This window comes from Acomys russatus, chromosome 23 (genome assembly GCF_903995435.1).
Source record: "Acomys russatus chromosome 23, mAcoRus1.1, whole genome shotgun sequence".
Classification (NCBI taxonomy): Eukaryota; Metazoa; Chordata; class Mammalia; order Rodentia; family Muridae; genus Acomys; species Acomys russatus.
This window is the reverse complement of record NC_067159.1, coordinates 31,818,426-32,395,141: the sequence shown is the minus strand read 5'-3', so window position 1 is coordinate 32,395,141 and position 576,716 is coordinate 31,818,426. Positions and strand designations below refer to the sequence as shown.

At 41.3% G+C, this 576,716-nt stretch overlaps 4 protein-coding genes, 1 non-coding gene and 1 pseudogene across 6 annotated transcripts; 4 read left to right on the top strand and 2 right to left on the bottom strand.

Annotated features, from left to right (window-relative positions):
- Nucleotides 1-14,668: 14,668 nt before the first annotated feature.
- Ostc (oligosaccharyltransferase complex non-catalytic subunit) lies at nucleotides 14,669-27,574 on the top strand. Its single transcript, XM_051166004.1, has 4 exons — nucleotides 14,669-14,867; nucleotides 17,729-17,822; nucleotides 20,772-20,969; nucleotides 27,223-27,574. The coding sequence occupies exons 1-4, from the start codon at nucleotides 14,729-14,731 to the stop codon at nucleotides 27,239-27,241; spliced, it is 450 nt and encodes a 149-aa protein (XP_051021961.1). The 5' UTR covers nucleotides 14,669-14,728; the 3' UTR covers nucleotides 27,242-27,574.
- A 22,032-nt stretch (nucleotides 27,575-49,606) lies between these two features.
- On the top strand, nucleotides 49,607-50,338 carry LOC127206183 (60S ribosomal protein L10-like; annotated as a pseudogene).
- A 1,990-nt stretch (nucleotides 50,339-52,328) lies between these two features.
- Nucleotides 52,329-53,718, top strand: LOC127206660 (ubiquitin-conjugating enzyme E2 Q2-like). The gene has a single exon (XM_051166003.1). It carries the CDS (start codon nucleotides 52,329-52,331, stop codon nucleotides 53,418-53,420), a length of 1,092 nt encoding a protein of 363 aa, XP_051021960.1. The 3' UTR covers nucleotides 53,421-53,718.
- A 25,183-nt stretch (nucleotides 53,719-78,901) lies between these two features.
- On the bottom strand, nucleotides 78,902-98,208 carry Etnppl (ethanolamine-phosphate phospho-lyase). 2 transcript variants are annotated; one of them, XM_051166002.1, is made up of 13 exons: nucleotides 98,056-98,208; nucleotides 94,829-94,947; nucleotides 94,459-94,618; nucleotides 92,790-92,864; nucleotides 89,402-89,492; nucleotides 88,355-88,471; nucleotides 85,815-85,897; nucleotides 85,104-85,329; nucleotides 83,841-83,995; nucleotides 82,905-82,994; nucleotides 82,080-82,210; nucleotides 80,553-80,620; nucleotides 78,902-79,447 (listed from the first exon to the last, which is right to left on the bottom strand). In XM_051166002.1, the coding sequence occupies exons 1-13, from the start codon at nucleotides 98,109-98,111 to the stop codon at nucleotides 79,316-79,318; spliced, it is 1,503 nt and encodes a 500-aa protein (XP_051021959.1). In that variant the 5' UTR covers nucleotides 98,112-98,208; the 3' UTR covers nucleotides 78,902-79,315. The 2 variants fall into 2 exon arrangements, with proteins under 2 accessions (XP_051021959.1, XP_051021958.1); XM_051166001.1 differs by lacking the exon at nucleotides 78,902-79,447 and having other exon boundaries at nucleotides 80,346-80,620.
- A 25,291-nt stretch (nucleotides 98,209-123,499) lies between these two features.
- Nucleotides 123,500-520,956, bottom strand: Col25a1 (collagen type XXV alpha 1 chain). The gene is made up of 38 exons (XM_051166005.1): nucleotides 520,355-520,956; nucleotides 519,268-519,337; nucleotides 320,866-320,910; nucleotides 319,016-319,023; nucleotides 288,822-288,839; nucleotides 268,295-268,321; nucleotides 268,132-268,158; nucleotides 235,660-235,731; nucleotides 234,876-234,983; nucleotides 231,986-232,021; nucleotides 216,332-216,358; nucleotides 214,195-214,239; nucleotides 202,314-202,367; nucleotides 200,208-200,234; nucleotides 197,908-197,952; nucleotides 190,698-190,730; nucleotides 190,253-190,288; nucleotides 184,497-184,541; nucleotides 173,131-173,193; nucleotides 170,175-170,243; nucleotides 169,420-169,464; nucleotides 167,336-167,380; nucleotides 167,042-167,119; nucleotides 159,610-159,633; nucleotides 158,736-158,780; nucleotides 155,089-155,133; nucleotides 152,730-152,810; nucleotides 151,452-151,514; nucleotides 150,815-150,865; nucleotides 148,786-148,812; nucleotides 143,718-143,753; nucleotides 141,929-141,982; nucleotides 136,149-136,202; nucleotides 134,807-134,833; nucleotides 133,768-133,821; nucleotides 129,516-129,593; nucleotides 127,740-127,778; nucleotides 123,500-124,240 (listed from the first exon to the last, which is right to left on the bottom strand). The coding sequence occupies exons 1-38, from the start codon at nucleotides 520,649-520,651 to the stop codon at nucleotides 124,238-124,240; spliced, it is 2,001 nt and encodes a 666-aa protein (XP_051021962.1). The 5' UTR covers nucleotides 520,652-520,956; the 3' UTR covers nucleotides 123,500-124,237.
- Nucleotides 401,698-401,823, top strand: LOC127206748 (small nucleolar RNA SNORA26). The gene has a single exon (XR_007832847.1). It is a non-coding gene; the product is annotated as a small nucleolar RNA SNORA26 (small nucleolar RNA).
- Nucleotides 520,957-576,716: the final 55,760 nt, after the last annotated feature.

The window sequence follows — 576,716 nt, the reverse complement described above, 5'->3', positions numbered from 1 at the left end:
CCACCCCACCCCACTCCCCCATCCCCCCACCCCCCATTCACTTATATTCTTTTGTAACCTTAATGCTCTCTCATTCATTCATTCATTCATTCAACTGACACTTAAAAACTGTGCCAAGAAGTGCTGCTGGGTAAACACTGCTACAATGTCTAGCAAAGCTGACCAGACTCGGTAAGCAGACAAAGGAACCGACCTAGGCAAATACTGGGAATGAAGGAACAGCTTGTATACAGATATAATTAATTCAACGTAATGCCATTCTCTCTGGGTGTTTACAGCCCCCAAGCCTGGAACGTGAGAACATTCCACTAAGGCACATCTCTGTCACCATACGGACTTTAATAAAGAGCCACATCTGTAAAGCTTTTCTTCCATCTGAAGGAGATCAGTGAAAGAAAGCCTCTCTATACTGCCTACTTCTTCAAGGAGAAAAGCCCCTTTGCATTACAGAATATTCAAATTACAAAAAAAGCCCTAGGTAATTTACACACTGGCCCACTATGTTATTAGGGAGGGAAAGGATCAAAAGTATTGGCTGAATTCCCCTGATGCTCAACTTGCCTCTACATCCTGTGGCCTGCACAAATAGCCTGAGGGCTCTGCTCTCTTAACTCTCTCCAGGGTTGAAAACAAGCTTACAGCTTCGCATGCCCAAAGGACAAATGGTCTTGAAGAAAATTCAGATACTTCCTGTACTTGAGTGTTAGTCAAGCAAAGACTGTAGGGCGTTTTGGTGTCTGTCACACCTCCCAACTCTCACTGTAGAGTGAAAGTGGCCACAGAAGGTGCACAAATGGACCTGCGCCGCTGTTTTCCAATAAATCTTTATCAGCAGAAACGTGTCGGACTTGGCCCGCAAGTTGTAGTTTGTGGACTCTATGATTTTAGTTCTAGCCACAGCTACCATCTGACTGCAAGCGCATGGATTCCAGTGAGAGCAGAGAACCGGCACCTTGTTCTCCTCAGCCTGTGGGCGATAAGAAGAAATAGAAAGGACTTCTTGCTTCCAGCCGGCTGAATTGTTCAGTGATCAGTTACTGGGTACCACGTCACTGCAGCAGATGCACAGCGCAGGGACCAGAGCTTCCTCTTGCTTGCGCCCCCCATACAATGTTATTGAAAAGTATGTAGACCCTGGCAAATGTCATCTAAAATGTCTCATTTAGATTTTTAAATCGTTGTGCAGAATGAGAGTGAATGTTTGAGTGATTTTAAAGCAAACCATTCCACCAACCTTTTAGTAGATTAAATAAAGCAGTAGCAGTTTTAAAGTACACAGTAGCTATGTGGAATGGACAGTTGAAAGTTGCATATTATTTCTTTTCCCCAGACATACCACTGGGCTATTTTTCCCCATAAACTGTTAGCGGGCATGACAGCATGTCGGAAGTCCTTTCATCCCCAGCAGTTCTCACTACTGAGAATAAAAGAGCCAAGAGAGAATCACAAAGTCTTGTCCACTGGGTCCTTTTTGCTTCCGTCTCAAGCAACCCCTCAGAATGATACATTTCATTGCAATTTGAAATGGTAACAACAACTGCAAGCCTTGCAGTTGCTTGGGTACTGGGAGGCAGAGGCAGGCGGATCTCTGTGAGTTCAAGGCCACCCTGGTCTACAAATTGAGTTCCAGGACAGGCAAGGCTCCACACCGAGAAACCCTGACTCGAAAAACCAAAATGATGATGATGATGATGATATGTAATAATAATAATAATAATAATAAATAAAGAGGTGTAACAGTCGTGAGGATATTAAATGAAAATTCTCATCACATTACCCAGGGTGATCTCTGCTGAGCGCCAGGGATCCCCAGTATGAGCCAGGACAGCCTGCTACAGTGCCAAATGCTTCTCTTCGGTGTTGGACGTGGAAAACGGAGCTCTACCAGTGGCTTTTCTCTTTCTTCACAATCACTAGACATTATAACTCATTGTGGGTGTGAAGGACTCTTTCAGGCTCTAGGATTAACAACAGGGACAAACAAAAATCCCCTTAGCAGAGATTTCATTCCATTGAGGCTTGACAAGGAATGAAAACGAGATGAATAAAATATACAGCCCGACCAACAAATGCTCTGGAGAGAAATGAAGCCGCTGAAGGAACGTAGAACAAAAGGTGCAAGCATAGAGTTGCAGTTTCAGTAGGTCCACGTGAGACGGGTGTATCCAACCTGCTGGGTGTGAGGAAGGAGCCACAGTTCTCCAAGTAGGGAGCTGTTGGGAACAGAAAGGAGCCACATGGCTGAAGCAGAGGAAGAGAGCATGCTGAGGTGGCAGAGGTCACGGGATATTGGATTGTACTGGTCCTTATGGTTGCCTGGTAGGACCTGTATGGATGGCATCAGTCCTGGGCAAGAGGTTCTCTACTCTGGGCCCCGTACCTTAAAGGACACTGTTACAGCTTTCTCCTGGAAACACTTCGTCCTACCATCCCAGTCCAGGAGACCCCAGGTTGCTGTGTGCTCCCCATCTAGATGTTACCCCAGAAACGTCTGTCCTGGGCTCCCCAAACCCATTCATAGGATCCAAGAATCCCTCTTCTCTGGAGCGTTTCTCACGAAAGGACTGTGTCGCTAATGTGATCACATGAAGCCTGCCCATGAGTGTCTGAGGGCTGAGGAAAGAGCACAGCTGTGTGCTAAACTATCCACACATCTGAAATGAGGCCTTTCAAGGTAGATGCAAAGGCAGGGGTCTGCAAAAATCAGGGCTAGGCAGGAAACAATCTATACCTGTAATGCTGTGTTTGGATGGAGAAATCCAGAGATGTCCAGGAATCTAATGTCAGACCCACGTTGAACAGCTATATTTGTCCTGGAGTGAGGACAGAACGTAACTTTCTGAGCCACTTGGCACGATTCATGATTTATGTAAGTGATTGACCTTAAGTGCTGCCCTGCATTTTTTCCTTGTTCTGAGTCCTGCAGATGTCAAGGTGGTTCTGGGGTTCTGGCTCCTGAGTAGTTGGGAAGCCATCAGAGCTACGTTGCTTGACTGCAGCTGTGCTGATCCTCGATGCAAAATTATTCATGTACTGCCCTCAAACTGTGTGTCTCCAGTCAATTCACCACGGCGCATCAGATGGGCTTGTGGTTTCCTTTCTTCTGTAAAATGGAAGAAACGTGGAACAGTTGTCAAAGATGGGACGGGGAGGGGAGTTAACATGCCATCTTCTTGGGGGAAAATCAATTTTCAGAAACAGTATGTGGAATTTGAACATCTAGAAATCGCTTTCATTAAAACTGACAATCCCCCAAGGCCCCTTGGGCTATCCTTAGGTAACCCTTGCAGAAGGAGAATGGAGATAATGTTTATTCCAAGCCCAAAGGCCTGGAATACAGTGTTGGTTCAGCCACAGTTTCCGTCTCGTTGGGTAAGTCACTTGTCCTGGGAGGCGTAGTGATCGGCAAAATCTCTCATTTGTGCATGCATTGACTAATTTTACTGCCTTGATGGTGAACTGGGCATCTGCTGTGTTCCATGCACTGTAAGGGGCTCTAAGGGTTGATATGATAGTACCTGTGCCCTCTAGGAGTTTGGGTCTAGTTCTTGGCAGATTAGCTCAGCCATGGCTCAAGCTAGGATAGCACCTGTGACACATTAGGAGAATTTGCCGGACACTTAAATGTACAGGTCAACCCTGTTCTGAGTCCATGACTTTCCAACATCCAATTATCTTCTTCTTACGTAGCTTATTACTCAGGCCTTTGTAGACTCCATGTAAATAAAGACACACAAAGCATTTTCAGAATGGCTTTAATAAATGCCTAAACTTCTAAGAATGCAGCCACTATGTAAAACTAAGGGAGATTACATTTTTCTACTAAATATTAATTCAGAGAAATCTAACAGTTGGGAAAAAGGTAGTAATAGTCCGTAAAACTTTGATCTCTTGCCAGGTAATCTGAGATTCCCAAATGTAAAAAATATAAAATAAAAATGTAAATACGTGGGTAAACTTGCTGATTTACATTTTAAAAAAATCTTTGGTGCTAGATATTGTTTGCATAAAATCTGATTAATGACGAATTAGTTCATACCACAACACAAAAGTCTATCATGTTCTGCCAAGGGCATCTTGACCTCCTGAGTTCTTCGCTTTCTTACAAGTTCATGAACCTCTACTGTTGGCAATTGGAAAACATCAAAGGGTTTAAGCCCATTAGGATTTAGAAAGCTCCTTTGATGACTTCAAGTACTCAAATTCATTCATTCATTCATTCATTCATTCAGCAAACACTAGCTGTGTACTGTGTGTGTACCAGACACTGTGTTGACACTGCCTCTGAGGAGAATTTCTGAAGCACGCAAAGGCTCTCATCTCTCCCAGGTCTCTCTGGTGTTCCATTCCCACGCATGCAGTATGGGGCATGGAGCAGTGGCGCGAGCACAGGCTGCCTTTGCTTACTCATTAGACCTTGAGAAATCACTTCAAGCTAGTGATTTGTGAGAATAAAAAGAATTTTTCCAAGGCTGTCATAAGTCTAGGGATGCTTGTCACTTAGTTGATTATTAATATATGTTACTTCTGGCTCCCTTTTCATCTCTCTTCAAAATTCTAAATACACAACATACCTGCCATCAAATGCTGTGTGAGCATGAGCCAATGGGTTTCCTTAGGGACTATTTATATTTCTAGCTTTATAGTTCCTCGTAGAAGGTGAAAGATGAGTTTCTGCTAAAGAAAAGCAGAGCAGGTGAGGCCGATAAAGCAACCTGTTCAAAGCCAGGCACTGCCTGTTCAACAGAGACAGGACCATGCTGGGACTGTTTAAATATAAATATCAAGGGGGCTGAAGAGATGGCCCAGGGGTTAAAAGCACTCACAGTGATTAATGATTGTCTGTGACTCCAGTTTCAGGGGCTCTGACTACTTTTTCTGGCCTCCATAGTACATGTATACATACAGGCAAGACACTCACACATAAAAAATGGAAATAAAAACAAGTCCAGGAGGACCACCATCTGTACCCTCCTTTTCCATTTCAAAAATCAGAGCCTGACCATGTAGTCTACGGTCTCACACTTGACATTCACTTTAGAGAACTGCTCGGGAAACTTCTTTAAGAGATGGTTGAACATGTGTCCAAAAGCAAGACATATCTGTATCAGGCCACCTAAGGCTCAGGGAACACTGTGGAGGAGGGGACAGAGTGGAGAAGGAGGGAGGGGGGATAGAGAGAGGGGCTGTGAAAAAACTATCTGTGTGGTGTAATATGGCCATCAAGATCTCACAGCAGGTGAGGTGGCCTTGTCTAAGCCTGTACAAGACTGGGCTAGCCACTAATCTTGGAAGGACTTATGCAGCCCTACCCTCCCTGATGAACCATTGGCTTCTGGTGGACTCTGGAGGAGGGACAATGTATTCATAGGTGAGCCCATCAGGCACTCTTGGCCAGTTCCAAACCCACAGTCCATAGATGGCCCCCATTCAACTCAGTGGGTCACAACACAAAACTAGTGACATGAATGTGAAAAGGGGACTAATAGGGAAGAGGAGGATGACAGTGGTGGGAAGGGACAGTAGCTTGATGGTGAGAGTGACCAGAATGTGTCACACATACATACAAAACTGCCAAAGAACCAACTTAATAAAAAAAAAAAAATCATAGTTAAAAAGGAAGCAGATTCCAAGCAGGGCATGGTGGTGCATTCCTTCAGTTTCAGCACCTTGGAGGCAGAGGCAGGTAGATCTCCGAGTTCAAGGTCAGCCTGGTTTACAGAGCAAGTTCCAGGACAGCTAGGGCTACACAGACAAGCTGTCTCAAAAAAACCAAAAATTAAAAAAAAAAAAAAAAAATCAGAGTCCTGAGCTCAAGTTAATACTCCCTCACTCGGAATCTCTGAAAACTGGGCCCTGAACCTACATTTATTTATTTTCATTTAGTTATTTATTTTGGTTTTTTTGAGACAGGGTTTTTCTGTGTAGCCTTGGCTGTCCTAGACTCGCTTTGTAGACCAGGCTGGCCTCGAACTCACAGCGATCCGCCTGCCTCTGCCTCCCAAGTGCTGGGATTACAGGTGTGCGCCACCACGCCTGGCCTCCGAACCTACATTTAAACACATTCTCCTCAACCTGGATCATGGACTGCCCTTTTACAAAGATGGGAGTATGTACAATTTGGTTGATGGAAAAGATTTCCATCACCCTTAGATGATTCTGAATAAGTTTCTAGCTTCTCTCTGCCTTAGTCATCTGGCCTATAAATGTGGAGACCATAATGAGGATTTCAGTGAAGTGGCCTCTGCTGTCCATGCCTGACTTTGTGCGTTTGCATGAATTCTCTTTAAAAGATTAAAGGGAAGGGACCATGTTGGAAATAAGCAAGAGTCAACTGATACCATCCAAAATATCTTTTGTGTCGTAGTGAGGGATGGTGGCAACACACACACACACACACACAAATGGGGGTTGAAGTGCCAAGCTGTATTTGATTAGTTCTGGGCAGAAGCGCATTAGGGCATCTGAAAGCCACAACTGGAGACATCTACTCTGATGGGCCTAATGTTCTGCGTATTTCCTTTCAACTGAACTTCAGGGAAAGTACTTTGATATAATGTACATATGGAAATATTTTACGGCATTCTTAAAAAGTTAGATATTTCATTTAATATATATAAAACATACTCTTTCTTTTCAGTGTGCATAAATAGAGCCAAATCAATGCCTTAAAGAAGGACCCTTCATCATTTCGGCCTGGGGATCTTTGCTCTGTTTCTCCATGTTGTTACATCGACTTTAGTGTGCTTGGAAGGACTGGCTGACAGCCCTGGAGACAGGGGCTTTGCTCGGGGGCTTCTGGCTATCAGCGGAATAGGCAGCTGTGCAGATGTAGCCTAAATACTTAACCTCTGAAGAGATCATTTCTTGGGGGGGTGGGGCGCAATGAGAAGGTTCTTTGATTTCCCAGAAGCTCTGAAAGCTGTTGATGAGAGTGGCAGTGGCACGGATGCCCATTTGCAAGGACTTCTTAGTTCTGAAGCCACTGCCATATTTCACACGTGCAATGAAATTGCAATCTGGGTTTTAGTTCAAAATTCTTTGAAAAGATTAAAGTCTGTTTTTTTAGATGCTATTCCTATCCTTGGGGTAAAGCATGCCTTGGAAAGATAGTCTTCAATTAAAAGAATCCATTAATAATGGCTACGTTAAAAAAAAAAAAAAAGGCATAGGGAGAGGGAACAGATGATCGGGATGCATTTTCTGGTCAGGTTTTTATCCTGTGTATTAATGACTTTTAAAATACACTTATTGTTGTGTGTCCATGTGTATGTGTGTTTGCCCGTGAGCACATGTATGCCACAGCAAGCACAGGCATGCCACAGCATGCACATGGATGTCAGAGGACCACTTGTGGGAGTTGGCTCTCTCTCCTTCCACCATATGGGGTCCTGCACATTAATTAAAAGGTGCATTGTGTTAAAAGATTAATAGAGTTATTCTTTGTAAAAAAAAAAAAAATTCAGTTGGCCAAAATTTGCCAAACTCATTTTTAAAGTTTTATAAATCTATATGATTTTCAAGGAAACTAGATGTATAAAAAAGCCCTGGGTTTGATATTTTATTCATCTGAAAATTATGCTTTCAGGAGATTTTTCTTTCATCTTTAAAGGAGTAAACCATTTGCATTTTAAAGCTATGCTTGGGTGCTCCAGGAAACAGCCCTTTTCTATTTATGTTATACTTAATAGCACTTATTTGATCATCGCATTGAGGCAAGTTTTTTAAAAAAAAACAAACAAGTTTGTCTTTTTACTATGCTTGTGAACACAGTTGACAAATCTCAATTTATCAAAAATATATTTGGGCCAGAGTAAAACTATGCAAGATCAAGTACTAGAAAAGAGAAAGCCTGCCCCATTGTGGCCACAGACAGGAATTACAAGTGGGGAGTTGAAATTGTTATTTGCATTACAACAGCGTTGCAGAAAATGTACAAAGCTATGTGTCTACAAAAGTGTCTATATGTTTATGTATGCATATATTTCAATCTAGACTCAGTGCTATGTAGCAGTCCATTTCACTCTTGAGAGTCCACTCCTTGCTCCCTTCCAGCAGCCATCTGATGCTTGACACACAGAAACTCAGTCAGCCCTGGTCTTTGGCCCGTCTCAGAATTACATGAGTTGACCCTGTCTCAAAAAACCAATAAAAAAAACAAAAACAAAACAAAACAAAACAAAAAAGAATTACATGAGTCAAGACAGAAGGCCTCAGCCATTTTCTGGCCATGCCAGCATCAGCATTTTTACCGTCTTTATAGGTTAGCAATCTTGCATCTGAAGAATGAAGTTAACATCTACTCCAGAGAATTACTGTATGGGTTGGATAAGTGACACAGCATGCCAGGCGGTGGTGGCATACGCCTTTAGTCCCAGCACTAGGGAGGTAGAGGCAGGTGGTTCTCTGTGAGTCCAGAACAGCCAAAGCTACACAGAGAAGCCTTGTCTTAGAGAGAGGGAGAGAGAGAGGGAGAGAGAGAGAGAGAGAGAGAGAGAGAGAGAGAGAGAGAGAGAGAGAGAGAGAGAGAGAGAGAGAGAGAGGGAGGAGGGAGGGAGGGAGGGAGGGAGGGAGATGGAGAGAGGGAGGGAGGGAGGGAGGGAGGGAGGGAGAGAGAGAGAGAGAGAGAGAGAGAGAGAGAGAGAGAGAGAGAGAGGACACATAGCACAATCCCTATGCACAGTAGACATTAATATCTTTTTTTTTTTTTTTTTTTTTTTTTTTTTTAGTACATCTGGTTTTTCTGCTTTTTCTAGGCCAGGTGTGTGTGGCAGCATAAGTCTGGAATCTCAGCTACTTGGGAGGGTAAGGCAGGTAGACGAAAGTTCAAGGTCAATCCTGGCAACTTTATCTCAAAAAATTAAATTGGGAGGGCCTGGAGAGATTGTTTAAGAGCAAGACCTGCTCTTCCAGAGGACCTGGGCTCAATTATTAGCCCACATGACAGCTCACAACGGCCTCTAACTCCTGTTCTAGGGGATCTAAGGCACACACATATTGGTAGGCAAAAGACACATACATCTAAAATGAATATTTTAAAAATGTTTAAAGAGAGACTAAGCCAGGTGTGGTGGCGCACACCTTTAATCCTAGCACTCCTGAGGCACAGGCAGGCTGTTGAGGCCAGCCTGGTCTACAAAGCGAGTTCAGGGCAGCCAAGGCTACACAGAGAGACCCTGTCTCAAAAAACCAAAAATCAATAAAAAATAAATAAATAAAGAGAGACCCAGGATAAAGGCGAAGCTTGCGAACACACACACACACACACACACACACACACACACACACACACACACACACACACTGTAAAATTTGGGCTGGGCGTGGTGGTGCACACCTTTCATCCCAGCACTCGGGAGGCAGAGGCAGGCAGATAGCTGTGAGTTTGAGACCAGCCTGGTCTACAAAGCGAGTCCAGGACAGCCAAGGCTAACACAGAGAGACCTTGTCTCAACAAAACCAACCAGCCAGCCAACCAAAACAAAAAACTAAGATTTTTTTTAAAGGGGTAAGGATGTAATCTTGGTGGTGGAGCCCTTCCTTACATTGTGCTTAACTGTCACTGGCCATATTACTGAAAAAGAAAAAAAATTTTTTTCCAAGAGAAATTTCCTCTATTGGGCTGTGCCCTGCACTCTGGCCATTTCACTGGCAATGTTAGTCTGGCAGTTTTAGTCTTTTAGTTTTTCTGTGATCTTCCTTAATTTTATAGAAATTTCAAGTTCTCCATCCTTAAACATCTCTCTCTCTGCTACCACCTCAACTACTCTCTCTCTCTCTCTCCCCATATGTGTGTGTGTGTGTGTGTGTGTGTGTGTGTGCACGCACGCACACATATATATTTCCAAGTGTGATGAGTAAATAAATCCATTTTAAATTCACTCTATTTTTGTTTTTGATACAGGGTCTTATTTTGTAGCTCAGGCTGACTTTGAACTTCTAATGGTTCTGTCGTAGTCTCGCATGTGTTGGGATTACATGTATGTGTCATCCACACCCATCTTACCATCGTTCTTACTTTCTTTTTTCTAGACAGGGCTTTTCTGTGTAACCCAGGCTGTCCTGGAACTTTCTCTGGAGACCAGGCTGGCCTTGAGCTCAAGGATCTGCCTGTCTCTGCCTTTTAAGTGACGGGATTAAAGGCGTGGGCTACCAGCTCACTATCATTATTTTTAAGGTTAACTCTTTTCCCTTCTGGAATCTGGTTTCTGTCACTGTGCTGTGGAAATTAATGAATTAACTTACCAAATATTTATGAGCACAGGGTGCCTTGGAAGGATTCAGATTTGCTCTGTAAGCATTATAATACTGTGTACCTGACATGTTCGACGGCTAATGGTCACCCAGGGCCATTTGTCAAATGCAGTGGCCTCTTTTCGTTTTACTTTATCTGACATGTGGAAACTCTCTTCTGGCACTTCTGTATGTCTGTTCCGTCTGCACCTTTGATCTTCTTTATTTACTTTGTAGTATCCTCCTATCATGTGGGCGAGTCCCTAGGCATCCGTCTGCAGCTCTCTTCCTTCGCTTTTAACTTTGGTCTGTGAACTTCCGATAATTATACTCTACATTGGGTGGATATGTGTGTGCATTTTTTTTTTTTTTTTTTTGGATAGAGTTTATAGTTTTCTTTCTTTTCCTTTCCTCCCTCTCCCCTTTTTTAAACCAGCTTCACATAGAAGGTCTAATGACCCTTCAAAAAATAATAAACAAAACCAATGACCCTTAAAAACAAACAAACAAGCCAACCAAATCCCAGTGTGGTGGTGCGTGCCTTTAATCCCAGCTACTAGAGGAGTAGATAAGAAGGTCCCTGAGTTCAAGGGCAGCCAGGTCTACTGAGTGAGTTCCAGGACAGCTAGGGTGACACAGAGAAAGCTTGACTCCAAAAAAAACAAACCCAACCAACCAATGAACCTATAATAACAATGGTAAAAATAATAGTAATAAACTCTAAGAAACAAAACAAGCCCCCTCCTGTACTGGCTCCATACCACATGCAGATGCCATCAACTACATGAATATCTTCCTGAGCTTGTTAAACAGCTACAGCAGATTTGTGATTCTCCTACTTGAGCCTTGAATGCCAAGAGTGGAGGCCTGCATAACTGCATCTGGCTATAAAACTTTGATGAGGGTGAGAGTTCTGTGCTGGTTATCTTGAAGCCACGAGCACACTGGAGAGAATTTGTCTCTGCCTCTTACCCCACAAATGTTTGGGTGAATGGATGGAGGAAGAAATGGTAGACAATCCCAACGCACTGCTGAACCCCAAATGACCCTAAGCTCTGCAGGGATGGGCAGGAAAGTGTGTGAGGTCAGGCTGATGTCTTTAGAGCATGCTCACAATCAACACAAAGCATGTATCACAACAAGAAAAGAAGGTGTAAGATAGAAAATATAGAGAGAGGAATGGGGGCCTGGAGAGATGGCTCAGTGGTTAAGAGCACTGGCTCCTCTTCCAGAGGTCCTGAGTTCAATTCCCAGCAACCACATGGGGGCTCACAACCATCTATAATGTGATCTGATGCCCTCTTCTGGCCTGCAGGGGCACATGCAGATAGAGAGAACTTGTATACATACATAAAATAAATAAATAAATCTTTTTTAAAAAAGGGAGAGGAATGACTACAAAGCAATCTAATGTTCATATCTAGCTACTTACTTCTCTTTAGCTGGCAGTAAAGATAGTATCTCAATGAATATTTATGAAGTCTGTTTAGTTTCTTGGAATCAGCACCCTGGGAAAACTATGGAGTGATCCAGAGGCAGGAGATGATGTCTCTGGACTAGTGATGACAGAGATGCAGAGCAAGGAACAAACTAAAGACACACAGAGGAAGCACAATTGTTATATGATGCACGGAAGGGTCTGAAGCTATAGAAGAGGCTCACTCACTGATCCATTCAGCACATGGCCAATGAGCCCTACTATGTGCCAGCCTGTGAAAAGTCTCGAGAACTCAGTAATAAAGAAGTCATTGTCCCTGACCTTATGACACTGAGTTTCTGATCATAGTAAATATCTACCCTCACTTGGATCTAAGCAGACCTATACTATACTATAACCCACCTAATCCTTAAGAACACAGCATTGTACTCTCTGGTCGATGTTCTGCTATTGAGATCAGAAGGTAACTGCCATAACGGGGAACTATTAAAAAGTTTAGTCATCTTTAATCCCAGCACTTGGGAGGCAGAGGCAGGCAGATCATTGTGAGTTCAAAGCCAGCCTGGTCTACAAAGTGAGTCCAGGACAGCCAAGGCTACACAGAGAGACTCTCAAAAAACCAAAAAAAAAAAAAAAGTTTAGTCATAAAATTTACATATACACATTCATATAAATATTGCTTGTATGTAATTGGAAATATTTGCAATTCTGTAAAAACATAATCTATAAGTTCATCACACATATTTGTTTTTACGTTCCTTTAGACTTTTTTCCAATGCACACTGCCTGGAAAATTCACACAACGAATGAGCCAGTTCTCCACATACCTATTTTGTTCCTGCTTGCCTTCATTTCAAAGCTATTGTGAACATCTATCTGTTTCAGGAAAAGCAAACTTCTCTGGCATCACGTGTAGAGGTCTCTAGCATTTCATTGTATCGGTGCTTCTCAATACATTTGTTTACTCCACCCATTTTCAATTTAGTATAAGTTTTAGAAATAAAGACCTAGTGGAAGTTTATTTCTTGGTTTAAAAAAATCATGTCTCTTAATGCTGATGATGTTTCTTCTGACTAAGACCTTTTCAGTGGGCTGGTATTTAACTCAGCCTAACATATGCAAGCACTAGGGTCGATCCCCACACCTAATAAAAAAGAGATAGAAAACAAAAAATAATTATGTAACTGGGTGCGGTGGCGCAAGCCTCTAATCCCAGCCCTTGGGGAAGCAGAGGCAGGTGGATCTCTGTGAGTTCGAGGCCAGCCTGGTCGACAAAGTGAATCCTGGACAGCAATGGCTACACAAAGAAACCCTGTCTCAACACACACACACACACACACACACACACACACACACACACACACTTATACAGTGAAAGAATCTGGGCAACACAATTCCAGCTTCACGAGTTATGAATTATTAATATGATATAGCTTGACTTGGCATCCATATATTTTTACAGCAACATCGTGCTTTGCCTAGAAATGCAAGCTTCCCCCCCCCCCCCATATAAAATTCAAATGTGCTTTCTCCTCTCAAAGAGGAAACAAACTCCTTCTATTTTTGGGTGATAACCATTCCTTTTCCTTCGTGTTCTTCTTGTTCTTCTTTTTTTTGTTTTTTCTAGACAGGGTTTCTCTGTGTAGCCTTGGCTTCCCTGGACTCTCTCTGTAGACCAGGCTGGCCTCGAACTCACGGAGATCTGTCTGCCTTTGCCTCCTGAGTGCTGGGATTGAAGGCGAGCGCCACCACTGCCCGACTTTCCTTCTTCATTATATAATACGTAGTGAAAGGTTAAATGTTATTAGTAAATTTTATTTTACATGTTACAGAGGAGTAGGAGACCGAAAAAAAAACTCTGCATAAAACATCCACATTAAATAAGGAAGAACAGTTATAACCAATGCAGTGCTGTTTTTCTGGCTGGCCAAAGGTCACAGCTGATATTTACAACTACTTCTGTCATCCACACTTCATACTCTTGTTATTCATAGCAAAACTAAAGTAGCTGGTTTTAGTCCCCTGTCTCCTGCTGTGGCCCACATCTTAAAATCTGAATGGTCTGAGGCACTAACATTTCCGCCTCTCCATTGGCTTGTCATGTTCTTTAGGCGTTTACCATAGGATATGGGAATCCTAGGAGGCACCACAGCGGAGCTTCTGTATTCCAAATACATTTTTCTTTCGATCAGGTTTACTGCCTCTAGCCTGCAAAGTACTCTCTTATTTACATTTGATTCCCTGGCAGGAGGACACCCTAAATAGCCAAGTGGCAGTACGTTTCGTTCCAATTTTAGCATTTATGCTGCCGAAGTCAGGCCCCTGCTAAGCAGGTTATTAAGGTGAGAAAACAGAACGACTTCAAGACTTTTGGCCTGCGTGATTTTTATCGTTTACCAGCACACAAGTGACTGAGAAAAGACAAAGCTGAGAGAACTATAAATCGTTTAGAATACTATTCTGCTCTGCCACGGTTATTGGCAGACATGGACTGAGTTTTTAAAACAATGGCCACTCCTTTGGAAATTATTGGCAATTGTTACTGTTGTTAGCACCGCTATACAGCATAAACCTTAGCGAGTTAGAGCCTTTTCAAGTCCTAGTGGTGGCGGTGGGTGGAAACAGTATTAAAAAGGAGCACCTTTCTAAACTTTCCCATTCATCCTCCTGTGAACCCAGCAGCCAATCAGCCCTCAAGCGTATCGCGTCAGCATGTGGGCGGGGCAGTGGGATGCGAATCTCTCCGCTTCTCTGGCTCAGCCACGTACAACGCCTTGAAGGTCCTAGAAGGTGCATAATATCGATCCTTTTTCTGATCAAGAAAACGAGCTTCTAATCCACACCCAAGCTTATTACGTTCTTTATTATATATGTTCTGAACATATACCTTAACAGCATAATGTGGTTTCTTCCATTCTTCAGTGGATATCTTGTCTACTTCTGACCTTTACGGACCTGCGTTCCTCCGCTCACGCATGCGCGAGAGCCAAGGGGCGGGCGTGTTTCCGGGCGGCGCGGGAGGCTGGAGGCCAGAGGGCTGGCCGTACCGCTGCTGACATGGAGACTCTGTACCGAGTCCCGTTCTTAGTGCTGGAATGCCCCAACCTGAAGCTAAAGAAGCCGCCCTGGGTGCACATGCCGTCGGCCATGACGGTGTACGCCCTGGTGGTGGTGTCTTACTTCCTCATTACCGGAGGTAACTCGGCCGTGATGGGTCGGGTGGGCGCGCAGGCTGCTCGCTCCGGAGGCGCCTGGCCGCGGTGCCCGGCCGGCCGGGAGGGCAGTGCCGAGCCCACGTTGCTCTGCCGGCGGAGCGGAGCTCGCTTCACGCCTTGCCCTGGAGAGAAGTGGTCTCATTCTCTTGGCCCGCCCTCTCCTTCGAGAGCCGAGTTGAATACATTTGCCAAGCCCAGCTAGTCCTTTTTAATTACTTGCTGTACATTGTTTGACCCGGGTCTTGGGAACATCATTTTCGATTCACTGGGTTTCTGTGGTTGGTCGAGAGGGTGTGAGGCTATTAAGCTTTTCTTTGTGACCCCTGGAACCTTGGAAGAGATCTGACAACCATCTAGTTTGTTAGCTCAGACTCCGGGGGCTTGGGTTGCTTGGTGTCCAAGCACAGAAACTTACCGAAGCCACGGCTTCTGAGAAATACGTGAGGTTGGAGTTGAGGCTTGCAAAAAGATGGGATTTAGAAAATACAAGGAAAGCCGCGCTTTTCGCTCATCTGTCACCGAATTCCCCTCTGAAGTGGAAAATGCAAAGGGGTGTGGCCTTGTCTACTGGTGAGTTGGCAGTCTCGCTGCACTCCTTTTAAGAGAGCACCCTTCGGAGCGTCAGTTCCAGGGTTTACTTCGGATTGTGCTTTTGGGATTTAGGAAGTAGTGTACTTAATTCCGAATATTAAACAGATCTTACGTTAGCAAGAGTAGTTCATCTTTGTTGGGGGTGTGTTTGAAGAGGTAGAAGACAGTCTGTTAACAGTAGAGTTGCCACCCTGCCCAGCTTACAGTCACAGAAATGCTAGATGCCACGTTAGACAGATTTTCTTGATGTTATCAAACATTGTCTGGTGTGGCACTAGCCTTAACTTTTGCCCAGCACATTAAGGAGTGAATATGGAACTTAAAATGCATTTGGCTTTGAAAACTTAGTGTTCATTCTTGCTGGTCTGTTTCCTAATTTTTACTTCCTTTGGGGACAGAGTTTTTTTGCTAGAAGCCTCAGCTTTCCATTGGGCTACATTTTTGGTGTTTTAAAATGGAGTTGGGGGATGTCTCAACTCCAACCACTGCCTCATAATGGAAGGCCACATCTTGTGCATTTATTGCTTGGCCCCTGGAAAGGACAGTCTTCTAAAAATTGGGTATACTTTTTTTTTTCTTTTTTACATAAGCAGCGTTGCTGAGAATAATAAGCATTACTGAGTTTCTGTTAAGTCAGTGCTGGGATAAAAGCAAACAAAATATAATTACTCTGCCCCCCCAAACCCCCTTAGAAAGTAAGTCGAGTCAAGCCTGATGGTGGTGGCCCATGCCTTTAATCCCAGTACTCAGGAGGCAGAGGCAGGAGGATCTCTGTGAGTTCAGGACCAGCGAGGTCTACAAAGGGAGCCCAGGACAGCCAGAGCTACTATCTGTTTAGGGCAAGCAGGAACAATGTTAGGAGGCTCTGAAGGGAGGAAGGATTGTTGTAGGTAGGGAAAGAGCTTCAAAAGACAGGACTGAGAAGAGTTGCCCAAAGGAGTGAAGTTCCCAAGAAGGCGGCAATGGGAATAGAGTGGAGAGGAGGGACTGAATTTGTGTAGCTGAGTGAAGGTTGTGAGTGAACGCTGGTCCAGGGAGGAGGTAAGGGAATCCTTTGATCTTTTGCCAGCCTAGAGTGTTAGGGAGACTGGCCTACTATTGGGTAAGAAAAGGTGGAGTTGAGGCTGTTTTAAGAACAGTGGCAGCCAGGTGGTGGTGGCCTTTAATCCCAGCACTCTGGAGGCAGTTTGAGGTCAGCGTGGTCTCCATTGCAAGTTCCAGGACAGCCAGGGCTACACAGAGCAACCCCTGTCTTGGAAAACAGAAGAAGTGGGAAGGTTCATATTATGTCCAAACAGTGGAAGTTGAGGATGCTGCTGGACGTTAGTGATTGTGATTAAGTTGTGTGATGAGGGCGTCGACATTATGATCATTGGCTGAGTAAGTCTCTTATCCCAGCACTCAGGAAGCTGAGGCAGAAGGACTTCTGCAAGTTTGAGGCAACCTGGGCTACATAGTGAGCTCTGTGCCAGCTTCCGCCACAGAGTAAGAACTCCTCTTAACAAGAAAGAAAGAGCAAGACAATTTCCTTCAGCCTTTTTCAACTTACAGAAACAAATTCAAGGATATGTGGCTTTATTTCCTGTACTAAAGTAGATCTTTACTATTCAATCTCCCTTGTTGTAGAGACATTCTAGACAGTGGCTCTCAATCTTCCTAATGCTGCGACCCTTTACTACAGTTCTAAATGTTGTGGTGACCCCCAACCATAAAATTATTTTATTGTTACTCCATAACTAATTTTACTGCTCTTATGAATCATAATGTAAACATCTGAAGTGTAGGAGATCTGCTATGCGACCCCTGATTGAGAACCCCTGTTCTATAGTATTAGCGTGGGTTACTAAGTTTCCTTTGTGAAATTGGCACCTCTTTGAGAAATAATATGCTTAGATGTCATTCTAAAATGGTTTATCCAAAGATCAAAACGTTAGATGGATCTGATTTGATTAAAAGCAGCCTGTTTATGTACAAGTTCTGTTTAATATAATTGGAGGCAGTGAAAACTGGAGTCCTTTTTTCTTTCTTTCTTTTTTTTTTTTTTTCTCTTTGTTTTTTTCAAGACAGGGTTTCTCTGTGTAGCCTTGGCTGCCCTAGACTTACTTTGTAGACCAGGCTGGCCTTGACCTCACAGCAATCCTCCTGCCTCTGCCTCTGGAGTGCTGGGATTAAAGGCATGCACCATCACACCCAGCCTGGAGTCCTGTTTTCAAACTGAGAAATCTAATCTGCACTGCTGTCTTTCATTTAGGAATAATCTATGATGTTATCGTTGAACCTCCAAGTGTTGGCTCAATGACTGATGAACACGGGCATCAGAGACCAGTAGCTTTCTTGGCTTACAGGTAACAGATACCATTTTATACAACTTGGTGATACAAAAAAGGATGTTGGGGCATGCCTAATTATTCAAAGCTAGAAAGATGAGAATAGTGGCACGTGCTTGTAAGTCCAGCGGGAGGGTCTCTGGTTTTAGGCAGCCTGGGCTACATAGTGATCTTCAGGCCAGTAGTGAGACTGGCTTTCCAAAAAAAAAAAAAAGAAGTAAATTAAAGTGAAATACAGTAAAAATGTTGTGGGACCTAACTGCATTTAGAAACATTTGTTTTAAAATATGGAATTCTTATAATAAAATAAGGTAAGAACATAACAAAACTAGAACTATCTTATAAATTTATTAGACGGTAAGGTATATCTTAGTGATTGGTATATCACCAACCTAAAGGTTGGTTTAAAGTTAAAATGATAGACTCTCCTGAGGTCAGCAAACTATAATCATTTTTGGTAACATTTTGTTGGAATTATCAAATCCATTTATATGTTACCTTATAAACAGCATACACAGCTGGGCATGGTGGCATGTGGCTTTAATCCTAGCACTTGGGAGGCAGAGGCAGGTGAATCTCTGTGAGTTCAAGGCCAGCCTGGTCTACAAAGTGAGTCTAGGACTGCCAGAGCTATTACACAGAGAAACCCTGACTTGAAAAATCAAAATAAACAAACAAGCAAGCAAGCAAAGCGCACACACTATTGATGGCTCCACTGGAGTGCCTAATATACTATCTACAGCTTTTTTTTACGCTGAGTTCAGTAATTGTGAAATAAGCCATGTGGTCTACAGGCCAAAGAGATCAGCTCTGGGACCTTGTGTGTAGGCAAGAAATTCTCTTTATGATAGTTTTGTGGACATGCTGGAAAAAAATTGTAGACTCCCAAGGGTTACTGTTAAATAAGACACAATTTGATTTCATCAAAGAAACAGCATTCTAGCATGGCTTGATTAAGCTGGACAGTGCTGAGCCCATCACTTTCTAGAGTCCACTTTATATGTAGCCACACGAACCAAGGTGTGCTTCTATTTATATTCTATATGTGTAGACTCTTCCTGGAAAGGGTTACCGTGGTTCCCTGCGGTGGGAGTTAAACTGGCAAATCAGATCTTAGGGAAATGTCATAGCATCTTTTTCATTTCTTTAAAAGTCTTAAAATTACATTTATTTACTTAGTGTGTATGTGCGTATATGTATGCACCATACCACAGTGGACGTCAGAGACCCTGTGAGTTTGTTCTTGCCTTCCGCCATATGACTTCTGGGGATTGAACTCCAAGTCTTGAGTGGCAGCAAATGCCCCTCTCTACCGAGCCATCTTGTTAATCCACAGTATCTTCTCCTGTACTGTTGAATTTTGAATATGGTGCCATGTGTGGTTTCATTTCCTTAAAAATAACAGTACTATGTTTTCAATGAAATCAATTAGTTAATGAAAAAAATCATGTACCTTCTTTATTAATACCTGTTGATAACCATTTCTTTGACAGAAATTTGCTTTCTGTTAAGAATTCAGCATACTATATTCCTGATAAATAAGATACAGGCTGTTGCGATGGCCCAGCAGGGAAAGGCACTTGATGCTAATCCTGAAAGCCTGACTTCTGTCCCCAGGACCCACATACTGCAAGGAAAGAACTGACTTCAACCAAGTGGTCCTCTGACCTCCACATGCGTGCTACGGCATGTGTGCCCCTCAACACACACACAAATATACATAAAATAATAATTAATAAAGTTAAAAAAAAGAAAAATCAGATAAAAGCATGTACACAAGTTTGCATGTATTGATTTACAGATTGCTGGAGATGTGGAGGTCATGGGGCCTTAGTTAAGAATGCATGCTTTAAAAATACTTTATTTTGAAAGGAGAATTTTATTGTTATGACTTCAAGAAACACAGATAGTTCAGATTTCTTTGCAGCTGATTGAATATTATTTAGGGTACATAGGGTCTCATTATATAGCTCTTGCTGGTCTCTAATTCAGAGACCCACCAGCCTCTGCCTTCTGAGAGCTAGGATTGGAGGTACGATAGGTGAAGTTGTGCACACCTTTAATCTCCTTTAATCTCAGCACTTGGGAAGCAGAGGTAGGCAGATCTCTTGAGTTCAAGGCCAGCTTGGCCTATCTCACAAAAACTTAAAACAAAAGATATAAAAATTTAAATAGCACAACTTCGAAAAGTGAAAGGTCATATGTGTTCAAAATGTACAGCTTTTTTTTTTTTTTTTTTTTGAGACAGGGTTTTTCTGTGTAATAACCTTGGGTAAGAGTCCTAGAACACACTTGGTAGACCAGGTTAGCCTTGAACTCACAGAGATGTGCTCCTGCGCCCAGGAAGATGTTCTTCTTTTAAAATAACTAAACTATGTATTGATGTTTGAGACAGTTTTGTTAGTTGATGCTTTAAAGCTTTTTTTTTTTTAAGGTAGGCTACATGATGACCAAGCTTTATTTTTTTACTTTTTTTGTTTTGTTTTTTTGTGGTGCTTTGGTTAAACCATGAGTGTATTTGTGCTGGGCAAGTTCTGCCACTGAACTACAGTCCCAGCCAATAAAAGTTTTTTGTTGTTGTTGTTTTTCGAGACAGAGTTTCTCTGTGTAGCCTTGGCTGCCCTAGACGCGCTTTGTAGACCAGGCTGGCCCCGAACTCACAGAGATCCACCTGCCTCTGCCTCCCGAGTGCTGGGATTAAAGATGTGTGCCACCACGCCCGGCTCCAAGACAGGTTTTTATCTGTTTTGTTCACCTGTATTTGATGTGTGACATACCTCTCAATAAATATCTATTGAATGAGTGAAGTGGTGACTATCCAATGGCATAGTAAATAGTTGTAAGGTAAGAATAAAATGTCAGCCCTAACTGTTTTACCATAAGACAGAAACAAGAATTTCAACCTAAGGGGAAAAACATTAACTTCCTAATAACGTTCCTTTGCTTTGCTGTGATTTTCTTTTTCAGAGTAAATGGACAGTATATTATGGAAGGACTTGCATCTAGCTTTCTGTTTACAATGGGAGGTTTAGGTTTCATAATCCTGGACCGATCCAATGCACCAAATATTCCCAAACTCAATAGGTTTCTTCTTCTTTTCATTGGCTTCGTCTGTGTCCTACTGAGTTTCTTCATGGCTAGAGTCTTCATGAGAATGAAATTGCCGTAAGTAAAATACTTTGTATAATAAGCAATTTAACTTTTGTTATGAATTCATATAATAATTACTTGAATAACATAAATTCATAGATTTAATTTAACACTCATTTAAATGTAAAAAATAAGAACTAAAGAAAGTTGTGATTTTCCTCAGTTATAACTATAGTTAATAACAAAATTGAGACGAGCAGGTCTTATTCGCTTCACCTCCACGCATGCTTATGAAAAAGTTTTTAGCTCTGTTGCCTCGGCCTCACTGGCTGGAGGTAGCTAGTCTTCTGTAATGCCTTTTGGTTGCTATGTCAGATTCCAGTAATAATAGTGACAGTACAGAGGATTTCTCAAGCCATAGACTGCTTCTGCTCTTTCATAATTGGTATAAGTTGCTCATTCCTAACCTGAAAAGCTAACATTTTTGACAGCTGGCATGATGCCACACCGTAACACCTTTGTTTCATGTACAGAATTTAAAAAAATAATATTGTATGAAGTTAAGCTTTTGGATACATGGACAGGATATATAACACATAAACGATGGGATTGGTTTGGTTTGAGATTAAACATTTGCAGGGCTAGAGATCAGCTCAGGGTCGTTTTTCATGTTACGCTTAGAGTTCTTAGAGTCTTAGAGTCTTAGAGTTCTTATGGTTGTGATGAAACATGACCAAGGGCAACTTGAGGAGGGAAGGGTTTATTTAGTTATATATCAAACCATGTGGGAACCTGCAGGCAGGAGCTGATGCAGAAGCCTTGGGGTCTGCTTATTGTCTAGTCTCAGACTACCAGCCATGACACACTCTCTCTCTCTCTCTCTCTCTCTCTCTCTCTCTCTCTCTCTCTCTCTCTCTCTCTCTCTCTCACACACACACACACACACACACACACTCACTCCAAACACTTGTCATTCCAGGAACTTTGCATGTGGATTTCAGGCTGCATGAAGAAAACTTGTTAAGCCTTAGACAGGAAAGAGGCATTATCCTATTAAGATAGGAGAAAAGACCGTGGTTTTGTTTTATTTTGTTATCATTTTTTTTGAGACACAGCTTCTGTATGTAGCCCCAGCTGTCCTGGAACACCCTCTGTAGACCAGGCTGGCCTCCAGCTCAGAGATTGGCCTGCCTCTACCTCCTGAGTGCTGGGATTAAAAGTGTGTGCCACCACTGCCTGGCTTGGATTGCATTTTTAAATATAGTATTATTTAAAGATTTTTTTCCTTTCTATTGAAAATAGTCTCTTTTCTTATATAATAAAGCTTAATACATCCCCCGCCCCCGTTCCTTCTGGTTCCTCCCTACCTTTCCTCCTATACAGAGCCCCCCCTTCTGTCTCTCATTAAAAAGGAACAGGTTTCTAAGAGATACTATTAAAATAAAATAAAGTGTAATAAGATAAAAAAAAAATCACACTGAAGTTATACAGGACAAACCAACAGAAGGAAAAGAGCCTAAGGGAGGCACAAAAATCAAATTCACTCATACACACACTGAAGAGTCCCATAGAAACAATAAACTGATATTGTAATCCAGAAAATGTAAAGTGTTTTTTACAAGAAAGGTAAACTGGTTTTGTAAAAGTATATAATTCCAATTGAGGTTGTTAATTTGAAATTTAAAAATACTTGTTTAGGAAACAAGTAATTCCAGTTTAATTTGAAGGTGATAGACTTTCTTATATATTCTGATTTTACTTCTGGCAAGCCAAGCACAAAGATTAATTTAGTAATTTCATTCATTTTTTAAGAACTCTATTAACCATCTGTATTAGTTCCTGTTCTTTTGCTGTGATAAAACACCATGACCAAGGTAGCTTCGGGTTCCAGAGGATTAGGAGTCCATGACGGTGGAGCATGGTGGCTGGAGCAGTGAGAAGCTGAGGGCTCAGGCAGCTCTTGAACTACAGGCACAAAAATAGAATGAGCAGCTGGAAATGGCACAGGCTCTGAAATCTCACAGCTGCCCTCAGCTAAGACTTCTTCCAGCCAGGCCAGGGGTCCCAAACAGTGCCATCTTTTGGGAACCAACGTGTTCAAATGCATAAGACTGTGGGGGACATTTGTCATCCAAACCTTCACAGCATCATGTTTCAGCCATACTAATTTTTGTGTTTGATTTGTCCTGTGGCGTATTCTGTGCACTGCCTGAATGTGCCTGTTAGTGAGGGTGCTGACCCTAGAGCTGTACGCCAACTCAGTCCTGGCCCCGTGGGAAGGCCTCACAAGGGCGTGTCGTCAGTTGTGTAGCTCTGTAGTCCCTGCAGGCTTCGCTCTGTGACTCTTGTCGGAGGGAACAGTGGCGGCCACCCTTGTGTGAACACTGGGGCACTCCAGCACCTTGTTTTTCTCTCTGCCCTGTTAGAAATAATCCCCATAGCCTGGGAGAGTCTGCCAGTGTGGGAGAGACAGTTGCTTCCCATGGGGGTGACACATTTATCTTTCTAGCTGTGGTGTGTTGGTGCACAGCTGTGATCCCAGCACTTGAGAATTGGAGGGACCAGGAGTTCAAGACCAGCCTTAGCTACAGCAAGTTTGAGCACCTCCTGGGCTACTTGGGACCCTGTTTCAAAAATCCTTTCTAAAGTGCTTAACATTTATTGTTACCTTAAACATTTACACTCAGAAAATACATATTTTTTCATTTCGGAGCTATAATCTCGCTGTGTTAACCATGTTGGGTATAAGCTCATGAGCTTGCGTGGCCTCATGCCTCAGGCTTCTGAGTTATCCAGATGATGGCATCTGCTCCATGCCCTGTTTACACCTGTTACTAGCAGGATGGTATGAGCACGGAATATAATTTTACCTTTGTGTCTTAGGGTCATTTCTATTTGTTCGATTCAGTTTTTCCTTTATGGCTTCAATGTAACTGTCATCTGTCTTGGTTACCAATGTGTGCCTATTTTAATTTTACACTGTCTTCCTCTACTAGTTTGGCTGGTTATTCTGTAATTTGAGGAAATAGATAACCCCTTTTAATAAAAGTTTTATTTTAATTGAGACATAGTAATTGTACATATTTACAGAGTACAGTGACATACACACATAGACACACATGCTGAGGAATATTAGGAGTTATCCAGTTGCGCTTCTGCACTTGTTAGCCATATTCCCCACTCTCCCTCATACCCGCCATTCAGATTGCCTTTCCGGTTAGTCCTGGACTACAGAGAGCCTTATGGGGAGTTGAGGGTCCATTTGTTTCCACAATTGGAGCTCTGTTCCAAAAGGCTAAGGCTGTAAAGAGTGGCAGGTGGGGCATAGTAGTGAGTAGAATCTTGAATCCAGTGCTCAGTCTTTGCAAATGAGAGAGACAGCAGTGACAGAAGACGTTCGCATAGCTGCTGAGGACAGCGTGCAGTAGAGGAAGCGAAGTGGCTGAGAGTTAGCCTCCAGTTGCTCTCACACTTCCATAAGTTCTATGAACTTGTCCCAGGTTCCACATCTACCTAGTAGAGTTAGTAGTGTACTCCAGAGTCTGGCAGATTAAGGGAGACCACGTTTTATGAGCCACCAAGTACTGAGTGTTTTGTTATTGGAAACAGTCCTAAAAGTTCTATTTCAAGTTGCAGTTTGACCAGTGTCAAAAGAGGTAAATAAACCATTACTGCTTCTAAAAGAGAAGTTGAGTTATTTCTAGGACCCTGGAAAAGATGGAGAAGTAGGCGAGAGGAGACTGTTTATTGTTGCCTCTGTTTCTGTTCTGGCCTAGTGCTTTGGACCAGTTACCCACCCTGTACGGTCTCAGCTAGAAATGAGAATGAGGCTGGCAGGATGGCTCAGCAGGCAAAGACTCCCTCTGCTGAGCAGGGAGCCAAGTTCCAGCCTCCATTCTCTTGGTAGAAGGAGGTAGCTCACTCCTTAGTGTCCTCTGACCATGGCGTGCATGTACGTAGAGACTACTGCAAGTATTATGTCATCAGATTGTACTCTTGAGACACTTCTGAGAGTGCCATCCAAGCACAGTGTTGGCCTTAATACAGAGAAGGTACTTACTGACTGTCAAGACAGTGGCTGCCCGAAGAAAAAACAATACTTCACTGTTTCTGTATATGTTGGTTGGTTGGTTGGTTGGTTGGTTGGTTTTTTAACTGCTGAGCCATCTCTCCAGTGCTAATTTTTTTATGAAATTTATTTGTGTGTGTGTGTGTGTGTGTGTGTGTGTGTGTGTGTGTCATGTGCCATGGCACATGTATGGGTTAGAAAATAGTTTGTGGAATAGATTCTTCCTTCTAATATGTTGGTCACTGGGATTGGAGTCAGACGATCAGACTGGACAGCAAACAGTTTTACCTACTGGACTATTTTGCTGGCCCCAGTTGTTTTTTTGAATTCTTGATTTACTTTGTTTATATTTATCTGTAGAATTCTCATTAGCTTGAATATAATAACTAAGGATTATGAAATTGTCTGGTCTATAAGAAAAGGCCAGATGATTTTAGCAGTGGCCGTATAAATGCATTCTAAGATATTTACTTTAATTCCCTACTAATGACTCTTTTTAAAAAAATTAAAAATGTATTACTTTATTTTATGTTTATGGATATTTTCCCTGTGTATGTATTTGTGCACCACATGTGTGCCTGATGCCTGTGTAGGCCAGAAGAGGGCATTGGATCCCTGGAGTTGTGTGGTAGTTGTAGCCCACGTGGAGGTGCTGGGGGTTGAACCCTGGTCCTCTACAAGAGCAGTCAGTGCTCTTAACTGCAGAGACATCTCTGCAGTCCAACTGCTCCCTCCTCCCCCAGTGTTTCTTAAGGTTTATAGTCTCCAAGTGTAGCTCAGACACTACTTTTAGGAAGGAATAATGTTTAACTGTCGCCAGATGGAGCTTTGAAGTACATATTCACATCACACTGCAGATGACAGGAACCTCTCTCTAAAGAGCCCCTCTTCTGTGTGGTGTTGATGTGACACTTGCTGAAAATCATCTGGAACCTTTTTTGTGCTGTGAAAATTACTTTCCTGTTTTGTTTTTGTTTGAATGCATCAGATCTTATGATAGTGAATTTCTGTGAGGTCTTCTAAGTCAGTGTGTGTACATACTCAGGGCTGCTTTTTAGGTATTCAGTCTGAGCATATGTGGGGAGGGCAGCTTGAGTAAGAACAAAGTTCTCAGATACTCCAGAAGGAAAGAGTAAAGTAGGGGGTAGCTTGCATCAGCTGTGCACTGATCTTGAGTCATCAAGAGTGTAGAAGCCGGAAAGGAGGAAAAATCATACCCTTAGGTGTCGATTCTGTGCCAGTAAATAAGCCTTGGTGAGATCTAAGTCCTACCTGTTATGGAGAAAAACATGTGCTGTATAAAAACATTCTGAGTGAGCAGGCAGTGGTGGCACATGCCTGTAATCCCAGCACTCCGGGAGGCAGAGGCAGGTGGAGCACTGTGAGTTCGAGGCCAGCCTGGTCTACAAAGTGAGGCCAGGACAGCCAGAGATACACAGAGAAACCGTGTCTCTAAAAACCAAAAATAAATAAATAAAATGAAAACATTCTGAGAGAATCCACTTGATAATTGAGGAAACTGGGTTTGCCCAGGTTAGCTCAGTGAGTGGGAAGAGTGTGTCACCAAGGGCCACACTCTGGAGGCCTCAGTGAGTGCTTGGTGGTGTGGGTAGTAGGACAGCAGTTTCCAGAGTTGTTCTGATCCTGCGCATTCCTTCTTGGTATAGACTGCAGGAACTCATTGCAGGAGGCCAGGCTTGGGACCCGAGGGCCACAGTCAGTTCCTTAAAGGGCTTCAAGGCCTGGCTACACCTTCAGTGAGAGGAACTCTTACCTGAGCAGCTTGAACTTTGGTGTCATCTGTGGGCACAGCTGAAGTCTAGAACGGCTTTCTGGACACGTCCTGCATGGTCAGGCAGCTTACAGTTTGGGGCCTCAGGCTCAGCAGTAGGCATGGCACTCCCGGCTAGCCCAGGACCCCTCTAGCATTGATGAGGAACTTGGGAATCCAAGCCAGTTTCCATGAAAAGGTTTGGGTTTTGTTATAATTTTGAGAGTCCACAGATTGATTAGTTTTATGTAGCCTTTTCGTTTCTCTGCCTCTTAGTGTCTAGTTATATATTAGTTTGCATGTTGCTTAGTGATGTTTTACTTTGAGAGGGAAGTGTAACAGGAAACCTTGTTATTTATTGGCACGAACCAAGGATGAGGTAAGGACTGGCAATGACGTTTTGGGATTGTCACTTACGAGTAGTAAGTAGTACCTTTGCACTGATGCTTCTTATTCACGTTTTGTGTTTATGAATTGTGTTTCTGCAGGGGCTACCTGATGGGCTAGCGTCTCCTGAGAAGAAAGCAGTGGATCCTGGATCTGCTCCCGTTAATAAAGCTTTGATGGCTGACCCACTCCCTTGTGCAGTGTGGAAAAGAATGAAGAGCAGCATAAAAGCAGCATTGAGTGACACCTTAGCAAACATATTAAAGCTAGGACTGGAATTCATGGTATCAGACAAGTTCATTACAGTATTTTTCCTGATGACCTATTCCAATGTACCAGCTATGTTGTGGCATTTTCTTCTTAGTTTTTTATTTTTTAAAGTATACTCCACTTCTAAAACTTTCGTATTGAATAAATGATTATTTTTTACAACCCCTCATCATTTTTTGGACATATTTTTCACTTTTAGAAGTGAATGTAAATGGAAAAGTCTATGATAAGAGCTGATATTTGGACGATTGTCAGGTCCTGCAGTGGTGCTTGGCCTTTACACGGTGTGTGGGGTGCTCTGTCATTTCAGACGCATATGGGGAGATTGTTTCCTGGGCAACACGATGTATGAAAGGAGCAGAAATAAATGATTTTTCTAATTAACATTTTATAGTATGTGGGTTTTGTTGTTTTGTTTTTCAGATAGGATCTAATATGAAGTAAGTATGGACTTTGCTGTGTAGACAGGCTGGCTTTGAACTCTCAAGAGTTCCATCTGCCTCTGCTTCCTGAGTGTTGGAATCAAAGGCGTGTGCCTCCAGAACCAGCTTAATTGAATGAACTTTTTGACCTATAAGGTCAGTAAGACCTGTCTTATGGTGTTCCTTAGGCACACCCAAGATCTCCAAAGAGCATCTCCAGACATATCCTTCTCTCTGCCAGATGGGCAGGCCCACTGACTTGTCCAAAATTGAGTGTAGGCCCAGCTCAGCCTGGACTAATGGAGGGTTTCTGGCAGTTAGATAAAAGCCAGCATTCACCAGGATTGTTGAAACTGTTTCCATCTGCCAAAAGGAGACATTTCCATTAGCTCTGGCAGGAGGGACATACAGAGCCACTGACATACACCTGGTGCTGCTTATCAAAGCCGGCGCTGGCCTCCAGGCCCCCACAGTCCCTGTTCACCAGTACCTGTTACACGGTTCAAAGCTCTCACCCTAGTCCCCTGCTCCCCCCTCTCCTCTCACTTTTCCGTTCTCTCCTAATGTCTCCACTGTTCCCACTGCCCTGCTTCCCCAGCTCTCGCCATGTCCAGTAGGTTTCTTCTCTGCTCTGGACGCCTCCAGATGCCTCTGGATGTTTTCTCTTACTCACAATCTGAACCTTAACCATGCCATGGAGTGGTCATTTTGACAGTTTCTTGACTGTGTCTCCTCACGAGCATTAGGGGCCTTCCTGAGGAAACACTCCTGTAGATGATGAAAGCTCCCATTGGAGCTGTGACTGGTAGGTGACAGTTGCCGTCTCATTTGGTTTTCACTGACAACATGTGCTGAGCACATTTCTAGACCAGTCTGCTTGTGTAGTTTTTCTGGCTAGGCCTTAAATTCTCTGACAGGCCATGCATGCATGGCCTTCACTTCTCTCATAGCTCAATTTATTAACCGTAACATTTATGTTTACAGTAAGATTCCTCCCTTAGTTGAGTCTCCCATGCTTTCCAGTTCCAAGGGTGATTATTAGCAGCTCATTAATAAAGGTTCATTCATTTATTTAGAAAGCTTTGAGCACAGGATGAGTAACATGAACAAAGGCTCTGCCTTCCAGAGCTGGCATTCAGCTGTCAGATCAAAATGTTTATCATCTGTCAGGTACCCAGGTGCAACAGCAAAATGAGCAGTGTGTACCAGTGATGCGCATGGAGGAAAGGGATGGCTGTACTTTACGCTCTGAGAAGGAAAGATGACCCACAGATACCGATCAGAGTTCAAGGTCTGATTCAGTGCAAATATAGTTTCTGTTTGACTATTGGAGCATCTTTTAAAACCTTAGGTGGACAAAAGCAACAGCTGGGCTCTTTCTAAAATGGGATAATTTGAGACTTGAAGATGACTGTGGGACGTTGTAGCATTGCAGTGCTGACTTGGATTTTATTCATACTTGACTTTTTATTAAGGGGAAAAAAAGCATCAGCAAGGTCCTCTTTCCTCTATTGATGGAGTACTAGCAGTTCACACTATGAACCACTAGGTGGTGCTACACTAATGGTCTGTTTTTTGTTTTCCTTTTTTGTTTTTTTGTTTTTGTTTTTGTTTTTGTTTTGGTCTTTGAGACAGGGTTTCTCAATGTAGCCTTGGCTGTCCTGGACTCACTTTGTAGACTGGGCTGGCTTCAAACTCACAGCCATCTGCTCACCTCTGCCACCTGAGTGCTGGAGATTACAGGCCCATGCCACTGTACCTGGCTGTTTTTATTTCAAAAACTAAGCATTTTTTGGTAATCATTTCTTTACCCAGTATAATAAAATATTTAATTGATTTAATTAATATTAAATCAATATTTTGAGGCTTTTATAATCAATTACATAAAATATTTTGTTGGTTACAAAGTACAATGTTTATGTGAAGAAAAAATTAGCCATACTAGGTTTTAGGGGGCATGTACCAAGATTACAACGTGCAGGGAAACAACTGGGCATTATTTACTAGGTAGGTAAGTGTAGAATAAGCTTGCCCACCAGACTGGATACAAACTCATCTTTGATTTTTCACGTCGTTCTCCTGGGAGAGGATGCTGAAAAGTATAAAGTGCTCTTGGGGAATGTAACTCATTTGAAAGGAAAAGAAAGGGAATGGAATTAGGCGGGATCAGCGGGATGATGCAAGCCACCATGAGCTGTCACGTCTCAGCTCCAGAGCAAAGCTTGCCTGTCAGGGCAGTGTGGCCGGTGGAAGTGACTAGACATTGGTCCGCCAAGGTTGGCATAACTTGACTGGAAAGTTGGGGTAAACCTGACAAAGCTCACAACTGGGCTTGCCATCTTGCCACACTCTACAGTGAGTCCTTCAAGGGAGAGCTGAGGGGTACAGGTACGTTTATGAATGATTTGTAGTCTCTTATCTGTTAATTGGGAAGATTCTCCGATGAAAGCACTTCAGGGAAGAACTTATTTTGGTTCACAGTTCAGCGGTCCACTGTGGCGGGGAAGTCAGGCCAATGGAAACCTGGAGGTCACATCACAGTAACAGCGGAGAGCATTGAGCACCTGCTGCTGCGGCCACGGAGTAAGCTTTCCCATTTTTATGTAGTCCAGGACTTGCCCCACCAGAGGCAGCTCTTCCGACCTCACTTACCTAATCAAGATAATCGGGCCTAGACACAGCCAGGTGACTTGAGATCTCATCACATTGACAATTGAAATGAACTATTTCAGATTTATAAAGGAGATAATCCTATTTGTAGGAAGATAAGCAAAATCCAGGTGTGGCATGTGCTTGCCATCTCAGCACTCACGACATGGAGGCAGAAGGACCGAAGCAAGTTCAAGACCAGCCTGGGCTACATAGCAAGACTCTGTCTTAAAACAACAGAACCCTCCAAGACAATAAAAAATTAGAAAAAAATCCAACAAAACAAGAAATGAGGAAAAGAAGACTGTGCTGTGATCACTGTAATGTTTGAGTTAGAAAATGTAAAGTAACTCAGGTGTTAATTAACTGCTCATGAGCAAAGGGCAAAGCTGGAAGACTTTGTTTGAATTGGAATGGAGCTGCTCTAAGCAGCACAGTGATGTTTCTGTTACATGCTGTAACCTTCCTAGGGCAGAAGACCAGTCTGCACACAGAAACAAGAACTAGACATTTATTGAGTCAAAAACGTCTATGAGGTGAGCTCCTGCCCAGGTGGAGCTTCAGCCCAGAGAACGTGCAGGCTGAGGTTCCCTACTGCTGAGACAAAGCCTGCTCAAGGAGCTCCACAGAATTGAACTTGAAGTTCAGAGGGTTTTTATAAATAATTTTTTTATGTACATTTGGTGTCTGGCCCACATGTATGTCTGTGTGAGGGTGTTGGGCCCCCTGGACCTGAATTCTAGACAGCTGTGAGCTGCCATGTGGGTGCTGAGAATCAAACTCAGGTCCTAGGGAAGAGCAGCCAGTGCTCTTAGCCACTGAGCCAGCTCTCCAGACCCAAAGTTCGGAGTATCAAAACACTTGCCAAAAGCTACTTACTTATCTTAGGTACTTAGGCTCTTCATTACAATATGAGTTCTTAGCAGGTGGGCCTGTATTTCACCTCTTCCAATGACCCGCTGTTCCACCTTTAGCAAAATGCTTTAGGCTATCCAAACCTCATTTTCTCTTAGGAAACCAAAGGTACCAATGCCTACTTTGTCGGGTGCTCTAAGAATTAGGTCAAGCAGCGCACAAGGGTTCTCAACCTGTGGTTCATGACCGCTTTCACAGGGCTCTCCTATCAGATATCTCGCACATCATCTTTTTATATTACAAGTCATAACAGTATTAAAATTACAGTTATGAAGTGGCAAGAAAAATAGTTGTATAGTTTGGGGTCCCCACAACATGAGAAATTGTGTATTAAAGGGTCACAGCACTGGGAAGGCTGAGAACCCCTGCCTTAGATGCTCCTTAAATATGGGTTTCTGAACTTCCTGGGAGTTAGGCTCTTCCTCATTGCTATCCTGTTTAATATGATTGTACGTTCTCCTCTGGGGATGGAGGCGATGGAAGTGTGCACACGCAGACACGTGTGATAAGCGTGACTGACTGTGGAATGCCTGCTCTTATAACAGTGTTTTTGAGATTTTTGCAGGGTGGAAGGAGCTTCTAAGCAGTGTGATGCCATTTGGCTGAAGGCCGAGGAGCAGCCTGGTGTAAAGGATGACGGCTCTCTTTACAGTCTATCTTCAGAGCCCTCTGTCAAGGATGAACCGTTACAAATGCCAGTAAGTGCTTTGTGTTGGCCACTGGTCCAGCTCAGACCATAGTCTGAGCAGGAGGTTGGGGTTGCCAGTCTAAACAGCACTCAAGGTATGACCGCATGTGTGCGCTGCAGAAGCTATAATTCACTGCTTTATTTTCAGCAGGATAACTATCATTTCCAAAGAGGACTGTAGCAATAGCTCTTAACCACATGTTTTCTACAGAGCAACTGTCCTGTCCTGCTCCCCATCAAGACATGGGCCTCATTGCTCTAGTTAGTGACACGTGCTCACCCTGTGTCTGTTTTGATCAGAAGATGGCAGAAATGTCACCATGCCAATTCTGGGTAGTTTAGTGGGCCTGGCAGCTTCTGCTTCCTGCCTCTTGGGATGTAGCCTCTAAGAACTCAGCTTCAAGATCATAAGAACCCCAAGCCACATGAGAAGCCATTTGTAGCCACTCCTGTCAACACCCTCTGAACTTGGAGCTTACCTCAGTATCAGCTGCTGGTCCCCGGGTGCCCAGACCCAGCTGCCTTCCGACTGTAGCTGTGTGAGAATACTCAAGGGAGTACCATATAGTAGAGCCAAAAGGGCTTATAGCATTTGCAAGCGAGGGCTACACTTGTTTTCTGGCACTGCTAGGTTTTGGGGTGGTTCTTACGATGAGATGAGACAGAGACGAAGAGCCAATGGGAGGGGATCCAGAAGACCAACAGGGACATGGAAAGACCTTGAGGGAACTCAAGGCCTGAAGGCTGAGAAAAATGACCGCAGAGGCTGGAAGCGGGGGCCCTAGTGTAAGGGTGACTGTTTGGCTCATGTCGCCTTCCTTTGCTAGCGTAGAAAACAGCTCAGAATGAGCCCACGGGCCCAGTAGAGGACATCCTTGGGCAGAAAGCATGAAGCTCAATTTTCTTGTAGTTGAACTTGATAGCGCTTGAGGAGAGAGATGGTTAAAGGGAAGTTTACAACTCCCAAATGCAGAGGAAATGGTAGACAACGTTCTCTAGGCAAATGAACTCACGCTATTTTAAAGTTAGCTTACCTGAGAAAATGTCCTTATTCTTTTAAAAGAGACTTTCTTGTTAAATTCTGTTGTAACTGTTGGTATGCCACTATTTCTTTTTTTAATTTAAACAATTTATTCAAGATTACACCTCAATTATTATCCCCTCACTTATATCTTTCCGTTCTCCCCTCCCTCCCTCTTTCACCCTATTCTCCTCCCTTAGGTCTGTGACAGGAGGGAACCTCCTCCCCCACCATATGATCACAGCCTATCAGGTCTCATCCTGGTAGCCTGCTTACCCTTCCTCTGAGTGCCACCAGGCCTTCCCACCAAGGGGAAGTGGCCAAATAGGGGCCACCAGACACGAACTCTAGTGCCACTACTTCTGTGTGCAGCTCAGCATGGTTCACAGTCCTAGTTTCTTAGTCTTTTTCAGCTTATAAAGAACTTGGCTATATGTTGTCTCAGTTCTTCTCACCACCCTGGTACATTGGTTCACAACATTGAGAACAGCCACAGCATCCTTCCCTTTTCTCTCCAATTGCAGGATCCCTCCTGTTGCCTGGTTTGATGCTTTCGGTAGGCTCTCTTCCCCTCTGCGTGGTGAAGCATTATGCTCACTGTGAAAAAGGAGCATGTGAAGCCAGAGGCACAATCATTAGCCACGGTGAAGACACCGCTGGATCCTTCCTGTCCCTTCTTGTCCAAACTTCATACCACCCTTTGCTTTAAGGAGATTGCAATTTTAAACCCAGAAAAAAAAAATCTTTAGTAAGCAGATACTTTCTTTCATCTTACAAAATTTCAAAGTCATTATCTGCCAATGTTATCAAGACTAGGACTGTGATACGAGGCCGGTGTGTAACTTTTGATTAGTAAAAGGTGTCACTGCTGGACACCTTTAAAAGAAATTTAAATTTAAAAGACACTTAAATTTAAAAGAAATTTAGTATATAGTATATATATTAGATTTATTATATATGATAAATATGATATATAAATGTATATAATATTTTTATACATATCAGATTTCACATAAATAATAAATTTATAAATGCTATATAAATATATAGTATATTTGCTATATAAAATATATTTGGTATATATCCAATGTATTATATATATGTATATATAAATTTATTATATGTATATCAGATCTGGTATTGTCTGCCTCTTGATAAATTGACTTTCTACATTTTGGGGGCTGGGAATATGTGAGTACTGTAATAGGTTTGTTCACCTGTAAATTCAGTGTGCTGCCTTGGACAGTCTGTAATGTCCCATTTATCTTTGATAGTCCTTTTACTCTTTCCTACTCCTCTTTTTCCATCAGTCTGCAGGCTGAGGCTCCGTCCCATTCGACCAGCAGATGGGGCTCTTGTTATCCGAATAGGACTTGGGTGCTATGGGCGCGGGCGCATCGACGGCTTGTTAGTTAGAAGAGGCCAGGTTACTGATTGCTTATTGTTCACATTAGACTTTGACCTAGGCATGATCCGTCATTGGGTTTATACTGATGTAATTACGTTCTCAGGCCCACGTCAAATGATTGATTTTGTGTGTGGGGAGTTCAGTGACACCATTAGCAGAAACGTCTCCCCGTGGTGAACAAAACCGACAGTGATGGAGGTATGTCCCAGTGCTAATTGTCAATCTGATTTAGTGGCCCTTGCATTCTAAGGTGTCCCAGGAGAAGGGGCTCATTTTTTCTGATCTGTAGAACTTAGGAACTGGAAAATACATCTTATTAAGGCTATAGTGGCCATAAACAGGATACAGGAGCTGTGGAAATCCAATACATTGTAAAATTACATGTACAGTTAAAATACAGATTTTATCTTAAATGGATGCTAATAACCCTCTCCACGTTACATAATACTTCCAAGCAGAGATTTAGCAATCCTCAAACTCCGTTTTCTCTGCTTTTCTCAATGTTCCCTGTGGCTCTCCAGTATTGCTTGTCAGTCTTCACAGATAGCCACGTCCAGTTCTAAGGTGTGGACTACTTTTTTTTTTTTTTTTTTTTTTTTTCTGTTTAGGATTTCTACTATGCGCCCCAAGAGCTGCACTGGGGCTTCCAGCCCCACTTCACAGTGTTTCAACATCAAATGAAAGCCAAGTCAAATACTCAAGGCTCCCCTCAAGGTGAAAGCATGGACTGTGAGTTCTACTTTGTAAACTTGGACCCATCCTGTGTCCCATGGTGTCTGCGTCCTTCACTGGGGTGTCCAGAGGTTGAAAGTAACCTGTGCAGGTAGGTAGTCTCCACACTTGCGTCATGGCTAGACCCGGTGCCTTCAGGTCCATAGCTGAGCCCTGCAGCTGGTCAGTATTTTGAGATGAAGGGTTTATGGTGTCAGCAAAGACTGAATCTGTACAGGCAGGATGGCCCTTTCTTTCTTCCCTCACTTCCGGGTCCTCTGAGAAAAATGTCACATACCCAGTTGTTACTAAAGTAAAACTTTAATAAGTGAAAAGTCCTCAAGAGAGCTGATTGGTCTCCTCATTCAAACTCGTGTTGGAGTTCTTCCTTGGAGTCTGTTAATCAGGATTTCTGAACCACAGGGGTGAGCGGAGAACAAAGTCACCAGTCTTCCTCGGTATGGTGGAACTTTTAGCACATCCAATGCCTGCATTGTCTTTCCAAGGCTTTCTTTGCTGAAGCGCTATGATCTCTGTCTTAGGGTTACTTTTGCTGTGGTGGAACACCCTGATCAAAGAAATTTGGGATGCAAAGGGGTTATTTAGCTTACATGTCCACATCATAGTCCATCATCACAGGAAGTCAGGACAGGAACTCAGACAGGACTGGAACCTGGAGGCAGGAGCTGATGCAGAGGCCAAGGAGAATGCTGCTTACTGCCTTGCTCCTTATGCCTTGCTCAGCCTGCATTCTTTCTTTCTTTCTTTCTCTCCCTCTCCCCTCCAAGACAAGGTTTCTCTGTAGCCTTGACTTAATTTTGTAGACCAGGCTGGCCTTTAACTCATAGAGATTTGCCTGCCTCTGCCTCCTTGGGTGCTGGGATTACAGGTTTGCACCACCACCTGGCTTCAGCTTGCTTTCTTATAGAACCTAGCACTACCAGTCTTGGGATGACACCACTCACAACAGGCGGGGCCCTCCCCCATCAATCACTAATTTAAGAAAATGCCCTATAAGCTTGTCTACAGCCCAGTCTTAAGGTGGAATTTTCTCAATTGAGGGTTACTCCTCTCTGCTGACATAAAGCTGACATGCATCTACCCGGTACAATCTCCAAGGAAGGGAACTGAATAGCTGAAGTTTATTGAGAGCATATTGTGCACTAGACATTGCTCCAGGCACTTCTCATGGGTTACTTCACATCAATCTCCAAGGACCACTCTGCAGGGCTTTTAACCCATGTCACAGATGAGGGAATGAGGCTTGGACACGCTTTGTGATACCAGGTGGCCAGCCACAGTCTGAATCCAGAGTCCTTGCTTTTCACCACAATGGTGGTAGCCTTCACTTGGCCTCACAGGACTAGGCATCTTTCAGTCAATTCTATCTATCTGTCTGTCTGTCTATCTATCTATCTATCTATCCATCTATCTTAAAGATTGGGTCTCTTTATGTTCTCTGTCTGGCCTGGAACTTTCTGTGTAGACCAGGATGGCCCTGAATGCACAGAGATCTGCTTGGCTCTGCCTTCCAAGTGCTGCGATTAAAGGTGTGCATTGAGGACTTTAGTACTGATATATCTATATCTGTCTGTCTGTCTGTCTGTCTGTTTGTTTGCTTTGGTTTTTCGAGACAGGGTCTTTCTGGGTAGCCCTGGCTGTTCTGGATCTAGCTGAGTGCCACCACTGTCTGGCCAGTAAAAGTTATATTTAATATGGCCTTTATTTCATTGAAATTAAAAAAAAAATGTTTTCATACAATCTTTTCCTGGAAGCATATTTCCTTGATTCTACCTAATTTGTGTATAGAAGATTACATTTACATACTTGGCTCCTTTTTCATAATGTAGCATCTCTATTACTTTCAATAAGTTGAGACACAAATAAAACAATATGTTCACAGAGGTAGTTCATGTCTTCAGCCATGAAGTTCCTGTGACCTTGAAAACGAGAAGCTTTTTGTTAAATAATGAGAGTCCTGCAGCTAAGATAATCATCACTTTAGCTGACAGGCCAAGACTCTAATGAGATGCTTGGGAGTAACCAGCTCCAATCCAGGTGGCTTGGGTGTGAGCTCAGGAGATGTGTTTACTCCGATGGCAGATGGTCCGCAGGTGAACTGGGTGTAGATGGGGTGGATCTTCTTGGACTGTGAGAAAAAAAAAAAAATCTCTCAAGCCACGGTTCCCACCCTTGTAGGATAGGTAGCCAGAGGACCTGCTTGGCAAGATGATTTCAGGGCAGGAGAAGTGTACCTCAGGCTCTTAGACATTGATAGACTCATCCAATTCCCACTCTTAGAACTCCTGACTCACCAGTGATGTTTCATTTGACTGGTTAAGATGTTGCACCTCTGGTTAAAGTTCTTCAGATAAAACCCACAGGATATAAGCCCAAGTCCTTGTGGTGGGCCCACGGGAGCCTGTGTGGCCCTTTTAAGAGCTCCTCTGCCTCCTCGTGTATCAACCTCACCTCCCAGTCCACTGGTTTGCTTCATTCAGCCGACACTACTCTCTGCTGGTCAGGACACTCACACTCACAGTTTAAGGGCCTAGATCTCTCTTTACCTGGATGTCTCATTCCCTTTCCTCTGTCAAATATTTGTTCAAAAAAAAGTAGTTTCTCAACGAGGCCTTCCTTTATCTCCCATTGAAATCCAGACTCCACTGTTTTTTTGTTTTGTTTTGTTTTTTTGTTTTTGTTTTTCCTCCACTGTTTCTTATCTAGATTAGAACTGGAAGTACATGAACTCAAAAGTGCAGCCTAGTGTGAGGACTACAGTACACCCTCAGTAACTATTCGGTGCACGGCTACATAAAAGTCCTCAGGAAAACACACTCAAGACGTGGCTAGTTGGCATCGTTTCTGCTTTCCTGTTTGGTGAATTTCTTATTCACAGTTAGGCGTCACCTCATTTGATGCTGGCAGTTGAACCTGGGACCCCACAGGCTAGGAAGCTGCTCTACCAGGTTACTCATAAATTCTTGACCTGACTCCTAGTCCCGACATCTTTGATTTGATCTGCACACGTCGGTCCTCCAGTTTTCTCTAGTTGCTTTCCTGTGTTTTCACTGTTTTCTTTATTTACATGAGTGCAAGTGGTAGAAAAGCCATGGCTATGCACACACAGAGTTAGAAAGGGCTTCTCTAGCTGGGCGTGGTGGCACACACCTTTAATCCCAGCACTTGGGAGGCAGAGGCAGGCAGATCACTGTGAGTTTGAGGCCAGCCTGGTCTACAAAGCAATTCCAGACAGCCAAGGCTACACAGAGAAACCCTGTCTCGAAAAACCAAAAAAAAAAAAAGAAAAAAGAAAAAAAAGAAAAGAAAAAAAAAAAGAAAGAAAGAGCTTCTCCTTTCATTAAAACTGCTGTGTTGCATAAGGTTTTATTTCATAGTAAACAAGTTTTCAACTAATTGACCATCATCTATGTCACTTGCGTTCCATGAACACGTAGTGAATTGATTGTCACAGTGATTTTTTTTTTTTGTCACCATTTGCGTTTTGTTCTATTTTGTAACCTGGGTAACTTTTTCTAAAACTATCAGCCGTGCCAGGCTCTGGAGTTGCACCCTGCTTGCCAGTTAATAAGCTGGTCTGTTACTGTGTCATGGATATTGGCAGAAAACTTGAGACTTCTAGGTCAAAGACAAAGGACTTTGTTCCAGTGGAGTGAGCTGCATGGGATTCTTTCAAATAACATCCTCCCAGCCCCGCAAGGTTGAGACTAATGCTCCACATACAGGTGGCTGGGTCACAGGCGCAGAACACTGAATTTTAGTGAGGTGCCGCTTTATGGCTTGTAGGAGGGCAGGAAGGCAAAGCCGCCATTTGTCTCTCATTCCTCAGTGAGCTTATCCATCATCTCTGACTTGCTCTGTTTACTGGGCAGTTTACTTTACTCATGTTGCACTCACGTTGAGGGACACTTTGTAGTGCATGTGTCATAGTGCTCAGGGGACTAGGTTTATCTCTTCTAAAAAATTATACTCACTGTGAAGTACTGTTCCAGACACGGGTGACAGGACAGTAAAACCATAAATCCTTGTGTTCATGGGGATTGTATTTGAGAAGGGGAGATTTACCTCAATTCAGCGTGTAATGTGATGTCGACAGACATTACGAAGAATGAATCCGGATGAGGAAATGGCGGTCAGAGGTTCCTACAGGTGAAGCTTTTGACAAACACTGTGCTATGGTGGTTTGTCTAAGGAGAGGCCTTCCATGGCTCACCTTAGGAGGAGCTACCTCACTGGCAAGCTTGGCATAAGTGATTGTGTATTTCATGGGAAAGGAAGAGACATTTATGTCAGGTTGCGATTTGATGTCACACTTAGGTGGAGGCACTTTTAAATCCTTCAAAGCGTACTTCAAGTCCAGTATTTTAAAACCAGGATGTAAGAAGAGATCCTGAAAAGAGAGGAGCTTTGCTTTACGTCACACCTGTCCATAACTCTTGTTCTCTGCATGACGTTTCTCAGGGATGTTGTTTCTCATGGCTAGATTCAAAGAGACCAAAGAGTTTGAAGCTGTGTCCTAGATGATTTGGGCTCCCATTGATATGCTTTGCTTTTGAGAGAAGCAATCACAGCCGAGTCTTAGCATCCGGCCTCTATGCTCTGAACTCTGTAGCGCAGCTGCCCTTCTCTGAATCCATACACAGAGGCTGTCTAAGCCCAGGGCAACTCTACAAGGACTGACAGGCAGCATTTGTCAAGACTGCCAGAAACAGAACACATTAACTGTGAAAAATGATTCAACCATATATGTTTTTAGTGGAACTTGGCAGCATGAAGGGTGACAGAGAGAGTGTTCATAGAAGCCACAGATGCAGAGGAAGGGACAATGGAGGTGACAGCAGAAATGACTAGATGACCAGCCTACCATGACCATCCTGAGCAACTGCACAAGTCTAAGGACATTCCCTCCCTCCCCTTGGTAGAATAATCAAGGCAACTTGACCATGGAAGCTGAAAAAAGCCAAATCATGCATTCTGGATGATGCTGGTCTACTACCTGACTGGACAAGCCCTCTATAGTCAGGTCACATCAAGGACAAGAGCAAAGCAGAGAATGCGTCACTGTTTCCATGTTCTTTGTTCTGGGTCAGGACAAACACTTGAATCTGGTTCAGGGAGGACAAGTCTGAGGGATTGTAGTAACCCCCCAGTGCTGAGAGGCTGCTGCGGCTGAGCATTCCAACAGACTTAGGTTTCGGATTTGATTCACAGCCCTGGAAGCTGCTCTGGAGCCTCTTTAAACAAAAAGCTTAAGACTGCCTCCAATAGTGCTTTAGACGAGAGAGAGAGTGTCCAGCTCAGGTTCCTGGCACTGGTTACTCCTGCTGCATAGACCTTTGTAATTGAACTCATAAGGGAGGAGAAGGGACCAGGATAGAACTGTGCAGCCCAGTTCTAGCCCAGAGGAAAGTAAGACTGGCTTGTGTTATGCAGGGAATAAACTATAGAGACTGATGTGGCTTCAAATTAGGTCCTGTCGAAAGACAGGGTGACCTAAGTCAGCCTGCACAATTAGAAAGGGCAGCCACCTTTACAGGACTTTGGCTTCCTCAGCAGGGCAAAGGGTCAAGTGTGGCCTTTGGAGTCCCTGTGACAACAATATAGGAGTCAAGAAGAAAAAGGTAACAACTAGGTGCCCCAGGTTGCTTTATCCCAGCCAGGGCTACCACAGGGGAGAGTTCCTCAGGATAGATCAAATGCCACAAGTATGAAGCATTAGATAAAGTTTATTTAAAAAAAAAATAAGTTTTCACCAGAGCTTTGGAACATTGCTCAGGTTGAAGAGAATTGATAGGCAGCTCCTGGAAGCAGGAGCAAAGATGCAGACATTTTGAGGATTCTGGACCACAATTTCAGAAAGCACTTTGTCTTTTTTTTTTTTTTTTTTTTAGACATGGTTTCTCTTGTATCCCTGGCTGCTATGTAGACCAGGCTGGTCTCAAACTCAGAGATTGCTTGCCTCTACTTTCCAAGTGTTGTGATTAAAGGCACGTGCCACCTCTGCCGCCGCTGCCACCACCACCATCACCTGACCAGTTTGTCATTCTTAAAAACATGTTTCTCCCTGCCCATCTCCTCACTCCCTTTGCTCAGTGTCCTCACTGCTGCTTGCCCATCACTGATTGCAGCATTGTGTGGAGTCAATCTGCAAGTCTGTCTGCCCTTCTGTACTTTGATGTCTTCAGAAACCAAGCCTGGCCCATGTGCTACGTGTGCACCCATCACACTGTGCATGGGGCCATGCAGTTTTCTAAATGTTTGTTGAGTGCTGAACGATATATAACTTGTTTATGCACACACTGACCCTAAGAGACAAACCAGGAGACAGAGATTCACAGAACAGCCAGTTTCTTAAGAATATGATAAACTCAAAATAGAAATGATCAGTTGTTGATCAGCCGGATTTGGGTACAAAACAAAGAGGCAAAAGCCAATCAAACATCTGATAATATTGTTGAGTATCAAAGAAGGACAGAATCCTCATTGTTTCTGTCAATTAGCTCACAGTGAGATTGGCACACAACTGGTGGAGAGCCAGGCTTTTCTGAGTACATCCCCAGATTCTGCAGGAAAAGATGTTGTCAGCACATGATGCTGAAAAGCTGGACAGAGGGACATCTAGACAGGTGGTTCACCAGCACTGTAAACTAGAGCAGGGAAGTGACCTAACCCACAGCAAAAACAGACTTCAATACCAACATGTAGATATCTATTGCTTTAGAAACCTAACAATTATAATACGCTTATCTATTTGTTTCATGTAGTCACTCACTCACTTAGCAGACAAGCGTACTGAGTACTTGTTGTTATTGGTCTGGAGAGACAGCTCGGTTGATAAAGTGCTTATACTGCAAGCATGAGGACATGGAGTTTAACCTCCAGAGCCCAGGAAAAGATGCCATCTGTATCTCAAGCCGCTCCACAGAGCAACAGTAATAAGAACGGCCTGGTACTGGCATAGAAATAGGCTGGTTGATCAATGGAATTGAATCAAAGACCTAGAAATAAACTCACACACCTATGGATGCTTGATTTTTGACAAAGAAGCCAAAACCATACAATGGGAGAAAGATAGCATCTTCAACAAATGGTGCTGGTCTAACTGGATATCTACATGTAGAAAAATGTAAATAGACCCTTACTTATCACCCTGAACAAAACTAAAGTCCAAATGTATTAAAGACCTCAACATAAAATCAGACACACTAAACCTGTTAGAAGAAAAGGTGGGGAACAGCCTTGAACTCATTGGCGCAGGAGACAATTTCCTGAACCAAATGCCAACAGTCCAGGCTAAGGTCAACAACTAATAAACGGGACCTCATGAAACTGAAAGCTTCTGTAAGGCAAAGCATGCTATCAACAGAACAAAATGACAGCCTACAGACTGGGAAAAGATCTTCACCAATCCTCCATCCAACAAAGGGCTAATATCCAAAATATATAAAGAACTCAACAAATTAAACACCACCAAGCCAAATACCCCAATTTTAAAACTGGGGTACAGAACCAAACAATTCTCAACAAAGGACTATCAAATGGCCAAGAAACACCCAAAGAAATGCTCTACGTCCTTAGCCATCGGGGAAATACAAATCAAAACGACTCTGAGAGTCCATCTTACACTTATCAGAATGGCTAAGATAAAAAACTCAAAGCCACAGTACATGCTGGCAAGGATGTGGAGAAAGGGGGAATACTCCTCTATTGCTGGTGGGAGGGCAAACTTGTACAACCACTTTGGAAATCAATCTGGCACTTTCTCAGAAAATTAGGAATAATGCTACCTCATGACCCAGCCATACCACTTCTGGGCATATACTCAAAAGATGCTCCACCATACAACAAGGACATTTGCTCAACTATGTTCATAGCAGCTTTCTTCATAATAGCCAGATTCTGGAAACAACCTAGATGTCCCTCAACCGAAGAATGGATAAAGAAACTGTGGTACATGTACACAGTGGAATACTACTCAGCTATTAAAAATGAGGAAATCTTGAAATTTGCAGGCAAGTGGATAGAACTAGAAAGGATCATCCTGAGTGAGGTAACCCAGACCAAGAAAGACATATATGGTATATACTCACTTATAAGTGGATATTAGTCCAACATAGATGTCCTCTGAAAAGCTCCACCGAGAGGGGCATTGGGACAGATACTGGGACTCAAGTCTGACTCTGGCTGGAGCTCTGAGAGTCATATGGAAGAGTAGGGGGATGGGAGGACACGGAGGGGTCAGGAGCTCACCAGGGAGGCCATCAAGACTGGCGGATCTGGACCCAGGGAGATCTGCACAAACTGATGCACAGACCAAGGACACTGTATGCAGAGAACCTAGACCCCGTGTTCAGATGTAGTTCATGAACAGCTCATTCTTCACATTGGTGGGGGAGAGGGAAGGGCGGAGGAGCAAGGGATTGCCTCTGACATGAACTCTGATGCCAGAGATTTTAATCACTGCCCCTTGGCAGGGTGGCCTTGAGGGCACACAGAGGAATGGGATGCAGGTTAACCTGATGAGACTTGATAGGCTGTAGCCAGATGGTCAGAAAGGAGCTCTTCCCCACATCAGAGGTCTAAGGGAGGGTAAAGGGCAGAAGAAGGAGGGAGGGCAGGAACGGGAAGATAAGCGTGAGGAGATAACAATGGGATGAAATGTGAATAAATTATAATAAATAATTTTTTTAAAAAAGATGCTATGTGCGGTGCACACCTGTATTAATGCTGGGGAGATAGATAGAAGTCCCCTAAGGCTTCCTGTATTAATGCTGGGGAGATAGATAGAAGTCCCCTAAGGCTTCCTGTATTAATGCTGGGAAGATAGATAGAAGTCCCCTAAGGCTTCCTGGCCAGCCAGACTAGCCTAATTACTAGTCTCTAGGCCAATGGGAGATTCTGTTCCAAAGGAAGCAGATGACATTCTTGACACGATACCTGGGTTTCTTCTGGGTCCTCCACATACATGGACAGGCACATACATGGATACACAGAAAAAATTGCTATCTTCATGAAACTTGCATTCTAGTGTAAAGACAATAAAAGAATTAAACTTGAGCAGATATGATAAGTGCTATGAAAAAAGGTAGAAAAGGAAGATTTGACTTGAGGACAGACAGGGCTTATGACGATGTGCACGGCAGCCTTACTGAGAAAGGATCTCCTGTGTAAGGGAGTGAATAAACCAGGGAGCTTGGCTGGGAGCTCTTTGGGGGTAAAGCAGGAGGAGGAACAAAGATAAATTTCCTGGAATCAATGTGGCCTGGTGAGTACAAGCCAAGGAGCTGTGAGGAGGCCAGTGTGGCTAGAGTTGTGTGAGCGTGGTGGTGAGTAACAGGGGAGAGAGAGAGAGAGAGAGAGAGAGAGAGAGAGAGAGAGAGAGAGAGAGAGAGAGAGAGAGAGAGAGAGAGACCAGGATTTATCACAGTGGCCTGGTAGAATATAGCAATGAATGGCTTTTGCTTCAAATGTGAAGTGGGGGGCCTTGGAGTATTTTAGGCAGAACGCCTTGACTTACACTACAATAGCACTGATTTGACTGCTGTGGTGAGACTATCCCGTAAGAATGGTGGCAGGAGGCTAGCTGCAATAACACAGGAGAAAGCTGATAGGAGCCAAGACAAGGCTGCGTGTAGTGAGGTAAAACAGAACTGATCTGTAGTAGAAGAGAATCAATGAAAGACTGAGATTAAATGGCTAGAAAGTCAGGAGGAGACCTAGGCAAGTAATTGTTCTGGAAGCCAAGTCAAGGAAGAATTTAGGGGAGAAGTGAGCAAGCTACCTGTGTCACCTCCCTTAGTGGGTGAAGTAACATAAGGACTGAGAAATCATGAGGGTTCTTAGAGATGCAATCAATGGTGACCTTAAAAAGGGCAGTTCCAGTAGAGGCTTAGGCACGGATGTAATGCACCCATGATGGAATGGGAGGAGAGCCTGGATCCATGGCTCTACAAATGCTGTCAAGGACTTTTGCAAAAAGATGCCGAGAAATGAGTGTCAGTTGGAGGGACAAGTGGGGTGTAAAGGATTATTTCTAGGTGGAAAACCAAGCAAGACGCATGCATGAAGGGATGATTGGATGATACAGGTGACAATAAGAAGAAGGCTGTCCCAGTGTCTTAAGGCGGGTGACAGGAAAGCACAAATGGCTCACCTGTCAACAGAGGGAAGAACAGGGCCAGAACGCATGGTGCTGGGAGATTAAGGAAGCCCCCGACTGCTTGTATTTCCTCAGCAAAGCAGGAAGCAAGTGTGTCTGCTCGGAAGGATGGAGGAAGAGCTGGAATCATAGCTGGAGGGAGACGACATCACGGAGCCCTTTCCTACTATAAGCAGGACTCTTCTGCTGGTTATGAGGTTGCGGGATGAATAAGAGGGACTATAGGTAGAGCAGGAATAACGGTTCTGAGGCTGAGATGGCACCCAAACACCAGGACTAGGGTAGAAGAATAGCTAAGCGTTCTGCTATCAAATCTTTGAAAATTTCTGAAAACTTTTGCCTAGGAAGCATTTTTAGAAATGAATATAGACTTTCATTTTAGAAATGAAAACAGACTATAGAAATGTGCCTTGTTATGACAAATAAAATAACTCCTTACATGTAAGTAAAGAGTTGTGTTTACCTATTCTAACTTATGTGGGGCGTTCAGAATTCCATTGATTAAAATCAACAAAATGCTTACCAGAAAAAAAAAAAAAAAAAAAAAGTAAAGTTGAAAGAAACTAAATTCAAGATTTTTGATCTGAAAACTCAAGCTTTTAGACTTCTTATCTAGAGGGAAATGTCTGTACTGAAAGCCCTCAGTAATCATGCAATAATAGTGTTCATACACTCTCGGCTCTCCAGGAACTGCTGGGAAATTACCTCATTAACCTTTATATTACCCTTGTGGGGTCGGCAAGAATTTGATGAGATTTCCATTCTCTACAGTAGGCAAATGGAGACAGGGAGAGTTGAGGGAAATTGTAGACATAGCTCAAATATAAATAAATCTTGTGTTGAATCCTGTGAGAGTCATCGGCTTGGAGTATAAGGACGAATTGAAGTTTATTATTCGCCTCAGGATGAACCAGCCATTTTTAACCTGTAGCTTAGAGTTCAAGACCAGAAAGTCATGTTAGAAGAAATGGCAAGAGAGCAAGAAAAGGAAAAATGGAGTCTTGTGAGTGAGCACTTTTTCTCGGGGCTTTTAGAATTGTCTGCGTGTAGGTTGCAGAAACCAGGACTTACTCCTCTAGTAAAAGCAACAATGCAGAGTGGGAACTGAAGTTGAAGTTCTTTGGTTGTTAAAATGAAAGAAAGGAGTTAAAGTCAGGCAAGGCCTGAGGAGGATCTTATGTGAGGTACACAAAGAAAGCGAGGAACTCAGATATACTGACTCCAGGAAAGCTTGAGCTCACTGGAAATCACATGGTCTTGAATTGGAGTGAGTTTGTCTTGGGTGGAGGAAGAGGCTTAGAGAGAAAGGATAGCCTTCTAAAACCCCATTCTTGTTGGGCAGTGGTGGCATATGCCTTTAAATCCAAGCACTCAGGAGGCAGAGGCAGGCATATCTCTGGGAGTTCAAAGCCAGCTTGTTTTACAAAGTAAGTTCCAGGATAGCCAGGGCTACATGGAGAAACAAAACAAAAATCACCAAACCAAATATCACCAAACCAAACCAACACCTTCCCCCCAAAAAACCACTCATAGTTTGACACACAAATGACTGACCATTAAAAAGCAGCAGCTGATGTTTCCAGGCATTCTTCTTAGCTCTTTACGTGGGGTCCTTCAGTCCTACTGTCTATGAGGTAAGAACTACCACTCCTTGGTTCCAAATAATGAATGAAGGCACGGAGGTAAAGTGGCCTGCCTGCTCAAAGATGGTCTAATAGTACAGATTAGTCTTTTATATAGAAATAAGAAGACACACAGCAGATGCAAAATCTCTGCTGAATCAACAAATGAATGGACCAGTAGCTGACCAGTACAATGCAGAGGCGAGACACAGGCAATGCTTAAAGTGTTTGTTATTGCTGAAATATTCAACCACAGGCTTGTATGTTTGAGCCTGTGTTCCCCAGCTGGCGCCACTGTTTTGGACAGTTATGGGGTCTTCATGACTTGTGGCTTAGCTAACAGAAATAGGTCTAGACATGGAGCTGCCCCAGCACCCCCGTGACTTCTGGGATGTGAAGAGATAGAATCCCCTGAAACCAGGAGCCAAAACAAGCCCTTCTTCCCTTAGGTTGGGCCGACAGGTATTTGGTCACAGTGGTGAGAAAGTAACCGATGTGGTGCTCCAGCACCTTAATGAAATGTTCTGCCTTCTAGTTCATCACCTTTTGTTCCTCCTGGACTCCCCTTAGCCACATCTCCATCACTTTATTCATGGCTGTGTCTTGTGAAAATCACTCTCCAATGACTAAAACATCTTTAAGTTGGTCTCTCGACTCAACAGCCCTCCACTTTTCCATTCTCTCTTTGCGTAAAGGATCCAAAGCTATTAATATCTATGCTTTAGCCCCCTCGTGCCCCCAACAATTATTTCCAGCAGGGCTTAGGTGCAATAAGAAAACAGAGGATTCATTATTTTGTTTCTGCAGCTAGTATGGCACTAAAGCCATGTTTCTAGAAAGTCCTTCTTGGTTGTTGAATTTTTACCTGGTTGGCCTTCTCTGCTACAAGGGAAAGGTGTCTTTGTCTGTTTTGGGTACATGTATGTGTAATTGTTTGTTTTTACTTTAGGTGTTGGGACAGAATCCCAGAACTCCCGCCTGCTAAGGCACTGAGGCATGTCCCTAGCCTGTGAGGAAAGCTTTAAAGAGTACCCTGTAGCTTAAAAATCTGGAAGAGCCTGCAGAGACAGGAGTTGAGTGATTGATTCTTTATTCTGAGGACTGGAGTTTGGGATCTCATCTCCATATTCATTGGTTCACAAATGCCTATAATTGCAGCTTTGAAGGATCCAAGGTCCTCTTCTGGTCTCCAGAGGCGCTTGCACACATATGTGTGTATACACTCACACACATATAAATAATAAAAATAATCTTAAAAAAGAAAATATAGACAGAATGGAAATTCTAAGATTCTGTGGTAGAAATCTTATCAAGATATCAGCCATACAAATAACTATCCATAGATTTAGGGTAGAAATAGATCTTGCTACCTTTTTGGAATATCTGTAAGACTAATAGCAATGACTTATTGACCTCCACACCTACTATGGTCTACGATGATTCTGCTAAACATATTATTATTATTATTATTATTATTATTATTATTATTATTATTATTATTATTATTAGCATCATCATCATCATCATTTGGTTATTTAATGCCTCCAATAACCATGATAGACAAGAAGTCTGAGGCTAAGGATTTCCTCTGACCAGTATAGTAAGTGAAGAAGGAGAGATTCCAATGATTACTCCATAAATCCAACACTGGTGCCTTTTGCACTCCAGCCAATAACCGTTCACTTTCTTCTGGTGAGAAAGATGGAAATACTCACGCCCTGCTCTCCCCGGGGGAGAATTTCACAGCAGATGCTGTTCTGACAGCAATGAAAGCCTCACTCACCCATTGCAGTAATTACAACATTTATTTCCTGGAAAGTCTTCAGCAAATTGAGTCCCATAGGCCCTGGGGCAAGACATGTTTCAGTTCTGGAGGTCAGGAGGGAAAAGGGCTCTGGCCCCCTCGATACTTCCATGTGCTGACCTCCAAGCAAACCATATCTTCCCTTCTCAGTCCACTCCTCCTCCCCCACACCCAGCGCTGGGATCAACATAGGCATCGGCTCACAGCCCACCACCTCCCAGAATTCTAATCCTTGGAGAAGTTTCTGTTTGTATGTCAACGCTTCTCCTCATCACAACAGTAGCCTCCTGCCTCATAAATTCATTCATGAGCTGTTCTGTCCCAGCAAATACCTTTCAAGTTCCCCCAAGGCTAAGTCCCAAGGGACAGAGACATTGCCTTCCTTGGACATGTTGGACGGCCAGGATCTAACTCAAATATAGAGTTAGCAAATAGCTGTGGAAAAAAAGAATAGGTCAGACAGGAAAATAGCAAAAGACTTTACCACCTTGGCTCTGGTGTATTTGGGGATAAATGTATGGGAATATATATGTATTTGCAAGGATAGATTTTTTTAAACTTTGTCACAGATCTTGAAAATAGACTGTTCATGTCAGGGGCTCGGGGGTGTGCTGACTAGTTTTATGCCAACTGGATACAAGTCAGAATCATTTGAGAGAAGGGAGCCTCAGTTGAGAAAATATCTCCTTAAGATTGGGTGTAGCTCCCTCAAGGCTTGATGGGTAACAGAAGGAGACCTGGCCTCTCTTTAGCTGCTGGCGGTCCGCACGCACAGCTGGTGCTCCTGTTGTCGCCATGGATCATCGCCCTGCTCACTGTTACTGGTACTGTAAGAACAAGCCGTGCCCCAAGTCTCATTTCCGTGGAGGGGTCCCCATGCGAAGATCCGCATCTTTGACTTGAGTTGGAAGAAGGCGAAAGCAGATGAGTTCCAGCTCTGTGGCCACACAGTTTCTGACGAGTAGGAGCAGCTCTCCTCCGAAGCCCCGGAGGCCCCACACAGATGTGCCATGGTGAAGAGCTGTGGTAAGGACGGCTTCCACATCCGAGTGCGGCTGCATCCCTTCCATATCATCCGCATCAACAAGATGCTGTCCTGCACCGGCGTGGACAGGCTCCAGACCGGCATGCGAGGTGCCTTTGGAAAACCTCAAGGCACTGTGGTGAGGTTCCACAACGGCCAGGTCATCATGTCCATCCGCACCAAGCCGCAGAACAAGGAGCACGTGATCGAAGCCCTGGGCAGAGGCAAGTTCAAGTTTCCCCGGCTGCCAGAAGATCCACATCTCCAAGAAGTGGGCTTTACCCAAGTTCAACGCAGATGAATTTGAAGACAAAGTGACGGCGAGGTGCCTCATCCCTGATGGCTGCGCAGTCAAGTATATCCCTGAACGTGGTCCTCTGGACAAGCGGCAGGCCCTACATTCCTCAGGACTTTGCTGGCGGAAAGGAAGTACTAATGACTGTTGTAGTTTGAAAATGTTAGTTCCATTCATAGAATATAGAATGTTACTTTGCGTATTATAGACCATTACAGTGGGAAGTACCTGCTTTAAAGAAAAAGAAAACTGCAGTTTATAGAGAAAGCGTGTACTATTTTGATCCATGTACTTTAAACTTTCATAATATACTGCAGTATAGCAAACATTTTGTCTACTGAAGATGTAAATGATAGTGTTATTATCTTGGATTAAGAGTGGCTAGAGGTAGCCGGGTGTGGTGGCGCACACCTTTAATCCCAGCACTTGGGAGGCAGAGGCAGGTGGATCTCTGTGAGTTCGAGGCCAGCCTGGACTACAAAGTGAGTCCAGGACAGTCAAGGCTACACAGAGAAACCCTGTCTCGAAAAACAAACAAACAAACAAACAAACAAACAAAGAGTGGCTAGAGGAGTTGGAAGTTGTGTGTGAAAAAATCCTTGTATATAGAAAAATAAACATGAAAATTAAAAAAACAATGGGTGTAGGCAAGCATGTAGGGCATTTTCTTTCTGACTTTCTTTCTTTCTTTCTAAGATTTATTACTTACACAGTATTCCACCTGCATGCGTGCTTGCATGCCAGAAGAGGGCACCAGATCTCATTATAGATGGTTGTGAACCATCATGTTGTTGCTGGAAATTGAACTCAGGACCTCTGAAAGAGCAGTCAGTGCTCTTAACCTCTGAGCCATCTCTCCAGGCCCGGCATTTTCTTAATTAGTGATCCGTGAGGAAGATCTCAGCCTATTGTGGGTGGGGCCGTCCCTGGGCCGGTGGTCTTTGGTGTTGTAAGAAAGCAGGCTGAACAAGAAAGCAGGCTGAACAAGCCCGGAAAAGCAAGCCAGTAAGCAGCACCTCTCCATGGCCTCTGCATCAGTTCCTGCCTCCAGGTTCCTGCTCCATTTGAGTTTCTATCCTGACTCCCTTCAGTGATAGACTACAGTGTGAAAGTGGAAGATGAATAAACCATTTCCTTCCCAATTTGTTCTGATCACGTTGTTTCATCACAGCAATGCTAACCTTAACTAAGACAGAAATTGGTACCAGAATAAGAGGGATGCTGCTGTGGCAGACCTGACCATGTTGTTTGGGGAAAGGATTGTGGGAGGACTTTGAAACTTCGAGCTAGAAAAGTCATTGAGTGTTGAGAGCAGTGGAGATGATGGAGGCCTGGCTTGTAAGTTTCAGAGGGAAGTAAAGACTCTACCACGCAATTTGTGTGGAGACTCCGTGGTGTCTGGTCAGCTGCGGCTGAAGAATCAGCTGTGACTAACAAAAGACCAGAACCACTAAACCGAAAAGCTTGCTTTGCCTGGACAATGGATGCTGGTCTGCCACAGCTAAAGAATCAGCTGTGATTAAAAAGAGGTCAGCATCACTGAAGTGAAATCTTCTAGGAAGTGTTTCCGCAGGGTCAGAACACAGAAGCCGGGTTCCAGAAAGGGCCGAGGTGGTTGTACCAAGTGCTAGCAGCTGAACTTGGTAGTATAAGAATCATCCAGGTGGTACTGGTTCTGAAGTCATGAAGGGGTCATGGAGCGCAGCTGAGGCTTGGCACCTCGTGGCAGGGGCGGAGTTCCTGAATAAAGCCCAGGAGAGGCCACTGGTGAAAGGGCAGCTAAATCGTTGCAGAAGATCACACTGTTTTGTTTTTGTTGGTGGTGGTTTTTTGCTTGAAATGGCAGTGCCATGGGGTGACCACTAAGGAGAGCAACAGGTGTGGTGTGGTGACAGCCTGAACCCAGGAGGCAGTCTGTATGTGCAGCAGAGGCACCAGAGAAGTGACCCAAGCTCTTCGGAGGATCCCCGGAGATTGTGGTGAGTGGATCCCAGACAATGAATGCTGAATAACTTACAGTTTGGAGTTTGCTTTTGATTTGATTTGACTGTGACTGTGCCTTGGTTCTAAACTATTGAAGTAAAAAAAAATATTTAGCTTATTATTTTTTTTTTTTAATTTTATAGGAACCCATAGTTGAGAGACATTGTATTTTAAAAACCTTTGGGACATTGGTCTCGGAGGACTCGAAAGGAAAGATGTTGTCGGAGCTTAAGGCCGAGCTGGAGTTCCTGGCGTCTATCTTCACCAAGGACCACCAGCAGCTGCGCATAGTGAGCTGGCAGCTGGATGAGCTGAAATGCCAGTTCCTGGTGCCGCGGGCGGCGTCTGCCGGCAGCCTGCCCTCGCCGCTCACCCTGCACTGCACCATCACTGAGTCCTACCCGTCTTCTCCTCCGATGTGGTTCGTGGACTCTGACGATCCAGATCTCACATCGATCCTGGAACGTCTGGAAGAGTCGAAGCCCAACAGTTCGCTTTGTCGGCAGCTCAAGTGGCTGATCTGTGAACTCTGCAGCTTATATCACCTGCCTGAACACCTGGATGTGAAGTTGCTGGACCAGCCGGTCCCCATGGCTCAGAAGGTGGCCATCGAAGAGATACTTTCAGATGATGAAGAGGAAGATGCAGCTGAAGGGCTGGAAGACTTGGGTCATTATGAGCTGCAAGAAGAAGACGAAGGGCTGGACAAAGAGCACTTGGCAGTACTCGAGAATATTAGGAGGCGTCAGAGGCAAGAGCATTTAAGAGGTACTGTGTCTGGGTCTGTGCAGACTTCAAATAGACTTATGAAAGAACTGAGGGAGATATACAGATCACAGAGTTACATATCAGGGACTTATTCCGTGGAACTGATAAACAATAATTTATATAACTGGCACGTTAAACTGAAGAAGGTTGACCCCGATAGTCCCTTGTACAGTGACCTTCAGTTCTTGAAAGAAAAAGAAGGCATAGACTATATTTTGCTTAACTTCTCTTTTAGGGATAACTTTCCATTTGATCCTCCATTTGTTCGCGTCGAGTCACCTAGTCTACATGGAGGGCATGTCTTGAATGGAGGGTCATTGTGTATGGAGCTGCTCACAAAACAGGGCTGGAGCAGCGCCTGCTCCATAGAATCAGTCATTATCCATATCAGTGCCACCTTAGCCAAAGGCAGGGCCAGGGCGCTCTTCAGAGCACATAAGGACCAATATAATCAAGAAACAGCCGAAAAGTCCTTTAAAGCTGCTGTGCACATGCATGAGAAAGCCGGCTGGTTCACTGCTCCAAAGCAAGATGGGTAAATAGTTCACTGACCTGTGTTTGGAACACTTAGCTTTAAAGACACAAAGTTTTGTGTATCTTTGTAACAGTAGTACAGAAGATAATTGGTGGTTTAGTGAATAATCAGTCAACTAATGGGTGTTTTAGTGAATAATTGGTCAACTGACTTCCAGTAGAAGTTCCAACCTTTTCATTTTGCTTACTGTGGGGGTCTTGGGCTGAACTGTGAACCCCTTTACTGTGGTTTTCCCTGATAAGTAATCATAGTGTCCATTCTTTGTCATCTGTTTTTCTTGATTAAGTGAAATATGATAAGTAGGCCAGTTAGTTGTGATGCTAGCGATAATTTTCTTTAATTGGGGGCGGGGTATGATGAGGATTTGCAAACTATTGTTCTACTTAGAGCCAATAAAAGTTTTGCCAGTCTCCAGTGCTGGCTTAGAACAACAACACAAAAGACTTTGGATTTTATTTATTTACTTATTTATTGATTGATTGATTTAGTTTTGGTTTATTGAGAAAGGGTTTGCTGTATAGCCCTGGATGTCTAGAAACTTGCTCTGTAGACCAGGCTGCCTCTGAACTCAAAGATCTGGGGCTTTGGCCTCCCAAGTGCTAGGATTAAAGGCACTTACTGCCCAGCTTGAATTTTATTATTTATTTAAAAATGTATTTTTTTAATTTTGTATTTTTATATATGTGGGTGTTTTGTCTGAACGTTACATCTTCATACCAAAAGAGGGCACTGGATCCCATGAAACTATAGTTATTGATGGTTGGGAGCCACCATGTTCTGGGAATTGAACTCAGGACCTCTGGAAAAGCAGCCAATGCTCTTAACCACTGAACCATTTCTCCAGCTGAAAGACTTTGGATTTTAAAGGAGACTGGATATTTCAAAGAGACTATGTTTTTAAGTATTTGAATTTTTAAAGACTGTGGGAAACCAGACATGGTGGTGCATGCCTGTAGTCCCAGCACTTGAGGAGGTAGAGGCAGGCAGATCTCTATGAGTTCGAGGCCACCCTGGTCTACAAAGTGAGTCCAGGACAGCCAAGGCTACACAGAAAAACCCTGTCTCAAAAAAAAAAAAAAAAAAAAAAAAAAAAGACTGTGAGCCTTTAAAAAACTAAGAATGTTTATAATGTAATGTTGTTCATCCTCAACATTATATATTAATACAAGAAAGGAAAGGGTGTGGCCTAACAGTGATGTGTTTGTGTGTCAGGTTGACAAGGCATCAGTTGTACTGGCTAGTTTTATGTTAACCTGACTCAAGCTAGAATCCACAGAGAGAAGGGAGCCTCAGTTGAGAAGATGCCTCCATAAGATCAGGCTATAGGCAAGCATGTAGGGCATTTTCTTAATTAGTGATCAATGGGGGAGGGCCCAGGTGATTGTGAGTGGTGCTAGCACTGGGTGGTCCTGGGTTTTATATAAGAGAGCAGGCTGAGCAAGTCATAGGGAGCAAACTAGTAAGCAACATCCACCATGGTCTCTGTGACAGCCCAAGGGTCCTGCCCTATTTGAGTTCCTGTCCTGACTTTCTTCATGATGTGTAGCAATATAGAAGCACGGATAAGCCAAATAACCCTTTCCTCCCCAACTTGTTCTTGGTCACAGTGTTTCACCACAGCAGTAGTATCACTAATTAGTATAGTTGGGGCTATTTTTTAATATTAACCGAACTCAAAGGACCGGAGGTCCCAAGTTCTGTAGCTCACTGCCCCATTGAAGGAAAACCAGGAGACAGGAATTGGTAAAGAGGAAAGGGTTTATTTTCAGTTTTTCAACAGAACTGGGGATGAAAAGCTCCCACTTTCCCCATAGCACTATGATGAGTACAGAAAACTCAGCATTAAGCTCAGGAAGGGTGCTTGTGTGGAGTTAACTGAGAGGTACTCAGCCATGGAGGGGAGGGAACTGTGCCGCAGTGCCAATGCGTCAGCTGTCAATCACAGTTTGAGAGCTGTTTCCAGGCCAGAAGAACTCCAGACGTTTCTAGTAGGAGGGAGATCTTGGAAATGAGGCCCTGGGGGTTAGAATAAATCCACTTCAGTGCATCCTCCTGTGGGAAGACGGTCTTTTATTGAGCAACTACTGAAGTATTTCTGAGTTGATGCCAAGCAATTATCCCTCCCCCAGGCCCCCATATAACATTGAGTATATTTTTTTCAGGCTATCTTTAGGTTAATGCTTCTTTCATTTACTCATTTATTTGTTTGTTCATCCACTCAACAAACACCTATTAAACATGTATGACGGGCCAGTTGATCTATGTAGGTTTTTGGCTGTCTGAGGGAACTCTTCCTGCAATTATAGCTGGTCAGCTGTTTTCACTCAGCATGACAAGCAATTTATGTTGATGGTAGAGAACTGAGGAGGAAGGAGAAGCCGGATGAGGTGAGCCTTGGCCTCTTGTCAATAATATGATACAACTCTGGCCTTGGCAGTGAGCAGACTCTGAGGGACTGTCTAGATTTCATTGCTGGCCATAAGTGGGGTTGGACAAAGTATAGTATGCAATACTAGGACTTACAACTGTTTCACGTATGACCTTTTTGGGGGGTAGGGTGGGGTGAGGATGGGTGCTGGGGAGGTGGGGGGTGGGAATATTATAATGTTACAGTTTATCTCCCCAATGATCACATGACTTTACCAGCCCTTGTACTGCTGGGAAGATGTGGAAGCTCTAAGTGGGGCCATTGTCAAAGATGCATGCCTTTGAAGGCTGCTTTGGGAACAAGGTCCCTTCACTGCTTTCTCCTTTTGCTTCCCAGTTACTCCAGGCTCGAGGGCAACAGGACGAAGGACCAGGTGAAAGTTCCCAAATCAGGGCCTGCTTCTCTGTTCTCTGATCCCTTTTGCACTGTCACAGTGACTTTAGATGTGCAACATAAGGAGTAGCTAATGCCTAGGGCCTGCCTCCTGCTTGTGTCGAGAGACTCATCTCATCTTCAGATCCCATCTGCTGGTCTTGGTGTCTGGACCCTTCTTGTAGGATTGGGCCATTATTAACCACAGTTGACATGCGGGCTGACTGTAAGCTTGACCCTCTGTGGTTTTGAGTGTGCAATAGTTAATCTTCATTATTAACATGCCCTAGGAGACACACCCTTTGGTGAGACAGTTTGCAGAGAGGGTTGGTCCATGAAGAAGAACATTCTTTCCAGGTCTAATAACATTGTTGAGCATCAGTGTTTTGTTTTGTTTTTCCCTCTCAGAGATAGAGAACATGGAGCATTGTTCTAGCTATTCCAAATGTTGTCTTCCCTCTTGATTTTTGTTTGCGTCTTTCGATGGGGTCTTTCGATATAGCTCTGGCTTGCCTGCTGCACCATGTGCCTCCCAGGGTGACATTTAACCAACAACAATCCTCCTGCCTCAGCCTCCTGAGTGCTGGAATTAAAGGTGTGCACCATCACAGCCAGTTATCCATTGTTGTAAAAGAGGGTAAGCTCTAGTGCCCACCATGTTGGTTGGAAAACTGACACTAGTGCGCCTGTGCACGAGGCCATGGATGGGCCGGTGAGAACTGTGACTGAGCAGCATTTGGTATGGATGGAGAGATCAGGGGAGGCTTAGCCAGGGCAATGTGCAGGCACCCAGGATGGAGGAGCCTTTGCTGGAGGACTGGCAGGCAACTACTGACTTACCATTGGGAAAGGAGGAGGTTTGCCTTTTACTCCTGCATCTATACTGTAGCTTAAGGAAGTGATGGACTCCAGGAAGCACAGTAAAGCCTCATAGCTCTTCTCCCATCCTGGGCTTCCTGTTTTATCCCTCTCTCTGCCTTTTCTCTGATAAATGGGCTCCTTGGGCACAGCATTGGTTGCTCCTTCAGAGCTCCCAAGCACTAAGTTCCCCACAATACAAAGAGATTCAAGTTCTTCAAACTGTGTTCTTTTCCTATTTTTTCAACAGATGATCTTAGGAGCCTCAGGTTAGGCATCTCTTGCAGCCACGAAGTAGCTCTCTGTAAGGTCTAACCAGCTCCCAGTTTTAAGTGTGTCGTTTGTTTTCCTTCAGATGGTGAGACAGTTGGGCTGTACAATGCTCCTGTGATAGCCCGTGTTCTATGCTTTCCCTCCTCCAATGTCTCATTTTTATTTTATGTGTATGGGTGTTTGGCCTGCATGTATGTGTATGCACCTGGTTTATGCCTGGTACCCACGGAGGCCAGAAGAGGTTGTCCGATCCTCTGGGACTAGAGTTATAGACAGGTGTGAGCTGCCAAGTGGCTGCTGGGAATCAAATCTGGACCCTTTGCAGGAACTGGTGCTCCTAACTGCTGAGCCATCGCTCCAATTCCAACATCTCACTTTTATGGTGATAAATGAATGCCCATCAATTGGGGGAGTTATTATTTGTCCGTTTTAAAAAAGATTTATTTGTTTTTATGTGCATTGGTGTTTGCTTGCATGGATGTCTGTGTGAGGGTGCCAGATGCCCTGGAACTGGAATTACAGACACTGATGAGCTGCCTGTGGGTACTGGGAATTCAACCCAGGCCCTCTGGAAGAGCAGCCAGTGCTCTTAAACAGTGAGCCGTCTCTCCAGCCCTACTTGTCCATCCTTTCAGCCATAAACAAATTATGCAGACTGGATGGCCTACTACTGTGATAGTCATTCATGACTGAACTATAAGGCATGGTATATGACACACAAGCCTGTGTATGCACGAACGTATGTCTATTTACATTTTTTGTTTTGTTTTGTTTTGAGACAGGGTTTCTCTGTGTAGCCTTGGCTGTCCTGAAATTCACTCTGTAGACCAGGCTGGCCTCGAACTCAGGGAGTCACTTGCCTCTGCCTCCCGAGTGCTGGAATTAAAGGAATGAGCCACCACTTCTTCTATTCACATTTTTAATCAACACTGTGGCCCTATACAAGTTTAGATACAGTAAATGTTTTCATGGCTTACTAATTGTGGTAAGGAGCATTCCAACATAAGTGGAGGTAAAACTTACCATGTGAGTACAACAAAGCAGTAGACCTGAAGTACTTAGAAAGATGCTCAAGAGAGTTCATAAACACTCAGATATCTTCACTTTTCTGTTTTAGTTTTATTACTAAGGACCTGACTTGGTCCCCAATGTTAGCATCTACAAAGGCTTTTTATTTATTTATTTTCATGGCCTTATTACAAAGGGATCTCAATTGAGGATGAATTTTTTTTTTTCAAAACTTTTTCTTCATTTGTTACCATCTGACAGGGCATACTAGAGCCACAGGCTACAATTCCCTTTCTTTAGACTCAAGGACAGGGAAGGGGAGAGTGTCCTTTCCCAATGTGTAACTCTGGTAGCAGGCTGGTTAAAAGATAAACAATGAAAGAGAAACTTCACTTTGCCCTACACCTAAGGTGATGAAACCAACAGATGGCAGGACATAACCTCTCTGATAGTCAATATTGCTTTTGTACAGGACAGAGTGTGAGTACACAAACAGCCATCCTAGGCGTTGTCTCTCTCCCCTGCCTCTGGCTACAGGAGAGGGAGAGAGAAATCAACGTTTTCTGATTGTCTGTCATAGGCAAACATTGAATCATGCACTGTTTGCCAAGATGTGTGGGAGACAAATCTGTGTCTATAACACCGACGTTAGCTTCAGTTACATGTGGGAAAGTTGAAGCTTGGCCCAGGGAGAGAGAGCGACTGACGTAACAAGTACATACAAACATTAGATAAGGGGCTAGGGAGATAGCTCAGGGGATAAAGTGCTTACCATGCAAACTCAAAGACTATAGGCCAGATCCACAGAATTAACTTGAGCCAGGTAGGCATGGGGCATCCAGGTAGGCATGGTGGCATTCAGGCAGACATGGGGGCGTCCAGGTAGACGCGGGGGCCTCCAGGTAGACGCGGGGGCCTCCAGGTAGACGCGGGGGCCTCCAGGTAGACGCGGGGGCCTCCAGGTAGACGCGGGGGCCTCCAGGTAGACACGGGGGGCCCTCCAGATAGGCACAGGGGCCCTCCAGGTAGGCACAGGGGCATCTAGGTAAGCACGGGGCCAGCCTATATTTTCAGCCCTCAGGAGGTAGAAATGAGGTTCCAGTCTAGCTGGCTGATGGGTGAGCTCTAGGTTCAGCTGAGAGATCTTGTCTCAATAAAATAAGTGGAGAGTTATTGGTGAAGATACCCAATGTGAACTTGGGGCCTCCACATGCCAGCACGCACACACATGTAAATGCTCATACTCACATACACATGAAAACAAATCTTGAAATCATATAACACATTAATAAACATACTACTAAGTAATTACTAGCAGATAGCCATCCAACTACAACTGGACAAAGAAATTCAGCAAAGGTTCTTTATTTCTCTCATTTGTAGTCCTCCGAATCATGGTTTCTTACCTCCCCGTAGAGATGACCACTTCTCTGACTTACTGCATTAAAATGTGTGAGCCCCTGTGTGGAGCCAAGGAAGCTCTGAGTGGATGTGGAAGGCTGAGTCAATGTATGTTGTTGACATCGGCACAGCCATGTCAAGAATCAATGCCTCAGACCCATGGGAATGGCAAAGGGTTTCTTCTAGTCCCAGTATGAGTGTTTATAAAGAACAATCGACCAGCATATGCAAAAACTAACAAACTCTAGCATCTTCCTCACAGACAACTACAACACAAACCCATGTAAGAGCCCGGCAGGCATGGTGGCAGCCTGTATTCCCAGAAGTCAGGAGGCAGAGATGGAATCACCCACAGAGACCTCCTACCAAGACCAGCTAACTCCTCCTCCTTGTGTGGTACTTAACCAGGAACACCAAGTTTCCGGGTTGTTGAGAAGTAGGTACCACTCCATCTGAGCGAGCACAGGCCAGCTTTTTGTGTGTGTGTGTGTGTGTGTGTGTGTCTGTGTGTCTGTCCGGTCCTCTTCGTTCCTTTCTCACACAAGTCAGGTTTCCAGGCCTAACCCATGCTGGATGCAGCAAACCCCTCAATATAAATAGGTTAATTTTTGTTACTTTATAGCCTCACACTGTATATGAACACACATGTGCGCACAAACACACATTTGCTGTTTCTCTGAAAGCAGATTTATACACTCACAATAAAAATCCCAATGATGTGATTGTAAAATGGTTTCAGAGATGCAAAGGGCAGAGAATTGATGAGACGATGTAGAAAATTATCAGACTTACTAAGACACTGTGGTATTGCCTTAGGGCTGTGCAAAGTGCCCAGTGCAACAGAACAGAGTTCAAAACAGACATATTAATATCCATATTTGATGTGATACCGCAGGATACCAGAGAGAAGAGGCCTTGTTATAAATGTTGCTTGGAAACTCACATGAAAAACAAAATACAATATACAAAAGTCAGTTTTAAATGTAATACATATTTAAATGTGAAACGCGGTAACATTTTTCAGAATATATACTGGAAAGGTTGGGGGTGTAGTTACATGAAATTGTACTTGCTGAGTGAGTGCACACAAGTATTTGGGTTTGCTTTTAGATTGCAACATATGCAGATACACTTGTATGCATGTGTTCATGAATCCAGGTGCTGTGTCCTTTCAGGGCTTGGGTAGCAAAACATCACACTACTGCACATACCCCAAAGCTGAGACCAGGGATCTGGGCTCTCCAATGGAGAAGCGACAGCACCTTGGAAGCCCAGCATGTTTATTATATATAGTTGAACAGGGAGATGGGGTTATTGCTCATAGCTGAACAAGGAGGAGGGGTTATGACATCCAGGTGAACATGGAGGTGGGCTTAGCTGATCTCTGAGAGGAGCAGCCTTCAGAGCATAAACGTGGGGGAAGAAAGCATCTGTGGACACTTCCTGCATACACTATCAGCATTTGCACGTGGACCAGAGGAAGGCATTGCCATTTTCCAAGGAGTTTAGGCAGGACGGTTCCTTGATATGGCACTGCCCTTTCTCTCAGGACTCCATTGGCTCTTTACATATTCCAACAGGTTCCACATCCATTGGTTCAACAGACCATACATGAAACATAATTCAGAAAAGGTTGTGTCTGCATGAACTTTGCCCTTGACGGATTTCCTAAATAGTGCAATATAACGACTAGTTACATCATCTTATGGGATAATTCTACATTATATTAGGTGTCACAGATAATCTTGAGATGGTTTTTAGTAAGAGGACATACGTAGCTTACATAAAAATACCAGGGCCATGCTTATCTTCAGATCCGGTAAGAGCACCCTTGTGATACTGAGGGGTAACTTCACGATCTGAGGTCAAATACAAGAGAAAAATTATAGTTAAATCTAGATTTGTTTGATTCTGAAGTCTTTGCTCTTTTGACTCTGACATGCTTTAACAGAAGGACAGACCTGTGACATTCTTTGCAGCTTCATTTACATTTGTGGAGAAAACAGAGAGAAACTTAATTTAAAATAAGCTGATTTCTTAAACACAAACACCCTTGGCATTATGACCACAAAAATCCTATTTTCTGATTGTGAAATCATGAGTAATGCATGCCATTCTGCTTGTTGAAGCTGAATGCGCATGCTCAGGCCTTTGTCACCTATGTGGAACTTGCCACTCTTGGATGCAGGGCTCTGGGGCCTGTGTGTGGTTGTGGTTTGTCCTTTGGCTATTTCACATTTGATTATGTCCCATAACTCAGGTGCAGTTGAGACAAGAAAAGAGTTCACAGAAGGATAAGGAGAGGTGGTTAGTGTCTTAATTGAAGATTCAAAGAAAGCCTTGGGAAGGCCATTTTCCTTTCCTAGGTCTCTATTTTTTCCTGCATCTCACAAGGACTAAATGCTTTATTTGCGGTCAATTACTGCTGCAATTTGAACATTTCCAAGCACAGTGGTCCTTCTTTTCACATTTTTTGGCATTTGTAGAGCCCAAAACAACAACAGTCAGGTGTGTGTGTGTGTGTGTGTGTGTGTGTGTGTGTGTGTGTGTGTGTGTGTGTATGTGTTGCATCTTAAAGAAGAGCTGCTATATTTTTAGGACTCTTTGTTGTTGTTGTTGTTTTTCAAGACAGGGTTTCTCTGTGTAGCCTTGACTGTTCTCAACTTGCTTTGTGTTACTAAAGGAGTTATGAAGTGAGACAGGAGCAGTTTTTCAGCTCTGCGATTGATCCTATCCCTTTTCATTAATGTAAACCAAATGATTTTGAGTCAATTTATGAACCCAGAAAAATATTGAGAGTGACCTTGGCTTCCTCTTTATCAGTATCCCAAAGCCAAGCCTCAAACATATAAAAGCTAAAGTAAAGCAAGAGGCTTACTTTGCTAAAAGTACCAGTGACCAAGACCCTAGTCTCACAGTCTGATAGAATCCTCGAGGTCTGCCATGTAAGAAGTCACTTCCCTATTATCTCTACTTGACATCAATGACCTTAAGATTGCTGCCAGCTTTTCCTAACTTATGCCAAAGCTCAGCAAAGAAAAGCAGATACTTTGATGAGGTCTGTTTAAAAATGTTAGTTCAAGAATGTTCCAGGTAGCCTTAAGAAATATGTTATATGTCTTTTATTTATTTCTTCACTCACATTCATACAGTGAAAGATACGTGTGCAATACTATTAGAAAATACTGTTTTGCAAAAGGAGAGAGTCTACTTCCTACTGATTTAACCAATATAAAATTCATTGGTTCATGTAACTGGAAAGTCCATATGAAGGGAATGTTTTAGGGTTGAATTTTTTTCAGGGATTCAGCAATGCTCTTTTCTTCATAGAAGTGTTGCCTTTGCCCTCTTGCTCTCTGTCTGTGGAAGCTGCAGATGTACCCCACCCCCCACCCCCCAAATCATGGGAGCTCTTAATGTGCCTTGCTCTCTTGGCTTGGACCAGGTGAGGTCAGTGGCCTGTGAGCTGTGTTGCAAGGAATGGAGAGTGCTGAGTGAGTGAGGAGGGGAGGGGAGGGGGGAAGGGATGAGGGGAAAGGGGTAGGGGTGGGGGGAATGAAGGGAAAGGGGAGGGGGGAAGGGATGAGGGGAAAGGGGTTGGGGGGAAGGGCAGAAGGGAAAGGGGTGGGGGTAGGGGGCTGAAGGGAAAGGGGTGGGGGTGGGGGTATGAAGGGAAAGGGCTGGGAGACTGTGAAGGAGAGGTCAATACTGTCAGGATGTGGGAAGGAGGAAGGCATCCTGGGTCAGCAGATAGCAAATGGCCCTGTAGAGTGTGTCTTCCACTGCGTGGGAGACAAAAATGTGACTCAGAGCTACTGCTTCTAAAGCCCCAAAAAGAAAGTCTGAGATTCCCCCAGAGTACCGCAGCAGTGCACTTCCCTGCAGCGGCAGTTACCTAACTTTGATGCTGTAATCAAAGCCCCATGAAGGAGAGCATTGTTGTGCTCCTCAGGACTCCGCGGCCACTGCAACCTTGGAAGGACAGCACTTACATAATGGGGGAAAAAAGGAACACAATAAATGTCCCAAAGCAGTGGGTAAGCAGAGAAAACCCCCAAAGCATCCGGAATGCTAATTCCCTTCACCGGCGTCTATTTGGAATGTATTTGTTAACTTCATTCCTAGCAAGCTTCTCATTCTGCATGTGGGAAAAAGAAAAGAAATACTATATTCTAGGCTTCTCTTATTTCAAGTTAATTATTTCTGTTTTTTTTTTGGGGGGGGTCATTTGATTTGTCTGTTACTTGGAAGCTACCACTGTGGTAGGCTGAGTAATGGTTCCCCAGAGAGAGCCTTGTTTGGAATCCCCCAAACTGTGAATGTTGCATTGTAAGGCAAAGGTACTTTGCAGATGTGACTCAATTAAGGATTTTGAGATTCTCTTAGATTAACCACCTGGGTCTAGTGTAGTCATGGACCTCTTATAAGGTAATGCAGGAAGGCCGAAGGAGGAGAAGGAACTGGGGTAATGGACAGGGGAACTGGAGCAATGACCTTTGGACATGGAAGGAGTGGACCATGAGCCAAGCTACTCAGGTGGTCTCTCAGTGCTGGAAAAGACTAGGAAACCAATTCTCCCAGTGGGCCTCCACAAGTCAGCAGCCCTGGTAATTCCTTGCTTTCTTAACCCCTTAGGATTCACCGCAGACTTCTGACCTTGTGAATGCTCAGGGAAAGAATTTGTGTTGTTTTCAAGCTACTATATTTGTGATCATTTGTGACAGGAGCACAGAGTCATCGTGCTATTTTTGGGCTCAGGTTTTTGCTCTGCGCTAGGCAGCTCCAGCAGAGTAATCTGTATACAATGAAAATGTGTCTGCTCCAAGCTTCATACACTTCCCTAACCTGTCCCAAGGCTGTCCCAAGCTGCCTTCGCTCTATAACTCCTAAATCTGCTCCTGGTTTTTGTTTGTTTGTTTGTTTGTTTGTTTGTTTTCTTTTGTTTTTGTTTGTTTGTTTTTCTGTTCTCTTTCCCTTGATTCACATTCAAGAGCTTGAGTTTTGTGCATCCACTGTTCCAGTCTAGAAGGGGTGCCTACTTCTCTGTTTGGTAAATTCTCATTTTCCCAGACCTCTCCTGGAGTATGATGACTTCAGGATCATCCTGGATGGGGTTTCTTGTTCCCTTTTCAACGTTCCTACAACATCCTGATGGCGCCACAGCACGTGCCACTCTGTGTTGCCACCATACTGTTTCCATCTGTTGCTCCTGGGCAGGAGCCGAGACTCTGCAAGGGTCCAATCAGCATTTATGGAAGGCTTGGATGATTGTCCCCTGTCACCCCATCTTGTCTCCAGGTTTCCTTCTCTCCTAACATGTTGATGGGCTTGGAGATGGTTTCTCTGGGTTTGCCTTTCACTGAACGGGCCTCCGTCTCAGTCTCACATTTCCATCTAGAGAATATGCACTAGGGGCATCTCAAAGGAGAATCAGGCAGGCAATGGATGAAGGCACAACCTGTACTTCTGTAGAACACAAACCTTGCACTTTTGTACACAAATGCAGCAGCAGCAGCAGCAGCAGCTTACTTGTTAATAGTTTTAACAGTGAAGATACAAGCATTTCAAAGCATGAAAAGTCAAAGTGAACATTTAGCTTTCATCATCATCATCATTTTTGTTTTTCTTTCTATTTTTTAAAAAAGATTTTATTTATTGTATATGAGCAAGTCAGAAGAGGGCATTAGATCACATTGCAGATGGCTGTGAGCCACCACGTGGTTGCTGGGAATTGAACGCAGGACCTCTGGAAGAGGAGACAGTGCTCTTAACCACTGAGCCATCTCTCCAGCGCCTCATCATTTTTGTTTTTCAAGACAGAGTCTTTCTGTGTCTGGATGTCTTGGAACTCACTCAGTAGACTAGGCTGGCTTTAAACCCAGAGATCCTTCTGCCTCTGCCTTACCTGGGATTAAAGGCCACCCCCCCACCCCCCACCCCCACCCAGTGAACATTTAGCTTTTTAAGTAATGATCTGAAAGTAGTTTCCAAACAAAGACAAAAGCAAGGGAGGAAAAGACGTTTTGATCTGGCCCCTAGGACCTCGTTAACTGGTAATTGATTCACTCCACCACCCCACCCCCTTTTCTTTATTCTGGCCACAGAGGTTGTCTTTGTTATCGCTCTTCTTTTGTCTCAGCCTTCCTCAGCTCCAGCACATCATCAGAAGGGAAAAGTTCATGCTGGGATATAGCTCAGTTATATCCTAAGCAGTCCCTGCTTAGACTGCTTAAAGCCATGGGTTTGGTCCCTAGTACCACAGGAAACTAGGTGTGTGGGGCCATGTCTAATCCCAGGACTGAGGGGCGGAGGCAGTAGGATTGGAAGTTCAAGGTCATCTGTCCCTGTAGAGGGAGTTGATGCAGGCCTGGAATAGAGAACTTGCCTAACAACGAAAGGGGAAAAAAAAAATCATTAAATCAAAGATGGACTGTTAGCACAATGGGCTTCCAAATCATGCAAGCAGGTACCTAGTTATACATCCAGGGTTGTGAATCCTAAACTTACACAATCTTTGAGAGAGAAAAAAATTATTAAAACTTTGCTTGCTAATTTTACAGAAGCAAAATGGCCCAGTAAACTTGGCCTGGGCAACAGGTTCCAAGGCCCAGGCTTTACTTCCCAGTGCAGCATCCAGACCCCACATGGCTCTTTCTATCTTCCTTCTTTCTTTAGCCCTAGTCCCAGGGCAGGAGCTCAAATGGTCTTCCATTGTTGACAGTGTCAATGATACTGTCTGGATCATGACTTAGCTGTTAAGGACCCTGCAGAGGCTTCTGTTCTTTAAAAGTTACAAATTTGACTGAGGTTCAGGACTCCAAGCAGCATGGCTGTGACAGCAGTGTCAGTTTCACTTACAGAAGCAGACTTAGTTTCATCAAAGACATTTCTTTTGTCTTATTGGCAATTTTGTATGTCAAAGGACTGCACATGTGGGCCTGGGAGCCTGCTCCAGGGCGGAGGTGTGTGTGTGTGTGTGTGTGTGTGTCGGGGGGGGGGGGTGGGGGGGTGGTGGGTTGACATCCTCAAGGCAACTCTCAGCCAGTGAGGGGGTGGGGGGCTGGGGGGCACAGGTGAGAGATTCAAGGTGGAGAGTAGGGAGGTGGGGGTTGGGGAATAAAGAAGTTCTCTACCTTCTCTTTCCCACAGTGACTCAACTCCACAAAATCTGTCAGACAGCCTCAGTGCCCTGGTGGTACTTTCCCCGCTATGGACCCTTTCCTTCCCGGCCTCACATTCCTCACTTCCAAACTTCTGTTTCCTGGGATTATATCCAAAGCAAACCCTCGGCCCATGAGGTCTTGGCCTCAGGATCTGCTTTTGGGTCAGCCTAGACAGTTTAAAAAACACATGGCTGCTCATTAAGGAAAATCAATACTTTTGCAACTTGATTATGGGACAGAGGGAAGAAAGGTTTCTGCTCTACCATCAGTTGGAGTCTCACAGTCTGTCTTAATCACCTGGATATTCTTGCTCCTCCCCCCCCCCCCCCCCCCTTAACTGGCAGCCTCTCCCTCTCCAGGGACCATTTCTATTGTCTGCACTCCCTAACCATAGCCCAGAGACTCAGGATCAGACAGAACCGTTGTGGGACGATGTGATGCAAGCATGCCATGGGGGGGGGGGGATTATTTTATTTCACTCTTGGACCGACTGGTGAAACTTTCGAAAGACACATGGAAACAATTGAAAGAGAAAGACTTTATGTCTTTTTGGAGCAATGCATATTTATCCAAATTATAGTTGGATTCCGTCATAATAGAGGATTTTAGAGGGAAAAAGTCTTGGGTTTCATTTTCAAAGCTATAGATTTCTTTATTGTATAGTTTTGGACAGAAACAGAATGACCTACTTTGAGGGTTCAGTTGGAATTTTGTATTTTTCACAGGAATTCTTTCCTACTGAAAACACAGATTAATTCTTTTGTCCAAGGCTCTCCACAGCAGTTCTTATTAACAATGGTGAGTTTTTGCGTTTTTATGTTAAGACAGACCTAAGTACATCACCCACTACCAACGCTTTAGACCTTCTTTTAATCCACCAGCATGGTCTTGTCTTTTATGTTTTTTTTTTTTTTAACTTTGAATATCAGAGAAACTGCATCAACCTGACCCTCCTTTCAAATTAGTTTTGCCAGGACCTCACTGGCTAGAATAAAGAGATTAAATTAGCCTCGAGTTGTCAGGCAGACAGTGAACTTCAAATGCTGGGAGGGTCCATCTTTCCTGAGGGATAGAACTTTGACTTTTGACTCCTGAAGGATGGGACTGAAGAAGAGCTTTGACTCTCCAGTGGCTTCCTTTGACCTGGAATAAGATGTAAGAAGATGCCTGGCTCTGCATTGTCACAGAGTGGCCCCAGTGAGGACCAGTTATCAATAGAGCTCCTGAATGCCTCTATGCAAATGGGGATCCATGGCCTCAACCCTTCATAGCCCATATAGAGCTCTGACATAGAAACATACTTATGAATATAATATGGCCTGAATTAAGCATCACTTCTAATTTCATGTAGGGCATCGATTTCTAAAGGGATGGTATTTGCGAGGATCTAGGAGATAAGTGGATCTAGATAGAGTCAGGAATGTGGGGCCTCTGTGAAGGGATGAGTGGCCTCATAGAAGAACTTGCTGCCATTGTCTGAATGAGCACAGAAGAGTGGCAGTCACCAGCAAGCAGAGAAGAGGGTCTCCGTCAGAACCAGGTCTTTCTGGCACACTGATCTCAGACTTCTAGCAACCCAGAACTGTGAGCCAATTAACTGCTGCTAGTTGGGCTCTCAGCCCGTTTGGATTTAGCAGCCTGAACCAACATATAATCACCACTAGAGTGGGCAAAGGACTCAAATATTCCCTTTACTTCTCCCTTGGATATTTTTGACTTACAGTTCTCCTGACAGCTATACTTCCTGGAACCAAACATACAGGGACAGCCGACCAGAGTGAAAAGGTTTGGGTTGCTTCCCAAAGTTTTATGTACGTTTGTCAGCTATGAACTACATTATCAGCCTGTAAAACCCCAAAGAGTGTAGACGTTCTTCTAAATAACTTATTCTTCAGTAAACCCGAATAAAAGAAAAAAAAATCAACAGGAAATAGTTTTTCATGAGAAAAGCCTGGAATTGTTGGGTTGGTCTAATTTAGAAAGACAAATTTCAAAGTAGCTTAATGCTTTAAATCCAAATGTCCATTTCTCATCTCGGCTTTGTGTTGTTCTGCATTTTGTATTTGGTATAAGGGAAAAGAGAAAAGTCCCAACCTTGAAGTGTTACCTTGGAATGGGTTGGTGTGAGGTAGATTTGACATAATTCATAAGGTGGTTATTGATCTGCTCAAGTTTAACTTTTTTTCCAAAACTACCAGACTGACATGTACAGAAATGTGTGTCTATTCTTTTAAGTGTGCAGTGGATGCACACTAGAAAATAAGCACACACCCATACACACACTCATATCCATCTCCTAAGGGTAAACATACATTCTTGGAAGTAATATAGACTAAATATATAAAAGAGAATAACTTTCCCAATGATGCATAATTTTAAGGTTTACTCAGCCCACAATAAAACTGGGCAATAGACTCACCCACTTGGAATTTTTTTCCCTTCACCAAGCCAGCGCCCCCTACTGGCAGCTTCTTTTGACACACAAACAATCTTCTTTCTCAAAGTCAAACCTGGCATTTATGAAAATACCAAGTGGGTTATACAGGATGTTGGCTAAGGTTCTAGGTGCTTGAAATGAATGTCTAAAAGGAACCTAAGAGATGCTCAGGAATTCAGATGTGAACAGCACTTGTTTTCACTGTTGCTTCTGTAAGAAATACCATCTTTACTCACAAAATAATTTCTTATTTCTCACAGATCCGACACTGACATGTACACAGACCTACTTCTGGGCTCTACTGGCATATTGGTCTACCCTTGTGCTAGGGCAATACTCCGTTAGTGGCTAGAGCTGAGTCCTGGTTTATAGTCAGGCATTTTCACTCTTTTCTCTTTATTTCTGAAATGCTGAATAAGAAGAATCTTGCTGGATTAGTTACTTTTCTTGTTGGTTCAGATACCTGATGTGTTGGTTACTTTTCTAGTAAGTGTAACAAAATTCTCAACAAAACTACTTACAGAGAAAAAAGAGGAAATTTATTTTGGCTTATGGTTTAAGGGGACAGTCTGTCGTGGTGGTAAAGTGATGGCAGCAGACTGTGAGAAAGGGATGAATGCTGGCGTTCAGTAGACTCTCTGCTATCTCTACTCGTTAACTGAGTTTGAGAGATCAGCTCATGGTATTGTTTTGCTCACATTCAGAGAATATCTTTCCCCCACTTAAACCTCTCTAGAAATACCATTGTAGATACACTTAATGATGTGTCTCCTAGGTGATTCTAAGCACACTCAGATTGAAAATTAAGATTAAGCACCCAAATATATCACTTTGAATGATAACATTCCACACCCAGCCCCTAAAACCTCATCCATTCATAAAGCAAAACATTTAGCTCATCTCTAAACGCCCCCCAAATCCTTTATAGTTCTAACACTGTGCAAAAGCACAGAATCAGGAATCTCTTCTGAGCTTCAAAACAATCTCTTACCTATGAAACCTTGTGAAAACCAAAATCAGTTACATCCTACTGATGTGCAGCTACACAAAATAAATATTCTCGTTCTGAAAAGGAGAGATGTAGGGATAGCAAGGAAATCAACAATTAATTTTTTACCTATTGAATCAACAAAATCTTACCTGTTAGTTCAGCAACAGAAGAAGTCCTTAGGTTACTTAGCAGCCATAACTTTTAGTTCAGTGGAACCATCGTTGTGCTCCGCCTTCCAAACAGAAGGAAAGTTATTACCGTGGGACCAAGACTTCTACATTAGTAGAGCCCAAAGTTGCACTGACAGACTGCTGATGTTTTTCTAGTGCATCACTGGGGTTAGTAGCTATTTTCACCTCTTGATATCCACTCCCGTGAATCGTAGTTATGGCAGTTACTGACTTTGGTCATACACTACATCCTAGAAGCTGTTTCCTTTGCTTTGAGAGTTGTTGCCCTCTGGCTGACATCACAGGGGAGTCTTCAACGGTCCATTTCACTGTACTTCCAAGCTAGTTATTTTTAGGTGGCAGAGAACGAGGGAAGACAAGAATCTCAGTAATACCACAGAATACTATCTGAGGGAGCGTGAAAAAAAAGAAGCAAATTATCATGTTCTTGAAAGGAACACATGAATTACTTTTACCCTTCAATCTCCTCTGTCTTTAAAAATTCCTAACATAGTAAAAACACATGACATCTTGGTGAGGCAGATAAGGGGCCCCTCAGGGTTAAATGACAGCAGCTGCCTATGAACCATTCTTGCTTCTGCTGTAAACCTATGCTGTTATTGCCATTTGTACTTCTCCTAAGTATGAAAAGTGAGTTCTGATTTCTACTTGAGTAGATATTTATTTCAGGTCATTGATATTAATCCTGGTGACAGGAAAAGAAACAAGGGTGAATAAATCAGAAGTTAGTTGGTGACCATGCGTCATATGTTCAGGTCAATATTACCTAATGGAATTGGTGTGTGTGTGTGTGTGTGTGTGTGTGTGTGTGTGTGTGTGTGTGTGTGTGTTACTATTTCATGTCAGATTTTTAAATTAATATTTTAGTGCCTGTTACTGATTTTGTGTTTTACTTGTTAGTGGCTAAAGTCAATTTTTATTTTATTTTTTTTTTTTTTTATTTATTCTTGTTACATCTCAATGTTTATCCCATCCCTTGTATCCTCCCATTCCTCCCCCCCCATTTTCCCATTATTCCCCTCCCCTATGACTGTTCCTGAGGGGGATTATGTCTCCCTATATATTCTCATAGGGTATCAAGTCTCTTCTTGGCTACTTGCTGTCCTTCCTCTGAGTGCCACCAGGTCTCCCCCTCCAGGGGACATGGTCAAATGTGAGGCACCAGAGTATGTGAGAAAGTCGTATCACACTCTCCACTCAACTGTGGAGAATATTCTGACCATTGGCTAGATCTGGGAAGGGGTTTAAAGTTTACCTCCTGTATTGTCCTTGGCTGGTGCCTTAGTTTGAGCGGGACCCCTGGGCCCAAATCTGCCTATCATATTGTTCTACTTGTAGATTTCTAGGACCCTCTGGATCCTTTTATTTTGCTGTTCTCCCATGCGTCTCTCATTTAGAGTCCTAATAGGATGCCTTCCCCTCTGTCCCAGTTTCCTGGTAAGTGAAGGCTTTCGTGGGACATGCCCCTTGGGCTAGTATGCAGATATAAGTGAGTATATACCATTTGATTCTTTCTGCTTCTGTTTTAACTCACTCATTATGATCATTTCTAGCTCAATCCATTTATCCACAAATTTCGGGAATTCCTTGTTTTTAATAGCTGAGTAGTATTCCATAGTGTATATGTACCACAGTTTCTTTATCCACTCTTCTACTGAGGGACACTTAGGCTGTTTCCATGTTCTGGCTATTATGAATAAGGCTGCTATGAACATGGTTGAGCAAATTTTCTTGTTGTGTGCTGGAGCATCTTCTGGGTATATTCCAAGGAGTGGAATAGCTGGGTCTTGAGGAAGCCCTATTCCCATTTTTCTGAGATAGCACCAGATAGATTTCCAAAGTGGCTGTACTAGTTTGCATTCCCACCAGCAATGAAGGAGTGTTCCTCTCTCCCCACATCCTCGCCAGCATGTGGTGTCGCTTGAATTTTTGATCTTAGCCATTCTGATGGGTGTAAGATGGAATCTCAGAGTTGTTTTGATTTGCATTTCCCTGATGACTAAGGAGGTTGAGCATTTCTTTAAGTGTTTCTCAGCCATTTGATACTCCTCTGTTGAGAATTCTCTGTTTAGTTCCAAGCCCCATTTCTCAATTGGGTTATTCGGTTTGGTGGTGTTTAATTTCTTGAGTTCTTTATATATTTTGGATATTAGACCTTTGTCAGATGTAGGGTTGGTGAAGATTTTTTCCCAGTCTGTAGGCTGTCGCTTTGTTCTCTTGACAGTGTCTCCTGCCTTACAGAAGCTTCTCAGCCTCATGAGGTCCCATTTATTAATGGTTGACATTAAGGCCTGGGCCGTTGGTGTTCTGTTCAGGAAGTTGTCTCCTGTGCCAATATGTTCCAGGCTCTTTCCCACTTTTTCTTCTAAGTGAGTTAGTGTCTCTGGTTTTATGTTGAGGTCTTTAATCCACTTGGATTTGAGTTTTGTGCAAGGTGACAAATATGGGTCCAGTTTCATTTTTTTACACATAGACCTCCAGTTAGACCAGCACCATTTGTTGAAGATGCTATCCTTTTTCCATTGAATGGATTTGGCTTCTTTGTCAAAAATCAAGTGACCATATGTGTGTGGATTCATATCTGGGTCTTCGATTCGATTCCACTGATCAACCAGCCTGTTGCTGTGCCAGTACCATGCTGTTTTAAGTACTATTGCTTTATAGTACAGTTTGAGATCAGGTATGGAGATTCCTCCGGAGCATCTTTTATTGTACAAGATTGTTTTAGCTATTCTGGGTTTTTTGTTTTTCCATATGAAGTTCAGAATTGAACTTTCAATGTCTTTAAAAAATTGTGTAGTTATTTTGATAGGGATTGCATTGAATCTATAGATTGCTTTTGGTAGGATGGCCATTTTTACTATGTTAATTCTCCCGATCCATGAGCAAGGAAGATCACGCCATCTTCTCAGGTCATCTTCAATCTAAAGTCAATTTTTAAAACAATTAGGTTTACACCATTTCATTAGCAGTTTTGATGACCTATGTCAATTGCTCATTCTTTTTTGTTGTTTTGTTTTTCTAGACAGGGTTTCTCTGTGTAGCCTTGGCTATCTTGGACTCACTTTGTAGATCAGGCAGAGATCTGCTTGCCTCTGCCTCCTCAAGTATTCTGATTATAGGCATTCACCATGGTGCTCAACCAATTGTTCATTCTTTGATGATTCTAATCCTGACATTTTTAAAGGTTATGGAAGAAAAGGTACTGGCCAGAAATCACAGTCATTAAAAACCAGTAATTGCCTTGCTTCTGAGGATATGGAACACTACATTCAGCCTTTTATTGTATATAATCTCCTCCTTACCCATCTGTGTAATAAAAAGTAGGGCAGAGACAGGTGGTGGCAGCACATGCCTTTTATCCCAGCACTTGAGAGGCAGAGACCAGCCTGGTCTACAAAGCAAGTCCAGGACAGCCAGGGCTTGTTACACAGAGAAACCCTGCCTGGGGGTTGGGGGAGAAGTTGAGCAGAGGCTAACACTGAAGAAAAGGCATTCTTCAAGATAAAATGAAAGTAAGAAACAAGAAGTAATTATATTCAGATATAATTTAACAGTGATTATATAAAATAACTGTCAGATATAGTATATACAATAATAACATGCTAAATGGGATGTCACAAAAGAAAACTATTCTCTCTCTTTTTTTTTTTTTTTTTGCAGTTGATTTTTTTTGTTTGTTTGTTTTTGTTTTTTCAAGACATGGTTTCTCTGTGTTGCCTTGCTGTCCTGGACTCACTTTGTAGACCAGGCTGGCCTCAAACTCACAGAGATCTGCCTACCTCTGTCTACTGAGTGCTGGGATTAAAGGTGCATGCCACCACTGCCTGGTTTGCAGTTGATTTTTTTGAATTTTTTTATTTAAATAATTTATTCAGATTACATCCCAATTGTTATCCCCTCACTTGTGTATCTTCCCATCCCCCCTCCCTCCCTCTTTAACCTCATTCCCTTCTCCTAGACCTGTGACAGAATGGGACCTCCTCCCTCACCATATGATCACAGCCTCTCAGGTCTCATCCAGATAGCTTGCTTCCCCTTCCTCTGAGTGCTACCAGGCCTCCCTAGCAAGGGGAAGTGGTCAAATAGGGGGCACCAGAGTTCATGTCAGAGTCAGTCCCTGCTCTCCACACAACTGTGGAGAATGCGCTGTCCATTGGCTAGATTTGAATAGGGGGTCTAGGTTTATTGCATGCATTGTACTTGGTTGGTACAGTAGTTTGTGCAGGCCCAGCCTGGGATAAAACCATTCTTAAGTTCTTATACTGACTAGAAAAAGGATCGTGTAGTGTGCAGGGAAGCTCCTGAAAGAAGATAAGATGTTATGTGACTTGTAAGTTTGTACATTTGTAATGAGTGTATAGCATAACAAACCACTACTGAAATATATTTGAAAGTAAAACAAGAATGGAGAAAGGAAAAGACTTAATGCTCATTAACAGAAAAAATATATATATTTAAAACTACACATCAGAGTTACAATAACTATAAATGCTGTAATGAAAAGGCAAAGACTTCCAGACAAAATAAAACTCACAGCTCTAGTGTTTACAAGAGAAACACAAACTTATGGAACAGATAAGCTGGAAATAAGAGGAAGACTGTTTCCCAGGAATATTTTATAGTCATAGATTTGTAGATATCTTGTAATATACCTTGATTTATAGAATTATAAAGAATGTAATGTGGAAGGATTTTATTCACATATCACAGTAACTGATAGGATAAGCAAATATTCCAGTAGAAAAAACAGGAGATTTAAACATGATCAAAACCTTCACTACGCACTTGACACACTATAAACTTGACTATAGAACTTAACTTCTATATCATATTCAGAGAATCTTAGGATTTACATTCTTTTAAATTTTTTAAAATTTACCTTTATTTTATGTACATTGGTGTGTTTGCCTGTATGTATGTCTGTGTGAGACCATCAGATCTTGGAGTTACAGACAGTTGTGAGTTGCCATTTGGGTGCTGGGATTTGAATCTGGGTCCTCTGGAAGAGCAATCAGTGCTTTTAACTGCTGATCCATCTTTCGAGCCCCCATCCTTTAAAAATTTGTGTAGCATTTTTTTTAAAACTGAGGATGGACTGGGCCATATAACATGTTTCAAAAATTTCAAAGAGTAATAGCATGTGGAGGATATTACAGTGAGAAATCAGTTGAGTTTATAACAAGACCTTGCTACAGAGGAAGTACAAGTGGCTGCATCGTAAGTTATACCTAACATTTAAGGAATCAATATTGTGAAGTTTTCGTGTTGACCATGGTTTCCTTGACCTTGTGGAATACAAATTTCCACAGTGCAGGAAGCCAGCTGGGAGCCCCTGAAGTCTTTCCTTAACACACATTCTTCCTTTACTTAGCCAACATGAAAGGAAAGAAGGAAAGAAAGAAAGGCAATATCCATTCAAGGGCATGATGACAGAGATTAATATTTCTCTTAAAAAAACCAAAGGAGTGTGTGTGTGTGTGTGTGTGTGTGTGTGTGTGTGTACGTGTACATACAGGTCAGAATTGGATGTCAAGTATCTTTTCCATTTGTTCTTCACTTCAGTTTTTTTCTCAAAGATTTATTTTTATTTTGTGTGTATGTGTAAGTACTTGCATATATGCATGTGTATTACATGCATGGCGTGCCCTTGGGGACCAGAAGAAAGCATTGGATCACCTAGAACTGAAGTTACAGATTAAAAAAAATATTTTATTAATTTATTCATATTACATCTCAATTTATAGCCCATCCCTTGTATCCTCCCATTCCTCACTCCCGCCCACTTCCCTCCTATTCCCCTCCCCTATGTCTGTGACTGAGGGGGACCTCCTCCTCCTACATATGCTCATAGGGTATCGAATCTCTTCTTGGTGACCTGTTATCCTTCCTCTGAGTGCCCCCGGGCCTCCCCATCAAGAGGACATGGTCAAAAATGGGGCACCAAAGTTTGTGTGAAAGTCAGACCCCACTCTCCACTCAATGGTGGAGAATGTCCTGTCCATCAGCTAGGTCTTGGTAGGGGGTTGAAGTTTACTGCCTATATTTTCCTTGGCTGGTGCCATAGTTTGAGCAGGACCCCAGAACCCAGATCTGCCCATCATAATGTTCTTCTTGTAGGTTTCCAAGACCCTCTTTGTCCTTCTATTTCCCCATTCTTCCATGCTTCTCTCACCTAAAGTCCCAATAGGATGCCCTTCCCTCTGACCCACTCTCCTGGTAAGTAAAGTCTTTCATGGGACATGCCCCTTGGGCTAGTGTCTCAATATAAGCAAGTATATACCATTTGTCTCTTTTTGCTTCTGGGTGAACTCACTCATTATGATAATTTCTAGTTCAATACATTTGTCCACAAATTTTGGGAATTCCTTGTTTTTAATAGCTGAATAGTATTCCATAGTATAAATGTATCACAGTTTCTTTATCCACTCTTTACTGAGGGACACTTAGGTTGTTTCCATGTTCTGGCTATTATGAATAAGGCAGCTATGAACATGGTAGAGCATATGTCCCTGTTGTGTGATAGAGCATTTTCTGGGTATATTCCAAGGAGTGGAATTGTGAACTGTTATATGGGTACTGGATACCAAACCTGAGTCTCTCACTGAACACGGAGCTTACCAGTTCAGCTAGACTGGCTAGACAGTGAGTTGTAGGAGTTTTCTGTGCCCACCTCTTCATCTAAAGGATTACAGGTGTGCTCTGGAACCAGTTTCTTTCTTTCTTTCTTTCTTTCTTTCTTTCTTTCTTTCTTTCTTTCTTCCTTCCTTCCTTCCTTCCTTCCTTCCTTCCTTCTTTCTTTCTTCCTTTGATGGGTCCTGGGATCTGTCCTCAGGTCCTTGTGGTTGTGTGGCAAGCATTTTACCAACAGAGCTCTCACCCTCACCCTTCTCTTGATCACATAATTCTTTAGTTTTGATCTAAAGCTGTTAGTCTTCATGCCCTTTATTATAACTTAGGCTAAAGGGGTTGGACCATCTGGGTACATTGCAGAATACTGATGGCCCTATACTAATGCAACAGGAGGTGCAAGAGATGCTCCTTGACAGAAAATGGCAGTATGCTGGTGGTATTGAAAAGACACATGTACTCAAGAGGACTTGGGAAAGGCTCTATAATTCAAAGAACCACCATTTCTGTACCCTGGCTGTTGGCTGCTTTATAGCTATTCTCAACAGGTTGTTGAAAGAGTGGTAGTGGAAGAGTTTTCTGGAAGCACAGCTCTGAGTGGCATGCCCTGGCATCTACCTTGCATGGTAAGAAATGATGGGAAGTGCATAAGTAGCTGAAAATGGTCTAGCTGGTTGTCCAGGAACTTGAAAGTTCTAGAACAAAGGAGATATGGGGTACAGGCACATATATTGCACAAATACTTCATGTTAAGATTATTTTTATCCCATTCTAATGGCCACCAAAATCAACACTGGCCGTACAAGCAAGGAAATGGTAGTGGGAGTCTCGAGCAGAGAGCACACAGTGGTAGAGATGGAGGCAACACATGGACCAGCGGCCTAGGCTCCTACTTAGCAAGGCCAGCTTCACAATGCTCTCATGAATATCCAGGTTGATTGAAGCAGAATCTGATGTTGAGCCACTGATAGGACCCTACTTCTTGAAGAGACCAATTAACCACCTTGTGGAAAGCTGACTACATAGGCCCCTTTTATCCCACAAGGACAAGTAGTTTGTTCCAAAGGAATAAATACCTTATGATTGTTCACTTGACTTAAAAGAAAAAAACAAAAAACAAAAAACAAAAAAACCCAGACTCTCCATACCAAAGTCTAAGGCCTTCCACATGTGTAGCCCATAGGCAATGGTCCCATAAATTATTGACACTCAATGAACAGTATCTCATCCTCCTGTGAAGAAATCTCTCTCAGTTAACAGTAAACAAGCATCGACAACTTACTGTCTCTTCTTTATGAGATAAAAACAAACCAGCACATTTAAAAACCATTAGGAAGGCAACAGAGAGACACAGGTCAAACAAAGGCTATTTAGGATATGTGGGGTGCAGGTGATAAGAGCTTGGGGAAGATAAGATGGTGGAGAAAGGACCCTTTTTAGATGATAGGCAAACAACTTGGTCAAGGCTGCAAGGCCCATGGTAGCCAGGACTGAAGTTCCCAACTCTGAAAGGCGGTTTTTGGCTGCTGATGCTGTTCTAGAGACACCCTCATGGAAGTGTTTGTGTGTGTCCCTGTCCCCTCTCAGTTCCCACAGGAGGGCTCCTTATGAACCACCCCTTTCTACCTTTTCCTCCGTGCTCTGCTATTTCCTTCTGGAATGACTTAGATTTTCACCACTACAGCCCACGATGCTCTCTGCACTTTATAGTTATCATTTTTGTTTACCTCATCTTTTATTTATTAAAATCCACAAAGCTTATGTATTAACCGTTTTAGAGTTTTTCTTATGATTAAAGATACTTTAATATACTAACTCTCTGAAGTTATGGGGTAGATTTCCCTTGCTTCTCTAATTTCAAGCATTACAACACAAAAAGTAAAGCACCCAGCTTAATCTTGCGTTAGAAACCTTAGTTATGGTAGGATAGATAACCACAGAGTTGCAGGCAAGGAATGACCAAGTGAGAGGTTGAAGTAATAATGTTGACATAGTTTATCACTTTGTTTATTGACATTACTACTCTATCTTTTAATGTACAAGTAAGGCAGATTGAGCATTCTAATTTAAATGATTATTAAGAAGCGAGATGTATCCACTTGCTCTCTTTATCCCTGGATATTTATCTGCTGTTTAACACTCATCTTTCATGTCTTGAGTCGTTTGCTGAGCAGCACGTGCTGATCTGAGCACACACCATTTCTCTTTCTGCTGTGGTTTTCTCTGGACTCGGTGGTGCCACTATGGTTGGGCAATTCCACACGTGCTTCCTTAGGCATCTGCAAGGACAGGACCACAAAACTCCCATGGATGTCCATCTCCTCAATCACCCAACCTCTTCAGTCTGATTTAACAGGACACCCTTCCCCACCCAAGAAAACACCAGGCATTTGAAAGGTGATGTCAACATCAATTCGGAGACTCCAGGGCAACATTTTGCACCTGTGCAATAACTAACTTCAGGGTGCGATTCCCCGCAGTAAACTCTTGGTTTTGCAAGATTCTGGTCAGTGCGGTGTGAATCCATTTTGTAGCTGTGATTCTGACCTAGATTTGAGAAACTATTCCTGCCCTTTCGATAATAATGGGTTATTATGACTGGTTTGTGTTGTGTGAAGAGACAGAGGGCATCTTGTTAGAAATCATTTGCTCTCATTCAAACACCCCCATGTGTTGTGTTTTTTTTAACCATGAAAAGGACTTTGCTGACTGTGCTGGGTGCACAGGCAGGCTCTGGGCACTGAATGTTCCCTTGCCATCTAAGCTATAAACAAATAACAAATTATGCAACAAAGCCTCTCAAGGTTTTGCTTTCCTGTTTCCAGGCTGGGGAGTCTTTTCTTACACCATGGGCAGCTCAGGAAGAGAAGGGAAAAGCCTTCTGCTGGAAGCACATCAAGAATAGAAACTAGGCCATTCAGTGCCAGTGATTCCCCAGGCAACTGGCTGCTGCTTCCACATTAGCTTACTTCAGAACCAATTTTTGATGTTTCAGAGCCATGCTGGTAAGGTTCCTATAGATGGTGAAGAGCACTGTGGGAGCTGAAGAGCATTGGGAACCAGAGATGACTGCAGATGGCTTTCTGGGCCAACAGGAGAATGCTCAGGCCATTTGATTAGTCTCTCTTCATATCTGAAAGCTGTCCTTATATAGGCTAGAAGAGAGAGGCCCTTTGCTCTTATTTACGTTTTTTATATGCAAATGAACCCATAGTTATTTTGTTCCATCTCTTGCAAATGATATGCTATTGGCTCTGGGAATTGACTTGTGTACTCGAAATTGCAATGAAAGTCCAACCTTAGCACAAGATGCTTTTGTACATTAAAAATGTAATCCCCATTGCTTGAAGCTTTCCCCCTAAATGCAAAGTGGCCACCTCTCACCTTCGCTCTGCAAGCTGGATTCTCAGAGATCATGCTGTCACTCTCGGATTCCATGACTTCTTCTAAAACTAAAAGAAGATATAGAGAAGTTAAGTAAACATAATTTTAAAAAGTACTGTCTAGGAATATCCTTAATAAGGACTAGAGTAGAGGCATGTAATGCCTTTAACAAACATTACTATTAGGATTGCTGCTTGCACTTTTTCAGGATTTGTTTATTACTATTAATATGTATGGGTGTTTTCCTTGCACATATGTCTTTGCACCATGTGCATGCCTGGTGCCCTCAGAAGTCAGACCGTGATGGTAGATCCCTTGGAACTGGAGTAACAGATGGTTGTAAGCCACTGTGTGTGTAGGTGCTGGGATTTGAATCCTGGTCCTTTGGAAGAGCGATTGGTGCTTTTTGCTCTTGAGACATCTTTCCAGCTCTAGTTTACATTTTGGTTTTAGTTTTTCACTGTTAATTTGTTCCTGGGGCTTGAGCCTGTTTTACCTGTGTCTGTTCACATAGTCCAGTTCTTCTGGGCTGCTAATAATATTGTTCGGTTCAGTCTGAGTAGGGTCAGGCTTGGTGACAGAGCATCCTATACTGCACTCTTCTACCTGGTACTGTGGGATCACTGGGTACCCCAGCTTGGGAGGGTGTTTGATAGGTTTGGGTGTGACCATGTTCTCTGAGTCCAAAGAGAGACCTTGCTGTGAACCACAGGTTGATGTAGAAGTTTCCAATCATTAATGATCTATGATGTGTTGACTTGTGACTTATCATATCTTAGCCAAGTAGAGAGGTTGAATAAAACTAAGCCATAATAAAAAAAAATAGGCTAATATTTCAATAGTTCTATGATTTCAACACTGTTTTCCAGTGTTTATTTATTTTCCAATGTGATTTATGTTCATAACAGAAAAAATGAATTTAGTTGTATAATATGAATAAAAAGAAGATAAAATGCCTATGATGGGCCAGAGTTTTGAATGACAAGAGAAATAAATATGAACCGATCAAAAACACTTTAATATTTGAAGCATTCATAAAAATGGAAAGGAAAAAAATCCAAAGTGAAATATGGTCAAAAATTGTTTGTTTGTGCCTTGAAGTTTTTATTTAAAATGTTTCAGATATCTTTTGGCTCCTTGGTTTTGTTGAGTTGGGGTCTTGTGCAGAGTAGGCTGACACCGAATACATTGTCCTTATGTCTTATCGCCTGAACAATAGCTAGGCTGATGGCCGTGCACTGCCAAAACAAACAACAAACACCCCTCCCCAACTAGCCAAGCAATAGCAGCAATGTGGTAATTTACTAAAAAACTTGCATTTGGAGTTGAATGAATATAAATGAAACATTTTGACTTAACTAAGAGTCCATGTAGTTTATTTTTGCAACGATCTAATTCTAGTTTAAAGGGAAAGTTATCCATTTATTTGTTTCCCCTTGCTCTGTGTCTCTGGCACATAGAAGGCCAGAAAAGGGCATTGGGAAGCTTGGGAGAAAAGAGAGAGACATCATAAGATTGTGGACCAACCTGTTAAAATGCCATCAAGGTGGTCCACCATGAACTTTGCGTCTTCTTCTGTGAAGCACATGGGTGGTTTTATTTTCAGCACATTCCTATGAGGGCCGTCGGCACTGAGAAGCACTCCTTCTTCCTTCATCCTAATCAGTGTGGGAAATGAAGGGCTGTGAGCACACACAATGGGGAGTGAAAGGCTGTGAGCACACACAATGGGGTGGAGGGCTGTGAGCACACACAATGGAGTGGAGGGCTGTGAGCACACACAATGGGGTAGAGGGCTGTGAGCACACACAATGGAGTGGAGAGCTGTGAGCACACACAATGGGGTGGAGGGCTGTGAGCACACACAATGGGGTGGAGGGCTGTGAGCACACACAATGGAGTGGAGGGCTGTGAGCACACACAATGGGGTAGAGGGCTGTGAGCACACACAATGGAGTGGAGGGCTGTGAGCACACACAATGGGGTGGAGGGCCGTGAGCACACACAATGGAGTGGAGGGCTGTGAGCACACACAATGGGGTGGAGGGCTGTGAGCACACACAATGGGGTGGAGGGCTGTGAGCACACACAATGGAGTGGAGGGCCGTGAGCACACACAATGGAGTGGAGGGCCGTGAGCACACGTATTGTGGGATGCAGGGTTGCGGGCACATGCAATGGGAGGTGAAGAGATGTGAGTACACACACTGGGGCATAAAGGACCATGGGCACACAGTGTGCTCATGTATCTTCAGGTTTAAGTGTTTGTCTTAGGGTCTCCATTTCAGAGAGGTGAGAGGAAGCGAATCGAGTGCTCAAGGGGCCAGGACAGCAAAAGAGACGTGAATGTACCTGTAGATGATGTGCTGTGCCTCAGCTGTTGCAGGTGTCCTCTTCTCATGGTCCTTCACCAAATCAATGCCAATAAAAAGGCCAACGCCCCTGAGGAAGAGGGAAAAGAGTCCACTTGTACTCTCTGAGCCTGGCACTATCACCAATTGACATTTGGTTTTAAGTGACTCATACCAAGCCAGTTGCACTTCATGTTTGAAACCTGTTTTGTCATCAGGGATTCCCCGCCCCCTACCCCCTTAATTTAATAAGAGAATAGTACTTTTAAAACAATTTCATGTTTGTATGCATGTATGTGTGAGGAGGGAACATGTATGTACATAGGCACATGTGTATATGTGCCTGTGGTGGGCAAAGGCCAACTGCAGCGGTGTTAGTCAGGTGTGATCGCTCTTATGTTAACACAGGGCCTCTCCCTGGTTGCATCTTGCTGGTTAGGATAGGCTGCCCAGCGCTATGATTGTAAGTGAGCTCCTCTCTGCTGCCTTTATGCAGGTTCTAAGGACCAACTTGGATTCCTGTGCTTATACAGCAAACCCACTGAGCAATCTCCTCAGTGCTCCAAACAACCCTTGATGCTGTTTAACTTTTCAGGGTATTCATGACTGCAAATTCTTATAATTGTCCGTGAAAAATACCCAGCAATTGAGATACCATTTTCGACATTATCCACAGGTCATTTAGCGTCATGATATTTTCCTTCCTTCCATCTCTTAGACTTAAAATTATCCTAACTGCAGGAAAGAAAGCCTACAAGTGTGGCAAGACATATGTATGCAAATGTTGCCAGGGTAGTTGCTGAGTCCTCGATTAAGAGTAATCTTCGTTCTTTCTGTTTCTTGGTGTTTTATGTATTTTGGCTTGAGCTTCCAAGATAAAATATAAGCTTCTCTGCTATAGGACAACAAATGAGCACACAATACTCGGTCAACACACCTGATATCTCCTATCAAAGGGTGCTTAGCCTTCTGCTCATGCAGGAGATCCGTGAGATAACTTCCCACTCGGACAGCATTTCCTTGAAGGTTTTCATTCCCAATTACATCCAGCACAGCCAAACCAACCGCACAAGACACTGGATTTCCTCCATACTACAGACAAAGATGAGAGAGCAACAATGGAATTAGTGGTGTTGCTTCATTCATAAGAAAATTAACATTTAACACATGTCTGAGAGAGAAAAACATATTTTAATGCCTTCAGCAGTCCTTACAAGAGTATATATTATTAGAGATACAAATGCTTAATGTATATGTAAAAATACAATTTTAACTGGAGTTTTTTGTAATACATATCTTTCAGAATCAGAAGATGGGTGGTTTTACTTATTGAGATTGGGCAACAATTCACTCCTGGTGATACTCTCCAGGATGTAGAACTAGTGTGAGGGATTATAAGGAACACATTGGTTTGTCCAAGCAACAACAGAAAGTATTATATCGTTAATTAAAGATTCCGAAGTGTGGTTCAGTAAGAGAAATATGTGTTTCTGTCTTTACAGAGCCAAAAACAGCTAAACAGTAGTTTCTCTGGAAAAAAAAAAATCTTCAGAGATTTGCCTTTTACTTTTGTCTAGAGCAACTGCCACTGCTGTGCACACAGCAGTAATGTGTCTAGCCTAAACTTCTCACTTTAGAGAATAAAGCCAAAGAAATAGAGCTTTCTAAAGGTAAATATTTAGTGTCTGGTACGAGAGTTGAGTAACATATCTGGTACCAAAGTAGCTAAATGCTTTAAGATTGTTTGGGAGGGGCTGAGGAGATGACTCAGCGGTTAAGAGCACTGACTACTCTTCCAGAGGTCCTGAGTTCAACTCCCAGCAACCACATGGTGGCTCACAACCATCTATAATGTGATTTAATGTGCACTGTATACATAAAAAATAAATCTTTAAAAAATAAAAAAGATTGTTTGGGAGATTTCAGTACAATACAAAACAAAGTAGGTCACATTGTCTGTTAACGAAATGAATGCTAAAGTTTAGCAGGATAGTTGTCTATTTAAAAAACCTAGCAAGGCTGTTATAGGAAGAAGAAAAATAAAAGAAGAGTAAAGTCTGGCTTGAGCAAAGTGTGACAGGAATATTAGAGGGGTTTACTGCTAACACAGACCCCCTTCCCTTTATTATGTTGTTTTTTAAAAAGTCAAAAAACATGCATTATTTTCCACCTAGAATTAAATCTGCAAAGCAAAACTTACTGTATTGAAATACTCCATGCCGGAGCTGCTGAAGGCCTCTGCCATTTCTTTGGTTGTCACCACACAGGATATCGGGTGACCGTTGCCCATAGGTTTCCCCATAGTGATGATGTCTGGGACGAAGTCTTCACCTTGCATCTGGAAGCTCCAGAAATGCCTTCCAACTCTGCCAAAGCCTACTTGAACTTCGTCAGCGATGAACACACCCCCTGCTCTGCGAACGTGTCTGAAAAGCAACGATCAATGTTGATGCCCTCGGACCACCGCGTGTCCCCAGAACTACCCGGAAAGACTACTGAAGTCAGAAAAAAAAAAATTCTAGGACTCAAAACCTTGTAGAGATGTCACAGGGTAGTCACATGATTTCTAGATGAGATTTACCCCATACTGCCTAGATGTAGCTTAGAGTAAGCTGTATTCCAACATTTTACTTGGGAAGAGAGCTGGACATGTGGTGCTTACCAGGGTCAATTGTCAAGTGGTTCCTAATTGGCAAGGTGTAGGGATGGACCAATGAGGCAGGATGGAGGGTGGACCATATTAAGCCTTTTATTTGCTGTATCTCAGGAAAGATCAGGGGACATCCCAGAGTCCTGAGGTAGCAGGAAGGCGGTCAGGAGCAGCTTTTCACCAGCTAACCCGGATATATGACCTGATAGACTTGTCATAGTGCCCTCAGCTTGACCAAGGATGCCCAAGTCAAGTACATACTCAGCCACTTTCTGGAAGTAGCCTGCTGGAGGGATAATTTGTCCACCACAACTCTGCATGGATTCAGCAATAAAGGCGGCAATCTATACAAGAGAAGATGGGGTCAAAATCTATACATCATAGGCTCCCCTCCTACCCTTAAGAAGGAGAATGTCCTATACAGCAGGTTTTCATTTTAAAGATCTATTTTTTATATATATATAATGTGTGTGGGTGTTTTACATATATATGTGTGTTTCTGCACCATGTACATGCAGTGCCCAAGGGGGCCAGAAGAGGGCACTGGATCCTCTGCAACTGGACTTTCAGATAGTTCTTAGCTGTCATGTAGGTGCTGGGAGCCAAACATTGAGAATGAGTGCTCTTAACAGCTAAGCTATTTCTCCAGCCTCAAGGGCATGCTATTTTAAAGAAGATTTATCTTTATTTTTAATTTTATGGGTGTGTGCACCTCCCTCTGTGTGTATGTGTACATGCGTACAGGTGCTCAAGGAGGCCAGAAATACATGGATTCTCCCCAGAGCTAGAGTTATAAGTGATTGTGAGCCACCTAACATTGGTGCTGGGAGCCAAACACAGGTCTTATGCAAGAGCAGTATTGTATTCTTCACTGGAGAGCCATTTTTTTTTCCAGCCCTTAGAGTAGGTTTTTAAGTGGCTAGAAACAGACCCATGGTAAGTGCTAAATAGGCTTTTAATTAAAAATAAAAGCTCTCTGTGCCAAAAGAACACCAATCTAAGTGAAATCCTAGGATATCAGTAAAAGCCACCAAGTGAAATAGAGGTTGTGAGAAGAGGATTTCATAATTAAAGGGCAATCTCTTCATCAGTTTGTGCCGAGGAAAAGTAACTCATTGATGTCTGTGATATGAGCCTTTGAACAGATCTCAGTTCAGAGGGTATAACCTTGGTGCCATTCCTAAGTTAGTAAAACAAGACTGCTTGAGGCTAGAGTCAGCCCAAGAAGTATGTGGGCAGCCTGAGGCTACACATGAGGGCTACAGGGCTATACTTCTAGGTCTGGCATTGAACCAGACTGTCTTCTACAGCGAGACAGCTCAACAGAAACTACAGGGGAAGCAAGTGGCTGTGGAAGAAGAAGGTCAAAGTATCAGCCATTGAGGGAAGAAGAGAAAGTGCAATAAAGGCACGAGAAAAGAAATCCAGAGAATCAAGCCTGCTAGCTGCATTAACCTGTGTTAAATTCTTCACCTCATAGTCATTTAGTCTCTTAGCTATAAATTGGGGCTGCTGGACCCCAGAGATTTCTATCCCAACCTTCCATGACTTTGTAAGCACAGTTGACATTTAGAATACATGCCCCATATTTATTTCTTCATAGCTTTCAGCATTGGTAACATGGTGGCATCAATCCCCAAACTGTTTTTTTTTTAAAGATTTATTTATTTATTAGTATGTATATAGTGCTCTGCCTGCACGTACACCTACAGACCAGAAGAGGACATCAGATCATGTTATAGATGGCTGTGAGCCACCATGTGGTTGCTGGGAATTGAACTCAGGACCTCTGGAAGAGCAGTCAGTACCCTTAACCTCTGAGCCATCTCTCCAGCCCAATCCCTAAACTGTTAAGTGCTAATATTGTTTTATTTAAAAATTACCTGCACTCTCCATTAGAAGACCAGTCCTTGTGATTTTGTTAAGGTAAAAAATATTTTCTGAAAGCATTAGTTACCATCTATCTGAAACTACACAACGAGGCTCCAAAGCTCTTATAATGGGGAGAGCTTTAAGTTCTTCTGCCCAGACACGTTATAGAGGACATGGAAACCAAGTAGGGGTGGGGGTGGGAGAGACACTTTAGAAACAAGAATGGCTCTCCTGCCAAGAAGGCAAAAATATTGTAGTTCACTGGAAGAGGCAAATTATTTTTATTTAATGAAGTATTTGTACTGTCACGTCTGTGGCCCCGAACCAATTTAAAGACCGAGCGTTATCAAGTTGTGTTTAACTTGCACCAAAAAGCCCCTGTGATGGGTGGAAAAGTGAACGTGAATCTGAGGGCTGTAGGGGGAAGATTGAGAACATGAACTCCTTTCTTGCTCTTGAGAACTCTGGGGGTTGTCTTGGAAAGTTGGGTCCAGGTGGAAAGTCTTAGTGAGAAGCCTAGCCTTAGCTCTGTAGGTCCAGCAGATGCGCTAGCTCTGGGCAGCACCACAGCTCCCCTGAGGCTCTGAGAACTTGGGCTAGTCCTGACGCTGGAACCTCTCTGCCTCTTTGTCCCTCAGAGTTGATCCTCACAGTTGGAAGAGTCTGACCCTCCGGAGCAGACCCTGTATGGTAGCCAAGAGATCAGAGCTAGGCGATCAGCACTGAACTAGTATAGTGATTATATTTCTAAGATAAATAAAAATTTACGATGACAGTGCACTTTTGCAACAAAACTCAAGTGAAAAAATGTAGCCAGCAAAGAACAGAAAGAGATTTTAGATGGAATCCCTTTTTCTTCTCTGTCGAGAACTCTAACTGTTGTAACTATTTCCATAAAAGACTTTAAAAGTGTTTCCCACAGTGCCAACCTTTCTTCCCTTGCCATGAGCCTCTTCAATAATTTTCTTCACTTCGTCCGAATATGCTGTGGCTGGGTCTTCATGGTCCTCTCTGTATTTTCCCCTGTAAGTATCTGGAGCTGGAGCCTAAAACATCAGATGACACAGTTTCTCATTATTTGCCTCCTTAGAAAACCAAGGGAACACCTCTTTCTCCCACCAGGGCATGTTGGAGGGTGATCCTGTTCACCCACACACCCCAGGAGCCTTGTATCTTTCCATCCTTCTGAATGCCATGAAGAACTGACATCTGATCAGTGAGCTGGAGCTTAGAAAGCCCAGCCCCTATAAAATCAAAACTCCAGCCCCTATAAATCAAAACCCCATCCTTACTCATATAGACAGCAAATGTGGCTTCGCCAGTGCAATTCTATGATATCAAAATAACAAGAAGTGGAGACTGTACTAATGACTGTGTGTAAAACAAACACACCATTGATTATGTTACAGACCATGGTCACTTAGGAAACTCAAGTGCCTTGGTGCTTAAAGTCTTGCCAGAAAGCAGTGAGGACTCCAAGGAGAGTCTACTGACTCTCAGTTAACACAACCATACGAAGTGAGTATCACTGTTTCGACAACTTGGCCATCTTCCCTATTTTATGGAATAAACCCCTGTAACAATTCATATTATTCACCTACCTATGCTTTATGTAAATTACTGATATAGCACTCACAGAAACTTACTTAGCTCTGAGTGCTGACCTGGCACCAGTAATTGGAAGAGTAGCTGAAGATGAGTAGGCACCAGAATGGAATGCTAGCTGTTAAAAATCTGGTCCACCATTGCCACCTCTAAACTCTCCCACCGGCATCCTCACTTTGAGCCACAGGCTGCCAGGATGTGGCCCTCTGAGCTCAGCACATCACATAACTGCCTGAAACCTTCGTTGTTTGTTGTTGTTATTTTCTTTCTCTCACATGGTTCCACTCTGCTTTGAGGTGAGGGTTGGGCTGGATTACAATAGATGTTTGTCTAGCCCCAGCATTCTGGTTGTAGGACCCAGGAATATTTACCACATGTACAAATTCCTTCTTGACATCTTTGCCCTTCTGAAACTTATAAGGGCTGATCTCAATTAATGACGACAGGTGACCATGATAAGCACTGAAATGAAAAAGAAAAGTAACCAAGAAATAGTTCCAAGAGAGGTGTTTTTCTAGTATGTGAAACCCAGTGTTGTTGTATACCACTCAGTATCAGTCACTGGGGAGAATTTCAATGCTGGTGCCACATTTAACTGTAAAGGTAGATCTGGTCTTTCATGACAGTACTGGCTGTTTGATTTGTCTACTTCCCTTTACATATCTAATGAAGTACATGAAAAATCTAGTGTGTATCCTCACAGGCCATTGTTTTTATTACGGTAGGAAAACCAGTTTCTTTGAATTATATTGCTAAATTAGATTCTCCAAATATGAACGTTTTTATATCTTCCTGCAGTCTTGTAAGTTGAACATTCTACATCCTCAAACTTTTTTTTTTACATTTATTTAGTGTGTGTGTGTGTGTGTGTGTGTGTGTGTGTGTGTGTGTGTGTGTGCATGGGTGTGCAGCATGGCACAACTTGCAGGAGTTAGAGCTCTTCTTCCACCATGTGGATCCAGGGCATCAGATTTAGGCTGTCAGGCTTGGCAAGCAAGCACCTGATGAGCTGTATTACCAGCCTAAATTTGTAAAAATAGGCCTCATCTATTGCTCCATCTGGCCTTAAATTCCTGGCCTCAAATGACTCTTCTGCCTCAGCTGGGACTATAGGAATGTGCCACCATGCCTGGTTCGTAAGTCTGAAAAACAATTTTATAGACATGGGTTTCTGATTGGGGTGCTGTCTAAAGGATGCCCGGTAGGAGGCATTTAGCAAATATGAAGTTATTCTGAAAGAAAAATTTGGGTCCAAATTAAAATTCTTTTTTCTCACTTAACACACAAATGGTGATGATATCCCTCTTCCTATTTCTTGCCCAGAAATGTAATGAGCAGATGTGGAGAGAAAAGTCTAAAAGGCTCATCCTCAGATGATTACAAATAGAGAGGCTCAGGCCTAGATTGTACAGGACACAGCCAACCAGCAACCAAAGAATGAGAATCTTAGCTGAAAAAATGGTAAAGGATATGAAAAGGGAACCCCAAGGGTAAAAGTGTAAAACGTATGTGAGAAGATTCTCAAATCAACAATGCCAGTTAAACAGTGCAAATTAAGATATTCTATACCCAACAGAAGAAAGCAGAAAGCTAATTAGCATTAAGTTTGCTTAGGCTGTGGAGAAGGGGCCTTTCCTGTGCTGTGTCTGGTGTTGCATTCACACTGGAGACAAATATGGCTAAGTTCAGTTAAATTAGCAGCACCTTAGCATACCTTGCTGCCCAGCCATCTTGTTTCCAGAATTTATCCCTAAGGGATTCTCAGAATGTCCTGTGGAGAATCTACAGAGACAGAGAAACTCTGTCTCAAAAAACCAATACATTGGGCCTGGCTTGGTGGGGTGAGGAGGCAGAGGCAGGTGGATCTCTGTGAGTTCGAGGCCAGCCTCGCCTACAAAGGGAGTCTGGGATAGCCAGGGATACACACAGAGAAACTCTGTCTTAGAAAAGCAAATAAACAAACAAGCAAACAAGCAAACAAAAACCCAATATGTTGACTAAATATTGAAATGACAACACATTGGCTGCCTCGAGCCACTGGAACATTTAAAATCCATATCTGTCTCACATATGTTTCTATTGGTCAGAACTGAGTTTGAGGACTGGAACAAACTTCAAGAATTTGATGTGGAATGAAATATGAAAACAGTAACCTCCATAAAGCAGATACACGTAAGATAATTCACATTTTACATGATAGGAAACTGACATGAAAGTAAAACAGAGCTAGTTGGGAGGAAGTAAGGAATTAAAAGAAGTGGGAGGTAGACAAGAGAGCGTAATAGTGGTAAATATGATCAGAAAATATTATGCACATATATGGAATATCATAATAAATCAATTATTATATATAATTAATAGTAAAAATTCAAATAACATAAAATGTATTCATATATATATATATATATATATATAACAATACAATAAATATATTATTAAGTTGTCCATAGGTCCATAAAATAGACACATTAACTACATTATTATAGTTGTCCATAGGTGATGGAGGACAAGGATTTACAAAAGGAAATGCTCCACCCCAGGTATGCTTTACTTTCTAACATTCAGAACCCAAGAATCTGTTGCATAGCAAAGATGATTTTTCAGGTACATTAAATTAAGGACCACTCAATAAGGGGATTATTCTGGATTATTTGTGTGGATCCAATATAGTCACAAATGTCCTAGAAATGAAAAGAGGAGGCAGGAGCATGCTAAGCAAAGGGTTAAGAAGGTGATGGCTGACTCTGAAGAAAAGTCTGGTGCCACAAGCCGTGGGAACAGACATACAGATCAGAAGAGTCAAGCGTTCCCCTAAGATAACCCTGACTTTAGCTCAGTGAGGTATCTTAGCTTTCTGATCTACAGAAATGCATTTTAATAATTCTGTATTAATGTGAACCTATGAGCTTGTAGCAACAAATGACGCATCAATAGGAAATGAGTAAGCACATTAAAGGAGTTTATAGGAGGTCACAAAATAAGGTTTCATGTTTAATTTCACTCTGTCAGTTTGTGGGGTGAGGGGGCTGACAAAATAATTTTAAAAGTTTAGTACATGTGGATGTCAAATTTCTTGTTGAAAATTAATGCAATCAGGCCAGGAATGGTGGCACACACCTTTAATCTGAGCACTTGGGAGGCAAAGGCAGGTGGATCGCTGTGAGTTCGAGGCCAGCCTTGTCTACAAAGCAAGTCCAGGACAGCCAAGACCCTATCTCAAAAAACCAAAAAATAAAATGAAATAAATAAAATTAATGAAATCATGCTTGGGAGGTGAGTGTCAATGTGATGGTTAGAAGTTATGATCAAAAGAAAGAGCACTAAGGTTTTAAATTTGCCATAAATTGCTGTGTTTAATATTAAGTACAATGGATAATTACAATAGTGAGGCAAATGTTTGGATTTTTAAAAATCTATGTTGTTATTTTGGAAACTATTGTGTTATGTGTGGGCAGCAGTAGGCACAGTGTATAGTTACTGAGGGAAATGCCAGCCTGGACTCATATCAAGTCCATAAGGCTGCCATCAGCAAGCCAGCCAGGAAAGTCGCCCTGTTTTTAGGTGCATAGAAAGAGTGAATTAGCATCTGGATTTAAGCTAGATTTGACACCTTATTGTGTAATTAAAAAAAAAAAATCTGTTCCATGTTTCTGCCCTCCATAAATGCCCATGGTCTTACAATAAAGGAGTTCAGTATAGATTGGTACACTTTGGGCTCTGAAGGGGCATCTCCCTTAGAAACCTTGTGCTAAGACTTACTGGTCAAGAGTGATCACATCCTGGTGGCCTCGGAACTGCCGTGCTAGGCGTAAGGCTAAGTCGTTGGCTTCGGATCTATTGAGAAAACACATAGAGGGGACAGTGTGGCAACTTTGTTTTAAAATGGCTGTGCTAGTTGCAGAAATTGTAAGATGACATTTGTTCAGAAATGTCATCTTCCCTGCTACATCCTGTTCCACCTAAGTTCCTGCTGTCACTTTCTAACACAAGTGTCACAGCCGTTGAGGAATAAGACACATAGAAGAAAGCCAAAAGGATGACAGCTGTGCCCCTCACTTCACACAGCCATACCAGCTCTAAGTACACTAAGAGGCCAGCTGCAAGCCCTGTCCCAGGAGGAACGGACCGCCCTCTGGTCTGACTGCCAAACCATGCTGTACTGACTCAATACTTAATTAGTTTCCTTATCTGTAAGATTAGGATCACCAACTGGGTGTCATGGCACATGCCTTTAATCTAAGCACTCAGGAGGCAGAGGCAGGTGGATCACTGTGAGCTCGAGACCAGCCTGGTCTATAAAGCAAGTCCAGGATAGTCAAGGCTACACAGAGGAAACCCTGTCTCAAAAAACCAAAACCAAAACAAACAATAAAATAAAATAAAATAAAAACATTAGGATCACATGTTTCCTACCTAGTTCTGAGAATCTAAATATACCCTTTTCAGTGGAGGAAAGACACAATCACTCAGTGGATGCTTGTGGCATGTTTGCCTATTTGTTCTCATGATAATGCTACAAGCCAAGTATTGCCATCACCTCTTCTATGGGCAAGGCAACAGCCTCAGAGAGGCTAAGCAAGATTTACAGTTAATTGGAGGAATAGTCAGGATTTAGACAGACACCTGTATGTATCCTTGGTAGTCTAGGATTCTCTAGAAATGAAAGTTAGATGTTGTATTTTATTTATACAACAAGAATGGTTTGTGACAACACAGGGGACCCTCAAATACCTCCTTAGTTCGAGACAAAATAAAATAACGATTCACTCATTATAAAATACCATGTGAAAAAGTGAGTCACAAAAAACCATACAAGCAGACATTATAGCTTTCTAAATATCCAATTCAATACATATGCCACTTTAAAAATAGCAAAGTGGCATACAGCTTTTCCAAAACACATCACACTTTCAGCTTCACACATCTTTGGGCATGCATTTGCAAATCACACTTTTTGATATCTGTATAGTTGTCCACAGAATGGATACATTACCATTTGTGCTTACAGAATTTAGAAGTTGGAATGAATGTATCTCCACTTGGATTTTATTGTGTTTGTGTTGGGAAAATACGCTTTTTTTTTTGTAGAAAAGCAAGTCAGTAAAAATTTTTGTGAAATTACAGCTTGTTTAGTGGGGTCATTTATTTGCTGAAATCTGTATTTAATGCATTAAAAGGATTGTGTGGGTTCTGTTTTTCATTGCACACTTTACTGTGTGTGACAAGATGACGTCCCTGGATTCCATTTTGCTCAGGGTCATGAAATAAAGCAAAAGATACAAAAAGGTTTGCCCCCAGTGAAGGTCACTTAGAAAGTGGCAGGAATTTTCCTTAAGTCTTTGCGGACATCTGTGCCACACCACGCACCAAATGGAAAAGGTGCACAGATGAAAAGGGGGAGTGAGGGTGCCAGAAATCAGACACATACCCAGAGTTTGTAAAGTAGCAAACCGAGAGCTTCTGAGGCAGGGTGGCTGTAAGGCGCCTGGCAAACTCGACCATGTTGTCGTGGAGGAAGCGAGAATTCGTATTTAGTAATTCCATCTGTTTCGTGGCAGCTTTGACCACTTCTGGGTGACAGTGTCCCACTAAAATGCAGGAGATAGAGGAATAAGAGCTGCAAGAGCCTTGGAGGAGATGGGGGACTCTGAAGGGGAAGGAAAGGGCTCCTTTCTCCCCACACTTTACTGAGCTTCCTAGGGGTGACCCAGAGGGACAAATGTCAGGAGATGAACTGGGCTGCACAAGTCATTTCCTCCACTGCACTGTGCACAGCGTGCTTACCACGTGCCACTTACCATGTGCCACATTGTTGATGCAGTCCAAGTACCGTTTACCTTTCTCATCGAACATGTACTGCCCCTGGGCTCGCATTATTTTGATGGGATCCGCAGCAAAGAAAACTTTGCACGAGGGCCTAGAAATTGGCACAGGGAACACTTTGGTTTGGTCAGACAACTCGGTAGCTTTCCTTCTCAATGGAGGTCAACTGTCAGTGGAAAATGATAGTTACATAAGGGAAAAGGAAAACGGGCCCCATGCGACCGCATGATTTTTTTCATTTTATATTAGCTTGGAATCCTTCATTTGAATTCACAGTTGGTGTCACTGCTCACATTGCTATGTTCAAATTTTCACAGTTCCAAAGCTCTGTTTAGAGTTACGTAAATGTTTAAAGTCATTTTTTTCTTTTGGAAATTTTATTCCATTGGAAAAAAATGACCTCCCTCACATAGGGTTTCTATGACAGAGACTGCTATATATTTTAATAAATATCATCTCATATAATAGCTATTCCCATATTTCCCTCTTCTCTCTCTCTTTCCAAGTTACTTCATAAGGAAATTAATAGTTAACCATAAATTAACTTCGAGTAAAATACTACAAGGGGATTTTCATGTATTTTGGGCAGTGCTGTATTAAATAAATGGCTCCCCACCAAAGTATTTAAGTTCATTTGTTTTTGCAGTGCTTCTGTAAGCAAAATAAGAAGTCCCTGTTATTCTTGGTTATTTCCATGAACAATTATGGCATAAAATTTAGCAACACACAAATATTACTGAAATTTCTGATCTTGGCTCAATGAACATTTAAGACCTAAGACCTAAAACTAAAAGTATGTGGATTTGTTTGATTGATTTTTTTTTAATTTGTTTGTTTGGTTTTGTTTTTTCAAGACACGGTTTTTCTGTGTAACTGTTCTGGCTGTCCTGGAACTTGCTCTGTATTTCAGGCTGGCCTCGAACTCATGAAGATCCACCTGCCTCTGCTTCCCAAGTGCTAGGATTAAAGGCGTGCACCAACACTGCCTGGAGTTTGTTTTTGTTTTTGTTTTTGTTTTTGTTTTTTAAAGACAGGGACTTGCTCTATAGACCAGGCTGGCCTTGAATTTACAGACATCTGCTTTTCTCACTACTGGGATTACAGGACTAAAGGTGTGTGACACCACTGCCTGGTTAAAACTGTGCTTTTATTTTGGTGTTTTTTTGCATACGTAAAAGAACTCTGCATACACTCTACACCAGTCACTCTCAGCTGATGAGTCGTGACCCCTTGGGGGGTCGAACAACACTTTCACAGAGGTCGCATATAAGATATCCTACACATCATCAGATGTTGGCATTATGATTCATAACAATAGCAAATTTATAGTTATGAAGTATATTTATAAAGTATAATTTTATGGTCGGGGTCACCACATCATCAGGTATTAAAGAGTTGCTGCGTTAGGACGGTTGAGAACCACAACACCAGGGGGCTTGTAGGGATGTTTAAATACTTACTAAGGTGATATGCAATTGCTCTGATTATTGAGAATAGAGGGTAACCTCACATTTTCTTTCTTTCTCTTTTGGTTTTTTTGAGACGGGGTTTCTTTTGTAGCCTTGGCTGTCCTCAACTTGCTTTGTAAACCAGGCTGGCCTCGAACTCACAGACATCCGCCTGCCTCTGCCTCCCCAGTGCTGGGATTGAAGGCGTGCGCCACCATGCCCTGTAACCTCACATTTTAAAGGGACTTGTGGCTGTGATATAGGTTGGTGTAGGTTTTTGTGTAGTATTAAGGATTGCATCCCAGGACTTGTTAGACAAGCAGTTCACCGAGAGCTGTGCCCCATTTTTTAGTTTATGTAGTTTTTTTTCCCCATCAGCTAAAATTGAAAGAGATGGGGTGGGGGGGAGATATTGATTTTTGTTGGCTGAGATTCAACAGTTAGTTTGTAGCTACAAGTTAAGAGCCACACAGCAACCTTGGGTGTGGTTGACAGCTGCAGGGTTCCGAAGGCTCCTTGCCTTTTAAACATACTCTCTCCATTTTGCCTCTCATGGCTTATGCAAAATTCTCCCCCATCCCATCAGTCTGTTCTACATTCCTTCTTTCACAAACATTGCCATTTTCCCTCAGAAATTATGTTTCCAAAGGAATCTAGTTAGTAAAGATGGTGATCAGGGAACGCGAGAGCAATCAGGGCACTGTGAAAGAGGTCTTGGTCTCCTCAACCTTCTAGAACCTTCCAGGCAGAAGCAAGGAGCTTTGGTACTAGAACCTGCTTAGCATTTCTGCCTGGAGTACACTGCTTCTTTTCCTTATCCCTTTGTACACTGGTGACTGCACTGGGTATGCACACACTGTAGACAGCTGCTCTACAGGCCTAGGGCACAGTCATCTTTCATATGATGTGTATTTTGTCTTTTAAAAAACCCGGGCACAAAATACTAACTCGTTCATTCTTATTTGCTCCTAGGATGTTATTAATATGATCCAACAGGGGTGATATAGATAACATGATACTTAACCAAGACCAGAGTTCAGACCAGTCTTTTATGTATACTGTTGTACCACTAACACAGCACGGATGAAACAAACACCAGGGGAACACAGGATTTAAAAATCGACGTGAGGACGCAGCTTAGGACACCATGGCGAGGAAATTGTAACGTGCGCCCCCAAACCCCTGCTTTTTATACAGGTGATTAAAGTTTTTCCACTAGCTGCTTAAACCCTCTATCGCCTCACCAAGAACATGAGGAAAAGTTCACTTTAAACAAAAGTTGTCAGAATGAGTTTGTTTTTAGAGCCATCATCCGACCGATTTCTGGGTGCAGCTGTGGAGCTGATGGGCATGCTGTCATGCTCCTCATCTCGCTCACAGTGATCATTTCCCACCCCTTTTGCAGGACACAGAACCCCGGAGCAATCTCCTCCAGTCACTTACTGTTCTGCTGCAGAAGGCACAGGGCGGCGGGGGGGGGGGGGGGGGGGGGGGGGGGGGGGGGGGGGGGGGGGGGGGGGGGGGGGGGGGGGGGGGGGGGGGGGGGGGGGGGGGGGGGGGGGGGGGGGGTTTGCCAACAGGCGGCGGGGTGGCGGGGAGGCACTTCCAGGTGTGTGTTGGTCCCTACAAGCAGCGGCTTCTATAGCCTGTGGATGTGGCACTCCAGCTCTCCTACCAGCTCCAGCTGTTTGCCCTCCCTCCACCCCCTCCCACCTCCGCCACCCCCTACCCCTGTTTCTGCCAGGGGCTCTTACCCGATGTGCTTCCCCCGCAGCGCCATGGTGTCCTGCTTGCTATACAGCTCGCACATGGTGGTCGTACTCTGCCAGTCAGTGTGCCTCCTTGCGGAGCCTGGGACACTAAGGATTTTTTTTTCCTTTTTCCTGATGACCCCTGCTTTGGGCGTCGGAGGTCACTGGTGGCATTAGAAATCTAGGATCATTCCCTTTTTAAGTGTTGCCTGCCTTTGCCCTTCCGCCAAGTCCCTCCCTCCTACTCCCCTCCTCCACCTGGTGCCTGCTTGGCAAGTCAGGAGCCGGGTCACCTCCGCCCCCAGTCTGACTGGCTCCTATCCCTCCTCAGCAGATAGCCACTGCCCTTCCCCATCTTGTAATTCCATTTAAGCCGCCTTTTGTTTTCCTAACTTTGCCTGGTCTTGCCTTTCTTTCTCCTCTGCCTGTAAACTCTCTCCTTCCCACTTTCTGCCCCCCCCCCATTAATTTATTTATTCACTTTACACACTGATCACACACACCCCCTCCCGTTTTCCACCTCACACACCCCTCCCCCGTCCTCCTTCCCTATGTTATCTCGTAGTAAATCAAACCTGCCATTTACTGCACACAAGCAATAGGTCAGCTACACCCACATCACATGACTGGGACTCAGCTTGTCTCTCAGATATGGGGAGTGGGAGACCTGGTATTCTAAACATCTACTCTTAATAGTTTGATATAGACACCTTCAATCTCTAAAGCAAGCTGAGAGAGGAAGAAGCCAGGCTATTTCTTATCCCATAACCCCTAGCTTCCCAGCAGTGCACACAGAATTCGCTATCTATCTATCTATCTATCTATCTATCTATCTATCTATCTATCTATCAACCTCCTGTAGGATGGCTTTCTCAATCCTGATGGAATCTGAAGCTAAATACAGAGATGCATTGAACCTTGATTAACGATGGCCCTTGAGTCATCAGGTACCCTTAAAACCAGAGGTCACCTGTAGGTTCTGTTAATAAGAACTGAGAGGCTTTAGGGGAGGAGCAAGTTTAGCCAAGGTCACATAGCTGCTTAGCCAGAGTCCAGTCTGTGTAATTCCAGTTAGTTCTGTGTTTTGGAAGGTCAGAAGAGAAAAGCCTAATTTGCTTGTATTAATCCATCTACTAGATATTTGGATAAAGGTATTAACTTATATTAAGGTACTTCCAGGGTTTTTCATTTACTAAGATCTGTGGAGAAATGCAATCCCCTGTGGCAAAGGAAGGGCAAAGAGTGGCAGGGTATTTGGGTGAAACCCCACAGGTAATTGTGGTCTGGTTGTGAAAGCTGTCGCCAGCTGTAGCGATACCCTCACTCCAGTCAAGCTGGCAGAAATCAAAAATGACCACACTCTTTCTACAACCCCCACATTTTGTGATAGTCTCCTTACCTTCAACCATGTTCTTTACATGGCTCAAGGCTAAGAGTTTTGGGTTCTAGATCCAGTTCATCCACAAGCTAACCGGGCTTCTTCCTACTTGGGGATCTTATTTCTTGGTTTAAAAATGGTTTCTAGCCAGGTGTGGTGGCGCACTCCTTTAATGCCAGCACTCGGGAGGCAGAGGCAGGCAGATCGCTGTGAGTTCGAGGCTAGCCTGGTCTACAAAGCAAGTCCAGGACAGCCAAGGCTACACAGAGAAACCCTGTCTCGAAAAACAAAAACAAACAAACAAAAAATGGTTTCTATTGGCTTTAAGGTAATGCAAATAAATCTTAAATGCTGTCATGACTTGGTGTCCTAGAAAGAGACTCCCAAGCTCCTTCCTTTTGTGTTACTTTGCATTCTTTCTCAGTGATCTGATGATTCTCTTGGGTTTTGATGTCAGCAATGTGCCAAGTTTATATCCCTTTGCCTGCCCTCCCCTACCAAAAATTCTCAGCCCCAGGATCACCTGCTTCTGTTTGTGACATTTCACTTAGACATCTCCTAGAGACCTCAGTCTTAGCTAGTTTAAAATGAAAAGCTTTGAGCCACACCTCTCAAATTGTTTGTGATCCCCTCCCAAACCATTGTTTCGGAAAGTCTTCCCTTACTAGGCATTTATTGGCTCATTTACTACATAGCAAGTGCTTGGCCTCTTCCAGGCGTGATGATCTAGAGGTAGCACAGTGAACCAATGGTGGAGTAGCCCAACCCTCCCCGGTTCATTATCCTTAGCAGCTTCCTGCAGCCCCTGAGGGGCTCTCACTCCCAGCGATCCACCTGCCTCTGCTCAGTTCAGCACACAGGCATGAACCACAGGTGTGGTTGGTCTGAGCTGAGACTCGCTGGCCAGCACACAATTCACATTTAAGCTCACCGATTTTTTGTTTCCTTTTTAATATGTCGGTTAGCACATCTAAATTATAAATATAAGCTGGAATTGCTTTTCTATGAATCAGCACTAGTGTCGGTGGACAGAGCGGTAAATAATTTAACAACTTAATAGCCTAAATTGTTTCAATTATGATAAGTGCCCTGAGGAAATAGACCAAGAAAGTATAGGAGCCCTAGTTAATTCCATCTTTCCCTCACTCCCACTTTTATATCAAATTATTTTCAAGCCCTGTGAACTCCATTTCAAGCACGCTGCTGGCTGGCACCCTCCGAAAGCTGTCTGCATCTCTGTCCGTGCTTCCCCTTCTTCCTATGCATCGGCATGCTGATGTCCTCTCTCCTAAACTCCCAGTGACTCCCAGTTTGCCTCTCTGGCTCTTCTTGGCCCTTTACATGCCGGATTTGCTTACCCTTCATCAGCCGAGGCCTTTGCGTTTGCTTCAGATTTCAGTTCAAATATCATTGACAGCCTCAGAGAGGCCATTCTTGATTACCAAAGTCAGCTCGCAGCTAATGAAAACACGAAGCCAAAGTAAGCCCTCTCCTCTTTCCCAGTCTCTTCCCTCTTGGTTGGTGTTGCTTACCAACACACCCACTAGCACAATCCTGGCAAAATGATAGGCTTTGATAAAGCTCTATTACTTGACTGAATAAAATGGACACATATTTCAATATTTGTAAAAAAAGTTAGTATGAATTGTTGCTTGTATGTTGGCCATTTCTTGACACTTGAACTCATCATCTGTTATGAAGGGAAGTCAACTGTTATTTTAACAGACCATTTAATAGACCACTTATTTCACAATGTGGAATATATAATATTAACTAAGTACAAAGGCCAGTCTTTAAATCAAGAATGATAACAGGATGGCACCAAAATCAAGGTGGGTGAAAGGCAGCAGACTCTAACAAAACCTTACCAAGAATAGATTTTTTTTTTTTTTTTTTTTTTTTTTTTTTTTTGAGACAGGGTTTCTCTGTATAGCTTGGCTGTCCTGAACTCCCTTTGTAGACCAAGTTGGCCTTGAACTCACAGCGATCAGCCTGCCTCTGCCTGTGCTGGGATTAAAGGTGTGCACCACCACACCCAGCCTAAGAAATTTATCTTTGCTGTATATTTTCCACTGTATTGGTCAGGAATGTATGTCCTGGTGCTTTTCCCCCTAGAGGCTGGTGTGCATTTTATTTGGGTCCTGACTGTGTTGATTGACTTTCCCTATGTCCGAGTGAGCCCTGACCTGAAGCTCACAGATTTCTCAATCGTCTAGGCTTGGCTAAATCAACTTGTATGGGTCCCTGACTGAAAGGAGGGATAGTCCACACAAGCCAGAGACAATCAAAATTCCATTCAGTAATCTGAATGGCAGGTTTACATTTTCTTCTTGGTAGAAATATAGGTAAACCATGTGTGCGGAATGACAGACTCTCAGTGACAGGAGCCTCACAGTGGAATGTGGGCATCCGGTAATACCTTGCCCATTTCCTTTTACCTGCCCAGCCCTAACCTCTCTCGCTTGCACAAGGATGTATCTTTTTGAAAACTGTCCATCATCTTCAACAAATGCTGGGTGTGGTACTTTCCTGACATGACGCTTATCCAGAGGGTCTTTATTGTTCTGCCTAACACATTGCAGTATGTGGATCACATGTCTAGGCTCTACCTGGTATGCACATAGAGGTCACTTTGAGAGTATACTGCATACATATTCCTGATCCGGAGGAGCTTGACAGATCGACACTGTGTGTCCCACCCCCGGGAGCCATGCAACCATCAGTAGCATATATACCTACTTTTCTCAGTGCTAGCTACTTTTTCTCCCCTTTGGTGACTTGACAGAAGCAATGCGGGGGGGGGGGTGGATTTTATTCTAGTTCAGAATTTCAGTTTGTCATGGTGGGGAAGGCCTGACAGTGTTTGCTGCAAATGGACTGTGTGGGAGAGGATCCTCATACTCAGGGCAGCAGAACCAGGCCGTTAAGATACAGCTTTCAAAGGCCAGGCCCTAGTGAACCATTCCTGCCAGCTACCCCGTACATCCTAATGGCTTCACAACCTTCAAAGCAACACCATCATCTGGGGAACAAGTGTTCAAAACTGTATTCTATGGTAGGCGCAGCCTAGATTCAAAACACTACACTCTTCTCTTTCTTTAAACTGCAGGAGCCTTCCAGTTTGTGCATAGGTGGTGTGGTGTAAGGGTCCTTGGGAAGGGTTATATTTTAAATACCACAAGTGTACCATGGTTCCTGATGGAGCCAGTAGCCTGCCTGGAAGCCACTCAAACTCAACCAACAGGCTACTGGTACCTACATTTTGAGATGCTGCTCCAGATGAGTTTGGGATCTGGAAGATGGCATCAGTTGATTTCTAGTACCGAAGGGTTATGAAGTTAGCCCTGCAGCAAAGGTTTTCTGTGAGCTGAAGACATCTGAGAACCAACAGAGGCCAGGACTTTCCTCATTGTCTAAGATTAGGGCCTCCAAAAGGAGCTCTGCCACCACACACCTCTCCAGGCACTTCAGAAGTAGAGAAGATTGACTCTTGTCCCAGCCACTGAGAAGCCAGAGATCACAGATGGAGAAATTGTCACATGCCATTCTATGTACCGTCTACTGTAAGGACTGCTTACCATTTTCCTCATGGCTATTATCCGTTCTCTTTCCTTCTTCCTTTTTCCTTTCTATCAATTATATATATATTCATATATATATAAAAAAACTTATCTGCTTTCTTGTTAAAATTTCTTTCATCAGCTTAATTCACAGGCCACAAGCACTAACTCTAAATGGGCAGAGGGAAAAGTTTTCATCCATGACAGCATAAGCTTTTTACAGCAAAGGCTCGTAAACTAAGACCTAGTTTTATATGGCCTATGATCTCAGAATGAGTTTTCCATTCTTAGATGGTCAAAGAAATAAAATTGCGCAAAATTCAAATGTTTTATCGGGAGCTAACCATGCTTAATGGCTTGTGTGGTGTCTCTGCCTGCTCTTACTGCACAAAGTGGCGTAGTTGAGTACTTGTAACCTGTAAGGTGAAAACCTAAGTGTTTCCGCCATGTTACTCTTTCGGTCTCCCTAGCATTTTCTGCTGCCTTGATTTCATCTAGTTGTTTCATCTGTGCCCTTTAGAAGTAAACCTCTAGGAGGCAGAGGCCTGACAGCTTATTGTATACCAAATCTCTGTACTACAACCATCATCAGACCACAGATAACAGCTGACTGAGTGGCTGACATTAGCTGTTTATTAAACACTCATAGTATGACTGTCAATCACGTTTGTCAAGCCTTTCTATTGTGGCACTAACTCTGTTGGATCATACAATTTGTTGCGTGCTTCAGTGTGCCCCTCCTCCATTCTGTGTTGCAATCTTCAACAACCCAGAATGTGACAGTACAGATACCTTTTGACTTATGATGGGCTTATGTGCCAATCTTACGTTGAAAATACTGTCAGTCAAACATGGGTGTAGTACCCTTAATCCATAATACCTAGCCACGAAGTGCTCTGTGGAGTGTGGGCTGAGTACCTGCCTAGTCTTGACGCTGTCTGGAAGTTTTGGTTCATTGTTGCTGTCTGCTCTATGAGAGAGAATTGAGTATGTTGCTAGCTTGGAAAGATACAGCACTTCAACCTATGATTTTTATTGAGTGCTTATTAATTGGACAGTGTTGTCAAGCTGAAATGTTTTACTCTGGGCCACAGTGATTCAGGGCTGGCTGTGTTTGGAGTCAGAGCTTTTAAAGGGGTCAAACGGGGTCAGTGGGAAGTGTACTGATTTCACCCATTTGAGGTTCTTACAAATACAGAACACTTGACATGGGAAGGTTGGCCACCCTCAGGCAAGAGTTGACAAACATCAATGGGATCCTACTTTGATGATCCCAGATTTCAAGATGTCACAGTGGTAAGAAGCTGAGATTTTATAATTTAAGTCACTCAGCCCATAGCACTTTGCTATGTTGGGCCAACAAACAAATACACCGCTTGTTCATGTCTTTTTCAGATGAGAAAACTCCAGTGCTTGGAGACGTCGGATTAAGTACAATTTACAGTTAATGCACAGAGAGCTAGAAAGTGAACACTGGGAGCTGGCCTCTGGCTTGTTTGTTTGCTCGTTTCTTCATTTTTTTTTTCCTTCCTTCCTTTCTTCCTTTTTTCTAGATAGGGTCTCTCTGTGTGGCCCTGGCTGTCCTTGACCAGCCTGGCCTCCAGTTCACAAGGATCCACCTGCCTCTGACTCCTGGAGTGCTGGGATTAAAGGCTTGTGCCACCTGGCATGGCCTCTGGTTTCTTAAAACCACGGTACCATGCTGCCTCTCTGTGGATGAGCAGAGAGGAGGGTCCCTGGGTAGATAGACTGTGTGGACAGACAAACTTCCCTCCTCATTGCAGAATGTGTAAGATTTCCAAGGCCACAGGTCACACCACTTTCCTCCTCACCTTCCTCCTCCCGGTCTTCCCCCTCTTCCTCCCTCCTTTCTCCTCCCCTTCCTCCTCTTTCTCTCCTCCTTCCTTCTCTTTTCCCTCCTCCTGCTCTCATTGCCCTCAATATTCTGATTGCAGCACAGGGGAGGGACGTGTGCCATTATAAAACTAGAATATTATGTGCATCTATCCAACAACTGGGGCAATGTGTTCCCGGTCCACCAAGATTTAGAAATCCAAACGAAATTTCTGTCAGAATCTGCCCTAGGTTTTTATTATATTTTTTTAGTTGTTCTTATTAATCTGTTTCCTTGTTACCTTCCCCCATCTTCCTATGTTTCTCCCCTTGCCTTCCCATAAATAGTCTCTCTTTTGGCTTTCATGCTTTATGTAATACAGTACTTCAAATTTTTAAATATTTGCACACTTAGTGTGTGTGTGTACATGTAGGGATGGAGGTCATAGGACAACCTGCTGGCATCATGTGTCTCTCCTTCTACTGTATAGATTCTTGCACTGAATTCTGATCCTCGGGCTTGGTGGCAGGCCACTTCCCCACCCCGCCAGGCACCTTGCTAGCCCCAAGACTATACTTCTTAACGCTTTCTCATTTTTCTTAGTAATAAGATCCATGGTGGTGCATGAGGCCTGTGAACCTTATACCCTCCAGCCTCCCCGCTTTCTCTCTTCCAGTTGTTTGCTTCCGTTCAGCCACACCAGCCCACAGCTGGGTTCTCAGCTTTGAAGTGCTCTTGGTACCTCAGTCTCTGATCCCACTTAACTCCACAGCCTCAGGTGTGAGCTTGAATGAAGCTTGCTCATGGTGGCTGGCTTTGAAACACCGTGGTGCCCCTTGCTCCTTTTAATAAGTAAAAAAGGAAAAAGTATCCAGTCTCTTTATTTAGTATTTTCATAGCATCCCACACTGTCCCTTGCAGCACTTTTCATGACTGGTGTGGATGATAAATTAAAACGGTAGAATGTTCCAGCCCAGCTACCCGCCCCCCCCATTAGTTGTTTAGAGACATTTCTTCCTATAATTGAAGTTCCACAGGTACTGGGCCTGACCTTTTTCCATTCTAGCTATAGTACTTGTCCTGGGTCTGCCATACAATAGATTCTTAGCAAACAAACCTTTTGAAAATGTAGTGTATAAAATTTAGTGATCGGTATAGAAGCAGTCACAGTTGCCAGTCATTGGCCACTTTGGTAATGTGGTTGGTGTATGCTGGGGACCCTGACATGTTTTCAGGATTCTTGGAAGGCAGGTAGGTAGCTAGGCTTAGCTCCATTCTCCAAGAAGGAGCCAACTGGAGGTTCAGAAGGTTGTGAGATTTGACCCAGACCAAAAGGCTGCTCTGAGGCAGAAACTGGACAAAATCCCAGGTCAGCTTTGCTCTAAATTTCATGTCCTTCCATTGCTGTGAGGTATCTGCCAGAGAAGACTGCTCAAACGTGGGTTTAAGCCAATGGAAAGTATTTATTAGCTGCCTTGGCCAGAGATTACATGGAGTGTTACACTGGGTTGCCAGTGTATCTCTGAGCCCATCTCAAGCTGAGCTTTTCAGCGTGCATGCGCGCGTGCATGCGCGCGCACACACACACACACCTCATGGATTGACACACTTCACTTAACAGTGAACCAGAAGTGGTAGTACAAAGCAAATGGAAGCTAAGAAGCAAGGTTTGGTTTACAGAGCCTTTTCCAGAATGATGGAATTTGATCGATTTGGCAGGTGATACTGTCTACTTGCTGCCTTTTGTGACCTGAATGGTATTTCAATCACAGAGTAAGTTATGCTGCGGTCTGGGGCCTACTAAGGCCTGGGGCCCTGTTACATCTGCCTGACTGCTGTGAGTGACTGGCTAGTTTTGTGTCATGTTGGTGCACGCTACTGAGGAGGGAACTGCAATGGAGAAATGCTTCCATAAGGTGAGGCAGTAGGCAGATAAGCCTGAAGGGCGTTTTCTTAGTTTGTGAGTGATGATGAAGGGCCCAGCCCATTGTGGGTGGGGATACCTCTGAGCTGCTTGTCCTAATTTCTACAAGAAAGTAGGCTGAGCAAGCCACAAGGAACCAGCCAGTAAGCAGTACCCTTCCCTGGCTTCTCCATCAGTCCCTGCCTCCAGGTTCCTGCTCAGGCTGGGTTCCCACCTTGGCTTCCAGCAGTTAACTGTGATTAAGAATACGTAAGTCAAATAAGCCCTTACCTGACCAAGTTACTATTCACCAGTGTTTTGCCATAGCAATAGAAACCCTAACTAAGACAGCAATCTTCTTTTTCTTATTGCTTTTTATTTTTCCTTTTCTTTCTTTCTTTTTTTTTCCCCCATACTATCCGCTGAGTCTGCAAACACACAGGACATGACTCTTCGCCGGGCTGAGGGTATGATATCAGCTTGTTTTCCTGGAGAAGTCTGTATTTGAGTGTGGTAGTCATGTTGGACATTATCTTTTTAAAAATTTTTTTATTTTATTAATTTATTCATATTACATCTCAATGGTTGTCCCATCCCTTGTATCCTCCCATTCCTTCCTCCCTCCCATTTTCCCCTTACTCCCCTCCCCTATGACTGTGACTGAGGAGGACCTCCTCCCCCTGTATATGCTCATTAGGGTATCAAGTCTCTTCTTGGTAACCTGCTATCCTTCCTCTGAGTGCCACCAGGTCTCCCCATCCAGGGGACGTGGTCAAATATGAGGCACCAGCGTTTGTGTGAAAGTCAGTCTCCACTCTCCACTCAACTGTGGAGAATGTCCTGGTTGGACATTATCTTTTGCCTTCTGGTTTTGAAGTATTTCTTTTTCTTTTTTAAGACAGGGCCTCATTATGTATCCCAGCTGACTCAGAACATCCTATATGGTCCATCCTGGCCTTGAACACATACACGCACATTCCACCCCCCCTTCTCCGGTCTAATAAATTTTCTTTCTTAAATCTATGTGTCCTCTGGGTTTACCTAGAGCTTGTTTTTCATCCTTTTACTTATAATGCAGAGGCTATGGGAATCTGATTCTTTTCTGTTTACAGCGATAGCAGCATTTGTCCAAAATACTGTCTAAATCTCTTTTCTGGTATTTTAGCCAAATACTAGAGGATGGATACTCTATGGGAAAACATTTCATTTTGCCTAGCAGTTCTGCAGCACCACCTGTGATGGTGGCCTTCTCTCTGATTGTGAGGGTTTGAATGGGAAATATCACCCATAGCCTCAGCCATTAGAGAACTTGGTCCCCAGCTGGTGGCCCTGTTTGGGTAAGTTTAGGAGGCGTGGCCTTGTTGGAGGAAGTACGCCACCTGGGGTGGGCTTTGAGGTTTCAAATCCATGCACCATTCCTGCTTCCTGTATAAGATGTGAGCTTCCTGTTGCAGCAGCCATGCCTGTCCACTGTTATGCTTCTCTGCCATGATAGTGATGGACTCTTATCTCTTTGAACCTATAAACCCAAATAAGCTCATAAACTCATCCCTCTATAACTCGCCTTGGTCATTTTTGGTTTCAGCAACAGAAAAGAAAGTGAAGGAGAAAGTGTGAGATCTTCTGTAGAGTCTAGAAATATCCCTCGTGGGCATCAGAACATTCCAGGATGACTCTCAGATACCAGGAACCTGCCCCCATAGAATCCCTGTAAGCTCGAGGGTCACCATGGCCCAGACCTTGACCTTAGGCTCTGGGGGAGCCCTCTATCTATTAACTCCCAGACAGGCAACTGCTCTGACCACCCATCATTAATGCATCTTTCTCCCTTTACTGTTGCATGGAAGATTTAAATATAAAACAACAATTTACATGGACAAACTCATTTGAAAATACACCATTGTGTCTGTTAAACGCTAGTCAGAAAAGAGGCACTTGTCAGGACCAACATCCACAAGGATTTTATGTTTTTCAGTTTGAGAACCACTTAATATTCCTCCTTGGATCTCCCAATAACACTCTCTTTGTGTCACTGATTCAGACTTAGTACCTTGGGTTGATTTTATGTCTAAGCAGATTGCAGACACCTTGATGGCAGCAGCTATGTGTCATCAGTCTCACTCTGATGTGCTATGTGTGCTCCATGCTCAAGTTTTCGCTTAACATAAAGAGTAGAGGTTGGCAAATAAGTGGGGAAAATAGATAAAAACACGAAACAAATCTCACTTTTTGAATGCAATGAAATAATTTATAGTAGGTGAACTTTTAGATCTTGCCATCAATTTGATAATAGTGCTTTTGTTGACATTGTTCTTTTAAAACACATACATTGTTAATTTAGTTTTGAAACATTAAGGCTCCACTACCCTCAGGCAAGTTCTTCCTGCTAGCTTGTCTGAGACAAATATTTGATTTAGTTTATTCATTTTGAAATCTTTAATTTGAGCCTAGTGCAGTGGTGCATGCCTGTAACCCCACTACTCAGGGAGGCAGAGGCAGAGGCAGGTGGATCTCTATGAGTTCAAGGCCAGCTTGGTCTACAAAGCAAGGTCAGGACAGCCAAGGCTACACCGAGAAACTCTGTCTTGAAAAACAAAGAAACAAAAACAAAAACCAAATCTTTAAATTGAAATATAAATAAATCTTCATCTTATTTACTGCTCATATTTCTAGATTTTATCATTTCTTTCCTTGAATTATGTACATATTACATTGTATTCTAACCTTGTTTTATTTGTACCTAAGTGTAAACACATTAAAAATATTTCTTTAAAAATAGAGGACATCATTTATAAGTTAAGATGTATATGTAGGGGAAATACATTTCAAATGAATGAATTAGACTCAAGATCACTAACTTCAGCAGAAGGACTTGAAGATGTCCTAGCCCTTACACTAATTGTTAATTTTATGTGTGCTTAGAAACTTGGGCTCAAAGGCGCTAAAGAATGCCCAGCTCTTCAAGGCATTCATGGTCTGCCCTCTATTGGTGAAATGTGCACAAAATATGTGCTTTTGGACTAGGGAACTGGCTTAATCAGTCCGCTTGCGATGTAGGCAGGGGTGGGAATAGGGGTGGGGGTAGGAGTGGGGTGGAGAGGCAGAGTCTGATCCTAGATCCTATGTAAAAGTGCCAGGCATGTAGTGTGTGCGTATGAACTCAGCAGACGGGAAGGGGAGGCAGGCGAATCCCTGAGGTTCACTGGTGCACACCTAACCAGATTGGCAAGTTCCAACCAATGAGAGACACTGTCTCAAGGACCATAGTGGATGGTGTTCAGGAGAATGACACGCAAGGTTGAGTGTTGGGCTCTACATACACGCACACACAGGTGCACATTCACAGGCACACACACACACACACACACACACACAAAAATGCATACCATGTTTTCAAAACATTCCCCCAGAATTCTGTAGTAAATTGAAATAAATTTTACTGATTAGGCAAGTATATTCTTTTACAACTCACAACCAGACTATGATGTTTCTGGTGTGAGATTTAGAGTTAACATAGGAGGGGCCTAAATAGGCCAATTATGGGGTGTTTTCAGTTTCATAGTTAATATAATACTGTATTAGTGTTTCTGGAAAAAAATCACTGTAACCAAAATGGTATACTATATAGCAACTTTGGAAGAAAGCCTTTCTTTGGGCTCACTGTTTCAGGGGTTTAGTCCATGGCTATTTGGGTTCCCTTTTTTTGGGCAGAGGCTGTGTGGTGGAGGAAACTTATTTTTCTTCTTGGCTACAGAAAACAGGGTGAGGGCAGCAGGAAGGGGCCACAGACAAGCTATCCTCAGGAGGTAACCTAGGTCCCATCTCCTACAGTTCCCAGAAGTTCTCAAGACAGTGCTACCAGCATGGAAAATAAACATCCAAACACAAGGGCCTTGTGGGGACATTTCATACTCAAATGACTATGTGTGTGTGTGTGTGTGTGTGTGTGTGTGTGTGTGTGTGTGTGTGTATCTTAAAACTCAAGCAATGGATTGGGAATTTTAACTGAAGAAGGAATAAGCTTCACCCCATTTCCCTCATGTATCGAATATGCTATTTTCATATAGGCGTTTTCATCTGTTCCCTATGCTGCTGTCTCCCTAAGGGTACATGAGCACTATTGTTAGTTATTAATGAAACTCTGATTTTTTTTTTTCTGATGGGGGTGTTCTTGGACATTAAGCCCAGGGTCCTGCTTTTTTTTTTTTCTTTCTTTTTTCTTCCCTCCTCCTCCTCTTCCTCTTCCTCCTCCTCCTTTTAAAGATTTATTTATTATGTATACAGTGCTCTGCCTGCATTACACCTGTAGGCCAGAAGAGGGCATCAGATCACTGATGGTTCTGAGCCACCTTGTGGTTGCTGGGACTTGAACTCAGGACCTCCGGAGGAGCAGTCAGTGCTCTTAACCCCTGAGCCATCTCTCCAGCGCCAAAGCGCTGAGTTCTGCATTTTCTAAGCCTGAATTCTTCCACATGCTCAGCTCAAGTCTCTAAAAATTTTGAGCTACACAATTCTCAGTTCATTGTAGATAGACCAATTTATTCATTTCTAATTTATAATTTAGTCATAACTTTATAAGAAAGTTATAAGTTCATTAAACTTATACTTAAGTCTGAAGTAATTTCACATATTATAATTAAAGTCTAGATAAAATCCCTAAAATCAATATATAATTATTGTCATATCTACTTTTTATTTGTTATATGATCCTTTTCACTTAAAATGAACTTATATGAAAAGTCTTAAAGAGGAAAAAGCTTTTCATGTATTTCTTCCTATGTAGAAGAAAACTAAATTTTAATGCATTTCTCTCTATGAAATAAAAGGTTCAAGAGTGGGCTACAGCTCCCAGCTGGGTTTCTATAACTGTCTTTGGTGACTACAATTTAAAGTTGTGAGTTGCTTACTTATCTATTTACTTAGTTGGCATGCAGGCCTCAGAACAGTCTGAAGTAAATTCATGTATCAGCCATAAAAATTGTTACCTAATTCAAGTGAGTCTCCATCTTAAATTTATTTATTTATTTATTTATTTATTTATTTCTGAAGTAGGAGGGGTCAAACCCAGGGTTTCACAAATGCCAGACAATCATGCTACTACCATTGACCTACACTATCCATCCTGCGCTGTCAGAGACCAGCTTTGTGGAAACATGTGCTGTAGACTAAGCCTTTTGCTTTTCAAGTGTTGGCATAATTCCAGGACTGTTACCTCAAGTTTCACAGCACTGGGCTATGTCTCCTGACTGGGAGGGCAGGGGATAAACCTCCTCAGGTGATTCTTGTAACGCCTCTTGTCTTAGTTACTTTTAAATCACTGTGAGAAGAGACCATGGCACCATGACGAAGGTGACTTATAAAAGAAAGTATTTACTTTGGGGCTCATGGTTTCATAGGGTCAGAGGTCATGGTCATCACTGTGAGGAACATGGCAACAGGTAGGTATGGTGCCGGAGCAGCAGCCGAGAGTTCACATCTCAATCCACAAGCAGGGGGCAGAGGACTAACTGGGAATGGCTTGGTCTTTTGAACCCCCCAAAGACTGCCCCAGGTGACATACCAGGTGACACACCTCCTTCACCGAGGCCACATCTCCTGATCCTTCCCAAGCTGTTCCAAGTATTCAAATATATGACCTATGAGGGCCATTCTCAAACAATCACACCTATATTCTTTTTTTTTTTTTTTCTTCTTTCCTGTTATGAGTTAAATTGTGGTTCCCCTTGCTCAAAGATGTTTGTAATGCTGATCTTGGTTGTTAACTAGACTACTTCTAGCAACAATTTGAAACCCAAGCAGCTGGGCATGCAAGTGGATTGTTGTGAGTTCGAGACCAGCCTGGTCTACAACGCAAGCCCAGGACAGCCAATGATACACAGAGAGACCCTTCCTTGAAAAAACAAAGAAACAAAGAAACAAACAAACCAAAAAAAAAAAAAAAAAAAAAAAAAAAAAAAAAAAAGAGGATGGCTATCATAAGAGCATATTAAACGTTAAAAATCCACACCTTGATTATGTAATAAATTGTCTTTATTTTTTCTGTCCTGATTTTACACACACACGCGCGTGCGCGCACACACACACACACACACACACACACACAGAGAGAGAGAGAGAGAGAGAGAGAGAGAGAGAGAGAGAGAGAGAGAGAGAGAGGAGAAGCAGGGTCTCTTCATTTAGTGAAGGCTGGCCCAGAACTCACTATGTAGCAGAGGATGGCCCTGCTCTTCCTTTCTGCACTTCCCACGTCCTAGGATTGCAAGTGTACCCCAGCAAGACTAGAATGTTCATCATGTGCAACTATACCACAAGAGTAGATCTTGCTGTCCCAAGGCACAAAGGCATATATGTGTCTTTACCACATAATATTTATGTATCTGTGTTTTTTCATATAATATTTACAAGATAGAAATATAGATGGCTCTTGGCCGGGCGTGGTGGCGCATGCCTTTAATCCCAGTACTCTGGAGGCAGAGGCAGGTGGATTGTTGTGAGTTCGAGGCCAGCCTGGTCTACAAAGCGACTCCAGGACAACCAAGGCTATACAGAGAGACCCTGTCTTGAAAAACCAAAAAAAAAAAAAAAAAAAAAGTATAGATGGCTCTTATGATAGCCATCCTCAAATAATCCAATCATTTATTCATATTTAAAAGAAGTTATTTGTTCTACCTCCCCCCTCTGTGTGTGTATGTATGTGTATGTAAGCACACATGTCTACCAGTGTCTACAGAAGCTATAAGAGGGCATTGGGTCCTCTAGAACTGAAGTTACAGGTGGTTTTGGGTGCTGGGAACCAAGCTTTGCTTCTCTACAAGATCAGCCAGTGCTCTTAACCACTGAGCCATGGTCCAGCTGTAGGATATTTACATTCGACATCTGGGCTCAGTCTTGTATTTGAAGTTTGCTGTCAGCTTAAGTCCTTTTAACTCGTGTTTTCCTGCTATCAGGTTTACCCTGACAAAGAGGTATGTATTGGGCCTTTTGAGAATGGGAAATGCATTAAGAGACAGTGCCTTATTTGGCTTTGGAGTTTGGTATGTGTGAGGAGGGGGACAACAAAATCTTGAATGATTATCCTGGCATCTAGTACTCATTTTGGTCTTAAAGTAGAATGACTAATTCAGATCCTTTCTCCCCCTCTGAACCAATATTTGAATCCTGTGAAGACTTGGAACCTCCAATTCTGAATTCAATCCTCACCCCCTGCACCCCCCCCACCCCCACAGCCACCTCTTCCTCTTAAGCACTCTGGAGAAAGGTAGTTGGATCAATACCATCGCAATCTTGTGCCAGGATGGTAGGTCTCGGTAAGAGCATAGTGCTTGGCTTCAAATCTTGACTCTTACTGTGTTCCAGCTGTGTGAGCATCTGACTTTGCTGACTTTCAGATGGCAAATGTGCTGCAAGCGTTAACTATGTAACCTAAGTGGAGGTTCAGCATCCGCTGTACAGATCTGTTGCCTCGCCACTGTAGCTCATTAAGCCCTCAGTGAGTGTCAGCCATTACTCAGTTTTGGTGTAACTCACAAATTCCTTTGAAGGCTTTTACATTTTATGTGTATGAGTGGGACCCAGAGTGTATATATGTACAATATGTATGTGCAGGTACATTTGGAGGCAAGAAGAGGGCATTAGATCTCCTGGGACTAGAGTTAAAGGTAGTTGTGAGATGTTTGATGTGGGTGCTGTGAACCTGGCCTTCTGCAAGAACAGCAGGTGGTCTTAACCATGGAGCCAACTCCCCAGTCCCACATGGATTCCTTGTATCACATTTGCACAAAGTGTGGCAGCAGCCTTCTCTATGAACTGCACACACCAGGGACAGTCTGCTCATACAATATCCACAGTGTATAGAGTTAAGTAAGTTAGACTTGGCTCATTTGCTGGATCACTGAAATTCATGCCACCAGCCTCAAAGAACACATACGTTTCCTTGGTTCATTGGGCATCTATCGGTGGTATTAGGCAAAATAAGTTAGATGCAGACGAACCCAAGGCACTGCCTTTGTAGAGGAAGTGCCTGTGGGTTTGCTAGTGACCCCTCAAGCCACTCTGTCTTACAGAACCCTGCTAGCTATGCTCTACTCAGATTGCACATGTATGCATGAGATGTCAACCATACACTGGACTGTGGGGAAGTTATGGAGAGTCCTGGAGTCCTCTGTGAAACAATTCTAGGAGTTGACCCTGGTCTGCATGTTGACAAAATTCTGCTCCATTCAAAAAAAAAAAAAAAAAAAAAAAGCTCATTATCTCAAACTAAGTGTGAAGAATCTTTGTCCTTGTTAATTTTACAATGTGCGGCAGGCACATCACTGTGCTGGGGCCGTGAAGCTGAGGCTTCTGAAAGTGTTCCAGCATGTGCGATTGCTGGAGTAAACACTGGGAATTGGCGTTTGGCTCTAGCTGTGCAAACATTTGGGTGAAACGCAGCAAGAAGCATCTGTTCCAGTGGTTCTCAACACAGCTGTCTCTGATGGCGTTCTTCTGACTCACTCATTCCTGAGAGGCCTCTTTCTTTCTCCTATCAGTGCCTTACCAGTTTTGCACAATGAAGCTTGTTAGGCATCTTGGGATGTGGTAACATTTTTTTTTTTCTTAAGTCAAGCTATCAGAAGCAAACTTGCTTTCTCATTAGATTGTATGTGACTGTGCTAAAGTTTTGTTTTGTTTTTTTGTTTTTTGTTTGTTTGTTTGTTTTTCACATAGTGCACTTAGATACCCTTGGAGTAGTACTATACTCAGCGAGATTCAGGAAACAGCATTAGCTTTTAATGATGGAGGATCCTGTTTCCCAATACAGAGTGGGATATACTCTGTGAAGGCTATATTTTGTTCTAAAGGCAGTAATGAGATCTGAGGCTGTAGTTCAGCTCATAGAGGGCTTGCCTAGAATGTGGGATGGTCTGGGTTTAATCCCCAAGCACTTTATGAATTGGGTGTGTGATCCCAGCATTGGGAGCGGGTAGCAGGAGGACCCGAAGTTCAAGGCCTTCCTTGACTATATAGCAAGCCCAAGGCCAGTCTGGGATACGTGAGGTCCTGTCTTAGAGGAAGAGGGGAAGGGAGGAGAACAGAGAGAGTTTGTGTTGTGAGCCTCTTCTGCACCAAGCACATGTTTGTGTTAAGTCATTGATATTTGTGTTCATGCACTGCCTGGAGTAAGGTAATTTTTTCATTCCCTTTCTGTCAACTTAAAAATTGAAACTCACTAAAGTCAGATAAATTGCCTTAGTAAGTGGCTGCAGAGATTCAAACTCCATTTTATTTTAGTGGTTAGATTTTTGATACTAAAGTCTGCTGGATGACAAGAAACTTTGCAAATACTAATTGAAGACATTCTAGAAATAATTTATAACTAATATGAAAAAGGGGAAAGAAAGGCAACAAGAGAAAATGATGAGAATTTAGGATTTTTCCTGCCCAAACATCTCACAGAAAATTTGCTTTAAAAAGGCTCTCATGCCCAATGGTGGGAAGAGAAGACAAAGTTCTGCCTTAGAAAGTTCTGGCTGCAATGTGTTACTAAGATATGCGTCACCTTGGCTTAGTCACTCCTTCTGGATTCTTCTCTCAAATAAAAACACTAATATTCTGTAACTCACATTATCAAGATATTTTAAGGTTCAGAGAGAATCAATAGAAAATTATTGTTAGAACTTCAGCTGTCAGGGAAACAAGTTGCTCTCATTTGTGATTGTCCCCAGTCATAGATGGGCTTGCATGATCTCAGATCTGGAAAGAATGTGTTACTGTTTGGCTCTGATGTGTCTCCGCTGAGGCTGTGTTAACGGCTTGGCCTCTAAAGCAGTGGTTCTGAAGTGGCTTTGGGAAGGTCGTGGGGCCACGAGGGCTGTGTTTCTATGGGTTGGCTAATCTGCTTTAGGGAAGACTTTGGGTCTTCTGATGGGTAACTGTACAAATGAAGGACTGAGGGGCAAGGCAGATAGCTTCCTTTCCCTAGATAAGGTAGGATCCCTTGAGAGAGTCGGCAGCTTCCACCTGAAGCAGCTGCAAAGAAATGATCTTGGATGTGTAGACTAAAACACTGATAAAGCAAGAGAATATCTGGAAAAGGTTCTCAATGAAGGAAGTCTACTGTCTTTGCCTTAGGACACTTAGAGTTACTAAGGTCACTACAGATACAAGCCAGCACAGACGAGCAGTTCTTCCAAGTGTAGGCCCTGAACCAAGGTCATCACCACCACTTAGGAGCTCATGAAAAAAGGAAATTCTACAATTTCAGGCCTACTGAGTCAGAGACTCAGTCATTTTCACAAGGTCTTCAGTGATCCTATAGATGCCAACATTTGAGAACTAGAGTAGGTCTAGAATTAATGGAGAGAAAGATGATGAGACTGCCCAGCCTGCAGTGTTTAAAGGGATGGTGGTCTCTCACACACCAAATGAAGATAGAGATTTGCACCAAAACCATGTTTTCTTTTTCTAAGCCTCAATGGCCTGCTCTAAGACACTCAGTATCCACTCCATGCTCCTGCTCCATAATGCACTCAGCCCTCATGGCCAAATTATCCCCTTTCTGGATTCAGAGTAAGACCTTGTGGTCCCTGCAAATCACCACTAAAGTAATGGGTGTGCAAGTTTTTTGTTCTAAAGAGAAGAGGGTCTGTGGATGTGGCTCAGGTGGCAGACAATTCAACCCTCTCTGTAAACTGCAAAGTTTCACTCCTCTGTCTCCTTAGTAGGTGACTGTATGCATACCACCAAGTTGGTGATACTACTGCCAACTGCATAGGAAGTCCTTGGACTTAGAAATACGCGCAACACATCTTCCTGTAGCTTTAGGACCCATATCCAGGCAGGCTGGGAAGCAGCATGTGGATTAATTATGCACATTAACTTCATAAACCCCAGTGAGTTTTGTTACTTTGAACCTCATTATTCACGTATTGATTTGGGTTCATGTTTTTTTTTTTTTTTTTTTTTTTTTTCTCACTATCTAGTGGAGGAGACAAACATATACTAAAAAATTGCTCCATGCTAAGTGGTGATAAGCACAAGAAATGACTGGAGCACAGGACTATCTCATCTTGGCAGGAAGGCATGTTCAGTAAGTTGATGCACATGTTGAGTCTTGGAAGAACAGCATGTGCTCTTCAGCTGGAGCCCGAGCTTGGGAATAAGGGGCTATTTCAGGCTCGAGGAGCAGTTGAAGATTTGTTGAGTAGTTTGCCATGGGAAAACTTTTGGGTAAGAGTTCCTGGCCTGCAAGACAGGGTGTTATATAAAGCGAGTCATGTGCGATCACACCGGCTCCGCATTCTACACCAAAGGGTCCTGCATGGACGGGGGTGCAAAGCAAGGGATGGAAGGATCACAATCAAAGTTCCCTGCAGAGCTGTCTTCCCAACACATGCTCTTGGGTTAAACTGAGGAACAATATAAAAACTATACTTTATGATTTTTTTTGCTTTACATTTATTTATTTAGTTTGTGTACGTGCATGCTGCGATGTGTCTATGAAGATCAGGGGGCAAGTTTTTGGAATTGGTTCTCTCTTTCTACCATGTGGATTGAACTCAGGTTGTCAGGCCTAAAGGCAAGTGCCTTACCTGTTGACCCATCTCTCTGGGCTCCTACGTTGGCATTTGTATAGGGGGTTCTCTAAAAGGCAATGTTCTTCATGAAAAACCTTTTCAGTTTTCTTGCTTTCCTTCTTCTTCTTTTTTTTTTTTTTTAAGTTTCTTGGAATCATTACGCTCAGCATGAGAGAGTATGAAGAAAAGGGGAAGGGGTTGTTAGTTGCAAGAGGTCTGTGTAGAAGGCTCTTCTAGAATACATGAGAGGGTTCAGTACAGTCTAGACTAAGTCAGTGTGGGTGAAAATGGGGAGAAGTGTGGTGATGGGCAAAGCACTGTCTATTAGCAGAGTGAGAAGTGGGTGTGTCCAAGGTGACGGAGGTTTTCATCTAGTTTGCCTGGATGGCAGAGGAAGGGGGCTCCATTTCTTAGGATTTGGAGGTCTGGAAGAAAAGCAGGGGTGAAAGCGAATATTATGAGCACTTGTGGGGAGTTCAGGTGGACATGGCTGTAGCAGCTGGTAAGGAAGCAAGCATGGAGATAGGGAGGAAATGAAGGAGTGCCTCCAGGGAGAACAACCTTTAGACGGGGCAGTGCCGCATAAGATGCAGATCAGAAGGCCGGAGAGATGGCTCAAACGTTAAGAACACTGGCTGCTCTTCTAGAGGTCCTGAGTTCAATTCCTAGCAACCACATGGTGGCTCACAACCATCTATAATGTGATCTGGTACCCTCTTCTGGCTTACAGGCACACATGTAGGCAGAAAACTGTTTACATAATAAATAAATAAATCTTAAAAAAAAAAAGCCCAAAACAACAACAACAACAACAACAAAGCAAGGGCTTGAACACAATTCATTAAGAAAAAAAATTAAAAGATGCAGATCAGAGCCTGAGGGTTGGCAGTTAGTGAGCAGGTGACTGGGGGACACCTAGCAGAGGGCAAGGAGAGAAACAGGTGGAGGGGACTTAAAATGGAAGCAACAAGAAAGGAACACTGGAGGGGCTTTGGCATCTGTAAATCACTGGTGCCTTGTGCGGGCATACAGTAATCACAGATCACGTGGTATATCAGTATAAAGTGGAATTATGCACCAGAAAGCATGAATTTAAAAAAAAAATCATCACACAATGGTGTGGTGTGAACAATGAGTTTACAATGTTGAAGAAATGTACACTAATTTTTTTTCTCAACTGTTTCTAAATTAAATAAAAATAGGACAAAGTTCTCAGGAATATCGTTAAAACTTTATAACAATACAATTCATTATCATTGTTTGGGTTAATATTGCAATAATTACACACTTTTTACATTATGAAAATAAGTCATAAATAGTGTAAAAATAATTCCGAAGATCAACTTCTCACAAACTAGGAACCCTGAAAACAAGTTTTAAGTGTAAATAAAAACCAAATTCGAAAATGAACACAAAGAAATTATTTCCAAATTGCAAATCGAAACCTTCACAGGCCTTTGATTTGGTAATGACGGTTGGAAAAATTACAATTGAAATAAGAAATCAAATGGGGAAAAAAAATCGCTTTTAAATATTTACACTACAGAGATAATCAGGTTTGCACCAATATGTACAGTGAAAAGATATAACACATTCTTTGAATAACCAAGTACACAAGACTGGCCCATGATACATTTAAAAAAAAAACCACAAAGTTATGCTTACCATTTTCCCCCCGTTTCCCTCTTACTATGTGTTTATGTGAGTTTTTGGCAATATAAAAATAGCTGCACATAGAGATGAACTTTAAAATGTAAAAAATACAAATAAAAATATAATATTTCCAAAAGATTAAATCAGATACATACATCTTTTTAAAATGTCCAGCTTAATGAAACATTTACAACACTGTAAAGAATAGCCACCCAAAGCCCAACGATATGGAAGACATCCCTTGTGCATCCAACGCATCAATATTTGTGAGATATGTCAGAATATCAACTTATTTTGAGAAATGTTGGTATGTTCCTTACTGCCGAGAAATCAAGCATACCAAGGTCCATCCTCCTGTCTCTAAACCTTTCTGCCAATGAGCAGAGCAGAGCAGGCAGTTTATCCATGTAAATGTATTTTAGTGAAAAAGTCATTAAAATATTTATTAGTATAGAAGTAACAAAAACCCTAAATGAATCCACTTGCAATCTAAGTGAGAGGAGTGTCTCTGGGCATCTGACATGGAGCCAAAAGAGAAGATGGACAGGAAGATGTGTTAAGAAAACAGAAGGAGGAACAGGAGGCCTTTGCATCCTAATGCAGCTTGGCAGAACTGTCACTAGTCAGACCTGTCTGTCACCAGCTTTGGGGGACCATTCGCAGTATGTTTGGAATGATAAGGATCCCATGAACCTTTTGAGCTTGTAGGGATTTTTTTGTTTTCTGTAAAAAATTACAAAATTTTGTTTTGGAGGCATTAAACATCAAAATAATTTGAATATCAAGAAAGGGAGGCAGAGGCAGGGGGTCTCTGTGAGATCGAGGCCAGCCTGGTCCATAGAGTCCAGGACAGCCAAAGCTACACAGAGAGAAAAAAAAAAAAAAAGAAAAGGAAGAAAATCAAAGTTTCAAATGTTAGCATCCAAGTTTTTCATGCCTCTTATGAGAAGATGCTGAACTACCATCAGACAGATATAGTGGGAAGGGGTCGGGGGTGATTAGAAATGTTGTGTTCTATGCTTTATTAGCAATATTTTGCTTGGAAATATTTTAGGCGCATTTCTTAAGTGCCCAAAATGTAAGATACTGAGGACAATTTCCCCAAAGGTACAGAATGGTGGTCTGACCATTTTCTGAAGCTGGCAGACATATGCACAAAGTACATGTAATGTATGTAAACCACCCCACTGACATCATATGCACAGAGTGTAAATCCAAAGGCAAGAACTTTCTGTTGGTAGGAATGGGAGACATTTCAATGTTCTCCATAAAATAAGAGCATGGATGAACAAACCCCTCCAAGGCTGCATGTGATAATGGAGGAAGGAGAGCTGGGAGAGCGGTCCAGGCATGCTTACGTAGCAGGGACTCTGCGTGTCATACTCAGACTTATCGAAAGCATGGGCTGCATTGCATATAGAGTAAGTATGTAAGCTGAAAGGTGAGGGACCTCACAAAAGGAGGTACGTGAAAACAGATAAAGGCATATGGTGTAGAAGATGAACACAGAGTAAGGGAGACCATGGGAGGCTGTTTTACATTAGGAAAGGCTAGTCACTGAGCTATGTTCACAACAAATTCATGAACTTCAGAAATGAGACCATGCAGTAACAGCTTAGGAATGCTATTAAACAGAGAAATAAAATTACCTACAATAGAGGTCTGCCGTCCATCAAGAAAAACACGAGGGAAATTTATCAGCACCAACAACACAAATGGAAAACAATGCAAGGTGAAAACACAACACTGGCATCTTTTATAGACGCTGGTTGTCTGAAGTAAATAAAACCTGACCTTGACATATTTCCAATGGGAGCTTCATACTTTTTTCCCCTTAATTCTCCTAAAGAAGTCTTTTTTGAGAAAAAGAATGCCATCTATAAACGTATGTATCAACGGTGATAATCCATTATTGATTCGTTTGGAAATTATTCAGTTAGGTGACAAAATGGATGACTAAGAAGATGTTTTAATAGCCCAATGTTTAAGGTTGACTCCCAGTGGCTAAGTCAGCAGTCCACTGACCACAGTCCTCAAGATTGTATAATCTCCCTGTTTTTGTTTCCTGAAGATAATGTGTAACCGTGGGCTAATTCTTGTCCCCCAAATGATTTAAGACGAATTGTTTCATAGGTTGAAAAATACCTTACCCTAACTACACCATACAAGAAATTGCTAGAAAATACTCTCCATTTAAAAAAACATGCTAAATTGGCTTGGAGTGTGGAATGTTACTAGAAATATTAAATTCTAATCTCAGAAATGATACAAAGGAAAAAGATGACACCATTTTGCATGATTGAACATTTGGCTACACGGTACGAAAGACATCTTAAGATCTGCTTTGAAATTGTATCTTCATTGTTGTTATCCTAAACACGAATTAATTTTCCCTCTGGTGGTTAAAATCCAAGCATAAAATCTACAACTGTTCCTATACGAATGGCATTTAATCCCTGAAGGAAATGAAAATCTCCAATGGGCTGCCAGGGTGACTACTCCCATGGATGGTACGCCTCTGAGGCAACCCTTCCATTTAGGATAAATCATTTCAAAACGTGCCACAAACTCTGCAGTATGCAAAGAAATGTCCAGTCTAAGTTCCATGTAGGTGAGGTTTGAGCAAGTTGGTCAAAACAAGACTCATTTTATGGCAACTGTATGGCAGAGCTTTTTGAGACCTCAGATTTGGTCTGTGTACAAGACAAACACCGAGAAATGTAAAAACAAAATGTGAGAAATACATTTCAATATAGAAAAAAAGCCGAAAAGCAAGTTCATGCTATCAAGTGTGATAAAATCCTGACTTTACAAAGACTGACAGGTATATTTATCAATATAAATCAGAAAGTAGTGAAAAATACTTAACCTTCATACTTTACAACAGTTGAGTGGAAAATGGAGTCTCCGTATAATCTCTTCAATTATCTCAAGCAAACAACAAAAAAAGACGTGTGTAAAGGTTATTTTCACGGTTGGGTTCAAATTATGTTCTGAAAACTTTTCTAAAAATATTGTTTAAAAGCCTATGGGACCCAAACTGAAGGAAATCTTTTCTGTCCCTGGACTAAGAAAATAAAAAGCATGAGGGAAAAAAAAAGGAAACTACATTTTGTTTCTAGAACATGTAGAAAACCGTTTGGTATGAGTCAACCCAGGAAGGAGGAAAGGAGCAGCACTTTCCGACCACCTTTGGTAAAGTCAGTACTGAGAGCTCCCCTGCAGCAGAGCTTTTTCTCCGTGGTCACTTCCTGGGACACGTTCTCTCTTCAGCACCCTGAGCTGTGACAGGATGTCCACACCTTTCAATCTGCACAAACAGGGGCTTCCATTCCAAGGCTCCGCTGTCTCCAAAACACTGCCACATACCTCTGACATTTTCCCATAGCACCCAGATCAACACCAGTGGAAAGTCAGTTCATCTAGAAAAATATTTCTGCTGTTCTGGGTGATTGTGTTTATAAACCTCCTTCCAACTTGGTCACATGGAAGACAGTGCAGGATGCTGAACCGGACCTCTTCCTGCATCTTCACCACCAAGCTCGCAGCCCGAGGAAAACTAGTGGCAGCAAACGGCTCAGCCCATTGGTATTTCAACCAAGGTGGTCACAGGAACCCACAATATCAGGAGCCTGTGGATCTGCAGTCGGGACTGCAACTCCCTCAAAATATAAGACCAACTGTGTGTGCGCTCTTCATCAACTTATCTCTTTTTGGCAATAAGCCACGGTGTAACCCCCTTGAGGTGACAAAAGGAATAAAAGCTCAGATATAGTCACAGGACTCACTAGGCAGCATGCAAGCATCTGCATTTGCACAAGCAGGTTTGGCACAAGATCATGCTGTTTTTAGTCAGTTTCAGGAGGTGGTGTGGGCATGAGTGAATGCTACTAGGAAACGTGTGCTATATGTCCAATAGCTTTGAGTCCATATTTGGTCACAATTTCATGTAAACTATTTCATGGCACTTCTTGTCCATGCAATTAACAAGCCCCAAATAAGAAAACAGCAAGAGCAATCAACTGATCTCTATCACTGATGTCCGTATAAATACATACGTTCACATAAAATAGAGACACTGATCTATAGTTCCTGCAGGCTTCCCACTTCCGAGAACTGCCGTGAACTGCCTAATTTCAGACGTGAGAAAAGATGGACACCTGGACTACTGTGAACGGGGAGAAGCAGTGTCAGGTGAGCAGATCCCACACTTGCAAAATCTGCGTTTCAGTTTTTCAACTATAAATATAAAAGGTGGACCATTATATACACAACTTCATGCTTGGAAGGTTAGATTCATCACTGCAGAAAAACAGACAACAAAAAAGACACACGTGGAGTTAGTGGCTCTTTTCTAACAATTCCAAATTAGCATTTATTTTACAGACATTGGAAGAACCTTGTAGTTTTTTTTTTTTTTAAGTCAGCAATCTAATTTGATCATTTGATGTTTCCCATATCAAACTTAAAAAAAAAAAAAAAACCCTCCATTTTACCATAATTCTCATCTTGGTTCCAACTGGTATTTTTCCATTGTCAACTAAGAACTTTGTGATAAGTGATTGTCATAGTCACTGTTCTGGGAAAGCAGAAAGCTGTGACTTTACTACAGGTGTGCTTTACATGGCCACACACAATGTCTTCCGGCATCACAATACAACCTAATGGCCAAAAGGTATAAGCCCAAAGGCATACTAACCAACACAGAGCTACCTGCCTGTAATGATACGCATTTCTGATTGTGGCTCCTCTTTCCTGCGGCTAGCCTTGCCTTGCCAGCGAACAGATAAGGTAAATAAATCTGCCTATTATCCATTCTCATGCATTGTGACAATTCCACCATGATAGAAAAAGAAAAATCCCCCAAATCTCTAGTTCCTCATTTGGAAGAGCCATGTCTTCCCAGAACTGCCATGAATTTGAGTTTGAGAAGCAGTTTTCATTGTGTGATTAGCTTACAGAAGAGATCTTAGAGATTTGTCTGTTTGCTTGCTTGTTTTTGGTTTTTCTTTTGGTTTTTTTGAGACAGTGTTAACACTGTGTAACCTCCCAGCTGGCCTCAAACTCTCAGAGTTCGTCTGCCTTCTGTATCCTGAGACTAAAGGCATTGTTACCATGTCTGGTGACTTCCTTTAGTTTTACTCAAAGAAAACTGAATGAGGAAAGGAATGCAACAGACTGGGAGATAACAGACATCACCTGGCCCACCCTCCACAGGCAAACAGTCCAGAATTCCCTTTCTATGCTTTCACTAATAACACTCTTTTTCTTTTTCCAAGGAAAACTGCCTAAGAATGAACCTGTCAGCTGGGTGGTGGTGGTAGTGGTAGTGCACACCTTTAGTCCCAGCAGAGGCAGGGAGATCCCTGTGAGTCAGAGGCCAGCCTGGTCTACAGAGTTAGTTCTACGACAGTCAGAAACCCTGCCTCAGGAAGAAAAACCATACCAAACCGACCAAACAACCAAACAAAAAAAGACTGAGCCTGTCAATACCCATCATGGAGGATCTGTAAACAGTTAATGGTTGGTGGGTAGACATTTTCTTCAACAGTCTAGCCTCTGTTAAGGTGCCCATACTCCTGTGAACAATCCTGTATCTATGCTTCTCTAAGCAACCCAATGAAATTCATTAGACCATCAAAATAGCAGGGAGTATTTGAAAGGAGATCAGTGGGAATAGGGGAGAAACAAGAGAGGGTAATGGGTGGGTGAATATGATCAAAATATATCATATACATGTATGACATAATGGAACCATTATGTATAAACTAGTATATGCTAATAAAACATTAAAATTCCATACATGTTTATACTGACAGCCTAAATAAAATACGACTAACGAGAAGCCACCTACTAGCTTTATTTGTAACATAGTAATTAAAAAGTACTTGACTATTTGAGCTATCTAAATTGGCCATCTAAGAAATCTGAGAACATTTCTCCCCCATTTTTCTGACTGTTTCATTTACATTGGGGGAGGGGAGATGTTGACTGGAGTTCATATGTACTGTGTGGGTACGCTAAGCAATACCAAAATTTTAATCACTGAATTTGTTTTTCTTTTGTAGATTCACAAGACTCTTGATCTTGTGTAGAATATAGTACCTATTTCCTAGAAAGCTGAATATTTATGAGGACAGTTTCTGATTCTATCACACTATTCATATTGCTACCAGGTTCCCCATTTCAGGAGCTTACAAGATAAAAAGCCGTGTTGCCATAACATTTATCACTTTAGGAAAAGAAAAAAAAAAGTGCCACAAACCAAAGGTGACTCCAAGTTCTGAGTGGTGTCACAGGGTGAGGGGAAACAAACTGTCTGCATCTCTAGGTTCAGTGTGCAAATGACTAACTTAAAGAAAAACCATCATCTTATTGAATTACAGGGGAGAGTTAGAGAGCAAATGGCCATCCCAGTGTGAGATGGTATTACGATGTCTGTGAAAGGCACTTAAGCTGGCAAGAGGATAGTTTTACCAGGTAGGATGAATCTGATGAGGGGTCTGAAGCCAGAGACCCTCTTGACCTCAGATGTCACTGGTTAATTATCTGACAGGCTTAAAGGGGAGCCTGGAAAGCTAATAAATAAATGATGCTGTCACGAGAGAAGGCTTTCTGTCTCTGGCTAAGTATGTGAAGCTAATTGAGAAAGTAAATTGCATAAGATTTCCTGATGGTTGAGTTGCTGACTTGAGAAGCAACCAAGAACCCAACGTCTCCTCATGTTTCCACACCCGCACATAGTATGTTCTAATTTCGCCAGTGTAATTTGGATGTCTACAATTACTGGGTAAGCCACAAAGTATTAGGGATTAAAAAATTGAAACTATCGAAGCAGCTTGGATGTTTCCCTTATCATATTGTTATTTCTAGGTGTCTCTTTGCCTTCTGGTAATGTGCGCGCTGGGTTGACTGTGTAAGGAGGCAGTGCTCCCCCCCCCACCCCCAGCCAGTGCAGAACGCATGGAGTTCTGCCTCCCTGCTTGAAACCCAACAATTACTTTCTGCTGTTTCTCCCTCCTAGTCCAGTTACCCACCAGCTTGCTGCTCTTGGAAGTTTCACCTTTCCAAATTTCTATTACTCCTCTGAAGGCTACTTCATGGATTAACTGAAACAATATCCTGTATGACAGGACTTAATGTGTAGCCTTTGTGCACAGCAGGTTCTCTAGGTAGGCGCCAGCTTTACTGAATACATTCAGAGACAGTGGGCCATCATGCTATGAGTATTAAATAAAACCCATATAAAGAATGCCGGTAGAAACATAAGCAGACATTACTAAATAAATCAAGATATCACGGATAAATGTTATGTTTATATTTTCTGCTTTCCCAGTTGCGTGACTAATATTGACAGGGTTCTACCATATATCAGCATATTTGTCAATGCAACAACTGATACACAGGGAAAAAAGAGAATTAAAAAGTCATTTAAACAATAGGCAGAAAGAGTTCACCGAAAGACAGGCAAACAATATTATTCAGATATATTGCCCCTTTCCATCACAGACAGAGAATCTGAGATTCCAGATTACAGTATTTGTCAAGAACTGCTTTTGCTCATTAGTTTGGTAAGAAATCAATAATATACACATCTATCTAAAGATGGCCCAGAGCTTTGAACTATCCAGACAGTTTTCAAGAATGTCAAATGTAAAAGGTCTGTTCTTCATGGAGAGGGCCAAGTCAAAATTAGGATTTCTTTTTAGAAAAAACAAACAAACAAAACAAAACCAAAAAACAAACAAACAAAAAAAAAAACAAAAAAAACAAAAACAAACAAACCATAAGGCCTACTTACCTTTTGCCAGCAGCCAGGCATGGGTAATCCGTCGGGTCCCTGGTTTTGAAGAGAAGAAAAAAGAATTCCTTAGGCTCTTTATAAGTAATCAGATGTCAAGTTCACATGTTCACAGTCTTCAGAAATTATTTCTACTGAGTGGCTTCAGTCATAGGCATCTTAGGCTAATTAGTGGCTCGTGATATTTTACCTACTGTTAGTTAAAATGAAGCTAATTCAAATGTTTCCCAGACTAAGCACAGATGTAGAAAATATAGAAAATGCTATGTCTACTTTTGAGAATGAAAGGTACAAAGCACAGTTGCCCAGTGTTCTGCTTACAGTTACATCCTTAACTAATACCTCTTAACATCATTAAAACACCTCACACTTGTCTGGTATCATTTCCTTGTGATCACTATGGACTATGGTTTGTGGTGAGGGAACTCAATGGCAGGACATTTCTATCTGAAGTTTGTAGCTTTCCATATGCCAGTGTTTCCACGTTCCTACACTGTAAGAAGATAACTGCAAAATTATACTCATCAGGAAGCACAGGCAGTCTAGCTATGCATTATAGTAAATGTTATCCATAGTGTTTGCCGGGGCTTCCACTTAAATCTTCAGAAGTTGGTTAACATTTTGAATGAAGGTTTCTCAGTACTACTAAGTGTATTTCAGTTTAAGGTGTAAGCATCTTCAGATACAAATAAGACTGGAAGACATGACAGAGTCGAAGGCATGCATTTTCCTCCAATAAAGAGGTTTATGAGATATGACTTAACGCCAAGCAAACAGAAGACAGAGTACTCCACATTAATATTTTCTAACTACAGCAGTTGACTGGATAATATTTTTCTATAAACACAATATCTTAAAAGACTCACAAAATATACATTTACCTTTAAAGAATCATGCTTATAACCGAAGAATCATGTGTAAGGCCATGCAGACCAAGTGGAAATGATGATAAAAAGCTTTCTTTATACGTCACAAAATATAATCACACTACCTCTTTAATTGTAAAAAGCCATATAGATTTATAGATATTTGGGAGAAATTGGTAATGCCAGATTGGTACAAGGAAAAGGATCAACCAGTAGAATTTTAGATTTTAGTATGAGGAGGATTTTGAGTTCATGCCAATGGAGGACGGGGTTCCATCTACTGTAGGAAAGTGAGTTTTAAAAGGAGAGACCATTATGTTGAAAGGTTATGTGACAAGGAAGAGGGTTTGGGCTGCAGACAATTATCATCTTTAGATGTGCAGGGCAGTTTGGTTTTCTTTCCTATGGTCTCTTAATAACATTGTTTCAAATTGGTTAACTCTTGACCACAGAAGTGTCATTATGGAGGTTTGGCCTTACTTGTGGCCTGAAAAAACTATAGTGGGAGAGACAAAAAATACCTTTATTTCTTTTAGAGGAAAGGGAAAAAAATAAGTAGGGGAAAAAAGCCCAAAGTTCTGGCCTAGCAAAGTGCCTTTGCATCATGTATTTTTATCTAACTTACAAATAAGCTCTGAATATTTATTGGGAAAATTAATATTCCTTAGAACATAGAGATGGACACGTCAGTAGTGAGAACAATGTTAGAAGATTAATTTGCATTTGTTGATAACACATTCTTGCTCTCTCCCATCCATAGGGCCCAGGGAGGAGCCTGCTCATGCACATGCATGTAGTATGTTCATCATGTAAAGCTTGCTCCAGAAAGAAGCACTTTACACTGATACAGACAAATACATAATAGACAAAGGACTGACATGCAGGATGGTAGGAGAGAGAAATACTGTACCAATTGGCAAGGAGCATCCAGCCCATCCAGGCCAGGCTGGCCTGGCTCCCCCTTTTCCCCCTTAACGCCACGGAATCCCTGTTTGTAAAGATTAACTCATAATGTTACTAATCCAAGAATTCATCGAAAGCAAAAAATCTGCTAAAGAAACAACTAGAAGGAGCAGCTAGGAGAGGAGCAACTGGGAAGGGACAGTAACAGTAGAGAAATGTCACATTATCATGACAGGGCCTTGTCAGGAGGTTGTGTGGCCTCCTCTTCGAACAGAAGATGGGGTGTTGTTGGCTCTTCTTCACCTCCTACGGTCAGGCTTGAGTCAGCCAGAACTAGAGAGTTTTGAAACGGGTGGAGTTGAGTGGCCCCCAACAAGACGTGAAGCACACCAGGGGATGCTGACCACGTACTTCACGGCCCCCACCCGAAGGCCTGTGTTAAGTTACCCTCATGGGAACCTGCTGTTATTGGTCCCCCAGTCTGCTCCTCTCCCATCTCACCCCTCACACAAGACATCTGGAGACGGCTGCGTGAGTTAGACATACCAACGGGCAGGGTGCATCTAATCCAGGAGCGCCCTGTTCTCCTTTCTCCCCTTTAGGCCCCTTTTTGCCTTTCTTTCCCTTTTCCCCCTGTGGATACAAGGGGTTAAATAAAAGACAGATTTTATTTTGAGGGGGGTATAGAATAAAAATCAGTATGGCTTAGCTAAAAATAGCCTGGAAGAACATTTACCATTGTTTTCTGATGTAGATAAGACATGGCACTATTAAAAAAAACAAAAACAAAAACAAAAACCCAAAACTTAAAACTTCATGGTGAGTATGGATTCTGGCGGCAGGGTTTGTTTGTTTGTTTGTTTGTTTGTTTGCTTATGACATTCAATAAGAAGAAAAAGGGCTAGTGCATTAGAAAGGCAGATCAGTGTTGATTGGCCCAATATTAGAGTCAATTGTTAATTAGGGATTTGTGCTCTGGCCCTGACAAAAATGGCAGGTATCAGCTGTACCGAAGCTAGTCAGTAGCAGGTAGAGCTGGGGGTTGGGTAACGGATACCCCACCCAACTGTGAGTACTTTCACTTTGTCTGCCCCCTCCTTATTCTTTAAACATATGATGGCTGGACAGACTCAGAGAGAGAGGCAACAGCCTTGGTCTCTCCCAAGGTTGTCCAATCATACTCTATGTTACAGTTCTCTATAAAAAAAATCCAGACATTGAAATGTGCTTCTGTTGTGTTTCTCCCTCCCCCCCCCCCTCCCCCCCCCCCCCCCCCCCCCCCCCGCCGCAGCAAAAGTAAAAGTGAATACTCTTGACTTATTGAGTTAAAAAAAAAAAAGTTTCAGGTGCTAATACTCGCCAGCAATGCCAACTAGAGAAACAGACATCTATAAACCTAGGCAATCTTCTTGTATCTTTCTTGTTCACAATGGTAAATGAGTTTCCAGCTCACAATGCTGCAGATAGAAAAAAGCAGTTTGGGCTCATTAAAATGAGGTAGGCAGGATAATTATATAGTGGGAATGTAGCTGTGGAAATTAGTATTTGGGAATCAAGGTCAAGGTTCATGGGACATCTGCATGGATCATAGGATGGAGGAATTAAGGAGGCAAAAGGAGAGGAAGGAAGGAATGCGCCCCAGCTGTTTCACATTAGCATACACATCTGCAAACTTATAGACAGGGAGTTGGTGCTGCACAGAATGCAAGGGATGATACATAGATACATACTTAAACGAAAGCATTCATTCTGCAATCTGGATGGCAGTTACAATAAAACTGAGCAGTCTCTGAAGCAAACAACATGAATATTCAAAGTGAAAAAGACAGAACAACAGATACCACAAAAAATGTAGGAGACACTCATTCAAATTAATACATCCATTCTGACAGCACAGACTGAAGCGCCTCCTCACTCATCTCTTGTGTGCCAAAAACATTACAGCAGAGGGCTTGGAATCAAAACCACTCAGGCTTCTTGAATACAGGGGAGAGAAGTTCTGTATGGTTTGGTTGAACGTGATAGAAGAGAATGCTGTGACAGGGAGGGTGAAGAAAGAGCAGGTGACAGGAAATGATATGGATGACACATTCAGAAGTAGGTGCTCACTCATGAAGAATCAGCACCATCCCTCAGCAGGTAGCTCCAATGCTATGACATAAGCTGACTGAAACTGTCTACATGTGCTCTGCCCTCCCTGAAGGCATCGGACCCATCTTTGAGTGGGTCTAACCAAGACCAGGTGTGCTGGCCGTTAAGTGGAACTCATTATTTGATTGGCAAATGGGCTTAAGATTACTCAAACTACTGTGATAGGCAATGGCAACAATTTTTTTGTTAATATTCAAGTGAACAGCAAGCTTTACGGAGAAGAGATGTTACAAAGAATAACATGTCAACGTTATTAATCAACATCACGTTGTAAAATGAAATGATTACCTATGTCCCACAAAGTTATCTGTCATTGGGCTTATGAGCAGCTGAAATGTGATAATTATTGTCAATTTTTGTCTCTTATATCAAAGAAAAGATACACAAAATGTTCAATATTTATAATCTAATTTTGCTAAATATAAAACTTCGAATTATGGAGATATTCTTGTATGGGTAATTAACATTTTTCTGAGGATGGGTTTGTGAGTTTATGCTTTTATAAGCTACAACAAAGGACATTTCTCTTCTCTTCTCTACATTCCTCCTTCTCTTTCTCTTGTAGTGTTGGGGGGATAAATTCAGGGCCCTGCACATGCTAGTGAAGGACTCTCCACTGAGCCAATACTGGTATAATTTCTAGCTTCTTTAAAGATCATAAAGTTGAGTACCACACGATATGTTTTCTTCTTGAGTAAGATTTTAGAGTCATACAATCCACTAGGTAAATATAAACTAAGTGAACATATCCTTTAAAAACAATTTGGCCTTGTTCAATGCTCTCACATAAAACTTATCTCAAGCCACCTACAATTTGTAGTCAGGCTTTATAATGTGGAAAAGAACTTTTCATGATATACTTTCCTTGTTTGTAAAGTGGGGAAATGATAGCGCCCACCTCGGCATGGTGGTGGGAAGATTTCAGGGTTTATCATGTGTAAATCTCATGGGGAAAGGAATGCACAGGTACTGAACATATGTGATGATGTTGATGGTGGGACTTTGGGATGACCATTGTATGGACTCTTACTAATGAGAGCTGTGTAATTGTTAAATCTTAAAACTTATCCAGTGGGCTTCAAAGCCTTTCTTTGATATTTCCCTTTTGGTCTTGCATCACAACAGGCATGGGAGATAATTTACTCGGTTTTAAAAGCATTGCATTGTTAAGCATATTAGGGCATGGATAACTCTAAGGAGGAGAATTGGTTTAAATTGGAATCACGAAGTACTTCTTCAGCTACTTTAAGATTTTTTTTTTCATTACTGAGTTTCTGTTGCCTTTTGTTTCATCCAATGTAAAAACTTATCTGATTTTTTTATTGGGTTAGAGAGTACAGCAAACTAAAGAGAGTGGGGAGGGAGTGAGGGAGAGGGAGAGAGAGAGACAGATAGAGAGACAGAGACATAGCAGAAAAAAAAAAGAAATGGAAAAAGTGATGTTTAAAATTCACAAGTCAAACTTTTCTTTTAGTCATAAAATCATGTTGCTTGATATTGGCCTCTATAACCTATGGAGTTGACGGTCTCAAGAAATCCTTAACATTAAGCCATAAAATTCTTACTAATGTCCTCATTAAAATGCCTACAGCTGTTAGCTTTATAGCTAACAGAGTAGCTTCTTCATGGTGGGCATACCGGGGTCTGTCATAGTGCCTGTCCTCTACTTCTGAATTTAAAAAAAAAAAAAAAAAATCAAAACGCATTTCTCTCTAGGAATGTCATGAAGATAAATGAGGTCTTGGCCTGTGGGTGAGATGGGCTTTGCCAAAACACCATTGAGGTTTGGTGAGATTTTACTTTTGTGAGGAAAAAAAGTCAACCCCCTGGACATTACACTTAAAAAATAATTGGTGTCAGGAAGTTGAGAGGCCGTAGCTTTGATTTCCAGGTGTTACACTCTTCCTCCTAAGCTGGACGGTGCCCTCATCTCTAGCTCTGTAGCCCTCTTTAGTCCTCTTTGAAGCCTGATTCCTTAGCTCTGCCATCTGTATGGTTTTGGAACACAGAACTGAGACAGGAAAGGTGTCTGATGGAATCACACGGGCTCAGTGGCAAAGCAGACAGAGCTAGCAGAAACACACGTAGTGCATGCTGGGAGGAGTCACCTTCTCTCCCTTTTCTCCCAGGTCACCCTTCTCTCCTCGAGGACCAGGGAAGCCCTAAGGAGATAAAAAGAAAACTCAACATATCTATTGATGTAACTGTGACAAAATCACTGAAATCAACAAACACCACTACCACCATCCCATTTCATTGGTTGGAACGCAGACATAAAAATGGACATATCAAATAGTCTTTAAACTTACAAAGAACCTAGAAATAGTACTTCTTTATACCATTTCAATAGGTTATGCACAACAGATTTCTTGCCCCCCCCTTTTTTTTCTCTAAGAAATGTAGGAGAAAGAATACAAGGATTTTAATTTAAATCCTGGAACATTTACTAACTTGTACGGGTTTGGGCAAATCCCTTACCTCTGCCCTTTAGTCTCCTGACTATAAAAAAAGGTTAATGACTATTGTCACACAGCTGCTGTAGATGATAAATGAGATGGTGGATGCCAAGTGCCGGAATGGTGCCTGCACATAACAGGTGCTCAGTAAACAGCAACTCTGGTAACTTAATTACTCACACAATACCGCCAACCAGTGATTGCTGCTAGAGGGATTTACTTTTGACAGTCTGTATTTTTATACACAACTTTACCATAAGAGAAAATGTACATAGAGACTTAATGAAAACAAACAACCACATAACAGCTTTGACAGAGCACCGTTCCCCAAGGGCAGCATGTGAGAGGCAGATTGATTTCATACATATTTATTTTTTCCATAAGTGGGTCATGCTGATGCTGAGCATCCTTAATTTAGGAAAAGTATTTTAAAGGATCGCTATGCGATGTCAGTTACTAATTTTATATGAATTATTTTTCCTCTGTGTATCTCATGCAAATACTAGTGTATTTTATATTGCTGTTTACATTCACAGTAATTATATATATAAGTGCATATGCACATATAGTGTGTGTATGTGTTCACATAGACACACACAGACAGAATATTGTGTATTCTTGGTGTCCTTGATGATGGAGACCATTGGTTGTCTAGTATAATCGAAGGATGTTTGCTGTACAGATTACTTACATCAAGACCAGGCTCTCCATCTTTGCCCTGCCAAAGAACCACAGTAGCTACATTAGTGTTCCTATGTTTCATCAAGAGGCCCCTGTCTAAGGCTTCTCAGGGCATGCAGCATTAGCATTAAAGAGACTAAACTAATGTGAAAAGGTTTCTTGATTAGTGAAATTTCTTTAACCAAGTGAGGGGACTGTTAGTTGTAGTTATGGGGCATGAGGAAATTTAAATTCTTTATTGTGTTAAGTAGACAATTTTGCTCAAGTTCTGTGCTTACTCTTTGGCTTAATGGCTCGGGCGGGAAGTGCAAAACAAAACAGAACAAATGTTGAGTTAAAAAAACAAAGAGGCTCTAAGGGAAGACGTAAGTCAGTGCTCCTTTAGTTTGATAGCTCAGTTAGCTTTTGAGTTAATGGAGAACCTAAAAACTGTTTATCGTTGACTCTTGCTTGAATTTGGCCAGATAATCAGAGTGTGAACCTCATAACATCAAAGACAGCTTTGCAGTGAGCTTTGTAGAAGAGGAATTCCCAAGGAGGGTTTGGTCTACAACGCAACATAGTGACTCTGTCCCCATGGTGCAGGGTGTCATGGCGGCAACACTGGGCCAGACTGTATTCCATGCAAAGTCCCCAAGAGCTACTCTGATTCAATTAAGTGCACTTCGGCACTGAAATACTTGTGGATGATGTTTGTTATCTTTTTTCATAAAAAGCATGTGGGAAGCACAGGCAGGTTAAATGCCTAAATGCACCACACACTACTTTAAGTCCTACCCCAGCGGACTGACTGGAGCCATTGTGCAGATTATCTCTGCAGAAACCCGTGGCCTCAGTTCTAGGACACAGGACACCGCCAACCCTTTATGTTCTAAAGATTTTTTAATTCCCGCAGGAATTTAGAAAGGTTAAAAAAAAAAATACTGTCATCATGAATATCAATTTTATATGGATCACTAGCAAGAGAAGAGACAAGGAATGAAGGTTGTTATAAATAAAGTTTTCACATCCAATGGGCGACCCTTCAAGGGGGTGTCAGTTACGAATGCCCACTCAGATAGCATAGGCAGGGTGCCATCTATCAGGCAGCATCTTGCTTTTCTGTTAGCACTGGTTATCCCCTAGTCTCTGATCTTCAATCGCATGACGTGCCTGGGTGTATCTTTAATGTGCGGAGATTTTTTGAGACCAAGTATGTACGTATGGCTTGTCTATAGGATTGATTTTTCTGTACTGTGACTCTTCATTGGATCGCCTTTGCTCCTATAATGAGATTAGTCTGCCCACCAGGGAAGGGTTAACCATGTCAGTGGCAGGTCACGTGAGCATGCAGATGGTGGTGGTGAACTCACAGGCAGCCCATAGGGCCCTCTGGGTCCAGGCTCTCCCACAGCTCCTTTCTCTCCCTAAAATGAAAAAACCAGACGTTTCAGTCACACACAGACCCTTACATCCCTGTGCAGCGCACACAGAAGGCCACCATTAATTGTTCTATCAGAATGCCAGTTAATTCCTATGCCTTCAAGATCGTAGCAGCAAAGTAGTGAAAATCTTCCATGATGGCAGATTTTGCTAGATGACTGCTGAAAGGACAGGAAGGAGCTGCCATCCCTATGTGTAGGACGCTGTACTTGGCCCCTCCCGCATTTGTGTAAGGCACTAGTTTGTTTTAATCTGTAGGTTCATAGTCCTTACCCAAAATGCTTAGGAGTAGAGCTGAGTTTGGATTTGGTATCTTGTGGATGAGGCACAACATAAACTACAAGCACCCTACAGGTTAATTTTATACTAAATGATGATGATGATGATGATGATGATGATAATAATATCATTGTGCATTCCTGTTTCTACTACAATGTGTCATATGAAGCCAGGAGTAGAATTCCCAGCTGTGGTGTTCTGTTAGCACTCAAAGGTTTTTAGAGTGATTCACAGTTTGAAATTTGAGATTAGGACTATTTGGCCTGTATTGCTTTTTTTTTTTTTTTAAATGTAAGATTTCTTTTTTTTTTTTTTTTTTAAGATTTATTTATTATGTTTACAGTGTTCTACCTGCATGTGTGCCTGCAGGCCAGAAGAGGGCACCAGATTTCATTACAGATGGTTGTGAGCCACTATGTGGTTGCTGGGAATTGAACTCAGAACCTTTGCAAGAGCAGGCAGTGCTCTTAACCTCTGAGCCATCTCTCCAGCCCTAATGTAAGATTTCTTAAAAGTCAAGCCTCTCCTCAGAGAAGCCCTTCCTTGACCACTCTCTCCTTTTCCCCAGCTGTACTTCCCTTTGGTCCTTCTTGCACTCTGAGACACACAGATCTTACTATTATTTTCTGACTGTGGTTCTTGCTGGGATAGGCACACTGGGGGCTCCAGGGCCCTCACCTTTGGTTCCATCAACCACATTTTAGAATAGTGCCTGACACATTAGTAAACATTAATTGAGTAAATTAATCACATTGGGTCATACATGGCTATATACATCTTGTTTTCCTCTTGAAAAAGAAGAATTAAAGACCTCTCTGCCTTCACGGAGTGCTTAGTGTGTACACACACTCCCTTTACCTCGTTACGTGTCCCTGTAGTAGAGTTATTGTAAAGAATACTGCAGAATGCTTGTGAAGAGTCAGGGTTATTTCCACGAATAGAAATAATTATCCTAATAAAGATACAAATAGTGTTTTTGTGCTTTCTCCAGACTAAACTGTGTGTTATGGAGCGTGAAAATGTCAGGGACAATAATGGTGATGTTGAAATGGGTACCTCCATAGACAATTCTAGCTTCCTTCCTTTTTTTGCCTTTTATCAGAGGGGCTGAAAGTTTAGTCCTCTCTCTGTGTGTGTGTGTGTGTGTGTGTGTGTGTGTGTGTGTGTGTAAAGCCAGGTGTCCCTGAGAGCCCTACCTGCAGAGGTATGGGGTAGGGTTTTACTTTCATAGTCTTAGGGTTTCCACATGAACACATAGCAGGCAGGCATTACTAGGATTTCCCTTTTAAAATCAGGAGGTTGGTGAAGCTGGTACTTAAACGTCGCTGTCAGCTAAGAGACGTGGTTAATACAACACGGTCACTACAGATGGATAGCTTTAAGAATCTGAGCTCTTCTTATCACTGTATATCTGCAAATAATGGTACAGCAGCAGTATGCTGGGCAGTGGCCCGGCTGTCAATGAAATAGATTTAGGTTTGAATTATACTTCTGGCATTTTCTGGGGTTGAGGCATCCAGAACTCAAGGTGCTTTCTTAATCTGTCTCTGCTTGGGTCACATCACTCATAAGATAAAACAGTGATAAATATTCTGTGACAACTGTCCTGAAGACTATGTAAGGCTGTAATATATGACATTATACAGTGTGAAGTAATTAATTTCACAAGTGCTAGTTGCTGTACAACTAGGGGTCATGTTTTTAATGGAAGCTTTAAAGTATGCTAATTTAAAATCAATTTCTTTCGGATAGACTTGGCAGTGCTATTTGTAAGTTTTAAAATGGTGTGTGTGTGTATGTTACGGGTATGTTGGGAGTGGGGTTAGAGGCAGGGTTCATAGAAGTAAGACAATAGCCTGTGTCTAGTCTAAATATCACCGTGGAACTTCCTCCCTCCCTCCCTGCCTCCACGTCCACTGAGGACCTTGCCTTGGTTTGTTTTTAAAAGGAACACACTGGGGCTTATCTAAATACAGTTGCTGATCACTACAGAGCTTGCCTGTGGGACATCCCTTCTAGACTAGCCTGCCCCCACAGCAAAGCAGCATGAAGTAGACTCATGAGCCAGTGCTGGCCAAGGAGGCACAGGGGACACTCAGGTGGAAGTCTTAAGGAAGGGGATTTCCCTGTTAAGATCTCACTCCCTTGTAGAGAGTCCTGTCCTCAGTACAAGTCTCCCTCTGAACCTGCAGCTGGGATTTTTGCCTGGATAGAGGCAGGGCTTAGACTTCTTTGGCCTTTTAGTTATATGAAATAAACATTTCTTTCTTGTCCAAGTCTTTGGGATTGAGATCTTTTCCTAAGCACCAAAGCATCAACTCCAGTGGTTGTATCTTGGATACTCTCAGAAATAAAAATAGTTATTCAGGGATTTGACTGTGTAGTGTTTTTTTTTTGTTGTTTGTTTTTGTTTTTTTGTTTTTTTTGCTCCCCTGGATTAAGGTTAAGGGGCTTCAAAAGAACCTTTGGGCCTCTCAAACTTAAAACATCACAGAGTTCTAAGGCCAGAGGAAGAAATCAGTATTTGAAACAAAAACTGCTAGCATGCTTTCAGCCCTGGGGACACAGACCTAAAGTGAAAGTGACTTGAAGGAAAAAAGTAATGTTGTTTGATATAATAAGCCAGAGGAGGGCTTTGGGCCTGGCTTCAAGTGCCCTGTCCTCCACGCAGATGAGGAAATCAGTGGAGCCAGGGAGTGGGGAGAGATGCACATGAACGCATCAGGCATGTGTCTGAGAAACCTTGCAATGTGAAATGCTTCATTTCTTTTAGGCCAGATGAATTTTATCCAGGCTCTTCAATTTGCATATCAGCACCAAGGACTTGTTCAGGAACACGCTGTTTCTGCCCATCCTTTTCACTGTAAGACCAGAAACATCTGCAGGAGACTCCAGATGGCACCTCCATTAACTCCGAGACTCACTCCGCTCCGGGCACTTTTGCGAGGGCACTTGGAGCATACTGACACACGAGCCAGCTCGAGGAGACACAAGTGTAGCACTTCACACTGCATGCACCTGCCTTCAGCTATGCATTCGAAAATTCTTAGCGACTTCATTCGCTCTTCTGGTTAATTCTGCACCAGCACTGAGATCTGATACCCTTGAGACACTGTTGAGCTATCGGAAGTAGCAGCTGATTTACCAAACAGCAAACCCTCTTGAGCCCCAGGGCATTTTGCCAACAGACTGCCTGAGCTTTGCTGCTCCAATTTTAGGACGGACTGAGTTTCTTCATAATAGTGCCTGGAAATGAATCCTTATCACAGCAGGGACACTCTTAACTTTGAAGTATTTTTAATGAAGCTAATTATTGGAAGTTGTTGGTTTGATCTTAGAAATAATAGTAGTAGATTCAGATGATATATTCTTTTTTTTTTTTTTTAGACAGGGTTTCTCTGTGTAGTCTTGGCTGTCCTAGACTCGCTTTGTAGACCAAGCTGGCTTTGAACTCACAACAATCAGCCTGCCTCTGCCTCTCGAGTGCTGGGATTAAAGGCGTGTGCCACCATGCCCAACCCAGACAATATATTCTTAAGTACTCATTTCTTTCTGGAACTCTTCTTGGATAAAGCTAGTCTTCATTGAATCTAGCTCATACGATTTGTATTGATTTTGCCCTTATTCTCTGGCTGTTTTTTATTTATTTTATTTTATTTTTTGCAGAGATTTCTTCTTCACAAGATAAACTCTCCTAGATTAAAGAAAATAGATCTTTCCTTACTCAGCCCTAGTTGGGAAATCTCTATCAAATCGCACCTCTAAGCTCACAGGGAAACCCGTGAAAGAGGAGGTAAAAAGAATGTAAGAGCCACAGGGGATGGAGGACATTAAGAAAACAAGCTCCTATGAACATCCAGAGACTGCGGCAGCAGGCACAGGGCCTGCACCGGTCAGCATTAGGTCCTCTGATTTTATGTTATGGCTTCTCGTGTAGTGTTTTTATGGGATTCCTAGGTGTGCTAGTGAGTGGGTCTCTGATTCTAGTGCCTTCTCTTGGTCTCTTTTCCTTCTCTTGGTTTGCTTTGTCCAACTTCTGCGTGATTTATTTTTTTGGTTTTTATCTTATATATTATTTTGTTATATCTTAATATTACCTCTTAGAAGCCTGTTCTTTTTCTAATGAGACAGAAAGGGAGTGGATAGGGGTGGGAGGAACTGGGTGGGGTACAGGGAGCAGAGATCGTAATCAGGATATATTATGTGAGAAGAGAACCTATTTTTAATAAAAGGAACAAAGAAAATAGATGATTCGTCTGCAGCATTATTTATCTATTGGGTATATATTTGTGGGCATTAGTAAAAGTCTATGTGATAGAGGTGATGATGAATCAATTATAATGGCATTATCCACTGTACCAGAGCAACTTGCAAAGGGGGTTTTCTTCACGTGGGAGGATTGTATCTTTCCCTCCCAAAAGATTGCATTCTATTCAGTTGCATCTGATAAACTTTACAGAACATAGGACTAGGAAATCAGAAGACATGTCAGAGACATTACTACCCGGCCGTCTCTTTAAAATTAAATTAGCCCTGACTGATAACTCTCATTTTAAAAAGACCACGAACGTGCACAGTGAATCATGCAACATCTCGAAATGCTCACGTTCAGTATACTTTATCTCGTTCAGCAGGGAAATTGATGATGCAAATTATGTACACACACACACTTGGAGTTTTCCAAGGTGAAGAAAAGAAAAAGTGGGCGAAAAATAGAGGGAAAAGAAGTTCCAAACGCACGAGCAGCTGTGGAGGCTGCAGCACATTTTTGTGTGTCAGATATTCATCTTTCCTGAGTGTCTATCTTTTTTTTTCCTCCCAAGGATAAGGAAACATAGCCTAGAATAGTGAGGCTGGTGAAAGAGCTTTGTTTTATAATGCACCAAAATCATTTCCTTATGGTTAGAGGAAAACAGGTCATTCTTTTACTCCTGGAAGAAAAATGAGAGCATGGGTAACCATGTGGAGAAGAATACGTAGGTTTTGTAATTTCCTTTGGAAAAACATTATAATTTACTCAGAATGAATACGGTAGCTTTGTATTAAGATTATCAACCAGAATATGTAGCCCTGGAAATTTTAGTCCCATTGACTTCACCTTTCTGGATGAAGGCCCAATGAAAATATCTTCCTTATGAGTTAAGAAGGAATAATGGGAGCTATTTATTTTAGCTATGTAAATGTATGCATTGTTTTCATTATGGCAGACTGATTCTATTTCATACCATGCGGTTTTCTTCTCTTAGTCTTAGTACCCTGAATAGAACTTCAAATGATCAACATTTTCATTTAATATTAGATAGCTCCCCGCCCCCACCCCCAACTCTGCCTCTTCTCTCCTGGAAAAGGAAGAATTTGAATTCATCTCACAAAGCCATACTTTGTTTCCTTCTGTGCTCAATTTAAGTGTGATACCTGAAGAGAGACTTACTCTTTCTCCTTTGGGACCTGCAGGGCCATGGGGTCCTATAGGACCATCTGCACCCTGAGAAAAGATAGAAATAAAATACTATGAGACACATGAGAGACTAGATTGCAAGAAGAGAAGTCTGATTTACATCATCTGGTTTGGGAGAACGATGCCTGTAGGTGTCTTAGGATATCTTATCTGATTTTAAAGCACTTTTTTTTCAATAGTTTTTCATGCCAGTTATTTCCTGCAATAGGAATGAAGTATATAACTGCATGCTTCAATGAAGAGTATACATAAAAGCTGTATTTCATAGTTATTTATTCTTCCCCAATGACGCATCTTCATTTTGTCCTCATTCCCCCCCCCCAAATTTATCTTTATTTTATGTGTCTGTGTGAGGGAGGGCTTGCATGTTTGTATAGACATCATGTGTGTGCAGTGCCCATGGAAGCCAGAAGAGGGCACCAGATTCCCTAGAATAAGAGTTAGAGCTGCTGGTGGGTTCTGGGAACTGAACCTGGGTCATCTGCAAGAGCAGCCAGGGCTCTTAACTGTTGAGCCATCTCTCCAGCCCCATGCCTCTATAATCTTAACAAGGAGAGTATAGCCATCCTTTCTTTCTACCATTGTTTTCCCAAAGCCTTTTTTCCATAGCCACTGACACCCATTAGCCAAAGCCTTGAAACTTTGTTTTAGCCATTTAAGTGGAAAATATATGAATAAGAACAGTGTTTCATGTTCAAAACAACTTTTTGCTTCTCTATTAGGACAGTAGGTGCTCACAGGGTCAGGAAACTGTTCTTCTAGCCTCTGCCCACAGCTTGCACATCAGGCAGGTCAAGTGACTCAGTTGGCATAATTGGTTTCTGTGGCAGATAAGATAAAGTCTGAAAGAATATAAGAACTCTGGGGTCTAGTGGAAAATAATAACTATTTGAAGGTTTTTAGAACTGAAAAAAATTCAAATTTAGATTCTTTAAAATGAGGTAAGGAACTCAAACATACTTGCTCAATTGTTGGGAAGACAATGCGTAAAGTGGCAGAGGGCAAACTAGTATTTGCCCCTATAAGGATTATTTCATTTCAACCTGTCTAGTGTATGCCTATTGCCAGTCTAGCAGTTTGGTGGAATCGGGAAAGGAAATAATTCAGAGTTTCAAACTCACTTGCATGCTGGTGAATGCTCTTACCGTCTCAACTCAACGTTCATCTCTACAAGATTTCCAACTATTGAGTGATCCTGACTAACATTTAAGAGGTGGAACAGCTTTTTTTGTTTGTTTGTTTCTGTTTAAAGCATGATAAAAATAATAGAAGACACATGATTCATTTCCACGAATAGAGACTTGGGAGTCAATTTTAAGGAATAAAATATATTTCTAAGATGGAGAAGAAATTACATTTCTAAGATGAATTATAAATGTAAAGGGAAAAGCAAGTTGAAATAAACTCCTTGTTTGCACCACTTCAGGGCCCCATGGGATTCTAGGATGTTTTTTATGAATTGTTTTAGATTGCTGAGAAACCTAAAGCAACTAGACTGATCATTTTCTCACTTAGTAAATTATATAGACACGAGGTTGGCCTTCTCAAAATGTACTGGCAGCTCAGGCTAAACTCTGGAGTTGCAACCCATTCTCTGTCCCTCCGTCTCCCTCTCCACCATCCTCATGAACCTTCCTATTTGATTCTTTCCCTAAGTGACTCCTGCTCATCTGGGAAGACCGCAAGGAGTGAGAGGGTCTTCCCCGGAGCACACGATTCACATCCATGAAGCACGCTGGAGCAGGACTCGGGGCCGACTCACCCGGGATCCTGGCTTTCCGTCTAAGCCAGATGCTCCCTTGTGTGATCGGGTTGGTGTCGGGGTTGGTGGGTGTAACACGAATGACAAGAACAGAGATTAGTACGAGGCACCGGTGAACAAATGCAACACTTCAAGCAACATAATAACACACTCACAGGATTCTGGGAAGAATATCACACTGCTACAAATAGTTAGTTTTTAAAAAAGTCACATGACAATACATGCCCCACAGATGATGGCATTTTAATGACATTTCTACCAAGAAACTCTTTTCTAAAAATCTGATGAATGACATTTACATGGTGGGCTATAAATTATTTGTTGATGGTACATTCATAGTAAGGGGTTCCTAGCTATATGTCCAATGGAATTCATTTCAGAAGACTATTACTCATGATATATTTTCTTTAGATTCTGAAGAGAAAGTAGTGGCAGTCTCCTAGCAAAGGGCTCTAGATCTCTGGCTACACTTGTTAAGATGGTTTATGGACAAAAATGCTGTGCATTGATGTATTGAGATGGCTTGATTTTATGCAGACATTATATGTTGGACCTAAAATTCACATTAGTTGCCACTAGAGGGACTTCTAGGAACAAGAAAAAAAAAATACAAATATGTGGGCTCAAGTTAAAACAACTCCCAGTCTGCCCCTCAGTTCAGTTCAAATAATCTTTACATTGATGTTGGCATGAGAAATGCCTTAAAAACCAATTTTCCTCAGTTGAATGCATGCCTTTCTTTATGTTGAAGTGAGGGCTCACCATAGTGAGTGATAAAGACAGTATCCCTAATTCTCTTTGATTAAGCTCTTATATAGCAAACTCAAAATACTTAGTACTTTAAAGATACAGCTTAGGCTAAGGAATGTTTAAGAAGACAGTATGCTAGCTCTTTAAATTCTCTTGGCCAGGCTGAAGAACTCTTTCTCAGCCTCATGCTTCAGCTGCAGTTAGTAAATGACGCCCCCCTCAATAAAGGAAAAAAAATCAATTCCAGCTGCCAGTGATGCCAATGCATATACATTTGGGATACTTTCAATTTACTTTCTAACTAAAACTTTCTTCAATATAATACTGTCATGATCAATGCTAAAAGTGTATAAAATACAGCTTTAGGTAGCAATGCCTATAGACAGTGGGCATCACTGTTGCTTGTTTAATGATAACTTCTGTAAGAATCAGCAGCAGCCCTGAACTTGACAGAAGGGTAAAGTTGTTTAGAGAAACTAGACTAAAAGTTTAGAAAATGCAAAATTTCTTCAGTCATTATTTTGCATTTTCCTTAGTCACTAATATAATGTTTGAAGATAAATATTAAAATGATACTTTTATATTGATCATAAAAGTATTCTATCTAACTGGAGTGCTTGTGTCTATATGACAAATGATTTGGAGATTTTGTGTCTATGGTCCAATTGGCACAATTCTAATATAGAGCTTACATAAGTCCCTCGATAAGTAAATGTATACAAAATGTCTGCTATGTCTTGTTTATAAATGATGGGCTTTTGAATGAAACATATTAGTACTGAAAGTACAGCACTGATGGGAAAAATGAGAAAGGTGACCACCAACATTTCTTGTATTTCACATCTCAAATATAGAACTATTTTTCTGTTATTGGTTTTATGTCCTATTTTACAATGTAACCTACAATATTCTATACTGACTCTTATTTGCATTTACTGAATAAACAACATATTAAAGGCCCCAAATTAAACCATTACACTCAATGTAAATTTTAAGAAGCCTTTCATTTGTTGTGGGAAGAATATTGGCATTAAGTATATGAATGAATGAAGCCCCCTTTCATTGCGAATGTGGACTACTTCTGTAACTATCCACCATGGTCTCATGAACCTCATTGTAGGGAATCTCCAAACGAACAACATAAAACATACAGAACACAATGTGATCAATTAATGTAAGGAGCCACAGCACTGACCTCAACAATGGTCAATTGCATACCTGCCACCAACAGAGGGCTATAGTCCTTAGAATCCAAGAAGATGAGAGCAATTGAGAGAGGATCTTAACCTCTATTAGACCACAAAAGAGTTTGGGGAAACATTATGAAACAACAGACACATCACACTTTAGAAGAGAAGATGGCAGAACTTGTCTGTCAGCCCACAAGAGCAAGGTTGGCACGTATGTAATTGAATAGTGACGGAACACTTGCAGCATTGTTTGTTATGGGGTCACCCTCAGACACAAGATTGAGACGTCAGGGGAAACAAAACTGGGCTGTGCTCTGCTCTGACATACTGTGTGTTCTAAGACAGACTCTCAAGTGTAAGATGGCCACTGAGCAAACCAGAGTTGCTACTTAGGGTAGAAAGAAAACATCTGAGATTTGCACTGAAATGGAAAGTTTTCTTTACTTACTGGAAGACCAAGGGGTCCTCTGTCACCCTTTTGACCTGGTTCACCCTTCAATCCTTTAACACCATTTAACCCTGGTTCACCCTAAATGCAAAAGCAAATGCCAATTTTGGTTGCTATCATGGGTGTTTAAATTGTGAGAGAAGAGACCCAGTCTCCGAAACACTTGCAGATTCCAGTTTTAGGTAACAGCAGAGTGAGGCTAAATTGGTTTTTGCATCAGTTAATAACCTGCTTTAAAATTTAATATGCTGGAGATGACAAATAATATCCTAGAAAGCAAAATGCACAAGAAAGTGTGCTGAGTCTCATCAAGACAGACATACAGCCGACTTCATGGATCTCGGAGTTTCATGTCAAGGGAGTTAGGGTTACGTTGTTTTGACTAAGCAAATCAAAGACAATCAGAGTGGAGGACACTGAAGGGGATCAGTAGGAAAACCCCGCTCTGCTGGGATTGAAAACTGGAATATGCAGGACAGTGTTACAGACAGACATTTTAAGCCTTTAAGCATTTTGCCCAGGAGAACAAACTGAAAATGTAGATGCTGATGTCTGAAGTAATGCCATTCCATAAGCCCTCATTCCCTGATGTTGCCAAGTCAGGTTCCTACATGGATTAATCAATAGAGTAAACCACAAATTGACAGTCCCAGAGGAGAATACGAAGATCAGCGAACTTGAATACAGTTTTCCTAACTGCCTGCACCATTTCAGAATCAAGGGAGTACAGTTCAACATGGGATGGCATTACAAAAGCTCTGATAAGTGATAAGTCCTCTTGATTCAGTTTAATAAAATTTCAGGGAGAAAAAGTTCAGGGATGTAACATGCCAGTTGCCCATGAGGAATAGCAGGCTAGAGTTGGAAAAGGTTTGTATACACACAGTTTTCAGCTTTTTAAGTACAGACACTAATTTGTCAAGAAAACACTGCAAGAATCATAGAAGGCAGGCGATCTCACTGCATGGAGGTCATGCTCACATTGGCTCATGGGAATTTCAACCTGCAAAGCATCACCTGGTCTGCCTGATGGTGAAAACCAGTGTGCTTCTTGTTAAGCGTAGCCTAGAGCCTCATAATGTAGTGTGCACACGAGTGGGTATAATTAATGTCTGCATAGATGAAAATGCTCATCAAAAATTTGTGGCAAAGAGAGATGATGCCTGCCATGAAACCATGCTTTATTTCTGAGGGTCCACACATTGTCACAGAATAGTAGACTTTGCAGATTTTGAAGATATGAGTCTGTACAGTGGCCACAGTTGAAACCCCAAATATGCTATACTTGACCAGGTCTAATCCTGATGTCACAGTGCCATAGTCAGCAATGCGTTGAGGCCACGGCCTGGTAGCCACTGTTCTAAACTTGAGATTCATGGCTTTGCATGTGAGCACACATTTGTAGCATGTGGTTTTAGGATAATGAACAGGCAAGGCAGCCTTAGTAGGACATAAAATTCTTTGGTGGGGGAATCACACATTGATAAGAGTGGGCATTGCGAGGCTCAGTTTAAAAACAGCCAAATTCAGCAGGAAAAAGCCCAAATTTCAAATCCGTAGCACATTCTACTATTACTACACTGGCCATCATCTAGTCCTCTAATTTTCACTAAATTAGTAAAATGCCCTGGTTTATTAATTGCAAAGTCAAAAACTAACAGGGCCATCTGAGGTCTTTTCAATTTTATACTTTGTTGAAATCAATAATGTAAATAACATCTATTTTGTGGACACGATAGCTAATTTCATTTTCTGTATCAAAAAGATCATGGGCATCACCTAATTGAATGGTTATGGTGTGCCTCAGTCGCCACAGAATCAAGACAATCTTGGTGGCTTTACTCTTGGCCATTCTAATGGCGGATACACTATCCACTGCCTTAGTGTGAAGGTGAGGCTTCCTAAGGAGAATGAGGTGTCAGCCCTTCCCCTTCTTGTGTTACCCACACGACCCTGAAAAGGAAATTCAAGGATTCCTGTGTTAAGCCAGTATTGCTGGCAACCCCTTGTAGCTGGGAGAGCCAGAAAGGGGCCTTGCCAACCCCCCAGGAGAGGGTGGCTGCCTAGCGCTAACACTGCATTTCAAGATGCCCGACAGGTCTCCGTAAAAGTAAAGAACAAGTAGAGACCATCTTCCCAGCATAAACTGTACAGGTCTGTCAAGGAGGACCAATTCTCTATTGTTCCTTTTTGCACTCACATAAAGTTCTGTGACCCCACAGCTGGTATATCCTATGCTAGATGGTGACCCATGAGGAATGCAAGACTGAGATGATAGGCAAACTGTGAAAATTCACTAGGATATATGGCAAGCAAGATGCTCAATTGAAACACATATAGAGCTAAAGCCACAATCCAGGCAAAAGCTCCTGGATTACTCTAAGAATTTTATTAGATGACCCCTAAATGGCAGATTTTAATATGTCATGTATTTTTTTTTTTTAATCATGTAGTGACAAGGGCAAAAGAAAATTGAGAAATGATTTGTTTCCAGGTGATAGCACTTAAGCTCAGTGTGAGCCACATTGTATTGCGAGAGTTAAACATCTGGATGCTTAAAGGCTTAAAGACTATCAACATTACTTGACATATAAGTAAGACAGGACAGACATGCTTCCGTCATGCTTGCCCATGATCATCAAGGAAACAGAAATCAAACAGTCATGGGATTTGCTGGTACCTTTGGTCCAGGAAGTCCGTGTGGTCCCTAAAAGCGGAAAGCAGAGCTTTAATTAAAAACTGACTCACTACTCCCTTGTAGAAGTGAGTGTTATATCAAGTATAAAATGAAATGTAAAACAAGCATCTTCTTGTTTGAGCTGTAGCCAGAGGCAGGTCGGTGGGATGTTATTTATTACCTACCAAATGTTCCTTCCAGCTCTTGGATTGCTCTGTAATAGGAAATTCATTAAGAGCAATGCTGTCTGCTAAGAGCCTACGAGAGGGAGAAAGCTGCTGGGGTTTTCATGGAAGAAAAATCAGGCGAGAAGAGAACCCCTGTTTTGTATTTACATTACAGGTGTGTCTCAAGTTTCCATTTTATAACCTGATGGAATGTCTGAGATGACTCATGAGTTTGTATGGAATAGAGGTAGAACCTAAAAGTCAGAAGAAATTCAGGGGAAAAAGGGATCCCCACAGTTTTCATAGGCAGGAAGAAAGAGGAGCCTTTTGTCCATAACTCGTCATAACCAACGTGTTAAAGAATCTAGAGGAGACAGGAAAAGGGCAGCCAAGTGTGGGAATCTGGAGAGGCTCTCATTAATGAGAGCTAAGTACCATGCCTGGGACTGCATTTATTCTCACAGAACGAATCCTTTAAAGCCCTTCTAATACTTGTTTACCAAAAAAAGGAGGTCATAATAAATGCATGAATCAGGATAAAAAGAAAGCTATTTTGCAGAAAATACAAATATAGAAACTAATTATCAATTTAAATTAACTGAAGGTTATTGTGGATTGCTTTGAACTTTTATCGAGATTCTAATAAGCTATTCCGGGAGATGCCATCAATGAAATAAAACAGAGAGAAAAATAACTGACCAGGTACACACAGATATTTGTTATATATGTCTACATTAGTGTAATGTTTTCCCTTTTGATACATGTGGATAAACATTTTTGGGAAAAGGCTATCATCATTGAGTATTCTTAGCTCATGTTCATAATGTTTTAAAATTCCTTAAAGCTAATTAACTTTATCATTTGAACAGGATGTAGCATTTTCTAACTTAACCTTCAAATATAAAGTGAACAGAGTATAAAAAGCCCCAAACATGCCACCTAATTAATTCTTAATGAGCTATTCGGTGTTAAGAGAGTGAGGTTAACCGAAGTTGTTTACTAAAGAAAAGAGGCAATTAGTGAGACTTGGGTGATCAGGCATCATACTGTGTGGCTGGCATCATACCTACAAGGTGACCAGGCTACCCTGTGCGGCTGGGATCATACCCACAACAGTCTCTCTAGAGTGCAGTCGAAGCAGAGTATGGCCACAACTGACTTAATCTACCTCACTGATGTCTTCCAGTTTATGAAGACACCCTGGAGAAGAGTGTAACGTTATAGCCTGCCTGACGTGTTCCTTGCTGTGTCAAAAACACTTGAAGCACTTGCCGTCCACATTTAGAGAATTAAAACTTGTTTCATAGCTGCCTTTCCCATTGGAAGTTCTATGAGGTCACAGCTGCTGTTTCCAGTGCTCACTGGGAGACAACTGCAGCAATGACCTGGCTCAAAAGATCATCAGAAGCACCATTAACACGGAAGGGGGAAAGAAAAAAGAGATCCAGCAATCTACATCATCCGTGGAAGCTGGCTTCAGTCTTTATCACACTGTTTTACGCATGTTCTACTCGGATACTTTGGTGAAGGGTTTTAAGCTTCAGAACTGGTTAGCTACATTCTTCACCGGCTCAGTTATTACCTTAGTTTGCTACTAGCAGAGTACAGCAGTGGCTGGTTAAAGTGACTTGCCAATGTTCGTACAGTGTTGGAGTAAAGCTTGCCAGACCTGTCTAGGCAGCTGTGTGTCTCTCTGACACATGTGTTTAGGGGAATGAAAGACAGGCACTGCAAAGTGGTCAAAGCACCTCGCTTTTTCTGCTCATCTCACAGAGAGCACAAAACATAAGCTGGCTGTGTTCATCTTTTCTCCTGCAGCACACTCGTAAGTAAACGGTTATGTTTCAGAGACAAGGAAAACTTACCATGGGGCCAGGTGGTCCATGGGGACCTGGAGGGCCTGGTGGGCCTATGATCTGTATGTCCAAAAAAAGAAACATGGATGTGGTTACTTCATTTTGATAAGGCAGTGCAGCATGGGTCTTGGTCTAGGGCTCTGGTAATGCCATCAATAGTCACCAAGAAGAAAGGACACTCTGAGAAGTGAGGTGCTTGGCTCGCTGGCTTTAGAAATTCCTCTCTGAGAATCAAATAACTTCAAATACTACAGCCTTTCTCCAAAACCAGAATAAATCAAAACTATATTAAAAGAAAAGGAAGCAACTGATTATTGAGGAATTCTATAATGCTGCAACAACTGTTAAGCCCTCGGATATTTCCCTAAGCACAAACAGGACTCTGGAGAAAAACAGAACGCAAGTTCTTATTTCACTAGCCTTTCCCTATATGCATTATGAGAAATCCATTGATTTTTTTTCTCCCCAAAACTTCTAACCCATAAAGTGAGAGGCGGTGCATCTCGTAAGTGTAAGACCAACATATACCGTGTATAGGTTGAACCACCAAGTGGGTCACTGTATTTGTACTGACAATTAGCCACCTGGCACAGGGGGACTCTGGTAAATAATAATCCCATGTGATGAGTCAGCCCCATGGACTTACAGAAGGCCCCTGAGGACCCGGCAACCCGGAGTCTCCCTTCTCTCCTTTCACTCCATTGGCACCCTACAAATAACCGGGAAGCAAAGGTTAGCACGGAAGTCAGTTCCATGGCCTAACAGACAGCTGAAGCCAGGATTCCCTTGAATTTTTATATTACGTAAACAATACATAAAAAGTTTTATCTCCACACATTTTAGTTCGAAGCAGTAAATTTACTAAAAATCTCCAGGATCATGGGTGCTATAGCAAAATACAAAGTAAATAGAAACTAGGCTGAGCCTGGTTTCACAGTATTAAATATACTGGATTATAAATAATGTTTTTTTTAATGGTGTGCTCACTTTAAATAGCAAAGGAGAGACTTTAGGTCCACTGACATTTATTTATGGTCTCTTGTTTAAAAACAGAAAGAAGATCCAGGTGGCTCAGGCCTGAGATCTTGGCTACTTGGGAGACTGAGGCAGAAAGAGCAAACATTCCAGGCCAGGCCAGTCTGTGTTTCAGAGTATGTTCAAGGTAGCCTATGGAACTTTTTGTTTTGTTTTGTTTTGTTTTTTGAGACAGGGTTTCTCTGTATAGCCTTGGCTGTCCTGGACTCACTTTGTAGAACAGGCTGGCCTCGAACTCACAGCAATCTACCAGCCTCTGCCTCCTGAGTGCTGGGATCAAGGGCTTGCGCCACCACACTGGGCATGCAACTTTTTAACATAGAAAGTTAAAACAAAAGAATTGGGGTATGGGTACGTACAGACCCCTAAGTTCAATCCCTTGTACCTGGGGCTAGGATGGGAGGGCATGAAAGTGTCTATACTTTTTCTTATAATTTCTAATTTTCTCTTCTCAAGTTTCAGAAAAGCAGTAAGTCGTGAGGAAGAAACACTATCCCAAAGTACAGACATACAGATAATCTGTTCTTTAACGGTCCTAGAGTTTTGTGGTTTGGTGCTTATTTATTTTTTATTGTTGCTTATTTTATAATTACTCAACTATACATATTAAGTTCAAATGGCCATTTTCTATCTGTTTTATTTTCTTCTAAAGAAAATAATTCAGGAAACAAACAAGCAAACCAACCAACCATGACTCTTTTTTTTAATCTTTCCTTTGATTGATCGGACTATACCTTAAAGTTTTAGCTCCTTGCTTTGAAAAACTAAGCAAGACCTCAAGAATTTCAAAACAAGAAACAGTCTGGAAACTGCTAGCTGAGAGTACAGTTGAGAATATAATTCTTTCCTAGTCATTTAAGTAAGAATACTTCACAGAGTGTGAACGTACCGGCAGTCCAGGAAGGCCAATTCCTCCTTTTTCACCTGGCATGCCTGGGTCCCCCACATCTCCCTTTGAGCCTTTGAGTCCCTACAAGTTAAAGAGTTTGCATGTGAGAAGCCCAGTAACAACATGATAGCCACATGCTGGTGTCGATGGGATTCCAGATAAATCTTCCAAGAGGTGGCTGTAAGCTGAGATGACTATGCCTTTTGTTTTCAGGTATTTTCCACATTCTTCAGCCTTCTACATTGGACCAATACTCTTTCCTCGTGTAATAGGATTAAGTTCTATACACCATTTAAATACAAAAAACGTGAACTCAGGTCTTGGCATCATTTCTCCTGGTTTCAAAAAATTTGCTTGGCAACTAATTGTACCCTGCCAGTCCAGAAGACAACGAAATGACTGTGCTTCTCAACAGGATAGCGGACGCTTGAACCAGGACTCAGTGTTATAATAGCAAAAATCCAAGCAAACGTTCCCATCTCCACTCAGCCATCCCCTCCTAATTGTGTGTATAAGTTCTAGCTGTCATCAGCTTCCAGCACCAATATTCAATCAACGCTTTAAAACGCTCAGTATTCCCGTTTGGTTCTCACGACATCTCCGCATGTTGGGCCAGAATGTAATTACTATTATTTTACAATGAGAAAAATCGATGTGTGGGTTGTAAATACTAACAAATGTGAGTTATGGACACTAATATTAAAGTTAATTAATATTTTTTAAGCATTTTCATCCTAGCAACTTTGTGGTGAGAGGACCAGATGGTCGTGGTTACTATGGTAGGGATTCAGAAGGCTGCACAAACCTGTCCATCTTCGGGACAAGAACACATGTTCATTTTGTTATCTAGCCTGATACTGAGTTCAGAACCACATATCAGGGGAGTAGGAAAGTGCCAGCAAAGATAAATGAATCTTGCTAGTTAATCAGGAAGTGGGCTTTAGGGATCTGTGACAGGGAAGAGCAACATGGCCAGTTCAGTAGGTTTAGTGGGAGAAGAGGACCTTGCAAAGCCTTTAGGAAAAGCATCCAGCTACTGTATATATTGTGTATGTAGGAGGGCTCAGTATGTCATTATGCGTGTCTAAGTCACTGTCTTTATTTACTAACAGTGGGTAAAGGTAACCTTAACGTGACATTTGATTGTCATGGAAATTTGACTAAATTATATTTCTATAATATTTGTTTAATGTGACATTATATGACCTCAACATGTAACTGTTATTAAAAATAACTCTTTTTCTAAAGTTAAAATTTTTGTTTAATAATTTCTCCCAAAGAGTATATAGTTGATTTAACATATCAAGAATTCCTTTGATTTCTTACTCATTAATTCAAGCTACTTCTTAAATATATTCATCTGTATTCTTTCTTATTCTTTGCGGGGGGGGGGGGGCTGAATTTGTGCTGGTGCATGTGGAAGCCAGGGGAGGGCACCTGGCACCTTGGAATTGGGGTAATTGGTGGCTCTGAGCTGCCTGATGGGGATGCTGGGAACCAAACCCAGGTTCTCTGCAAGACCAAAAAATGCTTTCAACCACCATGCCATCTTCCCAAACCCTTGAGCCATTTCTTGAGAAAATAATAGAAGTCCATATAACCTCAAAAAATTTAAAACTAATCCTTGTGGTTTGATTCAGAATACTGTCTGCATTCTCTTAGAGAAATTCTTAAAAGGTGGGAGTTGCCAAGCCACAGCTGACAAGCCAAGTCCATCCTAGGGACTGTTTTTATTTATGTTGAATTTTTTAAAAAGTAAGAAGTGTTTAAAGAAAAGAATACATGACAGAGACAATATGTACCCATGAAGCCTAATGCATTTACCGTCCAAAGTTTACAGAACCTTTGTCAGTGTCTGTGTTGAGGACACTCTTAATGACGTTGCTGTAGTGTGAAGAGCTATGATGCTTTACTTTTTATCTGAGTTTTCAAAAGATCTAGAAAATTAGGGGTAAATCATTCTTCAGGAAAAGGAGATATTAACAAACGACTGGAGACAAGCAACACTCCTATCTGCGAAAACGACGGCCATTGAGTTTGATATAGAAATGCTTGTATTCACTGAAAAACAAATACCACAACCCAAACCCAAAGCTGTTCTTACTGATGTGGTTTTGGTTTTTAAGAATCTACTAGAATCTGTTGAAGTAGATTGAAAGGTCCGTAGTATCAAGAACAAAACTAAACACAGCTTTACATGAAAACCAATCACACTTTTAGAGTTCAAATGGGACAAATGATGGAAAAAAGAGAGAATGCATCCTGTAGTCAAAAGACATGGCTTTTGGCTTTAAGCCTATAATAGAAGTACTGATCCACAACGGTGCTTTAAATAATAGCACATATCTTTGAAAATTACCTGTTCTCCATCAACTCCGGGGATTCCTGGAGAGCCTTGCTCACCCTGACAAAACAAAAAGCAAGAACTTGCCTGCATTAATCATTGCTAAAGAAGCCATGCTAGTTGATGAAAGTATAGCTGACTTTTAGCAAATACATTTTAACCTAAGGATATGCTGGCAGAGTACATACACCTAAGTTAAATGAAGGGGCAGTCTTTTTTGGGGATTGTGCACAATAAATACATATATATAGCAAATATTCAGTAGTTTTACTTTTCTTCCATTGATCATTTACAACTTAATGGCTGACCACATCCCACAACAGAACTTCTAGGGTTCTGTTAATTATTTTTTTCTCACAAGGAATCAGTATGGATTCTCTAATTTTCAGTAACAACCAAAACATAACAGACTAAGAAAGAATGAAATGCAAAATCTGGTCAATTTACAGCAGTATTTTAACTGGCATAATGTGAAATGTTTATAATGGCCGTGAGTGTGCCCTGCCCAGAAAGGCCTCACTTGGACGATCTAATAAATCAGATCCCTTAATCCACACAAAGTGACTTTCAGACCCATTCCATTTCCTACACTGTGCTAGAAATGAAATAAATGGATTTTTTATAGGATGATTTATTAGAATGTTTGACAACCTCAGAATACAGAGATTTATTTTTAAATGGAAGATGTTTAATTGAAAACAAATCTAAACAAGATGCTAGAGATTATTTAAACAACACGTGTTTAGTCATCTTTCAGTTTTGAAAGAAAACTGAGCAAGATCCCTTGAAGGTAAGGCATCGCTTTATATCACAGAGCCATGTGTGTAGATGATGTTACAAGCCCCCTATTTCTACCCTCTGTAAAGTATGAAGTCAGTTCTTCTGGGTGTGAGCAAACCCCTCACAGAGAGGTTTCCCCAGGTGCAGCCCCAAGGCTGTGTTTTCTTGGAAGGGTTGTTTGGAGATCTTCAACCCACAGTGTTCCATTGGCTAGAGTTGCCTTTCCTGGTAAAATCTTTAAGAGTTATGGGCCACAGCATGAAACCTGAGCTTTCCTTGTGTTTGTGGAAGGCAGGATCTGGTGGTTTTGAACGAATGAAATAAAAAAAAGGCCTTTCCTCATTTCAGATTTCCGGTTCTTTGTGGTGGTAGCAAAGTTTATTTTGCCACAAACAAGTTCCGCCGAGGTTGGATGCACCCGGCTGAGTCTCGGCTTCACTCTGGGTCTGGATACCTGTCAACACTCGAGACCAACCACTACAGCTTTGCTTCAGTTGTTACCTTTACAAATGTGGACCAGGGAGGCTAAAAGAACAAGATTCATACACCCTCCATCACTCACATGTGGTCTGTAAGAGTTTTTTTTTGATGTGTTAAAATTTTAAGTACCTCCTATTTGACACCAGAAGAAGAAAAGCCAAGTGAACAGGCTACCAACAGTCCAAGACAGTGAGTCTAAAAGTGGGACTCTGTCCTGTGCTTGACGCAGGATACGCTGGGCTCCCTCAAAGTGACAGACACTTCCATGTCAACCACCCCAGGCTTTTCAGGAAGGGATCATGGGAAGTAGAAAGGCTTGTGGTATAACACGGTATTAGAGCTGTGGGCTGAAGATGACAAGATGGTGGGCAGGAGCAGGAGGCGGCAGGTAGTGAGGAGGGATTTGATGCCTCTCTGTTTCCACGTGAGCGGATTTCCATATGGCTAGCATCTTTCTGGCTTTCAATTTCAACTCAAACCCATTTTGGACTCCCAGACTTAGAGTGGCATTTCCATGCATATCCACCCCATATGCTTTTGAAAGAAACAATGTCTTTTTATTTGTATATGTGTGGGTATGTATGCCTGTATGTATGTATGCCTGTATGTATGTCTTTATGCTGTGTGTGTGCCGGGTGCCCTCAGAGGCCAGAAGAGAGTGTCAGATCCTCTGAGACTGGAGTTAGAGATGGTTGTGAGAGTACCATATGGGTGCTGAAAATCAAGCCTTGGTTCTCTGGAAGAGCAGCCGATGCTCCTAACCACTGGGTAATCACACCCTAGTCCTCATCTCCTGTGTCCTTAGTCAAAGCACACTCTATTAGTGATCATGCCTTTAACTGCCCTGTCTCCTGCCCTGGGTTCTAAGTTCATAGTAAAACCTCTTACTGGTGTCTTTGCAGATTCAGCCCTATATCAGAGGGTGAAGGCTTGTAATTAGCAAGCGATTATAAAGGAAGAGAGACGGGTGTGTGTGTGTGTGTGTGTGTGTGTGTGTGTGTGTGTGTGTGTGTGTGTGTTAGTGAGGCTGTCCTCTAGGTCTCAGAGCCGCGGGGAAATGCTAGAAGCCTTAGACTTTGTGGGAGATGAAGTACGTATTTAGCTTTGGAGAAAATTCTGGTTCATGAGATGCAGTTGTGAGAGGAGAGGAAGCAAGAAAGTTCTGGATTGACACTGCACAAAGGAAAAGAGAATTTTCAGAGCTCCTTTCCCAGCTCATCGAACTGGTAAGGCTAGGAGGGATCCAGGCAGACTTGTCTTGTCAAAGGGAAGTAACTCTTTGTTGTGTGACTGTTGCAGATCTGGTGTTAATGCTCTCAGGGATGAAGCTATGTAGAGAACTAGTTTAAAAGTTCTGCATCGTATATTGAAGTTATATGTGAAACACCTTTATGTTACACAAAAAAAAAATACTGTGGGAATTAGGATTTATGCTCAGATAGATCTAAACATCTCATACAGACATGAACTTCAGGAATATTTTATTTTATAGTCTTTTAGTAGAGAAATAAATCTCTATATACACTGGACATTTATTTTTAGGCATCCAGAGAAAGCACACAAGCTGATGTGTGCATGAATGTGTGTGTGTGTGTGTGTGTGTATAATAGGCACAGCAAATAAACCAACTTAAGAAGCATAAATAAAGGATGAATTTTGAAACCACTTGAATCTCCTACAAGAATCCAATGACGAAAGTCATATTTCAACACATGTAGCTTGGTTCTGAAAAGCCAGAATCCCTGGACGTGTGCTAATTGTTCAAACATGGCTGAATGGCGAGCTTTACTTTGGAGGAGTAAAACTAGCACCATCAATAAAGCTTATATATAAGCAAGGAAATTGTGCTGCCAGTGCTTACCATGCATTGATAAAATGTATGGCAGAATGACTGAATACATGTGACAAGGAGATGGAGTGTAAAATATGTCTCAGAAATGGCTCCTAACCTGCCAGTCACTTATGAGTGCGCCATAGGAAGCTCTCCTTGTCCTTTTCTTACAAAAGAAATGGAAGACAGGGTCTTTTTTTAGTGGCAAGAGTAAACTCTCTTCTGCTTGAATATTTACCTTTCCCCATAGGCCATTTTTAGCATAGCTTTACATTTATAAATCTCTGTGAAACTTGCAGTTTTCTTGTTTAATATCCTGTACTTTTATCAAAGTCCTTTCCTAATTTGTATCACTCCATTTCTCTCCCCTCTTTTCTCATTTTCCTTTCTTCTTTTGCAGTCCTTCTTTCTTTAGCTGAGACTCCAATACAGTTTCCTTGTCCCCTGATACAGTATTTCTGGCCTTGCTTCTCTAGTATTTTATAAGACACTTTATAAAGACATACATTCTTAACATGGCATCTCTGCACTGTATGTGGATGGTAAAGGGAAACAAGTAAGTAAGGTTAACCTTTGGTCCTTGTAGTCCTTGAGGTCCAGGAGGTCCAGGGGGGCCCTGAATCAAGACAAGTCACAGTTGCAAAATGTAGCAAGAATACATGTTACAGTCTTAAGCCTTAAAATTAAAAAAGCACACCACACAGCTCCATTTTTTCTATCACAGTTAGATACTTCCAGACATTTGTTTCCTTCAGTTACATAATGAAAGAAACTGCTGACCTGAGTTCTGAACTATCAAAACGTTCTTTAGATCACCAGGCCACAGACGAAGCTTTGATTTGATAAGACAGTTGACAACTGCTGCCCTGTGTTCTGCCTCACCTTCTTGTGATGAATTTTCTGACTGATGTCACCTAAATTATGTGATTGTCACCCGTGTTTCTAAATACCTCCCCCCTTAGCCTTCTCCCTAAAGGGTTTGCTTTCTTTCTTTCTTTCTTTTTCTCACTTTTTCTATCTATTTCTTTCTTTCCTCCCTCCCCTCTCTTTCTTGAGACAGGGTTTCTCTGTGTAGCCCTGGCTATCCTGGAACTAGCTATGTAGACTAGGCTGGCCTCAAACTCACAGAGCTCCACCTGTCTCTCCCTTGAGAGTGTTGGGAGTAAAGGCGCACACAACCATGCTCTGCCAAGGCACTGATGTCTAAGCTACAAAATGATAAAGCTATTTTATTAACATAGGCTAAAATTTTTAAAAATAATAATTTTTCTGGACTTTCACACAGGACAGTAATTTAACTGGGTCAAAGGTTAATAACATAAACATGAAAGTGGACACCAGATAAAACCAATTGTACTATTAGTACAATTAGTACTATGTTGACCTGCATGCATCCACACGAAATTCCAAGTCACAAACCACAGAGATCATGCAAAAGGAGTTACCGTGACAGTTAAGGTGGTAATCCTCTGTTGGAAAAATGGATCAACAAAGACAAGAGTTACCTATTTTGTGTGTCAAAATAAAATGACAGATTTCTGAAAAAAAAAATCCACTTCTAAAATATATTTTGGCAAGTCAAACATCTTTTAAGTAACAAGAAGCCACAGAAAACAAACTGTCCCACCGTCAATACAGCACACCTGCAAAGCCTTTGAAAATGTTTAGAGTTTTATTTTTTAAATTATAAGAAGACAAAGTATACAATTTTTCATTTGCCCAATTTTAAAATTAATGTAATTTAAAATTATATAGTTAAGTAGAAATATGCGAAAGGTTTGTCATCCTAATTGTGAATTATGAAATTTGCTATTAATAAAAGCTTCATTCTAGATAGGGCTTTGATTAGGGAAAAGTGAAATATCTTTTTTACCTACACTGTAGGGTTCTTTTTTTGTACTATAATTGACCCCCATGTGCTATCACCTATATAAATACACACACATTGAACTAATATAGTTTGTTGAAGTGCTAAGTACTTTAACAAAGTATAATGTCTCAAAGCATGGGCTTCTAAAACATGATTCCTAGTCTATGGTTATGTTTATGGTAAGAGCTCTGCATGGTTTATTGAAATAATAGAAAGGGGTCATTTCCCAATCAGGCCTTTTGAGTGTGAGAGGTAATGTCTAATTACATGTAAACCTGACGGTATAGTTTTAATACTATCCTCTGTGTTCTATGACTCCATTCTAATCTGGTTCAAACCATTGTTGCCATTTTTTATTGTTGTTGTTGTTGCAAAAATGAACACTACCAATATGTATTTTGGGCATGGTGGTGCACGCCTTTAATACCAGCACTCAAGAGGCAGAGGCAGGTGGATCACTGTGAGTTCGAGGCCAGCCTGGTCTACAAAGAGCGTCCAGGGCCGGGCGTGGTGGCGCACTCCTTTAATCCCAGCACTCAGGAGGCAGAGGCAGGTGGATCGCTGTGAGTTCGAGGCCAGCCTGGTCTACAAAGTGAGTCCAGGATGGCCAAGGCTACACAGAGAAACCCTGTCTCGAAAAAAAAAAAAAAAAAAAAAAAAAAAAAAAAAAAAAAAAAAAAAAAAAAAAAAAAAGAGCGTCCAGGACAGCCAAGGCCACACAGAGAAACCCTGTCTTGAAAAACTAAAAACAAAAAATACCCCCTCAACCCCCCTCCCCAAAACCAACAACCATTATGTATTTCACTTTAGGTGTACACGTGTTAGATGATTAAAGTTTGTATTTAATGATAAAATAGTCAATATGATGACAGCTTCAAATAGTGTAGTAAAAAAGCTTGATGTTTCTGGGACAAAGGCAAAATGCCAATAAACCAGTAGCAAGTTCGAATATATATCCAGAATTTCATGTCATCAGCTCAGCACAATACAAGGCAACATTTACACTACTTTACAGGTTTATCTAGACACAAAAATTGGATTTATAGCTATGAGAAATCTGCTTTGCTTCTAGAATGTAAATGAGTCATTTACTAAAACAAAGAAATTATAGATGGAAAAGAGTTTGGAATGGGAGGATACAAGAGATAGGATAAACATTGAGATGTAACAAGAATAAATTAATAAAAAAAAAAGAATTTGTGCACCACTGTCCTTCAATCATGTATCGTATTTTTAACTAGAAAGCAGAAATACAGAATTTTATAAAAGTGAGCAGTCCTACACTATGAATTGTCTCAGATTTTCTAACAAGGTCACATACAAATTCACATCCCTACATCGATAAACACAAGTCTGGTTTGTCCTTTTTCTTAAAAATATTAACACTAACAACATTAAAAAAAATGAGCGGCATAATGAAAGAATATCATTAGTGGTAAACAAACTAATGGAAGAGTTGAAATGGGGTGCTAAATAGCTGTTTCAGAGACCTCAGAATTGTGAAGGTTCCAGTGTAGCTCAGAGGAGAGCCAGTGGTGACAAAAGCCAGCTAAGTTCACAGACACACCATCTTGTTCTCCACCTGGAAGCACCCACGTGAAGTTCACAGCGTGGTCCTAAGATACTGGCTCTTCAAGTACAAGCTACACACGCCCAACAGGGCTCCCTCTTGGATTACAGTAATGACTTGAAAACCAGAAGTGATAGAGAAGGACATGCTAGTCTAGGGGGACACAACCTGAGAAGGGCGGGGGGAGCTAATGGTAAAGGTCAGCCAGGGGCTCTATGATTCATTCTGAGATGTTTGTGTGAAAATCCTGCCCAAATTATAGGATATCTCTCCACTTTCTATAACAATGAGAGCTTAAGCGCCATTTTACTGAAGCAGGAGACCATTACAGGAAGCTACAACTTGGCAAATTGTAGAGATCAATGAACTATGGCAGGTACCAGCCTCAGTTGACGCATGTGTATTACAATGCTTATACTTTAAGGCACAGCAAACATCTAGGAAAAGGGAAGGGAAATATTCTAAGAGCCAGGGGGCCAGGAAGTGACCCGTGAGACTGTCCCTTCCAGCTAAGACAGGGAGGCTACACCGGTAATAGTAACAACAGCATGGCTGCCTAAACAAGCCCGGAGCCATTCCACCAGTTGATATCCCACTGTAGAAGGGGGGCATCTCCCAGGGCTTTCCAGGCCTAGATGAAGCAAGCAATTATCAACCTCTGGGAGAGGGAGAATTAGTACTGCCCAGGAATAAGCTCCAGAAATGGTTATCTAATACCAAAGGACCAGCAGGCTGTATTTATGTGTTCATTCCTTTATATGTAACAAGAATGAGTAAAAAGAAGAGTAATTTGTGAGGAATCTGTGAATTTGGGAGGGTGGAGGAGGGAAGAGAAGAAAGAGGAAACGATGCATTTGTTTTTAAGTACATAAAAATAATCTTGAATTCCCATACAGACAGCGTTAGTAATAATTTTTTAACAAGAACTAGGAAACAGAGATGTTAATTGTTAATTGTGAATGTTTAGCCATCTTGAATCAAAACTAAAAGCTTAAGGCAATGCTTACATAAACCACAATGTCTTTTCTTTTCATAGATCAACATAATTTAATCATCTTTCCAACAGAACAAACACAAAAGAGTAATTTGCAAAACAAGAACAGGGCTAGCACAAGTTGATGTGGGAACTGTGGACATTTCATAGTGGGGGTGACAAGAGTTTGGAGTCTGGAGGAGTGCTGGGCAGGAGGACCAATGGTCAGAGCACTTGGGATACATTTTTAAAAAACGTTGCTTGGTGTCAAAAGAAAAAATAATGAGATGTGTTATGTTTTTATTTTACTCCACAACTTCAGTCAAAAGGATATACTCAGCAGTTTGTTATGTGGTTTAATTTTTTTCTTATTTAGCTACAGATGAATGGACGGAAATTATAAATACCAAATTCAGAATGCCAAATATCTTAGGAACATAATATGCGTAGCACCTCAACTATATTATCTCCTACACTGGATATTGGACCCAAAAAAGTTACTTAACCTAGTCTCTATTTTTCCATAATATGAACTGTTTCATAGAATAACAATTTTTAATAAAAGAAACGTGAACATTTATAGTTCTAATGTGATATTGTGACACATTTATATCCTTGTAGTTATTCTGAAATTTTGGACAAAAGGTTTTAAAAAGGATACAATAATGAAATAAACACCATCCATCATTGGTTAGAAATTGAGGAGAATAAGTGTTTATCAGCTTTTCTTCCTCTAATGTTTTTCTGACTTAATTGATTGATCTTATTAGAGACCCTAAGCCACTAGAGTGGTATGTTAGGAAGATAAACAAATAACCTTCAACTGAAAAATGACTCTAAGCTCTTTATAAACAAAGCATACGGTTGCTCCAACAGTAATACATCATTAGGGTTGGAGACAGTATAACATCACTGGCTATGATGGATAATAGACTGGATACTGTTTACAGTCATATAGAACTTGAGATGAATAAAAGGACGCTGGGAATGAATATCCTTCCATTTTAAGGAACAGCTGTCAGATTTATTTCCCAAAAAGTACAGTGCTTTTAGGAACTTCAGTAGGAAGTGTTCAGGAGCTCCTAAAAATGGCCCTAAAGATAACATTGCATTTTATGCGCTCTTACAAAAACATCTACTCCATTTTGCAGATAAGGTCAGTGAAGCATAGACATAGTAATTTCCCTAAAATGACCCAGCTCATAAGCAGTAGAGGGACGAATAAAACAGAAACATCCACTTCAGTCTAAGTTAGCCCATATGCCTGTTCATGCAAAGAATGCTTTAAAGACACTTCAGTATGTTAACCGAAAATTGTAATATTGGAACATGTCAGGGAAGAGTAGAGAAGTGGATGCCCCTTGTGATGGTCTGGGTGAGAAAAGTCCCCCATGGGCTCATGTAGTTGAATGTTTGGTCCCCAATTGGGGGTGCTGCTTGGGAAGGCTATAAAAACTTTAGAAGGTAAAGGCTTCCTGGAGGAAGTTCGTCACAGGAGGCAGGCTTTGACGGTATATAGCCTCACCCCCTCCCCACCCCTCTGTTTCCTGTGTGTGGACATAATGTGAACAGCTATCTTCCTAGTCTTGCTTCCAAACCTTCAATATCTTTTGTCAAGTCTGTTGTATCAAGATGGACTCCTTCCCAATGCCACTACAGACTAAAAGTTCCCCTCTGAGTTGTTGTTTTTTTTTGTTTTTGTTTTTGTTTTGTTTTGTTTTGTTTTTTGTTTTTGGTCAGGGTAGTCTACATAGCATGACAGTAACTGAAATAGCTCTTATGGGTGGAGACGAGGCCTGTAGGGCAATTGAAAGCAGTTTAAGGGAAATGTACAGCATTGCTAATAAAGTTTAAGAGCTGTCCCTGTATTACCAAGTAACAGTTTTAAAATCATTGTAGGTCCATTCTTTTTCTCTATCTCTCCAGATAGAATTATCAATTTATAGGGGAAAAGGGAAACATCTAGGAAATTGGCTCAAGAATTTGAGAATAGCCTCAGGGTTACTGTTTATGTTTCAGCCATGTTTAATGAGGAATGCTAATCAGGCTGTTAGCTGAGTATTCCACCCAATCCACACTTGTCCAAATGGGAAACAGAAATAAAGAGGGCTGTGGTGGTGAAGCCCACATAAAAGCCTATGAAAATTGGACCACACTGGGGCAATCATGAGGATAGAGATGTTAAAATAGTATGAAATAGAGGGACTAAATTACAGCATCTAGTTTGTTTTCAAGCTAAAAAATGGCTTGTATGTAAAAAGCACACCCATCCATCCAGTCATTAAATGCCAACTGTTCCCTACACATTTACAAGCCCAGGGAACATAAACACAAGACATATTTTTCTGTCACCAAGAAACTTACAATGTGGTAAGGGAAAAACTAAAACCAATTATGTGATTAGCGCATAGTCATATGTCCCAAAACAGGACCCTGACTTCTAATGTACGGACTTAGAGGAAGAGCAGAGCTGGCGACAGCAGGGAATTTATGGATCAGATTCAATGGATGAAAGAAAGGAGAAATAATGAGGTGAACCTAGGAAAAAGAAGTTTGTATGATAAAAATGCAACCATGGCATGGGAAATTAAAAATATCCTGGAAGAAAAGATAGCATCGTAGAGCCTTGAATGATGTCAGATGGCGGAGTGTGGTCTTCATCGAGCAGGCGACTAGGACTTATGGAGAGGTCTGAGCAAATTAGAGCAATCAAAATAATGGCAGCTTATGAAAATCAGCCTTACAGGCATGAGCAGGTAAATTGGAAGGGCAGGGAGGGAGGATTGGCCCAGTGGTAGTAGGAAACAAACAGGCTGTGGATCAATATTTGGAAATGAAAAGGATGGACAGTGCTGGGGCGTGTTTTGAGAAAGCTCCTGGAAGGACAGGTTTCAAGAAGAGCGGCTGTGAGATGCTTCTAAACCCCTTGTCTCTAGCAAGAAGAGACACAACATCATTAACCTCTGGTAGTTAGTTGATAAGGCGAGTCACCGAGCAGAAGGGACGAGTGCCCAGTGGAAGTGGGTGTATTTCTGGAAGTCAGTAAGTAACATGTGACCGTGGGGGAACTCTAACAAACAGCTGGAGTCGTACATGGACCAGACCCCGGGAACCCCAGAACCGACAGGAAACAGCCTGCTTACAACACAGAAGGAGTGAGTAACTGTTCTACCCAAGGAAAAACTTTAGGCTGGCAAAAGTTAGGGTGGGTGAAAAGTGTGAAATTCCAAAATAGAACTGCTTCTAGAATGAAGTAAACTAAAGCAATGGGCCAGATAAAGCGAAGAGATTTTTGATTTTTTTTTTCTTTCTTTCTGAGACAGGGTTTCTCTGTGTAGCCTTGGCTGTCCTGGACTCACTTTGTAGACCAGGATGGCCTCAAACTCATAGCAATCCGCCTCCCTCTGCCTCCCGAGTGCTGGGATGAAAGGCGTGCGTCACTACTGCCCGGCATAAAGAGATGTTTGAAAGGAAGATGATGTGGTGTAAATGTCACAGGAAAGTCAAGGCAACAACTATTATGGACTGTACCTGAAGGTCACTACTTGGTGATGACAGATACTATTGTGCACGTGTGTAAATATGGAAAGGATGGATGAGAATTAAGGGTGATAGAGAAATCTGGTACTTTTCACTGAATAAAAAAAAGATACAAATTGAATGGTAGCTATAAAAACATATAGAAGGCCACAGTGTGCCCAGGGCTGTTCAAAGTGTGTGACATATACTTAGCAATTTGCCCTCAAGAGCCCAACGAGGTAGTCACTGCTAGTATCTTCATTTCAAATATGGAGAAACAGGGGCACACAGAAGTGGAAGAACGAGCCAGGTCACATCTCTGGTAAGCAAGACAGCTGAAATCTGAATTTAAACGATTCAGTTCAGTTCCTGCTCAGCTTTGTAAAATTCCCTCTTTAATCAAGGAAGCAAAATCTTGCCTAAGCTAACACAATGTTTATACTTGATAAGGTTTAAGAATATTTAAGAGTATGAGGGAAGCATAAAGCAAGAAATGAAGATGCTACAGGAGACAGGCGGGCTTGGAGGAGAGGTGAGTAGATGTGCTTCAGCTAAGTGGTGGAGAGAGAACTCCGTGGCGAGCCTCATGGACGCACTGCTGTGTGGATGAGAGTGCCCCTCATAGGCTCAGGTGGCCCTGCTTGGAGAGGTGACACACAAGGCTGCAGGAAGTGCATCACTGGGTGGTGGCTTTGAGAATTTATAACCTCACCCCACTTCCAGTTTGCTCTCTGCTTCATGTTTTCAACTGAAGATGTGAGCTCTTAGCTTCCTTTTCCTGATGACACGATAAACCCTATTCTTATGGAACCATAATATAAAAATAAACTCTTTGTTCCAGAAGTTGCTCTTGGTCCTGGTATTTTACCGCATCAATAGAAAACCAATACATTTATCGCTTTGTGCCATTTTTCACGTGTCTTAGGGCAGAGAATAATTACTTGCCTGTAAGGCCTCGTGGAGGTTGCCATTGTAGTCTATGATCTCGGTAGCCCCAGGATCTCCCTTTTGCCCAGGTGGACCCTGTGACCAAAATCAAACCAAGGGAAAGTCATGGGTTAGACTAGTATACAAGAGGCTTTCAGAAGTGGAGTAGCGTGGGTCCTGTTTTTTCCTTACTAAGGTATAAGTGCATTTCAGAATAATAATAATAATTACATTTACATTTACATTTTGTCCATATTGTAAAGCAATAGGCCATTTCTAACTCCCTATAGTTTAGATAAGAGGAACACTCACCCGTGGTCCCAGAGCTCCAGAGTCTCCTTTGTCTCCACGGTCACCCTTTGGCCATAAAAAAGAAAATAATGAATTAGCAGAATGGCCACTGATGTAGAAAAGAGTCATTTGCTCCATACAGCAGCACTTTAAACATAAACTGCAGACATATGAGGCAATCACCACCATCACCACATCCACCTAAACATGCCATTGATGGGTAGTGAAATGTCCTTCTCAGAAAACAGGGTATCTTGTGGCAATCAGACAGGCTATGTACACTCCAGTGGGATTAGCAAAAGCAAAGTGAGTGATTTCTATGGTTCCCAAGTGACCTTTATCGTCACACTGAGCAGGGCTGTTTTCCTCTGAAGGGATCTGAGTAAAGGGAAAAGGGCCGTATCACTGTTGCATCTGTCCTTAGAGGGGGGAGGGGAGAAAGAAAGCTGGGACAGGAAGAAATAGACTAGAAGGAATGTAAGGTCTGAGGCTAGACCTCCGTCTGATGACACAGACCTACCTGCAGCTATTTTAACCTCAGAGGTGAAGTTGCCAGTTGCCAGCTAGACCAGGTTGGTCAGGTTTCTTTATGTCCCCTCCCCTTCTCCTTCCTTCTGTTCTCCCCTTTCTGGCTTCTCCCCTTTTCTCTTTCAAGGCAATAGGACATCATCTCTGGAGGTTTATTTATAGTGTCATAACACAACCTACAGAGACCCCAAGAACAGTCTGAACTCTCCAAATGATCACAGGGCAAGTAGAAAATATTTCACTCTATGCATACTTAAAGGCTCTTTAAAGCAACTTAAAATTAGGGCCCTTTTCTATATGAAACTCAAAGTGTCTTCCTGTCTTCCTACATATTTACATAAAATGGATAGGGGCCAATGACAATAAGGAGAATGAGCAGCTATGTTTCCCTATGCAGGTTTTACTAGTGACGTGGGCCACAGTGATAACTTCACCATGGATAGGGAGCTAACAGCCTCTGACCTCTAGTCCCAGTTTTGTATTTGTCCATATTATTGGCTAGCAGCATTTTGAGTGACAGCATACATGCTATTTTGGCTAGCATAAGCATCATGACAAAGGGACAATTGCTACTGGTGGTGAAATTTTATTTTTTAATGCATGTACATGTGCCTGCATTGTCATAACGCATGTGTGGAGGTCAGAACACAACCTTGGGTGTCAGAGCCCGTCTTCCATCTAATTTGAAGCAGGGTATCTTTCCACTGTAAGCCAGGCTAACTTTAAGGGAGTCCCTTGTCTTTCCTCCTGTCTTCTTGTATATGAGTGCAGGGTTTACAGATGCTTGAGTTGTTTTGTGGGTTCTGGGGGGGTTCAAACCCAGAGTCTCAAATGTACCGTAAGCAGTTTTACTTACTGAGTCATGTTCCTAGTCCCAAGGTGACATTTTAACTCTCTGTATGGAGTTAGGTAACAAACCAAAGTATAACATGAACATATGTCACAAAGATGGGAAATGAAAATTAAGAGCATATAATACATAAATCATCTCTTTTTCCCAAATAAGCTACTCTCAAGAAACAGGAAATGCATCCCCTCTTAAAGAATAGTCTGAAGAGGGTTCAGTGGTGGTTCAGTAGGTACAATCACTAGCCACCTACTCCTGACAACTGGAATTCCGCCCCTGGATCCCAAATGGTGGAGGGAGAGAATCGATTCCCATAGTTTGCCCTCTGACTTCCACATGTGTGTTGTGGCCCACAACACACTCACATACACACACACACACACACACACAGAGGCATGTACACACATGTGCACACACACAGGCATGTATACACATGTACACATACGTACACACACAGGCATGTACACACATGTGCACACACATATACACATATGCACACATACACTTCCCTCTGCCCAGTGTTAAAAAAAAAAAAGAAATAGTCTGAAGGATAAGAGCAGACAAAACCAAGGAAACAGAAGCCAAGTGGCCTGGGATACAGTCACAGGGACAACGGAATGTGAACCCCCGAAGAAAAATGTTTTAACTGCAACAGGAGTCTTTGTGGAAAGGCAAAAGACACAGATCTGGAAGGCCTGAAGTCACATCAAAATGGTGATTGATTACTGACCTTTGACCCCTTTGGGCCTCTAGTTCCTGATTCACCTTGTTTCCCCTATTATAAGAGAGCATGAGGATGAGAAAGAGAATGACAGGACAGATAAGAACAGTGGCACAGAATAAGAAGGAATCAAGGACACGCTTTATCTTAACTGCCCAACATGGTGCTATAGAATGTTGGTTACTGTAGCACACAGCATACGTATCGCTGTAGCAGGAGCTCACTCCCTGATCTGTCAGTGGCTGGGGAGGGCTCTGTGAGTGACACTTATGAGTCTCAACAGGGCTAATATGCATAGATTTCTTTTTCATCAGAGACTGCATGGCCCCCCCTGTCTCTAAGAGGGGCTGGTTATTAGAATAGAGTGGGACCATGTTAGTTTGCATAATGTTTAGGTAAATAAAGATCGCACAGGCAAATACATCTTTAGCTCTAATATTTTCAGGGTGTTACCATAGAAACAAACGGCACTGGGCAATGAGGTTTTTCTCGGCCGGCTGTAACGCACATTGAGCGATAATGTGTAACATGACAGCACCTTTCCCTTTACATTCAGAGATGTTATTAAATTTCTTCACTGAGCTGCACAGAGTAAACAAGAAAAGTTGAACTGCAAAATCCCTAACCATCAGTGTGCATTTCAATGAGGTGCTTGTGATTTGGGTTGCTTTGGTAGCTGTTGAGGAGTCAGTTACATGTTCTGTGGCAAGAGGCATGCATTCCCAAATGAAAGAACGCTCTCTTCTAATAGAGGCATAACTGACCTTTGGTCCCGGGGCTCCAGGATCCCCCCGTTCGCCTCTTCCAGGAGGCCCTGCCTCCCCACGCTCACCCTGTCACAAATTGCAAAACAGGTTAATAGGAGCCTCCCGATGGCTGTCCCTGGAGAGGAACAGGGGAGTTCAATAGAAGCGAGGGAGTCAGTACCACAGCGTATCACAGCGTGCAGGTACCATGTTGATCTCTGAACATGAATAATCCCATTTCCTATACAACGAGATTGTTAACTTCTGGTGTCATCTTGAGTGGGCCATGGGGCATCCATGGAGCCACTGAAGCATTCTTACTGTTTCTATGAGGGTGTTTGCAAAGGAGACTGCACATTGGTCAGCAAACTGAGAAGGAAGGCTGACCTTTAAAATACGTGATTGTTGCCCATTTGGCTTCAGATGGATAGAACAAAAAGCAGAGGACAGGGACGCTGTCCCTCTTCCTCTGGACCACCTTTTCTGGCCCATGACACCTCACTTCCAGTCTTCCGTGTTGGTGGCAAGACTAGTGAGCACCATGCACTGTATCTCAGACCTATAACTGCTGCCTGAGAATTTTAGTGCCAGATTCTAGGATTCTGGAACCTTTAGACCCAGACAGAGCCATGCTGCTACCATCTTTCTAGCTTGTGGATAGCTGGCTTATGTGAGACATCTTTGCCTCTGTAACCACATGAGCCAATTCCCCTAAAAAGCTTCTTCTTTATATGTGTGTGTGTGTGTGTGTGTGTGTGTGTGTGTGTGTGTGTGTATGTAAAAAATATATATGCATGCATACATGTATGTACATACATATTTACCTACCCAATCACTGACCCATCCACCCATTCATTCATTGATGTTGGTTCCATGTTTCTAGAACACCCTGAGCAATACATAAACATGCAATTCTGTCTTATGATTCCCACTTTATAAACAAGGAAATAGTTTGGTAAATGCCTGTTAGGTAGCTATGTGAATAAAGACTTAAAGGGTATCGATAGTATTTCTTCTTCTTCTTCTTCTTCTTCTTCTTCTTCTTCTTCTTCTTCTTATTATTATTATTATTATTATTATTATTATTATTATTATTATTATTATTATTATTATTCTTCTTCTTATTATTATTATTATGTCTACCAATTCACATTCTGTCACAATTTTAAGGAATTCCAGCAAAATGTATAGCATTTTGCATACTTTGTACTCTGATAATCCTGCTTGTACTTTGACTGAAATTCACTTTCTCTAGGAAGATGTAAGTCAGACAAGGGCACAGGAACAGGCCCTGGGGACGTGCCATCCCTACTAAAGATATCTCAATGCCACCAGTCTTCCTTGGGGTCTGTCTGCACTGCTCTAAGAGTTAGATACACCATCTTTGTTTATTTTTCAGATCTGTTGTTAGGGGAACAAATCTAGATCACATACACAAATGCTGAAAGACCATTGTTGGGTCAAATTTCAAACTGGAAATTTCCCCTTAGGATACATCTTTCAATGATATAGGCAATTCAGCTAACGATTACGTTTAGAATATTGCTCAAAAGGCCTTTGTATGCATATACGTGCTTGTAGAAATACCACACAGGAACATCACATCCCTTCCCTCTCCTAGTGGCTCAGAGTAAAGGATGCGTCCCTCAGAATCATGTTGAACAGCAATTACTGCCAACTTCACGGCTCTATGTCTGGATCTATCTCTCTGAAACTATAGACTAGTTCATCAGTCAGCTATAAAGAAAGGTATTTATGGATATGAATATCTCTGCCCAGCTGGGTTCCTTCTATTTTCTTCTGTATAGGAAAAATCTACAGATGCAGTTCCCCATGGCTTCCCCTGCTGGGACTCCCTCTCCCTCTGTGGTGGTTGATGTACTCCTCTGCCTAGGCACTTTCTCTCCTCTTCTGACTTTATTGGCTCCAAGCTCCAATAACTGACAGTTCTCATATCAACAACTTATGTCTTTTCTGTCTCTGTCTTTCTGGTCTATTGTGCGTGAATCTGTTCAGGCTAAAACAGAATTTCTCCAAACTTTGTTAATCGGCTTGAAAGCTCATTCTGTGAAAATGAGATTTCTCTGGAAAACAACTTTTTTTTTTTTCCATAATCCTACTGAGTTCCAGTCCCCTTAGGCAACGAATAGTTTCTACTTGCTAGGATTAGAGTTATTTTCACTTGACCAAAGCAGAACTGAGGACTAGTCTGTCTGAAAAGACCATGACATAGTTCTCCATTGGAAACCACCCCTGCCTGGCCTTTTTCTGGTGAATGCAGGACTCACTGAGGCAGAGTGTGGCACGGTTTAAAAATAAACGACTATAAGTTATGTCGCTTGGATTCATGAGTCTGACATGAGCACAACTCCGCCATCACAGTCCTCTCTTTTCATGTCTTACTGGGTGGATAAAGAGACAACTCTGGGCCTGGCCCTATCTGCGGCACTGTACTCTTTTTGTGTGGTAGCACACAGCTTTTGCTTTCAGTGTCCTCTTTGTGGTTGCCAAATAGAACACCGAGAGATGGTTTTTTATTATAGAATGCTTCTGCAAACACCATTCAGGGTAGATCTTTTTGGAATGAAGCATTTAGAAATCTCTGTGACATCCACAGGGGAGGATATTAATGTCCAATTTACAAGGGTATCCTAAAATGGATGAGGAAGAGCAGGGGTTGGTGACCTCCAGCCCTCCTCTCTGCCTAGCGACCTTTCCATGTAGCTGGGAGGCTAGTGGCCATCACAATACTTACTGAGGAATCTGTAGGACAAACTTGAACTAGTGTATTCTACCCACTTTCTGACACGCCTAAAGCTTCCTGGATACAACTTCCAATGGCACACCATTCACAGCTGCTTCGGGTCTAAGGTGGAAATACCTGGTCATCTAAATAGTAAAGTCATCCCATCTTTCTTTCAACAGAGATGACACATGTTTCACAGGAAAGCCAGGGGAGTAAAGGTCTACTTACTTTTGTTCCTGGTAATCCTGGTAAGCCTGGTTCTCCTTGAGGACCAATGAAGCCTGGTTCTCCCTTTAAAAAGATGGCAGGCAAAGGCATTATTCATCAGATGGCATGCTCAGTTCTTGCTACTGCGATTTTACTTCTTTGGTTGCGTGTAACTCTTCTGACTTACTGTAAGATGATCATCAGTGAAAACTCTAAGCAAAGCTCCAGAGACACTTCAGAAAGTGACAAGGCCACTGGACACACATCTCTATGATGAATTCTTCTCTCATCTGTTGCCTGGCGCTTCTTGCCACTTACCACATTAAGAGAGACTATGTTTGGGTGGATGTGGAAGGGCCTGTAGGTCCTCCATTCCCGTGATCACAGCCTTGTAAAACCTCTTCTTGAGTCAGGAGTGGATTCACCATATAAATCTCGTGAATAAGACATGCTGGGAGTGATGGAATGTCACACCTGTGGGTAAGCTGTTTAGAGGGGCTTCTATTTGGGGTGGGCCTTTCCTATAGTTTCCCACCTGGGGCACTTGCTTTAAGGGGAACAAACTGCCCTGCTTTGAGTGGCCCTATGGAGCTTCCCCAATGTGGGGACTGAGATCTGCCAAGAACCCTGTGAGGAAGCTTGATAGTGGATGATTAATCCCCTTAGAGTCTTGTAAAGAGAGCAACAGCCCTAGATTCCTGATCCATTGCAGTCTCTTCAGGGACTCAGAGCCAGAGGGATCTGCTACTCTCAGCTTGAATTCCTATCTTTCAGAGACTACAAGCAGGCCAGTTTGGTTTCAGCAACTACTTTGGAGGGTGGTAGGCAACAAAACATCACTAAAACAATGGATATGGCCAGGGGAGAGATTTAGTAATGATCAGTAGGAAAGGGAAAATCCCTTTTCTTGCCATACCTCTCAGACATTATCTCTTCTGCCTGGAGGAAATTCATCAGTGGTGTAGCAAATGATACTCAGGTTTTGGCACAGATCTTCTAAGCCTTAGATCCCTCTGGGTTATAGAACGGTAAAGGGCATCCTTTGTTGCTTGTAACTCGTCCCTTCTAACTACACCTCAATTGATACAAATGAGGAAACTCTATGAAACCAATTTGATTACAAGAAGGAATGGAATTTTCCATTCCATTTCTTAACCTATGGGATGGGGAGACTCACTAGAGGGTAGTGATTTCATCAATCATACAGTGGAATCCCTAGAAACCCCTAACTGACAGGGCCAGTATAGACTTTCAGAGTCAGGAGACACAGTTGTGTGCCAGGAGGGTGGAGCATCAGATCTTCAATAACAGAGGCTTTTGTGGCCAGCAGTCTTCTAGACATTGCCCCATTTGCCAGCTGTTCGTTTTTAGCCTATAATAAGCTATAACAGCAAGCACAGCACAGTGTTTTCCTAAACTATGACTCATTCTAGCCAATTAAAAAAAATTTTATTTATTATTATGTATACAGTATACCAGAAGAGGGCATCAGATCACATTATAGATGGTTGTGAGCCACCACGTGGTTGCTGGGAATTGAACTCAAGACCTCTGGAAGAGCAAGCGGTGCTATTGTCCACTGAGACATCTCTCTAGCCCCCATTTTAGCCAATACTTAAAATGGGTATTCTAAGAGCTCCTTAATTAGCGATTCTCAACCTATGGGTTGTGACCCCTTTGGGAGTCAAATGACCCTTTCAGAGGGATCACATGTCAGATATTCTGTGTGTCGGATATTTACTTTATGATTCATAACAGTAGCAAAATTATACTTATGAAGTAGTAATGAAAATAATTTAATGGTGGTGGTGGTGGGGTCACCACAACATGAGGAACTAACTGTATTAAAGTTTTAGAACATTAGGATGGTTCAGAACCACTGCCCTAAACTCATAGCCAGGTCAGAAAAAGCACAGATAATCTAAGTAACCTGATAATTTGCTATATGCAATTGAAATGAAGCTAATCTTGTAGGATTGGTTGTAAAATCTGTGACATTTGAGATTAACAGGACAGAGCCAGACATTTAGTTGGTGTCTGAATCAGAAAGTCAGAGACCTGGTGTTTGACAAAAAACAAAACAAAACAAAACAAAACAAAAAAACCCCTACTTATTTGGTGTCAAAAATGAAACAAACAAAAAACCACTTGAGCCAGTGTTCATATTGTCTTGATTATCCAGAAAGTTCTCTCCTTTTTAACTAGTCAAGGTAAACAAAACATAAGGGTTTAACTGCTTAAAATAAAAAATAATAACCATCATTTAAAGCTAAACTCATAGTGGTTCTGTTTCCATAGTTCCTGTTTTATTTATGCTTGAACTATTTCTGGAAGAATTACCAGTATAATTGATTTCCCTCTAAGATAGCTATCACTGAACCTTGTGTCATGGAGTTAAGCTGAAAGGCATAGCGAGGGCATTTCACGGGTATGTTAAAATATCTTACATCTATTCTTTAAACAAGGGAATTTTTCAAGTATGTATGTATGTATGTATGTTTGTTTGTTGGGAACAGAAGGGTGTCATCACCACAAAACATTCCAGATGACACACTGCTTACAGACTTACTCTGGTCACTCAGAGAGCAGAAGGGGAGGGCTGGACCTACTGGTTGAGGTGGATGCTAAGGCTATTTTCTATAGCTCCTATTCTTCTTGGATCCACAGTCAACCTACTGGAAAGTAAAGCCTTGGCAAATATTTTGACACACGTCTTAATATTTCAAAATAAAAATCTGAACTCAATTCAAAGAAATCATTTGTAATTCAACCTTTAGCAAAATAATTTGATTTGTTATTTCATAAACAAAAATACTATTAAGGGTTACATTTATTTATAAGTAAAATATTTCTTTTAATTAATATTTAGCATTAATTGGTATCTTCTCTCTACTTTTGAGAGCAACTTTGGAGTGAACATTAACGTCATTGGCCTGAAATCACAATGTAGAGGATGCGTGTCTGCTTGTAAACTTGAACTCTTAACACATTTTCAAGCAAAAAAAAAAAAAAAAAAAAAAAAAAAAAAAAAATCTCTTTAACCAATCAAATGGAAGCTTTACGAAAGCATACGAATAAAAAGAAGAAAAGGCAAAAGTTACAGAAACACATTCCTTATTTGAGTTAGTGTTTAGTTTAAAAGAAGTCAAGCATGCAGTTGCATTATTCACAAATAAACGAGGCATTGCTATCTCAGCAGGAAGATAAAGGCATTTTCCCCTTCCTGTAAAGACATATTATGTTTCCTTTAATAGAATGTTCAGGGCAAAATTATTTAATTTCAAGAGACAAAATAATCAACAGGTTCGACAGTCTCAGTAGTTTCAGTACTGTTGTCCTAACAGTATGATTAGTTGCTCATGACACCACTACATAAAAAGCACCAGTCACATACACATCTATCTCCATACACTCAATACTCCAATGTAGTCAAGGCAAACCTGAGCATATCTATCTACAGGATAGCAGGTTTGTGTGTACTTCTTCCAAGAGCTCTTCATCGCTCCATCTTGCCCATCTCCTGGGGGGTAGGGAAAGCCACTTATTCGTCCCTTCTCTCTTAGACATCAGAAACTATTGCTGATGTAGACAGGCATGAAGATCCCCACTGGGATCTTGGGTCATTAAGCTTTCCTATCTCCAGAGTTTATACTAGTGCTGAAAGTGTTCTGGGGGAAACCGTGGCCTCAGACTGCTGAACAGGGCATGAAGGTTGGACCATTTCATAATGTGCAGAGACATTATTTTCTTTTGCCCTTCAGCATCTGCGTGTGAACAGCTTGTGATGTGGCTTCAGATTCTGTGTGGGGTCTAACCTTTAAGACACAGCCACTTAAGGAGCTTGGAGGTTATTTCAAATAGCCACAATTCTATACAAATAAGCTATTAAAACAGCCTTTCCATGTCCAATTACCTACCTGAGGTGTGTAAAACACTTCACCCCAAACAACAAATCGATAAATTCTGCACTGAGTGTAGAATTGTAGATGAGACTAAATCTGTAGTCTGTTAAGCCAGATATTAAAGAGATCTTTGGGAGAAAAAAACCATCTACATACCAATGTTACTCTTCTTACATTTTCTTTCTGGTATTACTTGGCAAAATTGAGTTTAATTTCACAAAACATGCAATTTAATTCACAATGAATAAAATGTCCCCGGTTTAATTTTGAATAAGACATATTTTTGGATGAAGTCAGTCTTCTTCAACTATTACCTATTCCTTGCAAAAAGCAACCACCCCAACCAAGTATCTCAATGTGATAGTAGCTTAAATGTGAAGTCAAAAGCTAAGGGGAAAACAGACAAAGAAGCCACAACAGCCACTACAGCTGTCCACCAACCACACAAGAGCAACAACCACTGCCCATCTATATTACAAAAAAATAAAGTAAAGCTAGGAAAATTTTAGGAACATGGCTTTTCTGAGGTCTAATGATTATTAAAGATGTCACGGTCTTAGAATTCTATAGTAAAATCTTAACTGATATTCTGAGACCAGCCAGGCCTCACTCTATCTTCTAAATGGTCACTGGGATAGCCTCCGTAAAGGTGAGAAGAACCAACAAATACTTAAGGGGCTTATGAGTCCAATGAAGAAAGAAAGAGACATAAAGAGAGAGGCAGTTTCATTTATACAGAAATGGCTTGCCGGATGTTTCCATATAGACTTCCAGGACATATCATCTATTAGGCAGATGGTGGCCAGAAAGTCCTAACTGATTAGTTCTCACTCACAGAACAATATCTGGTTTTTCATTTATTACCATTTACTTTATTTTTATAAGCCATTATCATTAAAGAAGTAAAATACATCATTTTCTTAACCTGTCTAAAAACTCTCTCTAGACCAAGTCATGTTTTCTGCAATATTTATTATTCCTGAGCAGATATGATTTTCATTGTCTCCCAAAATAGTACAACAGGGCCTGAAAATATGTGCTGATTTGCCTGGGTGCTAAAAGCATCCACAATAATGTTGATTAATGTGTCTTGACACGAAATGCATTAGCCATACAGTGTTTTAGTTAAAGGCTAATTAGAATCCAAGTCAGCATGATACCTGTTTTTTGAGAATCACAGTAACGACATTTGTTATACTAAGAACTGCTAGGCAGCCAGTTTTGGTAATGACTGATTTCTAAAAGTATTGAGGATCCCCCGCAAAGAGAGAAAAAAGTAGAGTTTGCCCCTAAAACACTTATTTCTCATGAGGATCAAATATGAGTATAAATTAAAACATCTTTGTTGCTCTGTTGGGAATAATTAAATAGCAGATTTACTTAAAACCCCCAAACCTTTTTTTTTTTTTTTTGTCTTAATAGAATTGTATCATGAAGGACATGGTTTCACTATGGCTGCTAAAAAAAAAAAAAATCTCTGATTTCTAGTTGCATTGAGTTTCCTGATTGGACTCAAGTTACCCACATCTTCAGTGGAGTCTGTGCCAGCAGGAAGTAGTCAGAAGCCATAATGACACAGTGTGACCCCTCTATTGAGGGCGGTTTACTTCTTAATTTTATACTCCTACATTTATCTCTGCCACTTTTGAGATGTGCTGATGTTTCTGAGGGCTGAACTTCATTCATCTCCATCAGATGCTTGTTATTCACAGAGCATCAGGCTGGTACTTAACCCTGAGAATGCCAAGCGAATGTCTCTGCCTCCTGTGCAAACTGCTTCCAGGTCAAGAGGGATTTCTTACGGCGCGGGGCAGTTTGTAACCACCTTAGACTCTTCTGTCTCTTCCAGGTTCTTGGTCTGATTGTCAGATTTTTACTAATGTGGAAGCCAGAGTAAAACCATTAAGCTTCAAGGAAAGGTAAACCTTGAAAATATAGTTGCTACTTAAGTAGCTTCTTCTGATTTGATATAACACACGCTGTAATATGTCTCCATTTCCCCTGTCTACTTAAAACTTGACTTCTTAATATGGTAAAGGTAACTACTTTTATCGTTTGAAAGAGAAAAGCAAGCATTGAAAGTCTGTGACAAATGTCTTTGGTTGGGCGGGCAACACTGACTGGAGAGCTCAGAATAGTAGCAGGATACAAAATCAACTCACAGAAACCCACTGTCCTTCTTATATGCAAATGACTAGCACACTGAGAAGGAAATCAGGGAAATAACATCATTCACAGGGCCTCAAAAATGCCCGGGAATAAGTCTAACCAAGGAAAATGAAGACTTGTACAATCATAACTTCAAGACACTGAGAAAGAAATAGAAGAAGATACCAGAAGATGGAAATACCTGCCGTACTTATGGATTGGTAGGATTGATATTATCAAAATGGCAATCCTACAAAAAGCAATCTTTAGATTCAATGAAATGGGCATCACAAGTCCAATGCCATTTCTTATAGATACTGAAAACAAATCTTAAATTTCATATGAAAATATAGAACATCCAGGGTAATCAAAATAATCCTGAACAACTATAAATAAAACCCCAAAACTGTTGACTTATCACCACACCAGATTTTTCAGTAGAGTAATAAAAACTTTACAATAATAAAAACAACACAGTAGCCAGGCATGGTAGTACACAGCTGTAATCCCAGCACTCGGGGAGGCTGAGGCAGGCGGATCTCTCTGAGTTCCAGGCCAGCCTGGTTTACAAAGTGAGTTCAGGCCAGCGAAGGCTACACAGGGAAACCCTGTCTTGAAAAAAACTAAACAAAACAAAAAAGCAGATTATTGGCATCAAAACAAACAGAGCTAAGGACCACATATAAACCCAAATTTCTACAGTCTACTGATTTTTTTTTTTTTTTTACAAAGAGGCCAATAATACACATTTCAGAAGAGACAGCATCTTCAACAAATGGGCGAATACTCACTCAAACTGGATAGCTACATGTAGAAGAATGAAACACAATTCTTATTTCTCACTCTTATAAAACTCAACAGCAGAAGTTAGGGAATACGCTTTAACTTACAGGCATAGAAAAGGAATTTCTGAACAGAATCCTGATGGTGCAGGTGTTAAGACCAACAACTGACTTGGGACAACATGAAAATAAAACGTGTCTGTACAACAAACCATTATTTGAATGAGGCAGCCTACAGAATGAGGAAAAATCCTGGCCACCTACACATTGGTCAGAGGGTTAGTATTTAGAGTGTAACAAGAACTAAAACAAAACGAAACCCCTAAACATCAAGAAAACTAACAACCCTATTTAAAACGGGGCAAGGAACCAAACAGAGTTCCCAGAGGAAGAAAGACAAATGGCAGAGACTTAAGTTTTTTACACTGTTCAACATGCTTAGCTTTGTAATGGAAATGTAAATTAAAACTACGTTGAGACTTATCTTTTCCTAGCCAGAATGGTTAAGATAAAAAGAAAATTTTAAAAAATGTTTTTTTTTGGACATAGGAAATGGGCAACACTTATTCATTGCTGAGAGGAGTGCAAACTGGTGCAGCCACTGTGGAAGTCAACGTGGAAATTCTTCCAAAAGCTGGAAGTGAATCTACTACATGACGCTGCTCTACCCCGCCCCCGTAGGCATGTTTTCCCCAAAGGACTCTCTATTCCACTATAGAGATACTTGCTCACATGTGTTCATTGTGGCTCCATTCACAGTAGCCAGGAAATGCAAACAGTCTAGATGTCTATCAACAGATAATGGACAATGAAAACGTGGCACATTTACATGGTGCAAAATTATTCAGCCATCAGGAAAAACAAATTTATGAAACTCTTAGGTAAATGGATGGGGCTGGAAACAATCATTCTGAGTGAGGTAACACAGGCCTGGAAAGACGAACATCATTATGAAATGTGTCAAGTTGTCTTTTTGAAGGAGAGTGTTCACAGTGACATCCTCAAGTCGTTGTACACCCTTGCCTTTTGCTCCAGAATACACCCAGGCAACAGGGAAAATGGGCGACCTTACTGCTCTTAGAGGTTCCTTTCCTTCATCCCTTTAAAGGAGGATCCATATTTTTTAACGACATAGAGCATAACTAGATGTATTTTCTACAGGTTAAAATTATTTACACGAGGAACCGCTGTATTGAGCTGGTGCACAAGCAATGGTTCCAATGCTCTGAGCTGTCCCAGGAGAAAGAGAAACAATAGCCATTCACTGTGTGCAGGGTGATGTTTCCAGAGCTATGCACATACCCCACACACTCATCAGTTCATTCTCACAACAGAGCTCTGCGCTGTGGCCGCTGTTGGTTCTCGTGAGAAAACTGGAGCACGGAGAGATCACAGAGCTTGCCCTGAGCCACAGCACTGGTGAGGGCTTTGTTGCTGGACAATGTTCCTTATTTATGAGGGAAATGGAAGCACAAGAATGGCTAAACAATATATATATATATATATATTTTTTTTCAAAATAAGTGTTCAGAATAAGATTTTCAAAAACAACAACTTAGAATACTGCCTTCTTATCTGATATCAGAAAAGGTAGGCACAATAGCTTTTATCCACTAAGATACTTGTGGAGGAAAAAAGAAACTCCAACATTTTTGAAAGCTTGTTCATAAAACTCATTTTCTAAGCTCAAATCTTATTCCAGAAGATCAATTTCTGCATGGTACATTGTACATAATTTAATTTTCCCAGCTGAACATCTTGACACTATATGAACCATGAATGCATGAAATAGGAATTCCAAATGCCTTCCACATGGCGAGAGGGAGGACTTTCAAATGCTGCAGGAAGCTCAGAACAGTTTGAAATGAAGTCATGCCTGGTCTTAGTGACTTCCCTTACGTATGCCTACAGCATTAGCACTTTTCTCAGAGTGGGACACTGGGGTGACAGATAGATGAGTCTGCTGTCTGTATTTAGGCCCTTGGTTCATTTCCTGAGAGCTGTGGAAGGCATGTGGGGGCTCATTAAGTTTCCAACTATTCCCCGAAGGCAACAGGTGGTGAGGCAAAGCTACCCCGGTATGTAATGGCTGTTTCCTCAGTGCCTTAGACATAACGGATGGCATGTGCATGCTCTCCGTGGTAGATAGGTAAGACACAAGTGGCAACCGGAAATAGTTCCAAAGCACAAACAAACACACAGGTCTAAGGTCACGACTGATGTTTTTGTTACCGCGCGTCTTATAGTCACCTGTAAGGGTTTCGATTTTTAGACCCTGCTAATAACTTAAACTATGAAATGAGAATTAAGTGTCCTGTGGTTTGCCACCTTAGCAGAAATGAGGAAATTAATGAAGTTAATGAAGTGACATCACAAAATTTTAAGTCTACTTTGATGTAACTGCCCTCATGTGTTCCTTTTCGTTTTGTTTTATTTTGTTTTGAGACAGGGTTTCTCTGTGTAGCCCCTGGATGGCCTGGACTCACTTTGTAGACCAGGCTGGCCTCTGAATCACAGAGATTCACCTGCCTCTGCCTCCCAAAGTGCTGGGATTAAAGGCGTATGTTACCACACCTGGCTCCTTAATGTCTTTTTAAATTGTCTTTTTCTCCAAAATTATTTACTTATAGTTAACACTACATTTTAAGAAAAGCTTATCTTTTACATGAATTAGAGTGAGAAACAAATGCTATTAAACCGAAAGTTAGAGCTTATGATTTTTCCCAAGCACTGGACAGTGACCCTAGCATGGCACCATCAGCATATAGAGAAACACCCAGTGAATAACAAAGAGCTTTTGTCAACTGTCAAGCTTCTTCTCAGTGCAGTCACTTGTCAGGGACAGGAGGACAGCATCAGGGCCACACCATCTCAACAAAGTATTTCTAGCACTTTCTCAGGCCGAGGGAACTCAAGCACTTACTGGAGGTGACAACTTATAATTAACCCTCCCAACCTGAGAGTTCATGATCTTCTGAACAGGTCATGGGTGATTATGGGGAAAGGCCAAGAGTCAGTGTAGACATGTAACACCGAGGTAAAACAATGATAACAAATACAGCAGCTACAGAAAGCATTTACATCTATGCATCTATCTGTATTGCATTATAATGCTTTCATTCACACCACTTTTTACCAAGAAGAGTGTCTAAAGCCCAGGAGAAGGGACAAGCAGATTTCAGAGCACTGAGGCTCTCCTGGGCTGAGTCTGTACCCTGACAAGCCAGGGCTCTTACTGTAGGGACTTTCCTGTCCTTCCAATGTCCTTTGTCTCAAATGTCTTCATTATGATTTGTAATGCCACCAGGCTCTAATTAACAGCCAGAGACACGTCCTGAAGTCATTAAAAAATTTATGACCTTGTCATTTATTTAAAAAAGCTGTCATTTTTAATGCATGGAAGTTACTAAAGAACTGACATAAATTAACCCTGTAATGTGAGCTCTCATATCAAGTTAGGGTGTTATTCTTGCTAAGCAGCGGGTAATAGATAAGAAGTGACTTCGACTCTTCAGCAAACATTTTTTAGAGTACACATTCTACCTAAAAGTCAAACTAAAGCACACATCAAAGATAATATGAACTTTTTATGATAATCTGGAAACAGCCCACAAACAGTAGAACCAGAATTTCTGAGTGACAAGTTAGAAAAAATAAGTTTTTTTCTGTGTATTTATCATCTATAAATATTATAAAAACTATCGGACTTTCAGTACTTGTAGAATCATATTAACTTCAGTTAACACACTATAAAATAGCACGCAGAACTGATAAGAACATTCACTGTAGAATGAAAAATGTACTGACACTGTCATCCCATCACTTTGGTGTGTGTGTGTGTGTGTGTGTGTGTGTGTGTGTGTGTGTGTGTGTGTATGTGTGTGTATGTGTGTGTGTGTGTAGTGGATTTGAAGGAATAACTATAGGTAGGATTAAACCTTATAGATGCTCTGGGAAAAGTCTTTAAAAAAAATCACTTAGCATTTTAAGGGCCTGAAGAATTTTTAAATCTTAAAACAATGTTTTAATCCTGAGCTTTAAGCATTATTTGAACAGACACATACAGAGTTGATGTGGAAGGTACATATGTTGGGTCAAAACATTTTAACAATGTTGTTTCTGTTTCTCAGTGAGAGTGACTGACAGGAGGCGGAGGCATGGCATCTTAGAGGGGCGTTATTAAATTGGTGAAGCAGATACATGGCTGCCCAAGGGTCTGATTTACAGGGATGCTAAGATGAATTCTGACCAAAGTATGATGGGATCTTAGGAATGAAGTTAAAAGTTAAAGAGATATTCTGTCTAGATTTTTAAAATCTTGCATGATTTCACTTGAAATGTAATCTACTTTTATCTAGAGGCATAATAGAGCCAACAGTGAAATGTAAAGCATGGATGGCAACGGACAACTTTTAACACCCATGTTCAACTTTCAACTTAAAAACCAATCAACTGAAACAACTTCAGAATAGTTAATGGCTGGTATTCACTCTTTTCCTCCAGTGTAGGTGACTGGTAATGATAGGTCTATGACATCTGTCAGTGGAGTATTTACCTTTATCCCCGGAAGTCCAGGCAGCCCAGGCAGCCCTGGTTCACCCTACGTAGGAAAATCACATAGCATTACAGAGCAACATTTACTCAGTCACAGTATCAGAGAAAAACATGGCAAATGTCCCAGCTGAACAGTTTCTGCTACTAGAAATATATACAAAGACTGTGTAGGGGTAATTAGTTTGACAAGATTACACAGCTTAGTCAACTCCCCATTCCAGGACTGGCTGACCACTTGGCAGATTTTGAAGATTTTCCTGCAGTTCACTGCCCAATGGCTTCTCTATCAGATGGCAGGGGAGAGAAGTGGGAGGTGGAAAGACTGTATTTATTATTCCTTTGGCCAAGGATTTATTAGAGCTGCTTGTTTCAATAATGCCCTACTCCAGGGCTCTCTGCACTTAGCTAACAGACTGTTGTATGAACAGATGGCCACATGAAAACAATACACATTAAGCACACTGCTCACTTAAAAGCATAGTCAGATTTTCTTTTCATTCCTGGAGGATGAGAAGACAAATAAATGGTTAAGAATATACCTCACTCCAGCCTGTATTCCTGACAATTGCTGGGTTAGGGTGACCCTGCTTAGCAATGTTGGGCTAATGGTACCATGCAGCTGTTCCCGAATACAGGTCAGAGATTAAGTGGTCCGCCCTAGGCAGGCACACTGGAGACAAGCTAAACCTTCTCATTTTCACAGAATTGTCTACGTTATTTTAAGCACAAGAGGTTACATTGCTTAAAAAGTGTCTTGAAGTGAACTACAAAATAATAAAGGAATTAGGAAAAAATTCATTTGCCATAAAATGTTATCTAGCATCTGTGGAAGTGACACAGAAGGTAAAACAACTGCAGAGTTTTGTAATGGTCAGTCAGAAAGGTGGCAACCATTTCTACAGAGGGAGAGGATTCAGGAAGGTGGGAGGAGGAAAGTAGAGGGAGGGAGGAGGAGGAGGAGGGGGAGAGGAGGGGGAGGGGGGAGGAGAAGGCATGTTTGTAGCCTAAATGCTTCCATAATCTTTAATTATTAACTAATTCTATTATTATCATTGTGCTTGTGCACATGTCTGCTATAGCTCATGTATGAAAGTCAGAGGATACTTCTGTGGCTTTGTTTTTTTTTTTTTTTTTTTTTTTTTTCTGTCCACATTTGTGTGGGTTCTGAGGGTCCAGTTCAGGTTATAAGGCAAAACGTTTTGATTGCTGAGGCATTGTGCTCGCCCTTGAATAATCCTTAACTCAAGGAAAACCTACTAAGAACAATTGGATCTTCCATCTCAACTATCAGCCCTTCCAGATGATAAAGACCTAGAATTTGTTCTGGTATTATAATATTAGGCCTTTAGATGTTTTATTAATATAAGATATTTATATTTTATTAATGGAGAGGGGATGGCTCTCTTGATACTTCTTAAAGGTTCTTCAGGGACGTCAGAAAAACAACACTCTGTGTATTATAAAGAAGACCACAATGAAATTAGACTAGAGAAACAAGAAATACTAACTTGCTTATTAGCCCATCCCAAGACCACATGTCTAGGTATACTAAACTGCACATAGTTACAGCACTGCACATTGCCTTTCTGTTTTATCTTCTCTCTTACCATTTAACCAGGAACATTAAGAGGACCTAATAGAAAGGGCTTGGATATAAATTTTACTGAAAGTTATCTTTCACTTTAAAAAAACTATGAGGCTTTTGGAAACAGTAAACTGCAACACACACACACACACACACACACACACACACACACACACAACCAGTAATACTTGATATTATTTTTTAAAAGTCTTCCCAAACTCTTGTGATGATATCTCATCTGAAGCATGTATTGGAATAAATAGGTTATAATATTATCTTCCAATAAGAATCTTCACCACTCCTTCTCTACCAACTTAAAAGGATCACATAGGTACTTTAAAGAAATAATTTACATGCACATGTATATATGATCAATATAGAAAATATTTTCCAATGAGGAAAATGGATACATTTTACATGATAACACATAAGATAATGAAATGTTAAATGCTGAATATTCAGCCTTTCTTTACACACACACACACACACACACACACACATGCACACACACACACACACAGATGTGGTTGTTCATAAATGAATATTTTAGGTAAATACTTTACATGCTCATATTTCTATAGTGTTGAGTGTTTGTGACTTTTACCTTTCCATGTTTATATTTACTTCCAGTCCTTAGCTAACATAGTGACAGATATAATATCATTAATGTTACCCTTATGGAACACTTCACAGTTTTAGTAAGACACTTCTTTCTGCAGAATTTGTCATCATGGAAAGCTTACCTACCAACTAAGAAAAAAGCGTTTAGGTAATCTGGCCATCCATGTCTATGCCGTGGCTCAGGGGAATGTGTCAGACGTGAGTCATAATTAAGAGTCAGCTTGTGTAGGCTGCAGAGATGGCTCACAGGTTAAGCGCACTGGCTGTTGTTCCAAAGGTCCTGAGTTCAATTCCCAGCAACCACATGGTGGCTCACAACCATCTATAATGTGATCTGGCGCCCTCTTCTGGCTTGTACGCATAGATGTAGGCAGAGTACTGTATTAAAAAACAAAAACTTTAAGCCAGGCACGGTGGCACACGCTTGTAATACCAGCACTTAGAGGAGTCAGAGGCAGGTGGATCTCTGTGAAGAGAAACCCTATCTGGAAAAACAAAACAAAACAAAACAAAACAAAAAAAGAAAAAGTTAGCCTGTTCCTTTATCTAAAGACTCTTTGCTGGAGAGTTCCAACTGCACACAGCTACATTGTATTTCTGATTTTATTATTTTTCCCCTTTAACTCTCCATCCTCCAGCCTGAGAGATTCTTACACCTGGGACTCTGATAGAGTGGTGCTGGGTTTCTACAGAGAGAGCTCTTTGGTAAGGGCCCCTTCTGGTGGGGAATCAAGTGATTTACTCCCTCAGAGCTACAATGCATACTTTTAAGAAAGGTTAGGAAGGCAGTAGCTGTGATGAAACACAATCCATGCCTTACAATACTACAGAGTCCCCAGGAGCCTACGTGTAACCCCAATTCACATATCAGCCACACTCGCTACTGCTGAATCTATAAGAGAAACAATGCAATAAAATGAATCTTCTGTTATGGTAGCTATGGACACTGGACAGGATCTCGGGCGGAAGGCTCATCGCTCAGCTTATGCCATGTTATATTTTGTACTTTTCTGGCAACACCCCTAAGTACGGAAACCAGTGCATCACTGAACAGCACAGCACAGCTCTACAGTAGTATGAAAAATGCCATGGACTGACTGTTCACCTGGGTCAGTTTGCCATTTTTGACTCTAAGCAGAAAACATGGAAATACTTTATTTTTAGTGTTAGGGGAATGGCTACCCAAATCTGATACTAGAAAAAGGCAATCATACAATGGTAGAAGGCAAGAGTGTGTCTGAGGGTAGAACCTAAACTAAAATTAATAGAAGGTTGTTGTTTGTTTTAGGTCATTATCAACCTAGACTGAAGTTCCTTCCAATGTAATTTAAATCTAATTTTTGATAAAATGCAAAGGGAACTCAGTGTTTCTGCCTGCAAGCTGTAAATGCCCAGAACGAATCTAAGTTATCTTTATAAAGAATTAAAACAATGCAGCATTAGGCCAAGCACCCAAAGGTCAATTTGGTTCTTGTACTATGGAGACAGTGCAACCAAACCAAGATTACTGCGGCTTGCTTTGGTTTGTGTTTTAGAGATACTTTGCAGGTGGACTCCCCTCCTTTAATAAAAAAAAAAAGATTGCCTATTTGTTTATTCGTGTGTGTGTATGTGTGTGTGTGTGTGTGTGTGTGTGTGTGTGTGTATAAGCTAGAAGAAATCTTGCGTGATTCATTTCTCTTCTTCCACTACGTGGCTTCTGGAATCATGCTCATGCCAACAGGGTTGGCAGCAAGCACCTTTACCCTCTGAGCCATCTCACCAGCCCCCTGCCCCGCTTTGAGGCAGGCTCCTGTAAAGCAGGCAGGTGTTGAAGCCAGGTCTTCCCACTGCAGCGTCCTAAGTGCTGGGTTAGAGGGACTTCCACCATGCCTGGCTCTTGCTGTCATTTCTTTTGGCAAATCACAAGTTTGGAGGGCAATTTAAACAAAAATCTTTAATTTTTTAAGTCTAAGGTACCCAAACATTCTATCATCAGTTGCTTTTTCAAAGCAAAGTAGACCACGGATCTCTATTATTAGCAATCCTAATTCTTTCATTTGTAAAAGGTCAGAGAGGGTTGCCTGCTGTGATACTCATGGAAAGACTGTGAAGGGGACAAAACACTTAGCAGGTCCAGATATTCACCCTTCTCTGTGCCCATCCTAAAGAAGAAGAAGAAAAAACAAGCCCCACATCTACTGAAAAGTTTGAGCAGTTTCTCAGAGAAAAATCAGCCTGAGGGGAAAGGCATGGCATATTTGTGGAAGGTTCCCACCACAGAAGGAGCCATGGAGAGAACACTGTGACACCTGAGGTTCAGTCCCCAAAGGTGTTTGAAATATCTCACCAGAGCACATGGAAGACTAGTCTGTGTGATTGGCTGCTAGCAAAGAGACCCATGAGTTATGCACTCTAGCCTGGAAGAGTAGAACAAGAGGCATCACTGCAACCCTTCTATTTAAAACATTCCGGGTGGATCCTTGGATGAAGCCTGGGGATGGAAGACTGAGGGGCACTCAGAGCAGTGCGAACTGACAAGGTGTGCTGGGTTCTCAGTCTCACCTGGAGTGGAGCTGATGAACCCAAACTCTGAGATTCTCAGTTTCAGGAGAAAAAATAGTTTTTAAAAATTATTATTAAATTAGAAAAATGTTTAAAAAGTTATGAAAACCTTCTCAAAAATTACTTCCATTCCAACTGCTTAAATGAAAGCTCTCTCAACGACTTCAAAACATCGATGAACTCTCAATTTAAGGTTCCAAATGACTGCAATAGGATTTGTTATCTTTATCTCTCTCTGCTAATGAGGTGTGTTCTATGTCCTCATTCATTTTCTATCTATAACAATCAGCTATCTTTGGACAAAGGCAAGGTCATGGCTTTAAGGAATTTATCTCACAGAACTCACATTTTCTTTTGCCTCTTATGTGAGATTTGGTTGCACTGGGCACTGAAACCCAGACGCTCAGCTGAGAACCTGCTAACATTTGTTTCCTGCCTCAGACTCAGATGGAAAAATGAGTATAAACATGTTCATCACAAATGATATATTTAATGTATCCACAACTCGGTTAGTGAAAACGATATGGCTAGCGCCGGTAATTAAAATTTAGTTCCTTAAATGAATTGAGTTTCCATAAGGCTACATTCATGATATAGGCTAGGATCACATACAAGTCAGCAGGAAAGCATGGACAGTGACAGGAGGAAGAGGAACGTTTAAAGAGAACTGCCCATCATCCTCCATCGAGGCTGTTTAGTATACAATCATTTCTTCTCATGAGAGGCAGAAACATGCAGATTATCCTCAAGCATGCAAGGCAACTAGCTGGCATTCTAACTCAGTTGGGATTTGTTAGTTGCAGACAGCTGAGTGCATACACAGTTTGCTCTCATACTTTGCTAGGCTTGGCATCAAGACCTTTTAAAACGGGAAGCAACCAGTAACATTGTACAAAGCATGGAAACTGCATCCGCATGCAATAAACATCTTCGCATTAGATGGCAATGCTGTGAGATACTGATCATGGTGAGACTCAAAGAACATACCTAAGATAGAGAGATATTACCTTTTGCCCCGGACGACCAGATTCTCCAGGTTCCCCCTGGCCAAAGAGAACCAAATATGAAAAGTGCAGTCTTAGAAGAAAATGTGAGCACTACTAGGTCTTTGGGTAGTTTTGCAGTAATGACCCAATCTCCTATTTGATTACGCACGTACACTCGGTGCGCAGCATTGTCTTACTCTCTGCCACACTACACATATGGAAATAGCTGTGACTTTCCCTGGTACTCAGATATAAATATATATTTCTTAGTGACCTAGGAAACATGGGAGAGAAGGAAAGCCCTACTATTAAGGCTGCCTGGGATTTCCCTGTTGGGCTTGGAAGCTGTCGCCAGAGAACTGGACCAGAGCTGTAACCATAATGCTGGTAAAGTAAAGAGACTAGAGAATTTTTAAGTCAAAACCATGATTTCCATGGTACGAACATATGGCAAGGCTATACTTACCTTAATTCCTGCAGCAGATGATCCAGGGTCACCCTGAAATGAAACCAATGGGAGATTAGACTACAACTACTGAGAAGACAGCACAAACACATAGTCAGCCATCCCCTCACTTGGATGCTTAGAAGGACTGACTATGACAAATAGGCCTAACTGGGCCCCACAAGACTTTGTACGTCAACAGGTCCAGCTATTATATGGTAACAGCATACAAGAGAAGCCATACCCTGCTTAAGAGCATGGGTCTACTTAGAATGCAAAACATGTAGAGGCCACACCCCTTGAAATAAGCAAAATACAAACACGCAGCTATTTCCTTAACAGGATGCCAAAGATATATTTCAAAGCAATGAATTATAATTTAGAGACTTGAAATTTTTGGTTTTCTTAGCCTCTGGGATTTATTAATGTCACTGGCTATCATTTACAGGGAGTTCCTGCCCTTCTTGGTCTTTGGAAGGTCAAGGTTCAACAGATGAAGTCAAGGGGTTAATGATGGCGAGCTGCAAAAGTCACGCTGCAGGCGGGCTTGTTTCCGTCACGAAGCACAAGCATGCCTTTTCCTGCTTTACACTCATTGCACCATAACTCGGTCACTGGAAGTCGCAGGATGATGAATGGCTTGTGGGTAATGGGAGTACATGCAGGGGCTAACAAATTCTTGAGACAGGATCTGACTTTTAACTTCTTAAAAGACACCAAGAAACAGTTTGTTCTGGAGCCATTTTGAGTGACCATGACCCAGGAGTACAGATAGAGGGCACCCCAAATTTCATGTTCCAGTGTGCAAGGAGTTTCATGAAGCGTGATAGTTTTACAGACTAAAGAAAGTCACAAATCAAGGCAAGTTTAAAATATATTGGTGGGTACATCAGAGAGGTGGTTACAGTAACATGAGCGAAGCTTTTCTAAAGGCCTCAGATGCTATCTGATGATGTTCTTAGCGTTTGGGTTGGTTCAAGGTCTGCTGAGTGAATAGGTTCCAAAAGGATTTTATCTGTTACTCATAGGATATTAGTTCTGATACGGAGGTGGATTTAGGGATGCCTATTTGGTGGGGGGGGGTGGCGGGGAGGGGAATCTGGCTTTTTAAAAGAGACTGTGTTTGTCCAGGTTTCAAGGAGGATGACTCCACTCCTAGGAACCAGTGCAGACAGGAGCATGGGGGGAAGAGGTGAGACTGTTACTTTTTTGTAAATGAGGCAGCAAAGGACCTAGATTCTCAGTCTCACTCTAGCCCTCTCCATCCTATGAATATGCATGAAGGAAAAAGAAAAGGAGGAGTTTTGGCCATTCTGAGTTTCTATTCAAGAAAACAGAAAGAGGAGGAAACCAGTGCTGAGATTCCCTCAGCTCTCATTTGCACAAATACTCAAGCAGCTCCAGAAGTTTGTTACTGTTACTCTTGTTCTAGAGGCCAGAACCTACTCAACAATATCTCTCACTTACAGACAGACAGACAGTCAGATAGACAAGACACCTCAGGCCCCTGTGCACCAACTGACCAATAGCCCCTTTCATCATTTCTGCTCACATCTTCCCATGATGGTACGTCTCCTGCTTTAGGTCTTGGCTTATATGGCTTTGCCAATTCACCCCACATGTGGCCCACTGTGAGCACACCCTACTGTGTAGCTTCAAGCTCTGTTTGTGTCTGGCATAGATTGTGTTATGATTGCCTGTTGATGTTGCCCGCATGCTCATCGTTCGTCCTGTCAGCACACAGCCAGCTGCATGTGGACAGACCCTGCATCTACTTGCATTCTGTGTCTGACCACAGTATATGATCACCACACACATGGTGAATGAGTGTCTGTCTAAAACCAATTTTAAAAAAAAATTGGGTCAGCAGTCAAGGATCAAAATGAAAAAAAGCTTTTAAGAAGGGGGAAAAGGGAGCTTAGGAAGGAAAAGGAAACAGTAAATTTAGTTTGTTGAGGAAAGAAGTACACATGTGAATTTCTTTGACATCTGTAATTGCCATTACCCAAGGAAAAAATTAAAGTGTGGCTAAACAAAGAAGTGGACTCTAAATGTTGTATGGATAAGTCTCTTCCCAACCATTAACATTCAAATGGGTTCCAAATGGGGGGTGAAATCAATGCAGCGAAGACAATAATACTTGTTGCTATTCCTTTTCCACTAAGTCTGGGAGCTATCAACATTAATGAACCAGTTTGCAATATTTTGCACACTATGACCTTTGTATTAATAAAAGCAATTTGACTTTGCAAAGCTCCTTCTGTATCATTTATACTTTTAAACCCCATGCAACCGGGAAGGCATTGCCACTTCCACTTAGTGGATAAGGAAATCAAAGCAGCTACAAGTGAAGAGAATTATGAGATTTCTCAATTGTACTTCCATGTTTGTTCTTTTTATTAGAATAGAAAAAGATTGTTGGCGTCTATCATTTTGGCAATGGACCATAAAAGCTAGAGAAAACGTCTAAATGGAAGGTAGTTGCTTGTATTAACTTTTTCTCTCTCAGCATTTTAATGCAAAGTGTTTGGCTAACCGAGAAAATAAAGTCTAGGTTTTGTTCTCACAGAAAGCAGATGGGAAGGCCAGGTCCAGCATGCAAAAGGCTAGTTTACTTGTGGAAATCTAAGGGGCTTCATTTGATGGACAACTCATAATCATAGTCTCTCTTTTTAAAGATACAGAACTGTGAAATCTCCAGGAATTGCTGTAACTTTTAAGAGCAAGGCAGCTGCTAGAAGGTGTAATAGTCTGAGTAGCTAAAATTAAGCCGTGGATGCTTATAATCCTATCCCCAACATGAAAGTAGGAAATGGCTTGGTATGTAGACTTACATACACGCCTAGCTTCATTAGCCCATGGATAAGGCACAGATGGAGGAGTCTGGTAAGACAAATGAACTTGACTTTACTGGGATTTGTTTTGTTTTGTTTGAGAAAGGGCCTCACTTTATAGACCAGGCTGGCCTTGAACTCGCAGGGCTCTGCCTGCCTCTGCCGTCCATGTGCTGCGATTAAAGGCATGCGCCACTATGCCCAGGAGCTTTATTTTACTTTCAGCCACGCATTAGTTTTGTATGTGATTATTTTCAAGCACGGTACTCAGCAAGTAGCAAAATATGCATATGTCAATAAAGACAGAATAAACAAATGCAGGCTAGAGAAACCTTCTGCCATTCAATGAAAATATGAAGTTGTTCAATATTTCCAAAAAATAAAATTTTTCCAAATAGCATTTATTGTTTTATAACAATGTTCTAGGAACTTGGATTAGCAGTAGGACTGGAGCAGAATGGCAACATTAGGGTTTTGGTTTGATTTTGGGGACAAAGGATGGAATTTTGTGGCTTAAAGATGCTGTGCTTGGGTGTCATGGTGACAAGGGGTAAAGCCGTGATGGTTAGTTTTGTCAGTTTGACATCATAGAAGCCCTTGGTAAAGGAGCTTCAATGACAAATTGTTTAGGTGAGGTAGGGTTTCCTTAAGTGGGTTAACTGAGGTAGAATGACCCACCCTGAAGGCGGGGAGCACCATTTCATGGGCTAAGCCTTAGATGAAGTGAGCAGGAGAAACAGAGTCAGCACACTCGTGCACACGCTAATCCACCACTCTCTGCTCTTGACCGCACGTGGACTGTGACCAGCTGCTTCAAGCCTTGATCTGCCACAGGGATGGGCTATAACTTTAAACCAGGAGCCAAATAACCCCATTCTTCCTTACGTTGCTTTTGTCAGGGGATTTTTATCACACTAACTAGAAATTGAATTAGACAGTGTCCCTATGGGTTTGAGTTTGTTTGTTCCTCCTTTTAAGTGAGCTCAGTGTCCAGTTAATAAATGAGTAGATTACAGGGCACTGTTCAGGAATACAGGGGGTGACCTCAGCAGTTTAGGAGACTAAAGAGTGTCCCTGGGGGAAACGATGTGTAAATCCAAACCTCTGAGGATTGAAGAGTGAACAAAACTAGACAACGGAGCCTTGGAGATGAGGATCTGGGAGGCGGTAGGCAGGAAGCAGACATCTAAACGAAGGATGGCATGGGCAGGATTAGAGAGGACCAGCTGCTGACCGCCCCGGAGTCTCCCGTAAGACGGGCCTCCAGGTGTGGTTTTAAGACAGGTTGGTTGGTAAGTGCAAATACGACAAGCCCTGTGAAAGGCCGAGTCCAAGATGCTAATCAAGGACGCAGCGCATTCACAAGAATGGAAGCTATGAGAGCAAAGGAAAGGAAGAAACAGGCTGCTTGTGTGTGCCAGGAAAGACGGGACCCTGGACTCGGCAGGTAACACCTGCACAAGGTCCTGCAGTGTGGTCCCACGCTTCAGTGAGCTATACAGACACCTGCTTGCAATGGATAAGAAAGCCATTTCAACATTTGTGCGCAGAATTAACACTGCAAAGAAGAGAGTATGGAGCCTCCATAGACACTTCCCAGGTGATTGAAGTCGGTCTTTGGAGGGTTATTCTTAAGTTGAGTGTACTGGGTTGCTGGCCACATAGAAGCCCTGGTCCAGCCAGTGGTTTTTATAGTTCCCAGCATTTCCAGATGACCAGTCTGGAAAGGCTCAGATCACTTTACCATTCGAATGTGCTGAGTTGGATCAAAAGGAGGAAAAAAAATCCATTAATGTGAATCAGTCAATGACGTAATTTACTACATCAATAGCAGAAAAACAGCTTGTTTTTTAACCCCTCAAAGTTGAAAAGTGATGAATGACTTTCACACACTGAAGACAAAGGCCACAAGGAGAGTGTTTCTAACATGCTGGAAACAAATTATACGACAGGAGCAGGAAATGTTTAAAAAACACATCAAAAATTATATTCCAATCACTGCATTCTTGGGACGAATGCTGCGGGTCAGATTACATATTATACACGCTACAGCTTGCTATTTACAGTCCCCTGTTTAGACCCATTGAAAGTTTATAGAAATGATTTCCGCTTTAACTGAGGCATGTCTTGTACTTAATTTCAGCAGAGCAATAAAAGTTTTTGATAAAAAAAAAAAAAGAAAAAGAAAGAAAGAAAAAGAAAAACAACCATGTCGTTGATTTCAATTTCCACGTGGTAGGAAAAGTTAGCATTTATTGAGAGTTTACGATGTGTGAGTCACTACGGTCACTGATTTGCATCAATGTATAAAGTAGGAATGACATTCCTTTGAGACACTTGGGTCCTTTCAAGGAAAAACATTGTTTCACTGTTAACAAAATTAAATTTCAAAACCTGTGTGAGTAAAGAAACAATTACTGGCTTATGTTCCCAAAATGAAGTTTTTAAAAACACATCTTCTAAAGCATAAAACATTCTACTTAAATTCACATAGGTACAGTTCAGATTTTATATGTTTTCTTGTTGTCTGAAGAAACTGCCTTCTGTGTACAGTATTTCCTTTGCCTTAAGCAAAGGTCACCTACTGTAGTCAAATCTTACTAGATACTTGAAAAATTGGACTTAGCATGTCTTTTACATTTTAAATGGTTAAAAAAAATCAAAATAACAACAATATTACAAAATATATTAAAATTATATAGCATCAAAATCACCATGCCCAGAAATAAAATTTATTTTGAACACTGCCCCACTCATTTGTTTTGTGTATTCTTTGTGCTGAATTCTGCTACAACAATAGAACTGGGGGGTTATGCCAGAGACTATGTGGCCCATAAAGCATAAAATATTAATTTATAGTCAAGCTGGCTTATCTCTGCTTTTAGAAAAAAGGATGAAAGCTAAACAAACCATCATCCAGGTTTACATAACCAAGGTTTCAAGTTCTGATCTGAGAGTAGCCAGGAGTATCCATGGTTTTATTGGCACTAAACATTTCCCTGTCATATTTGAGTCTGGCTCAATATTTACATTTGGCAGATGAAAAGATGGAGCTACAGCAGTGGTTCTGAAATAAGGATGCTAAGGGAAGCTCACAGAGAAAAGAGTCCAAGATTCGCCTGCCAGCTCCACAGTGAAGATTTATCAGGTCCATGCTGTCACCAATGCTGAGGCCAAGGCACTGTGGTCTACAAGAAACTGAGAATCTACCCTAATTTCAAACTGTCCCTCAAATACAAACTTTTGCTACTTAGTGACATTAAGTTGTTTCCACCCCTATGCCATATTTGTATTAATATTTATGAGATGGCGAAAGATTAGTAAGTTTTTATATACTTTATGAGCATGTTTTTTTTTTATGACTAACCATTATCCATCTGTACAGTCATAATTTTCAAAATGGGACAGCCCCACTCTCAACTGTAAGCCTAAGTGAATAATCCCAATCCATCAGCTACTTCTCTCAGTTCCCACTAAAACCCATCTGCTTGGGTTCTATATTCAGCTTCTTAAAGGGTTTTCTTCCCAGATCGAAACACTTTGTACAGATGAAGGAAAATAGCCTTCTGATGTCACCGTGTCATGATGTCATTATGTCAAAACACACACTTAGGCAGACACCATGCTGACAGACTGGTAGGATAAAAGAGAGGAAGCAGAGGCAGACCAGGGAAGCACTGTAAATGCTAACCAGTGTCTCAGAGACCGAGGATGGGGAAGACTGTCGAGGCTGACATGGTAGCCAGAGTTCCTGACATAAACACTGCAATCAAGTGCTAGTAATTTAAGACTAAACATTATAATTTTTTCCTTCACCAGTATGCCTCCTTGTAAAACTAGAATGAATGGAATCACCTCAGGAACTTTCATTCCAGGTCTCCGTGAAGACACGTTGACACATGAATAAGTTTTTATCGCTTGAAAGACCTACTGTTGGACTTTATTTATTTTCTAGAAATTTGGACAAACCATCATGCCTTCATACTATTTAAACTTGTGGTTAGGACATGGAATAATAATTTTTTATATTGAACTATTTTCTTTCTTTCTTTCTTTCTTTTACTTTAATGATTTGTGGTTCTTTTTTAATTGTTTTTTTTTTTTTTTTCAGTAGTGTTTTGTTTGCATGTATGTCTGTGAGAGTGCATTGGATCCTCTGGAACTGGAGTTACAGACAGTTGTGAACTGCCATGTGGGTGCTGGGAATTGAACTCAGGACCTCTGGAAGAGCAGACAGTGCTCTTAACTGTTGAGCCATCTCTCCAGCTCCCCATTTTAACTATTTTCTAATCTGGGAGGTTTCTCTCTGACCCTGTCATTCAAATCTCCCAACTTCACACACATTAAATTATATACTTGCCCATACACCTACCCTCCCATATTTCACAAGACTGTACCTTTTCACCTGTATCTCCTTTGGGGCCATTTTCTCCAGCATCTCCCTGAGAAGAGGACAAAGTGACACACTTAAATATATTGGAGGCTTAAGAAAGGAACATTCTCCATTGACTTCTCCTTCTTAAAGTCTGTTGTAGGTGTTCACAGAGCCAACGAACTTCAACCTGGCTAGCTGACTGATGGCAGCACAATTGCTTTTATTACAATGAACATGGCTGAGCACCTTTAAACACCACGGTGTTAGCACAAAGCAGTTACATATCTGTCAGCCTTCTCATAGTGGATGTGGTCACCTAGGGTCCTTCCCTCACGCTCATTTTCCCCTCTGTCCAAAGTTCCCAATAGCAAGGCTTTCCTGATACTTCCCACAGTATGACATGGCACTTCCATTTGCTACTTCTGTGCCTTTCCTCATGTCACGTCAGCCTGCTTTTTGCCCTACTATCTGTATAAATTCTATTTGTCAAACCAATCAAGGTTCCAGGGTTTCCAAGTGAATGCTGTGGCCTCCAAAGCCTGTGGACTGAGTGTTTAGCTACTTGGGGCTCCATACATGGCATTCATAAAATGGATTTTAAAAATGTTTAAAGTATTTTTATTAGATAAACATATTTTTTATTAGATAACATCTCTCCTAAATCATAGTAAACTGAGTCAGAGGGATGTGTGCTTCCTTGGTTAACTCCCTCTTCTTCCAGTAACATGTCCCTCCTACCCACAAGGCCGTGACATGGGAAAGATTTTCATTTTCCCCAGTTCTTTGCCCTGCTAAGCTAGGAATGCTTTAATTTAAACCTCATAGCACATTTGAGAGGAAATGTCACGGATTCTGGGGTCAGTAAAAGGGAGTTTAGCACTGGTGCTCAGCAGGCAAATGGGATGCTCTTTGCCCTGAGTTTCTCTTGGGTAATGTGAGAATAAGGATATACCATGCAGCTCTAAGAACTAACTCAGGCACTGCATAGAGCATCCCAAGCCATGCCAGCACACCTTGAAACAGCAGTTCTTGCTGCTGGAGGTACGAGTTCCTTGGCATTGGTGGCATTCTTATGCTGGCCTGTTCCTCTCTTTGGCCTCAGGTGAGGTCATTTTCTACCATTCAAACACTCCTGCAAAATAAGATCAAAACTCGCACTTGTGGTTTCTCAAGAAGAGAAAGATACTTGCCTGCCTTTCCCCTCCAAAGTTCCTCTTACCACTTCAAACAGACACTGGCTTAACCGACTCAGGGGCCTGTCTGCAGTGATGGCTACTCTACAGGAGGCAAGTGCCTGGCACCGCTTCCTCCCTCACCAATTCCCAATTTCTACATGAAACAGTTATTTGATGACTAATTAATTTCAAGTTAATTACTATGAACTGATTTAATGCCCCAAAGCATACTGGTCCTGTACTATAGGCAGTGTTGATAGGTGGCTTGCTCACATGCATTTTAGAAATTGGTCTAAAAGCCCCTTTGAAACAAACGCCAATATCCTTGTTATGAAACCTGGCTCAGAGGGTTCAGCCTGACCAGCCCTCCCTGAGTGTCCTTTGACGCCTCTGTTTTGCTCTTCTTCCAAGTTAATATTGCTTTTTTTTTTTTTTTTCTTTACAAGGCTGAAAAACATAGGCAAACTGAGTACTGTTTTCCTGATCTTTTGATGAGCTTTTTTTGTAAGCAGGATTATGGTATTTGTCAGAAAGATAGCTCTCCACTCAGAGACACACCCAACCGCCACTGCAGTTGGCAGCAGGAACCTGGAGCTGAGCAGCACCATGCACAGGAGAGAGCTGACAACTGTGACATCAGGCCTGCAAGGAGTCCTGGAGACATCGGAAGGGGATTAACACGCAACTCCATTTGTTCCTGGTTCTGGTTTCGAGGGGGATTCTTTGTGGAATTCACTTTTAGATAAAGGCTGCAGGGAAACATCAGCATCCCTTTGCCCTTTTACCTAGAGTCCTCACAGCAGCATAGGCAGCTGCAGATGGTTAGGACAGTATCGGAGTGGCATTTGCAAGTACGCAGAGTGGGGCTCAGGGTTTCTGAAAGCCCCTGTAAAGCCTGACATGCAGTGTTTGTCCCTTCGACCCTACCTTTCAACCTGAAACTCAAACTTTATAAGGAAGAAAATATTTTTCTTTTTCCACTATTTGACAGGCAAACACTTATCCCCCCCCTCCTCTATCTCCACTTACAACTATCTGTCCATCCATCTGTCTGTCTGTCCACCCATCCATCCTCCTATCCGTCTGCTTCAGCTTGGGTTTAGCTTTGGAAAAGTGGGGCAATGAACAAAAGCAGAAGCATTCTTACCTTTTCTCCTTCTTTCCCAGGTTCCCCCTGAACAAAAAAACAGAGATTTTTTTTTTTTTTAACTGAGGAGACACACACTGAACGCACAAAGTGGATGATGTGAGGCACTGCCTATTTTGGCTTTAGTTTCTATAGAAAAACAATTTGCAAAGCTATCCAGAAGAACCGGGTCCATATACCAATACTAACTTTAATCTTAAGTCCTTAGTTCTATAAGGATAACGGTACACGCAGTAGATAAGAAGGTCACCCAAGAATGGGACATTAAAGATGAACAACAGTGTGGCCATCTGATATCTGTCCAAACTCAGAATCACTAAGGTGGGTTAGCATGTCCTTCTGTAAAGCTGTCTGTTAAAGAACGTTTTGATGCATGTATTATTTCAGGGCTCAGCCCTGGCACAATTCTGCAATCTATATTCTTGGACATGATCATAAACCCTCAACGCAGCTCTCGGACCCCTTAACCACACCATAAACTCTGTAACTGGTAGGAAGCAATGTGTTGCAGATCAAGAGACCAGATTGGAACAGAGCCTTAGTCAGTAAGGTTCCTACTAGAAAAGGTGACCAGGAAAACACAAAACCTAAAACACAAAACTGTAATCTGAAGAGAATTGTATTCTTCCCTTCCTCTCTCGGAAAGGGCAGGGGACAGACCGGGAATGTTCTAAAGTGCATACACACTGTGATGACATTTTCTGACGGGAAGCTGGAGCAAGCATTGCCATGAGACCAGACTGCTTCAAAATGGTATATGGGGGAGATGATTGTGGGGGGAAAAGAAAATCAGATTAAAAGAACCCACTCTAGAGGTCAGTTTGGAGTCAAAACTCTTTTCACTCCTTGGAACACATCCTGATGACCCCTTGGTTTTCTGCTTTGCTGGAGACTTTTACCACTCAGCATCCATCCTGAGGGCTGCATTGCCAGGAACACAGGAACAGCACTGTGAATATGCCTCAAACATTAACTCCCACCATTGGGCTTTTTAGTAAAGTCTGAGAGCGGAAAGAAGACAGAAGAGGGCCGGATTCCCAGAAGGAATGTTTTCTTTTTTTCTCCTCCAGGATGAAAAAAAAAATAAGGGGGAGGGCAGGTCTATGAATTTTATGTCTGTCCATGGCACCTAAATAGCAGTGTGATGTGTAAAATCAGCTGACAGGCATCTGTGGGTACAGACCCACGCCAGCACAGCTGATGGGATTAGACACCGGTTTTGTACTTCAAGGGTGTTCACTCATCAAAAGATTTGGGATTTGTCAGCCTGCATGGCTTTAACTAAACTGTCACCAATCCTTTTGATTTAACGGATTCATTTGCTCTTCAAGAAACCAAGAAAACAGACAATCCAAAAAAAAAAAAAAAAAAAATCCTCATTACATTTTTCCCCACTTAGTAATTCAAACTACATCCATTTTTAAATTCTAAACACACTACATCTTTATTCTGTTCTTTGTCTGATTAACTGGCAATGTCGTGTAGAAGCTGAAGGTGGCCAAATCTTGAGAAAAGCCATCATGGCTCTGTGAGCATCATCTGTGGTGGGGCTTGCTGGTATGTACATTTTAGGCACTATGAATATGACCTACGTTTTCACATCTTATTAAGGATTAAAAAACAGTAGTCATTTTGAGGGCTTTCTTATGACACTTAATTATCCCACAAGATATTATTTCTTGAGAATTATTTTATGGGTGTTTTGATTGCATGTATGTCTGTGTTCTGTGCATTCCTGTTACCCTTTGAGGCCAAAAGAGGGCATTAGATCCTCTGGGTCTGGAGTTACTTGCGGTGGGTACTGTGAATTGAATTCTAGTCCTCTGCGAGAGCACTGAGTGCTCCTAACTGCAGAGCCATCATTTCCCCAGCCCCATAGGGAAGGTTTTAGACAATCATATCCTATTTCCTTTTCTGCATGTCTAATGCTAACGGCAATCGTAAACATCATTTAGTCATTAGTTACAAAGATCTCTGACAGCATACTATACCACTGACAAAACATTCTACCCAACTACGACGAGAAAAATAATTTAAAAACTGTGACAGCTTACAGCTGTCCGGGAATCATGCAGCGGATGACAGCTTGGCTCTGTCTGCACCCACCTTTGGTCCTGGTAGTCCACTTTGCCCTGCTGCTCCAGGTGTCCCAGGCTCACCCTCAAAACAGAAAGCATACATTACTAAGCAAAACAAACCAACCTAGCACATTATGGAGACAATGAGATGAGCTGGCCATCTTAGAATGAGCTAGACAGAGAATAAGTAGCTATTAGAATAATTGGTCCCACTGCTGTCCAAATGTTTACACGCTTGAGAAAAAAGTATTTAGCTGGGCTAATTTCCTTTGCGTAGTCTTTTCATCATTAGGAAAGCTGAAGTGAGGATCATCAGTGGGTCTAGCAGCTAATCTGGATCTGGGCACCATGCAACTAGTATTTGTTGAGTGAATAAAGGTCACCTGGCAATGATAAACTCTCTGGGTGGAGAAATCATTAGACTTTCCTTATTAGACTTAAAGTACTACTTGCAGATATATATTTTGAAAATACTTATCTTTGAATGCCTACCTCATTTGATAAAACACATTTGGTGGAAAAGCAAAAAGTTTTTTTTTTAAAAAGGCTTTGTAAAAATGGTTTTACAATTGTGTTGTGAAAATAATGAAAACAAATCAGACTTACCCCTCACAGTCTTACTGAATGATCAGGCTTTAAAAGAGAAGGTAAAGGCTGTTTGGCCAGAAAACTCCCTATTTCAGGAGGATGGTGGCACAAAGCATCCTTTCTGAACCAGCCATTGTTTTCCAAGAAGGGAAACAAAAACAAAAAAGCAACAATGGCAAAAACAAAAACAAAAACAAAAACAAAAAAACCCAAAAAAGTCCAAGTCCTGTGCACAGAAACAAAAGGCTACCTGTCCATCAGAATTTCATTCATAGTGTCCTCCACTATGTGACTGACTTCTAGACAGCTTTCTTCTTTCACCAGAGAAAGCTAAAGTTGCTTCTTAAGTTGATTTCTTAAAGACAGTATTTATTTTAACTTTAAGAGCAGTTGGGGTTCACTACAAATTTAATTCATTCTGAAGATTTTTTCCCAAGTTACCTGAGGGTCATTTTTGTGGTTTTTTTTTTTTTTTTTCAGATTAAAAAACATGTACATTAATAACAAATATTTTTTCATATTTTCTCTACTTAACTTGTGTGTGTGTGTGTGTGTGTGGCCATTTGGACACAACAAAGGGCAAGAACTCGGAAACAGATTCAGGCTGAACGAGGACCATCATTTACTCTGCAGACAGAGCAGAGCTACCGAGTCTGCCTTCAAAGACCCAGGCACAGGATGCTTTATCATCGTAACTCATGACGCAATGCACAGAGAAGACAGTGCCAGGGAACAGTACAAACTCTGTTTAGACTTTCAAAGAATAACCATGGTAGCCAGTGACCAGAAAACATGGTTAAACCCTGGATCCAGAAAAAACTCACGCTGAGAATTGAAGTGGAAAAGAAACATAGCGCCGAGGTGGCTGCATAATGTTTTCCTCGATATATGAACCCCAAGGGACTAAAAGCTGGACTCCTTTCTCTCTCATTGTTCACATTGCTAAAAGAGCCTTCAACAAAAGACTCATAACCTCTCTCTGTGGGAATGATTTTTATGCTGTCCTGCTTTCATGGTCTTTTTTACTCACGGTTACATCCTTCTAAGCAGCTACGAGCATGTTCCATACGTAATGTTATGCGTTCTATCACCATGCCCCTGGGTGTGTTTCTACAGGACACTGTCTTGTGAGTGGCTTGATTAGACTCTATCAGCCAATCTTCTACTCAGTTCCTTATTGCTGAATACTCGGGTTGTTTAAAATAAGTATCTCTAGAAATATGGTCATATTTTTCTAGCAAGTTCTCTCACTATGAAAAATTTTCTATGTTTATTTGTAGCCACTGGAAACGTGTTAAGGCACCAACTGAATGCTTCTACATTGCATTCAAAAGGGTTCTGGATTTTCTTTGCTTTTTAAATTTTTACTTTATGTGTATGGATCTTTGTGTGCATGTACATGTGTGCACCATGAGAATGCCTGTGACCACAAAGGCCAGAAGAGGATACTACACACCGCTGGGTTGGAAGTCCACGTGGATGTGAAACACTACTCACCCACCCCCAACCACTGGTAAACAAACTTCAAGAGCATCAAGTGTCCTTAACTGCTGAGCCATCTTTCCTACCCTGTTTTTTCTTTTGTAGGCATCCATTTTTTAAAATTAGGCACTACAACTTTAATAATTTTGTGGCTATCAATCTGTGTGTGTGTGTGTGTGTGTGTGTGTGTGTGTGTGTGCGTGTGTGCACGTGTGCGTAAGTGAACTAGTCTGTTGGACCACTTACACATCTATTTTATATTTCTAAACCCCATGGACATTATATAGACAGTAATAAAGTAAAACGGCAGGGGACATCTTGACTGAAAGGGTTTTCCTACTATAGTAGAAATTTTAAGGTGATTCCCTGGAATATCATTTACTTCCATATTTAAACTGCAAGTAAGTCGGGCTGACATTTCAGGATGGCTGGCTGCTTTCATGTTGTTTTAAGCCAAATTTTCTTTAGAATGCTAATAATAAAAGATCACTCAAGGCTCTTACAATCATGTTAGGTACTGCTACTCAGCAGTAACTTGGACCAATCCTGAAGGATAGAAGGGGATGGTTTTCTCAGAGAGATGAGTGTCAACAGCACGGGGGGTCACTTAGCTGGAATGGTGCTCAGTACTGCTTCAGTCACAGTAGTTTTCCATTCTACCCGTGAGAACTGAAAAGTGAGTCTTGGCTTTAAATTTTCAGTATAATACAATTTCACTCTCATTATTTCTTTTCAGAACTGTACTGTTTTTACCCAAAGAGGAGAGAAAAATAACTTTAAGGAGCAAGGACCAGGTATTGGATAGAAAGGGTGATGGGTCCCATGTGGCCTTGGCCCCTGGAACTGCAGGTGCTCAGAGAGGGCAAGTTCAGAGTCTGCGAGACAAAGAGCAGCAAAGAGGCAGCTGTGAGGTTAGAATCCAAGCCACCTCATTCCCAATCTTGCTTTTCTTGTAACTGAGCAGCTTGTATCTAAAAATTCCCTCAATTTATCGTGTTTCTTTTCAGCATTAAACATTGAGTTAGCTTAGGGAAGCATTCAGTTGTTTCCCAATATTTCTACTTTCAGTCTAAGACACAGGGCAAGTCTCTTGTACTTCCACGGCGCACAACACGTCTTCTATAAAGTGTGGGGCTGGATTCATTGCTTCCTTGTTCCTTGTAAGATTTAGTACTATTAGCATCATTTGCTGTCAGACCATAGACGTCAGTAGAAAATCCTTATTCCTCAGCGATTGCATTAACTTTTGCTTTTACACCCAACACAGCAGGCTCTGGAATCCAAGTCGGCCTGTTCTGCTTCTTTGCAGACATATTATCCTCAGGTTCTCCAAACTCGGATGTGTCAGCCTTGGTGTCCATCAGCCACCACCTCTTTCGAGCACTGCTAAGATCTGAACTGAGGACCGGGGTAGCTGGGGAGGGGCTTTGAAACAGGCACAGCCTGTCTCTGTCTCATTTCTCCCTCTTCCATCTCACCTTCCTCTCCTCTCCCAGACCACCCTGGGGATTCAGTTTCAGTGTGGATCAGTTCATAACTTTTTTTCTTCTTCTACTCAACACCCACCACCTGTTCTTTTCATATTCCTTTTCAGGAGGCAGAGAAGGCTTTAGAGGACATGATGAAAGGAAAACCAGAAATCTCATCCTGGACAATTAGATTTAGTTACACACCAGAGGACTGGGCATCCCTGTAGGGGAGTTTTGCCTTGTTTATCCCATCAGTACACTTCTTCCATCAAATGATATTAATTAGTAGAAAAGCAGCCAGGTATGCCAGCCAGGAATTTAATACAAGTATGCTGCTTTGGAGTATTTGTTGACATGGCCCTTAAGCTGATTGAAACAACAACTAAAGCAAACACAACAAGCTTAAAGAAAGAGAGCAAACATCTAAAAATGCATAATAAGTCAATAAATTAATACGTCTCAGCATCAGCTGGTTTTGGAAGCAAGCTGCTCATCAGTAGCTTAGATTCCTCTGCTGCTAATTCAGACAGCCATGTACACAAAAACATTTGTAAAATAATGTACTAGAAAGCAAAGAGGTAAGTGTTTAGGTCATCAAAAATGGCTGACTTAAATTTATCTGGGTACAGTTTACATACAAGAGGGGCACTGATTGCCCTGAATGTATTAATGCGATGTGAAGATTCAGTTGGAACTATGCCTGCTACTTACTGCCCCACATGATAACTCCCTCTTCCTCCTTCCTGTCCTCTCCCTCTCTCCCTCTCCCTCTCTCTCTCTCTCCCCCTCCCTCCCTCCCTTCCTCCCCCTCCAGCCTTGGTTCTCATATGGAAGAACCTTGGTGCTTGCATTCTGTGGTGGCTTGAATAAATGTGACCCCTCCCCCCAACAGACTCATAGGGAATGGCATTATTGGAGGTGTGGCTTTGTTGGAGTAGGTGTGGTCTTGGAGGAAGTGTGTCACTGAGGGTGGCCTTTGAGGTTTCAGAAGCTCAAGCCAGGCCTAGTGGCTCACCATCTCTTCTTGCTGCCTGCAGATCCAGATACATAACTCTCAGCTACCTCTGCCTGCATACCACCATGCTTTGTGCCATAACAATAACAGACTAAACTCCTGAACTTAATAAGCCAGAGCCAATGGAATGTTTTTCTTTATAAGAGTTGCCATGGTCATGATGTCTCTTCATGGCAATAAGAGAACCCTAAGACACAGACCAATACCCTGCCTGCAAGCTTTGCTCACTGGTGTTCCCTAACAATGATTCCATTGCTTCCTCCTTTCTTGTGTGGTCAAACTTGGGAGTATGGGTGAGAGAAGTGACCAGTACAGATGTTGGGAACAGAGTCAGGACATATGAGGCAGGAATACCTGGTACCTTGCAGCAGAGAGAGTGGATTCTAAATAGGAGATCCCCTGGGCTCTATAGGCTGCCCACCCCTACATGGACAGAGGAGGCTTGGAAGAAGGGTATTGCCCACCTGTAGCTAACAGGAGCACCACCCAGAAGATTCTTTTTTTTTTTTTTTTTAAGATTTATTTATTTATTTATTATACAGTGCTCTGGCTGCATATACACCTGCAGGCCAGAAGAAAGCACCAGATCACATTATAGATGGTTGTGAGCCACCATGTGGTTGCTGGGAATTGAACTCAGGACCTCTGGAGGAGCAGTTAGTGAGTGCCCTTAACCTCTGAGGCATCTCTCCAGCCCCCAGAAGATCCTTTTTAAAACAACATGGTAAGGTGCAAATATGAGCCAAAACCACTCAGAGAGCACACTTTTGCCGAGAGCTTTCTTTCTTTATGTGAAAATTTATCTTCTATACATGCTCTTAGAGAAGATGACTTGAGAAGACAAAGTGGTAAACTAGATTAAATGGGTTGTATGGAGTGGAAGAGTTTCTTAGGACTGAGAGAAGTCAGCTACACCATAGTTTTTCAGCTTCCCCAAGTTACATATGTCTTCTCTAAAGTAGACCGCTTGCGTTTGTGGGAACTTTGGATTGGATCGACACCTCAGAGGGAGGAGTCACAGCAATGAAAGGTAACCAGCATCCATCATGTGACTGGATGAGAGAGAGAGACCCTGACCTATCCAGGTGCTCTGTTCATTGTTGCACGTTTAGGGGAGTGACACTCTTCCTCCACAGATGCAGATACAATTGAAGGAAAAGTGAAGCCCAGCCTCCTTGTACCCCAGGGCAGCAATGAGAGTGAAGCAGCAGGAGGAAAGACGGATGAAGGATGAGAGCAAGTGGACCTCAGCCAACAGCTTCAGATGCCGAAGCCGGCAGAGCCAAAGCCTGCACTGTACTGTGCTGTCAAGTTTATGTGACTTAAACTTTTACAGCGAGTTCTGCTAACTTTTAGACTAGCAGTTCCCAACCTGTGGTGTGACCCCTTGAGGGGTCACATATGAGATAGCCTGAGTTGGGCTCAACTCAAAATGGGGAACTGTAGTAAAGGGTCACGATGTTATCTGCACATAATTTGAGTGATATATATTTTCTCTTTGAAAGAGACTGTATTTAATTATTAATAGAAAATTGAAATGGTATGTTCAACTGGAAAATATTCTAAAGGTCATTGAAGAATGGCAGGATGAGAAATACTTCGTATTCACATACATTTGGAGCACTAAGAGGTATCTGAATCATGGAGGCATTAGTATCTTCAACTTGAGGAGCACAGCTCTTTAACTAGAAAAGCACACCCATTCCTTCCACTGTTCATTCTGACCTGACTTCGAAACCCATATTACAATTTCCATTGGACGAATTAGGGAACTGAACTTTCTGGAAGGTGAGTCCATAGTCACATGAACACTGAGTGTATGGTTTGTATCAACTTACCATTCCATACTCTCCTAATAACACCTGTGTGACACTGACAAGGCTATTTACCCTTTCTGACCTCCAGTGTCCTCACTTATAACTTATCTAACCACAGTAACTACTTTACAGGATTGCTATCAGAACTATGGGCTGATATGCATATAACACTTAAAACCATGGCTGGAAGTTAATAGGTGATGAATAAGTTTAGTAATTATACAATTTCTGTTCTCTCTATAGACCAGAGAAGAAGAAAGTGCTGAAAGAAATGAACTTTCTTATAAATTAACAGCAGCAAGGTTGTTTCACATCTGGATGACGGTTTCCAGCCCCTTGGCAACTGGCCTGGTCTAAAATAAAAGAAGCTGCACGGATGGTAACCTGCTAGGATTTTTTTTTTCAATAAGTAAGTTTAATTTCACAACAGCTTTATTTTTTAATACAAATTTCAAGATGGACTGTATCATTCAGAGATAAGAGCTAAGAACTGAATGAGAGGCCAATTGTAGAGTAGAGAGAGCAATATATGGAATGTTTGAGACTGCATCAAGTACACTAAAGGATGTAGTGATCTTATGGAAGAATGAGTAATGGGAGAATGAAGATGCTCACAAGAAAGGATGAGGGTTATCATGGTTGCTATAGGAACAGTGGTCTTAGGTTCTTAGAGTTCTAATTTACATAATTGCTAATTTAAGAAGACAAGAAATGTAATAAATATAATTCAATTCCCACTGTTAACCAATGCAAGGAGTAAACTATTATAAGACAAATTCCTTGAACCATTAACTAATGTGGAATCAGAAACCAGCCATTTCTTTTCCTTAGTACTTTTACTTAATGGACAACAACAGAAAGTCAGAATGAAATAGCTCACTGGCAAGTTCTGGTACAGAGGCTACACCAAACAGACCTACAACATATTGAAATCCTTCACGAATTTAATTCAGAGTATGGGAATGTGCTAGAGATGGAATCTCATCTGAGCATACACCAAGCACACACTTATTGCTGACCTATAACTCCAGGCCTTAATTCAGACTTTTAAAAATATTTAAACAAGAAAGCCATTGTGTTTAGTGGTTATACTGACTGAATCAAGCATAAAATATTGGGTTCACTGTGTGGTTTAATTGTGTAGACTTGAGTCAACAACTTGACCTTTGCAAGTCCGGAAGCTTCAGTTTATCTTCTCTCTAAATATACTTACAATAAAAATGCCATTAGAAGTACTCTGTGAAGACGAATGTCAGCTAAGAACTATGAGGCTCCTGGGTAAGAGATGAAATGGCATTCCAAATATCATGGCTACAAGCTAATGAAAAATTAATGTCACTTAAAAACCACACAGCTATCTGTGGTAGATTCATAGATGATACATTAGTATCAGTTTTTTACATTATGTTTTAAACTTTAAAAAATAGGATCTAAAAATGCCTTTGAAAAATATAGTGACCAAGATCACTGGATACTCTTCTTGATTTGGCCAGAACCTTATGACCTAGCACTAAGAAATTTTATCTTTCATAGCAAAAATAATTTGCTTTTAATCACAAAAAAGTTGACATTCTTTTTAGTGTATATATATATATATACTGGGACTTTCATGTACTGCTTAGCTGTTACTAGCTCTTTTTTTCCATGGTATTTGCACTAATTGCTACTCAAATAAGTTGTTCTGGTGATGGTTTACTGTGCTTGACCCAAGTAAGATAAATATGTTAAGTGAAAAGAAAAATAAACGATTTAACTAACACCTATTGTGAGAGTAGATTTTGAAAGAATTGATGTCCAAAGATTCTATCAAAACTGTGTGAAAGTGGGAGGGAAGGAGGGAGGAATAGGAGGATACATGTTATGGGATAACAATTGAGTTGAAATCTGAATAAATTAATTAAATAAAAATTAAAAAAGAAAAAACTGTAAAAAATTCCACAAATTCTGCCAAGTGATTCTTCAGTTAAATAATGATACTTAAAATAGCCTACACTTGTCCAGAGAGCATTTCTCCAGGGACAGGGTTTAACTGAGCCCATGTGTGGCATCTGTCTGTATACAGGCCAATCACAGCACACAAGTAAAGTGGTCATCATGCTTTTACCCAACAAGACCTACACATGAGAATTACAAAACTTGCTTTTGCGTTCAATACAACTAGCAGCAACCTTTCATATTTGGGGTAAAGTTTTGCACGACATATGCCCTGTTTTGGCTCCTAGAAACCAGTGAAAATTATGGAAAACCAGCTTTTAGAATTAGGCACAAACGATGCTAGAAGCTTCTTGAATAGGCAATGTGACACAGATGACATTTTGGGATCTGTGTCTTTGGGGGACAGTCCTTTCTTTTGTTTTGAAGATAGAGCTACACCTTAAGCCCAGAGAGGAAAGGCCTCTTCAAAGAACACAGGATACCACCTCCAGGGTTGTAGAATTTAATAGTGGTAGCTGCAGTTCTGAAGTAATATGTCATGTGGCCTTTTTCCCGTAAACACAGGAAACATTCTGGCTACTCACACTATACTTGGGTGTACTAGGTGGAAAGTCAGTTGGGAAGGCCATGGGACAGAGGGCGGCTCTAGCTTCTTTTGTAACTCTGTGTATTAATTTTTATCCTATGTTGACTTCTAGGGGCTCTTCTTTCTGTTTGACTTGAAGTGCTGAGACTCCTAAAACATGTTAGTATAATTATAGATATTGAATACCTATTAATAACATTGATTTTAGTTTCCTTGTCCAGTTAGCACCACAAGGCCTCTTGTCTTTTATACTAGAGCCATAGTAAGGTTGCATAGTCTGCCCAGGCAAAGACATAGAAACTTCCCTCTCAGGCTGCAAAACACTGCTGCCTCCCAACTTTTCACTGAAGGTCACAGCATGCCTCTGTCAGCTAATGCCAGAAGAAGCTAGGTCAGAATTTAATACCATGTCACTGCTTTGTAAGTCTTTTTACTCAGTACAATACAAAGATTGGAAGACCATGACGTAAATACATGTTACTTAGTCTTCATCACTTACATACTTTGCACAGGTGGGCATCACAAATCTCATTTTATGAGCCATGCCACTTGCAGAGCATGAACCTGGTGCAGAAGAGTCATCTGATGGGTACTAGGCACATTGTTCTTTCCATACCACGTTGCAGCCTTCAATGGGCACTGACTTGTATCTGTGTGAGTATACTGAGACCATCATCAGCATTATTGAAAATAACTCACAGATCCATATCAGAATAAGTATGTAAACAGACAGATTACTGACTAAAATGGCCAATGTTTAAAACAAAATAAATGTAAAACTAAGGCATCATCAAGCTTATTGTCTATAACTAATCACCAATTTTGTAAACCTAAATGGCTTCAAAATGTTATTCTGGGAAATAAAATGTCGAACATAATAGTAACCTTTTTTTTTTTTTCTGTATAAATGTTATTTTCCCCAAATTTTCAATGGCTTAGAAGTCACCCGACTCCACCCCTAACTGCAGTCAGAAAATGACTTTCTAGCTATTAAACATGCTAACTTGGGAAAAGTGAAATTGTAACATTGGAGGAAAGCATTTTCTGATGATGGTTATAGGACACTGAAGTTCTTTCAAAAATTATGATGTGATTGAAAAACTCTCTTCCTAGAAAGAGACATTCTAGAAGTTTAAGACAGGTCTCGGACAACGCAACTATAGAACTATTGCACAATTGCCAACTTTGCTCTTACTGTCACAAAGACTGGTTGTCTCGGTGACAGAGATCCCTTCTGTACTCATCCAGCTGCCATGACAATCTTACATGTTAGTGAGGATTAAGGGATGTTCTACCCACAGCATTTTGGTCCCAGATCTATGAGGTGGGAAAAATGAAATCTCACTGCCTTGTACTGATACTTTATAAAAGTGGGATGCTGGCTTCTCTCTACTTTAGAGAAAACACATTTAAAATGTTGCAAAGATATATTGTGGTACATAAATCAGTGACTATTCACTGCTGTTTCCTTGATAACGTAATTTAAACTCAGTGGCTAGGACAAGAAACTGTCACATTTTTTCCCTTTCTGAGGAAATGGCATATTTTCTTGTAAAAATTAAAAAAATAAGAAGTTTTCAAAAAGATAGTTTTCAAGGTGTTTTCTCTCAGGTTAAATGTTTCTATAAATATTCACAATGGTTCTCAACACTGAACAAGAGATAAAACAACAACAAAGACAAAACAGAACATTACGTGTGCAGGCAGGTCTGGTCTTCACCAATGTCAAAAACATCCCAAGTTATACACTCTTCAAATCTTCCTTTATAGCAAGCAATTTTAATTTTTTGATCATGTTTCCCCTTGGTGATCTGCAGTGTTTCCCAGGATGGGGTGAGCAAGGGAAGTGCACATTTTACTGAAGCCTGAATGGGTCAGCTGTGGAGGAGCACTCAGTGTTTGGTTTGTACAGTAAGGTTGCTATGAACCTTGATTGGGAATATTAATTTCAATTAGAATTTGATTAATTTTGAATTGCTTCTTTAAAACGCAGATCATTTAAGCTTTTACATTCACTAAAATGAAATATAGGAAAAGTTTTATAGCATAATAGCAGACACTATTATAAGGGCTTATTACTACATATAATCTCTACACGGACCTTTAAGGCAGAAAGGAGGCCAGAACATGCAAAGCCTTTGGCAAAATCTACACAGCATGCAGGTGCCGGGCTCATATTCTTAGCTACTTTGTAGGTTTAAGAGGTCCTAAGAGAGATAGAGAGATGGACAAGATGAAAGGCCGTGCATAAGTCTGTTCTCTTGATAAGATCTGGGATCCTGTGTGATTTCAGAACTTGGTCCAGGGTACAAGGCTTTAAAATATTCTGGAAGATGAGCATCAGCCATGAGACTTCTAAGGGCTAGATCCAGAGCCCAGAGGGAGACAGGAAAGTCCCAAGCTCAGCTTCCAGTCCCCTGGAGGGCTGGGCCAGCTCTGGGTTTTGTTAGCTCCCATAGTGGCTTTGTTCATTTCTGTAGAGGTTCCAGACTGGACAGCTGGTAGGTAGGCATGTCAAGTGCACAGACACCAGGCTTACCTGTGGCATAACACAGGATACCTTCTTCAAATGATAAATGTGCTATGGAAATAAAAGTACACATGCAAAGAGATACATGTATGCATAAGCATGTGTGTGTGTGTGTGTGTGTGTGTGTGTGTGTGTGTGTGTGTGTGTGTTTGGGTTCTGGTTCAGAATGTTTTAATGGGTTCTCTTTATATAAATAACTTTTGTTACTCACATAGTAATTTACCCATGACCAGAATGAACTAGTGTGTCTTGTTTGAGTGTTAAGCACAGCCAGCATCTCCCTTACATCATCTGTAATAACTTAACAAAATGAACAGTTCTAGTTTGGGATTATGGTTTCTTTAAACCCAACGCATTTGGACATTTACTCTATGGCTTTCCTGTATCAGCAGGCATATAAGCATATTAATGACACCACTCTCTAGAATGAGTCTATGACTTTAATGGTCTCCAATCTGTGATAAATGTTCCAATTGGCAAAACTTACCTTTTGCCCATTCACGCCTGGGGTCCCAGGTGCTCCAATGGAACCCTAAGGAAGCAAAGGGTTAAATTGAGTTGCTATCATGATCACGCAATGTTTCCATTTTACATCTGGGTGGCATTTGTTATGTCGGCCACAATGTCACATGGCTAAAACATACTATAGCTCCCACACAGAAAGTCTTAAGGCTGTGTTTTCTAGATTTTATCCACTGTGCTCTGATACTTAGTAATCCAGGCAGATATTCACACTTTCCCAGGAGGGAGAGATAAGCTTTAATATTCTTTCCTAATATTCACTTAATTCCAACACAATTTAGAGTCTCATATAAATTGAAAGCCATAACTTTCAGGAGGCCACAAGGCCCTAAACTTTGCTTTAAAGACATAGATGATAGTCTATAGTTTAATCTAGAGCAAGATGGGCAGTAGCAGCAACTCTAGAACTTGTTGCACTTACAGAATACAGAACAGAAGATAATCTCAAAAGTAACTGGTTGTTCTACTATATGAAGGCCCTATGCTGGAAACTTAAGTATGTTATATTTGGACCATGTAACATCTGGGCTTTCAGGAAGTGTGCTGCAGTCACCTAAGTATTGATAAGACTTCTAGAATGGACTCAAGAAAGCATGACAGATGTTGTGCACCGATCCAGAGCAACACAACTTCTGTATGTTGAAGTTACAGGTCTCTGAACATGAACATATGAGCACATAAAACTGGTTGAGAACAAACAGCTCAACATAGATGGCTAAACTGAGGGTAGGAAAGCCAGTCACTACCTGAGACAACCCATGGCATTGAAATGAATAAAGGGAATATTAATAAATACATCATTTCTTCCTGGCCCCTCCTATTTTTAGGCTCTGTAGAAGGTGTTTTATGTTTTTGGTTTTTTTTTTTTCTTTTTGTTTTGTTTTTGGTTTGATTGGTTTGGGTTTTTGTCTTGTTTTATTTTGTTTTTGTTTATTGCTTACTCTTAACACAGAACAAGAAAACACGTTTTTCCCTTAGTTGCATATTAAATTCCTTTTATAATAATGGGAGAAGGATTTTATTAAATAGTCATGATAATCATGATACGGCTCTAAAAATAGCCCACTGGAGAAAAAGTATATGCCAAACAAATTGAGCCGGCAGGTTCCTTAATGCAGCTCATGATCCTGTGGGTTGAGAATTAAAGGAGGTCTTGAAGCCCGGAGCCGGCATTTTATCCTGGTTGTGCGTGGATCAGGCTAGCTTTACAATTTCACACTGAGCTTAATAGAGACATTATTGCAAGGGACAAACTGTTCCGACACGCAAGACGCCTCTCAGTGTAGGGGCCCTGACTTGGTTTGAAGGATTGTGTTTCAACAGATGCCACATGCCTGGCACTTGGGGATAAAAAGTCTCTATCTTTGATGGAGTCCAAAGTTAAAGAACGATCATGTTTCCACCTGCTACAACACAATTGTCTTCTCGAGTTTTCCTGAAAGCAGAACATCCTCTCCCTCCCGACTCCGGGTGGGAGGTGAGCAGTGAGTGGGACTTAGTGGTATTCCTTGGCCAAGGGCCACCTATCTGCTCTTGATGCATTCACTGCAGCACCATTGGTGGGAATCTCAGAATCCTAGGTCCTCCCCTTTACAGTGTAATTTGGTGATTGTGGCTAAGGCTGAAATTGTAATCAGGAAGTCACTCTTCAGTTTACCTCAGCCAAGGGGGACACGGAGTGAGCCAAGCAGCGCGATGAATCAACCAACAAGCATATCCTCTATTAGGGTCAGTTCTGTGGCCATTTGGCAGTTATATATTTGACCAAGGCCAGCAATCAATTTGCAGTGTCACATGATCCTTCATGTTGTAAATGCTGTCAGAATGTGTTACCAACATTTGACTTAAATAGTCCACAGCCTACAAGTTCAGCAGACAGTTCAAAAAGCCATCTCTGGACTTACTGAATATTGTACAATGAAGTAGGGTGGGAATCTCAGGGACATTCCAACGCATAAAATACAATGTTTTTAGAGAGCAGAACGTACAGAAGAGACTGACTCCTTCAGCAGGGCTTGTGGTCCTAATTTCACCCACTTCTCTAGCTCCCATTAGACAGAAGAGTTTGAACACTTTTTCAACACTGATGCGCACACCCTTACCTTTTGTCCTGGAGGCCCCAGAGGTCCCTAAAAGAGGAAAACACAATCCAATTAACATAATAATTCTGCCACTCATAACCAATCAACAATCCTTTTCAACAACCAGCAAACCATCCTATTCTATGAGGTTCCCTTTGCTGTACTAAAATATGCCAAAAAGGAAAATTTCTCAGTTGGAAATCCAAAGTGGGTTTTTCAAATATATGTATATTATAATTTTTTTTTTTTTTGAAAACCACTAGAGACGTGCCAGAGGGATTTGATTTCTCTTTTAGAAAGAAAATGTTTTGGGTCCCTTTGCATTTGTTACTTGATTTACCTACCAATCTATCAAATCAGGCCCATTTTGAGGGCCAGGGATACTGTTAGTACGCAACACCATTCATCCCCTAGAACACCTGCACATTACCCAGTGCCTCTACAGCAAACCCTGGGAAACAGGTTCGCAAGAAAGTCACCGTACGGAGAAGCATGCTGTGTTTTACTCTTAGGAAATGTAGTCAGTTGACCCCCATAAACAAAACCTTGTTTACAAACTAGGGGAGGTCAAGGTTAAAGGCAGCACCTGATAAGACCCTGAAAAGGGAACAGGGATGTTGCCAGCTGTTGTCAGACTGTGATCCCTAGACTCAGGCCACGTTTAGTATTTAGTGAGATGAAGGAGAATATTTACTTAGAAAATGCAAATGTGACAGTTAGGAAATTAAGCAGTTCTTCAACCACAAAGCCAGTGTCAGGATGTGTTTGCTCTATTTAGATTAAGGACTGGCTTTCAGACAGAAAAAAGAACACAGAGCTAGCTACAAACTTATTTCTAACCCTTTACACTATTTTAAAATAAAGATATTGGACATTTTTTTTTTTAGTCCCTTAAGAAAGGTACTTGATTTGGGTGCGTTTAGTGACTTTATAGATGCTACTATTTCACTCAAAAGCCCCTCAGTCCACCATACTGCCCTGAAGGCTTATTTTCATTGTGTGACATTTCCTCTAGTCAACATCTGACATTCATACTCTGTAATGTGACATAAAACATAAGAATGATCATTAGGGGAAGAAGGGTCCATGAATTAAAAAAAGAATTAAATAGACACAGTGTTTAGAAACGCCCAGAGAACCTGTTCCCCTCTGCTGTTGAGCAACTCTCACAGGAAGACTCATTTCCTCTATAATCAGCCTCGGGGTATTGAAAACAAGTTGCGTCATATCAACGTTTATTCCGCCTTGACTTTGTCAAGCAACCAGAACCACCAACCGTGTTTTCTATAGGCTCGCTATCTGCATATTTGTGGGCATCCTCCCCACCCATCTCCTTGCCTCCACTTGCAATATCTCCATTTTAGATTTTTGCAAAGAAAAAAAAGGGGGGGGCATCAGGCATAAATCCACACGGACCTCAGAGGCAGAAGAGCCCCCCTCCTCCTTGCGAGGCCAGTTCATCAGGTTGACTCTGGAATCCATCCTTGCCTCTGCCCAGGGGATCTTTTCCAATCAATTACCCCCGCATCTATATCAGCCTCTCCACCAGCTCTTCCCCGTCAGCACATAAACACGTTTAATCACTTCCTCACTTGTGTAAATTGTTTGGGAAATGAATGTCAGTGCTAAGCAAGGACAGAAGTGGCAAGCTATGACAGGGGATGTGAGAATGAAGAAAAGCCTTGAGTTTATCATCCTCCAGGACTCCATCTTCTCAAGTGTCTTCGGGGTGTTTCCCTTCCTGACATGCCGAGCTTGGAAAGGGAATTCTATGGCGAGGAGTGCATTTCTCCAGCGTTTAGACGGAGGATGTATATGTTTAATTCACAAAGATTATGTTCCCATTGTAAACGTAACCTTGTCACTTGAAAAAAACATTTTCACTAAAGTTGGGTATTCCATTTCAGGGGACCATTTCAAAGAAAAATAGAATTTTACACAAGTATTTTAAATGGAGACTGACATCCATAGGCGTTTTCTAATTTGGTCTTTGCTGCACGGTCATATTAAATCAGAGATTTAGAAAGACTAATCACATAAAATTAGACTAGCATGTTTTAATGCAATATTTAAGAAAAAAATCAAATAACCAAGAAAATTGAATATATTTTTCTTCAGTTTAGAAAACTAGTGTTACTTTTGTAAACTCATAAAAGCAATTAAAAAAAAGATTTACCATTAATTTTGAATTATGAATACATGTCTTATAGATTATTTGCAAGTGTACTGCCAAGATATAGTCTCAGTTACAAAAAATGTACATATAATTTTTAAATCTCACTGCAGGAAAAAATGGTAGGAGCCAAGCATCATCTGTTACCAGAAGGGGCTCAGAAGTAAAATAGAATAAAGGTGAAGACACACTTTTGAGTAAATATGCAAATATTTGTGCATACACACAGGCACACACACATGAGCGCACACACGCTCATACACACACACACACACACACCCTCAGTTTATTGCACCAAAGATTTTTCTTATGCATGTTTTAAATATATTTAAATTGATGACACTGCTATATATCTGTGACAGTGCAGTAATTAAATATAAACTTATAACGTAAGGTTTCCTGTTCAAAAATCAATTTTGAAATTAAGGCACATTGTTAGCAGCTAGTTAAGACATGTGCATTTGATTAGCCTTGTTTCTGGCACAAACGTAAATTTATAAAGTAACAGGAGGTACTATAGAATCATTCATTAGCTCAGCTAATCTTTTTAAGAGCGAGTGTGTGTGTGTGTGTGTGTGTGTGTATGAATGTGGATACATGCATTCTATAATGGATGTGTGGAAATGAGACGAAAACTGGCAGGATTCCCTTCTTTCCTATTATGTGGTTCTGGGAATTGAACTAAGGCCGTTAGGTTTGTGTACCAAGTGCTTTTATCTGCTGAGCCAGCTTGCTGGCCCAACTTGTCTAATCTTAAACTTATACTTTCAGCCTGAACAATGGCTCAGATTAAGAATGCCATAAATGCATTATTCACTAGTGAACCTAAAGTTTCTTTTTATTACTAAAATTAGGATTCCAGTAGTTCAAGACTTCTAAAGCAGTTCTATTTAGTGTTATGCTAATAATTCAGTCAGTTTGAATAAAACCGTTATCAAAATCGAGTTATAATCCATTTGGTCCATGTTTCTTAGTACAATGTTTTTTCTTAGACACTTTCCTTGGCAGGTGCATTTATACTTTGAATATTTTTTTCACACAACCAAAAAAAAAAAAAAAGATTTTTTTTCAAAATAATCTCTGTATGTTTTAAACTTATACACTATGCTGCGTGTTGATTATCAACATATTAAGGTAGATTTCTTTACATTTAACTTAAGAAATACCAAGTTTAATTTGAACCCTGAAACAGTCTAATGTCAATACAGATTCTGAACGATATAGAATACTTGATGAGGTGGAAATAACTTTACTTAAAGTGTTAAAAAGTCACTGAGAAACTTTAGGTGTGGAGGAGTGCTAGTGTCATCAATGCATCCCTAGATCATCATTGTCGCGATCTGCCAGAACATTTCACAGAGAATTATGCAAAACAAAGTTTCCATAGATGCCTATAAGCAAGAATAGTACTATATATTTGATTGTCCTTATTTTCACTAATTCTGCTAAATTCCACTCCAACAGACTATATACAACACTCAGAATACAGTGAGCAAATAAGTTAAACAAATATAATAGTTCTCACAGAATGATTGCCTTTACTAAAAGCATGTTAGGCCTGCGGCCCCTTGACTGCTCCTGCCTGGGTCCATCAGACCTCTAGGTGTGTCCCTCCCTTTGTGGTACACAGCTGTGCTCATTTCAAAGTCCTGTCCTCCCTCCCTAGTCTACGTGCCATCTATCTAACGGTCTCTCTGCCTTTTGTCTCCCTGTGTCTTTCTGCACACAGTTGCCTAAGGACACTTCCTTTAAAAGGCTGTTTAACCATCTGCTGACAACCTTGTAGCTATTGGGAAAAGGTCAGACCAGGATAAGAGTTGTAGTTCACCACATAAGCTTCTCAACAACTCTGGATTGTTGTTACAACTTGGGATTTTATCAGACCCTCCCTCCTGCACCAACTCCATAAATCCGGGTTCAGTGTCCCTGCGTTTGGGAGTTAGGGCTGCTTCTTCATTCTCCGAAGCACCACGGTGGTAGGACTTTTTCATAGAGTTTATGAACAGTGTTACCATGTTACATGATAGTGTATGAGGATGGGAGTAGATATTTTAAACTAGCAGCTTTGTGAAGACTCCATGATAAACTGACATGGCTGCTGAGTAAGGAGAGTGTTGGTGGAAAGAGGACAGGTGCAAAGGCCAAAAGTGAAGAGCATGTAAAATGTCAAAGAACACTTGAGGGTGGCTGGCAGGTGTTGGAAGGAGAAAGGGAAATGCATGGAGAAGGTAGATTGAAATCACGTGACCACAATGTGCTTACTGTGACTATGATTCAAATTATAGGAATGACTAAAGGAATACATCCAGTCAATTCTTTTTCCTTAAACCTTACACAATAGTATCTCAAGATAGGAATGACATAATTTGTTTTACTCTGTTGCTCACTTGAGTCATGCCAATGCTACGGGCTTATTACAGTAGCTCCCAAACTACTGGAGTCATTAAATTCCTCCCAAATGATTTCATTTCATAGTTTCTACAGAGCAACAACAACAACAACAACAAATCACCTTAGCTTCCCTATACCATGTACGGTGTATGTACATCAGCCTGAGGTCTCTAATGCAGTTCAGGAAGACACACGGACAGTGGGCAGAATTATCAACCCAAAAGAATCTTCAAAGCAGGCGGCCAAGAAGCAAATGATTCTACAAGCATCATGTATTGCCTATTGTTCCTAGTTTACATATGTTTGAAAAAGCATTTTCTTTGATAGATCACTATTTGGGAAAAAAATGAAATTTTCTGACCCTACTAACATGAGCACAGATTTGACTAAGGTATTAATTGCTTAAACAGGATGCTGTGGGCCCCTTGGGAGATGTTTTAAAGCAAGTTCTGGTTGCCTGCTATTAGGAAATGGTGTAGGGGGTGGATGCAGTTCCTGTTCTGTCCCTGGTGACTAACAGTAAAATCCAAAGCGCTGGAAGCTGCTGGTCATTGCTGGATACAAGAATATACAATCAGCTTCTGTAGGAAAAAAACAAAAACAAAAACAAAAAAACAAAAACGTGTGGTTGAGAGGACAGAAGCTCAAAGTATTAAGCCATTTAAAATGGCTTCCTTTTGACTTAAAATTTTCCTTGATTTAATAAAAGCCCAAATAAGGGAAGTTTTTCAAAGTTGATTTGATGGAAAGAATGATGAGATGTATATCGTATGTAACCATAAAACATAAGCACTGGACTTTCTCCATGGTGGTGTTATGAGTTTCATCACAACTCTCGGAAAGATATTAATTAACCTAGTTAAATGCACCACAGGACGACAAAATATGTAGCATTGGTTTATAGAGAAGGAACACACAAGGGCAGCTTGCCTCACATAAGAAATATTTTAAGATTCACCTTTATAGACGTCCATCTCCAACTTGAAGGCTAAGAGACAAAAATTCTATCTACCATGGATATCTGGGGCAGAATCAAAAAAGATGCCCACGATTTGGAGTTTATTGCTTAAGCATAGAGAGGCACCAAGACAGAGACTGTTGTATAGGATGCAAGACACTGCTGCTGTGCTGCCTTCTACGCCAATGCCAATGATCTTGTAATGCGATAGCTGTGAGGGATGCTGGGATAAAAGTGCTACATCTCAGTGCTACATGTACCAAGTCTTTCATGGGCCCTGTCTTCAGCCATATTTATTTATATTCCCATGAAATTTATTTCCTTTTCCTACTAGCCTTTATCTAAACTTCTTAATCACTCTTCCAGGACTCAGGGTCATGACCCACATCCTATGTGGGACTTCTCCAAGATGCCTAGACAAATCTTGTTTTCTGTTTCATTCCAATGCCTGTTGATTGATTATACTTTAATACACTTACATATTAAAATCCAATTGACTCAGTAGAAGCACTCTCAGATCACATGTTTCACATCTTTGCCATCTTAAGTAATTATTGAATAAATTAAAACACAAAAAATTAAAATTACTATTTACTAAATATCATTATTTTGGCACTCAAAATATAACACTATCAACTGGACAGAGTTCTTAGCTTGGAAGCAGTTTCTATTTTTATATTTAGGAATTTTTTGTTTATGTAACATCTCTCCCGAATAACTCCTACTATTTGAAAAAATTCTAAAACTCACACTTTGTCAATGATATGGCATCACATTTGTTCGTAAGTGCTTTATGGAAAAATGTCTAATAAGTAGTCATTTTTAAAAAGAGCAAATGTTTTCTGACTGCCCTATCTCATGTGCTAATGTAGGGGGAAATATTAAACCAGGGCAACGCATATCCTGGTATTTCTCAAAATCATGAGGCTGTGACCTTTTGAAGGGAGGTTTCTTCCAGCTCAGGAAATTAAATGGGTGATACATTTTTCTCATCACTTGACAAAACCAGAACCTGAGATGAAAAATGGATCATTAAACAGCACAAAGAGATGAAAGGCAGATCTAGACATTGAAGCATCTTTACTATTAGGTCACCAGACACCCACAGCTAAATTAGTTTATTCTATGCCTTCTAAATACTTAATAAATTATTTCTTAGTGCTGAACCCAAAGTGGAACCCTTAAGGAAGAAAGCATTAATAGGCTCCTCTGCGCTCCATGATTACATGGTTCCCTTGGATGCCATAAAAGTCGGTGATTCATGGGGCGTGAGGTCCTATCACAGCACATGGCACTCAGTTGAAAAATGTCTGTATACAGGGGAGTCTCAGCTCTTCCTCTATTTAAAGTCGACAATGCTGAGAAATGTTGCCCCTAGAATCTACATCTCCTGTGACTCACAGATGTCTTAAATGTGAGAGCACAGTATAGACTCATGTGTTCAGGCCACTTTCTGTCTAGGAAGTGCAGTGAGTGCTGCCTACGGGGAGGCTTAGTGAGGATGGAAACACTCGGTATTGCTTAATCCCGCAGGGGAGTCACTGGCCGCACATGGCTATTGAGCAGCAGACACGTCCCTAGTGTAGTTTCAGAAATGAAGCTTTAATTTTGATTTGCTGAAACCGATTTTGAAGTCATCACACGGAGTTAGTAGGCCTTGCGTTGGACACTGTGGATTTAGACTGTGAAACCCATAAGGCTGTAATCAAACGAAGCAGATTCTAGCATGGCTCTGTCACTGTCTTCTCTGCCACCTAACCATATTACATATGCTACTTTTTCTCTTTTCTTTTTTAATCTGTGATGTGATTGGCTAGGTGATTTCTAAGATGTCTTCTAATATGCTCGACTTCAAAATAGCCACATCCTGTGACTAGAAATAGATCCTCATGAAAATTGATCCTTTAATCATGCTGTTCACAAGAAAATACACACTCTAAACAATCTGTAGAACATGAAGGAAAAGAATGTTATTGGGGGGCGGGGCGAGAAAAGACGGCCTGAAGGAAATGAGTTGGGTGTATTCTATTTAACTCTACCCCTGGTGAGACACGACACTAGATGAAAGAAAAAGAAAAAGCTCAGTCAGTACTTTAGGTATCAGTACCTTATTAGTACAAATACTGCTAATAATAATGGCATTATTCATTCAGTTTAATACACATTCTAGCTACAGAAACCACTGTAAGATGGTGTAAGCATTACGGAAATGGAGTAGACAGTGTGAGAGAATGTGGAAGTATGTGTGTGGCATTTTCTTAAAGGAGCTGGTAAAAGCAGAGTATTACTTTTAAAGGCCTCTCCTCAAACACAGAAAGACCTAGTACCAAGCAACGAGGCATTTTAGATCTCTCTTCTCTGGCTACAGGTCTCACAGTTAGGAATCTGTGAGTCTAAGAGAACAAGCCACCCTGCAAATTCAGTTGTCCAGACTTAGACGATGGTTGGGATGCCAAGAGACCCAGGGCTTTTCTGCCCTTGTGACTTCAGCTCCCTTTGAAGACAGCGGTCCTCCCCTTCCCCAGTTCTTTCCATTCTGAAGGGGAGTCATATCACTGGCACCCACAACAGTAAATTGGAACAGAGGACAATGACATGACGTGCTAGCTACTTTCTTTGTTGCTGTGTGCTGATACCTGGCAAGAAACAGCCTACAGGGAGGAAGGGCTAGTTTATTTGCTTGGAGGACAGGGGATGGAGTTCATCATAGTAGGGAGGAGGTCTGGGCATCAGAGCTACTCACAAGTCTCAGCAGAGCAGGAAGCAGAGCAATGTGACTTTCTTCTTCAGCTCAGGAGATGGTGCCAGCCGTATTCAGCATGCGTCTTTCCTACACAGTTAAACCTCACTGTTCATGCCTTCACAGACACCCTCCAAAGGTGTGCTTTACTAATGCTTTAATGGTGTTTCTTAACTCAGTCAAGTGAACAGTCAAAACTAAGCAACATACGTGGTTATTCTATGGGATGTGCATGGAGTTAGTGCCTGTGAACAGTGGAGACTGTGAGTTCTATAAAGTCAACTACATAAAGGTGAATGGTGGGTGAAGGCATGGAAGAGAAAGGGAGTAGCCAGAGGGCCAGGGATCAGGCTGGTCACAGCTTTCCTCTTGCTGGCATCTTCAGGCTCTGAACTTTTAGGAGCACACAATTTCCAGATTTCAACTTTACAAATCGCCATGAGAATAATCTTGTGGAAGTTAGAAGGTAGAACATGCTTAATGGCTCATTATCTTGGTTTTAAAGTTTTTAGTATTTGTACATTTTTCGTAAGAGTTTTCTTTTGCCTAAAAAACCCAGATGAAGGGCTTCTGTATTTATTTATAAGGTATTTATATACAGTAGAGATACATCAGTGCACTTAATGAGAAATGTAAGATAACAGGATGTGGATGGGACAGCATCTATATCTTTTGATACCATCACATTCTCTAAGCGGTAACAGTAAATTCTAGTTATTTTATTTTGGTCAATGTAATATAGCATTTCAGCCTTTAGCTAGAATTAGTATAAAGATATTGATCATAGAGCTATTCACAGCCTAGAAGTCATTAAGAAAAACAAAATCAAAACGACTGTGGTCACCTACTCAGCTTTTTTTTTTTTAATTAATTTATTCTTGTTACATCTCAATGGTTATCCCATCCCTTGTATCCTCCCATTCTTCCCTCCCTCCCATTTTCCATTTATTCCCCTCCCCTATGACTGTTCCTGAGGGGGATTACCTCCCCCTGTATATGCTCATAGGGTATCAAGTCTCTTCTTGGTAACCTGCTGTCCTTTGAGTGCCACCAGGTCTCCCCCTCCAGGGAACATGGTCATGTGAGGCACCAGAGTATGTGAGAAAGTCATATCCCACTCTCCACTCAACTGTGGAGAATGTTCTGACCATTGGCTAGATCTGGGTAGGGGTTTAAAGTTTACCACCTGTATTGTCCTTGGCTGGTGCCTTAGTTTGAGCGGGACCCCTCTTCAACAAATGGTGCTGGTCTAACTGGAGGTCTATGTGTAAAAAAATGCAACTGGACCCATATTTGTCATCTTGCACAAAACTCAAATCCAAGTGGATTAAAGACCTCAACATAAAACCAGAGACATTAAGTCACTTAGAAGAAAAAGTGGGGAAGAGCCTGGAACATATTGGCACAGGAGACAACTTCCTGAACAGAACACCAACGGCCCAGGCCTTAATGTCAACACTTAATAAATGGGACCTCATGAGGCTGAGAAGCTTCTGTAAGGCAGGAGACACTGTCAAGAGAACAAAGCCACCTACTCAGCTTTTTGAGATGTCTTTCTGTCACCTCCTACACTAATGCACCCTAAGACAGTCCTAGAGAAGTCTGTGCACACAGGAATTGGCCGAGAGCCCCTTTGGGCTGGGCTACAGAAGGGCCACCAGGGCACCTGAAGATAAGGCACCTATCACTCGTCTGTTCAGAAAACAATACATCACAAGCTAGGAACAAACACACCCAGGGAAGTGGGAAGCACTCTGTGGCATGGGTGTGTGTGTGTATGTGTGTTGGCACGGGTGTGTGTGTTTGTGTGTGTGTTGGCACGGGTGTGTGTGTGTGTGTGTCTGTCTCACTTTCTCACTTAGAACGAAATGAGTGAGAGAAATCTGTCGTTTTCATCTGTCTACCATTTGCTGACCAGGAGAGCAGGCAGCTCAGGGTTCGGTTTGGTAAAGCTATGAGTTTGTCAGCTGTAGCACAGCAGACCACTGTAAGTGATGATACCTGAAGCGAGCCTTTGCATATTGCTCCTCCCAGTTTCACTTTAAATGAAGCAGGAACACTATTGATGCTTTGTGTCATTAACATGCATTTTCAACAGCACGGGACTCAATGGACAAACTAAACTAAACTATCTACAAATTTCTCAGACACAAATCCAAATTTCCTTTTAAAAGGAAACTTTTCCTGAATTCTTAGATGCCATTAAAGCCCAGAATGAATGAAATATAAGTATTTTTTTATGATAAAGAAAGTGGAGAAGAATAACCAAGTTATGAAGTTTGCATGCAAACTGGGTGAAAAACAGGAAGGAATACAGAGTTTTGGAATAAAGAGTGTCAGAACAGGGGAATGAAAGAGCCCAAGAGATCTCAGACATGGACACATTAGACTAAGACATAGCATTCATATGTCTAAGTTTACTTTCTATTGCTGTGATAAAACTCCAAGGGCAAAAGCAAGTTGGGGAGGAAAGGGTTTATGTCAGCTTACAGCTGATAGATGGTCCATCATGAAGGAAGTCAGGGAAGGGACTCGGCAGGAACCTGGGGGTGGCAACTGAAGCAGCAGCCATGGAGAAGTGTTCCTTCCTGGCGTGTTCAGCTTGCTTTTTTTTTTTTTTTTTATATAAAACCCAGGATCCCCTGTGCAAGTGTAGCACCACCTACGGTGGGCTGGGTCTTCCACATTAATCCAATCATCAATGAAGAAAATGCCCCACAGACTTATTCATAGGCCAATAGAAGCATTTTCTCAATTGAGGTTCCCTCTTCCTGGCAACTCTAGCTTTGTCAAAGTTGGCCAAGGGAAGCAGTGTTAATAGGAGACAGGCATGGGTTGGCATCCCATAAAAAATGCGATCTACCTTTCATGTAGCTCAGAACTTCTTCACTTGTCAAAGGAAACAAAGCCAGTAAAGGTGTCTACAGGAAAAAAAAATGCCTTGAAATACGATTGCAACAGCTGATTAGAACACTGTAGCCTTGGAAGACCTGGAGCATCTGGACATGGCCTGTGCTAGAATCCAGCCCTGAGCATTTCCAGTTGTAGGCAGCCCTCAGCTGTATTCTTGGGTCTGGTTTTATAGTATACTGTGTGCTGGGGGAAGCGTCTGCTCTTATTTAGATGTAGTTAAATTTTTTGTTAAGTTCCAGATTCTGTTTGTTAAAATCTCCCCTGAACTTCTCAGAAAGCCCAAAGGTCACATTTACAGAATGGATGCTGAGAAGGATTCAAGGGAAGCAGGCCTGCGTGAGCACAGGCTTCCCCTCTTACTGTATCATGTCTGCTGTTAATCTTCAGATGATTATGGTGCAGTGTAATGAGCATCCTGGATTATGAAAACTAAATCCCTACCTGACATATCATAAACGGTTCGGTAGGTTGGTTTTTAGCTGCCTCATCTCATTATGAGAGACATTTGAAATTCATAAAGACCCTCCAGTGTATCATTAGAACCCTTATCCACATGAGCTCTGCTGAGCAACTCAGATCAATGGGGGACATGCAGGCCAGGAAGGAGCAGTGCTACCCATTGTGCGCTGTTTGAACTGGTGGGTGCGAAGTAGCATCATGAGAAACTGATAATGTGACAATGTGACGTGACATTCAGAAGGCTCAGCGACAACGACCAACAGAACAGAAGCAAGGTACTCCCGGCTGCAGTACTGGCATACTATAAGGTCACACTGACTATGCAAGTATTTTCTACAGCTTTTCCTGAGTCTTTCTGTATGTATGGCAGTTTACATTGCTTGGCATTTGTCTCAGGAGGAAATCTAGTCATCTGTGGAATTCTTTGTGGTTCGCAGAGCACTTGATGTCAGTGCTTCCCTTGCTGCTTGTAATGCAACAAGGTATGTCGAATAGCAATCGCTATCAATAGATTACACCATACATTAAGTGCCTTCAAGACTAGCACAACTGAGGCAGGGCACCTTTCTTCCTAACAGATTTCTGGGTTTAAACACACACACACACACACACACACACACACACACACACACACACACACACACACACACACACACACACACACAAAGATAAGCTCCACAAGTGATCTTACATCATAAAATGGCCATTCTAAATGCTGGGTATGGTGCCACTTCCTACAATAGCAGAATTCAGGAGACCAGGCAGGGAGATTCTGAGTTTGAAACTAGCCTGAGTCATAAAGTGATTTCCAGACCACCCTGGAAAAAGACAAGTTGAGTCTCAAAAATCTCAGCCCAAACTAAATCTAAACAAACAAAAAATTCAAATATATATTCAGTATACTTTTTTTTTGAGGTGGGTTAAAATACACAGGAGTCATTCACGTTGACAGGCAAGTATAAAACATTCAAGTTTAGTTTGTGTTGCTTTTCACAAAGGCTCTGAGAAGGACTGTTTGAAAGAACCAAACTCTCTAGCAACTTAAAAATAGGTGGATTCATGAAAATCCGATTTATCTTAAAAAAAAAAAAAAATTCATGAACCCACATGTTATAAGCCAATGCTCACCTGTGCCATATAGAGGACGAAGAGTGGTGATAACATACTCATATATGTTTTAAAGAGATTTCCATTAATTTATTGCATTTGTCTCTGGCTACCTTTTAAGGCACGCAAAGACAGTGTTATTTTTTCTGAACGGATGAGGAATCTAGAGGTTAAGTGACTTGCCCACGGTCAGACAGGCACTCATTCATTCACTGCTCTGAGTGATGGAGTTTTAACGGGGTAATAGAGGAAGTTATGTTCTGCCTCCTATTTTTTTTTTTTTTTGAACAGCTGTGAAGGCTATTAAAACAGAAGTAGATGATCTCACAAATACAATGCTGAATGAAGGAATCCAGACACAAATGTGGACATACTGTTCGAATCAATTAGTATAAAATTCAAATGCAGGCAAAGCTAACACACGGTGACACAAGTCAGCGTGCTGGGGTCGGGATGAGGGGGAGGGCACAGAGACCTTCTGGCTATTGGTCGGACTTGCACAGGAGTGGCACTCATTTGTGGATGATCACAAGATGTACGCAAGGGTTTAGCCGTTTTACATATTAGAGAGCTGTTCGCTTAAAGCAGCAATTTACACCTTTGAAAGAGAGCATCTATAAATGCACGTTATAAGACCATTAAGCCCACAGTTCCTTGGGACACTTGCAATTTCATTTACATTTCCTGGCTGCGTCTAGAAAAGGAGACATGAACTCATCTGAAGACTGTAAAGAGAGACGAAAAGGTTTATAGCAAATATGGCCAATGTTTATCTGCCTTCAAGACGGTTTTTATATAAGTTGGGAAATGGGAGCACAGTAAGGTGACACTGTAATTCATTTAGGGCTAGGCAAAAATTTTATTTTTAATGATTTAAATTAGGGGTGGGAATAGCTTAGTGGAGTAGGCGCCCAGTCTGTGTGAGGCCCTGGGTCCTATTTCTGACACTCTGAGAACATAGACACAAATATAACAAGAAGGTGCAGGAAAGTGAGATTATGCATTGTTCGTATAATCCATCCTGGAGAACAGTGTTCTGAGACACCCATTTAACTTGAGAATACTAGATACATTTAGGGTGTGGCACTGGGTGTCAGAGTAGAAAGCTGAAGCCAGTGATAATTCTGAGCTGACTCGAGGGCTACAAGGGCTCCTGAGGATATCAAGGAGGTTAGGATGTAGCAACAAATAATATGGACATATCTTGATGATTTTTTTCGAGGACAGAAATTATAGGTGCTTAAAACAATTTCAAAACTTATATCCCACTTTTCCAAGACTTCTTTGGCTCAGAATACTATGAACTAATGCTGTCTGTCTGTCCCTCCATGTAGGCTGCAAATGTTTTATAATTTTCTGTTTTTAAAAAATGATATGGAAAAAAGTAATCTGTACCGGATTATTTATCGTGTTCTTACAAGCCATGCAAATAGCAGAGTCCATGTTGGGGTGAGTGAGGCTTGGTCCCAGGGCGTTTTCACTTGCAGAGTGTCTGGTCTTCTGTGCTGTACTAAGAAGGCTTCTCCTGAAGCAGGAAGCCTTTACTTGTTCGCCCATTTGCATACTTACTTTAGTTTGTAGCCAGCACATTAGCTTTCCTACCCAGGCAGTAGTTTTATTCCTGAGCTCTCCACATGATGTGAGCATGGACACTCAAACATGATTGGTTCCCTCATTCTACATCCCAGGGATGCCTGAGCCATGCTCTGGTATTTGGGTAACAGGGAGATCATCCAATTTTCCCCAATAATATTTAAAAAAAAAAAAACATACAGCAGGTTAGAATGGCAGATCGAGAGAAAGAGGCAGAGAGAGGCAGTTGAAAGTGCATTCATCAGACTCGGCAACCTTATGTGACTTTTATATACTGGCAGAGGATCAACAACTCACAAGGAGCTGGGACGCTTGTGTCTACACAAATTCAGGCAACATCATTTCTCTATGTGAGTCTGTTTCTGCTAAGTGGCAGAAATCCCAAATTGCTCTCTGGGTAGAACCCTTTGGCAAATAGTCAGAAAGTACATAAATAGATAAACATCCCCACATCTTTTTACCACTCTGCAGGTTGTGTAAACTCCAAGCATCTTCCTGCCCCCTCACCATCCTGTCTTGGAGTTATAGGCTCCGGTAGCTATGGCAATTTGAGCTCTGAACTCGGGTCTTCTTGCTCTTTCCCACTGAACACAATCTCTCTCTCTCTCTCTCTCTCTCTCTCTCTCTCTCTCTCTCTCTAGTTCAACGAATAGGCACATCCTTAAATTTAATCTCTGTTAACACTGAGTTGCTGATGTCAGCTCCTCTGACCTTCTACACCACTCTTTCTCCCTGTCTTCCCATCTGGAATTACCACCCCCATCCTTTTTATGGATGTGTAGCGACCATCATTTCCATGGCTGTACAGTTGTGGTGGTTTGAATAAGAATGGCTCCACAGGCTCATGTGTTGAATGCTCAGAGCTCTCTGACAGGATTAGGAGGACTAGGAAGTGTGGCTTTGTTAGAGGAAGTGTGTCACAGGGGGTGGGCTTTCAAACCTTAGGAGAGGCCCAGTCTTTCTGCTGCCTTTGGATCAGGGCATACAACTTTGAGCTCCTTCTCCAGCACCGTGTCTGCCTCTATGCCACCATGTCCCCCACCATGATGACATAGGCTAAGCCTCTGAAACTGTAGGCCAGACCCACTTAAATTCTTTCCTCATAAGAGCTGCTATGGCCATGGCGTCTCTTCACAGCAATGGAACACCGAGTAAGACAGCAGTCTTGTGATCCTCAGCATGTAGTAAGTACAACACGCTTTTTTCCCCTACCTTTCATTAATCACTCTTTCTGTTTTGGGTAATACAAACAGATTGATTTCTCACACACAAACTTGACCATAGTTTTTAATAACCTGCCTTTCTATTATTTTCATTAAGAAAATAAACTGAGATACGTACCATCAAGCCTTGTTCTCCTGGTTTTCCTGGTTCACCCTTTAAAAAAATTAATAATAACAAGTAATTAGAAAGTATTTAAAAATTTTCAGTTATCTTCCTTTTCTCAGTGTTGCTTGGCTATGTGAATATCAAGTACCATTTTGTTTGTTTGTTTGTTTGTTTGTTTTTTAAGATTAACTAGAATATAAACATATGACAAAGAGCCGATAGCCTTTCTTTGACTGTAATCGTATAAGCATTTTAGGGTTTAATAAAATTAGTCTAGGTCCTCGTGTGTTCCCCATGCTGACACAAAGACAGACCTCATCAGGCCTGAGAGTCACTCTTGCCACAACATTAAGTAGCAATGTGAGCAGGGGCTAATGCTGAATTTTGTTCCTTTGCATCAGTCAGAGCTGTTTATTAAAAACTGACAGAATATTCTGCTCGAATTCTCTGCTCTTTCATATGGCTTCGTTCCACAATGGTCAGGCTCATGGAACTTACTAGTGCGACTTACTGTCACAGCATAATGACAGTCTCTGGCTACTAGTTTACAGTGATCTGTGCCTGTAATTACAGTATACATAGATGTTGCTGGTCTTCCAAAAATGAGTATTTTCCAGATCAGAGTGTTTGGCCTGCATTTATGTATGTGTACCGTGTGCACGGTGCCCCCATAGAGACCAGAAAAGCACACTAGCCCCCATGGAACTGAAGTTAAGGGTAAGTGTGAACCACTATGTGCTGGGAACCAGAGAAGCAGGTGCTGAGCCATCTCTGCAGCACCCAGCTCACTTTTAGAACATATTTTTTTTTCTAGTGGTTATGACTAGCACATGCAAGTTACCTCTGAGACCATTATAAAAGTCAAATCTATTTGTCAAGTTCTTTAGTTTATTTGCCCCTGTGTGTAAAGGGTCCCATTGCCAGAGGTTGACATCTGGTGTCTCTTCAATTGCTATCCACCTTGATTTTTGAAGTAGGGCCTTTTACTGAACTGGAACCCACTAAAATTGTCTAGATTGGCATTGGCTGACCAGCATCACTCGGGATCCTCTTGTCTCTGCTTTCCCTGCAATGGGGTTTCACACTAAGCTGTGTGTTACATTAGCATGGATGGTAGGGCTCGAATTCTCATCTTCATGTTTGTGTGGCACTTATTCCCTGGACCATCTCCCCAGTTTCATAATCTTTGTCTCCTAATAGTAACTTCTAGCATAAATTTGTTTCTACTATAATATATAATATTGGATGATCTATACATTTTTCCTTGCAATAATATTTTTGGACTATCATTTCTTTGTTTTGGTTGTTTTAAAAAGCAAGTTCTCTCACTATTCTTTTGACTGGTAGAACTCACTGTATAGGCCATGTTGTTTGTCATTTTTAAAAAAAAATACATCTTTTAAAAATATTTGTTTTATGCATACATGTATTTTTCATGTATGTATGTCTCTGCACTATGTGTGTGCAGTGTCTTCAGAAGGCTAAAGACAGTGTTTGATCCCTGGAACTGGAGTTACAGATGGCCGTGAGTCTCCATGCAGGTGCTGAAAATCAAACTTGGGTTCTATGGAAGAGCAGCCAGTGCTCTTAACTGCTGGGCCATCTCTCCAGCCTGCTCAGGTTGCTCTTGGACTCACGTTGCTCTTCCTGGCTCTGCCCCCTAAGAGCTGGCACTGCAGGAATAAGCCACGGTGCCTGCTACCTTTTAACTGGTTATTTGAAGACAGGCACTGTGATGACTAGCTGTCAATAACCCAAAGCTGTGGAAGGCTCTCTTCAGCAGGATCAATCTGAGAAACTGTCGGGACATTGAGCAGACAGGCCTTGGGTGAGTTCACCACTTTCGCATGCTCAGGGAAAACAATCCCAAGAAAGAGTTGACTCGGTTCCTAACTTCATGTGAGCAAGCACACAACCTTCAGAAAGGGAAACGGGACTCTAGAGGAGATGACAGCAAAGAGGGAGGAAAGTGCCCTGTCTCCTCACACATGGAATAATTCTTAGAAAAACAATACAAAGATATATGTGTTAAAATGCAAAGACACCATGCAATAACATTACCAACTATGGCAGAGTTTAATTTTTTCCCTTGGATTTATTTTCAAGCATTTCTACTTTGTTCGAAGATATTTTCATTTTTACCACTGAACTAGAAAAATTCTTACTGAAAACAACTTAAGCAACACATTAAATGAAATTTAGCTCAGCAATAAACCTTAGTGTCTAGCCCTGGAGTACAATATCAACCACGCCATTTTCATCTCATCCATAAAGTTCTTTAAATTATTGGGTTGCATCTACCAAGTTGTATAATTTTTGAGTACCCAATGTGTTTGCTACTGATATAACTCAGTCTAGTATTGAGATCATTTGAAAGTGATTTCTGTTAGGCAAGTCTCAGATACACATAGAAAGTGATAATATGGTCACACCCTCTGATGCCAGAGTCATTAATTTGATTGTTTTGAGTAACAATCTTAGCCAGGCCGTTGGCAAGTGATCACATATGAGTAAAGCTCCACTGGCTTCCCTCAGCAGTGCGGGGCTTTACCGTAGGTGCCGCTGGCCTTTAAGAAAACATTATTGATGCTTGGCAGTGACATACCCAACAGCAGGCAGGATAGAGGCAAGACAGGGTATTTCTCACTATACACTTCCCAAAGCCAAGCACCTAAGATCCACACAGGTGCTGTTTGCAGGCCTCTGGCCCTTCTTGGGCTCAACAGAAGGGAAATACTGCTGACCTGCCTTGTAACATGACCGGCCCTTCATTCACCTCCCTCAGGTCTCTCTAGTCACATGACCTCTTGGCCCTACAATGCCTTACCACCTGCTCCATCTCACTTCTTACCCCTTAACAAGAACAAACCCCGGGAGAACAATAATCCAGGAGGAGACTCACGGGTACTCCTGGCATTCCTCGGGGGCCATCCTTCCCTGTGTCCCCAGGTGGGCCTCTCGGACCTGGAGGGCCTGGGGGTCCTGGAGGCCCAGCTTGTCCTTGGTCACCCTGGATTGGAGGAAGAGAATGAACCAACAATAATCACGAGCAGTTAATATTCAGGTTCTATTTCAGCACTTTAAAGTCATGTTACTCAATCTACACTAACGTTGAAAGAACCAGTCCACCATAAATATGAAACTTGCTGGCAATCTACCTGCCGGCAAGGAGTAAATATTTACCTGTGGGAGCCAAACAGATGCTAAACTAAGGCAGCTCCCATTCCGGCAGCACGGCTCTCAGAGCGCACTGCCTATTACTGTAGTCAGAGCCATAAAAAAGCCCTTGTTTAACTGTATCTATGGCAATGCTCTATTGGTCCCGTGTCCCCTGATCAACGGGTGGCTATATTTTCAGTTTTAAAATATATTTACTCAAAGAACCTAAGATTAAGCATAAAGGGCTCCTGATAAAAATGGACACAATTTATCAGAGCCAGAGGAATTTTGTGTCGGTTGCTGGTTACAGCTGATGTTGTCTTGGTTAAGGAAAAAACCAAAACAAGAACCAAAAAAAACCCCAGCTGGGCTTTCTATACTGTAGCTCACCCAACATAATCTTATCCGGGATATCTGCAAAGACCCGCCCACCACCTCTGCGCCATGCATGAGAGGTAAACCCGCAAAGCACCCGAGCAACAACGGAATGCAAAGAAGGAACCAGATCCAGCAGGAAGCAGCACTACCTTAATCAGCCGGCGTTTAATGAGCTGCTGATCAGCAGAGAGAAAGCCATGATTGATTTTAGGAAACACCATCTGATCAGTCAGGTGAGGTCAAAGGTTGAAGTTCAGAGGTGAGAGAGTTGAAGAATAAGCATCAGAAGGCCCCGAGGAAGAAATAAAGATATACGCATTAGACTCATAATAACCATTTAAATAAAATGGAACTGGCGCTCATGTCTGACAGATGCCCAGCCTCGGGAGGAAAGAAAACCTTGATATGGAAGAAGTCTGGACTTCTGATTAGAAATGAGTCCCTTTTGTACCCCATGATTTGGATGTGTGAGTGTTGTGGGGTCTTTTACTGTACCCACTTACAAAAGCAAGTGAACCAGCATGACTTTGCGTTTGGATCCCAAGTGGAAAGTCTGCAGACAAAGCACCAGTTCCGACTCAGTCAGATTTGCCAACCAGCATAAATGCGTCACGAACCAGATATCGACACCCCAAGTCTAGAGGGCTTAGAATCACTTAGGTGGCTGGGAAAAGCATCATAGAGCATTAGAATGTGAGTGGATGCAGCCACGGATATGAGGCAGCCTCCTAAGGAAGCTATGCCTTCCATCCTCACTGTACATGCTTAGCTTCATTATCCTCCTCAGGGGGTTCTCTCTTAGACCTTGTCTGACCTCCTTGATGCACATGAGGTCCCAGGTGCCCCACATAGTCACCCGCCATTAACGAGGAGAAGCTGGCAACTCCCATGAATGGCTCTGGTTCACGCTTATGCTGGTGGCTCTGACCAAGAGAGCACACACATCATCCACAAACCTTGACGGTGAGGATCTGATTGCTGTGGAGGGCAGCAACTGTAGGGAAGCCTGGCAGGCCCTATGGACGTGGCACAACACCAAAACAACACGACACAAAAACGTCACACAGACTGGTAGACAAACAGAACAGGTGCATGCCTAAAACCTCCCCCGTCCCACTCAGGTTCTGGGTACACTCTGACAAACTAGACACAAGAGGCTCCTGAGTAAAACAGCCATCCCATAAAGCATGGAACGGCGAGGCTGCAAACTCATTGTGGTGGGTACCAAGGGGTCTGTGCACAGTTTGCAGCTCTTAATATTTCTGGAAACTTCTTTTTTAAAAGGTTAGTACAAAATGGAGATAACTGCAGACGTTGTTATGAGAACATCCTGCCTACTTGTATTCAGTTTACAAATTAGGAATTATAATACATATAACCCACATATTAATTATTTTATCAACGACAACCATGAACAGAATTTTATTGTCAGACTGGAAGGACTCTTCAGAATAAACACAGTTTGCCACATTAAAAAAAAAATTATCACCTCCCAACAAATCAAAATTCCTCTCTCTGATCACGTGATGACTCTCGGGTCTACCCTGTTTTCAGGAACTCTTGTGAGGTGCATGGAGATCTGTCTCTTATAGCATGCGGATTTCATGTCAGGGTGACTTATGGCCACACTCCACAGTAATCACTTCTGTCACATAACTTTCCCAAAAGAATTTGACAGTTCACACAACCCCTTAAAACAAAAAAGTGGTTTTGGATTCCTCAGCCAAGGAGAATGGGGGAGATGCTTCTGGAAGCCAGATTGTAGCAACTGGTATGAAGTTAGTCACACAGTGGTATCAACTGGGGAAATCTGAAAGAGAAATGCCTGCCTTTGTTCCATTTCTTTTTAAAAACTATTTGAAACTGAAATTCTTATTCCATTTAAATCATAGACCACATGTACTGTATGCGTTAATGGCAGCCCAGCAATGCATAGCTTCAGTTTCCCTTTTGTTTGCCCCACCCTTCTGCTTGAGGACATATTTTTAGCAAAGGCCAGAGAATTTCTAGGTTTTTAACCATATTAATTTATTAATGTTTTTTCCTGATATTGGGAATATGCTTTGCTTTTTAAGACAATCAATAAAATAAGGTTTGTAGCATGAAGACGTGTGTCAGTCCTGTTACCTGAGCTTGCGCTGAGTTCTTAGGAAGCCAAGCATACCTCACCCCTTGTGCCAAAGCTACTCTGATAAAGGTAGTCAGTGGCCAGGCAGGTTGGAGGTGATCTGTGTCCTCCTTTTCTTCTCTCTAAGTGAAGGTCCTTTAAGCATTGACTCCGCATAAACTCAGAAATGCCACAAGTTGGAAAACAGATGTGTACAATTTGCTTTTGTTTTTACTATGGAATATGAGTTTAAAATGTTATTAGGTGGTCATGTGCCAGGATCCTTCCATCTGTGACTCATTAGCCCTCTATTACACAGTCAGAATTTTATATATAAATCTCATATTTATGTAACAGAGAACAAAAACAGATACAAACAAGAAGTCAAGAAGGGATCAGAATCTTGATTAGTGGCGATAAATCATACTGTCACTTGAAACACGATTATCTAACAAAATAATTTTAATTTAAGGACTTTTTAACAGCACACATGGTATGCCTTCCAAACACTCTGAACTCTCAACACATAAGTAAGTCACTTCTTGTATTCATATTTGAGCAGGACCAGATTGTTGCTTGGCCAGATTTGCGGCATAGTCACACAAAAGCACCATGTCGTGTCACTTCTTGATCTGCGCCCCGTTTTATAGTGACATCGAAAGACGGAAGTGGCCAGGTAATTCTGGCCTGCACAGTTTCTAGGCCTCAAGCTGGAAATCTACATTTGAAGAACTCCGTCTTGCATTGTTAGATGACACCTTTCAGTCACGTTAACTGTGAAATGCTACCATGTGGTCTCAGAAATAAAACGTCAAAGACTTCAGAAATGACCTCAGGAGGGAATTAGGACCTAGAAGTAAAAGTTCCCTCCTAGATTCTAACAAGAACCCTAAGTTTCAAGTCTGTTCAAAATATGGAGAAAGTGACCCTGTAAGTTTGTTAGTTTTAATTAATATTAAATAATTAAAACTTTTTTTTTTTTTTACATTAAGACTTTATCATAAAGAACTTTAAGGTTAAAAAAAAAAATCATCATGCGGTAAAATTTGCCCAAAATTTGTTTGTTTGTTTGTTTTTTAATGTAAAACAAATACTGTTACATTTTTGGAGTAGAATATATAAGTTTTAAGACCTATTACCATTTAGTGGTGATAATGAATCCCATCTCACAATGGGTACAGCTACCTCACAGGCAGACTGTGTGCTTCTTTCAGGATGGTGCCAAAGCACTGGTGCTAAACGCTCAACTTTAGGACCTGGCTTTCTGTGATGGTGACTCTTAGGTAGGCTCCCTAGCTTCTCATGCAGAAGTGTGCTTTTTCATTAAGCAGGTCATTTCCCCATCATTACTCATATCCCTTTCTAAGTAAGTGAAATGGAGAGATTGCACTCAGCTTTACATCTCAAACAAGTTGCCTGGTACACAGATGGTTCAAGCCTGTGTGGGAAAAAAAAATGTGTCCCAGAAAAACAGAGTGAAGAAATCCAGAAATAAGCTGAAATACTGGAATAATTTGATCATATTTCACCCCTAAATATTTGGAATTCTTAAGAAACAAGATGTACAAGTTTGCAACGCAGGCTAACTTACGCAGCCCACAGTTTTACCCAAGAATTCAGACACTCAAGCCATCTACCAGCCATTGCTGCAATCTGGGCCCGCTGTCCCCTCTAGAAAGTAAAGATGGCCTTATGCTCAAAGGGACTTACACAAATAGATCAACTTGTGAGAAATTCCTCCAACTACTTAGTAGTCATAAAGTCCAGATGTCAAGGTCATTTTTATTGTATATTCAGTAATGACGTGTGTTACATCATTACATTTTAGTGAGAAATTTTGTTTCATCGAATATAGTCAATAAAGCGTCAATAGAGTCAGAAATGTAATCCTAGATGTCGTTTCAGATTTTGTAATTTTTCTAGCTTGTGTTTATGATCATGTTTCTATTTGTTTTATTGTTTATTACTAGACAGCTCACAAACTGATAACAATATCATGTTGCTGGGCGTGGTGGCGCATGCCTTTAATCCCAGCACTCGAGAGGCAGAGGCGGGTGGATTGCTGTGAGTTCGAAGCCAGCCTGGTCTACAAAGTGAGTCCAGGACAGCCAAGGCTACACAGAGAGACCCTGTCTTGAAAAACCAAGAAAAAAAAAAAGTAGCCCTTGTTGATCCCATTCTATGTAGCACTCACTGTGCTACAACAGGAGGATTCAATGCCATGCAGGATCGCAAGCCAGAGCCAGGCTCAGTGGCAAACATCTGTCATTCTAGCACTTTGGAGACTGAGGCAGGAGGATCCCAAGCTGGAGTTTAAAGCTAGCCAGATTGGGCTATCTGGCAAGACCTCACCTCAAAAATAAGCAAACAAACAAATAAGCCTTAAACAACAACAACAACAAGAGGTGCAGTAAAGAGGATAGAATTTGCGCCTACCACCCTCCCAGACAAGGTTAGTACAAGAGTACAGCTAAAGATAGGAAGACGCCTTAGTCGTTCAGTAGTTTCCAGTGCTGTTAAAGATGGAGTCCCAGAATTTGTTACTTCCTTAAAGACAAGAGTGTTCAGACAATGCTCATAGGTCTAAGCTTGAATAACAGAAAGGTGGTGGAGGGGATCAAGACTGGGGGTTGGGGGCAGATGTTGTCACAGATGTTGAACTGACTAATGGGTTTGCTAAACTTGAACTGAGTGATGGAGTGGTAATTGGATATGTCCATAAAAGAAGAGAGAAGCTTGTGTGCACATGCAAGACGTGAAAGCAGGAAAGCAGAGCAGCTGGGGGTGAGGGGGCAAGAGAGGACAATAGCTAGTGAATGAGCAAAACACAGTGATGTGATACACATATGAAAATGTCATGATGAAATATATTAAATTTTTGCTGATTAAAATACAAGTGAATAAATGAAGACAGAGCTGGGGATCAGGAGTCATGTGGCTGCATAAAGTTATCTATGCAGACTGTGGAGGAAATACAGATATGGGGAAGAGTTAGGACTTTTGGAATGAGCAGACGTGGAAGCAAGCAAGCAGAGGTTTAATAGTGGGTGGTTGCACCTGCAGGGAGAGGCTGCCTTTCTTCACAAAAATTCTACACAGGTAAATGACTCAAAATGAGAGACACATGTATTTTTTCTATTGCTTTCTTAATTTGCTCTATAAGTGTGCATAAATTATGCATAATGTGAACAGGCAAAGGATAGTACATGAGAGTGTAGCTTAGGCATGACTGTACTGATAGACAGGGGAAAGATAAATAATTATTTTACCTATAAAGGGTCAAGAGACCTCAAAAGCAAACCATATTATGTGAGATGCACCAAAAGCATGTATGTTATGAGAAATAAAACTCTCTTGAGTTTCTCCATAACACATACTACAGTGACTTCGTTTGCCCCAAATATATTCAGCATTACAAAAAAAATCATTACAATGGGCATGCATGTGCATAAGAAAAGATGAATTTTTCTATAAGCAGATAAAATGCTTCTAGTTAAGGAAGGCCAGATGGGGAAATGTTTTCATAGAATACAAAAATATTGAGGCCCAACAATGACTCTGGTTTAACTATTATGAGGAGAAAGAAAGAAAGAAAGGAAGAAAGAAAGAAAGAAAAAGAAAGAAAGACAGACATTGAATGAAAGCAGTCTGCTATTGAATTGTTCCATATTGTAGTAGATATATAATTTCTCTGTCCAAAGACAAAACCCAACCAGATGGAGATAAAGGCTAAAAGTGCTCCCTGAATGACCATGTAATGTGCAGGTAGGAACCTGTAAAGATCATAATCTGTAATTTATGGAAAGGCTGACTTAAAGAGCATAAATTAAGGGAAGTTAGCTTTCTACTATCAAATATTTTCAATTGCACAAGAAACAAGTATTCCTTTTCATGGATACTCCAATTATATTGTGTTTCATCATAAATATTAAGTCCAGTAACCTCAGTAATTACATCTCCTGTGAGTGATAAGTGTGAATATTAAATATCAAAGAGAGAACAGTGTAGTAATCTCTATACTGAAAAACCTCTTTAAATTACACCGAAGGCAAAATATAAAATGTCTCTTAATATGCAGAATGGTGGCAAGAATATTCTGAAACTGCCCAATGCAAAAATTGCCTAAACTATATGAACAAGGCAAAAGGCTCAACATATATATATATATATATATATATATATATATATATATATATATATATATATATATATATATATAAAAATAATCTTTAAAGAGAGGCCAGGAATCATTGAAAAGTACTCTGTAAGGATCCAATGCCAAGAAACCCTGCAAGAACAAGCAGGATTACAGAAAAGTTGTCCTGGCCCAAGGGGAGCCAAAAAGTATAGACACAGGATGTGTGAGAGAGAAAAACAACAGACTTGCCACCTGGAAAGAGACCAAGATGAAATTTGCATAAACCTCATTTATAAAGGGTTTGGTATAATTGAGTCAGAGCTATTCTCTCCATATTGATATCCAGAAAGGAATCTTGTATCAGGGGTTCTTAAAATGTTAGATTAAAAAATGGCAATAATGATAAGAGTGAAAGCGTTGGCCGGCACTCACATCCGTGCTCACTGTGTGCCGGGAGTTAGTCTAAGAAAATGCTCTTTGCAGATGGGAGAGTCTGAGTAACAGAGAAGTTAAAGGTTTCTCCCACCTAACCGTGAGTATCAGAACCAACGTTCGTACCCTTACATCTGGTCCGGGATACATTTTCAACCATGAAGTTTTCCATAATTCTTCAGAGCCTCTATATTTTCTCTCCCACCATTCATTCATTCATTCAGAATTTAATAACATTCTACTATAATCAATGAAGGCTTTTGATATTAAATTTATGGACAGAAATGAGACAGGCCTTTTCCCAGTCCTCAGCTGGGATGCCTTCTCATACACTTGTGCTCTTTTTCACTTGAATTTTTCTGTTTCCTTCACCCTACTTCTCACCCCTCAGCTATGCTCTTAATTGGCCCTCTGCTTCAGCTAATTTGCTCTTTACATGGGCTAGGTCAGGATACTATGTCCACGACCAGAGCTGTAGGGTTCCTGTGGGAGTTTAGACTGATAAGGAGAGTGGTCCTTCACAAAGCAGTATCATTTAATAGTAAGTGCCAAGTACAATGCACGGACGTATGGTGGTCAAAGTCTAGTAGAAGGGGAGCATTAACCCAGACGGTAACTGACATGGGAGATGTACTGAACCGCCATCCTAATTAGGGGAATATGCCATACTAAGGGCATTTGGTCAGGAGGAAGGAGGCAGGCAGAATCTGAGATGAATGGGGATAGGAATCAGACATGCCTTTCTTAGGAAAGAGCCTGGAAATTTCTGATAGGCTGTGAATGTGGGAGGTCTTAGGAATACTTGAAGGAGGAGTTGTAGGCAATAGTCAGTGGGTTTAAGGAAGATAATCCTTGTAGGGTGAGGAAAAACCAAGATTATCTATCTCTATATCTCAATACCCTGTAATTTCTTATTCAAAATGATTGAAGATGAAATAGTTTTCACAAGTTTAAAGTTTTTCTTCTAAGTTTGTAGCAAATGTGTCCAGTGACAAAAACTTACTAAAACAGATGTGAGGCTATTTCTGGTCCCTAAAATCCTTCCTAATGCAAACATGTTTGCATTTCACTGAAGAACTGGATGGTTGGATTGCAGAGTGACACCTCTTATACAATATACAGTATATGAATACTACCAACTTCCTGGTTCCTCAAAACTGTAATTCTGAAACACATTTGACGTTGAGACTTGCAAGGGGAGGCAAGGGGACACTGATAACGAAAAGGGACCTTTAACAGAATGAGTGTAGAGGAGGAGGGGGCTTCAGATTTAAGGTGATGAACCTGGATCCAAATAAAACTTATCAATAAAGGCTGGTGTGGAAATACTCGGCTTAAGTACATGCCACAGATTACATATTATAATTTGTGCCAGTTTATAGCAAGTTACTCTTTTGGTTTTACATGTTAATCATGACTGGCCTGATCAACAGTTACATGGCATACACCTTTTTGCATAATTTATTTAATGTGTACATATATATATATTCACATATATAATTACATTTATAATTAGCAAATATGTTTCATAGTATTGCAAAAGCAATTCTATGGAAATTTTGTCCTTTTAATTAGTAAAGAAGCTCCAGGGGACTGAAGAGATGGCTCAGTGGTTAAGAGCACTGGCTGTTCTTCCAAAGGACCCAGGTTTAATTCTCAGTGCCCACTAAAAAGAAAAAATAAGAAAGAAAAAAAAAAAGAGTTTCCAAAAGTCTTTGGAACATCAATTTGATTAAAAAATACTCATAGCACAACTCACTGATAAACAGAAAAAGCTTTGATTAAATTCATGCAATATGCATTTGAAATATAAAATTTGAGCCAGCAGATCTCTTGTTCTCAGGGACTCCTCATGCTAAGATGACACAGAATTACCAAAGTGTGAAATGCACCTCTCTGCAACTCGCGTTGCACTCTACTTGAGGCTCTGAAGTCAAGGGCTCACCTTGACTTAAATACCCCTTGTCCATTTCCCAAAAGGAAACAGTGTGTATTCAGGAGAGGAGCCATGGCACGGGCCAGCGAAGAACAGCTCTGAGGAAACAGGATGCATCAGCCAACTGGGCATCTGATATGGAAGGGAAAGTGGGCATCTATCCAGCTGCCTCGAGGAAGAAGGCTAGCATGTCCTGCTGTTCCCTGGGAGCTCCATTTACAGTTTTGGCTTGATGGTTGTTTGCTAAAATCCCTTGTGGAATATTTGACTGAGCCTCAACTCTAAGTTCCTTGGGTGCGCCCTCTCACTGGCAGCCTCTCCAGAACAAAGCTGGGAGAGTCCCATGAGCTTCAGAACATGGAGGATAATGTACTTCCTACTCTACCTGGGAGGTTTGCCAGCTGCCTTGAATAAAGTGCAGTCTGCAGTAAAAAGCCAGGTAGCCCTGGAGCTAACTGAACCCTTCAGAAGGGATTTTAGCAACAAAAAGGATGATGACATATTTGAGAAGTTCATTGGAGTGTATACTGATAGTAGTGTAGGTAATTTTTCCACAAGTCTATCTGGTCCTGTGCCCTAAATTTCCCTATTAATCCATATTTTAATTTTATGGTACTCTCCCAGGGCTTGTTTAGTTGTACAAGATGAAAACAGAGTCTGAAGATCGAAAACACACTATAAATTTGCATCACTCTAAAGGGAGCTAAACTATGAGTTGTAAGGAAATGTTGGAACAGTAGTAATTACGTTTTTACTTCATGTCATTTGTACAAACAGAGCAGACCTAACTCAACCGATCATAATGACTTAACACACAGTAAAGTAAATAAGCAGGTTGAGACTAGGATGGTAGCTCAGGAGTAGATCAGTAGCCCAGTAACTACAAGGCCCCCTGTGTTGCTCTCTCTCTCTCTCTCTCTCTCTCTCTCTCTCTCTCTCTCTCTCTCTCTCTCTCTCTCTCTCTCTCTCTCCCTCTCTCTCTCTCTCTCTCTCCTTTTTCAACACCCATAGTGAAGCTAAGCCCAGACAAAAGCCCACTGGCCTTTTCTGCAGAAAGCAAACCAACTGCTACATTGTCCCTTGCTTCTCAAGGACCTCAAATTTAAGTGTTTTTTTTTTTTTTTTAAGTTTTATTTATTTATTTATTTTAAGATTGCTTCTGGTTGTAAATGCATGCTACCAACTCAATTTTAGTATAACTTTTTTTTTGGTGTTGTTCAAACAAAAACACATTTGAGGTTATGCTTTGGTCCACAGATGAACAGCTAATGATTTTGAATGCAGTGTTTTTGAGAGTTAAATTAGAAAGAAGGGCTTTGTTGCCAAAGAAAATAATCATCACCAAGGATAATTTTCTTTTGTTCAATGATGCTTGGAGAAAGGTTACAAACTCTCACAGTATCACTCCTGTGCTGTAATTTGAAATAGTTATTCTCAAATAAAAAATTCAAACTATGGTTGTTACATAGGATCATTGGGAGATACAGGTCAGAATAAAATTTCTTTTTTGCATATACATTTATATTATTACACATAAGTAGAAAAATTACATACAGCAAGAAGAACCACAGAGCAATCAGGGATCATACGAATGTTACATTCATGGTGTTTTGGCTAATTGCATTTGGCAACCTTGTAGAAAACATCTTTCTTATCTTAGTGAGTCTAAAATTATGAATGAAAATAAATATCTATCATATCTCATCTCTGTCAACTCAAACAGAATATGGCATTTAAGAAGTTTTTAATATCATAAAGATTCTTTGACAACAGACAGGTTAACTCCTGGCAACACCCAGCCTACCTTAAGAAGATGACGAGCATCAAAGAGCATCTCCTTATGGAGATGGCTTCCAACGTGGCAAACAAGCCACTGGGCAAAACATCCTCATTTCTGTCACAGACAGAATTCTGCCTAAAATTGGGCAAGCTTGGATGCAGGCAGAGTTGACAACCAAACTCTGCCAAGACAGGGTAAGCAAGTCCTCAATAGTTTCTACCTCACAAATATGTCTGTCAGCTATGCTCCAAAGTTATAGAGAGTTTTGGGTGACTGTTCAGGCAGCAAACTGTCTCTGTCATTTTTTTTTTTTTTTCCTTCTCATTTTGGAAGCTGCTAACCTGCACTTTCGGTTCACTCAAGTAATTAAGTTTCAATCCTTCTCAACTCTCTGATGGGGTTGAAGACCAAATAGTTTAGTCTTACAATTAACCTTAGCTGTTTACGGGTTAAGATGTTTTGAGTTGACAGAATATAAGTTCTTTTTGAAAAGAATTGCTATGACTTTCATTCCTTTAAACGCTAAGTAAAAGAGTCCATTATGATCTACAAGTGAACTACAGCTCAAGACTTTCAGAACAGAATGTTATAAAATTGGGGAAATTAAGTCTAAACCTTATCATTATACAATGTATTGTCCTTTCTCATATTTCCTCTACTCTCCATCCCCCCTTTCCATTTAACCTTCCTATTCTAGTTTCCCTTTATCTCCTTATAGTATTAAATTCTATTTCCCCTTCCTTGGGAAACCTTAGTGACCTACCAGCAAGGTATGCTGGTGCAATGGTGACACAAATATTATGGAAGTAACCACTCACTTTTTAAAAATTGGATTTAAGGCAACTCCATGATATGGAGCCTAACCTAGCACTACCAACGTGGCCAAGTGGCCAAGAACCCGAGACCAGATAGGAAAATCTACTGCTATTACTCTGCTAAAACAACAGTAATAAAATGACTCCCAATAACAGTCTGTGAGACCCATGGATCAGGGCACTCCTAAATAAGAAGCTATTTGCATTAATTCCTGTTGAGAAATGGAAAATCAGTTTCCTCCAACGGAGGGTGTGCCTGATAGGTTTATGTCAACTTGACACAAGCTGGGGGTTATTTTAAAGGGGGGAATCACAATTGAGAAAATGCCTCGATAAGATCTATCTATAGGCAAGCCTGTGGACATTTTCTCAATTTGTGATTGGTGGGGAGGGCCCAGCCCATTGTAAGTAGTGTCATCCCTGGACTGATAGTCCTGAGTTCTATAAGAAAGCAGGCTGTGATCTCAAGCTGTACTATAGAGCAACAGCAATAAAAACTGCATGGCACTGGCATAGCAACAGACAAGTGGATAAATGCAATAGAATCAAAGACCCAGAAATAAACCCACACACCTATGGACACTTGATTTTTGACAAAGAAGCCGAAAGCATACAATGAAAAAAAAGATAGCATCTTGAACAAATAGAGCTAGTTTATTAACTGGATGTCTATGTGTAGAAAAATGCAAAGAGACCCTTATTTATCACCCTGCACAAAACTAAAGTCCCAGTGGAGTAAAGACCTCAACATAAAACCAGGCACACTAAATCTGTTAGAAGTAAAACCAGGGAAGAACCTTGAGCCCGTTTACACAGGAGACGACTTCCTGAACAGAACACCTACAGCCCAGGCCCTAAGGTCAACAATTGATAAATGGGACCTCATGAAACTGCAAAGCTTCTGTAAGGCAAAGGACACTGTCAACAGAATGTAATAACAGCCACTGAGTGGGAAAAGATCTTCACCAACCCTACATCTGGCAAAGGGCTAATATCCAAAATATATAAGGAACTCAAGAAATTAAACACCACCAAACCAAATTATCCAATTAAAAAATGAGGTACAGAGCTAAACAGAGAATCCTCAATACTGAGTGGCCGAGAAACACTTAAAGAAATGCTTAACATCCCTACTCATAAGGGAAATGCAAATCATAACTACTTTGAGATTCTATCTTACACCTATCAGAATGGGTAAGATAAAAAACTGAAGTGACAGCACACATGCTGGTGAGGATGTGGAGAAAGGGGAACATTCCTCCATTGCTGGTGGGAGTGCAAACTTGTACAACCACTTTGGAAATCAATCTGGCACTTTCTCAGAAAATTGGGAATAGTGATACCTCAAGATCCAGTTATACCACTCTGGGCATATACCTGAAAGATGCTCCACCATACAACAAGGACATTTGCTCAACTATGTTCATAGCAGCTTTAGTCATGATAATAAGAAACTGGAAACAACCTAGATGTCCCTCAACTGAAGAATGGATAAAGAAACTGTGGTACATCTACATACTAGAATACTACTCAGCTATTAAAAACAAGGAATTCTTGAAATCTGCAGGCAAATGGATAGAATTAGAAATGATCATCCAGAGTGAGGTAACTCAAACCTAGAAAGACATGCATGGTACGTACTCACTTATAAGCAGCTATTAGCCACATAATAGAGGATAGCCACACTACAATACACAGATCAAGAGAAGCTAAATAACAAGGAGGCCCATGGGAAGGATGCTTAATTCTCATTCAGAAGGCCAAACAGAATAGATACCAGAAGCAATTGAAGAGAAGGAACAGGAAGGGAGCCTACCACAGAGGTCCTCTGAAAGATTCCACCCAGCAGAGGATCCAAGCAGATGCTGAGACTCACAGCCAAACTATGGGATGGAACACAGGGAGCCTTATGGAAGACCTGGGGGTATAGAAGCATGTGGAAGGGGACAGGAGCTCCATAAGGAGACCAATGGAACCAATAAATCCAGAGGAGGGGGTGCTGCAGAGACTGATGCACCAACCAAGGACCATGCATGGCGAGGCCCTAGACCCTCTGCTCAGATATAGTCAATAGGCAGCACAGTGGGTCCCCTAATGTGGGGAGTACGGACTGTCTCTGATACAGATTCTGGTGCCCTACTCACTAATCACTTCCCCCTGGCAAGGTGGCCTTGACAGGCCACAGAGGAAGAGGATGCAGGGGGTCCAGATAAGACCTGATAGGCTGAGGTCAGATGATAGGGGAGGGGGCTCCCCTTTTCTGAGGAGAAAGGGAATGGGGGATAAGAGAGGAAAGGTGGGGCTGGGAGGAAGAGGAGATGAGGGAAGGGGCTGGTCTTGATCAAGATATAAAGTGAATAAATTTTTTAAAAAAAGAAAAAAGAAAAAGAAAAAGAAAAAGCAAGCTGACCAAGCCATGGGGAGCTAGCTAGTAAGCAGCCATGGGCTTTGCATCAGCTCCTGCCTTCGGGAAAGTGGTGGCACACACTTTTAATCCCAGCTCCTGCCTCCAGCTTCTGGTCCTGAATGAGTTACTCTTTCACTGCTTTTGATGACAAACTGTTATGTGGAAGTCTGAGTGAGCAAACTCTTTCTCCCCCTAAGTTGACTTTGGTCATGGTGTTTCCTCACAGCGATAGTAACCCTACTAAGAGTGCCACTGGGTCTATCAGCCACACTTCAGGGCAGGCCTCATGCTCAGGAGTAGCTGACCAGCACAAAAGGAACTCCATGTTTGTGTGTATATATACCTCTTGTTTCCTGTCTTTTTGTTGTTGTTGTTGTTATCTTTGGGTCTTTCTTTTCACGGACAGAGAAAGAAAGAACTTGGAGTTGAGTGGGTAGGGAGATAGAGAGGATCTAAGAGGAGTTGAGAGATGGGAAAGAGTGTGGCCAAATTACATAGTATTAGAAAATTAAAAAGAAATAAATCACAATATGATGTAATTTCTACTTTTTGTTTTCATTTCCTGGTTGCACCTGATGATGTAATTATTCAGTGAAAAGAAGTACAGGCTTTATTTACGTTAAGTAACACGCCACATATTGTACTGTTTGCACATTCAACTTTTAAACTTTTTGCATTTATTTATTGTGTGTTAGGGGTTGGGGGTGGCGCATGCCACAGTACTGTGTGGAAGTCAGAGCCAATTTCAGGGGTCTAATCCCTTCTACCACTTAGGTTCTGGGGACTCTCAGGCTTGGCAGCAAATGCCTTTCCACTGAGCCAAGCTGCCAGCCATGCATTCAATTTTAAAAAATGACATTTATTTGTATATATAATTTAGTTGACATAACTTACTCTGATAATATTCTAATTTTTGCCTCAAATTCCTTTCAAATACTTCCAAACTTCAAATATGTAAATGACAACAGTCCTTACAAAAATGTCAACATCAAAGACTGAATCATATTAGAAGCTATGGAAAATGAGAGTCACAGTAAGCTTTATGTGCATTTTTGTTAAAGTCAATTCTCCATTTAAATTCACTTGTTTCTTCAATCAAGTGAATGTACCCTTATGTGCCAGAAGCTACAGTGATTTTTCTTCCTATAAAAATCATGAATTTTTAGTAAACATTGAATGATGCATTTGCTTTATTTGCCAGTAAATAAAAAAGAATAAAGCAAATAGTGTTTCGCTTGAATGCATATATAATGAAGGAAATTAATAAAAAACCTTCTCTGATGTCTTAAAGATAGATAGAAGTAATGGCCAACTTAGGAGATACAGATGGTTTTTCATGGGTGTTACATTTTCCTTCAATGGGTCTCTGATTTCAGGACCTAAGAGTCGCTATGTTTACATGTTAAAATCCAGGTGGCATATGGGATGCATAGGCAGGGCACCAGCTCTACCACCTCATCAGCTACAACCTTTATGACTCCCATATGTGCCTGAGGAGAGGCAAAACACACAATGCATGCCTATCATGTCATGACTGAAAGTGATGCTTGTTTCACCAGAGGCACTGCGGGTTTTCTCACTGGTGAAGTGGGATGTTAGCAATTATGGAACATGAAGGGGAAAGGAAGAATTGATCATTTTATATGTCTGGGGTGAAGCTTCATAAAGTCACATCCAGTTGAGGGGAAGCCCCGCAAATATCAACTGCCCGTCTGCCTGCATTTCTGTGAAACACTGGTGAAAGTTATGCTGGGAGAGGACCCACGTCCTTCACTCTCATTCTTTGTAGGATAATCAATGGATCCGATATTAGGCAGGGGCAGAAAAGGAAGTCAAAATTCAACCAGGTGTGGGTGTAGGCCTCAGGGTTTAGGGGGAAATCCTGATGACATCTAGAAAGAAGTTTTCATTTAGAACCAAAGGAAAATTAATGATTAAAAATGGGACTTGATTTTTATCTTGGTCAACTGAAAAGTAAATGTTACTAACCATTTTCTATTTAGTTTTTAACTATTATACAGAAACAAATATAGCTATTTGCTTGATAAACTTTCAAGAATAGGAGATGTAGTAACACCAAGGAAAGTGAAGATACTAGAAGTAGAAATTCTGGGAATCAACCTGTCTAGTGTTGATAGAAGAAGGACTTTCAAAATATTGAGCATTTACCTCCCGAGCTAGCCAACCACCCAGAACATCTCCTACTTTTATGGACAGTAGGAGAAGCAGAAGAGAAAGCAAAATACAGGTGTGGTAGCTTACATTTGTAATCCTGGCTCTTGGGAGACAGAGGCAGGAGGCTGGCCTTGAGTTCGAGGCCAGCGTGGGCTATAGAGTGAGATCCTATCTCAATAAAACAAACAGAGAAGGAAGATCCTGAGGAATTTGGCTGATTGGAAAATTTTATATTGACCTAAATCAGGGATGGGCTTGATGATTAAAGGGAAGATTTACAGGAAGAGTACAGTTTAAAAATACTAATGATATGACCTGCTGCATTAAGTAGATAGAGTACATATGCAACTTGACTACAGCAGAGAGTCTGTTAAAAATTCTTTTACTGCTAAATTACAAGCCCTATACTGAAAACAAAGGAGAATTGCATTTGTAACTGACTCAACTGTCCACCTGGGTAACAGTTTATAACTGGTCATACTTTTAACACCTCACATATCCAAGATTTGTATCAGTAAAAGGGACTAGGCTGTCAAAACATGGGGATGGGAGTGATTCCTGTCTTCATTTGCATATTTATTGCTGTAGCTATCTCAAATGTCCAGACGACGGGAGCAAAGAAGAGCAGAGCATCTGGTGGATTTGGGGGTTGGAATACAAAGGAGACTATGACAAGGTGAACGGGTCGGAGTGTGCCAATCACAAAGACATAAAAGCAAAGAACAGCACACAGGTGCAGGAAACAAGCTAAATCAATGCAGGTGAAAAACTAACGTTTTGAAGTTTATGGTGACAAGAAACTTATATTTACTATATTCCTAGGCTCCTACTGTTCTTTAAAGGATCATATAATCCTGGTCTATGTTACCATAACAAGCCAGTTCTTCTTTACGTGTGCCTGAATGGGTGAATTTAATTTCTGGGCATTTGCCTTTAAGGGGGATGTATTACTTTAAAGGAAAGTATATTCACGCAGGAATATCTATGAAGAACAACCCAGATGGTAAGAAGGTACAGAACTGAAACAGGAAGAATGGATAATGGAGGACAAGTTGACATGAGAGAAAAAGAGATGGGATATGACAGGCGATTCAAAAGACATGACTGACTGGAGGTCACAGAGCACAGCTGCCCCAACTAGAAGGTGCATTCAGTTTATGCCAGGTCACCACATGTTGAGAACTATAGGCTAGAGGGTTAGACTACAAGTAGCCAAGGGCTCCTTCTAATCTTGAACACTAATCCTTCTGAAAATGCCCTGCATTCTTGTCTGAGAAAGATGACATACTAGAAGGTAGAACTCTGGCTAGCTATGTCAGCAGGCGAGAACCATAGACATCAACTGAAACCAGTACTTGTGAATGGATGGCTGAATTACTTCACGACATTTAGGACTGTCTATGATCGGTGTTGGCTACTTTCTAAGACAGTGAGCTTCTGGGCCCTGGAGATGTCTAAAGAGAATTGAGGGACTCCGGACTTAGGGTATCCAATAGGGGTTTGTAAGTGCTCAGCTGTGAAATGGGCTCGTGTTGTAAGTATGACTATGATAGAGCACTAAGTGAATGTCTCCTTTTGATATTATCACTCCCAACACTGCTTTCTACATATGTTGGCCACTAGCATGTACAGACTTTTATTTCTTCGAGACAGAGTCTTGCTAAGTATCACAGGCTGGCCTTGAACCCATGACCCCACTGCTTCAGCCTTCCAAGAGCTGGGATTACAGGTGTGCATACCAACATCCTCTGCCCGTTCACCAATTTTTTTTCAAAGTAAGATGATCAAGACTTCTAAAAAGCTTTTGCTGGCATTGAAAAATGATTCTTTAATTCTAAGAGAGGCTTGATTGCAATTCCTGTGTTAACCTAATATCAAGGTCTCACACACACACACACACACACACTCTTCTTGTTTTGTTTGCCATGTTTTTCTTAACTTTGTGGATCGTTCTTTTAAATTCTATATTTGTTGTTCTCAAAAAAAAAATCAGGTTTCAATTTATTTTTATATCACTGAGTACATAGAAAACGGAGTCAAATAATCCCAACCTAAATTAGCTCTTCCTCTTAATATTTGTCAGTACAGCTGTAAGGGACAATTCCAAACAACTTATGAACTTGTTTTTATTAGTGCCCCCAAAGGGCAGTTTTGTTAGGAATGTTTATAATGGGAGATGTTTCCATTAATCCAACTATACAACCAGAACAGAAAAACCCCAGAAAACATGTACGATGCATGAAATCAGGACTTTGTCAAGATGTATACTGACTAACATTGCTAGAGAAATTATTTGGCTCCAAAGAATAAGCCCATGCAACTAATTTCATATTATTGTTTGAATATCCACAAACTTCAACTGTGACCAATACAGATACTTAAGCTAGTTCATCCCAAGCAATAAAGTAACATATTGTTAAACAAAAAGCCTTAAAGAAACTGAAATTTAGGACCATTTCCCCTCCTCTTGCCTGCTCTTCAATGACTGTGATTACTGTTAAACATTCTAAGGAGGGAAATTTATCATGTTGATGTTTTGTGTTTGTTATTTAAATGCCAGTTTATTCTGTATGTGGCCTGAGATTATTTTTTAATTGTGCTGTTCTGTAAAATATTTTAAACCAAAAAAAAATCTTAGAAATAGCATAAATTACTTGGAATCTTGAAACAAAACTACCAAGTTGACATAGCACTATTTTTAATCTTTTATGTGAACAGATTAGGCTTTCTGATAAAACAAATTATATGATACAAGTCTGTCAGCAGTGCAAGACATTTATATGATTTCAAACCAAATGCTATGTAAATTGTTTTAAAGGCGATGATATAGCACCTTCTAGAAAATATACGACTTAGCATCACTTATTTTGTGGCCCAAAAGTCTGAAAACTGTGATGCACACTGTAATAATTTCAAAAGCAAAATAATAATAATAATAGCTATTATTTCTACCTCCACTGGTAGCAGAAGCATGCACTCTTAAAAACAAGTGGACATCATGCAGAGTGCCTGTCCCCCATGAGGCAGATGGACTTATTCAGCTTCTGCAACTCAAAATATGAAAATACACAGACCTGCTGGTACTAGATTGTCCCAGTTTGTAAGAAAAAATTCAAAGGATTGAAATGTTAGCACTTGGTTTGGATAAACCAAATAAAATTTATGTTATCAGACTCTAGTCCACAGGTCCCGAGTCTGTGGCTTCTAATCTTCTTCCCAAGAATTACTAACTCAAAACAGAGAGAGAGAGAGGGGGGAGGGGAGAAAGAGAGAGGAAGGGGGGGGGGACAGAGGGAGGACTGCATTGAAAAAAGCACAAAGATTCCTGTAACAGGGAAGGACAAAGCCGTTCCGTTCCTTCTGTACAGCCTGAACAGAAACACCATGTAAGTTGTGACAGTTTCTCAAAGTACAACCCAGTGGGCGCATGGCTTTTTATTTGACACATTCTAAACATCTTGAGCTGTTATAACAGTTACCATATAAAATTCTGGGTAGATAGTGTGACTTCAGCTTCGCCTTCCTCCCTGACATATTTTATTAGGGCTGCCTGGCTCCAAAATGGAAGTAATACCTCGGGCCAGGGTAGAGTTACAGCATTAGCAGTCACCATGGTCCCGGGGACATGACAAGCTGTCTCCATTTCTGTTTTGTTTGACTTTTCTGCCTAAAAGTGTAAAATGGAGAGTGACAGAAATCTCGACATGACCTTTCTGAACAAACCCAAAGTATTTTCCAGATCTCCAGATAGTCCTTCTTCCTGTGACGCCTCCAAATTAACTTCCTTGTGTGATGGTACTGAATAATTACGAATGATTTCTAGACAAGAGTGTAAGAAGACTAGAAAGTAAGTTGGATGGGGCCAGAAAGAAAGATGGGGGCGGGGAGGGTGGGGGATGGCGGGTAGTGTGACACTTCATTCTTTCCACCATTGAGAATCCTTTAGCTGCTTCACGTTGCCACTGTGGAAACTGTGTTTACTTATATATGAAAATAAAACTGGCATGTACGGTAGTGAGGACCTCCCAATATAAAAACTACTACCTGTTTGGCAGAGGAAGAATGACTGATAAAATGTAAAATGGGGCCAGTGAGACAGCTCAGTGGGTAAGGGTGCCCACGGACAAGGCTAACGGTCTGAGTTTGAACCCCAGAGGAGGAAGAAGAAAAGCAATTTCTGCAAGTTGTTCTCTGATGTCCATATGTGGACTATCACAATAAGTCAAATATGCATAAAGAAGTTAGTATGTTTTAAAATAGTGTTTTCATCACCAAAATTATAGTGATTGTCAAAATGGACTATAAATTTTCTTGAGCAATAAAGACACGATGGAGAAATGTACAGGGGGCTTTCTGCCAGATGATGGATGTCAATGCTAAAGACGACAAAACAAGAAATGCCTGATAGAACCATACCTACAGTATACAACTTTGCCAATGCTTGGCTTCTAAAAGAACAGCAGTGACTCCAAGCAAATGCAGTTGGGGCTGTCTCTGACTTTGTTGCCTGTCTTTGGATCCCTTTCCCCTAACTGGGCTGCCATGTCTAGCCTCAACAGGAGAAGATGTGCCTGGTCCTACTGAAACTTCATATGCCAAGGTGGGTTGATATACAAGGAGGCCTTCCCTTCTCTAAGGAGAAAGGGAGAGGGAATGGGATAGGAAGGTAAGAAGGAGGGGTAGGAGGAGAGGAGGGAGGGGAAGCTGTGATCAGGATATAAAGTAAATAAATTAATCAGTGAAGAAAAAACAGTAGGGTCTAAATAACTTAAAAGGAGGGGAAGAATCAAGAATAAAAAATTGCCCAGTATTATTGCAATGTTTGCAAACTGCAAGGGGTATGTAAGAGCCTTTTCAACAAAAAGCTGATATTCCTTAAAGGATATTTGTTTTATGCTAGCCTGTCAGACTTTTCTAATTTCCTCAACCATTTAAAAACATGAAGAAGTGTGGAAGGCAACTTCCTTGGCCAGAATTATGTCTCCAACTCCTCTCTAACATTCAAACCAAGAAAAAGATTGGTTTCACAAAGACTATCATGAATGTCAAGGAACTCTATTCAAAAGTCAGAGGCACTCTTTGATGTGACTGTTATGAATGTCAATATTCTAGAGGAAAACTGCAAATGGCTTTCCCCATAGGTGAAGATGTGTAAGAAAAACTAAACTTTGAGTTACTGAAGGTTAATTACAGTCTCTTTAGTCTTCAGATGTATCAGCAAAAAGAAAGATCCTGATTTTAAAAATGGTTAAAGTGTATGAAGTGATTAAAAAGAATTAAATGGCTTTATCCATTTGACTTTAGAATTAGAGTGAAAATAAGATTATCTCCATATATGTATGGGGCATAGAGTGTGTGGATATAAATAATAGTTGTGGACAACTGTATCACAAAGACATTATAGAAAAGTGCAATTGGTAACAGAGAGTTCCATATATATGTGTATATAAAATACATGTATGTTCAGGCCATTTTCTGTTATCACACACACACACACACACACACACAGAGAGAGAGAGAGAGAGAGAGGAGATGAGAGAGAGAGAGAGAGAGAGAGAGAGAGAGAGAGAGAGAGACTGAGACAGAGAGAGACAGAGAGAGACAGAGACACAGAGAGAGACAGGGACAGACAGAGACAGAGAGACAGAGAGACAGAGACAGACATGGTATACTGCCTAAGTACTGACTTGGGATAACAGTGAATATTTGCCTATTTATAACATGAGAAGCAACTTGGACAACTTTCAAAGGACAAAATAACATGGCCCATGTGATCTGCCATTTAGAAGGAAGACAGGCTTCAGACGGCTCCCTGGCTATTATGGTTAGCCACAGCTCCCTCAGTCCTGCCCTTCATTCCTTCCTGCTTCACTGCGGTGAGAGTGTCCCCTGGACAATCCCGGAAAGCTCACAAAGTGATGCCCCCCTTCAGTGATGATGAGGTCAAGGTTTTTGGCGAGGTAGTTCAAGGCTGGGCCGTAATTGAAAGAGCATAGATAAACAAATTTAAGCCAGCTTCTAAAAATAATAAGCCTGGCAAAAGGTCCAAAGAATAAAAACACATTAGGCAAAATTGAATGTATTTATTCTTAATTAAAAACTTGACGGTGTTTCCCTTGGCCTCTTTTTCTCCAGGGCCAATGGACAGAGATTGATTCAGCTGACTGTTCTGAAGGTTGCAAGGAGGGCAAATAATCACTCCTGTACTTCAGAAGGTTAGCTTCTTCCTCCTGCCCCCACAGGATGTCCCAGTGGCTTCCTGCTAGGACTGCGCCATCACTGCGAAAAGCAATTCCCCCTCTTCTTCCCTCACTATGATTCCCCTAGTTAAATTCTTATTCTAATGAGGCCCTTCAGGCCCAAAGTCGAATATATCGGCTTTCCTAAAAAGTGACTTATCTCATTACATGTTTGACACTTTGTTTGCTGGTATTAATATTTGCTGTCTTTGTTTCTGAGACAGGGTCTTGCTGGCCAGGCTGGCCTCAAAAATCACAGCCTTCTTACCTCAGCTTGCCTCATGTGTAGATTACAGATTAGTGCTATCACACACTGCTTTAGTTTTGAGGGGGTTTGGCTTCACTTTTCATGCCTGACTTTTATCAACAGTTTCATGCCATGTCCACAAGTCCGTACAGAATGAGAAAAATTGCCTGGGAGTACTCTTGGTATACAGGGTGATAGAAACAACAGTATTGTAATGGTAGCAACAATGCTGACTATTTGTAGTATTTGATTAGTGTCATTTGTGCTAATAAAAAGCACAATTAATCCAGTTGGGGTGAGGGTCCCTCCCCCAAACCAGCACTCAGGCAGCAGAGTTGCATTGCCTTCTAAGAGATGGAGAGTCTTGCTTCCTCACTCCATCTAGTCCCCCACACAACTGCATTTGAAGTGGGATCATGCGACTGACATCCTTCCCTACAAAGCCAGTCTTGTTTGCCAGCTGTGATTTACGGACTGTGTCTGCTACGAGGGCTGCTGGACACATTAGTGCAGGTATGCTTATGAAAGGATGCGGCTGTCTGGCACTAAATGACTTTCCAGAGGCCTGTCTCAGCCAGATCTACAGGAACTACCCGCCCTCCCCAAAACAGCATCTGTCAGTGCATAAAGCCATCATTTGACCCATCCCGAAAGGAAGAAGCCAGAACACAACCCACCCTCTGAGCCGCTTCTGTAAACAGAAACTAGAAGTTTCCGTTTCATGCTTTCTTGACTTCTATTCTGCACTGGGGTATGATGGGGAAAGGCAAGTAGTAATCATATTAGAATAAACTGCTGCATTTTCTATCTATAATATGGTCACTATTCACAGGTATTACCAGTTACGATTTGAATTTCATATTTTGTCCATTTCCAATACAAATTTAATATATTTGCTAACGCTTAACTTTCCCTTTCTAATATTAAAAATCACCAGCTACAAATGTGTTTTCCTTCCACTTCTTATTATGTCCTTTGGTTGTAGGCACTAATATGTGTCAACATGAATGCAGACATTAACTTCAACATGTATGAGTCAGTAAAGCTAAGACTCTTACATTTGAATTCAAGTGAAAATTAAGTTGCTTAATAAAATCTGGAGAGTTCTGTGGTTAAGGGGGGGAACCAATAAATATTCCTTGCCGAGGAAGTTCTTACATTATTTAAGTATGTATTTCACATGAAGTAGCATTTGTAAGAATTCTAGGAAATGAAACTTAAGTGGGATAATATTAATGACACATTCATATGCTCTCTCACCTCAAGTCTTTCACCGCAGTCTGTCTGAAGAAGACTGTGAAGTACTACATACATGTCAGTCTGAAACCATCAGATGGTTTGACACAAGAAGATGAAAGAGAAAGACCCCTGCGGTTGACATGAAGAGTACGAGGACAGTTTGGGCAACGAATCCCGTCAAATGACATGGCAGGAAGGCCAATTCAGTGGCTACTTCAACTGCCTAGCAGCAGCACTCAGAAGCCCCTGCCAGAGGACATGCTGGTATTGGGTTCAGTTCCATTTTCTATCCCTGTGCTCACTGCAGAGCTCCCCACTCCTCGCAGCCCAACTCCTGGGCTGTCTTGCTAAAGTGGGGCGTTTTGCAAATGTTATTCTCTGCCTTCAAAACGTTTTAAGCAAAATTTGCTTCTTAGGATTACTTCATATATTTTGTAGGGATAGAAATACTTAGATTATCTATTACATTATAAATAATCTACTATGTTAAAATACATTATCTATTACATTAAAAATAGTCTATTACATTAAGAAAGGGACAAGACTGAATTTACATGGGTATACACACATGTGTATGTATGGGGTGTGCCTGTGAGTGTACAGGCAGACGCTGGAAGAGGATGCTGGGAGTTTTCCCTTATCATGTTCTTCCTTTTATTGTTTGAGGCAGACTCACACTAAACCTGAAGCTCATTATTTCAGCTATGCTCGGAGGCCAAGGAGACCCTGGGATCTGGCTGTGTCCACCCCTGGTGCTGGGGTTACAGGCACACACAATCATGCTTGCTTTTATGTGGGTATTGAGAATTGAAACTCATGTCCTATTTCTTGGACATCAAGTGCTCTTAGCCACTGAGGCACTCCCCATTCTCCAAGATACAGGCTTAAAGTGACATAGCATAGGTGAAAATCACTTCTCTTAAGTCTTTCCTAGTGGCTACTATTTTTCTTATTTGATGAGTTTAGTAATTCATCTAATAACCTCGAGGCATAATTTACAATGCTGAAATTCAAGGCTATCCTGTTTATACAATGAACTCCACTGCTTGCAAAAATAATTATTTTTAAATGTGTCTATATTAGGACAAAATAATGACCATTCCTGAGCTTAATTCATGATAGCACTCTCGGAGGTCTGATGTAGGGCATGGAGCACTTAAAATATCTCTGATTAGAAAATATAATAAAAATTTACAAATGATAATGAGCTTGTGGTTTCCATGCCAACTTCCACTAAATCTGGAGGGCATTAAAATGATTTTCTTCCAATTTCTTTCTATTAAGTTATATTGAACCCCTTGCATGGATGATATGTGTGGGACCAAATAAGTAGTGTATTCATTAAGGCTATAGAAGAAGGCAAGGGTTAAATAAATAAGAAATCAACTTAATATCCAAGCCTAAATGTTTTAGCAGAGCCAAAGAATCTGTTTAATCACTCAAGTCAATATAGGTTAAGATAATAAAATAAACTTCTAAATGCTTTCCTTTTCTAGAGCTTAATCTGTCTTTCTGAAGATTTTTTAAAAGATGCTATCAGTTTTGCCTAAGCCCAGCTGTGATGAAAATTTACTCTGGATATACCAGGATGAGAGATGAATTTTATGAAAATACTTAAGCCGAGCTCCTGGGTGGCTTATTGAAATTTTGAAAGCTTAAGACTCATTTAAAAGCAGCTGTTGGCTGAGCATGTTGAGGCCAATAACCTCTAAATCTCTCATTTATCGGGGCTCTGTGTTACTTGGCAAGCTAATGGTAGCCAGCTGACTAGATTAATACATAGTCGAAAGATAACTTGCATGCTATTTGTTAATTTTATTGCCTAACTTTGATTAATGAAGCTGCCTATTTTTGCACGTAAATATGCTCTCTTAATTTAAAAGACTCAAATATTGAAACAGCTTCGCCTATTTCTTAAGGTTATATCTATTTAAGTCAGTGATAAAGAGAAAGAAAATGTTCATGATTATCATAAAAACCTTGGGTGTTGTAATATCTGTTGTTGTGGTGCATGGTGAGAGCCCTTTGGCCTCAGGAATAGAGGGGGAAAAAAGTGTACTTTGCTGGTGAGGAGAAATAGTGGCAGCAGAGGTGGGTACAGGTTATGATGAGGTAAGCCCAGAGTCTTGAGTATCCTCTATGAAACAATGGGATCCTCTTACTGGTCAGGACTCAGCATTTAATGTTTAGTATGAAAGGGCACAGAAGGAGAGCAGAGTCATCACCATCAGTTCGCAGAACACGGAGAGGCTCAGGATCAAGAGAGAGCAGTCTCCCTTCATCTGGTTATCCCAAAGGAGAAGAAAGTCTACTGGTGCAAACCATAAGCAAGGACTTGGTGTGCACATTTCCCACAGGAGCTCCGAGTAGAACACAAGAATGGTGCTGCATGAAGGGGACTGAGGGCTGGGGTGCAATCTCATGGTAGAGCACTTGCCTAGCTTGCACAAGGCCCTGGGTTGTACCCACAGCACTGAGGGGAGAAGGTAACAGGAGGATAAATGTAATCATCCGTGCTTTGGAAGATGGGTTACTCTGCCTTGCCTCTTCTCACTACATTCAAAGAGATTCCCACACACATGGCATAAAGCATCTAGAAACTCACTATATCACTGTGACCCCGTTCCATTCATTTTATTTATTTAGGGTTTTTTTGAGGGGGTGAGGTGGGGGCTAACAGTGCACATATTATGTCTGTCATGACTACCAAGAGAAAACAACCATTTATTTGTGATTGTGTTTGGCATTTGCTTATAATTCACAGATGTGTGGGACCTCACACTTTAAAAGGATTCTCCCTGCAGGGGTTAGGAGGGCATGCAGAATGGCATTGAGAAAGAGATGGTATCTCCATTTGAGCTTGAGTCCAAACATTGTCTTTGGTAGATTTGTACGAAAGAGCTGGGTTAGGGTTAGGGTTAGGGTTAGGGTTGGGTTAGGGCTAGGACTAGGGTTAGGGCTAGGACTAGGGTTAGGGTTAGGGTTAGGGTTAGGGTTAGGTACCAAGCAAGTGAGTTACTTTGTGTATCGTTGTAACCAAATACCCACACAAGAAACAACTTAGGGTAAAAAGGAATCTCAGCTGAAGGGGCCCAGCTTGTCAGGGGTCATCATCGATCAGTTCATCATGGCAGGGAAGCAGGACTGTGAGGTGGTGGCCACATGCACCCACAGTCAGAAAGCACAGAGGCAAATACTCTGTTTACCTGGCCTTCCTCCCCCCCCCACACCCTTTTTTATTCAGTCTGGGCTCTCAGTCCATGGGACAGTACCATCCACATTTAGGGGGAGTCTTCCTCCTATGGGAACATTTTCATTGACACCTCTTATTGTGGTTCCTAAGTGATTTGAAATATAGATGAGTTGAAAAAAAATATGGCTCAGCAGTGCTGAGGTGCAGCGATCAATCATCGTTACTCTGCCTGTCCTAGTGCCTGCTGCACTATTCCTAGTTCAGTCTCCATGCCACTCCACTCCCTACAGACACCTACAGCATGACACAGTTGCCTCACAGTACTACAGGGCTGTGAGAGGGAATGGGGCAAAACATTAGGCCAGTGGCTGGCAACGGACTATAAGATGAAGGTCCAACTTGTCCCTGTTGCCTAGAGCCCTAACTGTACAAGTGCAATTCAAGATTGACACTGCCTGTTAGGGTATCTCCTTGTGGGTGAGCAGCAACGAGCGAGTCCCACGCTTATAGAATAAAATCAGCTGACACGGGTGGTTGTGATATTATAGCTAAAACTGTAAGCTTGGATTTGGTTCAAAGTACACTGAGACGAAACCAGTGCCAAACAGCCCACCTTTAAATTATACACCATCAACAAGTTTCAAAAAAAAAAAAGCCAATTTCCCTCCTATTTCCACTAACTTCTTGAAATCTGCCTTCCATTTCTACTGCTTAACAAAAAGCTTTCCCTTCATGTCTGTGAATTCAAAGCAGCAACTCCGGAAGCTTTTTACAACCTCCGTCCCTGTGGGTTCTTTTCATTAAGAACAGTGTGTTGGCCTTTTCCCCTTTACTATTTGATGTTGCTCTGCCCTTGGTAGGTGTCTACTCGCTGTAGTGTCCTTGCTCTCCCTTTGAAAGCTCATCCCATTCCTCCAATATGGCTGTTTCTAAAGGACCCACCCAAGAGACACCTTCCCTTTAGTTTTCACACATTTTTCTGACTCCGTGATCTCACTTCCTACCTGGATGGCTCAGTGGTCTGGTTGTTGTCTCACCTCGCAAGTCTAGTCTCATGTTCTCTTTGCTGCATTAGGCCAGTGAACTTTCTCACTAGGGTCACAAATTCAGCATAACTAAAGGTTAACCTGTGCTTGAATTTACTAAGTATCAAATCAGAAAGTTCAGCCTTTTTTTTTTTTTTTTTTCCCAGTTCCTATATTCAGTCAGTTCCAGTGCCTGTGCTGAAGTTTTGTAGTCCTGTCTTTTAGTTTAATCCCAGACTGCTTTTGGAACATAAAAGCCTGTACTTAATGTACTTAGCTGTTTGTGTGTGTGTGTGTGTGTGTGTGTGTGTGTGTGTGTGTGTGTGTGTGTGTAACAACAACGAATGAAAAGAGAGGTCATGAATTTAAGAAAAACCAAACAAGCAAGAAAGATACAGGAGAATCTTGGAGGAGGGGAAGAAAAGAAGAGGGAAAATGATGTAATTACATTATAATTTCAAAAAAGAAAGACAATTAAAAACATATTAACCTAGCCGCATTATATCCATGGTCCCTGATACTGAACACAAACCCAGTACAGCCTGAATCTATCTCTGGTCCTCTGCGTTAAGCTTTCTCTCTCATCATCAATTTCTCTTCAACTAGTGCCACCCCTGCTTTTCCCTCTACAGGCCCAGGTTTTTGCTTAGCATCTTGCCAAACTCTTATATAAGAGTGTCATGACTCCCTCTCACTGCTCCTCCCAGCTGTGTGACACAGCCTGAGCAATGAGATCCAAGTAAAAGTCTATGGATTTTATGGGAGACATTTTGTTTTGCTTGATAGGGCTTTATTCTTTGTGTTAATATAGAAACGAAGGCAGTGGGCAGACTGGGATTAGCGTTCTTGCAAACATATGACAAAGGAATAAGATTTACAGGAGGCCTTCATAGCAACAGTATGGAATTATGCAACCAACACCATAAACTGCTTTCTCTAGATGATAAAAATAAATAATATCAACATAATATACTCTGGAACCATGAGAAAGGAGGAGCTGTCTGCCTTGGGTTGGTACATCCTTTGGGATCTTCCCTTCAGCTCTCCGGCACAGCACCACACTGCAGAACTTCCTTTCCCTCCTGCTACACCCAGTACTCCAAGCTGAGCATCTCACGCCTTCTGATGACCTCTCCACCAAGAGCAGACCTCTTTACAGCTGAAATTCTTACAGCCTTGCCTTGGATGACTGACAGAATTGTCCCGTTTGCTCTCTCAATTTTCCGTGTCCTTACATTCTATCCTGTGTGGATGTAGGGTGGGGTGGGGGAGCACTGCTACCCACCAGACATCTACAAAGGACATTTGGTACTAACACCCAACACTCCACACATCAACTAAGGAAGCGAGAAACCTTCAGCAGCTCTCTATTGCCAAGCATGTTAGACATTCAAATTGCCCCATAATAGAACTTTAATTTAAAAAAAAAAAGTCTGATACATTTCAATCTTCAGTATGCTCTTAGTAAATAAAATGTTGTTATTGTACTTTAAACAAATCTTTTTATTTTCCACGTGCATAATTTTTATAGTAGTTCACTCCCTGGAAGGTGTAATATTTTGCTTTTCGTGTGTTTTCAAAAGAGAAGTAACTTACCAAGCCAGAGTTCAAATTGCCTCAACCAAAGTATCTAGTTTTTTTTTGTTTTTTTGTTTTTTTTTGAGGCAACTTCTCATGGGTCCTAAGCTAGTTTTGAACTTGCTATGTAGCCAAGGCTGCCTAGTGACACAGTGTTCTTAGTGAGACCCCTGAGAACACACGCTTATTGAGGGTAGCAGTGATAGGACAGTTTATTAAAAAAAAAAAAAAGCAAAAATTATCAAGTCCTCACTGTCCTGGGACAGATCAAGTCCTCTTTATAGACATCAAACAAGTAAGTAAATTTAAAAAACCCAGGATCATCTCAGTTCTGAGTGGTCAGTGAGGGGTTTCCTCTGGTGGTGATATTGAGATGGGAAGAGCCAAGGATAAGAAACTCAGAGAAGAAAGGGCAACTACAAATGTCATTGAGATGTGCATGAAGGAGATGTGGGGGGTCTGGAAACACTGCGAAAGCTCTGGCCCCAAGGTGGTGGGCAGAGAAGAACTGTGCGAGACGGGGTGGCAAAGGCTAGCCTGGAAGGTCCAAAGGGGCCAAGCACAGCAGTGCAGTTCCCTCAAAAGCCTTAAACCAAGAGCAACATGACCTAACTGACAAAGGAAAATGGTATCTGTTGCTGCTTGGCAGAAAATGGATCAAGTTCAAGAGTAGAAACAAGATGAACTGGAAGACTCCAGGGGTAAGGGGGGCTTGAACTTGACATGCTGAGGATGAGAGACAGAGATGTGGATCTATTTCCATGGCGATCACATTGAACACGGTAGTTCTTGGTGTATGTTCCTTGGTGTATGTACCTTGGTGTATGTGCCTTGGTGTATGTACCTTGGTATATGGTCAAGACTTTAAAACCAGTTTTGCATCCTTAGTTTTGAGACTGTCAATGTTTTTCCTGCTTGGATTCACATAGTGTGGCTTGCTGTACTGATTTGATATTTGAAGAAACAAAACAAAGGGAGGGATTCATATTGAGGAAACACTGTTGCTACTGTTATGCAAAGCCACATAATTAAAAATATAGGGGAGGGCCAGGCTGGAAATTATGCAAAGAAATGCTTCATTTAAAACAAATGGAACAATACAGGATTTAAATCTGTGATAAAATGAAATGGACAGTGTATTCAAATACAGAGGACTATATTATTTAAACAGCAACAACCACAAAAAATATCATCATGAATTTGAGCCTAACATGGTATAAATTAAGTAAGTAAATAAACAAATACATAAATGAGTCTTCAGTAAACATTAGTTGGAATACTATGCCTACATACTTTCATTACAATTGAAGACTTCTCCAGTTTTGACTTATTTTTCTCTCAAAGTATGGACTTTCCCTTTGCTCTCTTTTACATGATAAATTTCCTTATTAGTAAGCTAATACTATCTGACTAGAAATAAATGCTTGTACAATCCTAGAACTCTACATATGCATGACCTGTCTTGATTTGAAGGTACATCTGAGAGGAGATGAACCAAACCTGGATTCCCACTGTCTCTGAACCTGCTATCCAGGACACCTAGCATGCTGCCCACACACATTCACCCTGAATGCGGAATTCCACCAAAACTCATTCAATAAAGAAAGTAAAATCCAAGAGAAAACAAGACCAGTTCTTGCCACTTTCCACCCAAAACACTAAATGGCCCCTGAATTGTGTGAAACTTGGCCCTAGTCGGTGTGAAAACTGGCTGAAATCTGTATGAAAGGCTGTCCGGGTTTGTCAAAGTAGTTCGTGAACTTTGGCCAAACTTTCTCAGCTCCTGGTCCAAGTCTTAGTTTGTAATGCAACGCAAAACCACGTGGATTTCAGATGGTGTCAGGTTTCACCTTGGAAATTTGGCCCGGCTTTCTAATCAATCATCACTTTTAGTAATGATGAAAGCCAACACACCTTTCTGGGAAAGAAAAGACGGAGCACTAGCTGATGACAGCCAGGCTGCAAAACCGCCCCCGCACTTCTGCCAAAAGAACGCTTCTCAGAACGGGGACATTCCCTCTTACCTGGAGGGGCCAAGCTGAGGGATCATGAGAACTGGGTGTAGAAAGACATGATACTCAATGCAGGGAGACATGCCATGTGAAGTATCACCACCCATGGATCAAGGGGTTCTCAGCTCATCAATTAAGGCTACATGTTCCATTCCATTCCCAGCCATGACAGTAGATATCATGAGGCTCAAGCTCCTAGACCACTGATGAGCTTGGAGCTTGGAGGCAGCCATCAAGTAGGATAGCTGTCATGAGAAGCCTGCCTGCTCTGAGGCACCATTATTTCAACATGAAATAGCTAAAGAACAGGCAGGAAAGCAAATCCAAGTACTGCCTTTAGCTAGCTTTAAAGAGCATGGGGTACAAAGAAGACACAAACCTTTCCCATCTACGTCAACTATATATTTTGAGAAAAAAAATCTTCTAACGGTACTCATAAATTAAATAATTAACCAAATGCAGTATGTTTTACAGAAAGACCTCCATAGTTTCTGCTTCCAACCCGAACATTTTAAATGTGCATTTCCACTGTAAAAGAAAAAAAAAAAAACAAAACAAAAAAAACCTCTCTCTTCAACCAAATACTCGCTTTTGCGCATAGTGACATGAGAAAATTGAGAGGTATGTCTGAACAGAGCCACTACATCATTGGAACAGTATGTCTGAACATTTGAGTAATGAGGCACAGATGCGGAGCAGAGGATTTGGCACTACCAAGGCAACAACAAAGCATTCGCCATTGGTTGTGATGGTGGAAGGGGCCATATCTGAGCAGAGAAGAAACGGCCCTCCTCGCACGGTGCTAAATCACGTTACACCTTCTGTCTGCCTTACCAATCTTGGAAAAACAAGACATTTGAACAAGTGTTATTAAAACTTACAAGGAAGAATAAATATGTGAGGTGCATTAATTTTTTTTTTAAATCTGTGCTAGGACGTATGTATGCAACAACAGCGTGTGAAATTTCATCAGAGGGAAATGCCAGATTCCACAGGACACCACATAGCCTTTGTGTTGGAAGACAATGCATACACATATAAGGAACCCAATAGTCACAGGCCAGGTGGCGGCTGGATGGCCTCAGTTGGTTCATTAGTTGTAGAATGTTCTAGTTGTAATCATCAAGCCAAGATAATGCACAAGATACACATATTTGTTAGTAAGCTATTTTTTGGTTATGGGTGGTTTGTCGACTTCTGTCAGTTGCTACAAAATCATGCAGCACAGCTGGTAATGGTACTTGGTACATTGATCTGGGAAATCATTTCCCACCTAGGACAATAAGTGTATAGCTTACCCGAGGCCCCTGGTCGCCTTGTTCTCCCTGCAGAAGAACAAAATACGATGAGAGCTCTATCTGAAATCGATATGTGATGCTTATTAAAAACTTCCAAGCACACACCACAGATCATACCAATATGGGTTTCCAGTAACTTAATTTCATTAATGCATTTTCTCACCTTATCACCTTTTTGACCAGGGGGCCCCTGAAAAACAAAAGAAGAAAAAACATGTTAGCTTTAAAAATGATCTTGAATAAAGCTACCAGATTAACTGGAAGACTTATGCAAAATGCATAGAGCCATAGCTGTCAACCGGCTTCTCTAAGAACTTTGGTTTCTAAATGGTAGTTGTAATGTAATGACAATAAGAAAGTACTTAGTAGGTATATATGCATGCATAAACATACACATATCATATGCATCAAATATGGTACAGAGATTGTCCCAAACAATATGCCAGAGCTAAAGAAACAACGCACTACTAGCAAGGTTCTTGCAATGACCTGTGCTTGTCGATAGTCTACAGCAACAGCCACTCTTCGATTTCTCACTGTAGAATTTGCCTGCCTTAATTCCTATATAAAGAAAACCGGACAGCATATGTCTTGCATGACTTGTTCAATACTTGTGAAATCCAGCTATAATTTTATGCACATCGTTAGACTTGTTCTCATTGCTTTATGAAATTCCATATATGACTTTTTTGTTCATCCTGCTGTTGATGATTACTTGATGCCAGGAGTTCTTAGCATCTTGGCCTTTGTAAACTGCTACTATAAATACCCTACTACTGTAAGTGTTTTGGTGAAAACACCCATCTGCATTTCTGATGGGTGTGTATCTAAGTAAGGTAATTGAGTACATTCGTTTTCACCTCAGCAGATACTCCCACATGGTTTCCCACGCCACCTACAGTCTATATGCTCAGCTTTAGTTATTTCCAGGTCATCCCTAATGCTTGGTATATTCTCTTTTTACCATATCTCCTTTCATTCTTGTAGGGTATAGAAATTTAACTTTTTAATTTTATAGTTACCTAGAGATAAATGTAATGTCCTTTAAATATGCCTACTCAATGCTTATATTATTTTCATAAAGAATCATTAGCTGTTGTCTTTGTCTCACTAAATTATCCCATTGATCTTGTAGAATTTATTATATATTATTTGCCACATCTATGTTATAGAGAGATCTAGAAACCTTTACATAATCTGAATTTTTTTGCTATCTATATTTATTAGAAATGTTTTCTCCCATCCTATGTTCTGCTCTTACATTCTGTTGATGTGCTTTTTGTTCCTGCTACTGTTGTTGTTTTGGGTGGTAGTAGTTCTGGGCCTAGAACTCAGGGTCTTGAGAATCTATGCAAATGCTCTATTGGGGGCATTTTCAATGAATAGCTGTTGCTAATTTTAATAAAAGTCAATATAACATTTCCTCTTTATTGTTATGCATGCAGTCAACTTAAGAAATGTATAGCTATTGTACATGAGAAAGAGAGCTGTCTGTTTATTCCACAAGTGAAAAGGTTTATTATTGTATCTTTCATATTTGAGTGTGAATTCATTGATTTTATGGGAGCTGAAAGTCAGGATATCTTTGTCCCTGGGTGATTATCAAGTTAACTGAATACTGTTAACTGAAAATGGCATCTTTTCCCCATTGTGGTACTGTGTTACTTTTCTCATAAATCAGGTGACCACATGTGTACATAACGTTTCCTTGTAGGAATTTCTCGTTATGGAAGGCCTGTCTATTCTTCTGGTAAGAAAAACTATTTCTAGAGGCATCAATTATACTGTCTATTCTAATTCTTAATAATGAAGTCATACTTTGTGGTTCAGCACAGACCACAGAATTGGAATGTCTCTTAATTATCTCTGTAATCTCCACTTATAGTGGGGCCAGGACACAAGACAAAGCCCAGCCAGGATGTAAAGCCAAGAGTCTATCAGAAGGACACTACATCACTGCAGACAGGAAGACAGGACTCCAGCTCTGACAAAAATGTCACTTTCTGCTAAGTGTCAGCCACAGAGGAATGGCACTGAGTCCCAATTCTCTTCATGGTTACTGTTGTAACCCTCACAGAGAGATTCTTCTAAAACAACAGCTTTATCGTTTTATATTAGCCTCCCAATTCCCTCGGGCTGATTTTATATATTGTGTGGCTATCTTTGTTATTTAGGTAGCACGCCTTTTCAGTAAGGCCTGTGAAGTTATCCTGAAACCACCGCCAGCATTGCATAAAGTGTTTTCTCATCAACAAGGAACTGTGATTGTTGTTACATTTAATCCTCCCCAAAATGCAATGGAGTATTATGATAATCCTTTCAGAGATGCCAAAAAAACGAAACTCAGATCTTTACAGTGTGAGGCCTATTAGAAATGAGCTGTCCAGGATTTTAATTCATTCTGCATGACTTTAAATACCAAGACCATGTAGCATAGACACAGAACTTGATTCTTAGAATCACCCATGCGTCTGGTGGCTGCCTTCAACATGTGACTTCTAAAATGGTCCTGGCTTCATATCCCACTGCCACAGACACTAGTCCTAAAGCTGTAGGTTCCAAGTGAGGAAGAGGAAGAAGAAGGAGGAGGAGGAGGAGGCAGATCAGGTAGCAAGAAATAAGGCTGAGACAATAGAATTACCTTTGTGCTTTCCTTTATAATTTTGTCAGTAATTAGGGGGAAGCTAAGAGAATTTTATTTTAGTGTTTTCAGTGAATATTTAATGTTCCCATTAATTTTCATTAAACTAAGCGGTGGTAACAAGAAACACTAAGACTAAGAGTGTTTGCATTTAAAAAAAAATACAGGTATCATTTTTGGGTATTATCTTTGGCAGAGCACAGGGGAGCTAAGGGAAAGAGAAATGAGAGGAACTTACTATCAAAAGTTCAAGTGAGGCAGTAGAGTCCAGCTCTGATTGAAGTAGCACATTAGCAAGCCATATTTTGAACATATATTTGCTGAATGTCTAAAGTTTAGCATTGCTATAAGCCATGGTTAAAGGATTTGGTAGAAAAGGCTAACTTAAAGCTGGGCAGTGGTGGTACATGTCTTTAATTCCAGCACTTGGGAGACAGAGGCAGGTGGATCGATGTGAGGTCGAGGCCAGCCTGGTCTACAAAGTGAGTCTAGGATAGCCAAGGCTCCACAGAGAAACCCTGTCTTGAAAAACCAAAACCAAAACCAAACCAACCAAACAAACCAAAAAGAAAAAAAAAAGACCGACTTAGAAAAATTTGATACCCATCTCTAACAAAACTAAATAGGATATTTCTAAAGTTAAACACTTTACCAAGCTTAACAGTGACCCCTAGGAAACCCACAGACCTTCAAATCAGCTGCTCCTGTGGACCCTTCCCCAGCCTCTTCCCTTGCCTCTCAAAGCTTCCCCTCTTTACACATCTCTGTGGGTTTCCAGGGAGACCTCAGAGGCTAGATCTAAAGGTTCTTTGCTCAGGTTTGTGGCGTAGTTGATATCATAGCTTTTCTGAAATCTCTTTACAATGGGGAACAGAAATGAATCTTCTGGAAGTCCAGTGGTCAATGCCAAACCCACACATGTTGACTGGCATCAGAATGCCCAATTCACGAACACATGAAAATCTGCGTCAAAGTTGAACAGCAAGTACTGTTTCTCAGAGGTGGTTCTTGAGCAGACAGCATGGCAGTCCTGCACCTGCCAAGCCAAGGCAGAGCAGAGCAAGGTAGGTCACCCTCTACACACAGCTGTGATGGCTACTTGGGGCACAGCACCCACAAGCTTGTGCTCAGGACAGGCAGTGAGTGTTCCCTTCTACTGGGACTGAAATTCTGCTCTTCTTTCTGAATTGGGCCTCTTCACTGAAAAGATGGGATCAACTTGAAGAACTAAGTGGGTACCACAGAGAACAGTGTTTCTAACTTTGGGGGCCATGTTGGTTTTCTAAGTCAAAATACTATAGCACAAGGAGTGTTTCTCTGATATCTAACCTTTAAAGTTGGGTTGTGAGCTCATTTTTGCTTCATCTCTACAATATTAAAAAAAAAAAAACCCTCATTATACTAAAAGATGAGTACCACTATAAACTCATGGCTCTAATTATTTCACGTATGAGCACTTGTTAAAAGAATTTTTATTTTATGTGTACGAGTGTCTTCCTACACTATGCATATGTACCCCAAGTGTGTCTGGTGCCCGCATTATAAGCAGTTGTGGAACTGAACTTGCGCCCTTCACAAAAGCCGCCAATGAGCTAACCACTTTGGCACCAACTTGAGAGTGTTTGTAAATAGCATTTTGCTACTGCAACTGTACTATCTTTAACAAACAAATATTTAGTATGGTATCAATGGTTGTTCGGTAAATAACCAAACTCACCTTTATTGTTAAAAGAAAGCTGAAACCAGTGGAGAGTGTGTAAGATTATCTGTGGGTCACAGCTTTGTGTAAGCTTTTAGGGGCATGTTTGTCACCTGTCTAGAATGATACATAAGGTGCACTCTTACAAATAAGTGAGGATTATTAGAGCTACTGGTCCTAAGCATCTTTTGTATAATCAGCCTTAGTTACATAAATGCTGAAAGATGCTAATAAAGTTTTTGTCTATCATTACAGTCAGGTGGGAATACTCTTCAGAGCAGTGGTCTCAACCTTCCTAATATCGTGACCCTTTAATGCAGTTACTCGTGTTATGATGATCCCCTCCAACCATAAAATCATTTTGTTGCTAGTTCATAACTGCAATTGTGCTACTGTTATGAATTGTAATGTGAACGTCTTATGTGATATGCAGGAAATCTGATATGTTACCCTGAAAGGGGTTGAGACCCACAGGTTGAGACCTATTGCTTCAGAGCACTCTTAGAATACAACTGACTTGTTAACAAAGCTTTGATAAAAGCTAAAGACATGGCAAGCTGGTCCCTATTCAATAGCTTTAAAAATCATAACTTATAGACACTATCTTTCTGTTTGGTGTGGCTCCTTGATGTGGGTCTTCGCTTATAACTGATTTTAGCAACCCCAAGTTGATTCTGCCCCAATAGATGAAGTTTTCATTCTTCTTATTGTCTATTTCCACACACACACACACACACACACACACACACACACACACACACACAAACTGAAAGCAAACAGAAGCCAAGTGGAAGATCTTCAAAAATATCTGATGACATTTCAATTTAGATTATGGTGAATGAGACAAGCATGAAAGAGAGATGAGTTTGTCATGGATGCCAGGTGTCAGAGTGCCGCCTTTTGTTCATGTGAACTGTAAATGTTACTTACTTTGAAACGGGAACAGTCAAATAGCCATGAAAACAAAATAAAATTCTGTTGGAGGATAAAGAAACATGTCCTGGGACCCCAGGAAGCTGCCAGTCACCGCAGGAGGAGGGGCTGGTGACCTCTGTGTCTCAATATCATACATAAGTCAATGGTTCAATCTCACAAGATAGCATGACTCTTTCTGATTAATATTTTCATTACTGTAGAGCTAGGAGAATGAACAGACTCCATCCTCTAAGCATTTGTGGCTGTCATATGGTCAGCGCGCTCCACATCTGGAGGAGGGGCATGTTAGTATAACTACAGCCCATGAAATACATCTTGTGTTGCAGGGCTATGAGAAGAGAGAAGGCGGGAGAACCGGAGTTGAAAGGCAGTGTTGCAATTGGCTCTTCAAAGTTGGCCAGAGATAAAGGGGGATGCAAGGGGTGTGAAGGGGTTCAGGCAGAAGGGAAGAACATGTGTAAGGGTGAGAGGACACTATGCTATCACAGAAAGATGGAGTTCATTGGGGGAAGAGCAGATGTGGATCTGGGAGTAGAATTGGGGGATAGCAGAAAAGAAGACTTGCAGAAGGCTGGTTAGCCACACACTGGTGTCTGGGCCAGATCCTGTCATCAGCTTCAGTGTGGTAAGAGAATTGGGTGTGACTGCTCCGCAGGCCTCACAAAGCGTGGGATGTTAGGAGTTCTTGGAGAGTTGTTGTCTTGGTCCTGGTAAGTGGTGAGAAGTTCTGAAATAAGGTAAAGCAGTGAGGCTACTAGCAACGTTCTAGATTTGGGAATTTGTAGACAAGCATTGGCCTAACCTGGTTCAACTTACATGAAGAGTTGTTCCAAGGCGAAGGGAACCATATACAGTTTAAACATCTAGAGTATTGACTGCTTCGGCTGGCCTAATTGAAAATGGGAGTATGGAAGGGGCACAAAGAAAAAAGAAAGGGAGAGAGGAAGAGAGGAGAGGAGACGGGGTTGGGTAGGAAAAAGGATAGAGAAGGAGAGAGAAGAGGAGGGGAGAGGGGAGGAGGGGAGAGGAAAGGGGAGGAGAGATAATATACCATCACTACTAATTAAAATGTCAACCCGAGAATCCACAGTAGTGGTCACGGCATGATACTCTCTGTAAGGTGACCATGCTGTGAACTTCAGCACATGGTGGCCACGCTATGCTCGAATGACTAAAATGTCATCCATCTTGAATGTTAACTTCTGGGTAGAGTATATCTTTACATCATTCCCCTTCCTCTGTATTTTCAGGTGCAAACTGCACACCGGTTTCTATATTTTAAATGCCTATTTTTCTAGTCTTTGAGGGAGAAGATGGCAGCCTTTTATACCAATGGTTCTCGCATGAGGACAGCATAGCCCCAGTGGAATGGGTGGCTGTTCTGCTCCTTCTCTCAGTGGGCTCAGGAGTTCTTGCAACAAAGCTTTATGGATACTTATAGCCCAGGGGGAAAAGAAACAGGATAAACAGCTTTCCCCTTGTGGAATTAAGATGGTGCCTCAACTGTACTGATTGTTGACATCTGTCTTCCCACATGCATATTTAATTGGGCTCTTAGAAAGGGAGATACATACCCAAATCACAATTTTTAGCACATCTCTGAAACTGCAGAAAATGACATCACAAATAACACTGACATTTGAGAATCTAGTGCTTTCTTTGAAAAATGGGAACCCTAGATAATTACATGCAGATACTTACACACATGCACGCACACGCACACACACGCACACATACACATTTCCAAGTAACACATTTAATTGACTTAGCACCAATTTCCCCATAATAAAAATGTGTCTGCCAACCTTTAATTCATGCATAAAGTTTTGGTTTTTTTAGTGTATGTATACATATATATGTATATGATGTACATGTATATAAATTGGGGGCTGTCTTTAATTGTTTTACGAACTTTAAATTAAAATTATTTTGACTTACAGACTTTTAACTTTACAAATCACTTGACCTAGCATATATCAACCTTAACTTTCTTCCTGATGTAGAATTATGCTGCCTACATTTATAGATAAAATGTGTGAGTTTATCATTTATAAAGCTTATTTATAATTTCTTTTTTAAGTTTTTCAGCTAAAAGTCAAAGGAAAATATGAGTAACTCGGGGGTGTTATTTTTAAAATTAAGAATGTAAAAGAAAAGTATCTTGGTCGTCAGGAAGCCGAGCTTTGAAGTCACAGATTTAGACAGAAGCTGACTGAAGTATGGCTAGATTCCTGGGCAGACTCATTAGTCTTGCTGAATGGAGTGTTTTCTCACCTGTCAAATGGGAGAAATCATGCCCCCTCCTTGCTAAAACAAAGCACCTTACAAATGTATAGCCTTTCAATGCTGATGGTTATTAACAACACGCTTTCGCATTTTGTTTGATGGGGGAAAGGGAGTAAAATTGGCTTTTCAGATACTTGAGGAGTGGAGAAGGCAAACACACCGAACTCCCCAAAGGTAAAATGGTGAAATGGCAGGGAAACACCTGTGTGGATGGTGGGAATGTCTGAAGATGATGCAGGCTGAGTGCAATTTACCTTCGAGAGCTACCGATCAAAAACCAAACCAAACTTGTAGCCTCATCCCTTTAATAAAACCAAACTGCGCTTCAGGCCTTAGAGCCAGTCAGTGTATCTGAGCACAGATTGGGCTCTCAATTAATTCTTGCTCTTGAAGTTCAAAGCAGCAACGTGGGAGAATGTAGGCTGGGAAAAGCCAATTCTGTGGCAGGCGAGCTGAGGGTAGGTGGTAGTATCCAACTCCACAAAGCCTGGCATGGCAATTACAGCAATAAGTGGATTTATAGCTTTGGACTTTACACCTTTCAAGTTACATCGAAGATTAAAACCAAGCAGAAAGCGGTGGCCATAACCCAAATTTCCAAATATCAAAACCAGCCCTACTTGGTTGGAAACTAATTTTTACAGCTATTATTTCCCGGGCATTTTTCTGTGGTGAAACTGTAACTACAAGGTCTTTTATGATGTCTGTTTGGGTCCTGAACAACAGACCGTGTGTGCCCACGATCAGTCTTAAATCATAAGCAGCTGCCGTAAGGAAGCAATTAATGGGTTCAAACACTCAGAGAAAATTTGGAAAAATTCAAACATTACAAAAGTGAGATCGCTGTAGCTCAGTGGAGGCAGGGGCTCGTGAGACGGCAGAACTCGGGGCCATTTCCCCTGGCTTGCTTTCCTTATGCAATACATGGACGTTGCTGCTCTTGCTGACCAAACAGAAGAGTGTTTGACTCTCCTACCACTGGCCTGTGCCTCTAGACACTTTAAGACTGTGCAAATGCCTCTGACTTTGAACGTGGCTCCCCTTCACCTCTGCATCTTAGTCTTCAAAGGTCAAATTGAATGAACTCCGTGCTAAAAGATTTAGAATGCTGAATACTGATTTTGTGGAAGACTATATAATCTCCCTTAAACCTCGTCTGCAGCCCTCACTATTTCATACCTAGGGTAAGCTCTCCCGTGTTACTCTCACTGTGTACAGTGAGACTCAAACAATTTCAGAATACAATCCAAATGGATTTTTTTTGTTTGTTTTCAGTTAGCATACAAAATAATAGCTTGCCTTACACAGCACTGCACATACATACGTATAGGTCATTGTACCTTACTCGGCTACCCACCTATTGCTCTCCCTGTTAGTCTACCGCCCCTCTCTCTGCTTGCATATTCTTACTCTCTCCCTCCCCTCCCTTTCCCCCTCCTGTCCTTCCGTCCCTCTCTCCCTTTCTCGCCCTCTCACCTGTCTCTGTGTCTCTATGTGTGTGTGTGGGGGGGGTGTGTGTGCGTGTGCGCGCATGCGCATGCACACAGTTAAAGCTGGATCCTGTATAATACATTTTCCTCTAAGCCCTGGCTCTGATTTACAACCACCTATTTCAGCATGTTTCCTAATATTCTGTCCAAACATCATTCTTGCTCAAGTGACTTAGGCCTTGTTTGAAGCCATTTAGCTTTTTTTTTTTTTTTTTTTGTCTTCATTTGTTTTATTTTCTAAAGCAATATAGAGTTTATGAAATGCGAATGAGCAGAGCCCAAGGATGAGGGGCAAGTAGATATTCTGAAGGACGAACATTCCCTCCCCCCCGGCCCCCGCCGCCAAATTAAAAATAATTTTAAAAAATGACAACTGTCAGGTGGGGCTGGGAGCCTGACTCTCAGCTCTTGGCTGTGAGCCTTGATTGACTTCCAATGTAAGTAGGGTCTCCCTCACGCTGGCTGATGGCCAACGTGACCACAGAGCTTTTCATGTGAGTGGCGACTCCCAGAGCGTCACATTTAGATTCTTCATTCTCGTCACTCTTCCCTCCAGAGACTGGATATAAAGCATTGCGCCTACCAAAGCGCTTTCCTCCTCCCCTGTCTGGGTCCTACTCACCTTGCTCTCCCCCTGTCCCTTCTACCAGTGGCACCATCCCCCTCCCCCCCTGCATTCTCCTCCACCATCCTCAAGAGTACACATTTGCCCTTTCCTGATGGCAAGGGGAAGCCACACTGCCTTTGCCCACCATCAGCTCCTGTTCATGTCCTATTTCCTTCCTTACTGTTTCCATTAGCTTCCCCTAAAGAACAGATTAGTCACACAAGGCCAGGAAATTAGATTTAAGGAAAAAGGAAAGGTAGCAAGAAGTCATGTTTTTACAGTCTGGCTCCAGGAAAAATAAAGGAGCTCAAGTTAAAGTACATGCTGTTCCTTGTGGGTAGGGCATTTCTTTCCACGAGGAGAAGAAAGCTGAGGCATGGAAGGAAATCCACTGCGCCCTGGGAGGGAGATATCCTGGGCTACACTAATCTAAATAAACTGAAGCCTTGGGGGAGGAAGGGTTGACAAAACTCATCAGTGTTCACATCACCAAAATTTGTTCGTAAACCTTTTCTTCTCACTCCGCTCCCTTCACTGGCTATCAAGTATACTCTCCAGGCTCCGGCCATTACCTGCTTTCCGTCCTCAGCTTTTTTTTTTTTCCCTCCAAGCTGCGACCCTGCATCTTCAACTACTTACCAGATGTTTGAGCCAACACAGACCATCATGGGCTCAGATTCCACTTTCTCAAACCAAATTTCCCAGTGTCTACAGCTATGAGACCACAGTGATTCCCCACTTTCCTATTTTTGTAAAGCACACCACTACAACGGTAAGCCTAAAAACTCTGTTTTTATCTGGCTCGGTAGATTTAACCCAGGGCTCCGTTCTACAGATTTCACTTGTCCAACTTGAGTCTGTCCCACCTTCCCGTGTTAGTTGCTAGTATCCTGTTCTTAGAAGACCAGAATAGTCCATTACACAAGCTTCTTGCGACCTTGACTCACTCCACCCTGCATACTATCATCAAATTAATTTTTCTATGTGGTATACTGGTTTACATTGATAGTCTCAGCTACTTTGGAGGATAAGACAGAAGGAATAGTTGAGGCTAGAAATTTGGGGCTAGGCCTGGGCAACATAGAGCGCTAAATACATTCTTCAGCTCATACCATCCTCAGCTCAAAAATCTTCAGGGGCCTGTGTTCCAGCCCACAGTGGTAAACTCTCGGAGACAACCCTTAGAAGTGGCAGAAGCCATCAGGCAAGCGTTTACTGAGTATCAGGGCTGAACTGTTCTGGACCACCAACCGACCAAACATCGTATGCTTCCTGGTGTGAGCTAGGGAACACACCATCCTTTAAAATAGGCTTTCTTAAAAACTGAACCGATTCCGCCACAGAAGGTAAGATAATGAGTGAAATAACATCACACACAGTAATTAGACCAATTCAAAGTGTGAGACGTTCTATATATAGCACAAACACACTAGGACAAGAGATGCTACGGGGAAAAGAAAAGGAAAAGGGAAACTACTAGAGAATAAGAGACACTAAACACCGAAAAACAACAATAATTAAGTCCCAAGTGCAGAGAATTTTATAATAACTGAGAAAATCCAAATTTTTCACTGGGTATTGATTTTATTAGAAATGTTAATGAGATGATGGTCATGATTTTAAAGGCCCCACCACAGACTCACGTTTCAGTGCATGCGGATGAAATGACATGGTATAGGCTTAACTTTAAATCACACTTGAAAAAATAACAGTATACCATATATTTAGCCTGTTGGAGGCTCTGGGTTCAAGTCCTGGTACAAAACCATAACAATAAATAAAAGGAAAGAGATTCATTTGATTGATATTTGGTTCAATTGGCATTTATAAATCTGAATGATGAATTTAAGGACAGTTCCCATACTTCTGAGACTATCTAAAATTTCCTGTTTCTTTAAAGACGATATGTAGTCTACTGTCACCTGAAACTCGAGACCTTCCTGTTTTAACCTCCCAAATGTTGTAGTTACAGGGATATGCCATGAAACTCAGCTAAAAAATCCTTTTAAAAGAACCTTCAGACCCCTATCAAAAGAAACGTGAACTCCTGCCTGAAAATCTTAAGACACATTGTTTATAATCTGCTGTTATTTCTCCCTATAACCTGCTTGACTTCCTTCAGTCTCTCCTAAGGACCCTCCCCAGGTCCATCCTTGATTACCAACTACTCTCTGAATGACTGAATCTCTGCATCTTAGCCTATGTCGTTATCTCTGTAGAAACATCTGCTATTATTCCGTTACCAAGGGCTACAGCACACCTCTGTTAAAAAAGCACTGACCTGGCAACCTGAGCTATGAAGCCAATTAGAAAAAGTTAAATATATAATCATGAGTTTCTGAAAGAAAATTCTTTTTCTTTTTTTTTTAATTTTAATTTTATTAATTTATTCAGATTACAACTCAATTGTTATCTCATCACTTGTATCCTCCCGATCCTCCCTCCCTCGCGTTCTCACCCTATTCCCCTCTCCTAGGTCTAAGACCGAGGGAAAGTTCTTTTTCTTACAGTAAGGTCCCATCCCGTACACATGCACGCTCTCCTGCTTTCCTAAGTTTAGCCGACTCTCCTTTGGAAGCGCTCTTTAACTTCTAACCTCTGAAGCTTGTGTGCCTGTTTTACGACAGCTGACAAACGCTGCTGGGAGTAGGGCTTGTGTCCCACTTAACTAACAGGACCCCCAATGGCAAGGGGAGCATTGGAGACCCTAACTGACATTGACTTGGAGACTTTCACATACACACGACGCATGGCACAGGACAACGGGCAGGTCAGTTAACCTCACAGAGCTTGAGTTTCTGTGAAATGGGTAAATGATAATTACCGCCTATGGACTTTGTATACCACAACTATCTAACAGGCGTGTTAACAGGCTTTGTGAAATGGAAGTTCAAACTTACTAGGGCCAAAATCAGCACTTCACAAACAGCTTGGTGGCAACCAAACAGCCATCGATACCTCTGTGTCCGATATGTTCCCAATGGCTGTGTCTGAGGATCCTGTGAGCTTTCGACATGAATTCAGAGGCAATAAAGCTTCCAGGGAATGACAGGTGGGTTATTGTTGTTGTTGTTATTTGTTTGTTTGTTTTGTTGTTATTGCTTTCCCCTCACATGAGGAAACCACAGGCAGCTATTTCAGGTCCTTGTCCTCCGTCTCCCTGTGACTCCTCGCTTCTATCTGCCCATACTTTCAGTATCAAGTAACTCCTAAAACCAAGTTAATGCTGCCATACCCCAATACACATGCACATGAGAATACACACACACACACACACACACGAGAATATACACAGACATGCACATGAGAACACACACACACACCACACAAGAATACCCACACACGCACATAAGAATACACACACACGAGAATATACACAGACATGCACATGAGAACACACATATCCACCACACAAAAATACCCACACACGCACATGAGAATACACACACACACACATGAGAATATACACAGACATGCACATGAGAACACACACACCCACCACACAAGAATACCCACACATGCACATGAGAATACACACACACACACATCTGTGGATGTCAATCACTGTGAGATTGACGTCCTATTTTTCCTCTGAGTGCCACCAGGCCTCCTGTGGGAACAAGAGGCAATGCTCCATGTGGCTGACCATTTTGCTCAGTGTTCTTTGGCCAGCTTTCTTCTGGGTCTGCTGCCCCATGAGGATTTCTTGATAATCTTCCTTGGATCTACTTCTTGTTGGAGTTTGAAAACTAATTCCCCCTTCCCCACACTGACTTCTCTTCTCTAGAGACCCCATTCAACTCCAGTGTCCCTAAGATCCAATCTACAGTGCCCCTGACCCCAGCCCACCCCTCCCCGGCGCATTGCTCTGTTCTCAGATCACTTGGTCCACCACTAAAACCTGGTTAGTGTTCTTTTAAGAAACTGCATGCTCCCACAACAGGGACATGTGCTCAACCATGTTCATAGTAGCCTTATTCATAATAGCCAGAACATGGAAACAGCCTAAGTGTCCCTCAGTAGAAGACTGGATAAAGAAACTGTGGTACATTTACACTATGGAATACTACTCAGCTATTAAAAACAAGGAATTTCCAAAGTTTGTGGACAAATGGATTGAACTAGAAATGATCATAATGAGTGAGTTAACTTAGAGACAGAAAGAGTCAAATGGTATATACTCACTTATATCTGGACACTAGCCCAAGGGACATGCCCCATAAAAATCTTTACTTATCAGAAAAGTGGGATAGAGGGAAGTACATCCCATTGGGACTCTAGGTGAGAGAAATATGGGAGAATGGGTTAATAGAAGGATCCATAGGGTCTTAGAAACCTACAAGAAGAACATTATGATGGGCAGATCTGGGCCCAGGGGTTCTGCTCAAACTATGGCACCAACCAAGGACTACACATGCACAGTAAACATTGAACCCCTACCCAGATCTAGCCAATAGACAGGAAATTCTCCAAAGCTGAGTGTAGAGTGGGGACTGATTTTCACACGTACTCTGGTGCCTCATATTTGACCACCTGTCCTGGATGGGGAGGCCTGGTGGCACTCAGAGGAAGGATAGCAGGCTACCAAGAAGAGACGTGATACCCTATGAGCATATACGGGGGGGGGGAGGTCCCCCTCAGTCACAGTCATAGGGGAGAGGAGTAGGGGGAAATGGGAGGGAGGGAGGAATAGGAGGATACAAGGAATGGGATAACTATTGAGATGTAATATGAATGAATGAATTAAAAAAGAAATTAAAGAACAACAAAACAAAACAAAACAACAACAACAAAAAGAAATTGCATGCTCTTTACTCAGATTCTGCTGGCCCGGGTAACTTGTGTATCAGAGGGCATTCCTCTGGAGGGATGCAGCCACAGGGCTCTGCAAACACAGCACAAGCTGGGTTGCTGACTCTACCTCTCCTTTGGCTGAGCTGTGTGTGTGTGCAGAGCGCAGATTACACACATGGAAATGGTGGTGCTGGGTTTACTCTGAGAGTTAAATTTCCCTCAGCAACTCAAAACTCTATGTTTTCTGAACTGCACAGGAGTCTAGATAAGAAGTTTATGACCCATCAAAAGAAAGTAATAGTTGTTAATATTTATTTACTATGTCCATTGAAGACATAGGAAATAAACATTATCTATTTATTTAAACTTTTTCTTGTGTGCATACAAATATAGTGTATGTCTGATATACGTGCACGCACGTGTGAAGATGTGCACACCTGTGCAGGTAGAGACCAGAGGAAAACATTGGGTGTTTGCTCTGTCACTCTCCACATCTTTCCTTGAGGCGGGCCATCAAAGCTCGCGGTTTGTGAGCCCCAGTGTTCGACTTGGTTCTGAGCCCTTCTGGGGCTGGGTTACAGGCATGCGCACACTAGTGCTCAGCTTTTCACGCGGTGCTGGAGAGTCAAGGCCACGCCCTCATGCTTGTGACGTATGCTCTCTCACCCACGAGTTTTCTTTCCAACCCCTTGATTCCATTTACCTTTTTTTAAAAGGAAACTTTGCTGAGCACAAGTTGCTAAAATGGATTCGTTCTGATTTAAAGATCATAAAAATTTAGCATCATATATACTGGTCATGTAGGAAGAGGAGTGGGAAACACACCCAGAGTACAAAGGGTCAGTTTTACTTAGGGAGGAAGGAGAGATTGACACTTGCTATGCTAACCAAAGATAGACTTTTAAAAATCTGAAAGCCCATTACATCACTCAAGAATATTGTGAACACTCACAACTGTGCTCATACGTTTTGTTTTACAGAGAGGCCTGACTGTGATAATCGTCTCCAACAATAACTAATCATTTTTCCACAAACTTCTTAACTTTAATTTATCCACAGCATCTATGCAGAATGAGTCTATTATTTTCCTCTGTTTTTCCAGCAGGCGAAGTACCACCTGCAAGGTCGACATGTAGCTGTGCAAGGGTATCGAGTCTTTATGGCTGTGCTTCTGTGAGTACTTATGGGAGAAGGTATGCCAGGAATTTACAAAAGGCCTTTAATCCTAACACCTGCGTGTGTCAATAGACTGGTTTGAGTGCTTCATTAAGTTATGTATTGAATCAAATCATTCTCCCTTCCTACCGAAAAGCTGAGGCATAAAGTTAGATAAATTGCCCAAAGTCACACCCGCTCATAAGGGGTAAAATAGAATATCAACCCAGGTGTCAGCCTCCAGAGCCCAGAGCACATTCCCTCAACTCATGCAATGCTTTTCGTATGGGGCTTTAAGTGAAGACTGTAGAAGGCTGACATCTTCAGTAGGTTTATCAGGTGTGTGTAAAATTATTGTTAAGTATGAATTACTAAGTATGCGTCTATTACCCAAAGTTTACTTGGGAAGCCTGGGGTAGAGCTCAGTGCCAGCACATTTTACCCGAGTGTGCAGTGGTTAGGATTCAGTCCTCTGCAGTAGGGCAAAAACTATTGTGTGTTTTCTGTCAACACTGTATGAAGAGACTGGGCTATAAAAAAAAAAAAAAAATGAGGCACTCGGAGAAAGGTAACAGTTTCCATGGTGTAAAGCAGTACATAATCAGCTTAATTATTCATGGGATACTACAGGTTGTCCACATTAATTCAGATGAAATGAAAGGTAATATATATTTCTTAGGAAATACAGCACAAAGATGACAAGAGAAGTTCCTTAGCCAATTTAGTTGGAAATAATTCTATCTTCTACACTATTTAAATACATGAATGTACAAGTGAAATAAAAAGCATATGGATTATGGTAAAATGAAGAAATAGCTGTACCATGTACACTCTTAATAATGTAACCCATCTGGAGTACAGTGAAGTCCTTTATGCCACAATACCAGTGACACTTAATTCAATTCCCCCAACTCTAAAGCATTCGGACTAGTACTGTTATTCTTGCTGTTTTATAATAACAACAAAATATACTTTGCAAGACTTTTGACTTATCCAGATGATAATACATTACTGGTTTTACACAGAGGTGAGTGAAATCTGGGCGTTCTCTACACCCGTGTGCACAAAAGCATGCACACATTTTTCAAATTTCTTAGAGAATATATGTGCCCTCCTTCTGCCCCCAAATCAGACTATGTGAATCTGGAAAAAGCTGGATTGAAACACAAATATGAAATATGGGAATTGCTAAAGTGTTAGGTTAGAAGGAGCTTCATACATAATTTAAAACATATGGGTAAAAAGCTAAATACTGCCCACACAGTTCAATATTTTACCCCAGAAGAATTCCTTACAATGACTATACAGCTTGAGTTTAGTAAAGTTTAACAAAGCCTTGTGAAATGGCAGTGATAATATTAGAACAAAGAAAAAAGCCAACAGTGACTTAGGGGAAGAGGGCATAGTGACATCTTCAACTTCTTTCCAAATGTATCTGCAAACATGAATGCAAGCTGCAGGCCGCCGTGCAGTTGTCTGATGGCATTTGCTTGTGGTTTGTTCTTGCATTTTTTTTCTCACTGGGTAATACAGAATTACAACACGCACAGCACTTTAGTGCTCAAAGTTCCTAAGGGAATTAGAGTTACTTTATGTTCACATGCAACTCCAAAAAAGAATTATGAGGAAGGCTCTGAGACAAAAATAAATAAATAAATAAATAAAATAAAAATAAAAAAAAAAAAAAAAAAAGAAAGAAAAAAGAAAAAGAAAAATATATACGCAAGAAAATGCCCTTAGTATGAGAGGGGCATTTACTTACTTCTAAAGACATTGAAGGATATTTGGACTAAATACAAGTTCTATGTACTTTGTGAAGAGGACAAGACAGAGTCTTGAGAATGTTTTTAAAGCAACTAGTACGTGCAATTTATGTTAAAGTTGTGTATTTATTTGTGAAAGAGCACTAATGTTTAGGCAAGAATAATTTTGATTGTGAAAATCAGAATCAAAGCTTTGAACCCTACAAATAAAGTATTCATGTGATGTAGTAAGTCAGATGTAGAGGAAAAATGAAAGCAAGCACAGATTCTACACTGAAGACCATAAAAATCTGTTAAGGAACAGAAAAGAGGGCTGGAGAACTGGCTTGGTAGTTAAGAGCACTGGCTGCTCTTCCAGAGGACCAGGGTTCAATTCACAAGATCCGTGTGTTAGATGCTAGCCACCTATAACTCTAGTTCTGACACCCTCTTCTACAAGTGGTACACAGATACATATGCTGGTAAAAACATAATACACATAAAATAAATAGTATTTTTTATAAAGAAAGAGAAAAAATACTTAGAAATAACTCTAAGACAGAAAAGAGAGTAACAGATTTCATTTTTCCCTAGTGCTTACCACCATGTGCAGGTATCACATGAAATATCTTATATATAATGCTGTAACTTTTACAACACTCGTTAAGAAAGGACACTGCCTTACATATGTGGACAGTGCTATGCACAGTGAAGGAGGCGGAGGCTAAATAAGACACAGCCTGGCTCTGACTTGCACCCTGTCTGATCAGAAGACCATGCTCTCTCCTTTAAGCACAGTAACAAGCTGCGTAGATAACTTTCGGTGAGAATCTGGGAATGGAAGAAAATCCCTTCAGTAAAGGAGAAGAAAAACACCTTGTTGAAGAAGCAGTACTGCACTGTGATGGGTGGTTTGTCTGGATATATGCGCATGAGATTTAAGAGGAAGGAGTCCCAAGGAAAGTAGGGAAAATATCTACTTAGAATAGAAAATGTAAATGGTTCAATTTGGTTTTGATGAGCATAGAGTTCATGAAGAACATTTACGAAAATCAGTGGAAGGCAAGGCAACAGGCCAGATCAGGGAGTCTGTCACACTGCAGACATAGAACACATTGAGTCTCAAAGGTTTGGCATCAGGAAAGAGACATTATCAAAACCATGGCAGAAAAATTTATCTGCACAATATAGGTGATAGAATCCCCATTGAGTCTACTCAGTCCAACCCTCAGTGCTTCCATAAGTCAGGTGAAAGCCTCTGAGAGGCTTCACCTAGCAGCTGATGGCAACAGATGCAGAGAACCACAGCCACACATTAGACACATCTCCGGGAGTCCTATGGAAGAGTTGGGGGAAGGATTGAGGGAGCTAGAGGGGTCGAGGACTTCACAAGAAGACCTACAGAGCCAACCTTCCTGGGGACTCACAGAGACTGAACCACCAACCAAAGAACATTATGAACTGGTCCTCTGCCCCCTACACATATGCATGGCTTAGTCTTCATGTGGGTCCCCCAACAACTGGAGCAGGGGCCCTATCTGACTCTGATGTCTCTCTTTTGGATCCCCTTCCCCTACCTGGGCTGCCTTGTCTGGCCTCAGTGGAGAGGATGCACCTAGTCCTGCAGCCACTTAATGTGCCAGGGTGGGTTGGTACCCATGGGGGACTTCCCCTTTCTCTGAAGAGAAGGAGAAAGGAGAATGGGGGTGCTCAGGAAGGGACTGGGAGGAGAGGATGCAGGCTGCAATTAGGATGCAAAGTGAATAAATAAATAAATTTTAAAAAGAGTTAAAATATTCTATCTTCAAGCCAATGCTCACTACATTATGTTGTGTTACCTGCCCTTCTGGAAGAGTTGAGTGATGTGGGCTTCCAGATTTTGATATAGTCTTGATTTCTACTCCAGTCACACAGATAAATAATTTACCATAAACACCAACACACATGAGTACCTGTGCACACACAGGCACACATGTACAGGCACACTGCACTGAATAAAACAAGTGTGAAAAGTAGTAAACCACCTTTTACTTTGTACCTTTTTCCCAATGTAGCATAGCAAGTTCAAATTATAAGAAGCCAAAACTCTCTTCTATAAATTTATTGTTCGTCGGAACTAACTTGGACTACAAGAGGGAAAGCTACAAATAACTAGGGCATTCTCTGCATCATTGTAAGTCAAAAGGCTAACTTTTGCTCAGAAGCTAATGTGAAAAGGAATGCTGTAATAAATATTTGTATTATTACATGACAATTATATAAGGAGTTCAGAATGATGATCAATAATGGTCATATTGTATAGAAAAAAGATTAACATATAGTAAATAATTTCTAAAAGCTATCAAAAAACAGCTTATCAGGAAGCAATCTAGGGGTTCAGCACATCACAGGGTAAAAAGATGGATGGGAGCACAGTAAGTAATTGCATCGTTTACAGTATTGAAGGAAAAGCATCCCTAAGTCTGACTCCTCTCGATAGCATCCTACAGACAGAAGAGTACTGAAGCTTTTGAGTTTGAATGTGCTACACTATTTGTGAGTACTTGCTTCATTTTTATAATTCTATATCTCTATACATGTTCCTCCACCTCTTGAAAATAGTTTGTTTTCTTCAGTACAATTTAGAGTTCAAAAGATTGACTGCCACCTGCATTTGTACTAACCTATACATGATGTCTGCAGCAGCTGGTGTTTGTGTTGAAAATGGAGAGCAAAGCCAGTATCGGTCTACACTGAACCAGATGCAGCTAGCAGGATACAGTGTAAACAGCATGTTTGTGGATGCACAGCTGCATTGGGACCGGATTAATAAGCATCTAATGCAAACCAGCCTGTGCCTATATGAGCAAGTCATTGTGCCCAGAAGTGCCTGGGCATTGGCTTGGGTCAGCAATCCAGCCCATGCCTGTATGAGCAAGTCATCATGCCCAGAAGTGGTTAGGCATTGCCTTGGGTCGGTTAAGAGCCTTATTTTGTGTCAGGGCATGCTGTTAACCCTGGCCAAACAGGTGATGTGGCTAACTCAACCCTGAAGAGGCTTCAGACTTCACTCATGGAAAATAGCTGTCCTGAAAGATAGTGTCATGATTTTTGTTTCTTTTTTTTTTTTTTAATTTTTGTTTTCCAAGACACTGTTTCTCTGTGTAGCCTTGGCTGTCCTGGGCTCATTTTGTAGACCAGGCTGACCTCGAACTCACAGAAATCTGCCTGCCTCTGCCTCCCTGAGTGCTGGAATTAGAGGCATGTTTTTCCCCTGATTCTTGGAAAAGGACTGAAGGAAAACATCCTCACTAGGAAAATACTAAACTGGAGTTAATTGATCAGAAAAGACATCACTTACTTGCGGACCAGGCTGACCCTGAAATCAAGAAGAAGAAAAGCAATTATAAAATTGATGTCTACAATGGATATTTTCAACATATATTTCAATATCTGTTCAATATGCTCTAATCATCTTTTAAAATATTTCTAAAAATAATAATATAGATAACTTCATATTGGATCTTAACTATTTTTATCCTGTGAGGTGAAACAATGGGCACATGGCTACTGCACATGTGAGTGATTCAGTGTGGTGCAGCATTTAGCTGGAGAAAAGAACGTCAGAGAGGTTAGTACCCCTCCTAACACAGAACTACATGAATGGGCAGCGGAGAGGGCAAGGCTGTCAACACAGTTAGTTACTGACTTAATTGGTCCAACATGACAGAGCTCCGATTCAAAAGAGAGGCTTTGACTTTCTCACTGTACCAACGTTTTGAAATTTTGTCTCTAATAACATTTCCCTTTATTTGCATAATCAAACATTTTCAAATAAGGTATGTGACCGATCTTTGAAGGATTAAAATGTGCCCTTATTCCTCCAACAGTCAATAGATGGTATGACCTGACCAATCTAATTCATTTCCGGTGTCACTTTTTTCCCCCCTTAAGTTGATGAAAATCTCCACGCAGTTTAAGTGTAAAGAAAATCAACTGCAAACAAAAGCCTTGATGACACACAACATTCATAAAACCTCCGACTGAGCTTTCAGTCAAATGAGACTACAGGAAAGGCTTCCATCAAGTTACACTGTTTCAAACTAATGAAATAGACTTGTGGGATAAGGCGGCAGATCCGGAAAGGCTGTCTCCCTGTAGAGCAGTAAAGAAGAAGAGAGTGAACACTACTCCAAAGAGAGAAAGAACATCGGAGATCACAGAGTGGGACAAAACAGCTGGCTGAGAAGAGAGAAACACACGGGCAATGTGGCGGTAAGAGCACACAGCACGTCTCACAGCTCTCAGGCCTCCCCTGAAGGGCAGAGTCAGGCTGACTCCGGTGAAGACATAGGCAGTCCAACCCACAGTTCTCAGATGTGCTGAGTATAGTGGGGGAATCTGTGGAGACAGAGACGGTGGCTTCAGGTTTGGGTCAGCCTATGTTAGAAAAGTCTGTGGCCTAGTGCCATTTTGAGAGGACATCTATTCAAGACAGCTTCCCTGGGGGCTTGAAAAATCAAGGAATCTGGCATTAATCTGCCAGAGCCCCTAGGTAGAAGTGGGTGGCAAATGGCAGTAACAAATTAGGGGAGGTCTAGACATACTAAGAGGCTTAGGGAGCAGGAGGCTCATTGATGAAGGATTCTGGGGTGGCTGGTCCTGCCTTTTGTGATGGCAGTGCTTCTTTGGCAATGAGCTAAATAACTGTGATAGGCCAAGACTCAGACTCTACGGACACGCCTTTTGCAGCCTTCTCCCTCCTGCAGGGTGGTTAGTACTGAGCAGGATCAGAAAGCATAAGCTACAGAGCAACAGCTCAGTGCTCTACCTGCTTCCGCTCACACAAGCTCACACACAGCACACTCGGGAAACACCCCTTGGCTTAGACCTTAGCCACACAGATGGATGCGCTGTGCAGTCTCCGGTGAACGACAGCTGCAAAGCTAAGGGGGCTTAGAAGTACCTCAGGTCTGCAAAGACAGGAAGCTGCAGTGCTGAGCAGTTTAGAGCACTCCAGGTGCAGCACCAGTTTGAGGAGGATCAGAGATGAGTCTCCACCTTCAACCAACTACCCTTCTACCTGGTAGGGCTGCAGGAAGAGGCGCTCTGTTGTGGTGATTTGATACTTTGGCAGTTTTCATGTTTTTGTTTGGTTGGTTTGGTTAATTGTTTATTTTTTCCTTTTATACTGTTTTCTTATAGTATCACCATTTCTTTTTAGAAGCAAAATGTATATTTAAGCTCTTATGTTTAAGCAGATCTGTTCACACAGTTTTTCTTTATTGGGAAATTTCTCTTTTGCTCTTTTTGTTTTTGAAGAAAAGATTTTATTTCCTTTGCATATGAACTCCATAGGGGGAGTCACCAGATCTTAATTCCATTTTTGCTGATTTTTAACAGTATTCCTGTTATTTTAATAAACACAACACATTTAAATCACAATAGTAAGTATATTATTTAATTAAAATTAAGTTGGATTTATAAAACTAAGTCTCACAATAAATACTAAGCATACAAGTATTTAAAATACCAAGTATGGGGCTGGAGGGATGGCTCAGCAGTTAAGAGCAACTATTGCTCTTGCAGAGGACCCAAGTTCTGCTCCCAGCAGCCATTTCAGGTAGCTCAAAATTGCCTGTAACTGCAGCTCCAAGGGATCCGATGCCCTCCTCCAGCCTCCATGGACAGACAATACACTCATGTACACAAACCCATGTATAAAGAACACATATCAATATTACCCAGATGTGAACGGTGGGTTCCACAATAATCACTGGCCTGGTACGACATGCATACAGCGTAACAATGTTACATACATCATGGAAGTAGCCACCACTTTCTCATTGGATTTTAGTCCTAATCCACATGATCAAACCCATATGTGGTGTTACTGTTGGACCAAGAACCTGTGGCTAGATAGGCCATGGTCTACAGGGGACCACCTACTACTATTATTGTGCTGAATGGACATACTACCAAACTGACTCCCAGTGACTTATCGTTCAACCTAAGATTAATGCATCTCTCAGCTCTCATCATAGAAGCTTATATTTGAGGTAGAAACTGGCCAAGATGAAGAGAATAAGCAATTGAAGAATGCTCAACCCTACACCGAACATCTAGGTAACATTCTGTCCTCTCAAGGTTCAGGGATATTTGTGGAAGGTCAAACAAAAAGACTGTAGGAGCAGAGGCAGGTCAGGGGAATCCAAGGAGACAGTGTTCACCAGACACAACAAGGCACCTTGTGTACATTCGAACTCACAGCAGTTATGGTAGCATGTACAACCCAAAGCAAGGTCAAGCCAAAAATCCCAGAGTGCAGAGAGAGGGTAGACACAAAAATCTCAGTCCTACCCAAGGACCTATTGGCAATTGATAGCTTATTTGGGGGGGGGAAAGGGGAGTCAGTTTTCTTTAAGAGTATTGCCACTGGTAATCTGACCACACTCTGGTGGGGGGCACACAACCAAAAAGATATGGAAACTAAAACTGGACTTGCTAGAAGCAGAGAAAGAACAAGAACAAAAAAAAATTGTATGGGTAGAGAAGCAGGAGCGGGTCTGGAAGGGGTTGGGGACATTGTGAATACGGTCAAACTCACTGCACAAAATTCTCAAAGAACTAATAAAGATAACATTTAAAAATATTTTGAGTACCATGGAGAAATATTCTGTTCCATATAGAACAGATCTGGATTTAAAATATATAATCATAGATCTTCAAATAAATTTTCTGTGATAAGAAAATAGGTATAGGTTAGCCTATGCGACCTGACTCATTTTTAATCTTTTTTATTAATTAAATACATTTGTTCTTTGGTAACTTCACACATGTATTTAAGGCATACTGTACTGAGCCTTCCACCCCTTCCATCTCTTTATTACTTTTTTTTATCTCTTCTCTCTTCCCTACAAATCTGTTCCTTGAGTCTATGCCTCTTTCTTCAACCATTCTCTCTTGCCTTCTGCCAGCTCTTCTTTTTATTTACTGTTTCCTTTTGCTACTCCCTTTTGTTTTCTGTCAATCATTTCTACTTTCCTTCCAAGTAAACATTGATAAATTTAAGTATATTTTATCAGCAAAGTAAACTGAGATTCTGATCAAAACAAACAGTAACTACTAAAGCAAAATAAATAAATAAATAAATAAGTGGTAACCCAATGAGTTAAATAAAGCAATACATCACCAATACACTAGACCAAGAAGAACAAAGTGTACTAGAGACTTCTGACATAAAGTAAATACTACATTCATACTTTCATGAAGAGAAATAAACAAACATGACCACATCTGCCCACAACTCTGAGATATGGTCAAGAGATCCAACCTAAGCAAATAGGAAAGAGTAAGTTTCATGAAAAGTACAAATGAAGGAAGAAAAATCAGGAAATAATCAAGTCCAACCCAGCAAAACAGCAAGTCCTAATGGTAATTAGGAAGAAAGAAAAGACTACAACATCAATCAGATCAACTAATTTCAAATTACAGACATCAGCAAACTTCCTTCTATAATAACACTAAATATAAATGCTCTTAACTCTCCAGTTAAAGGACACAGATTAGTTGCTGGGATTATAAAACAGCAACACACCATCTGTTGTCCCCAGTAAAGAGACCCAAGTGGCAAAGACAATAAAGACAAAGACTTAAAGGATGGTAATTAATGTACTTCACAGACCAAGGCAAGATACCATATTCAAATATCTGATAAGGTAGGCTTCAAGTAAATATTAGTCACGAGTGATAAAAAAAATCAAATATATATTATTAAAAGACCAAGCCAGGCAGTGGTGGCGCACGCCTTTAATCCCAGTACTCGGGAGACAGAGGCAGGTGGATCACTGTAAGTTTGAGGTCTCGAAAAACCAAAAAAAAAAAAAAAAAAAAAAAAAAAAAAAAAAAAAAAAAGACTAATTTAGCAAGAAGACATAATAATTGTAAATGTATATAAACCAAATGTTGGGGCTCCTGGTGTTTTTATGCTTGTTTCATAAAACAAGCACCACTAAAAAGTGGGGTTGGTTGGTAGGAGAGATCACAATCAAGGTACAGTGATACATAAGAAACACATTATTTTGTGTTTAATAAAATAATTAAGTTAATAATTTTAGAGTATTAAAACTAACACACCATATAGTCTCATTCTATCAGCTGTGTCAAAGCGTACCTCACTCCAAATTCTGTGTGGCCTCCCTTGTCTCCATTCTTAGATTTTTCTATAAAACTTGTTCAAAAACTTATTGGGGACAAACTAGCTAATTTTCAAGATCTTTGCCTGAAATATGGTGGGGTAAGCTTTATTTAGCCCAGTGAGAGAGAAGAATCAACTCTGTTTCTAGTAGATGTTAAACTCTGCTAGGAGGAGGAAAGAGAATAGCATTAATTCTTACTGAGTACTAGGCACTTTTGGATGTACAGTATGCTATTCATAGCTTTAAACTGGCAAATAGAGAAACTGTAGCTAGACGTCACAAAGTCTATTGGATGAAAAGTCAGAATTTACCCCAAACTAACTGCAAAGCCCAAGCATTTGTCTCAGCCCTTCTGCCTTTGCCTCTAGAATACATAATTAATATTATTTATTTTTATTTTATGTGAATGACTGTGTGCTGGGATATATATATATATATATATATATATATATATATATATATATGGGCACCATATGGGTGCACTGTGCCAGAAGAGAGTCAGATCCCCTACAACTGGCCACAGATGGTTGTGATCTACCACAAATGTGTTGAGAACCTAACCTGGGCCCCTTGGAATAACAACAATTCCTCTTCTCTGCAGAACCATCTCTCCAGCCCCTTCCGCTGGAAATCTAGGCTCACAGATGTTTGCAGTGTCCCTAGCATTGACTCTGGTCAATTCTCATCAAGTGAGGAGACTTTCAACATCCTGACTGCTCCAAGTCAGCTGCAGTGTACCCTCTCCTCAAACACCGGGGTGATGAGTGCTTTGCTAGAGATGAACCACAAGTGAAACTCACCAGGATTTCCTGATGGCTTCACTGAGAGATAGAAGTATGTTTCACTCAGTGGTAGATAGTTTTCCCGTCCACTGTGTTGAAGATTGCTAACAGCTAACTGTGAAAGCCAAATTTTTTATTTGGTTTTCTAAAACATGCTCTAAATGCGTACTTATAAATTATGGCTAGTACTCACAAAACCCAACAAGTTGATCTTCCTAAAATGAAATTACTGAAAAGGCTCTTTCTGCCCATGCAAATCATCAAAATGTTTCTACAAATCAAACTTTGAATCAAGAATAACCAAGAGTCATGCCAAGCGAAACAGCTAAATCACAGAACTCCCGAAGTCTGGCCCCCGTGTGCAGAAGCAGAGAGCACCCAGGCGCTGAGCTGGCTGATTTACTGCCTGGCAGCAGGAAGGGCAATGCTCTGGCCTTTGGCCCCAGCAGGAGGGAAGGAAGGGAGCCTGCAGGAGGAGCAGACTCTAAAGAGCTCATCAGAACAGTGCAGTGGAAAGCAATCAGCCTGCAACTGACGCTTGATGGAGAGCGTCCCAAGGAAGCTGAGCATCTTGGGAGACAAGTGAACACACAATGAACATGATGAATGAGCCGACCCATCACTGGAGTACGCATTCTTACTTGAGGCAATTAAGGAGCAGTATCGGCCATTCTTTGTTTGGCTGTTATCACAATTATGGTTGGCAGAAAGTGCTAACGCTCTTTTCAAATCGACAGTCATTTGGATTTCTGACTGAAGTAATTAGTCTCCCTACATGACAATTTTTTTTTAATGGATAGGAACTTGTCAGTCCTTTCAGATGTTTTTCCCACTTAACACAGGCACAGATATGGATACAAAAGTCGATTTAAAACACGGTCTTGTTTTAGATATTGACTAGGACGTCAGACTCACATGTTACCTTTGGTCAATGTGAAATAAAAGCCTTCCATCTACAAAAGCTTAAAGGGGTTTCAGTACTCCCCACCCTTAAGCCTCCAGGGCACATCCGTGGACTGTAGGCTTAGGTTCCTTTTCAGGTGAAAATGCAGCATCTACAATGAGGTTCAGATGAGGCTGCTGAGGCTCAGAGCTCTAACGGCGCCCAGGGCTGCTCCTAAGGGCCAATGGAATCCTGTCAAGGAGCCCGTCCCTTTCCAGAGTGGCTAGCCTAGAGTGTGTGCCAGGCACGGGACAAGCAGGAGTCTCCTCTGCCTTCCCCTCACTGAGTCTGACCCATTTTCAGTCTCTGCTCTATTGGGGCCTCACCTGAAGGTGGTTTCAAAAGGACTGCTGACATGCAGGAGCTGGAAATATTCAGACTGGCCCAAAGAGGTTGACAGCAATGCTTGAAGATAAATGTTTAAAGACCTACTGTTATACTTCAAGTGTTATATTTTCAAGCGCAGCTTTCTGTCTCATGTTTCAGAAAGGGCCTTTGGGGTTTCCTCTTCACTGTAGAATAAACACATCCTGCCCCTCAGTGGGATATTCCCTAGGTAATAATGCTGGCACCGAGGTAGTCACGGACTACAGGTGTTCCAACTGGACAAGTGTTCTTATGGGCACATGTGTGCCACTCAACAGGAGCAAGAACTCTGACGTGAACACAAAATCTCCCTCACTTAAGACCACACTCACTTAATAAGAGAATGGTTTCCAAACCACCTTGCAAACTGTGTTCTAAAATACAGCATGGTGACTTCAGTTGGCTACATGGTCAATACGAATAACTGACTCAATTCAAATGTATAGTAAACTTCAGACATTATTTGAAATTACTAATATGAAAATGATATATTAGAGAGAAGCAACTAAAATATATCATAGAATGAATATATATATATGTATATATATATATATGAAATGGATTTACAAGGCCTGCAGAATCTATCAATATCTGAACTGCTTTTGCATAAAAAGCTTTTGCACTCTTGACTGAAATAAACATTATTCATCATTTATAGCATCTATTTGCTACCATACAGGGTCAGTCTTAGTACGTAGGTATTACATTTGCTACAGTCATATAACATTGCCTAGCAAGAGTATAAGAGCCTTTCAATTCAGGTTTCTTTGGTGGTTTCTATACTAAAAAGCGAAAGCCAAATTAGACAAAAATAGTTACTCTCAAACCTGTAACATTTATCTTTTAAAGTCTGAGAGGAAAAGGGAAGAAGAAAAGAATGATTCTGAGCATGTCTACAGGGCATTTTCTCCATCAGTGTTTGATGTGCGAGGCCCAGCCCACTGTGGGTGGTACCCTTCCTGGGCAAATGGGCATGGGTTGTGGAAGAAAGCAGGCTGAGCAAGCCTTGGACAGTAGTGCCTCTCCATGGCCTCAACTTCTTTTGATGATGGACTATCACTAGGAAGTGTAAGGTGAAATAAATCACCTTCCAAACCAGAAAGAATATGTAGGCTATTTTATTGGGCTTGTTGTAATGATCATAAGAATCAATTCAAGTCTTTAACATTTTTTGACATATTTGCCTTTTATAAATAAATAGCAACTATACCTGAAATCAAGTCATACCTAAACAGGTTGGCAAGTCATTGCCATAATAATTAAAAACATATTCTCTAACACAGTACTTTTTTTGGTCTTTTATAAATAAATGTTTATATGTCTGTAACGTAAGATACAGACAAGTATACCACACACATTTTTGTCATCAAAAGTAGTATGTAGAGAGCCATAGGTGGTCTTTATGCATTAATTTATGTCATGAAAATTCATTGGCCTAAGTGTCCATTGAAGTTTATTCAAATTTTAAGGATTGTAAATATTTATATATTCCAGTATACATAACTTGACTATTTTCTCAATTATTTCCTTATGATACAAAATGAAAATGCAGTTACTATAATAGTGAATTAGATATGTTTTCATTATAGGATACCAAGTACAGATTATGTGTTTTCTTCTAGGATAATTTGTGTAAAATATGCATTTACTCAGACATCATTGTAACCCTATTTATCTAAATAAATAAATAACATACCTATTCCTAGGAAGTAGGTATTACCTTTGCTGCATTTTATGTAAATAAATATACAAATAAAAGGAGAAAAAGAGAAGGAGAAGAAGGAGGAGGAGGAGGAGGAGAAGAAGAGATAAGAGGTAAAGAGTGAGGATGGAAGAAAGAAAAAAGAAAGGAAGGATGGACGGGAAAAGAGAAAGCCCTTTCTTTGAGGAGAGATTGTGGGAATTGCTTTGTAGTTTCTGTACTTCTCAAGTCTATTTGTGGATTATAAAAAAAAAAAATATTTTACCTATTTGTATTTGGCGGCCTTGAAGAGAATATCTTCCCTATCTTGGTGTGTCTAAAATTCTGAATGTAAATCAACATCATCATATCTCATCTTTGCCACTTAAAACATCTGTCTAGATCTAAAAACATAAACACTATGAATGTAACATTTATTTAATTCCTGATTGTTTTGTGGTTCTTCTTGCCGTAGGTAGTTTATTAAATATGTGTGTAATAATATAAATATGTAAGTAAAAAATAAATTTAAAAGATGCAGTACAGCCCACACTGGAAAAAAAAATAAAGAGCAGAGTCTTTTATAAGCCAAAAAACTATTTTAACACTTGATATCAATTCACTGTGGGAAAATTTTAAATGAGATCATAAGTAAGTTGCTATCTTTTTTCCTCTACTGCATGCATTTATACAAAAATCCAAGTCTGTAATTTTGAATTCCAGTTCCTACCTTTCTCCTAGCTCAGGGTATTTCAGTTACTCAAAAAAGACTGCATAATTATTAAAATATAGTCAGCAAAACTCAGAGTAAGGGTTATAAATCTGCCTTTGTGTATCTGCCACCATCACTTTTAGGAGTGGATGGTAACAGGAAAGGGGCAGGAGCAGTACAGAGTCACCAGCAGTGACCGGAGACCCGAACGCAGCAGGCCAAGGACCAGCACTGGCAGAACTTTGGAACTTTCACTGTTTTGCAAACCACAACACAGGGGCTGCAACTTAGCTCCGATGGCTGTACTTATCTGAGCCTTTCCCTGCTGCACAGAATCAGGACCCGTAACTTACATGTAAATAAATGACCAGCAAAACAGTTACACGGCTTGGTGGGATACAACAGACAGAAGGAATATATATGAGCTGGAGCCTGCTTAGCTTCCATGGCTTTAAAGAGCCATGCCTTTTTAAAGAACTCAAAAAAAGTTTTTATTGCCTCACCAATTTCCATTACATTATATATGCTGAATAACCCTGTCTCTTCTAAGTTTAATAACATCTTTAAAACTAGGCCACTTCGGTTGCCCCAGCTAGATACTTAAAACCCATTTCAACTATCTTAGACTAATTAAATTTATATTCATTCTCAACTCCAATTTCCTATAAAGGTAGGCTTTATAATACTCTCACTGTCCTGGAAGTTTTGCATCAGGAAGTGTATAATAGCCAATTCCTAACACTGAGAGAGCTGATTAAATCATAACGTGTGAGTCACATGATTATTCTAGTAAGGCAGGGCCCTGAAGGGGGAAAATACTTCAAAATTGAGAAGAGGATTGTCTAGGCCGTAAATATACATGTAGTGTCCTTCATGTTTGGGGCCGTCTCAGTGTCCACCATTTCCTAACTACCAGAAGTCACACAGAGCTGTATAAATAGCATCTCTTTACGCTAACCCTAAATGCTGGAATCATTTATGCTGTTATGTAGCTCACTGAGCAGAATGAGTTACAGAGGGGTTAGGTGATGCCCAGAGGTGACACAGCTCCTAAGAAAACCTGGGTTATGAACATGGGTGACTGGAACTCCTTCATTTTCATCTGTATCCTGTGAAGAGCTTGAACCAGGGGCTTTGGCGAGATTCCCCAGAGACAGAAAGGAGAGTCATCTGCAACCTTTCAGATTGGATGTAAGCTACCATTGCTTTTCAGTGTTGCATGCACAGCACACTCTGAAGTCCCCTATGGCTTCCCTAGGAAATCCTTTGCCTCAGGTTAAGAATCCCACAGTAGAGAAATAAATCTGCCTTAAGGCAAGTTTATGTTTACCAAGAACCTCCCTTAATCTTCCAGGAACATCCCTTAATCCACCCTTAAAGGTCAACTACCTTGGGCAAGGGCATCTAGTTTCCAAGCAAGAACAGCTTGGATCAACTCAAAGATGCTCGCCCTTTTGACTGTCAAATCAGATCTGCTTGCTTTGCTATCATTTTGCTCTTCTCTCTGCCCCCCCCAACCCCCTCTCTACCCAAGAGATAGACTTGGCAGTTTGATCCCCAATAAACCTTTCTTTCTACCAATGGAGTAGTAATTCAATTCAGTGTTTTCACTATGCTCTCACATTTTTCTCATTGCTAGGACAAAAAAAAAAACAAAAAACAAAAACAAAAAACAAAAAAAAACCACCCCAAAACAAATAAACCAAAACCAAAACAAAACAAAACAAAACAAAACAAAAAACAAACCAACCAACCAAACAAACAAACCAAAACCCTTAGAGAAAGGTTTATATGTCTCAAATTTTGAGGGTACAGTCTACCATGGCAGGGCAGACACTCAGGCAAGAAACAGCTGGTCTCACTTCATCCACATCACAGGGGAGTGATAAATGTTAGTCCCTCTTTTCTGTCTCCTTGGTGATTCCAGCTCCACCTCACCCCCTCCAACCCCATCAAGTTGACTATCATTTTACCCATCAGTGACTGGGTGGGTTGGTACTCATGGGAGCCTCCAGAAAGGGAGGGAGGAATTGGGAGATGGGGGCTTGAGGGTGGGACTGGGAAAAAAGGAAGGAGAGGGACTGTGATCAGGATGTAAATTGAATATATCAATATATTATTATGGGAGAAAAAGGAAAGCACGCTGGGATGAATCAGCAGGTGTGCAGATGGCAGTGTGGAGAGCGTGTGTACTAACTATGTGCCAAGTGGAGTGGACAACTGTGGGGGAAGGGAAAAGTAGGGGATAAAAAGGAATATATAGCCGGGGCAATGCTTCTTTGTTTCTGTGGTAAGGTACAAGGGGCTGAAGAAGAGGTGGAGGGATGTGGGTAGACAAGGAAAGCAAAAGCGGGCTCCCTGAGATGGCTTCTCGTTCATGGAGGACACTGGGAGGAGGAATGGCAGGAAGTCATGGAGGTGGGTATATAAACTGGACCAATATGGGGGAAGGGGAGGGACCCAGGTCCCCTAGAAAACACCTAACCAGCATCCCTTTGGTGGACCCCCACGCCTATCCTGTGGAGATAAAGCTGTCATTTTCCCCTTTCTCTGAAGCAAGCTCTACTGTTTTCCCTAAAGTTCATGTCTTTGTCTGTCCCAGGGAATGAGTGCAGCAATCCTCTGAAAGACCACCAGGACCCCTGTAGCAGCTCTTGAAAATAGACAACAAACTATTAAATTGGGGGAAAAAAAACCAAAATGGCATAGAGATAAAAATTAATATATACAAGAACAGAAATAGAAGAAGAAGAAGCACTATGGAATAAAGATTACAAAAGGAGACACGAACGTATTTAAGGCAGAATGAGGAGTAAACACAGATACAAACTCAGATATAGAGACAAAGAGAAATTGTTCCCACCCCACATTTCAGAGGACTTGGAGGTGGTTGTCTGTTGGGAATGTGAAGAATAAGGTTGGCCATTTTTTTCTTTTGTGTGTGTGTTTACTTAACAACTGTTAAGCACCTACAGTGCACCAAGGCATTCTGCACATTGTAGAGATAACTGAGTAAATAAGATCGAGTCCCTGCTATCACTCTTGTAAGGGAGGCAGGTCTTAAGAGAATGTTTATAAATAATACGGCAGATGGTTGATAAAAAAAAATTAAGCAAAAAATATTATAGGAGGAAAAGCAGGCCAAGGAACAAGTGAGTGGGAGACCGCTAATTAATAGGGCATTTGTGGGAGGATTCTGTCAGGGAAAAGGCAAAGGGAGTAGCAAGGGAGGGAGGGAAATGGCCACAAGTTGTGATATGGTTGATGAAGCAACCTATTGGCCGCTGGGCTGCAGGGAGTGACCGACAAAGTGGGAGCATGAAAACGAAGCGGACAGGAAACAGGATTGCGTTAAGTCACGGTAAGAACTTGGCGTTTAATCTGGACGCCACAGAATACAAGGCGGAGGTTCCACACAGAAAAGCAGCATTGTCCAAGCTCAGTTTGCAAAGGATGGTAGCTGATGTGAGGGAAAGAGCTGCCAAGACAATGGTGTATAGGCACACAGACAAGTCAGAAGACTGCCACAGCATTCTAAGAGAAAGATAAGACAGGTTATGCAAGGTGTGTGTGTGTGTGTATGTGTAAAATAGTGGTCAGATTCTGGTAGAAGATTTGTGAGTAGCTTGAGAGATATGAGAAAACGGAGTCAGGAATGACCTGAAGGTTGGCCGGAGGAGATAAAGGAAAGGGCGTGGCTTCCGGTGTGTGGAGAATCTTGTGTGGTAAGGGCTGAGGAGGTAGCTCAGTGGCAGAAACACAGCTCCAGTGTGGAAGGCTCTAGATCCCACGCTACACACTACACAAACATAAACAAAACACCCAAAATCCCTGTTTATCTTAAACAATGTGCAAACACTTTACAAAGTCATCATAAGTGTAAGCAAACAAACCTGTGCTCTGCCGGAATCCTTTAGAATCTACTTCCTACCTCATATACTGCCTCTCAGATCTTGTGTGTGGTGAGTTATCGGGGAACTTGCATAAATACTTATTCTTGCATTCCCTATAAGAAGGCCAAGGAGACTTGCAACCAGGAGAAAGCCTCCTGCCCCTCATGGCAAGAGCTGTACAAATGCAGTATCAATGGAACAAACATAAGAGAGGACTGCTCACACCTGACACGTACGTGCTTCCAGCAGGGTGGACTGGCCCACAGCTCAGACTCCCTCACTCTGTATCAAAGATGCGGGACACCTCATTTTGACCAAATCAAGTCATGGACGGAGCCAACAGGCAAAGTCCTTGTGTCCATGGCTCGGATCCCTATCACCTCTTTCCCTTACTACAGGTGACCTCTGGCACCTCCTGGTGACAACACCAAGGATGAAGGACTTGCATTACTTTCACAACACTTTCCCTGTTGTCCTGCAGCACAGAACTCCACCTCACCCGGACGGCAACAGACCACCACGCCATTCTTTGATGACATTCCACAAGCATTGGTTACTTGTGGCTCCTCGGATATTACAAACTCTTTGAACGGCAAACACTTTCCCAGGGTTTTGCTGTTGCTTCTGTGGGCATTTGCAGTTGTGTAGCCATTTCCGGGAAACTCAAGCCTTCCTCATGGCGCTGACAAAACTTAACATGTCTCAGAATGCTCAGAAAGTGGCAAAATTTACAAGGCACCCAAGGGCTTTCCACACTTTCAACAAGTGCTTGAGGGAGGAGATTTCCACTGCTAGAACCACCTGTTGACTGCAGGAGCCAGCCATGACCTCTGCCACTGAGCACCAGGGAAGCAATGCAGGGTTTACACCACCATATTCCAAAGCCCTTCCTTTTGATGTTATATTACCCAGTCTTTGGACATGGAAGGCTTATCATAAACATTTGTATTTTAAAAAAACCATCCTTATATGATTTTTATTGAGCTCCTATTAAATTCCAGGCAAGAATTATGATAGAGAAGCCAGGAAAAACACAGCCTGGTCCTTTCGGCAGGAAGCTTATTATCACAGGCAGTGCAGTGTGGTCCAGTGCTTCAGATTCCTGTACATCTCAAGCCATCGGAGAACGTGGGAAGAGGAGGTCAAGTTGTGAAAAGTAAATGGTGTTCTCTCTTCTTGATAACAAAAACAAAAAATTGGTTAGTATTGAAAACAATGAGCCACCTTAACTTAATTTTGAGGAAAACACTATGCAACTAGTGACGCTGAGACCAAATCAGATATTGTATGTAATGTCATTGTGAGAGCAGCCTGAACACTGTTCTTTTCTTCTGTAACGTAAATACCCTCAGTAGAGACAGGGAAAGTAGCTTAGCGGTTTCACAGCCATTGACTAAATTACCTCTATTGATGAGGCTCCACAGGTTCTTACTGCCTGAGTCTAAGTAACTGTTAAGGGATAAAAGAAAGTGTTTGGTGAGCTGATACCACAGCATGCTCTGAGTCTGCCTGGGAGAGATTTAAGCACAGGCTTCCATGCATGAATGGCGTCTTGTCCTGCCTGGCCATGGCTGACTGGCCAGCCCTGAAATTGTACAAGTGAAAGGAAGTAGGCTAACATGGACATTTGTATTAATAATTGGTGTGCATGAAGTAAATTAGGAGATCCCACCAGGTCTTTCTTAAGAGGTAGTAAAAACCTTTAGAAATAAAATCCACTAAAGCCTTCTTTTTCAAAGCTTTTGACAAGTCTCAAATCTCAGCCATTTTATTTTTCATTGAAAGGAACTCAGTGGAGAGCATCTGTTTAGTTCACACGCAACACATGCGCAAATGTGCACGCACATATACACATGCATGCACACACACAAAGAGTGGATACTGCACGGAGCATAATCTAAGACACAAGAGGCATGGAGCACAGCCTTTATGCACAAAGGCAGCCAAGGGTCCTGGCTGTGCCATTAAGAGGAGGCAGGATTTGTCACCAATGTCAGAGGGCAGCTACAGTACAATTCCAGGCTCCTTCATCTCCTGTGTGTATTCCCACAAGAACCATCTATCACAGCTGGAATCTGGTCCCCTTTGGGTAGTCATGTTGCAGGCAGGAACAGCAAGAGGATGTCCCAGTCCGAAGATAGAGGACATACATTTAACCCAAACCATGATTCAGATTTTCAAAAACATTAAAGAAACAATCAATTTGGATCCGCCCCCCCTTGTAATGTTAAAGAATGAAAATTTAAACTGTCTATTTTCTGGCGTAGAAAAATGTCCCAGCAATTCCCTTTCATATAGAGCAGACAGGTAAAGAATAATGATAAATATTAAACCAAAATTTAAATAATCCTATAGATTCACGTTTCCTCTAACCTCAGCAAGAAAGTATTTCATAGTAGTATCCCAATACTAAACACTCCTCGTCCTCTCTTATGTCACCATGTAGTAAACATTAACCTTGTCTAAATTATATCTGAATCAGAAAAGAACAGTTAACCAACGAAACAAAATAATACCAAATTATCCAATAATTTAAATTCATTCCAATCGTAAACAAGTCCCCAAACTTTCTCCCCATTCCATTATTTAGATTAGAGTAAAACATACTTAACAGAATGTAGAGATTTAACTCAAGTAGTTAAGCGATAATCACATAATTAAAGGATAATACTGCTGAAAGAACAAGAAGTTCCTTCACAGTGCTGCTCTGCTCCTTAACTAAGTAAGGCTTTTTGCCTCATTGCAATGCTCTAGCTTATAGCTAATTGAAAACTCAAAGACATCTTTACCAGAAGTTATTTCTTAGGACACTGAACGTTCCTCCCTCGGAAGCAGAGTGTACACTTTCCTTCTCACTAGAGTACTCCTGGGTCAGCATGGCACTGCCTCTCTACAAGTTCCTATTTGAGATGTGCACCCAGTTTCCTAACTCTAAAAAATGATGCAATAACCTGGGCTTTGTGTCCATGGCTCTTATCTACTAAAGTAGAATAATTTGAGCATTTTTCCATTGTTTGAAGATTAAAAAAGAATCTTAGGAAAAGATTCTTCTAAAAGATTTTTTTTTCTTCTACGTAGCAGAAAACTTTGAGCTACCAGGCACTCTGACTAAAGTCAATTTCTTCAGATGCAATATTTTATAATGTATTGAAGGTAAAAGTTTTGTGTCGAATGCTAAAACTTAATACTCGATTATGAGGCTTTTAGCATTCCATTCGAATACTATATTATGCATCTACATACATAGCACACATGCATATTTATATTTGGAAGTTTGAGCAGGGAAAGTTTTATATAAGTTTAAATAATTATATCTTTGAGCTCCAAATGATAATTGTAGATGAGGTCAACTCTTTAGCTGGCTTTAGTTGTAATTTTAAAGTAAGCACCTGATAGGGTGCTGCCTTCCAGCCTCTAAACAAGAAACACTAATACGAGCTGTCCCCTTGACTGTTACCAAACACTTCCTCCAAATCAGTGCTTATATTGTTCGTGAAGCCTAAATTGCCGACATAATAGTAAATGTATTATAACTTACCGACAGTCCTACAGTGAGTTACATTGAAGTTGTCACTATCCTTTATGGGAATAAAGAATATATATTGAATAAAGGAATATAGAATGAATGAATTTCCAGTAATACTTACGTGAGTGAATGTTTCCTAGTTCATATTTTTTAACAGAATTGACTGCTAGAAAATTATGTGCTTTAGTATTTTAAGTTCTTTGATGGACTTTTAGAAAGTTCTGGACGTTCTGGAAGTGAAAAAGGAATGAATTTCCTGCTCTTTAAGTATATTTTAAAATGACAAAATAAAAGCTTACCCTCCCTTACATCGATTCAGGTCCTAGTTCATTTGCCTTATGTTTTTTATTAAATATCGGCATATAGGAAACTTCCTATTATAGGAACTATGCCGTTCCTATAATGAGGTTCCTATAAATTATGATATTTGATATGAGCTCAAGCAATTTTTCATTTTGTTCAAAAATTTCCAGTGATCTGAAATTGCCATCAGCTGGCAAATAGTCGTCAAGCTCTCTTCTGAAAACTATTACTGCATTTAAATTTTAAAGGAAAGGGGCAACCCCTTCCCCCAAAAGGGGAAGCTAGTGCCTATGGGAAAATAGAATTCTTAACAAATGAAACCCAGGGGTCTTGATCAGCAAAGCGAGTGAATCCACATCTTTCCCACAACTCTCAAGCCAGAGAACAATGCAAGAATTCAGCAACAGTTCTTTTCCAACCCACACCGTATAGTGTGCAAAGTGTCTATGTGGTGGTGATGCCGGACCAGCTTACCAGGCATGGAGATTCAATGGCTAGAAGCTTACCTTTAACATGCAAAGAAGAGGGCTAGGTAGGGGTGAAGGCATCAGAATAAGTAATCCCCACAACTGGAAGTGAAAGTTTAGGTCATTTCCTACCCAGGGAATATTCCTAGGGCATACTAGGTCATGGTCAAAGTATCTGAAAGGAACCAGCAAGTTAATTAGTTCCACTCCAAGGGAGGGTTTTTCACAAACCGGTTCTTATTCTGTGCCATGGATTAGAGGTCTAAATGGAAGGCTACATATGGTGAAAGATATATACATTCGGCTATTACCACAGACAGGCAGTAAATTATCCGGGGGCCTGCAGAGTGCTCTGTAGCCCACTCTTTCAACTTCCCCTCTCACCTGTGAAAAAGCCTGAAGCCATATGCCATTGGTTGTTAATAATGCTCTCTGGAAGGAAGCAAGTTGAAACTGTTCCCAAGCTGCAGATCAATAGACCATGTATATATGTCAACTACTGTTGAATGAAATTATATATCAGAATAAAAGGCCGTATCTACAGTACAGGACTCAAGTATGCTTTCATGTAGCCTATAAAATCCACGGGCTCAGGGCAGCACAAAGCTCTGAAATGCTTCTGTTTCCGGTCCCAGAAGGGTACCCTAATATAGATGCAGCAAAACGGAAGCCTCCAACGGAAGTCTGTGATATGAAATTTAAAATAATTGTTTTTAAATTTGTAGTTTCCAGATTGGGTTTCTACCGTGCCTGCCAAACCTTCCCCTCTTTTTCTGTGGGCTCGTTACACAAATATGGATTTCATTTGTGTATTCATAGAAGGAAGTGGTGATTCAGCCACTTTGTGGGTATGCCTTTAGGTTCCTCCTCCGCCCGCAGAGCAGCCCAGGGAGGTGGAACGGGTCCTGAGCCAGGAGGAAGGGGGTAGAGTACACAAGTGGGGCAGCCCTGGCTTCTCCGGCTCGGTGTACATCCTTTCCTGGTGCCTCTTGATGATGCCTGCCTTCCCTGTCCAGTCCCTGCTGTTTCAGAGATGCCTTTATCCTTCTCCCTAACGTGGGCTCTGCACAGCTGAACGGTAGTCACCTTACATCACTTTCTTTTTTTTTTAAATATATTTTATTAATTTATTCATATTACATCTCAATTGTTATCTCATCCCTTGTATCCTCCCATTCCTCCCTCCCTCCCATTTTCCCCTTACTCCCCTCCCCTATGACTGTGACGGAGGGGGACTTCCTCCCCCTGTATATGCTCATAGGGTATCAAGTCTCCTCTTGATAGCCTGCTATCCTTCCTCTGAGTGCCACCAGGCCTCCCCATCCAGGGGACATGGTCAAATATGGGGCACCAGAGTTCGTGTGAAAGTCAGACCCCACTCTCCACTCAACTGTGAGGACATCCTATTGGCACTCTAGGTGAGAGAAGCATGGGAGAATGGGGAAATAGAAGGATCCAGAACATCCTAGAAACCTACAAGAAGAACATTATGACGGGCAGATCTGGGCCCAGGGGTCCTGCTCAAACTATGGCACCAGCCAAGGATAATACGTGCAGTAAACTTCAAACCCCTACTCAGATAGCCAATGAACCAGACGTTCATCACTTTCTGAAACATGGGTTTCCAAATGCTGGTTGTACCGAAGTGTTCCATCTTGACATGTGACAAGTAGGAGAGACCATCTTGTCATTGTTCTCTAAGACCTTTGCATCTGATTTGTTTGGAGTGAAGAGGCCAAATATGAACATGCTAGTCATTGTTACTCACATGTCACTTAGGAGCTATGTGATATGCGCTTGCCATTCCCCCTTTAAAACTATTGAGTGAAATAGTGTTTCTAGGGCTAAAGGATGCTGTTAAGGCTGCTAAGGGAGAAAACTCACCAACAGTGTCACCCAGCTAACACTATCCTTGTAAGGATACTAACATACCAGGCAATATATGGCCAAGAATGCAACCAAGGAACAACTAAATTGGGGGTAACCTATGTTTTTCTATTGGATTGGAAGGAATGCACATTTGATGCTATAATCCTCATCAAACACATATGGCTGGGGAGGTCATGGGCCAAACGGAAGAGAATACTTCTGTGGATTGCCTAAGTGAACATTCTTTCTTCTAAACAGTTAATTTTATAGCCATAGCATAGGTTCATCCTCATCCCGAGACAGAGAAGTTTCTTTGTGTAGCGGGCTTCTGGGATGTAACATCCAACAGAATCTGCTACTTTAGTAACCACGGGTGTTTGCCAGGTCACAGGTGTGTATGACACTTCCCAGTCATAGATGAAGGTTATCTACATGGCATATTAAAGTGAAACCAAGGCAAGTATTAAGGAAGGAGGAGGAAGGGCTTACAGAGACAGAAGAAGATGGTGGCAACACAAAACAAGGCAAGACAAGGGTCTAATTCTATTGGAGTCTGAGATCTGGAGACATCAGTGCAGTGATGGTTAATTTTTTGTTATGTTGGCAGGACTGTGGAATTTAGGCATTTGGTCAAAAACCAAGCTAAATGTTACTGTGAAGACATTTATTAAGATGTGATTATATTTTCCCTGTGTGGATATAAGTAAATAATAACAGTAACAGTAAACAACAAGTAAAGCTTATTTCTCTCAACAGGAAGTGTAGGCTTCCAATCAGTTAAAGGCCTTAGGAGCAGAAGGCAAGGTTCCCTGCATAAGAAACTCTACTTTATGAAATATAGAAACCCCATCTGAGGGTCTGGGAAGATGGGTCAGGTAGTAAAGTGTTGGGCAGGTGTAAAGGCCTGAGTTTGGATTTCCCAAAACACCATGCACGCCAGCCCACTGACATACCCACTGATTTTAGACTTACTGGCCCCACAGCCTCCAAGCTACTTTACACATTTAGATTTCTGCTGGACCATTTTTTTTTCCCTAAAGAACCATGACAGACTCACCAAGACCCCGTCTATTACCACCACATCCACTTTTGGTTTCCAATTTCACTATCCATTTTGCAGGACTACATGCACTCCAACCATGCCAGAACTCCAGTGCACAGAGAAAAATGCCCAAGTAAACCACCCATTTTAGTTAAGACAACCATAGAACCTCTTAAATTTGGCAAGTATCTGCACTCTGACATATTAAGATTACCAAGTACTCAAACTCAAAACAATTTAAATGAAAATATGTGTCTCCACAGAAGTCTTGTTTCCCTGAGGTGCTATTGCCCTGCCTCCCTCTACTCTCTTCAGGGAGTGGTCTTTAAAGTTTTTCCCCAGATCACCCTTCACCTCTACCCTATAAAGCCACAAATCTTCCAGGTGCTTGATCTCAGGTGAAGCCTGCATCACCTCTATGATGGATGATCCTGAGGTCAACTTAATTGGGTTGGAGAAATGGACCTAGACTAGCAAAGCACAGAGCTGGGTGCTTCAGAGGAGGGTGAATGTGAAGGCCTTCCCTGCATGTGGGCCAGCCATATAGGCTGGGAGCCCAGATAGAACAGAAAGAGACAAATAAAAAGGCATCCCAGCATAGGCATGCTCTCTCTCTCTCCCTTCTTATCGCTATGGTGATACTATATAAAAACAACTTATGGCGGACAGGTTCAACCAGGTTCACTGTTTGAGGGTGTAGTCTGCCTTGAAGAAGGCGTGGTGTCACAGTACTCCCACAGCCAGGAAGCAGAGAGAAACAGACTCTGGTATTGAGCTCACTTCCTCCATTTTATTCAGGCTGGGACCCGAGCCCAGGGAATGGTGCTGCCCACAGTGGCAGTGCTCTTCCCGCCTCACTCAAACCTTTTTGGAAATGTCCTCACAGGCACACCCATGTTTCCAGTGGTGGTTCTAAATTAAATCAGGTTGAAAATGAAGACAAGTCATTACATCTGCCATACCTTCCATGCTATGAAAGTGAAAATCTCTGAAAACTCACCCAAACTAAGAATTTCTAATTAGCGATATCTGCCAGGTATATCTGTCACAGTACAAAGCCTAATATACAGTCTCACTCAGGCTTTTTTTTTTTTTTTTAACACATTCTACAAGTAGCCTGCACAGTATTTAGCAGAGTCATGCCTGAGGGTCAGTATTACCCCCGCTTCCTCTTCACAACTTATTCTGGCCACACAGCTCAGCACGCGTTCCTAGGCAACGCCACCGAAACCTTCCCTAGTCTCTACATTTCCCTGGCTATTCTCTTATGCTGTTCCAGTTCTCACAGAACTATCCTAGGCAACTTTCTTCCCACTTCTCCTCTCTTAGGTCTTCTGCAAGTGTGTTCTTCTAAAATGTTCCTCTACACATGCCTCTTCTGCCTAAGTCTTCTGAAGACCACACACTTTTAGGAAAATGACGTAGCTTGACATGCAAGGCCCTCCACAGTCGCACCTTTCTCTGGTCTGTGTCTTCATCCTTTTCCATCTTACCCCTGGGTTCCAGCCTCAATTAATATACTCGGGGTTTTTCGACAAATGTCAATCATTCTTCCTTGTACCTCAAAGGCCTTTAACAGTTAAATGCTTAAAAAGCAGCCACTTGGAAGACATTCACCTGAACCAGATTCAGAGACACACTGGCCACCCTGTATGCTCAACACTGGACCATTTCTTCCCCTGCTATTCCTCTTACGGCACCCGGGCTGTCGTGAACATGCCTCTTTCCCCCGTCATAGTGCTCGCTTCTCATCACCTCCCTGCTTGTGTTCTGTTCTCTACTGGATTCTAAGGTCCCTGCAGCCAAGGCCAGGTCTTGCTTGCTATTTTACCCCCACTACACAACAGAGGGGAAGCCACAACCTGGATGCTCAGGACAGTCTTGATGCTACTAACAATCCCGTGGCATCTTTCCTGCCACTAATTCCAATGTCCCTTTGCTTCTATCTTTGACCATGAAGAAATCATTTAGCAATGATTTCTTGTGCTCAGAAACAAAAGTTAGAAGTATGTACATTGTGAGGGGCTTTGAGGTACTAGCAAGTATAAAACCAGCAGGTTTATTTTGATGATGGCCAGGAAGATTTGTGAAAATAAATGTGTATTAAACATCATTAATAATTTTGTAATGAACATTTAAGAAACCCAGAACACCAGATTTCATACTGATTTTTTAAATATCTACCAGAGAGAAAGTTGAAGTTAATTTAATAATGAAAGAAGGAGAAAGCTGGGCAGTGATGGCACACACCTTTAATCCCAGCACTCAGGAGGCAGAAGCAAGTGGATTTCTGTGAGTTCAAGGCCAGCCTGGTCTACAAAGTGAGTTCAGGACAGTCAAGGCTACACAGAGAGACCCTGTCTTGAAAAGAAAGGAAAGTATTTCTAGATTAGAGTCCTGTGGACAATATCCAGATTAATATTTCATTTAGTTAACTTTGGCAAATGTGTGCAGTGGTGATGGCGGGTACTTCGTAGAGTTTGTGGAATGAGAAATAGGGCAGGTGTCAGTCTTTGCCCCCACAGCATTTTAAAGAAGCTGCTTTGGGAGAATGGAGGTATACTGAGAGCCCTTTAGTGTGCACATCATGCTGGGTACCATTAATCCTCAACCACGCAAAACACTCATTCAGCCATGTTAAAAATATTACATCCAAAATGCATCCAAGCTGCTTCGCAAGTACATTTAATCCTAAAGTAGCTTTCTTTACTTTGATAGCTATTACTTCACAAATCACAAAGTCACCTCTCTCATTTGTCCCTTGAGGTATCTACATATCCTCATAGGCAAACGGTCCTAGGAACTCAGCCATGAGACTAAGAATTTGGTGACAAGAAATCAAAATGGGAAAGGGTGACAGGACACCTCATTTGCTAGTGGACTTGCTATCGTAATGGTAATGCAGGCATCCAAATACCAATGAGGCTCCTTTTTAAATGTCTTTAGGAATTCTGAATGAAGCTTAGAGGGTATGTAGCTCCGCACTAGCGCATGTGCCAAGCGTGTGGGAGGGCCCTGGGCTTCCTCTCCACAACTGAAAAAAAGAAAAAAAAAAAATATATATATATATATATGACTGCATAGCTCTATTTATGTTTTAACTTAAAAGGACCACTCTTTTAGCTCCCTCTTTTTTCCTCTTCCCTGATTTATTTAGCTTTCCTTCCGAGCCTCGTATCTTTTTCTACATCTCCTAGAGTTCTGACGTGACTCTTGTCACATCTCTGGGTAGAAGTGCTGATATGATACAGAGCACGCTGAATTTCCACTACCTGTCTGGAGCACCCCACCCCCGACCTGAGTCTCAGCTCTCTTTCTTCATTTGTCTGTCCAAGCCCAGGGGAGCCTTGAAGTACACCGTGAAGCTGACAGAGACTCCACTAGTCTGAATCCCTGTAAAAAGCACAGCCCTATACCACATATAAGGAATTAACATATATTGTGGCAAACCAATAAGATCTCGGTACTTATAAAAAAGCTATGGCCATTCATTCTCAACAGATGGCATGAGTAAATATTACACAGAAAACATGACATTGCAAAGAAAATTACCATCAATACTTATATATCAATTTGTTCCTCCTCACAAAACAAAAACAAAACCCAACCTTATTTATCTCAGTTTGAGGATGAATTTTCATGGCCTTTATGCCAATTTCACAACTCAAAAGTTCTGCCTTATCTGGCACTACAGTCTGCATGATGAAAAGCACAGAAAGCATTTAAACAAATTGGGGCTGAACTTTGCCATCTGTAACCCTGAACCACTTAAAAAAAATATGCTGGGCTTCCCTTGAGAGCTCACATTCTCACATTTATAGCCCCCTTTTTATCTTATGTCACAGGAGGCAAAACTGTATGCAAGATCCCCAAACGTACAGGTTAGTTTTTATGTCAAGTCAACACAAGCTAGGGTCATCTAATTGAGAAAATGCCTCCATAAGATTAACCTCCTACAAGACAAAGGGTTTTATCTTCAATCAACAGCAGTATCCTAGTAGAGGAAAAAAAAAAAAAGCATTCACTAAAGGTAATGGTTAGTGTCCCTGTCACATGACATGATCTAGTCTTGCTTGGGGCATGGGCTGCTGAGCATGCACATGAAGGATTATGTGGTTACATTACTGAGGTGGGAAGACACACCACTGTCTCTACTTCTTTACTGCAGATGCCATCCAACTCAGGCTCCTGCTGCCATGACTTTCCCTGAAATGAAGAACTACACTCGCCAACCAAGGACTGAAATAAGCTACCATCCTTGTAAGTTACTTCTGTCAGACTATTGTGTTGCAGCGACAGGAAAAGAAACAGGAAGCAGGAAGGTTACAAAGACATAGAAGAACATTTTCTGAAAAACTTCATAAACATGCTTTTCTAATTTTCTTGGCTCAAGACTTACCCTTTCACTTGGATAATATGTAAGTTTAAGCAAATGACAATGTGAAAAGATACATACAAGTTTCAAGGCCCACAGATAACTAGAAAGTACTTGATGTGACTGAGACAAAACTGCAGGCAAAGCGAGGCACAATAAGGGCAAAAGCGATGCTAAAAATCAACATGCCCAAAAACATCTTTGGGAAAGACGGAGGAAAATGAGTTTTGAAGAAAGATAAACCTGGGTTTAAATCCTATCTCTGCCTCTTCATTGATGTTAATTCTAGGATAAAGTATATGATGGACCCATCCCCAGGTTCTTCCTTGTAAAATTGGTACAGTCAGTCTTGGTAATAGAGGCATAGGGAAATGGAGACATGAAATGGCCAAGCATGAGTGGCTGATATCACTTATACTTCTATCTGGAAAAGAATTACATTCAGATGGAAACTGCTAAGTTGTTTCTTCATCATGAAGTAAATATGTCAGAGATTTGCATCTGAAAGTTTTGCAGAGATTTCTTTTCCTAATTCGTCTACCACAGAACCAGCACAGCAAGCTTAGCTTGGCTCAGCCTGCTTCACTCATCTGTCAACAAGATTCTAACGTTCAAACCGAGTTGACAATTGCTGAAGGTGGATGGAACAAAACAGACTGTGCAACGGCATCAGATTTCACACCTCAGAGGGTTCAAAGCTCCAACAATAACACCATATCTCTGTCAGTCAAGTGTAATTATAGGGCTTGGTGGACCCATACGAGTAAAACAGTCAGTTACAAAGGGTCTCCTGACTCTTTCCCTGGCTCCAGTTATTAGACCTGCTTATTCTATGACCTATGAATACTTGAATTGAACTTCCTTTTGGACAGAAGTACAGACTGTAAGACAAGGGGAGGGGGCATTTGCTCCTTTTAAAAATCCTGAAGTTATTTTCCAAATTCATATCTAAGTCGTGTGTGTGTGTGTGTGTGTGTGTGTGTGTGTGTGTGTGTGTGTGTGTATGTGTGTGTATGGCTGAGGAGATGGTTCAGCTGCAAAGTCTTTGCTGTCAAGCCTGAGGACCAGAGTTTGGATTCCCCAGCACACACATTAAAGTCAGGCATGGGGATGGGATATGGGATAACTATCACACTGGAGGGGCAGAGAGCAGAGGAATAGCTCAGTGGGCAGCTAGCATAGTCAAATTGGTAAACTCCAGGTATAACGAGTGAGCAACCTGTCTCAAAATACATGGTAGACTTTGGTTGAGGAAGACACCTCATATCAACCTCTCACTTCCATTCATGAACATATAGGTTATCTGATTGCATAGCAACACACACACACACACCTCAAAAAAGAAAGTAAAATTTCATAATTAGTAAACGCAATGGTCAGACATATCACAGAGTGAACACACCATCTGCACTGTTTCTCAGAGTAAGGTTCTAAAACATGTCACCTTCATGAGAAGAAAAGTAGATAAACAGAGAAACACAGATCACATTTATAATCACAAAATTGTTCCATTTCAGCTATTTACAAATATTTTTGTCAAATGGATTAAGCCTTAACAACTTACTGCAGAGTAAATTAACATATGAGATGTAATTCAAGTTGCATGTCAAGTTTTAAATTATATATGGCCTCCATATTCAAAAATATAGAAACTGACTACAGAAGCATGTAATTATGTATACCCATACATTCTAGTGTGATATGTCCATGTTTTCCAAAACATTAAATGAAGATATAAATGGAATGTTGACAAATTTTCATCATTAAATATATATTTTTTGTTCTTTTAATCCTGAGAATATTACTGCAAGAGAGTAACAAAAAACAGATGAGTTTTAGCAAGAACAAGAGACGGTGAGATGTGGCATCCTCACCTTGGCCAGTCAACACACTGTGGATCCCTGTAGTGTGCCCAGTGCCGCCCTCCATACTAACTGAATATTTCTGAGAGCAAAATGAAAGTGAAGGAGAAGAGAACGCACAACAGGTTGCCAGGCTACACCCCAGCATCCTGTTCATAAAAGGCCTCAGCACCCTAGGCGGTCCCCAGGAGGTCCCCAGGAAAGTCTTCTGGAAGACTTCCTTGCTATAGGTTTTGTGCCAAAGGCTGCCCACCAGAAACAAGCCTACCAACTTACCAGACCACCTGTGGGCTTCACATGAAAAGCAGTGAATGAAAACAAGAGGCACTCGTGGCTAAAATAGAAACACACCTTGATATCTACATATGAACTAGTTTCTTACTTATGGAAGTAGCTAAACACATTTTAAGAGCACAAAGTAGGGAATTAAATTTTCCTAAAAAATGGGACTATATCAACTTATACACTTCAGTTCATGGGGAAAAAATGAAGAGAAAAACAACATATAGAGAGCCAACCCCTGACACTACTGATGATACTTGGCTATGCTTGCAGACTAGCATCACTGCCTTCTGAGAGGCTGCACCCAGTAGCTAATGCAAACAGATGCAGAGACTCAAAGCCAGACAATAGGTGGAGTTCAGGGAGTTTTGTAGAAAAATGGGAGTAAGAATTAAGGGAGCCGGATGGGTCAAAGGCACCATGAGAACCTACAGAGAAAGACCTACAGAGGAAACTAACTTAGGACCACCAACCAAAGAGAGCTGGGCCTGCCCTACACATATGTAACAGATGTGCAGCTTGGTCTTTATGTGGGTCCCCTAACAACCGGAGTAAGGGCTGTCTCTGACTCTGTGCCTACCTTTGGATCCCTTTCACCTAGCTGGGTTGCCTTGTCTGGCCTCAGTGGGAGAGGAAGCACTTAGTCCTGCAGAGACTTTATGTGCCAGGGTGAGTTGGTGCCCTTCTCTAAGAAGAAGGGAAGGGGGAATTGAGGGGAGGACTGGGAGGACGGAAGGGAGGAGTCTGCGATCAGGCTGTAAAGTGATTGAATAAATTAATTAATGAAGAAGAAAAAGTTAAAATGATGCCTAAAATAGGAAAAATAAGATCACTGGGTATAAAAATGGCCAATAATTAGATGCTGTTTGTAGATAAATGCATTGTTTGTAAGTCTATCTAGTCATTACAATGCCACCACTCATTTGTATTTATTAAGATATAAGCAATGCCATAGAATTTGCCTATAAAGCTACCTATTCTAAAGCAACATTAGAGAAGGGCAGATACCCCTTAAAAGTCGTGGATGGGTGTTAAGAAATGAGAGGCTCAACAGGATTTCATTATGGGATAATTTTACCCAAAAGAGACTCAGATGCATAACAAGGTACAACTTACAACTCCATCATGTGAAAAGTGGCTGCCCAGTCTACATATTTTCTTCTCTTTCTTGCAACTACTAGTGTACCAGTTACTTTTCTACTGCTTTGACCAAACCCCATAACCAAATGTGACTTGTGAAAGAAGGAATTCATTCTGGAAGAGTTCATCACAGTGGGAAGACATGGCAGCAAGCAGCAGGCCGACTGACTCTCTCCAGCAAGGCTGTGCCTTTTAACCCCTCAAGGGGTGCTGGCAACTGAGAAACAAATGGTTAAATGCCTGAGCCTAGGGGGCAGTTGTCATTTAAACTACTACAACTGATTTCTTATCTATTCTTCATGAAATCAATTTGAATTATCTTTTATTCAGCATGAAAACACATAGCCACAACTCATTTCTTTGATGTAGTTTGCCACCCTCATCCTAACTTGTTTGAAGCGGTCAAGATAAAATGGGGGTCATACTTGCTCTATAATGTGGCCATTTTATATTGACTGATCAAGCTTTTATCATATATAATTATGCCAGGGAATGTGATTTAGCCATGGTCTGCCTAACTTATAACAATGGTATGTGTTATAACACATTTAGAATTTATAAAGAATAAAGTGGGAAGCTGAAATCACCTAAAATCAGCTGTATCTAACTGAATTTTAATGCCACCAGCCCTTAGCTGTATCACCTTATGGATTTAACCTCTATGAACCTTATTTTCATCACTGGGCAATGGGGCTTATAATATTAGAGGGCTGCTATAACAAAAGTGAAATTTTGTGTACAAAGTTCCTAGATTATAGTACACCAAATAGTTAAGCCTTAATGAGTTCTTTTTTCTGTATATACAATAATACACACAAAATCTCTTAGCAGAAAATCTGGGCTAACAGATAGGCCAAGCAACACAGGTAATATGCCTACGTGCTGTTTTAATGAATCGGAGAGGAAATCTTGCATCTTGAAGGTCACCATCACGAAGGCATGAGTATTAACTTCTCAGTCTGTACCGCCAATACAAACTCCACAGAAAGAAGCCTTGAACATGCTACTCCCCCCTGTAACCTTGAGAGTTTCCTCTGGGGCACTCATGTTTTGTTCTGCGTTTTAAAGACAGAAGCTTAAATATGAAGTCAGAGAGGAAAGGCTCCTAGACCAGGGGCACGCTGTCTACCCAGCATTAAAGCAAGAGCAGATAAGTCAGTCACGGAAGCGAGATCATTGCAAACATGATTCATGTCCTATCCTTGAACATGACAGGAAGACTGCGAAAGATATTTAGAAGCCAATGCTTCCTCGGCTCAACTCAGCAAGTTGCTGCTAATCTTCCTCCCTGGACTGTGCTGGCCTTAGACAATCCAGCAATGTAGACTGCAGCAAACTGGCTATCTGGGAGGAGAAACTAGCCCAAGGATAATGATCGTTGCTACTGAAAAGGCCCTGTGCAGAGTATAAACACTGGGGTCAGACAGAAGATATCCAGTATATTACTCAAAAGCGCATGGAGCTCAAAGCTGACAAGATAATCTATTCCTGTGAGTGCAAAGCGGAGTGGAATGCTGCGGCTATGACCTACTAAGGAAAGAAAGGAGCACAGACTCTCCAAGGGCCCTGTCTCAGGCTCCTTATGCAGGCAAGGCTCCAACAGACTTCAAAGGGAGTTCTGCCTAAGAAGAGAGGACTGGCCTCTTGACGCACAGGGGGTATCACTTCCATGATCATGTTGCCATCTACATTTGGTGGACCTGGACCAGCAAAATCCAAATATCTCAGATACAAGTTTAAACAGATGAAAAAAGAAGTGTGAAATAGCTTAGAGACCAGCTTGCAAAAGAAACCTCAGAATTCCAGGGGAAAAAAACAGACTCAAACCTAGAAGTTTCATATGTTATCCCAAAGTCTCAAGAGAGTAATCAGTCTGTGACATTAAAAAAAAAAAAAAAAAAAAAAAAAAAAAAAAAAAAATCAAATCCCACCCCCAATAGTACATGGCACCTAAGCTGTGTAGCAAAGAAAAAAAATTCCACATTTAAACATTCATAAAAGGTCAGTCACATTTTCCTTAATGAACTCTCAACCATATCTCTGTTTTTAACAGGGTTTTAACATACGTGGATCCTGATTAGCGGAGGGAACCAAAATCATCAGGTGATACTTACAGGAGGACCTATAGGGAAGAAAGGAGGGGGAGACAAAAAAGAGAGAAAGAGAAATTAGTGACTAACAGATGACAAATCATCATAACCATCATCACAATTCTAAGAACACAAAGGACACTCAGAACACAGGGATCTCTTCATACCACAGACCTCTGAGATGACAGAGAAATGAAATAATGCCCAAGCGCAAGTTGTGCACAGAATTTGAACACACTTTCAGGTTCTCCAAAGCCTGCTTATGCGAAGCTGAGAGGTTCCATGAGCCTGAAAGGAAACTGCAATACAGAAAAGCCTATGTAAAACAGAAGCCGGGAGACCCTTGATTGCTTTTGATGGACTACTCCAGAGAACCACCGAGTGCAATAAACAGACTAGAATCAGCAAAGCCTAACATTTGTTGGAAGCTGTCCTTGAAGAACATCCTTCCTTCAACACTTCTGCCAATGCATGAAACTCAGTCCTGGCATCTCTATAGGTTTCTTTTAAACTAGAACTCAGGCACAAACTGAGGACATCCCTGCATTTCAATACCACATGCTCCAAAACCCAAGTCCAAGGAACTAGGCAGTTGGGAGGTAGCTTTACCTCTGTCTCATCTATAGAACTTTACATGAGCACACAGTTTTCTTCTACCTTCTTAATCCTGTTTCTTTTGACAAAAGATAATTTTAATGATTGTCTGACTCCAAAAAAAAGTTTTGTCATTTCTTTCTCTCAAAACTATTTGTGGGGGAAGGGAACCAGCTGGATGGGGGTGGAGCATGGGGCATGGCAGGAGTGAGGGGGGTCAGAGGAGCAGGTAGTGGGGGAACAGAACATATGAGAACAAACTGTTGAACACATATGCATGAAGATGTCATGATGAGCCCCATTACTCCGCATGCTAACCCAAACATTTCTGATTTTTAAAGGACATGATAAAGCCTCTGTTATGACCTCTGTCTGTTATGAGGGGTTACCTACCCAAGTTTCCAGCTGTCTGGATTCAGGGAGGCTTATGGATGGCTTTTGAGAATACTCAGAACTCAGCAGCCATCCTCCCCAGTTGGTGAATTTTCATGATTCCTTTTCACTTTACCATCTTTTTTGGAAGGGAAAGGGGAAAGGAGGTGTCCAAGTTCAGCCCAATGCCTGCTCTGTGCGCAAGCTAGGTTCTACTATTTCAACACTCGGCCGGTGATTTCTTAAATATTGGTAAACACTGACATTACCTGGTAGGGAATCCATCTCAGAGCGTGCTGGAGTCAGCACGAAGGTAAGAACTGATGCTCTCAGAAGAAAGCCATAGGGATACTGACCTTCTCAAATATCAGACTTCCTCAAGTAAGAGCTCCCTTATTGCTCTGTCTTGGCCTTTTCTATCTTACTTTACCGATAGGAATTTGTCCTGAAGCACAAACTATTAAAATGGGAGTAAGGACAAAGGACTGCAATAGTCCTAGCCAGTCCACTCAACTGCTCCATTTCCTCAAAGACAACATGGGAACTCCAGACAGACTAATGGTACTGGTCTTATCACTGATGCTCTGCAGCTGTACCAGGAGCCCTTCCCATAGTCCATAAGAACAGCATAGCAGTATGACAAACTGTGCCAGCCGGATAAAATAATAGAGCTTTCCAAGATTCTCAGAGTGCCAAAACAAATAAATACCCCAGCACTGGCCACCTCCAAAGAGGACACATGGCGATGTTGCCACACCAAGGAGCACAGGACAGATGGGTTGACATTGATTGACAAGCAAGCTAAAACTGGGGAGAGGCGTAGTTATTAAATCATAATGGACAATGTTTAAATTCTATAATGAGAACAAACATAGCTATTGTACTAGAACTTGAAGGCAGACACTTACCAGACTCTCCTCTTCGGCCTCTTTTCCCTCGTTTCCCTGGAGGACCTGAAATATAAAGGATAATTTGTAGTAAACTTTCATGGCTTATCTGGTTGTATAATTGTTGCTACATAATTTCTACCTCTTTGGCCACTGCTTTTCACCACCAGCTTCAAGAAAGGGACCAGATGTTCCTGGAGGTCAATGCTCGCTGTGTGTGCGGCAGCAAAGCTAAGCTGTATTTCATGGCCAATGCTAGTCTAGACGGCTGTCTACTCAAAAATCCTAAAGAGTCAGAATTCCTGTTCATCCCATTTACATCCCATCAATACAGACAAGATTTGCTAAACAAGCAGCTGAGATGTATTTATTTTCTGAAGGTTTCAAATGATAAGAATAAACTCTAAATAACTATTATTTATCTTCAGTCAATTTCAACATGATTCTTCTGAGGCTATTTGGATAGCAATTAACCAAACACACAGATAAAAAGGAATACACTTAAAAATGTTTCTGTTAAATGTGAATATAATGGAATTCCTTGAGTATTACCTGGAGAAATTCATGACCCCCATTAAGTGTATTACATGTAGGTTGTACCTTTAAGTCTGTCTTTTCAATAGAGACATAATAATTTTCTCTTAATGAAGTTATTCAGAAAGGTGAAAAAGGCCCCACCCTTTTTATTTCAGTGAGTTGCCTATAAAGGACAACCAAGCTAGTGTGCACTGGACTCACTACATCAAATCCTAGCCATTTGCACTTGGAGGCATTGCTCTCAATTACACAGCTTCTATCCACATTTCCTTGGGTGAAAATAGCTTCTACTGAATTATGGCTCAGCTGAACAGAAGAGAGTAATGAACTCACAATGAGGACTGAGGGCTTACAATGCTTGCTGGGAGGAAAAGCCAAGGAAAACAGAATGCTGCCTGCTGCTAAAGAATGAAGTGCTGAGCAGGGCTGATGACTTCTAAACTCTGGAAAGTTCCAGAGACACAGCCGATTGTCATCATGGGCCTGAATTATCAGCTCCAAACAGACACTACCATGAGCAGTGGAAATGCTGGTGGGCCACCCAGCTTCCCCTCCAACCTCACACAAGAGAAGGGTAGCCATCTGTGCTGATAGCAGGGTAAGAAAAAAATAATTAAGCAATAAAATCAATGGAATAAATCTGGTTATGAGACCCAGATTTATCACAAAATCCAAACTATCAGTCAACTTTTGAATTTCTTTCCATATTTGGGAATAAAAGGAGAATTCCATGCACACTCAAGGCATTCCCAAAGATTGGGACAGGAAAATTAAATAAGTAAATACACATGGTAGGGCCTTACTGTATAAGCAAAATGTAAATTTGTACACTTGCCCAAACTCACACATACACATATGTACCGACAGACTCCAGTATTTATAATTCCTTTAAGATTAGAAATCAGGCCTTTGTGGTGTGAAATCACTTAAACCAAGGAAACTTAGCAGGCTCACAGGAGATGGACATGGTTAACATTAGAAGCCACTGTTGAAAATAAGAGAGTATTTTTTTAATCAGGGAATTTAGGAGTTCTAAAATTTGATTTATGCTTCAACTGGCAAACAAGAATAATCCACATTTAAATTCATAAAAGAAACGTATAAATATTCAAAGGTAAAGAGACACCATCAAAAAGACCAGAGGCTACAATCTGAAGCACTCTGACTGACTGCTCCCTTACCAAGAAATAGCAATTATTTATTCACTGGGAATTAACTTATTTTCTATTCTTCATAAAGATGCTTCATTAAAACAGTAAAATGAAAAAAAAAAAACCAGTAAAATGCATGAAGTTAAAATAATAATTTTACTAAGTATTTTATTTAAATAGAATCTAAAATTAGCTTAAATAATCCTTGAAAGATAGGGGATAATAAAGTGATCAAAGAAACAATGTAACCTTCCAGAGAAACCCAAAGAGCTGAGTAACACTATTTCTGAACATGTCTTCCTTGATTATTCAATCGTAAATCTTCTAGAAATCAATAAAATGCCACAGAAACCAGGAAACAGAAGGTGATGGAGTGCAAGACATTTGAAAGATGGCATCCATCGAAGGTAACACTTTTTTTTTTAAAGAATATCATAATATTTGAGAGACAGTGAAGCCAAACTAAGTTGTAAGGTAATAGCCTAAACTATGTTGAGCCTACAAAAATATTGAATTGAGGAAGAGTATATTATAATAACAACTGGAAGCAGAAGTCTACAGTGAGCAACTTCTAACATAAGGTTAATGAGCCAACAAACTGTACAAAATTCTCAGCCGCATCTAGATATCTTGCTGGCAAAGAGTGAACCAAAATTTGAAGAAATTCAGTGTAAAGTTGAGAACACTGGGTCTTGCCTCTATATTTCAGATCAAGGCAAAAAGTGAAAAACAAAATAAAAACAATGAATTGGACAATGAACAACTGCAAAGCAGCAGCAAAAGATGATGAAAAAAGTCACACAGAACTTATGGTAAGCTCATGGTAATTGTGGTGTCACACGTCTTTAGTCCTACCACGTTCTGTGAGTTCGAGGCCAGCCTAATCTACAGATCACGTTCTAGGACAGGTAAGGCTACACAGAGAAACTCTGTCTCAATAACTAACCAACCAACCAACCAATCAACCAAAGAAAAAACAAAACATACTGACATTGTCTACCCATACAGGGTAATTCAATTCAAACTTGTTAAAAGTTTTATTTTGAAATTAGCTTAATAATTAGGTTTCTACAAGGCTGCTTAATACATCCTTAGTTTTAGTCAGTCCACCCCTACCTATATTCTTCTCCCTCTATTCCCCACCCTTAGCCCTGCCAAGCCTCCTAACACTTACTAGTGCCCCTCTTCTCCTTACTTGTGTTCTCTTATTCCACAGCTGGAAAAAATTGGGTTGTTGCCTCCCATATGGTTTTTGTACCCACTTCCTTTGGGTTAACCCTGTCTTTTACACCCCTCAACCTCCCCCACACTCCCACACTGATTTCCAAAGTGGTCGCTCTGGTTTATACTCCTTTCAACAGTTCCACTTTCCCCACATCCACACCCAGCGTTTGCTGTCATTTGTGTTCTCGATGGCGGCCATTGTCACCAGGGTGAGGCAGAATCTTAAAAATGTTTTAATTTGCACCTCATCTTTGGCTAAAGATACAGAACACTTTCTAAAGTGTTTCTTAGCCATCTGTAGTTCTTCTTTGGAACTGTTTTCTTTTGTTCATAGCCCATCTTTACATTGGATTACTGTCTTATTGTTTAGATATTTTAGTCTCTGCATATTTTAGAGGCTGACCCTGCCAGATGAAGATATGGAAAGGAGTTTTCTGTAGGTTGCCTATTCATCCATTTCACCATTTCCTTTGCTGTGCACAAAATTTTGGTTTCCCAAGGTCTCATTTGTCAGCTGTTGGTCTTATTTTCTCAGCCATTTGTACAAGCTGATGTGTACACCCTACTTTTTCTTCTAGAAATTTCTGTGTTGATGTCCTTGATCCATTTGGTGCTCCGTTTTGATGTGGTGAGAGGTAAGAATCTGGGTGTGGCATACCTCTGTACAAATAATTTGTCAGGGAAGCCCCAGAGGCCTCGAAAACAACACAGACTATTGCTACTGCTGGTGGCTGCTGAGCATACCTACAAGACCCTACTACCAAAGACACCACATGCTTTGGATTCAGAGAAATAAACCTCAAACTGACCAGAAAACCTGCTCCATCCTCGGCTAGCTTTCACATCACTGGCTGCTGAGGAGGAAGAAGACCTCATTGGCCTTGCCCGGTGCTGGACCTTGAGTGCTACAATATTTACTGTAACCAACTAGCACTATAGTGGCAACAACAATAATGGGACAACTAACCACTTTCTGACTGGATCTGAGACCTGCTGCCCAGGAGCAGAATTTTATACCTAGTACTATAATTCTGATCAAAAGCCCATGGTTTGGACTTTCTTAGGGCTTAGGGTAGGACCTGCTACTGTCATTTTGCTAAATGTCCATGCCACCGAAGTACGTTTTAAATGTTTATGTTTATACCGATGGACATTGGCTGCTCTCAACTTCAGTCGGAGAAGCTCCTTTTTATAGTGGACAGCAGTTAATAAGAGACTGAATTTTCAGCCCTAAAATCAGGACATTTATATTAACCCTGCCACCACCAATGCTTGGAGAACAATGAAAAAAAAAAAAAGGAGATGAAAATTTAAGAACCAGAGGATGGGGGGCAGTGATATGAAAATGCTGTTTCCTGCAATAATGAGCTCAAGCAGCTGTGGTCACCAGCACAAGACCTACACAAGCCCAAGCCAGCCAACATGTGAGCACAGAGGGAACATGGATGGTCAGACCATCTCCAGGCTCCACCCTACCTGAGGAATTGTGGGATATGGATAGCTTCCGGGAGAGAGAATCATTCTTTGTTGGGGATGTGGTCACTGACATGTTTCTCATGCTCCAGCGGGTGGCCCACACGTATGTACATACGTGCAGCTCCAAGTGGACTTTGTGGATTATTTTAAAAATGCAGTTGAAAGGAGGGCGTGATGGGGAGTATGCAGGGAGTTGGGGAGAAAATAGGGGTTAGATGTCATATTTCATCGTATAAAGATATGAAATTCTTAAATAAGCAATTTAAAAGAATGAAAACAATGATAATAAAGTGCCAATCCCATGGAATTCTTGAATTGCTAAATTAACTTATATCTTTCATTTTAATAAGCACAACATATTTTAAAAGTTGACCCTAATTAAACTGTCTTGACTGAAATAGCATTAAAAGGCTAGGAGCCATTTCCATTCCAAACCGAGTGATGGAGGGCCAGCCAAGCAGGAGATGGAAGAACACACACAGACACCGGAAACGAGGCTTATTTACAGTTTGGCAAGAGCCTTCCAAGAGACTTTTCAGTGACTTCTATCAACAGAAAGACAAGTCTCTGCAAAAGGAACTGCTTTCAAGAATATGAATGGGGGAAAAAAAAAACAGAAACAAAGCGAGTGCAATCTCCAAGCAGTGAAAGGAAGAATGAACCACATAAAACAAAGGGAACCTATAGGCCTGATTACTCTGCGCGATTAGTAGATCCAGGACAACGAACAGGACTCATGCCTCCAGGAGATCTTACCGTCTCTGCAACACCGTAATACACATAGTCTGGGATGAAGCAAAAATTGGTTTTAAAAAGATAGCTTTAATGCTAATGCCTTTTAAGCCAATTAGTAGAAGCCCAGCTGTGGACAGACCAGCTCATCACTATCACGGAGAAGCCTCTTAGAATAAGTCAGGTTTTCTGGTTGGCCTGAATCGTTTTTATGTTAACCTGGCACAAGCTAGAGTCATCTGGGAGTAGTGAACTTCGGTGAGAAAATGCCTCCCTCCGTAGTAAGCTCTGGCTGTGGACAAGCCTGTAGGACGTTTTCTTAATCAGTGATTGATGTGGGAGGGCCCAGCCCACTGTAGGTGGTGACATCACTAGGCTGATGTCCTATAAGAAAGCAGGCTAAGCAAGCCATTGTGAGCATGCCAGTAAGCAACATCCCTCCATGTATCAGCTCCTGCCTCTAAGAACATGCCTTAAGTTCCTGTCCTTGACTTCCTTACATGATAAACAGTGGTATGGAATAAAGAAATCCTTTCCTCTCCGAGGCGTTTTTGGTCATGGTGTTTCATCACAGCAATAGAAGTCTTAATCAAGACACTGGTCCAGGAGGTTAATGTCGTTTGAACACCCCTAATGGGCCCTAGGAGCACATTGCTAGATGTGAGCCTCAGTCAGGTCTGTGTGCTGTCCTATGGCCTTGAGGGTAGGCAATTGCTGGAGGCAACTGAATGCTCTCGTCTCAGGAGATTACCAAACTTGTCTATTCTGAGCCCTATTTCTAGCACCTGTTTACTCCTCTCCTCTCCTGTCAGCGTTTCAAAATGAAGCTTAAGAAATCTTTCTGGGCACTCTAAAAATGACATTTTTACACAGATTTATTTGTACTTCACAACACTTTTTACCTCTTATATAAGCATGAACATCTTAGAAGTGTAACCTCCAGGAGCTTCAGGGTTCTTGAAGTACATTACAGGAAAACATATAAAAATACCCTGAACCATGTCTGTGGGCAAACATCCCTCAAATAGATGTTTGTATTTGAACTTCCACAGGCAGAAAACTGAGGTGTTAAAGCAAAGCAAAGAGCTGGAGACTGAGGAACTGGTCAGAGAAGGACCGAGCAAGAAGCACTTTCCAGATGCAGAAGGCCTCCTGGCAGAGTCATGTGGGAGTCGGAAGGCCTGCAGGAGACATGAGTGCATGCTGGGACCCTCCTCCAGGCACAGCGCCCTAGACAAGGATGCCAACATCTGTAGGCAGCTGTCGGTAGGGAAGCACCTGCCTGTCCACGGAGGAGATAGCGGGTCATCCTTCTCGAACCAGCCTCTTCATCCTCAGCAGCCTAAACCAGGTTTACCTTCAGATCTTTGGATTAACCTTACAAGCAGAATCTTCCGCACAGGCCTCCCAACTGCTTGATTATTTGATGCTTAGAACTCCTTAAAGGTGGCCCAAAGCCGTTCATTCTGCAATTAAAATCGCGAGGTTTACACAGCGAATGCTTGATAGAAGACTGCTGACTAAAATGCATTCCCTCTATGATCATAAAATGTCTCTGTTACAAGATACCCAAGAGCTCACATACAACCCAACCCAAACAGTTCCACACTGTGCTTGACCATCAGAGCACCCCTGATTGTCAAATTGGGCTGTAACTGTTTGAAGTCAAAACAGTCTATCAGCTACAGCGGGCTTATAAAGACCTACATTTCAGTACGTGTTCTATACAAGTGGCCCCTAGAGCAGACAAAGGGCCCTTCAGTCCATTGGTGGTGCTGTGACGTGGCCTGTTGCTGGTCATTGTTAAAGCCACACTTCACAGACTGGACACTGCCCGCAGAGACTTCCCAGCATGCTTCACTTCATCACCCTCCTGCTTTGTGTCTTAGAGACCTACTGTTGAGGTTTAGCCTATTCGCCATCACCATGAGTGAGCAGCCAAAGGTTCTCTCTAGCAATTGCTTCATTAAGCTTGGAACAAACGCTACTCATGGCCTATTTTGTACACACTAGCTTCACTTCGCAGCAGGTAAACATTTTTAAACGAACAGTTATTTCGTATTACTCATGAGATATACTTCCCAAGGTTTTGCCTGCCCCAGCCTACCTTCTACCATACATGACCCAGGCTTGTTTATCTTTCATGTGTGCTCTTTTGTTTCAAATTCCCTCAGGTTACTACGGAACAACAATCCATAAAAGAAAGGAAATTGTAATAAAAAAAAATTGGTCATTTAAAGTTACAGCTGAGTTGTATAACTCTTACTATAGAGCTTTCAGATGTGCAATACTTACTTGTTAATATCTACATGAAACCTCTTGGGGCATGTCAAGGGTTAACCTTAGCATTGTCCATCGCAGGCAAGTGCTCTGTCACTAAGCTGGACCCGCAGTCCCAACATGTACTAAAGGATGACAAGTCCATTTTAAAAATTGGAGTATGGGCTGGAGAGATGGCTCAGTGGTTAAGAGTGCCGCCTGTTCTTCCAGAGCTCCTGAGTTCAATTCCCAGCAACCACATGGTGGCTCATAACCATCTGTAATGTGATATGGCGCCCTCTTCTGGCTTGCAGGAGTACATGCAAGCAGAGCACTGTATACATAATAATAAATAAATAAATCTTTAAAAAAAAAAAAAAATTCACAGGAGGCCTGTCACCTCCAGTCCTGGCGTCAGTTTAAAAAAAAAAAAATGGAGAAGTATCTTTTTGAAAAATGCAAGAGATAACCTCACAAATATTTCAAGGACTCCAATTTTTACACACTGATAGACTAATAAAAATATATAAACCACTAACCTGCCAGCAAAATTGTTCACTGTGTTTTATGGTAATTTTGCTTGATTTTCATTTGAGATAGTGTCTGGCTGCACAGGCTGGCCTGGAATTTGCCCCAGAGCCCAGGCTGGCTATGAACGCCCATCCTCTTGCCTCAGCCTCCTAAATGCTAGGATTTAGAGAACGAATCACAGCAACTGGCCATGCTTCAGTCACAAACAACGAACAGGGCGCCGCGAAGCTTCGACTTTTATTCCCTAAGTAGATCATATGTTTTTAATAAGTTGCGAACATTTATAGTAATGGCCCTTTGCAGTTATAAGAGTTGTTCTTTCAAAGTGCTTAGAGAGTTTTTAAAATAAGAAATGCCGGTATTTAATTTTGTGAACTTTAAAAAAGTGTCGCTTCCAAACTTTTATAGGTAACATTTGATAACCCCGTATAAAACTTCTAAAAACCTTAAAAAAAAAAAAAAAAAAAAAAAACAAAACCTATGAAACTATATTCTTGTAGCACCTAGGCCTCGTCAAACAAATGTGATCAACGGAAGGTATTGAGAGAGACAGGAAAGAGCCCTCCTGAGTGCAGAATAAATGCAGATTCACTAAGAGCAGACTATCTAAAGTCAACTGAGAGGCTAAACACATGCTTAGTCTTTATATGTAAAACACAAGGCATTTTGGGGGAAGTATCCAAACTGGTCTACAAGTCACTGGTCTAGAAGGAAGTGGAGCACCAGAAGATACTTACTGGGTGAGTTCTTGAACAGCAATGATGCCTTTCTGGCAAAGGAAATTTTTATCCTTTCATGAAACGTATCAGGAATATGACTCTTGCTTTACCCATTGATTTTCAAGTCAGCTAGGGATCTAATAACTGTCATTCAAATGTTTTAAATAAATGCAAGGGACACGTCAGAACTGCAAGTGTAGTTCTCACAGCTTTCCTTGAGAGGATGACTTCGATTTCTAATCCATTCTTTTCCTAGACAGAGCTCAATGGTCTCAATCTCCTTGAATTTCCACCAGCTAGTCTAGTCTAACCCCAGTTTAATCAATGCATTTCATGTTGATTCAGAGTTAACTGACATTTATGAGGTTTATAGCTAGGGACACATACACACAGACACACACACACACACACACACACACACACACACAATGACTGAAGACTCAGAAGAACATACTAGGAATAGGGGGGCGGGGGAAGCGGGAGGGAGGGAGGAATGGGAGGATACAAGGGATGGGCTAACAACTGAGATGTAATATGAATAAATTAATAATAAAAAAAGGAAAAAAAATAAATAGAAGTGACTACACAAACAATAGAAGAAAGAGACTTCTAAGCCCAGTGCAAACAAACTTCTAAGGCTTCAACATAGATTCTTTCCATCCAGACATAGAATTCCAGTAAATTCTTGCTGTTCTGAATATTTAAGATAATAAATACGGAGCCTCCACTGGACACTGCTCCGCTGTAAACAGTGTGACACTGCGGCGTGGTGGCTAGAATGGGGGGCGGACAGAGCACGGTTGTTATCTGTATCACTCTGTCACCACACACACTGTGCTTCATTATTATGCTACTAGAGTGTTTTGCCCTATGATCCTGTCGGGGATTTAGCATGACAGCTCTTTTTTTTAAAGTTTCTATTTGCAGGGGAGAGAGTTCCAAGACATCAGGGCATAGGCACAGAAACCAGGCATGCATCTTTGTAAGATTATGTGCCACCTACCAGTGGTGGTCACATACGTAGTAACAGTCGTATTCTTAAAAGATTAGTTACCAAGCTCACCGGAAAAAGAGCTAAATGAAAACGTTAGCTTACGTGTTTTTAGTGAAGTCTGTGGTGGCTGGCAAATCTTTTAAAGGATTTGTAAACAGAAAGAAAGAACCAGAAACACAATGGACATAGATGGTAATTTGAGTTCTTTTGTTCTATAACTTTGTTATCATAAGACATTCCCAAATAATGGAGCGGGTTTTGATTAGGCCCTTGTACTATGATGCCCTGTGACATTGGCGGGGAGGGGCGGAAACTGTAAAGAAAATGCTATTACGGTAAACACAGAAGCAACTGTGATGGTATCTGCCTTATCTCACCTCTGTGTGTGTATTTGTGATGTGTGTATGTGATGTCTGTGTGTGTTTTGTTGTTATTGTTTTTAATTTAGCAATAGGTAGGTGTTGGAACCCAGTCTAAGAGTGGAGTCATATGAGAAAACTCTAAGAAAATAAGGTAAGAGTCTTGTGACCTCAGTTTCTTCAAAACGTCTTGGACTGTGTCTCTGGCTCCTCCCAGGTGTAGGCAGGATAGGAGAGGGTCTCCTTCAGCTGCTGGTATTCATATGCCTTGTGTGGAAAACATGCTTTTGCCGCGAGTGGCTTGTCCTTGCGATTCTATACTTTATGTGGGTGGCTCTTCCCAACTCTCAGAGTGTAAATTCCCTAACTGCATGAGGCTTTAGTCCGCCTCAGTTTTAGGCCCTACTCTCCCAGGTTTGTGCTGCCAGCTAAAGTGGTAAACAGGTAAGCGCATGGTATTTTAAAAGAAACCACCATAATTGAGATGATTAGGGAATATACATAACCCAAGATTCTTAAGCAAGGGTTACTGTGTGAAATATGCTCAATAGACTAGTTTCTCATACACTTGCCTTTTATTGTTACCTCTATTTGAGTGCTAACAAAAGTGAAGAAATTGGAATCTTAATCCATCTTGACGTGATCTATATATTCCATCCCACGCATATCTGTGAATACATATGGCCTCATCAAGTTCAGTCATCTCCCATGAGCAGTCACCTCATTATACAACCATTATTAAGGAATTGTTAAGCTCTGCTGCTACGCTTTGAAGCCAGTTGTTAATACTAGCGTGAGAAAGGATTACTATGAATATAAGAAATCCTCTAGACACCTGACTGAAAGCAATTGCTTTCTGAATACATTAAGCTAAGATAAACACGGGCCTCTTCTTAACTAGTAAAACATTTGAAGTCAAAGAGTGAGTGGCTCCTGCTATTAACACTGCACAGGAAGATTTGGTTTCTACTTGGGAAGACCAAAAAGCTTAACATTAGCTCGTACCTAACAACATCCCACTGCAAATGGCAATGGTTCTACCCTAGTCCCTTAGAGAACAGCAAAGCAGCACAGCAGAAAGGAGACACCTTCACTTAAAAGCAGTCTGTAAGGAGAGGAGACAGAATGGAGTAAGACGAAAGCAAACACACATAACCCTGTGCCCTGTAGCTAACTGTGCCATCACTGAGTAAGGGTTCACATTTGAAATAGGGCTGAGTGAGTACAACTGGCACAGTTTCTTGAAGCCTTCAAGTTGAACATGTTAGGAAATCTTCCAGGAGGTAACAGGAAGGAACTAAATACTGACCAGCCAGTGACGACTTCGAGAAAGCCATGTGGTGGAAAAAACTAACTAGGTAGGAAGGTCAATTACGAGTCTCCCACAGAAGCCAAGACACACGGTGAAAAAGGAAAGTGAGGAGCCCTCCTCCCAAAAAAGAGGCACTATAAGTAAGTAGGTATTTGACACGGTGCTTCAAACTCATAAGCCTAGATGGATATGAGGGGCAAATAGGCATGATCAAAAGGCAAAGACAGTCTCCAAATCAGAGCCTTGAAGGATAAAAAATAAAAACGTTGACACTACTTGTATACACTGATAAGTTCAACAAACTTCCCTCCGTTATCCCGTTATCGATAGGGCCACAGTCATCAGGTGTTGGAAGCAGTAAGAGGGTATTGGCAAGCTAGTTCTAAGCAAATCCTCTGTTTCTTTTTGTGAGATGAGATGCACCAACCTTTAGAGTAGTTTAAAAAAAAAAAAAAAAAAAAGCATCCATTAGAGAACACTGGCTTTTGTACTTAGCACGTGGAGCAACTGGAGCCCAGTTTCACGAAAATGGTTATTATGTTTTACCCAGTCAGCAGATAATAATATGGTAATAATATTACAGTCATTCTGTGATAATATAGTGGGGGATGAGGTCCTCTTCTGTCACAGTCCTAGGGGAGGGGAATGGGGTGAGAGAGGGAGGGGGGAATGGGAAGATATAAGTGAGGGTACAGCAATCGAGATGTAATCTGAATAAGTTATTTAAATAAATTTTTAAAAATATTACAGTCACTCTATAAGCACAAATCTTAAAATGGAGACCAAATCTATGGGGTTACTTATCTCTTCCTAATGACGAATTTTAATCCATGAAATCTTTTCAGGTATTTCCACTGACACACAGCACCTTGATTCACAGTCTCCACCAGGAATACTGATCCGAGCCATCTTTGAAACTAGGAAATGGCAGACTCAGGGCTAGAAAATCAGACTCGGAGAACCTCATACATCCCATCTGCAACATGGGAGGACCTCCCAGAACTTGTGTTACCTTAAACACCATGATTCCTTGAGAAACAAAATATACTTCCTGACTAAACAACCCCCACTTGTGTTCTCTAGAGCTTACAAGAGTAGGAACCTGAGGTTCAGCAAGTATTCCTACAAGAATGACAGTTAAGTCTGCTGATTTGCTAGGAAATGGGCAAGTGCTCAATTCTACAGATGCACTGAGGGTAGCCAGTGCCTGAGGAAAGAGAGGATAGAGGTGGGGAAGCAGAGTGTCCAGTGCAGTGGTAGGAAACTCAGCCGGGGCTCACAGCTCCATTGCATTGTCAACACCGTCAGGGGTGGATGAACAGAAGCAATTTTCTGTGCTTCCTACGGGCTCATCTAACCCCTTGGACTGATGGCTGCAGCTGAGAAATTCCAAAGGGCTTGGGAAAAGGAAGTGGCCAGGCTCTGATTGCAGGCACACAAATCCCTCTGGAGCCCTCATCATTCTCCCTGGGTACACGCAACCACGAAGCCCAGTTGTTTGATCTTGCCACCCGTTCTGCTCCCACGCGGAGAACTGGGAGGCTCCGGGGAAATGGGATGTTTGCGTTCAATTGTATCACACACAAGCTGGGGCGAACGGTAGTCAGCCTTTGGTCATCAGTTATAATCAGGCAGGGCAACCTCATGTTTGGGGACAATGGAAAAAATGTCTTCCACATGTGTCTTGATGCGTTTATTGTCCTATCATCAAATATTGCTGCAGTGACCCAAGTTAATACCCAGTGGCTGATAATGTCCTTTATATGCCTTATCAACATGTACGTCTGTTTAAAGGATAAACTCCATTAATCCTATTCTATCTCTTCTACGAGATAAAGTAACCAAACACTGAACATTAGTTTAAAAGAAATGTCCAGATAACTATTAAACAACTTTCATTTTCACTTAAACATTCTTCCCAGGTTGGTCACTGGGACTAGGTTGTTGAGCTGTGACTTACAAGGCACTCTTTAAGATGACATTTCAGAAGAAGTCACTGTTTGGCAGGGTTTTTAAAAAATTTTTAATTAGAACTTCATAGCAGCATTCAATGATGAAATGCAATTTGGTCAGATTAAAAGCAGACCACAACTACCCTTTGTAGTGTTGGTAGAGGTATGGGACCCGCATGTGCTGTCAGTCATGTAAATCCAGAGCCAGGAGCTAAGAAGAATCCTGTCAGGCTCCTTTACATGGTCCACCTGCCCTTGAGTGACGCTCACATCCTCTGAAGCCAGGCTCAGTGACAGCTGCAGAAAGTTGCTCAGTGAAGTTAAAATAAGCATCTACCTAGTATTATATGATAGAAATAGCTGAATCTCTCTCCCTCCCCTCTGTGTGTGTGTGTGTGTGTGTGTGTGTGTGTGTGTGAGAGAGAGAGAGAGAGAGAGAGAGAGAGAGAGAGAGAGAGAGAGAGAGAGAGAGAGAGAATGTGTGTAAGTTGTGCAAACATGTATATGGGTAAACATAGAGGTATGTTATGCAGGTAAGTGTGGGGGCTAAAGATCAACCTTAAAGTCACTTCTCAGCAGTCAACCATCTTGCTTTTGAGACAAGGTCTCCCATTGGCCTGGAGTCTTCTAATTAGGCTAGTCTGGGCCACTGCGCACCATCAGCCTCACCTGCCTTTACCTCCCAGCTCTGGAATTACAGGTGCACACCAGCATGTGCAGCCCTTTTTGATGAACTCTTACCTTCACGCTCACACAGCAAGCGCTCCACTGACAAACTATCTCTCCAGCCCCTGAACACTCATTTTTAAATGGAGTAAATGAATACCAACCCCAGATCTGTCACAGTCAGCGCCAAAGCACTGGCTGTCAGGCAGTTTGAGAACACACCAGCGCACAGTCATCTCTCCTCTCCTCCTGTGTTGACTGTCCTAGCCATTTTCCTGGACACTGCTGGATCACTACGCAAAAGCAAAACAAGCACTAAAACGAGTACTTAGCATATCAAAGCATCTCTCAAACACCCAACCCTCAGCTTGTCTTAAGTATGGCATCTATGATCTTTGGTGCCTAGACAACACCACTAGACAGTAATTCACAATACCACTGTTCCCACTGCCATCAGCATAGGAGTTTTTGTAACACCACACTGTAATGTTTTATTTGCAAGTCTCTTTCCATATCCTGTTACCACACACCTGAGGACAAGGAGCTCACCTGAGTCATCTCTAAGCCCTGAGTCAAGGAAAAATGATAGCATTTTTGATAGCTTGTGACCCCATATCTATGAAACAAACCTAACTGCATCATGTCATTTTGATGGTTTTCAAACAAAGTTATTTCTATTCCTACACAGCTTTTTTTTTTTTTTCCTTCAAAGAATTTCCCAACACACAGGTGCGGCCTTTAAATTTTCTTAGGCTTTCACATAGAAACACAGCAACAGTAGACCACCAGGCCCGAGAGCATTCTGGGCAGCCGAGCTCCTTGCTGTGCGCCTGCCACTTGCGTGTAGCATTAAGTAGCAAGGTTTGCACAAGACCATCCTGTGGGCACAAAAACAGCAAGCTTTCGGGGCCTAGGTGTGGTGCTGCATGCTTTTAATACCAGCTCCCAGGAGGTAGAAGTAGGTGGATATCTATACATATGAGGTCAGCCTGGTCTACATACTGAGCTCCATGACAGATGGAGCTACATGGTAAGACTCTGTCCAAAAAAAAAAAAAAAAAAAAAAAAAGTGCCCCAAAACATGAACACTTTCTCACTTCACTCCCTTTAGAATGTGCATTTTTCAGCTGTCCTCAACTTCTGGGTGATACTATCAATGAGAGACGAGTCCCCTGCACCCACCCAGTTGCCTACCATATCAGCTTTAATTGGAAATCTTTCAATTCAAATGTCTTAGAGTAAAAAAAAAAAAAAAAAAAAAAATAGTGGAAATATTTTTATCTTTACAGCACTCTAAAATTAGAATCATGGTATAGGCTCTTCCCCCACCCCCCCAGTGGACAGTTTCTATGCCAGACAGGAACCTCTATTTGGTTTCACTGACGGCCATTTAGGACACAGGGAGTACAATCGGATGGTTTCTTTCCAGGAGGATGGATTCTTCACGTTCTAGGGCAGAGTTTTGTTTTCTTTTCCAGGGAGAAGTTTGTGCACTATGTTTAGGCCACACATGAAAGTAATCTTGCCCCCGTGAGACGGCCCTTTGGCGGATGCGGATTGTTTTGAAGCCAAGATTATGGTAATGGTTTAAGAAGGGAAAGAAGTAAAGAGGACTAGAAGGACGAGATGGGAGAAAGAGGATTAGGGAGGTGAAAACTTTCCCCAGTTCAGCTCAACAGAAAGTACATCTTGGAAAACTGAGAGGAACGGCCAGCCTCGAAACCAAAGGCACTGAGCTTTGAGGAACCAATATTGAATAGCCTTTAGCTGGATTTGTCCAAAAACTGTGCTTCCAAGTTCATGTCCCACTCATCTACTCAAACGCCCCCCCCCCCGAAGCATACGGGGGCACGTCCCACTGCGTTCGTGGCTCCCCAAGGCCAGCTGTGGAAGGCTTCGGTAGCTTGGATGCTGGCCAGCGCAGCAAGCCCCGTGCTGGATTTGGGGAACTAATCCCCTCTCTTATTGCTTTTTCACAGGTGGACACCTGCCCTTTCCTTGTACCAAGGCCTCATGACATATTAAAGGCCTCCCAAACTCAACAGAGCATTTGGATCATCGTGTCTGAAAGAAAAAGACAAATGGGACAACAAAGCGCCAGTAATGAGTAAGCAGGATATTTAGTCTAAGGAACCAGCACTCGCAACAGATTTATCATTTGTGACAGGCGAACTAAAAAGAAGGGAGGGAAAGGAGGAAAGGAGGACAGAAAACGAGGTGAAAGCAAACCCAAGACTTTAAAAGTTGTCAAATGGTCAGAAGCAAGTTTCCTTCTAACTCTTCCACTGTGGTGAATCGGATACAGTCATGTGCATTGATTGAAGATTTAAAAAGCAAATAAACTATTTAGCATGAGGTCAAATGAGATTTGGGAGTTGGCACCTGTAGGGCTGTGTTCTATTCCTATCTCCATCAGCTATGTGAGTCCCTCTAAATGTGACTTATCTGGGTACTGGCCTCCTCATCTGGAGAAATGGGCCACCGGGTCTTTCTAATTGATCTTATACAAGCACATGATACAAATGATGAATCAACCAAAAAAGCAGGGCGTAACCGGCTCCCAGTAGAGGAAACCGTTTCTAGCATACAATGAGACTGTATATGAGAAGCATGGGCCGTGGCTAACTGCTCAAAAAATAGTGATCTCTTCACTCGATACTTTAACTGCTCTATGAATATTTAAATATTAAAATTTCAATATTTTTATACTCACCAGGAAAACGACAGACATCCAAGGGGTGGGGGGAGGTGCTATTTAAAGCCAACAGTGCTTAATTACTTTTAAAATCTGGTTGTCTTTCGTGCCAACTTTAGATTATTTACTCAAGTCAGAGCATCTGGGACATAATCATTTAAGGGCGTCCAGAAGTTGAGCATGCTGAAGTCCAGAGACGCATGTCGGAGCACACGCGTAGCACGAGTGGCCAGGAAAATGGAGGAAGGGGGAAGCAGAGCATTTACTGCAATCTCAGTAAGAAGATCTGAGCCCTGTGAAATGAGACGTGTGTCGTTACATATCTTCCTTTCTAGGAGGTAAACAGGACACCTGGGACCAGGATGGCTGGGAGATATGGAATGCCTGGCTTCTAAAGATTTAAAAGCACATTTTTCGGGTCACTTATATACACTATCATATCATCTGCAAATAAGGATAATTTGACTTCTTCCTTTCCCATTTGGATCCCCTTGATCTCCTTTTGCTGTCTTATTGCTCTGGCTAGAACTTCAAGAACTATATTGAAGAGATATGGGGACAGAGGGCAGCCTTGTCTGGTTCCAGATTTTAGAGGGATTTCCTTGAGTATCTCTCCATTTAATTTAATGTTGGCTGTTGGTTTGCTGTATATAGCCTTTATTATATTTAGATAAGTGCCTTGTATTCCCGATCTCTCCAGAACTTTGAACATAAATGGGTGTTGGATTTTGTCAAATGCTTTTTCTGCATCTAAAGAGATGATCATGTGGTTTTTCTCTTTCAGTTTGTTTATATGGTGGATTACATTGATGGACTTTATGACAGGCAGATCTGGATCATGGGGTCCTCCTCAAACTATGGCACCAGCCAAGGAGAATATAGGCAGTAAGCTTCGAACCCCTACCAAGACCTAGCTGACGAACAGGATATTCTCCATCGTTGAGTGGAGAGTGAGATCTGACTCTCACACGAACTCTGGTGCCCCTTTTCTGACCATGTCCCCTGGATGGGGAGACCTGGTGGCACTCAGAGGAAGGATAGCAAGTTACCAAGAAGAGACTCGATATTCTGAGAGCATATATAGGGGGAGGAGGTCTCCCTCAGTCACAGACATAGGGGAGGGGAGAAGGGGGGAAGTGGGAGGGAGGGAAGAATGGGAGGAAACAGGGGAAGGGCTAACAATCTAGATGTAATATGAATAAATTAATGAAATTAAAAAAAAAAGATTTGAAAACACATTTCCATTTATTCACCTGGTTAATAGGCTTATGCTACTTACCTTAAGTAGCTAAATATTAAAAGGTACATACTTGAACAAAAGGTAACTATGCCATAGAAAACTTAGGAATTTAAAAAGAAATAAGGTATTCTCTTCCCTAATATAGGTATTCCTCACAGCAGCATATTTCACAGCCACATATTTGATATGTTTCTTTTACATGTGTAACATTCTAATCTTTTAACTTCTCCCACCCTCAACATCTTCCAGGCTCGTCAGTTATTACCTTTACTTTTACAATCCTTGACTATTTTTTGTTAAGTAGCCATTTCTACTTGGGATGAATTACACAATCCTCATAGATTCTACTCCTGAGTATCTTGTTGGCCACACATTTGACTATGGCTAAAACCTTATTAGCATCTCTGGACACAGGGCTTTGTTTTATTTTTTCCATTTTATGAACTAGTTCCTTGGGGTGGAAATCAGACAGATGACAATGGGGCTAAAGGGAGCAGAAGACACATTTTGTGAGGATTAACACACCTCACCTAATTGTATTCTAAAACATGTATCCTAACTAATCTTGCATTTGAAGTGCTATGATTTCTAGTTCCCATACATGTGCCAGCGCGTAGTTATCTCAGTAACTCCGAAACCTTCGGATACCAAATGAGAGATGCTACAGCACGCTAACCAACAGCAACTTCTTCAAGCTGGACTTTGACTTGACTGGTCTTCTTCCTTGCTCACAGCCTCAGCTTACAGCTTTAGTGCAGGGTAAACCCTGAGAGTGATGGGTAGTCTTTCTGTCCCTTCAAGCTGGTATTTGAAGTTATTCTTATCACTAAGGCTTTCTTTCCTGAGTGGAACATACCCCAGACAGATCCCAGAAATCCCAGAGGGTGGGACTTCATGCTCTCTGCAATTACGGGATCAATATGGGTCTTTCTAGTCTAGTGACTGCTGGTGACTTCACCACGGCTGTCCTCTCTGAGGTCTGTAACACAGACTCACTCACATTCTCAGCTTGCAGGGCCTTCGGCATGTTTCTCCCCCCCTTCCTTCTTTCTAAAACCTTTGAAGACTCTGAAATGACAAACACCATGACCACTGTACATCCCCAACCTCACCAAGATGTCTTATTTCTCAATACTTGATGTTGCAATCAGCACCGCAGCTGCCAAGCTATTCCTTGGCCAGATGTGCTCCATCAGTTGCATAACTCTATAGGGGGCCCACATAAAACTTCAGCCTGCTCAGCACTACCCCACCACAAGCTGCCCTAAGGCAGCAACACAGGGTGAGAGTTAGTGGATTGTCTTCCACCTCCACCATGTTCCAGACTGATACCTGTGAAGACAGACTGAGGGGCAGTGGGGGTAGACAGAGAGGACAGGAGAGGGGAAAGGGGAGAAGAGAGAAGAGCAGAGAGGAGAAAAGGAAGAGACTTGGTGGGGCAGGCAGTCAGGGGCTTGGGGAGGGGAGAAACAGACTGATCTAGCAAGACCTTGCCTTACTTCAGAAGAAATAAGCTCCTTTAATACTGTGTAATTCCTGTCTGTCACTTCTCCTCCATTGAAATTACTGTAGCATTGGGTACAGTGTATTTTATGTATTTTATTCTAATCACTTGGAAGAGCATCAGTGGATCGCTTGAAAAATTACATTGTAAAGAACCAAGTAATAAGACAAGCGGTGATGCTCTGGTCTTATTGTTGGGGCCTTCGCATCAGACAAAGGCAGCAAGTGAAGCTTCTGAGTGAATAAGCTGCATGATGGGTACCAACAGGAATAGCTTGCATCCTTAGAACCACAGGGAGGAACCTAAGTCTATGCTCTAAGCTGGCTGCTCCACTTGGTGTGCATTTGTTCAAAAAGAACAACACTTAGTTCGGCAGATCTTCCTTAACAAGCGTCTTCTTGGATTCTGGCTCCATACTTTACCATTTTGTTGCTGATTTCCAGATACTAGGTTTGAACACTGAACTGCGATAAAATGCATCCATCAGAATGCTGCAGCGTTCTCTGTTTGTGTGGTCCGCCGATGATCAGTGTGCCTCGGCTGCTTCTAACAATTACTTACAGAAGTTAAGATGCTATCACAGCTTCCCTGAGTGTTTCCCTAGAGGCTGGGAACACTCAATTCTTCTGTGTCTTTTCACAGATTACATCTCCAAGACTCTATTATTTTGCTGTCCACTTTTGCATCTACTACTTTTTCAGTGTCATTCCCATGACATCAATAGCCACAACTGAAAATAGTTAAGAAGAAGAACAAAAGCAAAAGCTGTCCTTTTGCCCAGACACTAATTATTCAATCTATTAAAAAATAAGATGTCAGTTGTATGAGGAAAGGTCAACAGATAATACTTGTGTGTCTGTTTGGGCTGGGTGAGAGAGGAAACCATGTGGTTTTAGAAAATGCAATCCATTCTAACATCCACCACAGTATTACTTCTTTTGCTTTGAACAGGGACTAAGCAACTACTTTTACAAACCTCAAATGCTGCAGAATGGGAAGCAGGCAACATAGTTGCACCACATGATACAAAATGCTAAACGAGGTTATCCCGTGGGTAAAATACAAAGCATTTCCCAGCATTAACTGGATTCTCATCTGGTTTATAGGCCAGTTTCTGATCACGTGACTCAATACAAGTACTGACATTAATATAATATCCAAAGGGAGTGCTGTGTATTGCTTTAATTATGGACATTTGATTGAACACTTCCGTAGCAATACTGCCTTTACTTAGGCATTCAGAGGGACCTTACCATTAAGAAAGTCACAGGTGTATGTCAAGAAAACAGGCTTATTTTAGCAAGCATTTACAAAGTTACTGCATGGCCACTGGTACATCGCTGGCCCTAAGAAAACAGAAAGTTTTGTAGTAGGATTAAAGGACCACATGGATGTAAAAAAACACCTTGTGTGAACTCATGTATTGTTACATAAAATTACTCCTTGAAGCAACCTGGTAACGTCTCATGTGCTTTTGCACAGATGTATCCATGACAAAGAGACACAGGATACAGAAAATACAATGCAATAAAGATGTAAGATTGACAGTCTTAGCGGGAAAGATGGCCCTTAGACTATGACCTTCTAAGCAGCACCCTACAGCATCAGGACAGGATTGCTACCACCCAGAAGCTTCACTTGTTGTTTCTGTCTGATGTGAAGGTCCCAACAATAAGACCAGAGCATCACCACTTGTCTCATTACTCGGTTCTTTACACTGTAATTTTTCAGGTGATCCACTGACACTCTTCCAAGTGATTAGAATAAAAAACATAGTAAGTTAATTGTCTAGATATCATTTCAAATTGGAAACATTTTAGATTTAGATATGCCTACAAACAAACAAAAGAAATAAAATGATTTCATGATTTTGGGTTTATAGTACAGATGTGACCAGAATGATGTTTGAAAGAAAAAGGTAAGATTAATGTTATATAATCTAAAAGGAATGATAACATATGTGAAAGAAAAAACATTAAAGCTTCCTGTTTTCAGTTGCTATATTCATACAGTCAAGAAAAAGCACATATTTTCAGCTTATAGTCCTCACCAAGCTTTTCATTAGCATTAATAAAATGTAAGTCCAAAGAAAAGGGGAAGTAAAACAGGCAATGAAAATACATCAAGAATTTGAATGTATATTTCATTTTCTATGTATATTTTTACCCTCCACATAATCCATTCAGACTCAGTCAGTGGAACAAAGCATTGCTTACATACTCACTTGAAGCCCAGACAACTGCCAAAACATTGTGTTTTGACTGACAATGTAACACTTAAATATTTAAGCATTCATAATAAACATATCTATACTCTAAACATAGATCAGAGTTGCCAAGGCTTGCATGGATTTGATTTTTCAGGTGCTTGAAACTATGTAAACAGTGTCTGTTGTGTATGTTACAATACAATTCTAACTGTCCGTAAGAGAAATAGAACACGCTCTCTTACTCTTTTACTCTTACTGCGGTGTCAACTTTTATTAACCACTGTAGCCCATTGCTGGGACTGGGATGTGCCCTGCCCTAAATTACTCTATATGGTGTTATACCAGTGACTTTTCAGACTGTGCCTGCTCCCAAGAGACTCCGTTTTGCAACAGCATGGACTCCTTTTATGACATGGAAGATGCTATTGCATCTTGGAGGACATGTGGACAACATTGTGTGTCTCACACCTCTGTAGGGCAACCGCTGTGAAAACAAACAAACAAACAAACAAACAACTTATTGCTAAAAGTAGGAAGGGTGCCACCCTGCAAATTCATCACAGTAAACTGAGACTGACCCGGCACTTGGGCATATTAAAATCTTAACAGGAAAACCAAGCCTAAGGATTTAGACCCACCAGATTAACAGAAGGGCATCTCTCCTTCACCTGGACCCAATGAAGAAATAGGCACCTAATATTGCTGTGGCAAAAGGCCCACCAATCTGTCATCTGACCAAGTGGGTAGGTAAAAAAAAAAATAGGACTGGCTGACAAGTCCCAATTATTCTAGAGCATCCGCTCAGCTGGTCCTCACTACTGACACAAGCTGCTTGAATTATCATCTATGTGTTCGTTTGATCACCTGGACCAGATCCTGCCCTCTGTAACCTTTTATAGCCATTTTGTAATGTGCATAGAGACACAATCCCACATGCACAGCTACATTTATTACATAATGTGTAAAATGTGATCTGAACACTAATATTAGTAATTCAGATTGGTACAAAAGACCCTGTATTTGCCTCAATGGACTCTCAAGGAAAGACAGACTACTGCGAAGTGCTGCCAGCTAAGTGACTGTACCTTGCGACTTTATTGTTATTCAACACATTTTAGCATTGTGGAAAGATGAATAAGTTCATCTATGCCTCTGGCATAGCACACTTTGGCTATTTATTTATTCAGTCGTTAATTTAGCATTTACTGAGAACTTATTATGTGCCTAAGTCTGATATTCAACAAAGCCATGAGACAGTGACACAGATACCTTTTTATATCACTCCGTTAAGAATGTCATTTATGTTAATAAGCAAAGCATAAGGTCCTGCAGGGACTGCCGTGTCCACAGCAGGCAGGTCACTAGATAAAGTAGTTATGTTCACCACACGAAAAATGGGCACAACCTAAATTAAAACAAAAATTAAACTGGAAACATTAAAATATTATAAAGGAAAACATTCAAAAACAATAAAACCAGCAGCACAAACCTTCAATCCGAGCACTCACAAGGCAGAGGCAGGCCAGCAGAGCTCTGACTACAAGGCTAGCCTAGTCTACCAACTGATACCATGTCTCACAAGAAACCTGTATTTTAGAAGAAACAAGTAGTAAAAGATGAGATATTGTTGAATATGTAAATGGTGGAGGGGGCACCTGGTATGAACTCTAGTGAGCCTGGTATGAACTACCAGCCTGTGGGGATTCCTTTCCTGGCCTTTAATTCTATAATACTAAGAAAAGCAAAACGGCACCCTAGCTTTTTGCCAACAGTAACCTCCCCCACCCTCAGTGGAATGAAAGAAACAAGATTGCTGTTAATACCTCAGCTAATACTGACTAGTGTCTTGACCAGTCACTGTGCCTGGAGGCAGCCTGGGAGTTTTAAATAATGGTAAGTCTGTGTTAGACCCCAGATGCTCACTAGTCTCCACTGCCTAGGAGACAGAACAACGGGAGCCTTGATACACAATGTCAGCTATACGGAGGGCAAGTGTGTAACCATCTTCCAACGGAAATGGACAAAAAGGCAAGCTCCCTCAAGCATTTTCAAAGCATGCCACAATCAATCCTGTTGAAAGCTGAGCTAAGAGCCAGTGCTGGAGGATGACCAAGAAGAAAAAGCAAAGTCTGCAACGTGAGAGGTCTTTACAAACCCTACAGGGAAGTCTCCCACCCCACCCCCCATCCACTGTGCTATAGGTGACAAAAAACAATTCACACTGAGAGAACTTGAATAGCTGTACACCCAGCTCTTCAGTCATCGCCTGTGTAGACTAACTGTGGAAGGCAGGAGAATGGACCAGCCTACACATAGCAGTGTCCATGGTTTCATCTCTTCTCTTCTCAGCTAATCCTGGGATGTCCACTATTTCCAGGGCCAGCTCATATCACATCTTAGCTAACTCATTTCTTAAACTTTTGCAACTTTGAGTTCACCTATCAACTTTCTCAGAATTTTCCTGAGCTGTCTTTAAGGGGGAGGGGCACATTATGATAGCCTCTTGCACAACTCACTTCGGATACTGTGTTGCCAGGTGCCAGGGTCGTTGCTTTTGCTTTGTTTTTACAAATAAGAATTCGGAAGTATTTAAAAGTAGCTCCTTGAAGGGAACATCTCTTAAACATCCTGAGATGCCAAATACAAGAATCCAAAACACTATGAATGGGACCTTTATATAATTCCTGATTGTTTCTTGGTCTCCTTGTTCTAGGTATTTTTTATATGTGTAATAATGTAAATGTATATGTAAAAATAAAAAAATACTTACTAAAACAATAAAAAATAAAAGTGCTACTAATAGTTATGATCCTTCTTCTTGTCGTCATAGTGTAGTTTTGTCAGCCAAGCTCATTTGGGGAATTTTAACATAATGGTATGTCATTTTGAAAGTTTATTTACATTTTGTCAGATACGCTCAAATCTGTGTTTTTCTTTAACTAAATGAAATTAAGGACACACAGAAAATGTGTACTATCATAACAGTCATGCAAGGTGCTCTGAAAATTCTATTTAAAAACCCTAATAGAGCATATTTTTTAAAAAATACTTGCATAAAGCTATATTTTGCTGTTCTCTCTGGTATCAGAATAAAAATATACAATCAACTCGTGTGTAAAAGAAAAATGAACAAAAGTGGTATGTGTGTCCAACAGAGTGCTGCTTAATCACCAGAAAGGGCAAATTTTTGTCCCTTGCAATAACATGGGTAGAAGTGAAGGATTTATGCTCAAAGAATTAATTCAGGCACAGAAATAAGCACTATGTGTTCTCCCTCATCTGTGGAATCTAAAAAGGCTGGAGCTTTAAAAAGCTGCCAGTAGAATGGTAGTTACCATAGATGCAAGAGTGAGAAAGAAAAAGCAGGGAAAGACTGGGTGTTGGACAGAGTCAGTCAGGTAAGAGAGGGAAGTTCTCATGTTCCATCAACGGAAGCTGATGGCAGAGAAGGTAAAATTCTCCATCGTTCTCAGGAGGGCGGAAAGAAAAGGGGCATTTAAATGTTTCCCCATGATAATAAACGTCTGAGGAAAGTGGTTAGCAAGCCTGATTTTAACACTGCTTAATGCCGTCATAGACCAAAACACCACATGGTACCCAATAAATATGCACATTCAAAACTAAGTAAGCTAGGGCCAAAGACATGAAGACCTGAGTTCAGGTCCCCAGCACGCATAAAAAAAAAATACAGAAAGCATGTTTAGTGCCAGTTCAGGGACAAGAAAAGGGCTGGGTGTAGTGGCTAGCCAGTCTCACTAATCTGAGCAGTAGGTGTAGTAAAAGGCATCACCTCAAGAACTGGTGGAGTGCCACACAGGAAGATATCCATAAGCACAAGCGTGTGTGTGTGTGTGTGTGTGTGTGTGTGTGTGTGTGTGTGTGCGCGCGCTGACACACACAGATAGGTAAGCTACACACTCCAAGTAGATTAAGATTCTATTAGATTCTGGACAAAGTCGCTGTGCATCTGCTAAAGCAGTCCAGCTTCAGTGGGATTTTTAAAAAGGAGGAGAGCTGTCTCTAAGTAAAATAGCCAAATCCAAAGAGGGACACCTAGGGGAATTAGAAGGCCTGAGTCACGATGTAGACTGTCCATCACAGGAAGACTGTAGGTTTGCATGGCAGGCCACGCCTCTTCACTGCTGTCCTGGAAATCCCAAGAGACTCCCAAGGTGCTCAGCAGCTCAACACCCTGAGCTACCATAGCCACTGTTCTGAGGACCAGAGCTGGGCTGCAGCCGGAGCACCCTAGGGAGCTTGTGCGATCTGGTTTTGTTGTTGTTGTTTCTGCTTCTTACACGGAGCCCAAGTGCTAAGAGCAAGGAGGAAGGAATTCATGTTTTCACTGGCCAGCCGGCTGAGTCTTGTGGTCTGGAAGAATCTTAGCATTTCAGCTGGAGACGCCTGGAAACCACAGATGGATGATGGAGGCTACACTGCTTTCTCGGAGTGGGGCGGGGGTGGGGGTTAGGGAAGGCTGGTGTCAGGCAGGATAGCTCATCCTGAAACTTCACAATAATCCTGAGACTCAGACTGAACTAGACGAAGCCTCGCGATCTTTTAGGTGGATTTTCTTCTATTCAAGTGTTTTCATTAGTTCCTGGTGCCCAGACAGCCTTTCCCAGGAGGACTCTGAATGCTCTCATTGTTCTGTCGAAGAGCATGCTCCTCCAGTCACACAGGACAGTGTTTAACAACTGAAAACTTTCCTTAAGCTTACCTGCTCAAGCCTTTTCATCTGATTCACATGTTCATCCATCCGTTTTACAACATAAAAGTTCACTTTCTGGGATAGTAATATGCTAAGTACTGAGGACAGGACGGTGGAAGTTAACATGGGACCCGTACCCATGGGATGCAGACAGAACTACAAAAACACCTATGCCACGGGATGCAACCAGCTCTGGCTAAGAGAGCTGAAAAGTCCCTGTGTCCACAGTTAAACCCTGGCTTATGGGAGCAGCTAGGTAAATGCTGTGTCTCTCCATTGGGAGAGGAGGAAGAACAAAGTACTTCTATTTGCTTAGAGCTGAGTTTTTCAGGGTTTTGAGAGTGACATGCTAATTTTGGTATCAAGTATTTCCAGTGCTCCTGAGAATCTTAAAGAGTTGAAGTGAGTTTAAACAAATGATGTTTTCAGAGTTTTATCCCAACTATTGAGATAACTGGAGACTACAGAAGTGATAACCGAATTACTGATAGGGAATCCATACTCAGGCTTCGGATACAGTAAAATCACCATCTCTTTTTCTGGGCAGTACTGGCTGTTTATCATACCCAGTGAGTGATTTGTTACAGAACATGGCACCATGACAGCTTCTGTACATTGTCTTCACAACGTTGTATTTGTCATTGTCAGCATCCACACTATGAACAACCCACACATGTGCTGCAAGTGCTATAGGCCAAGCCCTGTGCAAACAAAAGCATTAGTGACGGGCATTCAGTTTTACAGGTAGGAGTGGAGAGAATTAGAAAAGTTAACTATCTTATTTTTTTTTTTTTTATTTCATTTTTGTGTATGGGTGCTCTGCCCGCGTACCATGTACACGCCAGGTTGTCCGCAAAAGCCAGAAGAGGGTATCAGATGCCCTGGAACTAGGATAGCAGAAGGCGGTGAGCTGCCACATGTGCAATGGAGCTCAGTGGATAAAGAGCTTGCTGTACACGCAAAAGATTTGCATTCAAATCATCAACACCTATATACGAAGTCAGGAATGGCAAGGAGCTCCCATAATCTCAGTGCAGGGAGCCCAAGTATCCCAGAAGGTCCCTGGCCATCCGATCTAGAGATCTGAGAGCTCCGGGTTCAGCAAGAGACTTTGTCCCCAAAAATAAGGTGGAGGGTGGTAAAGACGCCAGACTTCAACCTCTGACCTTTACACGTCCATATATGCACCCATGTGCCCACACACACACACACACACCAAGTAAATAAATGTAAGTAAATAAAACAAGTAAAAAAAAAAATACATCATCATGTTAACAGAGTTGATTCCAATTGAAAAATTGTTAAGCTTCTATGCCAGAACAAGCACTCAGGACACCCCACTCCTACAAGAGCCAACACCAATCAGTTGTTTTCTAAAAGCTCTTCTATTTTTCTCACTTAAATAAACCAAGTCTTTGGGACATTTTAAATAGGATATTCCTTGAACTTAGCTTAAGGACACTGATCAACTGTGATGTTTATGTAACTAAGAAGATGGTAAACACGGGATTTTAGGGAGTTTGGGGCGGTTCGTCTATGTTTTAAGTTCTTTGTGTATCTCACACTCAAGTGGATTTTCATTTAGTTCTAGTCTTTCACAACACACCTAGATTTTACCACTCCAAAATGTAAACTATTACCTAATATGTGCCTTCATTTGTATCCCTAGTGAAATTGTGCCTTTTTTTTCTCCTTCAGTTGGGATTGTGGCAACCGATCTTAATTCTGAACTTGTAAATATGCCGAGAGCACTGTGTGTGAAACAGGGTTCATCTCACTTGGTTTCCATGAGCTCTAAGTAGTGGTGGTGTAGCAGGGCAAGGTGAGGAAGCTTCAGCAATGTGCCCACGTTGGTCACACTGCTGGTGATAAACAAACACAGCAGGGAAAAGTCAGAAGCATTTCATGCATGGCCAATACTTAGCCCAAACTGCCATCCTAATTTACCAAGTGGCTCCTCTACCTCACATACATGAACAGAGTGGCACATGTTTTGCACCTGACAGAAAAAATGCATACGATCTTCCAAACCATTCTACAAGATGCCATGACAGCTTTCAATACATTCACTTCTCAAAGAGTTTTTCCACCTTGTATTGAAGAAATGTTCCGAATCACTTATTCATAAGATGGGAAATATATCCAAAAACTATGGAGAATCTTTTTAGACTGGAAAGGAATAGAATAAATAAGTTGCATTTACTTTCATTCCCTATAACACTAGCTAATAAACATTAGTATTACACATACACCTGACTCCACTCCATTTTCACAGTCTATTTTGAACAAGAATGTTTTATTTCCTAAAAGTAAATCTCTCATAGATTTGTAATTCGCTCACTGAATGAGAGATATAATGCACTGAGAGACGGCCACCTATGGACACGGTGGTGTATGAAACAAGTCGGACACAGCCATTTCTAAAACAAAACATTCCAAAGCACCCATGCGGCTTCAAAAATCCCGATACTAGGATGAAAATTTCATAGGTCTCACAAACAAAGACACATTCTCCTATCCCAGGACCTGCTGAGAAACAAATCCAAGTGCTCTCCCTGGGACATCTGGTCTGAGAATGCCCAATACCGTCAGCCCCACAATAGTCATCCGTGTATTTACTGATACACATTAACTCATTTAGATACTGCACCTGCATGTAAAAAAAAAAAAAAAAAGTAGGGTGTCTGCAAAGTTTAAAAAGCTTCCACTGCGAAGAGCGATTCCTAAAGGAAAGCAGGACAGTTCTTCACAGACTTAGCATTCCACATTGTTTCTTCCCACTGACACACAATGTGACCACAATGACGCAACACTAATTGTTTCAACACTGAAGTACTTTTCCCTCACACAAAGCAACAGAGCAAGGAGTCTTTGTGATAATCGTCAGCAAAGATAGGAAGTAGGGAAGAAAAAAGGATTAGCTTCATCTTCCTGGCTCGTCCTATGATTTGCCACCCACATTTTCTCCTCTATCTTCTATTTGTTTTTTGTTTTGTTTTGTTTTTTTTCATCATGCAATAGAAAAGCAATTCAAAGGGGAGGGGGAGACAGTACGTGCTTTTTAAAAAATAAAGAGAGATTCATCTACCTTATTTCTAGTCTCATCTTGTGACAAACTCTCCTGAGCCTCCTCCACTAGCCCCAACACCAAGGAGAGCTTAGAGTTCCCCAAGTTCGTGTTCCTGTCTAATCATCTGCTTTTATGTTATCCGTCTAGCCATGTCAGTCTCCTCCGTGGGATGGAAAGGTTCCTGAGGGCAGGAGACACAGCATTTTCTTTGATGCTTCAGACTGCATTCAAAATGAAACTAAAGAAACTAAAGAAAAGCACAGCAAAAGAAAAATAAAAATTCCAGGTATACTTTTCACTAATTAAGGCCGTGGTGTGTTAACGACACTCTTAGAAAGCCACGATTTAAAAACTCAAATGCTTCATGAAGAAGTGACAAGCCAGCTCTCAAAGAGGAGGGGTCCAAAGCACAAAGAGCAACATAAAAGTAAGATGAGCCCCAGTGCCCCAGATGGCATAAGCATGTTTATTTTCACATCACACACTCAATCTCCCTGACGCTACAGGGGAGCCTATGCCACTTGTATAGTACCTTGATTTTCGGAGAATTTATTCCGGTATGTCATTATACCAGCAGGACTATAACAAGAACCGCACACCGGGTTCTTACACCCACCGTCTCTCCCATATTCCGCAACACACTGTGGGCCCAGCAGGAGTCACTCAGAATGCAAGACCAATCCTCACACTTAAGTAAGTGGTTTCCGCATCCGAGAGCTACTTGGTTCATTTCGGGGTTTATTTTATTTTGTTGTTTTTCCAGGGACATACTGTTCAGTGTTCCCCAGTTCTGTCAGATAATAGGCAATGGCATACTTTTATTATGCGCCTTATTCTTGTCTGCGTTTTGCTTCCTTCCCCCGTCATTCTAAAATCTTTGTCAAGAGTCTCAAGTAACCTTCCAAATTCAATGGCATTTTTCTTCTTTCAGTTCTTCTTTTCAGAATTCATAATAGCACTTGACAAAATAGCAAAATCTTTCAAGACGCTACATTCAAGTAATCCGAGAGCCTGGGCTGAATCCCAGCCTTCAACAATGCTACTGTTAGTCCCTGCCATGTTTTTATTCTTCCTTTTAATAAATTATAAAATGATCACAAATATGTTCACTGGCAGGTTCTCAGATGTGGAGAGCTATACTGGATGGTCCAGACAGTGTCAAAATGAAAAGCCAAGCAAATGGTGGTTCTGGCTTCTGTGGTATCAGATAGTTCTGATTGTCACCGCATGCCTGCCTTTAGATACTAGCACATTTATTACCCCCAGGACGTGAGAAGGTATCATTGCCTATGTACTCTCACATGTTCTGCAGCATGGGCCCTATCACATCTATTTTTCCTGAATTCTTCATCCAAAGTACCAGGCCTTGCCATGCAGGCTGGACAACCTGATTTAGAACCCACATTAAAGGATGGGTGTGCTCCCAGCACTCCTCAGATGAGATGGGAAATAGACCCAGGAGCATCTCCCAGAAGCTCCTGAGCCAGCAATCCTGGAATATGCAGTACAGTGGCAGCAATGAAAGAGGTGCTGCACCAACAAGGTGAAAGGCAAGAACTGATGCCCGAAGTCATCTGACCTCCACACATGCACTGTAGCCCACGAGTGCCTGTATCTGTCTTTCTCTTGTCTCTGTCTCTCTGTCTGTCTGTCTCTCTGTCTCTGTCTCTGTCTCTGTGTCTCTGTCTCTGTCTCTGTCTCTGTCTCTGTCTCTGTCTCTGTCTGTCTCTGTGTCTGTGTCTGTCTGTCTGTCTGTCTGTCTGTCTGTCTGTCTGTCTCTCTCTCTCTCTCTCTCTCTCTCTCTTTCTCTCTCATACACACACACACACAAATAGGTGAGTCCTGTGCCCTACATAACATGCCACCCTGTATTTCCAGTTGTCTTCTCAGATAAATGCAGAATGCATCTGACCTTCAGATGTACCCTATAATTCTAGTCTCTTGAGTTCCAGTCTGTAAACTTTGTCCACTCCCTTTTTCCATCTGTCTATTCTGCTATAGACCTGGGTCCTGTCTTTTCCCCTGGAAACCTACTCCACCTTAATTTAAGTCTCAACTCTACTTAGAATTTCAAGTAAACTATGAGTTTCCAGGCTTTTCCCTCCCTGATACATACATTTCTCATAAATAAATCTGCATTAAGGTCATCCCTGATCATACTTTCCACTGTCCAAAAGGCCAAAGGGTAAAATGCAAACATCAAAACCAAATGAAAACCACTTCAGACCAGCATCCAGGGATTTCTGGAATATCTACCACTCTTCCAATCTTGTCCCTCTGTTTCCTTTCAGTGTCTGCATTTTCCCAAAACTGACCTCGCATCCTGTGTGCATACTCCAGTTGCCTATGGTGATGGTTCACTGCCAGCACCAACAACACTGCTCATAACATACAGGTGCTCAATAAACATCTGTTAAAGGGATAATGACAGCAGACAAGAATGCCTTACCAGGAAGACACATCGAGCATATTTTATAAGGATGAGGTAGAGAGTACTGTAAAGTTTACTAAATCCAGTCGAGGAAGCCAACGAAGTAATGGGAGTGGACGCTACTAGAAAAGCCCCAGGAGGAGTTTCTCCCTTAAAAAATTAATAGTTTGTTGGAATACAATGCATTTTCTAGACTTATAGTAAAAGAGAAATGACATCTTGCCAACACAGCTCCAGAACTATCCATGTTTTTTAGAAGAAATTCACTTCCTGCTTTTCTTTATTTACTTAGGAATGGGTGTCACCTATCGGAGTCATTTGTCAAGGACTGAACAGTTGCAGCATAACAAATTTGAACCTTTCATTATGAATAATGCATCATTAACATACCAGCCAAAAGATGCTGAGTGTTCGACTTAAAAAATTCTGGTACCAAAAAGAGAAGAGGAATCTTATGTGGTAAATTAAAACATATGTTGCGTGTTTGACTCTCAACATCCATAAAACTGAAGGGAGAGATGCCAATTTGTCTAGTAATGATGATAAAGTTGGAAGAGCAGTGGGGAAAATCAGCCCCAAAGAGAGTGGGCTCCAGATGATCTCTCTCCTATCTGTGCTTTAGATATGGTTTATGGGCAATTTTTTTCTGTAGAACTTAAACCATACAACACTAAAGATGTTTAAAAAAAAAATAGCAAAGTTCCATAGGGTGTTTTCTCATTGGCATTCCTATCATTACCAGGGGAGCTCAGTGAGTTAAACAGTAAATCAATGCTATATCCTGTTTCATGCTTGGCTCTTAGAATTTCTCTTTGAGTATTAGTAATTACCCACCAACTACCAGGCTATAAAAAGAATAATCTTCCTAGAAGGGCCTCACTCTTGTTTTCAGAAGCCGGGGAAGGCAGATTTGTCATTCTACCAAACTCTCTTTATACACCTTTTAAGAAGCTAGTTTAACACCTCCTTGTAGTACCCAAAGAATTACCAAAACATCAGAAATGAGTTCAGTGACAAGACTTCTGGTAGCAGGTGTTATAGGATACGGTCTAGTCTGGGGCAGAAGAGAAAAGGGAGCAGACTGCACACTGACTAACAGGACATGGCTGTCATCTGGACTGAGGAGCATCCCTCCTACCTGGAATGCAAGTATGAGTGTAATGAGGGATGGAAATGGGCCTGCCTATCAATCACCTAGTGTGGGGCAAAATGGTCCAAGAAGCCAGTAGAGAAACAACATGCAAGTAATCTAGAAGCCATGGCTGAACCCCAGGCTTCAACCATGCTACTGTTAATTCATGTTATTATGTTCTTTAATAGAAAAAAAAATCACAAAGCAATTCTTCTTGAGGAATGTAGCATATACAGGAAACCCTAGGGCTACATTAACGCTTTAAATGAGCAGCATAATAAAGGGGCCCCACGTCTAAAACAGAAATTCAACTGTACTCCCCCCCATGCCTCATCCATTTTCCCAACATCCCTATACTCCCTGGCAAAAGTTCACCAGCCATGGAAACCATGTCTCACCTATGTGTTTAAATCCAGCTGCTTTCTGTCACCACCCATGTATTACTCTTGCCTGACACAAAAGGGAACTCAAGTTTCTACATAAACACCAGGAAACAGATGTCCTGTGTGTGCGTTCCATGCTCAGGGGTCTTCCACTATATTTGACCAGTTTGGGCTACTGAAGAGCATCTAATACTAAGCTACCTACTCTATCAACTTTGCTCTGCTGCTTTTACTTTAATAAGCTAAGTTCAGGTCCCTCAAAACACTTTTCCTTTCTGAATATTATGCCTCACCTGTATTTTTCTAGAATAATTATAATTCCCCTAATGGTTACAAATTAAGTTGAGTAGCTGCAGCAGACTGAGGCATACATTGTTCTTTGATTATTATTTAAGTCTAATTCTATTCACTATTTATGCCATTATATTTTAAAATACCATATAACTTGAATGGTATCCAAAAAATTAGCATAGGAGTCATTTGATACACTGAAACTTCTGGAACAATGCATAGGTTCTAAGTGGTCGTTGGTATTGAAAACTCATCCTTTAAAAACATACACACACAGACACACAGACACACACACACACACATAAATTACTGGACATAATATTTCAGAAATTATAGACACCATGGAAAGGCATATTTGACATTTACATGTTAGACAAGTGCTTTGTAGCTTTTGATCCTAGTACTGCTGTCTAATATTTGGGAGTGTTGGTTCACTGCACTTCTGAGCTGCACTGAGTTTACTTTTGAAAGCATCTACAGTGCCCTGTGTTCGGAACAGTACCGTGCTTAGATGAAGAGGAGATGGTTAGAAACTGAGGAGGATCCAAATTCAGAAGCGCCCACCACCAGCCACTTGAGGCTACATGTACATCTATCTACGCATCCAGAAATTTCATCAGAGTTTCACACATACTTTTGTGTAATCGATAACTATCAAAATAGCTTTGGTTTTGTTTCTACCTCTGGTAACCTTGCCATTCCCTTAAAGGCCCAGAAGCAGTGGCAGGTATGCATCGTTGTTTCAAGTCTCCCAAATCTGAAGGTCTCAAAGAACAAACTGAATATAAAATGAGTAAGATGGCTTCTGTTTTTCCAGTATTGATGGCATCTGTTAAGGAAGTAGACTGACTGTGGTTTATGGGCACAGGGACAAAGCAGGGAGTCTAAACCCACTAGGGTAAGGCTGGACTGATGTTCTGGCCAGTGGCTCTGAGATCTTCACTCCTCAGAAGTTGCAGAAACCATCCCAGATTTTCAAGGGACACAAGAAATGATAAATTCTCGGGGCTTTCCAACAGTGAGAGGGGCTGGATAGTTTTCAGTCCACATATATAAAATAACTCCCAGTCTGCTCATAAAAATTTCACTTTGAATATGGCTCCTAATGAATACATGGTGTTATATTTCTTAACAGCCCTGTATTCTAAACACAGACATTATTAAACTAGACCAAATTTCACATTTCTAATTTTATTGGTCCAACAAGACAGAAATGAACAGCCTTCATACACACACTAGACTCCGTGGGGAGGACGGAGATGAGAGGCAGGAACGCTATGCAATTTTGCTGCTTCATGAAACCCTGTTACTTTTAGCATATTCTCTGACAGCTCACACCTACTGTCCCAACTGCTCCACAACTGTGCAAAGCACCATGTTTATCACTTACAGATGACACACAACATAAGCCAGCTCAGTTGCCCCATCCAGCTGAAACAGGGTAATAATGGATTTAATGATAATATCATGGTACGTTTGTAAAGGTACAACTTAGTTTTAATGTATTTTATTTCAACTTAACCATAATCTCTTATTTTAAAAGTTAAGATTTTACTAATATCTTGACTAATATATTGGTTCTAGCTAAAGGTAAGTAATCCCCCTAGATAGATTCATTTACTTTAGGAATAGGAATGAAGGCAGACCAGAGCTCCTGTCATTTAAATTGTGTAGAAAATATGAAAAAATTAAGACAGCTATAAAAACAAAGGATGTAAGTCAGTGGTGGAGTGCTTGCCTCGAAAGGGCAAGACTCTGGATTTTATCCCCAACAGATGAGGAAGAGAGGGTAAAAGGAAGTGGGGGAAAGGAGGGGGGAGGCAGAGAGAGGAAAAGGGAAGGAGGGGATGGGGAATATGGATGGGGAATATGGGACGGAGATGGGGAAGGGGAAGATGAAGGCAGGAAGGAGAGAGAGGGAGAGGAGAGGGAGGATGACATCCAGTAAAGTAAAAAAAAAAAAAAAAAAAAAAAAGCCAACCTCTCAGTGTAGCCAAGGCTTGGCTATGGCATGTTCATTGTTTCAATGAACCACTGAGAGTTTCCACCATGGTAAGAACCTCACCCTGTTAATATGGTTGGTGTGTTTTGTATGCCTCATTCATCCATCTATAAACTCCTAGAAACAGGGACCACAATGCATTCAACTTGGTCTCTTGAAATGTAATATGGTATCTACAAAGTCGGCATCCACCTGATGCTAAGAAATGAATAGAGGAGCGACTTGACACTATATAGTTAGTAATGCTGTTAAGAACAAGGTATTTGTTCTCACACAGGTTTCTTATTCAAGCCCTCTTGAGTCAGAGAGTCATGAGTTCAAGGCCAGCCTGCACTACAAAGACAGACTTTGTCACAAACAACAACAAAACACAAAGGCACTTCTCAAGGCACTGCCTTTTGGGGGTGAGACTATTTCCCTACTCATGGACCGTGCATTCAAATGGAAGAAATGATAACAATCACGTACTCATTAGCCCCTTATAAATACTTTACAGAGAATAAAAGTGGGTCCTATCTCCTAACCTACAAAAGAAAGATAATGGAAGAGAGAGATGTCCCTGAGTCCAACCTAGTTTTCTATCTACTCTATAACAGGGAAACAACACTCCTAAAAGATGCCAAAAGCTTACTTACTCATAAGAACCTCAGTGCTAGAAATTAGCTATTTCCTTCAAATTTTTGGCTAATAAGTTCCCATAAAATCCCAGATATTATAATACATTGCTCTTAGTTACCCTCCAGAACTTGACAGTAAGACACTACTGCTGACGAACAATGGGAATCAAGCTGGTACTAACCTACAAGCTTTGGCCATATTGGTCAGATTCATCATGTTGGAAGAAAAGTTACCATCAATCATACGCAGCTGTGAACCCTGCTAGCTACGATCATGACTAGCCAAGCAAGGGATGGCACTATTTCTCAGACTGGGTCACAATATGTAGCAGTGGCTGACCCTGAACTCAAGGGTCATCACCTGTCTCTACTGCTGTGCTGGGATTAAAAGGCATGAGCCACCAGGCCCAGCTGTGAAAGTGGGATTTTTTTGTTTGTTCGTCAGTTTTCTATGTAATCTCTTAATCTTTTCCTTAGAAAATTTCATTTTTAATTAAGAAAAGCTTACCTTCATAATTTCCAATGTTTCTTTTTATTTTTCTTGCCTAATGCACACACCCAAAATCATGACATATTCCTGAATATTCTTGGCCAGACTGCTTAAACTTTTCTTTCCACACAGCTTCATTTAATTGGAGGACTTCCTTATTTTCTCATTTTGTGGACTGATTTTTCTATTTATTTTATAAATATTATCATGAAAGGGAGTTGGGCGTGACATAATTTATTAAATGTTTATTACTCTATATGATGGGAAAATAAAGACTTGTTTGCCCCGCCCCCCAAATGGGGAGATATTAGGTAATTTTTAAACTGTGAAGCCAACTAAAATTTCTCCTGAAATGATGCTAGTTTAAGCTGAGATACACATCACAAGTCCACAAGAAGGCTTCAGCAGGCCAAGCACCGGGGAAAGAGAGCAACAGAACAAAGCCAGGTAGAATTTTGCATGTACTGGTCATAGATAAAAAAGACTCTATGAGTCTAACAAGACAGTCAGATGAAATGTCATCATAGAGACTAGGAAGGCTGCTTCCAGTAAGATTTCCCTTCAGTAAACTTAGTGGAAGAAGTACCTGAGATGGGGTTAAACATAAAGTTGTGCAATCTAGTTAGGGTCAATCAGTTCTTCAAATGGTCCCTTCATAGTCATTCCTTCATCTTATTGTCCTCATTGTCCCTCAATGTCCTCCAGACAGCTTATTCTGACCAAATCAGACCATGTACATATTTGCTACCTTTCTATTATCAGTAAGATTGTTCATTTCAGGGGAACAGAAATTGTACCCTGTCCACTGTGGCTTCGGCTTCTAAAAGAGCACCTGGCTCATCCTCACACACTCACATGTATTCATATTTTCATTCATTCTCTCTCCCTTCTCTCTCATATGTGTGTGTTGCTAGGATGAATAAGAGGATCCATCCAGCTGTGACAAGAGAGATGTTCAGTATAAGAACCTGAAGACTGAGATATTCTATCTGAAATCATGGAGATATATGAATGCATACACACATATATACATATATACTATACACACATACATATATACAAACATACACACACACACACACACCACACACCTTGGAGCTAACCTGGTACTAAGTAAATCTGTTTCGGGAGCCCAGAATAGATCCTGAGCTTAAACACAAGGAAAAGGAAATAAGACCATAAAGAGATGAAGTAGCCACTACAGAGAAGCAGTAAAAAGTGGTGTTGTGTGTGAGTCCAGAGACAGGCAAATGGCAGACAGACAGACAGACAGACAGACAGACAGACAGACGGAAGGTGGGCGAGATAGGAGGTGATGCAGGCAAACTACTCAAGGTGATAATGATGAGCTCACTGAGGAATAGTTAAATAGCAGGGACTGTAATGTACTGGCACAGATGACAGAACACAGGAAACTCTAAGGCACTTTTTCTTTGGATGAATTTGAGGCTTAATGCAGTGGTCCCTCCTTTCCTCTTTGAGGTCAATGACATACAAGAAGCAAATATAAAAACATAGATGTCAGCCTGACTCCCACATTACTAAAGAGAACACTGGAAAGCGAGTGCTCTTGCACATGAGACCCACAGAAAAGACCGGACAGCACAGGACACATCTGGACAGAGACTAATTGGAAAACAGTAGCACAGCACAATATAAACAGAGGCAAAACTTCATAGTATTACAGGAAATGAACACTTAATCACTTTGGCACATGAGCTGCCTGATTCTGAGAGAGGAAAACACCTAGACTGGCCTTGCCATCCCCCACTAAACTGGTGGTTGGAGATGGTAGAAATGTATCTAAGAGAGGCTACAGTCCATCTTGGGCAAGTCACTTGCATCCCTCACAGTTCTTCCCCTGTACCTGAACAGATGAGAGACAGGTACTCAGCCACACCCGTGTTCATCGCTATGCCTGTCTCCCTCCTATGCAGCAGAGAATTCAAAGATTCTCAAAAATAAGTTTTTATACCTGATGACTTTATTTACCCTCTTCTCATAAAATAAAATAAAATAAAATAAAATAAAATAAAACATCCCATGGTCAAATTCACCTTGGTTTCCTTTTGAATGATTATAAAGGATAAGGTCAGACAGACTTGAAGTACCTGGAACAATTAAAAACGACTGTGATTTATTTGGAGCTGTTTATATATTTTATGCTTTATATTTTAGAAGTGGATTTTCTGACTAGATGCTTCTCAAAGATTCGAGTCACATGAGTTAAATATGCAGCACTATAAACTCTGCAGGAGTGCAGCTTATGGCATCAATTACATGGAAACGTGAAGTGCTCCCACTCCAGATGCAATGCCTACACACATGTAGAGGGGCTGTTTCAGAAGGCTTTTCTCAAGAAAAAGCATGTTTCCTGTAAACTGTTCAAGTTCAAAGCAGCTCATTAAACTTCCGACAGTCACCTTGACCTGGTAACTTTTCCTTCTGTAGCAAGCCTGCGCTAACGTATACACCCAATGTTTAATCCCAATCGTGTTCTGATTCCTTGTTAACAGAGTTCCTCTGTGTTTCCCCCATGCTCAACCTTCATGTGATAATATCCCCTCCTTTATGACCCTGAGAGGAAGCTACCTGTCATCGGTCATTTTATTGCAGCTACCCAAAATTCACGAATCTGTCGGGAACCTGTGGAAAATGTTTCCAGAGATTGTATTTAAAATATACAATTCTTGAAACTAAGAATCCGGAGCTAAGTTCCCTGGGTGGGTTGTGAAGAGCCTCGACTGAGGGCTTCTTGTTTCATTAGGAATAATGTATTCATTAATGCCATCGCTATAAGAAGTAAAAACTTTTTTTTTTTTTTTTTTTTTTTTTTTGTGCTTCAGTTTCAAATACTTCTTGATCAGAAGGCCAAATGGGGCATATCAGTTAGATGTTATACTTGAAGGTTTAGTTTTTGAATTACCATGAGGAACTGTAGGAGGTATACCATCAGGCACAGAAGCTGAGGGAGCTGGCTCTTAGACTCTGCTTGAGTAAGCAACACCTTTAAGGTGTAAATAGGTATGGCACCAAAGTTAAGTTGAGGCTGTGAAATTTTTACAGCCTGCAAGAAACATACAGAAACATGTTCATGGTGAACCTACTCTCCCTCCCTTAACACAGCTTAACTTTCATGCACTCAGACAGGAGCAAAGTCGGCTGACTTTCCTGTCTTTCCTGCACCATCAACGACAAACTACAAACATGGTAAAACTCTGCTCGAAGAAAAAGATTCATGCAAGTGGTTGAACAGAAATTTATCATAAGCTGTTTGAAAATGGCTTCTGCTAAAGCCCAGCCATTGGCCTGGCATCCAAGGGCTTTCATGAGCAGACACCAAGTCTATCTATTACACCTCCCCCGTAGTTACAACGGCTTCTTTGCTCCTCCAGAGGAATTCCTGGTCTCTTTGCCCAGTATCATTCAAAATGTAACTTACCCTTTCACCAAGCCTTCCTCATTGGGAAGTACTTCCTCAGCCCTCAAAGCCAGAGCAGGCATCTGTGCAGTAATATTCTCAATTGTCACACCTGTCTTCTGAGATGTCCTCTGCTGCTGCTCAGTTACCTCTGCATGTCTGTCATATACCATCAGATAGACCCACGACACTTGGCGCAGTTCAGCACATGGCGCTATAGAGCACTCAAGAGTGCACACTACCTCCCAAGAGCTCTTTCGAAGGCAGCGAAAGCATTTCCAGAACACAGCTTTCCTACCCAGCTCTCCAGTAAGCCTCACATGTCTGACTAATAGCTCTCTGGGTGGGGAATAAAAAAGCCCTGTCCAAGGCTGTTGTCCTTACCACTCTGCTCACAGGGAATCCATTTTAATCTGAAATAGGCCAGAACACATCATCACTTCTTTTGAAGAGTCTGGCTGCTCTGCCTGAACATGTGAGTGTGGGAGTGAGTTCTCCAAGATTCATTGAGATGTGAGCCAGTGCTGTACACTCAGATTAGAACCAAGCCCACAAGGCTAAGAGGCTCGAGCTCTTGAAACAGTTATGACATGCCAGTCAGGAGCAACAGATGACAGCCCAAGGAAACGGTAACATGGACCTGAGCTTTTCACCTTGAGGTGACTGGTTAAAGCTCAGCTTGGGAACCACCAAGGATATATAGCACTTTCAGTGCAATAAAGCAAGCTCGTTGTGACCCCTAGAACAGGACCATGGGGCACGAGCTTCTCTCACTGGTGCACAGTGAGGTATGAGACAGCCGCACAGCCAGCCTAAAAATAAGCTGGAGCACATGCAGTTCCCCTTCCAGAAAACTATAGAGACCCCCTACCCACTCCCTCTCACACAAGACACCATGATTTAAAATGCTCACGCAGCGGAAACTGCTAAAACTTGTCCCTCTCTTTTCTGATTTTTTAAAAGTATGAATTCGTTAGCTAAAGCAACAAGGCCTGTAATTCTATAGCAACGCTGCTGTTTGTGAGCCGTCTTATTTCAGACCAACATTTCCTGGCTATAGCCAGGAATAAGAATGAGAAAGAATGCGCTATGGCTGGAGAGGGGGCTCAGTGGTTGAAAGCACTGGCTGCTCTTGCAGAGGACCTGGATTCAATTCCCAGCACCCACATGGCAGCTCACAACCATCTGCAAATTCCAGTCCCCGGGGATCTGACACTCTCTTCAGGCTTTCTCATACATCAGGCACACATGTGGCACACAGACATTCATGTTGTGCACAGACAGACATGGAGGCAAAATAGCCATATACGAAGAAAGAAAGAAAGAAAGAAAGAAAGAAAGAAAGAAGGAAAGACAAAAAAAAGGAAAGGAAAAGAACATGCAGCTTGGCATAAGAATGTCTAACTTGAATTTGAGAATCAAGCAACTGGCGCCAATTCTACATCTACAGACCTGGGGTGACAGTGACCTATATCAACAGCTGTAGGGGCTAAAAGCTAAAGGAGCTATTTCTGCAAACAAATGGATGAACTCCACCAAACACTTCAATCAAGTAAGACCATAGCCACTTCTTTACCCTCCCTGGGAAGGGTATCCTGGACTTGGGCGTAAGGTCCTAGGCTAGCCCCAAAGATCCACCTTTCTCTGTTCCCCCAGCTCATATGAAGTAACCTGCCCTTTAAAATAAAAATTAAAAGCCCATGGGTGTGGGGATCTGAACTCAGATCTTCACGCTCATGATATGGACGCTGTACCAACTGAGCCATCCCCCAGCCCCAGTGATAGAAAAGTTTTAAAGCATGTACTCAATATAACCTGAGTATCAATGTTTTGGACACTTCAAAATTAGCCTTGAAGGCTTTTAAAACTTCTTTTAGACTCAAGGTGATCTTTACTGATTTATTTTAATATCTTGCACCTCAAAAAACAATGTTCCGACCTTAGAGATTTAGACAGAAAACATTCTTGATGAATCAAAGAAACTAAATTCAGAGAATTTTTTAAAAAGTATTTGTGTACTGGAGGGTAGTGCTCATGAAAACAATACAGCTTCCTTAGTGTGCTCCAAATGAATGGAACAAGTGAATGGGGGCTCACATTTATCTTGAAGGGTTTTGTAAACCTTTCTACATATTTAAAATATCCTTCCTACGGGAAATAGTGAGCTCTTCCTTTCCCCAGTGATAGCTGCAAAGAAAGCCATCCAAACCACAGGCTCATGATGGGGAAGGGATTTCCAGAACTTTCTAGTCAAGTCTTCATTCAGACCCTGCCAGAACTACTGAGATTTAAGAGGCAAGGCCTTGAATTTAATTTTTCTCATTTCCATCACATTTACTGAGTTCCATCAAACAAGAACCACGGAACACATCACCATGAGCTTAGTGAATACTATCATTCATTTGTACCATGATTTAAAAAAAAAAAAAAAAACTTTCCTTCTTAAAAAAAAAAAAATAAAGTTTTATAAGTGATTCCTCAAAGGGAGTGTTATTTTCTATTTGGTCATTGGGAATCTTTCCTTCCTTTCCTTGTTGCTAGAACTTTCTTTTGGACTCAGCCTGATTGCGTGCATGCGTGTGTGCATGCGTGTTTGTATGTATTTTTAACTTATGTATTCACTTTACATCCCAATAGTAGCCTCCTCCTTCCTCTCCTCCCAGGCCCTCCCTCCCACCCTCTTTCTCTATCTCCCCTCACCTTGTCCTCAGAAAAAGGGAGCCCCGCCTCCCAACCTACCTCAGCACTCAAGTCACATCAGGACCGATCTCATCCTCATCCACTGAGGCCTCCAGCCTGATTCTTAATCAGACCTAGAGCTTGACATGGTTCCTTACATTTGTTAGCTTGCTATCAACCTTAACAAAGCACAAAACAAAACAAAACAACAAGGCCATGTATGAGACAGCTCCTTAACAGGAGCTAGGTCTGTCTCTAACACGGACTCTGTTGCTTGCTTTTGGATCACTTTCCTCTGGTGGGATTGCCTTGTCTGGCCTCAGTGGAAAAGGATGTACTTAGTCCTTATGTGACTTGATGTGCTGGAGTGGGTTGGTACGGGGTGGGGACTCCCCTTTTTTGAGGAGAAGAGGAGAGGAGAGAGGGAAGAGGGTGGGAGGGGAGGAGGGAGGGGGCTGTGATGAGGATGTAAAGTAAATTGATAAATTTAAAACTAAAATTAAAAAAAAAAAGTTAGAGTCACCCAGGGAACCCTGAGAAAAAAAAAACAAAATCAACAGAGGCCCCTTCCATTGATCCTATTCACCCACCAACACTAGACAGTAAGAGCCCGATGCTGAAAATCCCACTCACATTGGCTACAGCACACTGATAAATCAAACTGGAATGGAATGGATGTAGTATTGCTCACGGTGCCAAAAGGTGCTATGATCCGATCCTTTGGGAGGTTGTGGAGCCTTTAAGAGGTGGGACTCACTGGAAGAAGAGGGTTATAGCTGGCATCACGCTACATTCTGATGGCCAAGGCCATGGCACCACTGATGGTGATGACCCAGCTTCCCACTCCACAGCCCCACATAGCAATCACTGCCATTCCTTCTCCAAAACAATGGGCTGTTCCCTTCAAACCCATGAGCCAAATAAAGCCTTCTCTTAGGTTGTGTCTTTAAAGTGTTTGATCGAGGTAAAAGCAAATAATATACTCCTGTCTTCAGGAAAAATTTGCCTGTTTTGGGATTCATCTTCTTCCTTGAAGTTTTGGTTTCTTAATGTGGCATTTAACACCAGTGAGTCCATGTTGGTCTGCTCTAGTCTAGTCTGGTAAGCTAGGGGCTAAGCGTAGTAGCTCAGTCCAAAACAATATCCTCCATGATTACACTCACAAATAAAATCACATTAGCTGAAATATTTAGTGTAAGTCACAAATTTCACTTTTTAAGATGAAAGCAAACACTTGAAAAGGAAAGGTGGCATTCGCTGGGGATGGATGGCACATCAGTTTATAAATCATTTTTAAACTCTGATTTAAAATCATTTTTAAACTCTGTGAATGCATATCTAAAAAGGATTTTTTTTTTTACTTCTCTGAAAGCACTGATGTAACCCTTCACGTCATCATGTTTCTCAGTTTATAGTGTGGACTTTTCCTTGGGTAGAGAGAAGTGCCCTAAGCTGATAGTTTCTAAGACCCGAGCTGTCTTGTGGCTCAGGCTCTACAGCACACGGAAGGCTAGTTGAAAACACAGAACATATCAGGAAGGTAAGGACAAGATCACTGACTCCCTAACATAACTAAGTATAAAAACTTTTATAATATTGTCAGTAGCAATATTATAAAATTGATATAATTTTATAAAAGAGCTCACAAAACCAAGTGAAATAGTGTCAATGTCATACTAGTAACTAAAGGCACATATATTTAAATCTAACTATCCTGGTTAGGTAAAATGTTTATAAATGATTAAAGCAGGGTGTTGGATATGTTTTTAAGGCCTTCTAGTTTCTTACTCATCAAAGGTGCCAGACAGCATGCTCTATTAACTACTTTGTGTGTATTTGCACATTTAGGTTGAACCCTGGGCCCTGGGAATGCCTGAAAAATGTTCTACCACCGAGCTGCCCACAACTCATCAACCTGTATTATATTTAATGAGTGAACTACATGTGCTCGCCAGCCCTCATTTTCAGAATGAAGGATAGCACTCATATGATCCGAATAGTAACAAAGGAGAAAAACTACTGGGAGCCTCACATAATGACCTAAGTCTGTGTCTTAGAAAGATTAACTCAAGTCGTTTTTCTTTCTTGCTGAGCAATCCCATCATACTGTTCCTGTTGCCATGGCCCATGACACCAGGCTCAAGTATCATTTCTGAAGATGTACAGAAGAAGACCACCAATAACAGGCTGCTAATAAAAAACCACACTTGAGCAGAAAACCAAAATCTTTGTTCTTTTTCTCAGCATGGTGCCTCATAGACATACAGCTGAGCAAAAAGCAAGAAAGGAATCAACGCCTAACAGTGTCATTTATTAAATTCAATTAGCCTTGAATTCTACATGAACATGTCTTCCTGTTTGTTTAAATAAAGATCCAAAAAGTATAAGCATCTACTTCCTTACCTTAATAGCCTACTTGTATAAGGGGCCAGCTGTTTCATCTGTATCTTAAATAATACTATATTTATTTAAGTGAGACGATATTTATAACATATAGTAGAGGTGTATGTTTTAATAATCTTGCATTATAGGTTACAAATGTCAATATTCATTTGCAGACAGAGAAATAAAATACTGTGTTTAGGTTATGTTAATTTCAGTATACAACTAAATCCATAAAGCATAGAGAGATAGATTAAATAAGCATATAAATACATAGTAAAGACCTAAATGATTATTTCTCATATAGACTGCTTTGGCTAGTTTTATGTCAACTTGACACAAGCTAGAGTCATCTGAAAGGAGGGAACCTTAACTGAGAAAATTCCTCCATAAGATGAGGCAAGCCTGTTAGGCATTTTTTTAAATTAGCAAGTGATGAGGGAGTGCCCAGTCCATTGAAAGTAAGATCATCCCTGGACTGGTGGTCACGGGTTCTATAAGAAAGCAGACTGAGCAATGCCAGTAAGCAGCACCCCTCCACGGCCTCTGTATCAGCTCCTATACCCAGGTTTCATGCCTGTTTGAGTTCCTGTACTGACTTCCTTCAGTGATGGACTGTGACTGTGGAAACATAAGCCCGAATAAACCCTTTCCTCCCTCATTTTTGGCCATGATATTTCATCACAGCAACAGTTACTCTAACCGAGACATAGATATAACCTGAAATAACACAAGGAGTCACCAAGAGATTAGGTATGAGCTATAAACTCAAAAGGGAAAAAAATGCTAAAGATCAAGTAAAGACCTTTGTCACCAAGTCTGACCCCTGAAGTTTGATCCAATCCCCAGAATCCACACGGTAGAAAGAGAGGACCGATCTCCCAAAGTCATGCTGACTTATACATACACACACACGCTCATGCACGCATGCACAAACGCATGCACGTAAGTGTAAACAATGCTGGGCCGAGTTCTTTTAAAGTTCTGCATAATTTTATATCATTCTGAGAGAAGGCAGTAAGTATTGATCATCAAAGACCTTGACTATCTCCAGGTCCTCTGTATCGCTTACCCTCCCCTCCACATGACATCATTTCCTTTAGCAGGAACAGGTTAGAGGAAAGACCCTGGATCGGCTGCTACTCATGAACACATGCTCAAGAGGACCGTTGATACCCACCACAAGGGCTGTGTAACTGCTGTGGGTTTGCTTAAGAGCTATTCAAGTGAACCCCTGCCCCACCCCCAACTTGTCCACTCTTGTCGACCTACTGGCTAATTTCCGTTTATCAAAAGCTGTTAGCACCATTACTTTGGATTTTTCTGCTACTTTCCAAGTAATGTCTCTCTCCTTTCTAATCTGTCATGAAGGCAAGTTTTAAAAATTAAAATGGTAATTGCTTGCGCTTCTACTGACGTTAACTCTTCAGCTACATTTCCCAAAACACTGAAATCACAAAACTGAGGGTGGCAATCCCTTTTAGACCTGCAGCGTTAGCTCGCCGGCTGCTAGCGGCCATCTCACTCACACGAACATGAACGTTTCCCAGACCCTTCTGTGTAACTCTCCCAAACTGAAGGTTTAAGGGTTTTGTTTGACTATACCTCACCTCTTTCTTGTCTTAAAATTCTCCATTCTCAAACGGAATGGCCAATACTGGCTACCTAGAAAGCAGAGACCTTTAACCTTACCTCACCTCATGCACGGAGCCGGCTTCCAAAGCTTTGCAGCCTGGACAGTGTATGCTTCTGTCCGGGTCTGTGTGTCATGGTCCAGGATTTCCTCCAGTCTCGCCTACACTGTGGCAACAGCATCCTTCTTAGAGTCCTTGACTCCAGTCTCACCTCCCTGAAACTGAACTTCCTACATGAGCTCCAGGATCATTCAAAATGTCAACACTTCAAGTATTCTTCCCCCCCCTGCCCCCCCTTCATCTCTCGGGTCAGTTCAAAACCAAAAGCAGCCTATCAGGGCTTCCAGTTCCTGGCTATGGTGCCAGGATTTTCTCTAACCTCTCTGTGAATGCTTATAGTAAGGCCTTGCTCAAGTGTGGGCTGCGCTTCCCCAGGCACCATGCTGCATTTCTGTAGCCATTCCCTTTTCATGGACAACGTCTTCCTTTCCACCTCTCTGTATCCAGCAGGGCTGATGGTTTTACAACAATCATGTGAGAGCCACAGTTCCAGGACAGTGCCCCAGGACTGACCGTATCCCATAGCCCCTCCTTTTCTAGACCAGAGGTGCTTACAGGCCTCCTGGCTTCCTTGTTTGGGGTAATTACTGGGTCTCACTTTACAAAGTCTTCAGGCCCTGACCTCTGACCCCTGACCTCTCACCTCACCTCTTGTGCCACAGCTTGTTCATGTTCTTCTGGAGAACATAAATCAGGGATGCACTCTGTCTGGCCGGTGGCACCCTTCTCAAAGACACCGTGCTCCTGGCCCAAATGTCACCCGAATGAGCTGGGTAATGAATGGCTAGACATCCTGGTAAAATTCTCCCCATCCTGCAAGTCTCAGCTTAAACACTCTACCTTTTCCGATGCCCCTACCCCTATCCAGAGTCACCACCTTGCAGACTTGGAACACAGTTTCATTATACACTATTCACATTGCAACTAAGTATTTGTTTTGCTTTCCCATTAGGCCACAAGTCCTTTAAAGAAAGAAAAAAAATTTTTTTTAAATCTCCAGTACCAAATAGTGTCCTGAAAGACAATATGACTGAATAAAAACATGCTTATCCATAGCCATTTTTTTTTCTTTTTTATACAGTTGACATTTATTGACTAAAGAAATTCTCAACTGGAATTTCATTTAATTCTTGTGACTCAGATCATGTGCCTCAGGGCGTTTAGTCATCCCGACTCTGTTTGCCTGTTTTGCTTAATCTTATTTTTATTTTCACTAAGTATCTAATGGGTCAATTAAAGGAGCCACACATGACCGGCCTGACCCAGTACTACTGACTTCATGCTACTTGTTAAGTTGCTCACGGTACATGCCTATCAGTGAACACGGGTAATAAACCCTGCTTTCACACATGGCCTGAGTCATCTTCCCATCTCCAACACACCGGTCTGAAGTGGTCCACTGCCTCTCCAGGGAAACAGACAGTGTTAAAGACACAGATCACAGCCTATTTTTCTTAACGTGCATCAAGGAATGTGTGCCTTCTCCAAGCTAACACTTGCTCTTCACAATAAACACGCTGAATCACAGAATAAAGCTTCCTATACTATCAGCTTATTTTTGTTTGAAGTTTATTCACTGGACTTTCATGACGTCATTTTATAAACTGTAGAGAAAACTAGTCCATCCTCTTTCCACATTGTTATCTATTTAAAAATCAGAGTTCATTTTTTATCTTCTGGATGCATCTTGCAAATTTATAGTAAACTAATAGAGATATATTTCCTTATTATTAAGAAAACGCTTTTTAAAAAAAAACAAAAAGCAGGAGAATGAAAGGGCTTCCACGGCAAAATGGTTGCTCACTATAACTAGAAAACCATCACAACAGAGCAGAGAATGGGCTGCGCATGACAGAAGGCTCTCTCTCCATCACACCCTGCAAAGCCCTTCCAATAGTCTACGCGCTATCCCTCCTGTTCTCATCCCACGTCTCGCAGACGTGGAACTCTGCCAAGAATGCAAAAGCCTGCTGAACTCTAGCAGTTCTGTAAAACTGGCAACTGTCCACAAAGCCTCTATGACAGACCACCGAGTTCAGCTTTGAGGCAGAGACCCCTTCACTTGATAGGAAGCCTGCCTGCTGCTGGGGTGGCAGGTACTGAGGGGCATTTCCCCTACTGCTTTCCTAAGTGGTGAAGAGCAAAATCAGGAGAGGGAAACAAACAGCTGTTTTAGTAGCACAGGCCAAATGCGAATAATCTCCTTTTCTGATGCATTTCCCTGATCTCCCAGGGAGAGGAAAAAAAAAAAAAAAGCCTCTCCACAACACAGGAAGAAAACCACTTCTTTAACCCTCTGATGACAGAAACAAATTGTTTTGCAGCTCAGAGAAGAGATTTGTCACAAATGTGCAAACCAGACCCTGTATCCTGGACATTGTGCAGACCTGCACCATCTCGTTTTCAGGGAATTTGAAAGTGATCCTCTAAGAACACAAGAGGTTTTTTTGTTTTTTTTTTTTTAAGGCAAAGCTCAGTCTTGATGGCTTAGCATGCTGGGTTTTGTGTGTGTGACCGCAAATGTAACTTTTAGTGTTGTTATGGCATTTGCTGTCTTCCTCCACTCATCCGAGGTGAGTTTATTTTTATACCAACATACTTTGTGAAATGGCTAATTCTGTTATTGTTTAGTTGACACTCTTAACATCAAACATATTTAAAATTACATAGTTGTTTATGGCAGATTGGACAATAAGAAGCTTGGTGACTATGTCAACCATTCTATGAATCACCACTTTGATGCAGTTTCCATAAAAGATGTCCTCATGGTAACCCTTCACAAGCAGTACACATCTCATAAGCATTTCCATATGGATCCGAAGAGAAACAGCATATGCAGGAATAAAAACATGAGCTCTAAATAAGAGATGGACCTAAAGTCCAAACCCTTGCCTCTGCCAGTGAACAAGTAAAAAATTAAGTCAACTACACAACTAATGGCCCTGCATTCTAGCTCCCCAATTATACAATGACTATATGAAACCAATCTTATAAGGGCAGAATAAACATGAAATGAGAAAATATAGTAAGCCCGTCTCCGAAGGACAGGCTTAATAGGTGACCAATAATTACCAATATCTATTCTTTAGTAATGAAATAAACATAACCATGACAACAGTAAGACAAAACTAAGATCCAAATATATTAAGAAATAAAAAACCCACCTTTTATAGGATTTGTGATAATTTAATACAATAATAATCTCTCCATTTATCATGAGATATAACAAGAAAAACAAAATGAATGCATGTACACACACACACACACATACAAGCAGTGTTTCTATGAGTTTATTAAAAACTAATAAACCATCTACCATCTATGGGCAGTATGGAGATAAATGGCAGAGTTCCTGAGATCAATAAGCTCCTAATTCAGCACCAGGATTTATTAAGCTGTGTACTTGCAAAGCCAACTAATGGTAAAGTATGGACTTAGGATGAATGATCAGTTTGAAAGGAAGGACAGGGTTGAAAGAAGGTATCCCGGAGGATCTAACATCAAGCTAAGCTTTGAGAAAATGCAGTTTTCCAGGAGGAGAGGTGACAGAGAGGGCAGTAGTGTGTGGAATGTGCCATGTAAATGAAGGGGCAGTGCGGGAAAGCCACAAGGCTATCATAATGTATCTGTATCCTTGGAAACTCAAATGTGTCAGCCATGCTCAGACACACTCCCCGAGACTATCACGATGACGCACAGGAATTCCACTTTGGCAGGTAGTCAGAGCGTGAGGTTGCCAACCTCAGCGAACACGTTGCTTCCCTGATCTGAGACGTGTGCATGACGGGGGCAACTAAATATGGAGACCCCGAGAGGCCAAGATTCATTTTGAATTTAGCTGTGATGGGACTGTAGCATAAGAAAATTACCATGGCAAGGAACACCAAGTAGGGAAAAAGGAAACTGTATGAGATAAGAGAAGGGGTAACATACACATATATGAAATTGTCTAAAACTAAATTAATTGGTTAAAACACAATATAATCCATCACAGTGTAAGGCTAAAGAGGAACAAGGACATGATCACGATCATATCTGTTAAGTCATAATAGGTACCTGATGAGACTCAACATTCCTAAGAAACCTCCCCCCAAAAAAACCAAGAAAAGAGTAAAAGCTTCCTAGCTTATCAACTGTGGCACCGAAGGGCATGCCTCCAATCCCCACTGTGATAACTAGCTATGCTTTCTCCTAAGCCTAAAGCTTTGCTTGGCAAAGTATCCCCTCTCGCTACTCATCATCAATGCTGGCATTGAAATCCTGGGTAATGACGTTAGATGAAGACAAGAGCAAAGCAGAGGAGACTGCAGTGGTGTTTGGTTGTAGGTAACACAATTAGACAGGAAAGCTGAAAGTATGAATAGGCAAAGCCACGAACCAACAGACTCTTGTAACATTCAGCAGATACAAAGCTAGGATGTAAAAGTTTTACATATCAACAACAGAAGAAGAAGAACTTAAAGTGAAAACATTTATATCCCTAAAAATAAAATATTTAGTTATAGCCTTCACAAAATAGACATAAGATTTTTTTTAATAAGATGGGGTTGAAGAGATGGATCAGAGCTCAAGAGAACTTGTTGCTCTTGCAGAAGCCCTAGGTTTAGTTTCCAGCACCTACATGGTGGCTCACAACTTCCATAACACCACTTCAGGGTGATCCTAACCCCTCTTCTGACTTCCATTGGCACCAGGCAAGTATGTGCTGTATATACATACAGACATACAAAACACTCACTACATAAAAAATTTTTAAACCTAATATTTATATAAGAAAATCCATGAAACTTTAATAATAAAAAATAGCCAATAATTAAATAAGTACAAAAATATTCAATGTTCATGGATAGGAACATTCAATATTGGCAGCATTGATGATTTGGGTTTGATGATAACTTTTGAGATTCAACACCAAACACAAAATTCATGAAATAACATATTTTTTTCTGTATAAAAGACAACATATAGAGAATGAGAAAACAAGCCATATATAGGCAGCAATCATTTGCAAAAAGATGATAAAAGCCAGCTGTCCAAAATATGCAAAGAACCTCAAAACTCTACTGTTACAAGATGAATGACCTGATTAAAAAAATCAATAAAAAGAGACTGGGAAGACAGCTCGGTCCACAAGTACGGGCAACACAAGCAGATGGGCCTGAGTTCAACCTCCAGAACCTCCATAAAAGAGCTGGCCTCGGGAGCATGCGCTTCTAGGTTCAGTACTGGAGAGATGATAACAGGTTGATGCCTGGAACTTTTTAGCCAACATAGTTGGCAAGTGCCAGGCAAATGAGAGACTGTGCCTCAAAACAACAGCGTGGACAGCATCCTAAGGAATGGCATGTAAAATTGCCTCTGGTCTCTATCTACATATGTACACATGGGCACATAGACCCACATGAACATATTCATACACATGTGCACATGGATACACACCCAAAAAAAATGAGGAGCAAAAGACCAAAAAGAAGATACACCACCAAAGAGGATGGCAAGACAGCATACAAAAAGATGTTCAGCAGCATACATAAGGCGTTATCATGACACAACTTAAAACAGATGAGATACTACCCTACATATGCTGAAATGGCCAAAATCCAAAATCTTATAACAAACATAGCATATCATGCAGCAAATAGGAATGTTCAATCACTAACTGCCTGTGAAAATGTGGAGTTGCACGGCCACTTTCAAAGACAGTTGAGCAGTTTCTGATAAAACCAATAAGCATACTCTTACCATAAAATCCAAGAGTGATATTTTACCCAAAGGGACAGAAAACTTATATACACACAAAAAATATGCATGCTGGATATTTACAGCAGCTTTTCTATAGTTGAAAAAAGTTGTAAATCACTACAGTGTCCTTCAATAGGTGAATGAATAAGCAAACTGTGATCCATTCAGGCAATGAAATAGTATTCAGTCATAAGAAGAAATGAGCTGTCAATCCAGAAGACACACAGAGGACTTAAATGCAGGCTACCAAGTAAATGAAAAGTCATATTACGTGACTCCTCAGACACAGCTTCTGGAAATGCCAAACTGTGTAGACAGTGAAAAACCTGAGTGGTTCTCAGTGAAGGCTGTGTGGAAACTCCTTTAGTTTTGCTACAGACCTAAAGTTGTTACAAATTTTAAGTTTCTTAGAAAGGAAAGAAGGAAACAAATTTCACATGGAAAGTAGATACAAGGTGAGCTGTGCTCAAGGAGTCAAACCATTTCTACAGGAAGAGCAAAGAACGACATCATTTGCATATTCTAGTATGGAAGTCACCATGGTAACCTTTAGTTTGGGCCTGTGAAGAACACCCAGAACTTTCTACAGGAAACCAATCATAATTCTAATTGAAGAACATTTAGGGCTGCCAATGTATCAAGGATACGGAAAAAAAAAAAGTCAAATATGAATAAATTTTAAATATACCAAATAGTATTTTTTAAATCAACTAAGAAACAAGAAAAATGTGACCCCTGAACTGAGAGAAATAAAGATGAGCATTCACACACTTTGACAGACCTGAGAAATGAGTTGACCCCTATGAATAGGGTGGGTCATGTGGACTACAAGCTTTTTTCTTTGCAGTTGGCTTATATGCTAAGAGCTAAAGCTTGGGGACTTTATATTCATCCAATAGAAGCTTGTACAAGTAATCAGTATTTTCAGCTAACTTCACTGTAAGGGCTATGAATTTCTCCCTCAGACATACATATTTTAGGGATAAGGCACGGTGAACTCAAAGACACAACTTCTCACTTACAGTAAAGTCACCCCTCTTTAAAAAGCAAATACTACCTAAAAAAATAAGCTAGTGTTGGTAACACAAGGGTTACTGCCTAAAAAGTTTACTTTAAATGTCAATCTGTAGAACTTTCACAGATGGAACACTATCATTCTATTAGATGTGTCCTTTTATTTTTCATAAGTATTCTTTCCATCTGCAAAGCTATCATTTGAGGATTTCTTTTTTTAATATATTTTATTAATTTATTCATATTGTATCTCAATTGTTATCCCATCCCTTGTATCCTCCCGTTCCTCCCTCCCTCCCATTCTCCCCTTACTCCCTTCCCATATGACTGTGACTGAGGGGAACCTCCTCCCCCTGTATATGTGCATAGGGTATCAAGTCTCTTCTTGGTAGCCTGCTGTCCTTCCTCTGAGTGCCACCAGGCCTCCCCATCCAGGGGATGTGGTCAAATATGGGGCACTAGAGTTTGTGTGAAAGTCAGACCCCACTCTCCACTCAACTGTGGAGACTGCCCTGTCCATTGGCTAGATCTGGGTAGGGGTTCAAAGTTTATTGCACGGGTTGTCCTTAGCTGGTGCCATAGTTTGAGCATTTCATATAGCAGATTTGTATACTGTTCTCTCTCATCCCCAGCTCCACCAAGATTCTCCCTCCCTCCCTACTCAACCAACCTCACAAAACACAAAGACAAAAAGCGAAATTAAATTCCACTAAAAAGCATGGATTCTGATTTATATTGGCCAACTATTCCTGAGCACGGTTGATAGGCCCAGTGTCACTCCATCAAATAAAACTGTTTTTTCCCTCTCCGATAAGCTATTAACTGGTGGTACACAAGTAAAATATGTTCTTCTAAAGGACTCCTAATTATGATATAAATCAGACAATCTGATCTATATTAAACCAGGAAATAAGTCCTGGACCACACTAGTAATGCTTGTTAAGGGGATAAATAAATGATTAGGTTGATATGATTAAATTCTTCCAAAAATAGAGGTCAGGTGATGCAATCAAACTAGAAATTGTCTTTAACTTCCATTCAACAAAAGGAATGTCATAACATGTTTATATTTGGAGTGGAGATCAAGAGATAAGCTATTTCACAATTTACAAAGCATATTCTCTTGGCAATACTGACATTAAAAATGAAATTATTTCCATGCTTTTGTAAGTAACCATGATATGTTTGCAATTCTAAGGCATTTGATGAGGCCAGCTGTTGTTCTTGGACACAATCCAGATTACCACAGCCATCCAGATTGCCTCAGTCTCCCCAAAAGTTCCTCCGTACTTTGAAAGGCCCCATGTTTACTGATCCTGATTAACCTATGACAAACACATGCAAACAGCAGAATCCATGTCTCCAGGTACAGGGACAAAGTCTGCAACCATTTCAACCCATCTCCCCAGCCTTCCATTTTACACTAAGATCCTTCCACTTGCAGCTAAGACAATGTCCTCTTCCCCAAAAGAGAGATCTTGTAATACAAAAGGAAAAATCTGCAAGGACTCTCTGCCTTCGGTGGTTATTTTTATTGTGTTACAAGCATTGCGGTCACAATGTGTAAAGTCAGCATTTTACATTGTTCAAGATGGTGGTGTTCATCATCTCTGCTCCCTATTTAATTGTTGTTTTTAATTTTATGCACAGAGATAGTTATTTATCCCCTTCTCCCATGTGGCTTTTACATTTTGCCCTCATTTAAATTCAAGGTTTTAGTGAATGTCCTGCAATGTGATGTTCAGTTGCACCATGCAATTATGCGGACGACGTACTCCGGCTGCTGGACATCATTAGCTGTAATCACCCTCTGACGGAGAAGTTTGAAATACATGAGTTTGTGAAATTTTCCATTGTGACTGCAACCTCTTCTTAATGATAAACATTTTATTTTTCTGGTCTAACAACAACAAGAAAAGAATGTCATATGTAAAAAACATGAGCTTAGGAAGAAACACTGAAATGTTGGCTCATTTTTCCTCCCATCTTCTGAGCTTTCATGCCTACCAGGGAATGAAGGGGTTCTCAGACCTTAAAACAAAGTTTCATTCGACAGCAGGTACCCCACAGCAAATACAAAACGTTCCATCTCTCACACTGAGTTATCCTAATAGGTGAAAAAGAAAGATTTCTGCTCAAAATTAAATAACCAACTCACAGAAACATACTGCTAATAATGTGTTGTCAGTATTGTTATCAAAAAATAATCACACATTTGCCCTCTTTCTTTGGATAGAAAAACCGCAAAATAGCATACATACAGTTGTGCGTATCCACAGTTTCTCTCTTTTTACTCAGTCGGGCTAGCTCTGGGTACATTTACCTGTTTCAATGCTTGGCTGACTATCCTCCACCTCCTTGCCTCTCGCATTCAACCAACTCATAGCATTTAGAACACCACAGGGAGAAGGGCCAACATTCTCCTTCTGATCTAACGACAAAGGAAATTAGGAATGCAAGCAAGATACAATCTCACTTAGCAGCATTTTCCTTTCTAATATAACCTCTGTCTGTATGGGACAGTCTTTTGCTAAGAATTATTAAAAGATGTATAAAATTACATTCTATCCCTACCATGTGTACGTGGGGAGTAACAACCTGCTGTCCCTCAGGGAAACACCTCTGATGGTAAAGCACCACTAATGAATATAAGGACTTTTTCCCAAGGCAATCGCTGCAATGCAAACAGTCTGCTTAATACATAGACTTACCTATGGATGTAGGAAAAATAGCCTTCTCAGGGAATAATACTTCTGTATTGCAAGAACTGAGTAGCAAGCACAGCTGGCAGGATGCTGAACACCCAATTTCTTTCAATGAAGTGTATTTTTACATTCTGTCTAAATTAGCTCTGAATGACTTTTCAACACTCAACATTAAAATAGGCAATGTTAATACATCATTTCTTCTTGCACTGCACTCCCCCCCCACACACACACACACATCAGAGGTCAACTTCATTATGGTTCCTCAGAAGTCATCTGCCATATCTTTTAAGTCAAAGTCTCTCCCTGAAACTGTAAATTGCCTGTTACACTACACTGGGTTGCCTGTGAATCCCATGGATCTGTCTCTCTCTACAACCCCAGTACTAGGACTCCAAGCACACCCCACCATGCACACCTTTTTATGTGAGTGGTGGCAGTCAAATTCAGGGCTTCATAAACTGCTGTCCAAACATTTTACCAATTACATGAGCTCACCAGCCCCAAGAAATCTTTTTATACAAAATATTTCTAGATTCTAAAACTACAAACGATCACTTCATTTTTCTATGTTCTTATTTTGGTCATTTGTCATTTTAAAAATGTTTTTAATTTATCCACTTTACATGCCAATTGTAGCCCTATCCCTCATTGCCTCCTGATCCCACCCTCCCTTCCTCCCCTAGACCTCAGAAAGGGAAGCCCTCTTCCGCTAACATTTGACCTCAGCCTATCAAGTCTTATCTAGACTGCCTGTATCCTCTTCCTCTGTGTCCTGGCAAGGCTGCCACACCAGGGGGAAGTGATCAACAATGTGTGGGGCCAGAGTCCTTGTCAGAAGTAGTTCCTACTCCCCCTATTGTGGGACCCACAAGGAGACTGTGCTGCCTACCTACTACATGTTAGCATAGGGTCTAGGTCCTCACCATGCATGGTCCTTGGTTGGTGCATCAGTCTCTGCAGCACCCCCCTCCTCTGCCTGGATTTGTTGGTTCCACTGGTCTCCTTGTGGAGCTCCTGGCCCCTCTTTTCTATGTTCCTAATGGTAAAGCTTGTATGGCCAACAGTCACAGGCTGAGAAAGGGCAGTTGTTGACAGGACAGATGTTGCCTCATCACCTCATTATCACCTCATTATCAACTTCAGCACTTGGGATGCCTGGGTTCTCCCCCAATGAAGTTAGCTGCAGGCATTGGAGCAGTTCTTGTAGGCAAGGAGTGACCTGGGTCTTATTTTTGAAGTTGGAAGACCAATAAGACAAGACAAAGAAACAACAGACGTGTAAAGAGGCAAATAAAGCCTCAACTCAGTACAACCTCCACGAGAAATGATTCAATCCCAGGCTGCCTAACTATTCCCTATGGCTTGGTTGCACTACAGTGTTCTGTAGGGATATAACACTTGGAAACTTTTTAATTATTTCGCTATTTCTTTTTTCTTTTCTTTTCTTTTCTTTTTTTTTTTTTTTTTTTTTTTTTTTTTTTTTTTTTTTTTTTTTGGGTGAGGGGGGCAGGTTTCAAGACAGGGTTTCTGTGTGTAGCCTTGGTTGTTCTTTGTAGAACAGGCTAGCCTTGAACTCACAGAGCCCTGCCTGCGCCTCTGCCTCCCCAAGCGCTGGGATTACAGGCGTGCACCACGTCAGGCTTCACTATTTCTTAATCCAGGATGAAAAACATTCTTGGTTGACAAATGTTGACCTTCTTTCTCAACAAAAACAGTCATTAGCAACCAGCTTAATTCATTTTTAACTACACTAGCAAAAATGCCAAGGAATAAGAATGCATTTGCCAACCATGCGGTTCACATCTTAACTTCTTCACTGAAGACAAGACTGTATAATAAAATACCATCCTGGGCTTCTTTAAGGTAAAAACATAAGACTATCTCGTGGCCATATCACTGAGCTCTCATTCTGGTCACTTTCCTGATAATTTGACACAAGCTGAAGTCTTCTGAGAAGAAGAGACCTCACTTGAGATTTTCTGATATGCAGAAGGGAAGGGAAGCGACTCAGGCACCTGTGACCTTTAGCTGGAGCAGAAGGTTGAAGTCAGAAGGACTCGGTTTGTGAGATACATCAACACAGTTTTCTCTTTTATTAGTTGGCTGGTTCCAGACAAGTCAGCTCAAAGGAAGGCCTGATGAGTAAAAGAAAAGAGGAAGGGGGGACTACAACCTATCTCGGGGGCTGCTGTGGGGTCTCAATGGTCTGAAAATTACTTGGGAGCCGAGAGTACCTATTACTCCTTCCATGTGAGCCTTTGTGTGCTTGCATTATGTATCTCTGTGTGATGTGTAGGCAGTTAGCATAGAGACGTGGTGGAGATGTGGTCATCACTGGCATCTGAGTGGAGAACGGTATACAATACAGCTTCTGTATACACAGCCAACTTAAATAGAAAGGTTTCCGACACAGTATAAACGAAAGGGAGGCAAAGCAGAGCACAGTTCACATGTCATTCTCTGGAGTTATTTTTAAATCTTGTATAAAGAACCTGAAATAGAATCAAAATTGTCAAATAGTGATGAGAAATGGCAGAATGGCTCCCCGGTGTGCTCCCTCTGGAATCCTAAGAAATGCTGTATTTTATTTTAGCAACTAAGTCCTTACTCCTTCAAATATTTTTTTTATCTGCTCTCCTCCCTCAAACCCCAACCCTCAAGATAAATTAGTTCTATTCCAAATGGAGTTTGGCTCCTCTGTACCTAAGAGAGCCTTGAATCCCTGTGGGCATGTGGTTAGTCCTGCCTGGAAACATCCACCCTCGCTTGTGAGCTGGGGGCATGCTTAGGGACCCAACCATGACTAGGCTGTCATCTTTCTGGACATACTGAGGTAGGGAGGATCATGACTTGGCAGTAGGCATCAGGAACAGGGGGTCATTGAAAGAAACCTCACAATGCTGATGTAAGGGGATTCTTGGTTGTCTAGTCTATCACGGAATGAGAGAACTAGAGAGGAGGGTGTCTGAGATCCCCCTGGATCTCAGCATTGAGCCAGGTACTGCTTTCCAAACATGGAGGCCATGGCAAGAGAGTGCTGTGCTATGACAGTCCATGAAGCAGAGCAGGGAACACTGAGAATGCCCATGCTGAGATGACCTCACAACAGATCCCAAGCCTGCAGAGTCTACTGTAACACAACTGAAGACGACTTGGGTCAAACATTTCATAAAAGGTCTTCATGTGACTCTAATGCACAGCCAGGCTCAAGAGTCCATGAAACACAGTGTGTGCATATGTGCATGCATGTGGGCATGTATGTGCATGTGTGTGTGTTATTTACTTAAGTTAGTTGTGCCTTATTTTTTCAAGTAATTTCTATACTTTCTGTAACTTTTCACTCAAATACTACTAATTGTATTTGCATTTAATATGTTCTTAATATGAATTAAGAAAAAAGTGAGATACCACAAGAATGTTCAGAAAGGAGAAATCATAATTACTGTAGGTAAAATATGCCACAATGGTGATTATGTGCTATGATTACTCTGAGCCCAGGCCCAATGGGCTCAGCTTTGTGGTCCATCCCAAGCCCTGGGCAGATGCCTGATGCTAGTGTATCAGAGCTGGGTCAGTAGGACACATGTTATCCTTCCTGATGCATTAGCATATGAAGCAAACAAATTGTGGGACATTATAGAGACTGGGGAAAAGTCTATCAATCATCTTTCTACTTTGCAAAAGCAAAGTTGTGTTGGAAACAAAGTAATCTGAAGTTCTGAGGGGAAATAACATGATGAATTCCCTGGCGCAAAAGACTATCAATTATTCCACGGAACAGGCCATACTGATGAGGAAGGCTGAGCCCTTCTGGTGACTTTCTGAGACAGGCTCTCACTGGGACCTGCGGCTTGCGTACTAGGTTGGGCTGGCCAGTGAGTCGGCGTCCTGTCTCCATATCACTGGTACTAGCCTGACAAGCACAAGCCACCACACTCAGCTTTTTCACATGGTTTCTGGGGATTAGACTCAGCTCCTCATTAAATAGCCCATTTTGGACTGAGCTGCCTGGCCAGCCCCAACACCACCTCACTGTCACTGCCATCCTCCCTTCTTTCCCCCTTCATTTATTTGTAACCTCCTTCCTGCTCCCATGCTCTACTGCTCCCCCACTTTCTCGAAGCTTCTTTTTCCCTCTTTCCCCGTGTCTAGTTTAACAGCTTACAGCTACACCCATACTACATATATGCACCTATATATAAATCAGGACCTAAGATCTGCATATGAGAGAAAACATAGGATTTGTCTTTCTGAGTCTGAGTTACCTCACTTAACACTTTCCAGAGCCACCCATTTTCCTGCAAATCCCATAATTTCATTATTCCTTACAGCCGAATAAAATTCCATTGTGCATATGGACCACATTTTCGTTATCCGTTCATCAGTTGATGGGCGTCTAGGCTGTTTCCCCCTCCTTGCTCTTGTAAATAGAGCAGCAATGGGCACTGATGTGGAAGTATCCCTGTGGTAGGATATGCCCAGGAGTACCAAAGTAATTCTAATTTATTGAGAAGCTGCCATACTGGCTTCCATACTGGCTGCAGCAGTTCACACACCACCAAAAATAAAAAAGGGTCCCTTGGCCTCATGGCCTCTCCAGCACTTGCTGCTTTTTTCCTAATGATAGCCATTCTACTGGGGTGAGATGAATCTCAAAATAATTTAACTTGCATATCTCTAATAACTAAAAATGTTTAACAGTTTCAAAAAATAATTTTATTTGGCCATTCATGTTTCTTCTGTTGAGAGTTGTCTGTTTAGTTCATTAGCCTGCTTATTGACTGTTAGCTTTGATTTGTAGGGTAGGGTATAGAGTCGTACGATCATTTCTTAATCTCAAAGTACAATATCTACCACAGATGAGGTTCAACGTGATGATAATGAAAATATTTATATCTCAGGAAATATGTAGCAAAAAAGATAGTATTTTTTATCCACAGTAAGAAAACAAAAAGAAAGAAAAACAAAACAGAAAAAAACAAGAAGAGGTTCAACTGTTCACCAGGAAAAAGCCTGATTTGTTCATTGTTTATCAAAAAAATCTCTTTTCCTTGCCAAAATGTTCTTCAAAATAACAAGTTATCAGGTTAATACAGCAATAGCAATAGAATAGAATATTTATAGTCACAAGAACTACCTTTAATAAATATCATTATAACACAATGAACATGACAACTTTGGCACAGGGTAAGCACTCAATAAATACTATTTTTAATTTTTATATGTATGAGGGTTTAGCCAGTATATTATGTATCTGCTATGTGCGTGCTCATACCTGGTACCCATGGAGGCCAGGAGATGATATCAGATCCTCTGAAATGGGAATTGCAGGTGGTTGTGGATACTGGGAACCAAACCCAGGCCCTCTGGAAGAGCAACAAGTGCTCTTAACTCCTGAGCCATCTCTCCAGCACCTCTTTAATTTGTGTGAATGGATAGATACCTTCTTACTGACTCAGTTTTCCTCTGTGAATGCCTAGAAGCATTCAAGGACCAGAGCAAAGATGACAAGACATGATCCTCAACCTCAAAATTATTCTCACCTAGGAAAACTAGAGAAGACTGCATTGCAGCAGTAGAACACAGCAAGAGTAAATGAGATTTCCACTGAACTGAGTAGGACCATATGGAATGCTTCCTGGGTTGACTATGGGATATGGGTAAAGTATACAATGATAAACAACAGTAAGCCAGGTGAAAAACAAAGAAGGGGAAACATGAGACATGGACAAACGTGAAGACGGGTAAAGCAAGGACTGCTAAGGCATGACAAATTCCACATGGCTACAGAGTAAATGAAGGGCAGAGAACCGGAGAGGGGCCAGATTATAGTAGACCTACTTTGATTTTTCTGATGGGTAATGAGGCATGCCTAAGAGCCTTATGTAGGAGACAATAGGTTTTTAATATTAGATAATTGCCCTGAGAGCTTGATAGAAAATAGAAGGACCGAAGGCAGGACGGTAGGCCTGTGTCACAGAGAAAACCGATCCAGGCCCACAGGAAGCAGTAGCATCATGAGAGAGAGAACAATCGACTTATGCAATGCTTACGACTGAGATGTTCACTTCTGGAGTCCCCTAGAAACAGAAAGAGACCTGTTCCAGACTATACATAACCCACCCCCTCCTTCTGAGGCTTCTGCCTTAAGAAACATAACCCCTTTCTCCAGTGGGAAGCAGCCATTAGCTGCTTGGGGAAGAAAAAGAATAAGAATCCCATCCTTAGAAAATGCAATCACCTGGTCTTGGTGACTGGAAAGGAGGAAGAGGTGATGGGAAACAGACTGTAGGATCACAGAGAGAAGCAAACGATGGGCCTATCAACTGAGATGGGTACAGGGTGGCAGAGGACAAGCAGTGTGGAAGCGTGAGGTACTTCTAATAAAAAAAGTCAATAGACCGAGAAATATACGTATATAGACAGGAAAAAAATCTGAGGTAAAGCCAAGTATTGCGAAACACACCCAGAATCCCAGAACTCACACAGCAGGGGCAAGAGAACTGCTATGAGTTCAAGAACAGACTGATGTACACAGCAAGTAACCAGGGCTACTTAGTGAGATCCTGTCTTAAAAGAGTGGAGAAAGGTGAAAGGGAGTAGGAAAGGAAAAGAGAGAGGGAATGAGAGAGGGGGTGGGGAGAAGTTTTGCTTTCTTTAAAAACTCAGTTATGTTATGTAAATGGTTTTTGTTTTAGCCCTAAGTTTGGGACATGGAACTGTTTTGGTTTAGCCACACCTGATAACAGGGGAACGGCCTTTGCAAGCTGCAGATAGTTTAATTTTGAGGACTCTGTGAGGGTATAAATATCAGAGCCCTGAGAGAGGAAAGGATGATTGGAGGACACTTCAAGGACACAGACAAAGAATGAGGGAGGCTGCTGGTTCTGCTTGAATGCTGGATATCCTGAGACTGAGATTGGCATTTTCCCAAAGAACCTGGTGATCTTAGCCAGCTGAAACTAAGTCTAAAGAGGTCTACATCCCCTGTCCCTTCTAAACCTTCCTTCTCTCTTACCTAAGATTGAGGTGTTGGGAGGGAGGTAGAGGAATAAAGATCCCAAATTAAATAGAGTTTTTTTTTAAAAAAACTAGTGCCTACAGAGATAGAGTATTGGATGAATGAGACTAAAGCATCTAAGCTAGAGATTTAAAGTTTTCAGAATCAGATCACAGATAAATACAGATAACAGGGTCTATTGTAGACCAAGGAGAAATTAGTATCAAGATATATTAGATTTTCATAGAGTTGAGAAAAAGAGCTAAAGAGGCCGCCTGAAGAGAAACGGCTCCAGCTCAGAGGTAAGGCAAGCAGTCAGTAGTAGAGAGAAAGGAGTTATTATGAAAGCCCCAAGGAAGATGAACACAAAAATGGACAGGATGGTCAAAGATGAAATAAAAGTAACCAAGTACAATTTGAGAGTCCAAGAAGGTGGGTGCCTGGAACCCCTGCTTTGAGTACAGCTGCTGAGTTTCTATGAGAGACCCCATGGCTACATAGAGCCAGAGACTAGGGCAGATAGAAATGGAGGAAATTACCAGGGTGAGAACAACTTCTTAATGAAGTTAAAGTATTTTCTTCTTGCTGCCTCATTTCATCATTCATCTCCTGACTAAAAATAGTACACCATCCTAAACTAAAGAAAGAAGAAGTGCATAATTCCACAAGTCTCTATCAGTCATGAAACTGAGAATATGAGATGCTTTCCCCATGTTCAATGCATCCTTTATCTTTTCATAAAAAAATTTAATATAAGAAGTTCAAAAGACATGCTTAAAGGTTATGACCTCAAACTAAATAAAATTGGCATCATGAAATATTATTTTGTCTCCTAAATTTTACTTATTTCATGGAGAATCACTAAGTAACAGCACAAACGCAGTCACTTGAGGCATCATGGGCTCATCCTGAAGACTTCCTCTAACCTTCAGAATCTTAAGCTGATATGGATACCCCACCCCACAAGAAGCTGAGTCAGGCCAGGAGAGGGTAGCTCATTGGCATCTTGATTTTTCTACTGAAGGGGTTACCTCTTTGGGAAATGGAGACAACAGTGTCCTCTGTTGCTTTAGAACGTGCAAGCATGTTAGGTGTGGTGGCGCACACCTTTAGTCTCAGCACTTTGGGAGGGAGGGGCAGGTGGGTCTTGGAGTTCAAAATTGCAAGTACAACTTAATGCTCTGAGTTCCAGGGCAGCCAGCGCTACATTCAGAGACACTCTGTCTCAAACTGACAAACAAATAATTTACAAACTATCTTTTTTTTTTTTTTCCTGAAGGCAGTTACTCATATTGATTGGAAGAAATGGAGAGTCAAAAGCAAAAATGTAATAAGCCCAAGCCTGTGCCAGCATTGATGGTGAGTACATCATGCTCAAGCAAACTTTTACTGACCTTTAACTCATCATCAACTTTCAAAACAAACTGCTATAGCTTAAGTCAAAACAGGAACCAACTTCTACTCACACAGCTGCTTTGCTTAAATCTACGGCACAGCTTGATATATTAAGTAAAAATAAATAAAATAAAGTTACACAAAACAGAAATCAGGCTTTCTTTTCACCCTTAAACCAACAGACTTAAGACCCAACTCGATAAAATGTATTCAGGAATAAATGAACTAAGTTACGCAAAACAGAAATCGGGCTTACTTTTTCCCATAAATCAACAGACTCAAGACCAGAATCAGGAAAATATATTTAGGAATAATGTGGTAACTCCTGACAAATCCATGCATGAGATTCACAGCTTACTATTTTGGTTTGTTTTCTGCCGCTGTGATAAAATACGGACCAAAACACGCTGTGGAGGAGAGGGTCCATTTCAGTTTAATGTCACTATTCATCATGAAGGGAAATCAGAACAGGAGCTCAAGTCAGGAACCTGGAGGCAGGAACTGAAGCTGAGAGCACAGAGAAACAATGCTTACTGGCTTGCTCAGCTCCCTTTCTAATTCAGCCCAGGACCACCTGCCCAGGGATGGCGACACACATAATAGGATGGACCTTTCCTTTATCAATCAGCAATCAAGAAAATCTCTCCACAGGTGTGGTCCCAGGCCAAGCAGATGAAGGCAGTTCCTGAGTGGAGGTCCCTCCTTCCCAGGTATGTCAAACTGGCAGCCAAGATTAACCAACTGTACCGACATACGCCTGCCTTCTGCTTGGGACAGTCATTCACTCAACAAACAGTCATAAAAGTCATAAAAGGCACGCAAGTTAAAACATAGCATTCTTGGTGCCTGTATTTGGGGCTACATGCAATAACTGATGGAGAAAGGGGTTCTGACTCTAATTTGGGGAGCTGGGAAAGAGTAGTAAGAGAATGCCTCTTGTGGAAGTCGGAGGGCTGCCCCAGCTGAAATCTACAAATATACCTGTGAGTTAACCCGGTAAAGGGAAAAACAAAACCAACAACCAAACAAACAAAAACCTCACTTTGTGTCTGGAGGCAAAAGAGAACAAGAACATGTTAGAAACCAGGAATTATGGTCCCTCTCGAATCTACTATGAATGGAAGACTGGCAGGACATGACCCTGGAGAGATGGGTAATTGGGTCCAGACGACGTCAGCTATGCATGGTAAGCAAGCCCTGAAAAGGCCGCAGTTACCCCAACTTCCACAGGCTTCAGCACTCTAGTAGGGGGTTCGGCTGCCTCCCTGACAAGCAGTTTATAGGGACAGTAGCAGGCTGTCACTCCCAGATTTGTAGCTTTGCCTTGGGTGCTCTCACTCATCCACAGATCTCACTCTGGGGAACGTCAACTGATATGGTACTAGCCGCCTTTTGAATAGGCCCACGTGGTCTCTGATACCATTAAGTGAGCTTGTCAGCAGATTCCCCTATATTATGTCTTGAGTAACCTGCAACCATGATTGACACCTTGAATGCAGTTTTGTAGAGAGCAGCGGCCGGAACTACCCGCTCATAGCCCACACACTCAACCATAGAATGATAACTGTGTTGCTTCTACCATTGCCTTACAGCGTTGCATTAATATAACAATAGCATTAGCGTAAAGAAATGAGAATTTGCAGGGTTTTAAGGAAGAAAAAAAAAGATCAAGTACTTTTCTATTTGCAATTTTAGAACCAGTGAAATTGACAAAAAGAATGAGGGAACAATCTGAAACTGTCTTACATATTTCAGCAGTACAATGATGTCACGAGTCCACTCTTAAATCTCAATATGCCACACAAATCTTACACTTAACACTTCAAATTAATATGTCAACAATCATCCTAATAATTTCTTACTTTACTTTTTATCTTATTTTATCTTTAGTCTGTTTTGAGACATGTTTATGAGTCTCTCTCTCTCCCTCTCTCTCTCTCTCTCTCTCTCTCTCTCTCTCTCTCTCTCTCTCTCTCTGTGTGTGTGTGTGTGTGTGTGTGTGTGTGTGTGTGTATGTGTGTAGCCTTGGCTGTCCTGGAAGTAGCTCTGTAGACTAGATTAGACTTGTAATCACAAAAATGCTGGGATCAAAGGTATGTGGCACATCCACCTGGTATCTTATCTTATCTTTAAGACAGAGTCTTAGTATCTAGGCTGGCCAGGATCTTGCTATATAGACCAGACTGTCCTCAAAGTCACAGAGATCCACCTGCCTTTGGTGTTCAAGTACTCAGATTAGGGTGTGTGCCACCACACCTGGTTTTCCTTTTATTTTTAACTGTTAGATAAAAACACAGAACTTGTAAGTATTGATAAGGTTCATGCTATGTTTAATCAGGTGAAATATATCCAGGTCCTCAAATAGTCATCATTACTTTATGACTAAAAACTACAAAACTAGAGAGACATTCCATGTTCATGAATAAGAAGAATTACTATTGTTAAGAAGTCCATAATAGCCCAAACAATCTTCAGATTCAGTGCAATCCTTATCCAAATACCAATGATATTCATCAATGAACTACTAGAAACTCCTAAAATGTGTAAAGAATGACAAAAATTGCCAAATATTATGGTTATCTTGGGCAAAAAGGAGCTGAGCACATTGAATTACACTGTATAATTTCAAAATACACTAGTATGTTGTAGCGATCAATAGCGTGGAAAACCAGAGCGTTGGAGGAGAACAGAAAGAAAACATGTCTATGGCCAACTGACTTAACAATCACATGAAGAACTGGCCTTGAAGAAAGAAGGATGGACTTTTCCATAAGTGGTGCTGGGTAAAGTCATCCCCACATACACAAGAATGTCACAAGGCTCCGGTTTGTCAGTTCACAAAAATCTACTCAAAATGGATAGAGGACTTATATGTAAGAGGTAATGTGGCTAAACTGCACACTAAGAGAAAACACAGAGAGAGAGAGTGCTTCAGGACACTGTACTGGGTAAATTGTCTGGGAGAAGCCTCTCAAAGCCTCAAAGCCCAGGAAATAAAACCAAAAGTATACAAGCACGGTTAAATAGAATCTGAAAGGTTCTGCACAGTAATAAAAATCAGTAAAGAGCAGAGACAACTTCCACGATGGGGACTACAAGTTTGAAAATGATCTATCTGATCAAAGAGCTGACAGCGGGTCATGTACATGACTCCAAAGCACAACAGCAAAAATGCACCCAGTATAAAAAATGGGCAATGGACTTATATAGACATTTTTAAAGAAATGATATAAGAAGTCAACAGGTATGATCACTCCATAGCACTAACCACCTAGGAAATGCACATCAGGAGATTAAGGAGATATCACCTTACCTTGCCTTACTAAGAACGGCAATTGTAAAAAGACTAACCAGAAGTGCTGACAAGGATGTGAAGAGAAAGAACCCTTACAACTCCTGGGGATGTAAATCGGTACTGAAGGTTCTCAAAAGCTTAAAAGGGAAACTGCTAGGCACCATGCTAAGTCCACACCTAGGAGAATGCAGCCAAGTGCAGGAGGCACATGCACCCCACACTCACTGCAGCACTACTAACAATAAATAAAGAGATATACACCACCCACTGTCAGCCAATGGCAAGCGGATTAAAATGTGGCACATACATACAACAGAATATATAGTGTTCAGCTACAAAATGAATACTGTGACTTGCAGCAACATGGATGGGACTGGCATTGTGTTATAGAAAGCCAAGCACAAGAAACAAATACCACCTGTTCTTGCGTTTGTGCGTAGTCTAAAATAATCTGTATCATTGGAATTGAGAGTAAACGTGATTCCCAGAGGCCAGAAGGAACGAGGTTGGGAGAGGTAAGTACAGTGAGGCAGAAATGGGGTTCTGGTGAACTCCTGCACAGTGGGGTGACTGCAGCTAACAATATGATATTGTATCATATTATATGATATTCTGAACTATATAAACAATGCATTTCAAAAGTTAGAAAAAATGATCTTGAATCTTGGTTAATTTATTAAAAATTTAAACTCTTCCCTCTCTTCTCCAGATCCACGGTGGTGCAGCACTGCCTTAATTTGGGCCTCTCTGGTCACTTACCTGAATCACTAGCAAAAATTTCCTGATCATTTCCCCATCTAAACTCTGCTGATATCCCAACCTCCGAACCTGTTAACAAAATCATCTTCACAAAAGAGAAAAGCTAAGTGCACTGTACCCCATCAGTTAATGGGAAGCAATTTAAGAGATTATAAATCACGCATGCATGCATATATGTTTCAATGGCATGGCCCTGCATACCCCCCATCATCTCCCAAATGCAATTTCTTCCTGGCACAAATTTAGTAGGTTTTCAAGGGGAAAAAAATGTACGGAGTGCTTAGAATGACAAATCAAAAGCGCCTGTGCCATTAACCAGTCAATGAGGGAGCCTTGCATTCACTCCACAGGAGACGATGCCAACGTGCTCTTAACTGTTTCCATTGCTCTCACATACGGGCTCCAATTTAGAGAAATTAAAACTACAAGAAAAAAATCAATTTTATGCTCTTTAATCAGGGAACTCAGACGTATTTTAGAAAAAAAAAATATTCCAGACTCACATTTCATCAGAAAACTATTCCATTTACCGGCTTAACCCTCTGTAGCACCTCCCAGCACAGTTAAGTCCCGCTTTGGGAGAGGGGATTTTGTAAGGATGAAGGGAGGAGGCAAGACCTTAGGAGCTTAGATACCTTAGGAGCTACTAGCATTTCCAAAAACACATACAAACTGCTCCTATGTGTGACATTTAATTGTGGAAAGGAAACTGGCAATTAATTCACAGTTCCTTCAGTGGTACCCACTGCTTCAAGGACCACTGACTGATGAAATCCTGCTGCCAAGTAACAAACTTAGAGTGTAGAAAGTTGTCAGTCAGGAGAGGGAAAGCCCTTTGTCCTCTCAACTCCAGCGACCCCATCTGTAGGATGAAAGTAAACAGAAGGTTTCAGCTAAAACCCTAGCTTTGCTTTAAAGGATGTAGCTACCCTCTGGGATGGGTTAAGGACAATTTTGATATCATCGTTTATTCTGAAATTCTCCTTTGATTGAGTAAAACTCTTAATTTCTCATTCTTTGCATGGCCTTTGGTAAAGCTGACCTTTAACTTCCGTACTGCCAGGAAAACAAAGCAACACAAACCCTAGACCACTTTGACTCATGCCTATCCACCAGCCACAGCACAGCTATAGTCCTCTCTCCTGAAGGTGATTTGAAAACTGAAGTTAATTTTTCTTTTCAAATTGGTCAAAAATAACATTGAAAATATTCTGTCACTTGTTAAGTAGAGAAATAAATTCTCCACTAGCATTCCAAAATGCTAGACCCAAAAGGCCACGCTCTTGTTGTTGTAATCACGGTTTGGGATGATCTCTCAAGTCTTATAAATTTTCTTTTTTCTTTAATTAGGATTAGGACAACCATGAAGAAGCTGGCTGTTAAGTAAATATTAAAAAAAAATCTGAGAAACTGTGAAGTAATAACAACCCTATAAATACCACGCAACATGAAAAATCCATTCATCTCCTCTGCAATTTGTACTTCATTTAGATGGTTCAGAATCATAAAGACATCCATGGAGAGAGGCTTAAAAATCATTATAGGACAATATTTGTTTAATAGAAAGTGATGGCCTAAATGGTACAATGTGAGTCAGGAACACCCTTACATTAAATAGTAATTGAAGAAAAGCCCCCTGGTCCTGCTTACTGGCAACTCTCACAGAGCTCCTCATTATTGAACTTTCCAACTTGGAAGCCAAACTAAATAACAAGGAGTAATTTGCCAATTAGTACTTCCTGCCCTTTTCTCTTTATTCCTTAAACACCATTTAGGGGCTGAACTGGTCAAACACTTTTAGCTTCAAAACAGCAACTGGGAGGATTGAATTTGCGTCTCTCCAAGGTGAAGCTGTCAAGAGGCCAGGCTGATGTGTTCCATGCCTCCCCAGCAGCAACTCCCCTTCAGGAAAGAGCAGCAGCCTTTCCACTCTGGCAGTATATGGAGCTTCCTTTTCTCATCTTCCATGGTTTTAATTCAATTACTGACCTCCAAACTTTACACTTCCATAATTCCTGGGCTTAAGAGTCTCGCATCTATGTGTCCCCTGGTATCCGTACACTTCTTCAGACCAAGCCAAGTACATGTGTGTGCCTGCTACAGATAAGTATTCCATGGGTACACAAGACAGAGACTGGAACAACTGCTTCCCAGAATATGCAAGACCCAAGACTGTGGATTCAAGGCAGACTGGCAGCATCACTATTGCTTGCTTGCTAGCAAGAGAAGGGTCAAATAACCTGGGCTAAAGGCCTTTGGCAACATTTGTGTTCTTTAGCTACATTTTTTTTTCTAATTTGTAACCTGAATTTGTGTTACAGCTTGTTACTCAATTTAAAACGCCCAATGATTAACATAATGTAGTTTCAGACTTCTAAATTGAAAACACATTTACAGGTTAGTGCTGAACCAGAGGAATCTACTCTTCTTCTGCTACCTAAGCAAAGGGAGCAGGCAGGACCAGGACTCCCCATCAGAGATCCACAAGCATCAGAAGGCTTTACCTCGTTCATCCCAAATTTACCCATTCTTCCAAAGGATGTGCCTTTCCCACTGACAAGCTTCTTGCTTTTTACGCCTTTACTTTTAAAAAGTATTCACAATCACTTTATTCTAGGTCAGCTTTGAAACTCAATTGAAAATGCAGATTTGTTTGCATATTTTAAAACTCAGTCTTAACATGAGACACATTGCCTGATTAATGTGTTATTTGAAAGGTCATCCAGATAAGAAGAAAGGCTCAGAGATCTGCTCCTGTGTGAACCACTCAGGTGGGCCACTTTCCTTTTATTCTGATTCTTAGGGCAGGGTTCTCTAACTCACTAGGTGGTTTTTAAATAAGCCTCCAGGGTATAAATTTAAAATCAAATTAATGTGTAGAGAAAGGTGTCAAACAGTCCCTATGACAAACTTCAACTCCACTGACTTTGTATGAGATGCTATTCTGTTAGTGGGAATATTGCAGTTCAAATACTCTGGATCAGCAATAATATACAGCCTTGCAAGCTAGAACCTCAACAATTTTCACTAGTATGTGATTCCTCAACAACTCAAGACTTAGAACTTTCCAGTTTAAAAGAAAGTCAGCCTAATAGACGCTAGACTCCATACCAATGGGGGCCAAGTTTCCTTATGCATGCACACACTATGATTAATTCTAAGTATTACTTAAAATGCAAAAAGGGATAGTTTCTTCTTATCATTCCAACAACAACAAAAATCATTCAAGTCAGTTTCTCATCCACGATATCCATTCTACCATTTTACCCAGTGTCCAAGTTAGAAACAGTGAGTCTTGAGCAGGTTCATCTCCCCAGGCACAGTGTCCCTGTCAGTTCTATGGTCTCGGTTCCGCAACACCGCTGTGATAGTGACATCTTTCATTTAGCATTCTAGTTCTGTCAACCCTTTGTTTCCCCGAGCTGAAGTGGCCACAACTTTCTGTGACCTGCCCAATCCGGTTTCACCTTTGGCCAGTTCCCTTTACTCCCCAGCTAGTATGCCTTTCTTTACTTTGGAATCTTCTCACCCACTTCTCTTCTGCATCATGTATATCTTTCTTGCTTTTATACATCTTTATTTAGCCACTTTTTAGTAGGCTCTCTTCAGAAACACACAAAATGAACCACAGGGTGGTACTTCCGTGAGATTACCCTCATCCACATTTCATCTGTATTGTATTTGCTTCTCTGTGATGCACTTAATCTCAACTTCCACACATACCCCTACAGTGTGAGCTGCCTTTTTTTTTTACAGTTAAACCTACCATCAAAGTTCATATCCATAATACTCTATAAATGTTTCTGTAATTGAACAGCACAAGCAACAGCCCTACATACAGTTTACAATGGGCAATGATGGAGAAACATTTTGGCAATTTTCCCCACTGGATCATTTGCTGTCATTAAAGAAAAGCTGAAAATATTTATTAATTTAAGTAACATGAACTTTAACAAAATATTGAAATACACTTCTTTTCAGCACTTAAAAGTGGATTTTTTTTTTTAAGTCTACTGAAGTGCTTGTCAGTGCAGCACACTGGGGTGTTTGATATAGCATTACTGACATATGAGGGCATACAATGTCAGTCACTTTATTTTTCAAAGACTTCCTGACTTTCCTGAAAATCAAAAGTTAAAAACCAGCAAGAACATTTTTTTAATCCCTTAGTACCAACTGATTACAAGAATCCCTCTAAATAGTCCCTAGCAGCCATACAGATGCTGAAAATACAATCTCATCTTGATAGATTCTCCAACTTCTGTTTTAATTACTCCAGGGCAAGCTGATGAGTCACTGATCCATAGACACAAGATCTATTTCAGATGATACTCTGAACACATGACTTGCTCTTTCCTCCTGATCAGATTAGATCATACAAATAATAAGTCAAGATACAGAAAGGCTGGTAGTCTTGTTATAATGCAATGTCAGTTGAAGACAGATAACTTAGCCTACTAGAGATATGTTCATTATAATAAATTCTTATGCTGAAAAAATATTTCTTAGTTTTTCAAGAGGGGGTTTCGCTGTCACACTTTTGTAGACCAGGCTAACCTCTCACTCACAGAGTTCCACCTACCTCCGCCTCCCTGAGTGCTGGGATTACAGGCCTGCACCGCACCTGGCCTTAGGCTGAAATCTTAAGAACCCTGTACGTTGCTTCATAATGGTCTGATGTTCCCTAGCATTGTTCCTAGATAAACACATGTGTTTAGAACAGCAGTTTCATGCCTGCCAGTTCTTTAATGTGTGATTTTTCAAGAGAAAGTATTGTTTTAAGCCAAAGGAAGAAGCATTTACCCTACATTAAGGGGAGGGGTGTGCTCACACTCAGGGGTATGTTTTAGCTGAAAACACATAGTGAATAATAAATATGAGATTAAGATTCCTTGGTGTTTGTTGCAATATAACACTAGTGAGGGCAAATTTAAGCCTGAATGGTACAAATGGAGTTCAGAGCCTACTCTTGAATTGTGATGGGTTCACATTACACAAAAATACTGACACACATGATGATGGCTTGTCGGGGAAATATCAGGAATGCCGACCCCATACTCTGAAGCAGTTAGTGTTAAGATAAAGCAACATTTTATTAAGTGCCCTATTGTGCAAACATCACATGCACTTTTACTCAATTAGTACTTCCTACAACCCTGTATGGTGAGGGCTCTAACACCCCATTTTCAGAGGAAGCAGCACAAATGCAGTCAGCGGACAGATGAATGGCATGCAGTATTTGAGGAAGGACTGCCTCACTCTGAGCTGCCAACATTGGCTCCTTCCCCTGAGTTCACCAATGTACGTCAACAAGTAGAAATTCAATAAAATAGCGAGAATATTTTAATAATATTATATTCAAACCAGGAATTTGATTATCCCCACTGAGATAAATCAAACCTAGCATATTGTGTGTGTGTGTGTGTGTGTGTGTGTGTATACACACACACACATATATATACATATACATATATAATCAAACCTAGCAAGCATATTTACACACATGCACATAGCATCTAATAGCAAGTAAACACTACCCAGTGAAATACTCTCTATGTATGGGAAGCTTCACAAATACAGTTTAACTAGTAACAACTAGTCTTGCACATTTTAAGTACAGTAACAATGAAAGTTCTCCCATAGTCCTTTGTTGTGTGAGAAGTCTTAAGATCTCCCCCTCTTCCCATTTTCCCCCCTCCTCCATCCACATGCAACTTCAGTTGTTTCCAAAGCTCAGGGAGAGAGACAGAATTGCTGAGTAAGGGGGACTGCTTGTTCTGACTATGGGGTCATGACTATGAGGCACGCACAGATTTAATGGAGGCCTAGCATGACAGCTGTTCGGCTCCACACCTGAGGCCATTTCCTCCTCCCCAAGAATGTAAAGAGTGGAGGGAAAAAAGGGCTTTGAAGATGGTCATCAGTACACAAACGCAAACAAGAAATGGAAAGTCATCCGCAGAAACCCACAAGTATCTTCCCTAAGGAAGTAAAATCCATGGCCTGTCAACTGAAACGAAGCATCCAGAAAGGCTTTTTTCTAACTTAACTTACCTACTCCTGAGATTTTAATCAGGAGAAATCCTCCCTAACATTGAGGCGCTCTGTCTTCTTTCACTAGTGGACAACTGCGAAGGGCCTGGGAAATATATCCTTAGCAAGCAAGGGGAAATGGTCCTATTATAGCCTCTCTTAGCCTCTCTTGTTTTTTTCTCCATATACTTGGATCATTCTGACCGCAAAAGAAGCTCTGACATCACTCAAAGTGATTCAAAGAGAGGCAAGGAGGATGTCCGTGGTGTTAAGTATATTTAGCACATTAAAAACAGAATTCCTTTTTTAAGCAACCTTGGTAAAGGATGCATAAAGCTGATCCAATGTTACCATTCTTCAAGATGAAAGTTTTGGCACACTCTTGTGTGGTGTTTCGAAACAAGCCCTCCCCTCCCACCAGGACACTACAGAACCCAAGAGGGAGACAGACTTCTCTGTTCCCTCCTCCTCCCCTTATCCTTTAGGATGTAGGCGGAAAAGCAATACATATTTTGGTCTCCAATTTATCACTCCAATTTTCACAGTCATAAATTACCTCTCAGGCTTTAAAACTACAGGATTTCTAAAAGGCCCTATAAGGTACTTATATTCCAGTAACTAAATTCAGATGTATGAGGCAATTTTAAACTATTATAGAAGTTTGCTGTCCAAAATGGAACCCTCAGAAATCTGAATACAAAAAAGAATACTAATATTAATGCTATAGAAATATGGTTAAACTTAACATACTAAACCTTTCCCTTCAAATGTGCTGGAGCATGGGCGGTCATCAATCAACGCAAGAACCTGTTGAAGGAGCCTTAGATCATATCCTCTCATTGCTGGTCAACTTTTGTTATTATAATGTCCAGTGTAAATAAGCACAGTCTAATCCATCATGTATTACCTTCATCAATAGAACACTCATGTGTTCAAAGTTCAGTTGTATGCACTCACACAGAACTGATTTGGTTCAGCCAGGGGCCATTAAGTAAGGATGCCAGATGAGATGCCCAAATGAAAAAATTAGCAAATGCTTCCAAGCAAACCAAAATCATGACACACAAAAAGTAAAAAAAAAAAAAAAAAAAAAAAAAACAAGAACAAAGGCAAAGCAAGGTGCTTAAGGAAAAGCCACAGATTTTGGGCACAAATCCAGAGCCAAAACAAAAGCTGTCTGTTAGGTCCACGGTCAGGGTAAGGTCATTTGTCAAAAGTCTGCAGGAACAAACTCTAAGTGGCTGTCTTACGTGTCTCAAGAGGCAGTGCCGGTTGCTGCTGTCAACTGCCAGGATTGTAGCTGCGACTGCAGGAGCTCTAATTTGACCCTCCAGAGAGCCAGTCCCAATTAGAACCACAGAAAGGAAGCATGTTAGACATGGCTCTCTGGGACAAGCCTGACCCTGTGCGTCAGTGTCAACTCAAACAAGAAATGAGAGGGACTTTCTCAAGCCTGTTGTCTGTCCTAGATAAGAACCAAGGACCTTTTTAGACTGAGCTTTTGAAGTAAGTCTCCCTAGACCAAAAATGAGGACAACTCTCAAAATACTAAGAGCTGAGTTATTTCCCCCGCCCCCAGGCCTGATGGTAGGCTTTGTGCAAACCGAGGCATACCCCAGAGGAGTAAGCTTTGTGTCATATTCTAGGAAAATTAGCAAGTTAAAAATGTTTTAATTCCTAATAGTCTAAGAGTAAGCTATGAAAAGCATTCATCTGTTTATGATTTCAAATCTGGCTTGCCCATCTAAGCTCAGCGTCACTGACAACTCTTTTGGAATTGCCTTGAATCTATTCTGTGGTGGTATGACTAACTGCAAAGCAACTTGCCAGCAGAGGTACAACTAGGGCCAGTTTGGGGTTATGGGGGTAAAAGGGATGGAAAAGAAGGATAATTTGGGTTTCAACTGTGAATCACCCGAATCAAGAAAATAACCAAGAATCCACTCGCTTGCACGCACTTCTTGTAGCCAGTGAACCAAAGATCAAGGTTCTTAACTTGTACTCTAGCAAGTGTTTGAGGCCCCTAAGCTAAAATGCAGAAGGTTTTTTCCTAAGAACTTTCTTCTGAACAAACAGACTTTCACAAGATTATCAAAGATCTCTTCTGACCCAACAGAAGCCAAGGGACACATCGATGTAAATTTGCGGACAGATGCTGGCTGCCTATGCTAACAATGGGCCACTTCTTTCATATTCAACCTGAACTTGATAAAACAACAACAAAGCACAAGGGACTGGTGCACAAGGCTGAGCATGGAGTCCCATATATATGTTGAAATTTGACTCCTAGTCAATACTTCCTGAGGTCCAAGCCGTTAAAACCCATCCCCAGGAGAAGCAGGGTGACCAAAGAGAAAGGACGGGGTGGCGTGGATGGTGTCAAAGGATGAAGAAATTGAGATGAATGCCACAGAATAAATTTTCACTCAACAGAAATTACGGGGATTTAAATACAATGTTTTCAAAATCAAGGCCCATTGGAAAATATGAGTTAAGACAACTAAAATCCAAAGAGCATACTTGCATAAGATCATAACAATTTTCAATTAACTCCGCTTAGGAAACAATCCTTGGCAGATGACCTCCAGAGCACAGCAGAGAGTCAAGTTGCTCCATAATTTAGCCGACAAAATAACTTCTGGGGCTTCCTGTGGGGTTTACCTATTACATTCACCTGTACTATGTCAATAACACCTCGAGGGAACACTGAAGACAATATACACAATGTGCGCATAAAGGGATGGTAATAAATCCCCTTGAAGAGATGGTGATAAATTCAAAAGCATTTTAATATGCTTGCTGCTCTTGATATGTATTTGTAGTTATAATCGGCTGGAGGAAAATCTGAAAATTTGTAACAATTTTATTTTTAAATCACTAGCCCCGTATTTTAAATATTTAATAGGTAATTGGTAATGAGTACATCACCTACCCTATTAAAAACGAAATCTTTTATAAGTAGAGATGCCTGTGTGTGTCCAGAAGGAGCAGTCACCAGCACCAGAACCCAGAACCAACCGCATAACCACTGCAGAGCAAAGCTGAGGTCATTGCACCATTCCCAGCCCTGAGGTATACGCGGGCTCAAAGAGGCGGACCACCACCCTCATCACAAAGCCTCTCAGCACTTCATATAAAATCTCAGGAATATTAATAGCTGCCTGTTGGCCTAAAGAAAACTTTATACATTTAAAAATTAAACAGTAATCCTATAAGACCACATTTCCCTGAGAACTGCTGTAAAAATGGGTTTTAATTTTCTTCACTTCCATTATGCCAATGCTTTGCTGTGCCTGGTTATATACATTTATTAAAAAAAATACAAACAGGAGAGATACATTTAAGTTTTAGTTTATTAGAATGTTTTAGAGTGAGGAGGAAGATAAGCTATTCTTCTTATTTCTTATAGTATTTACCAGTCCTCATACCTACCAACAAATGCTGCCATTTTATAGCCAATGAGGGTTGAGGAAAGATAAAACAGATTAATCATTTTCTCAAGAATGCCTCCAACTCTCTCACTCACCATTATTGATGCTATTAAAGAGGCAGATTCTCTATATTGTATAGTTATTCATTTAGGACATATTGAATATTCGGTACTTTTATCGTAAGAAAGGCAAGGTTGAAATAAACAGAAAATTAAGATTTGTACTCACTCACTAAATAAATGCCTATTAAGTACATATAATATACTATAATATACTAACCCAAGTCTGGGTTTCACAGATTAAAAAAAAAAAAAAAAAAGAATGAGTCATGGCCCGACCCTCAAGACTGTCTAAAAGGAGCCAGTGACATGGCCACTGGCTGGGAGTAAATGAAATCAGTGGACTAAAAGCAGCATGTACTTCACCCTATGCTCCATTGATTTATAAAGATTTTACATAGACTGGGCTTCGTTTTTTAACATGAATACTATGAGTTAAAATTTTAGCACTGCCTTTTAAAACATACATGATAAAAGAAACAAATGATGTTGAGACTTTCTTCATCACACTTGCTCCCAGTTACCTCCTCTGTAAGCATCCAATTATAATCCCAGTTTTCTAGTATTGCTTCATCAATTAATACAACACAATCTGCCAGTGTCACTGCATTTTATTATGTATTTATATAGCATGCATTTTATTATTTCTAAAAGCCACTCTCTGGTAAGTTGAGCCATCTATAAAAAGGTCTTCTGCAGGCTGTGGTTCTAGGACATAGAAAAATTAAGCTGGAGAGGAACAGGATGCTCTTTCTCACCTGGTTAACCATCACATGCCAGAAGACACCATGCAAGGAACTGGAAGAGAAAAGTCACTAATAGTCTTACCTACCTATGAGTCCTTTAAGCTATGATGACTACAAGGGAGATGTGCTCTCTAGTATGATAGTGATAAGACTATTATGGGAGCAACAAACCAATTTTTCATTGAATGTAAGGGCTACTCCAAAGGAGGGTGATCAAGCCTGGTTCTGTAAACCTGGCTAAGAACCACTGGCCAAGGAGGTCATGGGATACAGGGGAGAAATAAGTACTGTTATTTTGCTAAATGTGTTGTTAAATTGCCTTCTAAATGCTCATGTTTGTCACCACAGATTAGTGGCATGTTCAACGTTCATCAGAGAAGGCTCTTACCTCAGTTAAGGTAGAGACCTACAATTTGCCAAAGTGCTGACAAAAAGTGATGATGGAGGGGTTGGTCCTTAAACTAACTTGAAGGAGCTATATCACCTCCTCCAAGACTCAGGGACTATCACAGAAGAGGGGGACAAAAAAAATATAAGTCAGAGGATGGGGTGCTGTACCGCAAAGACGCCTTCTAACAGGCGTAACTATTGCATTCATGAACTTGGTTCAATTGTGGTTACCTGCACAAGACCTACACAAGATTGGGCCCATTAACATGTCGTCAGGGATGGCAGAAGGGTCCCATCCCTCCTGGAGGAACTACTGGCATTGGAGGGATTTTGGGAGAAAGGATGTCATTTTCTCTAGTGGTGTAGCCACGGAGAAGGTGCATTACTCAAGTAAAACTTCCACCTATACTCAGGCAAGGAATTCTAGTTGAATTCCGTGGGCTACACAATAAAAGACTTGAACATATTAGGGAGACTTGTTGAGAAGCAGGGTTCCAATAGGATATGGAAGGTGATGAGAGAGGGGAGGCGATGATCATTATTAGATACATAAAACTGTCAAACATTTTTAAATAAAAAAAGCATTAAAATGTTTACAGTAAATCTTCACAGTAGAGAAGACAGAGCAGAAAAAACAACAAACAAGCAAACAAAACCAAGCTGCTTCCTAGATGAACAAAGAAAATGGCAAGACTTTAGAATATTCTAAAGTACTCATTTTGATTAAATTTAGAGTGACGATTGTGGAATTGACTATATTCTGCATCTGGGAAACCCAATGACCTCATCACTGACAACTGTGATTCTGGTGACAATTTTTTTTTTTTTTTTAAGGAAATAGGAAAACAGCTTTTATGTAAGTTTCCTATGTACTCAGAGGCTAGCCTGGGAGTGAGAACACATAGGACAACACTGCCTCCATCATTAGCTTCATCCCAAACCCTCTGTGGTGGATTGAATAGGGAGTGGCACTATTAGGAAGTGTGGCCTTGTCAGAGGAAGTGTGGCCTTGGCAGAGGAAGTGTGGCCTTGGCAGAGGAAGTGTGGCCTTGGCAGAGAAAGTGTGGCCTTATGGAGGTGGGGCTCTGAGGACTTGATGTTCAAGCTACACCCAGTGTGAAACACACAGCCTCCTCTTTGCTTCCTGTGCATCAAGATGTAGAACTCTCAGCTCCTTCTTCAGCACCATGTCTGCCTCCATGCCACCATGCTTCCCGTCATGACGATAATGAACTAAACCTCTGAACTGTAAGCCAGTCCCAATGAAATGTTTTCCTGTAAGAATTGCCATGGTCATGGTGTCTCTCCACAGCAACAGAAACTTAACTAAGACACCCACTATCCTTCATAAAGTCTTTGCCTCTGCTGCACTAACTTGCTCCAAATTTCTTTCAAACAACTATGCTGCGCCCTTTCCTGTGCCCTTTTAAGGTTGTTGCAGTACTTTAAGAGGCTAACACAGAAGGGTAAAGGAACTAGCTCTCCATAAAACCCAGAGAGGAGGCTGTACACCACCTCTTTGGATCCTGTCTGCAGTCACAGATGAGAAAAAAGAAAAAAAAAAACTATGCTGATGAACAGGTAACCAGAGAGCAGGAGGCAGGTTGACAGCAATAAGTGGATGATAAAAGAAAATGGAGGAAGTGGAGAAGAAATGGAGGAGCAGGTGAAGAGGAAAGGGTAGGAATAGCTGTGATGGAGAGCGCTGATCATCAGGACTCACCACACACACACACACACACACACACATGCACACACACACATACACACACTCACACAAACACACTCACACACATATACATTCACACTCACTCACACAATCACATACACTCACACACACTCATACACACATACACTCAGTCACACACTCACACACACTCACACTCACATACTCACACACACTCTTGCACACCTTCACACACATTCACATACACCTTCACACATATATACATTTGCACACACACGCACACACATACACACACTCACACAAACACACTCACACACATATACATTCACACTCACTCACACAATCACATACACACATACACTCAGTCACACACACACACTCACATACACTCACATACTCACACACACTCTTGCACACACTCACACACATTCACATACACATTCACACACATATACATTCACACATTCACACACACACACACACACACACACACACACACACACACACAAGCTCTAAGTGCACAGGAAAGGTTCTGAGTATGTGACTGAGATGGTACTAAAGGGAACCACTTAGGCTGACATTGGGGTCTGTTTCTGTCATTTAGGATATGGTGGTGTGAATGTCTCAGAACAGAAGTCTCATTAGATAGCTAGGAGGGTATAAAGTGTGAAAACAGGTAATTCTTTCCACCGCAGAAATAACCAGAATAACTAGCATAAAACAAAAACAAGACAGTCAAAGCAGGAAGATGGTAGAGAAGGGGGAAAACTGATGACAAAAGCACAAACAGCACGAAAGAAATGTTTGCAGTCATGGACCTCCAAAGAGGTCAAAGCGTAAAATAACAAAAAATTTGTAACTGTGACAAAACCAGTTTCTCTTAGAACATGTAAATAGTGAAACTATAAAAGACAAAAGACACCAACTTGGAAAAGAATGGTGAAATTAAACCACGAAAGAGCTTAAATTCTGCTGCCAAGTCTGTGCTGCATCTAACATGTGCTTTACCATAGACGCTTACATCACCTTCCTTACCTTAGAGAAACAATGTATCTGTGAGTAAAGGAAGGTCTAAGAAAATCACAATTCCACCATCACATCAGGACTTCTTTAAATACAGAGCACATGTGTACACTTGAAGCTAAAATATGTCTTTTGTTCCTTGTTAGAAATGCTTGAACCAACAAAATAATGTCAAACAAAAATGTTAAGCTATAATCACAAACAGAGCAAACAGAAGAAATAAAAAATCATCTTGGATATTGACCATAATTAACCCAAAACAGTAATATTATTGCAGCTATATAAAAGTCAAATTGTCCTCACACTAAAGGTAAAAACAAAGAGAAAAGCAGGAGAGATATCAGCTTATCTGGGTTTAGACATCTCAGTCTGCCCTGCTTGAACCTTGGTCATGAATAAGCTCCCAACAACTCAAAAGTCCTCTTTGTGAACAGGCTCTGCCCATCTGCACAGCTCAGCGCACTTGCTCTCAGCACCACAAGAGTGGCCTGTTGTTGGTCACAGAGATAATCAGTGAGCCGAAGGTCAACAGGAAGAGCTGCCTGCCCCAGTCACTGACCCCAAGAAATGGCCAATGACCTTGTGCCTGACCTATGGGTGAGGACAGAGCTAAAGATTCTCACTGCGGTTGAATATTGTTCTGAGCTTAAAGAATAAAGCTTCCAGATTCGTATACTCCAAATTCCTTTCCCAATGGCACATAGCTGATCTTCCATATCCTTGAGCTCCGTGTTCCATGGTTTCACCTAAATTCCCAACAATAACACTTGAGAAAAATAAGCATCTGCACTGACCAGGAACAGAAATTCTTCTTGCCAGCATTCCCTAAACAGTACAGCTATCTACAAAGCAATTATGCTACATTACAATAAGTAATATAGAGATGATTCAATATCTCAAGGATATATACATGCTATATGCAAATATTGGCCACTTGTAGAAGGACTTGAAGCACCACAGGTTTTGATATTTACAGGGGGGGATCTTAGACTCAACCTCCAATATTTATGGAGGCATAGATATGCCACATAATTAGCTTGTTTATTTTCCCCTATAAATTATTTTGTTTTATAAATCTGAATATTGTTAGGCTCTAAATATCTGTTTATAACAAGTTGCACACTACAGTCTTACACATTTTAGCACCTCAGCATGTTCTCGTTCAGTGGTTGTCAACCAGAGGCAAATTTGGAAGACAGTGATTCCTACAAAGAGAGCCAGTGGGTTAAAAGCGAGCACAATCCTGCATGAGATAGTCATTCAAAGTAAAGAAGTACTTCATAGAAAGCCCTCACAGTAACAGCAGCTCCTGTGGCCCTAGAGGCAGGCTCCTGGCATGGCGGAAGGGCCAACTACAGTCTGCCAAGCACTGTCCGACTAGACTGGCAGCATGCGGTATGCAGGTAAGTGATGCAACCCAGAAGTTCAGAGTTGATTACCCCGTGCCCCAGGGAGGTGAATTTACCTAACTGTAATCAAAGAGAGCCAGTGGATCAAGGCTCTCTTCCTGCCTGAGAGAGGATTGCACTATGCAGGGATTCATTAGTATGCTCCCTCTGATGCGATCCCATGAAACCCTACCTCTTTGGGAAGTTTGTTTTTGACATTGTGACATAAAAGACATCTTCTTTGACTTATCTTCCACGCCTGCTGCTCTCCAGAAAGCATTAGCATGTAAGCTTCTGGGCCTGGGGAGTTAGCTCAGAGTGCTGCCATGCATGCATGAGAACATGACTTCAATCCTCAGAACACACATGAGAAAATCTGGGTGTGGTGTCACACACTTGTAACCCTAGTGTTTGTGAGGCAGAAACAGGGGGATCACCAAGGCTCCAAGCCAATTAGCCAACTAGTCCAACTAGCCAGGACTCCTGGCTAGTGAGAGATCCTGCCTCAAACCAAAAAGGGGGCAGTGATTCAGTTTTTAATGAATAACACGCAAAGTTCTCTGACTTCTACATACATGTGTGCATCTGTTACCCTGCTGTGTACATGCATGTATAAGCATGAGTGTACATACATACACACATACATACACACATACATAGGACTTAAGATTCTGACTTGGGCCTTGGCCTCAAGCCATGCCAAGCTAAGATAAAACTATCCTGCTTAGTAAAATCAGCTAATCCCAAATTCCTAGTGCGCTAATTAACAGCCTACCATGTCCACCTCTGGATGTGCTGTGTGCAGTGTTTGCCTCCTGAGTGACCTGTGTGGGATCAGCACTGAAAGTTCAGCCCAAAGTTCTCTCTAGCTGGCACTACAGCCCTGGCTAAAGCCTGGTGCCAGTCAGTTCTCTGGGTTTTGCTCTTTATAACTGGAGAGGATGCAAAATAGGATGTGAGAGAACTGAGGATGAAGGAGCAGTGGGGAAACTAACTGAAGGAGACTAACTACAGATCGGCCCTGTCCCTCTGCAGCAGGAAGTCCCGCTGCTAACGCTGTCCAGCAACCCTGCAAGCCTAAACAGCTTAAATGGGTAAAGGTGTTCGCTGATGGATGAGGCTTTAACTTTTCTGGCAGGTAACTGAAGTCAGACTCTGGGACTAAGCACACCTGGAAGTCAGTTCAGCTCTGCATTCCTTAGCTCGGGTTCATTACAAGACGCCACCTGTGTGTCTGCTCCTCAAACCCTGCTGGCTTCTGGTTCAGATCCGTCACAATGCACGGAAGAGTCACTTCTAATTACAGAAGTAAAATAAATAATGCCTTGAGATTTCCTGACCCTTCGGTTGAGAGCCAATGTGAAAGTGGTCCATGCTGATGATCACAGAACGGCAAATTGCTTCAACACTTCTGCTGAGTAATTATTTAATCCAAGAAACAAAGCCTATGGAATACAGGTTACCAAGTGGGATGGCTCAGTTTCAATTAGTGAAAACTCTGAGCTACAGGATGTCTCCCCCCAGAAATGCTGGTGCAAAAGAATGTTACATATTTAGCAAATGGTTTTCTTTTCCTATTGGGCACACCATGGAATGCAGGCAGAATTGGCCCACTTGACAAGAGAAGGCACTGCCTCATAGAGAAGCCAGCAAGGGCTCTGGGATCCTCAAAAGAATACAACACCCCTCAGCTGCCCTGGACCATGCCCCTCTCCGGAATGTTATCTAAGCAAGATAAGACTGTTTTTATGCTAAGAGACTGGATTAGAGGGGGTTAGTTGGGGGCTACAATACTGAGCCCTATAACAATACAATCAATTCTAAGATTCCTAATTCAGCATGTATGAACAACACTCATTTCATTGACTTGGGGATACCCATCTCACTGCCTGAGCTTCTTCTTAGGTAGGAAAGAACTACACAAATGTATACACTTTGGCACATGCCAATGTCATACACAACATCCATCACACAACACACACACACACACACTAAATAAGTGTAAAACATTTTCATCTAACTTTTGTAACTGTTGGTTTTAAGAGATATACTGTAGATTTGTTTTTACTTTAACAAGTGTATACAATAACTTAAATTAGCTCAAATTTTCTGTTTATGAATCAAATACATAGAACTCAAGTTTCAAATGAGCACCGAGTTGTCTATATGTGTGAAAAATGTACTGTTCATTACAAGTGATAAGAAGACCTAAAGGACCTATGCAGTGGCATATCTGCTATTTCCCAGTGAACCTGTGCCTTTCATCCGGCACATCTGTTAGCTCACTCGCCCAACCTCCTTCCATTACTGCGTATGCCTTTAAAACCTTAAAGCTTCTGTTTTAAATACACCCGGGGCTCAAGCGCTCCTTCCTGACAATCTAACTATCATCCTGTCACTTTTTTTTATATCCACAACCAAGTAAATGACGTTTTCTTTCTTTGACCTTAGCTGGGTACTCAATGGATTCTACTTTCTAACAAATCTGGTCCATATGCAGCCTCACCACCACCCGCTCCACTGTTTTTGGCTTGCACGTGGACACAAGCCATCCATAGGTAGTGTGGGGACTCTGCTGTTTACTTGAATTCTGTACTTGGACCTCGGGCAAGTGACATTTCCTCCCGCAGATGAGAAGTCCAAATATTTGTGAGGAGGGCTCACTACTCTTGAGTGGGGCCATAGCTACAATAAATCATATTTATAAAGAAAAGACTTCCTGGCACCAGAAGATCAAAGTTTCCCTAACCTTTCAACGTTGGGTTCTGTTGCTTCTTTTGCTGTCAGTGACTGTGAACCCAATACACGAACTCCTACTTACGACTAACGGCCTTCTCAAGAAGCATAAATTCTGTTCTGAGTTGATGATGAGTGATACTAGATATCTACACTGAATTCAATATGTCTATGGCAATTTTATTGGATTCTGGTAAGTGGTTGCAAAGTCTGTGAAATAAATAATAGCCATCTCTTGTTCTTGGTAAGAAATTGCTTCCAGGTCATCTGTTGGACACCAAAATCCAGGACCTTGCATAAAACAGTGAAGTGGTTAGGGAGAGCCTGCACACATCCCCCCATACTCTCAGACATCCCTAGATTACTTATAATACCTGATGTAAGACAAGTCTAAGGAAATAGTAGTTCTATAAAATTGTTTTCAAAAATAAATAGGGGGGCCGATGAGATGGCTCAGCAGCTAAAGGTGTCTACACCCAAGAATAACTACCTCAGTTCTAGTTCTGGGACACAATAAAAGGAGAGAACTGACTCCCATAAATTTTCCTCTGACCTCTACACACACATGTATGGAATGTTCCCAGCCCATAAATAAGTGTAATTTTTAAAAATAAAAAAATACTAAAATGAAAATAAATATCATGAATAGAGAAAAGGGATGCACATATTCAGTACATGTGCAATTTTTTTCAAATGTTTTCATTCCATAATTTGTGGTATCTGTGGACTTGGAACCCACAGACACATAGGACCAACTACAGAGAGCAGGAGCGTACCATGTGAATTATGTGCCTCCACAACTGTGGCATCCATTTTAATCAAGTGTCTAGAGTATGGATATGCCCAGTGAGAACATTATTCATAACTCTGTAACATATACGCTCGTCTTGGATTTTACAAAGTGGAAGAAAATGAGAAGTTTGCCTTACTAGACAAGAGCTCGTGGGCGTTGGGGGGGAGAAAACCCCTATAGGAATTTCTGTAACATCTTAAGTAGGTTTAAATAATCCTTGAAATTGAACCAAAGATGCATTTTATAAAACTCATCTTTCTCTCTCCAGAGTCTCATTCAGGAGAGCATGTGTGCAAATGCTAGGCAATATATGGCTGCAAGGGAGGCAGGGGACGCATCAAGGGTTTAGCCAAGTTCTTGCTGAGTTATGCCCTGTGACTTCCCTGTGCTTCTTCCACTTGTGCAGCACAGAAGGCAGAAACCGGCGCTTTTCCTCTCTGGCTTCTTGAATGGGTGGTGAACAGATCTGGGGGTATTTGAGACTGATATAAATGTACCGTAACAAGCACTGTACTCAAAATGTATCGTAACGTTTCCTTGTTGTCCATGCAACTCCCTTTGTAACTGTAATGGAGGTAGTAAGATTTTTACCCTGTTCTCTACCCTGTAAAACTAGTTCCCTTTGTTGCTCCTCCCAACTTCCCTCCACTTTTCTCTCCAGCCATTTGTAATATGTATCGGGTTAGGGCTGACCGCCACAGTAAGCTTGGGGTATACTCTTGGAAAAGGCAGGTATAAAGAGACTCACAAGTTACTGGAAAAGACCCTCATGGAACTAAGAAAAAGCAAAGAGTAGCAGGTACTGTGGGGGCAAATGAAGGATGCCAGTAGCCTGGGTTGGTAAGTAAGGGACACTCTCCAAGAGAAGAGGGAGTGGATTGATGTTTCATGGAGCTAGAGAAACAATGGAGCCAAAACTTTCCACCAAGGCCTCTATCCGAAAATACTCTTTAGCTTCTCAACTTAGCAAAGTCAGGCTGAGAGGACATGTAATAGCAACCAGGTACACTTTGAGACTGCCATTTCTGGGGATCTTAATGAAGAATGATAAATTTAAGAGATCCAGTTCTGTGAGGACTCAGTGTTTTGTTCTCAAGATGACCTAGCATCTTGATGAGAGATTGTCATATTTTCTGGTATATAAGATGATCCCCAACTTTTTAACTTTTCCAGTTAAAATATAGAGTTTGCAGTCCGTGTCTGCTGCACAGGGTGTGCGTTGAAAGAGGGGTAGTCTTATACGGCAAGTATATTCCAAACTCTATATTTTAACTAGAAAAGTTAAATTTGGGGGGGAGGGTCATCTTATACACTGGAAAATATGGTAAACGCTCTGTGGCACTCCTTGGCAAAGCTTGCTTTCAAGGTTATGTGACACTTCAGCAATTGCATTTTCAGTGTCTCTTCCACCTACATTCTTGCTTATAAATTGTTCCTTATTAATAGCGACAATTTTAAGTGAGTTTACTATAGTTCTCTCACCACTATGGGGTCAAAAATATTACCAAATAAATATAGTGATGAAAAGCAAGTACTCATGAGACAGTGGGAATGTTTGCGAGTTCTCTTTGAAAATCCAATATATTTCGTTTGCTTCATTGATTTTTAAGTTATGGCTCTTCCTCTGACCTATGAGTAGGGAGAAATACCCACACTATAACAACTGATTCTATTACTTGCCTCTTGCACACAGGCACACACATAAACAATACCCAAGGCACTTAGTCAAAGAAGATTCACAGATTCATATTATTGCGCATGCTACATCCTCTGCTAACTTAAAATATGCCTATGAAATTCCAGCTCCCGTGAACATATATGACTCTCAGGAATTGCTGTGTGTTGCATTTAAGTTTCTATGAAGAAGATGCTAGCTATTTCAGCCTCATGCCAAACTTTCCATATGGAACAAGACAAAACTAAACCAGGTTGTGACTCAAGTTAATCTAAATCTTGGCTCAAAGGTACCACAAGAGATGCATTCTGTTACTCACCATTTTAACTGACTTTTAAAGTTATCTCGATCACTTCTCAGTGTACATTCACCGGAGCATCCACGCTCAGCATTCTCCATACTCGCGTGCCATGGCTCAGCATGTCCCTCAATCCCTCTCTTGTGCATGGTTCCCAGCCACTCTCTAACATCTTCTTTCTTGTCAGTGCCATGCTGAGAATCATCTGTCATTGGCATCCTCTTTATCTAAAAGTCTATGCACCTCCCTCTCGCTGCTGGATACTTTTAATTGTCTAACGTGGAACAAATTCCCTCGTATGAATTTACTCCTAGGATCATCTACTATTCTGTTCATTTCCTCATTGTTTCCTGACACATGCAATACCTCACTTCTGCCCAGATGTGCTCCTTAGTAAATCTTGCCCTGACATAATTTTATGTTGCTTAAAATTCCCTTGTCTGTATTCTCTGTCTGGCAACTTTCCTAAGCCAGCCTTCTCCAATTTAGTCAAGAGGGCTGGCAATGTTGTCAGGGTGATTTGTTCAGCCTCGTTATGACATTTATTTGTGTGTTCTTTGTTATGATTCAAACATTAATATAATGTGACACATATTTGTCTATACTCCTGTCTCCTTTACTTGTTCTAGCCTATACAATCTCTGAGGACAAAGACCATGCCTTGATATCTTAGTGTGTCTGTATACGTCTATCTCTGTCTATCTTCTTCCTCCACTCTCCCTCCCTCTTTCCCTCCTACTGTCTCCCTCTCTCCCCTTCCCTCTCTCTGATCAACTGTATATTGCTCAATGACCGCTGACTAAGTGAAGTTTCTAAACACATATTCAGACTGAGTTACAGCATTTTCACAAGTTTATCAGACATTTTTTTTTTACAACCTTAGAGATTCAGTTAAGCGGAATCAACAGATGAAACTATGTGATAACTGAAATCCACCATAATATAAAGTGTGCCTTTCTTCAATTATTTGTTTTGTGCTATATTTTAGAGGCATACTAAATATTTCCCTCAAATATTCAAGAATAAAACAGATAAATCAAAACATTTTCAATTTTGTTATATCCTGTGTTCCGTTGGTATCATGCAGCCACAAGAGTTATAAAATCCACTATTTGTAATTTCGTGACTTGTCTGAAAACCACGTTACTTCCTGAATACATTTTTTTGAAGGGAGATTATTTATGATAAACACACTAGCCTCCATGTTCATTAGGAAAGTCAATAAGATGAACATTAGAGGATTTATTGTTTCAGCTATGATCATTAATTCAGAGCAGAATAAATATATCATCTTAATAGAATGGATTGACCTGCAAGAATCATGCATAAAACCTGGTCAATAGTATTTTATCTCCCATAGGGGAAAGATGTAGACAAGGAGGAAATTAAACTCAAGAAATGGGGCTAGTATAATTAAATTATTAAAACTGCAGATACATTTTTATTTACATGCTAAAATGTGTAATTCTTCAAGGAAAAAATGTATTCCAGATCTTTATGAAAGTATTCAGTGATGGACAGTGCTTATAGCGTCTTCCATCTAATACAATGAAAGAACTGAGCTTATTATAGCCAGTGCAGGCTATACAACTCATAGGGCACTTTCAGGGATGAACATCTACCCTGCTGTTTAAGAGATGGACTCACCTTTTTTTTTCCCAAGACAAGGTTTCTTTGTGTACTATTGGCTGTCCTGGACTCACTTTGTAGATCAGGCTGGTCTTGAACTCACAGATATCCACTTGCCTTTGCCTCCCTGAGTGCTGGGAATACAGGTGTGTGCTACTGCACCTGGCTACACCTTTTATTTTCAATGCTAGTGATCAAACCCAGGACCTGTCATATGCTCAGAAAATTCTCTACCACCCAGCCTGATGGCATGGCTCTTTATATGTAGATGTATAAGAATGTCATGAGATGGATAAATAGAATAAACAGAAGGAAAACTTAACTCGATTTTAATTACCTAAACAATATTCATTAAAATGAATACAACACAATGGTATAATTACTTGTAAATGATCCTTTGCAGAACTGCCTAGGGATGGTAGAGGTCTCTCAACATTGAGTAACAAAGTACTCTCTATCAATTTTGTCCAAATATACTTTTGGGATAGCTCCCAGAGACCTAACTAACCTACATTATTCTTCTATGACCATTGTGTGATAACAGTTCCTTGGATGCCAGATTTTGCTCTCTAGTTACTGTACGTATTACAGACATACAGCAACCCTTCCCACAAGAGAGATCCATGAGAGAGAGCCACTTTCTCTTTTTATCGATCTACCCTAGGTGCATGGTCAATGTCCAGTAAGTTATTCTTGGTTATGTACTTTTTGCTCCATGTTCCAGAATGTTGATGTTATATTTTAATGCAAGAATGTGAATCCTACCAAGATGCATCTCACACTGTAGTCTTTGTCATTCTCCCCAGCAAGAGGCCATGTGGGTAGCATCAGCAGGCTGAACAGGTAGCAAGCAGCATCAAAGCCAACTCAGGAAGCTAGTTCATCCTCATTGTCACCACCATACTTGTTTCTTTCATCTAGCATCATTGACTTATAAGCATTAAATACAGATAATAATAAATAGTAAATAATTATAATGAATGAATAAAATTAAGTAATGAATTTAAGCCACGAGAATTAAATACAGACAGTAATAAACATAACACAATACATTGAATGCTTGCCCCATCAGCTTCTGCCATTTTTATGTCATCACCTTAATTCCCATGTGAAAATATTTGAGGTGGGCCCCTTGAGAGGACGCTGGGTCGTGAGGATGGAGTTCTCACAAATGGGACTGGTGACTTCTTAACAAGACCCACTGGGTAAGGACATGAGTAGGCAGCCATGTATGAACCAAAACACAACAGCTTCCACCAAGAATCTGGCTCTACTCACTCTCTGATCTCACAGTTACAGAACCTGAATTCTATGAAATAAATCTTACTGCCTTACAGACTCAATTTACTATATTTAGTCATGGCAGTCTAAGCTTCAGCCTAAGCGACTTTTATTTTCTCTCACTAAAACATAAAGAGAACCATGTGGAATATTCAGTATGTTTATAAAAACCAGTGATGACCCCACAACTTGAAAATATCCACAATGAAGACAATCCATTCCCTGCGCATGAAAACCCCCAGCATGCTTCTATTGTAAGGCCACTACTTTTATGCTACACAGAAACAATGTATATAGTTTCTTGAGGTCTCTAAAGATTAGGCTTGAGGTTGGCTTTGACCCTGATGGAGTAGGTTCTGACTTCTACTCATGTTCAGCTATCTGATCTGCCCATGTGACCCCCTTTCTGGAAAGGAGAAGGAGTCTAAGAACATAATGAGCCATGGTAGTGGGCTTCATAGTCACTCAATTAGTGGGGGTCTTTATGGCTAGTAAGTGCCCCCTTGAGGTCATGGGTTGGATGTTTGCTCCTACAAGTGGTGATGTTAAGAAAGAACGGGATCTTTAACAGACACAGCCTAGTAGAAGGTTAATAGGTCATCAGGAATGAGCCCTCGAAGGGAGTTAACACAGTTCTAACTGTTGAGGCCCTAAAAGTCAGTTGCCAAACTCCTATCATACCATGTCATCTCCTCCCATGTACCTGCTTTTGCCATAATGTTGCTTGCCATGAGATGGTGTATCCAAGAGGGCCCCTACCAAAGTGTGAGCCATGCTGTCTGGATATTTCAGCCTCCAAAACTACATTTCATCATCATCATCACCACTACCACCACCATCACCATCACCATCATCACCACTACCACCATCATCATCATCAATAAATTAATAAATAATCAGGCCAATAAATTAGTCCCTACAGAGGATAAGGACTTGTACTGTCATAAAACCACAGGAATCTTGAGGAATGGGATATAAAAGAGAAGGGTTAAAAACTAATTTCTTGTCAAAGAGTTAGAACATGGTAGAACAGTTGCAGGCACTCTCAAGCTGAATATGGCCTGCAAGGTCACCTCCTCCACCTACTCCCCCCACAACAAGCACCCATTGTACCAGGTATTGTGATAATGGAGGATTCTAAGAACAATAAACAATAGAGTTACAGTCTTACTCTCACAGAGCTCACAGCACAAGAGAAGAAACAGATACTTCAACAAGCGAATACATTAAAATGTGATCAAACAGAGTACGGATAATGTATCTGGCATGCACACAACTCTGAGGGTAGGAGTCATGGCAAGAGAATATGCCTGAGCCAGTAATGTCTAAGCTGGGCCCGGAAGATGAATTTCATTGATTTAAGCCATTCTACAAATCCTGACCGTAACTGGTCCCTCATGCCTCCTGCATACAACAGACACAATTCATTCATCCTGATTGCAATCCACTGCGGCACAAGCCATTTCAACTTCCCAATTAATGACCATGTTCCTGTTTTTCCTGTTGGCATACTGAAACCCAGAGTCCTTCCTCTGTAGAAAAGAATGAAAAATTCTCCTTAACACAGTTCAGTTGAATAAAGAGCAACCACCATCTCTTAGCACTGAGGGTAACAGTGTTCCGATCCAGCTGCCCTTCCACTGCTAAGCACTCACTAACTGTGAAGTGAGGTGGGTGACATTCAAATCTACATCATGGAAACCTCGTTTGGGGCTAATCAGTTACCACAATTTACTGGGCAGCAATCTACACACATGAGATGTTATGAAAAGAGTTAAACAAACAAGGCAAAACCTCAAGGTGTGAAACAAGCCTGGCTAGTTAATAGCCAGTCCTGTAAGATTTACTATATAAAAAGATTTTTTTAAGCTTCCTCCATATAAAAAGACCACTTAAAAGGGAACATGGTAAAGACCATGCAGTGAGATATGAGGTATTTTTGTAGTAAGTTAAGTTCCCTACTGTCAGATTCCTATAAAAAATACTGTTTGGGGTGCATTACCTTGCATTAAAGCAGAGTACAATTTCACTATATTTGAGAGGATACAAAGTTGCCCTCCTTCTTTACAAGGAAACTTGTGATGGCTTCCCTAAAGTTTCTCTGTGAGGCAACCAATTGCAGACCTGAATTTGGAAAAACAAACAAACAAACACCAGAATAAAAGTTTTAATTCTAGAAACCTTACCCAAGTAAGAACTCAGTTTATTTTGAAACATGTCAAAATTATGTTCACTCCACTTAAACCTTTTATAAACTCAAGCCCTTCGTTATTGCTGTGACCGTCAATGGCCATCACTACAGTGCTCAGTGATGTAAGGTTAAAGGCTGAATGCTGAAAGACACCACAGGGTTAGGGTTAGGGTTGTCTGTGGATGAGTGCAACTGCTAAGCTTCACCGTCTATCTGACTGGATTTAGGATTACCTAACCAGCGTGCTTCAGAGCATGCCTGCGAAGACAGAGGACTTTAACCAGGGAAGGAAGACCAACCCTGACTGTGGGTAGCACCTTCTTCTAGACTAGGTGAGTAAGAGACCAGACTAAGGAAGAGGGGGGAAAAGAAGGAAGGCCACAGCTGAGTGCCAGCTCATCTCTCTCTGCTTCCAGATGTGCAATGTGACCAGCCACGCCATGCCATCCCTGCCAAAACAGACTGCATATGCACAAACTATCAACCAAGAGAATCCCCCCTTCCTTGAGATATTTCTATTGGACATTTTGTGGAAGCAATAACAAAAGTAAGTTATACAACTAGGAAAAGTTGTCACCAGAGCTCTTGATGTTTGTGAGAAATGATCCCGGCTCTGTATCTAAGAAAGTAAAGGTCTGAGAGCTACAAAAAGTAAGCGAGGCGCAACGCTTACAGCTAAGGCTTCGTGTGCTGCCTTGATACTCAGCAAACCCAGGGAAGTCTAGAACCTTCCTGTCCCCAACCCCATTCATTTCAAGCAGAGAATGCGCCATCCCCAAGCAATCCTTTTAAGTCCCAGGGCCTGACCCATCCCTGAGAGACGGGTTCCAGTTCTCTACCAATTCAGTTATTCGGGTAAGACAGCCTGAGGCTCCCCATCTGGATACTCTGAAGCCTACTTCTCACTGGCATGGGGCTGTTGGCTCTCATCCCAAGACAGTGAGAAAGCGCTCCTCCTCTATGGCCCTACACGGTGTCCCCTGCCTCCCGCCATGAAGGTGCATGACCAACAAACTGCTGACCCTCTGATCTACCCAGTGTTAAAGTGCTGTGTGCATAGCCACTCTGGTAGCATCTCGCCTTCATGTTAGAGTGAAGAGGGAGCCACTTAAACAGTAACAATGCTAGCTGCTTGGTGACAAGCCAGATTCCCTACCCTTCACAGAGATCATCATTTCAAGCTTGGGTGCGCAGTTCTCATACCAGAAAAGCCTACTGGAGATTCTAGAAGCTCCCATTCATAGGAAGCAAAACTGACACCAAATCTCTAAGATTACAAAGCAAGCTGTTTGTATCAAAGCCAGTCCTATGGTTTTTTTTTAATGGACCTAGTATCTTTACATTTGAAAGCTAGATCTGGCCAGAAGAGGAGACACATGGTGGAGAAGGAGACAGAGTGTATAGTCCCAGGAACCTTCTGAAGCTGTAAGAAGCTGGGAAAGAAAATACAGCCTCTTCATGTTTAAGTTGGAGAAGTGGCCTATAGAACTATGAAGGATAAATGTGTTTTAAGCCGCTAAGATTCTGATAATTTGTCACAGAAGCTCAAGGAAACGAACAGATACACTCTTTGTATACAGGTTTCCTGGTCCAGACAAATGAACAAGATCAAGCTCTAAACAGAGAAGCATCTTCTCTCATGTGTACACTCCAGATGGAATGTTATGGAGTTTATTGGCCCCCATCAGAAGTCCCATCTGTCAGGGCCTAGCTGTGGTAAGCGGCACATCCCACTCAGAGCCTTGTTTTCAGCATCTGCGGAGTGACAGAAGCTGGGGGAGGAAAACGCTGAAGGTTTGAAAGTGCAGCACAACAAATCCTGAACAACATCCTAAGCACCATCTACCCATCTGAGCATTTGGGGACCTCTGGTAAGAAGTATCATTCAACAACATTAAAAGAGAAGCCTTGCTACTCCAAGGACCAAAGTAAACTACAGTGTTTCTATCCAGTGCTCTTCTTCTTGGAGCAACCCTAATCCCTGGACACTTCTCCATTTAATGAGGAATACTTCAGCCAAATGCGGTGGGCACCATCTGCTATCAATACTGCTTGCACACTTCCCAGCCAGCACAAGTTCCAGGCCAAGTTTATCTCGTGAGCTAACAGGAGGTGACAAGCCTGGTAGGGCAAGAATTCTCCCTGCATGGTTGACTCAGCCTAGCTGCCCAGCTCCATGCTAACAAGGGGATGCCAGAGCTCCTAACAAAAACAGTTTTTGAATAATTTAAAGCTTGAGATCGTGATTTGCCAGGTAATATGATTCATTGTGTAATTACGGCTTGGGTCGAGTCTGCTTCTGTGGCTCTCTCTACAGCAAATAGCAGTGAGTACAAACTGCCTGCTCTCTAAATTAACTGAGTCAATTATGCAGAAGAGCAGGGAGACATGTTAATCTTCTAAGGGTCAGGGGCAGTGAAGTCTTAGCTGGCCTAAACTGCACACTCTGAATTGTGCTTCAAGCATGTTATTTATGAAGAAACAAGTGGAGGAAGCCCATGTAAAATACCAATTTGTTTTTCATCTTTGATAAGCAAAAGTAGACACATTGCAGAGGTATGAATTGTAATTTCTTGCTTTAATTCTCTTATCTATTTAAATAAGTTTCTTTTTACCATTCTGGTAGTTTATGTTCTATTCTAGAACGAGCCTCATGCCAATTATTCAAATCAAGTACAACAAATACAAACATTCCTAAAAGAAGGGATTGCCAAGCAACTGTCCCCCAAGGATTCAAAACTCAAAAACTTGTCAACTTTGTCAGGTTAAGGCTTATGAAATGTAGTTCAAAGGTTTTGATTTTTATAAAATGTGATCTTTTAGCCTCAACAGTGAAATGTTAAGGAAAAAAATAACGGCCAGATCATTTCATGTATATACAGCTTTGTACAGAGAGGACAATGGGTTAAACATGGAGCCAAGTGATTCAGACTTAAATGTGACCTCGCATTTGTTAGCTCTGGTGAAGGCTAAGGACAAATGGATCCCTCCAAGCCCCATCTCTTCTAAACAATGGATTCCAAAGGACCTAGACAACTTATCTCTCATGAGTCTTCACACTGCAGCCAAATAAACATTTTATATTTACACATATACATACGCTAGGAATGTACAATACTATCCATTCAAATACCACTGAAAGCAATATACTCAGTTGAGAAAGTTGTTCTTGTATTTTTTGAAAAGGAAAATGAAAAAGCTGAGAGTGTAGTTCAGAACTAGAGCAATGGATTAACACATGCAAAGATCTAGGTTCAAGTCCCAACACTGAGAAAAGCCAAAGGGGTAAATTAAAAAGGTGAAAGAAGACTTGTCTAAAATGTTTAGCACATTTATCCACCACTGGGCACAAGAATGCAGGGAGGAAAATCCCCACTTCCTGTTCTGAAGGCACCAATGACAGGAAGAGCTTCGAGGTGACAAGTCAAGTCACCACCCATTCTGCTAAATCAGCATCTCTGAGATTCCTCCCAGCTGGCCAGAGAAGCATCTTCTACCCAGTTGCACGCAGCCCTCCCTGCAACCTGTGGGAGCATCCCCTTCCCCCGCTTTGCACCTGACAGGACAACTGTTGGGCAGCTCCCATCAGAGCTGCAGGGTTCAAAACCCTATGCAGCTCAGCTATGCGTGTCCACCCCATCCTGGCCCATTGTCATCTGAGACTCTTGCTATGCATTCGTGATCCCAAACATTTGCTCCTTATTGGATTTCTCTGGAGTTCAGAAACCAAACTCCAGCTTAGAAACCTAGCATGCCTGGGTAGGGAAAGGTGGTTTCCACTTAAGTATGTAATCATTCATCTCAATTTGCATTACACAGATTATTGGAAACAAGCAGCAACAGAAACATTTCAACATCTGCTTTATTGACAATGTCTACGTTGGGGTTATATAACTCAATTTTCTCACATCTCTGCTCAAACTAAATCTGAAGTTCTTTCAGCTCTGTTTCTGTTAATGGCAGGCCTTCTGTAGAATTTAGAAATCTGGGATTTACTAGAAAAGTCTAAATTGTCTTTATTTTTTAAGTAGGCATTTTAAAATATTCTGTGAGTCAAGAATTAACATTTAATGGCAAAAGCTTCACATCTAAAATCAATAGGATTTTTCCATGAGCAGAGACTGCAGAGCAGCCTATTATGAAGAGATTTGCATATCTTAATCATTGTGTTCCAGGGCTTTTATCAACGAGATCCACTGCAGTGAGCACCATGGTGTCCGGATGAAATATCCACGCTCCTCCAAGTACATACAAAGGTTAAAGGCATACACATATTCAGATAGGAATAGGCCTCTTTAGAGTAAGGCCTTCATTTTAATGTGCCTTGAAATTATTTGGAGGACAAAATGATTTAAATGCAAACAAGCTGCTTTAAGGGTTAACTAGGAGGTAGCCACAAATGATCCCAATATAGGGAGCACTGTCCAAAGTGGCTGTGGGATACACACTTGATGGCTCAACTAATTTTGGTTTTGAAAGCCAAGCAAGAAGACAAAGTTATCTTTTCCAGCTCCAATGACTATATACTGTCTACAAGAAGAACAAAGAAAAGCACATTGGGTCATTCACCTATTTATTCAGTAGACTGTCCCAGACAGCACATGCTGAGCCTATTGTCCACCACCACCCTGCTCTGTTTCAGGTTTTACTATCTGTAAAACGAGGCTATTTAATGGTACCCACAATGCAGAATTATTGCAATAACCAAGAGTTGGCTCATGCTAAGTACTCAGGGTGATGGTGGTTTTGTATTATAGGACACCAAGTAGTCAAAAATTCAAAGTCAAACTTTTTTTTTTAAAGGTTTCCGTTATAATTTTTCTTTGAAAAATCAGCTTCAGGCAGGAGGTCATCCAATAAATTGCTTACATTACAAGCAGCAAGAAAATTAAATATAGGAGTTCAGTAAAACATTATCTGCACATAAGAATGGCTAATGAAGCCAGGTGAGGTGGTACAGGGCTTTAATCCCAGGACTTGGGAGGCAAAGGCAGGTTGATCTCTATGAGTTGAAGGCCAGCCAGGCTACAGAGTGAGACTCTGTCTCAAAAACAAAACAAGATTGGCTAATCAGGGGGCTGGAGAGATGGCTTAGTGGTTAAGAGGACTGACTCTTGCAGAGGACCCAGGTTCAGTTCCCAGCGCCCATATGGTGGCTCACAAACATCTGTAACTCTGGTTCCAGGGATTCTAACACCCTCTTCTAATCTCCATGGGTACCACAGACACATGTGGTGTACATAAATACATACACTCAAAACACTCACAAACATAAAAATAATTTTTAAAAAGATGGCTAATGATGCTAATAGTAAAATGTTGATTTCTTTAAAAAGATACATTATTTGTTAAAATATTGGTATGTATGTTTTCAGATTAAAAACAAACAGCTAAGTTTCAAAAAAGGATAAACTATACTATTTTTTAATTTTAGAATATATATATATTTATACACATATATTCATTGTCTACAATATAGGCTCATATTTTTGTGGTAAGAATCAGTATACATTATTCATTTAACAGGCTTCAAGTGCATACAACATTGCTCTTAACTATAGTCACAAGGTTATGCAACTGATCTCATGAACTTATACCTCTTATCTGAAATTTTATACCTCCCAAATGACCCTCTCCCTAACCCTAGGTCCTGGCAGCTAACTGTTTACTCTCTGGTCCTCTAAGTTCAATTCATTTAACTTCCACATAAAATTGAGATAATACTGAGAAGAAAATTTATCTTCTTGTGTATGCCTCATTTCACCTACCAAAATTTCCTCCAAACTGAGCCACATTGTTGGAATTGCAGAGTTTCTCTCTCTCTTTTACCAAGTGGTGGTCCATTGAATATATGCACCATGTTTGCTTCATCACTCATCTGCTCAGGGGTGCTTAGGTTGACTCCACACCATGCCTGTACTGTGGACAGCTCTACGTTAAACATGGGAGAATGGGTATTTCTTCAGCACACATTGCATGAGCCTACTTTTTAATGTTATGACCAAATAGTTGACAGAAGCAACATCAGAGAGGAGAGGTTTATTTGGGCAGTTTACGGGACACAGCCCATCATGGTGACTTTGTGGGGCTCTTGTCATGGTGGAACAGGAAGTGGAAGATCCACCTTTAGTGGCCTACATCACCCTGTTAGGTCTCATATCCCATAGGTTCCACAACCTCCCAAAATGGTGCCGCCAGTACAGGACCGAGTGTTCCAACACAACAGCCTGTGATGGACATTTCATACGCAAATATGGCAATACTGATTTCATTTCCTTGGGACATAAGCTCAAGAGCAGGATGGATTGTTATGTGGTACTTCCAATTTCAATTTTCTGAAGAAGCTCCATTCCATTTCCTATAAATAGCAGTGGTAATTTACATTCCAATTAATACTGTATTATTTTCAAGGCTCCTTGTTGTCTTCAGCTGGTATAGGAGTGAACATAAAAGAAAATGGGTATAAAATAGGCATTGTTCTTCAGCAGTAAATATAAGAACCCAATGGTACAGTTATATTGAACTTGTTAGATGTATAATAATTATTAAATGAAATAGTCTTTATATAAATCTGGGTGACCTTTTAAAAACAAATAATATTGATTTTTTGTTTGTTTTTAAAAAGCTACTGTTGCTGATTTAACATAAACATCTGATAAATATGTCAAAGTCTGGTCAGTTTTCCTGGTGAATAGAAACTCCTGTCACCTCACAACTGCCCTGACTGAATATGCAGCATTTTTTTTTTGAAATGTATAAAAGCCCCCAATTAAACAAAACTGGAATGACAGATATTTATAGAGTTCCTTTACTTTGTGAGCAAGTGACTTAGGTCACAGCACAAAACTATTAGAATGAGAAACAGATTTGGAGGCCCGGTGTCCACCCCAGCAGGTGCCAGGATAAATGGCCGAGTCGTAGCCAGGAAACCCTTCCTATTATAGAAGGGAAGACTTCCTATTAGCCCCCTAACTTCATGCTGCTTCTCTGAGAGCTATAAAGGTCACAGCACAAAACACCGGAATCAGCCTACTTTATCCAAACCTGCCTTTGCCCTACTTAACTGCTGATTATTCCAAAAACTTTTTGTCTGTGCTTTGGGAACACCTAAGCAAAGCTTGTGCTATTTGGTGTCATAATGTCCAGTCATTAGGCCTGCCATATATTAACCTCGTATGAACATCTACTCCAGTCACACAATGACAAGAAGAAAGAAATCGCTGCCCTCATCCAGAACCATAAAGATATTATTTTAGTTTCCACCATCATCCTGATCACAAGACAGTAAGGACCAGCTCCTTTGTTTCCATTCCTCCTCCCACAAATCTAGAAAGAAAAAAAAAAAAAAAAAAGACAAATGATGAAACACGAGATCAAGAAATAAAAAGATGATGTCAAAAAAAAAATGTGTGCCCATAGAAAATGATGACAACAGTGTTCCAGTTATCCCTTCGCCCACCACATGTCTGGCCCTGGAAGCGGAGGGTGAGCAATTCTAAGTAACGGAGAAACAAAGCTAATGCTGTGTGACACCCCCTCCCATGCCTGTCTACCCTGGTTTTCTCTTTCTTCTTCTTAATGAGTTCAAATATAAAATATCATTATAGAAAAGATTTATGACACACATGCAGGCTTTTTATTTTTCAACTCTATAGAGATCAGAGCTGTGATGAAGACTGCAGATCCTCTGCATCTTGGAAACAACAGACGTGAATGCAAAGCAAGCACTGTACAATAAAGCACTTTTTGCCATTAGAAATAAAATACTTAAGCTGAGAGCAAAATGTTCAAGGAAGGTACAACGTACTTGCTGCTTTGTCTGCGTCCCTGGATGGATTTTAGTGACAGCTAAAATATTCCAAAGGACATTGGGATTTCCAGTTGAAATGGTTTGGGGTAACCTAGGTTTTAAACTTAAAAATATTTATGAAGTCCCTATTACTAATACGTTTAAAACAGAACCTAGATTTACAATGAGACTGAGCTCCAGAAACGCCTTCAAAGGTCCTTTTCACAAGTCTACTTGGAAGCTTGTTTCATGACAAAAAATAATGCTGCTGTCTAAAGCACTTCAGCCTGGGGAACACAGTGCTGTTATTGTCTGGTACTTCAGAGCTAGGAAAGCATTGTTATTCTTCTTGGCTCTAGGTCTCATGGCTGAGCAAGTGTGTGGCTTTGCTCCAGATGGACGTTTTCAAGGAACTGTGCTTACAAGGAAGCGCTAAAGCAGGTACTTTAATTAATATCTGTGTTTACTTTGATGCTAAATGAAGCTAAGGGTTCCACTGGCAAGGATGAACTCTCACTCCAATAAATCCCAATTCCCTCTGGAGGACTGCACTCTGGGAGGAGAGGGAGATGCATTAACACTCCATTAATATCCTCCTTGGAAACATTCATTTATCTCTTCATCATTTCCTGAATCTGCACTGAAAATGCTTGTGCTGGCATCGAACAAAAGGAGCCTGTCCAGAGCCTAATGAAGTGTGAGACACCAAGGTAAGAAGAGAAGCAAGCCCGCTGGGCTGGCTCACAGCAGGATGTGCAATGGTACTTTCTAGACTATATTTAGCTCCAAAGTCATAGTCAATAGCCCCGACTTGAGGAACAATCCCAAAGAACTTCCAAGTTCCGAGGCTGCCTGAATAAGCCAATCAGAGTCCTATTTTCTAAATCATCATAAGCCAGTCACTGAGGTAATTTCCACTTGTGAATACTTTCCTACGGTGAGTGACTTCCTCGGTGACATTCTAGAATCACAGAAAGGGGGCAAAGAGATGTTTAAGGTCACAGCTAGCAGCCTCTCTTCCACTGTGTGAAACTCGGTCACCATATTTCCGCCAAGTGGTCCCTGTGCAGATATGAGAAACTCACTATTCTGGCAGGAAGCTCATTCCTTATTCAACAGCTCAGGCAATTCCGAAGCTCTTTTCTTGGTGGAGATTAAGTCTTTCTCTGAGCAAGCCCTGCATCTTGATCCTGACTCTGCCCTCAGGGGCCTCAGAAAAAGATGAGTCAGTGGGAAAATTTCACTGGCATAAACTGAATTGTTGTTCCACAAAGCAAAGTGTTATAGGAAAGAAGAAAGGTCTGTGAGCTGTACAGACTCTTGTTAAGGTTAAGGGAAGTCATTGTAAAACCTTTAAAAATTATTTATATTTTCTGTTTATGCTGATTATACAATTAAAAAAATAACAGTTTTACTTCCCTAAGATTTTCTTCTCATAACCAAGGACTGAAAAAAATATTTGTTTAGGATAGTTTTATTTGCACTAAATAAACTAACTCCTTAGATTAGTGATGACCACTATCATATGCTGAGTTCTTAACACGAAAATATCATGGTGTGAGTGCTTTACGCAATAGTTCCAATGCATGGCATGCCCATTCTATAAATAAGAATACTCTAAGAAAAACTAAACACCTTACCCATGGCCTTATAGAAGCAGTACATGACAAAAAAAATCCAAAGCCAAGGATATCCAATTTCCAACCTAAAATCCATCAACTATACAAAATTAAATTTCTATACACTATCTTTGGAAAAAATTTATATATCCCCCAACACATACTCTTGATGATGAGACATATGTCTGTGAGACTAAATGTATTTTCCCTCATATCCATACACTGAAGCCCTAACTCCTCTCCCCTGCATGTTTTTGGAAGCATGCCTCTATCATGGATGGAGGGTAAATGAAGTCATATGAGCACTTATCTTATAGGCTTAGTTAAAGAAGAGAGGGCAGCCAGCCTGTTCTTTTCCTATCATCAGGGCACAATGAGAGGGAGTTAGCTGCAAGCCAGGGGGAGATGTCTCCTATGACCAAACCCAGTAGACCTTGGCTTGGACAGTTTCCAGCTTCCAGAACTGAGACAAGATAAATATCTGCTGCATAAGCCACTCGGCTGATGTTCAGCATCCTGGCTGCGACATAAGATCTTTCTGGTATTTGCCAGGATCTACCAAATATATGAAAAGAATAGCAATGAAGCCTCTCTCTTGGCAAGACCTGCCCTTGCTTTCCTAACCTTCCAGCTCCTGGTGGGACCAAGGAGAACCACACCCATGTCTTCTCTTCATAGCCCACTGCCTGATGGCTGCTTCAGAGAAACTACTCCCATTCCTTGACTGGGTTATCTGCAAAAGGATCAGGGAACACTGGAACTGAGACCCGCAGCATCAAAAGCAAACCTTCACTATGCTTCACTTTAATTATGTTGAGTTGATTCCTTTTCTTAGGTTCTTGTCATATCTTTGATTTTTTTTTAAATTTTAAAAATGGGGGAGTAGAGATATGGCTTAGTGGTTAAGGACACTTGTTGCTTTTGCAGAGGACCTGGTTTTGTTTCTCAGTACCCACATGAAGCCTCACAGGCCAATTCTAGAGGATCTGATACCCTCTTCTGACCTCCATAGGCACAAGGAATGCATGTTGTGCACAGAAAAAAAACTCACAAACATAAAATAAATAAAAAATTTTAATGCAGAAAAATTATCAAAATGGTAAAAAATTCCAGAAAAGAAAAAGAAAGAGCTTCCTAGGTTTAAAGTTAATTTTACTTTGTGAAAGCATGCCAGACTTTTTTCCCCTTTTCCTTTGTTTATGGTGTGTGGTATATGCATAAATACACTCCCCCCCATGTGGGGGGGTTGGGGGGAAGGAGGCCTACAAGAGAGCCTGCATGTACATATTCATATGCATGTGTGTGCAGACCCTAGCAGGCATTTTCTTCCATCACTCTTTACTTACTCTTTCATGGCAGGGCACATATACATAGCTAGTGCCACTAATCAACTCGTTCTGGGTCTCCCATCTCTCCTGAGAATTACATGCAGGCCACACCCACTTAGCATTTACTAGGTTCTAAGGGTCCCAACTCTGACCCTCTTGCTCACATGGCAATCATTTAAACTATTGACCATCTTACCAGCTGCCAGATTTAGTCCTATTATAGTATCCTGTATTGCTTATGAATGTATCCTGACCCAACTTAAAGGGAAAAATGAAATCTCAAGGATCCAAGAGAGTTCTAATAGTTTCAATAATATTTTTTAAAAATGAACAGACAGAGAGAGACGACAGACAGACAGACAGATAGACAAGGAAGGACGGAAGGAGAGAAGAAGGGAGGGAGGGAGGGAGAAGACTGGCTCCAGCATGCCACATGGATACTAAAATACACAGATGCTCACATCTCTTGTACAAAATAGCAGACAGAATACTATCACATAATAAAAGAACTGTCTCTCAATGGCAACATCTAATGCAATGTAAATATTACATATAGTTGATTTATTGTGTTATTCTAAAAGTTCTGTACACCCTAAATGTAGATACAATGTGTTTCTCATATTTCAATCCATAGTTGAGTCTGTGGATATGGAACCTAAAAGCTATGGAGGGATGACTGTGCACACTTCACAGCAATGGTATGTTCTGAGAAATGCCTCCTTAGAAAGCTTCACTATCATAGACTATCAAACCCAGAGTGTGCAGGCCAAGTCTTTGAATTCAGCCTCCAGATGCCGGGAAAGATGATGCAAACGTGAGACGCTTCAGGCTCCTGATGGTGCACATGGCAAGACCTCATCACTCCATTAGCATCTCACAACCCCTATCTCCTTTCCTTCTTACTAAGCTGGAGGTTTTGAAGTCAGCTTCTAAAACTGGGTACACTCAACAAACCTGGCACTTAGAGCTCACAATGGTGTCTTTTCATCTGCTGTACCACATGAGGAGGCACAGTGGTAATCGGAAATCACACTTTTAGAAGGGCACGAAGCCTATCGCTCTGAAGAAGGCAGTCTCTTCAGCATCCCCCTGCAAGGTTGCTAATACACACCAGGGCACTCTCCCAGAGCAAAGCAGGGAGCTTGCTGGTGCAGCACACAGAAAACAGTGTTTTCAATAAGCCCACAATCCATGCTTCTTGGTTTTGTTTACATTGGTTCCAGGCATTAGGAAAACAATTACTTTCCCAGTAATTCAGTGATGAAATAAATTATGCATTTGCCCATCAGGTTGGAAAAGAACACATTTCTTGTGGGAAAGCAAGAGGGACAATACAAAGAGGAGGGTGTGCTGTTTGACTATGGTGACAAATTCAAATGGCTGAGGTCATGAACTCCAAACTCTTATTTTCATTCCCTTGGTGCCACAGAGATTTGGTACTTTTCACCCACAAGAAAGGGACACACAAAACACAGAAAGCTCAACAGCTTCTATAGACAACTGAGAGCTTAGCAGCCCACCATATTCATCCCTATTCCCTCAGCCTCTTACACTTCAGCCAATCACCTTTGGCTTTGAGGACATGCCCATTTTCATAAAGCCCACATTCAGGCTCTCCTCTCCAGCCATTTCAGGCTTATAGATCTAATATTACGATCCAAAACAGAGAAGTCACAACTCAAAAGCCACTGCCGAGTGCTCGTCACAGTAAGAACGATGAGAAGCCTTTGTGAAGGCAGCGCCAGCCTACATTTTAAAATCATACCAAAATTTATCAAACCTAGACAGGACAGCAGAGGACTGTCGTCTAATTTCCTCTGAGCCTGAGCTGCTGTTCTACCAACCCTCTGAAAGCACTGTGGGAAACACAAAATTCAATCTCTATGCTAAAGGAATTTATGCACTGGAACCAGAGACGAGAGTCGTGTAAACGGCTATAATCACGGGAGCCTGGAACGACATCTCAAGAGAAATAAAATTAAAAGCAATAGGAATAGTGGTCAAAGGGAAATTAATTCTAGCAAGGCAAGTCCGACAGCTCCTTAAGTTAAAAAACTACTTGAGTTGAGTCTTAAAGGGCAGAGGGGACAAGAAGGGGATGGCAAGAGCCAAGACAATGACAGAACCTGCTTGGACAGAGGCAATCCCATTAGCAGGTGTGCAGCCAGCAAACCTGGGTGAGACAGAGCAGCCTCTGAGTGGATGCTCAGAAATATCAATGCTCAAGATGCCAGCCATCAGTTATCAGGATTTCACTGATGATAACAGATCTTTCTTTAAAAGACATTAATGCCATGATCATGCAGGGTATAATGGTGAGAGAACAAGGAAAGAAAGGCTGGAGGAGAGTAAGAGGACCACAATAATTTAGGCAAAAGTAGTGTGTTGACTAAAGGTTATCAGTGGCCACAGGCAGTGCTACAGACCAGCTATTGTCTCATGTCCCAGACTCAGATGTTGAATTTCAAGTCCCGAGTATCTGAGAATGTATCTGAGGGTGTACAGAGATAGGGGGTTTTTGTTTTGTTTTGGTTTGGTTTTTATTTTGATTTTTTTTTTAAGGTTAGTTATGTTCAAATGAGATCACTGGGGTAGATCCTAATCTCATTTGGCCAGCATCCTTATAAGAAAAAGTAAATTGGACAGAAACACAGAAAAGGACCATGAGAAGACAAAAAGAGCAGATGGCCACCCATCTACAAGGCGAGAAGCTTAAAGCAAACAGATAACATGAGACAATAAGTTTCTATTGTTTTCAGCTACCATGTGTGTAACACTCAGTTCTGAAGTCCTTTGAAGAAGGGCAGAGACAGATCTGTGAGATGACAAGGAATGATATATGACAACAGGGAGTAAAAGTCATTAAGACTCTGTTCTGATTGGCAAGAAATCTTTGCGGGGGAGGCATATTTAGAAAACTTTAAAAAGAGCTGGTTTGAGGACAAATAAGCCAGGGTTTTTTTTTTTTTTTTTTAATATTAAATTGGAGTCCTAACAGGGCATATGTACAAATACAGAAGTGTTAGTGTGAAAAAACTGTTGGGGAATAGACTCAACATTAGGGTCGTATTATAGAGGTAGGAGCCGGCATTATTTAAACCCCTTCCCAGATCTAGCTAATGGTCAGAATATTCTCCACAGTTGAGTGGAGAGTGTGATACGACTTTCTCACGTACTCTGGTGCCTCACATTTGACCATGTCCCCTGGAGGGGGAGACCTGGTGGCACTCAGAGGAAGGACAGCAAGTAGCCAAGAAGAGACTTGATACCCTATGAGAATATATAGGGGGACGTAATCCCCCTCAGGAACAGTCATAGGGGAGGGGAATAATGGGAAAAAGGGGGGGGGGAGGAATGGGAGGATACAAGGGATGGGATAAACATTGAGATGTAACAAGAATAAATTAATAAAAAATAATATTTTAAAAAAAAAAGAGTATTTAAAACCAAAAAAAAAAAAAAAAAAAAAAAAAAAAAAAAAAAAAAGAACAGACAACGTTGGTCAGTATGACAATGAAGTGGGAGAAAAGAGATTTGAAGTCACACCTGGAGGAGCGCCAACATCTCCTAAGGCAAATGGAGAGGCAGCATTGCATGAAATGAGCACTCAGGACTCACTGAGTTGTCTGGTTTTAAGGCCTTGTTAGGGCCTGGAGCACAATATCCAACACACAGGGTTTGACATGCTGAAGCCTCTCAGGCAGACTTCAGAAGATCTCTCTGCCCTCTGCCTTCCTGTCTCCAGCCCCTTTCTATTCGTGAAGAACATCTTAAGACCAGAGAGCCACTTCCAAGGGCAGGCATCCATTTACACAAGTTCAGAGATCAAGAGAAGCAAAAGCAAATGGGCTATACTTTTATCCTTAGAACTGGCCATGCGCTTGGAAAGCAAGAGGAAAGCGGCCATCCCTCCAGAAGCAAATCACAGAGGTGATTCTGTCAGCAGCTCTTCATGACCCAGTGTGCTGCTGTACCAGCTTCAGTCAGAGAGATCCACCCTCTCAGAGACTGTGTTTGCCTCCCAGAGCATGTTAGCTGCTGCTCCTCGGCAACAACCACATCTGATCCCCAGCAGGCACTACCTATAACCATGTTTCCAAAAATTGAAGGTAGCAGCCTTCACGTAGGTCTTATTTTAAAAGCTGTACAATGAGCCCTGCTCTAGCTCCAACAAGAAGTCAAAAATCAAGGTAGGTCCTCAGATATGATCACCTTGGGCCTTCTTGAAACTGTGGGTGAGGGGAATCACTAAAGGAGAGAAGGGCTCATTGAGAAATCCAGACACTGTTGATAAACAATATTTCCTATTCAAGTCAGTTCCTATTTTGAGGATGAGCACTTTGTGATAAGCCCTAGATTGACTACGTAAGCTTATCCAGGACTTCAGCTATATCTAATGCAGACCCCTTCAAGATGGCATCTCAGTTTTGTGGATAAAAAGAAATAGCATAGCTAGAGTAAATCATCGACTCCTTATCTTGCTGGAAATGTCAACAGATTGTAAATAGAAAACTGTGGTGTCAAAAACAAAAAGTTTAAAATGGACATTTGTATACATGTCTCATCTCTTTAGGGTGACATTATCCCTTCCACATTGTCACATCTCACTCAGATCTAGTGACAGTACCACAGACATCGAAGTATCAGTCTTCACACAGTCGATTTCAAGAGAGGCCTGTTTTAAGATAAAGCTCACTAACTCACTGCAACAACATTTCTTGCAATTCTATGTTCAGAGCCTGGGAAGAACGTGATGAGTACAGGAGAGGCCATCCCACCCATGCAGTAGATAGAGGGTGATGGTCAGGGGTTACATGGCCAATCACAAGACACACTTTCCCTCCAAAAAGTGGAGGATAAATTAGGGTGCACCTTATGGTCCGATTGCTGTTTTTACTGTTTTACTTATTTTACTGCTCTAAAAACTGGATGCGTCTTATGGTTGGGTGCGTTTTATAGTCCAATAAATACGGTACTTTATAAATGGCTTCCTTTGGTTTCACCAGAGCACCTGATCTATTTAGTCTGTTTCTCCAAGAGTATGAAAACATGGAACAATCCTCCCAGAATATTATGACAATGAACCAATTCTCCACAGCTCCCAAAGTACCTATGCACTTTGCAGGTGGCTTTCCAACCCCTCCCAGTCAGGAGAATAAGGGCTTCTCTGTGTCTTATCTATACATGTCCAAGTGTCGTGCTTTAGCCAACAGACTACTGGGAGATGTAATGTGACACACAAAACATTGCTGTGCACAGGTATGCCCAGGCTTTCTTTCTTACACTTTTATCACTTACATGAGAACATGTCAGGCTAAACCCACTGGTCCCAGAAAGAGAGGTATGTGGAGCACAGTAACGTCAGCCATGTGCCCTAGACAAATACAGTCTAGATGTGTATACTTCAATGGTGCCAAGGACATATGCACCTCAGTAAATGCCTTTTATTTTGTTGCTGCAATGTTGTAGTTGCTTGTTATATACCACATTCTTAGAGAAACTACTGAAACTGACACAAACATCAATTATATACACATACCTACCTTAGTAAATCTTAATATGTTCAAATGATAGAATAGGTGTTTCATACACAGTTTAAATAAAAAAAGGAAAAGGAAAAAAAACACCTTAATGCATTAGGAAGTACCTGGATAGATTATAACAACTTTCAAACACAGCATACTAAGAAAGTAAGCCCAATAACACAAGCTGCCTGAAAAGCCAAGTCCCCTTGTCATAACCAGACTTTGTCAGAATGAGGTTCACAATTCAGCCTTAAGGCCTTGCTAACATTTACCATTTCCCAGACTGTCATATTGAACAAACTACGACACACCACATCCAAGGAAAACAAATCAAAAAATATTTTTTGCATCTCACAAGCTGTGATGTTTTCAAACCCACAAGTAGCCACCAAGAAGCACTGAGAATGTTTCCTTCTGAAAACAAATTCATACCAAGAATTGAGTACAGAGAAAAAAAATCAACTCAACAAGTTATCCCATATGGTTCTCGTTTTTCTTTATTGTACAAAGGAAGTGAATGTGGTATGGTAGGCTTGGCTCTCAGCAAGACAACTTCCAGCTATACTGCTTAATTTCATTTACACGGCCTTGTGCTATCCTCTGTTCTGCCTCTGAGATAAAAATAAACGTAAAGAGTATAATCTCCTGCATCGGCGTTGACCCTCCTACGGCAGTGGATTTGGATTCCTGCTTCTTCATCAAAGAAGCTCTTGGTGGACACAGTATTCTGGGACCGGCCAGATGAGGTTACAATACTTCCATTACAGGGATCTGAGACCCTTGGCAATTCACTCTCACAGTGTCCAAAGAAAACTGAAGCAGCTGGCCTTCCTGTTCTTGTTGCACCCACAGTAAGTATCTGAAGGAGTTGCTGAGGTGTGCTATCTAAGCCAAAAGAACGTTTTCTCATAGTTTGTAGCAGATGAAAAAAAAAAATAAAAACATTGCATGCACAATACCGTGAATGTATATATATACTGGCACGTTTAAAAAATATGTTAACATGCATGGATCCATATTGTATTTGTCACATGCACTGACTCTGGCACAGCTACACTGCATAACAGAAAACATCTTCAATAAGTAGTTCTGGTCAAAATTGATAGCTATGTGTATGAGAGTTAAGTTAGATCATTATCTTTACGTCAGAAAAAAAAGCTCAACTTCAAATGGATCGAGGACTTCAATATAAGGTCCAATACCCTGAATCTGTTAGAGCGATGGTGCTCAACCTACCTCATCCTGAGACCCTTTCATACAGCTCCTCCTGTGGTGGTGATTCCCCAGTCATAAGATTATTTTTACTGATACTTTATAACTATAATTTTGGTAGTGTTTTATGACTAACAATAAATAAGAACTCATAAAAAAAAAAAAAGAAAGCTTCTATATAGCAAGGAACACTATTCTATATACATTTAAACTGGAGTACCAATAGAAATTGGGAATCAGTGAGGCATCATTGGTAGGAGAGCTCAAGAGAAGGCAGAATGAAGGCAGGTGTTATGAAGGAGCAAGTGAAGGATAATGGAACAGGAAGGGTAAAATAGTGTGGGAGCTGGAAAGGCAGCACAGAGAAGGAAGTACAGAGAAGGGTAACACTAAAGACCTACAGACAGATGATAGGTAGATAGATAGATAGATAGATAGATAGACAGACAGACAGACAGACAGACAGACAGACAGATTCAATGCAGTTATCCTGTGACAGTAGGACAATACTTCTACCAGGCACTCTAAACTATCCAATACAAAGGCCATTGCCAAGTATGGTTTATCTCTTTTCAACTGTGGGTCAGTAGGGTTGCAAAGACCCTCTCCTCCAGAAAATATCACAGGCTCTGGCCATCGGTTACCCCCACCCCGAATTTGATAATCAGATCCTTGTTACTGAAGACACCACAGACTTGAATAATAGGACATGGAGAGAGCAAGCTGGCATCAACCTGGAAGCTTGGTCCATACTGGCTAGCTTTCCCAGTGCTAGAAGAGTATATTTATGCTTCTTGAGGATAAAAGCATTCAACAGTCTTACTTAGCTGTGAACCCTGTGAGCTAGAACCACCACTGGCCCAACGTGACTTGTGCAATGGTGGAGCAACCAACTACTTTCCTATTGGACTTAAGGTCCAATTCACAAGACAGAATTCAGGTCTCATACCGTTAACTGAGCCAAAAAACCTGTGACTGGCAAGGTCATAGATCCTAGAGGGAAAAAAACTACTAATGCTATTCTGTTTACTAGAAATATTATTAAACTGCCCCAAAAATTCTTACCCTTATATCCACAGATTGCTGCAGCGCACATCCCTCATCAGAAAAGCTGCTTTGTGCAATGGGTGGTGATTAATACAACTGGCCACCAGGCAGAGAATAAGAGACGGTGAAATGTTCAGCTCTAAACAGGACACCTAGACCATACTCCCATTCCCCACGGCTCAGGCGTCATTGTAGAAGAGAGGGCAGCATGCATAAGAGCCACAGGTCAACACTATGTTGACTATGTGTGACTGCACACACAAGGCCAAGCCATCTGAAATGGCAGTATGGGTTGGAGAGGAGATGATAAAACCTCACCCCTGCTAGAGAGCTTTTAGCACCTGGTGGTTGCTGGAAGAGGCAAAACCTGTGTGCTTTAGGCATGTGGCCAATCTGTATGGCTACCTGATCTCTACTAGGTCACAGCACAGTCGTTTTTAATTTCTCACTAAAATTTGTCCCCATGGGCAACATATAAGTTCACATTTTTTATTTTGTTTTCACAAAGGAACACTATGCTGCAGGCTGTTTCTAAATGCTTACACCACTCATGAAGCCAAACAGGTGAGACCAGTGGCTTTGAAATCAGCTAATAATTACCAACTTAATACCTAGCAACACGCAGAGTGCTGTCACAGACCGAATGAGAGTTATTTAATAGGTAATGGACTTAGACTTCCTGCCCGAAGATTTTGTATGCTCCAAAATTAAGTAAGTTGCAAGAATCTGCAGAGTATCACATCAGCAGAGCATGATCATCCATGCGCCCACAGCGACCATGATATCCACCTTCACCCAGTATATTTTCTCAAGCAAGCTCCTCAGTGACAAGCCTTTGTTTTTCTTGGATTATGCATATCGTCAAAGCAATCATGCTTTCCTCCATCAACTCTTTCATTTTGAGTTGTCTCTGTTTTTTTCTTACCCTTTTTGTTTTGAAGCTGGACTCCGGCTCTGGCAGAGGTTAACTTTTGAGCCCAACACACAATAACCAGGAAGGCTCTCTTCAGAAATTACTCATCTCCTCTTAGCTCCCTGAGTATTTTACTAACATCACACTACCTATTCACACCCTCACAGCACCGAGGCTCCACTATTAATACTATGCACTGACGTGTAGCTATTAATAGCATGCTCCGAACACTCCTTTTTATCTCAGTGGCAGTCTTCTTGACATTTGATTTTAATTCTCCTTAAGTGTTCCCTTGGAACACTTAAGAACATCACGGAAAGAGGGGCTCCTTTTCTTCCCTCTAATTTACTCAAAATCCACTGAACATCAAATCTCATAGAGGGGCTGATGAAGTGTGTAGGGGCCATCGGGGAAAAGAATGTCACGTATAATGGCACCCAGGCTTCTTCCCGTGCCCACACTGGAACCTTGCTTTCTCAAGAGTGATAGCAACGTGTTGTGGATAAATCTGTTTCAGCTGCAATGAGAAATAGTTCAACCTCCATTAAGCTACTGCTCCTGTCATGCCCACACTTAAAATGGTTTACAGCTTAAATCCCCAATAATGCTGCAAATGTCTGGGTGCCTCCCTAAAGACGAAATCTGTCAGGTTCCCGGGATTAGCCTGGAACATTCACCTTGGCTGATAAAGGATCGCTCTTACTCTGCACGCTAAACTCTTTCCTGCACTGCATTTATACACTGCAACTGTGAACTGGATGTACGTGAAGGAAGCGTGCCCCACAGGGATGGCAGGAGACATCTTGCACACCGAGGGGGTGGCTGGAGGGAGAGGAATGTTAGCTTGAGAATCCACGCCACAGGGGGACTTCGGGGCTCTGCTTCATCTCTTCTTGCTCTTGCCTTTAGCACACTTGACGTTTTCAAAGAGAACTACCCAAGACATTCAGGGAACATAGAGTTTTTAATCATTTGACTCTAATAAAAATGGTTGAACAAATTTCATCACCACTAACTTTAATTTTTTAAATGACAATTGGTAAAATTTAATGCACTCACTCGGCATTTCCCCCACCATCACATGGATTTCTGGTACATAAATAGAATTGGGTGTCTGAAAATAACTTCGTAGATAGAGAAGTGTTTGACCCAATTTCCCCCTCAAAGGCAAAGTTGGAATGCAGGATTATTTTCCTAAAGAAAAAACTACTGTCTAACTTTTTTTTTAATAGAAATGAGCACTTATACTCTGATAAATAATAAATCAACATAGCAGTGCAAATAAGTGCACTTCTACAGAAGCCTTAGGGTGTACATTCATTCTGACGAGCTCTCTTTCCTGGAATAGCATGACTCTACTTCTTCATTCCTTAGGAAGTTGCATGGTCATGTGACTTGAGTTGGCCGGTGAAATGTACATTAAGGTAACTGACAGTCGTGTGGAGTTGAAAGCTTCAAAAGCTAGTGCGCAATTGACTTTGCATATTCACTGAAATGTGCAGGATGAAGACTGCTCCAGTGGTCCACGCCTCCGAGTAACAGTGAACACTAGAACCCTTCCAGCTGCCCTTACATGACATACAAGACATGTCACTAAGACATACCTTAGTTGTTTTAAGCTGTTGTGATCTGTGAACTATGGGGTATATGTGATAGCCTGGGCTAATTAATATATGTCTTCATATATTAAAGGACAAATCTTGCTAAAGGGCAGATACGCCCTCAGTAAGGGATCACAGCTGCTGGCTAACTCTGGGGCAGAACTTCTTGGCATGGCTCTACCTTCTGTCACGTCTCCTCACATCATGCCATCTTCCTGTGGCCTTCCTCTCAGGCCATAGCCACACACCGCAGGCTGGTGTTAGACCCTCAATCATGCTACACCTCTGAGCAAACTTGCCAACACTTCTGTAGGACTTCTGGCTTCTAATCCATTTGACTTCAAGGAGTAAACGCCACCACTGTGCTCTGTCAACTCTGTAGCTCTACCTTCATTGCCATCCTCAGAGAGCCCCGACCCTTGTGATTGCTCTCATTGTGACATCATACACTTAAGGGTCTTCCTTCACCTGTGTTCTCACCGTCACTTCTGGATCTCCCCTCTCCAGGACTGCCTTAGAGTTGATTGGGGGTACTCTTCTCCACCTCTCCCTAATGATCTCACCCACTTTGCAGCTTCCACAGTCACTGGTGAGTGCCCGAGTCCCAAGACCTCTTCCCTCAATCTGTTTCCTGTTCGTGTGGCTACTTGAGCACAAGGGCAGCAAAAGGAAATCTACGTCTTACCTATTAACTTCCTGCCAGCTCTGTAGTCTTCCACTCATAATCTGAACAAATTACAGGCCAGTTTCCTTCCAAACCCTGTCTATATTCAATGCTCACCTAACACAAGACTCCTACGAAAAACAAAAGCACATGTTTTGTTGGTATTTACTTCCATCTGATAAGTTTCTGTAGAATAGACTGAAACATAATCCAAACAATATTTTACAAACGTGCAGGCTATTTATGGCTACAACATGGCTACCTTTGGATCAGATCAACCAGGATTTCCCTATAAATGAAAGCATGTTTGAGGTATGTTGAAAACATTTTATTTTTCTAAAAGGTATTTCAAACCTACAAAATAAAAAGGCAAACATATTCCTACATGTTTAGTACTCTGGTTTGGTGGACTTTTTTTTTTTTTTTCACTATTCTCTTTTGCAGCTAAGGGATGCATCTGATTCCACCACAGCTGATACCTTTGACTTAGTTATACAGAGTAGATACTATACTTCAGGTTTTACTATTTCATAACTGGAATACATACTCACTGAGTGTTTTAAGTTTTTTTCTCTTCCAACAATATGATTGTTCTAATGCAAATTATCTAGGAGCATGGAAAAAGTGAAGGACTTACTTACATTTGCCCTTGCAAGAAATACATAATTAAGAATTCTAATAATTTAGCTAAGCCATGAGTCTCCCTCCATAGGATCATTAGAATACAAAGAGCCAGTAATAATATCCAGGGGGAAAAGTTTGGATAGCACTTAGCTGTAAAAAGGTTCTCAATCTGTGGGTTGTGACCTCTCTCACAAGGGTCGTCTAAGACCATTGGAAAACACCGATATTTGCATTATGGTCACAACAGCAGCAAAATTATAGTTGTGATATATCAACAAAAATAACTTTGTGGTTGGAGGTCACTACAACATGAGGAGCTATATTTTAAAAATCACAGCATTAGGATGGTTGAAAACCACTGCCCTAGAACAGTCACAGGGTTTATGCCTCAAAGCAGATGACATGTTTTCCACGGTGTTTCTGTGCTGTCAGCTGGTGGTGTTTCTGTCTCCGTTTTGTCCTTGATTTGGTACTTGGCCCTTGCTATTTTAGCCGGGCACAGGGTTGCCTGCATATAGCTCTTTTCCCAGCCTCTCCTGAAGTTAGGTCTGGCTATGCAACTATGTCTTGTGGGTACAGCTTATACTGTTGGATTCTGGGTTGTGCGCTTTGAATTTGAAATGTTTTCCATATCTTCTCCCTATCCCGGCTGACTGGAAAATAAGAATAGTCATCTGAGACCATAAAATGGAAGCCTTGTATCTCAAAACTAAATTTAAAAACAAAAAAACAAAAACAGAAAGATACTCGGCTCTTGCTACTGTCAAGCTGGCAGCCACTCTGATCAATTGCCCTGACTCATGACAGACTATATGCACTTCTATATTGGCTGTCACTGTAGATACAGATTCTCTGCTGCCTCAGAAAAACCTGTATGCTCTCTAATAAAGTTCCACCTAACACTTTCTTCAACTATAACTCCAAGCCTCTTGACAATATAGTTAATTTACCAAACACCTTTTCTCTAAAGGCACTACTTTTTCCCTGTGATTTCACATCATTTTTCTCTACATCATCTCTGATATAACAATGCTTTAAGTTGGCTTGATTCCAGATTCCATGACCAAAGCGTTCAGTCAGGCTGTTTTTCCCCTAGAAAACATCTGGTTCTGCTTCATACTGCTAGGTAAGTTAAATTCCCAGTTTATAGGGATTAAGATTATTTTAACTCATTTTTCAGAACAGATTCTCTTTCATTCACAGGCCTTTCAATTCACAAAACCCCACCTACAATGCATAGCATGTAACTGAAACATGCTTTTACTAACGGTTACCATGACACAAAATGGTTGCCATCATCCTAGTGTCACAATGTCTCCATCGCCAATATTTCTTGTGTACCAGTAAGTTCAGATATCTATAAAATATTTTTCATCTATCTGGGAAAAAATACAACAAAATACTAGCATGGTGTGGCTCTCTGCTTCCTTCTTGCTCCCTATCTTCTTGTTCTATTAAAAAAGGAAATAATTATGCTTGCCACAAACTCCTTATCACTGGTGGTACGAAGATAAATGAGGTAAGTTGAATGCTAAAGCACCTTATGTTTTTAGAAGAAGCAAGTCTGGCCAAATCTAAGCTGGTATAATTCTGCATAATGTTTTCCAGGGGCTGTCTGGGCACCCTAGAGAGGTCATTACCTACAACAAACTTCTGGCACCAAAAGGCCACCTTTCTGACACAAATCTCATCCCATGCACCTGACAACACTTTTCCATTAATTGGGGGTAAATCAGACGCTGATTTGGTCATCTCCAGTCTGCTAAAAGGATCAGGTTTTTTTTTTTTTTAAAGAATTTTAAAACCTTCAATTTCTTGCACCAACTGAAATGAAGAGAAAGCTCCCTAAATCACAGGGGTTTGGCTTGACAGGCTAACCCTGTGAGCCATTTCAATCAGCTTCAAATGTAAAGCAGATTTGGCAAGAACCAGGGAAGGGATAAAGTGGGAAGAGAAAAGCCCCTGTGGCCCACTGACAGCTCCCTCATGTCTACTGTCTGCTGTAATACATCAGTGACTCCAGAGGACATGGCCTTGAACTCTGCCACATATGGATGTTCTGGCTGGCATTGCTCAGTCGTGTGCAGTAACCTGCTTGGGTTTCTAATGGTGGAAGAGGCTGTAGATGGAAGAATTAATAATTGTAAACAAAACAACAAATACATACAGTGTTGTTAACCGAGTCTATTACCTGCAGCCTGTGGAACCTGGCAGCCTACACTTCGGAGACCCTAACTAGCACCCCAATATTTCTCATGCTAAGGTGAACTATCAGACTTCTCTGCTCTTCCAGTATCCAAGGGTTGCTACATTCTCTGTAATGCCTTAAAAGTTGCCAAGCAAAAGCAGCAGCAATTGGGAGTGGTGGCTGCCTCTGCAGCCTGCTGTGTGTATATGTGCTACAGCTGAGGCCATGCGTCCTGTATCCAGTCATCAGTTAGCTGTGGGGGTGGCTGGGTGGGGGACGCTTTGCTATCTGGGCAGTCTTCCTGGAACAGAGCCGCGGTGATGTAACGTAAGGAGAACACAGCCTGCTTGAACCGTAAAAGATCATTCCAGGTCCACTGCGCAGTTGTTTGCATCTCTGTGTGGCTTGTTCCCAAGGCTTGTTCCCACTGACAAAATGCTTACATGGTTCAGGTGTTGAAGGTCAACTTTCCCTGAAATTTCTCATAATGGAATTTTGATTGCAAGGCTTGGAGACAGCTGGTTATTTAGATAATGTTGAAGAAACCAGAAAGGACAAGAGATCCATCGTTCTGCTGTGATCAGTAATCACCATAACTCACTCTTTGTTAGTCCTCCTGCAGTGAGTTGGTGACTAGTGACAATGCCTGTTACTGTTTGTTTAAAAATCATCAGGATATTGAGGAGAAGTCATAACCCCACCCCACCCCCCAAAAATGCTTAATCTATAATTCATCCAAATGTGCGTTTAGAGTTAGGCTGCAGGTCAGCCCAATCCATACATGCCACTGTAACGGTACTAAAGGACGCCCTTTTGCACAACTGCGCAGGGTGACACTGCCATGGCACTCTTTCCCTCCAAGTGCTGAGATTACATGCCCAGGCTAGTGAACCCCTGTGTCTACATTCCACGGCCCTTTAAAACTCCATCTAAAACCACTGGGAAGCATTTCTGCTTGAGTGGAACAGTGCTTTTCTAGTACCGGGAGGCTGGTCCTTCCTGCAGTTCAACAGCAGCACAGAAGCTGACACTCATGACTAATTCACTCTGTGTCCCCTCTGCCGATTAGACTATACTGCGCCATGCTAGGAAAAGCAATCCCAGGGAACAGTCACGTGCTGTGGGGCCCTGCATCTTAACTACCACATATCAGTCTAGGCGAAACGCCACACCGACTGCAGGAGAAGAGTCCATCGCATACCTAACATAGATGCCTCCAAATACAGGAAACCTGGGACACCAAAAACAATAAAGCCACTTCTCACACTCTGTCATTTCTGCGTACATGCAGTCATCCACCAGACGCACACTGAGATGCTTCCTCTCAGGAGACACTAGGCCACACGCTGAAGCTTGAAGCCGTCATCCCCATGCTTCCCATCAGAACCCTAAGACCCAGGAGGGAAGATGGCTTTTCCACGAAAACCAGAAGTCTATCTTTTTGATAGGTAATAAAACGTTGCATATGTTGAAGTCATTTAGGTTATTGGAAATTAGGAAATTTCCAAAAAGTTATAAGTTATCTAGCATACATTTCACATTAAGCAATATATATATACATACATGTATGTGTATATATATATAATTACTCCCGTGTATTCTTTTATTAAGGGTAAAGACTTGTGTTACAAAGAACAGCAGTAAGTACATTTCCATTGCAGAGAGAAAAGGCACCACGTCCACACAGCTTCCTCTTCCATACCAGACTGCATTTCCTGAAGACTAAGCAACAGAAAACAGCGAGAGTAACAGAAGTATCCCAAACAGAACAGAGAGTGACTCGAACGGCTCACTTTCTACTCCGCTTTCTCCAATTCCATTGAAAACCATAAGCCAGACTATTTCTGATAATGACATACAGTGCTGTGAGCACTGGGCTTAGAAAACAAGGGACCTCCAGCAATTCCCTGAGAAGCAAACATGGTGTTTCATTACTGCAGCTGACAATAACCCTCCCTCCCTCCAGTTTATCTGAGAGTGTTTCATGGCTAGAGCTCTTCACAGCTCTTTCTAGCAGGGACCTGCTGTGGCCACAAGATGACCTTGAATAAATATTGACAACTACCTAAATGATAAACCCATGTAACAAAGAATGGCCCCAAAGCAAACGGTGTACACTGCCCGGCACATACTAAGAATAAGCAAGCATCTATTTCAGTTTCTGAAAGCAGGTGAGGCTAATCATATAACAATACTGAGCAGCAAGGGTTTTACTTTTATTGTACTGAACAGCTGATAGGGGATCGTCCCAGAAGGTGATGAGAGCTCCTGATATGCTGGGTTTGATGGTAGCTAGTAAAGACATGGAAGAAAATCTCTTTCAAACCACACTGTCCTTCTCAAAAATAAGGACATTAAAATTTAAGGTAAGACAAAAGGCTTACCAACATGCTCTCTTGTTTTTCAGATATGTGGCAGTGAGTTTTACTGTCTTTCAGAAAAATATAGAATTGATAAGATACAGTCAAAACTGTTATTAATAATGACATCATTAAATCACTTTTCTTTTCTTTCAAAAGCTTTTGTAAAGGAAAATCATTATCCTGACAATGAAACTACGGAAGTCCCACACAATGTATCTAATGCTCAGCTCAGAGTGCTCCAACTCTCAAGCACGGCTCTGCTTTCAAAAGACACACTTGTTCTTGTGAATATATACAATGCCTGGCACTCTTCAGACACTATTTTCATTTTTGTTCCATCTCAGTGATTGACCAATTTTATGGAAAGGAAAGAATAGGTTCCAACATAAAGGAAGGAAGCCAAAAATGGAAAAAAAAAAAAAAAAAGCAACTTAAAAGCTAAAAGTTTCTGCTAACAGCATAATTATGGGAACAAAGTACAAGTTGCAGGTGAGAAATTTAATGCTCTGTACAGTATTCACAACCTACAGTACTTTACACCAAGATTTTCACAAACTGAATGAAATGGTCCAGGAAGTGTTAAAGGTTTTAATTCTTTCAAGGACACACTCTTTCTTTTTCTTACATTCTCAAATTTTATTTATATTCCAAAAGAGACCAATGGTAGTGACGTCATTTTTACATCCCTGTTTTTATTTTCATTTACTTCTAATTTTTTTTATTAACATACCACAGCATCAAGGCTCATGGCATCTTCAAACAATATTTTGTATTGTTTTTACTCGTCCATCTTATTCTCCCCCTTCTGGTCCCTCCTGCTCCTTCCCACTCCACCCCTACCCCCAGTGTCCTTTCTCTTTTCATGGCAAATTAGATTCCATTGTCTCCCTCCTCAACACTTTTCCCCAGCCAGCCTCAACTCCAGCAAGTTCCCACTAGCTCTAAATTTTACACAGTAGGTCAAGTTCTTCCCCTGCCCTAGATGACAACTGAATCAAACGTTCTAATCCCTTCTAGGTAATAAAAATGCTTACACTGTCTTTAACTTACATAATTGTCTCAATCTATATCACGGCCACGCCTAGTTCCAGCTATTTCAACCAGCCCTGGGCAAAGCCAACCACGTGGGAAGGAAGATTCCTTTCAAATTACTTCCTGTTCTACTTAACACCCATTTGTTTGAGATCACTGGGATGATGCTTAGAGTAAGATATGGTCATAACTGCCAAAGCGTCATGGGAAGCACATATGTTCTTCCTAAACTAGCATTGTCATAACGGACATCTCATTCTGCAAGCCCGGAATAAGTTTTAAAATATCTTAAGCATTTAATTCTAAAAGATTATTTTCAATTGTATAAGCTTTATAATTTTAAAAAAATCCTTGGAAATGAATAAAAATGTCACACACCAAAATGAGCCAGATTCAAGTCTACACAATGCAACTTAAAAGATAGTAAGGCTAATGAGAAGCTCTTTTTTTTTTTTTTTTTTTTTTTTTTTAAGAATGTCAATTTCTAGAGACATCTTCACTTCACTGCTGCAGATCTTCTAACTATGCCAAACACTTCAGTGTGGACTTTTAAAATCTCTTTCCGAGTCTCAGAGAAAGCAAACACCCTAATGGGGCTTCCACTGTGGTCTCTCCAGCAGTTCAGGCATCTTGACAGGGTGATTGGTACTCTTTTGCCATGACTGAAAATGAAGACTACTGCAGTGGTAAAAAGAACATAAGTTGCCGGGCATTGGTGCCACAGGCCTTTAATCCCAGCACTGGGGAGGCAGAAGAAGGCAGGATCTCCATGAGATCGAGGTCAGCCTGGTTTACAGAGTTAATGTCAGGAGAGCCAAGGCTACACAGAGAAACCCTGTCTTGGAAAAAAACAAAAACAACAAACAAAACAAAAGCATAGGTTTTCATATCTATCGAACATTTACTTGCTGCTGCCTTGCCCTTGGAGAGATTCATCTGGAGCCAAGGTTTCCTCATCATCACCTGTTTTAATATTTCAATGGGAATTTTCTACTCAAAGCATACACAGAGACATTAATATCATGGCACTCTATTAGAATAAGGAGAAATTATGACCAGGATGTGTTGTGACTACCTAACAAACCACGTGTAAAGTCAGTGAGTGGATTAGGAGAATCATTTATTACTATCTTAAATGATCCTGCAGCCTTAGCTGGATGTTCTTCTACACAGTGACAAATGAAGGTAGCCTTCAGCATTTGAAGGCTTGATTTGGCTGGACATCCAAGGAGGCCCATTTCCCTGGTTCCCAGCAGATGGAGGCTATCATCTCAGTGTTCCCCAGCACTGTTAACTGCACCCTGACTCTCAACATGGATGTTGAGTTTCAGAATGAAGCACCCCAATATTAAAGATTTGAAATGGGGAGAGTACAGTGTTAACAGAAAATAACCTCAGAAACACAAGTCTGCCACGTTCTCTGGGATATGAGAAATCAAGGCCAGGCCAGAGTAAAGGGAAGAAATTAGACCCATGTTTTGATATGAATAATGGCATGTATCAGTTACATTTCTGTTGTTGTGATAAAACATCATGGCCAAAAGCAATGGAAGAAATAAGTTGTTTGTTTGTTTGTTTGTTTTTGCTTGCATTTCTAGAACACTAGAGTCCATCATTTCACAGAAGGTCTGGCAGAAACACTAAGCTGGCTGTTTACATTTTCATCTACACACAGTAGACAAAGAGAAAAGGAAGTGGGATGAGACTATAAATCCTTGAACCCACCCTCCCCAAGGGAGTAGACTTCCTCCAGAAAGGCTGTACCTCCTAAAGTCCCCATAACCTCCCTAAACAGCACCATCTACTGGAGAGCCAGTGTTCAAATCCATGAGCCTACGGGGAACATTCCTTCTTCAAACCACTACAAATGTCACTATTGGAAGAGAAAGAATTGTTTATAGATCACAGAATGCATAGTACAGAAAGTTGGAGGGTGTAAGAAAAACAGAGCCCCAGAGTTCTCTTTTTAAAAGATGCACTTTGTACTTTAGTTTCTTTTAAACTTGGGGAAAAGATAATTATTCAATATAGTCCTAGAAATCTTAGTAATAAGAGAAAAAAAGGGGGAGACATAAATAGCAATGGAAAAAGTCAAATTATTCTTATTTGCAGATGGCATAACCCTAGACCTGATAAACACTCTCAGCAAAGAAACAAGATATAGTATCAGCATATTAAAGACTCAGTAAATTTTCTCTTTTTTATTAATTTATTCATATTACATCTCAATTGTTAGCCCATCCCTTGTATCCTCCTATTCCTCCCTCCCTCCCGCTTCCCCCCTACTCCCCTCCCCTATGTCTGTGACTGAGGGGGACCTCCTCCCTCTATATATGCTCTTAGGGTATCGAGTCTCTTCTTGGTAACTTGCTATCCTTCCTCTGAGTGCCACCAGGGGACGTGGTCACAGATGTCATGTGAAAGACAGATCTCCTTCTCCACTCAACGGTGGAGAATGTCCTGTCCATTGGCTAGTCATGATTTTCTATATACAGATAACACACTTGCTGAGAAACAAATCAAGGGTAAAGTTCCATTCACCATAGCTTCAAAAATAGATGATAAATAGATAGGTTGATAGATAGATAGATAGATAGATAGATAGATAGATAGATAGCCATGAATAAACTTAACCAGGGAGGTGAAAAAATTCTCTGTAATAAAAACTGCAATACACTGAAAAAAAAAAAAGGTGAAAAAGACATTATATGATGGTGAGACACCTAATACCCATGGATAGGGAGAATCAATGTTGTAAAAAGTAATTTTGTAAAAAAAATGATTTCAACACAATCTCTTAATGACAACTCTTGATGACATTCTTTACAGAATTAGAAAATGTAATCCTGTGGCTGGAGAGGTGGCTCAGAGGTTAAGAGTACTTACGACTCTTGCTGAGGACCCAGAATTCAACTCTAGGCTCACAATCACTGGCAAGACCAGTTCCAAGGGATCTGACATATCTTTCTATGGGCACTGTTACACACACATGGCACACATACATGCAAGAAAAATACAATACACATGAAATTAAAATACATAAGTTATTTTTTAAAGTAATTTAAAAATTCACATAGAAGTGCCAGGGGTGCTGAATAGACAAAGCAATCCTGAACAAAAACAATGCTGGAGGTGTGTCATACTTCATTTTCTGCTATACTCTGCTGTCATAGCAAAAACAGAATGGAATAAAAGACCCCAAAATAAGCCTACACAACTATAGCCACCATGTCTTTAAAATAAAAGTCAAAAGAATACAACAGAGAAAGCTGGGAAAGCAATAAAACATAAAAGAATGAAACGGGACCCATTTTTCTCACCCTGCACAAAAGTTAATTCCAAATGAAACAAAAACCTTAATATAAGACCTAAAACTTTGCCACTGCCAGTGCGAAAACACTTCAAGATACAGACACAGGCGAAGGGTGTTTGGAAATGACTCTAATATTACAAGAAACAGTTCCAAGACTTGGCAGATGAGAATAAAGGAAGCTAAAAAGCTTCTGAAAAGAAATGGAAATGAGCCAGGCAGTGGTGGTGTTGCACACCTTTGATGCAAAACTCGGCAAGCAGGAGCAGACAGATTTCTGAGTTCAAGGCCAGCCTCATCTACAGAGCAAATTCCAGAAGAGATAAGGATACAGAGAAACACTGTACTAAAAAAAACGGGGGGGGGGGGGGAGAAGGAAATAATTACAAGTGTGCAGAGACCACGTGTGGAATGACAGTAAATCCTGCCAGCTACACGCACATAAATTTAACATCTAGCCAACATAGGACAGAAATATCTGCACATCCATGTTTACTGCCACTATTCACAATAACCTGGAAATAAAGCCAACCTAGGTATGTAGGTATATGTGCTCATATGTGGCACATATACATGGTTTAATTTTACTTGGCCATAAAGCAAAATGAAATCATGGCATTTACAGGGAAATGGATGGAACTGGAAATCATTATGTTAAGTGAAATAAGCCAGACTCAGGGAGAAAACATTGAATGTGTTCTCTCATCTGTGGAACATAGATTAAAATAATGTGTTGTGTGGTAGTGGGGGGGGGGCATCAAACTAGAAAGGGGACCATAAAGGGAAAGAAAGATTATATGGAGAAGAGAAAAAAAGGAGACGGTGGAATTATTAGATACATGATCCTTATAGGAAACTAGAAATAGGAGTGAAAGCAATCTATACCATTTTATTCAAAATTTCCAAGACTAAACAATGTCCTAGATTATGTCTTTTTATAAAATCTAATAAATAGTATTACACACACACACATACATACATGAATTGCTAGGTAATATATAATATATACTAACAGTTAATATATAATATATATTACCTAGCAATAGAATTTTGAAATAAAATCTATCACAACTATAACTCCAGCTCCAGCCCCAAGAGATCCAAAGCCCTCTTCTGGGCAGCACGGGTACTGTGCTCACATGCACAAACCCACACAGACACAGACACATAAACACATAATAAAAATAAAATCCTTTAAAATATGTTAAATAAAATCTGCCCAAAAAGTAGTACCTTAAATTGAGGCGATTGGGGAAAAAATGGTCAAGACTAAATAAAACACACAGTATAAAGGTAGCAAGAAATCCACTATCTTCTGCTTCAGGAAGCTGCAGGCCTCAGAACTGCTGAATTGGAGTCAAGAGATGTCAGGCAAGGCACTAACTATGTGCTCAGTGAGCATCCTGGTACCCTTCCATCCTGCCATGGTTGGCACACCAGGGGGGACAGGCCTTGCCAGGCCCCTTTCTGGTTTAATCTGGTTTTTATATTAGAAACACATGCACTCTGTAATTTTTGCTTTAATGTGATATACAAGAAACTCTTAACTACACCCTAACCTGCCTGGGTCTGGAGACTCTTCCCTCAGCTTGATGCATTGCTTTTTGATCAATATTTAGCTCAGCAAATTTTATAGTTCTAAAAGAGCTTGTAAATCCTTTGGCAGAGAGAAAGAGAGTCATTCACGTTAGTCAAACAAAAGCCGGGAAATGTAGTCTACAGGAAGTTGCGGTGATAACTGAGGTCGTTTTTAGGGAGCTGCTCAGCAAACTTGATTTGTCTTCTACAAAGCAAGTATTTGTTTTCTTAAAGCACATGATTTCTCTTAGAGGACACATCCCTACTATTTTGATAAATTTTAACATCCCTATTATTTTGATAAATAGCCACCAGTAAGGAGTGTGTATATAGAATTAAACAACTAGTAAAATCATATTCCACTTTCTACCAAACGATCAAGTGGAAAGATCTACATAAACTCATATCTAAACTTATCCCTCCATATATATTACTCAACTACTTGTACTTTGTGATCCAAGTTTCCTCCTCCTCCTCCTCCTCCTCCTCTTCCTCTTTCTCTTCTTCCTCCTCTTCCTTCTTTGTTTTTTTCAAGACAGAGTTTCTCTGTGTAGCCTTAGCTGTCCCGGGCTTGCTTTGTGGCCCAGGCTGGCCTTGAGCTCCCAGAGATCTTCCTGCCTCTGCCTCCCAAAGTGCTGGGATTACATGGGTGCTCCACCAGAGTTTCCACTTCTTATCAGGATTTTAAGGAGCAGCCCTATAAAATCAGGTCCTATGAGGACAGAAGTCACAGTTTGTTTGCTCACCATTGCATCCTGACTTAGCACATCTCCCGGGACAGTGAACACCGTGTCCACGTTAACATGTATTACTTGAATGAATACAAAAACAAAAACAAAAAACCAAAAAATACCTCTTCAAAGTTAATGCATATTAACACTAGTTTTCTGATGTAACTAGAAACACAAAGGTATCATAAGCTTATTTTGCCAGCCATGAACAGCTCTGAGTCATATTAATATTTTTCCTCTGAATGTAACAGTTAACATCTCAATAGGTGGCTAATTTTTATTTGTTTATTGTCTTTTTAAAAATTCTCTCATATATTAAATTTTGTTTGTACTTGATATGGGGCAGAATCAGTTTCTTTTTTAAATTTAATTAATTTATTCAGATTACAACTCAATTGTTATCCCATCACTTGTACCCCCCCCCCTTCCTCCCTCCCTCTCGCTTTCTAGGTGGCTAATTTATAAGTGTTCGGTAAGGAGGATATTGAACTGATAAACAATTAGTTTCAAGGGCTGGAAACATGGCTCGATAGTTGAATGCATATGCTGCCCTTGCAAAGAACTTGAGTTCAATTCCCAACGCCTACATTGGACAGCTGAGAAGTGACTCCAACTCTGCCAAGAGCAGCTGCACTAAGCCGCACATACCCACAAACAGATTCACATACATACATACATAATTAAAGTTAATAACAATAAATATTTTAAAATTTTAATTGGTTTCAGCTAAGACATGAATAAAGAAAGGTTATTAAATATCCAAGAAAAATAATTCTTATTTAAATGCAGTTGAATTAGATAAACTCTAGACTTGGAAACACTGAACTTACATTGGTGGTCAACTAATTTTGCCAAGAACACCAAGAATTTTAAAATGAGGAACATCAAATGGTGCTGGAGAAAAACATTTATATGGAAAGAAATGAAGTTAAATCCTTACTGGAAACGTATAGACTTAGTTGCAAATGATTCATAGATCTGGACCTAAAAACCATAACTATAAAGCTCTAAGAGGGAAAACCAGAAACAAACCGTCATGAGTGTGGATTAGGAAACTTCTTAAACATAATACCAAAACCACAAGCAACATTGAGACCAAGTACAAAAGCCATGCATTGTCAAAACTTACAAGCATTGGTGCTGCAGAGGGCACTACCAGAAAATATAGACAACTATACAGAACTCCCAAAGATCTACAATAAAAAGACAAGTAATCCAACTAGCTGTGGGCAAAACGTTTAAGCAGACGTTTCACTAGCAAATTATAAAAATGGACCAGGAAGCCCTTGAAAGACCATTCACTATCCTAAGAATGTTCTGTGCAGTAACCACAACAAATTATATTCTCTCCTGTTCTTGCTGCACACTGCCACCAGAATTCAACAGTAGTGATGATGATGGTGATGAAGATGTAGTGTCAACCACGGTGGCATGCAAAGCGACTGCAGTAACCGGTCCCCTTTATAGTTCATTTGAAACAAGACTTTGATTTTCTTCATTTTGACATGTTTAAAGGCTAACCTTATCTGTTCCCTTGGCTGTATATTAATGTTTATTTGAAATATACCGAGTATAACACCAACAGACATTTTAAGGACTTACTATGTATCAGCTATATAAAAATCCTTTTTGTAGGTTAGCCTTTTAAGTATTTTTTAAAAACTAAGGAAAAGGTACTAATAATATGCTAACCTAGCATCTAGAAGCACTGCAAAGTGTGAAAAGGATGGAGCAGCACGGGACTGTAACATCAAGTTGTTGTGTCCGTTCATATAGATCACAGTTACATGTAGGTCACATGGAACAATCTAATTCCCATAGCTACTTCAAGAATGAGCCAGCTTTGCATTCATTTGGCTTCAGAGCCTATCCACCTATGCCTATCCTGTATGCCTCTTCCTTGCAAGGGGTGTACGATTCCCCCCAAGTGATCATCCTCATAGAAAACTGATAGCAGTCCACACGTCAAGTACACAACACACAGCGGAACCCCTGCTTGGTTGTCAGTAACTAGAACACAAGTTCTCATGTCTAGGACTAACTCTATTATGTTTAACAAGAGGCAGTTTGAGACACCACAATGGTTTGGTTTTGTTTTGGATTGAAGAGACATGGTTTACTGCTAGGCTGCTGGTGTAGAGTGTTATTAAATATTAAAATTCTCACAGTCAATTGTCCTCATTTTTGCTTTATAACTGAACCAACTTGGCTCTCTGAGGCACCTTTAAGAGTTGCTACAGAAAGATTTTAAGCTGACAATTCTATACAAACTCAGGACAATCCAACTTCTGTTTAGATGCTGATATAAGTTGTCATCCTGCCATGTCCTTATTTAAATAATGCAGTCTATTTTCTTAGTTCCTATGCCAGAAACCACATAAGCATTTTGAAATGTGTCGGAAACATGAATACTTTTGAACTTTAATTGGTCTGAGCCGTGTGTGTGTGTGTGTGTGTGTGTGTGTGTGTGTGTGTATCAATTTTTATCCTCTTTGCTCAAAAATAAATAAATAAATAATAAAATTCACTGTTTTGAATAAGTATGCACAGAAATGTAAGCCCTATACTCCTTCAGCAAAAAACAAAATGATCAAGTCAGCTTCCACAATTTCTATGAAACTTTACAACTTAATGAGACCATACTAAATTCTATACTTCAAGCCTAACATAGATATTGGGGTTACCACTATAGTGATAATTATCCCTGCATTAGCTTGTCTGACAAAGGAAGACCTTAGGTTGAATGTCTGAACCCAGTGATAACTGTCTCATAAAAATCCTCACTCTACTAGAATTGTGTGGTCCAGTGTTTCAAAGATGTCAGCCTGGTTATTCATAGGTCACCAACTGCTACTTCGAACTTCTAGGAATTACTCAGGAGAGTTAGATAAACTCCCTGGGAATGTTACTCTGGGCCTCACCTGAGATTCTGCATGTAGGTGGGGGGGGGGGTGTTACCAAATCATGATACAATAGAATGGAGATAAATAGTACAGAGCATCTATGAATCCCCTGTTCTACAATGATAAAGTTGAGGCCACAGAAGACTCTGACATGTGGCTACACGGGGCTAGGCTTCTTTCTGGTGAGTGTACTTGCCAACAATTCACACTGTTGCTCCCTTCTCACGAGCATCTGCTTTGTGGTAGTTGCTGTCTGTGGTCATATAGAAAGTGAGGATTTTGTTTTGTTTTGTTTTGTTTTGTTTAGGGATACAAAGAAGATGGAGAACAAATGATGGAAGCCTTCTTGCTAGCAGGTTTGAGCTCCCACCTTCAAACTTAGTTAGAGAGAGACACAGAGACAGAGAGACAGAGACAGAGAGAGACAGAGAACCACAGATTTCTGTGCCACCACTCCAAAAAGAAACACAACGTACATGTGAGTTTCTGGTTGCCTGTTTTACTTCCCTGTATGTGGCACAAGCATATCCTTATTTTCATTTACTTCTGATATGTCCCAGGAGCTGAGAGAAGTCATGCTTCCTCAGACAAGCACTCCTGAGACGACTGCCTGAGGGAAAATGGATGTCCAGGCTACAGCTGTCATTTTGATGGCTTCTTGAGATCACATTCTATACGCCATTATGCAACTACGAAAGGCCAATTTAGAACCCAATAAATCAACTTCTTTGGTACCCGATAGACAAAAATTGCTAAAATAAGACAGTTGCACATTTGTTTCTATTACTACTGTTATCTAAAAACTGTCACATTTATTGCATCTGGATTCAATAATATGACTTCAAGCTAGAAGGTATGAAGTGTCACAGCCATACTTTTAATCTAGTGAAGGCAATGAGGCCATATCGTAGCCACTGATTGTTTTGAGTTCTCCATCAATTGGGCCTTTGTATATTCTATAGGGGGGAGGAAATCCACACAGAGAGACAACAAAAGAGAGCTCACGATGAGAGAAAAAGAAAAAAAAAACGCAACCCTAATTTCTGGAAGACATTTAGTATGATGTCAACCATGTGAACTGTGGCTCTTTTATTGGTTCATTACATTTTATTTCGAAGATTAACTGATTTTGCTCATTGGTGAGCCCCTATTTCTGAACCGGAATACTTCCTGAGATTAAGCAGACATCCCGCTCACTTTAGGTTCTTGTGGTTTATCTCTGCTGATGAGATATTCAGAAGCAGCCCTGCAGCGCAGCGTCCTATGAACAAAGGCGATTCAAACTAGACACAAAGACTATCTAAAAAATTCTGCACCAGACACTCTGTGGCTCATTCCGTGGAATGCAAAGAATTTTAATGGCATTTTAAATGAAGATTTGAAGGTTACATTAATTCTACCATGCATCAAATACAGAAGAGCCTGACCACCACACACTTAGTTCTACTACACTGAGCCAGATGCCAGAAACAAAAAGAAATGTGTTTCAGTACCGCAATCAAACTCAACCTCAAAGGCTAACTTCACTATGATTGGATAATAGATAAAATGAGGCCCCAAAAGTACTTTATTAGAATCCAAATTCTAAAAGCTAAATTCCGATTCCTTTAGAACAGATGGAAGCAATTTTCTTTCTCTTTAGTTATCGAACAAAGCGTGATTTATTCCCTGTAATATTGTTCTTTCACCGTCTCTGGTGTCACGTTGTTTATGAGGTTGCTGCCTTATAATTCCTCTGGAAAGAATGTAAGTGGACAAACATCTTACCTGTATACATAGATAATTTCCCTCAAAGTTTTACTGCTGAAATGTAGAACCAAGACTCAGTAGTGTGCAAGGCAAATGTGAGAGCAGGTGTCTAGAGCAGAAACTGTCCCAGAAGCGGGCTTGCCAGCACGACCAATGTCTCATGTGTATCAAGGACTAAATAATTTGGAGTGCATTGATAAAAGTTCTATGGCAAAACTTTAAATCCCTATGATGCCCTCTGTGTGAACAAAATTTCATTGAAAATGAGGCAGTACCAAAACCTTTCAAGTCTGTCTAATTAGCAGTCTAAATAGAATGAAAACTCATACAGTTTCTCCAATGAATCTACAAGCGTTGATTCAGCTTTTAAAGTCCACACCTGTAGCAATCACTTCACTAAACTCATCTGAAATGGCAATATCATCGCAGTGAATGTTTGCAAAAGCATTCAAAACCATGTGTGAACCCAGCAAGCTTTTGCCAATCTTAAAATGCACTGTGGAATTGCTTTATTTATACTATTCAAAACAGATACTCATACATGGTATAAAAAGAGAAGAGAGCTATCAAGAGGCATTGATACAAAATAACTCTGTTAGGGTCTCTATCATCAACCAATGCTATTGGTAACACCATACTGAGGGCACTACAACATTATTAAAGGACCAAGTTCACATCTTTCCCGTTAAAGCTTCTAAGCCACTGTTACTAAAATCCCAGATCTTCTGGCTACTATCTTACTGATCTACCCATCAAATACATGAGCTTAGATCATACCTAAAATGTAAATTCTTCAGTATGTTATGTCATGTTAGTTTTCCCGGATGTTATAATGTCAATGTTGTTGGCCATTATAAGCCGTGAAAGTGGTGTGACTTTCAGAGTAATGGCCACAAATACTCAAGAGAATCTAAAACAATCTTCAAAGGAGACCAAACATTAAATTACTATCTATAATTACATGATTATTATCATGTTTTATATTCACACACAGTGCACAATGCTCCCAATAACTTGATTGGTTGGTTGATTGATTGATTGGTTGATTGATTGATTTTTGGTGGGGTGAGAAATGAAGTCTCACTATGTAGGTAGTCCTGGCTGGCCTGAAATTTCCACTATAGACCAGATTGGCCAAAATTCAGAAATTTACAGTCCTCTTCCTCCCAAATGCTTGGATTAATGGCACAAACAAACACACTGAGGCAGATTGCTTAATTCCATAACCTAAATTCTAATAGTAAAATTTGAACGATTTTATTTCTTTTTATTTTGTGGTTTTTCAAGACAGGGTTTTTTTCTGTGTAGTTTTGGTCCTGGGACTCATTATGTAGATCAGAATGTCCTCAAATTCACAGAGGTCCACCTGCCTCTGCCTATTGAATGCTGAGATTAAAGGCATGCACCACCACTGCCCGGTAAAAAAAAAAAAAAAAAAAAAAAAAAAAAGTGTCTTTTTTCAGATTTATTTTATGTTTCATGTGCATGAATGTTTTGTCTGCATGCACGTGTGTGTATGTGTGTCTGGTGCCCTTGGAGGTCAGAAGATATAGGATCCCCTGGGACAAATGATTGTGAGCCACCATGTGGGTGATGGTAATTGAACCTAGGCCCTCTGAAAAAGCAACAACTATTCTTTTCTTTTAATTTTTAAATTATTTTAATTTGTTCACTTTACATCCGATTGTAGGCCCCTCCCTTGTCACCTCCACAACAACTATTCTTAACTACTGAGCTATCTCTCCAACTGAACAATTTTATTTTTTAAAAGCCAATTTTCAAAGAAACTTAGAAACCTACAAGTTAAAATCTGTAAAATATTTCAGCACTTATAAAGTGTCCGAATTTATGTTTGTGATAATTACTATTTGACTATTTAAATTTAATAACCCAATCATTAATAGAACATTTTACTTGTTCAATTTAAAAATATTATCTCCCTTCACTTTAATGCTAAAGGTAGGGTTTAGAATCCCCACTTTACATACCTAGTCAACTATTTCCTCAGTGACCCAAGAGAGTTTAAGAAGGTCAAGTTGTCTTCACAGCTATAAACCAGATATATTCCCAAAGGAGGCTGTCAGTCCTGGGCTCAAGATTAAATAAATCTACACGGCTGAATGTAAAACCTGTATTGTTTTAAATAACTCTGTGCTACACAGATTGTCTACAAATCTACTTTATGGTTTCAATAGCTGTATTGTTAGAATCTGGAAAGAAATGGAGTTACTTTCATTAGCTTTAAACAATCATTGGAAACAAATTGATGTCCTAACAGTAACTGTGAGTGTTTGCATGTGCTTAAAGGCCTTCCACGGCCTCACTGGATCATGAAGCTGTGCCACATGTAAACCAACACAAAGAAACCAAGAAGTTATTTAAAGTTTTATGGCGTCTGGATGCTCTTCTTTCCCTACAATAAAAACCCTATTGCTAAAGATACAACACAGTTTGGTGGTAGCACATAAAAAAATCAAGTTGGAAAGAAACTGGAAACTTTCTATTGGCTAGCTTTCATTTTGCTCAAAGGTACTATACATGACACTGGCAGAGAAAGTCAACTGATGAAACTGCATGCTATAATACTGACCTGCCGGGAAAGATGCAATAAGGGTGTGACTATTATGTGGTACCCAACTGTTTTCTGGTTGGATTTGAGGCCTGCTCTATAGGAAGGAATCCATCCCCTCTACTACAAACCTGCTCAACTGCATGGGCCCTAAAGGGAAACTTTGACTGTTCGACTGTTCTTTTGCCAAACAGACATGTTATCAAACTGCTTTCTAAATATTTAATGTTTAGACCCATAGGTTAATGTTGCTCTAGGTCTCTGCTTTGAGGGGGTGGTGGTGGTAATGGGCAACAGTTCATGCAGAGACTCATGACCAGCAAAGATGCAGAAGACGTGCTTGTTAAATGCTCAACCCTAACTGAGAACATCTACTTCAGCCCCTCCAAGGCTCAAAGAACACCTTGGAAGAGGAAACAGAAATGATGGAAGACAGAGGACGGAGAAAAGTGCTGTGAAATGCTATCTGTGCATCTGATGTGGCCACTGTACTCATGAACACATACTAGCTGCCATCGCCTGCACAACAACTGCAAAAGAGTAAAAAGGCCAGTCAACAATTCCAGCATGGATAGAGGAGGGGTTCATGAAGCTCCATCCCAACTGAGGAGCATTTAGCAACTTCCTGGAAAGGGGGAGTCACTTTTCTCTATTGGTGTAGCCACTGACAGGTTGGCTAGGATCATGCATGTAGCACTACTTAAACTCAGTGGATTATTGAAAGGGAGGAAGGGAAGGAGGGTGGGAGAGAGGGAAGGAGGGAGGGAGAGAGGGAAGAAGGGAGAGAGAAAGGGAGGGGAGGAGTACGTTTGGGAACAGATGAGAATGGGAAGGTAAAGGTATCAAGATACATCATTTCTATGTATGAAATTGCTAATGAATAAAAAAATAATCATTTTAAAATGTATAGGCATTGAGAAACTTAGCTCAGTGGTTAAGAGTGCCAACTGTTCTTCCAGAGGACTTAGCTTCAACTCCTAGCACCACATGGTGGCTCACAACCATCTGTAACCAGTCCCAGGAGATCTGGGGTATTCTCTGGCCTCCAAGGATGCAAGGCACACATGAGTTGCAGAGATAGAATATGACATCTACTTTGTCTTTTTTTAAAAAAAGCATAATTTACTTAACTAAAATATAGATACTCCTGTTCTACAAATTCAGAAGAATGATTCTCCATCCATAGTGTACAGGGGGTGTCTTTTAAAAACACAGACACCGGAGTTAATATTCTCAACCTCTAAGTCATTCTGAGCTGGCTCCCTGTGGAATCCACCATAGTCACAGCGTCAGCTAATCAGGATGTAAGTGGCCTTGGAACCACACTCCGAGGGACAGAACAGTTAGCTTGCATGGACTGTCCAGCTAAATGATCACATCAGTACATTAACTGTTTCTAAAAATAAGCCACCAAAAACTGTTCCCAGTAAACTAGGTCTTGTTTTATGAAAAGGTCCATTTGTGCTCAAGTGTTTTTCCATTGCTGTGATAAAACATGGAGCAAAGCCAACTTAGGGTGAAGGGGGTTTATTTGGTTTACACAATCTGATAACAGTCTATAATTTAGGGAGACCAGGGTACAAACTGAAGCAGGTACTGAGGCAAAAACCATAAAGGAATGCTATTTGCTGGCTTGTTTTCCATTGCTTGCTCAGCTTGACTTTGCCAGGTAGCCCAAGACTACCTGGCCAGTGGTAGCACTGCCTACAATGCGCCAGACTCTTCTACGCCAATCATTAATCAGGAAATTGCCACATGACATGCCTACCTGTCAATCAAATGGAGGTAACTCCTCAACTGAGTTTCTCTCTTCCCATGTGACCTCAGTTTGTGCCAAATTGACAAAAGTTAACCAGTCAGCATGCCATTGGATCCCCATATGGAATAGCAAGCACTAGCCAATTACTAATCACATCTCGCCTTCTGTCAGCATCAAAGGGAAAGTCTCAGTCTTCCTTTTTCTGCCACTGGAAGAAGGGGAATAGTTGCCTTCATGGAAGCTCTCCTTGTATATGAGAACTTGTCCTATCAGTCTACAGAGCCTTTCCTCAGTCAGAGGCCAAGCATTCAAAGACTACCCTCTGTTCACAGGAAGATCCGTAAAAGTTCTTCTTACTACTATGGAATTCTTGATAGACCAGGGGCTACGGTGTAGAAACATGTTTTTCATCTAGGTTAGCATATGAATTTTTCCCTTATATTAACTGCATTATCCTTTATTTTTTAAAAAAAAAATCTCTGTAGAAACCTAGATGCTTAGCAGATTGCGATGCTCATTTCTGAATAATTATACAGTAACTTACAGTATAGGGTTTCATCTGAAGTGAAGATGAAACCCAATGCTCTAGGAAATTTCTAGAAGAGACATATAGTAAAAGAGAACAAAACAAAAACACAAACAAAGGACCTTCAAGCTCTAGGGCACATTTCTAGCTCATGCTCATGAAAAATGAGTTTTTAAATAGTTGAATTGGAATAATCCTGATTATTTGGGAGGTATTGCATTGCGGCTCCAAGTGAAATTTATTCCTGTTATTTGCACAGCAATAATTTACGAAGTCACACAAACACTGAGCTTGTAAATCGAGCCACTGTACCAAGGGGAAATTGCGGGTGAGGCTCCTGTTCAACAACTCTTCGATATATAACTTTGTCTTACGGGTGTGCTTGTCTTAACTTAAAGACACTTAACATAGTATGATTGGTTGGTTTGCTAATGCCAAACTCACCACTAGCAGCATGGCTTAATTAGGGCCTGAGAATGCCTCTCTAACACATGGGCCATCTCTATAAGATGCAATCTGTGACATTACCTGCACGTAGACCACACTGGACAGCTCAGCAGCACTGAGCCTGTGACTGTTTCAACAGCCCAACCACCAACAGTAAGCACAGAAATTCACAAATCACGGCACTAACTAGACTTCAAAGAGAACATTATTTATGATGTAAGGCCCGAGCCATGAAGGGATAGTGTAGACTTCTTATTAAAGTGCTACACAATTCAAATTTTTCACTACTTCATACATCTAGCTGATCATTGCTGTAGAAAGTGTCTTAAGTATTGAGCTGAGGTTATAGACAAATTGTTTCAAACAGGTGAACTGTGAGTACAGAATTAAGGAGCAATAAAATGGTTCTTTTGCCATCGTGATCCATAATGCCATGCCAACAGAGTAAAATTCCTATCTTAAACTTGCTCCACACCACCTGGCTTTCTCTAAGGACCTCTGCAGTGATGTAATGCTGCAGTAAAACTTACTACTGTGCCATCATTAATGGTGTAGTCTGTACCATTTTAGTGATTAATATCTCTCCTGCCTCATCACAATCACCAGTTGGGTGTGTGTGTGTGTGTGTGTGTGTGTGTCTGTGTGTATGTGTTTAATGTTGCCTTAGTTAAGGCATATAGGTTTAAAATTGGGAGTGTTTAAGTACACAGAGAATGCTATAAAATTTATCAGTGTTGTAATAGCTACGTAAGGGTGTACCTATGCATAAGATCCTATCTTAAAAACATTCAATCAAAAATGTTTTCAAACAGTGAAAAAATACATTTCAATTCTTTAAAGCCATAGTACAAAAAAAAAATGCAGTAGGAATTCTAAAAACAGGTATCTATGGGGCAGAAGAGATGGTTTAGCAGGTAAAAGCACTGGCTACTCTCCCAAAGGACCAAGGTTCAATTCTAAGCACACATGTGGTGGCTCACAATCATCTGTAACTCCAGTTTCAGGGATCTGATCCTTTCTTCTGTCCTCCATGGCAGTGTATACACACGCTGCACAGACAATCAGACCAAACATTCACACATATAAAAAAAATTAATTTTTTTCAAAAAAAGGAAGTAAGTGGGTATCTATTACCTAAAGTATAAACTCAAAAATACTGACAGAAGGAAGATAAGGCTAATGGGTCAAATTATTCACAACCCTTAAACTGTGGGTCATAATTACTGCCGTTCCATTCCAGTACTGCAAACACACAGCATGCACACACACTTCCCCCTCCAATGTGGAAAACCATTCTAGGTACTTCAGAATGTGAAAAATAGAAGCCCTAACTTTCTTTAGTCCAGTGTCCATATTTTTACATTTAAGATTTTCAGCCCCAACCAGCTCACTTTACGCTAATCTCAAGCTGCGCCACATTCTTTTGGGGAGGGGGGGTTGTGTGATATTACATATCAAAGAAGACAGAAATTCACAGAGAAATCCAGGAAAGACAACTGCAGGGAGACGGTGGCTTTCTGCACGACATGAAGTGTGTGGCCAGAGATGCAATAAAAAGAGCCTATTAGGACAAACGCTTCAGCCAAACCACATGAGAGTCTAACCTGGTTTATTAGTGCTTCTCAGGATAAACAGCTCTATTGTTGAGAGGCCACATGGCATAAGGGAAAAGCCTGGGCTTGTAATTCATAAAAAGCTGACTCAAACCTTAGCTCTCCTAGCTGCTAAACACTTGATCAGAAAATGGCCGACTTTGTTTCCCTTTGTGCAAGGTAAAGACACTTTTATACAAAATTAAACAGATTTTTATATACAACTAAAAAAGTCCAACGGATCACATTCCCTGACACTAACCCTACTCCCATGACTATTCAATGTATGTTATTTCTTTGGCATTAGATAACGATAAAGAATTCTACAGCTGCTGTCTTACTCCCTGGGGTGGCCTAGACATCACCAAAATATCTAAATATGATGTTTGTACACTCAGAAGTCACCTAGTTTTAGCTGAGATTAATTTGCAGAGTAAGTGTATATGAGATGAAAAAAAATGGACCTTGGCTTCTTCTGTAGGAACATTAATGCTTTTGTCTAAAAAGCGCCACTAAGAACAAGAAAACACATCATGGACCATGCTAACACTTCCCTTTGGATCTGTGGCATGATGTACTCAACTTATCATGCAACTCAATTTCCTAAGTGATGTGCTAGAAACAAAGAAAGAAATGAAGAAGGCGACAGAGTTATGTGCTATTGTTTCAGGCAATAAATAGTACAAGATGGCATTAGATACTGAGTCAGAAAGTGCTGGTGCCAAACCTTGCTTCTGTGAGTTCTGATTGAAATTCTGATTTAGGTTTGGGATACGCAATGTCAATAAAACTGTCTTCAGTGTGAGGACTTTTACATTGAGCTGTGCTAATGGCTGTGTCATCATTTGACTGCACTTGGGCAGCTACCAAAAAGACATTGTTAGCCTTACCCAATAATTACTTTGTAATACAATCATGCATTCTCTGTTATCACGCCCATGGAGAGAATGCACATTGAATTGTGCTGAAGCTACATTCATAAGCACGGTCTTTTCTCAGCGATACACTTAAGTCACCTCTGTGGCAAACCATGCAATTTGCCCTGGGCCAGAAGGAACAGTACATTATAAATCAGTGTCTCATTTTGCTATAATCGCCTCCTAAAATAGCTGCAACTGGATCAATGTCTGAGATTGTGTTTTATTATACGCACATTCTTACAAGCATCGCAAAACGCTGCCTGACTAAGGCAGAGGAGCAGCTGGCTCCATGGATCTGCAAGAAGAATGTCCTGAGAACAGTCCAAGAATGTCTGATGCACTTCAGAGGGGTTCTGTTCTAAAATTTCAAAGCCACATCAAAAAGTGATAATTGCTATCTGCGCTGGAAAAGAGGAAGTCTGGAATACTGGAATGAGACCAAATGTGAACCCACTGGGGAGCCTTGCTGCTTCCCCAAAATGACTACTACCTGCACATTATGATTTCAAGGACCTGAGGTCATGGTCATGATTAGTTGATTGACAGATCATAATACTGTTCTAGAAAGCACTCTAATTCATCTAGCAAGAGGAAAGAATGCACTGCTAATGAAAGTGCACTTGCTCTTACAATTAACTACTAATAAATGCACTGCTCTCAGTGGCCATTTTTTCTTTTGATACAGGGTCTCACTATGTATCTCTGGTTGGCCTGGAACTCTCTATGTAGACCAGGCTAGCTTTGAACTAACAGAGATACACTTGTCTTCTGCTTTCTGAGTTCTGGGATTAGTAGTGTATGTGCCACAGAAACACGTTTTATTTCAAGGCTACTAAATAAATACATTTACACTTTCCCTCTCTTGCTCCTCTTCTGTCCTTCCACATCAATTATGCTTGGGTGTCTTCCCTGTCTCCCATAGGTGTTCTGGTTCAACTAGTGCAAAACCGTCTTACCTTATGAGCTTCAGGAAACAGCATGACGCTGGCGACAGTAACTGGTTTCTTTTTCATGTCTCTAGGTTGAGACATGGCTTGAGAAAGCTCATTACAAGAGCACTGACTGGATCAATCCCAAAGCCCAATCCCAACATGAGCTAAGTGTGGAATGTCAGTCATGTGATTCATATTCCTGAGACTCAACATATTCATCATGAGAACGAAGGTCATGATTGCAACACCGATCCACCGCTCTTGGAGACTGTGAAGAATTACTAACAAATGACAGGAAGCGATATTCCTGAAGCCCGGCTGTTGAGGATGGGATGGTCTGCAGTGGTAGTGATTATTATAAGCTTCCAGGGGCCAACGTGCGTAACGGACTATACTTCATAGCACTTGATGGGTGCAGACCTGTCACTGTGTTCTAGCAACAGGATAACTGAAGCCTCGCAGGTCACAGCCACTGCTTACCAACAACACAGCGGACTCAACAAGGTAACAAGGCGCATCAGAATGCTTCTCAGCTTCAAGCGCATGCTGCTTCCCAACCGACGCACTGTTCTCAACCATTGAGCCGTTGCCCGCACTAGTTTTTGAGGCACCCCATTCTGACTTGATTACAGGTGAAAGCTCATATGGATGAACTGTTTTATGGTATGACCATGGGAACATCCTTTGCTCTCCGGAAAGTATCTTCACATAAGTAAAAAGGAGAACAAGAACAAAAGTCACACCTTGGGTAGGAGTCCCAGTTGCTGTTTCATCTTTTGTTAAGCATGTTTTCTTTTTTTGAGATTATATAATCTCCTGTGGAGAAGAACCCATGAGAGCATGGGCTGTACTCTCCAACACCCATATACCTCCAGATGTTTAAACTAAGCTAACTATAGAATTTTCTTCTCTTTGCCATTAATTAACTAATGTGAGTGTCCAGGAAGGGTAAGTCTGGGTCAGTTTGGTTTGCTTGAGCTATCAGGCTGATTCGTTCATCCTCATTGATTCTCATGGTCACTCGTATCTCTCTTGCCCTCCCTTGCCATCTTGAAAGAAACCAGGAGGCGTTGCCCAAGTTGCTTCTGGCAGCCACCTCATTAACTACAGCAGGGAAAAAAGCTCACTTTAAAACAAAGCACAATAGAGATTTCAAAGTGAATTACAAAATAAAAATCTCTACAAATTCACTGCTCCATAGAGAGAATAAGAAAACTGGAAAAAATCAGTCAAAGTTAACTCTTTTCACAATCTGGTAATTGGCCATTGGTTCTAACATGTAAACAGTGTCTATTCAAGTGAAACAGGGTAATTTTTTTTAGAATAAGAAGTTTTGACCTTTAGCTCCTCTTATTCGCATTCCATCTTCCCACCTCTGTCATAGCATTGATACCATCAGCCTTGAAACCAAAGGTGTGAAGCCTAGGAACAGGCCAGTCACCAGATAGAACCAACAGTCTCCAGTGTTCCCCAGCCAGACATGTCTCCTATCTGACCTGTCTGGCAGCATCCTGAGAAACTTTCTCCTCTGGGCTATCTTTCTCTAACCTGACTCAGAGGCCACTAGGTGAAAAAGCTGTATCCAAGGTCAACTGTTGGCAGCAGCTGTTTAATGTCACAACTGCCTAGTGCTGAGACTAACAAGAGGCTGACAGAGAAAATTAATGAAAAATATGGTTAATGTAATATCCTTGGCTATAAATATATCTCTGCATCTATAGATGACTGAGTGTGTAGGCCTATGTTGCTACCCAGGAAGGACCTGAGGATACCTAATCTCTCACTTCTGACTCTCTGTGAAGCAATCCATGAGGTAAAAGTGAGGGCTAAGGTAGAACTGTACAGTACAAGGGAACACAAGGCATATCCCAACAGAGTCGTCAAAGAGCCCATCAACAAGAGCAGGAGATGCTCAAGACATTTAAGAACATCTGTCCAATCATTAGCTGAGCGTTAAACTAAATAACCAGCCTCCAGAGAAGTGTGTAACAGAACACGGAACTCACCACAGTGATCACAAACTAATAGCGAAACAAACTATCAGCACCTGACCTGTGGTACACATTGGGCAACAAGGTATAGGTACCACTTCCTGTGTGACACAGATTTGGGAGGTAGGTTCAGTGATAGTGTCCTCTCTAGCAGTGATATTTATTATTTATGGATAGCCAAGTTATATCTAAGTATATATCCTGAATCAGGTACATATTAGCAGTTAGCACAAGGTGTAGCCACTTTAATGGTGGGGGTTGTTTCAGCCCGCCCTGTATCCCCCAGTGACGAGGCACAATAATGGGTTAACTTCACTACAGTTAGTTAACATGTAATGTTGATTGTGTGTGCATGGTTCACCCTTTGCAGCTATTTCATGTGTGTGTGTGTGTTTTTTTTTTCATAAAATGAAGACTTCCTATCATAGAATTGAAGTTGCATCCTCTTGTGAAGTAATGACAGTTGGAAAATTACTATGACGGGAACTAGAAGGATGGCTCAGTGGGTAAGAGCCCTGGCTATGCACACATGAGTGTCTGAGTTCAAAGTCCCAGCACCCACATAAAAAGCAAGTTATCACTGCATGTGTCTGTCCCCAAGCGTTGGAGGGTGGAGAGAGGCAGATCCTGGGAGCTCACTGGCTAGCTCTAAGTTCAGTGAGAGGCCCTGTCTCAAGGGAATAACACAGAGCAGGACAGAGAAGGGCACTCAGCATCCTCCTCTGCCTTCTGTGAACACCTGCAAGAGCACATACAACTGCGTATTCACATGCATGTGTATATGCACACATATATACATGCACGCACACACACACACACACACACACACACATCTTAATTCTTTTTAAAAATCACTTAAATTTTTTTTACAATATAACTTGGGAGAATCAATTCATTTTACAAAAAAATTAAACAAATAAATAATTTTCACTAATATATTAGAACTTCCATTTATATATATATATATATATATATATATATATATATATATATATATATATATACATTTTTTAAAACTTACTGCTATATAGAAATTTTCAACAATGTATATTCTGAATAAAGGTGGAAATATATGTAAGAAGCTAAGGTTGATTTTCTCTAAAAGAAAGCTGTATTTTTTTTTAATTTGGGGGTTTGTTTTACACATTCCCTAAATACATGTGAGTTTTCCAGTTCATTCTTAAAAATACTCACAGAGCTTGTGGGTACAACCACAAATAGCCACTTCCTCCATGGAGTACTGTAGGAAATGAATAAATCATACCCAGTAGATAAACCTAGCACAAATAGAGTTTAAAAAGGCATTTTGTTCTAAGTTTCCTCTCGTTTACTAATTCTCAGAAATGCCTTGTTATGAGTTGTTCTACAACATGAGATAATTTTGCTGAGTGTTGGGAAAGTTCTTTGATTAAATCTTGTCTCTAGTGATTACATTTTCTTGTGTGTGGTGGGGGCGGGGGGAAGAGGTTCAGATACAGGAGCATGTACATGTGGACGCCTACATATGTGGAGTGTGTCACTGCTAAATGAAGAAAGTAGCATTCTTCAACTCTCAGGAATAAACATCCCATTAATACCTGTTCCAATGTACCTACATCATCTCAAGGACAATGACCTCCAGAGCTGCCCTTCCCTTTGGACAGGGATTTTTCTCAGTTCTGTAGATTCTATATCAGAGTCTGCATACAGTTAGTAGTCAGAAAGATCAAAGTATTTTGCTGCTTTCTATGGTCAGAGGAAATGGTGTCCCGGTGGTGACTAGATTCCACCTTCAAACCTTGATGTTGCCACTTAAGCTGGTGATTTCATCTTTGTCTGCTTCAGTCTCTAAAGCTGGGCAACAGAGGACGATGCCACAAATAGGATCACAAATAGGATAAAATGAGATGGCACAGGCGCCATCTTCCCAGTGGGTTGATCACCCATTCAACTCAACCACTGCTATTGCAGTCACTACACATCCTCTTTCAGTAAATGGAAAAAAAAACCTTTCTAAAACAATGAACTGCAAACAAATAACTCCTTTCCCTAAGTCAATGTGTCATTGCTCACTCATTTGGATCAAGATTAATTCTTCCACAACACTACACAGTGCCTCTTACACTTGTCAAACGATAGCGCGTTACCTTGGTATTCAGTCCATCAGGCTGTCAATACAAAACCACGAAGACAAAAGGCAAGTTTGGGTTCGTTTTGGCCTGTTTTCTGTCGTTTGTTTCGTTTTGATTTTTACCCATGACCTTAAAGACTGGGATACTAATAGTCACACTAGGCTCACACTCCACAAACTCATATCATCTGTGCAGTACTTTGAAGGGACTCTCAGCTCTGCTTTTCATTTTCAAATCCCTTTTTTCTTTCCAAAGCGTCACATGTAAGGCTTGTATTTTGGACAGTGATGTCTCTTCACTGTCACCTTCTTTGTCCAAACCCTAAACTAACAGCCGACACCTTGCTGTGTCAAGCAAGGGTGACTGTGAACACTTCAACAAGTCATATATACGTGTGGGAGGAGGATCTTATTTTCTGGATGGTTACCGAATACCTCATTATCACTTCGCTTGTTGGCTGCTCATTGTGGCTGGTGGGTACCAATCACGTGCAAACTCAAATCTATAAAACACTTGCCTGACCTCTTTCCCCAGAAAGAGAACAAATGAGTCAAGTAGATGTCACGGTCCTCACTGTGGCACTCTTTGAATCCCCAAGAATGTTTGGCAGTGCAGATGGTCTTAATTAAAGCAAGTAGTTTCTAATTTATAGCACAGGAAACATTTAGAGTTTGTTGTTGAAGTCGAGTTAGTGGAACCTAGTAACCCCAGGCTCACCCCAGCCAGCTACCTTCATGACTCTAATTCGTTTGTACAGATTCCTGATGTGTTCATAAGTCTTTTTTATTACAAGTATAATACCCTTCTGTTGCACATTTTAAATGGGAGGAAAAGGGTTGACAGAAAGGCACCATACCACAGCCTCACAGTTCTCTGCTTACGTTGCATCAAGTTTGTAGTGGGAGCTGAATGCAAAGATCAGGAGGCCTGAGTGTGGAATATAAATGGCTGGTGAGCTCCAGGGCTCACATATGCCGCATTGTCTAGCTGTGATGTCACATATGATGCATTGTCTAGCTGTGACGTCAACATCTCCGATGTTCACAAAGTGCAGTATTGATTTCCTTGTACATGCCTTGGCATTCAGCCATTCTACAAGCACTTGAATAGCTGCTGGGTTTCACAGCCACACTTCCTGTACTTCATGTCTTTGAGAAGTCAGTCAGTCCCACCAACCATACTTCCAGCAGCCTGGTCTGCTTAGAAGTATCCAGACTCATTTTTCTAAAACTCAAAGAGTGACACTGGAATTATGACTTTAACATACACGCACTCACCTTCTAATAAGAAGTTAGTGGATGAGGTTGAAGGTCAAGTTATGAATGTTGGTTTTATGATCCCAGAGACCAACCAGCATTAGTTTTCTTTTTAAAATATATTTTATTAATTTATTCATATTACATCACATTTGTTATCCCATCCCTTGTATCCTCCCATTCCTCCCTCCCTCCCAATTTCCTCTTACTCCCCTCCCCTATGACTGTGACTGAGGGGGACCTCCTCCCCCTGTATATGCTCACAGGGTATCAAGTCTCTTTTTGGAGACTGAATTGGACAACCCCAGTAGACCAGAAGTTACTTACAATCTTAGATGTCTCTCGCATTCCATGTGAAAGGGAGCTGAATATTAATCTCATCTGCATTTAGATGCAAATGCTTTTATAAAAATAAGCAGCAGTGACTAGTGAAACTATCAGTTCATTTCTACAATCTTAGAGGTCCTTTATGTATATAATATATATAATGGGTGTCCTAATTTGAAATCTATTTCCAGGACAAAACACTGACCAAAACTAACTCGGGGAGGAAAAGAGTTTATTTCAGCTTCCAGATTCTAGTCCATCATGGAGGGAACTCAAAGTAAGAGCTCGAGACAGGAATCTGAAGGCAGAAACTGAAACAGAGACCATAGACAAACACTGCTAACCGGTTTGCTCCTCCTCAAGTCACATTCTTACACACCCCAGGACTGGGTACAGTGGGCTGAACTCATCCACACTAATCCTCAGAAAAGCACGTGCTCCTTAGTCTTGCTTACATGCTCACAGGCCAGTCTGATGGGAGCATTTTCCCAGTTGAGCCTCCCTTGGTTCAGATGACTCAAAGCCCTGTACAGTTGAGAGCCAACTCACAAGCATAATAGGTATTTGCTTGAACTTAGCGGGTCCCCCCGCTTCTTTAGGTTAGAGAAAGCCGCCCCACATCCATCAGCCCAAGCAGATACTTCTGTGTCTCAGAGGAGAGGACTGAAAGCCACTCCTGGAGCAAGCTCCTGGTTTTTCCTATTCGCTGCCGTTGACTGCAGCCCTTCAATGCCGTGCCACTCCTTTAGACTTAACCCTCTAAGACATTGCTTTTCAAGCTGTAGGTGGTGATCTCTTTGGGGGTTGAATCACCCTTTAACAGGGGTCGCCTAAGACCATCAGAAAACACAGGTGTTTACGTGATGAGTCGGCACAGTAGCAATAAAAATACAGTTATGAAGCAGCAAGGAAGATAATTTTACGGTTGGGGCCACCGCCACAACACGAGGAAATGTATGAAAAGGTGGCAGCATCGGGTAGGCTGAGACCTACAGCTCTAACACAGCTACAGCATCTGGCCCTCTAACCTGTCTCTTCCTTGTACTTCTTTAACTATACAATAAAAACCTTTCCTAAATACTTTTCAAAAATCTTTGCTGATAGAACTACCCAACTTAAAGTATTCCCTCGACTAATCATTTTGCTGATGAACTGAACAACAAAACAACAACAACAAAGGTCAATTATGAGAAGAAAACAGAAGATAAAAAGGAACAGCTCCTTAACATTGAAATGAGTCTGAGTCTTTATGCCATCAATACATCTAGAATGACTCCTCTATGAGCAGGGAAAGCCAGGGTACCAGCCAGCTCGGCTCCGGGGATTAAGAAGGGTTTCCTCACACAGCTACAACAAGGGCTTGGGTAGGACCAGATAGCCTCTCCATACCATAGAAAGATCAGTTTTGAAACCTGAACCCCAAATAGAAGCTGCAAGCTTTATTCTAGTAAAGTAAGGAAGAACCACAAAGATGATTAAAGGGTTGGAAAGTGATATCTTCCGGGAAAGATTAAAGGGACTGGGATTATTCCGTCTGGTAAAGGGAAGGCTGGTGGATGACTTGGGATTCTTAAGGTATTTGATCAGTTGTTCTAGTGACCAGATGGCCTCTGTGATGAGGGAGGACCAAAGGAAGTAGCCTGAAATTCCAAGAGGAAGAACTTAAGTTAGATCTAAAAAGGATCTCTTTGAAAGGAAAGCTGTTTAATATTGAAACGGAATAGTCACTCTAAAGTCCTTAAATCTGACCGATGACTATCTTCCTGTCATGCAGAGAAGTTATGCTAAAAGAAAGATGGGGGATGTGTCATCTCAACAGCCAGTCTATTAAATATAAAACCTATGGTTGTTGGAAACTGAACATATGTGAAAGAAAACCTAACATTTTCGGTTGCCTTCTATTTTCATGTGCAATAGCTTAGGTCAGAAATTACCAGATGCGATGAGATTAAGCAACAAAGATTCAAATGTTCTGACAGCTCTGTTTCCTACGTAGAGGATTTCCAGGCCTTACACAGAGCACCCTTGGCTCCACTAACCACCCTGCCCTGTGCTGATCTTACACTAGCTCAATCCCTTCTCCATCTGTTCTGGAGTAAGTAGTGGGATATAGGAAGAAAGAAAATAGTAGAAAAATTTCCTGATCATGAAAAACAGCCCCCAAATAGATAACTAACTCCCAAAGTCAAAGTGTTTTGAAAATACACAGCAGAAAAACATTGATTCTCCACTGTGGATTCTCTCTTTTTTGTTTCCTTTTTAATATCATTGTATTGATAGCCACTGAAACACTAACAGTGCAAAATAACCATATCCACCAAGTCCCAGAATAGATCAGATAAATGCTGTATCTGTGTCCTGTTGTTGCACTTCCGCCGATGTATTCCATTCACACGGAGCGACAGAACCCCACTCTTCCCTCTCCTGTTGCAGTTAACTGACAACTTTAAGGAATTTGGCAGAGTGAAGATAAAAGGAATTGTTGCGTCCATACTGCATCTCATTTATGCCTTGGTTCACAGAGAACAGGCCCAAAAGTCCTTCCCCGGGCCTGGTCACTTGCAGCTCTGTTGCACCCTCAGGCATCTGATCGCCTCCCTCTTGGCAGTATCTGAGAGGCAGTGTTCTCAGAATGGTTGTCTTTTCTTTATTTGAAGTGATTCGAGTACAGCTATGTGAACAATATGGTCACCCAAAGGCCTCCCATAACTGAGCATTGAAATCACAAACGCTCAAAACTAAGTGCATAGGCAATGAGCTAGCACGTGGTGTTTGACGGAGGGTATGACAGACTCTGAAAATCAGCTTCCTGGGAAGCCTTAGGGCTGTCACAATGTAACACCCAGCCTGTGGGCCTTAAGAAAAACATGTCAGTCCTGATCTGCCAATTTCAGATCTCAATATTTGTACTATCTCTATTGGAGAATCACTTAATGGGCTTGATTCTCTTATTTTTCAGATTTTTTTTTTAAACACAAAACTTTTACATTTCTCCATGTTGCACTATATCCCCCACAAGTAAAGCAAAATTTGGCAGATGAGCAGCTATCATGTCTTAGGAAGAGGCCAGGTGACCACATTGTGATATTTGTTACCCAAATCAAGGTTGTTTTATGAGCGAAGGGGGCCTCATTACTTTTTTTCTTCTTTATTAATTATAATTTATTCTCACTACATCTTGATTGTTATCCACATGCTCTTATCTTCCTGTTTCCAACCTCGCTCCCCCTTCTGCCCTATTCCCCTCCCCTATATCTCTGGTAGTGGTATTCTCCTACCCCACTGTCTGGCCACAGCCTATAAGGTTTCATCAGGACAGCCTGTTTCCCCTTCCTCTGTGTGCCCGCAAGGCCATCCTGCCAAGGGGCAGAGACCAAATCATGGGCACCAGAGTTCCTGTCAGAGGTCCAGCAGAAGTCTTCAAGCAATAAATGGAACCTCATGAAACTGAGAAGCTTCTGTAAGGCAAAAGTCACCGTCAACAGAACAAAGCAACAGTCTACAGATTGGGAAAAGATCTTTACCAACCCTACATCCGGCAAAAGGCTAGTTCCAAAATATATAAAGAACTCAAGAAGTTAAACACCAACAAACCACCAGGCCTCCCCACCAAGGGAAGGTGGTCAAATAGGGGTTCCCCTTGGTCATAGACCTAGGGGAGTTGAATAGGGTGAAAACGGGAGGGAGGGGAGAAGAAGAGGATAGAGGTGATGGGATAATAAGTTTTCAATTTTTAAAAATTAAAAAATAAACACCAACAAACCAAATAATCCAATTTTAAAAAATGGGGTACAAAGTTAAATAGAGAATTCTCAACAGAGGAATATCAAGTAGCTGAGAAACACCTAAAGAAATGCTCAGTGTCCTTAGTCATCAGGGAAGTATTAATCAAAACAACTCTGAGACTTCATCTTACACCTGTCAAAATGGCCAAGATCAAAAACCCAAGCGACAGCACATGCTAGCGAGGATGTAGATCAAGGGGAGCACTCCTCCATTGCGGGTGGGAGTGCAAACTTGTACAACCACTTTGGAAATCAATCTGGTGCTTTCTCAGAAAAGTGGGAATAATGCTACCTCAAGACCTAGCTATACTGCTTCTGAAAATATACCTGAAAGATGCTCCACCATACAACAAGGAAATTTACTCAACTATGGTCATAGCAACATTATTCATAATATCCAGAATCTAGAAACAACATACATGTCCCTCAACTGAAGAATGGATAAAGAAATTGTGGTATATTTACACAATGGAATACCATTCAGCTATTAAAAGCAAGGAAATCTCGAAATTTGCAAGCAGATGGATGGCACTCGAAATGATCTTCCTGAGTGAGGTAACCCAGACCCAGAAAGACACATATGGTATATAATCACTTATAAGTGGATATTAGCCAAAAATAGATGTCCTCTGAGAGACAGTGGGGAACTGGGACAGATACTGGGACTGGAAGCTTGACTCTGGGCAGAGCACTGAGACTGGTAGCGAAGAGTGGGGGTATAGAAGGTCCAGGAGGGAGCAGGGGCTCCACTGGGAGACCATCAAGGCCTGCAGATCTGGACACGGGTCCTGCACAAACTGATGCACCAACCAAGGACAATGCATGCAGAGAACCTAGACCCCCTGTTCAGATGTGGCCAATGGGAGCCTCATTATTAATGACATCATCACTGTGGGTAAAAGCCTGAACTCTCTTGAGTGAAACAGAAAGTAGCCACACACCAGCATGGTTGGCTTTGCTACCACTAAACACGGAACTCTACAAAGTCTTCAGAAATGTGGCCCTCTGGGTTACAATGTACTATTCAGAAGACAGTTGATTGGAATAGAGGTGTGAAAAGACAGTTTATTTTAGAGGTCAAAATGTCTGTTGAGAAGAACAAGCTAGAAAGGCTAGCAATGACAGAGACCTGATCTGAAATGACAAGTGAGAATATTCTATAACGTATGTGGGATATAACAATGGGAGAAGAGATACAGGAAACAGATATGGACACATGGGAAATGGAACCAGGGAGAGAGATTTCACTGGGATGTATCACCTTACAATAGAAAGTGGACTGATAACTAACCTCAGTTTGTGTGCTGAGAAACTAAAGAATGTTGGTGGTTACAAACACAAGGTCTCAGATAAGCACATAGTCTAGCACACAGTAAGATAAGCTCTTAAAGAAAAAAGATGGAAGTGTTATGCTTAGAACCACAGCACAGAAGTGGATAGAATGTCAGCTAATACGGCTTTGGCTTCAGCTAGATTGGCACCATGACTAGAGACGGGCACATGTTTCTAGCAGATGATCAAGGCTAATCCTTAGGGTCAGGGTCAGGTGTAGATTTGCTGATGGGAAGGTCGGGGGGCAGGGGGTGCGCAAAAAAGGAATGCAGAAGATGAGGTGGAACCAACAGCTATTTTGCTGTTAGTATTTGATCTGTGAGTGCTCTTTTTATTTTTATTAGCTATAAAAATTATTTTGCTAGAAAAGCATAAATCATACCCCCAAAGAAGAGACTAACTACTGCAGTCATCCAAACATGAGAACAGACACTATCATACCATATGTTTCCAATTCCATAAGGTTGCTAGATAACATTTTCAAACAATGATGAAAGGACAGATGAAAGAGAAGCTTGCAGGTCCTCAGCCCTCCCTAGGGGACTACCGACAGTTGATAGTGGTTGGGGAAAAGGGGTGTCGCTTTCTTCAATGGGGTACCCACTGATATGTTGCTCAGGATCCTCCCTCCCACCCGCGCTAACAAAGCAGTGCTACATTACATGAAAGCAAGATAGAGTCCTGATGGGAAGAAAAAACATTCCAATAGGAGATGGGAAAGATAAAAAGGAGGGTAATCAGGATGAAAACAGCTAAAATCCACTATCTGCAAACACACACACACACACACACACACACACACACACACTGCCAAAGCATAGAAACAAAGTACAAATCTTAAAAATAAAACAATGATTCTACAGACCAATGTTCCAGTTGTCCTCAAGGTACTACACGCATGTACCAACATCCAAATACAAAATTAAGCCGAGGTTTAACAGTGTCAACTACATTAGCTCTGAAGAGCTGATGCCAGTGGTAGGCAAACCAGGCAAAGGTAAGCTCTAACCACAAGACAGTTTTCACATTCGCTGGGGAGATTCTGGTCACTGGATATTCAAAGGCAAGGGGAACAAATGATGGCGTAGTCAGTGATGGGCATTACCATACCGTAGAGCTCAGGGCATTCCTGTCCTGTCTGGAATGGCTTACAACTTGTGAACTTCCTACTGGTTTGATGACAATTAGTGTATCTGTGTTTTATAACTGAATCAAAATAGTTCTCAATAAGGGGGAACTTCTCCTATCTCTGACCCCAGCCTATCAAGTCTCTTCTGCTCTGCCTGCATCCTCTCCTTTTATGGCCTGGAAAGGCTGCCCCCACAGGGTGAAGTGATCTACAAGTGGGGACCAGAGTCCATGTCAGAAGTAGCCCCTACTGCCCATATTATGGGACACACATGGAAACTGTGCTGCCTATCGACTACATCTGAGCAGAGGGTCTAAGTCCTCACCATGCATGGTCCTTGGTTAGTGCCTCAGTCTGTGCACACACACACACACACACACACACACACACACACACACACACACTTGTTGGCTCCGCTGGTCTTCTTGTAGAGCTCGTGTCCCCTCCAGGTCCTCCTATTCCCCAACTCTTCCATAAGATTCCCTGTGTTCCATTCTAAAGTTGGCTGTGAGTCTCAGCATCTGCTTCAATCCCCTGCTGGGTGGAGTCTTTCAGGGGACCTCTATGGTAGGCTCCCATCCTGTTCCTTCTCTTCAACCACTGTGGGGAGGAGGGGTGAGGGAGGGAGGGTGGGACCCAGAGGAGACAAGGGAGGGGACTACAATCACAATGTAAAGTGAATAAAATTTTTTAAATGTTTTAATTTTAAAAATTACACCAAGAAAGCAGCTATTTCCAAAGTGTTACATAAATTAAGAAAATATTTATAGTTTTTAAATTTCAACTATAAAGTGTGATAGCACATGCTCAAACCCTCAGTAGTCAGGAAACTAAAGCAGGAAGGTTTCAAGTTCAAGTCCATCCTAGGCTCTAGAATGAAATTCTACAATGATGAATACACAAATGCCTTTAGTGTCGAGTTTATCTTGTTTTCACTATGTCTCTGAGGCAGTTTATGTTTCTGAACTAATAAATTAGTTCTGCTAAAAAAAAATAATAATTCTCAATACTAGACAAACCTCGAAATCTTGTATTCTAAGATTAAATCATATCCCAAGTTAATCTTACACATAATTGACACTGCTGGGGTTTTCTTTCTCCTCTTAACCGCCCCCTGGGAAACATCTGTTTATAAAATATTTTTAAATGTTATAAAACATTTGTTTTATAAACTTATAAAATCACCTACGAGCCAGCTTCTGCATTTTGCAAGGGAGAAAAAAAAATCAAAGTCAAAACTAGAGGAAACCTTCCAGAAAGAGTTCTGGAAAGCATATATAAGCCAGCGCTGGAACACAGGGAAGGTATAACTGCCATTAAAAGGTCCCCTACATGGCCAGCTCATGGAAAAAGTATTTCTGGATAGGAGTGCCTAGATCAGAACTTGATGTGAAGTGGTGAAAACAAAGGCGAAGTCATCATAACCCTGAAATAAGGAAGCAAGCTTAGACGTGCAGAAAGAAGCCCCATCCCAGAGCATCTGAATGCCAAGTAGCAAAAGATGAAAGGAAAGAAGTTAGCATCTGTAAGCAACAAAACAGAGCAACTAAAACCATCTAAAGACTAGTCTCTAAGTAGTAACTTGAGCACATGAATTACCGTCCATATAATACTGCTTAGACACAGCTGTGGGGGCTTTGCAGATAAGGAATGTGAGAGGCATAGGAAAAGATGGCCCAGTGGTGTTCATACCAAAAGCCAGCAGACAGATCAGAGCATATGCGATGATCCTGAAGACATGGTGTAGAAGGCGCCGCCAAGGCACTGTGTGGGGGATAAGCACCAGGTGGCTAAGAATCTAGAGCTACAACTCAAAGTCCACCTTAACAGGTAAGTACAAAGGCATCACAGAAAGGAACTGGGAGGAAATCACAGGTTTTTCTAATTAAGCAGCGGGAAAAGGGGAGAAGGCCCAGTGGACAAAATCAGAGAAAGAACCAAGAAAGTTGACTGTCGCCAAAGTTAAGAGAAAGGATTATTGTGGAAGAAGGTACGGTTGACAGAGTCAAATGGTAGAGGAAATGGAAAAGGTCTGACAAAACGTCATGACAGCTGTAGGAATTCCTTATCTTCCCACACACTCCTATGTACTTGTACTCTCCTGGTTTTAACTAATATTATTCTCTCCTTGTCAAAATAATTTGAAACTTTTTATCCTTCACCAGTTCTGTTGAAAGTTGAGTCAAAAGGGATAAAGATCACTTTTTCAGACTATCTTATCATTTCCTCCAGTAAATACATGTGTATTCATCCACAGCAAATGTGCTAGAATACATCTTGATCCTCCATGAAGGTAGAAATAGTCATCATCTCTCTGGACAGTTGTGTTGGACAAGGTCCCTAACCCATTACTCGATCAGTAACAGAGAAGCGCATCGCCTACTGTAGCGATTGTTGTACTGCTTGCCTCCCCGGGTGAAAAAAATTTCACTACTAACCTACTCCTACACAACTTACCAGCATCTTGCTATAGTAAGCATTTCTCCATTACCACCAATGCAGTACAGCCAGGCCAAGCCAAGAAAACATCCCCTTCCAGCTGCCAAGCGACCACCCTGTCATTCCCTGCAAAGGGTCATCTGTCAGACGGGCAACAATCCTGCTCTCTGGTGAACAGCTGAGAAGTGAGAGGTGGGTGAAGTGGCCAACCAGCAGCTGCAGCATTTGTCAAGGACAGGGCTCGATGGTCAGTGTTTACGAGAGGACGTTGACAAAGAAAACTAAAGCAGCTAAAGCCCTCGATAAGTGGGCAACCGCTGCTCAAGTTAGCTTCTGGGAAAATGTTTTTCTATTAGGTATGACTGACTCCATAAGAAATGGAGTCAGTCAGGGGCCACGTGGACAACTGTGATATGCGAACTTGCTCGGCATATATTTACTGAACACCTACTATGTGCCAGATGTTGTATAAAGACTAGCCATCTCTCCTCATTCTTATGCCATGGTAGAAACCTTAAGAGCATATCTTTGTTCAAATGCAGCCTGACCTTTACAAGAGCACAACTCAAAAGATAAGCCCTCTGGGGAGGCTTCCCAAGTCTTCCTAGGTAAACATAATAACTCCTTTCTCTCAGCTCTCATAGCACTCAATTTGTGGTTTCTCTATAGAGCAAAACTTATGGCACACTGTAATTATTTATATGCATCCACTTCTAACAGACTTCAAAGTAACTAAAGATTTGTATCATCACATCATCCCATTATCATCATACACCCCAGATTTTGTTGTAGTTCCTTGTAAAAGGAGCGCAGCAATGAATTACCTCCTATACACCTTGGCACAATATAGATGTTTGGTAATAACCGAACTGTCATAGCCTCTCAGTTACAACTAACATCTAAAAATTTTAAAGGACATCATAGTAAAGTTACAAGTCCTATGACAATGATTCTGAACATAACATGTTTTGATCAAGAGAGAACTCCATCTTTGCATGTATTAAAGAGTCTTCTAAGAGAAAAATTACCACAGTAAATATTCATGAACTACTTAAACTTTCCAGGTGAAATGTTTTAAATATTTTAGAAAATTAATTACTACTAAATAGTATGCATTGATTAAAACAGACCCAATGAGATTTCTACTTTTCCTGTTTCCACAAAGCAGCTGTGAGCAAGGAAACTGGGTTGTTGTACTTTTGACAACATTTAAAGTTATACTTACTTATACTCTATAATTCATAAAAATTGATTATTTGCCTCTACTTGCTTCAGTGCTCTGGTTATTGGTAAAACTTGATGATTTTGCAAATATACTGAACCTATATGGATTACATGAACCAGGTACTTTAGAAGTAGGACTTTAAATCCTTTTGTTGCTGTTTCTTAATAATGATGATGATGATAAAGAAAAAGAAGAGGAAGAGAAGAGGAAGAGGAGGAGAAAGAGGAGGACAAATCAGCAGTAGAGAATGAAGTATAGAGGGAAGAATAATGGCAAAGAGCTTGGAGACCTGGATTCTAGGCCCTGTGCTCATATTGCTCTGTGCCCTGAGCAAGTAATAAAAACTTCCCTCTCTTCTGTAAAATCATATAATTGCCTACTGACAGTCTTACTTTAAAATGGGATAACAATAGTCACAATATTCATCAGTATCAATTGTAGAGAGTCAGGATAGCCAAAGCAACACAAAATCCCCAAGACACAGTATTTGGGGGAAGGTAAAACCTACTTGTCACATGTATTATGCAAGATTTACCAGACAAAGAAAACCAAAGGAAGTATAGTATACACTAAGTATACACATAGAAACACACACACACACACACGCATGCGCGCACACACATGTCTGCCTCTTATGATTGTGGAGGTTAATAAGTGTCAGATCTCAAGATCTACAGTCTGCAAACTTGGGAACCTAAAGAGCCAATTATTTATTAGTCCTAAGGCCTGACAGCTAGAAGTACTGGTCTATGAATTATAGTCTAAGTTTCAACCTGAAGGCAGGAAAAAGCACATGCCCCTTAAAGGGAGCAAAGAAAGTGAACTCTCCCTTTCACTGCTATTTTGTACTATTTGGGTCCTGTGATGGACGGGAAGAGGTTCATCCAAATCTAATCAGCCTATCAATTCAAATGTTTACCACCCAAAAGTACCTTGATGGACACACTTTGAATAACATTTAACCAAGTATTAGGGCACCTTGTGGTCAAGTTGAGTCAAACTGATATGTCAAATTAAACAGTCAACTTCTATACTCATCTTCTTAAACCATACTTAGTCTACAAAGACAGACAACAGCAAGATCATAATTCTACCTAATATGCTATTTATGCTACATAAAAACAAAACACACTGGCCCTCCCTTTAGGGGAGATATAGTCCTTGGCCATTATTTTTGTCTTACCAACATCCCATAATTTAAGTGCAATATGTAAAATTAACAATATTTAATACCATAATACAAAATTAATATATTTATATGATCAGAGTTTGAGAAATTTGTTTAATATATTTATGCAAATTATATTTATAAAATGTTGGGGCTGAAGAGTTGGCTCAGAGGTTAGGAGCACTGACCATTCTTCCAAAGGACTCGGGTTCAATTCCCAGCATCCACATAGTGATAACTACCACCTTTAACCCGAGCTTCAAAGGGACCCTACACCCTCTTCTGCCTCTTCATCTCTACATACACATGGTGCATAGACATACATGCAGGCAAAACAGCTATACACATAAAATAACAATACATCTCAAAAAATATTTTTTAAAGAAAATATTCGTGGCAACTGTAATCCCCATTTCTCATATGTGGGCTTTTGTAATTTATTTCTTCCATCACCCATTCCGTATTCTCTTTACTGCAACAACCACGTTAGCTAATTGTATAATATTTTTTTCCAATAAGGTGACCAAACTTTCATGCCTGAAGGGAAGTTAGCAGTCCTAGATGAATCAGGTTGTTATAGTTTTCCACTGTCCTTAATCACAGGGCGTACTAACACCAAAGATAACCGGGAACATCTCGTCCATTCCAGACACTGTGAAGTAGCCATCCCATCTCCCCTTGCTGTCCATGATCCATCCACCCAGTCATCACAGTAACTGCCTTTGAAAGTTGATTCAGAGACATGGAGAATCCAAAGCAGGCAAGCAGCAGTTAACCTCCCTGTTAAATGGAATCATTGTTGTGCTTGTGTCTCTTGGTTGAAACATTCCTGGAGGCACAAAGGCCTCTAGGTCAGCAGAGCACAAGGTCATGAGAAAAGGAAGCAACAATGTTGTTAGTGGGTCACTAGAAGTAACAGTGGTAACAGCTGGTAGAATTTGCTACTACTTCCTCCCTTGATTCTTTAATCCACTTATTCCAGCTAGGGGAGAGACTGAGCAGCACTGCAAAATATTGCCACCTAGCTAGCGCTGTAATGGAGTTCTCAAACGCCCATTCTATCATACCAGTAGCTTCTAGACAGTGGAAGACATTGTGAAAACAATGATGGACTGTTTGCCCTATTTCTTATCCGTGAAGTGAGTTCCCTGACCCACAGCAGTGCTGTGTGATACCGTGGTAAAAGCTAAAGCATTCTGTAGATCCATGAAGAGTAGTGTAGCAGGGCAGATGGATGTATGAGGGTACCCAAACCCCTATCCAGGGTCAATGTCAATGCCAAAAGAGCAAGACGTTGCTCTTCCATGACAAAAGCGATCCAAGGGAAGCAAACTGGCAGCAGTGGCTGAGGAATGGGGGATAGCAAGAACTCAGGGGTGATCTCTGCCACTCAGTGGCTTAGTGAGCAGAAGTCTGTGTTGCTCAGGCCCAGGAATAACTTCAGCTCTTGCCACAATGGCTACTTCATACATGAGCTCACTGGGCAAGAACAGCTGTGCTAGTGAAAACCAGTAACTAGTATCTACAACAACAAAATCACCCCCAACTTGATTATGCAAATCATCCTCTTCTAAGACCACTCTTTGTAAACACTCACATGGAGAACAAATATCTTGGTGTGTTTTGCCCATTCTACGAGGCTTATTCACATGCATACCTGCTCCCAGTTTCCTTTCTGAGTCATATAGCTCATGAGTACATAGTCACAGGTCTGGCCACTTCTTCTTGGTTGCAAAGTTTTCACCCAGGCACACTGCTCAAGGTTCTGCCCACTAGAACGACTTCCCTTCACCAATATCCTTCCTGGATGTCTCAGGAGAGGTCTGACACACTGGAGCCTTGTGCTTTCAGATAATGTCTAACTAGCCTGCAGAGTCTTCTCTTCCTTTCTCAGCAATCACCGCAAAGTCATTCTGAAGTCCTGAGTACAGAGCAGGAGGAAGAAGAGTAGAGCAGAAGCTGGGACTAGATGGGTTTGAGACACTTCATGTAGCTTACTTATACCGAGAAGTCAGTCTAGGGTATTGTTAAGTCCAATCAGATCAAAGAGGCAATTCTGGAAAGCAAAGGAGTGGTCCAGACCATCCTCCGTAACATTTTGTTTCTCTGGGTCACTCCTCATGCCAACTCTGTATTAAACATAGTGGATATGACCCTAGGGAAAAAATATAAGTAAAGGATACAACCATGGGATTACGGGGGCAATGAGCCCCCCAAAAGCCACAGTTAGCAAGCTGAAGATCCAGGAGAGTGGTGGCATCATTTGAATCTGTCCTAAGGACTCAGAATCAGAAGAACTAATGGTAGAAGTTTCAGGCTGAGCCTAATGACAGAAGACTCATGTCCCAGCTTGAAGAAATCAGGCAGGAAGAATGTTTTTCCCCCAAGCTCTAAATTTTTAAACAGAAGCAATCCTTTTCAATGAGATGAATGAGGCCCAGATGCATGGGGCAAAATGAAGTGTTTTATACAGTCCATTTTTCAAATACTATTCTTATCCCCATCCTTACAGACACATCCAGAGAAATGCTTAACTAACTACTGAGTACCTCACGGCCCAATCCAGGCATACAAAAGTGATCACTGCAGCATCATAGCTTAAAACAACTTCCCTTCAAAATAGGTAGACACTTCCTTCCCGGGGCCACTGTAAAGCCACTCTTTGGAGAATACCAAATAATTTCAATGTAGAAATGGCAGCTGGAGGCTTTGTTTTGGCATGGTTTGTTTCTTATTTTCTACGTTTTATGAGACAGGATCTTGCTATGTACCTGCCTAACCAGGTACTCCCTATGTAAGCCAAGTGGGTCTTGGCTTACTCTCCACGTCTCTTTCCTCAGCCTTCTGAGTACCAGAATTATGGGTATACACTACCATACCCAACAAAAGACTTTGTTTATGGGGATGTTTATTTAAATGTAATTTGTTTAAAGAGAGAAAAAAATAAACAACTAAAGCCGCAGACGAGTTTCACCAGCAAGCTATGGGTACGGAATTTGCACCAAGGATAGTGTAACTCAAGGTACTTTGATTCTCAATTCTTACCTTGATTCTCAAAACAGTACTAGGAGGAAGGTAGAACATCATTGTGATTGCTGCTATTGTCTGTGTCATTTTCTGAAATAAGAGAGGCTAAAGGAGAAATGAAACAACCCATGTAAAGTTATAAAGCTGGCAACACTCTTCAGCAACTCCCAAGGCCTGCCTTTACATAACAGCTACAGACGCATGTGTCACAGTTTGTACATATGTATGTGTACACACAGTTTTTACTTATGTATGTATACACACATATATTCATTTGTTTAAGCTTAAATATGCATTATGTGCCTCACTTTTCACTAAGCCTGGATAACATACTTCTTGAACACAAAAACAAGGCTACATTCACTTTTTGATCTTCTACAATGTCTACATAATTGGTTTTTTGCTTAAATTGAGCTATATTCAATGAAATCTCTCTAATGAGACTGTTTATTATTATTTTTCAATCAATATAGTTAAAAATGATACAATGCACCGCAGCAAGATTTATCTTCAATTTTTGACAAGGTCTTCAAACTAATATTTTTTTAAACTCCCTAGGGCTAACGATGTAGGTTGGTGGTAGAACATTTGTCTGCAATACACAAGGCACTGAATTCCAGCCTCAACACCAAAAACAAAGAGAAAAAGGAAAGGTAAAAAGGAAGTAGTATGTGTTAAGTTTCTAAGGAATGTGAGCACTGTACTAAGGGTGGGGAAAATGGCTCTTCTCCTTAGAATTTTCATTTGATTGAGGAAATTTGCCACTGGGAGCAATAAGAAAATGACTTCTAAAATTTCACAACAATTCAGTTTAACCACAATGAAAAATAACTCTGTTCATAAATAATTCCCTTATAATATTTAAACTCCTACGCCTTGAGGACTTTAATGCTCTGCCTCACTCTCTAATTAAAATAAAGCTTAAATCTTAAAACCTGTCACATGATTAAATCAAACCCAGACACCACTGAAGTTGAAAATGTGATGCAAAGCTCACAGGCTTCTTGGCTTAAGTTCTTTCCAGATGTATTAACTGTTGCCCCAAAGCTGTGGCTCATCCCTAAGTGGAGGAACTCCTCCTAGAAAGAAGGAGGGTGGACGTTGGTGGTTGGAAGAGGACCTGGAGAACCCTCAGGTGCAACTCCTTGCCTCCTCTCTACTTCAGAACTCCCAAGTGAAAACCTTTGTTCATCCCCCCCACCCAAGAGAGTATTAAAGTATTAGGCTCTTTCTAAAGCTTTTCATTTTTTCTCTTAAGTTAGAAAAAAAAAAGGTAAGAATCTGATGAAAAGACAAAGCAGCTATGGTAGGTTTGAATAAGAACAGCTCCCATTGGCTCATATATTTAAATGCTTAGTCATCAGGGACTAGAACTGCTTGAGAAGGACTAGGAGGCGTGTCCTTGTTGGGGTAGGCGTGTCCTTGTTGGGGTAGGTGTGGCCTTGTTGGGGTAGGTGTGGCCTTGTTGGGGGTAGATGTGGCCTTTTTGAAGGAACTGTGTCACTAGGGGTGGGCTTTGAAGTTTAAAAAGTTCAAGCCATGGTTGTGTGGCGCTCTCTCTCTCTCCCTCTCTCTCTCTCTCTCTCTCTCTCTCTCTCTCTCTCTCTCTCTCTCTCTCTCCCCCCCTCTTCCCACAGATCAGATATAAAACTCTCAGCTTTCCTCTGCACCACATCTGCCTGTACACTACCATGCTCCCCGCCCTGCTAATAATGGACTAAACCTCTGGAAACTGTAAGTAAGCCCCAATTAAATGCTGGGTTCTTTTTTTTTTTTTTTTTCCCAAAACTTGGTTTTGTAGCCATGGCTCTCCTGGGCTTGCTTTGTAGACCAAGTTGTCCTCACACTCACAGAGATCCATCTACCTCTATCTCCTGGGTGCTAGGATTAAAGGCTTGTGCCCCAGACCATGCTTGCCATGGTCACGGTGTTCTCTCACAGCAATAGAACACTGACTAAAATAGAAGTGATGACAAACAAGTTCATATCATTAAAGCAGTCTGGGACTTGAAACAGTTACGTTTTCACAGACATGCGTTCCTCACCACAAACACACCATTGCACACCCTAACACAGCTTACTCTGGTTCTGAAACACACTGCAGTACCGCATCTATCCCTTCTGCTCTGTTATCTGACTAAGTTAAGTCAAATGAACATTGTTTAGATGAAATTTTCATATCCCCAGTTGGAGTTTAGTTCTCACATCATCTATGCACCAATGCTAAGATCAAGAAAGGAAATTTTCCAATCATTTTCAAACTAAAACTTGATTAGTAACTAAACTGTGAGGGGTTTTTTTTTTTTTTCACTCAGAAATGTAGACAGCTATTGTAATATAAATAGACTAGTAATTGACATGACCATGTCAACTAACAATTAACTTGTATAACTTACTTATCCTGAACAGCCTGCAACAGCACTTTCAAAGCACTGGAGGTAAATCTTGTATTCCACATGATTTGTATGTATACAATACCCCATATTAGAGTAGAAATATATATGTGTGTAAAGAATAATCGAACTTGAATCGATGTATTAAAATTAACCTTATTTTGCATCAATATACAACATTCTATACCAATAAATTAAAAATAACCTTGTGAGTAACAATTAAGGTCTTAAGTTGAGAAGTAGATTCAATAATCTACTTTTTGTCCTATCATCCCTACATATTTATATATTCCCCTTTCTTTCTTTTCAACCCCTATCTCCAAACCTAAGAAAGGAAGATAAAGGAAAAGAGATGCATTCCCTAGTCCAACCTCATTTTCTCTCTGAATAAGAACAATAGTAACTTATAACCAACTCCCAGTGAAAATTAACATCTATAGCCCAAGAAAGCAACCAAAAACCTACCCAACCCCCTTAAAGGAAATGAAACGTTGTTATCTTAAGGTTTCTTCTGGCTGATTTGGGATGAATAATACCTTTGTAGGGGCCCAAATAAAATTGGAGAAAATGGTTAAACAAGATAGGAATATCATTTGTGGTTCAGTTTCTAAATGTTGAGAAATTCTAGATTTAACAGACAGATGTGATTCTTTAGATAGAAAAGGTAAAATAATTAGATAAGGTCTTCAAAAGCCTTAGAGACCTATGGAATATGGTATTTAAAGATGTTTTAATTATTTTAAAGATTCATTGACAATAAGACAGGTTAACTCCTGGCAACACCCAGCCTACCTCAGAGAAGATGATGAGCATCAAAGAACCTTCTTATAGAGACGGCTTCAAATGTGGCAAACCAGCCACTGGGCAAAATGTCCTCATTTTGGCCACTGACAGAATTCTGCCTAAAAATGGGCAAGCTTGGATGCAGGCAGAATTAATGGCCAAACTCTGCCAAGACAGTGTAACCAAGTCCTCAATAGTTCCTGCCTTACAAATATATCTGTCAGAAGGCTGAAGATGATGCTTCAATGTTATAGAGAGCTTTGGGTGACTGTTCAGGCCTCAAACTTTGGAAGCAATTAACCTGCACTTCCAGTTTACTCAAGTCTCTGATGGGGTTAAGACAAGATACACCCAATTAGTTTTACAATTAAGCTTAGTTGTCTAGGGATTAAGATGTTTTTAGGTCTAGATGGATGTTTTAAGTTGATAGAGATAAGATATGATAGAGACATTTATTTACATTTAGAATTTTAGACTCACCAAGATAGGAAAGATGTTTTCTCCAAGATTGCCAAATATAAATAGCCAAAACACTATGAATGTAACATTTATATAATCCCTGATTGTTTCATGGTTCTTCTTACTATACGTAATAATATAAATGTATATGTGAAAAAATAATTAATTTAAAACTACAAAAAAGAGAAAGAAATGTAGACAGTTGAATTATCTTTATTCACATAGCATTCGCCTGAGCTGACTACGCCAATTGCAGCAAGCATGGCCATAACTGACCCTGGAGACATTGCTCAAACCAAAAGTCATGCCCCTCAACAGAATGTAAGTATACGAGGTGCCAATAGAATGGACACTGAGGAAGTATCCATTTCACTGAGATGTTTCAATAATGGTTAGATTTTGAAGGCTTATATGATTTTCAATTTATTTTATAAGAAATATAAAGTATGGGGATGGAGAGATGGCTCAGTGGTTAAGAGCACTGTCTGCTCTTCCAAAGGATGCGGGTTCAATTCCCAGCAACCACATGGCAGCTCACAACTGTCTGTAACTCCAAAGATCTGATTCTCTCACACCAATGCACATAAATTTAAATTAAATTTAAAAATGTTTTTTAAAAAAAGAATTATAGAGTATAGCCAGGTATTCTCACCTTTAATCTCAGCACTCATAAGGCAGAGGCAGGTGGATCTCTGTGAGTTCAAGAACAGCTTGGTCTACAAAGAGAGTTCTAGGACAGCCAAGGCTATACAGAAAAAACCTGACTCGAAAAAGCTAAAAGGAGGAAGAAGAAGAAGAAGAAGAAGAAGAAGAAGAAGAAGAAGAAGAAGAAGAAGAAGAAGAAGAAGAAAGAAATGAAAGAAAAAAGCAAAGGAGGAAGGGAAGAAGGAAGGAAAGAAGGAAAAATGTGGAATAGAAAGAGTCCTTTCTACTTAAAGAGAAAGGATTAATCCTTTGGGGGCTTTAATACCAAGTGGTGAAAATTCTAGGATTTAAAAGACCTAATGTTGGCTTGTCACCATCGTTGCTAAGAGTCTGAGTGAGTCCCTTTAAATCTCCAGGCTTCAGTTTCTTCTTAGTCTACATTCTGACCCTGGAAAATGGATGCTAATTGTTCTCACCAAGAAAATGGTAATTGTGTGAAATGATGCATATGCCAACTAGCTTGATTTAATCATTCCATCATGTGTATATATAATGCATACACAAATACACATCAAAACCTCATGTTGCACATGAGAAATATATAAAATTTGCCTATCAACTTTAAAATACATAATGAATTTGAAAAAAAAATTATACTGGGTAGAGTCCAGGAAAGTAACCGGAATCAAGGAGCAAATTCACATGGGTAATTGCCAAGTCCTTGACAACAACATAGCTAACTTGACCATACTGACTAAGTCTCCTTGGTTTACTGTGTCTCGCCTACCTACCACATCGGCCAATTCTCCTTAGCAATTTTATCTCAGCTAACTTACCAAAAAAAGGTGCCTCATATCATTCTGTGTGAGTCAGTGTTTTTGCTTCAATAGTTTTTCTCAACAGCATCTGTGTAATCAAATGAAACCCCTGCCCTAACTACTACATAAAAAGACAAAGCACTTTATCAGTTGTAACATCTGTACAAATAAAAGTTTTAGATATGTAAGGGGGTTGGGAATTTTACATTTCATAGATCATGTTCCCACAGCCTGTCTTTATACTGCAATTTAGAATTCAACCTGAAGATACATTTTCAACCCGAACCTGAAGATCATTTCACATAAAACCAGTTTATCATTTCATCTCTTTGTAGTTCACGTCTTTTTTTTTTTTTTTTTAGGTTATGAATTCATTCCATATTTAAAACATACAGACAACCACTATGCTAGTTATCCATGAAGGATGATAATGAACAGTTTCACATCTGGTAGGAAAAAGAAAAATGTAACTGCTTTTTATTAATACAGGAAGAGTCCCCATTACAAAAACAGCTTGAACTCAAAGGACTATTTACACAGAAGGAAATGGAACGAAAACAAATACATAAATAAAGTTTGTCTGGAGAGCGCTGTGTTTGGAGCCTTTTTCTTAGACTCATTTAGTGCTCCCAATAGCCCCGCAAAGTAAGTACTATTCTTGTGTACACACAAACAAAATAACATCAAGCACATTGTTATTCCACAATCTACACGATCTAGTTGGTATCTGGGGACAGTTCTGTCTCCCTTCGTGAGGCTCGGCAGCCTCTGGGTTAAAAGTAACTGGATAGCTTAGCCAGTATATGAAGGAATGGATGTACGGACAAAGTCTATGCCTGTATCCCAGCACCCAGGAGGCTAAGGCCACAGGATTAGGATTGTCATATGTTCAAAGCCAGCCTGTCTCAAAAAAAAAAAAAAAAGAAAAAGAAAATGGAGGGAGGGGAATAAAGAAAGGACTGTGTGGAAGAAAAGAAACACACCCCTGATTGAGGCTGAAGAGTGTGTTTAAGAACACTCAAGTGTGGACTGACTCGAGAAGAGCAGAATCAAGAGGCAACCATAAGGAAGGAAAAATAATTTCAGAAGAAGGCTTCTGGGAAATGTTAAGAGTTTAGCACAGGGACAGACTGGCCGCCTCTCATGAGTTTACCATTTAGCACAGAAAACAACTTTAAACCATCACCGGTGCTTTATTCTCCCTCGCCAATCAACTACAAAACTCAGCCACCTTTTCCTTTCTTCCTCCCTTTCCCTCATCCTACTGGAGGCTCATGTTTCACAGCTAAGCAACTACAGTGGCTCTGCTTTCGGTCTTGAGTTCATACCCTGGGCAGACCACCCTTCACATACTCCCTCTGCATCTCCCAAAGAGTCCTGACCATGTTACTGTCCTGGCAGAATTTAAAGTGTTCTTTCACTAACCATGACACAGTCTTCTTTATAGTCTATTCTTCCCTAGTGTCACCTAAGTCAACCCTATGAGTTATTCTGCCTGTACCTCAGCTTATCATTCAAAAACGGGGGGACACAAATGGCACTATTCTATTATTAAGAAAATGTGTAAAACACTTGAAATAACATCTGCACTGTTAAACATATGTACCGTAATATCAGCTATCTCTGTGTTACTAAGTTTATAGGGAAACACAATTAGTTATTATCTTTCATATAACTGTTGTGCAATGCCACAAAATCAATATTCACAACGATAGAAAACTATCAGTATTGGCACTGAGGCTGGAGTTCAACTGATACAGCTATAAAGCTATACTTTGAACCACTGTGCTATGACCATAACAGACTGTCCAATTTCTGCCTCTCAAGCATGTCAAACATTTGTTCTTTCCTTTGTTTCAAAGACCCTTTCATTTTTGAGCCTACTGGGTTATTAAGTAAGATCATTCAAAGTCCAGCCCTCTCCAAGACCTCTTCTCTGAACCATTTATTATGAGCTAAAGTTTATTATGGGCTACTGGTCCTGATTTCATTTATGCTTTTATCTTCTCTTTTCGGGTGGCACCTACAGTTAATGCTGAGTAATGTTTGAGCACACTATGTTCTCATGCCACACTAACGTCTGTGGATTTCTCCTAGGGAAGTGGGGTGCGTGTTCATATGGATGCAGGTGTAAGGATGTCTGCGTGTGCACGTGCATTGTAGGGGCTAGAGGACAACCTCGGGTGTCCTTGGCATCTCTCCCTTTGTTTTTTGAGCCAGTCTCTCACTATGACACAGGGTAGCCAGATCCACTAAGTTGGCTGGCTAGCCAGTACGCCCCAGGAATCCCCCTGTCTCCGCCTCCCCAGTGTTGCTGTTACAAGTGCAGGTCCCACCGTGCTCGTCTTTTAACCTAGATGTTAGGGACCCAACTCAAATCCTTATGTCCGCATGGCAAGCGCTCTACTGACCGAGCCATCCCTCTAGCCCCTACAAATCTCTTTCAAACACATAAGCTCCTTATTAGGTTTTGTTTTCCTGGCTAATACATTGTGGGCAAGAACTCACTCTCCTCCATGTATCCTCTCTCTGTTTTTGTAGGGCCTTCCATAGTGTAGATGCAGATTTCTGAGTGGAGGTCACTGACTACCCATGCGCACACATGGTATTCATGTGGGGGGGAAAATGAAATCAAACTGCTTTTCAGATAAGAGGTTTTCAAACGCTGAAACCATTTTCCCTGAAATACACGTAGCAAACTTCAGAAATTTTCATTTCACTTAAAACGTCTGCGGCTGCAAAGCAGCCCCTGTGTCTTACAAATAGATGAGTGATACTTCTTAGTTACTAGAAAAATGGAGTTTTGTTGCCATGGTAACCAAAAAAAAAAAAAAGTCTGTATGTGAGAGCTATAATTCTATCATTGCGACTAATGGCTTTTTTTCCCTCTTTGATGTCTTTAGTTTGATTTAATTAATAAATCACAAAGGTTAGGTTCATTAATTTCCATTGCAGAAGGCAAGTCCCTGGTTCTAGCGCAAGAAGAATGCTATGTTAAATTACAGCAGGCCAATCTCACCCACAGCTTCAGACGCCTCCAAATCTAGAATCAAGATTTCCCCCCAAGAGTGAACTCAGACATGTGACATACACTCATGTTTATACATCTAGGTATTTATATTCACACAAACAATACTTAGTGCACACAAAGACAAATAGTTGCTGCTTCCAGTGTTCATGGCTACCTGAGGCATCTTTTTCCATTTGATCCCATTTAAGCAGTGCTAGTTTCAAAAGAGCAAAAGAACAATGGAAGGGGAAAGAAGAGGAAAGACAGCCAGAGGCTGCCCTGTCATCCACTCATCACCCATGTCACCGGAGTCCTAAAAATAAAGATTTAGCGTATGGCTAAGAGGAGATGAATGGACTCTCTTGGGAAAAAAAATGTCACTTAATAAGGCCGGATTCCCACTTAGTGACCCACTTTGATCAGGTACAAAGTAGGAGAGGTGAGAAATCCTCCCTAAGATCCTTATTCAAAGGCGCCTCTGTTCTCAACACCAGCATTTAAATTGCTTGTCATACTCTAAAGCTTTGAAAACATCTTTGATTCTGTGAGTACCAGACAAGAACAGGCAGGAGGGAAAATGTGTTCATATGTTGACTGTTAAATTTGGAGAAAGCCATGTGGCAAAATGAAGACAGAAAACAACGGATCAAACTTTAATCATTGGTTATGGAGGGAAAGGAGTAAAGATTTTGAGACTTAGGATGTAAATATTTCATATGCAAACAACCAATGTTTCTTTTAATGAATTTTATTCGTCTCTTCCTAAGGAAAGCCTTGTCTTGAAGATGTACACCTTTTTCAGAATTCTGGTTATACTATCTAGCCAGTTAGTTCAGTTGGTTGGTGCGATGCTAAGAATTGTGATTTTTGAAGGAGAAGACTTTATAGAACAGCTGGCAGTGTCACACAACCCATGGTAAAGACATAGAGATGATGTCTAATATCAGTATTAATTGCATGGAAGATGTTTACAGAGGATAAAATATTTTTATCCTTTCTCCTTTAAGTTGCCTTTGTCATGGTATTTTGTCACAGCCACCAGGACAAGAAACTAAGACATGGCTTATGGCCGAAGAACAGTAGAAATGGATGAGGTGACAAAAAGCCAGCCCCAGAGGGCCACCAGAGTCCAGAAGGCAAAGGTCTTCGCAGTCACCCTCGCCTGTCTAAGTTTCATTCCAGTCTGAACAAGGTTCATTTTGGAAGGGACATTCTGGTTGTGATGTAGTGAGTGAACTAGAGGAAAATCAGTGAGAAAGAGAAGGCCATTGGTACTAGCATAACCAAGGCATATAGGGCTAGGAGGTTACCATAGAAACAAGTGGGCAAGGGGGAGCAACTGAGAAGGGTACTGCACAGGAATTGGTGAGAAGAAGGCAAGGGTCAAGAACAGCGCTTAAGAGGCTCATTGGGACCAAGACCATCATTTGCTTAGGGAAAGGAGAAGAGCAGATTAGGTAGGGAGGAAAAAAACTCAATCTGAACCATTTTGAACTTGAACTTGAGGTGCTCACCAGAAGACATCAGGGCTGATGATCAAAGTGAAAAATCTCTCAGGGGACTTCAAGCCAAATGCTGTCAATGAGCACTGCTGGTCTACAACCCTCTTACACACGTTCACAGTACACCCTCAGGACCTCTGGCTTTGCTATTTTGGACCATGTGGTTCTACTTCTGATCATGGATAATTATTAAAGTCTATTGGATTTTATAGTGCCCACTGTCACCTGGAAAGTAAACAGTTTCCAACGCAGACCCAGTCTAGCCGAAAAAAAAAAAAAAGTCAAGATATAGACCTCATCATTTTAGTTAATGTACTCGTAATGTCCTCCTGCAATAAAGAAAGCTGAAGTTCAGGTCTGAGTCCATGGATCATGTTCATGTTCAGACAGAGCTGACATTTCCAATTTTAACCATGTCACCAAGATGGTGAAAGCTATGATTTAGTAAGCTGAGCCAAGCTCACTGATCATGCAGCATTTAATTAGAAAATGCTAAAGTTTTCAGGGCCAATGTGTGCTGCATCTGTTCATCTTTCCAAATCTAATCTATTAACCCCTCTGCTAACAGCACTGGAGCAGTAGTGAATACACAGAGCAGGCTAAAACTCTGGGCCAGTCGTTCTGTGCTCGATCACAATGTAAATACCAGATGACCTCAAATAAGTCAGCAATGGTTTCTCTTTAGCACTTGTTAACAACAGTGGCATTTTCCTCACACTACTGTCTCTAAAATAAAGGTATAACTAAGGCAGATCCTTATTCTACTTGTTCTTCTGCTGTGGTAACAATATATATTAATCATTGGAACTGTGTATAACACTTCCAAAAAAACCAGCAACTTTGGAACAGTCAGAGTTCTGGGAAAGGACCACTGATGTTGCCCTATTCTACATACCAATAAAGCTTCCTAATCTCACCTTCAGAATGTTAGTTTGCTTTTTACATTAATGTTTCTACTAAATGGCTACTTAAGACAGGCACGCGGGGTCTGTTGGTGCTTGATCTCACTACTAGGGAGCAAGAAACAGTTGGATCACTTGAGTTTAAGGCCAGCCTGGTCTACTTAGTGAGTTCCAGAACAGCCAGACCTACATAACAGAGGACCCAACTTCAAGTCCCAAAAGCCTACCACAAGTCCCATGCCCCAGCTATATCTCCAGCTTCAGGAGGGTCTACCACCCTCTTGTGGAATCTGTGGGTACTGCACTCACATGTGCACATATCCACCTACAGATACACACATGCACATAGAAACAAAACAAAGACAAATTCCAATAAAACTGAACACCGTGGTAAATGTCTAACAAGCCCAGTGACCCAAGAGGCTGAGGCACAAGAACTGCTTGAGCCTACTAGTTCAAGAGTAGCCAGAGCAACACAGTGAGACCCTACCCCCTAAACTTTAAAGCAAAATCCACACAGGCCAGGTTCAATTCTGTCTATCTACTCATCATTTAAGTAAATGATATCTGGGGGAAAAAAGCATTTTCCAGAAGGCTGAAGAGATTGCTCAGTGGTTAGATCATGGTTCCTCTTGCAGAAGACCCAGTGTAAGTTCACAGCATCCCAGCTCACAACTAACTGTAATTCCAGATCCAAGGGTTTGACATCCTCCTCTGGCCTCAATGAGTACCAAGCACACACAGTGCACATAAATACATACATACAAAAACTCACATACATGAAATAAAAATGAATCTTTTTAAAAACATTTTTTCAAAATACTATTTCCTTCCTACTCAAACATATTTGCTCCAAAAAAAGAAAATCACAGAAATTAGAAAATATCCCACTTAAAACAAAATGTTCAATGCCATTCCTCAAAATAAACAGAAGTCTACTGTGGGTGTCCAGCATAATAATCCAATGGAAATTTTAACTCTTTGCATTCTCCAATTAATACAAAGCTATACTATATACTCCCTTACCAATAACAGTATAAACTAGCCCAAAGGGGCATTCATTAGATCTAACCTTTCCTCTAACGGGTTGATGTAGCCTATAATATTTTGGGTTATACAACATTCATTTATCAAGATGACTTTACTAGTAGGGGTTAAATTTGTACTTTCGGAATAAATATAAAACTTAGAAGTGTTTAATTTAGTTTATAAAATCTAGATTACAATAATACAACTTTTGAAAATCCACTTTTGGAAGAAAATTGTTCATATTTCCAGTGTATAAGAAAGAGAACATGGTGCTAACCAATACTATTTTCACTGCAGGGGACATCCTAGTGGGAAGATTTGGACAGACTATAATAATTCTGTAATAATTTAAGCATTTTTCTTTGTTGTTTTCCCTTCAGGATACTGTTAGAGGAAGTATTTATGCCCACTTTATCATAATTCATATATGTAATTTATGCTGTAAGTTACTGTATTGTGAGGCTGGAAAGTGGTGATTATTATCCAACCTTACTAGGCACCTTGGTGTGGCAAGAGAGGACAAGTGAGAGATCAAAATCCGTATGTGGAAAGTTCCTTTTGTCAGAGAGTAGAGAGCCCTCCCCTCCAATGTTGACAAGTACAGAGCATGCTCAGATAAAGAGTGTGCTTCACAAATGACCCAAAGCCCCAAACCTGGTAGATAAGCATCCCAAATGAAAGTGGATTGCCATTGACCTTTGACCTTTCCCCAGTTCCGGCCGACTTCCACTCTTTTAAGGCACTTTCCCCCCACCCCCAACTCTTTTCTGTTACTACTCATGTGTGTCCCTGTCAAAATCCTTGTTTGGGAACACAAGAACCAGGAAATCCCATCAGGTCCCCAAGTTTTTCATCCCCGCCTGTAGACAATGGAACACAGCATGCATAGACCACCTTCAGAAAAGCTACCAGAGATATCAGCTACTGTGATTTCACCTGAGTGTGAACTTTTTAGATTGGGGAGGGGTGGGGTGGGGAAAATGCTTTTCTTCATTTTCAATTAACCTGTGTAGTCTATGCAAATCAATATGGACACTTCTTGAAGGAGAAGATAACGTAACACAATGACCCACAGCACACTGAGAGAGCATGCAGAGCTGAGAGGTTTCAGAAACCCAAATGGATGTCTTTATCACATCCACAGCACAAAGAAGAGGGAAGTGAGCACAAAGTACACCCCTAGGTAAGAGTCTATAAGCAATTGGTAGCAGCTGGGAGAGGGAAAATCTGTTTTTCTTCAATGGAATGACCTGGGTATTATCAATCACACTCCAGAGCAGGCTATAATTGGCCAACACAAGTTGGACTCCATTTTTTTTTAATAGCTTTTTTCTTTATTTATTTATTTCATTTTTTCTGATTAGACAGGAAGAACATGAAGTTTATGGGTAGGGAAAGGGAAATGATCTGGGAGGTATTGTGGGATGGGAAAGTACACAATAAAACATGCTTGTACGGAATCCTCAAAGAATAAATTTCAAAAATAAATGAGAAAGGCAACACAGAATATGAAAGATAAATTCAATAAAAAGAAAATACCACCAAAAATACCAACACATTCTCAAATTAGTATGTGGAGGTAAAGATCCACACAAACAATTTTATCATTAATGACAAAAACTATAAAACTATGATGGCAACTGCCTGTCTGAAACACGTGGTAATTAGAACTTCTCCCACACTGCTGCAGGAAGGCAGTAGTTAGCTTAGGCCCCAAGGCTTCCCAGTCCAAGGAGGGAAGAGCCTTTCCTGGGCCCTTCTGTGCAGTTTCCTTACTGATACCACCCAGGTACTGCCCCCACCATCTTCCCAAAACCCCTCAGGAAGCAGGTCTCCTGAAACTTTCTAAAGAAAGCAGTCCACCACTGCTTTGTAACTGCTCAGTGATTCTGGATCACCGGCTACTTCTCCACTCCAGAGTTTCTCTTTAATTATCTCACATCTCGTGCTTATCCTATGCGATACCAACGCTGCATGTAACCAAGCGTCTTTGTTCAAAATTATAATAATAACTGCCACACTCCTGTCCTTGCATTTAGACACTGGGAAGCCTGTGGCATACGATTCTTTCACTAAAACTTAGGATATGTCAACAACAATCTAATACTGAGTCTGCATAATTATATTCATTCATTAACTACCTTCTTATGTGCCATTATTGTATGAAATGCCTGCCATACATTGCTTCTCATTATTAGGAAGCATAATTATTTTGATTTTAGGGATAAGGAAACAGCTTCAGCAGGGCTTAAGGTGGTAAATGGTGGCGTTAGAATCCCAACCAGCTCTGGCTAAGTCTAAGCCTCTTCCACTGGCCCAACCAATGCTACCCCAAAGCTACTTAAATGGAAAATAACTGATATTATTTTACATTGTCTATGAATATTATACTATTTTATATCATTGATACTCAACACATTTAAAGGAAAAATGTCTACTAATACAGAAAGGCAATGTCAAAATGAAAATGTAGTCAATGCCAATGAGATCGTGCTGGCTAAAAACAGCCAATTATATTGCACACTAAATTCTACTTTGCCCAGCTCAAAATTACATAATTTCACTTAGTCTCCTTTCTCTTCAACTTTATATAAGAATTTATTTAAAAAGTTCTTTCCCTTACTAAAATAAATTAAGTGAATATAGTACTAGATGGATCGCCCCCAAGAGATCAACTACTTTGTCCTCACAGTAATGTGAAAATCCTATCTACCATCTTGGATTTGCTCTTCAGCACCAGAGGTTTCCTAAGCCTCTGTAATTTGTTACATTAAATATTACTGGCTGTCAGTCATATGCCATGAACTATGAAGAGAAATTAAACCAGCATCTTTCCAGGGAGTACTTTATATAAAAAAAAACTTCAACCTTCAACACCATACTTATTTTTCATACTAAAGATTTCCTTTCTACTTCAAATTCTAACATGCAGCTTAAAAACTGGGTGGGGGAGAATAATTTCTATAGTATTCCCTCTGTACTTTTTCAAAGAATTGAAGAAAAAAAACAAATCTTTCAAAATTCTAATGGTATTTTATTGTAAATATATTTTCATGAATTTTTGTTCAACTTGGCATTTGGTCTATTTTTTTAAAGGTTTATAAGTTAAAAATCAAAACTCAGCATGGTAACCTTTTCCCCAATAATACTAGTCGAGGGAGGCAGAAGCAGGAAGATTCAGAAGTTCAAAGCCAGCCTCAGCTACATAGCAAGATAAAGACCAACCTGGGGTATACAAGACCCTGTCTCAAAAAAACCAAAACAAGAATCTCACTTTAGATTAATTAATGTATACACTTGCTATGTTCCATTATTGAAATCGATCGAATGGCTTTATATGTAAAAAAAAAAAAAAAATTACGACTATACTGTAGAAGTCATGTAATCTGACTCTGTTATTTAGTCAACATCAAAAAGAAGTTTTAATGAGAGTGGTAGCTGTAGTTAGCCCCAACTTTTCCTTTGTAATATGTGGTCATTAATACCGGCTTTGTTATCTAACATTTCCTAGGGGCCTTTGAAGGCAGAGTTTTTAATTAAATGAATACTAAGTATGCACTGCAGATGCAAAACTGTGAGAGCTGGGGCACTCCCAGAAATAACTAACAACTATTGAAATATAAATTATTCCTATGGGATTTTCTGTAGCGAGCACTATATCACGTCCTCACAGAGCTTCTAGCTATACCTAAAAGACTGGAGGAGGGAAAGAAGGCTTATCATTTGAACTTGACATCTGATCAAGTCATAAAGGATGGGAAGGCATCTGCAAGCCAGAGAAAGAGTGTGCAGAACACTCCAGACAGAGGAAACAGGGATGCTAAGCAGGAAGACAGCGGGTCTCAGGAAATCAAGACTTCCTGTGGCTGAATACTATTAAGCGCTGTGTCCAGCGGAACAGAAAAAGCAGGTTGGGGTTCATTTGGCCTCCTTCCAAAAGGCATAGGAAACAGAACACAAGATCTGCATCTTAGAAACGTCCTGGTGCACATCCTGTAAAGACGCACTGGGGACAGGAAGGATGAGCAGGGGCAGACTACATGTCTGTATGAAGTCTATGACGAAAGGGATGAAGATGAGACGCTATTACATGCCACATGTAGTACTGGTTTATAATCCCCTGCAGCCACAGGCCCTCCAAACTACCTTGCATTTATGAAACGCTCAATATATATTTAATGAAAATTGAAATAACTGTCTGAATTACTAAGTAGAAGTTTTCCAATAAACGATAATGAGAACTTTAAATTAAAAATCAATTGTGCAATAAACATATTCTTAGTTTTATTAAGTTGGATACTGATAATTGAACATTTAAATTTGGCTTAAATGAGCTAACGTGGCAGGTGGAGACTTCTATCGCTCTACTTTAAACGACCAAACTGGCACTAAACTATGAGCAAATTGAGCTGCCAAACCATCAAAACAGGCAGAAAAATTGTGCATCCTTAACATTCCTCCTACCATCGGAGAAAATGCAAGTTATTAAAATAACGCGTACTCTAGGGTTCTCACTTCTAAGTAGGTGAACTGAGATGCTTGGAAGCAATTGGACTGGACCCCAGGGTTTCCAACAGTAACTGAAGTGCTAAAGGCCATCTTCTCTCAGTTGCTCAGGAATTCGCTCCACAGCTAACAAACATTATGTGTCAGTAAAACACCCCATCCTTATACAGTTGAACAAAGAAGAAACCATCACCTCTACCTTGGACAAATTGTGTTAGCTCCGGGACTTAATGCCTTACATACAAGAGTCTATAATAATAGAAGACAGATCTGGGGCCTGGATTATTACAGGAATTAAATGAGATAGTTTATGTGAGATCCATTGCACACCATAAAAAAATGTGAAGCTAGAAACGTCTGTTAAGGAGCGTCTCTTCATAGGTGCCACAAAGCAGAATTACATGACACACAAGTCTCAGTGCTTGACTCTGCATCCATAGGACAGGAGCATCCACTTTAAGACTGTGTATTACAGTGCATTTCTTCATCTGTACAATATACCATTCAAAGTTTCAATGCATCTTTTACTTTCCTGTCAAATGTTCTATTTATCTCTTGATTTAAAACATATTCATATTCAAATGTTCTAAATCTACTTTTCCAACTCTTCAGCTAAAAATATTTTACTTTACTGTATACAGATTACTTTCATCTCAAATATCTAAGCTAAATGCATTAAACACAGCAAAAACTGAAAATAAAAATATATAAGTTAATATGATCCTAATAAGTCACCAGCTACCATTCTAACTTTAAACTCACAGAAAAAAAAATCATTTTACAAACTAATTTAGTTACAAAAGCCAGAGTATTTTTATATAGAACAAATGCATAATAAACACTTGTCCATCAAATATTTTGTGTTAATATCGTAAACTATTTAGAAGAGATACTAAGATATCCCAGAGACAGGATAGATGCATTTAAAATGGTAAATGGCTGGCCACTTCCCTAAAAAACAAAAACAACAAACTAGTGCAAGGATTAAGAGAAATACATAAATGCACTCTTTCTAAAGTTAATGGTGGTGCATGCCTTTAATCCCAGCACTCGGGAGGCAGAGACAAGTGGACCACTGTGAGTTTGAGGCCAGCCTGGTCCACAAAGCTAGTCAAGGACAACCAAGGCTACACAGAGAAACTCTATCTCGGAAAAAAAAAAAAGTTGAGAATGGCATGCTAGTTGCCAAAGGCTAGGGGAGATGAGCAAAAGGATAGGTAAAGCTAGACCAATTGTTATTAAGTATAACTAGAATAAAAAGTCGTGACATGTTGTTGCATAGTAAATCACTGTATTGTCAAAAACCTAAGAGAAAATAGTTGGAAAGCTCTTACCTTAAAGAAATAATAAAGGAAGAGATAAGCACCTGATTTAAATATTTTACAATATATGCACTTTTCTAAATATTGTATGATATCCTACTAATATGCATAATTTTGTGGTTTTTTACCTACCAGCTAAACTTAAATAATAAACTTAATTATAAAAAATAAAATTCAATTCTATATCCAACACTCTTGAAAATACTAATGGGAAACTAACCTTGTATATATAACCTGAAAATAATTGCTCCCTACAATAAGAGAAATTAGTATAATTGATACTTAAGTAGACTGGCTCAAAACACAGTTATAATGCTTTAAAATGTTATTGGTATCTTATATCACACATCTTCTGATCTAATACGCATGTGATTAACTCTACATTTTCAGCATGTCCTGGCACATCAAAACCCACTGCTTATAAATTATCACAAATAGTTAAGATACAGATGGACTGGATGTTGAGCTGCCCTTTGATTGTGTTTAAAATACAAAGGTGGTTTTCACAAAGAAGGCAAAAACAATGGTCTTCTTTATGAAGCCAATCTTTTACCAAAATACTTTTCTGTCACTCTACAAAAGGACAGTCTGAGACCACCACCAATGTGTCAGTAGCCATGAATAAATGTCTCACCATTGGGTCTATTTAAAAAAAAAAAAAAAAGTATGGTTCACTTCATGAAGTTGTCACTCACATGGTTAGGAAGCAAGTACTGGACCTATTGTGCATTGTATGTCACCATGAGTGGAGAAAGCTATCTGCCCTTTTTCCCTAATAAAAGAATCCCCATGAGCTCTTCTTAGGGACCATTATACTTCCCTTCAACTCTGACACCAAGCAGGCTTTGAAATGGCAGCTGTCTGTCATAAAAAATAAAATAAAATAAAGAAAAGAAAGAAAATCAATTTCCCCAAACCATTTTTCCCCAAAGTTTTATAAGATTTAGTCTGAGATCATCAAGCATGTCTAATGAGAAGACTAGTGTGTTGGGGACAAACAGGGTCACAGTTGTGAGTGAGCCATCATTGTATCATGTAGTCATGTGTGAGAGAGCAATGAACGTGGTCAACCATAGAGCACGTCAGAAATTCCTTTGGGAAACAGAGGACCAGGGAGCAAATGTGCTACCACTTGGAAACAAGTGCTCCTTAATAGCATCAGGCATCTTCCCAAAGAGTTGAATATTCATGTCATCCTTTTATACAAGAATATTAACAAACATGACCATTTTTCACTCAACCCTGGACAATATTTAAAATAGCATGCAATGTTTTTTTTTTTCTTCTTCTTCTTTAGAAGGCAACCACTTCGTAGAACTGCAGAGTTATAATGGCCTTAAAGTTTGTCTCACCACCAATCTGATGCCAAAATGCCAAGAACTACCACCTTAGGAAAGATGTCACATGATAATTTGCCTTCCTGTCATCTTTTCTCAAACATACCAACACCTCAGCACAATAGCACTACTCTTGATTAACCCATTCTGTTCTGCAACATTTTCCCTGGCCGCTCATATCCTCCACATCTGCCACACTCACAGAACTCACCACACTTCATTACTGTTGCACGTCCTCACATGATAAACCTTCAAGGATGAAGACTATGTCTCTCTCTTTTTTTTTTTTTTTTTGTCCAACACCCAGGTCCTGACATGTACAAGGTAGCCATTAAATTGAGGGTGTGGTTCTTCTTACAAAGCTGGGCTGTATTAAATCTCTGAAGATAAGAGACCATCACCTTGGAGAAATCAGTGAGTGTGTCTCAGGGATGGTAACCCCACTACATCAAAAGAAAAGCCATTTTTAAAGAACATTGTTGGGGTGTATTTAAGTGTAGAGAATCTCTTATTTTAGATAGAGATTTGTTCCCTATTACCATCTATGCCTGGACCACTTCTACTCCACAGCAGAAATGACCCCCACTGCACTGAAGGCAATGACCATGCCCTCAACATCACCACCACCAGCTCTAGGCTCTTGTCTTCAAGCCATTCCCATTTCATTCTGCTCACTTTCCTGCAGCAGAAGTTAAGAGTCCTTTCTTTGCTCCCTTCTCTAGAACTAACTCTCTTTCAAAACCAAACAGAAGATCACATGTGCACTTCAGACTTTGTATTGCAGGGTAGGTACTGTGTTCCCAGAGCAATTCATTACTAACACTGCGTTCATTATTACTTTTCTCCTTCCGTCCGTGCTTCAAAGAAGGGTAAGTGAGCTGGGAAATCTGTTTTCCCAGGGATCAATGTACTTAATCAGCCAGGAACTCGCGTGTAAAGACCGTCATCACCCACACAGTCACACCAAGATGGTCTCCAAAGACTCAACTAACAAGTAGTCACTTCACAGAAATAGCCTGTCTGAAGACCAGAAGGCATAGCTAAGCCAGGGGTGGAGGACGGTGACAATCTTTACCAAATCTTTGGGTGTCAGATTATTTTTTTTTTTCTATTCTGAAAACATCTAGCAACAACCCATTTGGGTCTGTGCTACATAACTATGAGAACAATTTCCCAAGAAAACGGTGTTTTCATTCTCCTCAACAAACAGTCTCAGTTGAAGGGCGTGAGAAAGTTTCATACTTGTAAACACCTTGAGAGTCATCCAGAGGACCGATCACAAGTCATTTCTCTGATTCCACAGTCTGATAGATGATCTTTTGGCCTAACATCTCATTGTGGTTATACTGTGGCTTTCCATGGATAATATTTCTCGCTGTGAGAACTCCAGTAAGTGAGCTAGATGAACGCATCAGTCAAGGCCACCTCTATACAGCAGCTCGGTAATAGGCTCTGATCTACATCTTCTCAAGCCCAGACAGCAGGCATGCACATAACTTCATAAATGCGTCCTGTCTAGCATTCACATTTCCTATAGGCTGAAACAGTATACTGAAGTAAGGAAACCTTGGCAGTTTCAGAGAAAAATTCTAGCCCTGAGCTATTAATTTTATTGAATTGAGTCCTATAATTCCTAGGGAAGTGTTTTATATGTTTTTCCTGTAAAAAGCCTTATTCCTAGAGTTCAAGGGCTTTTTACCATCTCCCATAGTACTCTGAAGAACTAAATATGCTATTAAATATATGAGAAATATATTTCTTTTGAAAATGTATCATATGCTACTAAGATTTTAGGGGCTGACTAATTGGGAGAAACTGCCTTCCACTGAGAATGTAGTTAAAATAAAAAAATTATCCCCATAGAACTTTCTAGTTTCACTTATGTTTGTGAAGAATTTGAGAACTTAAACGTGACATTAATTTCCCTTAAAAGGGAAACTAATCTTGACACACACACAAATGTAAGCATCTTACTGCATTTTTCTGATTAAAAAAAAAAACACCACAAGCTATGCAGTCTATAGAATTAACATTTTGAAGATCCCAACCTGCCTAGTAAGTGCCCTCAACCTCAAGGATGCACCCTCGTGTGAGGGTGGGAGGGATATCCCACAGGCCTCTTCCATAAGGACACTAAGCCTCATTCAAGAGAATCTGGCCTCCTTGCTCAGCCACCTCTGAGAGCCCCAGCTCTTAATACCAATGCCCTGGGAACAGGAGTCAACAATAATGACTTCAGCATGATAGAAACATTCATACTATAATAGAAAGTAAACTAGCTCCCAATTTGTTACAGCTGATTCGCAATCTATTTCAATGTCTGCTTTGCTTACACAAATTCCAGTGAGATTTTTTAGATCCAAGAACCAGGAAATGCATAGCTTTCATGTTCAGGTAGTTTTTTTTTTTTAATTCACATTAAATATTTTCATAATGTGCCTTTCACTTAACCAGAAGAAAATTATAAATTTCTAAAACATAAAGTTTATGAAAGCTAAAAGCCTAGCAGATGAATGTGGTGGAAAACTTTCAATTGTGCAGGTATTCTTTTTAACTTCTTAAATGTATATTTAATAATTGCTAATCTGGTTATTTCCAAGAAAACCAACATAAAGGTTATAAAGGATGGGAAGAGTAATGCTAAGGAATGAGCTGCACAGGGACACTTTAAGGCTGTCACTTTATTTTACAGCAATACCAATTTTCACAGTTTATTATGCTAAACTTTTGTCCTTAAGAATCCCCTGAGAAATAAAGGCTATATACAGCAAGCCAATAGTCAACATCAAATTAAATGGAGAGACACTCAAGGAAATTCCTCTAAAATCGGGGACCAGACAAAGGCTGCCCACTTTCTCCATATCTTTTCAATATAGTTTTTGAAGTTCTATCCATAGCAATAAGACAGCAAAAGGAGATCAAGGGGATCCAAATAAGAAAGGAGGAAGTTAAACTATCCCTATTTGCTGATGATATGATAGTGTACATAAGTGACCCCCCAAAATTCCACTAGAGAACTCCTACAGCTGACAAACACCTTCAGCAAACTGGCTGGATACAAAATTAACTCAAAAAAGTCAGTAGCTTTCCTATATACAAATGACAAACATGCAGAGGAAGAAATTAAGAAATCTACACCCTTCACGATAGCCACAAGCAATATAAAATATCTAGGAGTAACTCTAACCAAGCAAGCAAAGGACTTGTTTGGAAAAAAAAAAAAAGTTATCTCTGAAGAAAGAGATTGAAAATGACATCAGAAGATGGAAGGATGTCCCTTATTTGTGGATCGGGAGAATTAACATAGTAAAAATGGCCATCTTACCAAAAGCAATTTACAGATTCAATGCAATCCCTATCAAAATACCTACACAATATTTTAAAGACATTGAAAGATCAATTCTCAAATTCATATGGAAAAACAAAAAACGCAGAATAGCAAAAATAACCCTATACAATAAAAGATCCTCTGGAGGAATCTCCACTACTGATCTCAAGCTGTACTATAGAGCAACAGTAATTAAAATGGCATGGTACTGGCACAGCAATAGGCTGATGGATCAATGGAATCGAATCAAAGACCCAGAAATGAATCTACACACATATGGTCACTTGCTTTTTGACAAAGAAGCCAAATCTATTCAATGGGAAAAAGATAGCATCTTCAACAAATGATGCTGGTCTAACTGGATGTCTACATGTAGAAAAATGCAATTGGACCCATACTTGTCACCATGCACAAAGCTCAAGTCCAAATGGATTAAAGACCTCAACATAAAACCAGAGACACTAAGTCACTTAGAAGAAAAAGTGGAGAAGAGCCTGGAACATACTGGTACAGGAGACAATTTCCTGAACAGGACACCAACAGCCCAGGTCTTAATGTCAACAATTAATAAATGGGACCTCATGAGGCTGAGAAGCTTCTGTAAGGCAGGAGACACTGTCAAGAGAACAAAGCGACAGTCTACAGACTGGGAAAAGATCTTCACCAACCCTACATCTGACAAAGGTCTAATATCCAAAGAAATTAAACACCACCAAACCAAATAATCCAATTGAGAAATGGGGCTCAGAATTAAACAAAGAATTCTCAACAGAGGAATATCAAATGGCTGAGAAACATGTAAAGAAATGTTCAACGTCTTTAGTCATCAAAGAAATGCAAATCAAAACAACTCTGAGATCCCATCTTACTCCCATCAGAATGGCCAAGATCAAAAATTCAAGTGACACCACATGCTGGCGAGGATGTGGAGAACGAGGAACACTCCTTCATTGCTGGTGGGAATGCAGTCTAGTGCAGCCACTTTGGAAAGCTATCTGGTGCTATCTCAGGAAACTTGGAATAGGGCTTCCTCAAGACCCAGCTATTCCACTCCTTGGAATATACCCAGAAGATGCTCCAGCATACAACAAGGACATATGCTCAACCATGTTCATGGCAGCCTTATTCATAATAGCCAGAACATGGAAACAGCCTAAGTATCCCTCAGTTGAATTATGGATAAAGAAACTGTGGTACATTTACACTATGGAATACTACTCAGCTATTAAAAACAAGGAAATCCCGACATTTGTGGACAAGTGGATTGAACTAGAAATGATCATAATGAGTGAGCTAACCCAGAAGCAGAGAGACTCAAATAGTATATACTCACTTATATCTGGACACTAGGCCAAGGAGTATGTCTCATGAAAGTTTCCACTTATCAGGAAAACGGGATAGTGGTGAGGACATCCTAAGGTGGGAGAAATATAGGAGATAGGGAAATAGATGGATCCAGAGGGTCCTAGAAACCTACAGGAAGAACACTATGATGGGCAAATCTGGGCCCAGGGGTTCTGCTCGATCTATGGCACCAACCAAGGACAATACATGCAGTCAGCATCAAACCCCTACCCAGACCTAGCCAAGGGACAGAATATTCTCCACAGTTAAGTGGAGACTGGGGACTGACTTTCACACGAACTCTGGTGCCCCTTATTTGGCCATGTCCCCTTGATGGGGAGGGCCGATGGCACTCAGAGGAAGGATAGCAGACTACCAAGAAGAAACTTGATAACCTAGCATCATATTCAGGGGGAGGAGGTCCCCCTCAGTCAGAGTCATAGGGAAGGGAAATGGGGTGAAAGCAGGAGGGAGGGAGGAATGGGAGGATGCATGGGATGGGATAGCAAATGAGATGTAATATGAATGATTTTATTTTTCAATTAAAAAACATTAAAAAATAAAAATAAATAAATAAAAAGAATCCCCTGAGAGTGTCAACGATGCTCTTTAAGAACAGTCGGTGTACAGCAGTAGCTTTAGCCACAGGCTCTCCTAGCCACTGGACCAAGGTCATCAGCACTGCAGCCAATGAGTGGCAAAAAAAACCTACTTTCTGGGGACCGTGATGATTCAAACAGTACTTTTGCTTCAAGGTTGTTTTTAAAGCTAGTTCAACCCTCAGTGAAATCGTCGTTTGTTTTTTTTTTTTTTTTTAAATATGAACAATAAAGTTCCCACTGAGCAATTCCTCAGTTCTTCTAGAACACTCCATGGGATGCTGATGGATTTATGGCTCGGCTTTAAATCCAACTCCTTAAATGTAAGAAAAAACAGAAACCAAAGATCCTACAAAGCCTTCAAGACTAAACCTCAGGAATCATTATTTAAATTAAAATACACTTTTACACTTAGCCAGCTACATTTTCTCATATAGAATGAAAAAAAAATAAAAAGCTCAGAAGCCAAAAGATGGAAATAAATAAGATTGCTATAAAAAAAAAAAAAAAAAAACAGAGGGAAAAAGACAAAAAGTATTCCCACCAAAACACTACGAATTTGACACAAAAGGTCACAAGAATGGACAGACAGGGAATTTTACTAACGTGTATTCATTATTCAAAATTGTGGGTTTCACTACGACACTGTCACATATGTGTATCACATACTTTTCTCACGTTCGTCTCCCAGCACTTTCTCCGGCTGGACTCCTTCTGTTGCCCAAAGCCACCATTCTACATGCATGTTATATATGTACGTACAGTTTAAACCCAGATTCCATACATGAGGGAAACACAGAGTATTTGTCTGAGTTTGGCTTATTTTGCTCAGCATAATGGCCACCCATCTTGTGTCGAATTATTTGATTTTACTCCACTATGTATGGACACATTCCTGTCTGTTAATGAAAATAGTTCCATGGATCCAGGCTAGTTCCAATGTAAGTAGTGCAGCAATAAACGTGTATCTTTGTGAGTTAGAGTCTTTCCCACTATAGCGGCAGCATTCTTTCCATTTTTTAATTTTAGTGTGTGTATGTGTGTATGGTTGCATGTGTGTGTGTACATGTGCATGTGTGAGTCACAATACAAGTGTACAGAAGGCCAAAGGACAACTTTCAGGAATCAGCTCTCTTCTTGCAGAAATCAAACTAGGGTCATCATCCTCTCAGGATCTGTGTTTTTACCCACAGGGCTATCTCACACCCTTGAAGAGTTCACTAGTTTTTGTGGTCATGGAATGAAAGTATTCACTACTTGTGGCTAGCAGCCACACGCATAGGCAGCTATACACACAGGCTTAGGTATCAGAGATCTCCTGCAGGGTTGCTTTTAGAAGTATTGAAATATCTAGGTGTGGCAGCTCATTCCTTTAAACCCAGCACTCGGGAGGCAGAACCATAAAGGTATCTATAAGGTGCAGGCTAAGGCTATGGAGTGAAAGCCTGTCTCAAAAAAAAAAAAAAAAAAAAAACACATTGTAAATGTACATAAAAAGGAAAAAGAAACTATTAAATTGTGGCAATTCCATGAGCATATGAGTACCATACAGATACAGTGAGTATAATATTGTCTTTATAAGAAAGAATGATGTCATCCTTTATGCTACCTTTATTAAAAATATTGTTTGGTGTGTTCTAGATAGTTCTTTGAGGTTCTGAGGAAATTCATTTAAGCTATCTCTTACTAGATTGCTTGATTCAGACCCCACACAAAGGCTTTGATGTAAATTAAATACTGCATCAAACTATTCTACTTAGTACTTAAGTTCTATTTCCATTGCTCCATTTATGGCAGAACACTGCAGAAACAAAGGACAAAGAGCACAAATTTAAGGGGAAAAAATGTATAATGCTCCTAGCCTAATCAGCCATCTATTCTGAAATGTATCTCAAGGTAAATTAAATGCATTGTCAGGAGGATGAGCGTGTTGATGCCAAACAAAGCTACACGAAGTGTATCAGTGAGTTCTTCCTCAGAGATGCAAAGCTTGTGTATAGCTGATTGTGGGGAGCCTCTGTGGCTGAGCTACAACTGAACGAAGGGCTGAGGTTTGGCCTCTAGACCAGACTAAATAGGAATCAAGATGTGCTTTCTTTGGCAAAGTTCCTAGACCAGTTACCTGAATGCATTGGAGTTGATTTTACACTTAGCCTGACAGCAGGATGCCCTAATCTAAGGCTCCCTGCGCCACAACCTGGCCTTTGAGTTTTGCCAATTGCCGTCATTTCAGCTGGATCAGTCTTGCCAGTTACTCCATGCTCTCTGTGTCCTCTGCATCTTCAAGCTGTACTTCGCCTAACCGGGGAACACTTGAACCATCCCAGCTAAAGTTCCACACACCCCTTCACCAGTTCTCAGTATGCTTGTGTGGTACACAAAATTCATCAGCCCATGGAACTACTTAATCTTAGCCACATTGTCTTCTGTGAAAAGAAAGACATGTGTCCCAATTAGACTGCATTTTCCATTTTACAGATTCACAATAAACAACTTGCTCATCTTGTTAATATCAGTGAGCATCTCATTTCTTTGACCTTGAAGGCCTTTCATATCAACATTTGTTGATAAGAAAAAGTGGTCTTCTAAGGAACACAGTTCAGATAACACTCAAAAGAAAATGAAATAAAAGAATCATAGATATACAGGCAAGCCCAGAGGTGTTAATGAATAGATTCATGACAGTTCTTTTAAAAAGGGGATGGAAAAAAACCCACTGGGTTCTGTCTATCTCCACTTCAGAAAAAGAAAAAAAAAAAAAAAAAGCACTTGATCAATTTTTCGCAAATTCCCAAGTCATGGGAAATGAAGCACCATTCCAGTAGATCCTGACAAGGCGAGAGTTGGGTTTTATAAATAGATGGAAATCCAGATTGAAAAACAAAAGATTGTTTATATGCTCTCCCTGCCCCCAGAAAAAAATACCATAAAATAGAGTACAGAAGGCAAGATTGGCCTGCACATATTAAAACAGTGGGGCATTTCATCAGGGCTAATATCTACTGTTGATAGGATTCCCCACCAGCAAGACTGTCACCAACCTTTATGCAGGAACAACTGGGATTTGCTTCTTCATACCATTTACTAGAGGAAAACATAGAATATTTGTAGGTTATGGGACAAATTGCATTTATGAGGCAAAATTTAAATTTAGTAACAGTTGATAAAACATATTGTGTTCTCTCTGTTGCTAAATATGATAGATGGGGAGTGTAGCCAGGAGCATGGCACCAAGTCACGTGCAAACATGTTTCAAACCTTAATGTAGCTCCTTGCAAAACCCATTATGGCTAAGGACTGTGTGATTATGCTTCGCCTTGATAGTTCTATTAGACACTTACACTGGCCACTATTATGAGTCCAGGTGATTCTCTGGGGTACAGAAATGGAGAAAGGAGAAGGTAATTACTCAAGGATAATTTCCAAAAGCACAGGGCAGAGGCAGACCTTTCGTTCACTTTGCTAGAAACAGTTGTTGGTCTCTAAACACAAGAAGTTGATCTTCCATTGTGGTTTGTACTTGAAACAGACTGTTAGATTTTAAAGCCACTTTTGTGAGCCATGCCTGGGATGCGAGCCACAGCATTCGGCACCCATGTGGGCTTAGCTAAGCTAAAAAGAACTGTCCTTTAAATAAGTGATTTTTAACAACAATAAGAAAGTTGACCAGCATACAACTCGCAAGCCTCTAACACGTAAGGACATGGGGTAATCATTACTGCTGTGAGCAGATCCACAGAATTTGGCTCTGCCCCACTGGCCTACCCTTTGAAGTAGGGCTTCCTCTTCATTTGCTTTAGAAATGTAGGGAAAGCATTGTGCTGCAGAAGACACTGTTTACACTGCACCCTTCCCAGTCATCTGACTTTGATTCTCCAGGGAAGCATCCTATAACTTGTAAGTTGTAGGTAAGTAAAGCCAAAGTAAAATAAACTCTTGTCTACAGCTAGGTAAGTTCCCAGTGTAACTGACTTCCTCCTTTCATTGTGGACAAGTCCATTTTGCCTCCATTTATACATCTATTTCACATTCCTAAACTATAGATGTCTTTAAACTTTCCTTTAGATGGGTTATGACATCTCATTAGATCCTTCCTTAACGCGTTAGGACCTTTAAGGCATGTTATTTATATATCGGTATAAAAGGAATCATTTCCCCTTTTTTGAAAAATTACCTTTTGATGGACTTGTGAGAAAACAATTGCTTTCTAAACTTTGGAAATGCTGTTGCTATTTGATGTTGACATCCCTCAATAGTACTAATGAATAGAATTATGAATACAGCTAATGTATACAGCTGTTACTACAGGAAGTGAGAGGCTCCCACAGGAAGCAAGAGGCTCTGGGACCGGAAGGGGACCAGTCAAAGATTGGAAGGTGAGGACTAGAGAGATGGATCAAGGGTTAAGAATACATGGTGCTCCCGCAGAGGACCAGGATTCAGCTTCCAACACCCACATGGCTAGCAGCTGACTACTTCTGTAACTGCAGCTCTGGGAGATCTGACGCCCTCTTCTGGCCTCTGCAGGCACTTGCACTCAGGTAGACATACATTTTGTGTGTGTGTGTGTGTGTGTGTGTGTGTGTGTGTGTGTGTGTGTGTGTGTGTGTACACACACACACATACACTCACACTTAAACATAAAATGAAGAATGGAGGAGAAACTTTATTTTATGCTAGCAATGGGAGAAAAAAAGAAATGGAGTGACATGACCACACTATGGAGCATGGCCTGCTGTCTTTGTAGTTTCGTGGACACATGTGCTGTTCAACAGCAGAGCTTGTTGGGGCAATGCTGCTCCACTGAGAATCTGGTGGCGCATCACACCTCTGCCTATGTAGGTGTTGGCTGTGCTTACTCTTCCTTTTCAGAAATCCAACTGACATTATTAATCCCATCGCATCTTATAAGCGTGAAGCCAGTGTAACTGTTTAAAATGCTAGTAGCACGTGATTACAGTTAAACAAAAGTGCAGACTGGTAATAAATTGAGAATGATGAGGAAGTGATATGTGATACACATAGGGGCGCGCTAGGCGGCTGATTATAAAATTCCTCTGTCTGTGCTTTCTTCCTGACGATTGATGATGGAAACAAGGGTTTTCTGCTGAGGAAAAAAAAATATATGAAGGCTTAAAGTAAAACATACTCTGAGGCTAATGCATTGTGGGTTTACATAGAAAAATGCAAAATATACCTCAGATCACTCAACGCAAGTATATCCTTTGCTATAAAAGTAAATTAGCCATTTTTATTTTCAAAAAATGGCAGCATAAATTTTACCGGTACACATTGCCTTCCTCTCTCAGAACTTGATTGCAAGAACAAGCCTGATATTCAGGAAACCATCCTTAAAAGTAGCTGGAATCTAGAGCCTTAAATAACTCTGCACAGAAGGAAACTAAATACAAGAACATAAAAGCCTCAGTCTCCTTACGGATGTCATTTCTCAATGCTAGAGGTTTTCTTTTATTAAAAACTTCCAGATGCATCACATGAATGGTAAGAGTAAGTCAGGCTGCTGGGCTTGCTATTTAAGCTGTGGGCTGAGAAGCCAGCAGCAGAAGCTGTAGCTAGTTTGGTGTGTGTTTCTCTCTCTCTCTCTCTCTCTCTCTCTCTCTCTCTCTCTCTCTCTCTCTCTCTCTCTCTCTCCCTATCTCTATCTCTCTCTCCTCACAATGCCTTTATTTGACATATGATCTTTCTAGCCTTCCTTACTTGATCAACTGCCTCATATTTGCTGCTTACTAGATACTGATTTCTCCCATAAAGTATAGCAGGTGGCTAAAAAAAAAAAAAATAAAGCTTATTTTCTCGTCTAGACTTCCTTGAAGTCCATGGTTTGAGACTTAGGTAATCAAGAGAAAAACTGCTCACCACTGACTTTCACAGTCGCAGGCCATCCTACTGCGTGCCCTGTAGGAGGACTGGGGAAGATGCTGCAGTCAAACAACTGTCCGCAACCAACTGCTCATACAGCAGCCAACAGCGCTGACAGCAGTGGACACTGACATCAAGGGCCGGTAGAGGGCTGTCTTTATGTTTCCCTTCTGTGGTACTTGCTACAATGTGGGCTACAGACAGATTTATACTTTCTCTATGAAATGTACTGAATATTATTGAACAAAATACTGTTAATCTGCAGAGACTCTTGCTGTAACTTCTGGGATCTACAGCTCCTGTCAATATACAAATTCAAATGAAATCATGGCAGTTTCAACAAGTGCTATATCTAATTTAACGCCATCATTTCTAGAAATGTTTATGGTATACAACTCTGAAGATGAGTACAGTGTATTTCTAAACAGAGATGCCAGTGTGACACTTGACCACTGCACTTCCAGCAATTTTTTTCTAAGTGTTCTGTGAAGTACTAAGATTCTTTGGAAATGCCCCAGGGGCCCCAAGAAGGAAATGGTGGACAACAGACGATTTGTATTCTCACATTTAAATGTGGGGACTGAAAAATGAGCTCAGGGGTTAAGAATGTGTACTGCTCATGCAGAGAACCAGGGTTCAATTCCCAGCACCTACACTAGGTAGCTCATGGCTACCTGTGACTCCAGCTCCACGAGTTATGACACTCTCCTCTGGCCTCTATAGGCATTCACATTTATGTACTTGTGTGTGCGCACAAGGACACCTATGCACGTGCACACTCATGGATAAATAAAATAAATCTCTTAAAAAGCGGTCAGCACATTTTAGCTTGTTTTGCATGTGTTACTATTTGTGTGTGTGTATGTGTGTGTGCACAGGTATGAACTATGAACATGTGTGGATATAAAGAGGAGTAAGAAACAGTTTACAGAACCTGACCTGAATGTTGTTTAAAAAAAAAAAAAAAAAAGCAGAAAGCCGGGTGTGGTGGCGCACGCCTTTAATCCCAGCGCTCGGGAGGCAAAGGCAGGTGGATCGCTGTGAGTTCGAGGCTAACCTGGTCTACAAAGTGAGTCCAGGACAGTCAAGGCTACACAGAGAAACCCTATCTCAAAAAACCATTTTTTAAAAAAGCAGATATTCTTATATTCTAAAAGACTAGAACTCCCAAAAATCTAAATTATTTATAATCTAATGAACAGAGTTTTAGCATTTCTAACAACTAGTACCACTGTCTGTTAAATATGCTCTTACTGGGGAAAAAAAGACAATTTGATAATATCTAAAGCTGAGACAGGCACTCCAGAGACAGTAATATCAGAAGCAGGATAGTGACCCAGATTATTCTGGAGTTTATGAAATTTGAAATTTTAAGCTAAAAAGCCCCATTTGACTAAATCAACTACATTTTGGTTCATTTTTTTCTAGATATTAGAATACCAAGCCAAAGTTCAATATCTTTAAAACCTATCTACTTACCAGCCAAACTCTGCCTAAAATAAATGTGAAATCAGGGGGCTACGATGTAGCTCCATTAATATGCACCACATACAACCAGACGTAATGGTGCGTCCCTGTGGTTATAGGACCCATGGGGTAAAGCCAGGGGGATCAGAAGTACAGGGTCGCCTTCCACCTCGTTTTGATTTCAAAACATAGCCTGAGCAACATAAGACGTTGCGTAAACAAAGTAAAATGTGTTCGATTTTAAGTATCTTGATTATAATAAGCAAGCCACTGCAACCTTCAACTCTTAAAGAAATCCCTAGCTTCCTCCACTAATCTTTTTTGTTGCAAACAGAAGTCAAGTAATGATGTCAGCAATGGATGTAACTGAGAAAGAAGAAGACAGAATGGAGGGGGAAAGGGTCCTGCTAGTGGGCTCAGTTTCTCTCCTCCTTGTGGTCATAAAGAGGAGGTGCTTGCCACCTGGTACCAGTGACACAGAATGGTCATTTGAAGGAATATAGGACACCAGTGAAAAAGTACTCACTTTTAACTTGTTAGTGATTTTTCCACTTCGGCACCCCACTTTTAGTATTTATTCCTTTACAACACCACATTTTTAAGTAAAACCTAAAAGATACAATAAATATCCATATCTGGAAAGCAGGCATCTGGGCATACCACAGTCCTTTTGAAACACAAATTATGGAGGAGAGGTGAAAAGTGTTAAATATGATGGAACATAAAACCACAGCATAAAATTTCACCCAAATTGTCAAACCAAGGAGTGCGGGGGTGGGGGGGGGGGTTCTTCTGTGTTTAGCCATCCCGAGCTTTGCTTGCAGCCCAGACTGACTCATGCCTTGTTTTCACATTCTCAGCTTCCATCAAACTACCAAGTAATGTTTATAAAGGCATAGGAGGAAACTAAAGCACTTTTTTCATGATAGGTCTTGGATGGCTTCCACTCAAGATAACAGACTGATGCTATTTGGATAAGTGTCTGGTGGGGATCCCCCTGTGGCAGGAAATGCGGCCCCCCTCCCTGCTGCAGAATGGTCCTGATTCTGGCAAGTCTCCTTGAATGTTCCCATCTACCTAATCCTGATGATGACTGAGCATCCCGGCTCCCTCCCCAGACCTAAGCCTGCCTGTCAGACACTGCTTTCATCAACACTGTGTGCTTAATTCTGCACAATGGCAAAGAAATCGGAAGCAAAGCAGGTCATCACGGCCCTAAGAGAGGATTCATTCCTACACATTCTTGTTAGAATGAGCAAGAGTGAACTGAACTCCACGAATTGATACCTCTCTCTCTCCAATAACTCCCAGCTCATCAAAACACGGAATTACTAAGAAAAGGGATATTTAAAGAAATAGCTTAATTTACAGACAAGAGCAGCAAACAAGAAGTTAAGCACAAGAACACCACTTCAAGAAGCACTTTGTCCTTGGCCCTCTGTCAAGGGCATTTTGCCAGCTGTCACTTCTAGACCAACTGAAAGTGCCACACCCAAACTGCTGTTCTCATTAGAAGAAAAAAAAAAAATTTAACACGAATGCTTGGAGGTTCTGGCATGTCCTACTGTGTTGTTTAGTCTTACTATATAAGAATTCCTGTCATCATTAAATAACATTCAAGCGATTGCATTCCTGGTCTACAAACTGCTTCTGATGCTTACATAACTAAGATATATACATTATGGTCTCTTATCTGACTCACCATTTGTTGTACAGTCTCTTTATTAAAAAAAAAAAAAGATGTAGCCTAAGTGAAATATTAGTAAGAAATAGTTTTCTATATTTTATATAAGGAAGGTAATTTAAGGGCTCTTCTGACACCATGGAAAATTGTGTCCTGCAGCCAGACACCTGTGCTTGTGTCACTCACAATTATGAATGTGAAGTTCTTCAATCTACTTACATGCACTCTTGCTTCATGCAGAACCATTTTCATAGATGTGGAAAAGTGTTCAGGAACCTGGGAAAATATCTAGTGATCTAAATCTCTTCTATCTACCTGCCTGCCTGGCTCCCACCACTCACTATCAGCTTCGAAGTAGAAGCTCTTCCATAACATGCCTGACTTATAAAGACAGAATTCTATCCACAGGATGAGCCAACGTATTCTGTCATCTGAAGGTCAAACTTTATAGAGGCCAGAGCCCCAAATGCCAGCTGTGCCAGGCCCAGCTACTGTGAAGTCAAGTGCCCTGCTAAACAGAGCTTTGATGGAGAAGATTTTTTTTTGTTCAGTGCTCTGGAGTTCTCCAAGGCAAACCTTTTCTAAAATAAAGCTTATCTTGAGTTCACAAGTGAAGCAAGTGAGTTGTCAAGAAGACAAAGTGATCTAACACTAGCCTGCCAGTGGATGGCTGCCAGACTATAAATGTATCACAAACCTTAAAATGGATGAAATATAAATTATACCTCAGTAAAGCTCCTAAAAAAATAAGTCTGAAAATGAGCCATATGGATAAGGTATTTGTAAATATATGATTTGAAACTACAAAGATACTTTTGACTACTATCCCATATTCAAGTAAGCCCAAGTCCTATGAACTCTAGTCACACTTCACCTAAAATGTCAAAAGATCTCCCTGTGGCATCGATAAAACTTAAGAGACTAATATCAATATCTGCAAAGAACCAAACACTACAGGTACAGAAAAAGAGAAACGCCACTGTGGTTATCTGTATGGAGGCATACATGCCTGTTCACTTAAGCCTAGTTTTTGCCATTAATTAGATACTGGGTTCCAAGAAAGCATCTCAAAGATTCTTTTCCCACCAATAACATGTAACTCTGGGAACTAGAGTTAAGTAGCAAGAAAAATAACAGGTTTAAGGATCTGGCTCCATAGTGTAGCTTAGTGGTAAAGTGTATGTAGATACATTGAGGAGGCAAAAAAAGATAAAAGAAAGCAACTACAACTCAACACACCCCCACTAAAACATCACACTGTTTATAAAACCATCGCCCTACAAGAAAGCCTTTTCTGTCTTGCTTTGTTTTCAGATGGTGAAATGGAACACGCTTGGTTCTTTAGTTCAAGCAAGGTCACACACGTCATCAGTAGCAGATCCACGGTGCCAGCCCTGGGGTACCCTGCTCTAAATGGTCATTCTCTGCTCTCCATTAAGTCTTAAACCTCCAGGTCCCTCAGACACCAGCATGAAGCCTCACCTTGACTTGAGAGCATTCACTACTTGCCCTGAATCTCAGCCTCCTCCTCTATAAAGGTAGATCACTAGAACTTTATTCTCTGGGTTATTATGAAAATTAGAGCAAATATATCTTATATTAAGAAACTGTTCAAAACCAGGCATGGTGGCACACGCCTGTAATCCCAGCACTCAGGGAGGCAGAGGCAGGTGGATCTCTCTGAGTTCAAGGCCAACCTGGTCTACAAAGCAAGTGCAGGACAGCCAAGGCTACACAGAGAAATCTGTCTCAAAAAAAACCAAAAGCAAACAAACAAACAAAACTATAAAAAAAAAAAAAGTTCATCCTCCAACAAAAGCTCCTTCCTATGAGAAGAGAGAAAATAACAACAACAAACTATAAATTTTATTATTTCTTTACACTTTACCTGAAAACCCCCTTCAGGAACTGGGGTCTTTCAAAAGCAGTTGAAGTGAACACAAATCACATAACATTACTTTTTTTTTTTTTTTTTTTTTTTTTTTTTTTTTTTTTTTGCCATGGGCCTTTGGCTCTGTTACTGAGACTGTCAACAAGAGTGTCAACTTCAAGGGGTGGGCATCTGTCCACAGGAACTGAGCTGAGGTCACAGACGTGTCCAGCTCTGTCCTACAAACAGATGTCTTTGTGACAACTCTTAGTCACAGTGCGCCACAGCTGGAGCCAAACCAGGTGGGAAGTATCTCTTTCCCATTCCTTGGCTGGACCCCTCATTCCCTGAGACAATATCTCACTGAGCATATTTCAAAACAGCTTCCTCTGGGATGCAGTGTCTTTACTTTTGTGGTGCCTGCTTGTTCCGCAGGCAGAAGGAAGTATTTCTAGAACAGTGACTTCTTGGGTCCATGCGCTGGAAGGTTCACCTTCCAAGAGTCACTGCTTAAGAAGCCAGGTAAAAAACTGATGTAATGTGGGGCTCTAGTGGCGAGGAGGAGGTAGAGCAGCTGTTACTGAGCACCAACACACACACACACAAAAAAAAGACAAGCAAACCCCACTTAAATTGACCACTGCAGTGTCATCTTCCAAGATAACATAAGGCCAACTCTAAATGTATTTGCTTTCTTCCAGATCACGTGATAATTGAGTTACATTAAACATCAGGGCCGTGGTATCACAGATATGAGAATTTAGAACAGTAGAGGTCACTTTTCAACTTTTTACCAAATTCTGTTAAGAATCCAGTGAATCCAACACAAACTGCTTTAAATATGGTTAGCAAAAATATTACATACCAAAGAGTACTGGGCTCTAAGGGGTGTGGCCAGTGAATCTCAGTACCAGGTGTCTTCAGAATTTCAATAATCCCAAGCGGTGGTGAGGTGATTATGTGTTTAATCCTCTGCTGGAAATGTGACTTCCTTAAATATCTGCCTCGTGAGCTCTGTCCTGACTTAAAACAACTAAGAACGACCATGTTTTCAGATGCTAACGCCTTCTTGATGTTTCTTCCAAAGTAAGAGATAAGTTACATTTTTAAATATCCACATATCATTATGTATGCATATATTTCCCCTGCATATTGAGTATCATACGCACTAGGCTACTGTCCTAAAGTGGAGCTGCATCAAGAGCTCCAAGCTTTTTTTTTTTTTTAACTTTTTGATTTTAAGACTGAATCTCAGTAAGTCGTAGGCCAGGCAGGCACTGAACTTGAAATCCCCCTGTCTCAACCTTCGGCATAGCTAGAGAAAAGAGGTTTTTACCCTCAATCTAGTAGTGTCTTCTCAGTGAAAAGCCTTTATTTGGGGGAAATATATATATTTGGTTCCAGTGTGGTAAACAATGTAACTGGATATGTAACTGTGCTATAGGGCCAGTGAGATGGCTCAGTGGGTCAAACTGGTGTGTAGATGGCAGCTGTGTTAGCGGTGTCAAAAAAAATTAATTCAGGATATTAAGAAAATGCAGGAAGTAGCCTCTCCATATACAATCATGCACCACTTCCCAGAGAGAGCTGTGCTGTTAGGTTCTGCACTTACATAAACTGAAACGGCTATAATACCAACAAATGATGTAATCTTGTGAGATCTCTATTCTATATGACGTGATCTGCCCGCCGACCAAAGGGCACTCACTACACAGCACCAAACCGTATAAATAACTAGGTATCATATTCCTGAACATTAAATAAAATGCAGAAGAATCACTTTACATGCCTGATAACAGAAAACAAAATGTTCATAAATGCATTACAGTGTTTATCTGAAAGAAAAAAAAAACACCACATTAGCATTCATGGGGTTTTATGACTTACAGTCTTGAATCCACTCAATGTTTTCCAATGGTCATCATCCAAGCAAGACCTTTTAAATTGTTAAATCTACAGATAAATACCAAGGCTCTCTCGGGTCTGTGAATGGGCAGTTACAGTTACCCTGGCTGGACCGGGGGAGGGGTTGCTATTCCTTGATGCCTTTCTTTCCTATTCTCTCAGGTAGTATCTTTAACACAGTTCCCTAAAACGTCACAGAAATGCAGTAAAAACCTGAGATCCTGTCACTGAGGCTGTAAACAGTTCATAGATGGAGTTTAAGATAAAGAAGAGCCTTCGTTCTGTCTTCTGTTTCAGGACAGGGGAGAGAGCCTCTCTTTGAGTGGACAGAATGCACATCTGACTGTATACCAAAGGCACCGGAAAAACCTGCACTGATACAGCACTAGGCACCAGGGAATTCACAATGTCAAGGTTCACAGTCATTTTCATGAAAAAAATAATAATAATTGACATTATTTGATATGATCATGTAAGATGTTCGCTCTGTGCCTCTAAGAACTCTGTCTTTGCATATCATCTATGGTGACCGTAATATATCCATGGTGAGCAATTCTAACTTCCTCCCTTTCCCACAGCAGACCCTAGTGTCTACATAAAAGAATGTTTTGGGGGTTTTCTTGTTCTTTCTTTCTTTCTTTCTTTCTTTCTTTTCTATCTTTTGGACTGAGACATGTTGATTTTATTAAAGGGGGTTGTGTCTGCATTTTTTTTTCTTTACTATTGTCACAGGTAGACTTTTTTCCCGGTGTTCTGCTGTGGAGGAAACATTGTAAAATGAGGTGCCTTTTACCTGCTGGGCAGCTGCATTCTGAAGGCGCCTGTCTTGCGATTCTTATTTTAGCCATATGTTCATAGGATTTCTATGGGGAAAGCAGAGATATGGACACAACCGTCAGTAGCGCTGAAGAGAACTGGACTCTTAGGGGCTCTCTGGCCACATGCCTGACTTACCAGCATCCGAGAGCTTGCATAAGTAATATTTACATATGGACTTGGACTCTAGTCAAAAAGTAAGAGAATCCAAGCCCTCAAATAAGACAATGACCACTAACTTGGTAGCTGGATTGCAGGGTTTGGCTAACATCTGTCTCCAATCTTCAATTACCACCACCCTCTCTCCTTCAGCCGAAGCATAGGCGGCCAGTGCAACCACCTGGCAGTGATACACTGCAGATCTGAAGGCACGGTAGCCAAGAGAGAATTCGTGAATGTCCACTGCTACACCGCCTCTCCGTTGGAAGTAAATTTAAAAAAAAAAAAAAAAGCGCCCCTAACTTGAGTTGAAAGCAATCTTGAGGATAACGTGATTCCTTTCAACTGGCAATTTCAGGGGTTCTACATTCATTAATACCTGCACAGCATCCTTTCCCAAGCATAAAACTTTTTTTAAGTGCTTGAACATGAAAAGATTCGAGGGGTAGAATGTATGATTCTGAATCTATATAAGATTTGTTTCACTTGAAAATGATTACCTTTTGTATATTAATAACACCTGTTTTCCTAACCTTTCCCTGCGAAGGAGATAGGAGATCTTATGTCAACAATGAATACTCTCTGTAGAACTGAGAGGTCACAAAATTCTGCAGAAAACTAAAAAGAAATAAAATGCTCCTCCCCACACTCCCGTTACTCAGACCACCCTTTCCTCTCTTAGACCTCCATATATGCTTAGCAGGCAAGCACTACGCAAGAGCAAGGGACAATATCAGCCGCAGACTTGCTATCAATCAATATCCAAGGTACTTAACACACACTCCATACTTGGCACACACAGTCAAGCCAACTATGCAGACAGGAAGGGTCGAAGTTAGCCCTGCACACAGGACTTACACCTGTGCAAAACACTATCCACGTGCAAAATACCCAGCCTTTCACACCTGAGCCAAGAGACGCTCCACTTTCTCCTGAACCATTGCTTTCAGCTCATCCATGGTGGCAGGCAGCGGACGGAAGGAAGGAGTCCCTTTAGCAGATTCAAGAGCAGCAATCCTAGCCTGGAGGTCGTTGGTTTTCACCCCAAGATACAAACAAAACACAACCGCAGCCACTGACAGGAGAGTCGCCAGGGCTGCGCATGAGGGCATGGTGCCGGCACAACGTTGTCCCAAGGGGCGCGGATCTTCTGATCCAGGCTCTCGTGCCCCTCCTTTCCCTGCAAGCTTCTTCACCAACATCTTGGCGGGGTCGCCGGCCTCCGCTACGCCTTTCACCCTCTACCTCCACCAATAATCTTAGGAGAGGAAGAGCCGGTTTCTCTAAACTTCAGTCCCCGAGGCTGCCCAACTAGTTGGTAGAGTCGCAGCCCCTGCTCAGAGATGGACCTGTGCGTGGCTCGGAGTCCGGATCAGCAAGCGTGGACCATCCTCCTGACTCCTTCTCCTCTTCCAACTAGGAGTGAAAAGCACCCTCTGAACCCCCGGACTTTGTGGCGTCAGGGGGGTCACGGCTGAAATGAAACCCACCAGGGCAGCTCTCTGACACCCCCCTCAAGATCCGACACCTTCTTAGTGGTCCTCGCGCAGAGGCGCGCAGGGTCCGCGAGCCCCTCTCCCTGCTCCGACCTGTTGCGTCTGCCTGCCTATCTCTACCTATTTCGGGGTTTTCTACACGCCGATCTGTCCCCCACCTGGATCAGTTCAAGGCCAAAAAGAAAAGAAATGCAGAGAGACGCGGCGGCGAAAGCGCGGCCCCGGAGTGGTGGCAGAGGAACTGAGGAGAGGGGAGAGCCGAGTGACCCAAGCAGCGATCGCGAGCCGCGAGGGCCCCAGAAGTAGCTCCGCAGCCTCGCGTGTACGGGCCTTAAATACCCCGGGATGCTCGCGTGTGAGACAGTGCGCGCGCGCCTGAAGCGCGGCCCGCCCTCCTCCAGCAGGAGCCTCCTTATTAGCATAATATATTCACCTTTGCCCAGCCCGCCTGGACCCAGGAGGGGGCGGGAGCGCGGGTGGGAGCAGAGCCGGAGGTTCCTATTAGCATAATATATGCAAAAACTACAGCAACCGCCGGGATTGGAGAGGAGCTTAGAGACCCTTCCCCTCCCGCCACTGTGTGTAACTTCAGCGTCCCCTAAGGCTACCTCTGGCCTTAGCTGGGGGCCAAATAGAGGTCTGCTGTACCGGACTAGCTCATTACAGACTTAGCCCAGCGCCTCTCTTTATTTGGGTTTTAAGGGAAAAAAAAAAAAAAAAAAAAAATGGAGGAATGGCCTCCTGAAGGGAAGAACAGAAGCAGAAGAACGCCCCGGTTCTCCAGAACCTTGCTCAAAGGCAGCGCCCGGGCTCCTCCACCTAACGCTAGCGCGACGTTTGCCCTCCCTCAGTTCTTTCCCACTTGCCCAGAGGCAAAGTGTCTGGCTGACGTCTGCACGGTACCTTCCCCACTTCCCTTCCTTCCCACGCCTTGCAGCGGTTTCTCCAGCCGACTAGGGAAGTTTTCTCGCCCCTCCCCCGTTTCCTCTTGTCTTGATGCTGTTTCCCCCGCAGCTCTGGGTTCCTAATCTGTCCTAGAGTGCTAATGTGTTTTCCTGATTCCCTGTTTTGTGAGCGTTTGAGGCATACACATTTCTCAGGATTTAAGAAAGGGCTGAAGAATGAAGTCAGGTTTTCCTCTTCCTTAACTCTCGGCTTGCTGTTCCCTCTGGATCAAATTACAAAGTCTCTAATGGGACTTTTCTTTTTCTAACTTGATAACAAGTAGCATCTTGCATCCAACTGAATTTGGAGGAAAAAATAAAAATAAAAATAACCCTAACTCTTCCTCCAACAGACCTTCCTAATTGCCTTCTCATCTTAAGAAATGCCACACTTTTCTAACCCTCCTTCATTTAGCCACGCTAAGCTCAACTAATTGCTGACTGCTGTAATCAATGAACAGAATACCGCCCGAGCAGTTCTCTATCATGTGTGCAAACGGATAGTGCTAAGGGAGAAAGACAGAGGACAGTATCTGAGAGACAGTCTTCTGGGCATGGCAGGAGGCTGCACCTATGAAATCTCTACAAGTGGTCACATAAGCAAGACTTCAAGACCTGAATGAACCATGCCAACCTGGATGAAGGAGATTGCACAAGGCCCGTGCCTAGAGAAAGAGCTACCAGCAACCAAAGGCTGCTGGGGAAGAATCCGTTTTCTTCATGGACCAGCTCTAAGCTGTCATCTCTAAACTAAATACATATACACATGAGAAACACTAAATAGATTCACTAGGGTGTGTGTGTGTGTTGGAAATTGCTCTGTACTACTGAGCTATATACCTCCAGACAAAATTTTTTAATATGTCGATTCTTTTCACATTTCAATTTAGCCTCCATTGCTTAGTTTGTATGTTTGGTGGGTGGTGGTGGTTTGCAAACATTTTCTTTGCCAGTCCTCTCAATGTTTTCTCACTCCTTGGGCCCCTGTTTTATGCCATCTTTTCTTCTAATTGTACTCTCCCCAGTAGAATTCCTAATTACCATCTTTTAGCTGCTGAGCAACAAATGTATATACCAAACCCAAACCTCCTGAGCCTCAGAACCATGCAGCCAACCATTTGACATTCATATCTCATTAGCAATTACAACTTAACCTACACTGTTCCTCCTCGCTGGGCTTATTCCGTTTTCCTTCTCAGTATAGAGGTGCCCGGACTTCTCACCGTCCTCTCTATGCTCCCCTTGATTCCTTCATCCTGTCATCCTCATGACATCTTAGTTGTCCCCACTTGGACCTGCCACCTGACCAGACTTAGTGCACATGCCGTCCCTCTACATACCACCTTCTAGAAATCTGCAAAAAGAATAAGAAACCTTTCAGTTCAGATGAGCACAAAAGCCATTTTCCATTCTGATGCCAACAGTAGGACACACAGTCTGTGTGCATGATGTCACGTTCTGTGGAAGTTGGCCACAAGAGGGTCCTTCAGCGTCTCTTGTAAGCTCTTAGAATGATCAGATCTCGGTGGAGAGAGAGAGAGTTGGAATTTTGTGGATTTGAGACCTTTATCCAGAGGATTAGGTTTGCTTTGTGCCTTTGGTGGGCATGATATCTCAGAAATGTGCCAGTCATGAGCACTAAGATTTCAAGACCCAGAAGATTCTCTGCATCGATCTCAAAGAATGCATGGATTAACACAGCTCTGTGGTCTGAACCCACTCGGTTCTATAGAGGCCACAAAGCATCATTGCTTTGATTTCTACGTGGAGAAAGATTTTTTTTCAAAAAGTTAAAATAGCTCAGAAAAGCCTATGGTCCAGCTGATTCCAATTTGCTTATGATTCATATCTCTGAAGATGGAAGAGGGTCTAAAGCCTTTACTCTAGAAGCCAGAAGGAGCAGAATGGTTTCTCCCCTGGAATGTCTAGAAGAAAAGCAAGCCTCCCAACCAACACCCGAAACTTCAGAATTCTGGCCACCGGTACTATAATTACTGTTCGTTTTGTTTGAGTTGCTAAGTTAGATGTTATGGTGTCAAAATAACAATAATAAAAAACACAAGAAAACAGTCTTTGTACAGACAGCATCGGACGTCACTCTGGAACCATCCTGAGGCCCAAAAGTCGAGCAAGCCTTGCAACGCTGGATTCCTGCATCCTGAGGGTTTGAATAGTGTCTGTGCATTGCTACCCTGCCTAGGAAAGACTGGGGAGCACATCTTCTCTCGTACCGTGCAAAATGGGGATACCCTCTCCAGAAGCGTACTAGACAGGAAAGAGTGTTCTCACGGACTAACTCAAGAACAGCCAACCAGACAACTGTGCAGTCACTCTCCTCCCCACTCCAACTGACGGAGCTGAGGCCCTGCTGGATTTACTACCACCAATTTTTACATAGTCAAATATGAGGAGCAAGCGAGACTATTGACAGACAGGCATGGCAGAAAGAAAAGGTGAGAAAGAAAGTGACTAGGAACAAAAGCAACAACATGGAAGAAAAAGCTTGAGGTACTTATAATTTAAGAAGGTGTGATCTTAATAATGCCTTAAGAAGCTGACCCATAATGGGTATATTGTGTAGATTAAGACATTTACACATATTTCAAATTTGGACAGCTCATGTGTATTTGGAAACATTATTGACAGATGAAAATTGCTTGGATAATTACATTATGTTGTTTTTAGGTGCATGTTAATAACATTTAAAAAAAAATACTTCAGTTTGGGTGAAAAATACCTTTCAATGTCATTAACTTTTGAGACTAAATTTCTAGAACCCTGGCTTCAGCCACTGTTCCCAGCAAATTTACCCAACAGAAGCACACATACCCGGGGATTCCTGCCTTTCTGTGTACACCCACACCACCTGTTGTAACTTCTGAGTGTCTTAATAAAGAAAATGATGGAATAAGCTGTGCACGGCATCACATGCCATTTTATAAACTTCAGAGGAGAGCTGTGTGCTCACAGAGCCATGCCCTAGGAAGGCAGTCTCACAGAGAGAATGGAGCAAGCTGGAGAGAGTTGAGAGGACTGAAGCTTATAAGATACTGTTCCTCTGCAGCCAGACGAATTTCAATAAATCACAAACAAATTATAAATATCGTTCAGGGCAGACGAGCAGAAAAGAAGTATTTGGCTCCAAGTGACAGCTGAAAAATTCCCTCTCAGACAGATCAAGGAGATGATCCCATTTGCACAAGCCCAGTTAAGCAAGGGGCTTACAGCTGTATGAATCCAGTAATCTGGACGGTGCACACCCTCGCAGCCCGCTGGCCTCTGCGCAGCCAACACGCACTTGTCATTCTGTTGTATTTGGAGGGAGTAAGTGAATTTTCTTCTCAATGCTTAAATAGCCAAGCATTAAACTTACCAACGTTTTTTTCTCTCCAAAATTCACCAGTTACATTGGTGGTGGAAGCAAGGGGACATGTTTTGTCAAAATTAAAATCAATCCTTTTATGTGGCATAGTGTAAACAGAACATGCCCACACCGTTGAGTCAGCCCACAGTTAAGAATCCCGATGCCAAGACCATTAACCAGTTTTTCCACTTAATAGTTGGGGGACTTTGAATAAATGACTTGGCTTTTCTGTACTTCAGTTTTCTCCATCTATAAAATAAGGATAATATATACTTAACTAACCATTAAGACATTCTGCTATCAGCAAATGGGACTGTGTGTGAAGGCATTACACTGCCTGGCAGGTAGGAAGTGGAGCAAATACTTTTGTTCTTATTGATGCTACTAGTATTATCACTTTAAAAGTGTCCATTTACTGACTATAGACACTGAAAGACAAGAACAGTGCCCATTCTTACACTGAGTTTTCATTATACACCATGATCTTAGTCCTATTTCAGTTTATATGGACAGAGTAGTCTCAGGGCCACCTTCCAGTTGTTGCATGATTTGAGAAATTCCCCATGCCAAACAATTCTTGGTGTCTTATAACATTTATGGTTTGTTGCACCCATTCTAGAACTTCATATAAATAAAAGCATGTATTATATATTCTAATATGTCTGACATCTTTTGCTCAGTACGGTTTTGGGATTTACCCATAGTATTGTTATACATTATAGCATTTTTTCTTTTCAATTGTCATTTTTACAGCTTTTCTTTTAACTTTTCAGTAAACGCTTGGATTATTTCTAATATTGTGCCATGTGATTGTTCTATAAATATTTATACATATATATTTTTATTGTGTGTTTTTAAAGTATAAACAATCATCTCATTTACAAATGACAAGCTTGCTAAGACTGTTTATGAAGAACAAGCTGAGAATGTAGCTCTCTTTCAGACAGCAAAACATTTTACAGTGCATAGTAATCAACACAGTCTGCTACTGCTCTGGGTCAGAAATTAAGCCAGAGAGCAGAAATACAACAGCCTGAAGACAGCCTGGCCTGCACATACACAGCCTATTCCAATGGCAGAGAAAGGACTCTACAGAGCAATGAGAAAGAGACAAGAGTTTTCCATTAATTGTGTGGTATAGTCATACAGAAAGAAAATGAAATCGAATCCTTTCTTCAAAGACTACATAAATATTCATCAGGGAAAGTTTATAAACATAAATGTAAACGATAATCATATAAAAACATTGGGAACATAACATAAAAATATCTTTGTGATCTTATTTAAGGCAGGGTTTTCTAAACAAGACACATGAACAGGTAGCCACAAAGGGAATGACTGATAAACTGAAGTACGTAAATTTAAGACCTCTACTTCTAGTTTAAAAGTAAAAGAGTTAGGCCAGGTGGCAGGAGGCAGAGGCAGGCGGATCATTGTGAGTTCAAGGCCAGCCTGGTCTACAAAGAGAGTTCCAGGACAGCCAAGGCTACACAAAGAGACCTTGTCTCAAAAAACAAAAAACAAAAAACAAAAAACAAAACAAACAAACAAAAAAAAAAAAACAAAAAAAAAACAAAAAAACAAAAAACAAAAGATAAGATACAGAATTGGAGGAAGACATTTGCAAATGCAGAAGTGAAAAACTATCACACAGAATATATAAAAACAACCCTGAGAGAGAAAGAGAAGGAACCAGAACAGCAACGAGAGCTTGAGGAGGACATTTACTAGCCAGAAACCAAAACAGACAGTAACCATACTAAACTATGTCCAAGCCAAGAAATAATCAGAAAAAGTCCACACTGTAACCACAACACAATACTACCATCCTAGCCCCAAGATGGCTACAACAAAAGAGACTGGCATTAACCAATGCCTGCCTGTTCTGTTTGCTTTTCATTACTGTGATAAACATGACCAAAAGCAACTTAGGGAGAAAAGTGTTACATTGTACAATCCATCACTGAGAGAAATCAACAGGAAACTGGGGCCAGGAACTGAAGCAGACACTACCGCAGAGTGCTGGTTTTGGCTTGTTCGGCTACTTAGCTTATACATCCCAGTACCTCCAGCCCAGTAGTGACACTCCCCACTGTGTTCTTCTACGTCAATCAACAGTCAAGAAAACGTCCTACAGACTTGCCCTCAGGCCAATCTGATGGAGGTAATTCCTAAGGGCTCCTTCTTCTCAGATGTGACAAGCTGATGACTGAAGCCATGGCACAGGGACAATATGGGGCGATTGGAAGCTTCCCCGTGTTTTCAGGATCATTTGAGAAAAACTATCCAACACAATCTGTAAGATAAGCATGCAAAGCCTTGTGGGAGGAGTAGCAAAAGTGTGAGATGGTAAAAAAGTCCAACAAATAGATGCCTTAGGAGATGTCTTAGTAGAGAATTCAGTTGAGGGATGGTGAGGAAGAGGTCACTGTGTAGAGGTGGACATTGTAACTCTGCAGCCTGTAGTGACAAGGAAAGTAAACAAGACCTAAAATTGGCATTCAGAGTTCTGGGTTTGAAGGCTGGAGAGATGGCTCAGAGGTTACGAGCACCGGCTGCTCTTCCAGAGGTCCTGAGTTCAGTTCCCAGCAACCACATAGTGGCTCACAACTATCTATAATGAGATCTGATGCCCTCTTCTGGCCTGCAGGTGTACATGCAGGCAGAGCACCGTGTACATAATAATAAATAAATGAATCTTAAAAAAAAAAAAAAATGAAGAAGTCAAATAGAAAAATAATGGTTGATAAACAGAAGGAAGCCAAGAACTGCTGGAATTAAAGTTCCCATGGGCCTACAGGTGACAACTAGCATTAACAATAAAAAGTGACTTTTGGCTTGGCCGTGGTGGCCCACGCCTTTAATGTCAGCACTCAGGAGGCTGAGGCAGGCAGATCATGTGAGTTCAAGACTAGCCTGGTCTACAGAGTGGGTTCTAGGGCAGCCAGGCTACACACAAGAGAAACCTTATTTCAAAAAACCACACACAAAAAGTGACTTTTGAAACTAAGCATGGTGCCTGAGATTTAAGAGGCTGGGGCAGGAGGATCACTAGCCTGGGCAACTTGGTGAGATCATGATTTAAAAGGAAAAGGGAAAACCACAGAAAAGACTTAGGAATAAAATCAAATCCAAAACCCTTCCAAAAACAGGAAAACTGAGAAAATGGGATTGGGAGAACCTTTCTTAAGACCTGAGAAAAGTCTTGTGTGATGCTCAGAAAACTTCACTGTTCACAGACCTTCTGAGAAGCTTACCTACTGTCTCCTTGTCAGCTCAGCCAAAGCCAAAAGCAGAGTGGCTTACCTCAGGAAAGCAAATGCCACTAAGACATATGTGAGTCAATAGCTTCCTAAGAAAACTCTATCAACAAAAACTCTACTCCTGAAAGGACTGGGCGGAGGGGGGAGGGGGAAGCGCAGGGAGACCTTTCCAGTGCTAAACTTCTACATCCAGGAAGCATCTGGGAAAAAACTGTGGAGCTGCAAACACAAGCTATCCTTCATGGAAAGAAAGAAAGCTTAGCACAGGCGCGAAAGGGAAGGTCAGAAGGCAGAGCCAAGAGCTACAGAAAATCATTCCCAGGAAAGAATAGGCTTCAGTCCTAACCAAAGCACTTAAAACATTTGCTCATTTGGGTTCCTGCTTTGGGGCCTCCACTTCTTCAGATAGCCTTTTCACACCTCATCTTCTCACGTCTCTTCTCCCTCACGTACCTGGAACAGTGTTGCTCCCACCGAATGCCAGTGATTGAAGCAAATCACATGGCTACCCCATTTCAACCAGAAGAGGACTAGGCAGACACAGATGCAGGAACTGGAATTCACTGAGGAACATTAGCATGACAAACAACTACAGGGAGGAAGTATCCTCAGAGGTATGAGAGACAATGAAGCGATGCTCAGACAAATGGATGGCATATCCCAAGAGATTTGCTGTGGGCAGGGCCTTCAAGGCACTAGAGTGTAAGAGGGAAGGTGGCAGGATGGAATGCTTCATTAAAATAATTAAAAACTATTTTTGACAGCAATGCCTGGGGGAGGGCTCCTCAGCCCCAGTGGCGTATTAGACACATACACTGTAGTCTGAGAGTTTTCACATAATAAGGCTGGAAGTGGTCTGTCATTGGCAATTCTTGAAAGTTCTCTAGGTAATTCTAACTGGGAGCTAATTCTAATATTAGGTGAGACCCACTACTCTATAAATGATCTTAGAAATAAATAGTTGAATTCAGGGATGATGAGACATAAATTGTTGAGAACAGAGATAAAGAAAAAAACAACAACAAAAACAAAAAACAAAAAAATACAAAAAAACCCCACTACACTACAATTTCCATTTCTATGAACACTGAAGTTGCAAACAAACTTTTTGAGAAAGATAATTGTCATGGCGTAAGCACAGAATTCAAAGATTCAAAGCAGGGGTGAATAACTACAAGCTCCCAGTTTGTGCAAGAGCCAACTGGAAGAAATACAGAGATATAGCAAGAAAATAGATTTTGAGAGAAACTTTCAGAATTTTAGTGAAAATAATATAGAGAGACCATGGCTGGTACAACTGGACATTTACGTGCCAAAGAATGAGCTTGGATCCTATTTCATACCAAAATGTAAAATTAATCCAAAATAATCAAGAAGTAAAATTTAGGAAGAACTCAAATTAGGAAATGCTTAGGGAAAAAAAATCACACAGGATATTTTCAGAACTTTGTTTTAGTCCATGGTTCCTTAGCTTCAACACCAACCAACCAAGCAATAGAAGGGAAAATGGGTAAATTGACTCTTATCAAAATCAAGAACCTTTATATGCCAAAGCTCATCACCTGAAACAACCCACAAAGTGTGGTTTCCAAAGCGCGTATCTGATAAGAGACTTGCATCTTTAAAAAAAAAAAACACAGAGATACTTAAACCTAAACAACTCAATTTTAAAATGGTGTGGGGCCAGAAAGGTGAGTCAGAGGTTAAGAATACTTACTACTCTTCCAGAGTACCCAGATTTAATTCCTAGCACCCGTATGGGGTCTTACAACCATCTACAACCCCAGTTCTGGGAAATCAGAGCTCTCTTTTTCTAGACTCTCTGGATCTCTACACACATGGTACACATACACGTAGACATACAAAATATTATATATATATATATATATTAAAATAAAGAAATTATTTTTAAAATTTTAAGTATGGGGTTAAAGAGATGCCTTAGCAGTTAAGAGCACTGGCTGTTCTTCCAAATATCCTGGGTTTGGTTCCCAGTACCTACGTGGCAGCTCACAGCTACCTGTAACTCCAGTTTCAGGGGACCTAATGTCCCCTTGTGACCTTTGTGGCCCCAATGCATGCAAATGGTACACAGACATACATGCAAACAGAACACTCATACATATAAAAATATTTTTTAATTTTTAAATAGGCACATAGTCTAAACAGATATTACCTCAATAAAGATATACAGACAATTACTAAGTATAAAATATCCATTGACTAGAAGGAAATATGAAACAAAATTGCAATAAAATACGTTTTCCCACCCTTTACGATTCTATAGTCAAAAAATTGATAACAGCCATTGCCACCCAATGTCCAGGTCTGTTTGAGTTGATAAAACAAAACACTGCAGACTAAGTAGCCTGGAAGCAACAATTCCATCTTCTACTGTGACCTTATAAACCAGAATTGGTCATGGGATATCTCTGGGATCTCTTTTACAAGAAGGCAAATCCAATCATGAGGGTTTTTCCTTCCTGACTCAAGTGCCAAAAGACCCACCCTCCTAACAGCACTCCCTCATCAAACACAGCTACTGCATGCCCCAGCCATGCCACACCCAGTCAAATACCCAAAAGAAGAAACAAACAAGCAAACAAAATCATGTCTATGCAAAAATGAGCATGTGGGTTTTTTTGGTTTTTGTTTTTTGGGTTTTTTGTTGTTGTTGTTGTTTTTGGTTTTGGTTTTTTTTGTTTGTTTGTTTGTTTGTTTTGTTTTTTGGTTTTTCGAGACAGGGTTTCTTTGTGTAGCCTTTGCTGCCCTGGACTTGCTTTGTAGACCAGGCTGGGCACGAATCACAGCGATCCTCCTGCCTCTGCCTCTCGAGTGCTGGGATTAAAGGCGTGCGCCACCACACCTGTCGAGCACATGATTTTTATGACAGCAATGTTTATAGTGACCAATCAGTGGAGACAAGTCAAATGGCCATCAAATGACAAGTGAATAAGATATAGGCTGTCCATTCAATCGGGCGTTCTTAAGACATAATAGGGAATGAAGTACTTTATATTTGCCACAGCATGAGTGAAATTTGAAAAGACTATGCTAATTGCAGGAAGCCAGCACAGAAGAATTTTATATGAAAGATTTCAGGCAAGCAACTCTATATAAAGAGAAAGTAAATTAACTGTCACCTGACTGTAGTGGCATAGAGAGGGTGTGAAGTGGCTGATAAGGAGTACAGTGTTTCTTTGGGGTGTTTTTATGTTTGAAATATTTCAAAATTAAATATAGTAATGCTTGCACATCTCTACGAATGTACTAAAAAATTGGGTAGTGCAATTTAAAGTGATCTTTTTATAGTATATGAGTTATATGTCAATGAAATTATTCAAAGAAAATATACAGTATATTATTTAAAGTTCAGGGCTAACCAGGGTAAACAAAACTTGGATATATTTTGGCAGTTCCTTAAAAAGTTAAATGTTAAAGTTTCCTATAACCCAGAAATTCTACTCCTAGGCATACCTTTAAGAGAGAGGGAAATATATGTATGCTGCACAGAAAGTTGTTCATGAATATTTATTTCAGCATTATCACATTACAGTAAAAAAGGAAAAACTAAAACAACGGCCATCAATGAATGGGTGGATAAGGAAAATATTTTGTCTACATAAAATGTATTAGTGTTCAGTCACAAAAATGCTGACAGATGTTACCCCCTAGATGAATCTCGAAATCACTGTGCCAAGGGGAAAAGCCAAACCCAGTAGCCACAGGTCATGGGACTGTTTCTTACAACATACCTACAACAGACAGGTCTACAGAGACAGGAATCGGATTATTAGCTACCAGGGGGTGGGAGAACAGGGAGTGATGATGTGTACGGACATGAAGCCACTCGTCTAGATCGATGAAAAAAAAATTGAAAGTAGAAAGAGGTGACAACTATCTAAAATTGGTAGCACAGTGTGAATCTGAAGTATATAGGACTCTGACTTACATACTTTATAATTGTTAATTGTGTGTTGTGGGAATTCTACCCCAACTCAACATTTCTGATTACAGAGTCTCTCTACTGGAGATCCAACAACATAAGGCAGGAAGTTAAATCATGGAGACTTTTAAATTTGTCCTCAAGCTGTTGGATATATACTACATAATCAGTATATAGCTTCTCAGATGAAAATTTTTAAACAAAATTTACTCAGTTCTCATATTTGACACAATAGTTCAACACTCTGAAACAATCATTATTAAAGAGATATAAGATGGTTTTCTGTGGGTGTGAGAAGCATGTAACCTTTTCTGAAGCAGGTTAATGTTGAGTATCTGAGATCTCACTTCAGTTCTTTTCTATACTTAGTGGGATAGTTAGCTAATTGTCAACATGTTACACATGTTGTTACTCTTGACCCTCTTGTCTGGACCTAAAATGTCATTAAGAAAACTCTCCTTGGAGCAAGTTAGCATTGGACAAAAACCTTTGCAAAGAGACAGAACATAACAGCAGGCAGACTCTGGCAGTGGGCTGCAGACAAACATCCCGGCAGCCTGTAGATTGTAATCACCTCATGAATTATGCCGTCCAGGCCACCCATCTTATGTACAGCCGTTACGCATCTGGCACAGGAGTGAGGATCTCTTTCTAACTTGGAAATCCAGGACATGAAGACTTGAGGTAGGCACAGTTTTGTCATCATGACCTGGCTACTCTTCAGTTGTTATAGTAGCAAATCCAATCTAGATAGCTGCACACAGAGTTCCTAGAATCACTGATATTTGTTACTTTCCAATAACCTGCTCAGAGGCCTAAACCCAAGCACTGTGTGGGGTCTTGTGGCACCCAACCTCAAGGCCAACCTCTATCCCACCTAGTCACTCCTCACATTCACACACACACACACACACACACACACACACACACACACACACACACACACACACACACATGCACGCACACACATACGCACGCACTGGGGCCTCTTTAGAACCTACAAAGAGCATACTGCCATGGTAAAATCTGCCCTTAATAGAATAGGCCTGCAGAAAGGAGGCCTCTGGAGTCTGCCTGGGAAATGGGCTTTGGTGCCATTTGTAGGATTACACAGCCCAGAAGCCTGTGCGTGGTTGGAGTGGAGAAGCACAGCCGAGGAACTGGGTGAGTTTATGCTCTTGGCCCAGTAAAGGGAGGGTGGCTGAAAGGGGGTCCAAATAGGACCCTAGAAAGGCCAGGCCTAGCGTGTAAGTGTGGGACAGTCAGCTTGATGTTCGGCATTGTTTCCATGATTTTAAATAGCTCTAGTAATCACAGGTTGAAGAGTCATTTCATGCAGGATCCTCTTTATTAGAACGAGGCATAGTCAGCACCTTATTGCAGTGGGGGGCGGGGCGGGACTTGTGTCACATGACCTTCCTGTCTTCACATGTTTGACCTCCGAGGTGACCAAGGCCTCCAGAATAAGGCTTCCTAGAGTGTGGGTGTATGCTGGAATGGTCTCCTTGGCCTCATAAGACAATTCCTTACTGTCTTCTTAGAGCTTGAGTGTTAGTAATAAAATGTCTTCTGTATTTTTCGCCCAACCATTTTAGGCTTTCAAAAAAAAAAAAAAAAAAAAAAAAAAAAAAAAAAAAAAAAAAACCAAGAAAGTTGGGGGTGAATTGCAATCAACCGTTAGTGAAAGTAGAAATCTCAAAATTGCCTTGAGATACGTGGGTGCTGGCAAATGCCTGGAAAATGGACCCCACGCAAAGCATCAAGTTTCCTTTGTTGAGCTTTGAAGTGCATTCTTAAACAAACACTGCCTCACTAGCACCTACTGGGCGCTGCATCTTGTCAAGCATGCAGGAAGGCATCACCCAGAGGATGCACGCTGCGCCATTAAGACCATCTGATCCTAAGAATGAGGTGACCGGTGTAAATTTAAAACTGGTACGGAATGAGCATGGGGCACAGGCCTTTAATCCTAACACTCAGGAGGCAGAGGCAGGCAGCCAGGGTGCATTGAGAACCCCTGTCCTGAAAAACAAAACAAAACAAACAAACAAAAGATCTAAGGGAGACAGAGTACAGAAAATGGACAGAGCCTGCAAGGACCCAGCCTTGGAAGTTACAAACTAAAACAGAGATGTCATGTTTTGCAAGGACTATAAATCAAAGGTCTCAAAATCGCAGGCCACAGACTGGATTCAACCCACAAAAGTGTTTGGTTTGGCCCACGCAGCATTTTTAAAAATAGGAGATTTCCCACTAAAAAAAAAAAAAGCCGGATTTCCATCTTCTGTAAGTCAAAAGACCTGGCAAGTGTCCTCCTTGCCAACTGGCAAGCCTCAGCCAGAGCCCAGACAAGCAGCCTCCTCAGGGAGAGCCTTATTTTTTTTTTTCAAGTCACCACATTTCCCATCAGTCCCCCTTCAGCCTCCCCACATCCCTCACACCCAGCATGGATCACTTTCCAAATCTAATGAAAAGCGCTGTATGAATGCAGCATCCGGGCCCTTCTCCTTGGAACCAGGGTATTAGGCATGGACTATGAAGTCCACATAACCCTATATACACAGTTTTTAACTCCATTTTCCTATATGAGGCCTCGCCACCACCTTCACTCATTTGAGAGTCCTTCCTAAGGGCATTTAAGCATATGGCCTCTGTGTGTTTGCTCTGTCCCTGCAGAAGGGTCAGTGGGTGGGCCAGAGGTTTTTCTTCCAAAGGCTCCAAAGAGAAGCCACCACAAGTTCTGTGTCAGAGCAGGGCTCAGGCATTTTGCCCTGGCTGTGATGGTATTTGTTGGGTTTGAGTATCGAGTTCTCCTACTGCTCCTCCAGCCCTTGGGGTATATTCAGTCCTCTCAATCTGACCATTTATCACTAGAGGAAGATTTGCAGTTCAGCCCGGAGGCACAGAAGGAGCAGGATCTAAGGTATAGAAGACAGGCAGGCCTGGGTGGAGCTTTGCACCAGGATCATAGCATTATGAAGAGCCTCAGAACTTCTGTCAACTGGTGAATCACAGCAAAAAGAGCTTCTGGAACTATGGGAAAACGAGATAGGCATTGGTCGTGTATGACCCCGTGTTGGTTGGTGTGACATCTTCTTCAATTCTAGCAATAACTGTCATTTTCTCTGTCAGAGGCCTCTCATCAGGAGGACAGGAACCCATCTTTAAGATGTGTCCCTTACAGCAGACAGTTAGAAAATATAATAATACATCTGCTCATGGTGGTCCATGTCTATATCCCTGTACACCAGAGGCAGAGGCAGGAAGATCATGAGGTCAAGGCCAGCCTGGATATACGTAACAAGGTTCTGTCTCAAAAAGAAGGCAGACTAAACTGGCTTTGAACTGTGACTCTTCCTCACCTTTTCTTCTGAGTTTCAAGGCGGATATGAGATCAATTCAGATAATAAATGTGGGGTTCTGAGACTATTACCTGGCATATATCAAGTACTCAATAACCGCTAGCTTTTATTACCACTGTACTTTATGTCATGCTGTGGACTAAATGTTGGCATTCCCTCAAAATTCATCTGTTGAAACTCTAGCCCTTACTGTGATGATGTTGGGGTGGGGTCTTTGGGGAGTTATAGGAAAACGGGAATAGAGCCTCCATAAGAGGCCTCAGAGACTTACCTCTTGCTCTATGTGATAAGACACCAAGACCAACAAGCTGGCCATACCCAGGCAGTGAATAGTGCAGAAACTTAACCTTGGACTCGCAGCCTCTGGAACAGAAAGAAATCAGTGCAGCTGATTCACGAATCATTAAGTATCACATATTGGTATTTTGTCCATCTTTTTTGTACACCTGCATTAATGAGAAATAAAGACCAAGTGAGTGGGGATTCTGTTATAGCCTGCTCTACATGTAGACGCCAGACTATGGTTCAGAGCATCAGGAGTGGTGTGCTTACATATGAGGGAATTACTTAGAAATAAACGTGAGCAGTGCCATTTTCTTCCCTAGTGTTTTATATAGAGCTCACTGTGTCTCCAAGATTTTACTGCTGGACCTGAATCCTCTAAATTCAAGCAAGACTTAGCGGGCCAGTCTGGATACTTTGTGACCCACAGCTTACATCTCAACTTGGGCATTCTAGCCTCCCCTGAGTGTGATCTTGGCTTAACATCCGTTGTTGTCATTTGACTCAAACCCAGGTCTCCTCACATCTTTCAACTATTGGTCTATATTCTTATTTATCATCTCTAAGGCTTTCATCTCTTCCCCTGATTCCGACCAGACACACAGTGGCCACACCCCACACCTGTCTTCTCTTCTGCTTAAGGCTCTCTTCCAGTGTGATACACTTACAGAGTGAGGTCTCAGATTCCACAGGGATTGTATTCATTTGTGAGGTGGGTAAGTTTTGCTTCACAGCAAGCTAGCCTAAGAATGTAGGTCAGTGGTAGCGTGGATGCCTAGCACGCACGATGCTCCGAGTTCCACATCCAACAGAAGAAGGGGAGAGGAGGAGGAGGAAGGCCTTCATCATGTGTACCCCGTCAGTCTGACAGAAGGAACACACCTGTAGAACCCAAACCCAGACCTGGAAGTTCAGTCTCTCACTCTCTGCCACTGGAGAACTTTGCGTTTGACTTCATTCTTTCTAATAATAGTACTGAAGTCTCTCTGAATGTTTGACTTTTCTGCTCAAACTATATCTGTACAACCTACTCATATTTTTGCATTCTTGATGTGTATGGTTATTTACTTAATATCACACAATTTTTTTTACTCATTTTACTATTATTGGAAATGTGGGCTGGATACAGGTTTCTGTTTTATTTTGGGTTTGGCTTGTGTTTGGGGGCTATCAGAGATATTGTTGTCGTAGCACATGTATTCTAGATTTTTTGTAACTTTGTATTTTTACTGCTAGGGTACCTAGGAATGAGTCAGCCGTTTTAATGTGTTTGTTTTTAATAGATAGATCTTGGTTTAGTCCATTTTCTGTTACTATAACAAAATAACAGAGACTGGTTAACTGATAAAGAGAACAGGCTTATTTGGACTCATAATATTGAAGCACGGGAGCTCAATGCCAACACACCTGATGAGGGTCCCTTGATACCTCATAGGTGGGGCAGGTGGCATTGTGCATAACAGGGTGCATAGGATAGCAAACAGTGCACATAAAAGGGAGACCCACCTTAAAACAACATGCTCTCAAGAACTAACCAATTTCCTTGAGAATTAATCCAGTCTCGTTCAAAGGCCCACCACCAGCCCCCACTACTTTTAAAGGCCCACTACCAACCTCCATTACACTAAAGGTACCTTTCAATCTGAATTTTGGTAGAGACAGAATGTAAATTCACGCATAGTATTGCCACAGAGTTTTTCAAAGTGTCTGCAACTATGCACACTGTTGCCTGTGGCTCAGAGTTCCCCCAACATTGCACATTCTTACCAATCCTGAGTATGGGGCCTTTGGAGAGGAGGGAGGATACAGAGGCAGGGCAGGATGGGATAAGAGAAGCAATGGATGGGTGACTGAGCAAAGTGCAATGGTTTACATGTATGAAAATATAATGTAACTCAAAGTTTTGTACAGTGACTCAAAACTAATTTTAAAAAGAACAAATGCAAAAAAAATAGAAGTACTACCTAGCTTCAGTTCCTTTGTTCAGGATGCACAGCTCACTTGTGTCCAGCCACATTCAGAGTCCTCAGCTCCCCGCCCCCACCTCCTACACTGAGAAGTATTTACATTAAAATTGAATACTGCCTTGTGCAAACAGTCTCTAAAGAGATGGCTCTGCAACCGCTTGGTGAGTTCCCCGTAGGCTTCCCAGCACAGGCATGCAATCACAGCTCCCTCCGTTATTGGGCGCTACTCTGCATACATGCAAATGTTATAAGCCTTCCACTTTTAAAAGAAAAAGACAAGGCTTGCTGTAATTTACCTTAAAATATTAAGAACCCTGTGAAATGATCCAAACTTCCCTGAGTGGGACTCAGACAGCATTTTATTCTTTACAATAAGAACCATGGCTTCAGTGCCAGAATATTGGAAACATTGCAGCGCGAAGATTAAAGCTTATTGCCAGTGTATGATACCAAGACCTTCTAAGGTCTGATTTTAATTAAGTCCATCCAGCTAAAACCCACTCACAGCCTCTTTCCTAAATGTAGTCTCTTTTACTAGAAAAGAGATCACATAAATTCTTAGGTATTCAGTTCCCTTACTAAAGCACTTACCGGTGCTAAATTCACCTTTAAAAAAAAAAGCAAAAATAGAGGATGGACGAGGCACTTCGCTTTTTCAAACCCACCCTTGCTGTCACGTGCTTTTCTGAGCTTAAATGTTTGAGCCCCTATCTAATTCTTGAGGAATTGTTGGGAGGAACATCGAGGATTACAGCATGTCTGCTTCCAAATAACTCAGGGCTTATGAGAAACAAGTAATACATACCCATAAGTAAACCTGCACTTATAACTTCCAACTGTAGAAAGAAAAATGTCCTTAATTTTATATCTCTCGTGCATAAAGAACCCTCTTGTTCTTTTCAAACTGTAGCAACGAAATACCAGAATATTCTTCCAGGGAGACTTTTGCCTCAGTAGACAGGTTCCCTCCCTACTCTGGGCGGCATTGTGCACTTCTAAAAGGAAATCTAGGACCAGCGAGGGTGCTCAGAGTTGGAGTACATGTTCACTGAGTGCAAGGCCCTAAGTTCAATCTCCAGATCTGAAGAATATGTGCGTGTATGTGCGTGTATGTGCGTGTATGTGCGTGTATGTGCGTGTATGTGTGTGTATGTGCGTGTATGTGTGGGTATGTTTGTGTATGTGTGTGTATGTGTGTGTATGTGTGTGTATGTGCGTGTATGTGCGTGTATGTGTGTGTATGTGCGTGTATGTGCGGGTATGTGTGTGTATGTGCGTGTATGTGCGTGTATGTGCGTGTATGTGTGTGTATGTGTGTGTATGTGTGTTCTTTTTTGTAAATAGCCAAAAGCTACCTGTTTCTATGTACATGAGTCTCTCCCCTTCCCTCTTCTTCTCCTTCCCCCTTCCCTCCTTCCCTCCTTCCCTCCTTCCCTCCTTCCCTCCTTCCCTCCTTCCCTCCTTCCCGCTCTTCCTCCTTCATCAGGAAACTTGAGCAACACTTGAATTCCTTATGTAACTCCTATTCTAATTTAAATACAAATTATAAACCTTGTACAAAGGGCCACTATGTTTTTGGGTTTTTTTTTTTTTTTTTGGTCTTTTGAAAAACACATTGTGCCATTTCATTAAAGTTAAATGCCTTTCTTGCAGACACCTATACGTCTGCTCACCTCCTAAGCTGCCCTTTGTGGGTTTTAATTGACTTTTCCTAGACTGCCTTCAGCCATACATACACGAGCCACTGTACTCTCCCCCTGAGCCGTACATTGAGGTCCTATTAACACTAATGGAGTTTATGTGTGTGCACACTCGGGGAGAATAAGCCCCTTAAACACCTTTTTAATGGAACAGTTTTGGTTCTTTCCATTCCTTTTCACGTTGGACTTTTTCTCACCAATCCGTGCCCCCCCCCCCCAACAATGACGTTCTGATCTCTTTTTCAGCTCTTGTGCTTTATTCTTTATTGAACTCTGGTGCTGAGAGTGGACTTGGCTTCCCCTCTTTAATTGGCCATTCCTGGAAAAGGCAGCATGACTAGGTCATTACTACTGTGTCTCAGAGCGCAGCCCAGCTTGCTTTCATTCCCTTCCTTCACTTTGCAGAAACTATGTCTAATGCACAGACTATTTTTTATCCTCCTGAAGCCCTTCTAGCCAGAAGCTAATTAAGCAATGAATGCATATTTACCTAAGAGGTTAAAGATCTTTATTTCTTCGCGTTAATGTAAAAATAAATAGGCATGTTTTTAAACTCTCACTTTATAATGTTTTTATTTGTTTATCTGTTAAAGGTTTTTTTTTTCTTTCTTTTTTTTTTTTTTTTTTTTTTTTCATTTTTAAGTGCCTACTACATAGGACTTCAGCAAAATCTCCAAATTTAGACCAGAAAAGTCGTAAAGCAGACAGTACCTTTGGAACTATAAATCCCTGAGATGCAAACTCCCCGTGCACATGAGAACAATCATATTTTTGTTTAGCTCTTAGCAATGCATTATTCTTTATTGTTCTTGTTACAGTTTGATTGATGGAGTTACAATCCAGTGCTGTTTTCTTTTCTCCTTTGTGAAGTGGGGGGCTTGCTGAGGCTGCAACCAAGTATCCAGCAGATTGCTGAATGTTTTGTATCACTTTCAGTCACATGACATCACCATTTTGGGTACATCAATAACCACTGAATGAGTGTTGAAAACCATGTGTTGAAAACATATATTTTAAAATGAATGATTATGGCATGAGGGGAAATTAAATCAATGAAATCTAATTCTATAATTTAAATTTTATTCTACTATGAAAAGTAAAAAGACTACTCTAAGCCAGAAATGGTGGCACACACACCTTTAATCCCAGCACTTGAGAGGTGAATTTCTGTGAGTTCGAGGCCAGCCTGGCCTACATAGTGAGTGCCAGGACAGCCAGAGCTACATAGTGAGACTCTGACTCAAAAACAGAGGTGGGAGGGAGAGAATAATTCATACTAGCAAAAACACACAATAAGCAATGGATTTCTCCCAATTGATAAATGCAATTTAAGCCTTAAACTGCCAAGTCTTTTATCTCTACATTGCATTTAAAAACAAATAATGGAATATAGCCAACCTAGCATCGTTTAGTTTCACCTCTGAAAGTAAGTTTCAATTTCCATTATGAAGAAATGTCATTCTGATGTAGTGGACGATTTGTAAAATAAAACTGATGAATGAGAGATCTGATGGTGTATATGGAAAGAAGTAAGTCTAAACATTACAAAGTGAATTTCACTTTTTTATTTAAAAAATCATGCAAGATGGGAACCAAAATCATTGCCCACTGTGTAACATCACTGCACACTCTTCCGGCATCACAGTAACCGAACCAGTTTGAGTTGACTGATCTCAGACTGTTATTTAAATGTGTAAAAGACTGTGCCAGCTGGAACAGCCGTGGGGCTGAAGGCATGAGACTACAAGTGTGAGAGGTGAGAGTAAATTGGCGTCTTTGGACTGTGACTTTTAGAACTTTAGGGCAAACCCTGATGGCGCACCCCACTATCACATGACTTCCAGAGCAACTGAAGGAGTTGCTGAAGGGTTCCTTTGCTCTAGCCTCTACTCAACCCCAGCATCCCAGCTGCCAGACCCTGCAAACCCATTCTATACTTAAGTGAGTTGTCCTACTCAATACAGAATGGAATCTGTCCGACTCCATAGACATTTAAACATTTATAGTTTAGCTACCTGCGTATAATAATGTGGACATTTTAATTTATAAAAAGCTGAATTGTATCGAACATGTCTGAGTTTACAACATTTGACACCTTGATTATGAGTTGGAAGGTAAGGGCAGCAGTGAAGAGGGATCCAGCCCTTCCTGAGTGACCTTGACTCAGTTTCCCACCCTTGCCGTTCCTGCTCCAGTTCCTCATACCTTTTCCTCACAACTGATAGGCATGAGGGTGAGCACATGTGGCCATATGGCCACTGGGAATGAAAAAGGACAAAAAAAACTCTAGTTCTTTGGTTTTTTTTTACTTCAAGCTTTTGCACAACCTCATTATTTTGACATTAAATTTTACATTAATGCAATAAAATAGCTCTTCATATACTGCAGTGATATAAAAGTGTGAAAGGGTAATAGAGTTCATGAAAGATGACTTTATGTTCTCTGACTTTCAAGGTTGGAAAATTTTAACTCTGCAAAAATGCATTTACGCACCTTTTTCACTAATGTATTTTCCATTATGTCTAATTTATTTTGAAAATCAAGTCTTTATCAGAATAATTAATCAGATCTAATAGGTAGAGGAATGTTCTGGTGCTGTAATGGCTAGTGTCCTAGCATAGAAAGGTGAACATTACGTGTGAAATATGATGTTTCGTGGGCACTCAATCAGAAAATCGTAGGTTGGATGCACTGTTCTCTTAGAGCTGAAAGGGACCATAATGAAATAATGGCTTTTAACATTAGCTTCTTGATGATTCAGGAGAGAATACACCCAGGTAATGAGGACCAGAGCAAAAGCAAAAACATGCACTAGAGCAAATGATAGAGATTGCATAGTGTTGAGCAGAAATACCGGACAAGGACCCTCTCTCTTTTGTTAAAAGTGGTGGCCCACTACCCTTGTCACCTGAGATTCTCCTTGGGTGAAAACCTATCCCACAAAATCTTGCATCCAGGTGCATTGGGAATTCCAACATGCTGGGCTCAGCACTCTCCTCCCAAATTAGTGAAGCTTCTAGAACTTTGACCAATCTCCACCTACTTAGTCAAAATCTCCTTTCCTGGAGTCCCAAAACATCTTTTTTTAAAGCCCCCTCTCAGCTATCAACATCCCATGGTGTGGATGGGGGAATAAACTCCACAGCAACACTCCAGACCTACCTTCAAGCCTGCTTTCCCACTGGGTGTGTGACCTTGGCCAACTGCTTAACCTCTTTGTGTTTTGTTTCCTCATCTGGCAAGTGACAATAATAATAGTGCCTCCTTCATAATGTTTCTGTGAGCATTAACAGGCAGCTCCCGTTTAACAGATTAAGTATCAGGCATGTGGAAAGCACTTTGCAAGTGCAGTTCTTACTGAATGGGCTGGTCTGAATGCCCCAGCTTGCCCCAACACACACACACACACACACACACACAGTTGCACATCACATACAAACACACACACACACACACACACACACAGAGAGAGAGAGAGAGAGAGAGAGAGAGAGAGAGAAACCTTTCAAGTTCAATCTAAGAATGTAGGGGTTATTTTCTACACTTAAATGAAAATTTGAACCCAATAACATTTGCAAAATTTGGCTGGTGACTCTAATTACTCTCTGTTCCAAGAAATTATCTTGAGTTATTAAAATATTGAGTCAACAGAACATTCCATTTTTATCTACTACAGAGCTTTCCCCTATCCCAGCTTGAAACCCTTTAGACCTGGTGTGTATAGGAAAGGCCAGGCATGAGTACGTGGGTGGAATATGAAGGGTCAGCTTTTGAATGTTTGCCTACCTTCACCTAGTCTCTCCCGGAATACCTGTCAGTGTTCCTTTACCTTCCATGGAAATGGTACATTGTGATAAATCTGCAATAATGCTGGTTATGGCTGGTACAGCTGTGCATGGCTGGTACTCTGAGCTTGGTAATAGAGTAGAGCTAGGACTTTCTCTAATCAAATGTTATTGGACTTTCCTTCATTATAAGTAAAGGGCTATTTGCTAACAATCTAAACTCTAATCCTGCAGACATTTGTCAATTGTCCCAGATTCTCTTTGTTGGGGCTTGTCACCATCCAAACATCCCTTTGGACAAGATAAAGTCCTTTGAAAGAGTCTTCACAAACGATCTTCTCTCCTATTTTATTTGACCTCTTCCTTGTACTATCCCATAAACAGGCCCACGCACCACCACCTGTGGCACATGCTGTGACATGACGTGCATTGTTTTATGAACAATGTTTGGATAACCAACCAAAATTATCATCAAAGGTTCATGTAGTCTGAGTGTTCTGTTGAAGATGTTTCCCTCTTACCCATGGTGCTGTTGGAAGGTAGGGAAACCTTTAAGACATGCAGTCTAGTGGGAAGAAGTTAGATCTTCAGGGTCTGCCCTTGAACTTTGTTGTGGAAGTTTTGGTTTTATAAGTAAAACTGTTTTTGTTTTACTCCCAGGTGTGGGATATGGGGGTGGGAGGAGGCCTGCCCCAGTTTATCCACAGCTGATAACTGCCTCCTGTGAGGGCAGGTGATGTTTGTCAGCTGTGAACTACCTCCATGTAGGGGTGTGGTCTTTGTCAGTGGGGATAAAAGCCAGACCCGAGAGAGACTTGGGGCTCTGAGAAAGAAGATGGCTGCTGGTGCTTCCCTCGTGCTGCCCCTGGTTGCTGTTGACGCAGTGTGACGAGAAGTTGGAGATGTCCTGAAATGAGGATTGGACTTGCCCCAAGAAACACGACGACCCTAAACAGCAGGAAGTAGCTAAGAAAAACTACATCCCTTCTCCCCAATAACCTTTTTTCTCCCCTACCTGGTGTTGGAAGGGATTGGGGTGGAATAGGAAGAAAGAGATTTAAAGAACCCAAGATAAAAATAGATGTTAAAAGTATGCCAACAGAATTGTCTTGGAAACCCCATCCCTTTATACTTCTATTTTCTGGCTGACTCTAGATGACCTGCCTCCTCTACAATGTACCCACACCATAGAGCAAACTGACCATGTTCTGGAATCTCCAAACATATGAATTAAGATATTTACTCCTTCTCCATCTCCTCCTCCACCCCCTTTGTTGTTTGGTTTGTTGTTGTTTGTTGTTTGTTGTTTTTGAGACAGGATCTCTCTAGGCACCCAGGCCACCCCGAACATGAGAGTTCCCACTTCCGCCTCCCAAGAATTTCAGATATATGCCACCACATCCAGACATCCTTTCCTCTGTGTAAGCTGATTACCACAAATATTTTGTTATAGTAACAGAAAGCTCACTAACATGGCAGTATTCCTCCTTATCTTTATCACACACACACACACACACACACACACACACACACACACACACACACACACTCTCTTCACTTCCAAGCTGTTCTTTACATTTATTGGGGTCTTTGATTGATAGATAGACCAGTTTCCTCTATACCTGGAAGTCTATTCCAGTGGATTGATTTATATAAATTTAATCATAACTGTAGTAAAAGGAAAAAATAGCGATTTGAAGAAGAGCTTTAGTTCCATTATTTTCCTCCCAGTGAATTACAACTGGCTGTAATCTCTAACTAGTATAGAATCTTCTTCCTCTTCCTCCTCCTTCATTTACTTTCTGTCAGTGTGTATGTAAAGAATCATGTGTCGCCAAGGAGAATATAGGCAGTAAGCTTCGAACCCCTACCAAGACCTAGCCGACGAACAGGACATTCTCCACCGTTGAGTGGAGAGTGAGATCTGACTCTCACACGAACTCTGGTGCCCCTTTTCTGACCATGTCCCCTGGATGGGGAGGCCTGGCGGCACTCAGAGGAAGGATAGCAAAGTTACCAAGAAGAGACTCGATATTCTAAGAGCATATATAGGGGAGGAGGTCTCCCTCAATCACAGACATAGGGGAGGGGAGAAGGGGGGAAGTGGGAGGGAGGGAAGAATGGGAGGAAACAGGGGAAGGGCTAACAATCGAGATGTAATATGAATAAATTAATAAAAATTTAAAAAAGAATCATGTATCACTGTGGGTGTGTGTGTGTGTGTGTGAGAGAGAGAGAGAGAGAGAGAGAGAGAGAGAGAGAGAGAGAGAGAGAGAGAGAGAGAGAGAGACTTAGAGAACAACTTGCAGGACTCATTTCTTTTCTTCCACTATGTGTGTCCAAGGCATTGATCTCAGGTTACCATGTTTGGAGGCTGAATATGCCCAGGATCTGCTATTCTATAGACATATTCTATTTTTTAACATGTTCTATTACTGAAATGCTCTCAAACTATGGAGATCTCACTGCACTTAGTATGAGTCTATTACTTAAACCTCTGTTTAGATGCAGACAGTCCTTAAGTTCAATTGTGCATGTAGCAATGGAGAAACACTGAATTTTTGTTAATGAGAGAGCTTATGGTGATTGACACTCCCAAAGGGCTTATTTCACTCCCAAACAGCATGAAAAAGAGGAAACATGTTGAAAAACATCCTGGCTTGCTCAGGCTTTCCTTGTTTTAGCATTAACTTTTCTATATCCTGGGAGATTCCTTAACCTCAAGCAAACCAACATGGTTGTTTTCTCCATGTATAGAGCCAAGTGTGATGCTTAACACGTGTCCTAGTCACCTTTAACTGTCAACTTGACACAGCCTTGAGTTGCTTGAGAAGGAGTCTTGATGGAGGGATCAGACTGGCTTGTGGAGTAATGTTCTCATGGTGAATTGAGCACTGTGGGCAGCGCCATTCCCTAAACTTTATAAGAAAGCTAGCTAGCTCACAAATGAGGTGGCAAGCAGCATTCCTTCATTGGATGTATTTCAAGTTCTTTCTCTGTCTTCCCTTAATGATGGACTGTTTTGTGTAAGCTTAAATAAACCTTTTTCTCCCATAATTTGCTTTTGGTCAGACTATTTTAACAGCAATAGAGATGAGAGCAAGATGATATTTTATTTCAGCTTGAATAAGTCAAAGAAGGTCCGGATACCTGGCAAAATATTTCCAGATGAATTTGTGAAGTTTTCTGTAAGAAATTAACATTTGAGTCAGTAGACTAGATAAAGATGATGCATTCTCACCCATGGACAAAGGTATGGACATTGTTCAGTGCACTGAGAGCCCAAACCCCAAGAGCATGGGCAGTAGATGGATCTCCTCTCCTCTGAGCTACGATCTACATCTTGCAGCCTCACACATCATGGCTATAGCTCCTGGGGACTCACACCAGCTGCCTCTCCAGGTCTTTATCGTGGAACTGCAAGTTACTTCTCTGGTTTCTCTGGTTCTCAACTCAGCTCCCCCTATACCACTGGCTTTCTTGGATATCTCTTGCATATTGTGGGAGCTCTTGGTCTCTAGAAGCCAATTTCCACAGATATATCTTCTCTCCTTTCTTTCTTTCTTTCTTTTTTTTTTTTTGTCTTTCTTTCTTCTATTTTTGTATTTTCAGACAAGGTATCTATATGTAGTCCCGGCTACCTCAGAACTCACTATGTAGAGAGAGTCCAAGCTAGCCTCCAATTCACAGAGATCTATCTGCCTCTCCCTTCCAAGGACTGTAATTAAAAATGTGTGCCCCCACAGATATTTCTTTACATCTGATGGCTCAATTTACAATTTTGTAGCTTAAAGGTGGCGCTGAATTCACAGTCCGCAGAAACTGTACTTCAGATTTTGAACTTTTGATCTTTTTCCCTGCCAGCAACATGTGGTACCGTGCTCTGTCATGATGCTGAACTATGGCAGTGACCTGCACCTCCCAGTCAGCCCCACACTCATTTCTAAACTACCAGGACTCAACAGTACAACCAGCAGCTAAGCTGTGGTACTCCATGATTGTGTATAGTAAATGTACTTTCAGCTCTATATTTTTTTATTTATAATGTGCTTAACAGGCTACAGGTCACTGAGATCCAAGGAGCATCTGCATCTATGTGTATTCTATTGACTGGTGCCTGGAGAACCCTGACTGATGTGGTCCAGACACCAGAAGGAATGGCTTCTTCAGAGAGTGAGCTGCTGTATCTGAACACCACAGAGCTCAAGCTCCCATTCTCTGCTTCACCATTCTCTCCTAGGTCCATCTTGCCTTTCTCTTTGCTTTTGTCCACATCAAGGAAAAAAAGAGAAAAAACACCAGGGAAGTCTAAAGCCAATGCACTGGGAAACTGGGTGGGTATTTTAATGCAAATTTAAAGGGGAGTTCTAGAACATTTCAGTGCACACGCCTCAAAGACTCTCTTGTACCACAAGAGGAAAATGATCCAGGAACAGCAATGTGACCTGCTCTAAGCCACACCTCAATTATGGGAAAATCTACTGCTTCTTGTTTTTTTTCTGGTAAATTTTTTTATGCTTGTTTGAACCTTTTGTTTGGTTTTAACATGCCCCCTCCTTCCCTCCCTCTCTCCTTCCCTCTCTCCCTCTCTTTTTTTAAGAAATGGGAATTTTCATTGTTTTGGTTTTTGCTTACTCACTGGATAGTGATGATGACTGAATAAGGAAAGTTTGATAACATACAAGAAGCCTCTACTGACACCTCTTTCTTCTAACTCTTATCAGACACTTGTACTGCCAACTCATCTTGGCCTTGTAAGATGCTTATTTTCTCTGTCCTAAGCATTAAAACTTGCCCGTCCAAGATTATTCATTGTTTGCTTCATTGTGCATGCCAAAAGAAAACCAAGAAATATGAACAGAAACACAGCTTGGCTAATGGGAAAAAGTAAACGGGTCTTACTGTCCCCAGTGCACATCATGGGCTTCTTTCTAGGATATTAAAGTTGTGTGAGGGTGAGTAAAAGAAACTGCAAGGGAAACACCACTCCTCACCTACACTAGACCCAGACCCAGAGGACCAGAAGACGCAATCGTGGAATACAGGGGTCAGAGGAACAACCAGGAAAGGACTTAACACCTCTTCTTCCCCACATTCCAGAAACATAGTGAACATGGAAGCTACAGAAGCAAAGATCTTCCTCCCTCATACCACGCCACACAAAGAGCCGGAAGAATCTGACAGCTTCACCTTCCAACTCAATGCAGCTCCACCAGCAATTCACTCTATAAATGTGTTTTTTGTTTCTTGTTTTCTATTATTTAATCTCCACTCTTGTATGTGTATCTGTACTGAATGGTTTGTGTCAACTTGGCATAAGCTAGAATCATCAGAGAGCAGTTGAGAAAATGCCTCTCCTTAAAATCAGGCTCTGGGCAAGCATGTAGAACATTTTTTAAATTAGTGACTGATGGAAGAGGGCCCAGCACAATGCAGGTAGTGCCACCCTGGGCTGGTGGTCCTGGGTTCTATAAGAGAGCAGGTTGAGCAAGTCATGGGAAGCAAGCCAGTAAGCAGTGCTCCTTTGTGGCCTCTGCATCAGCTCCTGCCTCCAGGTTCCTGCCCTGCTTAAGTTCCTGTCCTGACTTCCTTCATTGATGGACTAAGAAGAGGATGTACAGGCCAAATAAGCCCTTTCCTCACCAACTTGCTTTTGGTCATGGCATTTCATGACAGCAGTGGTAACCCTGACTGAGACAGTATCTAATGTCGGTTTTGCATTTGTCTGCATACTGTTTGGTTGGGCTTTAGGATTGCTGTGTATGTTATTCACCTGGTTTACTACAGGCTTTTTATTTAGTTTTATTTTTATTTAAATATGAGTGTTTATTCACATGTATATCTGTACCCCATATGTGTGTAGTGCCATGGAGGCCGTAAGAGGGCATCAGATGCCCTGGAATTAAATTTGCAGATATTGCGAGTCACCATGTGGAAGATGGGAACTGAGCCCATGTCTTCTAGAAGAGCAATCTATGCTTTTAACCTTTAAGCCATCTGCCTGGCCCCTACAAGGCACTCTTTACTACACCTTTTTCCCATATCTTTCATACTTTCTCTCTATTGCTATGTCTCTTCCCACCCCTATCCCCTCTGATTTCACGTCTTACTTCATAGCTTTAGCAATCTCTAAAAACCTGAGGACCCTAACAGCATTCCAACTCCATTGTCTACATTGATTTCTTTTTCTTTTTTTCTCAAAGTTGATATCTGCCTATCCTCATCCAAACTACTAGGCCCTCTATCCTAATCTTATTAACTAAAATCTGAGTATGCTCTATATTATCCTTGAGGTCAAAGGGGCAACTGTTGTTGGTTGCCTGGTATAACATGGGCATTGTGGGAACATGCAGCAGCCAATGTTGCCCCCACAGTTAATATTCTACTCATGGGATGATATAGAGTTAACACCAGGCACCCTGAGCTGCTGGACTTGTGAACTATTTTATTAACCACACACTTCAACTCTACCCCATCTAAGCTCCACTTGGTTGCCATGACTACTTCAACTGAAAGAATATACCTGATTTAAAAGTCCCTTCAATGAAAAAAACCTCAGATTCATAAGCCCCAATAGAGTAACATAAGGAAAACTAAAGTTTCACGAGTCCTCCAAAAAAATTACAAATCCTACAGTAGCAGTACCTAGTGAGAATGAGTTAAGTGAAATCACAGACATGGAACTCAAAATCATGATTAACAGTTGAAAGAAATCAAAGAGGAGAGTAAGCTCCTGCTGAGAACACAAACAGCTGAATATAATAAGCTATGTGTAACAAGTTGAAAAACAGCTGAATGCAATAAGGTGATGCACGTGCACTATGAAAAAAAAATTCAACACAGGATAAACAATCTGAAATGTCAGAAATAAAGAACAATAAGTCAAATAGATCTTTGGAAAATCTTACCAATAGAATGTCTGGGGGGGGGGGGAGGGAAGCAGACTATATGAGCTTGATCACAAGATAGAGGAACTGGAATCATCAAACAAAGGCAAAAACTAATGAGGAGATATTAGTTGGAAATCTAAGATACATGTGATACTCTAAAAAGATTAAATCTACAGATGATAGACAATATTTTCTTAAAAGCATAGAAAATATTATTGAAAGGCTTAGAGCAGAACTTTCCCAATAGATAAAAAAGAGATGCCAATCCAGATGCCATCCAGGAGGCATGTAGGATTCCCAAAAAGACAAGACCAAAAAGAACCTCCACCTCTTCAAATTATAAGTAAAACTCTAAATACAGAGAACAAATAAAGTATATTGAAATCAACAGGAGAAAAACCTCGAGTCACATAGAAATACATCAAGTCACCCATCATAACAGCAGATTCTTCAACTGAAACCTCAAAGGCCAGAAGAGCTTAATGGATGTATTTAAAGTTCTAAAAAATAACAACTACCAGCCCAGATTACTATACCCAACAAATGCCACCCATCATAATTGAAAGAAAAATAAAATCTTTCCATCAGTATTAAATGAACTCATGACCACACTAAGCTGACTACTGAAAATACTTTAAAAGATCCTTAGACTAAAGAAAAACAAACAAATTTACCCATACATGAAATAATAGTGGATCTGGGTCCAGGGGGCTCTGCTCAAACTATGGCACCAACCAAGGACAATATGTGCAGTAAACTTCGAACCCCTACCCAGATCTTGCCAGTGGACAGGACATTCTCTACAGTTGAGTGGAGAGCGGGGACTGACTTTCACACTAACGCTGGTGCCCCATATTTGTCCACGTCCCTGTCATGGGGAGGCCTGGTGGCACTCAGAGGAAGGATAGCAGGCTACCAAGAAGAGACTTGATACCCTATGAGCATATACAGGGGGAAGCAGTCCCGCTCAGTCACAGACATAGGGGAGGGGAACGGGGGCGGGGGAAGCGGGAAGGAGGGAGGAACAGGAGGAAACAAGGGATGAGATAACAATTTAGATGTAATATGAATAAATTAATAAAAAAGAATAAAAAATAAAAAAATAAATAATAAGCCATGCTAGAATAATACTAAGCAATAGGGAAAGGGGAAAATACCTAAACACTATAAAAGTCAACAAAATGACAGGATTCAACATGCACTTTTCATTGTATAGCTGAATATTAATGGTCTCAATTCCCCAATCTAGTAGACTAGATTTTAAAAGGTAGGAGCCATCTATTTTCTCCTTCCAAGACATGCACCTCACCACAAAAATGCAGTAGGATGAAATGAAAGGATGGGAAAAGACATTTCAGCCAAATGGACCTAGGAAACAAGCAGGTGTCACAGTTCTAATGCTTGACAAAACAAGCCTAAAACCAAAGCTAGTGAGAACAGACGAAGTTCTATCATACTAGTCACAGGAAGACAGTGTGACTCCAAGCAGATACATCCCAAACACAGGGGCACCCAACTTCATAAAACAAATGCTCGTTGGTCTAGAGGCACAGACGATGCCTGACACAGTAGTAGTGACTTCAGTTGATGATCATCCTGACAAAGCATAAAGAAATGTGTCAATTAAAATATATCAGAGATCAAATGGACTTACCAGATGTCTACAGAACATTTCCTGTAAGCACTGCAGAAAACTGCATTTTTTCAAGGCAGAATACACATTTTTTTTTCCAGAAAGCCCATGGAATGTTCTCTAAAACAAATTGAAAATTTGAAGTAATTCCTTCTATTCTGTCTGCTCCCAGTGGAATAGGGCTACAAGTCACCAAAAGAAAAATTCTAGAGCACACAAACTCATGAAGATTAGTAGACACAGTAGACACACTATTTACTGAGTGATGAATAAAGGAAACAGAAATATCAAAGAAATAACAAAAGTGGATTTAAAAATTCTCCTGATCAAATGAAAACACAGCACTCCCCAGGAACTCACCAGCCATGCCAGACAGAGAAGAGATCTGTGTGTAAGTGACCTTCAGACCTTCACTCTCCTTCCTCTCCTCCAAATCCAATCCTCTAGTCCCGACCCCAGCTCTGTAGCAGACTGCTTGCTGTGGCTTCCCCTCCCCACTTCTGCCCGTCTTCCTAGGGGACTAAACAGATCCTGGTGACACATCTGGCTTTCCTCCCTCCTGTGGATCCCCTCGTCAAGGAAAAGAAACCCTTAGCTGGAACGAGATAAGATGATTTCAGCAAATATTGTACTATACTTGGAAAAGGACATTATTAGTATTTGACGGGCTTCTCTGACTACAACTAACATTGTAAAGATATAATGAAGAAAACAAAAACAGTTTATTTTAAGTTCTATGAAGGGCACTTAGATACCAGTTCAAAATGTCTCCTCCTAGAGTGTAGGAACCAGGCCTGACTGGGCTGCCGGCCTGTCTTGCTGTTTCATGTCCTGTTTCTAGCAGCTTCCATGTCTGTGTTTAGCTTGGTTAGCTAGTCATGTTTACTGCACTGAGAACACACCCTTCCCCTCCTCAAGACTTTTCCTCCTATGTGCAATCACCTCTTGAGGGATTTCACCTGGGAGGAGGATTCCTGTTTTGCTGCCTATAAGAAGGCTCTTTGGAACTCTGAACAAATGAGAATAATAAACCGCTGCCGCGCCTTATTCTGAGGAAAGCACAGTTTTGTCAAAGTGCCCAAGCTTGATATCTTGAGATAAGGTCAGCCACCACCTACTAAGTGTTCCTTGCTGGCCACATTCTGTCTCTTGTATCTGCCTGTGAGCTAGTAATAAGCAGGTGACTGCTGCTTAGATGGAACTGGAAGAAAGTAGCCCAATACGTGAGGGGTAAGACATTGTGAGTGATACAGAGTGGCGAATGGCTCTGAAAAAGCAAAGAGAAGGCTAATGTGTTTAGAGCAATGTGAGGAGAAAGGAGCGGGAAATGGTACAGAGTAGGCAGAGGATTCACACGGGTATGCCTCTAAAATGACCAGGAAGTGTTTAAAAGACCATCACTCTGTAATGAAGAATATAAGTCTCACGCTGCTGGAGTTTCTTGGGGTGGAGGGTAATTATTGGTTTGTTTTCTTTGTTTTAAAGCCCAGATCCACAGTCTTCTATTCTGAACTCCTTGCACATGCTATTCTAACATTCACCAAAATCTTTTTCTTTGTAATGAGTGTGCTAACAAATTCATTCTTCTATTTAATTTTTTATTTTACTTTATTATTTTTAATTACATGTATGTGTGTGTGTTTGGGTGTGTGTATGCTCCCTCAAGGAGAGGTACCTACAGAGGATCAAGATGTTGGGTCCCTTAGACCTGGTTGTAAGCCACCTGATGTGGTGCTGGGAACCAAACTCAGGACCTTTGGAAAAGCAGTGTGTGCTTTTAACCGCTGGGTCATCTCTCCAGGACCCATTTTTCTTTTTGTTCTTTCTTTCTTTCTTTCTTTCTTTCTTTCTTTCCTTCCTTCTTTCTCTCAGATTTTGTTTTATTTCATTTATTTGATACAGGTCTTTAATGTATCCCTAAATGGCCTAGAATTCCTTATGTAGACCAGACTGGACTTGAACTCACACAGATTTGCCTGCCTCTGCCTCCTGAGTGCTGGGATTAGAGGCATGAGCCACCACATCGAGACTGATTGTGTTTTACCTTTATTATGTATATGTGTCTGTGTACGGCTAGGTTCACATAGGCGTGGTCCCCATGTAAGCCAGAACAGGTACCGTGTCTCCTGAACCTGGAGTTACAGTTGGTTATGAACCACATAACATGGATACTAGGAAATGAACTCTTCAAGGGCAGTGTGAGCTCTTAACCCACTGAGCCATCTCTCTGACTTTTCTTTCATATTTTTCTATCTTTCTTCTGTTTTAGTTAATGTTCCCTTACGACAAAAAAAAAAATCATATAGAAAAAGTGACTCTATTCTACACCCATGGCTAACAATCTCAGTTTGAGTTTCCATATACTATGTATTTAAACATATTCCAGAGAATATAGCATAGTTACAGTTCCAAAGGACACCACCCCCTCCACCCCCTCACCCTCCCACCCCCACAACCAAGGACTCACAACACAGGTTAGCATTCAAATATTCAGATGGACGCATTCTTACCTTCCTCCATGCTCGTGACAAGGACTCTTTCTCTGTGTGCCCACGGTGAATGACCATGTTGAGCAGGAGAGAAACTATCCCCATGCCACTCTTCTCCCAAGCACCTGGTTATCCAGTTTTGACAAGGTGTCTGGCTTCCATATTAACTGAACTGTTTCCACTTGGGTTGGTCCCCCTGGACCTTAAGTAACGATCTATATAACATTAGCTTTCCTACTAGCATTTTAGGAGTCACTTACAGCAAACCACTGTTTTAGGGGTGATCCTATGAGTAATGCAAACAGAGACTCTTGCCTCTGCTCTTTCTTTCGGCTTTCTGTCAGGTAGAGCAAGGCAAGATTATTCCGTTCTGCCTCAGTCCACATTCACTGGTTTGTGAGCACAGATAGAGCTCTTGGATCTGCTCTCGGTGCCTTTCCTGGTCTACTGAGTTAACCATGTAACCGTGGAGTGAGCGCTTCTCCAGGGATTTGGGTTATAGGACTGGACTAATGACATCCATTTAACTTCCTGCCGAATATAACTTTCTGAAAGGTCATTCCATGTTGCAGGTATCCTTCCAAATGCTTCAGAAATGCAGAGGAAGCATGGCTTCCATGTTGAAATGCCCGGGTTTCATGTGTTACAAGCAGCTGTAAATAAGGAATTAATCTAGTTCTTGCTGATGTTGTTTTCCTTTTAGAGCAGCTGGGCTACAAACACCAAGTAACTGATTGCTAGCTTTGGATGTTCTTAATTAAGTGAAGAACTTGGAAGTTTACCACAAACCCCTACTCCCCATCTGGTTATAGAGCAACACAATACATTTCTGGGTTTGGTTGTTGGTTTTTGGTGGTGGTTGTTATTGTTACTGTCTGGAGGGGGCGGGAGTTGGGTTGTTTTGGTTGGTTGGTTGGTTGGTTGGTTGGTTGGTTGGTTTGGTTTGGTTTGATTTCTGGGGCCAGGGTTATTTGGGGGTTTTGTTTGTTTGGTTGGTTTGGTTTTTTGTTTGTTTGTTTGTTTGTTTGTTTGTTTTTGGTTTTTGGTTTGTTTTGTTTTGTTTTTTGAGACAGGCCCTCCTATGTAGCTTTAGCTGTCCTGGAACTCAAAAGATTCTCCTGCCTCCGCCTCCTGAGTGTTAGGCACTGCCATACCCAATCTTACTGTGTGGTTTGAGAGATAAAAGAAAAATATTGTTCTTGGGCCCAGAGAGGAGGGTGTATATTGTTCTGAACCTCGTGCTGTAGTGCAGGACTTCTTGCATAACTTCCACTTTTGACCCTCTTCACCCAAGACATTTTTATTTGTTCCAAGATAAGGTAGCCTTATCTATGTAGCCTTAGCTAGCCTGGAACTCAGAGACCTGCCTGTCTCTGCCTCCCAAGTGCAGAGTTACATGACCCTAAGTATTTCATGTATAGGAGATGGATAGACGAGTCTGCAGTTAGGAGAACTTACTACCCTTCCAGAGGACCCGAATTCAGTTCCCAGCACCCAGGTCAGGCAGTCCACCACTACCTGTGACTCCAGCTCCAAGGGATCTGATATCCTCCTGTGACCTGTAGGCACCTGAACATCCTCAGACAAAAATACAACACACAAAAACAAAAATAAATCTTAAATAAAAATCTTTAAATAAATAAATAAATAAAATCAGTATATAAACCAAATGATTATATATAATAACCCATTAAAAAATATAATTTTATCATTTTTAAGGCAAAAGAGAACTTTCTATACTAATGAGATGGATTTGCTTCTTTATTTTTACACAAAGTATTAAATCTTGGCTGAATGTTTGAGACTGTAGGGCGTAGAGCATCTTCAGTGTCTTTCAGAGTGCACTAGTATTTTGACTGGATGATCTTTAGGGCTGAGAGGGATGCTTCCCATAAGCATGTGGTATAACATAACATGGCAGAAGGATGTTTAGAGCTACTGCAGAAACTGTGGCAAATTCTGTCCTAATCCCAACTCCAAAGTTCACGTAACAATTTGTTTTATTATAAGACTGAAGTCGGCAAGCCAATGGAACCTTCTGAGATGATACAATCTAAAGGTATATTAACATGATGCTTACATACTCAGTACTAGTAATAAGAAAATACTTAAAAGTGTTTGTTTTCCATAATTAAACCATTATGGAATTGTTGTTATTGTTGTTTAGGTTTGTTTATTTTATTTAATATGTGTGGGTGTTTTGCCTGAATGTAACAAGTGTTCATGCCTGGGCTTGGGAGGGGGTCAGATCCCCTGGAACTGTAGTTATATAAATGATTGTGAGCAGCCACATGGATGCTGGAAACCAGACCCAGGACCTCTGCAAGAGCAAGTGCTTCTTAACCATTGAGCAAACCCCATCATAAGAGCAGAAAACTTTACATATGCAGTAAAAACACTAACTCATAATACAGTTTTGAGTCCGAGTTGAGGTGTTTCAGAAACACTTGATGGCATGTGGCATGTTGGCACATGGAGGGGGAGTATACAAGCTGTGTGTTCAGAACCAAAGCCGTGATGAAGGTGGTGATGCAACACAGGGCAGCACCACTGGAAACACTGGGATTTACTGTACAACTGACTTTGAATTTATTTCTGGCAGTTTACTGATGCCTAATTTTTCACAAACTCTGCATTCTGGCACATGGCCCACAGTTTAAGGGACTAGACTGCATAGGGATCCTCTCAGCCCCCACCCTACCCTTCCTTATGTCAGTTTGCCTGGTCCCCTCTGGACCACTTTTTAAATCCCAAGCATCAGAATCCTTTGCCCAGACAGTCCTCAGTAATGGTGCTATAGTTTGTAGAGCTACAGATAACCAAGGGGAAGCCTTCAGCTCAGTGTGTGCAGCAGCTGGAGTGTTCAGAAACGTACACAGGAGAGTCTTAACAGCGTGAGGTGAAACTAGCAACGAGAGAGAAGGGACAGGCTCCCTTCACCCCTCTGTGCCCTCACAGGAGGCTCCACACTCAGAGGAACAACATCTTCTATTGAAAAGTTTGCTCTTTGGCTGGTGTGGTATAGAGGCAGACCTCTATCCGTATCCCTGCGCCCAAATCTCAGGATTGCCAAGGGTGAGACATTAGACAATGTTGAATTCAGGGGCATCAGAAGCTGCTGGTGACTGGAGAAACTTTATATTCTTTTCTTTTTTTTTAATTTTTTATTATTAATTTATTCTTATTACATCTCAATGGTTATCCCATCCCTTGTGTCCTCCCATTCTTCCCTCCTTCCCCTTTTCCCCTTATTCCCCTCCCCTATGACTGTTCCTGAGGGGGATTATCTACCCCTGTATGTGCTCATAGGGTATCAAGTCTCTTCTTGGCAACCTGCTGTCCTTCCTCTGAGTGCCACCAGGTCTCGCCCTCCAGGGGACATGGTCAAATGTGAGGCACCAGAGTACGTGAGAAAGTCATATCCCACTCTCCACTCAACTGTGGAGACTGATCTGACCATTGGCTAGATCTGGGTTGGGGTTTAAAGTTTACCGCCTGTATTGTCCTTGGCTGGTGCCTTAGTTTGAGCGGGACCCCTGGGCCCAAATCTGCCTATCATAATGTTCTACTTGTAGGTTTCTAGAACCCTCTGGATCCTTCTACTTTGCCATTCTCCCATGCTTCTCTCATCTATATTCTTTTCTAAACACAAATCATTTGAACGGTGACGCAGCTGACGTGACAGGGAAGGGGGAAAGAGCTCCACCATTAAGATCAAACGGCAGCTTCAATCTCTTAAGTTGCGCTCTTTGTTCAGAGAGCACAAGGAGCCAGCTAGGGCATTCTTCTCTTTGCCACAAGAATTCCATCTGCAGAACAGTGGCTCCCAGGCTGCCAGCTGCTCCCCACTCCCCTGCTGTAAGAATGCAGCCGAGGTTGAAAGCTTGTCACCACGTCGGAGCCAATACCCACCTGTCCCTCCTGTCAGTCTCTTTCTGCAAAAGTCTTCCTGGGATTTTAAAAAAACTTAAGCCATAAAAATGGGATTTGCCTTCACTCTTTCTAGAACAGCTAGATACACCCGTGCATCATATATCCCGGGATGATGCAGCCACTTTAAAACTGTGATTAAATAGAACAACAGGTGGACAATGCCATCAATAGCCATTACAGTTGTCCTCGGGAATTGTGTCCTCGGGAATTGTGTCCTCGGTTAAATTGCATGTAGATTTCATTTTTCTTCTTAAATATTTACTTATTTTATTTTATAGGTGAGCTGTGTGTGTGAGTGCATGTATGTGGGTGTGAATGCACATGTGTGCTTGCACACACACATGCACCATGTTAATGCAAGGGCCCTTAACCACTGAACCATCCTCCCAAGTCAAGATTTTGTCTTTCAGTTAAACATAAAAGAGTTAAAATGATAAAAGGATAGAGGTGTTCAAAGTTGTAATTTATATAAAATCATGCCAATGAATTAAGTCAACTTCCCATAAGTGGAAAGTTAATGTGTATATTTATGTGTATTTTCATAGGCCATGAATCTGTGTGTGATATGCAGCACTATTTTAATACCTGCTTTTTAAAATACATGTATTAACGGGTTTGCTTCAACTTTGAAGTCTGTAAACATATCTATTTTTGTATCAGATCACGAGTAGGAAGAAATTATTATGGCATACATAAAACAGAAAACTTTCACTGCAAAGAAATATCATATAGTTTGAGCAGGATACCAGCCAAGGACAATATGTGCAGTAAACTTCGCAATGGACAGGACATTCTCCACAGTTGAGTGGAGAGTGGGGACTGACTTTCACATGAACTCCCATGCCCCATATTTGACCACGTCCCCTGGATGGGGAGGCCTGGTGGCACTCAGAGGAAGGATAGCAGGCTACCAAGAAGAGACTTGATACCCTATGAGCATATACAGGGGGAGGAGGTCCCCCTCAGTCACAGTCATAGGGGAGGGGAGTAAGGGGAAAATGGGAGGGAGGGAGGAATGGGAGGACACAAGGGATGGGGTAACACTTGAGATGTAATATGAATAAATTAATAAAATATATTAAAAAAAGAAATACCATATAATCTTGACACTATATAATCTTAATCCTTCAGAATAAATCTTAAAATGAAGAATCATTTATCTTATAGAAAATTAACCTGGTCCCAGCTGTGAATGAGCAGGCAATGCACGGTAAGACAGATGTGAACAGGGAAATACCCAGTTCCACCTAGGTCAGGGGTAAAGATGGCAAGCATCAGGCACGTGTTTGGGGGCACTGTCCTTGCTCCTTGTTTTCTTGTCTTGCAAACAAAAGCAATTTGCTTGTTTAGCTGTCTTTGGCAGCTTTCTTCTCAAAACAATTTCTCCTCAATTTTTCTCAGTGGGAAAGAGTGGCTCTGAGGCTGTAGCGCCTGCCTAGTGGGTGGAGCCAGGGATCTACGGAAGAGAAAGATGAGAAAAGAAACTGACTTCTCTTCTTCCCTGGGCCACGGGGCTCTTATTTAGAGAAAAGAAAGCATTAAGGTGAGCATAATGGATCCTAACTTTACAAATTGCAACTGTACAGAAATGGATTCCCTAAGAGACCTTCGCTTTTATAGGTATTAGCATTTAATCCGCACTCGTGAGTACCATGTGTCGTGCCACTGGAATTATCGAAATATAAGAGAACAGTGAGTGCCAACAGCCAGACTAAAGCAAGACGAGTCACACACCAGTACAGAACTGGCACCACACAGCAGTGAGGAGCAGACAGCTCTCCTAGCACAGACACTTCCTTCAGAGTGAACACTTCAAAGATGGCGTCCAACACAGAGATTCTGACTAAGCTAAAGAAAATGACCAGGTAGTGATCTTCATCCATTTTGTTCATATATTTATCTTTAAATATCTTCCTAGGTTTAAATTTTAAGAAAACACGTATGTCTTTATCTGAGAAGTTAGGAGAGGATGTACCTTAGGGAAATGGAGGTGCTGATGCGGCATCTCCCGAATGTGTACTTTTTTGTTTTGTCTTGTTTTGCTGACACTGAGCACAGCGCAGAGTAAGAGAAGGCAATGACTTTAATCGAATCTGTAGCCAAGCTGATCCTGAGAGACAGTTTATTATTGAGATTGCCTATCGTGAGAGTTGCTTCTCAGTTCTCAGTGTTTGAATCACAGTTGCGTGACGCAAATGTCACAGGCTGTACTTTTCTAGATTCCGAGGTTTGTTTCCCTTTAGGCACACCTCTGTTTCCTTTGGAGAGGAGACAGCAGTGGAAGCCAGGTGCTGGAGCTTGATGCCTTTTAGCCCCTCCATCACATTTCAACATCTCCTTCACCTTCAGTACCTAAGTCCCACCACATGCCCAGGAGCCAGGGAGCCAGGGAGCCAGGGAGGCCTCTGAAGGAAAGCTTGGATTTAACAAAACCTAAACCAGCCCTAGCTGTTCCTAAATCAGAACTTGTGGCTCCACCTGGCAAGATCCCAGGTCTCCTTTTAAAATATGCACTCGAGCCAGTTCCTCTGTGAGCGCTCAGACCATATGTAAAGTTAGTATAGTAACGGCTTATACATTTGCTTACCATCAGCTTTCGATGTGTTCAAATAATACAGACTACTAAAATAGCATCACATTCCACTCTTCTGCCACCTCCACTGAACATAAAGTTCATTCAAATGTAAGACTCAATGCATTAGAACATGTCTATTTATAAGATTATCTTCTAGCTTGGATGGAGAACCAACCCATACACGTACAATAATTTCAAGAAGTAATTAGACTGTATCCTTCCTTTAATGTATTATATTATTTATTATTACTATTATATTCAGCTAAGCTGTCACTCATGTTGACTGTGCCACATGCTCAGAGATGAGCAAATTCGTACAAATATGAACGTAAGAGGCAGATAGCTTCAGACACTAAATGTTTGATATATGCCAAGCCATGTGATAATCGCCCTACTCATTTTTTAATAACAAAAAAATGTGTTCAATACCTGTGTTATGTAGCTACTTCCTCCAAGTTGAAACATTCCTCACTGGAAGGATTAAAAAAAAAAAAAAAGAAAAAGAAAAAGGTTCCTGAGACTCAGAATGCTCACAAAACTTACAAGGCTGGGGAGGCTCAGAAAGTTACAAGAGCCACAAGGACCCCATCGTCACCCCAGAGTTATAAAAGGCATAACCAATTGTTGGGGGATCTGACACTCTTTGATAGAGCTGACTGGACTGAACAGGAAGTTCCAAAAATGCAGCTTTCCTCACCCATGAATGCTGGAGGTGGGAAGAGCTTGAGGTGATGCAACCGCCTTTGAGTCATCCATCTCTTTCATCTATCTATCATCAGAGCATTGTCTGAGGTGAGTAGATAGTTTGGTCACATTTCCCATGGAAAAGTCACACTGCAACCTCTGACATGTCAGGCACTGGACTGGGCACTAGACATATGGGAGTTTAAAAGACAAGTGTAGCCCTGACCTCAAAGTGCAGCCTCTCACATGGAAGACAAACATTGTCTTAAAATTCTACTGTGGAATTTAAAAGGCCCAAAGTCGGTATCGTTGACAGCTCTGCACTTGGTGAGACCATTCTTGTCTCTGTCCGAAATGAGGATGGGATGCAGAGACCAAATCTCAAGCCAGTTCAGGCTGGAGGAGCAGCAATCTGCTCTAATGTGCAGATATGGAGAGGAGAAAAGGAGATGGGCTTGCTATGGTTGGGATCTGGACTGTTACCCAGAGACTCGCTTTAGAGACTTGCTCCTGCTTTGGTGGCACTGTTGAGAGCTGATCAGACCACTAGGGCACTAACTTCTTCAAGAGCTTAATTTATTGGTGAGCTTGCAGCTGAATTAGCAATGAGGTGATGGAGCGTAGTTTTAAAAAGTGAGTCACTGGGGGCATATCTTTGAATAACATATCTTGTTTCCAAGATCCCCGCATACCCCACCATCTTTGCCTCAATGCCCTACCACCGCACAGGTCCCAATAACAATATAGGCCCCTAGACACGAACTGAAGCCATGAGCCAAAATCAACCTGAATTCTTTAACATTGTTTTTCTCAAGTATTTTGTCACAAAATGTGTGGGGGGCGGGGCAGAAACAGACTAACAGAGTCTTCAGGAAAATGTCTGCTACTGTGCCAACTATAATAGCCAGGATATGGAAACAGCCTAGATACCCATCAACATATGAGTGGATAAAGAAAACTTAGCACATATGTACACTTATTTATCTGTAAAGAAGAGTAATAGCATGACATTCATAGGAAAATGGAGCTCTGGTTCCAGAGGTCAACATATTAAGTGAAATGAGCTAGACCCAGAAAGTCAAATATCATGTTTCCCCTTCATACTTACACACACACACACACACACACACACACACACACACACACACACGCACACACAAAAAGACATGAGGGAAGAAGGAGACAGAGCCCTCCTTCTGAAGAGAAGGGGAAATATGAAAGGAAATGAAATATATATGAAAGCCAAAGAGAGGACTATCTGTGAAGAGGAAGGCCATCAGCTACAGGGAAAGCACAGTCGGGGAGGAAGTGGGGGCATGAATAAGAAAACAGCATACTGGGGTGTGTGTGTGTGTGTGTGTGTGTGTGTGTAAACATATCACAGTGTAACTCATTCCTTCTTATGCTAACCAAAAAGTAGTAATTTAAAATAAAATCATGGAGCTGGAGAGTGGCTTATTGGCTAAGAGCACTGGTTGCTCTTCCAGAGGTTCTGAGGTTCAATTCCCAGTGTCACCTGGTGCCTCCCAACCATCTCTAATTGCAGTTCCAAAGGATCTGATGTCCTCTTCTGGCCGCCACAGGCCCCAGGTACACAAGCGGGACACAGACATACATGCAGGAAAAACACTCATACACATAACAAGAACAAATCTTTGTAAATGTTGTTTTTATTTCCTCACATGAGGGGATAAGAGCCATTCCCAAGCCTTTCTGGCTCTTTCTGCTTCAACTCAGCCATTCTGGCCTAAACAACTCTCCAAGCTGACTGAGCCAAACTGGCTTCTTTTGGCTTCTGACTGAACTGGTCTGCCTGGCCCCAAACTAATTCTGGCAAGGTGTTTTAATCTTCTGGTTCCTTCTCATTCTCTGGCTCATTCTGTCTTCTCCTGTAGCTTGTTCTCTCTGGAATATGTCTCTGTACAACTGGCCTCTTGTAGTAAGAATGTTTGGTTTCTTTAAAAATACAGTAACATTATGGGAATGTGTTTTTGTTCAGGTCACAGGTGTGGGATATGGGCTGCTTCAGAGTGTCTACAGCAGCTAACTATGATTTGCCTCACACTCTGGCAGAAGAAAAAAACTGAATATCCTGATGACGAAGGTCAAACCTTCCCCAAGGGACTTGATGTTCCTAATCAGTAGTGTGATACCAATGCCCCCTTTCATCTCTATCCTTTCTCTCCTACCTAGTGTTGGGGGTTGGAAGGGTGAAGTAAGGGTGGACAAGGGTAGAAGAGAGTAAGGAAACCACAAAGACGTAAAATGTCAATTACACTCTCTTCTTGCAATGCTCTTAAATGGCCTCTCTTTCCTTGTGAGAGTTCGGCGTATCCTATCTCTGACTGGTTCTTTAAAATCTTTCTCTGATTGGTCACTTGGTCTGCTCTTCAATTAAATGTCACTTTCAAACATGGCTGCTTCCTTCTATAAGCTAACCTTACCCTCATTGTTTGGAACTAAAGCTGTGTACTAAGGGTGTCCCTGTATTCCAACCAGAGCATACTGTAACTCAGAGAACGTCTGCATTCCAGCTGGATCACAGAGACCCAGGTCTTTGCATGTGATTCCTTGCCAGAGAAGCCATGTTACTGAATTACAATTTCTCTACAAATCTTAAAACAAACAAGCAAACAAAAAAATAGGTCAGGAGATGGGGGGAGAGGGATGGAGAGGTGGTAGGGGAGGGAGGGAAAATGAGAATATGGTGGTGACATCTGAACTGGGGCATCCAGTGAGTATAGTCCTCACTCTACAAATAAATCGCACTAACAATGCTATTTAGATTATTAGACCTGTTCTAGGGTTGTTTCCTCAATGAGAATTCAAAAGAAAATTGGGAAAGTATCTTCCAAATGTCACACCCACAAATCAAGCAAACCAGTTAAGAAGTTATTCTTTAAAAAAACATATAAAAACAGATTTTCTTGCCACATGTGGTGGCTCAAGCCTTGAATCCTAGCACTTGAGAGGAAGAGGCAGACAGAACTCTATAAGTTTGAGTCCAGCCTGGTATACATAATGAGTTCTAGGACAGCCAGGATTACATAGAGAAACCTATCTTTAAAAAAAAAAAAAAATCTTGTCAATCTTCAGTGTGAGAGGATATGCTTAGTCCTACTGAGACTTGAGGTGCCATGGTGGGTTGGTACCCCTTGGGGGGGCCTCTACTTCTCTAACAAGAAGGAGGGGAGTAATGGGGCAGGGGTGTATGAGAGTTGGCCTAGGGAGAGAGGGGGAGGAGGCTGGGAGCAGGCTGCCAAATGATTACATTTTTAAAAAAGTGAGAAAGAAAATGGATTTTTCTCTCCTGTTGTAACTGAGCTGGAAGCTTCCTCTGTGTTGGCTAGGTTCCACAGTCCCAAAATTTCACTGGAGGGAAAAGGCATCAGCTGTCTCACCCAGCTATGAACTCTATGAACAATGAGGCCAACTTACCAGGCAAGATGTGCCCACTTGCAAAATAGTCGCCCTACAGTCAGTGGGTAACCAACTGCTTCCTATTGGATTTGAAGACCACCTCACAGACAGGAATCCATGCCCCAGAAGTGTACCCCTACTCAAAACCCCATTGGCAAGGGAGATCAGAGGTCCTAGTGCAGGGTTGAACACTGCTGTTTAGATAAACCAGCATGGCATTAAACTGCCCTCTGAACATTTGTGTTCATCCCCACAGACAAATGCTACTCTCAACTTTAATCAGAGACTCTTTCCTCCAATGAATGGTAGTAAACACAGAGACTCTTGGTGTCTCCACGTCCCGAGAAATGGTGACTGGGTGCTCAGACTCAAAGAAGAAATTCATATCCTTCCTCTAAGAAATAGTGTGGAAGAGTGGGTTGAAAGAACACAAGAGGCAGAACAAGGGGAAAGACACAGAAAGGCTGTCTCCAGGGCAAACACACAGCCATTAAAATCACAGACTCACAACAGCTGTGGATGCCTGCATGGGTCTACACAGAACAGGTTTGTCAACAGCCAGACATGGATAGAGAAGAGGCTCAGGAGGTCATACATTGCTCACTGCTGGACTAATTTGCTACTGGTAGATCGGGGGGAGGGCGCCTTCAGCTGTGTACCCAGTGGTGACCCTACAAGGCTCCAACCAATAGTTCTAATCCAATGCTCACACAGACAGGACGGCCATGTTTAAACTAATTGGTTCTCAAACAACCCCAAAGGTCTTGAAAGAGATGTGTAGGGATGAGGGAGTGGAGACTGTATAGGCATGAGAAGGAGATAAGAGATGGTGATTGGAGGCCAGCCTGGTCTACAAAGTGAATCCAGGATGGGTAAGGCTACACAGAGAAACCCTATCTCTAAAAAAAAAAAAAAAAGAAAGAAAAGAAAAGAAAAAGAAAGGAGGGAGAGAGAGAGAGATTGAAATAATAATTAGGATCTGTGGCATGCACATTAGAAAATGTCAAAGAACAAAATAAATAAATTGGAAAAAAAAACAAAACAAAACAAAAAAAAAAAAAACAAGGGACTAGAGCAATGGCTCAGAGTTTAAGAGCACAGGCTGCTTTTCCAGAGGTTCTGAGTTCAATTCCCAACAAGCACATGGTGGTTCACAAACATCTATAATGGGATCTGATGCCCTCTTCTGGCATTCAGGCATACATGCAGACAGAGTACTCTTAAAAAAAAAAAAGAAAAGAAAAGAAAAAGAAAGAAAGAAAATTAAAAAGCAAAAAACAAAAAACAAACAAAAAACAAAACAAAACACAAAAAACCACAATGGCAATGGCAAAAACAGTTTTTCTAATATATATATATATAATGAGCAAGGACAGATAGTCCTCAAACCTGACTTTGAATTTAGAAATGGAATATAGGATTATGTTATTTTAGTATTTAACCTAAATATACAGAGACACAGAAGACAAAAAAGGACACTGCAATCCTAAATGCATTCCTGTGTTGTCTGCCTCCATCACAAAATGCTATTTTACAGAAGCAGCCATGTGCTACTTTTTCTGGGACCCAGCTCAGAGAAGATGCAGGTGCTCTGTCTGTGGGGAGAGCATGTGAGCATCCAGGCAAACAGGAAGGGTTACCTGGTCAACAGGGTCACAGGCCCCCCCTTCAGAGAATCCATGGAATCTCTTTATCATTACTCAGAAAAGTAATGTGAAGTTGTTTCTTAAGACTTGAGCTTCGAGGACTCCAAAGTTAAGAGCACTGGGTGATCTTCCAGAGATTCTGAGTTCAATTTCCAGCAACTACATGGTGGCTAACAACCACCTACAACGAGATCTGATGCCCTCTTCTGTCGTGCAAGTGTGCATGCAGGCAGAACACTGTATACATAATAAATAAATCTTTAAAAAAAAAAAAAAAAAAAGACTTGAGCTTTGAGTCTCAATCCTCCATAAGTCACATTCCAAATAATTTCAACATTGATGAGCCACAAGGGCTTAATATAATGATGTCATATATTTCCAGATGAGAAGGGGAAGGGAAAAAACAGGGAAAAATAAAGGAGGGAGAAAAGGAGAGCGTATAAGAAATAAACCTTCAGATAGGATAACTGATCTATAATGGAGTGAAGGCAAGCTGACTCAGTCCCTGAAAAATCAAACCGTTGATTTCCTCAATAACAGTAACAGCTAAATCTTAATGGCATTTACTCTACGCTAGGGTCTGTTGTAAAGGTTCCACGTATGTTATAACCCAGCGATACCATTAATGGCTAGTGGCCTGCTTTGCAGATGAAGCTACTCTGGCATAGCAGGGTAAGTAACTTGCCCAGAATTACTGACTCTGGGCCTGTGGTAATAGAGTCGAACCTAGGCCTTCACACTAGCCAGACAGGCACTCTACCACTGAGATGCATTCCCAACATTTTGCCAAGAATTCCCAAGGGAAAACAGGATTTGAACATGGATAGTTCTGAATTGAGGCTCTATTTGCCACATCCTTAAACTTTGTCATAAATCTAGGGATAATAGCACTCAAACTACCAGCCATAGAATGTGGGTTACTTATCCACAGCGATACACAGTGCCTACACCAGAATATAGCAACCATGTCATTAAACTTCCTGTTGGATGTAGCTAGCCTTTTGTTGTTTGGAGCAAATTTCTACATAACAGAAGGAATGCACTAAACTGGGCATGGTGCCATCCACTTACAATTCCAGCACTTGAGGTGGGATCAGGGGACGCAGAAAGATCAGAGTCTGAGGCCAGCCTGGACAGCAGGATGAGACCCTGTCTCAATAAAATCAGCAGAGGAGAAGTGAAGGAAGGAGGAGAGGAAGGAGGGAGAGAGGGAGAGGGAAGGAAGGAGAGAGGGAGGGAGGGAGGGAAGGAGAGATGGAGGGAGGGAGGGAGGGAAGGAGGGAGGGAGAGTGTCTACTTGATCTAGACTCTATCTCAAGCTCTTTTTCTCTCCTCTACTAGAAAACAAACAGCTCATTGAGAATTCTTCATCCTCTTGTGAGTCACCGTTTGATTCCCAGCACCACACTCAGGAAACAGAGGCAGGAGGATCAGTTCAAGGCCACTCTCAATTATGTAGAAAACTCAAGACCAGCTTGGGATACATCTCAAAAAGAGTGTCACTTGAATAGTAGACTACGTTAATTTTTCATATCTCTAGTAGTTTAAAGTTCCTCGGCATATTAGGCTACAATGCGCTTCTCTATGTTGTCTATACTATAAGTGCTGGCTTTTTACCCTCTGTGGTGTGTTGCTTAGATCTCTGGTTCTATCACAAAATAATCTGATGGAAAATGTGCTTTGCCTCATTGTTTCTGGGGCTTCGATGCATGCTCAGGGTTGTATTTAGGACAACGACAACGTCATACATTAGTGCAGAAGCCCTTTACTTCATGGCACCCTCGTGGTGGAACGCAACACTTCTGCCACAGCTCACTACGCTATGAATCAATCACAGGAGACATGACCAACCTTTTGATACTCAACATGATGTCATCCGCAAAGTTCACACTCAAGATCCACCCAATAGAGTTACCAAAAATAGTCTCTGGTCTCTTAAGTAAATTTAAGATTTTGTTTTAAGCCACACTAATAGCTTTTCTAGGATGCATGTGGCCTGTGGGCAACAAGTTGGACACATGTGGATGTGTGACAAGGTCCAAGTCCTCAGGATCTAGACACGTCCCAAAGGGCCCACCTCTGAGCACCACTGCACTAGAGATCAAGCCTTTAATCCATGAGCTTCCGGGGACTCTTAGGTCCAAACCACGACAAAGTGGTGTGAAAATCTTATCCTCCCTCCACAGAGTCCCTTACACACTGGAAGATAGTCAGTCACCACGAGTGCTCTCCCTGAGGAGAATGCTGCTCCCTCCAGCCTGTGGTCATGCAGTACAGTTTCTGGAACCAGTAACTCTGCTCCAGATCACCTGGCTCTGGTAAGATGGCTGAAGCTTGTGACCTGTCGCTTGGTTTGACCTTGGTTCTACAGTTATTAACTACAAAGTGAGTGGAGAACTTGTGTTTGCCCTTCCTGTTTTAGTTTTTATTGGCAAAAACAGAGTACCTGCCTTATAATATCACTGGGAAGGAGCCAATAAAATGTTTATGAAGCTGGGTGTGGGAAGCCAAGGCAGGAGAATTGAGAAGAGTTCAAGTCCAACCTAGTCTACGTATGAAGTGAGTACCAGATCAGCCAGAGCCCGACAGCAAGACTTTGTCTCAAAGGAAAAAGAGTCTTTTTAAAAAAATAATAAATTAACAAAATGTATACAAAGTACATAGTGCTAAGAATTTTATATCCTGTCACTACAATGTCCACAGTGACTTCATGTTCCTTATTTGCCACTTGAGATTGTATTCACATCATCCAAAATTCAATAAGCTTTCTTACCAGACATTATCCATTCTTTTACCCAACCAGTGTTTATAATGTTCTGGTTCGGAGCCTATGGTGGAATAAAAAGGGAAGTGAATTATAGAAACACATGAGGATATGCATTGCTCAGAAGGTGATATTTAAGCAAGGTTTAGAAACAAGGAAGCTGACAGTGGATATTTCAAGGAAAAGAATATTCCTTCAGTGTGCAGAGTCTAAGACCAGCCCAGCATGGTGAACTCTGGGAATAGAGAGAGACGAATGTGGCTAGAGCAGGTTCAGAATGGAGGAGAGAGAAGAAAAGAAATCAGGGAAGTCCTCATCCTCTGGAGCTCCTGTGTACTGACTTTTGAGGCCTAGTGAATGGTCTGATTTGTGTTTCAAAGGCTGGCTCTGGGTGCTGCTTTGAGAGAAGATTCCCTCTTGTTAGCTCCCAAAGGCTGCTAAGAAAGTTGGGAGAATGTTGCCATATTCTAGGAGAAAGATGAGGGAGCCCAGGCCAGAGTGGTGGCAGTGGTGAAGACGTGAGTGCCCGACTCTGGGTAATTTCTTTTTCTTTTGTTTCTGTTTGCTTTTGAGAAAGAGTCTCACTACGTAGACCAGGCTGGCCTCAAACTCACATATAGTCACCTTCCTCTGCCTCCTGAGTCTTGGGATTAAAAGCATGCACCAATTGTCCAGCTCTGGGTGGGAGGGGCAGGGACAGGCAGATCTCTGAGTTTGAGGCCACCCTGGTCTACAAAGCAAGTTCCAGGACATCCAGGACTAGACAGAGAAACGCTGTCTTGAAAAAAATGCACCACCACTCCCGGCCCCATCTCTGGGTAATGCCAAGGGAAAGGCCAAGGGTTATCTGGTGAATGAGGTATGAAGGAGGCAAAACACAGAAATCCAAAACTACTGTCAATCATTGGCTTCAGTTGTGTACTACAGGCAAGTCAACCGGCTTCTGTAATGGAAAGTTTTGTCTTATTTTGTTTTGTTTTTAAAAACTCAGTTATGTTATGTGAGTGTGTTTTTGTTTTAATCCCAAGTATGGGATATGGGGTTGATTCATACTGTCCACAGCAGCAAACTACTTACCTTCTGTAGGCTCTGAGCGGAGCTCTTCGCCAGCTGCAGATACTTTGATTCTAAGGACTCTGGAGAGGGAATAAATGCCAGAACTGGGGGGGGGGGAGGTTGGGGGGGGGCTCCAAGAAAGAAGAATTCTGGTGCTCCCCACTGCTGCTCCTGGTTGCTGCTCATGCAGTTTGATGAGAAGTTGGAGATGGTCTGAAACAAATGTTGGACTTGCCCCACGGAACCCAATGATCCTGACCTTCAGGAATTAGCTATAAAGATCTCTGCTCTCCTTCCCCTCTAACCTTCTTTCTCTCCTGCCTGGTGTTGGGGGTTGGAAGAGATTGGAGTGGAGTATGGAGAAAGAGATATAGGAAACGCAAGTAAATTATTTTTAAAATATGTGCTACAAGGGTCCAGTGGACAGTTCCAAACCCATGGCCCATAGACAGCCCTGGTTAAACTCTGGGTCACAACACAAAATAAAGACTTGAATGTGAGAAAAGGACTTTTAGGAAAGGAGGTGGCTGGCAGGAGTGGGAGGGAGATAAGGAGGGTGAGGGTGAGATGGACCACAATGTATGATATATATGTATGAGATAGTCAAAGAACAAATTTAATAAAAATGATACAAAAAAGAATTAGAAAGCATTTACAAATGACATTAATTAATTAAAATTACTGACATGAGTCTTCAAAAGCCAGCATAGTTAGCAAAGGATCAAATGCACCTAATGAAAAGCACAGCCATACAACACTTTGGAAATAAATATGGTGCTTTCTCAGAAAACTAGGACTAGCTCTATCTCAAGACCCAGCTATACCACTCCTGGCCATAAATCCAGAATAAGTTCTACCATACAACAAGGACACTTGCTCAACTATATTCATAGCAGCTTTATTCATAATAGCAGAATCTGGAAACAGCCTAGATGTCCCTCAACCAAAGAATGGATAAAGAAACTGTGGTATGTTTACACAATGGAATGTGTGTACTCAGCTATTACAAACAAAGAAATCATGAAATTTGCAGCAAATGGACAGAACTAGTGAAGTAACCCATATCCAGAAAGACACACATGGTTACTATAAGTGGATTTTAGCCACATAGTACAGGATAAACATACTACCCAAAGAAGATAAGTAACAAGGAAGACCCAAGGCAGGATGATTAAGTCTCACTCAGAAGGGGGAATAGAATAGACAATGGAAGAGGATGAAGAAAGGAAACAAAGTAGGAGAGGGAGCAAAAAAGAAATGAGGGTAGAGATCAGACGTGAGGAAAGTGGGGGCAGGAGGACAGAGGGCCTATAGAGAGAAGAGAAACCATGGGCAGGGCCATCTCTGTGGCAATCTGGAGACCTAAGACAAGACAGGCTTCTGGGAGGATATGGGGGTGACTCTAGCTGAGACTCCTAGTAACATGGAGAATGAAAAGGCCACCCTCTAATCAGACATGATTCCTATTAGAATAAAGGGACCATCAACCCACCCACAAAAACTTCAACTAAAAATTTTCCCTGCCTATGAGATGTGCAGGGATAAAGATAGAGCAGAGATTGAGGGAATGTCTAACCAATGTCTGGCCCAACCTGAGACCCACCCCATGGGAAAGACTATTAACCTGACACACTATTAACAACACTCTGCACCAGCAAAGGACAATACAGGCGTTAAACTTTAAGCCCCTACCCAGATCTAGCCAACGGTCAGAACATTCTTCACAGTTGAGTGGAGAATGGGATATGACTTTCTCACGTACTCTGGTGCCTCACATTTGACCATGTCCCCTGGAGGGGGAGACCTGGTGGCACTCAGAGGAAGGACAGCAGGTTGCCAAGAAGAGACTTGATACCCTATGAGCATATACAGGAGCAGGTGATCCCCCTCAGGAATAGTCATGGGGGAGGGGAATAAGAAGAAAATGGGAGGGAGGGAAGAATGGGAGGATACAAGGGATGGGATAAACATTGAGACGTAACAAGAATAAATTAATAAAAAAAATTTTAAAAAACACTCTGCTATGCTTGCAGACAGGAGTCTAGGATAGCTGTCCCCTGAGAGGCCCCACCTAGCATCAGATCAAAATAGAAGCTGAGACTCACAGCCAGACACTGGGCAAAGCATAGGGAGTTTTACGGAAACGTGGGGGGAAGGATAGACTGACCTGGAGGTGACAGGACCTCCACAAGAACACCAACAAAACCATCTAGTCAGAATCCAGAGGAGCTTGAAGATACTGTAGCACCAACCAAGGACCATGCATGCACTGGACCTAGGCTCGATACACAGATGTAGCCAATAAGCAGCTCAGGCTTCATATGGGCCCCCTAGTAATGGGTGTGAGGACTGTCTCTGACATGAACTCTGTTGCCTGCTATTTGATCACTCCTCCCTTGTGAGGCTGCCTTGCCAGACCACAGGGGAAGAGGATGCACTCAGGGAAGATGCTGAGGCCTGGGGAGAGCGAGAAATGTAGAACAGACACATCCAAGAGTGTTACAGGGAACGGTCCCCTGCCACCCAGGAGCAGTTAGATGTTTCTAGGAGTGGCAGTGTTAACGGCCAATTTGGTCATGAATTTTAAGTAAGATTTTCCCACTGTGGTAATGTTTCTCCAGCCATAAGCGCTTACATCTGTACAGGCTTGAACAGTTAAAGACCAGCTTCCACAGAGGTTATGAGTTTACTAAGGAACTGAAGAGAGAGGAGCAAGCAGCCATGCATCATAACAACTTCTTTGGGTTGGGTGTGTTGTTTCTTGTGTTTTCTCCTCTGAGTTTCTCTTCAGCCAGATCCTTTCCCCACTGTGCATTGCATTTGTACAGTTGGCTTTGTTCTACCTAAGGCCATTCTGTCTATATATTTTATTCTATCACCCATCACCAGCGGCCATCCTTCCATCTTTGTGTCAGGGAACTCCTGTATCTCCTTTCTAATCATCACCAGAAACAGTGGTCCAGGCAAAGCCAAAGGTAGTCCACTTTTCCCCTCTCAAGACCTTTCCTTCATTGAGTCAACACTCATCTATTTGTCAGTAGACTTAATGAGCTTTCCATTCTCCACCATAAATATTGACCATCCCAACTACCATCAATTAAAACCCATAATCTTTTCACAATGACATTAAGAGAGTTTATTAAGTAAATGTCTACTAAACAAAGCCCTATAGCATTTTAGCTTATTTGTTTAACAACAACAACAACAACAAAGTTAGCTTGGCATAACTTATATTTCCATATTTTTCTATAATTAATTAATGGAGTTTTGTTTTTTTTTTTTAAGAAGATAGCACTGATCTAAGCGGTCAATTATATCTGCTCAAAGAAAGAAACAATTGTGATAGCCAATAACTGAAATCATTTCCCTTAGGGCAACTATGTACTGACCACCTCAGTCTGGCTCTAATTTAGCCAAGATCTCTTCAAGTTACCTGGGAAATAGAGGTGTAGGACTAAGGCTACAAGAAACTACTGCTAGTTGGCTATGCAATTTCTCCCCTTTTACTTCTTAGTCCAAATCCCAACTTCATCCTTGCAGAGAAAAATGAGCTAAGGTTAAAAAATGAGAGAGAGTGCCGTATTCATTAACCTTTTTGCTTCTTGGAGTCCCTGTCATCTTTCAGACTAGTGGGAAAATGTTCGCGTTCCTAATTCTTGTACATAACAACCGCTTCTCTCTTCATCACTTTCTTTTCTTCTGGAATAAAAAGTAAATGTGATGTTGGAGGTCGTGATTGGACAAACACAGGGACAAAGGCTACCTGTCAAGGCTGGTGAAGTAGAAAGTGAGAGGCGCTGGGCGCACCATTGGTGCCCAGGATCTCTGCGGCAGGCCTCACCTGCCTGCGGGCTTTTCTCGTGTAAAGACTACAGACTCCCTTTGGGCGAAGCCACTAATGCAGAGTTCCTGTTCCCTGCAGCTGAGCCCATACAGGCAATCATGGGTGGGAGCTGGCAAACTGCCAGTCACCGGAGCAGCTCAAGGAACTGCTGCTCTCTTCATCCCTCCTTGCTACATGGTCTGTCTCCCATGGTGTGTGTTTATTTTTTCATGCGCATTGATTTATTCCCCTTTCACTGCCTTCTTATCTAATTGCCATACCTGGTTTTTAAGCCGAGCATTCTGCTAGCCAGTAGTTTTTGCTCTCGCAATTTTGTCCACAGTTCACTAAGCGTCTCCAGCGTAGTGTTCTATGACTTTTAGCTTTCAGCTGCCCCACTCCAAATCCTAGAGAGGGCTGCCTGGTTTAGGTCACAGGTCATGCCAGCACCTGGCATCTCATGCCAACCCAGTCAGCTACGTTCTATGGGGGATGGGTCACTTCAAGAATATTGCGGAGGATCACCCACTGAGGGCGATTTCAGCAGAGACTACATGCCAGCAGTAAGGGACACGGCTAGCGTCACAGCGATCCTTAATCCTGGCACGATGTGTGCTTATAGACAGAATAGCCATCCTGCCGACCAGCGCTACGTAAATCATTTTAAATCACTCACATTTCAGAAACCAAAACCTAATCAGCCACGGGTGGAAGTTCCAGGACTCAAGGCGTGGTCCCAGTTTCTCTGTTAACACACTAGGTGCAAGTTGGAAGATCTCTTTGTACGAAAACGGGGAACTCATATTCATTACCTTTTCATGTTCAGAGAGGAACAATGAAATTGATTTGCAAAGTGTTTTATTGCCATCAAGTGCTACGTTGAGATGGTCTGGTTTTAAATAGTCTGATTTGTTACAGTGTATGATGCAGAATGATAGCAAAATAATGTACTATAAGCAGATGCAGACTCAATTTAAGGTCCTTTTGTGGGCTTTTTTTTCCTTTCATCAAAGTCACTAAAATTTAGGAAGATGGTATGAGATAATAAAGCCTTCATTCAAGGTAAATTCTCCCTTGCCCTCCCAAATTAAATCTTGGTCTCACTGTACAAGTCATTTAGCTAACATTGAAATATAACAATTATTCTCCAGACTCAAAAGCTTACATGTATAGAAGCAAAATTAAAAGAGGGAGCATACAATGACTTAAAGAGTTGATCATGTTTGTCTCTTCCTGACTTCACATATCTTCCCAGCTTCATCTTTGATGATAGTGTGCTGGTAACGTGACATGGGCTATAGTGAGGATATTTACACTATAAAAATTAGCAAACTTTAAAAAAAAAGTCATTTTCCCTCTCTTTTGGAGAGCAAGTTATTAAACATTTACCACTAGGTGTAGTGGGTCTAACACCAAAAAAACACATAGCTACAGACACATCATGAGTAATAATAGAAAAAGTAAGCCTGATAAACATTAAATGAGATTTGTTTAAATTGTATGTTTTTTCTTAAAAGGAAGAAGGAGGGTGAGGAGAACAAGAGGAGGAAGAGAGGAGAGGGAGGAGGAGAAGGAGAAGGAGAAGAAAAAGAAGAAGAAGAAGAAGAAGAAGAAGAAGAAGAAGAAGAAGAAGAAGAAGAAGAAGAAGAAGCTGGAGAGAAGGCTCAGCAGTTAAGAGCACTGGCTACTTTTGCAGAGGACCCAGATTCAAGTTCCAGCACCCACATTGCAGCTCATGGTTTCAGGAAGTTTGAATGTCCTCTTCTGATCTCCATGGGTACCAGACATATTTGCTGAGGCTAGGTCTAGACAGTTTCTTAGCCTATAGCAGTGACCCTGAAATCCTGTCAAAACAAATTGTGATGGTTTAATGCTTTTGTTTCTGGTTCCGGCAGGTTTCAGGTGGACCCCTCTGGGGCTTGCGGCTCTAACAGTTTACAGGTGGTGCTGATATTGTACGTTTGGAAGAGCACAGGGCCAGTGAAAGGAAAATTACAGCACAGCAATAAATATGGACCAGCCCACTGCAAAGTTAGCAAGCTAGTCAGGATTTTATGATCCCTTATTCGAACACTACATGTGATGTGGGAGATCGCCATGCTCCTCAGACCCTTCATAGTAAATGAGATCACTAGTGTTTGTTCCTGGAAGATTATAATCAAAGACAGAGGGTTTTTTTGTTGTTTGTTTGTTTTTTGGTTTTTTGATTTTTTTTTTTTTTTACTTCAACAACAGCAGCAGCAGC

Bases quoted from the DNA above. Each gene is read 5' to 3' on its own strand.
- Ostc (XM_051166004.1), top strand. From the start codon at position 14,729: ATGGAGACTCTGTACCGAGTCCCGTTCTTAGTGCTGGAATGCCCCAAC. The intron at 14,868-17,728 runs GTAACTCGGCCG...TCTTTCATTTAG, and splicing joins TTACTTCCTCATTACCGGAG to GAATAATCTATGATGTTATC. The intron at 17,823-20,771 runs GTAACAGATACC...TTTCTTTTTCAG, and splicing joins GTAGCTTTCTTGGCTTACAG to AGTAAATGGACAGTATATTA.
- LOC127206660 (XM_051166003.1), top strand. From the start codon at position 52,329: ATGTTGTCGGAGCTTAAGGCCGAGCTGGAGTTCCTGGCGTCTATCTTC.
- Etnppl (XM_051166001.1), bottom strand. From the start codon at position 98,111: ATGTGCGAGCTGTATAGCAAGCAGGACACCATGGCGCTGCGGGGGAAG. The intron at 94,619-94,828 runs GTAAGTGGCACG...CCTGCATTTTAG, and splicing joins CATCAACAATGTGGCACATG to TGGGACACTGTCACCCAGAA. The intron at 82,211-82,904 runs GTACATTCACGT...CACACTGATTAG, and splicing joins GCACAGCACATCATCTACAG to GATGAAGGAAGAAGGAGTGC.
- Col25a1 (XM_051166005.1), bottom strand. From the start codon at position 520,651: ATGTTGGTGAAGAAGCTTGCAGGGAAAGGAGGGGCACGAGAGCCTGGA. The intron at 173,194-184,496 runs GTAAATACTCCA...ATCTTTTTAAAG, and splicing joins CTGGACTTCCGGGGATAAAG to GGAGAACCAGGCTTCATTGG. The intron at 155,134-158,735 runs GTTAACCTTACT...TTGTTTTGTCAG, and splicing joins AAGGACTACAAGGACCAAAG to GGTGAGCAAGGCTCTCCAGG.